At 37.5% G+C, this 576716-nt stretch overlaps 2 protein-coding genes and 1 long non-coding RNA gene across 7 annotated transcripts; 2 read left to right on the top strand and 1 right to left on the bottom strand.

Moving 5' to 3' along the window:
- Positions 1-69686: 69686 nt before the first annotated feature.
- TDRD3 (tudor domain containing 3) lies at positions 69687-178755 on the bottom strand. 5 transcript variants are annotated; one of them, XM_056327451.1, is made up of 16 exons: positions 178538-178755; positions 134412-134496; positions 131184-131249; positions 126082-126129; positions 123604-123764; positions 121335-121476; positions 115685-115756; positions 114999-115148; positions 114164-114304; positions 107846-108002; positions 107354-107479; positions 95769-96607; positions 93658-93783; positions 88495-88560; positions 73864-74000; positions 69687-69933 (listed from the first exon to the last, which is right to left on the bottom strand). In XM_056327451.1, the coding sequence occupies exons 1-15, from the start codon at positions 178576-178578 to the stop codon at positions 73881-73883; spliced, it is 2340 nt and encodes a 779-aa protein (XP_056183426.1). In that variant the 5' UTR covers positions 178579-178755; the 3' UTR covers positions 69687-69933; positions 73864-73880. The 5 variants fall into 5 exon arrangements, with proteins under 5 accessions (XP_056183426.1, XP_056183427.1, XP_056183430.1 ...); XM_056327452.1 differs by lacking the exon at positions 126082-126129; XM_056327455.1 differs by lacking the exon at positions 126082-126129 and having other exon boundaries at positions 131184-131245; positions 178538-178552.
- Positions 178756-178910: 155 nt separating this feature from the next.
- LOC130144176 (uncharacterized) lies at positions 178911-198328 on the top strand. Its single transcript, XR_008820034.1, has 5 exons — positions 178911-179584; positions 179963-180035; positions 189790-189856; positions 193177-193290; positions 195039-198328. It is a non-coding gene; the product is annotated as an uncharacterized LOC130144176 (long non-coding RNA).
- Positions 198329-252541: 54213 nt separating this feature from the next.
- On the top strand, positions 252542-498398 carry DIAPH3 (diaphanous related formin 3). The gene is made up of 29 exons (XM_056328634.1): positions 252542-253042; positions 264615-264647; positions 276475-276648; positions 282274-282378; positions 289868-289998; positions 294982-295056; positions 295140-295209; positions 295588-295724; positions 296182-296287; positions 311154-311264; positions 311694-311812; positions 311963-312079; positions 313309-313427; positions 313564-313628; positions 314241-314345; positions 316640-316978; positions 317947-318061; positions 357551-357583; positions 360321-360416; positions 361309-361403; positions 368173-368274; positions 388558-388797; positions 393871-394000; positions 407731-407856; positions 416665-416828; positions 421979-422114; positions 436377-436472; positions 436908-436967; positions 496895-498398. Exons 1-29 carry the CDS (start codon positions 252887-252889, stop codon positions 497149-497151), a joined length of 3612 nt encoding a protein of 1203 aa, XP_056184609.1. The 5' UTR covers positions 252542-252886; the 3' UTR covers positions 497152-498398.
- Positions 498399-576716: the final 78318 nt, after the last annotated feature.

The following is a 576716-nucleotide window of genomic DNA, read 5'->3' as shown; positions in this document are numbered from 1 at the left end:
ACACACTGCAGCACCTCGACGTGCTTCTTGCAGTGTGTCAGTGTGCCCAGAACTGAACACATTATTCAATGTGCAGCCTCAGCAGTGCTGAGTCCAGGGGGACAATCACTTCCCTTGTCCTACTGGCCACGCTGATTATAATCCAGGGTGCTATGGGCCTTCTTGGCCACCTGGGCACACTGCTGGCTCATGTTCAGCCAGCCATCAACCAGCACCCCCAGGTCCTTTTCCTCTGTGCAGCTTCCCAGACACCCTTCCCAAGCCTGTAGCATTGGGTGGGGCTGTTGCGACCCAGGTGCAGGACCAGGCACTTCTTGTTGAACCTCATACAATTGGTCTCAGCCCATCAGTCCAACCTGTCCTGATCCCTTTGTAGAGCCTTCCAGCCTCAAGGAGATCAATGCTCCCCCCGCAACTTAGTGTCATCTGCAAAGTTACTGGGGGTGCACGTGATCCCCTTGTCCAGGTTGTCAATAAAGATACTGAACAGGACTGGCCCCAATACTGAGCCCTGGAGACAGCATTTGTGACCAGCCACCAACTTTTCTATCCTGTGGCGTTTTAAAAATTTCCTACTGTTTGTAAGCATATTTTGCCCATCATAATCTTTTGATCCTGTTGTAGAACTTGCAGAATTACATGGCCTATTTATCTTTTTAGAGTAGTGGTTAGTAATTAAAAAATAGGTGCAATTCAGGAGATTTTATTTAAAAATGTAGGCATACAACAAATACATAATGTAGAGGTCCTGACTTTCAAGTTAAGATACTCCTTTTTTTATGGGGCTGTTCTAAGTTGCTTCATGGACAGTTTCACTTTTAAGACTTTCGTAAATTGCTGTGCCCCTGCAGCACCTGTAAGCAGTTTTGGTTTGGTTTGGTTTGGTTTGATTTAATTAGAAATGAGGATATATTTGCTTGTTTGAAAATTTTCTGTATATTTACTTAAATATCTTTTGCCATATTTTAAATTTTGGCTCCATTCGTTATGTTCCCAGCGTTGAAATATACTCTCAGACCATGCTGTCATTGTGGCTGATGCTAGCTGAGAGCACTGTATTTCTTGACTAGCAATGAAAAACATGCATGGCTCCCAGTCGGGTATTGTACTGATTCAAGTCCACTTAACGTATGAGACATGGAAGAACAGCAAGAGAAGTTTAGGAAATTTTTAAGTTTTATCATTCTGTATCAAGCTATAGTCTCTCTTCCAATACTGGCTAAAGTGTGTCTGGTTCTCAGTTAATCCATCAAATGACACCTGTACATCACAGAGCTCGCTCTGTTTAACTAAGCATTGCTTCTCGCTCTTTGAACTTTGAGCCTGATTTTAGAGAATCATCGTCTTACATTCAGAAACTAAAAGAAACATAAAATAAACCTGTATCTGTAACTTTTCCATTTCTTTTCCTCAGTTGTCTCAGATTTTAAAGAAAAGAAAGGGGAGGGGAGAGTTTTCTTTGACTGAGTTTTGCTATAGCAGTTGAGAATGTTTAAGAAAATGTGACTCCTGGGAAGAACAGGAAAAACATAACGTTCATAGCCCTTGCAAGAACATAATTACAGTTCCCTTCTGCTACTCTAAAATATGCACACCTTCCACTTCATGGCTGTGATCAGACACAGAAATGGGCATATTTAAACCTGACGGGTGGAAAATGTTCTTGTTCCATGCACATTTGCTTTCATCCTTACCTGTTGATTGTCAGTGTTGCTGGAAACAATAAACCAGCCAGGAGATCACAGCTTGTTTGCCCCAGAGCTTGAAGCTTAAGCTATTTTTTTTTCTTACTTGTACTTCTAATCTAACTTGAGATGTAGTTAATACTTCTTCATCTGCCCCCATTTTGATATGTCAACTTAGATTCTCAATGATTCGCTATTTAAAGTTTAATTTTAAACAACTGTATCCAAAGAGCCCCACAGAGAATGGCATACCTTTTTAACAGTTTATGCAAAGTTCTCTCCAAGAAGAGAGGAACTTTTGTGTTATTTTAATGCATTGGCTCAGCAGTATCTTCTGTTGCTGAACAACAAAACAACTTTCTTGAATCTCTTACCCTGAGGCAAGGACAAAAAAGCTAGTTAGAGTTAGACTATGGGATTCAGGTGTCACTGTGCCAGCAGAGCTTAGCAGAGCAGACGGTGGCTGATGAAATGCTCCTTTATGCAAGGAGGATTTTAAGCCTCATGAAACATTTCTTCTTCTGTTACAAAAGCTTATCAGGTTCCAGAGGCTTTAAAAAGTCCACATGGGAAATTCAATTTATATAGAGGTGATTTAATCAGCTATATTAAAAAAGACTGTGAAACAGTGAAAACTTATCCAAGTGAACAATATCCTACATGGAACAATGAAGGAAACAGTATCTGTGGTGTTGCTGGGGCACAGCTGAAGGTCAGGACTCCTTTGCTATTGTGGGTATTAACACTATTTACATAATGCAGTTATCAATGCAGTCATCCAGGCATGATTTCCAAATTAACAGCAAAGAAAACTAGGGGCTAATTGAGCATTAGGTGTTTGAAACAGAATGATAAAAGCTCATCATTACATCCAAAATCTAGATCATAGTTAATCCATCATAAGCTATACTACAGTCACAGATAAGTAAAATTTATCAACATTTTATTTTGGTCTCTTCTTTGGACTAACAGTACCAAAGAGACTGACTGAGTCTTACTGTTGGAAACTAGAAAACAAGTTGTAGTGAAACTACACACAACAGAGAACTTGGACGGTAACAATGAAGTTAAAATCAGAAAAACAACCTAAATCCAGTGCAGTAATTTTCTATTAATTGATTAACTGTTAAAATAAATACATATTTTTGAATTATTGCTAAAGAGAGTGAAAAGAACTGTGAGAGGATTTCATGCCATAATAAGAATTGCAAATGGAGAGGAGATACAGCATTTTATCTTATAAGGAGGCCAGAAGGGAGTATTGACAGATGTTTAAATCATCTTCAAGAAGATCAATAAATATTATGAGAGGTGCATAGTTCATCATTCCTGTTGACCAACAGGAGTAATGAAATACACAATAGATAGGTGTAAACATTGAAATACTACTCTTTGAGGGCATAAATATGCCCTCTGAAAAAGAAGAGATCCCCATTTTAACAAATGGAGTATCAGAGGCAAATCCATTCACTACAGCAAGTCTATTTTAAGTAAATTATGTATTTTAAATGGGGAGAGTAAGCTAGTAGGTCTCACCTAAATACGTATTTGAACATGTATGGACCACCAAAAGAGAGTTCAGATCTGCCATGGGGACCTGCATATATGACATTTCACCTAATTAGTATAAACCTGAACCAAACACCAGCCATCTCTGATATAAAATGGTGCATTGGAGTGACACTAATCTTAAATTATTCCCTTCCTAAATCTCAGAAGAATCGCTTGCATTGTATCAGGTACAGCCTTGCCTCCAAAGGCTTACAAATGCATATGAACGTTTACAACCATAAAACAAGGATTTGTGCAAACAAATTATTCAGAATTTGTGTACATTTTTGAAATTGTACAGCCATTCTGGTTCCTGCTTTTGACCATTACATAAAGATTTAAATAATAAAAAGCCACCAACTTAAAAAAAAAAAAACAAAACACAACAAAACCAAAAAAACAAACCCTCACCATAAAATCTGGTATGGGAGCCAGTTACATGCTTTGGCAAAGTATGCAATGAGACTTTTGAAATTTAGTAACTTTTCAATCTCAAATAAAGGCTTAATAGCACAAGAGATCATAAAGCCAAATTGATGCTGCCTTGGTGAGGTCAAGTTGCCACTGAGGTAGCAATACAAACTGGCATAAAGTGGCTGAATATAGATGGGAGATGGGCTTAGTCAAAGAGAAAAAGGAGCAGATGCCACCTGCCATAGCTTTTTTCCCTGTGACGAGAGGGACATGCTCTATAAGGTCTCTATGGCAGTGTGGAGTGTGTGCCAACAGGAGCTCCAGGCTCCTAGGAAAGCTTTCCCAGACCTGGAAGCTGGTGAGGCAGAGAAGTGCATGACTGGCTGAGCCAGCAGCCTTGCTGGAAAGCAAGTGCCTTAACCTATGTTCAGAGCTGCCTTGGCCCATGCAGTATCATACACAATGACACAGTGCAGACACACTGTCACAGCACCAATGTCCTGAGCCATTTGGTACAGAGGTTCAGAAACTGTCTTTAGCCTCATTCCACTTCTAGTACCTGAAACACACAAAGTAGGAGCTGTAACCATCCCAGTCAACTTTGGCACTACTTCTTTGACCCATAGAGGACAACAAGCATCTACCAGGAAAAATGAGCTCACACATAAGAGCTGAACTGCCCTCTGAAGTCATATCTCTCACTCTCTTTCTCTCCTCCTCCTCAGCCTCTGGGAGACATGACCTCCCTTCTAACAAAGAAAGAGGCCTAGCTGAGGTTGGATAAATATGCAACTTAGATTTTATTATCAAGTCTGGGAAAAAAACCTCTATACTGTTAACTTGCAATCATGGAGGGAGGAGGCGATTCTTCATAATTTCAAAAAATTCCATTCTGTTGGCTGAAAGTACACACTGAACAATTCTGGTCCACCAGGGTAGTAAATAAACTGCCCTTAACTGAGTGTCAAGCAGCAGCTACTGCCAGCACCCAAAAAAGAAAAATTAAAAAAAAATAATCCTAAACATGTTTGTTACTCAATCGGCAGCCATACACCTCGTGTTGACTGTATATTACTGATCAACAAATGAATGTTAGTTTTGCCCTGAAGAAATCAATAGTGGGGCATAAAATTAATAATTAATGTCAGTGCATATGAGTAATAAATAGGTTTTAATGTCTTCAGCTCCTTAGAGGGGGAAAAAAATCAATTTCTCTGTAAAAGTTTGATACTTTTACACAAAGCTCATTCGGACAAAAACCACCCAAACATTTTAATTTAAAAACAAACAACAGCAATAACTTTCCCAGCTAAACTATTATCCTATTATAGATTTTTTTCTGAATTCTTTCTTATAACTTTAGTTTAGCAAAGAACTAACAACCCTGTGATCAGATGACATAATAAATCAATGAATTAGTAATGTATAACCTTTTTTTTTTCAGTGTACTGCCTAAATTCAAAAGATGCAGGTATCAGTTTGAGGTTTACTTGAATCAAAAAGCTTAAAGATATGGAGCCAATTTACACTTGGAAAAGAAATGACTTGGCAGATGAGAGTGTGCACTGGCAGTACCACTTTCCCCCACAGCTCCCATCCCTCTGCTTCATCTTTTGTTTGCACAGCATCCATCCAATTTAGATCTCTCCTGATCTGTAGCTTGGGTATTTGCAACACACCTATCATCTTTATATCTAAACTCCACAGATCAAGAACTTTGTCCCACAGGGCAGGTAATCCAGCCAAGTCATACAAGTATGCAATTTCTGAATCACTGTAATTAAGCAAAGGTGTCTGTGACTGTGACCACTGGCATAAAGGGAAAAAACACTAGATGTAAGGAGATAAAAACCTACAAGGGGAAGACAGCAGAAAAGATAAGGCGAGTGAAACCCATCTCCCAGAAACAGGAGGGAGACACCAGGCCCTGGAGGCTGAAGTGTCCAGTTTTGAAGTTCGAAAGCCAGAGCCAAAAAGCACTTCCCAGAGATGTTGCCTTGGAAAATCTGTGTAAACCAGGTGTTGAATCTAGTCAAAAAAGGACTTGGATAATTGAAGAAAATGTTTTAAAGCTTTTATAATTTTCCTCACTGAGCAGCTGCCAATAGTTTTCAACAACAGCTTTCCGGATCCATTTCTGTTAAATCCCATGTTGCAGCAGGACTTAGGGCCAAATAACTATTCTTGTCCTCTTCCTTTTTTTCCCAATTAAAAATAAGGATGAAAACTTACTAGGAAAATACAGGTATAATTGACATATTTGATGAATGTGTTACTCTTGGTTCCTGATTATCTGTCCAAGAACACTGGTAGCTTATCATCCTGTTCAGCAGTTAAAAAATGCACTGAGGGCTGAGACAAAGACCTTGTAGGAAGAAAATAGAGGAAGCACTTACACAGGAGAGATTTTTTAAAAACAAGATAATAATCCATCCTCATACATGATGCAAAATCTGGTCAACTGTAACACCAAATTGTATGTCCTTCAAAAATATTGTTTTGAGAGCTATTTGCAGAACAATGTGAGATGAGTTACCAAGCAGGACTTTTACATTGTAACAGCTGGTTGCAACACACTTTCAAGGAAGGATCTGATCTGACCTCCTCCCATTTGACTGCAGAATTTAAATGTGCTCTTTAAAGTGCTTTTGTTTTTTCTAGTGAAATTTCCTCAGGAGGGAAGATTTAATTTTTGGTTTAGGTTTTTCAGTAGTAATTTGTTTTATAGAACATTTACTTTTTTCCTGAAAAATCTGACTGAGTTCTTCCTCATGTCTTCTTCCTCTCCCAAATTTTTCCATGTAAAAATAGCTAAATAACTGTTCCACATAGCTACAACATTCAGAGACATGTTCAGGGAAACAGCATCTACAGTAGAAGGAATGGTTTGTATTTCTTAAATCTTCAAGCTTACTATATCCAGCAGACTGAACTGGTAGCAAAGGGGAGACCTTGTATTAAAAGTAACAGAGCTGTCCATCATATATGAGATTGATTACTGCTCATCCATTAAAGTCCGTATATAATCTGTTCACTCCTTGCCCCTGGATATCTAAATACATCAGAATCTTTTCCTGGTAGGACAGCAACGATCACAGTGATAGCTAAAAACCCAAAGACTAATCCATATTTAAACAAAACCTTCCCCTCAGCTATCAAGGTACCATGAAATAACATAATGAGCCACATGCTTCATCAGAGAGGGATAGTGACCACCATGATGAAATAACAAAACATGAAAACCTCTGCTCCTACAGTTACAGTGACCAATACTTCTTTTTTCTTTTTTAATGAAATGGTTATCAAACCATACTGAGAGTCAAGTATGCAAACTAAACGTTTTCTCATATAGCTGATCCCTTGAATTTGTGAATACACTCAAAAAACTGATTTAACCTGATACTGTTCTCATTTTGTGTGTCTTAGAAGCAAAGAATAAAGTTAACATTCATACACTGTGTTTCTAATGCGGTTCTGTATGGATATTTCCTTGGCTTAATGCTGTTGAAATTGTGCTGAATCATCTCAAAACAACCTTGTTTGTGTGGCCTGTATTTTAATAATGTTTCTGCAAACTTGCTTTTGCTCCAGAGGGCACACAACTTATTATTACATAGTCCTTTGCTAAATACAGAACAAAGATTTAAACTGTGCTTTTCCAAAATACTTCACCATAATGTCATGGAATCAGGTATGTTCATTTTTTTCTGGTAGACCTGCTCTGCTTTGAAGAACCACTCGTAGAAAACTTCTTGGCTGCTACAATACCTGTTTTCCTCAGACCTTCCCTCAAATATATCTGGATACATCAAATCTGTAGGAGATCTGCCAGAAGATCAAATGACAAAAGTGCAAAAGAGGCTTAAAATAAACCTTGTGAACTTCATCAGTACCAATGTTAACATGGAATATTTTCTACTCTTGGAAAAACCTACTGAGCTGAGAAGACTGTTCATTGTGCAAATTTCTTCTCTGCTGTCTGTGGAAACACAGTGTTCAGTGGGAGACATAATTTTTCTTACCTCTGAAAGGTATGGTTTACATAGATCTTTGACTATGGTAAATTACCTAGGCTGTATCACCCAAATGAACTCTTCATAAAAACCACATTTTAGGCATTTGCAATATAGTAAAAATATAAAAATTTTCTGTCAGCTTCCATACTTCAAAGAAATTTTTAAAAACCTATTCTGATGAATACTATAGCTCAACTGCATATTTTATTCAAACAATTTCTACTTTAGACATTCACTTAGGACATAGCACTTGAAAGACAAAGAAAAAAGGATAACTATGCTTTTTGCTCATCTAAAACAAACTAGCTCTACTAAGAATATGCCAAATTAGAATCATAGAATCATAGAATTGTTTAGGTTGGAGAAGACCTTTAAGATCATCAAGTCTAACTGTTAACCTAACACTGGCAAGTCCACCATTAAACCTTGTCCCTTTAAAGGACATCTATGCATCTTCTAAATATCTCCAGGGATGAGGACTCAACCACTTCTCTGGGCAGCCTGTTCCAGTGTTTGAAAACCCTTTCGGTGAACAATCTTCTAAACATCCAATTTAAACCTCCTTTGACACAACCAGAGGCCATTGCCTCTCACCCTATCACTTGTTACTTGGGAGTAAGCAGTCTTTGCCCTTCTCTGGACACACTCCAGCACCTCAGTGTCTTTCTTGCAGTGAGGGGCCCAAAACTGAACACAGTATTTGAGGTGCGGCCTCACCAGTGCCAAGTCCAGGGAGACAATCACTTCCCTAGTCCTGCTGGCCACACTGTTTCTGGTACAAGCCAGGATGCTGTTGGCCTTCCTGGCCACCTGGGCACACTGCTGGGTCATGTTCAGCCAGCTGTTGACCAGCGCCCCCAGGTCCTTTTCTGCCAGGCAGCTTCCCAGCCACTCTGCCCCAAGCCTGTTGCATTGAGTGGGGGTGCTGTGACCCAAGTGCAGGGCCCAGCACTTCTCCTTACTGAACCTCATACAATTGGTCTCAGCACATTGATCCAACCTGTCCAGGCCCCTATGGGAGGGCACCTGGCAAGGTGGGGTAGTCATGGAGGAGATGCACCTGCTACGCTGGGCAGGAACTTGTTGCCATTTCCCCCCGTCCCATAAGTCATCGCTTTCAGCCAGGCAGAGAGAGAACAAGGAAACTTCTGTACCATGCATCCTGTCTGCCTGCTGGGCCAATCTCAAGGATGGTAGGGTGGATTTCAGCAGTCTCTCTCCCTCTTGCACTTCCTGCTATTCCTCAACCTACTCCCCTCCTCCCGGAGCCCTGTCACTAAGCGGAGTATCTCCTCTCCCCGGGCGCAGCTCCCACAGGAGCGCTCACTTGTGCCACCCGTACTGGCACAGCAGCAGGGCACGGCCGGCAGCCCGGCACCTGGGTGGCTGCGTGTTCCCACCCGAGCTCTGCCTGGGCAGCTGCGTCAGCCGTGGTGGGTGCAGAGCTGAGAGAGGCCGTGGCTTTCTGCTGGGTGGGTGCCATTGCTCCCTGGTGGAGCTGGCAGGGCTTCAGTGCCCTTCCTGCGCGCCCTTCAGTGCGCACTGCTGCGCAAACTGCCGCGCCGTGCCCTTGCTGACGCACCACGCCCTGTTTGCCCGCTCTGTAGGTGGCGTCCTGGTCACTTGTGCTCCCTCAGGGCTTCCCTGATATGTGGAGTGCGGCTCTGCCACCGTTGCTCCTGCCCACGTCCCATCAGCCACTTTTGCATGAGCTGTGGGCTCCTGGCAGCTCTCTTGGCTCCTCATGAGGTTCCCTGGTTTTGGAAACCCCCTTGTGCACTGCACTGGAGTGCTCCACTGCTGATCATGCTGACATCAGAGCTTCTCACCTCGGTGACCGAGTGATTAATCATTATATGAATTTTATATTTATATACATATTCATAACTGTGTATATAAATATTCATATATGTAGTCACATATGAATTATATTAATTTTAAAAAATACTTATTTATTCTGTGTAAAATTTATACAATTTTTATCAATTAAACAATGGTCAGCCAGTGCTTGACTGGTGTATCTATTGCAAATTATAAACTTATACTGATGCCTCATTGTAGATTATATGACCAAGTAGTCTAGGATGACACACCTATGTATTGTTCTTCCCTTCCACACTTTGATCTCTGCAGTACTGTCAGTTATGCAAGCTACAGACAGCTGAAAAATTCTGTTACATCCTTTGGGATACAGATACTTGAGTGCACAACTAATTCTACTCAAAGCTGAAACTTCCATCTTAAATCTGCTAATTTTTTTTTCTGATATAGATAATATTTTCCACAGATTTTACACAGTTTGTGTCAAATATTTCCTTCCACAACGTGCTGAATACAGCATATTTTTGCACAACCCTCCATACAGGAAGCCAATTTTTAATTAGTGGGATCCTAAGCCAGTCATGCTGCTAGCCTTTTGGCACAGAGATGACCTCATTTGCTCATTCTACAGGAGCACCCTAACATTATCACTAGATGCCTGTGGTTCAGAACTGTACTCACCAGACAGGATTTTGGTTCTCTCTGAATTAATGAGAATGACCACAGAAAAAAAGGCCATCCATTTATTTATTTAGGTCAGATACATTCAATTAACTATCTTATCTTTTTTATTATTATTATTATTTCCAAGGCAGAAAAAAAAAATAAATCTTAACATGCTGAAAATCTTTAGAGTGAGGGGCAGGGTTGTTTGCCTGATATTCTCATCTGCCCATTGGACTGAGAATGTATTACACAAATTTCTGTGCAAGTGGATCTTCAAATATTAGTCCACAGGCACTTCTCCATTCCATATTGATTTCATTTGATTGTTTTTATATGCTTCAGGCCAAAAATACAAACTTCTTCCCTACTAAGCACTGTGTAGCTCTAAGCAGATGTTGCTTTAACCCTATTTCCAACATAGAAACTAACAGAAACTTCCCAGAATTCCTGTGTTTTGCCTTATGGCTAGCTTAAATGACTGCAATATAAGTCTCTGTAAGCTTTTTCCTGAGCTTAGTTATTCATTATTGTTTTTTTCTTACAAAAGACTTCTTTTCCCTTTCCTAACTCCCTTTTCTACAAAGTAACGCTCCATCTTCTACCCCTGCTGATAAAAAATTAGGTTTTCATTTTTCTAGCATGTTGTAACAAACTCAGATTCTATCATCTTATTATGCATCTCATTAACTCACATTTCTCACTTTTTAACTATATAAATTTGGTGTCATTAAAATCTGGCATTACCAAGTGCAATCACTATTCTGATAATTACATAGTATCTCCAGTGACTGATGATACCTATATGGAAGGATAGGAATAGCATAACTGTGGACATCCTACCAACTAACAACCTCTTCAGAGTCTTCATTTTCATAACATTTTTCTTTCCCCATTTTCCAGCTCAAAACGCTAGCCAAGGGAAAGAGTGATGGAAGCAACTTCTGGAGAGGTATTTGAGAAAAGAATAATACAATTGGTAGCTCATTAAGAAAACAAGCTGTTCAGACTTATACAGAAATGTTATATTTGCACCTTCAACAAGGTTTGCAATCCATCTAATACCTTGTTTTAGTTAGACTCCAAACAAATATAAAGTAAGGTTTCCAAAGAAGCAAGACTTATTCTTAATATTCAATCTAATTTTGCCTTTAAGAGGTGAGGTATTGTGATAGGGAGTCATGACTACTAATCACACAGCACAGCAGTGCTGGCAATGGTGCTTGCAGGGTCCACTGATATGAAGAAAGCAGACAAGCCTTGACTTTGTTTATACAGCCTGTGTAAAAACAAATTGATTACTTTTTTTTTTCTTACACGTTTTACAGGGAGGATTATTTTCTACTATTTAAAGTTAAAAAAAGAAAATTCACATCTTGCATATAGGTTGAGGATAGGATTTACAGAGTTTCTAAGACTGCTTATGCATTAACGCTGTGCAAGAGTCTCAATACAGGTAAAGTTTAGTGTGAGCTCTTCAGTCAAGTTAGTGTAATGGACTAATATATTGACTGTTAGTATTTAATCTACAATGTCAGACAAAAATCAGAGGAACTGATGAGATAACAAAGATGATTGACATGGAAATGACATACATAACCAGAAAAGATTAACTTATATAATGTTATCGTTTAAACTGGGGTAAAGCCATCTGTCATTTGCTGTCCCAGCCACAAAATCATACATCCATAAAGTAGAGAAACAAGAAGCATATAATAGTCCCGAACCCCTTAATGATTGACTCAGCAAGCCACAATACAATTTGCCCATAAGAAAGGCAGAACAATTTGGAATGGGCTGTTAATTAAAAGCAAAGCACCTGAAGATATGTGAATTGAATCTCACCAGCACTTAGTGCTAAGAAAAATCTGAAGAGATATTACTCAACCGAAAATGCGGCAACTGAATTTACAAATAAAACTTGGGTACAACCCACAGCATGACAGACAGCAGAACTTTTCTAAAAAAGCTGAAAACTGCAGTAGCCAGTGATGAATGGAAATTGAAAAGAAAAAAAATATTAAGATAATTGAAAAGGGTATGTTCCTAACTAGTCAAAGAAAGAAGCGAGTGGTCTCATGTAGGATTGATCTAATGAATACACAGACTTCCATGTATATATGAAAACAGTCAGATAAAGGTTGAATGTGCCATTCCTCAAAAGTACCACTAATAGAGAAACATTGCACATTCAAGCTTTATTTGGTTGACGTCTCCATATGTTTCATCTCTCACTCTTGTAACTTCCTTGTTTCATTGCATGTAGCATATTCACAGACCTGTCCCAACTACTGTTTGATTCTGCGAAGATTCAAAAAGCCCAAGTCCAAACAGCTTAACCAGAGTGCAGTGCAGCAAGTAGCAAAAAAGGCAGGTTGGGCTATTACAGGCAGTAAACTCGAGAAGGTAACAGGCAAACATTGGAACAGGTTGCCCAGGGAGGTCATGGAGTCTCCATCCTTAAAGCTATTCAATAGCAGTCTGAACATGGACTGGGGCTACCAGCAATAGATGACCCTGCTCGAACAGGGGGGTTGAACTAGATGACCTCAGAGGTCCCCTCCAATCTGAACCATTCCATGATTCTATGAAATGAGAGGATGCAACTACCCCAAAAAAACTGAAGAAGGTGCATGAAGCCTACTAATAGCAAAGCGATAAACAATTCATCTAATATTTTGACTAGCCTTATGCAAGTCCCTGCAAGCCTGTACAAGTATCTACCTTACTAAATTTAGCAAGCCTCCTTATACATAAAGCTGTCCTATTGAAAATATATTACTGATAACTTCCTTTAACATACTCCTGAAAAGAGGTTGTAGACAGGTGAGGGTAGGTCGATCTCTTCTCACAGGTAACAAGGGATAGGACAGGAGGAAATGACCTCAAGTTGCACCAGGGGAGGTTTAGATTGGCTATTAGGAAAAAATTCTTCACTGAAAGGGTGGTCAAGCATTAGAACAGGTTGCCCAGGGAGGTGGTGGCATCACCATCCCCGGAGGTGTCCAAGAAATGTGTAAATATGGTGCTTAGAGGCATGGCTTAGTGGTGGAGTTGGCAGTCTTGCATTAAAGGGCCAACTTGATCTCAATTTTTTTTCTTTTCCAACCTAAATGATTCTATGATTCTATATTGTACTCAAAGCTGCATGACCATCTTTATATAGTCTTGTTAGCACTTTTCAGGAAGCTTGCAGAGCTATTTTCACCATCCCCTCTATGCCATTTACAGCACTGACTGCTCTTGAAGGTTTCCCAAGTGATGAGGTCATTTTCAGAGTGAATGGGACCATGTGTACAAATGGTCAATCTGTCTGCTCAGGCAAACACAGATAAATCAAAAAGACTCAAGGACAATATCAATAAACTTATGTAAACAAAAAAAAAAGTATTCGAGCCTGATAGGTGCCTCTCAGGTTAGCTATACATTCATTTTCATTACAAGCTAAGGAGCACTGAGTAGAAACCCACCAAGAACAACATCACAGTTAGAAAAGAGAAGGGGAAACAGAAAACTGTTCCAGTGCCATAGGGAGCAACTGCTAGCACATTACATGTTTATAGCCATTTTTCCAATGACATCTAATTTGATTCAGTATCCCAGTGAAATTCTATATAGGATATATATTTATTTAATTACTGGATTTCAGACTGATCTCCAGAAGCAGGACACTATGTTTTTTTCTTGCAGTTAATAAGCTATATAGAGAGTAATTGACTCATCCCCACCTAGGCGTCACAGGACATGTCCATTTTGATGCCACTTAAACTGGTCATAAATTATCCCAAAACCAGACACACCACAACCACCATCTGGTTACCACTCCAAGTGCTATTTTTCTTTATATTATTAGTTTTTTCTTAGGACTCAAAGGCAGAAATTAAGTTGGTTCAAATTAACACAATATGTTTGGGTTTTCAAAATCAGTATTATAACTTTGAAATAAATAGTATTCAAAGACAGTTCACAAATATTAGATACACTTTCACTGGTTATGGTCATTAGTTATGTATTTCACAATAATCAAGTGCCACCAAATAGTTTTTGGACATAGCTACTCAGTTTTCATCCATATGTCTCATTCAGAAGACAACTCACCTAACTATCAAACTCACACCTTGGTAGTCAATATAACATGTTCTCTGGCTGTATTTAATTTAATTAATGGAGTTAATTAAGTTAATGGAGAATATCCATACCACAAAACCAATCAGTCCTATGGGCTCAGTTTCAGACCTGAACACAGCAAAAAATATAGCACCTATCTCATGAAGAACTGGAGTCTTGTCAATGTTTAGTCGGTGTGATTCAAAGAACATTGCATTTTGAACTGCAGTCTTGTAAGTATTGCATAATTACCTTTACTATAAACCAAAGAGCATTAAGACAGGGGCCTGCAGGTCAGGGAAATCCATAAGTAAGGAACACAACAGAGGATGTGATTTTGCATAATCACACAGATCTAGCACAAACTGGGGGGCAATCCCCTTGCAACTGAGCATATAACCAGGGGAAAGGAACCATTCCACTGAAGAAGCTCTTCAGTAGCTATATCAGACAGATACAGCAACCAAAGCCAGCTCTCCCATTTCTGGGATGAGGAATCACTAGACTGTTATAAGACAGGCTGATGGAATTTTTTTTCTTTCCAAAATAAGGAGAGAAGGTCTGATTTTTGCAAGAAAAATATTTGTGTTAGGCATCCTCAAGATATGACAAGTAGGTCTGGCCCATTGGGGGACATAACAGGAATCTGGTTTCTGGATCTAAGCTAGGAACTACACAAAAAAAAAATGCTATAAATAGAGCATGATGATGCAAGAAATCTGGTAAACCTTAAAATAAATTTTAAAAAAGAATGGCATATAGTGACTATATTTATTGTGAGGCAGTACATGACAACAGGGCATAAGGCAGATAGAAATGGTGAGTCTCTGGTAAACAATTTTACATCTGTGCCACTTCATTCTAACAGCCTTGCTTCACCCATCAGTCCTTTTCTGGATCTACTCTATCATCAATGCAACAGAGGAAGCAGGAAACAGTAGAAAGCAATGCTTTTTATGCCAGGAAGAGGGTTTAAATACAGTCATCATCTATGTTCAGATTATGCCTTTCCTTTTACCATTCCATTCTTTAATAAGAATGTCTACAGTTCATATAAATTAACAAGAACACTGTCTGCATTAGATAACAACACATTGTGTCTTTCACTGTCGTCTGATAATACCACTACTAATGAGCTGTGCATGGTAAACCAAACTAAAGACACCAGCTATCACAATGACCATGACCTCCATAAAGCTGATTTCACTGAATTAAATGAGTTAAAAAGTCACACAAATAATTCTGTTTTAAGCTAAACTCACCAAGTAATAAGAACCTGTTCAGAAAAAATGTTACCACTTACTGCACTGTACCTAGAAATTATGCTATCTATAAAAATGGGTAAATAGACTGCGTTTCTCCTGGAGCGTTAGAAGTAGTAATAGCAGAAATTGTAATCTCCTTTATGTTCTAGAACAACCTGTAATTATTCTCTCTCTGCTCCTTCTAGGTGGGGGTTTTGGTGGACAAGAAGCTTAACATGACCCAGCAATACACGCTCGCAGCCCAGAAAGTCAACTGTATCCTGGGCCGCAACAAAAGAAGTGTGACCAGCAGGTCAAGTGAGGTGATGCTCCCCTTCTACTCTGTTTCTGTAAGACCCCACCTGGAGTACTGTGTTCAGCTCTGAGGCCCCCAACATGAGAAGGACATGCAACTGTCGGAGTGAGTCCAGAGAAGGGCCACAGAGATATCAGAGGGCTGGAACACCTCTCCTATCAAGACAGGCTGAGACAACTGGGGTTGTTCAGCCTGGAGAAGAGAAGGCTCTGAGAAGACCTTATAGCAGCCTGCCAGTACCTAAAGGGGGCCTACAAGAAAGCTGGAGAGGGACTTTTTGCAAGGACATGTAGTGATAGGATGAGTGGGTTATAGTTTTAAACTGAAAGAAGGTAGATTTAGATTAGGTATTAGGAAGAAACTCTTCACTATGAGGGTGGTGAGGCACTGGAACACGTTGCCCAGAGAAGCTGTGGATGCTCTGTCCCTGGAATTGTTCAAGGCCAGGTTGGATGGGGCTCTGAGCAACCTGCTGTAGTGAAAGGTGTTCCTGCCCATGGCAGGGGGTTGGAACCAGATGATCTTTAAGGTCCCTTTCAACCCAAACCATTCTATGATTCTATGATGATCTGATGCTCAAAACAGCACAAGTGAAAAACTCCCCTATTAATAACAGGTGTCATCTGCCAAGAAATTATGAGGATTTCATACAGACAAAAAGGTGCTACAGGCAAGACATGCAAGAAAAACCCTATGATGCCCCATGGTGGGGTCAATAACGGACTAACAGAGACCAGAAATAAAGGAATGATAGGAGGTGAGAAACTGAAAAAATAAAACTAACCTAGCAGAAGAGTGAAAATGCAAAGCAAAAACAAGGTATGAAGATTTATAGACACTGGGCAGAGAATTCAAACTTTCAAACTTACTCCCAGCTCTGGAACGATCTAAAGTGCATGAGTGGGAGAGATAGGGAAGAAGTCCCCAAAGCATCAGACAGCTGCTCTTCTAGCTTCATCCTCTTGGACTGGTTGAAGATCACCTTTATTGGCACTACGATGATGGAGGAATCTTAGGACTTCTGTGGAGCTCACAGAACATCGTACCCAAGCAAAAAGAAGTTGTAGCTTCTGTAAAAGATTACAGAGAAATAGGAAAGCTGCATTTAACAGGAGCATCACTGAAGTGCCAGTAGCTTTTTATTTATTTTTAACCAAAAATGCTTGATTTCTGGTCACACAGCCACGTGCCACAAGAAAACTTATATGCCTTCTGCTCGAGGCTAACGTATCTCCCCAGCTTCCCAAAAGCAGATTTGCCCTGGATGAAGGTGGCTGATGGGGTCCACAGCAAAGTGAGAGAATGAGCAGCGTGGGTAATCAGGATCCAAGAACTTGAGCATGCTTTCAGATTCTCTTTTTTTTTTTTTTTTTTATCAAAGTGCATGTACTCAAATGTGTGGATTGGCAGCTGCAGAAAATAAAATACCTATTGACCCCTGAAGGGGGTCTGACAGGTACAGGGGAGTGAACGTTTCCCATGCGTTTCTCCAATGTATCTCAAATCCATTATGATAGGACCACTTCCAAGAGGATGTTGAAGCCATTCAGTTTCAGAATTACTTACAGAATATCACTTTTCTCCACTCTGTACATGCAAGAACTTCAACAAACACACCCAGTAACAACTGTGGAGGCGGTTTTATGATGTGGGTATCTGTCCCCTGGGAACAGGTTTGACACTACCAAACCCAATTTGCATGGACTACCATGCACTTCTCAGATGGTAATAAATTAAGGTGACTACTGCTAGCTAAAGGCTTGGTATCCTTATTACAAAGCCCTCAGCAACACAGACAGTATATAGCTTTTGAGACTCTAAATCAAACCTGCAACATTTTGTGAACATAGGTGGGGGCATTTTGTATCTTGTGTTGTGTTGGAGAAAGAAAAGGCAGACGCTTTTAGAAGCTGTTTCAGGGTGGGGAACATATCAGCAATGTTAAAATTAGCTGAGCATAACACATTATTCTTAATACGCATTCACAACACACACTGTAATCACTGAGAATGCTGCAAATATTGAATGTAAAGTACTGCTAATGTGTTTTACAGACCCACACCACAGAGCACAGTCAATCATGTTTCAATTTGCAGTTGACAGATTGACATATACCAATTGACAAAATACACTGTAGTGGAATTCTTGACATTGCTATTATCTATCATAGAGTGTAGATGCACGATCACAGTAGGACACATTTCAATGTGAAAGATTAGTCATAGGAAGTGGTGCATTACCGTGTTTCAGTAACACTGACTGTATGGAAAATTAAGGATGATGAAGGTACACTGGCAGTTTTTGCTGCCATTTCATAAAATGTTTCTTTAAATATTGCAAGAAGTAATTAAAAGAAAAATACCAATGTGAACTAATAAACTGAAATACTTGGTTTACGTAATCAATTTGTATCTGGAAAATAAACAGGATGGAAGCAGAAAAGTCAAAGGTGTGTTTATACCCCAGCTCTTAAAAGTACATCATTCATTTTAACTTGCAAAAAAGTCACTCTGAGGCCTTATGGCTCCTCTACTGAAAGATAATGACAAAATAGAAGTTTCATCATCGATTTGAATAGGAGTAAGACCGTCCTTTATTTTTCCTTAAGATGCACAGATAAATGCATTTTTATATATATGCATATGTATGCATGCATATCTGAACAAAAGTCCTGAGAAAGGAAGTTTATGACATAAACTTCATCATGGCTTAGGTTAATGCTCTCACCAAAACGTAATACAAAATTCTTAAATGTTTGATTAAAAGTAACACTCAACAGGCAGCATGACAGCATAAAGTGCTAAAATACGCCTATAAGAATTGTTACTCTTCATATATTTTATATGCCACGTGGATTTTCTTCTTTTCTAGATGTCTCATATTCATGTTTGTTAACAAATTCTCACAAATGCCACAGGAATGAATCAAAAGACCATCTCACGAAGCATAATGTTAGAGGCAAAATAAATAGATTCAGGCATGTATAGAACATGCCGGTCTCAAGAACATTCCCACAGGAATGTCACAAATACAGAAAAACTGAAGGCTTTCTGATTTGTAGAAGAATGAACCTCTAACAATGGAAAATCTAGATAGTATTAAATATATATAAATTGCTTTAGTAGATATTTCAGCAGAGTGAAAATCTGAATCACTAGACAAAATATTTTTGAAATTTGAATTGTCATTGCATTACCAATAGAATTATATTGCCATAATGTAAATCAATCAAAATAAACCATAGATTTCTTGTTATTTGCCACATTTAATTAAAAATCATTCTCTGATCCATACTTGTATAATTTCCTAGACCCCCTGTGGCTCCTGGTGACAGTCTACAGCTACGATAGGGAATCAGCTCATACAACAATGCATACTAATGAAGCAAGTGATGCAGCATTCTCTGCCAGCATAAGAGAAAATACAAAAAATCTTGTTGCCTTAATTGTGCAGATCGCTGGGAATTATAACAGGATTTTTTTTCTGTACTATTAATATATACTTTAGAGTTCAGCTGCACAGTGTGCCACAGCAATATGTTAATTCCTTGATGCAAGTTTAATCACTTCTTGTTGACAGAATGCCAAAGGCTTCTAAGTTGCTTGCACAGCTATACCATTTAATTTTTTCTTTTCCTTTTCCTCCTGACTTCTCTTTTCAGAGCACAGTTTAGCATGTTGCAATCTTCTGCCAGTTATGGGAGAATTATAGATGTTGCTTTGAAAAAACAAGATTCCTTGAAACATTCTGAAAGGAAAAAAATAAAATAAAAAGGATATACAGCTAGACATGTAGAGCATTCTGTTAAAGGTTTTAACAATTAATTTACTGTCTGACAAAGAGATGATTCACTTACTACACCTATGTTTCTTATTACTGTATACACTTTCACTTCTGTCAGTTTCATATGATAAGGTGGCATCTCGTTTGTTATATATTAAGTACCACAAAAAATCCCCAAATACCTATCTGTCGCAGCATAAACAGGACAGAGAAGGAGCAGTCTGGCCTCTGGAGGAAGGAGAAACAGCATGGACAGTGGGATCTGACTGACGGCAAAAGCCTTGTTGCAGCCTGATAACTTGCTTGTGCTGCGACAACTGGTGCCCCGTGTGAGGCTGAGTTGGACTCCAACTACAACACCTATCAGCAAATGTTTCAACTAAATGATATTTTTCACATTTCCAGCTGCAGCATGTTCTCACTCAGGTGCTGGATATAAAGCAGTTTAAGGAGATGGAACTTAAATTTACAAAAACCCCAAAACTTTAAAAAGGAAAATATACTTCTTCCTGCATTTTTTTAGCAAGATGTCTGATGTTCTATTTGTCATTCAAATTGGACAGCTCAGTCCCTACCTCTTCCTAAAGTGTGCACAATCCAGCTGATTGAACACCATTTTACATGAAGTCAAGAGACAACAGAAATGCATCTCTAGCAGCAACTACATGTTCAAAAATGCAAAACAAACGTGTTGCTTAGGGAATATAATGTTTTGACAGATTCATTCCTCATGTTAGTCTTAGTTGAGACATAACAGTTCCCCATGTGTAGAGATAGTGCAGCAGAGCAGGGGTGACTGAAGTGTGGACAGTGGAACAAACCAACCCATAAAGCAGTTTTAGATGGTCTCTGGGAATGCTGCTGGCCAACCAGTCAGATCAAACTATCAGCTGGCCACCCCAGAGACAAAGCTCATGACTCAATAATTCCCAGACAGGTTTTAACTCATTAGTGTACGAAAAGAAGAGCATTTTTCCTTCTGCTTCTGAAAGTTTTCTCTCAAGTCTTATGTAAAGTGAAAGGGCTAATAATGAGGCAAGTAATCAGCCAGGAACAAAAGTTGGGCCAAACCTTGGCTCACATTCTTACTGCTGCTCAACCCGGAAGAGGAGACCTGGCTGAGAAAGACCGCATTTTTCTTTGCCTCCTATTCAAAACCTGAAGTAGGAGGAAGGAAAGAAATGCAGGTGTCCCCATACAGAGTTAGCTTCTGCCTACCTGCAATCAATAGGTCTGGCTTAGCCCCATACAAACACAAGGGCCAGCCTTGTACTGTTAAGGGAAGTTAAGGGTGGTCACCTCCTCCAGCCACCCCAGCCCAAGTACCCTCCTGCCTGGCCAATGGAGCCCAGCCCAGTGCCCCAGGAGCCCAGGGTCTCTTGGTAGGCTGAAGGATGCAACTTCTGCTGTCCCCTTTGCAGGTTCAGCCAACAGTGAAGCTGAGCACATATCCCAGGCACACACAAAGGACATGGACACAGCTGGTCACACAGATGGCAGCAGACAAGGCGCCGCCCCAGCAGCCCCCAAGTTCAGGTCTCACACCAGACACAGGCACAGGCAGCCACGTCCCCTCCTCCTCTGGGGCTGGCAGAGGCAGAAGGTCACCAGTGCAGCACACACACCACACTCTCCAGGTTCACAAGTGTGCACACACACTCGTGGATCCTCTAAGCACCAGCATAGCCCCTGTGCATGCCTGGCCCCCCTCACACCCCATGGGTCCCCAACTCACTGGCTGGCCCAGGGCGTGCTCGCTGCACACACGCAGCACTCACACACTCATCCCACAGGCACCCCATGCTCATGGGTCCCCCCGAATACCAGCACAGACCCTCTGGCCACCTGATACCCCTGTCCAGACCCTGGGCCTCCTACTCCACAGCTGGCCCAACTCAGAGTTTGCCAGTGAACCCACACCCCACGCACACGGGTTGGGAAAGGCACAGACACCCGTGCCCAGCAGCTGGCAGCCAGCACCAGGGATGAGACCTGCAGTCCTGATCCAGCTGCTTACACCGAGCCCCTCATTCACGCCTGTGCCCCAATGCTCCCACCCCGGTGGCTGGAGGTTAAAGACCGCCCCCCAGCTCCAGTAGCTAGCCACCTCCTTTTCTTATTATCCCTCTTTATCAGTTGCAGAGAGTCCTTAACCAGATACCCTTAAAGAAACAGAGACTCTCTTTCTATATACCTTTACATGAACCAAGGGGGCGGGGGGAGCATGTGTGCCCGAATAAGAGGTATCCTGCAACCCAGAATTCTGGGTTAATACAGAGGTTATACACACACACGTAAATTAAACTTGACTGTGGCGATTCTCTGGCATTAAGGAGATCTGGCATGGAACAATCCACAACCTAATTTTCAAATTGCCTTTTCCTCCAAAATCCTGTGGTTGAATTCAGACTGTTGGGAATGGACATTGGGCTATGCGAGCTCACAGTTTAGTTCAGACCATGCCAGTTAGCATGGGCAAAAAGCACACTACCTATTCTGTAAAATTGTTAGAACAGTTTCTAATGGATCCCCAGTGCCTAGGTATGTTCTTTGGCATTTCTTAATTTGCTAGTGTAAAACTTGCCTATAAAGCTCTGCAAGAGTCAACTGGGGTTCAGCAAAATCACCACAGAATTAGAAGTGATACAGCTAAATAGACCAGGGGTGATGTAGTATGGTCTGACATCTCTCCACCGATGCCCACAGTTACCCTGTTTTATTTATACCATCCAAATAACCACATTACTTCCGACAATTAATTTTAGAGTTACTCTGTTTTAGTGGTCAACTCCCCAAGTATATACATGAGAAAAAGGAGAACAGAGACATGTAGACTTTGACCTTCCATGAATATGAAGCCTTTTTAGCTTTTGCATACACAATTTCAGCAAGGATTTTAAGAGTGGTCAGAACCACAGGTCCAGATCAAATAAAATATAACAGCCTATATGTATGGGGGGGGTGTGTGTGTGTGAGACAAATCTTGAGCTATTTTCTGAAACTTTGGTAGCACTTGATTAGTGATGAGCAAGCAGTTGAAATGTTCAGAGTATCAATGTAGTTATGTTTTAATAGATTTATTTATTAGCTTTGACAAACAGCATAGGGGAACACTACCATGTTTCCTCAGACCTAAAAGAAATACTGACTGACTTACTCCAGTCTGCTAAGACTCCACTGAGAATACTAAATACAGCCCTGAAGTCCCCTATACAGGAAAGATATGGAACTATTGGAGCAGGTCCAGAGGAGGGCCACAAAAATGATGAGAGGGATGGAATATCTCTCCTATAAAGAAAGGCTGAGAGAGCTGGGGGTGTTCAGCCTGGAGAAGAGAAGGCTCCGGGGGAGACCATTTTACAGTTTTTCAGTACTTGCAGGGGGCTTATAAGAAAGATGGGGACAAATTTTTAGTAGAGCCTGTTGCTACAGGACAAGGGGTAATGTTTTTAAACTGAAAGAGGATAGATTCAGACTAGATATAAGGAAGACATTTTTTACCATGATGGTGGTGGAACAGGTTGTCCAGATATGCTCCATACCTGGAAACATTCCAGGTCAGGTTGGATGGGGCTCTGAGCAACTTGATCTTGTTGAAGATGTCCCTGCTTATTGCAGGGGGGTTGGACTAAGATGACCTTTAAAGGTCCCTTCCAACACAAGCCATTCTATGATTCTAGAGGCGGGGGGTGGTGTGCATGTGTGTAGGTGGGGGGTGGGGGGTGTGTGTGTGTATATATATATATAAACCTAACAGTATCTAATCCACCACTAGGCCATGTCTCTAAGCACCTTAACTACATAGATTTTAAATACCTCCAGGGACTGGGACTCAACCACTTCTTTGGGCAGCCTGTTGCAATGTTTAACCACCCTTTTGGTGAAGAAAGTTTTCCTAATATCCAATCTACACCTCCCCTGGCACAATTTGAGGCCATTTCCTCTCCTCCTATCACTTGTTACCTGGGAGAAGAGACTGACACCCACCTACACACAACCCACTTTTAAGTAGCTGTAGAGAGTGATAAGGTCCCCCCAAGCTTCATCTTCTCCAGATTAAACAACACCAGTTCCCTCAGCCACTCCTCCTCAAACTTGTGCTCCAGGTCCTTCACCAGCTCCGTTGCTCTTCTCTGGATACGCTCCAGCACCTCTACATCCCTCTTGTAGTGAGGGGCCCAAAACTGAACACAGGATTCGAGGTGCAGCCTCACCAGTGCCAAGACCAGGGGGATGATCACTGCCCTGGTCCTGCTGGCCACACTGTTTCTGATACAAGCCAGGACGCTGTTGGCCTTGCTGGCCACCTAGGCACACTGCTGGCTCATGTTCAGCTGGCTGTTGACCAACACTCCCAGGTCCTTTTCCTCTGGGCAGCTTTCCAGCTGCATTGACATAGCAGTGACCAGAAACACCAAACAGCACTCATACGTCACTAAGTGGAAAGTTCAAAAGGCTTATTAACAAAAAGATAATGGTTTGCATAACTTGATAAAGAAATTCAACAATATATAACTTCCTGCTGATAGCTTTTAGGTCATATTTGTCATCCACTATATTTTATATATCACAAAATTACAAGGCATTTCTGTCAGTTTCCCATTATTCTTTCTCTTGACAGGAAAGCTTTTTCAATGGGAAACTCATAGATGAACAGTGTCAAATTTTTAGGTATTTAAAGAAAAAGTATTATTACTAAAGAAATAATTTACATGTATCTTTTCCTGCCAACATCAACAGTCAAGTGCAAAATTATTGCCTTCTTGATTTGAGGTATGCACCTCATTTCAAAGTTTTATTTCTCAGTGCCTTTGAACATCTCATCATAATAAAAATATATCCCATTAAAAAAAGCCTGCCTGTGAGTCTGAGTGTTTTTTTGGGTTCCTACCCATTGCCCAGCGATTATAAAGGGCAATAAGAAAATTAAAGCTAAAGAGTGAAAACCTGAAAATAAAAACATCACATGGACCATCTGCAGCATCACACAGCACAGCTAATTTATGGTGTGATGTTGAAAGTCAGAACAAAGCTCAACTGTACATGCCTAAACTTTTTCCTCTACAGAGATAAATAGAAAACAATCAATCCAGTGTACTGCTCTTTCAGTAGACTTAATGTACAGTGAATGGATAGTAATTAAACTTTAAATTTCTAAATTGTCATTGTGCTATGATCTTACTGTTGGTGGGGTTTTTTTGGTACCAGCTATAAATTACACTATAATGTATTACTAAAAGGATAAAGGAGTCAGTATTGAGATTAGAATATCAAAGTACCGCAGCAGCAAACAAGTAGGGCTCTGCTTTCAAAGAAATTTTTATCCTACAAGTGCAGTAAAAGAGCACGTGATGTTTCCCTGGGAGCAGAGACAGAAGTTATACGTGATTAAAGTATTTGAAATGTATACTAACGAAAACAGATCCCCTTTTGGACAGCATAGCAGAACCAGATGAAGGACTTCAGACATGAAGTCATGAGCTTCTACAGAAGAAGCTAAAGGCCAGCTTTGGTCATTAACATCATAGTAGACTAACAACTCGTAACTGGCAACATAGCTCAGATAATTAATGCATTTGATAGCTTCCCATTCACTGTCACGGTCAATATCCCATGTCCTCCCTTGCCCACACTTATTTATGTCTAATTTTAGCTAACAGACTTTAATGTTCAAGTTACTTGTCCAGTTTCCTCACACTCCCTTTATTGTCAGTTGGGAAAGGCAAGCTTCTACAGAGTAATTTGGAAGAGGAGCCTAAATGGAAGAGGTCCAGATTTCCCTTGAGCAGATTAATGCACTCTGCTGACTGGGGAAAGGCCAGTGACAATGCCTCTGGTTTATGCATCTAAAACTAGGCAGCTCAGTCCAAGTCAGTCTGGCCTAAAACATCAGTACACTCTTTGTTTTTTAAATAACAAAAGGCACATTCCACTCTCAGTTTCTTTTCTCACAGAGAGTTTTGCACTGGGAAGGAAATAATTTGCTTTGAATCACAGTGAAATAACCTGGTCTGTAGCAGGGCAGGACCAGCAGCTAGCTCATTTCTCCTTCAGCTGCCTGGGAGAATTCATCCAGCAGCTGATAGACCAAGGCTTGCCATCTGATATGAACAGATTTGGACAGACAGAGCTGGTTGAAATTGACTGCTGGCCACCAAAGCATGGTCAGTTTTGTGTGAATAGTCCATGACAAAGTGATATGTGAGAGTGTGTGTGTGTTTGTACAAAGATTGCAGCAGCAGAACAGAGCGTTAAAATTTAACAAAAGATGAGGTGCTAACCTCCTCGAGAGGAACCCAAGATGTCTGTCAAGAAAGAGAAGAGCTAGTTTGTACTGGAGATATCAGAATGAATAAATCACCTGTGCATGACTCCATAGTGTAGAATTCCTTGCTACCAAGGGGTACTGATGCTAAAGGTCTAGGTAGGTTCAAAACTGATGGGACATCACAGGGGAAAAAAAATCCACCACGGGCTGTTAAATGCAGATACCCCTCAATCCGTAAGTCCGTCTGCCAGGAACAACTGAAAGTTGGGAGAATATACTGGAAAATACCAAACACTGACTTTCTTCACATACTTTTCCTTAGGCTGTTGTTGGATAGCAGGTATTGACTCTGATACAGTAGGGACATTTTGTGTTTCTTGTCATATGCTTAAATACTCTTACCAGACTGGGGATTCTCCCTCAGTTCCTAGAAAATCTGTCACTGTCTCCCTCTAGAATGAACCTAGACAAGGATGTTGGGAAAACAGGAATGTTCAAAAGAAAAGTCTTGCTTGATCAAGGTGCTCCAAAGGGAACAGAAAATGATTTTTTTTTCCTTCCATAGGCACAGAGGAGATGAAAAGAAAATTCCACATGCAGCAAACAAACATAATGGCAGAAGAAGATTTAGTCTGTATCTCTTACACTGACTTTTACAGTCTGAATGATGATACAAATGCAAATTTCTGGATTCAGGACTAGCTACCTGACTTGTTCAGTTCCCTGTTAAGTCACTTTTTTCATCTGGTCATCTAGAATGTTTTAAGTAAAAGCTCAGACATTCCAAAGAGCTACCAAAAATACCAAGAGATTTCCACATCTGTTAACCTGCAGCTATTCTAACCTTTCTTATAGAGTAGCTCAGTAAAACATGAGCATATCCTTCATCCTCTTCTATTCAGCAAGCATTCTACTACACACACATGTTTTAGAGATTTGTAACGTAAAGATAATTGGTTGAATCAGGGTTCAAACAGCCACACTTCTTTATAAATCAGACTTCTATATAAGCTCTGAGGTTCAGAGAAGGGTAAAAGAGGCACCATAGCTATGACAGTGTCTATTCTGCCCTGTAACACAGGACACAGGTATTAAATTCTGCTTTGGGTCCAGTAACTGTGGTTAAGCCAGAGCATATATAAAGGTTTTAGCAAGAAATAATTAAAAATTAAATGGGGCCAAAACACTAAACTTTTCAAAGCTGCTCAGAAATGACATTTCTTAGAGAAACAGAAGACAATTTCTCTCAACAACAAAGTCTAGCACATGAGTAAAAACTAAACCGGAGATTGTAAAGATAATTCAGTCTTATGTATTCAATCAGACTGAAAGCAATAAAATACACTAACTATGCTAGACCTAGATATTTCAGTTTAAATTATAACCCTAAATCAGAAATGTTAGTTTCCTTACAAAGGCAACCAGAATACCCAAAGCATCTGGCTGCTTTGAATAATGCATGAAAAGGTAAAAAAAAAAAAAAAAAAAAAAAAAAAAAAAAAAAAAATCTTCCTTAGAAAAACAAGCAGAATTTTTGTTAGAATTCTAAACTTTACAGTCTCATTTCAGAGAAATAAAAATGCCTTGAGAGACAAAAAATATTCTTAGACTAAAGCGATATATGTTAATTTAAACAATTTATTCTGTTTTTATTCAGAATTTATTGATATACCACATTTAACTAAGACAAACTGTAAACACCTGTTCATGAAAGGGTTATGAAAGCTAAACACTGATATCATAACATCACTTTAACTTTTAACCAAGATTCATTTTAATAAAAGCCTGATATCACAAAGATTTTGATGTGTGCTTCAGTTTATGTACTCTGCGTTGTCCTATCTGCTTCAATAGGAATAGTCACAAAGGATAAAACTGAGCAGTTACATAAGTCTCTGTGTAGGATTAGAGTTTAGTACATCTGGGAAAAATAATTTAACTATTAGCCTCTGGGTGAGAAGAACCTGAAAGGCACTGATCCCAAAAGAGATCTTGGAAATTTTAATTGGGAATTAATTTGATTACTACATAATATGACAGGAAAATAAAAAAGGCAATGCAATTCCAATTGAGGTATCCCATCACAGAAGTAGGGAGAAAATAATCCTCTCTGTTTTAGTCAGATAAGAAAAATAGTATCTATAATTAGAAAAAAATACATATAATTACATTATTGAAAATGAAGACATTGAATAATTATTAGAAAAAATATTCTGATAAGGGGAACTATTAAACTGTGGCATTATCATTTGGAGAAAAGAGTAAAAAGCAGAGCAACACTTAAGAATTTCAAACCCCATGAGACATAATGTTAGAAAAAGGATTCCTAGGACAAGCCTCATAGGCTAGAAGGCAAGGTACATAGCTTCCTTTTCGTATTTCCACCACTTGTCATTCCATGAGCTTTCCGCTGTGTGAATAGCACTAGGGACCCTGAGCCAATTTTCAGTGCAGTGGCTCACACAATATATAAACACACTGTGTCTGAGAGCATTCCCTCTTCACGGGCGAGACACCAAACACATCTCATGACTGAGTCTAACTGTGGTCATAACTAAATAATTATAATTGCTTACATTAACCATAATTTAATATAATTACCTAAATTATCACTGTAAGTTTGTGTCTCAAATTAGCAACATTTTCTGCCGTTCAGAGACAGATGCCCTTTGTGGTAACTGTCAGTGCTTTTGTTTGGTTGTTTGTTACAACCTCTCTTCCCTTGCCAGTTTAACTGAACAACAGGTCCCTCCCTGGCCCTCAGAGAATTTATGTCATTAGTTAAAGAATTTTGAACCCAGCTTAGTCTTAAATAGACATGTAATTACAGCTCCTGCAAGGCTGTAACAGTGCAGAGGACACAGGTTTCCAATACTTTCTATTCTAGAAATGTGAGGCTTGTTTTTTGATTCTTCAACAAATTGAACAGTTCAGACCAAAATTTTCTTTGTGCTGTGATTTCAGTTTTAATGTTTATAACCATGAAATACTCTATAAGCACTGAGAACACTTTCTCACAGTTTCTAAGCTAAAAGAGACTTTTCATTTGCCATCCACACGGAATCATTACCTCTTTCCACTCAGGAGCTACTGGAGGCCAAGACAGTTCCTTCCAGGATAGTTTATGGAATTTGCTAGGCAAGAAGGCAAAATTGAAAACAAAGAACCTGGCCCACCTCTGGTATCAGGGGCAATCATCTTCCCCCCTCCCCCACGTAGGAAAGCGTAATGGACAAGGAAACCATCTGATTTGACTGCATTAAATACAAAACTTAAAGGAGGCAGTGGAGGAAAAAAAACCAGAACGTTGCCAAAAAAAAAATAAATAAAATATCTGGTGAGGCTGGAAGAAGATAAACCAGGAGCTTAATGAGAGAAGACCATGACTGCCTGGTTGATAATTTTATTTGGCAGAAAGAGATTAGGCAAGAAAGCTGTGACTAGAAACATGCAAGGGTGAGGGAAGAAGAAACTATCTCAGCAGAGGTGGTTAAGCACACACAGTGTGAAGCGCAAAGCATGGTGCTGTGCTCACCAGGCTAACCAGCTTTCAGCAAGAAGTCAGCTGTGTTGGCCCAGCCCATGGCACTAGTGGAACACACAAACAACTGTGAAGCAGTTATAAATACTTCTGGGACCAGCATGCCACAGGGATGAGAAAGGGAGAAACGATGGCTTTGACTTCTCATGCAAGGTAATTATTCCTACACAGATGTCATTTGGAAAGCATGTTGTCTTCAGACCTGTGATTGTGCAAAAAGGGAAAGGCACATTCCCTTGGGTGCCCCAAAGGAATCAGCCAAAAGGAAAACCATGGAGCAGAACAATGGCATTCCGGAGTGGGCCAAGGCAGAACATCTGAGAGGGCTGGGCAGGGCAGTGCTGAAAGGAAGACAGGATCAGGAGCTCCAGGCCATACTAGGAACATTCCCATTTGACCCTGTACCATTTGGCAAAACTTCCTTTAACATCCTACTTTTCCTAGTTCATATATTTTTGCTTAACAAACTAGATCTGTTAGTTACATCATCTAACAAGCACTACATAGAGTAGGTATCACATATAGATTCATTGCAGGTAAGATTTAGAAATGCTTTAAAATTATATGAATCCACGTCACCACACTAAATAAACATACACAACTAATAGAATCCTCTATCATGAAAACAGCAAGTTTCTTTTATGTCTTTACAAGGGTCAGATCAATCTGCCTATGAAGCCAAAGAAGAGGCACAGTCTTCAGCAGTTCTTGGATCAGGTACCTACTCTCTTTACCTGGTAATATCAAAGTCTGGGTGCAAGTAGAGGCGGGGATATATAATTGTGCGTCAAATACAAAAGTAATTTAATCTTTTTCTGTTTCATGGGAACATATGCTGCCTTTAGCCACAGGTAACATGTAAACTAGATCCTACAATTTAGCATGCAGCCTCCCACCCCAGTCCCACACCCCAAAAAATAAACCTCAAGCTAGTAATTTCCCTAACTGCAACACTAATTGTAATAGCCAAGTGTTCATTGCTATAACATCAAACAAAGAAGCTTTTCTTGTTCTGTTGTTCAAAAAAGGCAGTTTAATAAAGTGAGTTCCCCTATTCTTTGTGTTTTATGACTTCTGATTCTTCTGCTTGTCAGCTCATTTTGGGTCTCCTCATTCCATGAAAATAGCTTGTGACACAATCTTAAGAATGAAAAGTCTCTAAGGATTACAGAGCAATATTAGTGGATGTATGAATGAACCACCCTCTGCAAGAAGGAAGTTTAAACCTGCCTGGCAGTAATAGATCCATCTCCAAAAATATGCTTGCACATAAGGATTTTTTGGTAGGCTGCTGCACCTCTGTGACCACATCTCCAGCCAGTAGTAAGGTTGAGCATTCATTCTTAGTAAGCACACATGCACGTTGTACAGTGTATATGTATAGATAGAACCATATTCACACACATCACATAGATCAACACAGACAGAAAACACACAGCACCTGCACAAACAGGCCACGTGATTCCTGTTCCTCCTCTCCAGCTGATCAAGAATGAAGTCTGTCAATAGAATGTAAATAGGAATCCATACAGACAGTTATAAATATGTACATTTGTTACATGTGGATGTGCAATATCAACCCCTCCAGCAGCTGGCCTAGATACTCAGTCTATCCAGTAGCTGGTCCCCGATCCCCTGGTCTCCCCATCTGTGGGCCCCTGAAGGTTCATGGTCCCACCCCAGCTGCTGGTACTAAGACCTCTTCTCCTGCTCACTGGTTAGTCCAGTGTCCAGTTTTAAATTCATTAATGTTCACATTCTTGTGAACATACACACACTCAGGATGGAGAGCTCACTCAGACAGTAAAAACAGAGCTTAATAAGAAGATATGGCAAACTATGATAATTAAGCACAAGGTTCAGTTAGACAACTGTAGGGACCAGCAACCTGATTACACTCAACCAGGTCCTTTAACCCCTTCTATTTTCCCCACACTGTTCCTCCCCAATCTCCTCCTGTCTTAAAATATCCCACAATCAGTCCTACACAATCATCAACGTGCTCTTCCACCTGCATCCACGATGGGTCCCATTAGCCCTGTAGACAGTAACATACAACTAAAGGGTGAAGAACATTTCCTAAGTCTCACATAACTTCCCCTTGTGCAGGAGACACAATCAATTACTTTTTTTTAGAGAAACCTGAAGCCTAGCATAATATAGTAATATTACCAGCAAGGAAAAACAACAACAACAACAACAAAAGGTTTTGGATTTGCTTATGCACATCGTTATATTTAATATTAGCAATTCTTTACTCTGTGGTGTAGAAGTCTCTTTTACATCTGAGATGGATGAGATAGTAGCTCCAAAGCATGTATCAAATTATCTAATGCAAAGTGTTAAATAATTTCCCCACTGAGGGCTAATTACAAACACAAAATCATGCAACCATGAGGATTAAATGTTTGCATTAGCCACAGAGAAATTAGTAGAGCAACTGTCTGTACTGGACCAAAATCTTCCCACCTTTTTGCAAAAAGTATCTAGAAACTCTGGAATAATCATTAAGCATCCTCTTGTGAACATCATGTTTAACTACACTAAAGCAGATGTGTTGTTATATCTGGAGCTACTTCCTTATGCTCAAGTGGTGGAATGGACAGAAACATTTTTCCCTCAAAAAGAAGAGTATCTGGGCCTTTCCAGACAGAATCTGATTTGCCTCAAAATACAAGGCTAGTCTGAACTTGCAGGCAGTACAGATTACTGCAGTCTGTTTTAAGTGAACTCACTGCTTAAGAGCTCTGCTTTCCAATTCATTTCTCAGTAAAACTGCTGGATTTTGATGTAAAATGTTTGCTTTAATCTATAAGACTGTAAGTAATTGCCTCCAAGTGATATGAAAGATAGCTTACAGCCACAGGAGAGAGCAAAGTCTTTCTCTGGACCCCCATTGCTGTTGTCAGGACTTTCTCTGGAAAACAGCCTTGGTTTTTTTGAACTTGTTCACTTTTAATCTCTTCCTTTTTCCAGTGAACAGATCTGCTTCTGCTTTCAGTCATGTAGCAGAGGTCACCACTTCTCAGGCTATTTCTCTAGAGGAGATTGCAGTGATTAACTTCACAGCCCCTGCTTTTCTCTCTCTGTAACCCACAAGATTGAATACATTAAATAAATAATAAGCAAACTTCTTGTTGCAAAGCAACCAGGCAGAGGGAGATTTCATACCCATGGCTGCTTGAACCGTTCATGCTGGGTACTCGGGCAAATGAGGCCATTTAGCTTCAAATAGAAAGAGGAAAATGCACTATAAGCAGAAATGATTAGTGCCCAATCTTTATTTTTTTATTTATTTATTTTTCCTCTGAAAGCTCAGTTTTCTGAGCATATATCATACTGCATAGTACTGAAGTGGAAGGAGAGATAAAGCTGCCTTAGTTCATCATTTGAGCCCCGCTAGGAAATCATCCTTCACGTTCATCAAGTGACATGCAAACACGTAATAGACTCTTCATCTTGAGCAGTTCACAATTCCAAAATATCTTTCAGGAACAACTACAGGTACATAAAGGAATAATAGAGAAAATGATTTTTTAACAAAGTTACTGAAAGTTAACATTAAGGAAATATTTAATACTAGAATTTTAAGACTAAATCATAATAGTTCACATACAGTCCTCAAATATAAGCCTACCAAATACTTTAAACTTGTGTATGTACAGTAAACGTCAAAGTATCTCTTTACTTTGAGGTGATAAAAATCATGTCTCTTGAGTATTTTCCAAGCAATGCTGCTTCTCAAATACAATAAAGTTCTTCACTTATGTTAAAAATTTTTATTGCTTCGATTTTGTAAGGTTTAAATTTATCTCATATAAAAGATTTGCAAAATATTTTTTTAGGACAATAACTCTGACCATAACATGCAAGAGGAATATACACACTTCTATATATAAATGCGTGTATAAATATATATATACACAAACACAGGTATTTAGAAAATTCACACTTACATGTGTGTGTGCACAGCTATGTATACACAAACATATACACACATATGTGTATACATATATGCGCATAAAAGTGCGTACACACACACACTCTCACACAAAGATCTGTGGTTCATATGATCTATAATTTCCTTTTCCTTTACTGAAAGAATCTATCGAAAGCTCCATTAATCTGAATTATGAGATAACGTCTTTAAAGTAAACAAGTGAACCCTCAAATACTAAAACAATAAAGTTCCAATTGTTTCTCAGAAAAATTCTAGATCACTTTCATCATCATAATGGAAGTGTTAAGATACTAAGGTTTTTCTATGAATTTGCAATAAAGCAGTACATAGCACTCTCTTTTCCAAAGGCAGCTAGCAAAACTTTTCAAGTAGTCATTGTTGTAATTTTTTTCCAGACATTGTGGATAGCAGATGGCATCCATGGAGGAGCAGCATCCATTGTTAAGACCATAGATGATAGCTTCCCACCAACGCCATGGCTTTGTAACTCCAGAAAGGAGCACATAAGGGAACACAGATTTTCAGCCTAGAAAACTTCTCAACAGTTCATCCTGCAGACAACTTCATCAGAGAAAATCAACAGGATTCCCTCAGTCACCATTTTTGCTCTTTTCAATTATTAAGAACATCACATTTACATAACTTCAGGCAAGCTTTTAGAGTCCTTGAGAATCGCTGTATCCAGCCATGGTTCTCTCTCCTTGTCCCTCTGATCCCGTAACATTCTGAAGCGCACTGTGTCATTTCAAGGGTAGAGCACAAAAATGAGTGACAAAAAGAATTATTAAAAAAAAAAAAAAAAGAAAAAAAAGAAAGAGGAATGTGACTATGAGGCAGGAGGTTGAAGTAAGAGGAACAGACAGATTAGAAGAGCCCTGATTTTTTTTCCTGCACATCAGCAAGCCTTCAACAGTAGGGAAGGAAATGTTATCTGTTCAGATGAACTATTGCCTAATAGCTAAGGCAATCTGTGGGAGATGCAAATATGATTCCCATCAAATGAGGAAGGGATTTGTAGGTTTACTGTGAATGCTCTTGTATCATTACCACCTTCTGCTTCTGTTCTGCCATGTTTTAAAGGAGGAACATAAGCAGAAAGCAAGCTAAGTGCCTGGAGTCCAGTCCTCCTTTGGCAAGTGGCAGGTACTAGTGTGAAAATCAAGACTAAAACATCTCTGAGCATTTTTGAAGTTTAGGCACTGGCCAAAATGCACAGCCCTTTCACATCAGGCATCATAGATTACAAGTTTGCACATCAATGCTGAAATTTCAATGCAGGGTTAGCATAAAGGATCAAGGTTTTTCTTTGCATCGCAACCTTTGGGACTCTCCCACACGAGCAAACCATAGCATTTGTCAGAACTCTGCATGGAAACGCACAGCTTCAGGACAGGGCACCAGCACAGATAAAAGCTAACCCTATTGTCAGCAAGTCTAGGTGGTGACTTTTTAAGTTGTTACCTTTCAGGGACATCACATATTATGTATCTGAGTATGCACTGAAACTGCCCAGAGTTTCTTTGCAACACGTGCATCACGTGTGTTGGCAAACCATCCACTCTGTGGCAGCTTATCAGTGTTTTGCCATTCTTCTGCCATGAAAGTGCTGGCATTAAAATGTAATCAATACAATTCTGTAAGTGATCTTGATCTAGCTTCATAAAAGCATATAATTGGATTATCTATTTAATTGTAACCTAACAGCAACTGCAGATGGGGCTTCTTGTGTCTTAGTCAAGGACAGGTGAAGTATGAGAGCATGTTATTGAAAGAGGAAATTCCATTAATAAAGTCTATGTTTAATACATTTCAGTATGACCTGAATCTCCTCAAGTCTGGAATCTTAATCTTCTCTTTCCAATTTATTAGCAGAGTACCTTTGAGGATATGAATAAAGGAAAAGAATTAATGGAGAGAATGCAGGAATTTGAGTTTTTTCCTCCACACATCCTACTAAGGACTGAAGAACTCATTAATTACCAAAGAACAAAAATCAGTCATTTAGCCTTTTGCACACAAATAAAAATTAGGAACTCTGTAGGCACTATAGGTTGCAAACTGGTTTTGTGGATTTGTTGGATTAGTAGCACAAAGCAAAGCACCTAAACTTTATCTGAAGTTTACCTTACAAGCTTGCCAGTCAAATTATTTAGGAACCATTCTTGGCTCCTAAGCTGGGAACAATATCTGAAGTGTGAGTAAAATCTTGTATCTTTATTCAGAGTGCTGCTACCTTTGTTTAGGACTGGGGCAAAACAGAGATCTACTCTCTTTTGAAGGCTAATAGGAACGGCCATGCTGTTCCACAGGGAGGGATTTTAATAGTAATATGTATATCAGCTAATTACATAGGACTGGACTTTCCCTGAGTGCTTTAACTAACATGTTTCCAACTACAAGAAAGGCAATAGCAGTAGAACTACTACAAATATTTTAAAACAAAGGTCACACTCAAAGCATTATCCTCCCCTAACCTCAAGCAGCTGAAACCCTAAAAAACAAACAAAAAAACCCCACCCAACCAACCAACCAACCAAACTTCAGAGCCCTCGATCTGGAGGGAAAGAACAACAGAAGTAAGGAGAGGCTTTTCATGGATCAGAAAATAATGACTACATGCAAAAAAACCCCTTCCCTCTTTTTTTGCATCTTTGTTCCTTTCTAAAAAGCTTCTTAAGTTTTGAGACCCCATTCTTAGGGGATTAGTTGCACAAAATGTTGTACAGGGAAGCCCAGATACCAGGTTTGGGACTAAAACTGTCTTTGACTAGTTATGTGTGCATCTAGTCCAACATCCTTTCATTTCAAATAAGACATGGGGACAAGGAGGACGAGAAGAAGGAGGATTGTGCTCTCCTTTACCCTTCAGACTGTGACTCGCTAGCGCACAGGCACTGACACAGCACCTCATGCTGCCAGGCTTCAATATCGCAGCACATCCCAACCACAGAACCACCTATTCAGGCTTAATTTAACTTAATTTAATCTGCTATAAAAGCAAGAGCAGTAACATCCCAATGTACATTTTGTTGCTGGGTTATGGTAGGCGCCTGTAGATGAATAAGCATAGCTTTTTTGAATATTCCAGGAAGTATTACTGTGAAATAGTCATGCAGGCAACTGGGAAACAAATGCAACAGAAGACTGAAATTCCAGGATGATTTTCAAATCCACTCTGTTATTATGCTGTTTATATCAAAGCCCACGGCTTTGTTGAGGGTCTTGTCATCTTTTCCACTATATGTTCTTATTTTCAGGGATTTGTTGGTCACAGAGATTCACTCCAGGCAAAATGAAAACACTAGGAGACTAAAATTTAGCCAAAGGCAAAGAGCATTGTTTACAGTTGATAGATTCACAGCTGGACCAACTCTCTGCTTTAACAATGTCAAAAATAAATGAAGAAGTAAGCATGTCTTCCCGTAAAATGAAACACTAATAAGAACAAAAATCTTTAACTTGTTTTTTATAATATCAGAACCTATGAAGTGCTAAAATGTTGGTGAACAAGATAAATTCTAGGCAGAGCTTTTCAACATGGTCACACGCACTTTCATACTCATCCGCAACTCAGAATTACAGGGTAGGAGTAAGAGTACTTTGACATCTGCATCCACATGGTCAGAGTCTGCCTGCATACATAAGCTGGATTCAGTTACAGACCTGAAAGTACATGTTGACCACCTCTACAAATCTTTTCCCAGGTCCTCTGAAGCACCAACAGCCTCGGTAAAATGGATGGTCCTGAGCTGTAAACTGAGATCCAAACACCCATTTCAGCTCACATATCATAACTGATATGTATGAAATCAGAAACACATACAAAGCACCTCAAAATAAGAAAAAAAAAAAAAAAGACATTATTTAAGCATCACCTAGGTATATCTGAAGATAATAATTCACTATATTTTTAAACTTCTCTTACTAAAGATGAATATCAAAGTATCTGATAAACACAGACATGTTTTAATTTTTAATGACCACTGAAGAAAAATTTCAAAGAAAATTCAGATGTTCACTTCTTCAGAGAAACTCTTCCAACAATCTCATCATCTGATTCTTACCTAGAAAATATTACAATGTTGAATCACATTAACACTTGAATCAAGTTTATTCAAAAATAAAAAATGAGAAATTAAGATATGTAAAGCACAAATAGCTTTAAAGAAATAGTGCACATTTCTGAATACCTTCTTAATTTCTTTCAGAGCAGTATATATAAACTTCAGAGTTACAGACATTTGGATTTAAGTAGCTTACCAAGATTTCATCACTTACTGGTTGGTATCTGTGATACTCTCAGCTTGCCAGCAAGGAAAGGAATGTAACATGGGGCTGGGAGTGAGGGCGCCAGGTTCAGTTTCTGGCTATGCTCTTCACTGCCTTTGTGATCCCAGGGAAGGTGCCCTGCTGTCCTTCTACAGAACGGTGTCATGAGATGTTCAGAGACAACAGGCAGCAAATTAATCAATCATGTTAGAAAAAACCAAAAGATGAAGCAAGGCTTGCTTCTAACATGAAGAGACATCTTTCCCACTTTGTTCTGCAGATTAAGTGACATCATTAACTCTTGGGGTGATACGTAGAACCATTCAGGCTCTGGAAAGTACATGTCTTTTGCCCATAAACACATTAACAAACATTTGTCTGAATATTTTGATTACAGTCCATTCCTGCAATACTTAAAAAGGCAAGCCATCCCAAAGCTTTTCTACAGAGTGGCACAGCCTCTTGGATGAGCACAACAGTATTAGAGCACCACAGTCACCCTGTTAGATTTGAAACCTGTGCAGTTATCTACAATATCTTTTCAGCTCGCCTCCAAGTTCTAGTCCTTACACCTCTGGTTACTGCGGAGGTCTGCAAACAGTGGGAGGGAGGTCTCATGTATCATGCTAATACTTTTGGCACAGCAGCAGGACACACTATAATTGCCTCAGCAAAATCACTTCATTTATGTGTTTACATCACTGAAGAATTTGCAATTATTTTAAAGTATTTGCTGGTCGGTCTTTTAAAATATATTTATTGAGCTAACATTCTGTGCAGCTTAGAAAATATAAACCATACAGTCTGTTCATTATTGTTTTGTATGTTACACTTCACTGATGCTACCATGTCTAACAGAAGGAATCCTGATGCTTCTATTGTCACGTGGATGTTAACAGGCTTTCCAGACCACGCAGGTACTCTCTCCAACTCTGCAAAGGGTCAACATGAGCTGTTGCATTTCTAGTGGCCTATTAAGATGAAATAGAAATTACAAAGCACATAGGATATACAAACCAAAAACAAGTGCTCCAGCCTCCTCAGATGATACTCATCAGACAAGCCACAGTGCTACAATTTCCTTCTATTTAATATATAATCTTAATATCTCTATGCTCAGAATAAATAGATGTTCTTTACACTGCTGCCGCTTTCTAAGTGAAGAACATTAAACATTTTGATAGCTTTACTGTACCTCATTGTGCATGTTTTCCTTTGTCAGGGCAAATTGGAAGTAAATAATATCAGCAAAGCATTAAGAAGGACAAGCAAAATATCCCTTGGCTAAGAACTTGGCTGAATGGGAAAGTTTCACCAATAATAAAAATTTCCCTCACAGCAAACAACTCCCAGTACAAATGGAGATTTTTTAAATTATGGTTTGAAGCCCCTTTCAAGTAACACACAATGAAATTAAAAAGGATAATTCTTTTTAAATCCCAGAATAAGCCTCAACACTTGCAGTGGGTTGGGGAGAGGCAAAGGCTGCAGAAAGTTGCTTTAGGAAGCAAGAAGAAAGATGTACCATTGACAGTTAAAAAGAAATTGTCAGTGTGGTTAAAAACATGCATTTGAAAGCTAATTTCTGGATACCTACAGGCAAATCATAGTAATGAATTTCTGTAGGTAAGAATCATGATTTAGAGTCAACAGCCCCAAGAGAAGTCCTTTTCCATCAGCTGACAGTAAGAATGTACCAGGCTCAGGTGATTACTTGGTGTAGCATGACTTTAAGGTAGCAATAAAGGGACTGTCTTGAAGAATATTTGCATCCAACTTAAAATACGGGATTTCTGAAACACTGTGCAACTAACACAGGAAAAAAACCCCACACACAAATTCAAAAGTAACTAGGTATATTAGCTAAATTACAAGGTAAGCCAGTATAAAAGACAGTCTGAACATAGAATAATGTATTTATAAATAAAATATAGAAATTGCCAAGAATTAACACTTTTAAGAGCAGCTGAAAAGTTACAATAGTCACAGAAGTCCATTTGCAATTACTGAAATTTTCAAACGTGTGCTGCCACATCTAACTCATTTCAGATGAAATGGAGGGGTATAAAAAGCTATACCAATTCTACACACAAAAACAGACCACTAACTTGCTTTCATGCGCTTTCCTGCAAAATCACTTGAGCTTTCTAGTCAGAGTATCTTCCTAAAGCACTTGGCTCCTTAAGACCCACCAACCACCTGAAATCTGAAAAGAAACTTAAATCTGTTCATGAATTAAATTGAGCAATGATTTTATTTTAACTCTAAATGAAATTAAAAGCAACACGACAGAGAAAGAGCAAAGCAGCCAACTTCAAGTGTAGTCACTTCCCTTTAGAGCACTTCTAAGTAGCCGGATTGTACTGAAGTACTAGAATAATACTGAAGTATTAGAAACTGAAGCACAGTAAAGGGAACAATTCCAGAATAATTGCCATTATCTTTCTAAAGCTGTAATCAGTTAAGAAGCAGTGAAGATATTTAGCCAACCTCACTCAGAAATCAACACAAAATTCAAAATGTAATGATCAACACTAAATTCTGAGTTGCATTTAGCACGTCATTTGCTTGATAACAATATTGAGGGCAGTGATTAGAAACAGACATAGGGGAGCGCAGGAATGAGTCTTGTGCCCCCCTCCCTCCCCCCCATCTCTAAACCCTTTCTTCTGCTGCAGGGAAGCAGCCCTGCATTGCACTGCAGGCAAGAGCTCTAAAACTGACATAGCTATTAAAAAGGAGGATTACTCCAAGTGCTGGGGAGCCCTCCAGTGGGACAGAGTTATCATGACGATTTCTCCACTGCCTCTGGCTCCAACTTGGAGTGAACTACACTGATGTTTGCTGGGCAGATGAACACTCTGGGGAGTCAATCTCACCTAGAACAATAAGCATGTTGTTCCAAACCATACGGGCAATTGTCCAGCACATGTAGAAACCAGCATGGAAGAAAAATGAAAGAAAACCATCCATTTACATTAAAGCTACATGTCTGCGAGAAACACAAGCTCTTTGGTTAAAGCATGTCTTTGAGTTATGAGAGCCAAGTTCAAGCCCCAGACCTACCATGGGGTTAAGCAAATCATTGTCTGATCTACTACAGGGTTAGGGCAGACCCCCCTCCCAGTCCCCACTGCCCCACCCCCACTGAAGGATGGGGATCCAGCTATACAGGGTAGGTTTTTAAATAAATACGTTCAAGGCAGTTGAAGCCAGACTGCAAACATGTATAACTACACAAATACTACAGAAGTTTCAAAGAACAGACAGACAGCTCTCCTCTGGTTCCTCTGTGAGTCCTGGCCTCATTTCCCAGCTATTCCTGCTGCATTTCTCAGTAAAGGCCATTAACTGTAATGACCCAGAACAGCATCATGGAAGACAGAATTTTTTTGTTAGAAATGCCTGTGGATTAATGCAACATTGATCAGCATTGATCAAAGCATGGATCAGCTGCTATAACCCTCCGGCATCAGGGCACTTTATGAAGCCTCAGTTGAGGTCCTAAGCCACAAGAGATATCTCCAGCAACAAGGGAGATTTCCCTAAGAGAGATCAAAATACTGTATCAGTCAGCTGCCATTACCAGGTAAATTGACAAGTGTTCACAGCCCAAGGACAAGTGCTCCTATGAGGGTATTTCATCACAAAGCAAATCTGATACTTCTGGTTGCTCAATCTGTTCCCATTCAACTTCGATTTTGCTTCATACTGACTGCAGCTTTGGGAAGTTGTGTCTAAATATCCAAGAACAAATTAGGTCAAAGAAATAGAATTTGAGATTGTTTGCTTCTCACATGTTTGGAAGCATGCTATTTTCATAAAGTAGTCCATGCAGTAGCATCAAGCTAACTTTTTTGTGCTCCATTTCTTCTGTAATTCCATAGATTTCGGTTTGACCAACAAGTTCTGTAGTCACTTCAGAATATAAACCCTTCCACTAGCGTACATCACACAACTTTCAGTCCTCATGCAGACATTCTCTTGACTTTAACGTAAAGTACAAGTACATTCAAGTGGCAACAGAAGTAAATCTCTGTCTGTTGTTGCAGTTTAAATTGCACAGTTTACAAAGTAGAAAAGCATATTAAATTGTTCCTGAATGTTATATTTCTAAAATATATACGATTGAGCCTGGCTCAATCATTTGCATTTTTTTGTAAAACATTGAAAATGTTGTTGAATTCTAAGAGCAAAGTGGTGGAACATTGGCATTTCAAAAAGGCGGCAAAGACTAATTACTAAGAAGTCAAAGCAAAAATATGGGTTTGTTCTGTGCTTTCATTCTCTTCCATTCAGCAAGAACGAGAGCTGATTGTACTAAAATATTACATTAAGCCTTGAATTTTCAAAGGTTGAAACAAGCTGTTCAGTGTTTAAATGCTCACAATACAGGAAAAAGAGTGTAATCAGCATAATTACTGAGGAAGACAAAAGAAGCTTTTCTTTCACTGATGCCAAACAAAATATAACTTGTTCAAGACAAATGGCTGCATCATCACTGTATCAATTTACTAATATTAAATTAGAACACATAAGATCAAATTTATATAATTAATCTCTTCCAAAAAGAACCAAAACCCAAGGAAATACAAAAATGTAAATTATAGGGGGAGAAAAAAAGAGCCTTATTTCACTGTACAACAGGAACTTCCTATTTCTTATCATATTCTCACTACATGCATGTAACAACACTCTTGCCCATAGCTTTTGCTTATAGAATAATTAATAGCTATTAATGGATGGTTATGCTGCATAGCTTCCCATTGTTACTGTAATAGAAGAGTACTCTAATATACAGTAGATTGTTCTAATAGAAGACTATACTTTAATGGAAGAGTATTTAAAATAGAAATTAAGGTAAATACATGCATTATTTAAAAGAAAGATATAAACTTACTAACTAGTTAGTTTCCAAATTAATCTCACAATAAGAAGTGTCTGATTAGTTTTAAAGAGTGACTTCTCTGCAAAGGAGGGGAACTAGGGCAGTCCAGTTCAGCCACCAGACCCAGCGGGAAATGAGCATGCACTCACATGTAAACTCTGTAGCCCTGGGGCAAAAACCATCATCTAACCATGGATGAAATGCCAAAAATGTTTAACTTCATTAAGCTACTGAACATACCTGTCATGGGTAGAGATCAAGAAAGGGAGATTTGGCATAGACTGGCTTGGTCCTTTAAGGACCAACTGGGCATTTCAACAAAAATTCAGTAGCACCTGGTGAATTCACGTGATATGTTCCTGAATGACATTCTGGTTTTACCCGTTTTGAGGTCTGTACATAGAGATGTCCTGCGCCTACAAAATATAATTACCATAAGGAAGTAGTTTACCATGCACCTAAGGTTCAGACTCTGCCTGCTGCAAATATAGGAAACAACCCACACCGAAACATTTCTTGGACTAAGTGGAGGAATCACAGGCCTAATTCAGTAAGTATTTAAGTTTTATGAGCTACTAGCATGAAAATAATCATGTAAGTAAGAAATTTCTTAGACAAAAATGTTTCTAGAAGCTAACTGTAATTATCAAAAATCTACCACTCTTTTGACAAACAGAATGGCTTTTCCAGACTTCATATCACTAAAATTTAAATTCAAATGGATGCTTGCAGCATCATTTGTTAAATGTTTCTCAGACAGAAAAGAGAAAAATAATCTGCCTATTTAAAAAAAAAAAAATTAAACATAACACAATATGCCACAAAAAAAAACATAGTGCTGGGTCAAACACTGAGGATGGTAGTCATCTGACAAAGCACAGCATTCCCCCAGCTATACATCTGATCCAAACTGTTGTTAGGAGGTAACTCCCTTGCAGACTGAATGGTTACATCATATGTTGTCTTAATACTTCATCAATTTACTAATATTAAATGGAGTCCTGTTAGTAGGAGCATTTTGGAAATGCTGGTGCTTTCACTGGATGAACTGCTCTCTGAAAGTCCTTTAAGGTAGATGAGATGATTCGTAGTCTTGAATACGCCGAGTTTCCAACTTTTATTTGTTATACACAGTAAACCAATATATGCTAAAGTGATTCTGATTTAATCCCAGATCAGGGTCAGGCAGGAGCAGGAGAGAGGCTGCAGGGAATCAAGTTCTGGGAGTGCATGAGGCCATCATTATGGTATAACTCATGTGGAAACAGCTCGGAGTTGATCCGTGCTCTTATTTTATTCATGACCTGCTCTGCCCCCCAACAGAATAATTTGGTCAAAAAGTTCACTTGGAGTCTTCTCATTTCAAAATCAGCAACAAAACAAGAAAGAAATGCATAACCTCAGGGACTGTCAGTTGGTTAAACTGCTTTTGCTATACTCACTTCAACGGAGTGATGAAAATTTACACCAGCTGAGAATCTGCCCTGATTTGTTTCATTTACTCTTGAAGTCTTTTATAAAACATACCAAGTTCATGTGGTAATTTTCCCCAAACTTTTGAGGTCAGTTACCCCTACCTACTTCTGAACATCTCTTTGAATCAAAATGGGAATTATAGTGTTTCTGTGCATGGAAAGAGATCGATTCCTCCTAATTTTCAAAGATTTCAGTGAACAAAGTAATGATTCTATCTACTGTGATACCCCACAAATAAACATAACAGCAGAACCAGTGCTGTTGCCAGTTGTTCCACAGGAAGCTATCATCCTTACTAACAATATGTCAATATGCTTAATTAAGGACTAGAAAGCCAATGAAAGCTCAAGTTCATGGCAGGTTTTTAACCCAAAATTCACAAATGTGTGTTTGCATCCCAGGATACAAAGGAATTAATTAAAACGTAGCAAGGCACACGTAAAGAAAAACTACTTTAAGACAAACAGTGATATAACCCATGCAAAACCCACTTAAAAATACTAAGTCATTCTACTGGTACGTACATGGAGAACAGATTTTCCTATTGAACGGCAAGGGGGCAGAAGAAAAAGAGGATAATAAAAAAAAATATAAACCTAGAAACTTATAGAAGCTCAGTCTCAGTGAGACTGACAAATAGAATTCTCTCTATGCTATAAAAATATTTTTAAAGTAACATGCAGTTTTCAGGAAAAAAAATAGGAAACTTTCTTAGGTCTAGAGATAATGACTGATTTAGGCAAATGAATATAATGAAAAGCTTTCTGCCAAAACAAAATACAGTTTTGTGTTTTGTATCACCTGTGGTGACTAGCATTTTACTGCTTAAATTACATTACCTATAAACAAATAATCATCAGTGTATCAAAGGCAAGAAAAAAATTTCATACAGACTGAAACTGCCTTTAAACTGCAAAAGATTCTGGAGAGAGCTATGTCACACACTGCTTCATAACCTTCTGTAATACCCCTGGATGTGGGTTAGAAAGACTTCTTGGATTAAGGACAGCATCTCCTAATGGAGTCATAGAATCACAGAGTGATTTGGGTTTGAATGGACCTTAAAAATCATCTGGTTCTAATCTGTTTCCATCACCTTCCCCTAGACCAGGCTGCTCCAAGCCCCATCCAACATGGTCTTGAACGCTTCCAGGGATGGGGCATCCACAACTTCTCTGGGTAACCTGTTCCAGTGTCTCAACACCCTCACAGTAAAGAATTTCTTCCTCAATATCTAATCTAAATCTACCCTCTTTCAGTTTAAAGCCATTATTCCTTGTCCTGTTGCTACAGGCCCTACTAAAAAGTCTGTTCCCATCTTTCTAATAAGCACCTTTTTAATTATTGAAAGGTTGCAATAAGGTCTTTCCAGAACCTTCTCTTCTCCAGGCTGAACAACTCCAAACTCTCTCAGCCTGTCTCCATAGGAGAGGTGCTCCAGCCCTCTGATAAATCAAGCTTTTTCACCGTTAGTAAACACATCCAAACCCTACACCCTTCTGAAGGTTAGTAACCTTCTTGTGATTTCTAACCTGATTTTACCCATGGAAAAATGAATACATCTCTGGCCATGTGCTCCCACCTCCCTCCTTTACCACCTGACCTTTATTCAGGTGGTATAAAACCACCACCTGACCTTTATTCCATAACAATGCTCAAGTGACAACTATCAGTGGTGGTTGTAAAGTAATAGATGCTCTGGTCATGGCGACTGCCTCTGACTCAAAGTGGATTCCAGGGAGACTGATAACACCACAATAGCCAAGAGTTAGTTTGAACAATGCTCCCATCTAACAGTGCTGGTCAAGGTCCAACTCAAGCCAAGTCTGAAAGAAACTAACTTCTGTACTTGGTATGCAAATATGACAGTGAGTCAATTGCCTTACTCCATAAATAGTGGACAGCCCGGGGCCTGTTGACCATTCCTGCACAGCAGTGGGATGCATGACAGGATCTCCCCTGAGCAGGGACACCTCTCAAATTTACTCCTGGAGGCTGAGAGATTCCTTGCTGCAACACGTTCTTAGTAAGCAATTAATAGCATGCTAAACTTTGAAATCTTAGCAAAGGGGTATAAAGGATTGCTAGTGCACATTTAACCCTTTAAATATAAACCATTGACCAAGTCTGAGACTAAGCCTGGACCCAGCCACACCTAAAGTCGCCTCTGAGAAGGGGTTCAGGGCACAAGGGGGTCCTTTCTGAGCCTCATGACTCAACAGGAGGGTCTCCCAGACAGTTTTGTCTGACCCTGTCCTCTGTGCAGTAAATAAGTGTACCTCACCACTGAATCTTTTGAAACCACTGTCACATATACCATCAAACTTTGTTAAATTGCTGTTTTATAGCAATAAAACCATTGCTTCCTTTTTTTTTTTTTTTTTTTTGGTGTGTGAAGTGCATCACTCATTCCACAACATCTGGCTTCTCTTCTACCATTCTCCTTTAACACATTTCCTAGCGTTTATCTGGATACAAATCAGACCTTCTATTGCTAGACTGAACAAACTTATTCCTTTTTACTTGTTCTGGAAAGATTGGCTCTCCATTCCCAACCTAGTACCACTTTCCTGCAGCTTTTTGCATTTTGAAATAACCTGAAGTCAAGGAGGTTATATGAGAGTAAATCTGTAGTAGAAAGAAATAGGAGATGGTCTATGGCTGGGGTCCTCAAACTTTTTAAATGGGGGGCCGGCGCGCGGATGAAGTGGCAGGCAGTCATCTGCGGCTGCTTGGTTTCCCCCCCCAACCCCCAGCAGGGAGGGGGGGGGGATTCTGTAAATACCTGGGGCCAGATTGAGGACCCTGGGGGGCTGTATCCGGCCCACGGGCCGTAGTTTGAGGACCCTTGGTCTATGGTATAGACTTAATGGCACCTGCGTGCCCTAGACTATATTTGCTGCTTATACGGGGTGAAATAACATTGCGCTAATAACTTGGCCTCTCTAGTCTCATTGTTTGTTTCTTCTCAAACTGCTTTATTATTAATTGCAAAGAACATATCAAAATAAAATTGGAATGCAGAAACTAGTCTGTGCCAAAAAAACCTCTCCCTAACTTCAAGGACATTTTGCCATTAGCAAATGCCTCATATAAAACTAAAAATAAATGCATGGACTCAGCTTACAAAACTGAATTTCCAGCACCCTCGTCACACTGCCAAACCAGACAAGGGCAATAGAGCCTAGGGTGCTCTGTTTCCTCTCCCTGAAGGTTATAATTGCTTACACATTAGCTTATGCTTCAGGAATTTATAGTGTAGAGTGATAAACTCATCATTATTTCTGCCTAGCTTTTTCATTTTTCCAGTTATTCCTGGATTTACATGGAAATGTATACCAACACACATAATTTCATATTTCATTGGGCTGATCCCTGAAGGCTTATAATTTTATATGTGGCAACATATGTGAAATAACCTCAAATGTCACAGCCAAAGTCTCAGGTCTTCTTATTTTTCTTGTCTTCTAAAAGACTGAACTAAATTTTGCAGAAAATGTCAAAAACACACGAATGAGCACTGTTGCTAACTAGGGTTCCACCACTAGATCAAAATCTACCATGTGAGAAAGGCAATTTCAACCGCAGAGACAAAACATGGCAAGCAGACTTTACTGAATTCTATAGTATTTTCATAGACTGAAGGACTCAGATTTTAACCAGTCTCAGGTTGAATCTTTCCTATTTGTTCCTACCAATATGAGACAATACAGTCTAGATTCATCCAATCGAAAAAAGTTACTGTCTTTACCAGTTCCCTCATCACATACTTGCAAAACCGCAGATGTGATAGGACAAAAACATTAATTTGCACATTAGTAGCAATGACTAAGGAGATAGTAACCACTTATATCAACTTAGACAGCCTTACTATGCAACAGGTAACAGCCCTAGACTTAGAAAAATGTTCACAATTTTTCAGTTAGATAATTTGCTGACTGCATTAGTGGCAGTATGGCCTGAGAAGGCTGGATCTCAGTCAGCACAAGCATCAGGATTATTTCTTCATGAGTGTTTCAGAATTATATACTAATTTAAGTTGAAAGGGACATGAGAAGGTCATCTGGTCTAACCACACATGTGAAGCTTTGCCATTAGATAAAGTAGCTCACAGCTTTATCCAATTGAGTCCATTTTAAGCATCTTGCACAACTTTTTAGAGGTAACCTATTCCAATATCTGATTGCCTTAACTATGATTTTGTTTTTCCTTAATGTCTAATTAGGATTTTCCCTGAGGAAGCCTGTGTCCTTTGTCCCCCCCGCCCCCCGCCATCCTTTACTTGTGTACTACTTAAAAGAGACTGGCTCCATCTTCTTTATAGAAGGAAAAAATCCTCCTCCCAGTATATAGCTGAAGACAACAGTTTATGCACAGGAAATAGGGAGAAAGGTGAACATCACCATTTTAACACTTGTGACATGTCAGAATACTGAAATAGTCTGTTATCCAAGAACTGGAAAAGACAGGTTCAACCTATGAATAAAAGCATGTGTTGGTGATCTTAAGCTAACATCAGTAAGATTAACCTTCTCAAGAATGGGAAAACATTTTGTTGAGATAGAAAGCCCTGTAAAATGTTTTTATAAATGGTTTAGACTGGCTATCTTCTCTCTGTGAACTCCAAAATTATATTTCCATCACATGAAAAGTGAAAAACAATGAAAAAAGATTTAAATGATTCACTGAACTTTGGCATGAACATTACTGAGATAAAACTCATACTCTACATTCAGTCAAGCCTTAATGACTTGCAAATTTTTCCCCTGAAGGAACAGTGATTGGATATAAATTTAGAAAAGGTAAAGGGATGTGATTAAAAAACAAACTACAACAGAATCAAATTACAACAATGTGGAATCTCATTGTATGATGAAATGTAACTACCCTATATACACTACTCAGCATGGGAAGAAGAAAAAAAATTGCATGGTTCTTCATCTCAGAGGAAGCACAGTATAGATAGAAAAGTCATCATGCATTGCAGAACAGGCAAAATCCATCCCTGGAGTGAGTTACCTGAGCTCTTTCTCAGTCTCCAGATGGATTTTATTAAGCCTTCTATTTCATTCTGCTCAAATGATACAGGAAAAACTTAAGTTTTATTCATTTCAGAACCAGCATTATTCTAGAGCTTGCTCTGTACAAAGAGTAACAAGATCCAGTGTGTGCTGCGTGGGTGGCTTGAATACCGCCTCTGTGTCTGTTTACAGACAGTTGGTTAAATGCAGAGACTAATGAATTGGAAAGTACCCTTAAATTATGACGGTGATTCAGTTTTAAGGAAATAGGTACATTGAGCTGAAGTGACGTATGCAAATCTAGAAGAATTTAATTTCATTTTCCTATTTGATTTCAGCTCACCTGTCTCTTTAATGTCTCCCCCTCCCTCAGTATTTCAGTAGACATGAGGTTTTATGCCATATTATCTCCATCCCAAACCTAACCCTAATCTCAAAACAACATCCCAGAACTAACTCTGCCTTACCAGAACATGAATCTATCTTAACCCTGCAAAGCTTGCAGGATCCATCAATAAATCAAGTTCTTCAGATTCTGGTACCCCTAAACTTTATCCCAGCCCTGACTATTAAAACTATTACACTGGCTCCTGTCCATCCCAGGTCTAGTCAGAGGTCACGTGCCCCCTATCCTAGCATTCTGAGTCATCTAAACTTCCAGGTCACCATGATCCCAAGAGGGAGTGTGCGCCTCAGTTGGGCTGGTCATGTCCTGTTCTTCATGTATTACCTGCATTTCCCCCTTCCTTCACCTTACAGAGAAGACTCACACCTTCCTCTATTAATAAAAAACAAAACAAAACAAAACTGTACATATATATCTATTTTTTCTAGAGGCTGAAAGTTGTCTGCACATGTAAACATATACACAAAGGTGAAGCCTACATTGCTGTGGAGAAAAGAGGTCTGGGGACTGATCCATAGCTCTGAAGTCAAATGGCACTGACTGTCTTACACCTACGCACTACACAGTGCTTGTGGAAGAGAGGGTCCATCTCTCTCTTTCTCACACCCATCCCTCCTGTTATTATTCCAACCAAAGAACTTACTCTGAAGTCACTTGCTAGGTCTCCTCCTGTAACTTCTCCTACATTCTATAAGTTTACTTCTGCTACCCACCTTCCTCTGTTCACAGCCCTGTGTTGTTTTTCAAATGCTTTCCCTTCACCTATCCTAATCAGAGCTGAACTACTGAGCTTTAAATGTTTCACACACACCCTTGATTCCTTTCCTGTTGATCCTTCCTCATTATCTCATTAGGTATCCTTGTCCCATCATTCCTCCTTCAGTGCAGCCAGAGGAGCTAGCATCCATTTTCCTTTTCCCTACACCTACATGGTTATAATTCCCTTAAATAATTCTCCATCATCTGACTGAATTACCTCACTAGTCACTCTCTTTTTCCAGATTATGTATGGTATGTTAAACAGTACAGATCTATTTCATAACACCTTATTATGACATTCCTCCTTTTGGAAAACTGATTATTCCTGTTCCTCACTTCATGGTCTTCTAACCTCTCCCAAAGGTACATTTTTTTCTGATAGCAGCTTAGTTTTATGAAGGTTAAATCAGGTCAAAGATTTGTTTTGACTTCCATGTACACTGTGTAACAAGATGATATTTAGTTATGCATTTGTTGATTTTTTCAAACTTACACATTTAAAAGATGCAATACACTAATGTAGTAGAGAAGAAACAGTACTTTGTAGAGGGAGGTTAAATCTTGTGGAAAGAAATAAGATGGTGCAGGGCCAGGGGGAAGAGTGTGAAGAGAGATTTGTTGACAGATTTTTGAAGACTAATAATGGATAATGCAAGAGCGGTTGTCACAGAGATGTTGCAGTTGATCCAGGGGTAGGTAGGGATGCCTAGGTAAGTACAGGGGTAGGGCTATCCAAGTCTTGAGACAGAAGAGTCTGGAAAACGATCTTTAATATTAACTATTTGTTGTAGTATTCTACATTGTCCATAGCAGTAGTATAAGGGTCAGAGCTGGTAAAAAATAATGATATTTGGTTATTTTTGAGGTATACACATCAGAGATGAGAGAAGACCTGCACGGCATATTGATAGTTCTTGCCTCAATTCTAGCCAAGAAAAGATGAGATTGGTAGTCTGCGAGGTTAGGCTCTTATAAGTCTGGAATGGAAGAATTAAATGTCCTGGTGAATCATGCACAGCACACAAGCTAAGATGACTTACACCACCAACAAGGACAACTAACTGGGACAGATCACTCTGTCTGGTCATAGTAGTTGTACTCAAGGAACAGTTAGGAAACTGCTGCAACTTTTGAGGATAACCCAGATAGAAAATAGGGTAACATAAATGCCTTATTGCAAGGCTCTTCAGAGAATTGCGAATTAGAAGATATAAATTAGAAAATTAGATTATGGTCAGAATTGTGGCTAGGATGGGAGGGGAAAAGCTAAACTCCCTGCACATCATTAATCCAGCCCAGTGAGCAGTTAGAAGTCTGTATAATGGCAGGTGTTCTAGTGAGAAATCTAGCTAGAATTAAGCTAAAATGGGATTAAGATTTGGGCCACTGTGAGTAAAAAGAAGTTAGATCCTCCGAGACCAACATGGCTAGAATGAAAGAAGGTACTGGCAGAAACAAGGCTATGGTTACTGATAACCTCAGATGAGGACAGCATGTATTTCAAGTATGGGTATTCTAGGGGTTCAGCTGAATTAAGATGAGTGATAGAAGCCGGACAGCTAGGTGCTTACACTGAATTGTGCACACCTTGAAGCTGACAGCTTCTGCCAGGGAGGGAGAATGGCTGAGATGACTGCTGATGCAGGAAATGCACAACAAACCCTAGTGTTAAGCCACAGAGTCAAGGTTAAGTGTATCTTAACCTTCAAGACATCTGGGAGTCTGGTAGCTCAGCGAATTTCACAGGGGTCAGAATGAACTTGAGAACGGTACATTACCGGGCTGTTTCAAATCTAATTTGGGTAACTCCTAGTTTCCAGCCTACGTGTATTCACAGCCAATTTATATTAATTTGTTGTTGCAGTTAGTTAATGATCTAGCGATATAGGAATCCCTGTGCCCATGTCCAAGTTATTATGCAATTAAAACCCACTTCTCACATAAATAACCTTGCCTAACTCTTCAAACCAGATGGAGGGTCTGTGTGGGTCTTACAGTCTGTGAAGGTTATTTCGCAGCTGAGCCATCAGCTTTACCTATTTATGTTAGTCAGCAGAGCCATTCACCTTTTCAAGACCCATCTAGTAGGTTAATACACTCTATTCCATAACCCTAATTCCTTTCTGTCATACCTGAGGAACAGACCTTTAACAATCTCCTCCCCAGCATTACCCCCTTCTGATTAAAGGTCTGTATCTTCAACAAGAATGCACCTTCCTCTTCAATAGGTTGCTCCACTCAATATATTTGCCAGTTACGTTAAACTTGCCCTTGTCTCTCTAATAAAAATGGAAAACTTGACAAACTGAAAAAAAATAACTAAGAGCACTAAATCCTGCTGTACATCCAAGGGAAAACAAAAAACAAACCCACACCACCACCAACAAAACCACAGAGTTCCTAGCATGCGCTCAATCGACTGACTCACAGTCATATTGGCTGAAACTGAAGATCAGATCCAAAGCTCCAAGGGTTAAACAGTAAGGTTTTGCTCAGCCGTGTCTCAGGGCATGCTCGGGCAGCAGCTGTTAGAAATAGAGAAGAGTAGATGGGCTTGAACAGCAGTCCATCTCAGATTCTTCTGACTTAATTGGAGGCTTTCTGTGTTAGCTCAGGAATGACAACACCTATGATGGACCTGGAATAGGAATGCATAATCACGCAATTCTCCTTCCAGGCATAATAGTACAGCCTCCTTCTACGGACAACTTCCAGTACCTAGAGAGAGCTGAGAAGAGCCGTATGCCACTCTTCTGACTCAGCCCATGGCTTTTATTTTCTGTGGGCACTGACCCAAACAGAACTTGCCAGTTAAGAGCCCCTTTTTGTTATTACAGGCCAATCTGACAAGACTCCATAAGAATCAGTGTAAGTTTTTTCACATAAACATGGAGTCTGCACATAGCAAGAGGGGCTACGGGAGAAAAAGAGAACGTGAAGAATGAAGGATGGAATGCCAGCAGGTCCAAGCCCAGCATTAAAGAATTTTACTCCACTTGCCACAAAACTTAAGGACAGGTGTAATCCTGTGTAATCTTCACTTTATTTATATAAGAAAGAGAACCTGTCTCTCACACACACTCTTTCACACTATTTCTTTTTTCCTAATGCTCTCAAACCTCTACCTTTAGTCAGTCAACCTTACTGTAAATCTCTTTAAACTGTAATTGCATCAACGCCCAGTTCTGGGGTGCTCCTTTGTCACAGGAATTCCTGGGGAAACGGCTCCTATCTGAGGAAATTATTTGTACATTCATGCTCCTGTAATTTACTTTCTGTCAAATTAGACTCTGAGTTTATGAATACTGTGATCTGTGTGTGTAGGAATTCAGATCTTAGCCTGTGCGCTTGCCACCCCCAGCCTTAGAGATCTCATACATCTAGGCACCGTTTGACTGATTTTCCACAATCAGTTTCTTTTTTCACTCTGTGTACCTATAATCCTTAGTCAGATGCAAAAGCCCTGCACGTAACAAAAAAACATGCTACTGAAGCCACCAGCACTGTATAAACCCATGTAGTTTCCAACGAGTATAGCTGCATGGAGAAAATGCAAAATTACTGTAGTATTTCCATGGCATGTATAGATTATTTGATTTTCCCTGATGTATCTTGCATTGCTGCTTACCACAGCAGCAGGGGTGAACAGCTTTGTTGTGAGGTGCGGTCTAGTCCTTTCTGTAGCTGCCTCTATCAGGAAGAGGTATCTATCACATCAGAATGCATTCAAGGAGCTACTCTGGAGATGTGGTAAGGAACAGCAATTGAGCCAGTAATATAGGAATACTACTGAGCTGAAAAGCCACCTTTCTGCAGGTCCTCTCCTGTTCCTGAGAAGAGAGTGCAGGAGTTATCCCCCTGAACTCCCTGACATTTTGAGCCAAAGAGTGAAAGTAAGCATTAGCTGTGATACACACAGTGCTGCCTGGGGCAAAGGAAACGAAACCCTATGTGTCTGTGATACATTAAACAGCAGGGTGCATCAAAATGCACCTGTACATCTTAATTTTTTGTTCTAGCCAAAGAACTCCATATACCATGTCCCCCAGACTAACAAGTCCCACCCTGCACAGATTTATACACTGGCTGGTTGCCTTGCTCCCCAGACAGCTGTGCTTCTGAAAAGAAAACAAATTATCTGGTAGGGGAGAACCTTGGTGAGAAAGAGAGGAGGTGAAGCTGAGCTCTGTCTCGTGGCAGTGGAGCTACTATGGCCACTCTGCAGAGCAGAAGACTATGCCTGTATCTGAAAAGGGTATGCTGCCAGAGGTACTAATTAAACATCTGAAAACTCACAGCAATTCATTATAGTCACATTGATACAATCAGCAAACCTTCTCTTAAGAATACTCACTTCCATTTGCACGACTTGGTTCTAACTGTAAAATTTATTAAATTCTCTCCCTTTGAATGCAGACAAAAAAGGCAAATTAAATAGAAGGTAAGGTTTTCCCTGCAATATAAAAGAAAATTTGAACAGAGAGCCAGTATTAGATGAAAACAAGAGAGGCAATGGGAAAAGCAGTCCTTTGCTGTGGAACTTCACTCTATTTTATAAACCAATAAAAATACAAATTAATAGATTCCTTGTGCAATTAAAAAGGCAATAGGACAGATATATTTCATCCTCACAATCCATTTAACCAGAAACTTCTGCACTGTTCTGCGAGAAGTACCTTCTAAGGACAGAAAGAGAAGGAATGCAAAGAAAGGCAAAATTTTGTGTAACAGAAACCCAGCAAATTATCCAAACTGTACATGATTCCTGGAACTAATAACAAAGAAAGATAAACATACTTTTGGAGTAAGAGGTACTGCTCTATTAAGAGAAAAAGACAGTAATCTTAAATACAGGATCGACAAAGCAACTAGCAATTACACTGGACTACATCAGTTCCTTCACATCACATTACAAATAGAACGTGTTGAAAAAAACACAAGGAAACAAGGAATATAAATCATTCTATGAAAAAAACATTATGACAACTCAAACTGAGACCTTAAAGCAGTATTATACACCTCAGCTGGACATAAAGACATTCAACTGCAAGTATTTATTCACCATTTTGTCCATTATTGCCTGCAATTACAATCTTGCCTTTCACAGAAAGGTACCATCAGTTTAAGAGGTTAAACCATGCTGGAAAGTCAATTAGCCTCCACTGCTTCATCTTAGCTTTCAGGCTAACAAGAGGCCCAGTGACATGGGGAGTGGGGAGCAGAAAATTCACAAATACCCATTTTAAGAACCTCCTCATGGGCATCCACTAGGACATTCTGCCCCATAACTGAAATGGCCAAGGAATGAATGGCCTCCAACTACAATCCACCTGTGAGTTCCCATGGCTAGGTCTGTACAAGCAGACGTCACCATCCACCACATGCTTCTAGTGTCCCTCGCTGGACAGTCAACGTAAACCACATTGCTAGACCTTCTTCAATTCACAGAACTCTGTCTTAAAAGTTCAAGCACTTCACTCAGTCAGTATCAGGTTATAATAAATTTATCTGTGAAAGTCTAAGCTCTTCTCCCAAAACTTACACACTCAACAATCAATCACCTCCATGTGGATGCTTTGGGGATTGTTTCTTTGCTGTCAGGAAGATCTAGAATGCTGACTTCACTCCTAACGTTCCCTCCCTGGGATGGGAGGCAGGGAGGAAGAAGGGATGGCTCTCAAGGTAGCCATGAAGACATGACTGTAGTTCACAGATTCCAACTCATATTTGCCAACAAACCATTAAATATTCTTACTAAATGCAGCTCTGCTAATCAACAAACTGCTTATAAATGACAACAAAGGATACTAAACTTCCTTGAAAATAAAATGCTGAAATAATTCCTTGAAAATGCAAATTAAAGGCTGAAATCAAGACCAATTTGGAAAAGACAACTACTGTACTTGCAGTGATGCAGTGAGGACAATGACTATGTTTAGATAAACCATAAACATAGACTCCAAGGATCTGGGAGGAGCTTTCAAACAGATCAGCAGACACAAGCCTGTTAAGGTCCTAGATTGAACTGTGAGCATCTCTGGTTAAAATACAATGCAGTGCAATTTTAGCCAGCATGGATAGAGGTGTAACATACTGCATTTATTAATGAAAACAAACATAACCGAAATCAGAAATAAAACCAGTTAGGTTTTTTTCATGCTTTTGTACCTTCTGTTTCAAAGAAGTTTGCTCTAGAAGTCAATGCTTCTAGAGAAAGCCATTACAGAAACATAACGTCTGAAAAGGAAATTGCAGTTGTCAGTCACGTTCCTCCCCATCGTTGTAAGTAGCATCTGCTTGAAATTATCCCTAATAAGCAAGTTGTATTCTTAAATTTCTGCACAATCTGAAAAACTTGATTTAGACATTTTTCATTCAGAACTGGAGGGATTCAGTTTGAAAGACTGCCTGGATGTTTCCCAAAGTAATTACCAGTTCTTGAAGTAATTACCAGAGAATCACTGTCAAGAGGTGCAAAAAATTCAAGTAATCAACATAAGCACATTGAAGAGTACACATCACAGGCAGAAGTTTAGATATTCTTAATGTAAGTATCACTGAAGAATTAAGATCCAGCTTTTACTGACTCCAGAAAGTCCTTTAAATCCCCTTCCCTCAAAGATGGAAAAGCAAAGCATACCGTGTGAGGAGTTTTGAGACAAAGTCTCTGTATTTGCCTGAATGCAAGTGCTTTCTGTCAAAAAAACCCATAATTACCCCTTTCTTCTACCCGTGAAAATACAGGCTATCCTAAGCTCTCACATTAACAGGATTCAGCTGTCAAGGGCAAAGGGATTTTTCTCATTATATGCAGATTCAATGGTATTCCTTATGCAGCATTCAGATGCTCTGTAAGAAGGAATTTTAGGTCTGGATCCCTCAAAAGGATTCAGGATTATAATATTTTTTTTCAGGTAATGAAACCTTTCAATGGAATACAGAATGATTAGACGTTTAAAAACGGAGCTTTGCTGTAGAAGCTTCCAAATAACAAAACCTTAACCATGTGAGAAAAATAATTCATGCAACCTGCAAAAAACTTCGCAGTTCAGGGGTGTTAATAAGAACAGGAATGATTCCTTTCCAGTTCATGGAAACCACACTTTTTTGGCAGTAGGCAATGCACACATGAACACATGTATTAAAGTCATCTTAGCTATTGGTAATTACTGTAGTCTTCAATACATACTGACACAGAGTGGTTACCGAGAACTAGAATGAGCAAAAATTTCTCAATTTCCCATGTATCTTGGGGTGGGTGGGGTGGGGTGGGGAAGAGAGGAGTTTTGTATATTTAGAATAAGCACTTACTAATTAAAAATATAAAAAGAAATTAGCATACAGTGCTTCTCCTCATATGAACACTAATTTTGAATATTATTTTGTAAGTAAAACATTAGAGAAAAATATTTCTGTATTTTGCAAGCTTATTTAGTGAATCTGTCAGCATTCATAATCAGTGACACCTTTTCACTCTGTTTTGAGCACAGCACATACAGAAAGCTCATTTCAAATGTTTTATTAGAACATATATTTCAAAAGCCACAAAGGCAAGAAGCCACAAAAGGATAATGCAGGAAATTGTTTTGGTTTCGTTTCGTGTGTTTTATGTTTGTTTGGTTTAGGAAAAAAAAGTTATCTACTTGTTACTGTATCATAGAAATGTGAGCTTTGAGCTAGTCTAGCTCAACATACAAATTCCATGAGCTTCCTGTCATTCAAGCTGACCTCCCAAGTCGAGGAATACAAGTGCCATTAAGGTTTCCTTGCAGAATCAAGCCCTAATTTTTATTATATAAATAAGAAAGTTTCTAATTAGTGTTTCTGTATATCCTGGACCGACCTTAATTTCAGACCTAAATTAAACTGATTTAAAACTGAAATTTAGGGATATCAGCATACAGAGAAATCTTAATCCCTAGGAAAAGTATCTTATAAACCATAGTGAATATCAGAATTACTTTAACAGAGAAACAGAAAAGCCACAATTCAAAACAAAGGTATCAAACCAGAGTAAAAATAATGTTAGAACTTATGCTAGAACCCAAAGCAATTAAATATTATTTCTGAAAGCAACGTTTTTTATTCTCATATAAGAAGTAACAATTTCAACAATATATCTGCAGTTTTAAAACTGGTTTTGAGACAGATACTTGCAATTGTGACACTAATTTAGTATGTTTTTACATTACACCATATAGCCTTCCAATACAGTAATTTTCCTGCACTACAAAAAAAATGTCTTCAGTACATGGACATCGTTTTCTAGGGATTCAAAACTCTGTTCTGCTTGTAGAGGGTTTAAAACATTTTTCTAGTGCAAAAGTTAATCCTTAGTGCTTGTTAGAAGAAATGCAGTTCTGCATGGCTTTAAAAGAGCACTTAAGCCTATTAGCGCAAACCTGGATTCCTGTAAAATGACTGACAAAAATGCAAAATGTGGGCAAAGACAATGTACAGAAGTAGCACAGCAAATCAAGAATATGCAGAGCACACAGAGATGAATAGCATTTCACGTCTGGCTGCTCTAGATTTACCATTATTTGCTGTAATAAAAGTAGCAGCAGTTTCTCTGTTTTCTTTCTCAGGTACAAGATGAGTGAAATACAGCCAGCATTCACTCCAACCGACTGCCAATTTATATCCTAATTGCAATGTAAAATTGTAAGAATCGCCAGGTAAAAGGTCCATTGACTACAACAGGCTCTGTTGACAGCAGGATTGCTTGCCTGTGTAGAATTAAAAAATAAAACTAAAAATAAATCATACTAGGTTAGTACAATCCACACAATGAAACAGGGTGAGTGGGGCAAGACAAAAAAATGTCAGCTCTTCTTGGACAGCTGTTACCATATAGACAAAAGTATGTGAGGTGATGTATGGGCAGAATTTTCACTGGAAAAAGGTTGCATGGAGTACTGCGTTTCTTACTGTGTTTATACAGTAAGGAGGAAAAAGGGGGATGTGATGTCCATTCATATTCTCTGCGTCAAACGGTAGCACAGACCCCTGTTTTTCCATAGTGCAGAGGCAGCCACCTCCAACCGTCTGGAGCAGGGCATCTTCTAACACTTCCTGAAGGTGGTGAGCCAGCCTGTTTCAAACATTGCCCAACAAACATTCAAGAACAAGTCCTTATGCTGCTCATACGGTAGAAGACATGGACACATGACACAAAGACATGAATAAAAATCATTCTGTTTTGGCTATACTGGTACAGTAGCAGTGTTTATATACTGCAATCTGGTCCCATAAGGGAAAAGGAATGACTCTAAATGATCATAAATCTGTAATAGGAGTATTTCTACCAGTATAATTAGCTCTGGAAGGAAAAAGTATACCCTTATGTGATCTAGTTATTAGGCAGAGAACACATTTAAATGTATTCTAGGCCCAGGTTTAACTGTGCCAAGATATTTATAAAGAACTCTGTTCTAGAACAACTGCTAGGCTCCAAGTCACGCATTTCCCTAACAATGTAAATATTAAATGAAAGGCCTTAGGTGAATGAACAATGATCTTAATCACGCTCAATGGACCATAGTATCATAATTTGATCTTGCTCATTACGTATTACTTGGCATTAGATAAACTGGAAGTACTTTTTGAATTTGCCAAGCACAGCTGAGGTATCTCCTCCATAACCCCTTCTATTAATCAGATATAAATGTTGACTTTTATATCATACTTTGGGTTATTTATCTTCACAGCATATCATAACTCATAATAAATGAACTCGCAGTATAAATCTCCATGCAAAGTTTCAAATATAATAACCATTTTTGTATTTGGTACATTCAAATAAGCAGATGGAGGAACTGAACCAAAAAAAAGCTCAATAAATGTAGAGTCTTCAAAATGTACTCTCACATAAATCCTCAGGTGATGCTTTAATTCTGCATTCCACAGGCAAACTCAGAGGAGGAGATGTACCTGAAGTGATGTGGCAATCTAACAGAAAATAAGATATTCTGATCTTTCAGATTACTCTGTAACCAGCACAGTCTATGCCAGGTTTTATGGGATAAACAGATATGTTACAGCTCCTGCTCGTAACTGTTAGCAATAAAACATACCCATTGAAAGCAAGTCCTGGAGAAAATGAGCATTTATTTTTCATTAAATGGGCGCTTCAGGATATGCTGACCCTTTTTTATTTGTCCAGTTCCGAGTTTCTTTGAAGGCAGTTTGGAGACCATGCCAGGAGCTACATGTTCCTCAGGTCCTGCTGCTGGGAATAGACTCATTAGTCCAGCCTTTCTGTTGCCAAGTCAGTGTTCGTCAGACTTTGTTCATCTTGTGCTCAAGGCCAGCCCTGCTCCTGACACTAAGACACTAATTTCTATTCCACACTGGAAACACAAGTAGCGAGCACAGAGATTTTACTCTGACAGCATAGACCATTTTGCTTCTGGATGCCACCATACTACATAACTTATTGCTGTCAGCAGATGGCTTCCCTGCCCTACTTCAAAGCACTCCAAACAGCATATTTAAGATAAAGAAGTTGCTTCATACTGGTAACATCAACATAATAAGCAGCCTCTTCTTCCCCAGGCTCAGTTACTACTGTCTGAGTTTCTGTGTCAGGTGTACTCAATTCTTCACCTGTCTTTATATTCAGGGTGGAGTTTAACAAGCAGTCAGGTCAACACCTTGTCAAGAAACATCAGCAGGTTGACACAAAACTCCCAATATCTGCCAGCAGAGCATGGTTTTGCTCTGAGCAACAGTCATCTGGCATACAAAGAGTATGAGTCAAACTATTTTAGAAACATATTAGAGCAAATTCACAGTAGCAGCATTAGATCAGCCAGGCTTATGAATTATACAATCCAGGCCATTCTTTCTGTCACAATTATATCCTTACCTTTGCTTTCTTTAAATTATTTTTAAAATAGCCTATTTTTTGATCTTCCTAAGATTGTACAAGATGAGACTTCGTAAGATGGAAAAAATGCATGGAAATTGTAATTAGAATAATAACTGTCACATGGCATGCTGCAGCAAAAGGTACTCCCTGCCATATAGTCTGACTGCAGATCCCCCTTACTGAGCAAAGGTTTCACTTGTCTTTTGAAGCACAGATCATTACTGTTTGACAAGCCCCCAGTTAGTAATAAAAAGAGGTGATTATTTAACTAACTAAGCCTTATCCTACCAAGTTCCTTTGTAATCCTTTAATCCAAGGATTAAGGAGACAGAAGATGATTCAAGGACCTGAGCAGTCACCAAGTGCTGATACGCTATGTCTTTGCGGAAGACCAACAAACCTACTGGCCTGGGGGTTAGTAACCACAGGAGTACCACAGAGGTCTGCCCTGGGATCTGTCCTGTTTAACATCTTCACCGTTGACCTGAAAGAGGCTATGAAGTAGTTACTCATAAAGTTTGCAATGATACCAAACTGGAGGTGGGGTGGGAAGAGAAAAAATTATATGGTTGAAGACAGGGCTACCATTCAGGCAGACCTAGACAGGCTGGAGGAATGGGCTGACAGGAATCTCGTGAAACAAAGGACAAATAAAAGGTCCAACACCTGGGAAGGAAGAACCCCTTGTAGTGCTACAGAGGCTGGGCGCTGACTGACTGGGGAGCAGCTCTGTGGAAAAAGACCCATGGGTACTAGTAGACAGCAAGTTGAATACAAGCCAGTGATATGCTCAGGCAGCAAGGCAGGTGAACAATATCCTGGGCTGTATCGACAGGAGCACAAGCAGCAGATCAAGGGAAACCATCATCCTTCATCACTGAGGACTCATTAGACCCCACCCTAGAATATCACATACAGTTTTGGATTTGGCAATATAAGGAAGACATCAATAAATTGCAATGAGTTCAGTGGAGAACTATACTGCAATGATCCTTGCTCCCTGAAGAGAGGCCCAGGAAATGGGGCTTGTTGAGCCTGGAAAAGAGACAGCTGCAGGGGATCTAGCAGCAGCCTTCCCGTAGGCAGATTTATCAAGGCAGGGCCAGGCTCTTCACAGTGGTGCACGGCAGGAGGACAAAAGACAGTGAGCAGGCATTGAAACAGGACAGGTTCAGACTGTAAGGAAAGACATTTTTCCCCATGAGGGCAGTCAGTCAAGCACTGTAGCAGGTTGCACTGAAAGGTTACACATCTGCATCCCCAAACGTTTTCAAGACCTGACAGAATAAAGCCCTGCGCAATCTTATAACCCTGTCATGAGAAGGCTGGCCTAGAGATACACTTCCTGAGGTCCCCTCTAACCTGAGCTGTTCTGTAATATAGTCTTTTTCCCTGATCACTAGAAGAAAGGCACACGAAACTACAAGTTTAAAGCATTCATCAATTCAATGAAGGCACATACAGCTGAACAAATTACTGCACACAGTATAAGCCTGAAGGACCACGTAAGTCATAGAACCTTCTGTGACAGCATGCTGCCACACCACAAATGGTCATCGAAGGGGATTGGCAGAATATTGTTCTTCCATGCCTTCATTCAGCATAGTTCACAACTACCCCAAGGGTCAGATAAGAGCACTTTACAGTCAAGGTCAATGGCGACAGAAGCACCAGTGTGTATAACTGAATACATTTAGGCTGTAATTAGAAGATTTTTAGCTTTCTGAGGAATTTAATTCTCTAACAATCTGGTAATAGGAGTAATTGGGGGTAACAGCTAGAGCTCCTTCAAGAGCTAAGGAACTTTACGAAAGAACTAAGTTAATCAATCTCCACAAAAATTAACAAAGTTCTTATATGCAGAGGACTCAGGAGATTCCTATTTGCTATGTTGAAGGAATATCTGGATAAAAGCCCACAGCCTATGTGATGAAAGTCAGAACTGCCTTAAAAGTGTGGCATTGTAATGTAAAGTAGTACTGACAAGCAGTCTTTGATGAAAGGATCTGAGACAAAAGTACATAGTAGTATCAATCCTGCCTAGTTAATCCCCTACCAAAACCCTTTTCCCTGTTTTACAGTACTCTGTTTTGCCTTTTTTTTTTTTCCCTAGGAAAAAGCAACATAGCGAAACCAAACCAATTTTCATTATTTTTCTGCATTACGCCGGCTTTGAATTGTAGGTGTTATGTTACCTAGGGAAAAGTCACAGAAACAGCTAATGCAATGGTTATGAGTTTACAGACTACAGGTCAGAAATGGCCCAACTGAACAGCGTGGTTCAGGTAAACACTCTGGACACACATTTTTCTTGAGATACATATGGATGACCCCGTGCACACTTGTTCCACAAAGAGAATGTAATTGCACCTAACAAAGAAACAATGTGACCCACCATTCACTAATGTTTCTCTACAGTAGGAGGTACAAAATTACAGGAGGACACATCAATGTTTTGGTCGGATAAGGATACAAATTCAGTTACACAGATTGGCTAGGGTTCAGCATGGCCCCCCAGTTCCTTCGTAAGAGGCTATAGGGCCTGCTCTTACTAAAAGACCAGTGTCCATTACTATCAAGGAAATAACAATGTGTAGCTATTGTTATTTCTAACCATCAACGAAAAGAGAAAACAAATAATCTAGTGGCAGACTATTTTTATTGGCCTACTAGAAAATAACAGCATCTTACCTACCACCTTAGGTAAACAGTGTTAAAGGCCTTCTTAACATACACATCAAAATAATGACCCTATTGCAAAACAGAAAAGTCAAACAAATGGCGCAACATGGATGACACATTCAAAGAATCTTAATTTTTATATTATTTCTGTAAATTTATATTATTTCTGTAAATACTGTACATTCTACCCATTCGTGGCTGCATTTCAAGATGCTAAGTGCTTTGCAGATGGCATACTTTATTTGGCAAAAATGTTACTGTATCACCATTTAAAGTTATTTTTCCCACCTCTCATGTTCTTGTTCAAGTACACACAACTCCAGTTTGCAACATGTTAACGATGTAGCATTCCTCCTTAACAACTATTTAACCACAGTGTCCCAGCATCTTCCATGCTTTCCAAGCAGAGTACAGCTGCTCACATGGTTAGAAGGAACTCATAAACCACTGTCAGTAACCTGTCTATCAACTTCTATCTGAGATTCCCAACTGCTGTCTGGCTCCTTGCAAAGCGCTGTGAGAAAGCTAGAGTGCCAGAGGCAACTAAAGCCAGGTTTCTCATAGAGTACAGAGACTGAACGAAATGCTGGGGTCGGTTCTCTTCAAATATGACATTCTATATCAGAATTTTTAAGACCTTTAACATTTTTGAAAAAATGCCATATTCCACAGCCACCGAGCGCAAAGGTTCTTGGCTGATGTGCATAGCACATTTTCACATTTCATGACTCTTGCAACTTTATTTCTTTCTATAGATGCAGTAGGCATCAACTTCTTTTTTTAAGGTCTGTCACATTTTCAGTGTTTTATGTAGAGCTGCAAGAATTTATTCGTTATTTTTCCTTCTGAAAATGAGAGTTCAAAGTTAGGCAACTAAGTAAAATGGAGCAGGACATGTTGAATCCTATTGTCATTTCTGCAGCTGTAGTACGCTGAAACTTGGGTATAACTCCTACTCCTGATTAACGTCTGCATGACATTACCTCAACTCTGCCATGCACAATGCTAAATAAAGTTTTGATATACATTTTAATCCACCCAAGTGAAGTAAAAACCACACTTAATAGCTGGGCATCAAGAATACCTATTATTGGGAGCATTTGATCATAATATACCCAAGGATACTGATATGTCAAAAGCAGTGAAATGCCAGAGTAGATCATCTGCCTTATCCCATCAATTAAACTGGCATTAAATCTTTTTTTAATTGGGGGCATATCGAATTCACACATTAAAATATTTCACTTTTGAAGAAAGCTATTTCACTCATTCAAATAGCACATGGAACACTTGCATATGCTATTCTAGTCCCTCAGTATAAAACCCACTCAATGTTTAATTTGTGGCACGTCAAAATGATAGAGCATTCCTTATTTATTCTGCTTTTTACTTTTATTATTATTGTAAACAAACTGAATTCCTTTTCTAAATAGCTACACAAAAATAATCAGCACAAAATTGATGGTAGAGATTTAAACGTGTGCACAGACATGTAAGATTACAGCTGTTTTAGCAGAGGCATAGCCATTTATCTAGTCACTTACAGAATATACTTGGGTTGAAGACTACATTGACTGTAAACCAAGTCTAAAATATTTATGTTCTTTAACCTTTGCAGTTTAGAAATATATGGTATAAAAGCAAAGCAAAGCATTCCAGATCTCATGACATACTAAACTGCCTGAAAATTACGTATCTTCTGCACAGTACTTATCTATGCATCCATTTTAAGATAGAAATAATTAGTCAAGCTGCATGAAATATTGCAAGGCACTATAATATGACTGCAAACATTTTCCTTAGAAGCAGTTGCAGAATTTTTTTAGAACACCTATAGTGCTATGTTGCCATTATACACCTAATCATTTGCCTTCCCACAGTTTCTATGTATTTGAATACATGTAAAGATTTATTTTTAATATATATTAGGATTCACTTATACAACCATAATTTTGAGAATATAATTACGGCCCTCAACAGCCCATGTATCTGCAAGGAAACTGACTTTTTATGGTCTCTCAACCTTGTGAGGAAAATTAAGTATTGATGTAATTTTTATCTTCACTTTTAAATTATTTGTAATCATTCCCAAAACAAAATTGGAATTTAAAGCCAGAACAGACGAATAAATGCAACTGATATGAAATTAATATCAAACCCAAAAAGGCAATTGGGAGTCTTTTACGAGTGCTTTGAACAGTATTACCAATACAGAAAGCTTTTCATAGAAATATCATAGAATGGTTTGGGTTGGAAAGGACCATAAAAATCATCTAGTTCCAACCCCCCTGCCACAGGCAGGTTCACCTTCCACTGGAGTCCAGGCTGCTCAAAGCCCCATCCAACCTGGCCTTGATGATGCTATGAGAAGGTACCTACATATCTGGAGTACCTTCTGTAGTGTAGCTGCTCTCCTACAATAGGTTGCTCTAGAACCTTTCAGAAACAAAAATAAAAACAAGAAAACACCTCAATAGTTGTGTATCAAGTAAAAAGCTAAACCAAGCTAGCCAAATTGTGCAATTAGTCATTCTTGATGCTTATACAGTTCTCAAGAAAGTTAAAGATTTTACTGGAGCTGGATCAAGTCACGTGATGAAAGGACAATCAAACTAGGATTCTTGAAGAAGCATCTACAGACAATAATTCTGAACCATATGTTCCTCTGTATGCACAAGCACTGGGGATTTTTCTGTATGAAGTCTCCTCTAACCTCAATGCTATAAAGGGACTGTTTAAGCTATGCTGCCAATTCTTTCAGCTACCTGGCTAACATTAGACCAACCTTCATTAGCTAGCGTGGCTGTTTGGGAGTTCTCTTCCAAATGAACCTTCAGATTTACGTCAAACTAAATCTTTATCTTCCATTAAGCTTTTACTTATTCTGTATCCAATGCCAAGTGCATCTCATGGGTAAGATTTGTCCTTCTACCACCCTTCAATACTGCCTTGGAAAGCCATATTCCCAACCAGTTCCATCTGCATAAGGCTCAAGTCATTACAGAGAGATTCTGCAGAGACAATTCCAGCAGTTTCTTGGAAGAGCGACCTTGACAAGCGATCCTCAAAATGCTTTGTACAGTTGTTGCCAGAGACTTAATAAGTGCCTGTTAGTGACAAAAGGAAAAGCTATATTAATATATATTAAAAATAGGTATGAATATCTATCAAGATGTTAATCCAAGGAAGAATTTTAAATTAAAACAAAACTCTGAAAACACATAAGAGAAACACAGAACATTTCCACTCTTTGTTTCAAAATGATGTTATATCTCAACGGGGGGGGAATAAAATTTTATTCAATGATAGCATTACCAACTTGGCACATTGGCACATAACTTTTAGAATAATTTAAACCAGAAATTCTGCCTTTTTTTTAATTCCTGTTATCTAAAAATGTTGTATACAAGTCCAGGGACAATGAAAACATCTCATTAAAATTCCATTCCTAAATTCAAGACAGAAATGCTCAGAAGCTGTATCTATTACCCTAGTGAGGACAGCCATGGACCAGGGACCTACTGGTTCACAGGTCAAGAAGCACAGATGGCTCATGTCACACCTGCCAAGGGCAAAGGTTCTTTATGACAGGTTTGTCTTAGAAACAGCTAGTCAAGAACACTCCAAAATAGACTCAGAAATCAAGCAAGCTAGTAAATAGTGTGGGTGATCAGGATCCAGTGCTCCTCATCAGCCCTTTTTCTTTAACCACATGGATGTTGCCCCACAAAGTTCAGGAGCTTTCTTTTGACAACCCAGAAGTTAATTTTTACACCAGTTTTGAAGATCTTCCTAGTCATGATTACTTTTTCTGGACATAAAAGCTAAATAAAGTTGTTCTTGTGTATATAAACTCTACTACATTGTGACTGACAAATTATTATATTTGTGGTTTTGATGGATTATGCAAATCAAGAAAATAATCTATATACATACCTAGTTCATCATCATGTTGTTTCCAGATAAAAGAATCAATGAGGACAAATATATGAATTCTTGCTTTTCAGAACACATTGATACAAATAGTTTTTATCTACTCAGTCACTGTTCTTCAGATCCTAAATAGGCAGAGCTTTTAAGAGAAGTTATTGCAGAATCGTAAAGCACGCAAAACCAACAGGTCTCTTCAAGGAAACTCTCCAGCTGTTTGCTTACTCTGGCTCTCCAGTTCCTCAGCACCAGTGAGAAGACCAGGACCTCATCTCTACTGTTTTACAAAGAAAACCAACATTCTTGAATATTTAATTTGCCTAGAGACAGCTGCAGATACACGTAGCAATTTCAGAATGCCACAATCACTACATAGGAATGCTGCATTGGATTGCTACAGTCTTAACATTTTCTTAAGTAGGCTTTATTTCTCAAAGTTCACTACATCAGACTGCATTTTTCTGAATTTTATGATTTAGTTTACAGCAAGTATGAAATCTCAAAAGAACACCGAAGTTATTTTGACTTCACAAGTTGCTTTGGTACACTGATTGTAGGGCTCGTTTAGTGCACAGTCTATTTGCAAAGAAAAATCAAAACTGCTTTTTCAAATGAAGCTACGGCTGCACTGCTTTATGAAGCTGAATAGCTGCTATCAGTGGTCTCAGCAATAATTCTGGAAGTAAAGCATCCAACATCCAATGTATTAGATCTACAATTTATTTATTTTCTGGTACAATTTAGCAGAACTCACCAGGATGATTCATAGTATTTGGAAAGTGGTTTCTAATTTAAATCTAACAAAATATGTTGTCTGCCAGTTGACAGTGAAGGACTTAAACATTATACAGCTCATGGTTTAAGCTTCCAAAATTCTTTAGAATTATTAGTGAGTTGCATTATAATTCTCAAGAAGCCGCTTAGGATCCACTAAGGCAGCAAACCATTTGATTCCTTACTATCCTGAAAATATTTATATGATGGGTAAGATTTGACTGCATTCGGACAGTAATCCACATTATGTACTGCAAATACATTCAATTACATCCTCAATATTAAACTTCTTTTCATCCAAATAAACTGGGTTCTATCCAAAAAGAATTTTGTAAGGAGCACTCAAGAGAGAAATTCAGTAGAATTAATTGTACAATTTATACCAATGTCAGATAGAATTCTGTCTTTACAGAACTACCTCAAAACATAAGTGCTATTTCAGTCTTAAATGGTCAGAATAAAGCTTAGAAGGGATTTGCATGGTACATAGATCTTGAGTGCTTCTATGCTAAAGATATAGTGAAATTTCAGCTATTTGTCATAATCACTTAAGTCTCAAAGATACAGCTTGGAATGAAAAGTAGTTTGACATAAGATTCTTTCAAGCATCAATGATAAGTGAAAAAAATTCTAATTCTATGAAACAATAAAAACAGAATTTAAAGTTACAAGAAAGTTAGAACCTACGATTCAACAGGTTGCAGGTGTGTGCATGTATACACAGATTTACGTTTAAAATACTCATATGCATCTTGCATTATTTTTTGTTTAAACTAATTTCCTGTACCTTCTAGAAACATTTCTATTTCTGTAATATAAATATTCCTAAAAAGAAAATATGTACCTAAAATTATTTAGAAAATGACTACTGAAACGGATTTTTTTTTTTTTCTCCCCTTCAACTTTTTAGTCACAGATCATGAAAAACATTAATAGGCAAACTTGTAATTTGGCCTTTAGCAACTTTGGAAAATAAACATGGAAAACAGTCAAAACCTATTCAGAATTTCACTGTACAATAATCAACTGAAATTTTTTAACACGTTTCACTAATGCTAGCCTCAAATCTAAATTAAAGGCCCAATCCTGTCTGCTTTTGAGAAAATATAAGTTTTACTTTTACTTTAATAGAAACAATATTAAAACCAAAATCAATTCAAAATGAATAAAAATCATGATACATTAGTATTATATTAACTAACAATGGAGGCTCAATAAAAGGAATGCAAGGCAAAGAATAGAATAGTGCACTGTGGTTTTATTGATGGCAGCAATGACAATTTGCCTCTCACATGTAAAAAGTATTCAGCTTCACATAACTAACAACTTTTAAAAAAGTCTCTTGTGATGTCAGGTCCAAATTCCTTCTGCTCACATGAGCTTTCTTTGATCCACCCCTGTTTACTTGGAAAAAGACAGCAATTCTTCTAGAGTCTTCAGCAAGTTGGAGCTGCCAGTGAATCTCTCCCCACTGTGAGGTGGTTTCTAAATGAAAAAAAAAAAAATAATACAGTAGATAAGCATAAAAACTCTCTGCTCTTTGTGCAACACATGCTTTACTGTTCATTCATCTTCTTCCTCCAAAAGAGCAGGTATCTGCTTTTCAGCACTCACAGAGACACAAGTCTTTAAAAGCATAAATCAGAAGGTTGCATTTCAATGCAATAAACAATCAGTATAATAAAAAGAAAGAATGCTTTCTAGCAATGACTTCTCACAAAAATTGCAGCTTCTCCAGTGGTAAAGTCTTCAATACAGATTTTATAGCAAGTGTGACAAGGTGTAGATTAATTCTGCCCTGTTGCAAAGGAACACCCAAGAAACAGATAACGACCAAGCACCCGTAAGTTCACACTCTTCAGTTCTTTCAAGCTCCTCCAAAAGCTACGATACTTCAAAACACTCCTTTCCGATTACTTGTTCCCCCTTCTTTTTCATACTGTCAGGACATTCTATACAGGAAGTGTAAGCTCAGGATGTATTTTTATTATTGTTAGATTCTAATTCTTATATCTTGATTCTCTAGGAGGAATATCTTATTTTACAGACTGTTTAAAGACAGTATTTAACTCATACCCTAAACAACCTAGACTGAGTTGAAGGGCTCTCAATGCAGTACTTTAATAAAATTCTGAGTTAATGCTCTCTGCTTCACACTGCTGGATATTAATAAATGGTCATTTCTAGGTCAACTGCAACCGTGGTGGGGCACTGACTAGCCCATACTTCTCTTACTTCACCTTAACATGACTACTCTATTGCTCTATCTTCATAATAAACACCAAGTGAAGACTTCCTGCAAGTCTGCAGCAATTGTTCTTAACTCAAGCAGAGAACAGTGTGGCATGAAGCCCTTCAGAAAGACAAAATCATAAAATGGTTTGGATTGGAAAGGTCCTTTAAAAGTCATCTAGTCCAAACAGCCTGCCATGGGCAGGGACACCTTCCACTAGATCGGGTTGCTCAGAGCCCTGTCCAGCCATCAGGACTGAACATTTCCAGGGCTGGAGCGTCTACCATCTCTCTGGGCAACCTGTTAAATATTCCACCACCCTCATCATAAAAAAATTCTTTCTTGTATCTGGTCTGAATGTCCCCTCTTCTAGTTTAAAACCATTACCCCCTGTTGTTTTGACTGGAATCTGATAAAGGAGCTGATTAAAATAGCCAGATTTAGCAAATCATTTTAGTATCAAATACACAAATACTCTAATTGATTATATATTAGCTACTTAGAGTTTCCACTTAAAAGTTCAAGACAATTAAGTTATGGCAGCCAAATAAGACTGCACTGAATGTTTAGATCTAAAGGGAATGAATATTCCTATCAAGCACGATTTTCTCATAATGAATTGCTGTTTACAGTAATAACTACTTAAGGTATGTATAACTCCTACAATATTTGCTATTTGTTTTGCAGAAGATAAAGTGCATAATATTCCAAAAAAGTTAAGACTTACAAAAGTAACCAAAATTTACCAGGTTTAAGCTAATGCTGGTTGTACACTGCACAGGGTAAATTCAGTTTTGGATGGCAAACTGGCACTATCTAACTTTAGCAGATGTTGAAGTAAACAGTCCTGGGCCAAAAAAGGACACAAGAAATACCTCATCTCTTCAACCGAGTTTTAAATTATAATGAAGATAAGAACATATCTGAAAATATTGTCAATAAAAGATGCACTTTTTAAAGTAAGTAGTAGCTGAAAAATTATGTTCAGCTTCATTTTCCAAAATACACCTTAATTATTCCCCGCCCCCCCCCCCCCCCCCCCCCCCCGATAAAAAGAAATAAAAAGAATCCATTGCTACTTGTTGACAAATGTTTTTGGGTTTATTTAACTGACACTACTTACCACCTGAATTTAACACCTTTATCTGGAGATGTCTGACAGAAAACAATAGTATTTGAACTGGTGCAGGGGAAGGGCTGTAACTATTTTTTATGGTAGGTAGGTTTTGATACTGAGTCTGCTATCCATTTACATCAGGGTCCTGTTAGAATCTTCAAAGCAAGGTATGAGAACACCCGCAAGGAACAACCACCTGTGCCTTAGGTTGTTCCTTACTTGCCAACAATTTGTTTGCTCTTCTTGAGATACAGAAGTTTCTATCACTCTCTCTCAATATCTGTTTTCTCCCCTCTCCCAGGTGACCAAGGCCAAAACATAGCTTTCCAGACTTATACTGTAATATTAGAGACATATAAAAAATAGTACCTAAAGACACAAAAAAATCTCCCTCGTTTTTAACTGCTGTGTATCCCGAGCACATTTCATTTGGCTGATCACACTGACACTCCTCTGAGCAAACTGAGCTGGTTTGGAGCTCAGATCAGTGCACATGCCAGAACTATTTCTGCATAAATTATCTCATGACATGTTTATTGATACTGATTGATACACTTAAAATGAAAAAAATCAACTTATATGTGCAAAAATAGAATAATTATCACCTTGGCAAGAGTCAGGAATAAATTTTGCTCTTACATTGCCAGTACTCCCCAAAATGAAAAAGGTATTTCAGCATATGATTAAAAAAGCAAAATCATACATTATTGCATGTCAGAAATATCCAAAGCTGCAGAGATCAGAAGCACCCTGAACTTGGAAGACTAGAGCAAGGTAAGGAATGGATCTAAAAAGAGCTCTGGAAAAATAAACTGATGAGGTGGGGTGGGGGAAATGAACAACAGATTCAAAACAAAGACATACTGTAGATGTAGACCAAATAGCCTGCAACTTTACAAAGCTTTCTTTATTCAGGATAAGCTTTTAATCAACATTTGAAAAGTAAAGATTTAGACAATCCACAAGTAAAATGAAAGCAGTACAGCATGCTTGATTCTTTTAGTAAAATAATTATACTGTTTTATCTGAATGGCCATTTTAGATTTTTGAATGTTCATCTCAGGTGTATTTTCTGAGGATATATATTCCCTTCATTTCTGCTAATCGATAAAGTATAGGTGCAAGTATACCATTAGGATTCAGAGTATTACAAATATTCCTAGGCCTTGAGCTTGCCATTGAATGAGGAGGTACACAGATTTTAGATTTTAGTGTTGCAAATTCTTCTTCCCATGTTAAGCAAAAGAATAGAAAGACTATTCACAGAAATGGCTCTTCAGAATTAGAATATGGGACCCTGGACAGAGACAGACAGTATGGCGTTCAGCAGGGACTACACCTGCTTATTTCAGCAAAGTTGGTCCAATGTATGTGAAAGAGAGATTTGCTACTGTTCTCAGGTGAAAAACATATCAAGTAAAAGCTTGCTGACATGAGTCCTTACATAAAGCAAAGTTAAAAAGCTATTTGTCAAAGTGTTTTTATTGCCCTCTTCCCACAGGTGTGTTAAGACTCTACCTACAGCCACAAAATCCAGAGAAACAGATATCCAACTTCTATCATAAATACACCAATATCCCCAAGAAAAAATTAGAAGCAATATGCCAAACATATCTTCCATGTAGGTGATCACAAGTGGTTTCTAAATTAAAAAGACACAACCATAAAACTTCCACTTAAATTATGAGACCTGGATTTATTATCACTAAGTCTCCACTGGTGTAGCAACCACTGCTCTGTGCTTGTTCCTTATAAAGAGATTACTACTATCAAAGAAAGTATGTCACACGTGTGCTTAATTTTTTTTTAATAAAGAGTAAGTTTTTTCTAGGAATTTTAAGTTCTCTCTTTGCTTGCAAAATGGTGATTACAGTAATTTCTTTGATCAAAATATTCATCATCTGCAACCCAGTGCTGAGGGTTCTTGTACAACATACTGGAAAAGTTGCAGAAAGTTCTCTCACAAACTCCACAAAGATTGAAGAACACTGAAGTACAGAACAATCCAGATCTACTTATTTTTAAATCTAAACCCATAAATAACATGTCAATATTATATATTTACCTTTTATTTCTTATTTATTAGTTTCTAGCTCTTGGGGGTTGATAAAATTGTTGAGTAGGTCGTGTGGACCGTCTTGGCTGACCATCACCTCCTCTGCGGAATTCTAGAGTTTGCTCATATGTTTCTTCCTCCTCCTCCTGCAGGCAAACAGCATTGTTTTAAATGGAATAGTAGGAAAATACATTATGCATACATACAAACACACAGAGCTCCCCCCCCACACACACAAATGAATTCTTACACACATAGCAACTGCTATTTCTGTGTTGATGACCACTTCTGAAAATAATTGACATTATGGGAGTGGGTTTTTCAAGCCTAGGAAAGCTAACAAGAAGGAGAATCTCAAAACTCAATCCCTAGGGCAGAACTTATTAAATATTTGCAGGAAAAAAGCATATATATTAAAGTAAAATTATTTTCAAAGAGTCATACAGACAACAAACTCAAGAACCAAGATAACCTCAATAACATGCCAGAGCAGGAGAAATACGAGCTTTTGGGAATTTAGAAATGAGTGGGAAATGAAATAAAAGAATTAGGAAATGGAAATGCAAGGAACAGCATCTGGCAATATGCATGCTAGAAACACAGATCTGAAGCAGTAAATACAAATCTGTGATGCAGTAATAATGAAATAAGCGTACAAGTATCGTGGACAGCAATTTAGGCATGACTTTGCTAAGTGCAGCAGTAATAAATATAACCTCTAAATAATGAGTGGAGAGATAATTACATACTTCAATATGGCATTCATTCCAAGGCATCTCATTACCAGAAATATATTGACAAATTACATGGAATTGAGAGATAAAACCAACAAAAATAATCAAGGCACTGGAGAGTGATTTACAAAGAAAGATTAAAATAGCTCTGTATTTACTTTGGTCATGAAATAGTGAAATGAAAAACATTCCTATCGTGGATTATTTGAAGGTGGTGCACATTAAAGGTAGAGAAGAATTTTAAAAGCATTAGAGTTGATAAAAAAAAAAAACAGAAGGAAAAATTATAGGCTGAAAAAAATTCAAAAAGTTTCTGAACATAAGTATGATTGTCAAATGATGCCTCAGGGAAACAGTTATACTTCCATTTCTTTAATATCCTAATACTACATTGTAGCAAAGACCAGGTAGGTCCAGAGGGAACATCCTGTAAGAAATCAAAAGCACTGCGTATGTATTTCTTAATTCCCTTTCATTCACAACATAGGAACATACAGGAACACAAACCAAGAACATTAAATGATTCATTAAAAGTTCAACAATTCCAACACCCAGGAACTGTCTTAAAGACTGCAACATGCATGTAACAGTGAACAAGTCACAGCAGTAAAATTCTTACTGTAAGAGACAGAAAGGAAAATCTGCAGCCTAAGTTTCTTTCTGTCGTGAAAAGTCAGATCTTGCTCAAGAAATGTCTCTTTCTGAATCAGCTTGAATATCAATAAACATGCATTTTAAAAATAACAGTTACAGACAACCACATTCCTCATGGTATGGTCTCCTATTTACATGGCACATTTGTGGTCTTGGATATATTTCCAGAACAACAGATTAAGCCCTACTACAAAGAGTCTGCAATAACTGTAGAAGAAAACAGATTTTCAGCATGATTTAATACAGCATAATTGATTTATATCTTTTAGTTTCACTGTAGCCAAAGGCCAAGAACCATGGAATTCTGCCATGAAACTTCTCTTCTCAGTGTACCTCTTTTACTGCTTGCAGCACTATCGATTCCCTTATATAGAGGTCTGGAGACACTGATTATCCAAAAGAAAAAGAAATAGAAAAGCAGATGTCTAACAACAACAACAACAAAATATCCACTTTGCAATACTGTTAGCCCTAGTACAAACCCTCAGCTTAGTATATGAAGTAATCTCCCATCAGTGACAATGCAAGCTTTTTTAACGTTTTAACACCAAAACGTTAAAAGGTAAGCTAGATGCCTCAAGTGTTCCAAGCACCTTTAGCTCCTTCAGTATACTCTAAGAAATGCGAATACCTGAAAATAGTTCCATATTATTTGCCAAAAGAGTAACAAAAGATGCAACTGCAAGTTTTCTTAAAATTCTTTGCCAGAGCTTCATTCTAACATAGAAGAGCTCACTCTTCAAGAATAAACTGGTGAACTTTTACGTGCTCAATATTTGGATTTCTCCAGAACTGTAAAACTAAATGGCATATATGCATAACTGAAAATTTAGCAATGCATACCAGTGTTTTCAAGAGACTGCAGCGAAATAGCATGAATCTTTTCTTTCTAACCTTGGTAGTCTTTGCTCAAAAAGAACAGAAATTAAATAGTTTAGTGCATCGCCTCCCACCTCTAACAGCCAACCCCTTTCTACAAATAAGTGTATCAGAGTAAATTTTTAGAGCAGCAAATCTTTAACTCTCAAAAGTTAATGTTGTTACTTTGAATTCAGTAAAATCAAATTAAAACTAGAATTTGTCTTACACATTTGTATTTTGGTGTAGCTGTCTTTACACATAGAAATGAAAGCTTCAGATTGCATTCCAATTTAAATATTTTTATTACAACAGGCAAGAGTGAAATGTGAAACCACATTAACTTTCTTGAGCCTCTGAATGAAATGAAAGCAAGCAATGCAGCAAATAACAGTAAGAATAAATTAGCAACAGAACACCTTCCAAATGTTCCCCCATACTTCTCTATATAGGCACAGTGGCTCCCCACACAGAGTTACTGATCACCTTGTTTAAGCCTGCCATCTCCACATCAGATGACACATCGTCATTTGCTTCTTGTGTCTCACGTATTCACATTTAATCCTAATTGGATTTAGCAAGGTGTTATTTTGGAGAATGTTAAGACATATATTTATTAAACATTGTTTCTTGTTTTGCAAGTACTTGCATTTCTTTTCTTCCACCATTTCTTGATCACTGACCCTCAATCCACCACCACCACTGATCTTTCATCTTTCTTCTGTTGCCATTTTATTTTATTTCCATTTTAAGGATTTTTTTTTTTTTTTTTTTTTTTTGGGGGGGGGGGGGTGTCACCTTCATCTCAATTCACTTTAAAATCTCTCCACCCCATGCTCAAAACTGCAATCTCTCTTCTGGAACAGCATCTACCCTTTGTAGGCAAAACTTACGATCTCTAATGTTCACTTCCTTGTTTTTCCTGTTCAACCTAAAAACTTCAGCTGCCTACATTTTTTCCACTATAACCTTGCAATTAGGTCACACAACTTGTCACCAACTCTATTTTTCCAATCTTTCTTGCTGCTTCCTTTCAATTTATCAGTTGCTTGTGACTCATTCTAAATTGTTCCATTTCCTACTTCCTTATCCATGTAAAATCTAGATTACATTTTATAAAGCAAAGGTGGCCACAAACCTCTCTCAGATCATCTCCATTCTCCTTGTATTACCAGTAGAGGTTTCATATTAGTACATCACTCCAAAAACTTACATATATTATCTCCATCTTTCAGCTTATTATTCATTATTTATCTAATATTCCTAGATCCAGGATTGAGTTTTCTAGTACTTGCACAATGCCCACTTAGGACTCTGTACCCTGAGATTAAATGATACCAACTAAGCACAACTGCAAAAGACAGCAAAAACTGGCGGATCCTTCGGAAAAAAGTAAAGTTTTACAGTGCAAACAATGAACTGCACAAAGAAATTACTGCAGTAACAGGTCAGAATGACAAAGAGAATGTGGAGAAGGACAGCATTCTTCAGGTATTCAAAAACCATGGCAATCAGGGAAGCATACGTCACTGGGAATTTCATCTTCTATTCACATTTTTTGCCATAAAAAATTGCTGTTAGTTTGGAAATTTTTATTCCATCACATAAGACACACAAGAACTAAAGTGTAAAATGGGTATATATGCATACTCAGTGCATTTTGGACCCATATATTCTGAAGAGCTTGTACCACCACCACACTTTATCAGCTGAATGTAGTGAATCAGCAAGTAACTTCAGTCCAGCCAAGTGACTACCACTGTGCTTTTACATAAAAAAATTCAACGGATTCCATAGCTGCAGAACAAAGTTATAAATGCAGCATTTAAAATACTTTAACTATTAATTTACTCTTAAAATTAACAATATTAGAGTAAATTTATATTTCATTAAAAACTCTCTCGTTGAATTTCAGCTACAAGACTTCTTTCAGTGCATTCAAAAGAACTGTTCAGAAACTTTTTTTTTAATGAGTCCTTGAAGTACTTACTGTATAAATTCTGAGAACAATCAATAGGTGAATGACAGTAAAGAGCAGGACAGAAGTTACGCATTATACAAAAGCTTTGCTGAATGTTCTGCTCACATACACTGAGGCTGTGGCTTGAAGTCACAGGTGAGCAGCTCCAACCGTTTGCCACCTGCAGACTAGTTACCTCTGTCCATTCCTGCTTATGAACAGAAAATTCTGCTCTATTCCATGGCCCTACTGCTAAGGCTTTTCAATCATAGCTCTCTGTGGGCTATTAAGGGATGAGCATCAGAGCTTGTGCAAGGAGGCATGAAAGAGTAGAGTGGGACCAGGAATCATGGGACAAAGAAGAGACAGAAGGCAAAGTAAGCAGAAGACATTTTCCATTTCAGTAATGTCAAACTACTGTTTCAGTTTAAAAGCTTTAGTTTTCATTTCACTCACGTAATCAATGCATGAAAAACTTGCTGGACTCAGTAAAAAGGAAGAGTGTTGGCTTCCTTGCAAAATGAGCTTTGCTTTCATGTGCATTTCAACTCCCATTTCCCGGTTCAGATTTAATGCCTCTTTGCATTGCCCACTATGCTGGCAACAGCTGTCTCCTGCTGTTAGCACACCAAGTGATCTCTTGTTTTGCTGGTTAAATTCCTCTCTTAAAACTTGCTTCTTTTGCCTTGTCATCCAGTGTTGATCACCTTGAGTACTTAATTTTTTTATTTTTGCAGCTTCTACATACCTGCACTTGTATCAATCAAAAATAGACTAAGATTTTACAGATGTATAAAAAAAAAAAAAGAAACTAGACAATTAAATTCAACTACACTATGGCCATATGGAAAAATTCATGTTTACTAGAAAAAGCTAAACTTAAATATTTAAACTGCAATATATTACATATCCTATTATTTATAAGGGGGGGGGGGGGGGGGGGAATCACTGGCTAAAGTGTCTACAGTATTTCCTTAAACTTTTACTTTATCTGAATACTTAAATGGATTCTTCAAACTCCATAATAGCTAAGAATGAAAATGGGATGCTGTGAAAAAAAGAAAATTTTTCATTTAAATAAAGTAACATTTTTAATATTCATACAATCTTAGAGCAGCTTTAGGGCACAATTTCAAAAATTACTATCAAATGAGGTGTGAAAATTCCAAGTAAAATAGAAATTGCCAGTAATACAGATTTTTCATTGTGACAAGAGCATTTTTGAAGTGTCTATTACAGAATAATTCAACATATTTGGTCTTGATCCGTTTTCCTTGCAAGTTATGCTTGTTACTTAAAATATCTGTTCCCCTCACAGTAATCTTCTTGCAGAATAATCTTTGTGAGAGTGCAGATGCTCACATTTTTTTTCACAGTACACAACACATTTACATTAGACTGGGCCTACAGCCATACAAATTTCTGGGTTAAATTGTGAGTGAGAAGACAAGTGGGATTCAAGGTTATACTGCTAGACCTGCACAGAGCTGACTCCTCACTGCTGTCCGATAATTAAACTCAGCCCTATTAATGTGCCTTTAAAGGAGTCAGGGCAGAACTACATTTTTGGAAAAATATACTTATAGTATGCTCACATATCATGTAAGGCATTGCAGCAATGTATCACTGATGGCTAAAAGTACACATAACCAACTGTAAAGACAGCAATCAAAAATGTTAGTTTTTAAAAAATGTTATAATAATCATATGATAAAAGGGTTTTTTAAATTAACCTTTTAACATACCATTTAGAAGGTTAATGATATTAATTAACTTGCCCAGATCTTCTGAAGTGTATCAGAACACTACAATTACAACTTTTGTAACTAAACAAAGGAATCAACTATGTTACACCCTCAAATTTACAACCAATTCTGACACATGGGCTGTAGTGCCATAGACAGTTGCACCAATGTAATGTCCTGCTACTAAAACTGTTTTTCTTTCTCTTCTTCAACTTTTTCAACACTCTTATTTATACTTTTCCTCTCTCTTTCTTGCTCACATGTACAGTTGCAATTTTTAAAGTAATGCAGGTTCAAAAGGCAGGAGGGTCAGAACTAGGGAGGAAGAACTGCTTGCTTCTCCCAGAGCCAACAGCTGCTCATCGGCTCAGTCCATGAAATCATACCCCTAAGTCACTCTTTTCCCTTAAACTTATCTTATGGAATGGGAAATTAGTCTGCCCTTATTCAAATGTTATGGGTGTGTGAAACAGATTCTGATATTAGAACCAATTGATTAAAAACAACCAAAAGTATCTCTGAGGAGGATACTTACTTATAAGCTGAAGTAGAACTTACACCTTCTTACCAGAATGCATGTGTATTTGCTTTTTTAAAAACACAAAGAGTTAAAACAAACCCTACTCAGGACTTTTTCATTTTTAAGTTAACCCCCACACATGATAATCCATGTCCTTCTAACAGAGAACCATTTTTATAGTATAGAGTTCATTGGTTCTATGTTCTATGTTCTCTTAGTAAACATGACTTGCTCTGATTTTTTTAAAACTTAAAAACAGTATGACAGTTTTTAAAATTTAAAATCATTGCAATGGATTGTAAGGACATTTAGGACTTAAAATAGGTTCTCCAGATTTCTAATTAATTTTAAATTATCCTAAAGACCAAAACCATTAGCTTCTAATAGAACTGGTAACTTTACATGGCACCTGTGAAAACGAAGTGAGAGAAAGGCAGAGATAATTCAAAAATAAAGGATCAGGTATTTCTTCATTCTTGAATCACGAATGAAGGGGGGGAAAAAAAAAAAATCACACGAGATATGAAAGGCCATATGCATTTTTTACCTCCCAAAACCAGAACAATGACATTCAAGCTACGTTCTTTCTTTCTCATTCTTTCTCTCTTTCTCCATATACATATTTCTAGGTTACTGAAGTGACAAAGATCTAAAATAAACATTTTATCTTCTGTTTGGTATAAGAAATTGTTTGCTATTTAGACTATTCTTAGAAAAGCGTATAGAAGATGTACAGAACAACAAGAATACATCTTTAAATTATTTAAATGCAAAACAACAATCCCAAAATGTAAAGAAAATGTTTACACGTGCTTTTTCAAATTTTTCTCTCTCATATTGAGAAAGTACTGTTTTGGTGTTGATTTCTGGATACAACCATCAAGTTGGTGAACTACAGGGTATTTAACCAATAGACTAACCAGGTTCTACTGTAACATGGAAACAGTTGCATTGCTCTGAAACAGCAACAAACAAAACAGGAAGAAAACAAAAATATCACATGCATGACGTGATAGGGCCATGTTTGGCATCATTGTCTAAACACATTTCTTTTTACAAGCAACACACTTCTATCCTGAATTGGTAAGAATCTGTAAGGTCTGCTCAAAAAGAAAATACCTTGATTTTGAAGTAAATTTTATCCATACCTTTTAAATCAATCTAATTTTAAATTTCTGTAACAGTACATGCCTAAGGCAGTATGAATTTGTCCACTTCCAATAAGGAAGCTCAACTCCATAAGCAGTAAAGACTACATCTGACTTCAAAGATATTTCTTACCAACTACACTGATACACTGGCATTATTTTCTGTCTGTAAAGGATATGCAGGATAAACAACTGTAAAGGATATACACATGTATACACTACATTTATAGTATTCCATATGTAACTTGATTTGACTTTTATGTCAAAAGCATCCATAGCTTTGCTGAAGCTTTTAGCTTTAGCTTTACTGTAGCAAAATACTATAGTATACTGTAACAAGACAGTGGTGACAGAAATAGCAACATTAAATGTATTATGGAAACTACCCAGAGATTTACTGCAAAATCTTAAAGAGAACTTTAATTGTCCTGAAAATGATACAATTAACTTGCTGGATAGTACTGTATGATTTACTAAAAACCTCCTGAGACTTTGAACTGCAAGTATATAATTATCATTTGTTGCCATTCCATATGCAGCCAGAATAATTCCTACCCATTTATGTAACATTTTATACCATAATAGTGCCATCTTTCTCTGTTCTACTGCTTCTCGAATTGTATGGGATTTTTAAGTACCATACAAATAAGACACAATACCTTCTAGTGCTGTACATCGCCTTTCATGCAACAGAGAACTTCAGTTAATGGTTATCCTAATGCAGGAATAATCAAATCCAAAAGTTACTGACAATTCATTAAAACAAACTTGCTGAAATGTCATTAAAAAAAAAAACACACACACACACAAAAAAAACCAACAACAAAAGAACCAAAACACATATAAACCATTTGTTTCCCCTATTTACACCTAGAAAAAGGAACTGATCCTTATGAGGGTGTGTCTTTGTCTCCACTGAACACATGCAGGTCACAAGTAAATATGTTCCTAACTACGGTATGTAAAACTAGGTTGTATGGAGCTATGCCATAGTATCAGTTGCTTTTTCATTTTCAAAACAAAAATTTCAGGATGGCACAGTTTTTTCTTTACGCCATAAACAAATAGTAAATCTTTTGATTTTTACTAACCAAACATCAGAAGTCAAATAATTTTACATTTTCTTGACCAGTTTTTGTAAAATTCTACAAAGCATTCTTCAATGCCAGCAATTTATCAACTAAAGCCTTATTACACGCTCATTTAAGATACTAAATTTATAAGTGATTCAGCAATCCTGAAAAAGTTAAGACATACACTATTAACATTTTTGAGTGAAGCAATAAACATTAGATACCAAGTGACAGAAAATTTGTAATTCTTCAGAAAAAAAAAATAATCAAGAACTGGAAAATAGATGGATGGACAAGAAAAATAATAAAATACTCTAAATCTGAGATCACTAGAAAAAATAAGAGTTAACTTGTAATCAGACATTTCTTTATCTTCAACTCTGAAAACAAAGCACTCATTTGTTTTCTAACTAGACTACATTCCAACCACATTTCCATAAAACTAGGATAATGTAAGCCTTGGGCAAGATTATCCCACAGACATTTTGCTAGCATATCTGTTCACCTTAAGGATATTGCATAGGTTATTCATACTTGCAGTATTCCCTGTGGCACATAATAAAATAAGCGTACAACTCTTCTTGTGAGGTTTGTACTTGAAACAAACATACTCTCCTGCAAGTTGTCACTATGTTCTCCATACAGAAAAAACCAATTAATTTTAAAAGTTCCTTAGAAATACGTATTTAACCCATTCACAACATATCCCTTCTATTAGTAATAGCTTTTACACTGAGTAGTATCAATATCAAACTAACATTTGAAGTTTTATTTTCCATAATTTCTAAAAGAAAGGTAGATACAATGAAGGGAGATCTATACAAATAACACACAACCAGCAGATACACTGAGCTTTCTCAATTCAGGAAGAAGAAAGCCACAAACTAGAACAGGAAATGTTTTCAACAAAACACATAAACTTAGTAACATTAAATCAGTTAACTATAACCACTATAAGGAGTTATGTGCCATAAGGAGTAATGTTATTACGAGGAGTAATTGTCCCACTTTTCAGAAAGGAGCAGCAATATAAGGATCCATCTCTATCCCTCCTCCCAACTGTCAGCTGTTCCCCCTCCCCAACATCCCCAACTTTTTTTTTTTAAATAAATAAAGTATTCATCCAGTTTTTGAGAACATCAATTTTGAATGAAGACCTCTGGAAAGATCTAGTTTACACTCATAATACAGATAGAGTCCTAAACATATAGTAAAAATGAACACTTGCGCAGATTGGGGAAAATAATTCAGCATTCTCTTCCTTTGCACTAAAGAGCACTTGTAAGCAAAACCATCTGCTTCCATATGGGGGGGGTGTGTGTGTGTGTGTGTAGTATCTGCTCTATTGCTGGACTTATTTTACTATGTAATAAGAAAATTCCATCAACAAAAATTTCAGAAAGAGAACACTAAGTAATACTACGAGAAATTATTTAATGCTTTGCTGTTAGGGAACGAAAACATAATCAAAACCTAAACAAGCAAGCAGTGACATCTGGAAACTGTTTAGGTGAAACAAAATGCTGTGTGCACACTTACTCATGACAAAATTTGGCATACAAATCCCCAAAGTCAAGCACACATACGTATATCCAATAAACAAATGCTATGTGATTTTACTTGTGAATGATGAGCTGTACAAAAAAATTATGAACTACAACATGGTAAAAGATATTTAAGTAAATACACAAAAAAAATTTAAACAAGCAAATATATCACAATTTCAATTAGAAAACAAAACAAAACTGCTTACAGGTACTGCAGGGGCACAGCAATTTTGGAAAGTCTTAAAAATGAAACTGCTCATGAAGCAACTCAGAATGGCCCCATAAAAAGACAGTATCTTAACTTGAAAGTCAGGACCTCTACATTAAGTATATGCTGTATGCTTACATATTTTAAAATAAAATATGCTAAACCACACCTATTTTTTAATTACTAACCACTACTTTAAAAAATAAATAAATAGGCCATGTAATTCTACAAGCTCTACAACAGGATCAAGAGATTATGATGGGCAAAATATGCTTACAAACAGTAGGAACTTTTTAAAATGCTACAGGTTAGAAGAGTTGGTGGCCAGTCACAAGTGGTGTTCCCCAGGGCTCAGTATTGGGATCAGGTCTGTTTAATACCTTTATCGATGATCTGGACAAGGGGCTTGAGTGCACCCTCAGTAAGTTTACATATGACACCAAGTTGGAGGCGGGGGGGGAGCGTTGATCTGCTCGAGGGTAGGAGGGCTTGACAGAGGGATCTGGACAGGCTGGATCGATAGGCCAAGGCCAACTGTATGAGGTTCAACACTGTTCAAGTGCCAGGTCCTGCACCTGGGTTCACAAGAAGCCCATGCAATGCAATCAGGCTGGTGAAGGGTCTAGAGACCAAATCTTATTGTGGAACAGCTGAGAGTACTGGGGTTGCTTAGCCTGGAGAAAAATAGGCTTAGGGGATACCCTATTGCTCTCTACAACTACCTGAAAGGAGGTTGCAGTGAGGTGCGTGTCAGTCTCTTCTCCCAAATAACAAGTGATAGGGCAAGAGGAAATGGCCTCAGGTTGTGCCAGGGGAGGTTTAGACTGGATGTTAGGAAAAATTTCTTCACTGGAAGGGTGGTCAAGCACGGGAACAGGCTGCCCAGGGAAGGTGGTAGAGTCATGGTTCCTGGAGGTGTTTATAAGACATGTAGATATGGCGCTTAGGAACATGTTTTAGCGGTGAATGTAGCAGTGTTATGGTAATGGTTGCACTTGATGATCTTAAAGGTCTTTTCCAACCTAAATGTTTCTATGATTCTAAAGCTCTAAAATCTAATCTTCAACAAATTTTTATGTCTACACATAATTAGTCAATAAGTTAGGAACAAAGTAAAAAAAAACCAAAACCAAACAACCAAACAACAACAACAAAAAAGCCCACAAACCACCAAAATGAAAACACAGCAAGCTTCTCCATGTATAAGAAAAGCAATACATAATGAAAGTCACATACACATACCAATCTACTCGCATTCACAGTACTTCCCTCCTTGATATGGAGGGAAGTCCTCTTCCAGGTCAAGAGATCAACTTTTGTTGAGTAGCTCCCCCCTTTAACTGTCCTGGAACTCATGGGAGACTCAAAACTCTCACTGGGGACTCTACTTCCCTCCTCTCCCTGGCCAGCGATGAAGGAACTAATATGACTCATACTGTAATTTCCAGTGGCTGGGCCCCAAAAATGCCCAGCAGGGAGGATTACTAATGTAACCTAATGTGTGTCAGACATCAAGAGGAGGCTGATTACGAGCACAGGGAAAAGAAGCAGGACAGGAATGGGCCAAGGAAAGCAAGCAAACAGAAGCCCTACCAAAGTTTGTGTTATATCGTGTAAAATTTTACTTCCAGTGCTAGCACTCAAGAAGGTTCATCATCACTGTCACAGAGTGAAAAGGTTCACTGAAGAAGCTCCATCAGGGAAAGAACAAAGGTTACTACAATAGCTAAACACCACTGGTTTCATTTTCTCCTACATGCCATTTGACCCACAATGCAGGTCCTATATGGACAAATGCAATGTAGGGAAAGAACAAAAACATCCAGGATATCAGAAAACTGATCAACCTGAGGAGCAAATTAAAAAAGGAAACCAGATACTGTGATTTAACTACACAAACCTTTTCAGCAAAATATTTCATATCTGCTGAAATGAACCTACATGAAATAAGCTCTCAACATTTCTAGTAAAAAATCAGAAATAACATTTCCAACTAGGTACTAACAGAAATGCTTAGTGCGTATAGGATAACAAAGAACAAAAACAAAAAGAAAACCGATAAATGTGCTTAATAAGCATGGGAGAACCTTAAACAATCTTCCTGAGCAATGAAGATATTCCCTGATACCCTCCTGCATGACAGCATGTCCAAAGTCAGAAGACCCTATGGTTTTTGATGTTCAGTATGTGGGACATACACAATAAATGCATAAAAGCATGGAAAAAACCCAACAAACTTACACAGCCATCACATATTTATTGCTTTCCTATTAACCACCCCTGCCCTCATCAGAGAAATAGGTATTCCATTTTGGCAAAGAGCTCTTCAACACCGTACTTAATCTTTAAAAGGAATATATAATTAATCTCAAAATCTTTAACATTCTAACACCCCCACTACTAAATAAAAAACAAGTTGTCATTTCTATGCTTATAAAAAAAAAAAATGCATCTTGACTAACTTAGTAAAGATACCGAATGCTTTGTGTAAGACTGAAGCAAATATTACTTCTCTAAAACTTTGAAAATCTAGATATACCAACCAAAGACAAGCACATTTTGTGGGAAAGATGTCAGATCAAAACACTTCCTCTTCTATTTATGCTCTCTAAAGATATTCTAAGACAACCTGATAAATTGCTGCTATTTGACATGAACTATTATGCGTAGCTGAAACATCCACATGCACTCATTTAATAATAGTCTATAAATGTCTCTCCTGGGACATGGAAGAAACCTGCAAATGACATTATTAATATGAGGAAAATAAAGTATGAATAGAGGCCTTGTCATTGTTACAAACCTCACAAAAAAATTACTCTAAGAAAGTAAGCCAACAGAAGCAGAAAACCACATCTCTAAAAATAACCAACCCACCCCCAAACCTCTAAAACCCCAACCAAAAAAAGTAATTAGATGTGCTTTAACATTTATGAAGAAAAACCAAATCACCTTTCTGCAAAAAACTGTCTTCACAGTCAACTTTTTTTGTTGTTCTTACATTATAGAAAATCTCTTGTTTACAGATATTATTACTGGTAACACCTGCAAGTCATGAAACAACAACAACAACAAAAAAAAACCAACACCCAAGCATCCCAGACATTAACTATCTCTGCACATGGAAACTTCAGTACATTGAATAACGTGTCTATGCAACATGCACTGTATACTTAATGAGTAAGATCTGGATCATATATACACACATAACCCACTACAAATTAGGTTTGTCTTAGCTTCTCTTCTGCAATATCAAGCCAACATTATCATGACTCTCTACCTTACAAAGTAACTAGTCAAGAATACTATGCCAATTCCTCCAGTTTCCTCTTTAATTAATACCCTTTGAATTAATCTATTAAAAGCGGACAAAATCGGAACACTGAAAGGTGAAGGAGACAGGGAAATCAGAAGAGAAATGGTGATGGCACAAATGGTCCAGACATTTTTACACATCTAACTTATTTTATATACTCAACATATTCAACCTCAACACACTCAATACAATACAATCCAAGCATAAAATCCTTCAGAAGTATCAAAACGTGAGTCTGAAGAACTTTCATTGCATGACAACAGGACCAAACACTATTTAAAACAGGTTAAGCTATGCTATCTCAAAACAAAACTGCAAGTCACTTTAAAGGAAAGTGTTTTGTGAGGAACAGTTTCTCTCAAAATAAACCACCCAAGAAGCACATATGCAGTCTCCAAATAATGAATCATCATCATATACAATTACATTTAATAACAAGTGGGTGGGTGGGGGAAAGAAGAATAACTGTAATGCTCCAAGCACCCTGCTTTAACTGTCACAAATTATTTCAGTAACTACAAACTCCAAGAAGAATGTGTCCTTAATCTAATTTGAACATCTGGCAATAATTTACAATGATATTTCATAGTCTGATGAATACAAAATGCTCAAGTGGAAGACACAAACATATTTTGCACTGAAAATAGAAAGCCACTGTTTTATGTCCACTTAGCATGAATTACCTCCTCTCAACTGAAATTTGTCTGCTTTTAGTTTATTAAAAAGTAAAATGCTTTTCCTTAACCATCTTTAAACATCAGTTATAACATTTCAGCTAAAGGCCAGTAACTTTCAGAGGAACATGGAAATACCAAGCTAAAGTCTGAAAATCTATGTAGTTTCTCAGACGACAGGAGTGCTAAAGAAAAATACTTACTAGTAGTTTATCAGGGTAAGTGCTTTCCACAATGCTTGTCTCCAAATACTGCCTCTTAAAAGAAGGCTGGGGAAACAAATATAAATTTGATAAAGAACTATCCTAACACAACCTGAATGTTAATTCTGTTTAAAGGCATGTATGATGATGCACTGCAAAATATGTGATGGAATCTGAAGCAACATTTCTAGTAAGTGAAAAAAGCCTCTGGTGAAGAATATTAAAAAAAAAAATTAAAAAATGTACAGGATAGACTATGAAAAGTAACTTTTCAGCCTGGCAGAGAACAGAGGCAACTGAAATCACCACATATTGTTGAGATGGAAAATGAAGCACATCTCAACAAAATGACTGCCTAAATCTGAAGTGTTTTTATAAAGAAGACAGAAAGATAGCCTTTTGTGGAAACTAAATTCACACTAGTAACTTTTTAAATTCACACTAGTAACTTTTTAGATTAAAATTAATTAATAAATATGCACTAGCATTCAGAACGAAGAGTAGTTTGAAATACTCAGCCTTCATTTAATTCTTTTAGTCATTTAGTAATTATGAACTGTAAAATTATTCTAGAGATTTTCCTAACAGTATAGAAGCCAAAGCACTAAAGACATCAATTTCTTATCTGACCCAACCATTTAGGGACATTTTTTCTACAGTAATCTTAGAACTGATTAAGCAGACTGTACTATTCTCTTTCAACAGCCTTGGTTTTAGTATACTCTGAGGGAACAGGCGCTAGATAAGAGATTCAACCAAGACAATTTACCTCCTGGACCTACTTAATTATTCAACGGGAAAGCATTCCTGCTTGACACAACACAAAAAGATGATAGTGTGATGCCAAGGCCATCCAGGCCTTAGAGCCATAAAGAAATGGCAAGTAAGTATTTGCCTGCAATAAGTCGAGACACTGGAATGGATTATAAACCGCCATAAAACATACAGGCAAGCTTTTCCCCAGAAAATGTAAACCTTTGCCATTTAGTGGTTTTCAGTGTTGCTCTTAACATTGCTGCAGAGAGGTTTGAACACCTTCAGAAAACTGACAGGAGTTTAGTTCTTCACTTACCTGAAACAGGGGACAGGTATAAGAAAGCCCTGAATTATAGTTTGATTTAAAGTAATTCAACATCTGTAGAAGGTCTAAGAGCTCTGTGAGGTAGATACAAGGCACAACGTTACCAAATTTCAGTTCTCAAAAGTCTGCTGTCATGAATAAACTGTAATCCAAGACCCTTTTCTATTTTTCTTTCCTCAGCTCATTCTTTACTGGAGGAGTGGGTTGAGGAAAGCTTCAAAGTGGATTTTCAGTCTCCACAGACCAAAACAAATTATAGAAGAAACGGGATTATGTACAATACTTCTATCTTACATAAATTTTTGCCACCTTACCTCTTTAGGTAGAAATACAATGCAAGATATAGGAAGAGGAAACTAAGCTAAACTACACGTTTGACTTCATAATACTTTTAAGTGAATTACTGCAAGTGGAGAGTTCATATGCATTCCATCTTTTTGAAAGCAATCAAAATAAGGCCATTAGAGAGAGAGAGAGAGAGAGAGAGAGAACTACAATCTTTATTTCTTTCATAAAATCATAGCAAACAAAGAAAAGAAGGGTAATTGCAGTGTCAACGGCAGAACAAGTCCTACCACGTGACTAAGGAAACACAGAATGGAAAAGGGAATGCAAGGACTTGGCTTTGGGGGAAAAACGTCACAAGATAAGCGCTTAAGACTACACACTTTCATAACTTAGTAAGGAAAAAAACCCCTACTAGTTAGAGAATAAAACTAAGACTTAAAGTTTATAGTATTATCTTGACTTTATTTATTTCTTTATTTCCACAGAACAAACTATTAAGTGAGTCAGGAAGGCCCTTAACGTTCCATGCTTTTTGGTCGTTAGTATTATCTTACATATTTTACAAAGGAAAAAACAAGCAGTTCTTATTTCTACAATGGCTTTTCAGTGAATTTTTCATTGGGGTTATACCATTTTCATTAAGTGGCCTCTGCTACATTGAGAGAAACAGGAATACAGTATTGTAGTGTTACATCCAAGATACTTAGAAGAACTCTAAAACAGTGGCATCCAAATGTAACTTTATTATTAAAAATATTTATGAACTGCATACCTGAGACACATTTTGCAATCACTAAGAAAAAAAATAATCAGTTTTAGTACTCTTAAATATATTTATATGGGTATTGTACATGAGTATTAAAAAATAAATCCCCACTAGCTTTTTTATTTAACTTATGTAATAGAAAGCTTTATCTTCTGTACTTCCAGCCATCAGAAAGATAAGTAGCAGCATATTAGGTGTGAGAGGGTCTGAAACCTTATAGGACTCGGGGAAAACTGTGTGATAGACAATATACAATTATCAAGGAGTCTTAAAATCACCTAGTAACATTTCTTCCATTAAAGGGGAAAGTACAATGTACCCTGAGAATATCAGGCAGATTCAATCTACAGTCAAGGAAAAAAACCAAAATAAACCCACAAAAAAACCCGAAGAAACCTCACCAAAACCACAAAAATTGTAGTAATGCAGTACAGTTCAGCATTAAAAAGACAGGAGGAACAGAAAGAAGAATGTTAACTAGCAGGGGCTAAAGAGAAAACAAGATTATATTAAACCCACTGATAACGTCAAGGTTTTTAATTAATTTACCATTTTTAATAATTGTCAGAGTTGCCAAAAGTAGAGCAGAAGCTCACATGCTTAAATAATAGGTCATGCCATCATCAAAGTAATGTCACTGTGATATCTTGGATATTTTTCAAGTGACTAGTTAAGCAACTTTATGTTATGCTTTTCTTTTTTTTCCCTTTGCTTCCTCCCAGTGGCATACTCTTATCAGTTTATATTTGTTGGGGAAAAAAATTAAATTCAATACATAAGTACCAGAAAGCATGCTGGAGTAAACAGTAAAAAATAAGCAGTTTAACACAGACAAATTTATGTCTTTAACTGAATTCATTTAGTAGCAAGAACTCTTTCAAAAACGCATCTGAAAAACTGGCAATATTAGGACATTACAACTCACATACAGTATATTTCTACATCAGTAACAAGTCTTCAGTAGAGACAGCTAAGAAAGACTTAGCTATCTGGAAGAACTGAAATAAAACTCAGCATAACACTCCTAACAAGTTCATTGTTGCTGATAACATCAAGCAGTGAAAAAAAAAAAGTAATTATTCAAGTCAGTTCAAAATCTGTTTTTTTCTCTTGTAAAGAAGAAGCCACAAAGTTACCTAAATCTTATGACACAGTATTCATGAGAACTTAATTTTGCATTTGTGTGTGCTATCAAGATTTACATATTAACATGAACACAGACAGAAATGTGATCAGAAGTGTTCAGCTTAAAAGATAAACCTGAGTATCAGAGCACGACTCCAAGAGGTGATTAAGAACTGCAAATGCATGATAACAACTAGAGTTAGCATGCAAACACAAAAAAGTGAAGAGCAAGTTCCTAATCAACTTTCTACTGCAAAAATCCTACAGCTGCAAGGATCTTTCAGCAACAAACCAGCAAAACCTTGGAAATAAACCATAAAAACTTCTACTGTGAAGATGTTGGTTGGCATTTATCTTATATAACTATAATGATCTCAATTTAGTTGTTGGAATTCACCTAGGCTCCCTTGAGAGAAAAAAGAACCTTGAGAAAGGTATCTTTCATTTCTGAATGGACTGAAAGGTCCTTGGAAAATCCTTATTTCTCCCCAGTAACAACTGGGGAAGCCTCAGTGACTAGATCAGGATGTAGCAGATGTTAGCACTATGTTAACTTCATTGGCAGAATCCCCTCTCCATACATTGTCCCACCATCTTCTATCAGATTTAACAAACTAACTCTGAAATAAACAAGCCTGGAGGGAGCCAAAAAGAGGTCCATCTCACTTGACTTATCCTGTGGCTACATGACTGATGATCCAACATAGGTGGAGAGGAAAAAGGAAGAATATGTGGTCAAAGACAGGCAGAAGAGGCAGGAAGAATGACCACTGCTCCAGGCTGGCACCTTGCTACTAGACCAACAAAGTCTTAACGCCAGGCCAAGTTCTTAGAATGTGAGAGCTAACTTTTGGAGGGTTAAAATGAGTAAAAGCAAATCCTCAAGACCGTAATCAAAAACATGAAGAAAATGGTGATTATTAACCCAGATAAAGGATCAAAATAAGTACAATTATATAGAAAAAACCTAGCTCCTTACAGCTCAGCTAGTGGGATAAAAAGAAGGAAAAAGGTAAATTATGATAGAAACAGCAATGCGTCAGCTGGGAAGAGTTTCAGGTATCTTTAATACAAAATGGCCATCTGAGAGCTACTGGAGACAATACAAGTTAAAAGACCACTGGCAGAAACAGCAGTTGACTGTTCAGCCTCTGAAACAGTAGTAACATGGTGGCATGATCCAGAGGTAAGAAATTAAAATAAGCACAGTCAACTCTTCATTAAGGAATCAATATGCAAATATGAGTACTTTTTGTGCAGCTCTTTAGTGTAAAAGTAAACAAAGAAATGCGCACTCATTTTTTTAAACTAAAATGTACCTCTGTTTCCATGACATCCACAGAGCCTTTTGAAATTTCCAACTTTCATAAGGCTAATACATTCTAAACCTCAAAACAGATTTTGAGGCGAGCACCTCCACTACAATAGTTGGCAAAGTCGTCATTGAAACAAGCATAAAATCATGACACAAAATAAAGTGATACAGGTGTCTTTTAGCCATACATAAGCACGTAGTAAAAATCTTCAGAATACATATTTTAAAAGACTGTTTTCTAACCTTTACAGAACAGCATACATGAACTAAAACAGAAAACGGTGTTAGATAGAGCAAGCAACAACTTTTAGAAAGAAGATTTTCATAAAATTGTTTTGGCTAACAGGTCAATTATTCATTTTCAAAACATACAATTGAAATTTATTATACAGGAAGAATACCAAATCACAATACAGTTCTATGCAGTTTCATATAAACAACTAGAAGTTGAGATTTTGTTCATGTATTCACTTAATTATTACATGCAACTAGCAATCTTTGCATGAGTAGGCATATATTTCTGAAGGGTTACAAATTTTGTACAGACTACGTAGTTTGTATTTTTTAATACAATTTTTTATCACATACCCACGTGTCTGCATGAACAGGCCTGATGTTGCTGAGAAGTACCTCTTCGTAATTTCCATAATCACTGAATTTAACAACTGCAGTTGTCCCAGAAGAATGAAGAGCTTCAATTTCTGCCCGATAAAACTTAAAAAAGAAATTTTCAAAGGTCAAAACTTGAAATATCACAAACAGCTTAACAATAACCTTGTTTATATGTGTGTGTGCATATATGTGTGTGTATATATGTGTGTGTGCATATATATGCAGTCTTAGTATTATATTTTGAATAAGATTTGTACCAGATATTAAACTAGAAACATTAAACTTGCACACAGTAGACTGCAAGGACACAGCAGAATGTATTTAGAATACTCACTGAGAAAATAGGCAGCTTATGAAAGCAGACTGACATTTGAAATACTTGTTTTCATTTCTCAGTGATGAATTGGTTCTGCTTTCAAACACAAATGCTGTTGTATACAGAGAACTGTTACTCTAAAACTATCTTAAAATACATGCATCAATATGTGCCTACCAGCCATATACACTGCATATACTAATACATACCTATTTAGCTCATAATAAAATATGGTAAACATGATAGAACTGCCCCATCAAAAAGTCCTTTTTCTAAACACAAAACTTGGACTTTTTTGACATTTATGCAAACATAAATCAGCTTTCTTGAAGATGTTCAATCACTTTTATGACATTGAACAAAATAAATTGCTGTCTCCTAACATGGTTAAGCTCGGTACTGAATTTTATCACCTCATTTCAAAGTTGTCCTAGATGTGAGCAGCAGCATTTATTGTAACTACCAAAACCCAGTAACTCTCAAAAACCCCTCTTTTATGTGATGAATACTTCACAGGTAACAGTCTGGGATTACCTCATATCTAGTTATTTTGCAAGTTTCATACTTTCCAGAATTTAAAAAACCTATCTCACAGTAATGTAAATATGCTTCTCAAAACAGAAAACAATTCCATTATATGCCATGGTATTTCACACTAATCCATCCACCCAAGCTACATATTCCTATTTCAGAGTCAACTTACTGTATGTTACCATGATGAAAATTTTCCATATCTTACCATCTGTTTTAGTCATATAAACAAAAGAGAAAAATAAGTCATGCTGCTAACCTATCTTATATAAACACTATCTGCTTCTTGTAAAAAACAAACAAACAAACAAAAAAAAAACCAAAAAAAAGGAGAAAACTTAAATAAACAACATAAAATAAGCAACAACAAAACAAGAAAGAAAATGGCGGGAGTAAAGCTATTCAAAGAATAATAATATTTAAGGTAGTACTCAGAATATCAGAAAGGGTCAAAAACTGAAGAAAGTATCCATGAGTGACACAGAACTCCTGAACAGATAGTAACAAATCAAAAAAATTAGCCTAAAACTTTTTTAGCAAAGGAGAAGATGAAAGGAAAGTGTCTGGCTCCAACAGAAATCTTATTACTTGGAAAAACAGATGAAGAGGAAGTATTTAAACTTTTAAAAATCATTAAAACAAAACTATCGTGTAGCATAACTCATTTGTTTCACAAATTCTTCAGCTAAGAATCTACTAGGAAAATAAGCCTTTTGTTGTTTCCCTTCTGTAATGATTGAAATAAAAAGAAGGGAGGGTTTTTTAACAGCCCCATTCCTGCAGACTCTGCTCTTTCCTTTTACTAGTAAAGGCTGTATGCTAACTTATTCTAGAAAAAGGCGTTACACATTTAACTATTACAGACTATTCTAGATAGCACACCATCCCCTTTGTTGTTCCTTGGAAAACAATATAGGCACCTAGATCCATATTCATCCCTTCAAAATTTCAGCACTTCACTTACAAGCTTAGTCATCCCAAAATCAAAAATCCACCTAAACGAGAGAAACAATCACCTTCAATCAAGATGACTTAATTTAAGCACTTAGTTTCATGCAATGAATATAAGCGACATACCTGATAAATAAAATTAAAAAATAGAACAAGAAGCTAGCCAAGAAGCACACCACATACCTATGAACAAAACCTATGTCACTGCAGTAGCACGCTGTCTCCCACACGTACGTAAGAAAACATTAAAGGTACAATTTGAGGTACTTCTCATTTGACAAAGGCATACCTTATTGTCTTCCCAATAAAGGGCAAAACATTCATCCCCTGGTCTCCAGCTTTTTCCATATTCCATATGAATTGATGATTCTAGTATTTTCTCTGGTTTGATGGGCCCAGATCTCCTCTTGGGACCAGTGTTGTAACACAACATTTTATCATCAAAAGATGGGATCGTAGCGGGTCCTGATGATTTGATAGGTCCTACTCGTCTTCCTTTCTGATGATGCTCAGTATCTCCATTTGGTACAGCATTAAAATTATCAGTTCTACCAGGATTTTGGTAATCATTATTAACACCAAAATGCTGCTCACTTTTTACCATAAAGGACTCACTACTAATTGTTCGTGCCTTCCTATCACAAAAATTTTCAGAATTGTGTATTTGGTTTTCCCTTTTCCCACGTTTCTGGTTATTGTTGTCTGTGTTATCTTGAGCAGCAGAGTTCTCCTTGAATTCTGTGAAAGACACCCCTTTTCCTACTCTGTTTTGCATATTGTTATCCCTTTTTTTGAAAGTAATATCGCTCTGGTGAGTGGCTATGGGATAACCCAAATCCTTCGGCCTATCATTTCTAGAATAATGTCTGTCACTTTTATTTTTTTCATCTGTCCAATGTTCTAAAGAACTGTGCCTTTCAGGACCTCTGTTTCTTGGTAACCCAACACTTTCAAAAGCCTGCCTTGAATTTTGAATATCCCTTTGAAAACGAGGGGGTTTCTCATTCCTTGGCTGTCTCATGTCATTGCGAGACATGTGTCTTGAATGATTCTCTTTGATGCCATTCTGTTCTGCATTCATAACTTTATGCTGTACTTGATGTGGTTGCTGAAATAGCAATTTTGGTTCTACAAAGAAAAAAAAATTCAATTATTAACGTATGTCACACAAATATATTTTAGAAATACTGTTTCAGATGCTAACTGATAAAGTAACAGGATTATTTAGAAAAGTATGCAGTGTTTACCTTTGCTAAATTTTCTGTGTACCATTCCATTTCTGTATCACAGAGACATTTGAACTGTAATTCCTAGTCATTGGAAAACATGCACTACTGTGGCCTGTACTTAGAACCAAACCACTTAACAGTATGAGAAAAGCTGAGCATAGATTTCCACATACTCATTTCTCCATACATACATCAATAACTCACTTGAGTAACAGTTGTTTAAGACAAAAAAAAAAAAAATCAACATGGAGAAAGGAAGAGGGAGGAAAGTGAGGAGAAAAGAGTCATACTTTTAATCTGAATTGAAACTTTCTATAAAAATAACTTGTTAACAGCTGTTCAGCATAAAAAACAATTGCAAGAAATAGACACGATAAAATGAACACGGTTGAAAAAATACAGATAACAGGAACAGTAACGAAGCCCAGAACTCTGGAGAACTTGATCAATGCGACATAATGGGAACTGCTCAAGCATTACCTTCAAGAAATTCAACCAGATGGACCTCACGAGAAAAAGCAAACCTGCTATGGGATGCTGAAGAAGAAGGGAACTGCGGGTATATGTGAAGCTTTTTATAGAACTATGTTTTTTTAGACAAGTATGGGATTATTAATGGGGTATTTCGGTGAAGAACCAAAGGAGAGGAAGGATCAAGATGAACCCAGGAGGAGCAAGCACGAAAAAATGAAGAAGGAAGGAGATTAAACAGGACAGAGGAAAGTTGCAAATAAGCAGGCTCTTGCTCAATATACTTGCCAGGCCAACTCCTGCACATTATCACTGTAGCCTGTCTCACCTCCTTATTAAATTCTGTTTCTAAAAATCTTCTGTGTGATTAACTTCTCTATTGTGTGCGTGAGAGGACACATTTTTTAATCTGCTGGCAAACTTGAGACAGGATAAAATGGTTTAAGTTGGACAAGAAAGACCTGGAAGCTGAATACTGGAAAGACCATGGGTCTGAAGGCCATCTACCAGACAGACCACAGGTCTGGGCTCAGATACTGGACAGACCTACGTTACGTACACTCATGTAACCCTCCTGCAAACTTCAGGTCGTACTAGCTAAGCTGGTCAAGAGGCACCTGAGGTGGGTACCAGAGATCAAGGGTCTTGGGGCCAAGAAAGACTCACATGAGTGTGCGCACGTGCATGGCTGTGTATGAGATCGGTAACAGACTTTGAACCTGATTGAAACTGAAAGCATAAACCCATTAGAGTGACTCAGGTTTGTAAGAGCAATTTTGTGTCATGTGGGTGCCTGCAACTGTGTCCTTCTCTTGCCTGTGCCCGTCCATGGCAGTTGGCCATGTATGTATTGTACGCATGAGTGTGGGGCGTGTGCATGCGCCTGGTGGGACTATGTACTCAGCTCTGCTACCTGGCCCTCAGTACACTCCTATGGGTAGGAAAAACTAAGAACTTTAGTTCACATGTTACCACTAGAAATAATGAATGCTGATCCTCGACAACAAATGTATAAATTTTCCTACCTACTTGCTACATGGTAAGAATTAAAAAGCAAATTTTAGCCTTAAAAAAAATACTTCCAAGCATCACATTATTAATAGCTCACAGAATGCTTATCAATTTGACTAAATTGGATAATGAGAATCTAGTTTTATTTTTACATACACTTGATTTACCCTAACTTTTAGAAGTCAAAAACGTTTGACTAAAATGACCGAGTGGCAGGTTTTTTGTGACATAGGCATACATGAGGCTTAGCATGTTTGTAATCTTGACAAAAACATATCTTACTGTAAAATTTATGATTTTGAAACCAATAATGTTTTTAATGCATGAATACATGTGAATGTGTATTACTCAGAAAGACCCAGGAGTTTCATAAATATTTTCTTTTTAAAAATGAAAATATGACTTTTTGAGTCTTGTAACATTTAAATTTCTTTTTTTAGATTAAATTCTTAAAGCTTAAAAATACCTCTATCTCTTCTTTACAAATGGAACATGAGAATACTGGTTTTTTTGATTTATATTTCTAACTTTTCTGTATCTTCATTATACTTTCTCACTTCTGTATAATACATACCAATCTTCTAGATTTTCTATCACCTAGAAAGGTTTATCTTCCTAATGAATTAAAAATCTTCCTTCATGACATTCGTAATTTATACCTCTTCTCCTCTGATAGTAAAATCCTTGGACTTCCACTCTTCCTATTCCCAGCCTCAACTCTCATGTCTTAATGGTAATGACACATGAAATGATTGAACTGTTTGATGACCTCTGAATGTTTGCTGTCTTGTATACACCATTAAAGAAAAATGTGCATAAAATTCTAAAGTACTTCATTATAAATCATCTTATTTAATATTTTAATATCAAAATAATTAAAGTCACTCGCACAGGGGAAAGTTGCTCTAACGGTAAAATTAGAAATGAGCAGAAGACTAGACTGGGCATGTGAATACACTGCTAGTTGGCAGGATTTCAGGACTGGCTAAGAATTTAAGTGTCTCCTCTCAAGGGGTGTCCTTTAACCATCTTCTTAATTAAAAAATACTTTCTGAGCTGAGATGGATAGTCACCTCAGACAGCATCTAGTACATACAAGGACTCGGAACAACTTCAAGACTTATTCCCAAAGCATGCAGAGCAGTTGTAGTACTTCAATTTAAAGCCTTGAGGAAACACTGAAACATACACATATTCTTCCATAATTGGAAAAAGTTTACTGAAATTTCTATTCAATTTCACAGCATGTAGTGATTTTAGCTGTTGCCTAGGCACCTTAATGAAAATAGGTAGTTTTACTAGACACCAAAAAATCTGGATATAATAGATCTCCAAGCAACCTGCTTCTGTCACAGCTGCAGAGATTATCTCTTTCTACCCTTCTTCCACCTCTTTGACCTGCTTTCCAATAAGAAGTTATAAGCATTCTCAAATGAGACAGTATTTTCTGTCTTTAGAAAGGCAGTATTAATCTTCAAAATCTAGAAAGATGTAATTAAGAACTAAAATGACATTCATCTACTTAACAAGGATTACCTGTAAAATAGGACTTTAAGAAGTTTCATTTAGTTATAACCCACTATTCCACAAAGCAGCGTGGAGAACTAAAACAGAGTAACTGCTAAGAAAAAATAACAACACATTTAAACAACGGCATGAGTAACTCCACACAAAGCCAAGTAGTTAGGACGAATTCTTACTATCTCCTTTTCCCAGGCAACTGAAATTTTAGCAGTATGTTAATAGAAAAGGCCATCTGTTGCACATCTATTTTAACAATAAATTTCTAATGTATCAGTTGCAGAAGTAGGACTATTGGATGATCAAATAAATTATTTCTACTCTACATAATGTGATCATAATATAAATGCAACAAGGGGACTTTGAAGTGTGTTGAAACTTTCAGTTACAGAATTTTTTTTAATAGTATGGGAAAATTAAAGTAATAGTAAGTGTTAGCACAGAAAGAAAGCAGAGAATTTCAAAACAGTGAACATGAGCATCTTTTTTTTCCAGGTCTATTTACTGTGACATCCAAAAGCTGCTCACAAAACACCTCACATCTATTCTAACCTTAAGGTATGTAAAATCTAGTAAACTTATGTTTTCCATGAAGAAGATGATATTGTGCTAAAAGCTTCCCAGGGGAATACATCACACGCAACAGTCTGGAACGAGGAGGACATGCTAACTGACTGTTTAACATTCAAGCACAACCCATTCCAAATGAAAACTGCCAAATAACAGTAAGCATTACTTTGTCAACAGTAGTCAATGACAAAAACCCAGAGATGAGAAAACTACAGATTCTTCTTGAATTTGTGCTGTTTGGCCTGATCACCAAGAAACTGAAGGGAATCTACAGCTTCTTCAACAGAAAAAGTTAAGTGATGAGAGATTGTCTATTGCAGCTACTGTTCTTTGCTTCTACTTCTTCTTGTCACACCTCCTATGAACCATTGCTAACGTTCCCAGAAAAGCAACAGTTCCTACAGGGCAGTAACAAACAAATATTAATTTGGCATTAAACAAGAATATATTGTACGCTACTCTGCCAAACAGCAAGACGCATCAGCCAGTCATCATCATTGTAACTGGACATTCGGGAACGCGGCTTGAAAAATCAATTTTGAAATTAATGACAAGGCTTTTATCATCTACTTGGTAGTTTTAAGATGACTACTAGCATTTCTCAGTTTGAAACCATCACTCAGTTGTTATACTTATTTTAGCTTTTGTATGTGATGACCCAAGAAAACCATACAGAACCAGTCACATTCCCCTGCTTACAAGAAATCAGCAGGACCTGCTGCAGTTGGAAATGCCAGCCAACACAATTTAAAAAGAACTGCTCTATGCACAATGGAATTTAAGTAGTACGGTTTCCTGTCCCTCTCTGCTGTGGATTTTATCATGTTCAATAACATGGTTAAAACTCAGACAGTGGCCCTTCCCACACCGGTGGCAATGATTTGGGTTTCTCCTTACAACTTGAATTGTATTTTTATGAAACTTTATGGAAGCATGTCTTTGAGAGAGCTACCCCACAATGTCAGTACCTCTTTTGTCACATATCTCCTGCAGACAACACTGGTGGCAGAGAACATAAGGGTAACTGCAGCAAAATCAGGTGAGATGCTCAGATGCAGAGGGAACAGAAGCAAGAGTCTATGTGATACTGGTGTTACACAGCATCATTCAAACCACTACAAAACTATGGTCTGCAGTTATGGGATGCATATTTGAAGAAGAAAACTGACCAATTAATTTCTTGAGAAAAGAAAAAGTAGTTTGAGAAAAAAAGTCTTTGACAGAGGCTAAAAAAGCTCAATCCACACAGCTGATGGCTAAAATATAGGTCAATTATGTCTTATACATAGCTACTAGGAATGCAAATTTTGATAGCTGTCTATACGGCAAGAAAGACAATATTACACAGCAGCTAGAAGCTGAGTATAGAAAATTCATATCAGAAACGAAAATATTTTTTTAATGCTCATCTTTAATTGCTGAAACAATTAACCTTACAGTAGAATTACTTCACCACCACTAAATCAAAACTGCATGTCTAAATTCCTCTTCCAGTCAAAGCCTAGCTGATGGAGCAAGAAACAGAGACTACAGCCCATGACTTTCTCCCTTCAACTAAAATGGCCCTATTAACAGACTACACAGACATGCCACCTCTCACTTGCTTTTTCTGTGACCCTGTTAATGCTGTAGCTCGCTGCACAGGAGGTTCAGTTTAGCAGAAAGAGCAGAAATGTCCACCCCAAGCACAGCCTGTCTCCTGCGAGAACTGAAGAGGCAATTCTGCACAATCTGAAACTGAAAAGTTTTTGGCCTTCTATGTGCTGGGTCAATGCTCTAACAAAAACCATTGTTATGTTTCTCACCACATACCACATTTAATAACAAATAAATATACAATTACTAAAAAGTTAGTCTCTGAGTCTTTCCAAGATGTAGATGACTTCCAAAACCTTTAGCGGCTTTGGACCCTGAGTGGATGGAAGCAGCATCCTGTTCTCAGTCCCTAAGAACAAAAGAGAGCAAAAAATTTCTAAAACATGCCTGGTTCTCAGCATTTCGTCCATTATTCTTTATAGTCAAAGCTCTCAGCACTGTTTTGTTCTTCCCAATAATCCTTGTGTTTACTTATTTAAACTGGCACAGATGGATGAATTGTTCCTCGTAACAGAAGAAAAATAAGAGGATTAATGGAAAAAATCTTTTGTATTCGGTAGCAGAAATAATCCAAGTGCAAGCAAAGGCAGCTAGTTAACAGCAATTTTGTCTACTGCTTTTGTTATCTCTCAGAGTCAGCAGGTTTCTCTTGCCAACCAAAATTGGAACTACTTAATTTCAACACAGAAATATTTTCATAGGTGTCACCAATCATTCACAGTTAAAAATAATCAAATAGATACGCAGTATAAAACAATGGGTTTGTTTGTTTTAATTCTTTGCATTTCATTTAAATAAAGTACGTTTACTATACGCAATGTTTTACAATTAAAGAACTAGCAGATCATGGAGCCAGGTATTTAATAGTTTTGACAGATGTAATTACTTACAATAATTAACCGAAAACTTTGAAATCAGGAGATGAAATGTAAAAACCCCTCACAAGACACTATGTACAGGGCAAAAGACTAACATCTTACTTTATAACTATTTTGTATTACTTTTTTTTAAAAAAAATTATCTTCTTTTCAGACACTATCCCCTCCAGATCACACAAGTAATTTTTGAAGAAAAGGTGGCTTGACAAAGGATTAAAAAATACTTAGCTCAGTGAAACTGTCTTTTGTTTTTGCTTCCACACAGACTCAGTCATTTAAGAAGAAAACAACCTCTCCAAAGTGTAAAGAAACCTAATGCTTGCAATAATGATTCAATTTTAACCATCACGGGTAATCATATGCTCCTAATCATATATATGGATTAGTGTGATAGTAGAGGTGTACTCATTTATTCAAAGTCACTATTCCTATATAAAGGCCATATCTCTGAATATTTAAAAAACAAACCTGGATTTAAGAGACCATATGAGACAGCAAGGGGCCAAAAATACTGCAAAAAAAAAAATCAAACTTCTTTTACATTCAGTGGAAGCTGTACTACACTACACATAAATGCAGAAAAACCTGTCTGCCTGGGCCCTCCCCTAGTAGAGTTACTCTGTGGAAAAATCCATGAAGAGACCTTACTCTTGACTATGTAACGTTTCAAATTTGTTTCTAGAAGTTTCCCCAATGTGCCTTTAATTTTTGACCACTACTTTTATAATCCTAAGACAGAACTACATTTCTACTGTTAACAACTGACAGGATAAAATGAAATCAAAAAGGTGTTCGTAATACATATCCTGTTTTCTGCAAACACTGGGATGCAGACTTCATGATGAAAGAGTTCACAATCATAAGTATCATCACTGTGCAAACACCATTAATGATCACATCATCGCAGTTTGCATGGAACTTAAGACAACTAACAAATAAGAACTTGAAGGAGACTACAACCACAGATGCATAAAAAATTGCAGAAAAATAACACTTGCAATAAGTGATATTTAAGATGTGTTTGAATTAACCAGACTGCACAGGTTCTCTCAAACCTAACAAAGGAAAAAAGCAGTTTTAAAGACACAAATAGCCTGCAATTCAGCATATGCCTATGTATTTCTTGAAAAAATCCATTTGAAGTAGACTACAAGATAAAAATAAAACCTGACATACACAGGCACAATCCTATAGGCTACACACATTCAGTAAGGGAAATAAATAAAAAAAAAAGACAGCCCACTGACTTCCAAATAACAGAAAGTACAAGAAGGTGTATTATTATTTCTTCAGATGGAAATAAAAAATATGACAGAAATACTAAGAAATATTCAAAAAGAATTAGAACACTTTCTGAACGCTTAAAAAATAGTATTTTTGAAGAAGTTTGGGGGGTTTTGGTTTTGGCTTTTTTTTCTTCAGAAAAGTGTGACTCGGGAATAGTACACCAGGCTGCATACTGATCATTCAGATAATGCTAAAAAAACCAACATAGTGTTAAACAACACAACGCCAAAACCCTTGTGTCATGTTAGGAAATATACCAGAACTTCACCAACTGAAGGAGTACAAAGCCTTTATAAAGTTCTCATAGAATTATGTTTTTCTTCTTATGACATTTATGGAATCTTTTTATTTAAGAGGGAAAGAATACACAAAAGCAAAGTATAATTATCTTTAAAACACAATATTGAAGATTATAAACTGAAGCATAACACTGTTTTTTACACCACATTATGTTGGCTAGATACATGTACTAAAACCCAAAGGATCATAAAAGTTCCCCTAAGCAAACGCTATCAATCAGTAATATCATTTTAAAAGAAGCAATTCACTCATTTCACAATTCTTGGTAAGCTACTATAACTTACTTATTGTTGGTAGTTTTGTAGTAAGAAAGGCATATAACCACAGTGATTATTTCTATTATTTTTTCTTTAAATGTCTTTCAGTCACACATAAAAGCATTCTTTGTCTTTCAATATAAGCACCAAATTTATTCAAAGAAAAACCAGTGTCCATAATGTGAGAGAAAACTCTACCACCGTTTTCATTTTCTGTTCACTGTAAATATCTAACTCAACTTTGTTAAGCAAAATGAGTTGCCAAAAGATGTACTTCAAGCATAATTCCCTACACAGGCTTTTGAAAATGTGATTATATTCATTACCTGAAGAGTTCACAAAACTGCATCAGCTAATTCAGAATACTGGTGTATTTGAAAGGGATTTTCTTTAAGTATTTTAAATTTCTGAGAAATACAGTGAAGACTCATGACACAAATTTTTAATCTACACCTAGCTGCATTTCATAAAGAAAGCCATAACTTGTGGATACTCACCATAAACAAACTATAAACAACATAGGTAAGAAAAGGAACACTATCATAACTTTTTTATTCGCTTTCTACAAACTGTTTTAGTAAGACCTAGACCCAACTAAAACATAAAACATTTAGCTATTTAAAATCACTTATTTTGCATGCCAAAAAAGACACTGTTGCAATGAAATACAACCTAGGTACAGCAAAAATATAGTATTTACTATCAAAAAAACCTATAAGCCAACATTTAAAAGCAAATGCTTTTCTGTTGTCTTATAACTTAGCATGTCATAAAAATGTTTAGTAAAATTTGAATGGCTCACAGCGCACCTAATTCTACCAGCTGCAGCAAGAGGCCCCTGGTTTGATAGCAGGCTCACTAGCTCCTAAGCCCACCTGCCTAGGCAAGTTTTCTATGACAAAACATGTGTCATTTTCTTTGTTGCTCTTTCCTCTTTTTGTGGATAAAGGTATCCTCTGCACAGCTCCAAGAACTGTATTTCTGACTGCTGCATTTCCTTCCATTTGAATATGCTGACCTTTAGTTGCTACACGCTGCAAAAAATTTTCCGACTAATGCAAAATGCTACAGTGCTTATTGCAAGTAGCAACCACAAATGTGCAGCTTCAAAGCTCCAAAAGATGTAACAAAATAATTCTTGAAAAAAAATATGCTATGCATTTAATGGAAAGCGAATGGTCCTAATAATTGTCACAGAAAACTGGGGTTTTCATGCACTGACAGAGCCTATGTGGCTTTAAGTTCTCATTTCTAATCAGAACATTCAGCAATGACTCTCAAACTCAACTAACCTTAATTTCACTCCTAAAGCAAAAAAAGACAAGTATTTATACAATTTTAATACATATAAGCTACAAACAAAAATAATACATTCAACAAAAGATCTGTCACACACTAACCAGAGTGATGGGGATGTTCTATTTCCGATGCAGGTGCCTACTGACATTGCAGCCATTCACACCTTTCCCAACAGGGCAGCCTGTTCACTTTCCTTTACTACAAGCTTATTTTCCACTTTCTCCATGTTACTTTTCTTTTTAAATCCCAAATCCATTGAAAATATGCAAAGCAAGAATTTGTTATTAACAGTCAACAAAGAGTATTTTGGGACTTAAGTTAAAAAGTAATCATGTATAAAAACCAGTCATTCCTTAAATGCACTCATTCTTTAAATGTACTCATTCTTTAGACAACTCCAAAATACCAAATGGTTCATATAAACTAATACGAACTTTTTCCATCCTTTATGAATATATGTCATTTTATAGGGGAAAAAAAAATTAAAACTCCATCACAAAACCTTCATGTTAAATAATGGAAGCAGATATTTTCATTTCACGTTGGCCACTGAAACACCTCCAAGGCCATACCCAGAAGAAAAAATGATCTCCATTTACTACTCAGCTTACTGCGAGTAATATTACAGCAGCCTCTTGAGACCTCAAGGTGCATGGAGTTTCCTCTTTTTTTCTTTTAATGCATCTGTCAAAGTTTCCAAAGTACTGAATAATTTAGACCTAAACAGGCATCCTGGTGCATAGACTACACTCTCATATGGCTTCTTCAGAAAAAAAGTAACTAAAAGGACATTAAAGAAAAATCCCAGATCTTTTGCACTCAATCTGAGGGATTATTTGACTTCCGTCTTTCTAAAATCCTTCCTTTCCTTCAGTCCTTACAGGTATTAAACAGGAAAACCAGGTGGGAATGTGCTTAAGTATTTTACAGCAGCCAAAACCCTCCATGCTCTCCCCCTCCCTCTTCCTTCCCCCCCACCCCCAAGAGGAGGAATACAAAAACAATTAAGCTTACCACAATTACTAGATTCTTAAATGGGCAGCATGCAAAATATTCTGTTTATAAACTGAGGAAGAAGGACTACAATTATGGCTTTTATCTTTATAAACTCAGCAACAAAGAAGTCAATTAAAGTTGCAAGAGCTTTTATCAAATTAAATTAATCAACTGGGATTTATGTCACCTTATTTCAAAATTACTGACTTTCAAACATCTAAGCCTGAATCACACACTCTTAAGCTCTTCTGTAATCAAGACAAGTATGAACGACCACAGTGCAATTTATTTGACCTTTCTTCAAAGGATAGTAATAGCTCTCTCTAGCACTCGGGTATTTTTACAGCCAACTGCGAAAGAAGCTCTAAGAATCCTCTTTTTAGATGACAAAGTTAGGGAAAAGTATTCCACTAACACTGTCCAATATTGAATGCAGATACATTACTTTCAATAACTTACCCTCTACTGTTAGAGTACCCATTTTGGATTCCAAGAAATCAAACAGTGTGCTTGGTGCAGATGGTCTGGCATTTCCTAGCTCCTCTTCATCTTCAGGTCTTATTCGGCCTCGGCCCTTTCCTTTACCTGTAAAGTAAAGCAAAAGTTATTTGTGAGTGGGGAATGAAAAAATAAATTTTAAAAGTGTATAGATTTTTAAATTTGATTTCTGAATTATATTTTCTATCTTTAAAAAATTCTTTCATAGACAAAACAGATGCAGATATTCTCCATTTAAGGCTATTCAGATCTACGACTTCAAATTCCAAAAATCTGACAAGGCCATAATACACAAAGGCTTTTTTAAGTATTTGCTTTCAGGTTTGCAAAGCGTTCTAGCTTGCAGGAAAAAACCATGCAGATACACCCTTCCACAACTATGGTAATAATCCACCATACACAAACTCCTTTGCTCGTAAACACTGTTTTAAAGCATTTCATTGCAAGTTTTACCTCGAGGTGGTGGTCCCTGAATGGGTTTTTGTTTACTGCTGTTCAGAAGAAAATTTAATGCTGCCTCTAGGCTGTTACTGTTATCCATAAGTGCCTGTCTTGCTGCTTCTTTGCTGAAACCCATCTCTGTTATGTGTTTTAGAGCCTTTTCATCAACCTGAAATAAAAGTTACACAAAGAACTGATCATAAGATACAACACAGACTCTATAAAACCACCAGATTTTACTTTAATTTTTCATTATTTTTAACTGAAATATTTTATATTTCATTGTGATAAATATTTGAGTTTTTACATAAAATCTTCACATATGATCTTTCATGTGCAAACAACTTGCTAGTAGAGGGTGTTTTAATATTATGATGATGATGATTAATTCATCAGTTCTTAGTTCTAATATTATGTGGTTTCAAGCAAAATTTTCCCCTAGACTACCTCTTCCTCTGCTGTACACAGGAATAGTAAAACAGGCTAATATACTTTCTCTGAGATGAAAACTAAAAGGAATCTCACAAAGTAATACCAGTATAAAAACTAGCTATTTGTTCCTGTTTGAATGCTTTCATAACTTTTACAGACAATTATCTCAGTTATACACTCAGGTATACACTTCTTAAAACATGCAGAAAATGTAATTGCTAAAGGTTCTGTAGAAGAAAGCAAAGAAATACAAACAACTTCCTCAGGAAAACAAACTTTCTTCTTTTAAACGGTATAAAGCATGACGGCAAGAGGCAAAGCAGGAATCAGAGTAGTAATTACAGAAAATAACCTTACTTCTGCACTGTGCTTTAAAACACTGAAGCAAGAACTGCCTCTTTCAGTGCAGACAGACCTACATGCAGTAAACATGAAATGGGACTAGGCCCTCTGTTCTGCCTCATTCCACACCCAAACAAAACTATGCCAGTTATTAATCTACAGCAACAGTTGCAACCAAATACATTCTTAACTCAAGCCCCATAAATAACATTTTGCCTACAGGTTCCAAAATAGTTATATTGTGACCTTCCCCCCCCCAAAAAAAAAACCCAACAACAAACCAAAAACACAATGGAAAAACACCACCAACTCCCAAAAACACCCACAAAACCAAAAAACAACCAAACCCAACAGAGTCTAACCTCCAAGATATACAACCCCTTCTTTTTCCCACTGCTTAGAAGAACACGAAGTTTAATTGCTAGAATGAATTAAATTACAATCGTATGACAGTTGTATAGCAAATAACATTTAGCCCTTCCTGTTGAATTTTCTACAGACTTGTGATGTAATTTCTCCAATTACGATTTCTCCTGATGTTTTAATACATTCACTTTTTGTCTTAATTCCTGCTACACACTGTGCTCTGGGACAACAGACAGGAGAAGGTCTCCTTTTCGGGGCAGAGACACAAAATCAGTGCTTGTGGTTGCTATATCTATACAGAGGTACTTCAATACAGTAAGCCAGAATACGTAACAACTCAAGTAACTTTCCTAACTATGCTTAGCTATGCAAGAATTGCTGTAATGGTGCAAGGCACAACTTTGCAGCACTTGACTACAACTCCCACGTGCTCAGCAATGTTAACTCCAATGCTTTCACGTAGCCGCCTTCATTCCCAAACTCAACACCACTCTTAATTTAACTGTTCAAAAACTAAGTAAAGGAATAGCAATTTAAAAGGTCTTTGAAGATCAATAGGGCAGAAATATGACCTCAGCGTCTACAGCAAATCATCATCCCACTTGAGTCTGACTTCAAGTTGCCTAACTAACGTCTTATTTTTAATAGGCCATTCTCGTAGATTCTTCTGTATGGCAACAAGGGTCCAACTGAGAGTACTTGCTCAGCAAATCTGCTTCACTCATCTTTGTAGGTATGCAGCTGGTTTGGATGAGAACCTCTAGCCATTACTCCTGCTCCACCTCCTTTCAATGGTGGAAATTCTGTGCATGACAGCTACATTCAAAGACCAGTAGGAACTGAAGACTCATAGATACAGTACCTGTACTCTCAGCTATGGATTAAAAAAAAATCTTGGATAGGTCACAAATGGAGACCCAAGGGAATGGCGACTTCCCAGATACAAAGACTGTTTGTGAAAAAAGGTAGCATCCTAAGTATCTTTGGGTGTCAAAAACTCTCTCTTCAACTTCATTTACACAGCACAAAACTTGTTTCTCCTATACAAAACTGGAAAGGCAAAGAAAACTGTAGGAAATATCCTACAAGGATTATTAAGAGAGGAGGATGATTGACCTCCACAATCTATTGTCTGCCTATGAATAAAAAGAGAAAAATCACATCTTTGTTTCTTGTTTTGTAGGTATAGCGCTTCAGGTTTCTTGGAAGGTAACACACCAAATGGATTACAAACATTTAACTGTTTCCAAATACAGACACAAGTCAACAATATACATGAAAGTCAACATCAAACCTATTTGATGTCACAATTCTAAAATGACAAAGTAAGTTATCCATTGCTTTAAGATCTTAAAATCATTAGTTTGAAGACAGCTTTCTGTACAGGCTTGGTGGGTTCACATTTGCTTCTTTTAAACAGCACCTAGGTATGTTAAATGACTTAATACTAAGTTTTGATAAATTGAAAGTATTACCATTTTATATCAGTAATATAAGACATTACTTACAATGTAACACAAACTTCTTGCAACTCATAGAAAAAACAAAAGATAATACTTTAAACAACTAATTTAAATGGGGAGGGGGGAGGGGGGCACGGTGTTGCTGTTGGCATTTTTATCTGTTTGGTTGTTGGGTTTTTAAATCTATTTAGGTTGAGACACAGCTGTCAAGAATGTACCGGGCAGAGGGATAACTAAATGACCTCTTGAGGCCCTTTCAGGCTGTGTTTCTACAATTCTATATTGACATTTCTGAGCACAGTGCTGAAGGCAGCACTGCTGGAGGTTCTCCTTGCTGTGAGATGACAACAGACACTATTAGGACAGAATTGTAACAGGCAGTTACTGTTCCTAAATATCTTTTCTTCTCATTCTTAAACCTTCGTTAAAGGTAAATAAGATGAAAAATATTCAACAATAAATTATATTTATAATTAATATTTTAATACTGGTTCACTGAATTACTATATTGTTGTGATAGCTCTTTCAGTCTTTCATCATTCAAATCAGAATCATTGTTATTACATACTTGGAAATTCCTCTCCAGAGTTGTTCTTGATAAAAATATTTCCTCCATCATAAACTTTTAGATTACTGAAGTAATCAAAACAATCATCAATAACTTCTCATTTTATACCCACCTAATTCAATGCAGTGATCCCAAAGAACACTTCTCAGTAAGTATAAAGTTAAGAAATACATTGGAAGGTGATATTTCGGGTTAAGGGGAAAAATTCAGATTCTCTAATGGTAACCTGCCTTACTCAAAAGGGAACAGTACTTGTTACCATGTAAGCATGACATTCTCATGTCACAACAACAGTATTTCTACTTGGTCGTTTTAAGTGTCAGAGCACCACTTGGTTTTCTTGATGTCAAAGCAACAGTTGAAAACAGATTCTTAAAATAAATATTAAATTAATTCAGAAGAAAAGCTACATTAAAATTAATTAATAAATCACAGAATGGTGTGGGCTGGAAGGGACCTTAAAGACCATCTGGTTCCAACCCCACTGCCATGGGCAAGGACACCTTCCACTACAGCAGGTTGCTCAAAACCCCACCCAGCCTGGCCATGAACATGTCCAGGGATGGGGCACCCACAGCTTCTCTGGGCAACCTGTTCCAGTGCCTCATCACCCTCACAATAAAGAATTTCTTCCTAATACCTAATCTAAATCTACCCTCTTTCAGTTTAAAACTATTACCCCTTGTCCTATCACTAATATTCCCTGGTAAAAAGTCCCTCTCCAGCTTTCTTGTAGAGCTCCTTTAGGTACTGGCAGGCTGCTACAAGGTCTTCCCAGAGCCTTCTCTTCTCCAGGCTGAACAACCCCAACTGTCTCAGCCTGTCTTGATAGGAGAGGTGTTCCAGCCCTCTGATCATCTCTGTGGCCCTCCTCTGGGCTCACTCCAACAGGTTCATATCCTTGTTATGCTGGGGGCTCCAGAGCTGAACACAGTACTCCAGGTGGGGTCTCATAAGAGTAGAGTAGAGGGGGAGAACCACCTCCTTCGATCTGCTGGGCCACACTTCTGATGCAGCCCAGGATATGGCTGGTTTTCTAGACTGCAAATGCACGTTGCCAGGTCATATTGAGGTTTTTGTCCACCAGCAACCCCAAGTCCTTCCTCCCCAGGGTCACTCCCAATCCATTCTCCATCCAGCCTGTACTGATAGTGGGTGTTGTCCCAACCCACATGCAGGACCTTGCACTTGGCCTTCTTGAACTTCATGAGGTTCACTTGGGCCTAGCTCTCTCAAGGTCTCTCTGGACAGCCTTCCTTCCTTCCAGCATGTCAACCACACCACACAGCTTGGTGTCACTGGAAAACTTGCTGAGGGTGTACTCCATCCCACTGTCCATGTCACTAACAAAGATGCTGAACAGCACCAGATCCAGTACAGACCCCTGAGAAGCGCCACTCGTCACCAGTCTCCACTTGGACATTGAGCTGTTGACCACAAGTCTTTCAGTGTGACCATCCAGCCAATTCCTTATCCATCAGGTAGTCCACCGACTGAATCCATGTCTCTCCAGTTTCAAGACAAGGACATCATGTGGGTCAGAGTCAAATGTTTTGCACTAGTCAAGGTAGATGACATCAGCTGCTGTTCCCTCATCCACTAACACTGTAACCCCGCTGTAGAACTCCACCAAATTGTCAGGCATGATGTGCCCTTAGTGAAGCCATGCTGGCTGTCACCAATCACCTCCTCATTTTCCATGTGCCTTAAAATAGCGTCCAGGAGAATCTGCTCCATGATCTTACCAGGCACCAAGCTGAGACTGACCAGCCTGTAGATTTTCGGGTTTTCCTTATTTCCCTTTTTAAAAAATGAGGATTATGTTTCTCCTTTTCCAGTCCATGGCAACTTCACTGGACTGCTACAGCTTCTCAGGTATGAGGGACAGTGGCTTAGCCACTTCATCCACCAGTTCCCTCTGGACCCTCTGAATCCATTTCACCAGGTCTCATGGATTTGTGCGGCTTCAGTTTCCTTAGTTGGTCTTGAACCAGATCTTCTCCTACATTGGGCAGTTCTTCACTCTCCTAGTCCTTGCCTTTTCTTTCCGTGACTTGGGCAGTGTGGCTGGAACACTTACCAGTGAAGACTTTGGCAAAAAAAGTCATCAAGTACCTCAGCCTTCTTCATATCCCAGGTAACCAGATACCCCATTTCCTTCTGGAGAGGGCCCACATTCTTTCTGCTCTTGCTTTTATCACCAACATACCTACAGAAGCTTTCCTTGTTGACTTTGATGTCCCTAGCCAGATTTAATTCCATCAGGGCTTTAGCTTTCCTAACCCGATCCCTGGATGCTGAGACAGTTTCTCTGTATTCCCCCCAGACTACCTGCCCTTGGTTTCTGCTCTCTGTAGGCTTCCTATTTGTGTGGAACTCCTTGTGCAACCATGCAGGCCTCCTGGCTTTTTTGCACAACTTTGCTGGAACACACTGCTGCTGAACACAGAAGAGGTGATCCATGAATATTAACCAGCTTTTTGGGCACTTCTTCCCTCCACGGCTCTATCCCATGGTATTCTATCAAGCAGATCCCTGAAGAGGCCAAAGTCTGCTCTCCAGAATTCCAGATAGCAATCTTGTTGCACACCCTCCTCACTGCCCTAAGGATCCTGAAGTCCACCATTTTGTGGTCACTGCACCCAAGGCTGCTCTTAAGCTTCACATTCCCCACCAGCCCCTCCCCGCTGGTCACAGGGTCCAGCGTGGCACCTCTATCACTTGGAGGAGGAGGTTATTGCCAAATCATTCCAAGAACCTCCTAGATTGCCTATGCCCTGCTGTGTTGTCCCTCCAACAGATATCAAGGTGGTTCAAACCCCCCATTAACATGCAAGACTGTTGAGCTTATCTAAACAAGAAAATAAAACTATACTGTTATGTCCTGTTCCACACACACTACTACTTTTCTTTTGCAAGTACTTGGTTTTAGAACTTACTAGGTAAGACATCAATTTATTATTACTTGATTTTTTTTTTTACAAAAAATCACATTGAAACTCATATATAACTCAGTAAAGTATAAAAATACCTTAAGTATTCCAAACAGACTTCAAACTAAATTGAAAGGTCAGGGCCTCTTGGTTTTATTTTTGTTACATTTGTTTTTTGTTTCTTAACAGTACATGTTTAAGGTTCCATTTAAGTCTTCCACCTTACCAGTTCTCGGTAGACACCTTCATTCTTTCCCTCAGGTTTTGTTATCTTCTCTTTCTGGAACAGTTCCCTGTTTCGATTCCCTCCAGCACTCACACTGAGATTACTTCTGCTACTACCACCACCTCCTCCAAATGTCTTAGTCTTCAGAGAAGCACAGAAAAAAAAAAACATTTCAGTAAACAGAAATTATGAAAATAAGCCTTAATATTTAGCTAGTAGCAAAAGTGCAGTAAATTTGATGCAGTGATATTTTTATGATTATACTTGCATCAACAAATAAAGGACTAATTTACACATACAAAAAAGATTAATTTATTAGGTAGGTATTTTTTCCCCCTATGCCCAAATGAGGCTGTAAAAAGGGTATATAATTCTAGTTTTTATGACTTCCCAAGCAAACCTTGGGAAAAATAAACTAAAAAGAAAACCAAGGAAGGGCATAAAACCCTGACATGTTAGAACTGAACTTCCTAGGTATTCGTTCTGACTGAATGCAGGGAATCATGAGGTTTTGAGAACTGAAAAAAAGCAGTTGAAAATCGATAACCTGTATTTATTACTTAACTCTCTTTAGCTAAATTGTAAAAAACACTTTTTTTAATACTTGCACCAAATAAAAATCGTATCTACAATAAAACATTTAATATACATTTATTAGCTTTATTAAAATAAGAACATACTCATCAATCCAAAGGACACAGTTTGATTCCTCTTTTTAAAGATATATGTAGAATTATAAGAATGCAAACATCAGAAAGCGCTTGTCATTTAAGAAATACTTAAGAAGAAAAGATCAATCACAGTAAGTAAAATGCTGTAACACATGCATTCTAACCTCCTTGCTCTTTGCTACTTCTGCAATAGCAGCTGTTCTCTGCTTTTCAAATTCATCATTGTCCACAACAGTTTTTACAGTATTTGTCATTTGCAGAGTCTTTCTGCGATCAAGCTCTCTACTGTCCACTTGCACATGAGATGCGCATTTCTGAAAAAGCAAAAGAAAGTTTGAATTCACTCTTCTGCCTACCCTCAATTGAAAAAAAAAAAAGGATTACTCTATTACAGTAGCACAACTTTATCTAAAGAACATGATAATAAAAGCATACACCTAGGACATCTAACATGCCTTAGCGGAAAGCACACTCCTCAGGTCCAATAGAAAGGCCAAAAAGAATGACTAATGTTTTAAGCTTAGTTCATGGTGTAGCTCATATAATTCTTGTAAATAGCTTCAGCATTTAAGGAAGGACTATGTTACTGTCTACAAGATCTGACCAAAGAATCAAAGGCTCCACATACTAAATAAATTTTAATTTGAAATTGAGAGGAAAAATGTTAAATTTTTAAATAAAATAGCAAATTGACAAGGACCGACATTTTTTTTCAACAGGCACATTTTTTAGATCCAAGTCATCATGACCTAAGATGTATTGATAGTCTTTATCTACCTGGAACCAGGTCCCCTAGATAACATGATACAGGGTATTTTTGCAAAATAGCAGAAAGAGAAGTACACTGTACCTGTCCAAAAGGTACAAAAGGGGGAGGGCCACCTTCTGTCCCAATGTTACTCCTATTGTGTTTTGCTAAGCTCTGTAAAAGAAAGTTGTTGATTCACAAATTGCAAGATAAACATTTTCAGCATAAAAAATAAGGATATACTGGAAAACCTGGAGCACTTAAGGATAATGCTGGATGAGGGGCAGGGAAACAAAGAAAATAATGAAAATTTGCAAAGTCACATACGCAACACATACAGCAAGTGCAGAAAAACCAGCTATATACCAAAATCTACACTAACAGAACAAAGGGGCACACAAATAGGCATCAGATGTTCCTTTACACAGTGCCCAGTGAACTTGCTGCCACTAGCCATTGTAAAAGGCATAGTTCCAGCATGTTTAAAAAGAGATTGGACCAATTCAGCCTAGAGAAGGCTCAGTGGGATCTTGCCAATCTACACAAATACCTGAAGAGAGACTGTAAAGAAGATGGAGTCAGACCCTTTCCACTGGTGCCCACTGACAGGACAAGAAACCATTGGCACAAACTGAAACACAGGAGGCTCCTTCTGAACATTAGAAAAACTTTTTTAACCATGAGGGTGACTAAGTGCTGGCACAGGTTGCCCAGGGAGGTTGTGGACTCCCCATCCCTGGAGATATTCAAAAGCTGCCTGGACACTGGCCTGGGTAACAGGCTCTAGGTGGCCCTGCTTGAGCAGGGAGGGTCGGACTAGATGACCACAGAGGTTCCTTCCAACCTCAACCATTCTGTGAAATTCATGAATTCATGCATAAGCAAATACTGAAAGGATTAGTCAGGATTGTATCCCCTGATAAAGCATAATACAACAATTCTGGATGCCAAGGCTGTACAAGAGCTCGGGCTGTGTGCTATCCTTAAAAATCATGTCTTTTTGACACTGTTGGAAACAAAATGCTGTGCCACTAGGAGATTTCCCCTATGGCTTTATGAGAAATACAGTACCTGTGCTAAATTGATCAGCAGATCTTTGAATCTCAAAGAACATAACAATAAACATAACAATTACTGATACATAAGAGCTACAGATGTCTCGAAACTCTTAGCCACAATCAGGTAATTGGTAACATAGGCCTGAAAATAAAGCATTCACAATACAAATTACTAGTTGCCAACAGTAAAAAAAAAAAAAAAGAAAAAAAACAAACCACAAAACAGGAAAACCCAAAAAACTCCATTAAAATATCTGTTCATAGTTGATACACTTTTTCTTTCTTTACAAACTGTAGCAACAGCAGCAACCTGCAAGAGTGAAATTCACTGAAATCAATATATTGGTTATTTTGTATTACACAAATATTTTGTTTCAAAAGTGGAAAAAGGAAGAACAGGGTTCTTAATGCTTCAAAATTGCATTCCGTATAATGCATCTCTTTTATTGGGTTCTTAATGCTTCAAAATTGCATTCCGTATAATGCATCTCTTTTATCATCTTCATTTCTTGTTGTCCCTTCCTTGCCCACTAGGATACGCATGCATGATTATATACATCATTTACTACACCCCATCAGCAGAGAAAGTTTCAATTACTTAAGACTCTATTTAACCATTTACCTATATATTTATTATCCTGATGTAAAATTGATTTAATTCCATCAGGTGAGAGCTGTAGTATAAATGTGAATATGCTTTAACCCAATATTTTAAGAAATTCTCACATAGTATGGGAGATTAATTTGGCTAATCAATACCCAAATCAAAACTTCTGGTCCACTTTTTGTAAGTTAACTACTTCCATTCAGGAACCAAAGGCCATTTTCTATATTAGTTATGGCTCCTTTCAAGGGTGAAGAAAAAAAATAATCATAAATCATAAAAAAATTCTGCTTTAGTTTCAATCACATCACTTGAAGTGCTGCCTTAGAATTATGAGCTAACCAAGGGCTGACCACTGTAGCACACTCATAACCTTCTGTAATCTATTAAATGAAGCAGCAGGGTTCAACAGTGATTTCATGGCGAAGCCGCTTCGCTGACCCAAGGTAGGCATGCTAGGTCCAATAAACCCTACTACACTTTTTGTTTTGTTTGGATCTAGAGAAATGTAGGCAACTCTGGAATAAACTCCAGCACTGAATCAAATTATAATAAAAATATTTATAAGATAGCCTAAGAACTCAAACATTTGATCATCGTTAATTCCTCATGTCCTACAATCAGGGAGAACATGTTTAAGTTTAAGGTCAACCTTTATTTCTTTTCTTTCCCAAATCAGAATGAAGGAAACACATACAAGAAAAAGACTGTTTCAAACTACTGCTCAAACATGTAATTTGACAAATAGCTAAAAAGCATTTAAGAACACACTCCATATTTACTAACATTTAGCTGTTTTTGAATCATATATTTGAATCATCAAATAACAATCTATTGCATAAAATTGTTATCCAAAATGAAAGAACTCTGCCTAATAGTAAAAAACAGCCTTGACACCTTCCTCTCAGGTAGCCAGCTGAGAAGTGAGAACAACTGTTCTGGAAATTAAATTTCACTTTGCACCAAATAACAAGCAAACTGGCAACAGTATTTTTTTAACCTTATGGTTAAATTTGCCCATAGCACAGCAGCAGCAGCTACCACTTAGAATAAACTCTTTTAAAATACATTTAGCATGTCTTTCCCTTTCTGCTGTATTTCGATTGTGACATTAAAAAATTTTCCGAGGGACTCTCTTAAGATACAAAGGCTTACAATAGGAGACTGAACTTATAGATATTATATACTGTTATACCCTCAGACTTTCTAATATGAATTTTGAAGTATACATAAACTACCCCCTTTTCCCACAAGGCAAACTCAGTATTTAGCCTCACCTTCACTAAAATTGAAGAATCATTAAGTATACTAGAGAACTTTACTTTCAGATAAAATGTGATTTCACGGATTATGCATTTTTAAAATATAAAAGCCTACCAGTCTCCCCAATCATCTCAGCAAAATTTCCTTCAACCTTCACTTTACATATGACCTCCTATTCTGATTAATAGCAATACAAAGTACTCTTCCTTCATAAGAAGGGTGCCAGCAACCTCTTGCAGATATGGATCCTCACTGACTTAAATTCTTACCGACTAAAACACCAATCACCACCAGAAAACTATGAAAGACAAGTTATTTGGAACTATATTCGCACCTAAAGAAATCCATGACATATTTCCTTATATTTCCAAATAATCTAGAAGATCACACAGGAACATTCTCATTAACTCCTTATTTATTGACCATCACTTAAACAGCGACACTTAAAAAAATCGAAATTTCTAGGCAAGAACTAGCTTATGGTAAAATTGAATGCTACAAGGAATACCACATTCATTCCACATGCAGTGTAATAATATCACATTCATTCCACATGCACTATATTTTAGCGTGAGTCTCCCATTACTAAAACTTGATTCTTCCCAAAAGCAAATTTCAAATGTCATTCTGAATGGAACAAAACGGTAAGGTAATGCAACTACACAACTAGAAGCTGACAGGTAGGTGCAAGGGTAATAATTTAAGACTGGATAAACAACTTCAATTCTAAAGTTTTGCAATACTATTTGACTTTATAGCACTAACTTTTTTACTAAAAGACATTTATTTCATCACCTACACAAGAAGCCCAATTAACACTTCTCAGACACTGTAGTGGAGAGAAAAAAACCTGGCTTCAAAACAAGTAATTTCAAGTAGTCACCCAAATACAATTTTTCTTTATTTTTATGCTACCACAGTTTAGCATTTCATTTAAGCTTCAGTGGCAAGATTAAACAAGGAGTGGCAATGTCCTAAGTTAAATATCATCAAGAGTTGACAGTCTTGCTTATTTGTCAACCGTTTGCCTCTGTAAAGCTTTCTGAACAAGACAGAAACATAGAGTTCATAAGGAAACTGCTATGAAAGTAGCACTTCACTTCTATAGATTTGTTTGAGCCCTATATGCCTAGCTGTCAGTCTGGATATAGAACTTGAACTACGATTTCCAGTGGTCACAGTTCACCTGTCCAAACTGATTTCTTGTCACCCACAAGTTTTCTGACACAGCCACATTCATGCTGGGAACCTGACCATGTGCCGTCAGCTGGGCAACGAGAAAAAGAAAACAATACTCTGGCAAATTGCAAGATGGAACCAGAGAATTGAGCAGATAGCAATAAGCAATAGTTACCTTTCTATACTTAATGTTACCAGAGTAAATCAGTGAAAATTTACTTACCTCTCTTTTAAACATTACATAAAGCCAACAGAACTGGCTAACAAGTGCTGAGAGTTGCTGTAGTCAGCAGCACTCCAATGTTATTAAATTATTTGCTTTCTTGTAAAGAACATGTTTCAAATTATTTCTTGACATTGACCTCAAAAACAAATTAATATGTATAAAGTAGCATTCATTTATTGAAGACTGGAAAGAACAAAAATGAGGACTGTCCAAATTATCACCAAGAAAGCTAACTGATTCTACTGACCCTTCCCTTACAAATTATATGTCATCCTTCAGGACACATTAGTTCTATGTGTGTCTCTCCTGTCCCCATCAATCTCAAAACTTAAGTGTTTTTTGACTGGAGAGAGAACTCACAAGACTTAAAAACCAATAAAATGGGATGTTTCTGCTGTTGGCCCCAGAAACTTCTTTTTAATCAGACAGCTTCACTTAAAACCAGGAATGTTTTTTAAAAAGTATTTTCAACTACAAAAGAACGAAAAGGATGCCAGAATCTAATAGAATGGACACTGTGTAACCCAAATGTTCAAACAGATTTTGGGCCAGTTTGCTCAAATTTGTAAGATGCAAACAAACACCAAAGATGGCTAGCCGTAACAAAAGCAACTTTGCCAAACTCAGCATCACCAACAATAAAAGTAGTACTTTACACAGAAATGACCATCATGTTCATAAGCAGCTACTCTGTTCTGGAGATGCAGATGTAAAAATAGAGAGATATGTTTGGTAGTAGTAGTGAGAGTTCATCTGACAAGTATTTAGGATTGATGGCAGCAGGGTCAAAACTTCCTGCCCTAGGAATTTGTGAGGAAATGTATGGAAAAGTCTTCCTGCAGCAACTTTTGTTCTATTGAAACAGGAACCAAGCTAAAACAGAGCAAAGATGTTTAGAAGTATTTATAGCTTTTTGAAAGATTTTATACCCTCCAATTTGTCTTTCTAATCACAAATTTACCTAAAGAACTGATAAAATCTGCAATACAGAATTCATACTTAAGGTTAACAACTTCAATGCTTTCCACACACTAACTGGTTTTTTTTTGCCTCAAAAATACAGAGCCTGCAGATGGTAATAGTAAAAGGCATCACACCATATTTTGGTACTGAACATACTGTTTAGGAAAGCAACCACCCATGACTGTAATAAAATAAATTTTATACATTTGATTAATGTTTTCAGTCCCTGCAGACTATGAAATCAATCAGTTCCCACGGAGGGCCACTTATCATTTCCTCATTTGCAACACTATACATAAGGCCTAATTTACATATATTTGGCTGCATCCCTAAAACTATTGGGACAGTGAAGTTCCAAAAGCTCATCATATGAAAATTCACAGTCAACACATTAAGGTTGATATCATTAAATGTAATATGCATCCTGCAAGACAAGCATTTCCAGTGGTGTTACCTCACCCTTTGTAATTCCCACTTTTCTATCAGATGCTCCACTTCACCTCCAAGAACTGCTGTGTTACTGTCATCCAACAGCAAGAATCCATTTCTCACTTCAACTATTCCTGAAAGCTTAACTTTTGTTCCAGGTGGAGTGTTCAGGCTAGAAGCAGAAACAAAGCCAAATGTTTCAAATACAGTTATTAATATTCTGCTACCAAAAACATACAGAAGTCTCTCATACTTCCAACATTGTCATATTTTATAATAAAAAATAAGCATCAAAAACCTTTGCAATAATTCCTTCAGTATGCACAGTACTTTTCAATAGCTTTATTGGAATACTTCCTACTCATCACACAAAAATGCCATATTGCAAATTAGATTCTAACAGAGATTAATGTTTGCAAATTGTCTGTTTGGTTAAAATCCAATTTAACAATACCAAATGAAGGATATGACTAGTTTAGACTAACAGAAGATATCTCAAAGCTAGTTGTCTACGAGTAAATTCCTCATCCTAGGTTGTATTTATAGTTAATAAATAGAGGATCTCCAGACGGTTAATGATCTCATTTGTTTTAGCTGTTTAACTCAGAAGAAAACAAAGAGCTGTTAGAAAAGAAGCTTTCTATACATTACTAACAGCCAGGACTGTACCACAATAAATACAAAAAGTATGCATCTTGCAGTGCTGCTTATCTCATTACTCTATCATTTTAAAACATATGGATGCTCTCTGTGGTCACCTCCCAAAAGGAGGTGCCTTGCCTTCTTGTCATGTGAATCTAACCAGTGAAAAACAACAGCAGATGCATAAAAGAATCACACATCTCCAACCCATAATTGGAAGGTAAGACAAGCAGCACAATCTGGAAACTGATTGTTCTTGTGAGAAACAGGACACAGTCAGATGTAACCTTTCAACTGAGACACAATGAGCTCTTTAAAATATGCTAAATCTGTTGTTGGAATCACAGGACCATACCACATGGTGAGGAACATTCACAATGGAGTAAGCCAATTTCAGCACCAGTGGCATTAACCTTAGCAATATTAATGGCTTTTCACTATTGTTCTGATAAAAGCAAAGAAAATGAGATTGTAAAAATTAGACAAGACAAGAAATATAGAAAAAATGAAAATTGTGCAAAGGAGGGGTAGGGTAAATGAAAACCCTAACCATTAAGAACTTTCCATTGAAAAGAAAACTTCAGGGTTTATTTATTTAAAGAAACACTATGTACTGAAACAGCGTATTATTCCATGTTAACAGTCTAACTTCAAACCTGAAATAACCACACACAGCAGAAATTAAATTTCTGTACAACATTACTTGAAAAGAGCTCACACCATTACTAGAGTGATGAGTTCTCTGACTTGTTTGAAATTTTATCTAAAACCTTTTAAATTATGTCTCCTTCTGGGTTTTGTTCTTTATTTTGTGATCTAGAATCTACTTACACAGGAGCCTGTTTGCTCTTCTCTTTATATTCACATTGGAATATGATATTCCAAGTTCTGCTGGCTGAAGCTAAAATTAAAGTATCATTAAGTGTTCTACCTTTTAAGACAGCACCACACTAAACTGCAAGCTGGCTCCTGCTGAGAAGGAGCATTTTAATAGTAAAATATGATATTAAAAAATGAAGTGTATATCTGTATCTAACTGTTGCAGCTAGCAGAGAGAGGAAGATTATTTTTTTTTTTTTACATTGTCATCTGAACTAAAGCAAAGTGCACCATGACTCCAGAGACTAAACACTATAAAGAGAATTTTCAGCACCTTCATAACCAAACACACAAAAAATCCCCATCCTCAACAGTAATTAGTGCTCTTGGTCTTCACTTTTAATTGAAGAAATATTTACTAATTCAACCCAAGTTAAAGCTTTGCCCATGGTAAAGCAGCACTAGTTGCACTAACTTAGGTATGTCAGATCTGTGACGTTCCTGCTACCAAAGTCAGGCAAAAGCTCTGCTACTCCTAAAAACTGGGAATTTGGGTCAAGTCTGCACACACTGAAAATGCTGCAAGCTGTGTCAACACAGACTCAGCAGATAGCTGCAAAAATCCACTTTCTTCCATTATGTACTTCAGCATACACGGTATTGTATATTACATTCATATACACCTTTGCATGCTGAATTCAAGGTCCTCCTTTATGTACAGAATTTGAGAAGGAAGCTTGTTTTGCCGAGCAATTTTTTCCAGATATCACTAAGACACTTTCATTATTTAAAGGACATTTAAGTATCACAGTAAAATTTGAAAAGAAACGTTTTTCACCTTATTTTTGACATGCTACTGTATTCTATAGCTGTGCAGCTTGTGTGTCCGTCAGTCATCTGTAAACGTAACATTCTGGGAGCAGCCTGAGATTCTTCATTATCCTTTGGTGCAGCAACATTGCGTATTTTCTGTATTTGCAGAACACATGGCCCTTCCAGCTACATATGCAAAGCAGAAAAGACAAAACTGTTAACACCATTAAGCAAACACACTGTAATACCTAGACACACTAACAGATGCCCCCAGGCAAAGAGAAGTGTAATTTGATCAGGCAGTCATGTCCAATATCTATTACTCATACACTATATATTCTAAAGCATAACAAAACCAGCTTTTTTAGAGACACAGTTGTGATACTTCATACATCTCTGCAATACCAATTATGGAAAAAAGTTAATGAAGCTGGGGCAAAACAAACCAACCCACAAATATTATCACTTCCAACATACTATGCAGTTCCAGTAAGATTTCACATGCTGTACCACACTGTCTCATTGACAAAACGTTCTAAAGAAAGAAAAAAAAATAGGCCTGAAGACTGGTTGCATCAAGCATACATTTCAAGTACAATCTCTTTGTAAACACTAAGTAGAAACACAGCTTCTTCAGAGGTGCAATCAGAACGTAAGAACCTCAAGGGACGTCACCTAAAAATGCAGCATGCTCCACTTTACACACCACAGTTTATGTTGAGAAAAAAAAAACCCCACAACACAAAAAAAAAGCCAAAATGAACTGACCAATCCACTTCACATTTCAGTTATAGCTGAGTACAAAGTAATTCTAATCCCCATGAGAAACAAAAATGAATAATCTGTTACTGCTCAAGTGATTTCCAGTACTGAAGAGACAGCAGAAAAGATGAAAAAGTGCACATTTCATCAGCTTCTTCCCTTTGAGAAACAGAGCAGGTAGCCCAGAATAACGCTAAATGAGAGCAGATAACCAGGAGGTAAACATACATAAAGAAGAAAGAAATTAGTAAAGGAACAGAAGCAGTGAAACTAGAAAAATCAGAAGATAAGGAAACAGAAACTTTATTTAGGATGAGAACAAAAGAAAAAGGAAAATACTTTGGAATATCAACAAAGCATGAAATTGTACTAGGAGGAGGAAGAAAACAGTCACTAAAAGGAGCAAAAGCAGCATCCTACAAAGGTCACTTCTTACATGGTTTTGTGATCTTGAGACAATAGCCAGTAATATAAGCTAAATTTTCTGATTTTCCTATTCTTGACACTTTCAAGTAAATTTAAAATTTGAAGGCACCTGCATTGTCTATGACTTCAAATCAAACCATGGAAAATACAGTATTGGGATGGAGGATTACTCAAAAGCTGAAGAACTCCTTTATTTGGAATCTACTGAAAATTGAAGCTTTCTTATCTTTTTCCTTCAATCCTGAATGTTCGAAGAAAAGAGCATAAATAAGAACAGCAGTATTTTTAGTAAATGCTGACTGAACATTATTTCTTTCAATAACAATTAAAAGACCAGTTCTGTTTCTCATACACATTGAAATTTTTTCCCCTTTATTTCAACACAAGCAAAACCAGATAAACTAAAGTATACTATGAAAACAAGTTTCCCTCCTCTATCAATTAACTACAGCAAAGCCACCACACAAAAAAATTCCCTTTAAATTTTTGTATGGAAAGGTTCTTTCTGTAGTAGTGAATGAACCACAATGCCACGCTCACTAGTTGCTTCAACAAAAATTTATGCTTGTCATAAATTAACACTAATAGTTTTTAACATTATACAATGTCTTCAAAGATGAAGAAACACTAGGCAACTAAGAAGCATTTCTAGTTAACCAAACTAGGTTTGTCAGCCAGCTGAATAGTAGCTTTACTACAGTGGCAATTTCTTTCACAAATGTTGAGCAGGTTCTAGTTCTGGGTACTTGCTTTTGGTTTTAAACAATTGTTTGGTAGATCCCTTAAAATCTGGACTGCAAAGATACGCAGGCTAGGCTAACTATGAACATACAAGCCAGTACGTTCAGGGCTTTTTGTCTGCAGCGTCAAACATGCACTACAATAAAGCAGAGCTGTGCATGCGTTGAGCTTGGACAGTAGTTTCTGCTTCCTTAACACAGAAAATTACATGTCACTTCGGAAAATAGGTGTAAAAGAAGAATGAAAGTGTGTAGTTTCCTCAAACGTACCACATTAACACAACTATTTTTATAGACTTAATCAAGACGTTAGAGCATCAACGTCCCCCAGTTCCAATTCAGCTCATTTCCCCTCTCACCACATAAAATGAGCACATAGTGACACCATAAACAGGAGTCAGTCTTCCTGCAGGAGGAGGACAACCATCACTGGATTCCAAGTGAATCCAGAAGGCCTATGCCAGTCCTCCTTGTGTGGACTATTTTAAAGCACCATTGTGAGAATCATGGCAGGAAAAAAAAATATAAATTAACAAACAAAAATCAGATCAGTTATGGTCAACAGGTAAACTTACACATTTAATCAGAGTCAGCCAATCTGAAACTTCTTCAGCAGTCAGGTGCTGAATGTCATATAGAGAATGGTGAGGCAAATTTCTAGTAAATTACCAAGTATCTTAAGTAGTAAGGCTGGTTCTATCCCAACGATTAAGGTTTTGTGCCACTTCCCATTATAAAAATGCAACTTGCAGTTCCCTTACTAACACTTTGAATAATTTGAACAGTTCATACAGTTACGTTGAATACATCAAACAATTTCTACATCAGCTAGGGTCCAGCTCCTCCCTGCAGGAAGTGGAAGAAAAAACATGTCACGACATCAGCTAGATCAATTTAATTCCTTCTCAGAATGGACAATATGTTTGGATCATGATTAAAATGGGTTCTTTCAACACTTCTACAAGCCCTACCCTTTAAAAAAAAAGGATTTCATTTGACAAAACTGTAATAATACCTGGAATGAAAGGATATGTGTTTTGTAAAAATTAATGGTTTTATAAAGATTTGTACATTTTACAACGTTTTGTAAAAGTTAATGGCTATTCAGCATATGAAACAGATGAGAGGATGAAAAAGTAATAAATTAAATTCACAGATACAGAAACCCTAACGAACAGCCCATAATGGAGACAGTAGTGAAGTCCAGAACTCTTAAAATACTGACTGATGGACCACTGCAGTGTAACTCAATGGCTCATCGAGTCTAATCTTTTCATGGATCTCATAGAAAAGACCAAACTTCCTACAGGATGGACACCAAGGTTAGACACAAAGGGGCACAGACGTGATGATGGGACTGGAACATCTCTCCTATGAGGAAAGGCTGAGAGAACTAGGACTGTTCAGCCTGGAGAATGCACAAAGCAAAATACAGGAAACACTTTTTTACTCTGAAGGTGATTAAGCACTGAAACAGGCTGCCCAAGAAGATTGCAGACTCTTCACCTTAGAAGACACTGAAAAGCTGTCTGGACATGGTCCTGGGCACCCAGTTCTAGGTGGCCCTGCTTGAGCAGGGATGTTGGACCTGATGACCTCATCAGGTCCCTTCCAACCTCAACCACTCTGTGATCCTGTAACTGTTCTCTTATATACAAAACTGTATTATTGAGGTAATGCCTTCATTCTAAAGTTCCAAATAGTACAGCTGCAGCTTGCTCTCTCCAGAAGTATCTTCTAACGGGACCAGCAACTGCACACATTAAGGCTGGAATGCTATGAAAAGCAGTTCAGATGACTAATTAATAATTGTTTAAAAAAAAAAAAACAAACTAAAATAAAAGAAACAGTAGAATAATAAAGAAATATTATGTGCCATAAAAGAAGCACTAAGCTTTAACTACTTAGAGTCTAAAGGATGGAAATAAGAGTACATAACATAGGCTAAATGAGTTGAGGAATGAACACTAGTTTTATCCATCATTAATCTCATAATTAATGCTCTGTCTCCTTTTTCAAGGTGAAAAATGTAATAATAATATCTTATACTACATAATGCCATTTATACTGTAGGTTTTACATTAATGTATGTGAAAACTGCTGGGTAAATCAGAGTCTGAAATGTGAAACAGCAGAAAGAGGGATAAGAGGAATGACTAGAAATAGAAGTTTAATGTCATTGAGACATACCATGTCACCTTCCTCTTTATCCACAAAACCTAGCAGTGCTAATTCCAGAACATACATGACTCTTTGAAAGGGGAAAAAAAAGAAACAAACAAAACCAAAAAACACACAAACAAAAAAACCCACCACAAAACCAGAAGCAAACAAATATCTACATATCATATGATAAAATATACTCAGCTCTTTCTGGACACAGGTTAAATTAATTAAAAGATCATTCAGTCATGCAGTTAGCTTATAAGCTACTTCAATATGAATAAACAAATCTAAGCACATCATGTCATGTTCAGAAAAAAAGTATTTCTGAATTATTAACTACACACACGGACTGGAGGGGACTAACTGATCAACAGTTGGAAACATGGAAATACTACCTCTTTCTACAACGAATCAATAGCCTTTCCAGGAAATCCAGGATGTCAGTAAAACTACTTTGTAGCAGTACTTTCCAAACAGTACTTACACCTGCCTCAATGCCTGCCAATTAAGACATTACAGCTCAAAAACAGGAATTAAGCAACTACTGCCATCCTTAGAATGAGGGGAGATGCTCCAGATAAAGCTAGCCACAAAATATCTATAAGCATACTTGCCAATGTGATCAACGTAGAAAACAATGTTCTAATAAATCTATCTCTTTAGATCTCTACCTTAAAGATAAGATCTCATGCAATGCCCAATAACTGGTGAGTAATTTTCAACCAGTTTTGCAATATAGCAACTAGACTATATTCTACTGTTTTCAAGACTGTTATTGGACCATCTTCTATGGGCACTGCTTTGACACACTCGAAGTCTGGTCTGAAACCAAAAACTAGTCAGCCTCTCACAAATATTTAGCTTATTGTATCTAACATTATTTACTTTTTCTCAAAAATCATGCCTTTTTAAAAGCTTCTGAAGTAGGCATTAGGAGCTAAGAACACAATCAAAACACTCATCAAGGTGAAGAGCTCAAGGCCCACAGCTTACCTAAAGCTGGCAAAGAGCTGTTTCTAAAAAGACTACAACTTAGTTTGATCTGTCAGCATTACCACATGCATAGTCTTGACAAAGCCATCTCAACTAGAAAAGAAACAAACAACTAAAAATGTATAGGATAATTTCTGACACTTGGAGTTTCAAACACAGTTACATCAGGAGATCTGTTATAGCAATCACTCTCACTGGAAGATAAAGATGAGCACCTCAAGATTGGAGGGTTGTTTGGTTTTTTTTAAATGCTAGTCAGTTGTAACTGGAACAGCAAATCTGATCATCCCTTTAACAACAACAAAATATAAAAAAAGCACACCTGTAGAAAACCAAAATCCACATTCAAAGAGACACTAAAAGGCAACAAAGCACAGTTAGTTGTATTAAAGTAATGAGACAGAAATTGGGAGGTGTATGAGTAACCTTAAACAGGAATTAGAATCACTGGTAACTCATGTTGTAACTGCTTATCATCCATCTGTCAGTACTCTTAGCATGTCTCTGAGCTCGGAAAGGAAATCCTTTCTGAATGCTTCTTCTGCAATGAATGTTTCCATTGTAATGAAACATAAATACTCAGAAGAAAATCAGTTATGCCTTAAAAGTAACAGCATTACTAAATCATATATTATAACTTTATAGCCTCCTTTGCATTTTTATTGCATTAAGAACACTTAACATGTATTTATGGTATATAGCAGCCATCTAGATGGAAATGGGAGGGTTCAGCTTTTTCAAATCCTATGCAAATGTGGCCATCTTGTGGCTAATGCTGGTAATATTGATTTTTTTAAAACTACGTAACACAGACAAATGAGTGAATACAACATTTCTGTGTATTGAATACTGAAGTTAATAACCACCTATAAACGGTCAAACACCCACATCGTTTCACACTAGGACATCATCTCAGCTTTTATGCAAATATTTGCCACTAATACAAAATAAGTTATTTTCTATGCAATATGGAAATACATATGTTCTCAAGTTAAATAATACTGAACCTAGTCTTGGATGACAGGAAAAACAGTAGCATGTAATTTATATTGTTTTCTGAAGCATTGCTGAACCACAAATAACTGCTTTCTACTGAGAGATTATATTTAGAAGTTACTCCTGTCTCAACCGTATCCTTACTTGCATATAAAGCAAATACAGAAATATGTGTTGATAAATGACAGTAACATAAAGTATTTATATACATTGCAAGCTTAATAGCAGCATATATTAAGTAGTCAGATTTGCTTAATTTTACTTAAAAAAGGAAACAGGAGTTAAAAAAAAAAGCAGAGTCAGTACACTAGCAGTCTGGACTAAAAACTATACATAAGAGACAAACGCTGACTTTTTCTGTGCAATCATTACTTCTCAAAACCTGAAGTATTATCATCCTTCAGCAAACAGTTTGCAGGTGTTTGTTTTGATTTGGGCTTTTGGGGGCAGGGGAGGTTGACTAATTTGCTAAGATCTGTGATCCAAATAAAAACAGTAATTTCACTAGAAGTTCACATGTAAAAACTCCTGGCTCCTTAATGATAATGACAGATGTACGTCTCTAGAATTTAAAAAATGCCGTTTTTTAAACAAACATTTCTCATTAATGAAGACCATTAGGGGCCATAGTTTTCTTCTGTTCTGTTTCCTCCAGCTTCTCAAAATTCCTGCCCCTGTTGTCAGAAGTCATTACCTAAGAGAAAGAAAATTACCCTTTTCCTTGTATTTTCAGTCTTCAATGATTAAAAATGGAAAAAGCCTGCAAGGACTGATCTCTCTCAACTATCTGACAAACTGGGAAACAGAAATACCTTGAACCAAACTTTCAAAAAAGTTTGGATTGGATCAGATTCCTGCAGCATTCAATCTTCTTATCCAGTCCTCCATCTCCATCAATTGTAAGACAATCCCATGTGGAAATTTATCCAGCTCCATTCAGTAATGGTCCCTGTTTTCTTATTTAGGATCCTACATATATACTGTTTTGTACTGTCAGTAACAAAAATGAGAATCCTCAAAAGGACACACAGTAACACAAGGAAGCACATACTCTGAGGGGACAGCAGCAAACTTAACAGGGATCCTATAAAATTAAATTGATTTTCCCACTTTTTCTGAGATGTTCAGTTTTACAAAATAGAAATTTATTTCTTACAGCTGCTTGGCTTTTTCTAACCTGCTTTGCTGCCCTCACAAGAACAAAGGAGAGGGAAAAAATGAACTTCTGATACCATGTCAAGATCAAACAGGTTAAATAACCTTTGAGTGATAAATCAAGCGGCTAGGATTCTTGACATTCATTTAAGCATTTCAAAGCTGAGAAATAAAGAAAGAGTCCTTTCTTTATGAAGCCTAGTGGGCAAACTAATATGTTCATATATTTATCCTACAACATACTCAGGTATTAAGTTTCTTTTGTATATGAAATGATGACAAAACCAGACTAATGCACCAGAGAAGGTTGTCATTACACAGAAATCACAGAACACAAAAAAAAAAGTTAAGTAAAAATATTGTCTACCTTTTCCACCTTTCCGCCATTGATGTCACTGGGGAGGAACTTCTTGCCAATCGTTCTTAAATCTGTCTGAAATTAATATAGGAGACAAGAGAATATTAACCCAAAATACCCTGTTTTAAAAAAAAAAAAAAAAAAAAAGGAAAAAGAAGGGTATTTTTCTTCTATAACGCCAACTATTTCTTAAAAAAAAAAATAAATCACTAACTGCATATGCTGCAAAAAAATCAATTAAAGAGTTCACAGAATTAGTCTTTTACCTTTTTAAATTAATTTTTGTTTTAAGCACATTTTCAAGGATGATTAAATGCTTTTAATAGAGGAAATGAAACAACTAAGTAATGTTTTATTATTAGACATAGCTCCAAAGTTTAACAGGAATAAACTTCTTTCTTCACTCTCCATCTGGCACTTACAGAAAAGCATTTTTAGTCTGTATGGTTTTACATATGCAAATCCTTCAAAAAGATTTAGATGATTTTTGCAATTATACCTGGAATAAAAGCTTCAATTTTATTTCCATTAAATGCTTTTTAACTGAAATGTCTGATTACTTCTTTTCAAGTGAGGTAGACAGCTGCACGCCATTATTCAGCAACTGCACAACGTAGCCACTGACAATATTAAACTAAAGAATTTGTATGATTGAACAAAGGAATCTCTACAGAAACACTTTTCTCACCTAACACTTTGGACAAGCATACCAATCAGGGCGATGTGTGACAAAAGGATGCACTGGATGGCTAAAAGATCAAACATGAAAATAGGAAATGGAATAAAACCCAATTAAACTTTACACATTACGTTTTTACTGCATTTACATGTGTTCCTTTCCCCTTCTCCTCCCCCTTTTCATACTAATTGTTATTAGAATTACTATTATTATTTTGTGGGTTTCTCCTATTTTAATTATTAAATTGTTCTTACCTCAACTCTCAGAGTTTACATGCCTTCCCAATTCTCTACTCCATCCCTCCAGGGGACAGGGAAGTGGGTGAGTAAGCAGCATGGTACTCCATTTCTGGCTGGTATTAAACCACACAGCACAGAAGTGCAGCCTACATCACCAATGTTTTCTAAAATTTTCTAAATTTCATTACTTGAAATAAGCCTGCTGTTTTAAATATGACAGGCTGGTGCAGACTACTGTACTGAAGGTGAAAACACTCCTTATTTATCATGACCATTAACACTTCCAAAAGGAGGGCTAAATGTAATTACTACTACAGCTTGTACACTAACTTGCCATTAATATATACCAATGGACTGCTGTTTCAGCATTCCAATCTAGAGCTGAGCAGTGCTACATTTTAGTATCTAAAACATCATAAACAAGTGGTTTATTCTGTTTTTCAATGAGAAATATTGGTACCCTACAACAAAAAACTAAATGTAGGTATGGTCTTCAAGTGTATTTACTCTGAGTAGCTCCGAATAGCACACATGCTCCTATAAACTGTTCCCACATGTTCCATATGCATATAATTGACCGGTCTCCAGCAAAATGCTTTGCAATCAGCAGCAGAAGGGGACACAACTTCTACAAAGTCTTTGCAATATTTTATACAAAATAAAAACATCTGAAGGACTGGAAGTACATTCATGTCTATTTCATACTCATTTAAGCAATTCACACAGAAAATAAAAGGTCAGTTAACATTTTGGTTTCTTCCGCCTGAAATGTGTCTCTAGCAGTCAAGGAAAGAATTTGTGAATTTCTAAGAAGTGGAATCTAAATTCACTGAAATCCTGCCATTCAAGCCACACTGATATTCCCTAGTTACCTAACAAGCAACTTAATCTTCTGGGCATCAAAAAAAACTGACTTAACAAAAATTTGATAAGCAATTAAAACCGGCTTTGGAGTACTTGTGCAACATTTCTATCTTATTTTAATTATCCACCAAACAAACCTGAAATACAATACATATATGTATATATGATTATGTTAGTGCTTGATCCAGCATATAATTTACATGTTGGGGAAAACCCAGCATGTATTTAATTTTTTTTTTTATAAAGTAGTAATGCACTCTCAAGATACATATAGCCATGCAACTACAGTCCAGAAACCAAATGCTTGCCCTCTGCATGTATTCTGTTACATTCTTTGCATTTTTGCATTGTAATTTTGCTTTACTTCTTTTCAAATTCATTACATGAATTTATGCAGGCGTACATACGAGTGACTGAACACAATGCTTCAAAGAATAAAATAAAGGAGCAGAGGGGATACTCTTTCCAAAGCATCATCTCAAGCCAGCAGTTTGGCTGAATCTCAAAGATGAGCAAAATAATCTGTAACAACTCTCATCCACAACTTCGTTAGGAAAGAATACTTTTTTCAAGCGCTCTACTATGTTATTTTTCCCCTTGGAAAATATAAGTCCATATACAGCGCATACAAGTTGTAAAATTTTTGAGTATGGATGACTAAGAAGTTTTAAACAAAGAAAATGTAAAATTCTCAAAAATCTCCTTCATAATTTTGATATAATAAATTAAAAATAAGTAACAAATGCATGGATTGAGTAGCTGCCCTCTTTTTATTGTTACTGAAAAGGAGCAGACTTACTAGTGTGTACCAACAACGTATATACTAGAACTATGAAAAACAGGAATTCATATGCACACTTGTCGAGTCCTTATAAGTATTAAGGTTTATTGCTTCTAAGTTGTTTCTCTATATTCTATATTTTTGTATTTATTGGTAGGCAGGAACAACTATTACTAATCCAGATTTCTACAGTAAATAAAAAAACCTGTTTGTAGTTACATAAATATGTACACAACACAGGAAAATTCACCATTAGTTTGAATATGCTTTAACGAGTATAACATTCAAAAGTCAAACTAAGTAAGGGTGTTTTATTCATCTCCAAAAAATTAATATTTTGTACTACAATTTCATACTCCTGTCAGTACATAGCACTTCTGACTTTATTACTGCTTTTACTTCAACTTTAGATTTACATTTCATGAACAAAAAGTTTTTTCCTAGTGCAAATTACATTCATTTTTCTCCTCCAGGCTTCACAGTTTGGATTAGGTGTTAATTCCAAATAAAATTCACAACTCATACACACAAGGAGAAAGTATATGTATTCTGTCCTTTCTGTAAATCACACAGACAACAGTACACTTAATTAGCTACACAAACCTACACTTGAGCCATCAGATATATCATTTTTAGCATGATTTGTCAGGAAAGTTTTCACAATCATAACTTACATTAAGGGCAACTAGGACAATGTCATTCGTATTAACTTTTTCAGAGGAACTTATGCAAGCTTCAATTCCTTCATCTGAAAGATACCTGTTAAAGAAAAAAATATTACAGTATCACATGATGTATCTTATTAGGAAAACTTTTTTTCTGTATATAAGATTATGCCTCTCTATCTTCTGTGCTGGTGAAGCACAGATTTAAAAATACTTGGAAAATTACTTCATGTAATCAGTTTCCTTACAACAAGATGAAATCGAGTAAAAGATTTCTTATATAATTTCTAAACAAAAAAACTAAAAAAAAAAACACAAAAGCTCTACTTACAAAGTAACAGAAGGCATCATTCCATTATTTCAGAGTAACACTGCTCTCCTCATGCCCCTCCGCTCCCCCAAACTACAGGAAACTGGTTACAAGATCAACTATTTGTGCTTGATTTCATTTAAGTGTTATAATTTCACTCATGCACTTCCAAGAAAAAAAAATCCCCGTCCCACACACAACAAACAACACAACCACATCTTTTTCTAAAGAGCAAGACTGTATGGTTAAGCCCTCAAGGGCTGGGGCACCTAACATTGCTATCCTATAAAATTTATTCTTGCTTGCCTAGGCTACAAAGACACTCATATAAATGGAAGCACATTATAGTGGATCAATACTGTCAAATACCATGAAAAAGTTAAAATTAGAATAGAACATCTCCTCCACAATCACATTTGGAAACAGCATTTGTGACCCTTGTGGTGGTAGTCCAGGATCAGTATCTTTCTGCAGAAATTCTGTAAGCATACAATAAACTTGTTCATATGAAAACCAAGCAGGTTTTAAATGGATTCAGCTAATCAATTCACAAGGGCTGACCTATTCAAACCTCCAAAAACACTTGGAAATAAAAGGAAGATAATTTTAACTTGAGTGGTCAGAAATTGTGACATTTGCTATTCGAAGCCCCAGTCTTCATTTTTATGCAGCTGGCAATCTGCCTTCTCTGTATAGCTCTTCATTTTATTTAAATATATCACAGCAATCATTAAATAATTGGTATTTGCTAGATACTCAGTCTGAAACAGAGTACTTGCCCAAATAACATTTGAATCACTACTTACCAAGAAATCATTTCCCAAAGAATAGAAGAATGACTTAAGAAATAAAGCTTATTATACATTAAGAAATATTTAAATATTCATGAGTGCTTCAAGACATATTTCTTTTAGGAAAAAATAACATCCACAGTGTAACTTATAAGCCATGCAAAACATCTGAAGGCAAGTACACTTGATAGGCCCAGGTAACATTAACATCACTCTCTCAAGCTCTGCCAGTGTTCCCAGACTATCGATCCCAGGTGTGCTCTAACCCAGACACTTGATGGGATCGAACGTTCAAGTCAAAGTCAGACACTGACATCTAGCAAATCCTGAGGGACTACACCACCATCACCATCGCGCACACACAAACAAAAAAACCCCACAACCCAAAACCCACATGCATGGAATGAGATATCTAAAAACGTTAAGAGGAAACCATCCTTTTTTATATATAAAAGGCAGACACTTGAGAAGAATAAGGTGGCAAGATTTGGTAGCTTGCATAGGAGTGCAGGATTTCCCAGCTGAGTGACTCTGAGCTCGCTCGAATACTATGACCTGTGAAGATTCAGGTAACTACTGTGAACTAGCAGATCTTGTTAGCTAGAGTAGGAAGGTAAAGCAGAACAGCATTCCCACGCTGTGCCAGAGAAAAGTAGAACAGATACATTCAACAGGCACTATCCTACTCTAAGGCTTCAACTGTGGTTTAATTACACCAACAGACCTCCTAGAAAGAGCAGCATCGTAGCTCCACAAGTTAACTTTTTGTCATCTTCAGCATAAAATTGAAGACAAGTCCCACACCAGGGGTTAGGGGCAGTACAAAATCCATAAGCTAAGTTTTAGACTGTCAGGCAAGTCATGGAAAGATTTCTCTTCTGCTCCCAACGTAAATTGAGTCATTCTTCAATTCTACTGAAGCTAAAGGGATTGCACTTCTCTTACAGTTACTTAGCCTGGTATTTAGATGTAACAAATACTGTTCTGCAGCAAGAAAAAAATGTTTTTAAAGAATGAATAAACAAGAATCTGACCTAAAATTAAGTTTTCCCTATATAGGACAAGATCAATTCTGCTGCCACTAAATTCACTTCTGAGTCATGTTTTTACTTTCTCACTTCAAAGTGAAGACTGAATCACAGCTGTCAAAATCCCACTCTACTTTAGTCAAAATTTTCAGTTTATAACTTACATATAAATTTATATTTAAAAAAAACTTTCTGGTTTGTTTTTCTCATTACTTTGGAGGGTTTTTTTTGAGACAGAAGGATAAAAAAAAACCCACTGGAAAAGACTATTCACTTCTGACTTTGTGCCAATTTAAACAACAACGCTTAGCAGAAACATTGCCCACCTGACAGAAATCCCTGCCAATGTAACAGAGGCACCAATCATGAAATGCCATTGGGGACATCTGTTAGTTTGATTTGAACAAACACTAAAGGTTTTCAGCAGAAGATCGATTAATATGGTTATTTAAACAGTCTTCAAAAAAGCAAAATCTGTGAACATCAAAGTGGGTGGGATATTTTATAGTTTGGGGTTGGTTGGTTTGGTTTTTATAGATACTTGTTACATGAAAGCATAAATTACTTGAATGCATAAGAACAGGATTAGAATTATTTTCGGTAAAAAAGATCAACAACTATGTCAGAAAAATTATGCTGAAGAACTTCAGAGAAAAAAATGGACATTAACAGAACCTTCCAGTAGCATGTCAGGTGTTGCTTCTGTGCAACAGGACATAAGAGTGCAGATTTCATCAGGAATTGGTGGGGAAACAAACCACAACCAGAAAACATTGCACAACAGAATTAGCCACAGTACAGAGCTCTCTTTTAATAGAATCTTGGAGCTAGTCTACATCAAGTCAGTCTTTTCCATTTTGCCCTAATAACTTTCTTACACAGACTATAAAGCAATGAGTACTCAAAACATGTTTACATTTTCTTTACAACCTTACAGAAAGTTCTAATTTAAAATAAATTATTTTCTCCTCACTGTCTGTACAGTCTCTCCTACTAGACCTACCTAAATTTTAGTTTTTAGTATTTCCTGCTACAGGCCCACAAATTACTTGGAGGGGGGGAATAGTATTTTTAGGAATTTGTTTTATTGTAAGTTTATTTATACAGAAAAACTTACATGTGTATCTCTAAGTATGGAGAGGGAGTTACAACAAGCACAAATAACTTTTCATCTGGCATGATCCTTCCCCCCCACAACATACAGATCATTGAATTAGAAATTAAAGGAAAGAGACCCCTTTTCTATCTGCTCTTAATAAGGGCATGTGATATGCTGAAGGTAGGACCTTTACAGCCACTCAATCTTTCTGTTCTCTGTATTAGACGACAGAAAAAAATTCTGACCCTGAACAAAACCAAAGACAGGAAAAACCTCCTCCAGAATCAAAGAGAACAGCCCTGCAGCTGTGTCTCTATTACATTCATTTAAGTACCTCACATCTACATTACCCGTTCTATCCATTTCGCAAAATAACATGACCTATCACAACCTTAGATAATGAAAGGTGAACCACACTGTGATCCTATTACATTAATCCAACATATTTCCTATTGCCAAGGGGTAGGAAGCAATCCTAAACCACCCACAAACCAGAGCACACTGCTGGATGCAGCTCATGAGTTCCCCATCCCCAAGAGGTACCCTGGTCGTACTGTACAAGCAGTGTCCTCATCAGTTCTTGCTCTCCATACTTCTTTTAAGGGGTAAGGGGGCACGGGGAACAACCTGGCACAGAAACACTGCTGCCACAGTCAATAAATATTTCCCTTTGTCCTTCCAGTACACAAACATATCAGAAATATGCACTTCTGCTTAAGGTGAAGGAGCAAACAAATAAATAGTAAAATAAATGGTGAGAAGCACAGAGTGAGAAGCAGCCAAGCTCCACAAAGCTGTCAAAGGACAGCCACTAGCTGACCACTGATACCTTACACTGATAGCAGCAAAACAAATTATTTCCTTAACAAAATGCAGATACTACTACCCCGGAAGATGAGTCAGAAAGACTTAAAAAGGGGACAACTGTGTTCCAACTGGCAGCTTAATTTTTGGCTCTATCCACCAAAATCTTAAGCATCCTGAAGAGAGGTGTATATTTTTTTAGATTTTTTTTTGAAAAAAGTTTAAAGCCACCACACAAAAAAACATTAACACACACACACACACACAAAACCACACGGAGGATTGGTAACTACAGCAACATACACTGCAAGCACCTTTGGTTTCCAAGAAAAAAAAAGTACTCACTAAACTTCTTTGTTGCACGCATGTTGTTTTAGAACAATCTCAAAAGCTATAAATTGAGATAATGCAGACAATTAGATTTATTTCAAAGCAATTAAAGCAAGTAATGCTGCATGAGTCACTGAGGGATTTTGTGACCTTAGAACATTAATACAATTAAAAAAAACAAAAACAAACAAAAAAAACCACATTAGTTCACAACCAAATAAGCACAAAGCTGCTGCAAATGGTTGAGATGGTTATTTGTGGAGCATTCTATCGAGAGGGGAGACCAGAGGAGAGGGGGGGAAAAAAAGTGTTTCTACTGCAATTCTTCCACGTTATGCTTGCTGAAACCTGAGGTATCTCTCACCTATTCCCCCCCCAGCTCCACTTGTCTGAGACATGTAGCAGTACAATCCTCTTAGCAACAGCTTTTGTCAGAAGTATGTCTCTTAGAAAGTACCTAGTTTCTTACCTTCAAAGTAAGCATTAAAACAAAGCCATTAGTAATGAATCAGCATTTTTATGTGAACAATTCACATAAAAATCCAGATCTGCAATTTTTCTGTCAACATGTTCTGAATAAGCTTCTATGAAAAACAGATTACAGTAATTCTTCCTTTGTAATACACAGAAAAACATACTACATCAATGACAGGGGAGCTGTTTGCCCACTGCTCCTTGATACCAAGTATGATAGCAATTTAATAACCCCCTCTGGCACATTCTAGGTATGCACATTCTCCTTTTTGGTATTTCCCATTGCTAAAGGCTGTAACTCTCTAGTACCAATTTCACCTGCACCTCTCTACTTCCCTCATTTTATCTTCTACTTTACTTCATCAAGAACAGATTAGGCCTGACACGGCCCACACAGACAGACTGCTGTACCGATACATTATTACCACCTATGTCTGAAACACTGACTGAATTGACCCTATCGAAGGAAGATGTGGTGCTTGTCTGTTCTGTACTGCTGGATCAAATACTTCATCTGCAGACAAACATGCACATGTACACACACACACACACACTTTAAAACATTTAAACTAACTTTATTCTAGAATCAAACCTACCAGGTAAACAACTTGCCTAATAATATTTATTTTTCACAACCAACTTTGTTGAAAAACTTGTTTTCTCTATTTGTAACTAACAGTTCATGCACAAACACAAACTCTCAATCTTCCATCCTTTTTCTATCCCACATTAACTTTTCTAGAAATACTCTGTAATTTTCTCCTATCGTCTCTACAATTAATATTTCTTTTAAGGAAAAGCTTTGTTTAAGGAAAGAAATAAATAAGGAAAATTAATATTAATAAACCTTCTTATAAAATTTACTATTTCAGATTCACAGCTCTTCACAGGATAATTGTGATATTAGCAGAAAAAACAAACTGAACTAACTCTACTGTTTTTAATTCTGTGCCAGCCACATGGAACAGTGTAGAAGTTTTATAGCACATTTTATATAGCTATTTTCAACATGTGTATACAGAAATCAGAACGTTCCTTCCTTTACCTCACCAGTCACACACATTTCTATACAATCCCGTCATACAAAAGACAAAGTTTTAAAAGGAAAAAAAAATTGCAGAGAGCGTTCAAGTTTCTCATACTTGGTGACACCACAAAAGAAGAACAGTTTTAGCAATAACGCAGAGTGCAACGTCAAAGAATGCAGTAGTAGGAGGCTACCACTGGGTGCCAGTATTGTTCCATAATAGAACAGCAGCTCCTATATTGGCTCTTCGGGAGTTCTCTTAACAGGGTTTCAAAACGTTCTGCTGAATTTCAGTTGTATAGAGAAATTACGCTGCAGTGTTACAAATTTTATTGAGGGGCTATCATCAGAGTTGTTTAAAAAAAACCAACACATTTTAAAATACTATTATGCTAGATATGAAAATCAGGTTTTAAAGAAGGTTTCTTCACACCCTATAAGCTGCGTAACAATACTGGGAACGCACCTGAAACCGTTCCCTCCAACTTCTGAGCTTTTCATTTCAAGAATAATGTAGTATTATACAAACTACCATATATAAAAAATACTTAAGGGTAAAAAGAATAGAGAAGATTTTAGAAAGATTCAAAAGACCTGCCAAAATCAGGGCCAACTGCTCCTTTATATGCAAAGCAAACATCTGTAAGGAATGACAAATGTAGATTCAGAGGCATTCTTGGCAATTTTGCTATTAATATTCTCACATACAGAAAAGTGGTGTTTTTCTTAATATCTAACCTCACTACATTAGCTTCCGTTGCCTCCTGTTTTCTCCACAGCTGTGGAGAAGTGAGTGTGCCTTTCATTTTTGCAATCACATTTGAAGACTTACTTCCTATGCCTTGTACACCTTGCGCTGTAACTTGTACATCTGGTATATCTTTCCCTGTATCTTGTACTTACACCAATGATTATTGCTATCCAAGTGCAGTTTTGTCCTATTGCTTCTCCAATTCATCAACAGCACTCTGAATTCTGTCCCTGAGCACTCACAGCTTTGCATTCCTAAGGAGTTTTTTCTGGTGTTTAACCTTAGTACTTCATGCTCCATCATCCAGATGTTCAAGAAGAGTTTCAAATAAAACTTGACCTAGAAGATGCCTTCATGCAGCCTCAAATTTTGATAGTGAATCATCCGTATCCATTCCTTCTAGTACAGTCAAACCAGTTTTATAATTGCCTTATTAGATTACTAAACTGTTTTCCTATGTCACTCCTTAAAGATGCAATACTAAAATATTAAGATAATTATATCATTATTAAAAACTCACTAAGTTTTAAGTGGAATTATGCTAGCAAAAGCTTATTTGCACCATGCAGAAGGAATACTGAGAATTACATAAATTTGGTTGTAACTAGGTAAGCATTTAGATGAACAGACACCAAGATACTTAAGTCCATCTTTAAAAATATTACTGACATTCCTAAAACTGATGCACAGACACTACAATACACAATTGCCCAGGCAATTAACCTTGCATCCCACCACAGCTACTTAACTTTCCACTCCTAGGGATAAACCACTTCTTTAAGTTCAGTCTCCAACCCAGGTCAAGCTGAAATCCCAGAAAAGAATTCATAAAATATCCATTCCCAAACTCACATTCTCACAGGTTTAGCTGACAAAATTTAAGGCCTAAACCTCTCTCAGATGTCTATGACACTTGACTTTCAATAAAAACACCAGCTAAGAGAGCCTCCCTATTTTCAGAACGAAACAATAAAAGGGCGAGTTGGGCTTTTTTTCACATTACATAGTAAAAACAGAACATCTGTCATTATTGCCCCACCTCTTTTTTTAAAGGTCTGGAGGCAACCATGAGTTAATTATCTAGTTGTAAAATCTATTCTATCAGTGAAATCATGACCTAAGGAAAGCACAGCAAATGCTCAGAGCCAAGGAAAAGGGTTTTTTTAAAACAACAAAAAAAAAGTGCAGTGCTTTAAGCAAAACCAATGCATTAGCTTTTTCCCTAAGTTACTTCTACCTGAATCTTTCAGTAGGAATGGGATAAAGACCAATAATTTAGGAGCGTTACAGTCCTAAACTGCATTTAGTCCAGCCAGCATGGGTTTGTGAAAGGCAGGTCCTGCCTGATGAACCTAATGTCCTTCTTTGACAAGACAACCTGCCTAGTGGATGAGGGTCAGTCTGTGGATGGTGTGTATCTGGGTAAAAAAAAGCAAAGGTAAAAGCCTTTGACACCATCCCCCACAGCATTCTCCTGGAGAAACTGGCTGCTTGTGGCTTGGACAGTTGTAATCCATGCTGGGTAAAAAATGGCTGGATGGCCAAGCCCAAAGAGTGGTACTAAATGGAGTAACATCCAGCTCACAAGCGGTGTTCCCCAGGGCTCGGTATTGGGGCCAGTCCCGTTTACTGTCTCTATCGACAACCTGGATGAGGGGATTGAATACACCTTCAGTACGTTTGCAGACAGCAGCAAGGGGGGGGGGGGGGGCGGGGGACGGGACGACTGCTGATCTGTTTGAGGGCAGGAAGGCTCTGGGTAGGGACCTGGACAGGCTGGATTGATGGGCTGAGGCCAATTGTATGAGGTTCAACAAGGAGAAGTGCTGGGTCCTGCACCTGGGTCACAGCAACCCCACACAACACTACAGGCTTGAAGAAGAGTGGCTGGAAAGCTGCCTGGAGGAAAAGGACCTGGGTGTGTTGGTTGACAGCCAGCTGAATATGACCCAGCAGTGTGCCCAGGTGGCCAGGAGGGCCAACAGCATCCCGGCTTGTATCACAAACAGTGTGGCCAGCAGGACTAGGGAAATGATTGTCCCACTATACTGGGCACTGCTGAGGCTGCACCACGAATACTGTGTTCAGTTTTGGGGCCTTCACTTAGGAAGGGGCACTGAGGTGCTGGAGTCTGTTCAGAGAAGGGCAACGAAGCTGGTGAAAGATGTGGAGCACAAGTCTTATAAGGAGCGGCTGAGGAAACTAGGGTTGTTTAGTCTGGAGGAGACTCAGGGGGGATCTTACTGCTTTCTACAACTAACTGAAAGGACGTTTTAGGCAGGTGGGGGCAGATCTCCTGCACAACAAGTGACAGGACAAGAGGAAACAGCCCCAAGTTAAGGCTTAGGTTGGATATTAGGAACAATTTCTTCACTTAAAAGGGCAGTCAAGCATTGGAACGGGCCACCCAGGAAGGTGGTAGAATCACCTTCCCTGGAGGCATTTAAAAAATGCCAAGATGCGGTGCTTAGGGACACAGTTTAGTGATGAACATGCCAGTCCTGGGTTAATGACTGAACCTGACAATCTCAAAGATGTTTTCCAACCTGAATGACTCTATGAAACACATGCAATACTGACCACCACAGAATTTTTTTCACAGAAGAACAGCAGAAACTATACTAGTCCAGCATCAGACAGCAAGGCCCGATGCAAGCACTGACTGCACTTTTCCTTCACGAACCCTGTGCTCCCCACCCAGCCTACCTGATCTTGTTGCAGAGCCAGTTCCTTCACCTCCTACCAACAACTGAGAGGCAAAGGGTCAGGACATCACTGCTCTCCCTAACAAGCAGCGGTTTTCCCCTCTCCTACAATAATATGGGACTGGAGAGCTGTCTTGTACCTGGGTCAGTAGGTCCTAAGACAGGATTTGGTGGTAAGGAGATTTCTGCTAGGGGTTACCAAAGACAGATGGCACCCCGGCACTCCCTGCAATACTTCAAGTGCTTCAAAGCCTGTATTTGTGTCATGATTTTTTAGTCACCTTTACTAATCCAGCTTCTCATCCATTCCAAAAAAAACAAGGACTATTTTTATACAAAAGCCTGACTAACCACTTAGAGTTTTAGAGTTATTCTTTAGCATGTTTGACATGCAAACAGAAGTATAAGTCTATTATTAGGTTAGCCTGACAGTCCGTCGTTCTCTCTCACACTTACATATACCCCCACACCATTGTTCTCTTTGATTACTGGCACATGTATTTCCCACCCACCACCCTCCGTGAAATTACTCTGTTCCAAAAATTAACTACTAACAGCAAGTTTTCAGCATATTCTTCATGAAGTTCTTACACAGAGAACATGCATTTTAAGACATTTTAACACTTACATCAATTGTTGCTGTAGTACCTCCCATAGTGTGACATGTAATGTGACATATGCTTTTTCAAATCGTTTTCTTCTACAAGAATCCTATTGCTGGGAATGCAATTTTTTTTAAACGCAAAAATGTATACAACTATATTATGAGACTGTCAGCACATCTTTCACAAGCATTTTGCAACAGAAAAACAGAAAATTTTCTGCTTGAACCAAACATAAAACTTTTAATACCTTTAACAGCCAAGTTACCTATCTCCAATAATGCGACCATCAAAAATCTCACTCTATGCTTGCTCCTTCCCAAATGCAATATATTTCAGTCACCAAATGCTTTATCTAAACTGTGTAAGCAAAACTAAAAACCAGAATCAACGTCCACTTACAATCTCAGTTCCCAACAGAAGAACATCAAATAATCACTTGTAACACCCTGAACAAGAGTCAGGAATCTTAAAAATTAGATAATGTCTCATCACACAGTACTACAAGAGGCTGGTTTGAGGACACTCACCATTCTTCTCCAAGCAAGTGACTGGGAAAGGGAAAAATGCATGTGGAGGATAGACGAGAATAGACGAGAATAGACGAGAAACTACTAAGCAGGGTACTCTCTGAAAGGGCTGCGCAGCTGTGGATTTACTTCATTATGCTTTCGAAAAGCTCAAATTAGATGGCCTTCACCGAATGCTGTAATGCTCATGTCTTTTCATTGGCATCTGTAAACAGGGTAAGAAATCACTGAAGGACAGGATAAAAGCTACAAATTAAGTTGTCAGATCTGCATGTGGTAGATTTTAATAAATTGTACAGCTGCACTTTTAGAGTATTATTTGTGATATACTTTTAAATTGCATTAGCAGCACTGTAAGTATAGACAAAGGTAACTACCCTCCAGGCTTACAGAAGTAAACAGCCAATCTATTTTCAACTTTAAAACAACTGCAAAAGCTACTGATAAATACTTTGACAGGTGGCATATATTCAAAGATTAGCTAACAAAATATGTATTCTTTCATACTGAAGATATCAAAATCTGAAGCACTTGTTAGCAAGTAGGGAATGAAGTGGATGAAAAGATTAAAGAGAACAGAATTTTCCAAAAGATTGCAACCAGCAGCTGCTTAGCATCAGTCTAGAAGGAACTTTTGCCTGTCTCACCCGTGACTGTATTTCCACTTCTTCAGTCCTGCATGAACACAGGAGAGACAGAGCATAACTTCCTCTACTGTCAGTAAACAACCAAGTTCCGTAACTCAGGGGTAACCATCAATCACATTGAAATGCAAACACAGGAATCATTTACTTTACAACCATGAATGTAAGAGTAGGAGTGTCTGAGTCAAACAGAGAACTTTATTCTGCTTCATTGGCTGCATACCATCTTTTTATTATGAAAATTAGAAACATATATAGCTCTTGCTTCACCATGTTGTAGTTAATATATAGAATCTTATTGACAGAATGAGTTGCTATCAAGTTCAAGAAAACAGCCAAAATCTCAGCAAAAACAGGCTTAAGATACTATAAAAAATATTTTTTAAACTGTGAGGAATTACTATTTCATTAAGAAAAAGGTTATGGTTTTGTGACTTCCCAGAGAACCTTATTCCAAGACCATTACTACTGATGGCTTAAGCGTAACAGTAAAGGGTAGTAAATTTGGTATTTAAACCCTCAGATTAATGGACATGCTTCAAAGGAAAAAGAGAGGTTAATTATACAAACCAAAAAAAAAGTCAAAAGACAGACTCACAAAAATTATTCTGGAGAATCAATTTAAGAAACCTGATAGATGACAAGGCTGATATATGACTGAGATACAAAGTACTGATAAAGAAAGAAAAAGCTGCAGTATGTAAGCTCTTTTTTTAAATTATTTCTAAACTAAGTATCTACAACAGAGATTCAGAAGGTTTCCAAACTAAAGCTATTGCTGAAATATGTAGCTAAGCAAGTTTCTCAAACTGGTATTACCGTATAAAAGGTCTAGAATAAATACAGCAATGAGAACAAAACCCACAAGGACCAGCAAGTATGCATCCAAGAGCTCTACAACACCCAAAATACAAGACTACTGACATGCTTTAAACCAACACCTCTATCAGAAGAATGGAAAGCAGTAAAACATCACACAGTATTTTTAAAAGTAGCAATCATGTGAAATCCTAGGACTTACATAGACCCTTATGATCAAACTCATATAAACTGTAACAGAGACTTGGATCTGTAGGCTCATGAGAACCCTGTGAGCTTTCAGGTGATGATGATACTTCTGGCAGATAGATGTCCCACCCACAGGTATTAGACTTCTCTGAAAGCTGAATAAAATTAGCAGAGTGGGGAGGAAGGGGTGGACAGACTTGCTAGAAGAGCTTTGGCAAGATCCTTCACCAAAAGTTCTTAAAGAAAATAAATCGTTAAGGCACAAGTAGAAAGAATAATCTCTTCTCATATACTAAAACATGGGAAAGGAAGAGTATGAATACAACCCCTCTTCCAGAGGATTAGTTAACAGTAGATATATTCCAATGGTCTGCACTGCCTACCACAAATGTTAAGACAAAGCACTGGTTAGCAAAGTGGCAACTGGTGATGATTATACATAGTTCTAGATGACACCAAAATCTAAAGCTCACTGCCCTTTGTGACCATAGGATAAGAAGTCAGGTGAACTTCAACATTAATAAACACAAAGTACTTTGGAAGGAGAAAAAAATAACCATAATGTAACCTGCTGAGTCCTGAGCTCTAACACAGTTATCATTCACGAAAAATATGCAGTCATGTGATTATTTTCTTGGCACTAACTCATGACTCAGTAGCAGTCTAAAACACACCAAGAATATCAGAATCTTTTTTCAAAACAACGTAAGACACAACATTATAAAACAATGCAAATTGAATCAGAATTACTAAGTAACAGTGCGGCCGTACATAAATTTCATTATAAAAGCTGAAACTTACATTTAATTTTTAACGCAGACCTCCACCACAGGTCACGCAGTGCAGCACACAAAACCCAAAATGGCTGCTGAACCTTCATCCTTGGACTTCAAGACACCGCTAGGCAAAGCTACAGCTGACCTGATCTAGAGTCCTTGCTGAACCAAAAGCTTTCATTAAGGTGACTTTCAGGGATGTCATTCAATCAACATTTCTATTATTTCAGGAACTCAACCCAATTTGCAACTACACCTGAACACTGCATTTTAATATGCAAATATAAAGGCTTAAACAACCTAAAGTCTTTCTGCCTTCAATTAATGCATTTTACTTATATTTTTACATATAAATGTATATAAACACAACGTAAGTATTTTTACTTTTAATTCCATAGTTTTAATTTCAACTGGAATTATGGCATAATTTCACAGATGTTGTTCTAGACCCTTCAGGTCCTGTGTTCTTTCATACCTCAGAGCAAAAGCTATTTAGCTTCTATGAATTGATTTGGTAATTCTTTAGCAAATAATTAACATACACATTTTAAATTTCTCTTAATGTAATTCTTACATAAATGTAAAGTCAGTTGCTAACACTGGTAAAAAGAGATAAAGATACCAAATCCCTGTTCAGAATACATCTAATACTCTATGTGGTACACGTTCCACCCTTCTGAGAGCATGAAGTGTAGTCATAGGTTCAAGGTGTTTCCCTTCAAATATTACATTTCTTTCGTAATTTATTGTCCTGATTTACTAACATTTATAAGACAAAGCAAACAGTTGATACGTATGTGGCCTCTGTGTAAGCAAGATGATTACATGACAGATTACAGAGCTCAGCTTTCTATAAAAAGCCATACAAGAATTAACCAAGACAAGCTCCGAGCATATACAACACAGCTAATGAAGTGGTAATTTACTGTACAGGAATTTAGTATGTATTTTCATCAACTAATGACTTGGGGAGGAGCTGAGAATCAATAATGCCTCCAATACTGAAACAGTTCTGTAAGAAACTACCACACAGATAAATGGAGGCAACTGAGTCTTTGTGTTACTGATATTGATTTGGTTTTTCCCCCAAAATCAGTCACAACTACAAGTTTTAAGCGTTATATAACCACTTTTAAGAACCTGCATGCAATTTTGTGACTGATACTTAAAGATTTTATTTGGCAGGATTTTTTTTAAGGCTGCTTTGCTCAATACCTGGCAGGAACACAGCAATGCATTCTGGTCTACCAACATGATCAGTCATCCAAAGTTAAGATATCACCACCACTTAGTTGACTAAATGATAGAAGTCTACAGTTTGGTGACACAGAGCATCCCTGAAACCACCATCTTTGATGGCTCTAGTTGTGTATCAGCACTGAAAAACTTGACCAGACGCAAGCCCTTCACCCACAGAAATCATTCTTTTTTTCCAGACAGGCACAACATAAAGACAGGATTAGAATAAGGATGCGGAGAAAGATGATAGTAAGGCTACTAAGTAATTAACTGTTACCTACAGTAACCTGATAAATACGACATTAAAAAAAAAAAACAAACACAACTGACTGGGTGTAAAACAGCATGAATTTTAAGTCATCAGTCATCATCTTGCTGTTCAATTTCATCTTCATAAGCATGTATTTGTCAATATGTAGTTCCAGAACCGCCTTGGTTATTTCAATTTTTAATCAGTTTAGTACTGTTATATTTTCCTCCTGCACTCAAACTGATGTTACTGCCTTCTAAATTCATGTGATTTATAACGGTGTTTTTCCAACTTGTAAAATGAAGGTAAATACAGCATTTATAATATTTATGCCAAATTATTACAGTAAGGGACAAAGTGAGGCTGTGATGCTTCTGGCATTTTGCTGCATAGAAAACCCAAGTCTACCATCAGACAACCACCAGTTCTCAGCCAAAACAAAAAGAAACTTTTAAAAAATTGAAACACAAAGCATGGCAGCAAAAAAGTAAATTCCACTGACCATACCAAAAATTCATACAAAGGAAAAGCAGCTCCAACAAACACAGGGTTTTTTTCCTTATAAAATAATCATTGAAGTATTTGTTATTGCTGAAGTCTATTAACTGTTTTTCAGAAACACTGCCTAATCATCAAAATCAACTTTTTTATTTCAGTCTTCTGAACTGCAAAGCAAATACTGGGAAAGTAACTGAGTTTATCATCAACACTAGATAAAAACTGCTGCAAAAACCTTATTACATGTTTTGAGATTTCACCTTACAATGACTGCTACAAAAGCAAGGATCTCTGTAAATGCTCTCCTTTCTAGCCTGCCAGCGTTTTGTTCATTTTGTCTCCAAATAGTGACCTTATAGGTATAGCCACTTTTGTCAACACTTTTAATTAACCCACAAGGATGGTGTTTCGTCATTTATCTAAAGTAACTGAAGCTTTAAGATAAGCATACATAGCACCTTCAGTGGCAGAAGGGTTCATTCCTATTTCTTTCCCTTCCCTATCTTCCTCCTTCCCATGGATCTAAGCAGTTATTACTCTCAAACTGAAGGACTGTAGAAAAAAGGTAAGCTGATCTCATGTAACAATATGCAAGATGACATGTAAGGTAACAGGCCTTTACAACAAAGATGTGACAACTTTTGAATAGGCAGTTCACATTATTCTCAGAGAAAACAGCCACAGTATAAATACGTTTCCTTGAAAGTACACAGTTCTCCATGTTACTGCAGTATAATTACACTCACATATAGAGGATTTATATGCTAGCCTATAAATCATATAGTAACTTACCTACTCAACACTGTTTTTATTTTTGGTATTGGTCACATCAATCCTACAAGCAAAATAAATTTACCCAAATATACTTTGTAGAGGTAGGTGCAAAGTAGGTGTAGAAGTCGGGTGTGTTTCTTGACCACACTTCAATCAGTACTGCCCTTAAAGTGTTATAGACAGCTATGAGAGAAGAAGATAGTTTTCAAATATTTCAAGACCGAATTTCCTCGGCTTCTTTTTTAAACTACCCAACTCTTTTAGCCTTTCCCTAAAAGTTCATGTTGTTTTCTAGTTCTCTCTTTTTCTCTCTTTCCTTCTCCCTACCCACACAGCTTTTACACAGTGCTGCACCCAAACTGGATACTGACTCTAGCTAATGCCTTACAGCACTGACCAAAGTGAAAGAACATTTTCACATATCTTACAAACACCATATTTTAACAACCACAACAGTTGTTGTCTATACCTCAATCAACAGCATGATACTGCATCATACTATGTATGGTGTGTAACAAAACAGGAAAAACCCTCAAAATATTTTTCTGCAGAGCTGCCTCTTACGAACCCTATGACATGCAGGTGACTAATCCTGCCTCCACTACAGCATAATCTGCACTAAACCTATTGAGATAGATTGCCTTTGTTTTCCCTTCCATTCCATACAGTTTTCAAAGCAAATTTTAAATTCTAAAGACTTGCCATTGAAGTGCTTTCAAGCCTTCAGGTCAGATATTGTCTCATATTTTAAGCAGTCCCCCATCTCACAAGCAACTGTGTCTGCTGTGTATAAATTTACTACATTTTCTCTTAAGTACCTAAAAAAAACCCAAAGAAACAAAAGCTTCATTAAAGATACAAGACAGTACTGCTTTTCCTTGTCAAAACTTGTCATGCCTTGTTTCTTTAAATTTCTGTTTGTAGTTGCTTGTCATCCTATTATATTTGTTTATAAAAACACTGAAAAATTATTAAACTATTTACAGAATATAATGTTAGCCTGAGGGTTTTGAGAATTTCATTTTTACAGGAAAAAAAAAATATCTAAAGGAGCAGTACCAATGGCTAAAGCCCATGAATCTTTTCTACCAGTGTTCTTCTGGTGCCACATTTACAAAAAGCGTGAGGTGTGAATCATTCAGTGTTACATCTAGTGAAAAGCAGGCGTTCTGGAGGTAATGTTGCTACCCAACTGCAGGCCAACAATTTTAATCTAAACCTGGATGGAGATAATCCAGATGAATAGATCAAAGACACAAAATGAGAAAGGAGGAGTACTTCATACAGTAAAACCCTAACCTTAATCTGTTCCTTGTGATACTACTTCATTATAGGGGGAGAGAATTCTTTCTCTTCTGGAAAGAAAGGCCTCTTTCTCACACCTAATTAAATCAAGTAGAAAGGGGGGGGTGGGGGCTACACGACAACACAGGACACCAAACATTTACCAACTCTTCTCTCAAGAAGATTTTTCTTTATTGTTCAGATTTTTGGAGAAGTGCTAGCATTCAACTATGGCACCTGAAATTTAACTGGAGTCAGTTTACACTATGCTTTGCAGTGTTTACAGTCCTCCCATGGCATCCTGGATCACAGGTCACAACGTTTTACACTTAAATGTTGCTGGTTACCACTCATGTCATAGGTCAGATGAAAGTGAACAGACATCTACTGTAACTTGTTCCTGCACATGACACTATTTCAGCAACAGACACCTTACTGATACTTACATATGCAATGATTCAGTCATGCAGAATCTTAAAGTGAAAAAAGGATTTACTGTCTACAAGAGGAGTTTCTCACACTGCCTGACAGTGGGGAAGCTTCTCAGCAACAACTGCTAAAGGCATTAATTGCATAGTTTGCATGTAAGCTATCTAATACAGGCAGAGCGTTATTATAAATAGGCCAGACTTGTTCCCTGGAGACAGTGCATGCTGATTTGAGATGGGTTGCAAAGGTTAACCTACATGATTTGGCATCAAGACTTGGATGCAGGCTATTCTTGTTTTGGGATGGCAGCCAAGTAGCTGTTGGCAGCATCTTACAACTTTTTTGCCTTGACAAATTCAGGTGGCTGCACCAATAATAGCGAAGAATGAATCTATCTTTTCTGGGGAGGGGGTGGGGAATTATGCCTATCTGTATATCCTGGTTTCAGCTGGGATAGAATTAGTTTCCTTCTTAGAAGTGAATGAGGGGCTGGGTGGTACTTAGTTGCCATCTGGGGTTAAACCTCTACAGTAGTGAAATTCAGGGCAAAGATTATCTGGAAGCTCTCAGTGGCAGTCCCAATCCTTTCTGTGGAAATGTGGTAGCTTTGCCATCAGAAGAGCAGCCTGCAGGTAGTTCAAGCAGCTACAACCACCTTCAGTTACACTTTCGTTATAAAAGGTAGATCTATTCCCTTCTTTCATTTAACAAAGCAGTGTATTTGTGCTATAAAATATCTTAGCTAGGAAAAACACTTTTGTGACCTTTTTAGGCAATTCAGCACATTTCCCCAGCCCCAGTCCCTACAAACTCTCCAGGAGGTAACTGTGTTTTACTGGAAGTACAGAGGCTTCACAACCTTCCTGAAGTATGTTTGTCAAGCTTTTTAATCAAGTTGTATGAAATATGCTGGTTCTAATGTGCCCTCTTACAGCCTATGAAGAAAAATGCTCACTTGTTAGCCCAAGCTGTGTTACAGCAAAGGGCTATTTTTATTCTCGTCGTACTAAATCAGGAATGGAATAAACTAAAAGCAAGTTAATTTTCAGCATACTGCCAACAGCTTTGCATTGCTGGATATATGCACCTGTATACCGATGTTTATCTCCTTCTGCTAAGTACAGGCTAACATCATGCTGTGGCAAAATATTTCAGAACACAATTTCCCAATTGTACACACAGATGGGGCATTTATTAAGATTTATCCAATTCCTAAAGCCAAGACACACTAAGCATAGTATTCACATTTGACTCAATGTAATGAAAAACTTCCCAGACAAAACCAAGCTACTACACCACAGAAGGAATTCAAACAATCAGTAAGAAAAACTCCCAGACACCAAGAAAAACTTATTTCATCAATCAAATAACACATCTCAAAGTCTTAGGCATGATCTTCAAGGAAAGAGTGCCCCTGCTTCCACCTTTTCTTCCCTCTGTCTACTGGGTGCTAAATTCCCTTCTCCCCATCCCTACACTCCTGAGATCTTGAGTATAAAAGCTTAGCTGCTGATCCAGAAAAACTGTATCTACACTGATCTGTGTTTACCTTACATTTTGGTCATTGCTAAAAACCAAAAAGATTCTGAACCCAAAAGATTGTTCACTTTTTCCAAATTCATTACCTTTCCATATAAATCTTGATTCCTTTTATCTTTGGCCCATCATAGCTACAGAAAGACTACTACTGTAAATTAACAAAAAAAAGAAAAACATCACTTTCAGGCAGTCCACTGGACAGCAATGCCAACATTGTAGCATTTGTTTTTAGACCAATCACCTGTTTTCCAAAAAAGAATCTCACAGTACTTTTAAAGGTATCTCACCTTTACCCTCCTATAATGTTGTTCCACATATGCTAGCTGCAGACTGTGAATGCCCAATGAAACAACAGTTAATGGCTAAGTCACAACAAGCAATCAAGTTCAGCAGCTAGTAGGTTCCTTCATAATCTGCAAAAATGTCTTCGGGTTGACAGTAACATCCTGATCCCTGAATTGTAAGTCAACACTACAAACAGCTGATCCCCTCCAACCATTTAAGGTTACTGTAACTGCTGTTGAAGAAACTTAATTTCCTTCTACAGTTCTTCCTCTTGATGAGAGAACACATCTATGATGGCTACCAGTATTACAGCTAAAATAGTAAACTGGAAAAAAAATGGGTTATAACAAAATACAAGGTTTCAGAGCACTAAAAAAGTAAAAATCATACAGGATGAAGAAAAAAAAAAAAAAAAGAGCTCATTTCTGGTCAGAACTTAAACTGGGGTGGATCCAAACCCAGGAGAAAGACAACAAAATGCCCTTACTATTATTGACAACCTGTAAGATGTGTTTTCAATGCAAGTATACAAGAAATAGTCCCCTCTTTAGGAAAGGATGTCCAGCATACAACAAACTTGACATCTAAGAATGCAGAGACTGTAAAACCTTAGATAATGCTTTGCAAGAAAACAAAACTTTTTTTGAAATTTAATTCAAGTCAATTCTTATTTTCATGTGAGTTCCCCTGGAAATACTCTGCAGGATGGGGAAGAGACACAAATGGGTGTCCCGGTACCAGAGCAGCTTTCAAAAGCCCCAAATAACTACATTTCTCAGACTTTAATGCTTCTCTGATATTTTAATACTGCTAACTGTAACTTTCAGCTTCACATCCAGTATTCAGTATGAAACCAAATTAATTTTTATAGAATTACAGCTGAGATAATTCAGATCACTTGTTGAAAACTACTACAGAATTGACAAAAAAACCATTTTTGCTCATTGTTGTGACCCTGCTTCCACCTGCCACAACCCCAATTCAGGTAACAGCCCTAAGTTTTGGAGTTACAGTTTTATATTTCCCCATATAGAGGTTAAAACAGGAACTACACTATCCAAGTATTTGCCGCAATATAATATGGATGACTTATGAATTTAAGGTTTTGTAAAATGCCTAGCATTACCAGCCTTTTCTGAGGTAGTCAGAACCACAGCACACATTTCCTTTACAAACTTTAAGGTGTAAAGACTTCCAGAAGGTTTACCAGCACAATTATACCTGCTTAATTAGAAGTGAAACTTTCCCATTTAGATCAATCTTACGTTGTCTTCTGTAACTACAGCAGAGAAACAAACAACAACAAAAAAATCTACATCTAAGCAGTGAAAATGAACTGCAATACACTAACACAAGTACAATTAAATATTCCTACATAGCTGCTACTGTATTAACAGTGTAACATCACTAATGACAACCCACAGCACAGTGAGCTACAAAAAATTTGGCACAAAGCTGTGGTGGGGTGAACTATCACTGCCCTCCTCAGCTGGGCAGGGGAGAGAAAATGTCATGAAAGGCTCATGGGTTGAGATAGAAACAGGGAGAGACCGCTCACCAATTACTGTCATGGGCGAAACAAACTCAACTTGGAGAAATTAGTTTAATTTATTACCGATCCAATTAGAGCAGGGTAATGAGAAAAAAACCCCAAATCTTAAAAACACCTTCCCTTCACATCTCCCTTCTTCCCAGGCTCACCTTCACTCCCTATTTTCTCTACCTCCTACTGCGAAAATGGCACAAGAGGACAGGGAATGGGGGTTGTGGTCAGTTCATCACACGATCTCTTACTGCTCCTTCCTCCTCAGGAGGAAGACTCCTCACACTCTTCCCCTTCTCCAGTGGGGGTCCCTCCCACAGGAGACAGTCCTCCACAAACTTCTCCAACATGAGGTCTTCCCACAGGCTGCAGTTCTTCATGAACTGCTCCGGCGTGGGTCTCTTCCATGGGGTGCCATCCCTCAGGAACAGACTGCTCCAGCCCAGGCTTCCTTTGGGGTCACAGCCTCCTTTGGGCACTCATCTGCTCTGTGGTCCACGGCATGGGGTCCTCCATGGGCTGCAGGTGGGGATCTGCTCCACCATGAAGCTCCATGGGCTGCAGAGGGACAGCCTGCCTCTGAAGAACCATGGTTCTTCACCACAGGCTGCAGGGGAATCTCTTCTGCTGCCTGGAACACCTTCTCCTTCTTCTCCACTGACCTGGGTGACTGCAGGCCTGTTTTTCTCACATGTTCTCACTCCTCTCAATTGCTGTTGTGCAGTTTCCCCCCCATCCCATCTTAAATGCGTTGTCACAGAGACTCTGACACCATGGCTGATGGGGTTAGCCTTGGCCAGCAGCAGGTCCATTTTGGAGCCAGCAGGCAGGGACTCTGCCAGATACAGGGGAACCTTCTAGAAGCTTCTTACAGAAGCCATCCCTGTAAACCCCCTGCTACCAAAACTTGCCATGCAAACCCAGTACACAAACCGTCATACTTTAAGTCAAACATGCAGGAACTGTAACAGGGCACGTTGCATGTTTTTTACAAATGAGAAAAGACCGTATTTACCAAAAAGTTATGTTTGTTTTCTATAAATAACTTTAGTTCTAGACATTTCCTACTTTTGGCAGCTAATGGTAATTAAGAAATCATGCAAAAAAATTTAGTTCAGACTGGAGATGTTACTTTCCCCAGGGAACTGGAGCATTCAAACACTATCAGAATATGTCAAAAATTAAGGTAGTCCGGTAACAGGCATCTTGAAATCTTTACGTGGTCAATTTAAGTGAGCTCTCTATTAAGGTACCTACCAGCACTATCTGAGACACCATCAGCTCCCAGCTCAGATGCATACCAGATTCCTGTAAACTGTCATACCTACCAGCCCTTAATCTCAACTGGCATTAGACACTTGCCTGTTGAGGCAATCTAACAGAGCCCTCGCGCCTACAGGACTTGGCATTTTGCTCGCATGGTCACGCAGTCCTGTTCGCTTACAATGAAAAAACAAAGACTCTGCCACAGCTGCCATCTACAAAAGACCAGTAGCAACATCTCTCTACCTCACAAAAGCAGTGAAGGGGAAAAGTGTATTTGAGGTAGGAAGCATTCAGAGACAGAAAGTGGATATTTTTGTGACCTAATTCAGAGACTTTTTAATTACCAACTAAATATTTGAAGCAACACAGTTATTACACGACATGTTCAGAAACACTTCAAAGACCACAAAAAAACCTACACTCCTTGCTCTGTTCATTTTCCTCCATGTCCTCCAAGGAAAAAGGCACATGAAAAAGCATATTTATTTTATATACAGTGATTTATTACATCTGTTGTTATAATTAAAAATGTAATTAAAAAGCAAAAAAAATTAATATTGTCTACAACTGTTAAAAAAAAAATCACTGGACTGTATTATACATCCATCTTAACTATAGCTACAAACCAGGAACAAAGACATACTCCTTTAAAAACATCTCAGGTGAAAGGGAACATTTTAGGAACTACCGATAACCCTCTGAACTGGGTGGGACTCCAGAACCAAAAGGTGAAGGTGAATCCAAACCTCCAGAGCCTCAAAGGCACACAGTGAGGGTCAACTTACACTTTTAAAAAATTTATATATAGAGTCCAAACATTAACCTAGCACTAACCAAGTCCACCACTAAACCATATCCCCAAAGTGCCACATCTACACATCTTTTAAATATCTCTAGGAATGGGGACTCTGCTTCCCTGGGCAGCCTGTTCCAATGCTTGACAACCCTTCTGGTGAAGAAAATTTTCCTAATATCCAGTCTGAAGTTCCCCTGGCACAACTTGAGGCCATTTCTTCTCATCCTTTAAGTTGTTAATTGGGTGAAGAGATCGACACCCACCTCACTACAACTTCCTCTCAGGTACGTGTAGAGCACCGTACGGCCTTCCCTGAATCTGCTTTTCTCCAGGCTAAGCAACCACAGTTCCCTCAGCTGCTCCTCGTAAGACTTGTTCTCTTGACCCTTCACCAGCTTTGCTGCTCTTCTTTGGACATGCTCCAACACATCCATTATTTTTATTTATACTTGTGTGTATATATATGTATATGCATACACACACACATATAAAAACTACATGGGTAGAAACAGGATGAAGCAATCTGCAACTGAACTAGTGCTATCTGAACAGTTCTGATGAGATTCAGTGACCCTCACTGCAGAGGGTAAGCTAGATATTTGAATCTCAACGAGCCACTCTGCTCCACTTATAATCACCACAGCAATTTATCTTTCTTATCTTGGACACCTAGCTTAGAAAGAGATGAATGGCCTTCTGGAGGTAATTATTTCTGTAAATTTAATGGAGACTTAAAAGTAACCAGCTCAACACAGGCACCTCAATTTTAGACAACTAAATTTGGACAGAGAATTAAAACTCGTGTCTACTGTTGGAGCATAACTCCTAGACTACACGTTCTTGACAACAGGCACCAAGACAAGAGCTATACTTTCTGAAGCACAGGCTAAGATTTACCCAATATTTGAATGCAACTGCAAGACAGGCTTTCAGTACATCAGAAAAGAGAAAGCCTCTGCACAACAGAGGAAATGTTGTGCATAATGCTAAGGAAAAAAGACTCTCATCAGAAATAACAATTAAAAATATGTATATATGTAATCAACATCATCTGAGAATCCCAAGAATTCCCCTACTTTCCTCAATATTGAAGATAAAGTCCTTAGGAGGCAGTACACCTGTGCTCCCTGCTCTTTCCTCTAACAGGAAGAAACAGCTACTACACAGTCAGTCTTGTAGAGGTCTTTCCCAAGAAGTTCACAAATCATTTGACCATCCTCCATCAATGACTAACTTGTTGGCTCATGGAAATTATACAGATTGATCTGGATGATTTCAGGGACGCTGCTACTTCATACTCTAAGATACTTTTACACCTATAGCACCACTGGCTGCAAGCACGCAGAAGAGAGACAGTGTAAGTCGGGATAACTGAATGACAGCCCTTCTGGAAATCACTATCTCCAAGCACACCCAGCACTGCAACCCTCACATCCAACACCACAGTTACAGCCATAAACTCCTTGCATAGCCTGGCCTAGAATATTTTAACACCAGATAGTAAATGACTGCCTCAACATTAAAGGAAAAAAAAAAAAAAAACCAACATGACAAGCACATAACACACATAATAGCAATACCTCTGAAAATCTGCTATTGCAGGGGGTCTGTTTTCAGAAGAAAATTGCCGTTACTTTTTCAATGAAGAGACACCAACTTAAATTTCCACTTTGTGTAGCGCAAACTTGCCACAAATGGTATGCAGCCAGTCAACAGCAATAATGCAAAATCTTACAAACTCTACTGTTTCATCCTATAAGCACCATAAAAAAAGTCTTCCATCTTGCACTTTCATGATTTTCTCAAATTGATTTTATAACTGTACTTTCACATATAGATAGAAAATTCAGTAATAGAAAAATAAAGCTCTCAATAGCTTATCTGATGGGATATCTTGAAAATCTACAGGTTGCTTTCAGATCCTATGTATTACTCTACACAAAAATTACACTAAAGACACACTAAGGCTTCAAAGACAATACCAGAAAAGAGAAAAGACAAACACTAAAGATCAAACTAGGTTTCATAAGCAGTCTTTGTATGTGTATTTACAAACACCACTCCAGGCACAGGCAATACCATAATATACAGTCACTCTTATTTTCTATAGCTACTAATTGTAGTCCATACAATATACAAAATTATGCCATCCCTTAAGATTTTTTTTTAATTAATCTGAGGATACTGTCATGAAAGAAACCAAGTGAGCAATACCAAATAATTAAACCTGCCTTCAAGGGCTTCTGTAAGGTGAGATGGCGTTACCTTCCTTTCACAATATGGAATTAAGCTCAGTTAAATTTTAGTTAAAAGTGTCAAAAAGATAAGCATTAAGTTTTAATGCCCCACTTGAAACAACTACACTTGTTTTTGTCTGACAAGTTAGCATTTTCATACAAGGTAGAGGTATGCACTGAATGTACAATAGTCATAACCTCTGCACTTCTGAAAATCCCAGTTCTAGCTTTCCTAATCGCTCTGTTTCTGTCCTAGTTAGAATCCCCACCCTCTCATTTCTCTGCCCCCTGTATCCAATGCAAAGCAATTTTCTCTCAATCACTGTCCAAAAGTAAGAAGATCCTCAGCAAAGTGTTACAGAGACACTTAATAACATGCTCAGGAAGGCAGGTAAAGAGTACTTCAATTAAGTATGCTCAGACAAAGCAACGTGGCATCTGGGTTGCCATTTTGCTGTTCTGGCAAGACCAAGCCGAGCAGCATGCATGACACATCTGAGCGACAGCATGCCATCCAGAGGGAGGACCAGCTCGAGAAGTGGGCCCATTTGAACATCGTGAGGTTCAACAAAGGCCAAGGTACTGCACCTGCGTGCTGGTAATCCCCGGTATCAAGACAGGCTGGGAGATGAAGGGATTGAGAGCAGCCCTGCAGAGAGGACTTGGTGGATGAAAAGCTGGACGTGAGCCAGTAACACAGGCCCAGAGCCCAGAAAGCCAACCACATCCTGGGATACATCAAAAAAAGAATGGCCAGCAGGTCAAGGGAGGCAATTCTGCCCTTCTACTCTGCTCTGGTGAGACAGAGAAGTTAAATTCACAATTCTGTTTTCTGACTCCCAGGGAGAGCAACCTGACTAACTTAGACTTAAGACAAGTCGTGGTGCCTCATCATAGAGTGGGGAAAAAGTAAAATTTGCAAAGCAACGCTTAGGACCATCATCTTCCTTACTTTGAAGGCATTGCCTCAAATGAAGTTAAGATTCATTGAAACTTCCACTTTCTATGAAAAGAATCTCCTTCAATTTTGTTTCTCTTATGCTCTGCATGATAATTATCTGCCAATAACTACACAGGCCCTGTAAACTAAATCGTAAGAGAAGAACGACCCTGTCAGCCATTTTTATTTTGGACAAATTCTGATAAAATCCTTGCCGCGCCTGTTGAAATTTTACCTACCTCACAAGTCTTTCAGGAAATGGTCACTTCCAAACTCTTCAATTACGAGCTTAGTTTCTGCTTCTAAAAACATGAATGGATTAAAAACACTTTACTGTGGCTGCACATTCTTCTAGCAAAGAATAAATGCAGTGGATAATTGTACAACAAATAACACTGTGCACAAAAATTAGAACAAAAATCATAGCACTGCATGAACATTAGCATCTTTCCACAGTCTCAGTGCTAGGTATCTGAGCTTTTGTCAATTTTGTCAATTTAATTTGTTAAAATACACGGGGGGTGGGGGGGGTGTGTGTGTGTAAGACTGACTCACTAAGCCTAGGGGGTCATTTGCCTGAGATGTTGAGGCAACTCTAGAGGAAGTTTTGATTATTTATAAAACACAGAATGGCATCAAAGACTACAGACTATTTCACCACAGTGTGTATTACAGATTCACAGACAAAGCACTCTCCTGCAGGAGGCAGACTACATGATTCAATTCCCCAGGGCCTGAGCTGATATCCATTTCACCTATACTGAAACACTAGCTGCTGAACTAACAAGCACAAGGAGAGACACTTTTGCCAAATTTCTCCTCCCTCCTTTCGTATTCAATGTTGGGAAAAAGCAAACACTTCACAGATTGGACAAACCATTTCACATGAAGTCCAGTTTCTTAATTTTTGTTTTAGTGAACAAATCCAAAAGTTTTTAAAATGCAGTTTATTTCCATTACCCTTAGAAAACATTGCTTATGTATTATGCAATATGCCCAGCAGCCCTGTCACACCAATGAATTCTAATCACGCAGGCCAATTTCAGCCAAATTTGACAGAGAAACAGTAGTCTCAAAGATGCTGAGTTCCCCTAAGTTCACAGAAATCAGCTGCTGGGTAGAAGCAAGACATACAAATTAGCAGTTGCATTGTGGAAAGGGGAAACAGAACTTGGCGCTCTTCCATTTCAAGCAGCAGCAATCAACTGGTCAATTGAAGCACTTGCTTAGTTCCAAACCAGCCATAACACATGCTGATCCTTGCCAAATGGAGAGGGATGTGAGAGGAAGACAAATGTGTTCTAGGGTAGGACAGATCACAAGAAGGAAATGAAGGCATGATAGTACCCAGGCACTAGAGAACACCAAGGGCACTCACTACAGCAGGTAGTCACAGGAGTCAAAGGGCAAAGTTTACAGTAAGTTAGCTTTAGGAGCAGAGAGCACAAGCTTGAAGACACCCACACTTTCAGATTTCCATAGCTCTCAAAAGCTTATTTTCAGCTTGGTTTTCATTTTGTTCATAGAGTCAAGTAATCATATGATGCTATGAGCCAAAACCAGACTATTTACTTTCTTTAATGCAGGTTACTTAAGTTTATGCCCTAATATTCTGATTAAGAAATAGTGAAAATCAAGTGTGTGTCACAACAATTAGGAAGTAATATTAAGCTAAAAAGTACACAGTGAAATATACATCTGCGCTCCATAGAAAAGTATAATTCACCGTACACAATCAGGTCAGGACTCCAACAGATGCAGGAAGACAAGCAAGCGCCAGCTGAGATAAGACTTCTTAAGGAATAACCACCTCTCAGCTGAGAGGCAGTAATTGATGACACTGTTCCTCTACTAAATAGTAAAACAGGTATATCATCCTCACAGAAAGAGACAGCATGATAAAGCTAAAGCTTTTTATTCTGCATGTTTAATGAAATAGGAATATATCCACATCCAGTCACCAAGTCTCCCAGAAACCTGTGCAAGCCAAGCTCTACCTCTTAACTGCAAATGACTGTCACACTCCTACACTCATTATTCTATCCAAACTGGCAAGTATATACTGGGCTAAAAAGCACCACCCAAAGGCCACATGCCTGCAATTTTGAAACTTGCATGGAATTTATCATGCATTAAATTTAGCTTAGTAAATTGTTACTTAACTTGGTTTGGGAGCCAGGAGACTGAATAATACCACATTTGCATCACATGACATTTTCTCAGTCATTTGGTACTTTCCTCTATAATGACAGAGATTGAATGATCAGTATCTGCAAAGTATCTCCCTTCATTTTCCTCCTTCTCCTTGTCAGATCACTTTTTTTCTAAACACTCCCTCCTTTCGCAATCCTCTGTCTTCTGTCTGCCCTGCTTTATTTAACAGTAACAAAGCAGATCAAACATACCGACACCTTTCTTTTGAAGATTAACTATGCAGAATTGGCTTCTTCACCATGAAAAAGACTGAAGAAGGGATTTAACATACCCATATGGTTGCAAGTGACATTAAAGAGATAAAAAGGGACTGGTTATTCACTGTCTTTAAATTAGCAAGTGGGAAAATCAGCAAACTTAGGAAAAGGGTGCTTCATACAGCATATAAAAGTTGTTATTCACTACTCCGTGGCTGCTAACATTTTCCATAAGTTCAAAAACCAATTGCACAGATCCATGCAGAAGAAATTCATCAAAAGTCTTATTTAATAGAAATGGAACATTCAGCTAAAGAAATTGCTGAAACACAAATAGTTAAAAGCTGGGGAAACATTCTGAGAAATAATCTCTGCATATTTGTCACACTTTAAAGCTTCCCTACAAACATCAGTTATTGGACTTGATTAGACGCACAGTACTGGGACAGAAACTTTGATCAACACAGCAAAGGACAGCACAAGATCATTCAGTGTAGAGACAGCAAGGAAAGATGTGCACAGCAAAAGAACATTTTAAGTTTCCTGGATCTGTAGCAAAGTTTACTCAAAATACAACTTCTGCTTAAAATGAAGATATCGTTCATCTTTCGTATTAGTCTCCATTTCACAAATTTGAGAAATCAGAAGTTTAAGTAGCTGCTAAACCAAAAAAAGCATTCTAGCAATGGTTCTTACTAAGTACTTTCTGTATACCACATTTCCTGTAATCAAGTAGTACATTACAGGTATTTTTACTATACACCAGCATAGCTTGTGCTAGCATAAGCTTGTCAAAATTATATTAACATAACCACTTTACAGCTTAAAAGAGATACACAACTTTCCATCAAGAAAATATAACAAATAATTTTCATTTTTTCTTCTGGGGAGGGAGGGTGCAGGGGATGACAACGCTAGTAAAAACTGAACTATGTAAGAAGCACCACTGTAGCAGTTCCTTGGCCAAAAGTAAGATCATGGAGCTCAAAGGTAAGCGTCAAGCCATGTGCCTTGCAGCCACTGAGGCTGTGAACTGGCTGGACAGAAGGCAGCTCTGTGGGTTCATGGCAGAGAACAATCGCAACACAAACCAACGTGCCCATACAGCAGTAGAGACTAACAACATACTGGGCTGCATTAGCAAGACTGTAGCCAGCAAACCAAGATGGCGATTACTCCCCTCCTCCCAGCACAATCCCACATCTGAAATATTGTGTCCAGTTTTGGGGGTCCCTATTATAAAAACAGGCCCCTGCAATGTTTTGGGGGCTGGAGCCCATGTCATAGGAGAAGACACTGAGAACGCAGTTTCATTTGTCAAGTTTGTTCAGCCTAAAGAAGAGCAGGCCAAAGGAAGAACTCATTCCTCTCCCCCTGGCCCCACTATCTGAAGGTGGTTTAAGGAGACAAAGCCAGTTTTGAGAGGTGTAAGGTTGTCCTGGTTTCAGCTGGGATGGTTAATTTTCTTCTTAGTAGCTAGTACAGTGCTGTTTGGGCTCTGATGTGAGAACAATGTTGATAGGACACTGATGTTTTTAGCTGTTGCTGGGTGATGTTTATACTAAGTCAAGGGCTTTTTGGTTTCTTGGGCCCTGCCACTGAGAGGGCTGGAGGGGCACGGGAAACTGGGAGGGGACACAGCCGGGGCAGCTGACCTGAACCAGTCAAAGAGGTATTCCATACCATGGGATATCATGCTTGGTATATAAACTTGGAGGGTTAGCTGGGAGGGATGTCGTTGCTCAGGGACTGGCTGGGCATTGGTCAGCAGGTGGTGAGCAGTTGTACCTGTTTTTTTCCTTTTCCCTTCCTTTGGATTTTACCCTTTTTCCTCACTTTTCCACCCTAATTGTTATTATTATTATTCCTGTTATTGTTAACACTGTTGTTCTTACCTCTTTATTCTGTTTAAATTATTAAATTGTTCTTATCTCAACCCTAGAGTTTTACATTCCTTTCTGATTCTCCTCCCCACCCCTGCGGGGGGTGGGGGGTGGAGAGCAAGCAGCTGCTTGGTGCTTCATTGCCGGTCGTGTTTGGTTGCCAGCTGGGGTTAAACCACAGCAAAGGTGAAATGATAAAGCATAAGACAAATACAGGACATAAAGGAGAGAAAAACACTCCCAAAAAGTGGCTAAGCACTGCAGCAGGCCACCCTGGAGATATTCCAGGCTCAACTAGACAAAGCCTTCAGCAAGCTATTCTTACTTCAGAGTAAGCCTTGCTTTGAGCAAGGGCTACAACTAGGATGGCCTCTCCAGAAGTTACCATCTATAAAAAAGTTTGCTTGGACATGTTGAATAACTCAAAAGAGAAAAACCTGGCATCTTTGTAAGAATTAATTCCCAAAAATGCTTTCTCAAACAAACATTTTGCACAATTCTCCCAGTAAGGATACTTAAAATGTTGGCTTATTGAGACTGGAATATGTAACATATACTATTCATAGATATAAGTAACAACAGGCTATATTTTTAGTTGATCAAGTATAAATTTGATTTGGTTTAATCACCTTATTTAGCTTATCAACTACAGTCATGAAGGAGACTTGTTAATATTTTTCAAGCAAGCTGTAAAATCTCACTTTATTACCACACAGAAACAGCACTGAACCATAAAACTACAAAATTAAACTTGGAAACATCATTAATTGGTATTTTGTTACTAAAGAGTGTCTTCCATATCAGTGTCAAAGACCTGGACTACTGCTTCAGGACACTTCATATTAATTTCAGAAATAGTAGAAGCTTAACATCCCCAGTGTTTACTGACTCACAAAGCAAGATTCTAAGCAAATGCCCTCAGTTTTATTTCAAATATTTAAAATAGAATTTTATCACTGAAGTCCCCAAGAATAGTTGCTGCAGGTACTATTCTTACATAGCTCTAACTAAAAAAACATAACTTTTCAAAATGCCCCAGCACATCCCTCCCTCCCACATATCAAAATTGACAAAACCCAACAAATAAAAAAAGAAGTTAGAATGTGCTCAGAAGATAAAGGTGAGTATTCACTACTAAAACAAAGAAAGTATATGCTGTAACTGAAAATGCTAGGCAGAAAATAATTTCTTTTGCAGCTGTGGTCATCAATGCTTAAAATACACACATCCCTATTACTATTATTGAATAATTTTAACTCAGCACAGCAAATTTTTCTGCATAGAGAAGTTATTTTCAACCCAGCAGAAGTGGCACATTTTTTTTATTCCACTTTATGCTAAAATAGCTATTTCTACAGCCCTTGAAAACTAGATTTATAGCATATTTACAAAAAAAAATACTCAAGCATGTGAAGGCATGCACACCCTTGCAGTGTAAAAGAACACACACTAAAACTACGACATTTTACAATTAATTTGAAAAGTTCTACAGCTACAGAGATTCATAGATATCTAAAACTAAAAAAATACTACTAGATCTGTTAAAGGGCTTCCAAGGACTGCTTCCAAGTTGCAGTCCATCACCTGTACATGAGCTACAGAAGTCTCATACAACCACTGACATACAGACAAGTATAGGTCTGTAAAAAAAATTTTGTCAGCCATACTACCACAAAACCAAGTTAGGTATCTATAAATGCAGTTTGAACACACAACCAGAAGCATACTTTTCCTAACCGGTATTATTTTTTATTAAAATGCTTGTTGTTATAGCAGCGAAGTTTTACTAGAGCTAGTATTTTTTTACTAGTATTTTTTCAAAGTTAGTAGGAATTAAAAGACTAGTTTGCACAAGAGAAAAGATGCACTGCACTTCAGTGCTACCGCTATAAACAAAGAATAAAAAAGCAACATGGTAAGATACCAAATTATGTTCCCTTTCATATGGTTTGTTTAAACATTCCTTGAGATAACAGGTAAAAATCAGGTGTTGAAGTAGTTCCTTTATTACTAGGACTTATTTTCATATTCTTTGGTTAAATTAATATTTTCAATTTACTATTTTAGCATTATGGCCTCAGGAAAAGGAAGGATTTAAACTAAGGGCTAAAATACTCCAGAGATCATCTAACCTCCTAGACAGGCAACGCGTAACAGGAGAGCAACATACAGCTTTTATTTTTCCTGCTTTTTTTGAATGATGCTCTAACTCAGGGGTCCTCAAACTATGGCCCGCGGGCCAGATACGGCTCCCCAGGGTCCTCAATCCGGCCCCCAGTATTTACAGACCACTCCCCCCCCCCGCCGGGGGTTGGGGGGGGGAAACCAAGCAGCCGCAGATGGCTGCCTGCCACTTCATCCGCGCGCGCCGGCCCCCTGTTTAAAAAGTTTGAGGACCCCTGATCTAACTCAAGACTACACTTCCTTTCCTTCCTAAGGCAATCACAGAAACATTTAATCTGACAGAAAATTACTTTTTTCTAGGCAGCCAGTAACTGGAGGTGGGGGGAGGGGGGAAGTCAGTTTTTACTAAGTTACTGGAAGATAAAAATTATGTTATTAATTTAAGAACTGAACAACAGTGGAACACAGTAATTATTCTGCACAGAACAACAAAAATGAAAAAATTACAAACTCAAACCTAAAGAAGAAACTGGAAAACATTGAAGAGTGGAATTCTGCAATCAAGCACTAAGTTGCCCTCCCTATTTCAATAGCATGAAGAAAATATGATCATAGCTAGAACATAACAGCAATTACTATTCTAGATTAACTTAAGCTTTTTCCATTTCTTCATGTTATTATCATATGGCAACATGGTTAGGTTAGGAACTGAAAAATAAACAGGGGGAAAAAAAAGACAAGACATGTAACTAATGAAGTGATTAGGAAGATGTTTCCTCTTCCCTTCTCTTCCCTATTCCCAAACTTACGAGAAAAATTACACACTAGTAAAACCCTTCAGAGCATTATCCAAGGAAATCTTTTTCCATCTCAAAACCACACAATAGAGAATCTTTTTGCCTAAGCGTCCACGACCACAATGAGAATCAACTAATTTCTGTAATAGATGTGTGATCAAGGCTGAAAACTTGGTGGATTGACAAAACTGAACACCTCAAGCATAAAAACCGCTCCAAGTTCTTCTTTCCTCATTTGCTTATTCCACAGGGATTCTCTCCAGTTTAGCCAGTCCTTCAAAATAGAATTCTGAAATGTATGCAAGAAATGTTTCAGGCCAATTTCACAGTGAGAGACTTCATCAGCCATTAAAAGAAAAAATTACAAGTCTTACTATTTAATGACACAAAACCAGTTTGAAATCATTATATGCTACACATTCAAGAATAATTTTAACTATTAAAGCTCAAAGTGGTTTAGCTTAAAATATTAATTATAAATATTGATGCATACCATTCCTTCACTTACTCTGATTTTCCCAGTTACAAACAATCTGATATTATTTGGTATCTAAAATTGCAGATAGCACTCAAGTGAAAAGTTGCAGAGGTATTTGGCAAGTACTTGCCACAAGGCTGAATTACAAGCTGTTTCTCAGACTGGCTGAGCTGCAACTCTCAAGTCTATCAATAATTACATGTGTATTACACAGATGTACATCTGTGTATTATATGTTACATCTAAATTTAAAAACACAACTCTGAATAAGTTTTTTAAAACCAAGAATCATGACTGTGCTCATTAAACGTTCTGTTTCCAATGAAAAGCAGCTTGATGGATGGTATTTTTTACATGAGGATCCTCTCAGCATTCCTTAGCAGCTCATCACTTCAACACAAAATATGCCTCATTCAGAAATCACCACTCTGCACAGTCAGAACCAGACCCTTGAAAATCACTGATCTTCTCCTCAGCTCCTTCACCAACTTTTCCCCCCCCTCACAGTCTCCTCCAAATAACACTTACATGGGAACCTTAGCAGCACTTGCAAGTACTTTCAACTATAAAACAGAAAGTGTTCTAGGAAGTTGAAAAACATAATGCTTCACTAGCGTTAACATTCTAAGAAGTAATGTAGAACTGAACATCTCTGCTTTGTATTTAAAACTGTCTTGGATACAGCATCACAGTTTAACAAGTAAAAATATATGTACTTGGAACCTCCAAGTAAGCTTAATTGCGCTGATGCCTTTTGAAGTCTCCCCTACTCCCACTGTACAATGACCCTAACAGTAATTATGGCAACACCAACCAAAAGAAAGAAGTGTAAATGTGCTTCCATAATAAATGGTAATTTCTATTCCTATCATTCCATCAAACAGTATTACATAATAAGATGATATAGCTGTTGAACGTTGTATTTTCCCCACTCAGTATATTGCCATCAATATCTGAGCTAAGTGATTTCGCATCTTCACAAAATGGGAAAATAATGTTATTAATGCACTTGGTAGGGTCCTGGATAGCATACACTTTTAGCCCATGTTTTAATGGGATATCCTGATTTACATCTATGTAAGTATTTAAATGTTGAGATAACATACTGTATTTTGCAACAGTAGAAGAATATAACAGATTGAAATTTCAGCAAATTGAAAAAATGTTAACATCAGTCTCTACAACTACTTAATAGAAGAGATTTAGTGTTAAGTACACACAGTGTTATCCAGCAGCAACAGCTGCAATGCAAAATTGTCAAACTTCTCCAGGTAACACACAGAGATGTGCCCAAGATAATCTCACCAATTTCAAACTTTGATAAGATAAGCTTTCAGCAAGCAGCACTGCTGTAATACAGCAGATGCCAGAAACAGCCCCTACAGTCAGAAAGTGCTGGACAAAAGCTCTTGCGTGCTTTGCTCCTTGACATTTGCTACTCCCCGATTCATAACAGGCCACAACAATTGAACATGCAGAAGTCGCTACAAGAAGGGTTTTCTTCCTTCACCTAATGAAATACATAATTTTTTTTGCTCAGATACAAGCTGTGAATACTGTTTCTCACTCACATTTCCCCAGGAAAATATTGGTGGCCACCCTAAAGCACTAACCCGAACACAAATAATTCTAAGGTTGGGACCACGCCAAAGACACAGCTGCCATGCCACTGAGAGTATCCTGAAGCTGTCTGAACACACATGGCTTTTTCTGCTCTGGCTTTCAACAGCTCTTTTTCAGACATGACACAGCAAAAGCAGCTCCTGGGCATTCCTGAAGCACTATGAGACAAACAACAGAAAAGAAAAAGGTAGTCTTGACCACACTCCCCACACAGCACATTCTGACAAAGAAGCAATTTCAGCAGTCTGTTCTCTAACTCCGAGTAAGTCTTTGCTTGCCGTCCATTAATGCCATCACTCCTATTTCTAAAACCTACGCTACATTTCTCAAAGTGAAGGGCTGAAAATTATACCAATGCAAGAATATCCATCATGCTTCAATTACCCACCAGTATTACAAAAAATATTTAAACCAGTAACTTACTTTTTCCTTAAATGTGCAAAGCAGCTCAAAGGTTGTACATCAGTCCTGGAGCTGTCCAGTCTTCCTAAATTCTGACACCTGACAACTATAAATTACATTAAGTACATAAAATTTTATTAGAAATATTCACATACCATTCATCCCCCAGAGAACCTTTCCTTCCTTCTGTCAGTTGTATTGGAATTAAATATCCTCCTTTTGCTCTAAAGTAGAAAGTGTACTACTCCTGAAAATATAAACAATATGCACAGCTTCGAGAACCACTCTTAAATTTATTTTAGTTACGACTATCACAGAATAAGCAATCTATAAGAAATTAACCAGTGTATAGGATTTTTAAAATGCAACATTTCTAAGCATAATTCTACCTAAGTTATGCTTCAGAACAGCTTCATACTTCTATACCCCTACATGATTATTTACATTAAGTTGTGTTTTATCCAGCAGTATCACTTATACAAAATATGCACATATAAAAACCTACTGAATATCAGTTCATTATCAGTATGAATGACAACAGCACCTCACTCCAAAATCACCAGCTACCCTCCCACCAGCCTGTTGCTTGGGGATTCTGGGTCTGGGAAGTGTAAGCACATAGAAACGAAAGACAGGAAAAAAACCAATCTGTCTCAAGAGTCTCACAACATGACTTCAGAATGCAAAAACTTTGCAAAGAACTTCCTCCTGAGACCTGGTTCATCTATATTCCAACATCTACTCCAAATGCCTCAAATTTCCACTCTCCAGAAGGTACAGGCTTTCTAACTAACAATTTAAATCACCAGGAACACACAAGTTAAAAAAAACCCACACCTACTTTTACTTCTGCTCAAATAGCAGAGATACTGACCATCAGGAAAACGTAGACTTCCTAAACACACTGCTACTTTTTTTAACTCACTCTTCTATTGGGAAGTTAACTTGAGTTTGTTGGAAAAGGCAAATAATAAAAAGCATGCTGCTATTCCATCCTGCCTAAGTCCTCTCCAAACCCTACCAAAAATCACATTTTTCACATGCTCCACTTACACTATACTTGGAAGCCAAATCTGTGGGAAGTAAATCAGCCCAGAACAGTCAACCACAATTGTGTAATAAGCTCCTTGTTTAGGTGATTATATCAGTTTACCAATAGACAAATCAATAGAAAATACTGTGAAACTCAGCAGACATCTTCATCTCAGAGACACTGTGCACTGTTTAATAGGAGGTCAGTCAAAGAGCATGAGGACAAAAATAAGCAGGCAGACAGAAGGAAACTACTATGCCATTGAGTCAAATCCATTAAGTGACACTTATTCTAATAAAGTATTTGCATCTCAAAACCATGGGAAAGCCTGTGAACTATAAGTAAATAATTTCTGAAACAAGGCTCAGTACATACAAAATCTCTCCGGGCTCCAAAAACGAGACTAGCTATGGAAAGCCTGCACACTCCTACAGAACTCAGTGATTGGAGAGAATCAACCTGAGGCAACCTGTATCAATAAAAGTAAGGCCACTGAAAAGATGGATGTTAAAAAAAGGTCTGTAACAATTTAAAGGACTTTCAGCTTTCGATGTGTTGCAAACAGACTACACTTTTATTCTTTCCTCATTTTTTTTTCTTTTATTGAGTGGTTCACAGTAGCAACATCTTCATTGCACAATTCTACCTATCAAGGACATCTTACACTAGCGCTCCAGCTTCCTAGCAGATTATTCAGGGAAACCAGCAGGTGCAGCCTGTGTCCCAAAAGTTGATGCATAAATCAATTTGCAATCTGGCATAATGAGAGAAGAGTCTTCCAGCAACTAATGAAAACCTGAAGGTTGGAGTTGCAGTAAGGCAGTGGAAATGGCAGCTGAGACTGAGTGCATAGGGGACTATCACACTTGCTTTGTCTTTTCTCTCTGCCCTGTTTCCAACAGTCTTGTTCATTTCTCTCCAGATTCCCACTCCCTCTTCCTACACCTCCAATCAAGAGTAGAATACCCTTTCTTCAGCAGAAGTACCATGTGAAGACACTTACTTAACAACGTAAAAATAAGAACATAAATGGTGCTTTTACTCATGCAGTCTACATCTAGTCTAGGCCCACCTAACACAGTTCTCTTTTTTTCAAGGGTGGCCAGAAACAGATGATTAAGTAAAGAACGTAAAACATGGCAAATAGCAAGAAGTGCTGGAAGAATTCCTAGCTTCCAGCCATTTTAAGAGCTGGTAGTCCAACTCCATTGTAAAGCTCAGTATTCAGCACACCTATCCCTACCTAAGACTTTGCCTCATTACAATTTTAACCCACTTATATTTTCTGCTCCACAATATCACGTGGCAATTAAGTTCCACAATTTAATTACACACTGCTTGAAAAGCTACTTTAGCTTTCATCGGTTTGCAGGTTTAATACAGGCCCAATTCTTGTCTAAAGAAAAGTAGCTGTTCTTGCTTTCTATTTGTCATTTCTGTATGAGCTACAGATTTTGCAGACCTCTGTCACCTCTCTCCTTATTGTTCTGTTTTCCATACTAAAAACCTTCATCTTCCCAGCACAGAGGACCTTCACATCTCTCATACACTTTTTCACTGTCTATGAAACCTTTGCTGTGCTGAGGTGATTACATTAATGCACACTGTTAATGATTTGGACACACCATTAATATACATAATGACTTAACGATTATTTTATTCTTTGTGAATAATTCCCAACAGCTTTCTGACCACTGTCCTTCTCTGAGTAAGTAACATTAGCAAATTTAGAACTCATCTCTTTGTAGATAGCTTTGCACTATTTTTCCCTGCATGAGCAACACCTGGCATTCACCATACTGAACTACATTTGGATGTGCAAACACTAGGCAATGCTATCCTAAGATTTTGTTGCAACTACCCAACCAATTTAGATTTTACCAACCCCCACATATCAACAAACTGCTATGGTGCCACAACACTACCATTCCTTAAGACTATTTTTTAAGATGATAAACCTCTAGATCCCAGCAGAAATATACTGCTAAAATCCTTCCATCATGAAGCAATTATTTATTTATCTAGTTTCTTATCTTTTAACCAACTGTACTAATCTACAGGATAACCTCTTGTCCTTGGCAAATAAACTTTGGTTGAGGTCCTCAGTCATTTTCAAACCAGTTTGCTACTAGTTTTGGTAAGTGCTCCCTAATTCTAGTGTTGGAGCACTCAGTGAGTAATACTCTCGCAGGATTTGACGAAAGTTCTACTTCCATCTTATGTACTGCCTGCAAATTACATAAACTTCACTAAGCTCTCCCCCTTCAGTTTTCTCTTCTGCAGATTGAAGGGTTTCAAACACATTAGTCTTACACCTCCTTCCATCTCCTTGTTTTAGCTATACTTCTTCACACCTTTTTAACTATTAATTACAACCCTAAATCTGTTCCTTGTAAAAGCTGGGACAATACCATCTGATACCAGTAATTTTTTATCACCTAGCACCTTCTTTAAAAAAAAAATTAAAAATTAAAAGCGGTATCTGCATTAGTTTCTTAAGCTTGTTTCCCTTAACAGGAAGTAAAACACTGGACCTTTTCTGCTCCTCCAGAGTGAAAATGACAAAGAATTCAGGTTCTAACCACCCATTATTCACCATCCAGCAAGAATACAAACAGAACAGACCAGCTGCCAGTAAAGGACACACCTGAGCAAACAAAAAATGCATGATGCAGTGTTTTGTTTTGTACTGGCACTTTGAGATTTCACTGTACCAATCAAACATCACAAAACAGTGTACATGACAAAAGGAGTATCAAAAACCTCAAAACATATGCTTCTCTCCTATGAATCACTGTGTTATCCCTGTGTCTAAGGAACATCTTGTACCCAGCCAGCCTAGGCTTGCCTCATATGCAGGCACCAATTTCAGCAGAGCTTTCCAAAGATATTTTAGTAGAACTGCAAAAGAACACACAGGAAAAGCAGATGATCTTGCAGGATCCTAGAACTGACTACTGTGCCAAATTCCTGCTGCACTCTTAGAAAGAGGTGTTAGATTCACCCCTGTGAGCACTTCCTAGCATTTCCAGGCATGCACCGGCTTCCTTGGATCACATCACATGATTAGTCCTACAAGAAAACAAGTCTGAACAGACCAATCTTAAAAATTTGAAGTTATCAAGTATGCAGCACACTACTTGAAATACTTAAAATTTTGTTTAAAAGTTTAGTATACACCAACTATATAGTTTTTAACTTACAGAGTATATAAAACCAAAATTACATTGATATAAGGGTTTTCTCATGGATTACTGAGCAGTTGTTTCCAAACAACCAGTACAACTCCAATTCTTCTTCATCTCTGGGAATAGCTTTTCATAGTTGGAGCACTGTTTACATCATCTTCAAAATATTGATCTTTTATAAGACTACATGATTCTGCCACAGATTTACTAATTTTTATGGCACCACACACTGCAATTAAAAAATCTGCACTACTTTACAAGGATCTCACATGTACACTTATTTGTACTAAATAATTCTTTAGTTATCCAGTTTCCATGTCTTGCTTTCCCACATTCAGAGATCAATGAGTCACCAGGCCCAAGACATGCAGAACCACAGGCTAAACCTGCTGTAGGACATGGCATATTGTGTATTTTTGGACAACATAGAGCTACTTCCACGTAATAAATTTCCATGTCCTACAAAGTTCTAGGACACTGAAGAGGTCCTGGCTTGTCATATTCTCTTAATAATTTTCTTAATAAATGCCACCTGGGAGACTTAAAAAAAAAAAACAAACCACAAGTTTCCATTGCAAGCCAGTGAGAAGTGTTCTGGATTCATTGTTTACATACTTCTAGTATGTATTTTATTTATTTATTTATTGTTTCTTACTTTTAGTAAGAAAACTGGATTCAGTAACTCAGGTTTTATTAAGGTCTCTATTTTAACGGGAACACTGGGAAATTGATTCCACAATTTATGAATGTAACTGTAACAATACAAAAAGGTACTTTTCTCTGCCCGTTAGCCTTCCTCCTCAAAAGTGTCTGGTAATTAAATAAAAAGTTAACACAGAACTTCTGTTCCAAGACAGAATGCCTTTTTCACTGCAACGTAATACACCTTATCTCATTTCTGAAGTCAGAGCCAGTATCTCATTCCAACGTACAGTATAGTGCAGAATGAAGAGCTAGCCTCAAAAAATGCATACTTTTCAAAACAGCTGCAAAGACATCTCTTCAGAAAAATTACAATTCTGCATGCAGACTACAGGGGTCTTGTACCATCTTCATGAACCACCACCACCACAAACAAAAAAAAAATTATCAACTTTAGCTACCACTGTTACGTGTACTAGGCAGGGGTACTTCATCTTTCAAAAGCTGATAAAAATTTAATTGACATACTGAAACAAGCTTAAAGGGCACATTTACAAGTGTCCAGGCAATTTTACAACAGATGACTCTTGTACAGTACCAAGTTGGAAAAAATATATATAACTACTATTCTATATTAACTACACCATTACTGCTTTACTTGAAAAATAACTTGACTTTGTATTCGGAATCATAAAAAACAGAAACCAATTCCATAAATTCACATAAACAAGTGTCTATATTAACTCTTACCTTTAAAGATTTAAGAAAAAGTTATAGTAAAATCCAATCAGTACAGGCAGTATCTTGCAAGCTAGCAAATTTGCAACTATGGAAGAACAACAGTTTCTTACTTGGTTTGAAATGCTAAGCAGTGCTTCTGCAGTTTAAATGGGGACAGATTTTAAAGTATAAACTCAGCTTCCTTTTTGTACTAGAAAACATACCATTTTGAGATGAGGTGACAGCACCAGTGACAACCAATTTTATACAGAACATGATTTAACCACCAGTGTAGTCAGGCATAGTCAGAAATATACTACGTTAAATACCACTGAAGGATTACTCATGCATGTGTTAAATAACTGTAAGACCTAACAATAATATGAGAAAAGTCATAAGCATAAGAGCAACAGCAAAAGAGTTAAAAAAGTATGGGTGGGTGTATAGGTTTTTATTTTTTTTTAGAAGTGCATGAACAACTAGCTAAACAATATTCTTCAAGCATTCTTCTTCCACTTCACCTCACATTCCTCAAAAGTATATGCATTCATTCCCCCCTCTTTCATACTACCCTTCCCAACTTGGGCAAGATATAATTCCAGTGGACCTGCTAATCAGCCCATTACTTGCCCAATGATCTTTCCCGCCTCTGTCTTTGGGTCACAGCCTGCAGTACTGCAAGAATAACAAGTGTTTGTAGCTGTTCAAGAGTATATGCCCCTAAGGGAAAAGGCAAACACTGTGGAATAACAGATCATTTTAGAGACGCCTCATATTTGTACTGCCAAAACCTGAAACTCATTTACCAATGGCACTCGTTCAACAGATTAAGCAGTAAAACAACTAAGAAATGAAAACTGTGTGCTCAGATTTTGAATATCATTAGAAGGCAAGAAAAGAAAACTATGAAAATAAAAATATTTTCTATGGAAAGCTTTCTCCGTTTCAGAGAGCTGTTAAGTATAGAAGAGAAGGGGGGGCAAGTTTAAAGTTACTGTCAAAAATTCCCTTTAAATAAGCTAATGTTATGAAAATTTGCATAGTTACAATTCAATTCACCAATACCCAGGAATCACAAGATTGTGCACTCTAGAACTGCTTACAGCAGTTTTTTTGAAACATGACATGCTAATCTAAGAAACAGACCTCAAGACACCCATTTTCTCAATCTGATTAGTATTATCACAAAGTAACATTGTAGAAGCTAGGTAAATAAACATTATAACCAGCCAGTCAGAAGAGGCGATTACCCCACTGTATTCAGCATTGGCACAGCCTCACCTTGAGTACTGTGTGCAGTTTCTGGGCCCCACAATTTAACAAGGATGTGACAGAAGGTACTTGAACGTATCTGAAGGAGGGCAACAAAACTGGTGAATGAGCTGGAAGGAATGTCCTGTGACAAGCAGCTAAACACTCTGGGTTTGTCTAGTTTGGAAAGCAGGAGGCTGAGGGGCAACACATGGCTCTCTACAGCTTCCTGGGAAGGGCAAGTGGAGAGGGAAGGGCTGAGCTCTTCTCCCTGGTTTCCAGCGACACAATGTGTAGGGATGGTTCAAGGTGCATCAGGGGAGGTTTAGACTGGATGCCAGGAAGCATTTCTTTACCGAGAGGGTGGTCAAACACTGAAACAGGCTTCCTAGAGAGGTGGCCGATGCCCCAAGCTTGTGTCTGTGTGTTTAAGAGGCATTTGGACAATGCCCTTAATAGTATGCTTTAATTTCTGGTCAGCCTTGCACTGCTCAGGCAGATGGACTAGATCACCATTGCAGGTCCCTTCCAACTGAACAATTCCATTTTATTCTAAATCATATAACGTCTGTTTTAATCTTTTACAACTTCGCCATACATGAAATCACAATCCAGGAGAACCACTAAGTTACACAGCAGAGTATCCACAAAATACCATTGGAAATAACTATGCTTATTGTAATTTGAGCAGTTTTTCTCAAATACAGACAAAGTAAGTAATTTTGTGTTTTGGTAGTCAGTGTTGACCTTTTGTTTTGGTGAAAGACTTGTAAGTAGTGAAGGAAAAAAAGACAAAATGTTGACTAATAAGCAAATTACTTTCATCAATTAAAAAAATTAAAAATCAATTTCCAACAGTACCAAAACACCTCCAGAATAGCAAATAAGAGTTTGCACTAGAAAAGCACAACTCACTGAAACACATTGTTCCAAAACAGATAGTAGGCCCAAAGATTAGGACTCGTTAGAAAACAACTATGTGGCTGTATGTAATACAAATACCACGTGCCCATTTACTCAACTTCACTTTTTTCACCTTATCTTCCTTGATGAAAAGAAGCACAGTGCAATCAAAAATAACAGCACTATCGAGGAAGCACCAGGCCTCCTGGCATTTGCTATGAGCGACACCCAGCCGAGAGGCAGGCCTGGGGGAGAGGGAGAGGCAGGCCGCAGCGCGGCCTCGGCCGGACCCCACCGAGCCCCGCAGGCCCCAGCGGATGGCTCACGGCCCCGCCAGCAGGAGCCTTGTCCCGCGGTGGGGTGACCGAGGAGCGCCCCTCTCCACAGAGCCAACAAGAGCGGCCGCAAGCAGCTCCCCGCGACGAGCAGAAGCCGCTCCAGAGACAGGCCTCAAGCGTACCGAGGGAGGCAGCACCCCCGTCCCACGGACACCGCGCCTGGCTCCAAGCCGGGGCTCGGCCGAGGATGTCCCCTCACCCTTGCAGGCTTCAAACACAGGAGAACCCACCCACCCAAACCCCGCCGGGCTGTTCGGACTTAACCACAAAGCTGTACTTCGCCCAGCTGTTTTACAAGTACAAAGATGTACTGGCCCCAGGGGTGGCAGACAGGCTCCGGCAGCAGGGAAGGCCGCGCTGCAGCCGAGGATGCCCCCACTTACCAGCCCGACTCGGACAGCGCCGCTCTCGTCCTGTCGGCCATGGCGCCTCCTGCTGCCGCTCACCCACAGACCTCGGGGCCGCCGAGGCGGGGCTGGGCAGGCGTGGGGCCGTCGGGCGCTGCAAGGAGCCCCAGTGCTCGGAGGGGGAACTCGGGGCCTGCTCCTTCCCCCGGCCCTCGGCCCTCTCCGGGCGCTCAGCCCGGCCAGCTCCGGTGGGGCGGGGAGGGGAAGGGAGGGGAGCGGAGGAACGGAAGGAAGGGGCGGAGGCGGCGCAGGCAGAGACGAACAAAGCCCGCGACCGGCTGCTACGGAGATGAGGGAGGCGGCTGGAGAGGCGGTTTTGCCGCCTGGCTGGAAGCCATTGCTGCCATGGCGGTGAAGGGAAGGAGTGAAAGCAGAGGAGGAGGCGCCGCAGGGCGGGGAGGCGGCGGCGTGCGGGCCCTGCCTTGTGCCTGCGGCCGGGGCTGCCCCGGGCTGCCCAGGGGGTGCCACAGCGCCGGGGACCCTCTGCCGCCCAGGGGTGGTGGGCAGTGACCCGCCTTCTTGTGATAGCGGGAAGTTTATTTTAAACGCGTTTCATTTATAAGTAATGTTTTTGCTGCTAACACGGTGTAGGGCAGTAGTCCTCCATGCCCTCAGAATGGGTGTTGTGGCTGAGGAGGGATTTGGGGCCTTTAAGAGTGGCAAGACACAAAGGCTGTTCCTGTGTTTGCTTAATGTTTTTCCCTAAAACACTGGCTACTGCCATAAGCGTTTATTTTCGTGATCTGCCTTTTTAACGGGAATGAAACTTCAAAAGAATAGCGCTGTTTCTGTACGGCCTTTGTAAGTCCGCGGTTCCCTCAGGCGCCAGCACCGGGCGGGGCGGGGTGGCCGGCGGCGCGTGCTGTGCTGCCCTCCCCTCCACGCTGCGCCCGCGCGCGCGGGAAACTGCCAGAAGGTGAACGGGAGCGGGTCAGGAAAGAAAATGCCTACCCGAGCCTTGGTGCTGAGGGTGTCTGCCTGCAGCTGAGGGCAGCTACCTTCCAGAAGAGACGGTTTGCATCGGTGAGTCACCTCCAGCTCCTTCTGTAACCCCCCTGGTACCAAATGTTAATTCTTTTTTTACTGCACTGAGGTTTCAAAACCTAGGTGGCTGCAGTGTTTGTCTGTTAAGGACATATTTTTCTTCACGGGGCATTCTTATCCTTGGGATGTTTCAGTTTTCATGCAGCACCTTCAAGTCAAATCTTGTAGGTTTTCTTTTTTTTTTTTTTAATCCATCTGAAAACTTTTCTTTGCTATTCTCAGTAGAAAGTGTTCATTAATTTTATACACAACAAGGTGTGCTGGCCAACACTGGGTTTGGTTGTTTTTTTGTTTTTGTCTGTGGGTGGTGTTTTGCTACATGCTGCTAATTCATTTTATTCTCTTTTGTATCTATAGATAACATACTCTGGGACAGAGGTTTCATCACCAGTGTGTATGGTGTTCTGCATGGCTACTATTTTACAAGAAAGTACACATTCTTTTTTTATATCAATAATTAAAAAAAGCTTGGCACATAAGAAGAAAACAAAACATGTATTGGTCAAATTAAACTGAGCAATGTCTAACACTACACATACCCTTGAAGCTTTTCTGATCTGGAGTCTTAAGAGTGATAATGTATTCTAACCCTAAAATAATACATTTCCTCTTAGAAGACTGAAGTATGCGATCTTTGCCAGTAAAATCTCAAAACAATCAGTATCCCATTCAGGGAAGTTTTAATCCTCATGCTGGTTATTAAAATAAAAAAATAATTAAAAATAATAATTACCAGAGGGAGCATTATTAATGGGGAAAGTGCAACAATGTTTTTTTGATGCAAGCTCATAGAGAGCAAACACCAGAGCCATGTGCACAGAGTCCAGTAAACTGAGCCAACCCGGCCACCTGTATCGTTCTACATTGAATAGCCTCATCACTTACTTGGATTTTCAAAGGTTGTACAGTTATGTATCATGGCAAGGCTGCAGGTGAATATGAGCTTCTAAAGGAATAACATGAAAGAGAACTAATATGAGCCCTGAAGTAGCCCTACCGTATGTCTATAGCAAAGAAACCCTTAAATTAGTGCTGAGGAATACACTGAAGTTAAGCAGAAGAACCATGCTAAAATGTTAAGTGACCAAGTCACACCCTTGTTGAACATTTAACAACCATAGCAGCTGCTGACATGGAAGAGTACCATCAGGTAGGTGGGAATGTAGTGGCAGTTCAGGCACTTATACAAAAAAAAAACAGGAATAAAAGCACCTGGCATTTGGATTCTGACCAGGCTGCACATTATATTATCAAAAAAAGGTTTGTAAACATTGTAACTTGAAAAAGGGGGGGTGCCCATACAGCCAATTAGTAAGGGATGGAGTATGACCTAAGAGAACATAATGAAACTTATGGACTTCATGTATTACCTCATGTTAAAGTCATGGGAACTTTTGCTTACTTAAATCTTAACAGAAGTCACCAGGCAATTACACCAGTAATTTATGCCAGCTGTGGCATCTATGGCACAAAACACCATCTATAAAGAAAATGTAGTACTCTGCACTGTCCTTAAAGGTCTGCAGTGCAGGCATTTGTTCTAACAAATTAATTATGTGTAAGCTGAGGGGGGTGGGGGTGTGTGGAGAGATGCACATCCTTTTGTACATGAGAAGTCCCCATTAATATGTGTTTCTCTTGCCACAAAGGGCATTGCCTGATCTTTGCTGTTTCTAGCTGCTGTTAGCTGTGCTGCACAGAGGTAAATAATTAGCCCCACTGTAAAACAGATGGTGATACAATGCCTGGCCAGGCAGTCAGAAAACCACAAATTGGAGGCATAAGACCCTCTCTACCAACTGTTTGTGGTAAAACATTATTGGAGTTTATCTCCATATCCATTGCCTGTAGAAGAAATCACATTGCAGAAGCTAATGGGCATCAGAGTACCCGGGGCTGTACAGGGACTAAGCCTAGGCTCCAGCACACCTGTACGGGGCTCTGTGCCTCCACAGCTTTCTCTGAAAAATGCATGTTACTAAAGATGAATCAGTGCAGCACTGTTCACAAAGTTCAAGTGGACTCCTTCTGTCCAAACCGTAATCTAGTTTGATGTGCTTCCCTCAAAGTTGAAAAGCTTTTTCCAAGTTTTTTTTCCAAGCATCTGTTTCACAGTGTTAGCCATGGAAAAATGTGAGGTTCAAATCCAAGATCTATGAGAAACAATTAACACTGCTAAGTTTCATATATGGCTTCAGGATAATTCGCGATACACAATCGTTTTTTGTAGTACCTTTAAAAGATGTCAATACCAGCCAAAAAAAAAAAAAAGTAATTTTTAGTCATTGGGATGGTTTGCACAAAATCATCTGCATGCATGGCTAGTTGACAGTTCTCTCTAAAAATGCTACATGCGTAAATCAGCTATGTTAAAATTTAAGAAATGCCTCAACCAGTTATTCTACCGATGACACGCAGAAGTGTCATGGAACAGTGAGGGCTGGCTGCATCTTAAGGGAAGACAAGCCAGGAGTGGGACGCAGTACCATGTCAGGCAGGAGGAGCGACAAGTCCAGGTCAGACAGGGCCAGAGACAGTGGCCAGGGTCAGACACAGCCAGTGATAACCCAGCATGGCCACCAGGATGAGACAAGTCTAACCTCAGCCGTACGCCAAGTCCAAGTCAGGATGAAGGAGGTACCTGCCTGAATGCACATGTAGCTGTGACGCAGTGATGATGTAGCCTAGGTGGGGGCTGGCAGTAAGGCCACTGCTGAAATGTAGCTCCCACGGGACCGGAGAGGTAGGGCCTCGCTTTTACCTTCTGTGCAACAAGTCTTAGTGGCAACAAAATTGACCATGAACCTGACCAGCTAAACTCATTGACTCAGCTAACTAATCTCCTAGAAGGGGGATATGCTCCGGGCCCTGAGAATGACAGTTCTGCTGCTGTATTAATGTGTGAACAGGTCTAATGAGAAACATACTCATTTATCCATGGTTTGTCTCTGAAGATGGATTTTTCAGTGTTTCAAGCAGAAACAGGCTTAATAGTAACAGCATTCTGAATCATCCAAAAACCAGGCATGAGGCTTAACAGCTCTGGTACATCTTTTACAAAGGATTTCAGCTTTCAAGGAATACTGGAGAATTATCTCTATTGATCTTCCCCTTCAAAGAAATAAAATGTATCTAGTACTTGGTATCTTCAAAGTCCTGTGCATGAAGCTATTTACATTTTAATAAGGTCTTCTTAAATCAATAAGATTGTTTCATTAAGTTTTAGATCTATTAAATTTACCTTCTAGGTATTATATATGTTCAAGGTATGACATGGCTATTTACGAAGGTAGAAGGCGTAAATGGGGAAAGATTGCTTAATATGTAATCTTAAGCATGCTAACTGCAAGTATGCAACCATGTCCAATAATGTAACTTGAGACCAAGGTAAGCAGTAACGACCCTGTGCTGGGCTCTGCTTCTAAGCTGTATTTAATTATGCAGTACAACTTGTTTTCTATTACATTCAGATTATTAATCATCAAAGTCTGAAGTATTACTATTTAATGCTGTATGACTATCACTTTGCTTGCATACCTTGTTATTTATCTGCTTTACTTATTAGAAATGCAGGAGGCTAAAAGCAGAAATTGAATTTGAGCAGCAGCTAGCTCCTGTTGTTTATTTTAGCAAAGAATAACTAAATCCTGTAATTTCTTCACAAAAATCAGAATATGTACACCATGTCATCCACTGACTGAGGGAGACAACCCCTCCTCTGGAGTACCGGGTAACGACAGGCATGTAAAAACGTGCCCAAAATGCAGTTCTTTACTGCTGCTCATGTGACCTGGTGTTGCAAGGAGAGGTAATTTCCACTAAGGCCAAGGCTAGTATTTTTGTCAGGCTGCTCTAATGGCTTTTGTCATCTGACTGTCTGCTTCTGGAACCATTCAGTTTGACCACACTCCCCAGTTTCTCCTGCAAATCACTAAGTGCATGGCAGGCCGTGGTGATCTTGAAGGTATAGTCCAGACTGGTGATATGTCAGTCACAAAGACAGCATCACTGCTGTGAAGACAATGACTGAGGCACTGTGGTTGTTGGAATGGGGGCATTTATATATGGCATGATGCTATTGCCTGGTCTGTGCGTGGCTGCTTATCAAAATGTGGACAGTTCGGATCTGAAAGCATGGATGAACCACAGCAATGATCACTAGGGCACAATGGATCACTAAGGACAGCAGAATGTTATCTCGTATAATTGTGACACAGGTGGGGCCCCTTAAGGGCCAGCACAAGGGCTTATGTTTGTCAGTAATTCCGGCACAGCTCCACCTACTAGTCCCCTGGACACTGAGTTGGTAAATAGCCAGGGAGCAGAGCATCAAACAGCATATGGCTTCGCAGACTTTCACCAGGCTGCAGTAAACATCCCAGCCCTGAACAGCTGCGCCTCCTCTCTAACAAGATTACTTTTAAGACACTGATACCTTCTGGACTGGATGGAAATCTGGAAATAAGCATGCTGCTGTCAGGGCTCTGAGTGCACCGAGAGGCTCTGCAGCTTCTCCCCTCCCCACCCCCACCCCAAGGGGTTTGGCTGTCCATGCTTTATTCCTGTGATATGTGATATGGCACAGTTGTAGCCTTGGATAAGGCTGCTGGGGAAAGAGCGATGTGAGAAGGAGCTATGGGAAGCCTCAAGGGGGCCTCCTGACTTTTGCTTGGTAGCTGCGTTGAAGCTCAGGCCTCCGTCCGTGAGACTTGCTTGAGGTATGTCTGTGCCTGGCCATGTCGCTTGCTGATCCTGAACCACTGATCTGACATGCTGGCTTGACCTTGCACTTGTTTCATCACTGAAGACATGTCTAGTAATCTTGAATATTGGCTGATCCTGCTCACTAGCATGGTACCTGCTCAGGTACTGTGGGATTGTGTCTGCCTAGGTGGGATCATTGCCTTGCTGTTGCCCTCAGCTCCTGGCTTCCTTCCCTTGTGGGGCATTCCATGCTGCTGCTTCCTGAGAGCTCCTACCCCAGAGCCATCAATGTGGTCTGTTACATGAAGAAGTTACTGTCCCATTGGCAGTCAGTTCATGTCTGAAATCAGTACACATGATGTAACTGAACAAAACTCAGTAATACTGGAGGGACTGCTAAAGGCCAACTGCTATCCATACAGTCACTCAATGTATAAGACAGCAAGAGTGGCCTCAAATAGAAGGAGAGCAGGTAGGGAATGCCTGGTCCATTCTGCATACTTCTGCTTCCCTTATGCTTCCTCTGCCTTTCAAGTTGAATTTGTCATTGTATGTCTCTGAAATTAAGGTCAATACTAATGAACACTGCTGGGCAGAACTCATGAAGGGCTGCATGGTGAAATCATGGTATATATATGAGCAGATGAATTAGGGAAAGCACTTGGAGGGCCTTCTCTCCATGCTAAACCTGCTGAACATGCTAAAGGCCTTGTGGAATAGGTGTCATGCAAGAGGACACCTTGCACAGTGTCAGGTATCTCTCAGGGTGACATAAAATACCTGAAGTGTGGGCATGGATGGAACACCTTTGAGTTGCCTGTCCAGCCCCAAGGATGTCCCTGTTAAAGCTAAGCCCGTTCCTCTAGGGTAGGGTAGCCATACTCAAAACACTGGAGGTGATGGAAGCCTGTAGATCAACCCTTCAGAGCAGTACAGACATAGACACCATCGTCCTGCAAAATACACAAACAGAATACGACCTTAACTGTAAACATAGATTAGATTGAAGAGTACAGCTGCGCAGCAGAGCAGTGACTACCTATTATGCAGCAATATATATGGCTGTGTAGTAACTCTGTATATTGGTTTTGCTATTATTACTATTAAAAGCCATAAAGTTTTAATTTTGTATATCCACAATACCAGAAGGCATCATATGAACAGTTCGGGGTGTAAATGATCCAGCAATCTGTGTCAGCACTTGACTTAATTGCAAGGTGGGACAAAAAGACTGAATAAATACCGTTTTCTCATGGAAATCTAAAAAGATTATTTTTGGATTATTAAAGATTCACACTGTGGTTTTCCTCAAGTGCTGTCGTATATTTGTGCGTGAGGAAAAGCAAGTTACTGGAAATCCATGCCAGGCTCCAGCTAAGCAGTTGACTTTCTATCTGTGATTGAATACACACTAAACAGGCAAGAATGTTTCTGTGTTATTTCCTGGCAGTGAAAATACACTCTGTCATGCATCTTTCCTATTCAGATGTGGCAGCTTTTGCCTACCGCTGCTTTTCCACAGTAGTCTGCAGGCCCAAACCGGCGCAGTTTGGACAAATAACTGAATTTCTTAAGAACTTTGAAGAAGCAGCAAAATTAACACTTATATTAACAAACAGAAAATTAACAAGCAAATGCAATAACCAGACATTCTATTTACTGGCCTTCACTTATGAATGATTCAGTTCCTTTCTTTTCTGATTCTGCTTTTATTTATGTATCTTTTCTGTCTCTGTTGATTTTGGTTATTATTCTGTCCTCGGTGCTCCTTGTTTCCTGCCTGTTAGCAAAACAGGAGAAACAAAAAGAATATGAAAGAATCATCAGATCTTCATAGCAGATTTATAATCTTCTTTCAATAAAGAATTGGGCCCTATATTCTGAGTAACTGCAGAACTATGAAAGGAATTACAGATTCACCTTTAAAGCACCCATCTATATTGTAAATTTTTAAAAGGAAAATAATCTTTTTCCAGCTATATGTTTCAGGTAACTTTTAGGTTTAATTCTGATGTTCTCAAAGAATGAACAAAACCAGTAATGCTAGAGCCCTGAGCAACTTCTCATTACTTCCAAGTATACACTTTGAGCTTTCTTGGCTCGGTTATTTATCCTGAGTGCCTAAGATATTTCAAACGGAGTCCATACGGCAGCAGGGCATAAGAGTAAAGGGGAGCACCTCAGAGACCAAAAAAGCTGCATAGCCTGAAATCCACAAGTGGACTTCTGTTGCCACAATTGTTTTAAAAGCTGGAATTCCTTTAATTCAGTACAAAAGCATAAGTTCACTTTTTCCACAGTCTACAAAAAAATCCTGATTCAGTTCAGAAGCAGATATAAGTGCAAATTCAGCAAGTAGTCTATGCAGAATCCAACAGTTGACAGCCTGGGAGACACAAATACACTCCAGAAAGCACAGTGCTGTCTGCCAAATTAGTGAACCGTTGAGAACTGGCACTCACCATGAAAAATGAGCAAAAGGGGGGTGAGGGGGGTGGGGTGGGTGGAAGGGAGAAATGAGAGATCAGAAGAAAAAGTTCTAGAGGAAGGCCATAAAAAATTGAGAGAATAATGAAAAATTGGCAACAACTTGGGCCACAGCCTAGAGCAACAATTTGGGCCAGCCATGTCAACTGAAATTCAGACCAGTAAAATAAGATGCAATGAATGAAAATAAATTCTTATCATGAAACAATAATACATCAAGTAATGCTGCTAGTAAGCAAACCAAAGTAGATGCAACAGAAAACCTTATGGAAAGGTCATTAAGCACTCCCTTTTTTCTTCTCACACAAATTGCCTTTTGGCACAGAGGCTGAAAACAGTTTTTATAATTTTCTATTTTTCCCTCATCTGGCCACAAAATCAGAAATAATCAGTACTCTGTTTCACCCTCTATGAAATTTGCTGAGGCATTCCTTTAATTATGTTTACATATGCTTATGCTTGTGGAGCTACCATATGAACCAGGTACCCAGCTGAAAAAAGGGAAACTCAGAGGGAAGAGGTGCTGAGGTTTTTAACTTTAAAGTGGATCTCTTCTGATCTGATGCATATTACAGTCCTGCACCAGTTGTGTTGACATAGGGGTAGAAATTAATTAAGTCAGCGCTGATGCTGGAGACAGTATATCATCAAATCATTGCCTCTCTGGAAAAAAACAAGCCCATTATTTGTGGAGCAGTGTAGCTGCAAATTAGAGGTGTGAGAAGAACACATAACTGAAGGCCATATGAAAGGCAGATGTGAGAGGGACAGGAAATGTGTGTGTGGGAAAAGCATATGGGAGACAACAGAGGGATGGGAAGAAGAGGGGTATAATGTGGTAGAAACAACTTGACCAACTCGGTGGCCATTTTTGTAAAGCCTAATTAAAACTTTCAAGTTTTGTTGGGTTTGTCTATTTTCAGATTTTCTTCAATTACTGCTGCAAGGCTCAGATTTACATCAGCAGAACACAAGCATGGGCTGACACACTTTTATTGCTAAAAATGAAACAGTTGTTTCCCATCAAAGCACAAAAAGCAAAACTGTAGAGCAGAATCTACCAGCAGTTTTTTATCTATTTCAGTGCTTTGCAGCCACATTCTCTTAGCCTTAGAAAGAGGGTGGCTTGCTGTTAACAAATACTGCCCAAAGCAAAACACTGAGCAATCTAAAAGAACCCTTTATACCTATTTTACATATTTCTTTCCAAACATTTCCTAACAGCTCCAGTTAATGCATTAAGGTGCCCGGTCCTTACTGGCTGCACAAATCAGTCTTTCATGTTGACGCCAGCAGTATTACCCTGGTTACATTATTAGAGTGGCTTAACCTGGCAGGTGGCTTAGCAAAATGCCTAGTGCCAAAACAATCCTAGCATACAATCTACACTTTTCTGTCAATCAAATTATTATATTTCATGCTCTGTTGTCTAGATTGTGGTAGGGTGGGGTTTTTTTGCTTTGTTTGTTGTCATCGTTGTTGTTGTTTGTTGAGTTTTTTCCTCTGTAAAAATGCTATTTTACCAACTGCAAAATTGCTAACAAATTATTTTCTAAAAAACCCAGTGTCCTATACTCCAGTTTCATAGATCTAAAAATCTCAATACAGTCAACGACGGGTGGGGGGGTGGGGTGGGGGGGGGGTGGGGGGGTGGAAGCACCTTCCGTAAACCACAAAAAGCCAATGTAAGTTTATATTTATAAGTGCATTTAAGGTTGGGCTTCAAATCTGGAAAGATCCCATACCAGCTGGAGGCCGGCCAGCCTTTATTTCTTTGAGAGGATTCTTTGGAAAATGCAAAGCTCTGTATTATTATTTTTTAACTGATGGTTTCAAAACTAAGATCCTGAAGCTTTGCAGATAGATTCAGCTGTAAACAGTTGTAGTTGACAATACCAGAATGATTCCATCATGGAATGAATATATTTGGCTACCATGTATCCAGACAAAAGCATTTACATACAAATGGCAAAATGTTCCACAGGACTTAAAGCAACATGCCTTTGTGAGAGGACAAAGAGGAATACAGAAATAAAAGTGAAAGCAGAATGGGCAGATTAAACTTTGGCATTTGAGCAAGGCACTGCTAGCAGTTTTTTGGATGGAAGCTACCAGCCTTTGCAAATCACAAACTAATCCAAAGCCTTAATACCTCAGTTGATACTATTTTAGTCTTAATTCTAAAGATATTGTAACTGTTATATGTGCTACATGCTGAAACCCTTTTTTGTTCCCTCCTGTTTAGTGGGTAACAATGCTGAATAGCAAAGAGAGAATTTTCATTCTTTACACTTTTACACTGCTTGCCAAAATGCATTTTCTGATCTGAATATACAACAATGTAGTAGCTTAAATATCAATACTTAAGGTATAAAGCCACCCTGGAGTGTGTAGAAGTTTCATAGATATTTTGTAGGTTCACCTGTATCGTATTTGCATATATTTTATGTTTCATCTCCAAAAACATTGATGTGTTGTGTTTCTCAGCATGTGTGTATCTCTCCTTTCTCATGCTGATTTCACTGCTCTGTACCATAGCACTTAAGTTTAAAGACTCCAAAGCCTTGCTTAGATGTAACTCAAATAACTTGATGCAATGCAGGGAAAAGCTGAAAAGCCTTCAATATTTAAATAGAAATTTAAGTTTCAAGTGTAGTCTAAAGGCTTCAGATCTCTTAACCTCCTTCATCAATTAACATATCTGCAACAGTTGGGTTTTGATCCATATTTTCAGAGAACAGTAATGCTGCTGATACAGCATTTCCAGTTCAGTCACTGAAGCAGTTTTCAGAAGATAATTTAAAAAGTACTCAGTTGACAGGATGTTTCTTCAGGGAACCATTGATCACATTCTTAAATTGCAACAGAACTAGAGATAGTCGTCATTTTCATTTCAATATCAAGAATGCCTTAAGTGATGATCACAGCTAACCCATATTAATGACAACCCTTAACATTTAGAAACTCTGTCTATTCAATATATTTCTGTGCAGAGTAACAAGAACAGATGGATACTTCCTTAACACCTGCTGCTGTGGGAGTCTTGTGAAACACTTGCAAGTAAGAAATTATTACTGCTATAAAATGTCTCAGTTTTATTTGTTTAGAGGATTTCTATAGAACACGCATACAATTTATTTTAGGTTTCTCAGCTTAGGTTGTGCTTTTGGAAAGCTGAGGAAGTATCACTTACTGAAGGAAAGCTTATTTCTATGCCTCATAAAAAACGTTTTAGGATATAAATTGAAGATTTACTGCAAGTTGTTGTATAAGGAGGCTGAGGGGTGCACATGATATGCTACTATAGAACTGATGGAATAGCTCCAGGGACAAAAAGCCCAGTCCTGCAAAGTGGGAGGAGTCCCATGAAAAAGAGAGGGCTTTCTAGAGGAAATCACAGCAAACTGAAGCCTAATGCTTTTCTGACTAGGAGCATCACAGAAAGATGAAGTGCAGAGATTTTAGATCATAATTATCTTAATAGCTTTCCTTGGGTGATTTAAATGTTTCTCTGCTTCTACATGTAGCCAAAAGGAGAGAGACAAATTATTTCCTAGGTTTGGAACACTCTTCTCTGTTCTCTTCCGAAGTTATATACATCAGATTTATTTATTATTTGTTGTAGAGAATTTCATATGTAGTAGATTCAAAAAATAAAATCTAAGTTCAAAGGCTGTGAAAGTGGCATGTTATTAGGGATTGTAATCCACCTAGATTATTTAATGAATTTTATTTTCATTATGCCTAGTGATCAGAAATTCTCTTAAAAATCCAGTTATTTCCAATAGGAGATAGAACCCAAGTTATCTTAACTATCAAAAGAAGACAGTCTAATATGTCCAAAAATAACCCCTACCTAAACCCAACATATTTTTCTCCTGCCATCTTTTGGCACAGGTGTCACAAAAATGAACGCAGGTGATTAGAAATTTGGAAAATGGAAAGCATGGTAGTATCTGACACAGAAGTAGGGTAATTCTTCCAGTCCAGGCAGCCATTGGGGATTAACCATGTAGCACATCACTCTGGTTCTACTTCATAGATCCACAGAGTTAAAAACTGAAATAACTATGCAGACAATTTACTCTGAGCTTTTGCATAATGGAGTTCACAATACCTCAGCCCATAATTCCTGACCTATAATTTCTGACTGAGATGGAGGACATCTCTCAGAAAGACACATAATCATAATTTAAAGGCTTCACATAGTGATAAACTCATTAATTCCCAAGGTAAGTTGTTTTGACTGTAAATTGCCATCATGCTAAAATGATGTACATTATTTTAGCTTGAATTGATATGTTTGTCTTCCAACTACAGAACTTCTATATGTTGTTTTACTGATTTCACCATTCACTGATCTAAGTCTTATCCCAGTGTACATACTGATAGACTATGATCATGTAAGCACTGACTTTCCTGTTGGCTAAACTTATTAAATAAAACTTACTAAGTTATCTTCTGGCTTTAAGGTATGATTTCCAAGCTACCAAACTAAAAAAGATTCAGAAGAAATCTGCAAGTATTTGCTGTATGTTTTTAAAAACTAAACAGAAGAAAATAGTGTTATTTCTCACTCATCCCTGCATTAATGCCATATATAAGCATACAAATACACTTCTCAGGTTTCTTGTTAGTTTATCTAAGGATCACAGCAATTAATTCAGACACTTTAGATATTATGTTATCCTGCCAATTTACATGCATCTAGGATAAATCTTGTAATTTGTTTTGGCTCCTCTGTCTCCTGAACACAAAGATAAATTTGCTGTGTGTCTAGAACTTGAATTCCAAGAGCTGAACACTATATTGTGTTTAATGCACAAGTTTATATGAATTGTTTATCTACTCTGGGTGATTAAGAATTTAGGTCCATGACTTTAGGAGGAGAAGCTTGAAAGAACTGAGTTTGTTTAGCCTTGAGAAGGCTGGGGGAAGTTGTTGTCTACAAATGCCTATTGGGGGGTGTGGGGAAGATGAAGCTGGACTCTTATTGAGGGTGTGCAGTAAAAGCATGAGATAGTGTGAGCACAAACTGCTACAAAGGAAATTCTGATAAAATACTAAGAGAAAAAAACTACTCGTATTGAGAATAGGCAGCCGCAAGTTGCCCAAGGAGGCTGAGGAATCTCCACACTTATATATACTCAAATACTGAAAACTCAACTGAACAACCTGAGCAACCTACCAGACATACTCTAAATGGTGGATTGGACAAGGGTCCTTCCAGAGAGAAGCTCCTTGCAGTCTAAATGGCTTTAACTGTATGCCTAATTCATTAGCTCTGCTGGCCTTACTCAGTGGTGGAACCGAAGTGATGCTGTAATTTAGGCTCAAAATGCAGACCTTACATGATGCCTGACGACAACAACAGGGATTTTTATCAGGGTGCTGATTCATACAAACAAAAGGCTGTTCTGGGGACAAGAGCTGAATGTCCATCTCACCCATCTATCGTAGTTCTCTTGGACCTCCCTGTCTCTTCTGCATGAACTAAACCACTTTACACCACAACCTTGTAGGTTAAACTAGCATCAATTTCAGTTCTTTACAATAGACCAGTTTTAGTTCCTTATACTAGACCATGCCGTTATTTCCAGCAGTGCAGTAGTAGTTACTTCATAAAACACTGACTTCTCCCCACAGCATGTGGAGGGCAGATGGCTGAGAGGAAAAGGAAGCACGGGCAAAATCTATTTCTGAATCAGGAGCCTTCTTTTTTTCTTTCATTGCAACTAAAAATTGGTACAAAAAGTTATGTTCTTGACGAAACTACAAGATGTGCCAAAGGTAAATGTTACTGAGGTTGCTTATCAGACATGATAAGCAATGTGATGTATATAATATAGTTAACAACTTAATTTGTACCTGTTGTGTTCAAACAAATCATCCTATTATCTTTACTTAACATTCTTTTACACCCAGTTAAACTAATCTAGTGAAATACACATACATAAGAATTAGGCCTTTGATATGATCAGTAAATTAAATTAACTTGACTCCAGGAAGAAAAAGATAAGAAAAAGCCTGTCCTTACAAGAAAGGTCACAAACAAAGAATGGAAAGAATGCACATTTTAAAATTCCAGAATATAAAGAAGTAATGGCCCGAGGGGTAAAGGACCTGCATTTTCTGTAAGTTTCTGTCTTTCTGACAGAATTCTTTTTACTTGACACTTTACTGTATCCCAGATTAAGGTCACTTTCTTGTTATACGTTCTAACTTGGTATACTTAAAATGCTGCACTTTTATTCCAGAAACCAAACATATGGTATTGCAGCAAAAAGTCCAAAATAAACATGTTAATAGATTGAACTACAACTACATTGGCCAGTGTTGTAAATAGACACATCTTCTTCCCCATTATCCTCTCCCTCCAGTTCGAGGCTCATGTCGAAGACACATCCCTGTATTGACAGGAGGAAAAGACTTCAGAAGTCAATACTTAACACATTGGGGAAGACAGAAGATGAAACCATGAATGTATGAGCACTGTGAGTTACTCAGTTAGGGCTGTGGATATGGAAGAATTGTCTTGCACTGGGGTGACAGCCTGGGAAGCGTTTGTTTTCCGTAATATACCTTTTGACTTAAGGAGTGTGTCTCCTTCTGCTAATTCTGCTAATTTCTTCTGCTAATGCCAAGATCAAATACAATTGAGGAAATGGATGTGCAAAACTAATCTCAGAGCTTTTTACACCTTCTCTTTCCAAAAGCCAGTGTTTTAGCTTAGCTTTCAAAAAGTCCTGTCTATAACATGATCTGCTCACGCAAGTGGGAAGTTTTAAATCGTGTGGATATGTCCTGGAAAGGGTACGGTTAAGTCGAAGTCAGGCAACTCAACTGGAAAAACAAACATTTTCTGTAGAGGAAGAAATGTCCAGTAACCTTGAAGACTGTCAGCAGTGACTATGGTGAAGTTTGTCAAGTTAATTCCTTTGAAATATTTCTGCTTCAGAAATAAAACAAAAAAAAATTTCTTCCACTTTTTGAGTGGATGCATGATTCACCCGCTGGCATCCAGCTTGAGCAAAAGAAGACATAAACTTACTTAAACTCTGTCTTTTCAAGTGTTTCTGTAGACTGTCTCAGGTGTTTCAGATTGCAAGTTTGGTTTTCTTAACTGTGTAGAACAATTTGGTTTTCATTCTTCACAAATGATAATCACTCCCAAACAGCTTTACCAGAACCTTCTCTTGCTACCACACCTCACCCACACCTTCTAACAGTCTTGCTCAGTGCCTCACCCTATTGCTACACAACTTCTCCCTTTCTCCTGAGCAGGAAACCACAGTAGTTTCACCTTTGGTTATTCATCTGAGAGTCCTTTGCAAGTCTATTGCTACTCATCTGGTTCATCTCTGTTTTCTTAATCAAAAACAGAGTTTAATGTAAAACTTTGGATGTTATTTATATATCTACTTGAAGCTCTAGAGTAATTACTGCAGAGTAAAAAAAAAAAAAAAAGAAATGCAAATATTATAAATCTTGCTTTATGTTTGGGGGCTGTACTAAACGTAATTTGCCAGAAAGCTGCATCTTGTGTTTGCATAGTGTTTATCAGCCTTCACTATTTATAACAGATGGAACTAGGGCATTGTGAATGTTTCTATTAAACAGTAAATGACACTGCAACATAAACACAATATTGTGGAAGTTTTGTCTTGCAAATTAAATTCTAAAATCTGGCAGATAGCTTACAAATTTAAAATCATCTTCTCTTCTCTTCTGTAGACTATAACTATAGCAGATATTCATTGCCACATGCTCATTGAGGGCAAAATTATTGTTTCATACTCTGAAACACAGGAAAGGGAGGGTAATACTGATAATTCCACAGGGGCCATCACATGGATTTCATGAGGGACTATCACTTATGAAAATAAATGAATGGTCAGGCAACAAGAACAATCTCTCCTGGCAGCTAAAGAAACCTCAGTCTCATTCTGACTCTTAGGCACTTATGCACCACCGCACTTCTGGTTAAAATAGTTTTCCAAACTGATTTTGTTTTAAGTCAATAGACAAAAAAACGGTGTAATCACAACCATCCCACACTGAACAAGTGGCCATTGCTGACCTAGCAGAAACATCCTCTTCCAGTGAATAACGTACTTACAAACGTCAGACTTTGACCATCTGTGAATAATTGTTTACTCATGGGCATTTATGCAAGTCCTTCAGCTGGTAACCATCTCCTCATCCAATTTCCAACATCATCTTTTTTTTTTTTTTCTCACAGGCTGAAGTGTCTTTCCTCGTGGGTCTCCATAGTACCCATCCTTGTTACAGGTCCACCCAAGACTAGAAGTAGACACTCACTCATTGCCTATTATTTCTGCCTTCATTTATTTAAACAAGCAAACAAACCAACCTCATGTGTGTGAATAAAACCATAGTACCATAGTATAAGAAGTGCCAACGACCAGTGAGTCAATGTGTTCAAATCCCCCAACCCTCATTAGTTTATAACCCTTTTGACAACTAGAACCTGGTTGTTTATTCATCTGGTTGGCCTAGATGGCCAAAAAGTGGCACTATCATCTTGTAGCTTCACTCACATAAGAAGTTATATGAGTTTCCACCTCCAAACTCTTGCAGAAGTATTAATCTGAGATCCTATTCACTATAGAGTCCAGGCTTCTAATTACTGGACTTACATAGGATTGTGTTTTATCTTGTCTGCCCCATTTTGTACCAAGAAGGTACAAAAGTGAGACACAGTCCTGCAGACACCAAGGTGAGAGAAGGAGTGAAAGGAGGTGCTCCAGGTGCCAGAACAGAGATTCCCCTGCAGCCCCTGGAAGAGACCATTGTGGATCAGGCTCCTGACAGGAACTGCAGCCCCTGGAGAGCCCATGCAAAAGCAGGTTTACTCTGAAGGACTGCAGCCCATGGAAGGACCCTTGCTGGAGCAGGAGGAAAGTGTTATGAGAAAGTGATGAGATGTTACAGACTGACCACTGCTCAGGGGTGGGGGCAGTAGGTAGAGGAGTTGGGAACGAAGGAATGATTTGGAGCCTGGGAAAAAGTGGTGTGAGAGTGGGGAGAAAGTGGTTTATTTTATGTCTTTTTTCTTATCATCTTACTCAATTTTAACTCTTGATATTAATTTTTCCGAGGTCGTCTGTTTTGCTTGTGATAGTCATTGGTGAGCAATCTCCTTGTGCTCATCTTGACACATGAGCTTTTAATCTTATTTTTAGCTCCTGTCCCACTGAGGAGGGGCAGTGAGAGAGCAGCTGGGTGGGAGTTTGAGTGCTAGCCATGGCTAACCCACCACACCAGTGTATCATCTCTATGCCATCTTTAATTTGATCTCTATCAAATGAGTCCACTCAAAAAGTCACAGTTATAAAAAATATGTGCATGCAATTTTGTGTTCTCTAGCTAAGCCCATGAAAGATTTCACTTGCCATTTTGTGGGTAAACCTGGACACTCCAGCAAAAGACACATCTATAAACCTTACCATTTTTTGATTTCTCAAAGCTTATCCTCAGTGGGTTTCCTCATTACTCATATTTCATTACAGGGCCGGGGTGGAAATGAGTCCCATTACCCTGAATAACTTCTAAAAAAATAGCTCTGGTTCTTTCTATATGTTAAATCTATAAGATGTATGCATAAGTTAGCATTTATTAAGATGTGAATATATAACCACAATTACATTAATATCTTGTCCACGAGTCCCTGAAACGTTGGGGGAGCATCACACTTGCCAAGCAGAGCTAGGCAGTCTTGGGTAGCTTCCTGTAGCTTTCTGCAGCTCAGGCTCTCTGCCACTGTCCCCTCCAACTGAGTGTGATTACATACATGGCTTCATCTGGCATTCTGACAGTTCAAGACATCAGATAATGATAAATTTAACAGTCCTCTTAGTTTCGGGAATCAATATATAAGAGGTAGTATGGCTGAACTTTGGAGCTAATGTAAGTGACATCAGTATAAGACAACACAAGGAATACTGCAAGTGGTATTAGATATTTCAGCTTAAGTATCTTTAAACTTTCCAAAAATATTTACAGTATCCAGAAGTGATTCTAGTGGATCTGAGGCACATGCAGTGTTCAGTCAAGTGGATTGCCCACGTAGTCATTATGAACACATCTGATCCATAAAACTAAGATTCCTAACTGACCTGTATTTTGCCTAGTGACACCTAATTATTTCAGCTATGAAATCTATAAGGCAGCTTAATATATTTTTTAAACTTTTCTTTAAAAAAAACTTTTATCCAGTTTCAGAATAGCATTAAACAAATATGGCAATTCAAAATCTGCCGAGACGTTTTTATTAAAGCAGTTGGGGTTTATACTTTTGAAATTGTCTATGGCTGTTGTTTTGAAAAGTAGTTCTTCTATATCTGTGATAGTGGTTCATCTATTGTTATCAACCAAAGCCAAAAGGTTCAACACAATGCTAAAAATGAAGTTACAGTTTGTACCTGAGTTTCTCCAAAAAAGGTTGTGTTTTTTTAATTAAAGCACTCCCCGTGTCTTTATATTTCAAGTTTAAGAATTCCATTTTGCCTGTGAGAGTCTTTTCTTTCTGAAACTTGGCATGACATAACTATGAAAATATTATTAATCTGTGTTGTACATATTCAAGTCTCATCTTTTCCATTACCCCAAAGTACCATAAAAACATAGGGGAGGTATATATCTTAACTGAAAAGCTTAAACTTAATGTTTTGTTTCACAATTCAGCTATTATGCAGGACGCTGAATGGCTTATAACTCTTTGGTCTTTAACTGATACAGGATCACAGCTTTTCTAAAGCTGATGCGGATAGCAAGGCCAGCTATTTCATTCAAGCCAAACAGGGAAACAGTTGCATTTCTGATTGTTTTACTAATGGCAGACAGCAATGGAAATTTAGAACACAATATTTCAGTTGGAAGGGACCTACAATGATCATCTAGTCCAGCTGCCTGACCAGCTCAGGGCTGACCAAAAGTTAAAGCATGTTATTAAGGGCATTGTCAAAATGCCTATTAAACACTGACAGGCTTGGGGCATTGGCCACCTCTCTAGGAGGCCTGTTCCACTGTTTGACCACCCTCTTGGTAGAGAAATACTTCCTGGTATCCAGTCTAAACCTCCCCTGATGCACCTTGAACCATCCCTACACATTCTATCGCTGGATTCCAGGGAGGAGAGCTTAGCACCTCCATACTTCACCTCCTCAGGAAGCTGCAGAGAGCAATGAGGTTGCCCCTCAGCCTCCTGTTCTCTAAAGCACACAAGCCCAAAGTCCTTATCCACTCCTCATAGGAGTTGTGTTCAAAGTTTAGATGAAGTGGCAATACATAACCTGTTTTGAAATTACTGTGTATGCATCTGTGTACACTAGAAGGAAAACACAGGAAACAACAAGAAAATTAATTGTTGTCAGAGAGCAATCCAAACCAGCGAATTCAGAGCAAAGTGTTATCAGGTGAAAGGTATGTCTCCTGGTTTGTATTTTCCACCATATTCAGGGAAACAGAACTTCATGTACATTTTCCTCAAATAAACAAGATTACAGCAAAGACATACCTGATTGAAAAATCATTTTTTTTTCCTGAAAAGTCTCAAATATTAAAATATAAAATATATTCTGTGTAGAGGAATTATAAAGGAATGAAGGCAAGTTAATTAACATTGATAATATACCGCTGTGGGCTGGCTTCAGGTGTGGTGGGTTGGCTGACGTGGATAATGTGCAGCTGTGGCTGGTTCCTGCTAAGTAGCTAAAGAGCTGTAAGGGGTATGAAAGGGGAGCACTGGGTGAAGAGAGACCTGGAAGAAGCAGAGGGAGGAGAAAGAGTACCTCAGATGTGGGAGAGGCCCCAGGAAAAGCAGAGTGAAGAAGGAGGAGGCCTGGATGAGGAGGGGCTGGCTGGAAGAGGAGCCTGGAGAAGGAAGACTCCAGATGCAGCAGAGGCAAGAAGTAGGGTGGATGGGCCTGAAGAGGATGGAAAAACAGCACAGACAGTAGATGAACTTTTGAAACCTTGTGGGGGACTGGTGCCTGTGTCGAAGCAAGGTGCAGGAGCTACTTACTGAAGTTAACCTGGTATGGGATGGTAAAAGCCTTGTTGTAGCTGGCTAGGCTTGATAGTGCTGTGACATTTCCATACTTAAATACTATATTTTTCTTGTAAAGTAATTTACCCCAAGCAAAACAGATGAAAGCCATTTTGTCATGCAGAAATGAAGTAATTTTAATTTAGTATTACCTTGATCATTCTATGATATAGCTATTCCTTTTTACTGGATTAATGTTTAATTGTTAAAATCAATCCTGTCAGAGGTAAAAGAATAGAATAGCTTTTCAAAGTTTACACTTCCCTTCTTATCAAACTAACATGTTAAAGAAAAACTTCCCAAGTTCCTAATGATAAAACATAAAGTGCACAGGGTATTCTGCTGGAATATGGGGGGGAAGCCTTGTTCCTTGCTGTCATGGTTACTGGTATTTTTAATCAAAGATGGTCTAATTTAAAGTGTGTGTTTGAGAAGCCTTGTCTGGAAATCGGAGATCTGTTCCCTCTTGAGTGATTGTCTTAAAGCCCAAATAAAGGTTTGAGGTTCTCTCTTCTTCCATGTGATCCTTGTATGCCTAGCTATACAATGGTACATTGGTCATGACTTGACCGTATCTGAAAATCGGGGTATATTTAGGGGATTTGGGTTGAGTCAAAGGAATGCCTGCCCATGTGAAGATTGCAATGGAGCATGAAGTGACAGGGAGGAACCCAGCACCAACAAATTTAAGTGCCTAGAGGATTAGACCAAGGTTGAATTTATTGCTATGGGGGATGTACTGAGTTTGCGTCATTTGAAAATTATTTAGCTAGACTAGATTCCTTCTGATCATGTCATTTTTCTTCAGATGTGCCTATTGATGTAGGCAACTACTGCCCTCTTCCCATATTTAAAATCTGTTTATGACTTGTTGTACAATAACAGCAGTCAAAAACAGAGTGGCCCCAAAATGCGAGGTGATGAGCTGTGTGGCTTAGAGGTGTTGCTGAGACAGATTAACTCTCCTGGAGTACAACTGACCCACCTTCTGGTCGATTTTTTTTTTTTTTCCTATGGAGTGTGGCAATGCAGCAACCACAGTGAAAAGTTATGATACAGGGAAGTAATACTGTGACATCATCATTCAAATGTCACCCGGTTTAGTACCCGGAGACCACAGAACTCTAGTAGCAATGCTTCTGTGCTTCCCTTGGCAGCTGGGGAACACCTCTCGCCTTTCCCTGAGGAGGAAAATCTATGACAACAGCTCCGAAGCATGCTGAGCTTGAGAAAATCTGTCTCTTTAAATCTGCTTTACCAGCTTTGCCCATCAGAGATTTCCTTTTGCATCAATGGTGAAAGCTAGGAACCACATTCAGGTCTTCTGAGGTCCATTTGCAGCTACCCACCTCCTCCCTGTATTCGCAGCACAGACATCTCGCATGCCTTGCATCACTCTACTTTAAGTAAAGGCTGGGCCTCTGCTTTTCAAACACCATGAAGATGTAAAAGAAACAGTCTAAATGTGGCCTTAAGTTTCCTGGGGAGTGAAAGAGACTTCTGCATCACAGCACTGCTTTGGAATATGATACTTAGGCTCAAATGACGGTGCACATTTGAAGATTCTTCAAGTCAAAATTAACTGTGTCCAGGAAGTGAAAATTTGGCTTCTCTCCTACTGTACAGGAAATCGCTACAAGCTTTTTTCAGGGTCCAAAACTAAAACAGAGTTTGAGTTCAGATGCAAGATTGTAATAAAAATAAAACCCAGGGATATTCTTTCTGAAAACAAATTTCTAAGTATGCAAAGTACAAACATTCCAACATGCAATTACATAAACTATTTAATTTTGCAATAAACCTCAGTAAAATATTAAATTTTTAATGTTCCTTTATCATAGAATATGCAAATAATTACAAGTCTACATTTGCCAACAATAGATGGCACTAGTAATTCCTGCATTCACCACAACATTATTTAATGTTAGTGTTTTAACATATGCAAACCGAATCATAACTGCCTAAGCAATATAAAATGATCAGCTCTGCTCTAAAACATTTATATAGATTTTTTTCTCATAGCAAAACAGACAGTTATGATGGCAGGAGCAACATCTCAAAAATATTTTACTACTTAAAATGATTTATCTTAACTGGGAAGTAGGAAAATATTCCACTCTCAATTACATTGGTGTAAATCACAATGTTCAATGCCGAAGAATAAGAAGAGGATTCTGTTTATTAGCACCCATAACGCCTGTTGTGTACTTACATAGGAGCAGTAATATTATTTTTACCTTTAATTTAAAAATCAGCAAAGTAATTTTAGACATAGGTCTACCTTAGAACAGTGCAAAAGTCACTTTTAAGTGGACACAAAGCTTTCTGGTGTGGGTTTTTTTTTGGTTGGGTTTTGTTTTTGTTTTTTTTTTTTGTGTAACAGGAACATGCCTGCGCCTTCAGGAGAGGAACCACATGGGTTTTCCTTTATGGAATCCAGCCTCAAGGGCTAGTTAGTGTGAGAGGTGCTGCAAAAACACCACGCTAAGAATGCTGCTATAGTTTATGAGGGATTTGGACTATGACATGCACACCTTAACACAGCCCTAGGTTAGACAACCAGGCTGTTATTTAGCAATGCCAGAAGGCTATTAATCTCTGTATAAGATGATATATACGCTACATTCCCTATGTTCTTTAGCAAGGTGAAGGTAGGATTGAAATCAGCTGACTAGCAGCTGGTGCGAGAAGACTAGGCACAAGATTTATAGGTCTGAAGTACTGAACAGAGCACAGAGGACAATTTACTTATGGCATATAAGGATTCATGTATTAGCAAATCAATCTTCTTGTGTCTATGGTTTCCATGATAGAACAATTCTTCATTAGCATGTGGATTGTTGAAGTGTCTTTGGCAGACCAAAAGAAAAGGAGGAGGGGGGCAGGAATGTGGACTTCACATGAAAACGGTTATTCGTGCTGATATTACAGAGATGTAAGAATAACATGGGGATGACTGATCTCTGTCTAAACTGGAATAGCCACAGGCTATTTGCCATCAAATGTCTTCCTTAGTATAGACCAGCACCAGCTTAGATCTTCACGGTCATTACAGGGCATTATAATGAAAACTGCTTTGTAAGTCTTTAGGTGGTAAAAAACATGACTTCAGAAATGAAAAAAGGTGTGATGTAACAGTGTAGTAACTACAGTTTCAGGTTACTTTTGCCATTATTCCCCCACTCACCCATTATCAAAACGCACTGTTGGGCATCACAACTTAATAACTGTTGAATCTCAGTGACAGTCCTGGGAGGAAAGTGCCATGAGGTGAGTCAGGGAGTCCTGCATGCACCTCTGAAATATAGTCCTCCTTCTCTAAGTAATACAGAGAGTTCATTGCATGTACTGTGGCAAATATCCAAGCTTCATGCAGTGTTGAACTTTAGATGAAGTCAGCATGTTTGTAACAGCCAGGCTTAATCAGTCCCATTGTTTCGAAAAATCAGCTCTAAACAGACCTTAGAAATAACCATTCAATTTCTCGTTTAATATCTTTATTTTTAATTGGCTTGTTGCATTCTTTATGTGCATTGAAATCCTAGTATGCTAGCTCCTGTGGGAAGATAGTACTCAGCAATTTGAAGTCATTAGCCGCTCTGAACACTGGGGATCTGGTTCTCATTTATGTTACAGTCGCTTTATATTGCTCAGGCAATAAATTGCATTTACACCCAGTAAATGAGCAACTGGAGTAGTGTAAAGTAACTTTAGCACGAACGAGAATTAGGCCCAAAGCCTTCGAAGTTTTTATAGCAACTGTGTTATTCATCTCAATTGGTAAGACAGGGATTGATTGACAAGCAAATAGCAACACGGTATTACCTACTTTGGATGAAGAATTGAGCCAGGGATTAGAAAACTCCAATTCAGTGAAGGAAATCAGACTGGCTATTAAAAGTCTGAAGTCCAACAAAACACTAAGGCCAGATGGTTTCAGCATACATTTTTACAATCAGCTAAGTATAAAAGATGAAATAGCTCCCCTGCTAGTTAAAGTATTTCAAAATTATTTACAGAGGGGAATTAATGCTAATGAGTCGTGTAGCTAACTCCCTACATACCAGACTGAAAATTTACCACCCTCAAGTTTAGTCCCAGCCAATGCACCAGAAAGTTTCATCTTTTGAAAATGGAAATAGGTTTTCCTTGTTTTACCATGTACAACTAACCATTTCAATTTCACATTGAAGAGGCTTAAAGGGAAGTAGGATAATAAGGGACAGAGCTAATACCAGAAACGTCCTCAACCTGAAGGTTATTTTCATTGTAATTCCCACAGCTGGAAGATTTACTGATAAAACATAACATACAGTAGAAGTGTATTATGGAGAGGAATGATATTAAAGGTATATGCAAGAGTGGTTCAGGGGAATACAGACCTCTTATCTCTAGGTGAGTGGCTTGAAACCATGTTGGGACAAAATGCAGATTTCGCCATTTGACGATCCTGTGAGGCAGCCACTGACAAGATAAAAGTACTAATGGGCCACCTAACTGCATGTGTAGGTGAAAGACTGAGAATATTCTGTTCTCTTTACCTGAACATATTTATCAACCATTTTCCCAGACATAATTGAGTAGAACTAACCCAATCAGGACTTTATAATAAAGAACAAAGGAAAGAAAATTACCCCACTATGGACTTTTAGTTAGCTTAGCCAACTCGGTAGAACTATGATTTTATAAGGACTTTTTCCATTGCATGCATATAAAGGAATACAATGTACTCTGTGGCTATTAATTGAAGATTGGATAACATTCCTGATCCTTCAAAAAAACATTGATTTGGGGTAGGGGAGAGCAGAAGATTAATGTTTCTTTTCAGAATATTTTTTTCTTGAAAACAAGAAACTTGACTAACCAATTAGTAACTTGGGTGTTCTATCACACAAAGAAAAGGTGAGATAATTAATTTTTTTATCACATTTAGAGCGGGCTGGATATCTGATGAGTTAGATGAACAGCCTTGGGTGAGACACTTCTTGACGCAGATGCTAACTCAGATCCAGGCTATAAGCAAGTGTTGGTATTTCAGGACTCCCCATTTGTTTCCATGGTATAGGAAAAATACCCCAGCCCTGGTCTGCTCTCCAGATGCTGAACTAGTGCAGTGAGCTAGCTCAATGCAAAGGCGGGGGGGGGGGGGGGGGGGGGGGGGGGGGGGGCGGGGTGTTGGGTTGGGTGTTGGTGTTTGAGGTGGAATAGAGTCACCATTAACTGCCTTAGGCCAGCTTTCACCATGTGGCCCATAGAAGAGATGGGTTTAGACAAGAGAGGATTTGGCAACAGCATTTGGATATAAGGTATATTGAATATGTCACATCCTCTCACCCACCACATCTGGATCTATAATCCCTTTTCTTCAGCCTGAGAACCTAAGTCAGTAAACTGCAGTGTCAAAGTAGGGTCGACACTATCTTTTCTCTCATTTCACTGTTACAGCTGCATTTTAGCTACTGCTGCTTGTTTGGCTCAATTAATAGAGGCTTAGAAACACAATTTTTTGCTTAAGTTTGAGCTGTAGCTATCCAGATAAGTGAGACTGTTTGGCGCACGCTGTTTGGCCTCAAAATGCCACACTGACTAGATTAACTTTCTTCAAATTTAACAACAATGAACTTACCACCAGTCTGTCTGTTTTTTGTTGTTGTTTTGTTTGTTTTGATAAAACCTTAATTTCAAATGAAGTTTCTGCAGTACTAAATGTAGAATTCCAAATGGGGCCCATTTTCCAACAGCCACTATACAGCTGTAGCTTCTACTACTACCTTCTAAATTGATACAGTGCCTTTATTGGAAAAAAAACAACTACAGTGATCAGAGTGATTTTTAGCAAGTGGCAAAGGATATCTACAAAACCAACTGTGTTGAAATGTCATCAGGTGCAACTGGGGAATGCAGGAATGTGACATATTTATTCCTGTAATCTCAGAAGTGTTTAAATGTAAATACAAAGTGTGTGTGTACAAGCTTATATGTTTTTATATATATATATATTTATTTATATATATAAGTATGAAAAAAAAAATCACAAACTTTGCCTCCAAGCTGGTTTTATTCAGAAAAGTATTGAACAAATCTTAAGGATAGGACCTGCAGCAATGCCTTAGTATGCATTCAGGGTTTTTTCTGTTGTCACTCACAAGGGGATTATTACTTCTTTGAATGTATCAGCCCTGTCACTCCCAAGGGTCCAGCTAAAGATTGCTGTGAACCTGCTTCCCAACAGAGGGACTTGGTTTTGCATTTGGTAATGTGTCCCATTCTAAATTAATGCAGAATTTCTGTATACAAATTTAAAATTAAGCTTTTGTCTCACTAAGTGGCACAGGTAAAGTAGACTGAAATCTGAATTAACAGATTTATATTTCTCTCCTCTCCACAGATAAAAATCTCACTAATAATTGCACTCCCTTAACTGATTCATTTCTCTTAGGTACAACTAGCTTATCATTTGATCTGTATTCTCTCTTCCATTAAACTGCAAACAATTTAAATATACAGCTTGATCAAGGTCTTTTCAATTGCTCATCTTACAAATAGAGGTAATCCAAAATGAATGAGACCTAGAATAAATTTCTGCTATTAGTCATATATAATTACAGCCAGACAAATGCTACTTTTTTCTAAGACTGCATTCTGGATCTGTGCTAGCAACACAGGTTAATATAGCATTCAATTTCTGCTTTTGCTTTGTTTCAATTTGACTTCAGTTACAATTCTGTGGTATATAACAGCAACTGACCTAACCACTTCTATATTCAAAGAAACTACTATCAGATACATCATTTTAATAGTCTGGACTTGGAGGAAGGTCAAGGCATTAAAGCTTCTGCAGAAATCACTAAATGATTTTAGCCTGGGTGAGAGAAAACAAACAAAAAAACCTCAGTTGTACAGAGAAACATGTTTTTAAAATACATCTTCAGAAAAGGTAAGAGGTTTCCTTCTGGTCATTTCCTGAACAACCCTCTCCTGACTTTCCCTTCATTGAGTTATTCTCCTTGGCTTTTCAAACCCTTCTTCAACCTACCCGCATCTTCAATTTTGAAGTAAGTCTGATGTCTCTAATACCAGACAGCTCTGGATTTTCTTTCTTTTAGCACCAGCACTGCCTAAAGTGGAAAAAAGGAGAAAACAGAAAGAAAAAGCAAAGGAAATTGAACTTACATTTGGAGGGAAGTTGTCATCATGAGAACTGATGGCAGCTAGGTTCAGTATTAGGTTTCTACCACTTCCGTGACTTATGCATGGGCTGCTAAATGACTAAAGGCCAAACAGCAGGACGTACGAGTAAGTACTGAGCAGCACTGTTGTACCAGTTATGGGTCCAAATTAGCAAAGCTCAGCTAACAGCTGATTCACTTGTGTCAGTAATAAGCAGAGTCACTGAAAAGCCTGGGGGAAATTCTCTAAAATCCACTTTATAATCCAAAACATGAGATATAATTCCTGACAGTAGCAGCATGCACAGCCAGCAATCAACTGGCACTAACTGCAAGGAATCGCACATGTGCAACCCCTTGCAAACAGCAAATAAAGGCACATTCCTCAGCGATATCCACCAACGATAACTGTCATTAATATTTACTGCCTAAGTTAATAACAAAATCATGTTAACTATTAGGAAAAGTCCATTTCCACTTCTATGTTTTCAGTGTACCTCAGCTTAAATATCTTAACTGCACGCAGTATTGAAACCCATCAGATTCTAGTGCATCTTCTGAGACTTGGTTAATCAAAATCTTTTTTTGTATAAAAATTCAGTAAACTGGAAAGTAGCTGTTCAGGAAAATAAAACATTTGGTATATGCTGCTTCCTAAATCATGGAGAGGAGGAAGAGGGGAGGAAAAGGCATTAACAGTCTTGACTGCTGGGGCAGTCACATTTAGGGCTGTGAGCAATCAGGGGCTGATTCTGTTCACAGTGATGTTTTAAGGTCTACAGAAGTAGAAGAATGAAGCCATCAGAGCAGTAACTTTTCAAAACTAAGACATGAGACTTGTGGGGTGAATTCAGTCTTCACTCTGCACTGTGGCAAATCAAGTACTGTTATCTCACCAGCCCCCAATATATTGTCCCTTTTCCATGAGAGGGGATTTCCTCCAAAGCCATCTGTATCAGCTGTTTCTGTCTGCTGATCTGGAAACACTTTCTCTTCTCAACAGATAGAGGTTTCCTTCCTCTCAGTTCCTTTCTTTTTGAACATTTTCATTAGAAGAATGAGAAATAACTGGTACGCAAATACCGTAGCTGATCCTACTTTCACTCTTGACATGCAGAAACAGATACAGTTTGAAAGAACAAATTAGTTTGTACAGTTTTCCTTATTGCATATTAAAAAAAATGGACAGCAAATATAACAATTTAACAAACACATTAAGACTGACATACCATTACTTACTAAACTAAAACTGTGGTATTACAACCACCAAATTAAAAATATCGTTGCAAATAAAATCAGCAAGTTGATGGTGGTTTGATCTAGATTATCAGATTAATCCAACTAGGAGTCAAACCCAGTTATAAGGCTGAGACAAGAAAAAACTAATTTTTCCTAGTCCTGTGTTGTGAAAAAAATAGTTGTATCTCAGTTTAATCCAACTATTTTGTTTCCATTTTTTCCATAGAAGTAGGGATTTTCTGACAGTGATTCAACTGTTGTGACTGCTTTCACAGAGTTATGTGTAGACTGGATATTCTCAAGGAAGTACAGAGACCAAATAGGCTTCCTTAGCTACAGTTTCACTGCTGTTTTGCCTTCTTCTTAAATGTCATAAGTGTTCTAGTAGCTATTCCTTTGCTATTCTTATTACCTTCCCTATTGCACATAACATAAAAAGTAAGCAACAGAAATAAAACAAAATTTACTGCAACAGGTTGCTACACACAACAGTTGCTCCAGCAAAGCACTTCTGTAACTTTAGTAGCACTTGCTAACATGAAAGACCAATTTGGGAACTCATTTTAAGGTTTCAGAAAGTATTATCAGAGCTGTTTTTTCACAAGCACATAAACGCATTCTTTGCGCTTTCACGCACCGGCAGAACAAGAAAGCAGTATTCCTTAACATGAAACAGGAAAAAAAGTAATAGAAGGATACACATTGCATTTCTTGGTCTTGAGATCTTTGTTTTATGCAGGTGCTGCATAGAATAGCTGATACAGTAGCTTGCTTAAATTTTTTGAAACCCACATGCATCTAATAGAAAGCAGCAGTTTTGTCTACCTGGCAGAGCCAGGCCAGCCGGTTCTCACCTACACTTGCAAAGGGTGCAGTACCCAAGAGGAGAGAGGGACACTTCTTTTATCTGTTTTAGTTAAGGGCTACATATCCATCTTATGTCTTTGATCACCTCTAGAAGTGATTGTCTTATATGCAGTCTTTGATAAAATTGCTGGGCTTCTTAAATATCTGATTAAGTATCTCAACCTTCATTCTGGGTTGTATGCTCTACATACAGTTGTTTCGCAGTTGAGAGGCTGTAGAGCTGAGATCACTTTGGGGTCATAAGCTACACAGGAACCACCCTTGGAAAAATTCCCTCTTACATCTGCTAGTGAGGTAAGCTTCAAAAATGTTACGGATAACTTCTCCAATAACTGGGGTCTAACTAGCCAAACTAATGTCAATCCCCCAAAACACAACAAGCAGGAAATACAGTGTGGACATACTGAAGAAGCAGCACAAGAGTCAACCAGTGTTTGGCATGAGATGGAGCTGAGAACAAAACAGATCCAGTCTCCTCACTGTGCTCTCTAGCACCCTCTGATCAATGGTTTCTGGCACACAACCCCAGATCTGAGCTGACTCTCTGCTCCCAAAGTGCTGCTGAGGAAGTTAATAAACCTCCCGAAATTCACAGCCCTGGGAGGAATAATGTGAAGCGGTGAGGGTAGCTCTGTGGCGTTCAGCGGGGTGCTGGGACCGAGCCAGAGCAAATGAGCCCAGCTGATTCTGCTGAGGGACAGTTAATTGCCTCTGAAACATGCACACCAGGACTCGCTGTTCACTGTAAGGAGCAGGCTCAGGCTTGTAGGAGTCATTAATTGATCAATCAGCCGTGGAGCTGTTGCTAAAACGGCTTTTGACTTACTAGTGCTGACCCTGGCAGCACGGCGGTTGTGCTCATGCGGCGCTGTGCCTGGGCCTGTAGGCTCTGCGGGTCTGACCCAGACCTGCACAGAGCCAGCTGCCGTGCCCCCCTCCCCCTGCCAGGGCAACCCACCAGCTGCACACTCCCCCACAATAACCGAGGGTTAAACATACCGGCTGCATGCAAACCCCAGGCAGAAGAGGTGGCATAAGTCTTTCTACCTTCTCTTAACAAAAAAGCTGTATTTGAATAATTCTTTAAAAATTACTAACGACCTTGTGAACTCCCTACACTCACACTGATTCATCTTTTTACCAGCAGATGCCAGGTCATATATCTTTGCATGAGGGAAATATGTTACAAGATCTTATCAAGGGGCATTTCCATGATCTGCTCAGTAATTTGTTATCTAAGCAGAAATTGCTTCTACAGCTTCTTACACTAAATTTTATTTAACATCAGATAATTCCACTTAAATGTAAGGTATTTCTTTAACAGACAGCTTTTCCCCCATTCCTCATGGACTCTTTAGCACTTGCATTTACTGCAACTGCTGGTAGCAAATTTAATAGAACTGCTGGCAGCAGTTTTTCAACAGAAAATACTTGCCTGCAAGAAACCTCTTCCTCATCTCCTTTCTGTTTTTTTCTTATTTAGGAGGACAGGAATTTAGTAGCTTCCTCCATGCTTTGCAGTTCTTTCTCTAGACCACCTGCTGGAGTTTGTTACAGCTCCGCCATTACACGTATGACATTTATTTCTGCAGAATCTTCCTTAAAAACTGTGTCTATGGTTCTATTAGATGGAAGTAATTCCATATTTGCAGTCTCACTGACATGAAATTCGATTAATTTTGTATTATGATCAGAAACATGGAATAGATTTGATTTTGCAGGAAGTTGACATTTCAGCCAAGAGAGATGTCTGTTATACTGATTTATCTGATTAGGGCAAAATACTGTGAAACATTTTTCCATTATGGTACTTATCTGCAAGACAGAGATTTCTTATTTATGTATCAGCAGAGGGAAAGCGCTTTGACCTAGGGATTAAGAAACTGGATTGTCCCCTCTTCACATTGCTATATGTCTGTGTACCTCAGAAAGCTTACTGTGTAGCAAATGCTCAGACTTTTCATTAGAAATTTGGCAATTAACACCCCCAAATTCATCATAAAGTGGCACTGCATACTAACTTTTTGCTAACGTTTTGGCAGAGCTGGACAAAATCCCTCTCTCTTTTATGGCAGACTGGAGCTTCACCTGCTCTGGCAGAGTCCTGATGGAATGAACACAGCAAACAGGAATTCGGATATTTGCTAGGAGGGCTGAAAAGAATTCAAACTCTGCTGATGGCCTATGAAAATTAACCCTGTGGTCATATAATAGTCATGACCCCCTCCAGTTTTCTTTTAGAATATGTGTTGTTTAATTTGTATGCCTCTTGGTATAGGACTTCTAATTAAGCAAGTATAATCTGTCAATGATGGCATCACATGCTAAGCGTATTTTTTGATCTCATTTATAAAATATTTCACTTCTATCACTTTAATAGCATTTCACACTTTATTGATAAGTCTTATGACATAGTGGCAATATTGGAAGTTGAGAAACTTATATAGTGTATTGGTATTTGAATAACAAAGCAAACATTGTGAATCTCTGCCTGCCTTTTATGCCACCTTCCATTCAACGATTATTTTCTTTTGTTACAACACTTCCATGAGTTTCCATGGGATTACACAAGTATTGCAGAAAAACATGGTCTTTCATTATTTTCCATTTTGGTCTGGGCAATTTGGTCAGTTGGGGTCAGCTGTTCCAGCTGTGTCCCCTCCCAGCCTCTTGCCCACCCTCAGCCTACTGGCCTTTGGAGGAATGGGGAGAAGGTAAGAGATAAGAGACAGCCTTGGTGATGTGGGAGCACTGCTCAGCAATAGGCAGTGCACTGGCAAGTTATCAAAACTAGTTTATCCCCAGATGTGAAGCACAGTGCCATACAGGCCGCTATCAAGACAGTTAACTCCATCCCAGCCAGACCTGATACAGTGAGCTTCTTACCGGCTTCTGTATATGTGAAATCTCCTATGGTACTTCCCAAAAGATCTGATGTTTCCTTCCTTCTGCTACAAGTTTCCTAAGGCTGGCAAGCATTCAATGTCTGCATCTGTGTTTTCTTACTCACTATGCCACTAGGTATATATTACTTCACTTTCAAAAGAATGGCTTATATTTATTATAAGCAATTTAATATAAAGACAAAGATTTATTTTTTTTCCTCAAGCCAGACTGTTTGCAAAGATCATGAAAGGATACTTTGGATCTACAGCTCTTCACGCATTTTAGGAATTCAGTTTTTACAATCACCTGTCAAAGATAACCGTAAAAGCTATAACCTATTAAAAAAGAAAACTTAAGAGACAAATTTCTTTGATATGGCAAATAGTTCTTGGCAGTGAAAGAAAGAAGCTGTGATGTGAGCAGTTCTCTTATTTTGCTTGTTATAATAAATGTCATCCTACAGATGGAATCCAAGCAGTAATTCCAAAAATATTAAATTATCTACTTTAAAAAATGAGTCAAGTGAGTCCTCCCTTTTTAAAGACTGTGAAAAATAAATTATCTTTTTTTCAAACTTGCCAGTAGAGAAGGGGATAAGCAGGAAGTACAACTGATCTCATCTAAAGTCTTACAGTCAAGAACATTTATTACAGGGTAAGGCAGAAAATGAGAGATGCTTATAAATGAAATCCAACTGTCTCTGCAGATGCATTTCACTGAAATACTATTCAAATTGAAATTTTAAAACCTGAGTTTGGAAAGCATAAGCCATGCTAAAATAAATCTAAGCTGATATATTCATTTGTAACAAAACGAATGTGACACATCATGGCTATGACGATATGTAATTTCACCCTGAGAATTCGGTTTTCAGGGGTGATTTAATTTTCTTTAAAACATTATTGAAAACTACAAGACAGATTAGAATAAATATCCTTGCCTCATATGGATATTAATTTTGACAATGTTCACCCTACAACTGAAATCAATAGGCAAATCCACTATTTGCTAAGTCATCTCTGGTGGAAGGTGTTGATACATAATTATTTAAATGCTCAGTAGGATTATCACTGTAATGTTTAAAGACTGAGCAGGAGATAGGATAAAAGGTAGGAAAGTCAGATGATTTATACCTGCTTCATTATATATTTTTTCTGGCATTAATACAATCCACAAGAAGGACGCTAACTCAACCTAATGCTTTCTGTAAAGTTTGTACATAAGGTATAAGACATGGTAAAGCTAAACTGCAGTGAGAGGTGTGTCCATGGTATGGAGCTGTTTGATAAACGCTGTTGCAGTATCTGTCTTAGACAGTCCCCAAACTGTGCCTATTAAAGTCAGTGTAAATTTCTTACTGCATCTATAAGCAATGGAGAAGGCCTAGATTCTTTACACCTACTTTTACAATCTGCTTGATACTCTCAGATACAGTACTGTCCTCCCTACAATTGTGTGTGTTTATGCAAATGCACACAGACACACATGCAATTAAGACCTAGATGTGGGATTGAATTTTGTGCCTTCACACTCAGATATCTACCAGAATGAGATACTGTGCACCTTTCAAATGACCGGAATGTATAGTCTTCATTAACTAAGCTTCATTAAAATCACAGCTCCAATATTTTCCTTCAGCAAAGCATTTAATCCTGTGCCAACTTTAAGCATGTAGGTAGTCCTGTTGAGCTGACGGTGCTCCTCACATGCTGAACTTAAGCATATACTTAATTGCTTGATTTGGGGCCAGAATCCTGAGAACCCAGTGGTAGGGAGCTGTGGGTGGGTGAATGCACTCTGCTAAGCCAGACACTGCTCAGGTTGTAATGGCTTAATTCAAAACTCCTTCTTTCCAACAGGCCGAAACTTTGAAGAAGCCAAAAGTTTGTGCGGTTGTTTGAAAGGATCATCATGGCTCAAAACTGGAGACAACAGGGGGAGCGAGGTAGCAGTATGGACTGGATATAAACCAGAAAAAAATAGGATCAGAAAGAACAAGAAGATTATGAGATACAGCAAAATGTCAAAACTAATAAGAGGAGATTTCAGCTACCCAGACACAAAGGCACAGGGACACAATGAGAGAAATAAATCAAGCAAGTCATGTACTATATTCTCAATGTATTAAAAGGTGGCAAGACGAAAGTTCTGACTTTCAACAGTGCAGCTGTTAGGAGACAGAGGTGGAGGACTCACTAATGACCATAATCCAGCTGGATTCATTACTGCAGACTGAACCTGCAAGAGGAATAAGAAACCCCCGAGGACTTTGAATGTAGAAGAATGGGGAAGTGCTGGAGAGGATCCAGTGGGTTAAGTGTCTAATGGGGGGAGTGGGAGGAGGGAAGGACACAGAGGAAATGGAAACTGTTCAGAAAGCAATTACTGCATATCCAAGGGTGATGTGTATTATCCAACAATATGTACACTAGGAGGAGAAAAAGAGCATAGCAAATAAACACAGAATTGAAAAAGATATTGAGAGATAAATAAAAAAGATACATAAGAAGCGTAAAATTTCAGGTGCAGAGGAAGAACAGAAAATATATACAATTAATTTAAGATAAAAGAAAGCAAAGGTACAAAAAGTGCAAGCAGATAATGAAATGAAGATAGAAGTAGACTAATATCAGAGTATATGCCTAGCATATGAAAGAAAAACTGCAAAGAAAGCAGCAAGTTTTCAGGGTGAAACCAAGGCAGCATGATAGTATGAGCTAGTTCAAGCCTCAATCCTCATGGCTCATTTTAATATTACTGAAAGGGTTAAAACAATCAAGAAATTGGCAACACTTGCTTTTAGACAAAGTTTTCTCCATTTACAACATACCAGGAAAGGGACAATCCTGATATCCCCATCTCGCAGCCCAGCTGACATCAAGGCAAGTAAATTCACAGCATTATCCCAGACCTTCCCCCACAACCTTTCACCTTTCCCACAGTGCCCCAGTGAACAAAAAGTAACTGCATATCATCCTTAGCAGTACCTATATATCATCCTTAGCAGACACTGCACAGTGCTTATAGTTGCGTCTTCCATTGCCATTCCACCTCCACCTTGCACAAGCCAGAAATTGAAAAATATAGGAAGCACTGGGTTTGAAGAGTTCTAAACAGGATACATTCACACTTTCAGGCCAGTTCCACTATTACAATCATCATTAAGATGGGAAATGTACTTTGGGTGTAATTATGTTTGTTATGGATTTGAAGTCATTGCATCGTTGCCATTGAAATTATATTTCCACTGGGTTTGCTTCTTTACTATGGGTGACATTTTAGTGCCTTACTTCCATCGTAAGTCCTATCAACTTACAATTGTAAGTAGGGTAAAAGTTGTCCTATCAACTTACAGTCTTCAATACTTCTAAAAGTTGGCTTCTACGCGTGACCTCTCAAGCAGCTTGGCAGAAATCCTGCAATGAAGATGACTCTAGAGGCTTGTTCTTGTCCTGTGCTGCCATCACCATAGCTAAGCAGAATTACTTAAATGATTTTTAATTCTTCAGCTTTCAGATGCCTTTTATACTGTCCAGGAGGCAACTTAGGCTACATCTATGTGAATATGTAAGTTATCCTGGGAACATTTTTTCACACTGAAACCTGGTGCAAAAGGGCCCACCTCCACAATGTTAAACTCTTCATCCCTCAAAACCAGGACAGCTGCATGCAAACTCTCTATTGAAAATGGTCCCATAGGTTCTGAACTGTGCCTGGGAAATTTTGGAGAGACAGTTAGTTTGCCTGGGCCAAAAACATTCCCAGAAGCATCCTGAAAAATATAAATATCTACAGTTAAGCTGCCATGCCAGGCAGCGTTCCTCAATATTACTTAAGACTGTTGACATGGGCCTTTGTGAAGAACTTCGTTCTAAAGACACTTCTCCTTCTGTCGCTCTACTAACTGAGGAAATCTATGGACACTTTTCTCCCCAAGTCAGTCTTTGGCCTCTTCTCCACCCCCCAGCTAACAGTCTAAGCTCATACTACCAAAATAAGGCAAAGCAGGATGGTTCAGGTCAAAGGACTTGTAATTTCTTGGAAGTATTATAGTTTACAGCATTAGGATCTACAGTCTTTCACATCTACTTGGTAGAGTCTCATAGGACTGTATTAACCTACTTCCTAGGCTTTTGAGCTGCCCAAAGTGATGTTCCTAGAGCCAACCCTTCCTACGTAAACATGTTTTCTCTGTGGCAACATATTTCTGCCCCAAAACTACAATTGTAATTTAAAAGCAATTGGAAAAAGCATCAAAAAAATAGACAAATATCCCACAAAATCACCCCACCCCTATATTAACAAGTGAAGTCAACAACAGAAAATCTTTGGCGAAGAGCAGAAGGCTATGTCTCCTAATTTCCTCCTATATTTGAACCACAGCAATAAACTGGATAGGACAGTGTTGTTACTTTAATGACTTCTGTTTAGATGTTTCATTTTGTTAAGCAGATTTTCTCCAAGATTTTTCATTCAAGATTCTGTACTGGTTTGGAAAGCAAAATACAACATAGCCAAAGCCAGCAACGTTAAATGACAGGTGGCAATCGGAGCAAGGTTGTATAATTTGCAAAACTGTTCCAGTAAATCAAATGTTGCATTTGGAAATAATAGATAGGAGGGCAGATACTTGCTTATCACCATTCATAGTGGAAGTACAACTGCAGCTCCAGTTCTGTTTGAGATGGTGCAGCACACAGTGGGATACAGACAGAAAAGTAATAGTCAGAGATGCCGCTTCAAGCCACAAGAGAAATCATGGATTGATTTAACAGACACAAAAAGCCCTTGATATTCATGAGTTTCAGTAAATGCTGATAAAAAACTTCTGATGTTTAACCCTTTGTAACTGAGGGTTGGTTTTGTTCTTGCTGCAGTATATGTGCACACTCTTTTGTGGAACAAAGCTAGTGAAAGCATCCACTGGGGAAAAAGATGAGAACCATATACACCAGGTTTTGTAATGTACCACTTCTGTACAGTGTAGTGCAATTAATTCCCTCATGACAGATTCTGAAATGAGGAAATATGTAAAATATGTATAAAATATTTGGAAGTATTTTATTATCTCTGTGACAACAGAATTCTTGTGCTCAAGCATCTCCAAGTTCACCCTGTTCATTCAGAAAAATAATGTTTGTCTCATTAGAGTTTTCTTTAAGACAAAACAAAACCTGAAAGCAATCCAGATCTCTTATTTTAAAATTGCAATGTTGAGAAGAAATCCAAACTTGTACTTCATTGATGGTTATACTAAATTACTTTGTTCATTTGCTTACATATAAAACATGTTCACTGCAGTTCAACACATGAGAAATCTAATGTACAGAGAGGCTGTTGCCTTTTATACTACTTTAACGTGAAAAAAAATATATGTAATAGTATAACACAAATCTATTGATCTCAATCACAACAAAATACATTTGACTAAAGATATCTCTGTTCATTGAATTGTGAGGCTATAAACCAATGTGTGTATGTACAGTCCTTTATAATTCCAGTCAGTAGCACACATACTGTATAGAAATGGGTCTTCATTTTTACTTGCTGTTCTTTAAAGTTCTACATCTGTAAGAATCCTCAGTAACAGAAGTAAAGCACTTAAAGCACTCTGGACTCCTCTGCACCTTCAAGCAATAAATAAGTAAGACCCCAGCCCTGAAAGTTAGGCTAAAACCTTGCTCTTGCAAGGAGACCTTCTGATTTCAGTAGTGTTTCACATAGATCAAGTTTAAAGATAAAGGTTTAAATCACTAATTGCAATAATTTGCCCATTTTATTTGCATAACTCTTTTTGCTACAAAGTACACTGAATTTCACGACATGGAAAACTAGGACATTTGGAATAAACTTTTTATTTGATTTTTTTTTTTAAACAGTTGAACATATATTTTATTTCTTCAAAAGAAAAGCATTTGAAAAAAAATACTTTGTTAAAACTGTAAGTATAAAAAATATATTTTTCCTGAAAGTTTTTTGGGTGAACTAAATTATACTGGACATATATAAATAAAAAAAAAAGCAAAGAAGAACGTGAAAATATATTACTAGTGTAATTCATCAAAAACAGTTGACACTTCAATCTAATCCAGAAATGAAAACACAGAACTTTATAGAGTTATAGGAAGTAAGCAATTTAAACATACCATGGCACAAGGTCATCTAACAATAAAGCCAGGAAGATGTTCTCTTTTTATTCACTCTCCTTCACTCCTTTAATCCTTCTGAATCTATCAAGTACAGATTAATATAAATCTTTTTAACAGCCAGAGGTGATCTTCAAATCAGATAATTAATAGTAGTGGTCCAAGAGTTGTATAACAGGTCCATCTTTCCATTTTAATATAAAATGAAAGGGCATTGTATGTAACTAAGCTGTCACTCTGGGAAAGGTTTCTTTTTATATAATAGAGTAATACATGTCTTAACTAATTAGCTTATTATTTTAAAATGTAATTTTTGGTAAAACTCACTGAGATAGTTCATCTTCCTCAAAAGGTTGCTGATGTGGAAAAAACCAATTTTCAGAATACACTCACCGCTGCTCATTCAAAACACTCACTTGCCAAATCATTCCAAAAGTAGTCAAAGCTAAATCTATGAGGCAGAGGAAATACACTCAATTTGTTTTGGAAGTAAACCTCCAAGGCCATTTCATAAGCAAAAATCATATTCATGTCATACAGATACTGTGGTTAAGTTTAGGATTCCAATTAGGCCTGTAGAGCTTTCAATACTCTAGAAAAAATTACTTCACTAATCTGTATGTAAATACTTCAGTAAAACCACTGAACAGTGATCAAGTTCAGTATTAACATCAGAAATTACAGATGGCACCTGAAAACATACTGTCTAGAAGAATGATCTGAGTTCAAGCAGATGAATAATCTTTGATTTCAGCAGCCTATAAGCACCAAGGAAACAACTGCAGTGTTGTATCCATTAAATCTTAGTGTTATATATAAGAAAAATGCTGAATATTGAAATACAGCTAGTGGTCTGGCGACAGCAGGGTAGGTGGTAGACAGTCTGCTGAAAATGGCAGCTTGAAGAAACTCATGTTAGGACTATCAGACCTATGCTGTACAGTTCAAATTGGCAATTAAGATACTACCTGTGGTTGCACTTCCATTACAAACTGTTAAACAAGGAAAAAACCCCACCTAAATAATGCCTCTATTTCTAATGATATGGTTGTCTTACTGAAAGCATGTTTAGGTAGATGCAACAGCACATTTGCTTGCACCAGTGGGCAGAATTAGCAAAATACCCTGTTGAAGTCCTATCAAGAGACAAAAGTAGTTGTATTGGAGGAAGGCACAACCATCCCCACTCTTTCCAATGTGTTTTGTAGCTCCAGAACATATGAACTGTCACTTCTTTACACCACTGCCTACCTCCCTGTAGACCAGCATTGTTCTGCCTCTGGACTCGGCTTTCACACAGCAGCATAGAGACAAGTCAGCTGAAATGGGCAAGTCCATGGTAAGAGCTCATGACTCTTCCTGTTCTTGCTTCTCTTCCTTGGCTTCACTGTCTTATATTGAGCCTTATGGATGTGCAACACAGATTTAGACAGTATAACTTTTAGACACACTCGCTCAATTGGCATGTAAGTTAGGTATGAGACATATGGGGCAGGATTCAGGGCCACACCATAGATACATAAATACAGGTGACTGACTACCTAGGCACTAGATACATAAGGTCTCACCTAGGTCAACAAAGGTTAATTTGGTGCCCACACATAGCTGCTCAGTTTCATTTTAGATGGGTGCCCTAAGGTCTCAAAGACATCATCCAAAGGTTAGCAGATGTAGTACAGAACTTACAGGAGATCCTCAATTGCAAATGGTATTAGGAATAGCAAATGGTATTGGAGCAGTACCCTACAGTGTCTCAAATGACACTGTATGCCTATGTGTAAGCAAATGAATCAATCAGTGCAGTCAGTGATGGGTGATCTATTTAATTTATCCTTTGGCAGGCACCTGAGCTCGCCAACTTCCCTTCTACCTTCCCCTACTGCAAAATAATTAGAATATATTTTTGATGCTGTCTTATGTGCAGCTAACATGGAAATATTACTCCCTCTTCCACTCTCTGATTTCCAGCAGATGAACATTTTTTAAAGCCTCTTCATCTTAAAATGAGGATCATTCTGGTAATGGGTTCATAGTAATGTCACATTTCCCTGCCACTCATAAACCTTGTCACTGTACAACCTATGACCTAAACTGTACTCCAGAAATAGTGTAATCACAAAAAGAAATGGCTCATCCATCCACAGTTCATGATTGTTGGACCTTGTTGGACCATGCGCAGCATAAAGAGCAGGAAGCACCTGAGTTCAGTAAGCGTACTGCCCAATAAGGCGATTTTCACATAGGGACCTAGAAGAAAAAGGAGGATGCTCCACTGTTCATGCAAGCTAATTCTAAAATGGTTTTAAATTGCAAAGTACTAAGAACCTGGGGCATTCTCCTCAAGAGCCGAGCTGCCACGTCTCTCACTGCTGTGTCAGAGTGGAGGTAGGGACGCAGGGAAGAGCTTTGGGCAGCTCTGCCATTTGGATGGTCACAAGAGACCTCAACATGCAGTAGACGCCAGAGGACAGGACATATCTCTGCAGCAAAGATTAAGAACAAAAAATTAATAAACAAAAGTGAGTAGTGGAAAAAAGTATTTCCTGTCACTTTTCATAGCTTAAATTAATGAATAAGATATTTCTCTAACTGCTGTTGTGCCTAGGCATTACATATCTGGTAATTTTTGGTATGACCTATGAAAGAGCTGAGCAGGAGGAAGAGAATGTCATCATAACCTTCTGACCCATTTCAAAAAAAGGGTTATTCTGTATGCTGTCAGTTATGTGGGATTTAGTGTGAAGATAAGCTGGGAGCGAAGTAGGAAAATGGATACTGCAAACAGCAAAGCCAGAGGGAAAACTGTAATATAAAAGCCAACAAACCTGTGCATGGACATGAAGGTCCCTTAATGTGCAAAAAGCAAATCTAAACCTGATGCCAAAGTCTAGTGCCATCAAGTGTCAGTTATCATGGTAATTAAGCAAACCCGATGAAAGTGGAAACAAGCAGGAACCAATCTACCTTACTTAAATACTAACAGTATAGACAATCCCATTTGGAAGAGGACCAATCAGCTGCAATCTCTTCTCTGTTTTCTCCCATCACCCATGTGGCAAAGGAAACGTAACAAAACATAGCTCAGAAGGTAAAACAATTTGCACCCACAGATATGAGATAGGAAGACCTGTATAGTCACCCTGTGATGTGGGAGAAGAGGTCTCTGTCATCCCGTAATTTATATCTGATAAACAGAGACAGGAGAGATGGCAGCCAGGAAGCACACAAAATATATTTACCACGAAGTACAAATTCTATTTGCCATTATATTGTAACTGCCTTCAGCTGACTTCAGTCTTCTCCAACTGGAATTCACCCAAACAATACAGTACAAAGTATTTTATAAATGTCATCTAGAACTGGAAATTGTGGCACCTATCCATGGCCAGTATGCAAGGCATGTGTGATGGGGATGACCATTTGTCTTCATGAAAACCATTTGACCTCAATATGTTACAACAGGTTATGAAACTGCAGGTTTTTAATACTTTACATAATTGCCCAGATTTCCCTATGATTCCAGATCTTCATTTTGAACTCACTATTTCATAAAAGCACAAAGGGAATTTAGCTTGTCAAGTGGCTGGTAAAGCTGAAAATTAAATATCATAAGAAAATATGTCTGGGGTAGACCTTTCTGACCCAAACTTCTCTTTTGCCAGCAGAACAATTTGTCTTACCAGTCACTGTATGGGCTTCATCAATTGTACAGCTGATGTTTTTTCTGGAATTGCATCAAACAACCCAGCACATCGATCAGGACGTTTTTAAATCTCTGTACTTTGACGCTAAATCTACAAGTTCCCTTTTCATGTGCACTCAACAAATAGACCTTGATAAACTCATAACATACCAAACCAATGTAATGGATTTTATCTTAAAGGACCTAGAATAATTAAATGTGACTGACTTGTTTCTGAAAGGTTTCTGAAAGGTTTCCTTCAGCTCTGCCTCAAGGATGTGACATATTTGCTGGTTTTTCTCAGTTTTTGATTTCTTTTGCTTTGTCTGGGAAAGCAATGCTGTTATATATCACACAAAGTAAGGAGTGATGAGTGACAAAATCCAGCAGAGAGAAAGAATTCAAATAAAAGCGTTTCGTATCTTAATCTATACAGGATTTTGCCAATAATGTAAACATTTAAAGACTTGGGAGATACCATTAACCAGGATTTGTCTTCCTAAAAGACTAGAAATTGTCTTTCGTTCTAAAAGCAGGAGAAATTAACAAAAAACCTCATTATCATTAGTAATGGAAATACAGGGTAAATTAATGCAATTACTTTACTGAAGAAAAATTGTGAAAGTCGAAGTCTGGAAGTGAAAGACACAAAATTCATGCTTGTCATGGTTTAACCCCAGCCAGCGACCAAGCACCACGCAACTGCTCACTCACTCTCCCCTCACCCAGAGGGATGGGGAGGACAATTGGAAAGGAATGTAAAACTCAGGGGTTGAGAGAAGAATAATTTGATAGGTAAAGCAAAAGCCGTGCATGCAAGCAAAGCAAAACAAGGAATTCATTCACCACTTCCCATGGGCAGGCAGGTGCTCAGCCATCCCCAGGAAAGCCGGGCTGCAGCACGCTTAACGGTTACTTGGGAAGACAGATGCCATGATGCCAGATGTCCCCCCCTGCTTCTTCTTCCCCCAGTTTACATACTTAGCATGACACCATATGGTATGAAATATCCCTCTCACTAGTTCAGGTCACCTGTCCTGGCTGTGCCCCCTCCCAGTTTCCCGTGTCCCTCCAGCCCTCTCGCTGGCAGGGCCCAGGAAACTGTAAAGTCCTTGACTGAGTATAAACATGACCCAGCAACAACCAAACCCACCAGTGTGCTGTCAGCATTGATCTCACATCAGAGCCAAAACACAGCACTGCACCAGCTACAGCTACTAACAAGAAAACTACCTCTATCCCAGCTGAAACCAGGACAATACTGTTGTCCATTTTCCCTTTTTACATTTGTTTAATTTCACCTTATGGGTCTGCATAATTATGTGGTTTCTGCCATCACTGTATCCAACAACCTCCTAAATACTCTCAATAGTGACCAGGACAAGAGGCAATGGGCATGAGGTGAAACACATGAAATTCCATCTGAACACAAGACAATACTTCTTTTACTGTGACGTGATCAAACACTGGCACAGGTGGCCCAGGGAGGTTGTAAGGTCTCTGTCTGTGGAGATATTTACACTGTGACTGACACGGACCTGGGCAGACTGCTGTACCTGACCCTGCTCTGAGCTGGGAGTTGAACTAGATAATCTCCAGAGGTCCCTTCCTATCCAAATGATTCTGTGACTCTGAATCAGTTGAGATCTTCGTGTTACAGACTGCAATACAGGAGAACTGACACTGAGTTAAAATAAAAGTTCTACAAACATAGGCAAAAGTTTATCTGAAATTCTATATTGTGTATTTTTTATATATATACAGGAAATTGTAACAGATATAAACAGAAATGTAACTTTTGTGGGTAGAGGTCTATGAGAGATAAAACCAGCTAAAATTGTGGTGAGAACACTTTTCCTATGTAGGTATCAATTTTTTGCCAGATATCCTAAATCCTGTTTTAAAATCAGCTATTATCAAATAGAAGCAATTTATCTCTTTTGTAAAGTTAGGCAAATAATCCGTTCAGAATTAACATGCAGCTTCTATCCCCAAGAATATTTTGTAGGAAATTATTTTAAAATAAGATTCAAATCTTTATAATTAAGAAGGGCAAATACATTAGTAAGGATAAAGGGATACATTTCTCATCTCCAAGTTATGCAAATTACTCTGTGATTTTTTTTCATTTACTTCAGAAACAGCAGAACAATGGATTTTTTTTCACACGCATGACAATCCTTCTCGTTTATGTGCTTGACACATAGCAATTGAATATTTATTCTTACATGCCCAGCTAATGGCATCGAGACTCTAAGTGCATATCTTTTATTTAAGTACAGTCACCCTTTTAAAACCACAATGTTTGTAAATATTTTGCTTTACAAATAGCCTTTACACAGCTCTCAGATTTCAGCCTATTATCATTCAAATAATTTGCTAGGTACATAATTACAGGTGATTAAGGGGACAGCTTTGCCACAAACAAAATTTCCTGCTTCCTTTTTGCCTTTGCTTTTTTTGACCACATGCCAAATACTGGACTAGCCAAATACCAAATAGGTTTGAACCCTGCTGTTAACAGATACATCAAATAGTTTTTATGCCTAGAAGAGAGCTATACAAATTCAGTTTGTTGTTGCCTCTCTTCCTTTTCACTGAGCTAACATAACAAGGAAGAACCACTTGATAATACAAGATCGGGCTAATCATCATTACTGCACAGTGTGTATACAGCACACTGAGGCTCTCCCTGTGCTCCGTTGAGGGATTAGACAGAGTATGCCCAGATAACACAGTGCAGCAGCGTAGGGAGATGCCTTAGCTAGCTCAGAACAGGATGAGGGCAAGTAACTTGCTAATGCAGCTTCACTGCTTTAAATAAGCAGCTCCTCTATAGACAGGGGAGCTCTACACACTCCCTGGTTTTCCAGAATATGTTCCTGCACCTGTCATACCACCTACCTGATGGTTCTCACGCTGAGAGGCACATCTGGGAAAATGCTTCACAGGCTAAGAGATAGGGAAGAGGAGTCTTGCCAGGGAGCTGTGGGTGGCAGAGCAAGGATTAGAATCTGTAGTGCTGTGGCCAGAGGAATGCAACGGCAGTTGGGAGGGCTAAGTAGTGCAAGCAGATGATACAGAAGAAATGTGCGGGTGCTAGGCATCCATTTAGCCTTTCTGAAGAATCCTTAGACGTAAAACTGTCACTGTGATGAACGATGGTCTACTGCTTTTTCTTTTTGTGCTCTCTCCCTACCTTCAACTACTGTCGTCTCAGCACCACGCTATTCCCCATCCTTGTTGTTTGTCTCTTGGGTGCCCTCACTGTGCTGCTTTTACAGGCTCCCCAATAACATGTCTTCCTCAGATGTACTCTTTATTTCCAAAAAAAAGGGAGCGCATTTCCTGTTCTGATATTTCTACTTACCAAAACCCCACACCAATAAGCTCACATTCATTTCTGCATATGATGTCCAAAATTCATTTGGCTTTAGTAACTCTCCATTTTACATACCCAAAACCACACCTATATATTGGAGCAGCTGCCTAATTTGCACTACTATAGGGAAACATGATAGCTTTTCAAATGTAACTGATCTTATGTAATGATAGAAATATCGGAAAGGTTGATCCAGGGAGGACTCCCATAGACTGCATTTTCTCAGCAATATCACTTTCCTGGAGTCAGAAACCTTCATTACAGTCATGGCTAACAGGCAATATTTCTTCACACTGAAGGAGTACACTGTTCTGTTTCTTAAGGTATAGAGCACAAGGGATGGTGGAAAGACAGAAAGAGTCCCAAGTAAATGAGTATTTTCTACTCTTTGTCACAAAGCTTTGGAAAAACTAAAAACAGATATTGAAAAAAAAGGTCTCACACAAGAAACAACTTGCTCTTAGTAATTTGTTGCCCTTTGGTTTAAATCTCAGATAGTAAATGAAGAAATTTTCAGGTATTTGTACAGAAAAATGAAGGCAAGTTTGAAAGAAAGACACTCTTAATGATACTTGTGTTAATGCTGCTGGTATTAGTGCCAGTGTCCCAAGCTTCAGGATAGACTAGCAAACTCAGTAGGTCAAGGCATGTACTTTATGTACACACTAAGACTGCATAGTTCAACTGATGACAAGGGCACCTACTCCTTTGTGAAGCAGACTGAATGCAGCTTGTTACAGAAAACACATATGATTGTCTTAAAGGGAGACATTTTCCTTTGTCACACACTCAGTTCACCTGAAAGCCACTCAAGGTGGAAACTGTGACCATTCTGCATATGGCTATAGATGAGATCACAAGGCCCCAGTTCTGTAAAAAGTTCACATAAATAAAAGTAATGATGTGAATAGGCCCACTTAAATATAAACATATTTTTCATGTGCAAAACTCCTTACTTTATAAGTAAATAAATACTTGATCTACAAATAATGTGACTAATGATGAGAAGCATTTGACAAAGATCTGAAAGCTCAGCTTTCCTTTTTTTTTCTCCAGAGGTTTTAGAACAGAGGAGTTACTTAAAGTGAATCACTCTAGTCAGCAGTTTCCAGTAATATCATGAAAACCATACTTTAAAGCATAACCACTACCTAGATTGCCATATTCGTCAAACCTTGGCTAACTAGCTGACAGAACTTACAAAAGCTACTGGGATTTCTTGTTAGCTTACTTTTCAGCTCCCTTTTGCAGATCTGTTTGGGTCCATGCAGCTAACAAATTTCAAAATGTAAGCAGAGCTGCTGAATAACTTGTTGTCATGTGAAACCAGAAGCTCTTCTATGTGCCTGAGAGAGAAAGGATTCTCAATTGCTGAACGAGAGTTTACATGAGACACAGAAACCACAGCACCACTTGCAGAACATAAACCTACATGTAATATCCTACCGTAAAGCTACATGTAATATCCTCTGCAAACTTACCTAACACTTAAATCCAGAAGTCAGCAAATGAAAATATCAAGTGCAAGAAAGGTAAAACTCATTGTACATGATGAAATATTCCAAATTATATTTATTTATATATATGTGTGTAAATACTGAGATATTTTGAGATAAATTATTTCACAAAAATATACTTAAAAAATTAAGTAAATTTGAAAATACACCATTTCAGTTTTTAATCTTTTTTTTTTCCCAGAAGACCTCTAACTTAGAGGAAGTTTGCAGCTAAGCAAGCCTCAGAGTGTAAAAGAAAGACAGAAAAAAGAAATCTATGACTGTGCAGACATATTGGGTCCACGTACTACCTCATACATATTGGTGACTGCAGAAGAAATCACCTCCATGCAAGAGTGGCTTTTAGCCTGGGGAAGAGGATCGATTGCCACCAGAACATTACAACCTTCCATAAAATCTTTGAGGCTTATTCCCTTGCTGCACAAAGAGCAGAGAGTACATGTGTCAGAACTAAGACCCACACCAAAACAGGATGTGCCATATACACTAAGACCAGATATACATACTGGAAAAGGAAATATGTTGACCTGGCATAGCAGCCCTCATTTGCCTGTGCTTTTTCCAGTCGCATGAATACAGAGGACTAGAGTGACTGCTGCCTCCATAATGAATCTATCTTCACTCTTTTTTCAGAAAGTGTCAATAAAAAAAGGTTAACCTGATACTAATCAAGTAGTGGGCTAGTACTGTATTCAAAGCATGAGCTCTCCCTATTTTGTTTCACAGAAGCTAATCAGAGAACACTGACTGGTAACTATTTTTGTTTAATTCTGAGTGCATAAAGCAAAGTAGCAAAGGTGAAGATATTTATGTCCTTCAAGACTTTGGTTTTTGTGGACTTTACTCATCTTCTCCAAATCGCCATTGATCTCATGTCATCATCTCAAAAACTCAATAGGACATTACTACCTAGAACAAATAGCAATTGCACCTAAATACAATTAATCTTGTGAGTGTCTTAAAATGCCTTGGAAATAATGGCTAGGCTGATCATTAAAAAGGAAGCTGGATCATCAGAATTGTAATGGCATCATTAATTAGCATCAATATCTGGTATTAATTCTTAATAATAAAAGCAATCATACTGCTTTTAAGTGGATAATAATTTTGTCAATAGTCAAGTAACAGATGTTAACCAAGGGGCATATCCTGGCACATTTTTACTTGAAATACTTTCTTTCTGAAGTCTGCATTTGTGATATTGCTGATTGTTTAAAAAAATACATTCAACTCACTATTACGCTTATTACATGCTATTTATTCACTGCATAATTATGGAGAGTAACAAGGAGGTAACATTTTACAGACAAGAGCTACTTAATGCCTGTGGTGCTATGGCAAGAGAAGTATTGCAGGTCTCTCACTCAGAGGAAATAGTTATGTCTAGTCAGCCAGTGACAGAACTAGAGACCACGTATAATTCTGTGTTGTAGGTGTGGCGGGTTAGCTGCGGCTAACAGCCAGACGCCCACCCAGCTGCTCACTCAAACCTCTTCTCAGTTGGACAGGGGAGAATATAGGATGAAAAAACTCGTGGGTTGAGATGAGAACAGGGAGATGGCTCACCAATTACTGTCACAAGCAAAACAGAGTCAATTTGAAGAAAATTAATTTAATTTATTGACAATTAAAATAGAGTAGGGTGGTGAGAAACAAAACCAAAACCTAAAAATACCTGCCCCCCACCCAACCCTGCCTTTTTCCCAGACTTCACATGACTCCTTCATTTGCAGTTCCTCTATCTCTCCACCCATGAGTGGTGTGGGAGGATGGGGGAATGGGGGGCTGGGGTCAGTCCGTAACAGCTCCTCTTTGCCGCTTCTTCCTCCTCACACTTCACACTCTTCCCATGCCCCACCATGGCCTCCTCCAGGGGCTGCAGAGGAATTTCTGCTCCTGCCCCTGCAGCACCTCCTCCCCCTCCTTCCTCTCTCACTTTGGTGTGTGCAGGGCTGTTTCTCTCATATTTTTCCCTCAATCCTCACTGCCCGTGCAGTGCTTGGCCCTTCTTAAAATATGTTTTCCCTGAGGTGGCACCCCGGTGAGCCCAGCCGTGCCCTGCGGTGGGTGGGCCAGAGCCAGCTGGAACCGGCTGTGCCCGGCCCGGGGCAGCCCCAGCCGCCTCACAGGCTGCCAGCGCCTCACTAGGGACACCCAGTACAGGATAACACCAGCATATGTGATGGGCATCTCTGCTCAAGGGGAAAGGAGAGAATCAGTCTCCCAGCTCCCATTCCCTGGTACGATCCATGGTATCTAATTGTACAGATGTGAGAAAAACAGAAGAGAGATTGAAAACACAAAGCCTGTCCCAGCTAGATTCAGATCCTGCTCCTCAAAATACCCTTCTCAGAGGGTCATCCTAGTTCCACCTCTTTTTCCTTGAGCACCAGAACCTTAGGGAGGGTTGAATTTATCTTCCCGTTTCAAAACGTGTAGACTGGACCAGTCCTATCCTGTGAAGAGCAGCATCACCTCTAATGCTTTTCAGCAGGTGAGGATGCTGCTGCCTTCACTGAGAGCTATGGTGTAGACCTATACTTTTCCCCATGTGTATACTTTCTTCTAGTGCAATGCTTTGCCAGGGCTGGTGCTAGCTTGTCTGCTACCATGCTTATTGCAGAAGAAAATAAAGATTTAGAAAATTTTTCCCAGTTGTTATGAAGTTCTGGTGGAGATGGACCCTAGTACCCCAAAGGTAAGAGCTCCCTCTGATGGAGACCACTGTATCACATTCTCCTACTGAATCTGCTGTACCTGGGACTACAGGAAACAGGTATTCAATCTGTGTGGCTCAAGTTCTTCTTCAGGTTTCCCTCCTTCAAGTAATTCTCCGCATTTAGAATTTCCCCACCCCCTTCTGCCCCTCACCTGACACCTAATGCTCACCAACTATTCTACAAGTGAACTGCTGTAATTAATTTTACAGAAAGAAAAACTGCAGAAAAAGTTCAGAATTAGGAGATTTGCGACAACTGGCTATGCTTATTACCTATGGAAATATAAATGCCCAAAGAAGATAAAATTCTCATCATAATAATTGAAAAATGTGAGAGAAGATCAATTTACAATTCCAGTAGTTATTAACTAAACAATGCAAGTGAGGGAATAAAAATTCACATGAAATAATTAGAGATACTAAGTATTCTTGAAAATCTCAAAATACATTTTAAGAGTGAAAAGTTCATGCTTCCCCATAAAATATTATTATGAAAAAATGATTTCAATATTAAAATCCTATCAGTGCAATGCATATGTCATTTTTTGTTGCTGTAATATAGCTTTTTACAGTGATCAATTCCCAATTATTAGCCTGAAAAGCATCTCAACAGACAGAAATAGAGATGAATACCTCATTGCTATACAGCCAACATTATGTACTTTCATCATTTTTTCCTTTTTCTTCTGAAGGAGGAAATTAAACCTCTGCTTATAAGATTTAGTGGTCCTTCAAAAAACAAAGCCATTAGAATGAGTGGCACATGATCAGAAAAAGCGTATTCTGAGTGTCTGAGCAGTTAATAAGCTGTTGGACTTTGAGATATTAAAACAATAAATTTAAAATACAAATTCATGAACAAGAAAAGTTGTAAAGTGTGTAGGCAAGTGCTCTATAGGATTCCATTTATTTGCTTCATGACAGTGAGTCCCTGTATATTATAGTTCAAATCAAAATCCATAATGGAGACAGAGAGAAAGAAGGTGGGGGAGCAGGACACTGCTTTAGAGGACAGGTTGTAAGAGGGCACAGATAAAGTAAGGAAAAAGAATAAAATGGAATTAAGGTGTCAGACTTCACCTTGGTCATTTTGCTTGTATGTCTCCCCTCAGCCTAGCAATTTGCATTTAGCTGTTGGGTTAAGGATTAATCTCTGAAGTACATATAACATCCACCAGTTACTTTTATTACTTATTCTTCTATGTAAAAAGCATACATACAGAGCAGGATTAGTCAATCATGTTGATGTTGCTTGCATTATAAAAATCAGATACCTGATTGCATTTTCCTAATTCATTATTATCACACAGAGTCACTGATGATCATGGTATCATACTGGGGAAGGCAGTATAGAAAAATATTATACAAAAATATTCCTGAAGAAAATGTCATCAAAAGCTTTTTTAAAAGAAAAAAAAAAAAAAAAAAGGCATGGATGGATATGAGCAGTTCGTTGCTTTAAAACTTTGAAACTAATGAAACAATGTTTGTCAACCAAATCAGTGGGGTTCTAAAATACAAGCTGTTCAACAATTTTCAAAAATATGTAGACTTCACAATAGAAGAAATAAATCTTTGGAGGAATTAAGGAATGATAATGAGCTGAATTTGCAAGTGTTACCCAGAAGATACCCCTAGATGAGATGAGAGCATGAGAAAAAACACAAAAGGTGCTTGTTTGAAAACTTTAAAAGTAAGCAGTGAATATAGGTTTCACTGAAGATTAGAAGGAAACTCTGAGGGAGGATAATCAAGGTGATAGAAAAGATGCAATAACAAGTTAAATATCTTTCCTGAAAAAAAATGTCAATTTCAAACTCTTTCTCTTTTTTGCAGGTACATTCTTAACACCAGAACTCCTCCCAGCAATAGTAAGGGGAATGAGGCTCTAAGATTGGTAGTGACCATGTGAAATTACTGCTTCTTTAAAATGTGGGCTAGGGGGAAGGTTAATTAATTGGTGAAAACCAAACCTCAGTAATGAAGATCACAGTACTCAATTGCATAACATTGCCTCAGAAAAGGGCTTCAAATTTTCTTCTTCATCTATGGGAATACAATTGCAGATTATATACAGTTATTACTCTCTAATAAATAAAGCATCAAACAAAACACAATGAAAAATAAATGGATCAATTGCTGTGTGAGGTCAAAAAACCTGCTTTACCCTTTGACTTTAATAGTATTGCACTGGGTGCAAATTAGGATTCGTATTTGAATAATTCTGTGCCAGACAGTCAATTTGTATGATGAAAATAGAACTTGCCTACTCAATACTCTATTTACAATTGCAAATGAAGGATAAGATTGATAAATCATCCAATTTCTGCCAACTTTACACAAATAAGTTACCTATAGGCCAGAATTAATTTGTTGCAATGACATTGCAAGGTCAGGAGTTCTAAGAAAGTATTGTGCTAACCCCTCCACAAAGGGATGATGGCAGTCATCTATTTGTCCTCTGGGTTTTAGAACTGATGTCTTTAGCAAGTTTTTTTGACATGAAAAGGTGATGGCAGGCCAGAGGAGGAGCTTCTGAACCAGCAGTTTTACAGTGACCTGCATACTGAATGGAGAAGAGCAGTAGTTGTATTCCCAGTATTACTGCTGGTTCAAAGACTGTGAAAATGGAATTTAGTTAACAAATCTGGATCCCCACATAATCTCACACGTCAGGTTCTTGTGGGGAATAGGTGAATATAAAATTCCTATCTGCATTATTCACATGTAATTTTAACATACACTTTTCACCTAGGAAGTCTGGTCCAATGAATCACTTGTCTTATCTAGACTCTTCTACCTTAAAGGTTTTATGAAGAAATACGAAAAAATACAAAATCTCTCTGCATGAAGAGGAAAAACAAAACTAAATAAAAAGTTAAAGAAGAGAGAAGTTTTTCTTTAGATACTGCCAAGTATCAAATTAGTTTCTGTTCATTTGAAGACTCATTTTGTATTAACTTTTCTTCTGACATTACAGGAAACAGAACTTGCCTGAGGCTTCATCCTTTAAAGACTATTTCTAAGATGTTTTGCCTGTAATTGTTAGTTGTCATGAGGTTGCCTTGCTCTTGGATCACAGTTTGTGAAGAGAGAAATCTGAACAAACATATTATTTTTAAAACCATGATGATACAAGATAGCAAAATGTCATTCATGTTCCACTTCTGCATAGTGATCTTTTCTCTGCATACATGAGATATATAAATAATGATATGCTTAAAGGGAAAAATATGTATTTGAAAGAAAAAAAAATCCCTGTTCGAAGTTTAAAATGCAAAACAAACCTTATTTACCCAAAACAGAAATCCATATCAATCCCTATGATTTCCTTGCCTCCAGGCTGTGATGGAAAAATGAAGCAGTTAAAAGAAAAATAGGAAGTTTTTTTAAGCCTGCTTGGAGCACTGAGACTGAAGGACAGTAGAGTGGTAAGACTTACCAATTAATCCTGATTCTGTTCCTTACTGGACACACTGACAAGTCAGTGAGGATCTGTACACACGGCTCTTAACTGAATTTATGACCAAGTAATGAAATTGTTGACCCTGAACACAGCTTCTAAATACTGCTGAGGAGCAACTGTTTGTTAGTAACCATAAATAGTAATTTTAGAAAACCATATTTCATGCTGTGAAAAAAACCCCAAAACCCTAAGTATGAGACTTACTTTGCACCTGTCACAACTTTAAAGTTAGAAGGAAGCAATACTGAAGTAAGTGTTCAGGTTCCTTCTATAGTCAATGTAGAGAAGTGTGGGCTTCAAAACACCCCTAAAGGGAAATTTCAGGCACCTTATTTTGGGGTCTAAAACTAAGTGCTTAGAAGCATTTCATGACTTACGTGTGGATTACATTATTATTGAAGGTAGCACCTTGTAACTCATTTTGCATAGTCTGAGAGATGCAAGAAGAGGAAGGCTGCCTTTCTTTCACTTTTTCAGCGGAGGACATCCCAAGGCAATCTGACTCAGACACAACTTACCATCCTTCTAGGAACATTTTCTCCAGAAACACATACTCTGGTCAGCACCTGTGAAACTGTATGAAAGAATATTAATACAAATATAACCAAATAGTTCCAGCTGCAAATAGAGCCTTGAATGAAACCTTTGTTTTCTTCCCACTGGAACAACTAACTAACCAAATGTGCAGGTACCAGAGGAGACATGCCACCCTTCGGGCGTCAAACCACAGCAAACTCACAGCTGTGTTGTTTACTGTTCCTTTAGGCAATTAGGGAAAATAGTTTTGTTTCTGAGCAGTGCCAGAGAATCCTCACTTAGAAGATGGGTATGATATTATGCATTCTTATCTGACATAATTGATGAAATATTTAGCTATGGCTTTAGCTATCCTGCACAATTAAGACCGATAGCTGAAAGTAATTCCTTTATAAGAGCTGTTAGGCCAGTGAAGATTATTAAATATATGAATTGTCTCTATAAAAAGCAGACTTCTATGAGTGGAAAAAATAGTTCCAAGTCTTGTATTTTTTTTTACCTTAAATAAGGTATCTGAGAAAGCACATTTGAAAATGCTAGGGCTTGTGCAATATCATGTAACTTTTCAAATTACAAGTTACGAATTTATACTGCAAGGTTAAACATTTTTTTGTAGCTTTTCAGTCTGACAGTACAAAGTGCTAGTTATACATGACATAATGAAGTCATACAAGACAGAAATGAATTATTCATGAAACTGATCATACTTAGTCTGAAAAATTTTGCATGTTTTATTTTGAATGTATTATTCAACATAAGTGCAAAGAAAAGCTGGGAACAAAATGGGTGGAAGATCTTCACAGAGAAATAACCCAAACCACATGAACTTTTCTAACTGACACCATTTCTCAGACTGGTGAGGCTCAATCTCATCCTTTCAAATTCAGATCTAACAACCAGCTGTTGTTTGAGATAGTTACGATGACAAAGTAGTCTCTTAGCATGTTTGAGATGGATATAATAGCAAAATAAACTGTTAGCATGCTGCAAGAACTTGAAAAAAGGGACACAATAGATCTTTTTCTCAGAGCTACCATATTGTAGAATATAGAGCATCTACTGAATCTAACCTCCACGCCTGAACCTTATGATGACACTTTCTTCCCCTTTAAAATGATACCTGAATTACTTGTGTCTCTATCTTTAAGTTAATATAGAAGAAAAAAGAATATTAACTAAATTATTCCCAAATTGCTTGGTGAAACTTGGTGGTTGTAAGGTGAGCAAACAATAAGTTTATCTTTTTCATATAATGTCATCACATATTAAATCTATTTATTTCACTATTGAAAGTGAGGGCTTTTTCCAACAGAGGTGACTCTTCAGTGATTTCTGTGCATGTATTCTTTCTCTGTTCCTGAACAACATTCCATTTATGAGACAAAAAAAGTAAAGAACTGTTTTATGAATTCAATTATAACAATGGAGGAAAGAATGAGCAAAGCAAAATGTTAGAGTAGAAAAATTTCCTTGCAATGGGCAAGGCCCTACAAATACACCTAGTGCACTTGAAAGTATAATTTTTGTTCTCTGTAATGAACAAAAATGCATAAGGCAATTCAGTCCTTTAGAGGTCTGAATTTTGTCTGCTTTGATATGAATACTGTGACAACTGTTTGGAGTGCTGTTCCTGATAAGAAATAAAGTGAAGTAGGAGAAGGCATTTGAACAGCACAGGGATAGTCACACTTGTAATGATTAAACACAGTTTCATGCAGAGTAATTTCAAAAGCAACATCATTACAAAGGGAACAAAATGTATTTTTACAAGAGCTTTATCTGACATGACAACACTATTCTAATATTAGTAACATGCTAGTTACAAAGTCTGTTTTGATTGTTTATACAATCTACTATCTGTGCCAAATAATTGCAAAACTAAGTATAAGATGTTTCTGCATTTGTATCCTTTTCCTTTCTCATCTATATTCTCAATTTTAAAATGTTTTGAAGTTACTATGTTTACTCTTAACTTCCAAAGAGAAGGATCATGTATGAGTAGAAAGCAAGAGTGGGAAGGTGAACCTTAGTAGACTGAGAAGGAGGTATGGAAAGTCAACAAACTGCAGATTTTTGAAGACCCAAAAAGGCTAAGACACCATTCTAGGGAATAGTTTCAACATGGGTTTGTTTCAAAGTTCTCTGAATCACTTTGCTGTTTCACCTCACACAATCACATGCTAGTGATCTGCAATGCAAGAGGAAAAACTCCATGCAACAGTACAGGCAGGGCTAGAAAACAGTTTTGCTGAAAAGGACCAGCGAGGGAGCTATCTTGATGGTCCATAAGTTCAACATGAGTCAGCAACGTGTGACAAAGATTAACCATGTACCAGGCAGGCTGCATTAGCAGCAGCTTAGCCAGCAGGTCAACAAAGTTGATTATTTCCCTTTATTCAGCACTATGGTGGCTGCATTTGAAATACAGTGATCAGGTCAGGGCTCCCCAAGATGAAAGATGTCAAAATAAACTCCAGTTGGACATAAGGAAAAAAATACTTCCAAAGAGGGGTTAAGAATTGGAACAGGCTGCCCAAAGATGGTGTGTCATCTCCACCGTGGAAACATTCAAAACCCAGCTGAGCAAGGCCCTGAACAACTTCAAAGACCATTGAAGCAAGCTCTCCTCTGACCAGGAGTTGGGACTAGGTAACCTTCAGAGGTCTTTTCCGACTGACTTACGTAGTGAACTATGAGGAAATCCATTTTCCTGCTTATCCACAGAGCAATTACAACGCCATAATTCTGCAGTCATTTTTATGCAGCATAGACCAGCTGAATAGATCCATTCCTATTCCCTTGCTCAGCCATTCATTCCCATCCTTGTATGAGCTCCTCGCTTGTGCCAACATAAAAGCTTGTGCTTCCAGGTGGTAAACTAGGCAGAGAAACTGGTCCAAGTTAAAAATGGAATGTTTATTTCGCTTGCCCCTCTGCCATCACCTCCCTTTGTCCAGCACAACTGTTTGTGTGAGTGCAGCAGCAGGAAAAATAATCTGGGGAAGGCTGAAATGCCTCTTTTGGCAGCTTCAGGAGTTTAAAGTGATGGTTAAACTACAGCATAAATTTCTCTAGCTTATTCACAGCCAATGCCCTTCAGCTCTCTTATAATAAACTGTTCCTGTGGATATAATCTCTCCTTGTGCTTTCTGCTCAGTTAGCTCACCTCAGCTAGTGAGCTGTGGCCTCTGTGGCATGTTACATCTGCTGTGTGATATTAACCATGCCATAAGCCAAATTTTCAAAAGTGTCAAACAATTTTTCATCCCTCATTTTTTAAAATTCCTTATTTACAGTGCATTAAGAACCCCATGTGCACTAGAGGTGCTCTAGCTTTATTAGCTACAACGTTACGACAAGATTCAAACCCAATGAAAGTGATTTAAGCTGGAATTTTTTCTTTAAGTGGAGGAACCTAAAAGGACTAGTCACTGAAAATATTGCTCTTAATCACTGTGGTCCATGTCTCTATAAGCATAGTAACTCTGTAACTTTAAATGACAGTATGAGAAAAAAGATTTGTTAGTTTTGGGAAGTACCCAGACAACATGGTGATAAAAAAGCAAAATGCTAAGGGCTATTACAAGTGGCCACCACCTCCAGCAGCTCCAGGCCTGGGGATTCTTTCTGCCCAGCCACTGGAGCCCAGCCTGGGGACCCGGGGTCTCTGCCCAGGCTGAGGGACATGGCTGATGCTTTCCCCTTTGGTGAAGCTGAGCACATTTCCCAGACACACACAGACACAGACACAGAGGACACAGAGAGGGTCGGTCGCACAGATAGCCGCACAAGGCACTGCCCCAGCAGCCCCCACGTTCAGGTCTCACACCAGACACAGGCACAGGCAGCCACGTCCCCTCCTCCTCTGGGGCTGGCAGAGGCAGAAGGTCACTAGTGCAGCACACATCACACTCTCCAGGTTCACAAGCACACGCATGCTTGTGGATCCTCTGAGCACTGCCACAGCGCCTCTGCACACCCAGCACCCCTGCCTGTATCCCAGCCCCCCTTACCCACCCCATGGGTCCCCAACTCACTGGCTGGCCCAGGGCGTGCTCGCTGCACACATGCAGCACTCACACACTTGTCCCACAAGCACCCCATGCTCGTGTCACTCCCTGAATACCAGCACAGACCCTCTGCCTGCCTGACACCCCTGCCGGGACCCAGGGCCCCCTACCCTCCGGCTGATCCAGCTTGGAGTTTGACAGCAAATCCACACGCACCCCCCACACGCACCCGGTTGAGAAAAGTACAGCATTTAGGACTGAAGTTTTTGCTCAGCCACAGATTCAGTGTGCAGCCACTGAGAAGTCATTTGAACTACTTTAGATCTCAAAGGTTCCTTTTTCTCTGAGACAGTGGAGAGCCTGCCCCCGCTTCACAGTGCTGTTCTAAAGATCAACGCACTTGAGTTTTGAGGTGGTCAGACATTTGAGTCGGAAGGCCTAAAAAAAAAAAAAAAAAAAAAAAAAAGGGAGAGAAAACTTTGATGAAGATACTGAATAAAAGCTCTCTTCAAGCAAAAGGAAGGAACACGGAAGATTCAAAAAGGCACCTTGCCTAACAGGTTCAAAGCACCGAAGAGGAGGGAATTCCTTTTAGCTAGCCTCAGTCAGGTGCCCACATTAACAGACTATCACAGAGGTAAAAAAGAATCAGCCTACATAATGTTCAGAAAGCAATTTATGTTACGTGTCATTACTTGTTAGAGGCACTTCTCCAGCCACATCTACAGTAAGAAGCCTTCCCTGGTCCAGGTGTACGCTGACTCTCTAGCAGAGCTAGACTTAATGCACATACCAACCTCTCATCTACCACCGGGCACTCACAGAAAAGGGGTGCACATCTGGGGAGGACAGCCACAGAACATTTCAGTTATCCCCTTATTTAGAAGGCTGCGAATGACATTAAAATGAACTACACTAGAGAAGTGTAAACACAGCCTTTGTTTTTACAGCCTTCACTTGCATTTTCATAGTCACTATGGATCTATATCTGAGTAAAAACTGAACATGGGTCCTAAACCCCTTTCCAGGAACGTATTCATATCCTTCGTGCCATGAAACACTACAAAACCCAAAAGCTTCTAAGAATTTCTGTTCTTAGTCTAGGTTGCCTTGGTCTGTGCACATACTAAGACTAGGTTAGGATCACTGAGAAAAGCATGCACACTACCTGCCTCTGAAGAATAGGAGATACTCACACTATCACCCCTGGCTCTTAACCCTTCTCTAGTTCCCTTCTCATATGATTGCTGTTGGCTGAATGTTCAGCGTAGTCTGTGGTTTTCAGTTTGTGAGTTGTCTAGGATTTCTCTACCCCTTGAAAGAGATTTAGGGGCTGCCTCATGAGAGCACAGGGGGCCTTAGTGATTAGCCTCCTTACTTGGGTAGCATAAATCTCCAAGCAGAAAGGCAATTGAGAAATAAGGTGTATAGCACTACAGGACTTCCTACTGTGGCTGCTACATAATGACATGACTTCTCAGAAGCTTTTAATAAATTCAGGGAAAATTGATTGCAGTGATTGGTGCCCCAGAAGGCACAATGAGTTTTATAAGGAATTTTTGCAGACTTTGGACACCTTGGTCTTCCTATGATACTCAGATATATTCTTACATTGATTTAGGCTAATTTCCATTAAACCTATCCCTTTATAAAGAAAAAGAATATTATATTTTATTTGAGGAATAAAATATACTGAAACTTCAAATTCCCTTACCATGTAAGCAATTCAGTTTTCTTTGTTTCTTTATTAAGATTGTTTAGGTTGGACATGTCTTTCCAGTAGGCATCTCTATTAAGGTTGCCTACCTATGCCCAGTATTTAGCAGCTCCACAGACTTTTAGAGTTTGTCACTTGACTAACATTGAAGGCTTTAAAGAAGAACATAGCAACTCAGAGGAACACTTTATATTCTCTAACCATTTGGTAATGCATAGGTGTAAAAACAGATTTAAACTTTTAAAAACTTTTTAAAGACTTTTAAAACTGCATTACTAGTCTTCACTTCCTCTTTTATTGCTTTCAGCTAATCTTCTGCTGAACACAGAGAGTAAGCTGGTACAATGGGAAGAAACAGAAGAGGACTCATGAAACATATGGACTACATTTTTCAAAATTAGGCATGATCTAGTGTGTATTTCTAAATTACACATATAGAAACTTAACAGTTGGTAACCGATCATGTGCAACAGCAATACCTGACTTGTACTGCACAGCAAGCATTGGATCTGTGAATTATCTGCATCTTTCAAGTTGTGAGTATCTAGCTTTTAAATTCTGGCTCATATATCCATTTACTACAAGTAACAGTAACAAGTAAATGATTTTTACTCTTCTTGTTTAAATGCTACTTACCCAAGGAAAGTTGACAGACATTTTTACATGGCTGTGTTAGCTCCTTTCCTATCCATCTACAGACATGTATTCCATAAATACAAGAACAGAGGGTACCAAAACCAGTTAACATACTGGAGTATGAAATGTTCTCTGTTGGGGGAAAAAAAAAGAAAACTCACAGACAGCTTGTTTATGACTAGAGGAGTGTAAACACACATCTATTTTATTTAACTCAGTAATCCTCTGACACAACTTGTGTTGTGTTTGATCAGCAGGATTCTTGTTCATCTTCCATCATAGAAGTATCTCTGTTTTCCTCAGGGGTATTGACAGCTGGCAGCAATCAAAGCCATCTAACTGCCAGTATCTCATTTAAAGGGAATGACATTCAGCTACAAAACTAAAAAATGCCTTTAATTCACTGTACGTTACTGTGAATCTAAATGAAAAAATCCATCCTTTCTTAGATAAGGAGACATTAAGACCCTTTTTTCTAGGGAAAGTTTTGTTCATTAATCAGTAATTCAGAGGTATGTAGCACATGGCATCACTTGCTCTTGAGCAGACCACAGACATACGGCCGCCTTGTCTATCATAATCTACTTTGGATATGTCATCTTGGAGTGGTGAAGTCATCATATGAAGTCATCTTCTTTAGAATTATTGATTGGTCTATCTGTGGCCTTTCAAACAGAAGAAGCATATATCATCAAATCACACTTCACTAACAAATCATTCCACCTGTCTGGCTTTTCAGCCTGTTTATGGCAAGTCAAATGTAAGTTATCCCATAATGTGCTGGAGTACAGTCCCGTGTAATTTTCCTTCTTACTTCTATCTCATTTTCTAGGATTCTCAAAGAAGAAAAGTCAAACCAACAAGGATTTTAATGACAGAGGTAGAAGGTGGAAGAACTTTTCCTGAGAACTGCAAATGGTATCAAGCTCTGCCAGAGTCTTGTCCTGACTTTGGAAAATGGTGAGAGTTTTGTCTCCTAACCTGGCATATATTAAATAGCCTGGAACTACCAAGTGGTGTTCCAGCAGTTCCCAGCCTGTCCCAGTGTCAGGTTCTGATATAGTGTGGAAAATCGAAAAGGCCAACCTGAATGCCCCATTACTCTAGAGAACTTTATATATTCCTGTACTGACAGACTAACCAGGATTAGTGACAGGACTGGCACAATCATTTTCTGTGACATACACACATTGCCACCACTTATACCTTCTGCAGAGTAGTGAGGTCAATGTTTTTTTACCTAACATGCTGGTAATTGTTCTGGTTACCAGAATATGAACAGATGTGTCTCTCTATCATATGCCTATCATCTTTTTTGTCCTTCAAGTCTGTAGTGTCAAAGCACTGTTGACCCTCCTTAAGCCTATTTTGGCCCTCCTAAATTCAGTTTCCAGACAAATGCTAGCTATATCATGCTTTTATGTATTAATTCTGTATTTTCAGCTGTGTATTCCAGCTTCTAATTTCAATCTGGATTTTTATCAGATGTCTGTCTTTCCTGGCATTATACATTTGGCCTCTGCATCACTCACAAATTCTTGTATATTTTCAGATTTTTTTTAAATGCATCCTTCATGCTTTCATACTTGTGTGGAAGGCCTTATTCTCAGTAAGGCTTCATAGTGTATTATCATGATGAAGTTATTTTACAATTAGCTTGAGTTAATTAAAAACTATGAAGCATAACAAGTGACACAGAACCAGATATAGTCAGACATCGAGGACCTTCTGACTGTCTTCCTCCTCATTCAGCGCTTAGATGGCAATGTAAATGTTCCTTAATTTTTTTGTTTTCCTTTCACAATCCAGGTGAAAGTCCTAGTGATCTTTCACATGTCCTATTTTTCAACTCAGACTTTTTCCTCTACCATTTATTCATTGTACTTATGTTCAGCAGCCACAGTAGGGCAAAGCACATAAATGAGATCTTGATGAGTTCTAAATGCTTCTCCATAACAGCATAGAAGTTATTGTAGTTACTTCTTTGGGTCCCTAATTCAAAACCAGCCATTTATAATGACAAGTCCTAATTCTTCACATTTCTCTCTCTCTTAACATGATGTATTTACTATACTCTGAAGAAATTGATTTTAAAAAGCAACAAACAAAACAACTTGAATTTACAGGTCAGGTCAGTTCAAAAAGTTGAATATACCTTCTATTTCATATTCATTGCATAACCTACTGGTCAGACTCACCCAGCTGATGAACTATAAATTATGAGTCTTTTTTTGTGCTAAAAGTCCACACTGAAAGAGATACACAACACCATGAAATGCCTGAAGCTATGAGTTTTCCAACATCAAAATGGGCAAAAGACCAATTCTGGGTACAGAATTCACATTGACTCAGCTTGTTTCCATGGAATATTCTATGAAATAATTTATCCAGCAAAACCTTGGAGTAGGGGAGTGTTGGTACTGCTATCTACTCACTCCCAGAATAAATAACTCCATTGATCCAGAAACTGACTACATTTCTTGCAGCTATAAAAATTAATCAAAATCTTATCTGTACGCTTTTACAATACTAATTTTAAAATTGTGATTCCTCTGCCATTTTTTCTTGTATCTGTAAGCTTTCCCAAACCTATTTTGCAACAAGTTAAATTTTGCACATAGGATTAGAAGTCATGCATAGAGCAGTTAAATAATAGTTATGCATTTTTTTTTCCAGTTCCATTTCTGATCCTCTTGTGCATTTTTATACCTTGGTATTGTAGAAGGTCTGTGCCTTTCTACAGTTATCCAAAGCTGACTATTTTATCAGTCAAACCCTAGGTAAATCAAGAGTAGAGAGATTAAAAAATGTCATTACTGCAGCTGTTTATTATTTTTCCCTTGAGGTGACATCAGATATCAAACCCCTGCAGCTTAAAACTGAGCCAAGGTATATACTGCAGCAGGTTGACTTCAGAATATTAAAAACTCCTGCAGGCTATCAGCACAAGGACCAGTCAAAATCTTTGCAATCATCCAGACATCTTATTTCACACTACACAGAGCTGTGTGATCTCCAAGATGTTAAAAATCTTAATTTTAGCTTGTGAGGAATGTTGATCCTATCACCCAACCACAACAATTCTGCATTTCATCTGTAACTGTCCGGCTAATATGTAGTTACTGAAACAAGGTTTTCACTGTGATCCAGAATATTACAGGAAATCAAGAACTGTCATTTACAAAGTGTAAAATCAAACAACTTTCTAGACATTGTTGCACACTGTCACTGTAGATTAATGTGATACATCTCCTAAGTGATTGCAAAGCCATGATTTACATAAGACGGGATCTGAATAATATAGCTTGTATAAACTCCCCATTTAAAAGAAATTGTTATACAATAACAGATTTTGGTTCTAGATACACAGGGCAAGTTTTTCTGTGTTTCCACCTAAAACATAAATGGATAATTATATCCATCCCCATCTCTTCTTACAAGCCATACTAATAGACATGGGGTTAAAACATTCAGTTCTGAGGTTGTGCACATTTATAGTTCAAAGCTATAAAATACCAAAAGACTGAGAGTTTTATTGAACAATGTGAACTATAAAATATGGAAATTAGTAAATATGGTGAACATTGACAAATTACAACAAGTACTTAGTGATCTTTTTCTCCTATTTGAAGAGTGGTATGTTAAGTTTGGAAAGTGAGTAATTTTTATTCTGAAATATCTGGTGAATTTTGCCATGCAAATGGAGGCAAAAACTCAGAGGGAAAGCATAGAAATCAAATATAGCTTAGGTGTTCTAGTTTTTGCATGTATCAAGCTCTGTATATTAATCAAGATGTTTATTATTGTAAAATGCCAGGGTCCTAAAGCTGTAAGTGTTTTGAATGAAAACAAGGTAATGCCCCAAAAGCTTGCTGTCACGTTGCAGAGAGATGGGAGATACAGATCAAATCAGAAGCAACACCTAACAGTGAGAGGCTGTAATTAAAATCTACTTTTCTGTGGGCATACTGGCAAAGGAGAATTCTAAAGAAAGATTCAAAAAGGAGTAATTAAATTGCTCATGGATGCTTACAGATGACTTATTCATAGAGTGAATGCCATCTAGGGAGAATGCACAAAGGTACCTGTTGAAATCTAACAAATTAATGATGGGACTGCTGTCATGTACTGATTAGAGAGTTAATTTCTTCATATTCCAAAATTTCCAAGGTTGAAGGAGAAGTTTTGAAAGTCACGAAACCCAATATATTGTAACACAAAAGTGAGGGGGAAAAGATGAAACAGAACGACTGAATAAATTTTGTCAAGAAAATGTGCTAGAACATTATAGGATGGTAGCAGCATCAATCCTTTTAATCACTGTCCAAGTAAGTCTACACAATGGGAGAATATGTTTGCAACTTAACACTTCCCACAGTTTTTGAAGAAGTTTAATATCCATAATGATAACAGACCGCAGCAAAAGGAGTAAGGGAAGTAGTCATTAATCCTTTTTGGGAAAAAAAAAAAAAAATCTGTCTTCAATTTTCAGACTATCAAAAACTATTGTCAAAGCTCTGCTGATTATCTTGGAAGTATGATTATTCAAAGTTTTATTCTCTGAGGATCACAAAAGAATTTTCTTGTTAATTCCAAGGAGTTCTTAACATTACTATTTAAATATTTCTGTTTTCTGAATTAATATGAATATGTCTAATAAAATCTAGTGAAAGAAGGTGAATTTATTGACTGCAAATGGCTGAAATCCCCAGAACAGTTTGAGAAAATGAGATTCACCTCACCTACCTTCAGCATATGAAAGGTACTCATCTAGTCTAAGCCAGTACTGAAGCATCTTCTATAGTCAGTGAAGACAGAGAAGGATCTCCAGAGGGTCTTCTTTCCATTTGCTTTAGATTCATATTATAAGAGTGGATGAACTGCCTTTCGTAGGTGCTAGTTTCTCTCCACTAGCTAAAATGAGATTTTAACTTAAGCATTATTTCATTAATCATAGAAACAGGTTAGCTTAGGTCTTTACCTTTTAGATTGCCCTAAACTGAAGACTATGAAATCTCCCCTATGTGTAAATGCTACAAACTTCCCAACCTGTCCTGTGACATGTTATTTGTGTTATGGAACCATAGTACTCGGAATGCTTTCTTATTTCAGGTGTACTGACACTCATCCCCAGTATCATTACTGACTCGTGACATGCAGTGCCACAGGAAAGTCACATCACCTACGTAGAACTGGAAGTAATCATTACAGGAGCAAGGGGACTTACAATGAATGACACTGCTGTCAGGGGGTGGAGGGTTCACAATATGCATAAGCAACGCAGGTTTATCTGGGATCAGTACCTTTTAACACTCAGTTCTCAGCATCATTCCATACATAAGCCTGCCTGTTGCTCTTGCTGTTGAGCTCTTTGCCCCACACGCTGCTCTTGCTTCTGTGCATGCTGTTCTTCGAGAATCCTGTATCTTGGTGCTCTATTCTTACTTCTAGTGAAGAATGCAAAAGAGTTGATCGGTGTACTGCTCTTAATCGTGTATGCTTTGAACCACCTTTGGGACAACATTCTTTCTGTTTCCATGTTGTAGTTAATCTAAAGCTGTTTTGAAATTACATATCATCCACCCAAATCACATATCTGGATTATCACAGCTTGGCTGCCTTTATTAATCCCCCAGTACAGTCAGCATCTGCAAGCTTGTGCAGGTCTTCATATTCCTTCTCTCTAATGGATGAAAAGACGTCTCTTTTGACATTTTCTAGCTGGAAAACATGCATCTATCTGATGTCCAGATTTTAAACTCACACAACATAACGGTAAATGACAACTTTATAAGCACTTAGTAGGGTACAGTGATTGACTCCCTGATGACTCCCTACTTGGATTTTTAATCTTGTCAAAGGTTACCCTAACTTCTTTGAGGAGATTTCCTCTTCATTGGTACCAGCACGGCTGTTCAAAACAATGGAAAATTAACTCATGAATGAAAAGGAATGCTGTTTTGTAGATAGATAGGGATAAGGAATTATGGGTTTTTTCGAAGACTTACGGACACATAATAATGGAATTTTTTAAGATTAATGGTGGCTGCAGAAGTAACAAAGATCTTGAGCCTCACAAGGCGACTCATGGGATACACAAACAGGATGGATTCTAGCACGTACCACGCCATATTACAGCAAAGAGGACAGACCTTTACTCTGCCAGATATGAACCCTGCTGATCCTGATCTGCAATATGACTTCCAAGCTTCACCTGGCTCACCACTGTGGACATACCCACTCATCCCTTGTTTGTGTCTAACCCTCGTTACCTTCACTGGACACGATCCTGACCCTGACTTTTGGCCTGACTTCCTGGCTGGACCTCAGGCCTTCCTCATCATTACAAAGTGGCCTGATGGTCTGGATATTGTTTGAACCTGGCTACCATCCCTGGGCTGGTCTTGCTTTCCTTGCCTGGGGGCAGTGGGATGGGCCCTGGCTAGTGACGCCCCTTGTCCTACTGGCCGTGGTAACTCCCACAGCTTCCCATCCCTTAGGGAGAGCTATCCCTCACTATGCCCTGACATTTACACAGAGGTTGAGATTTTTCTCTCTCTAATTTTTTTTTATTTATTGGGTAACTGAAACCATGTCAACTGGCCTGTGTTTTTCTTGGCAAATATGTTTGGTTTCAGAAGTCTTCATTCCGTCAGGTTGTGGTACAATGAACCAAAACCATCCTGAGAGGCTATTGTCAACTACCGCCAGCTGAAAGGCACTCCTGTGATGATTACAATTTCTCCTGTCTGCCTTCCCTCCCAAATCAAATACCTGACAGTTAATTACATCTCTTAAGTTCTACAGGATAACCTCTGTATCACAATTCAACATAATCATCTCCCTCGTTTCTGCAGAAATAATTTGTAAAAGTAAAGGAAAGCATGCGTTTTTCTTAACCAACAGCTTTTGTTTATTATAACAGAGGTGAAGGAAAATGGAAACTTGCAAAGTTTGTTCTGATTCACTCCTGTCATCAAACTGCCACTTCAGAAACTTCTCAGAAGAATCTTAGCTCAGTAGCTATGCTGCACTGGAGGAGTACTTGTGATACAAAGTACGCCTTCCAATTACGTTCTTCATCTTCCTATGGCAAAAGCCGAAGCTTCTGTATAACATAACAAAGGCAGCACATTGCATTCTGTAGAAGCACATGACTACGTGTGCTAAAGAGCCATTAAAAATCAGCTTGTTCACTGAAACACGCCAAGGAAGAGAGGATCAAAAAGTAATACACAGACTGGATAGCAACAGAGTGACTTGTATTTCCCACAGAATTGCTGATTATGTTTCACATAGAATATATTTCAGGAATTTTCCAAAATTATTTTTTATTTTTTAAATGAGAGGAAGCATTTTTCTTAATGTACTGTACAGTACTTACTGTATAACTATAGAATATTAAGTTGCAATAAGCATGATATGATTATGTCCATTATTCTTGCAACAGGAAAAAATAGAATGAGAAACATAAAGATGGATTAGAGTAAGAAAATCAGTCAGGAGAGAAATAAAAGCTATATAAACAAATTATAGTCAATTTTGAGACTTCCTCGATATATAACTAACTCATAAAAAGCATTACATATGCACATACATATATGTGTTTATATATCTCAAAAATTAATCACCTGTGAAAATAAGGGATTTTTGAAAGGAGACAGTATCACGCCTTAGGAGAAAGTGATATAAATTATCACAAGTAAAAATGAAAGGAAGAATCTTGGAAAGTGAATTTTAAAAATCAGACAGAAGTATATTAAAAAACAAAAGCTATGAGGAATTCAGAGAGTTATCAGGAAGTAGTGGAAAATAATTACATCCCAGCATTCTGACATAAGCCTTAAAAACTTTATAGTAATGCCCTGAAAAATCTCTATGCCTGATCACACTACTATGGACCCCTGTAGTCACAAAAAACTTCATCTCAGCTGCCTCCTCTGGAAACTCTCTTGGGTAAAATTAACTGTTTGCAATAATTTTACTAGAACCATTAAATAGCATAACAGTAGAATAGACAAGGTTTGAGCAACCCAATTCTTTAGGTGGCTCTGAAAATCACATATGAAGTATAAAATTATGTAGCAGCCTTTATTGCAGCCCATGATACTCAGACCACTTACAATTTATAATTTATATCAGCTGTCAGGCTTGGCCTAGCCACTTCAACTAAAGTTAGAACTGAAGATAATTGGGCCCATAATTAAATTACAAACCTGAACTTTATAATAATGTAGTATGCAATGTATCCTAAATAGTGCCACAAATCACATTTCCAATATCCTCATAAAGATCCATTTGATGAACTGTATAATGGACTTCTTTACTGTTTTTTCCCATCTAGGCAGTATCTTGAAGGTGGCATATTAAATTTCCTCAGCTGGATGAGAGGCTAGACTAAAATATTTTGTGAAAAATTATTGGCAACATGTAATCCACAATAAATTGATGAAGCAAACTACTTTCCTACTTCTTATATCCTCATCTTTAAAAGGGTGACTTTGAAAGCTCAAAAAGGAGAATGGTGCTATTCAGACTACCACTACTTCTGGAAGACCTTAATATAAATTCTAGCTAGAAAAGAGGCACAATAAATCCATTGCATGTAAAATTTTGTTTGACATTTCAAAGAGCTATGACTGATAAAATCAGTAACAGGTTTGTGACATATGCTGTCTCCAGGGGTGTCTTTCTCACCTGTACATTCTTGAGTAGACAGCTATACAGCTTTAATGTCAGAATTCTACTAAAATAATTTGCTTTGTTGTTGTCTTCAGTAATAACTCCCATAGAATAATTAAAAATGTGTAAACATATTTTAAAGACAAATCTCATTGAAAGCTTCATTTCAGCCTGAGTCCTCTACTTACAACTTTTTTAAGTGCCTGGAACTTACTGCCATGCATAACTCAAAAAGAGCCCTGATGTCCTTTGTGTTTCTCCAAAACCTGAATATTTTTTATAACTGGTAAAAGATACATATTACATTGACACATAACATTAATACTTAGCATTGTGCAGGTGTGACTGACCAAGATGCTTAGCAATAAAGAATTGGGATCAAAGTCAACAAGCTTCTGGTTTCCAAAAGTATTTCTGTTGGTAGCAGAAATGAATTGCAAGAAATGTGACCATAATCCTTTTTTTTTTTTTTTTTTTTAATGAGAAAAGGAAGAAAACAACGGTTTTCAGAAGATGCTAGTTCAGAGACTTTTAAAAGACAAGAAATATATGTGCCAAGAGGTCTGACTAATTCAACTTTACAAAGTCTGTGATCCAAATGCCTCAAAGCTACCTGTCTCTACAGACAATTCAACATAGCAGGTAAGACAGCATTTTCTTTAATTATGTCCTGTCGTAGGGCCTTACTTCCACCTAAAATATTAAAAAAGTATGAGACAGTAATTATTATACACATACTTGTCTGCCGTATTACCAGTGAATGATGGTAAAGAAATGTTTTAATTACTTCTGACTGTATATCATACACTGGGCATTTAGATGATAGTAGGAGCAGGGTTTTTTTAAAAGAAGCATTTTAAGACAAGTAACATCATACATTCTTAAAGCATTGCATGAGTAAAATGATCTTGTTACGAAAAAAGAACCCAAGGATTCTCAACAAAAATTACTGATTTTTGGGGGTTAGCCTAAACGCAGTTCTCAGATTCCCTTTAAGCAGATTCATAACAAACAGAAGTTTTCTTGATGACAATCTTAAGCAAAGGAAAAATTCAACCCTTTATGAAAAGACTATTAAACCCCAGACTCCTTTTTGTCACATTTTAGTAGCCTTTTAATTCTGTAACTGTTCATAACTAAGCTCATAACCATAACTGCACATCAAACAATGACTAGTAGCTTTTTCCTTTGTAAGAACTTCAAGCTAGTGTCTTATCAGACTGTAAATTTCTAGTTGTTTCCTTTTTCTGATTGATAAACATGATCTTCCAGCATAGAATTCTAGCTATAGATTTTCATTTTTCCTAGCCTGTGACCCAAACACATAGCAGAGATGACATATTCTAGTACAGTGGCAGTGACAGTGACTGAATGATAACAAAACCATGTCCAAAGAGACACAAGAATTCTAGCTGTTTGTTTGGGCTTTTGGACAGTTTAGAAATTAAGTACCATTTTCTTCAGTACATCTTTATTATTTGAACAGAGCATGAACTTTCTAATAACTTTAATTTTTTTCATTTATTAGTATGATAAACTTGTTTACAGGTTCCTTAGCAAAGTTAATAGACTAAACTAGACTAGAAGAATTTGAGTTTTTTATCTACCCATTATATTAATAATAGAATAATATGCTTTGTGAACCATCCATGCTGTGAAAATTAAGTAATATCTTATCCATAGGTTACATTTAAGGATATTATATAGCAATACATTTAAATTATTACTGATTGCTTTTGCAATATGAAAACGCAACTGTTAAAAGAGCTTCTTAGATGAAACAGCATCAATTGTCTCTATGAGATGAAGACAGGCCGTGCTTTTCCAACCTGATTTTAATTGGCGTTATGAGATAACAATCCTGTAACTTGGTGTAACTACTTTATTAACTGTTTGAAAAGGATGTTAAGAAAGATGTAAGACACATATTCAATTGGTATGACTTACGCATAGCTATGCAAGTTTGAGGGATTTGGGATAAAATGGCCTGTTTGGCATTTTTCATGAGAGAAAGAAGAAACCATTTTCCTGAAAAGACACACTGATCTGCCATTTGCCTTGCTTCTGCCAAGCCACAGGAACCATGTCTCTGCAAGGTTTTGCTTGTTAGAATACTTAAATAGGGTTAGTATTAAACTTGTATGATTGTTGTATAAAATCAACAGCAATGCTCACAAAATCCTTCATAACTTTTATGTGACAGTTTAAGAGGATGAACCTAATAAAAGAACAGTTAATTGTTTTGTTTTATTGTGGGAAAGAACTATGCATCTCCAAATGAAATACAGAGAACTGCCTAAACTCAGTCAAAAGCCAGCTTACAAACAATGCACACAGGGGTTTATTTGAAAAACTGCCTCCATGGAGCAATGAATATTAGGAAAGCATTCTTTTTTTTTTTTAATTTTTTTTATTAAGACTTGAGTTACAGTATATATATATATAAAAAGAGATGGAACAATGGGAAGAGCCTAATTAAATCCATCAATCTAAAGGACTAGCTTTGCAAATATCCATATGTTTAACTTTATGTACTTACTTTGTCTCAGACTTTTATAATTGAAAAATTCTCATTCCAGAACAACACAAATGCAAAATTGCCAAGCTATATGCATACCCTAGACAATATGCATGCTATGACTAAGTATAATCTCTGCGCAATTATAGTATTACTGATTCATTTCTTTCTCACAATTTTTTCCTCAGTCATGATTAATCTTGGCCAGCTAAGCTGCTGGAAGAGTGTATTTGTTCTGTGAAGCACCTAATAAGCACAAGAGGAGTAGTATAAAATAATAATAATTGATCAAAAGTACTAACATTTACTTTTGGCTTAGTAAAACTGTCTGATAAATTATTCCCTTTAGTGTTTCTCTATTATTGCAATACAGGGCCTTGAAAGTGATGTATTGGCAGAAGCCATTGTGTTCTACCACAGTGCAATTAGGAAGTCCATTTAAACAGCTTTATCATATGCATACATAGGCTGATTAATTTTCTAATCAAATGTTCCAGGAAATCATTAACCATGACATTAAACAGTGTTGTGCTAATTATACTCTCCACAAAGAATTCCAATATAAATTTACAAAACATCTATAGAAATGTGCCAAAGGACAAACAGTTTAACCTATACAAATAATTCTAGCATCTAGTCTACATATCCCCACAGCTCCCCAGCTTTAAACCCCAGTCCTGGAAAGGTTCAGTTTGGGGCTGAATTCTGCTACATATCACTGGAGCTCCATGCACCGGTATTCATTGTGTTCTGTAGGCCACACAGGAGGATCGAGATCTTTATTCTTTTGTTGTCATTGCATTGGAATGAAAGCCCCTCAAATTATGTGGAAAAAGTGAATGCAATCGTTGGAGGGAGCATTTTATTTTCACTGTATTCAAGACAACACAAAATGATAAAAACAGTATTGAAAACTGAGCATCTTTCTTACTGAATGACATAAGGAAGAAAGAAACCTGTTCTGTTTTAGCAAATAGAGATATAAATGCTAAGTGTTGGCCTTCTTTTCCTTAATGATTTATAACACTGAAATGTGGAAATAGATTTTCCCCTACCAAAGTGTCCAGTTTGCACCATTATTCTAACTAATGTTAATTTAACATAAATGCAAGATATTGATTGTAGCAATTAGGATTCAATTACTTTCTAAGGCATATAAAATTTGCTAGTCTATAGCATAATGAAATCTCTATTTGTGTATTTCCCCATAAACCAAAGTCTTGGAGGTCTCTCTGCAGCAGAAAACACAGACTGCATAAACAAATACACAATGTAGCATGCCTGCTCCTTTGGCTTTGCTAGCACAGTTAGCACCTCCTCTGCAAAGTCTGTGTGGGTCACAAACCGAAATCCTGGCCTGAAGAAGTCGATGTAAGTAGTCCTATTGCTTTGATTAGGGCCTGAGCGTCTCCTGTGTTCTGCTTTCTTAACACAGCACCAGGAAAATGGGATAAGACTCTTATTATACAAATACATAAAATATAGGAAAACGTGTATTTACATCTAAAAAATCAGGGCTCTAAATTTAGAAACAAATTACACAAAAACAGAGGAACCAGTTTTCACCTAGGCACGGAATTGGAATTTTTAACCAAACCAGGTTTTGGAAAACGGCACCCGAGGGCCAGCAGGTGAGGGGCTCGTCCCGCCCTTCGGCTGCGTGATCAGATCCTTTAGACCAGGGGTCCTCAAACTTTTTAAACAGGGGGCTGGCACGCGTGTGAAGTGGCAGGCAGTCATCTGCGGCTGCTTGGTTTCCCCCCCAAACCCCCCCGGCGGGGGGGTTCTGTAAATACGGGGGGCTGGATTGAGGACCCCTGCTTTAGAAGAAAAGGCAAGACCTGGGAGACAAGGAAACAAAACCTCCCTGAAAGGGCAGAAGGCATATCTTGACCCCTCAGGTGGAGGCAGCTGTAGCTCAGCCCACCGGGATTTCCCCGTGTTCCGCCGGTGTTTCACAGAGCGACAGAGGCAGACCTCCTCCCCTCAGCCTGAGGGAACAGCACCCTCCGCCCTGCGAACGGTAACTGGGCCGCGCACTCGCTGTTCGCTGGAAGGGGAACCGCCCTACCAGGGCGGAGCGTAGCCGCAGCGGCTACGTGGCAGCATGAACCTTCCTGGGCGGCCAAAACAAAACAAGACACCCCAGACCCTGAGGAAAGCTCTTGTACACCCACCATACTGGCCCCAGAGGCGGCCGCTCTCCCGCCCGCGCGGGGGCCGTGCAGGCCCGTCTCCCTCCGCGGCTGGGGGCCGCGCTGCTCCCTGGGAGATGTAGTCCGGAGGGTTGGAAGCGGGGGCGGGGCGAACAAACAGGTGCGGTCACTGGGGTTCCTCGCCGGCGCCTCGCTGAGCACAGCTGATTCACCGCAGATTGGCAGAAGGCCAGCCAACCGGGAAACGACATTTCCATTCTCCCGCTGTGGATTGGCTAGCGCTGGCAGCCCGGGGCGGGACCAGCAGTGGCGGGACGATTCGGACGGCGGGACATTCCTGGACTCTGACGGGCGCCGGGGAGCGGCCGTTAGGAGCGCGCGCCACTGCCCCTCTTCTTCGCTCCGCGCTGCGGCGTGGCGGTGTCGCGGCCGGGGGCAGCCGCCACACACGGCCGCGCCGGGATTAGGGCTCTTCGCTAAATCCTTTGCTGCGCTGAGGCGGCGGCTTTAGCCCTGAGTCCCCCTCCTCCCCCCGCGGCGACCTGCCCGGCCGAGCCCAGCTAAGCCGCGCTAATCGCAGGCGCCCGGCTCGGCCAGGGCTGCCGGACCTGGGCCCATCGCGGGCAGCGGTCTGCCCTCGTCTTCCCTCCCCTTCCCCCCTCTTCCCCGCTCTCCTCTGCCGGGCGCCGCCATGGAGCCGCGGCAGCCGCGGCCTCGTTACCGCGCCCCGTCCTCACCGCCGGGTCGCGGCGGGTGGGAGAACAAGGGGCTCCGTCGGAAGGCCCCGCCGGGGACCGGGAGCACCGGCGGCTCGGAGGAGGCGGCGGATGGCAGGAAGCCCAAATTCGTAAGTACGAGTCGATCCCAGGCTGCCCCCGTCCCGGCTGGGACGGTTGCGGCGGGGCTGCCTAAGGTGTGGGCCTGTCTGCGGGGCGCCCCCCCTGCCGGGCCTGTGCCGGAGGGGCCCGGCGGTGCGGGGGGCCCGGTCGCCCGCCCGGGGCCGCACCGATCTGGGCTGCACCGACCCGGAGCCCCCTGAGAGACAGGGGGCCACGTGGGCGTACGTGGGCTACTAAACGGCGCCGTTGACTTCAGCTGGGCTTCAAAGAGCGAGCCAGCTTGCTCCAGCTCGCCGCTTCTCTGCGTGCCTGGAAGGACCTGGCTTCATTTTGCAGCAAGTTTTCACATCTGTCCTCTTATTCATAAAACTTTGTCTTACTCGCTGTTTGACAGCTGTATGTGTAAGGGATACAGAACACGCTTCTAGCTCTTAAATGATGTTACTTTGAATAGACCTGGATTTTTTTTTTTTTTAGTTTTGGTAGTATAAAGTGTATTGTGGAAAACTGAGTCTTTGCTTTTAAGGGATATAGTAGTTCTCACTCCTAGCCCTGCTTTTACAAACTTTGGCTAGCACACCAAGAAACTGTGAAATTCGCAATGGCTAATCATTGTCCACAATGTGTCAGTAAGATGTGCTCTAACTAAAAAACACCCAGAAATGAACAGATACTGGTTGAACATCAGGACATTTTCAGGTATTAAAGCTTGGACAAACATATTCTACAGGTCTTGTATCCACCACATGCAGAGCAAATGCATCCCATGGTTATGTTTGTGATATACATGTTAGTGTTTGTTCAGCCAGCTCTGAGCCTACCTGCTCTAAGCTTTATTATGTGCTTGGAAAATAGATACTATAACATACAGTAAATTCTTGATTCTAAGGCATCTTTGTGCAATATTCAGTACTTGAGTGTCTGGCAGTTGAGTGCGGGTTCAAAAAAGTTAGTTTGGTATCACTTACCGGCTGTAGGTTGGCCTAACCTATTCTAGAAGGTCATAACTTGCTCCTTGACATCCTGTTTCCTGGGATCCTGTTCATATTGTGGCTGCACAAACAGATTGCTGTTTGAACCAACCCCTTGTGCTTATTTTTGCATGTTACTAGAATGGGCATATAGGAAAATGTGACCAAGAGCTGTTTGCTTGTCTTCATAAATGTCTGTATCTACTGGGGGTCCGTGCATTTTAGTCATGCAGGTGACACGGCTGGACATGCTTTTGTCTGCCCCATCTGAAAAGTTGGATAGTGTTACTGGTGTATGACTTGATGGCTGGATTATTCCAGTGGTGACTGGGAGACATGGATTTGTGTGTGTTTGAGACCGACAAGAGTGCTGAGTCAAGAGGTTTTACTTACTATTGATATTGTAACTGCTGATTTTTTTATGCAGATAAGGTATGCAATAATCTTTTTCCCCTAGTTGTGTTAAAACAGAAACAGGGTGTTGCCATTATGTTCATTTTTTTTTTCCTGACCATGTGTTAAAATAGAAATACAATAATTTATAGGGAGCACAACCCTGCCAGATATGTGATGCCATTAAGATTTTTCTTAGATGAAGTCTGATTGGTTTTTCAGTGAAAGGAGGCCTTCTCTTTCGTGGAGAGGAGCTTGTTTGGTACATGTGTACGCCTCTCAGACTAGGCAAGAGTGGTTTTGAGCATGTGTGGATGTGGGCATCAGTTGACTGGCTTTTTGAGGTCAGTGTTGATTTTTGAGTCAGCTACAGAAAGTAAAGGCAGTTGAATTTGGGTATCAACTTAGCTTTGTAGGGAATAGGATCATCATGTAGATGTTTGTGGTGGTTTTTTTTGTTTTTTTTTTTTCATTTTCCTATCCCTGTTCCCCCTGCCCAGGTTCTGAAACTCTTTAACCAAGGATGACAGAGAATATCCTTAATTTATGAGAATGCCTTGCCAAACTGCAGCTTTCGAAAACATTTGACGTTAAATAGTAGCCCTGTTTCTCTTTTTTAAGTAGTGTGGTAAAGCAAAGATTTTTGCGCTGGGGTGTTGATAGGTGATTGAAGAATGATAGTTCTCCAAACCTGGATTGCTTTCTAGGTATGCCATTAGCTCGCTGAGTGACCTTGTTAACGAAAACCGTAACAAGGAAAACTCTCCAACGCAAATGATAGTTTAGAAAGCTGACATTGGTTTATTACAGCCCTAGGTTCACGGGGGATTTTTCCTCCTAACATGCACACCAAGTTACTCAAGGGTACACATTATATACAGTAGAGTACTTGCATATTCACAATACCTTACATACTCATTTTCATTCCGGTGTAAGGTTTGGTTACAAGTTTCCCTCTTCTAATACAAATTGTTACACATCCTCAGATAGCACTGCTGAAGTTTTTAACTAATGAAGCATGCTCCCCAAGTAGGGGTTTGCCTTCTTTCTGGGGGCTGTTTGAGTTTGGGGGTCATGATCTCCCATTACCACAATTACCTTTGTCCTACTTTCAACTAATTTTCTGTGGGTTGATACACCTTATCAGCTTGTCTCCTCTTGCAGCCAGAATTTTCTCACTTGGAGGCTTCTTTCTGCATAATGTATGTAACAGTGTTCTTTTCACCATCCGTTCTTTGTTTCCCAAGGATGACTCGCGTGCTTAGAAGTCCTTTCATTCATTGGTTTTGATGACTTGAGAAGGTGGGTCAGCTTGACCTAAACTTTGTCCACGTATTTGTTTAACATATAGTTAAACACTAAATTAGAGCTCCATAACTCGGGTGATTAGGCAACAACCTTAAGAAGAATCAGAAGTGAATATTTCTTGAATAGAATTTAGGATTTTGTCTCTGTCTTAATGTAAACTGCTGTGAGTGGTATAGTTTACAGGTGTGATCTGTGGATTTTAGTGGTTACTCTAGAGCAGCAGGCAGCTCCATGCCATGAAACCTAAGGAGCTTCTGTATGTACTAGACTGCAGCTCAAATCTGTGGCTTGTCCTGGCTAATAGTTTTTGTTGAGAAACATACACAGTACAGGCAGAATTACTTCAGTAGTTTTAGATACTGACCAGCTTCTTTGATTGGGGTAGTTCACTTGAAGGGTAGGATGTTACACTTTTCATTCTGTTGCTTCCTAAATTTCTACCCTAAGATACTGCAACACAGAATATTTATCACTCGGCTATTAAATCTGAAGTTGGTAAACTCTCCTTCCTGTCTTCCTCCTGTTATCTTACAAGACTGGTTTGGTTTTTTTGAGAGCGAGATGGTATATCTTCCCTCAGAAAATGGGGGGATGGATTGAGTGCACCCTCAGTAAGTTTGCAGACAACTCCAAGTTGGGTGGGAGTCTTGATCTGCTGGAGGGCAGGAAGCCTCTGCAGAGGGATCAGGATAGGCTGGACCATCGGCCAAGGTCAATTGTATGACGTTCAACAAGGAGAAGTGCTGGGTCCTGCACTTGGGTCACAGCAACCCCATGCAATGTTGCAGGCTTGGGGAAATGGCTGGGAAGTTGCTTGGCTAGAAAAAGACCTGGGGGTGCTGGTTGATGGCTGGCTGAACATAAGCCAGCAGGGTGGCCAGGAGGGCCAACAGCATCCTGGCTTGTATCTGAAATGGTGTGGCCAGCAGGACTAGGGAAGTGATTGTCCTCCTGGACTCAGCACTGGTGAGGTCGAACCTCAAATACTGCGTTCAGTTTTGTGCCCCCTCACTGCAAGATGCACAGCAGTGTGTCCAGAGAAGGGTGCTGCAGCGTGTCCAGAGACGGGCAATGAAGCTGGTGAAGGGTCTGGAGTACAAGTCATATGAGGAGTGGCTGAGGGAACTGGGGTTGTTTAGCGTGGAGAGAAGGAAGCTCAAGGAAGACCTTACTGTTCTTTGCAACTACGTGAAAGGTTGTAGTGAGGTGGATGTAGGTCTCTTCTCCCAGATAACTAGCGAAAGGGTAAGTGGAAACAGTCCCAAGTTGTGCCAGGGACGGTTTAGACCTGATATTAGGAATAATTTCTTCACTGAAAAAGGTGGTGAAGCCTTGGAACAGGCTCCCCAGGGAAGTGGTCAAGTCCCTGTCCCTGGAGGTATTTTTAAGATGTGTGGATGTGGTGCTCTAAGGACATGTTTTTAGTGGTGGACTTGACAGCGTTAGGTTACGGTTGGACTTCATGATATTAAAAGTCTTTTCCAACCCAAATGATTCTATTCTGTCTGTGTTGAGTTGTTTGCATCTAACTCTTACTGTACTAAATGTTGAATATAATTTTGTTACTTCAATTAGTTTTGTGTCAGAATACATAAAACTTCCCTCACCCCTTTGAATTCTCTGCAATCCAGTCTTAGATATAGGTTGTAGCCTTTTCTGTGCCTGGGTTACTTGCAGTGCCATACTTCATGTCACCTGAGTTGTTTCTGATCTTTTGTATGTTTCTCAAATGTAGATGAATCTGTCTGTTATATTCAGTGAACTCAAGTCATCCAGATTGTATTAGTTTAATTTTCCTCAGTGTGGAAGGCCTGAAAAGAAGTTGCAGATTGGACCCTTCCAATCAATGCGACATACTGATCTGTCACAGCAGATAAGCTAATCTGAAAGATCGCTTGATTCCCTGACAGACCTCGAGGTGAAATTGGATTGCCGGTTGTCAAAGTTGACATCGTTAATATGTACCCTCTTTTTTAATTTTCTTTTTTTTTTTTTTTTAATCTTCCAGATAAAATTCTTGTTTAGCAGGAGGAAAATCTCTCTTTAAAACCTAGTTCATTTGGAGGGAGGAGGAAGAGTCTTTGGGCTAAACAGTTGTAGTGGTTGATTCCAATCAAATTTCATCTTGAAGTACTGCCTTTCAGAGTAAACTAACTTCTCAGATGACGTGAATGAGTTGTAAGCCTCCGTTCCCTCTGTTCTTTTACAGAATTGTTAAAAACTTTTTTCTTTTTTTTTTTCTTTTTTTTTTTTTTTTTTTTTTTTAATAAAGAGTGATGGTTAATTTTGAAGGATATACCAGCTTGACTTTGTTTAGCATGTCCAAGGTTTTGGAAGAGTGGAACCCTTAAAAGGGTGAAAGATATTCTATGGTACTATGGTACTTCAGTTTATTGAAAGCTCTTACCTTCACCCTTGAGGTTTAGGACTTGGTAAACAGAGGAAATGAATTGAAGGATGGCAGAGGTGATACCTGTTTTCTATGTGTACATTGACTGGGCAAGAAACTTTTGAAATCTGCTCATGGTGGTGGTGGGTGTTGTAAAAAGCTGTTGTTTGCCACTTCCTCTCCTTGGGGGTGTGTGTGTGTATGTGTTGGTTTTTTTTTTTTTTTTTCTCCTTAGAAATATTTGGATATTATGTAAGTGAGTGGTAGAATATGTGATTTTTAATTGCACTTCACTGAGAGTACATCTTGTAGATGCTAGTCCTCAAAAGATCAACTCCAAATTCTAGCTCAAGGTAAAGGTGTTTCTGTTAATTTCAGTATACTATGACCTGTCTTCAGTGACTTTCACATTATGGTTTTGATTAAATTCTTTATGAAATGTATGAGTCAAGGAAGCTTTCTTGTTTGCATCTATCTGTTAAAAATAGATAAATTAACATTTGCATTTAACAGTGTCTGTAAATCAAAGAAACATGTAGTTAAGAGCAAAAGCACTTCCATTTCTCTGGCATAGAGTAGAAAGGTAAGATCGATCTGTGTCAATATCTTTAATTACAAAGTGACTGAATTATTGCTGCAGTTATGCTGCAGTGTAAGACCTTGAATTTAAATTAGCGTTTTAAAGAAATGATTGTTGAACAGATGTTACCTAAAACACTTTATTGCAGCTTTGTAAAACTGTGAATTCCTCATGCTGTTATTTTTGTTGGCATGAATTAACACTGTGGGTTATGATATTAAATTTTAGTGCTCTGTTCTGGCACTTTGTTATATAATCTTACCTGTAAGCACCAATTTTGAGTTTAACTCGTCAATGTCTAAATAATATCGCTGTGTAGAAACTGTCATGTTAAGATAATTTTGCCCCGATTGCTTTTCAGACTGCTTTCCAAGCAACAGAAAGTGTGTGATAAAGCCATTAAATAAATGCTGAAGTAGTATATTGGAAATTAAAAGTAGGTAATTCTGTGGGGTTATGCAGCAGTTTCCAAATTGCGCTTACAGATGGAGATAGCAAAATTACTGAGGAAATATGACAAAGGAGATCCTAAAGTAAGAGCATTCACTGTAGTCATCCAAGTCACATCTCCTCCAAGTCTACAGGTTTCCTTGTAATCCCTGCTTTTGTCTTCTGGTTGTGTTTCTGCTAGAGAAAAGCCTTTGGGGAAAAAACAGCTAGTGTTGAATCTTTTTGGTGATAGAATTAATGGTAGTGTGTGATGAGTTCTTTCTCGTTTTCTAATTTAAAAAGGTACAGAGGAGATTATGTGTTTATATGTACATCCTTAGTTTTCATTTATCTGGTTTCAGCATTCAGGCTGAAGTTGGCCAGTTTTTCTAAAACTCACTGCATCTTGCTTAAAACTACCCTTTTTTCTTTTTTTTCTTTTTTTTTTTTTTCTTTTTTTTTGTTTTCTTATAGCTCTAAGATCTTAATATATCAAAGGCACTGCATATGTATGTGGTGGTTTGGAGAGTGTGTTATATGTGGTTTTGTTGCTTTGTTTTCTTCTGCAAAGGAGATAAAAATGGAGACCCCCAAGAGGATTTAGATACCAGGCTGTGGGATTTTTTAGTTTTTGTAAATGGAAGCACTTCAGTGTGGTGGAGAATGTGGAGGACATTCATGCTGAAATTCTTTTTTAGCTTCCTGTGATCCTGTTACTTCGCATGCCTAAAACTCCTTTCATATCGGGAGTGTATGGCTGGGTACTTGTCTCTGTCCTGATTCTAGTTATGATCAACAAATCAGACTTTGTCTGCCTCTCTGGCATACCAACGATGTCCATCCCTACCAGGCATGGTCTGAGTTCATGTACCAAACATGCTGGTTTGATTCCGAAAGTCAGACAAGCAATGTCACTCTGTGTTTATGTGATAGTGAAAAGAGTACTTGCGGAGAATTTAGATGCAGCCATTTTGCTAGAGTGCCAAAACTTTTTTAGATAATACAGGCTATACCCTATATTGTACTAGGGTATTGTTCATTGTGCCCAAGTCACACTGAGTTGTGGTGCTGGTGGAAAAAATGCTGAAGTCATGAGACCAGAACCCCATGTGAGAAGGTGACATTCTGCTGAATTCTGGTCCTGTTTGCTGGGACTACTTGTACCACTTTTAGATAGAATTAGGTTTATCAATGTGCATATGCAAAGATAGAGAAATGAATATAATGACGTAAAAGACCCAACTAGTACTGTTGATCGAATTAAGTGGCATTTCTCATTTCTTTGTTTTATTTCACTCTGTCTACTGGGAATGGACTGGGGTAATTACGTAAACAATGACTCAACCTGTTAAACTCTGTCTTGCAGATTAACTTTCAATATATGCTACTGTTCGTATATGCAACATAAAACCATCATCTTGTGTATGACAATAAGGCTTTGTACTGTGAATATGTATGAAGCCAAATAGCATTTGGCTTACTTTCCCTAGCTGAGTGGTGCAGAAGTTGCATCACATGTGGCTTCATAATATATGACCTTTTCAAGAGACACAGTACTCTTTCTGTTTTGTGAGTTTGTTTTTGTTGCTGTGCATGTGTTGTGAACCTCAGTTGTTGTGTTCTGTTGTACCTTGCGGTGTCTAAGGCTGTCAGTATCTTCAACGTTTTTGAGATCCGGCCTTTTGACAGCTTATCAAGAAAACTGTAAAATACACTGAATGTATGTTTAGGTCCTGTGTCCAATGAAATCAGCTATTTATCAGTATGCTTGAGGGATGTAATCTTCAATAAGAGTTAATTCTATTTCAGATTGCTTGCTTTCTTCAAAAATTATACATCTATACACTTCTTTTTAATTGTGACTTAGCTTTAACTAAACTGCTTCTACTGAATTGCAAAACAAAATGTCATCTTCCTCTGTGTCCCAGACTAAAAACTAAGCTACCCTGGAGAATGTAACTTCAAAATGTTAGCTGTTTATAAATATGTTTCTATAGCTGAAGACTAAGTAATGGTGATACTTCTGCTTTTCCAACTGTAGATGCTACTGATAAATCTGGACTTCGGAAGTATCCTAATTAACTCCTTAATCTCTTCATGGTTTTGTATCTCTTTGACTAGAAAACTGGATATTGATGTACTTAAAAACAAATGAAGGATATTTTAAATATTGAGTATCTACTTTCTACATGATAAACAGACTAGAGCAGGGGTCCTCAAACTTTTTAAACAGAGGGCCGGTGCGCGGATGAAGTGGCAGGCAGTCATCTGCAGCTGCTTGGTTTCCCCCCCCAACCCCCGGCAGGGGTGGGGGGGGTGGGGACGGGGGGGTCTGTAAATACCGGGGGCCGGATTGAGGACCCTGGGGGCCTGTATCTGGACCGCGGGCCATAGTTTGAGGACCCCTGGACTAGAGGAATACTCCTATGTAGCTCCTCTGTTCTCAAAGCAATAATTTTGTTAGTCTGAAGTAGTTCATAGAAGACACAGAATAGTAGTGTTTTAATCCATTGCAAAGCAGTATTCTGTAAGATTATATAATGTTTTTAGCAGTAACAGAATACTACAGGAATATTACTTAACCCAGATATATTTACTTGCAGCCCTATGTTTAAGTCTACCTGTTCACTTCAGCAGAATGTCTTACTAATGTGGACTGATATATCCAGGCCTGAAAATAAAAGTATGTTCCTGTGGTATTAACACGCTCCAACTTATACCTAACTGTGGTCTAGTTATTTTTTCCCCTCATTAGAAATGTGTTTGTCTTGTTTGTTTGGCCTGGCAAGAATGAAAATATGCTCCTGTCCTTCAGTCACAGCACCCATCTAATGCTGTTAAAAGACCCATTATGGTAAAATTTACTTATTTCTTGTGTTGGTATTTTTCTTTTTTTAAAGATTACCTGCAGTGTTCCACATGTCTGTATCCTTGAGTACTGCATAAGACCAGGAAAGCTGGCAACTGTTTTACATTGCACAGCCTTGCCAGAAGATAAGGACTTGGTGAGGGAGAAGGGAAAAAGTTCTCATGTTTTAACCGCTCTTCTGACTGAGAGATATTATAACATAAAATTCCTGGAGTAAGTCTTTTGAGATGTCTTACTGCAAGTCAGATAGCCCTTTAATATTAGAGTGTGAAAAGATCTGAACATTAATTGTAGTCTGATTGAAGTTTCTCCTCCTTTATAAAGAAATCTCCAAATATGTCACCAGTGTTAATAGATGAGTGCTGTTTAAGTAGGTTCACTTCCTTGTAGCAGACCCCACAACATTGTCTGAAAGGGGTCGTCTTATGCTGGTGTTTTTAGACTCCCATACTGTAGGTAGCCAGTAAGATGAAGACTTAAAAGACTTACATCTTATATAGAGTTTTTTTGTACTATTATGGTGTTCTTAATTGGTTGCGTGGTATTTCCCCCCCAATTAGTCAGATGACCTGGGTCATTGAGGTGCTCTGATATACAGAATGAGGAACGTTTCACCCTTTACCACAGTAAATTCCCTTGCTGAATTTCACAGGTTAATTGAAAGGTACAACACTGGCTTGAACTATCCCGTTAACTTTTGCCTTTTTCAAAGAACAAAGCCAGAATCTGAAAAATATTGCCTTGACTCCATGGATGATGTTGGTGTCTTGTACAGAGCAGTTGCGCAACACCCAGCTTCTGTTCCTAAGTGGAAGTGAACCTGATGTTGTGCTTCCTGTGTCTGTGCTGTGGCATGCGCATGCGTTTGACATGAATCTTGAAGTTCCACATCACAGCATGTAATACAGAACATTTTCATTCTAATCAGATTACTCTGTCTCTTGCCACGTTAGAGGAGCTTCACAGTGGTATCTGCACATTGCTTAAGGCGTAATGATTTAAGTCATGTGTTTGAAAAAGGAATAAATTTTTATGTTCTTTGCTACTAAGTTGCAGTGTAAGACCATATGCTTGTTTTTTCTCCTGCAGCTTTGATCATTTAAGGATAGAGGTACTACACCAACAACTTGCTAAATGTGAAGTTGTGAGCTCTTGCAAATGACAGAAACTAACACTCATGCTGTCTTTGTAGCTATTTAGCAGAATGCGAAGAACATGTCATAAAACCTAGCTCCACAGCTGTGTGGGACTACTCCTGCAGCAAAACACCAATGGGAATACTGGGATACAGATTTTCAGTCTCCTGACTGGACTGAAATATTTTCATTTTGTTGTTGTTAAGCTATTTATTAAAAATTCTCATCTATTAGAACATGGAATGGGATTGTCATAAAAGTTCAGTACTGACCTAGCTTCTTTTTTTTCTTTTTTTGAATTTTTGATGGTAGCACTTACACTATGTCACTGTTTTCCTCACATGTCACTGAGTGTTTTCCTTACATGTCACTTACTGTTTTTTAATTTCATAGCCATTCATCAGATGCTTCTTCCTCAGTTTTTTTGACAAAATTCAGAGTAGACCTGTCATGGGGTAACATTTTACTTAACACAAATTGTTCTTCAATTCTGAGGGTCAAGCCAGGAAAGATGTCATAAGTAATGATGCCTAAGTGTTGTTGACTTGGTGAAGACAAAGTAAGAGTTTCCAAATCTGATTAATTTGGATATAGTCATTGACAATCGCTGTGGCTGCTGCTAAGCTTTGTATACTAGGCAGTGAGAGGAGTCTAAGAAATAGAAGAATTCATCTCACTAAGTATGTGACTTCACATTCTTCCCATTTCCCTGTCAAGTCTGTTCTCAGCCTCTTCATAAAAATGATAAATGGGATCTCTGCAATGCTGACTCATCACCACTGTTCTTCAGTGCTGCTCTTTGGTTTTGTGCAAGAGCTGTGTGTCTTAGTGCTTGCAGTGTTTGTAAATGTGCCATGGAGAGCAGAAGAGTTGGTTCAGTAACTGTTGTTTCACACAGCAAGTGATCATCTATAGAATTTTGGAATCATTAATAATAAATGCTTATGTCAGTTTCTACTCATGACTTCATGCTCTGCTTCTTCACATAGAGGGTAGTCAACAGTCTTGATTGTTGGAATGTTGCAACTTGGCGGCTAGTTTGAACTGCTGGGGAACTCCATGTTCTTCTATTGATTTTAGAATCTGGATCGATTCCTTGATGGTTTGCTCCCAGACATTTTGAGAAGACACAAGTATAGTAGCTGAATTACGAACATGTCTTCTTTTGTAGTATATTTAGCTATAAAATATAATAAACCACAACTCATTTCAAACTGTGCTTGATTTATATTTTTCTGCTATTATTCTGCCGAAGGATAAGATTACAGGTTGGTTTGGTTGGGTTTTTTTATCTACACTGTACTCCCCGTGTAACTTGCTGTGTACTGTAAGCCAGCAAAGTACAGCTTGCCAAGACATTTATTACTTCAAGTGGCATGATTCAACACAGTTTAACTCGCATCTTATTTTGAATAACAGCAACTATAACTGAGACTTGCTTTTTTTTTGTTTGTTTTTTTTTACTGCACAATTGTGACATAACTGGTTTCCTGTTTGATTTACAGCACTTAAATATCAAGACATTGACAGATGATGTGGTAAGACAACTTAAGTTTTGCTTTGGCTGTGCTAAGCTAATAACCTTATTGCTAATGCAATACAAATAACCTTATTAATACAAAAACTGTCTTAATTGTGAAGTTAATTTAGTTCATTAGCAAAGTCTCACTAAACTGTTAATTATCTGTAACAGTGGGAGAAGCAAAAATCTATGGTTGGCTTTGAAGTATGCTCTAATCATGGCTAAATGAGCTTGACAGGTAATTGTGTCAATTTACATGCAATATAGTTAAGATATCTGATCATGTGTTTAATGCTAAAGTTACTTAGGCTGCATGGCTAGCTTAAAATGCTATGTTTAACAAACTAACAGCTGCTTGTAATAATTATTAATGGGTTGAAACAATGTTAGGTATATTCAGTGTCATGGGAACACTTTTCAGAACTTTGTCTCTTGAACAGCTGATGAGTTTCTGTATCACAAAGCAGATTTTTTTTTTCTTGCTGTTGAAGTTACCTATTTCATTGTCTGTACTATTCTTTTGTAGGTAAGGATAGTTTTTCTTAAAGTGGATCATTTTACAAGGTCCTTGAATTTACCTAGGAAGTAGGCATCTAAAGATCAGCTGTAAAGACTTCAGTGCTGTACAGAGTTCTTGCTGAAGTACATTTGTGTGTGAGTGCTTAAGTGTAGAGAGTTTTATGCTGGACAGCATGCAACACACTTGTGCTAAGAAACACTGCTGTTTCCTAGCTTAGGAACCAAAGGTCTGGTTATTCTTGATTAGGTATGTGAAGTTAGTAGCGTTGAGCATAATGCCTCCACTTATCATTCCTAGATTGACTTAAATCACCTGTTGCTATTTCTTTAGCAGAATTTCATGGGCTGGAAATGGTTATTAAAAAAATTGAGTCTGATGGGTTGATAATACAACCTTCATTCTATAAGCTTTATCTCGGAGAGCTGAGGAAATGTTCACAGTTCTATCAAAGCAAAAGTATTTTTTGGTAACCAGAACTTAATTTTGGTCGTGTTATGTAAGGGTGTAGCCGTTTGTGTGCTGTGGTGTGTATGTTTGGTGGGTGTGGTTTGTTGTGTTTTTTTTTTTTGTTTTGGTTTTTTTTTGTTTTTTTTTTTTTTGTTAAAGAGGCTAGCTCACTGCCTTATTGCAGTTGTCCTTTCCTTAGCCTATTGGACTTGTCTAACTTGTAACGGTAGCCACTATAAGTCAGTAGGTTTATTGCATTTACTTCCAAAAATACTGAAATAAATTGATGCAACTCATATTCTCCTGTGTGTTCCCCATCCACCAAGAATAATTGTTTCAAATGAAGACATGGGCTTTGTCCAACTTGAATTCTCCTTCTTTCCTGAGTAGTTAATGTTCTACTGATTCTTTGTCGTGTGTTAATATCAGTGTCATGATTTAATGTCAGCTGGTAACTAAGTGCCGCTCAGCCACTGGCTCATTCCACCCTCACCCAGAGGGATGGGGAGGAGAATCAGAAAGGAATGTAAAACTTGAGGGTTTAGATAAGAACAATTTAACAGATAAAGCAAAAGCTGTGCATGCAGGCAAAGCAAAACAAGGAATTCATTCACTGCTTCCCATGGGCAGGCAGGTGTTTGGCCATCCCCAGGAAAGCCGGGCTCCATCATGCATAACGGTTACTTGGGAAGATAAATGCCATGATGCCAGATGTCCCCCCCTTCCTTCTTCTTCCCCCAGTTAATATACTCAGCATGACATCATATGGTATGGAATACCTCTTTGGCTAGTTCAAGTCACCTGTCCTGGCTGTGTCCCCTCCCAATTTCCCGTGTCCCTCCAGCCCTCTCGCTGGCAGGGCCCAAAAAACTGAAAAGTCCTTGACTGAGTATAAACATGACCCAGCAACAACCACAAACATTGGTGTCCTGCCAACATTGTTCTCACATCAAATCCAAAACACAGCACTGCCCCAGCTACTAAGAGTAAAATTAACTCTATCCCAGCTGAAACCAGGACAATCAGGGTGTTACAGTAGGCTTTCATGACTGAGCTGTTGACTTCTTTTACTAAAATGACCAGCAAAATGTCTGGGAGATTGAGATGTGCCATAGTATTTGAGCAGATTTTCCAGATGTGAAATTGTGTTTACTGAGTATATAAATAGGGGGCAGTCAAAAACATGTGAACTTGAAAATTGAAGGTGGCAGTACTTTTTGTCCTACAGATCTGTAAGGCAAAGTGAGAAAGACACCTAGAGGAAGAGCCAAGCTATAAGCAATACTGTTGCCTTTATGCCGTCAGCCAGGAAATGAAGATTTCATACCTGTAGTATTTCACATCAGAACTCTACTGAAAAATTGTGCTTAGTGATCATCAGTGTCTTGATGGTCCATATATATATGTATATGTATGTGTGTGCTTCTTCATGAGAATGGGAGCAGGGAGAGGGAGAAAGAAGACTGCAGTACTTCTAGACTGCAGTTCAGGCTAAAATGTAACAATTCTGTAATCCTGTCTCTTCATCATGAGGTATCAGAAGTTGTGATACCTCATTTATGGCAAACAACACCTTTCATGTAGTCGGGACTTTTCTCTGACACTGGGTTGCCTACTTTTTTAGAATAAAGATTTTCCTGTAGTGCAGTGACATCCTCTAGTTGTATATATGCCCTTAACTTACCTTGGGTGGAAGTTTTGGTGTTCACCTGATGAAGAAGACAAAGAGCCAAGCCAATTGTTACAATGTAACTTTTTGATCTGGAGCCTTCAGGTTAATTTTCATCTCTAGGAATATCCTGGAGTTTTGCACAGGGATTTGGGATGGCTACAGAGGACAATATTTTACTAGTTTTGTCTTATGAAATCAGTGTAGGTTGATGTGGTTTGTACAGCTCAAGAAACAGAATTCTGTGAAGAGTTACAGTAGTGGTTCTTATTCTTGTTTCAGGGGCATCAAATCTGTTTGCCTCAGCCCTAACGTGAGAGGATTTTGCATGACTTGATTTATATGCTTTACATGTTCCAGACATCACTGTTCTTTGTGCTAAACCAAAGCACAGGAGTCACAGAGCTAGTGCCAGAAATGTCAAATCCACATGGTGTGCTGCAGCTGTTGAGTTGATATGTTAACTTGTATCCAGATTGATGTAGTTTATGTGTAATCTGGTAAGCCCTGTCTCCAAGAATGAAAAAAGAAAGGAAAAGCCAAGGAATCAAAGGCTGTGATGGACAAAGGAACTTTAGTCCATTGTATCTACACAGTCCAGTGTATCTTCTACAGCAAAGCCGCTGTACTGTGCTACTGTTTACCTTGAAAAAGGATAGCTTTGTTGTTAATTCTTGTAAGATTTTTTTTTTGTTACTTTAGCTAATGTTTCAGCTATAAACTAATTTTGCTGTTGTTGTGAAAGTGGGCCTCTCATATCCTGAATAAATGTAACTAATTCTTCCATCTGCTATCTGTTAATTTGGTACAGCTGCTATTTTTTTCTAAATGCTGGGATCCAAACACCACAGTAAATACAGTCTAAGCAGTATTTATAAAGAAATATAGCTTATATTTATAGTGTTTGTGTACTTAACAAAATTTAGGTCGCTCAGCCAGTGATGAGACGTTTGATTAGGTCTACCACTTCGAATATGGTTAGCATCCCTTTCCAGATCAAATCCTCCGGGCTAGATATGGGACAGTGTGCATGGTAACTTAACTTCAGAGATCTAGAAGATGTTGCACAGAAGCTTTTGCTCCAAATATGGGCAATAGGAAACACACTTTATATGCAAAGTAAAAAATACATTTTTAGTCCCATTTTATGTATCTAATCTGTATATAATACACAGCTGTTTAGTCAAGTTGCATTGATACCAGCATTCGTAGTACAAATTATCTCAGTGAAAGTCACATTAAACTCTGTTGGAAGCTGTTCTCCAAAAACCTCCTAGTACTTATTCTTTTTTTTTTTCTTTTTCTTTTTTTTTTTTTTTTCTTTTTTTTCTGGCATTGTGCTTACTGTTCTGTTTTCTGTTTGGGTCTGAGGGCTTCAATCTGGATATGGGGAAGAAAGGTAAAACCCAGATAATGTAATATTCTGTCCTTGATGTAGTAGCCTCTGCTGCTAGATAATTTCCCTTATTCCCCACCCACTTCCTCTCTGTGTTTTTACGTAAGACCAGCCATGCTAGTCAATTCAGCTTCATTTGTTGGTTCCCAGAACATTCAGAAAATTGAGGTGTTAGCAGCATTCTTCGGAAAGTTACTGTTATCTCCTGTGTTGTTCTAGGAGTTATCATCTGTAAACTGTTAATCACCTTCCACCTAAACTGTTCAGTTAAGTGGAAACTGAGTGTAAGCACCACAGTTTTGAGAGTTAAAACAATAACTTGAAGTAAAATATAATCGAGAATCTATTGTGGTATTTGGTTTTTACATTTGGTTCAAATTCAGCAACATAAAGCAATTAAAACTCTGCTTTTAAATAGAGCATCTGTGTTTATAAGAATGATACTGACAAGGTGTCCTGCATGTGTCAGTTTTGTGTTAAATGTGAACAGCCTCAAAGATGGATAGCCCTTTGAGAATTCACTTAGCTAGTCTTGTTCCCTCATTAGTGGCTGATGCTATCAGGTTGTTCCGTGGATGTCCCATTCTCATCTGATAGGTTGTCCCCTGTTACTGAGAAATGCGTTGAATGAAGGTTGGAGCAGAGCATTGGCAGAACTAGGGAATTCTTTCAGTGATCGTGATCATAGTTACACATGTATGTGGTAGATTTTATTTTTGAGGAGTTTATTAATATAGAGATAAATGATCTAATGTGTGAATTAAGAGGGGGAGGGGAGGGAGATGAGGGAGACAGGATGGCAGGGAAGTAATACCTTTCATTCCTGCATGCATAGCAGCTCTGTTAGGAGGTGATGTCTTGGTAAGCTGTTGAGCCAGGGGTTAGACTAGCAATAACTAATCCATTGATTCCTGCAATATCAAGTGTGTACATTCAATAGACATCATTGTTTTACAGAAGAATGGTATAAGAAATCTTCACTAAGATCAAAATGGGAGCATAAGTGTATGTACTTTTTAGGGATCTGATCAGAAGGTGTGATGAGCCAGAAGGTTTGTATTGTGGATCTCTTCGTAACTTTGATTTTCAGATCCATCGTGTGTGCATAAAATCACTTCCTTATTTTCTACGCTGTCAGTGTAGTGATAGAGCCTATGAAATAAGAACTAAATAAAACTTTGCCATTCATCCTGTGACTGTTGTTTCATTTTAGCTCTTACAGCTATTACTCTTGCTATCAGTGAATCAGATTCTGATACCCAATTTGCAGTCAGTCCAAAATCAACTCTGAAGGGGTGAATACTGCTTATCAAGAGTTGTCATTTTACGTCTTTCCTTAGTGTACTATATGTCGTGGCTTTCTACATATTTTGGGAGTGCCTAGAATACCAATAATAGTTTCAAACAGTGAAGAAGATAATTGTATAATGCTTGATAGCAGGTTTGTGGGTTTATAGCCTACTTAAACTCAATGATCTTAAGGGTCAACCAAGATGACTATGAAAAATTCTAGCATTTTTTTTTTTGAGTAGCAAAAATTGTTCCTACACTAACAATATCTGATCTTACTTGCAACGTGGCTCTGAGTGTGTGAGCCTTGTTGGGTAAAATAAATCCTTTGTTCTGTGAGGGAGGGGAAAATGTAAGAGAGAAGATGAATTCTGTCACCCAACAGACAAGGCTGCTGTAACTCCATGCCTGGCAGGTCCCACCAGTAGTGAGGCTGAGAGTGTATTCCTAGTAGGCACCTGCGCAATCACATGCATGCAACATGCATGTATGTGCGTGGCAGGCAACAAAAGTCAACACAAACAGCACAGTGGGTGTCATCCTGTTGTACTCTTTGGCTGATGAAGTTGAAGATCCATTGGGGGAAACATATGATGTGAATCCCTCCAACAGGTGGGCTCACAAGCTCACTACCTGGTTGCTGGCCCCCAGATCCCAGTCTTCCATGTGGCTGGCACCTGGGTACTGTGAGACCCTGAGCCTGCAGGCTCACTTCGGTTGCAGACAAAGACCTCCTTGCTCATGGATTCATGTGTGTGTGCATACACAGATAGAGCTCTTTGGCAGCTGGTGGGGCTCCCCTGGCCCCTCTGATAGGCAACTCTCCTTGTGGCCTTGTCTCTAAGAAACACCGACGTGCACACACAGACAAAAATCTCCATTGGTCGGCTAGGTTTCCCTTCAGCTGTGTGGAACTGAACTTCCCCAGTGGCCTCCCCTTAGAGACTCTTGGGCACAGAGAGGTGCGTTTCCCAATTGACACCTACTCGCCCCCAGACCCCTGAGCCTATGGTCTCTCTGGCAGCTATCCAGAACTTCATTATTCCTTCTTTAGCCAGCTTGTCTGTCATCTTGCCCTTACAGATACACATTCCCCACTTCCAGGCCATTTTGCCTTTTCACTAGCTGGTCCAGCTTGATAGTTGCTAGTGATCATTTGCTTGCCACCCTCACTGATTGTAGTTGCTGGCACCATGGACACAACTGAGGTCCTACCCAAGTTTGCTGGTACTTAAGTTCTCTTGCTCTGGTCTTTCCAGTTGCTGAGCTGTGGTTCTTCTGACTCGCGGTCTGATCCGGTTGCTGACACATGGGCCTGCATACACACACGTGCACATGAAGTAGAGGGTCTCACCCGGGAAAATAGTTGGAAATAGGATATAATTTAAAGATAGGACAGACTGTGCTGGTTTGGTACAAGGCATAGCCAGACAAATATGCCAACTAGCGAACTGTTTAGACACAACTGGCCCTTTATTCTATCATGTGTCCATGCTTCTTCCTCTTCAAATCACTGAGATCCATCCTTTTCCCTGCCTTTGGTTCTTCTCCTAAACATGTAAAGTAAGTCTTGCACAAAATATTTTTCCTCTTCATCCCATAATATGTCTTATACCCGTAAGCAGTAACCCCTCAGTGTGAAAGGTGTCCTGGAGAGCTGATTGTGTTGGCTTATGGTGTGGCTGTCAGACCTGGACCACAGGTCAGAGGTTTTGCTGGGGTAGTCTTGGGATGAACCTAGACAGCACATCCCTTCCTCTGAATCAATAATTTGGGTTCCTCCTACCTGCTATCGTGCTTCTGTATTTATCTGGGCTTGTGGAGATAAGCCTTTGATGAGCTAATGGTTCCTGTGATGAGACCAGTGAAAGTATTATTTCAGTTCCACCACCCACCATTCTCTTTCTGTGGTTTTCTGTTTGTGTGCAGATGGACTTCTTAGCACATAGCCTTAAGAGACAGTCCTATCCTTTAGTCTTTATCCAGCTGCATACATCTCCTTTCCCCTTTTTCTTCATAAGGATTATGGGCATTGAAGAAAGCTTTTGATGTGTCCTACCTGTGTCATTTGCTTTCTTTTGAGTCATTTAATGTGGCTCTGTTGAAAATATATTCATTAAAAATTAAATCTTTATAGAATTTGAATATTGCTCTGATGATACCATTTGAAATAAGCAGTCATATTTTCTTGTACTTCTACTAATAAAAAGGTGTAGCTCAGATCTTTTTGGCATTGTGTGCACAATGTTTTATATTTAAAGTCATGTGAGAACAACATCATTCAATAATCACTTGGCAGACAAGATGTGTGAGACAACTTTTCCCTGTGTGGATGCTGTCAGCATTGCTCCTGTGTATATACAGTAATTTGCTTTGTACCTTATATGTTGCTAGAGCTTGTCAGTAGGGTTTGGCTGCTGTACTTCTGAAGCTGTAGTTCAGGAAGCTTTGTGATGGAGCAAAGCAGTGGAAGGAACACTACTGTTAGACAGTTTTAAACCCTATTACAGTGCAAAGGGGCCATAATAATAGTTTCTACCAAGGAGAATCTTCAGGCTGGTAAATGTAAAATGTTACGAAAAAGCAGTCTCATGATAACTCATTTTGAGGTGTTGACCATAGTTTATTCACTGTGTTTCACTTCTGATGTTAAGAGTTTTTCAGTTGCCTTGCCATTTTTGTTTCATAGAGGATTCAGATTGGCAGAATAAACTATACTTAACAGATGCTCCAGTCTCTGGAAGTGGGAGGCATAAAGACATAAAAGCTAAAATATATGCAAACAGCCCATTGCTTTAAGTTCATGAGAAAAGACTCCTGGGGGGATCTAGTCTTAGGAATGAAAATTGTGTGAATTATATTTTTAATAGTGTCTCTGATGCCCTAGTTAATTTTTGCTTATCTTTTCCCTCCTCTTCCTCTTCTTTCCCACCAAAGATACCAAACCCGCCCCCCCCCCCCAAAACCCCACCCACACCAAAAAACAACAAACCAAACCCAAAGCTAACCAGACCAAACCCACCTGCATTTTGACCAGAAGGACTTAGGACTGTCTTGGTTAGATTTTGCTAACAAAATTGTGGTGTCTCTGCATTATTTGTAGAATTATGCTTACCTCTGGATAGGAAAATCTTTCTATCTTTGAAAGTTTTTTTTTCTTTTTAGTTACTTTCACTTCTTTCAATATCACATAATTTTTAAACTTAAGATGACTATGGAGCCTATATTGTGGTTATGTGAGCAGTTCAGGTTTTTTGGTTTTTGTTTTTTTTTACAATTTAGAATAGTTTTTAGTGAATATTTCAGAAGTATTTTTATACTCTAATTATTTTACTATTGTTTCTTTTTAGATTATCTGTCTGAAATACAGTTTTCCTCATCTTCAGTAACACTGTGCTGTGATGGTAGAAATAGATTGTTGATTGAATTAATGAGGTGGTTAGAGATTCCTTGTAATGTTTTCATATAGTGTATTAAGAGTAATTCTAGCTTTCTCTTTTGAGTGCCCAGAAGTATTTAGTTGTACTCCTATTTTCTTCTTATTGCCTTTGAACTCTTAACTCTGGATAATTGACTCTGAGTTCCATCAGTGCATCAAAACAGATGTTAGGAGAATTTCAGAGACTTTACTGTGGAAATAATTTTCTATCAGGAATATACGAAACAATTTTTTGGTTAATTTGAATGTTGGCCCTATAAAGACCTTCAGGGAAAAGTTTGTCCATTTAGGGGAATTCTTGTCCTAAAGCACTGTTCCTGTATGGGTCTATATGTATTTATTGGTAAAATTAAAAAAAGGCAGACATCTTTAGAAAAGGTAGAAGATCAGACCTGCTTTAAATTGTAGTGACACTTTGTAGCAAAGCTAACTAATTATTCTTCATTGGTTAGCCTGAATTAAAATGTTTTTGATGTAGCATGGAAGATTATTGAACTATATTTTTGCTGTTTCCTCCTCTCTGGACTTGCATTGCCAGCAGTATCAGTAATAGATTTCATTACAGCCAAGCAATGAAATTTCTGTTCTTTTTGTATTGTGCTTTCTGTGGACCGTGAAATTATTCACCTATATGGAATATTGAGAGGTGCTAACTTTTTTGAAACATTATCAATGTGTAATTCAAGAGAGAAGTGTCTGTAAAATACCCACACTGTACTGCTGTCCAGGTCTTGTTGTGAATTTCCTTTTTTTAATGTATGGAAATCTTATCTTTAGACTGCATTGTTTTAAAGTAATTTTTTTGACAAATATTTAAATGTGCTTATAATCCTAGTATCTCACTTTGTCTTCCATATTCTACCTGATGAAATATATTCCAAGAGTGTGCTTCCCTTGTTTGGGATGAGAGGTATAGGATATGGTAAATATGGGGAATATGAATTTTATGGTCTAATCTGTAATGTTGCAAAACATCTGCCATACAGTCTAGCATTCAAGAGGAGCTTAATAAGAAAGCATAAACTAAAAATGTGAACAACTTAAATAATCGCTTTTCAAGGTTCTTATCCCTGAATTGGTGTTGCCTGTTCCTAGTGGAGGAAGAATAGCTCTGGGACTGCATGGGGTATTTCATGGCAGAGACTAGCGTGGTTCTTCTGTCTGGCCAGAACCTGCTATTGCTGCTGCTGCATGGAGCAGGGGAAGGCAGGCAGGACATGGGGAATATGGACTATAAGGAAGGGTCTGAAATCTTGCAGGAGAGATGCAATAAGAAGTGTAGGGCACACCCCTCAAACATAATTTAGTCAATTCTTTGCTGACTGAACCATGGGCTGAAATTTTTTTTCTCAACCAATACGTCTTCCTTCTACTCCTGATTCAAGTCAGTGTACGAAGAATCTTCAAATACAGTGGTTTGTTTCTTAGGTTATGTACTTGATAGCTAACAGCAGGGCATGGAGAAGCTACTGACTAACTTGTTTTTTGGAGCAGATGTGTTGCTTTTCATCAGTGCTCTGTGAAAGCCATTATTTGAGAAGAAAAACCTCTTATGATTTTTTTTTAAAGATTTCAGTCTAATTGAAGTTTGCAGTCTGGCTTCATTCCGCCTTGCTTACCATATACTTCTGATTTTTAAAGACATAAGGGAAATTGCTGTCTGGTCAAGATGTAAGATGGTTTTTGCCACTGATGACTCTATACTTTACTTCTAATGTTGCTACCCTCCCTTTTGCTTTTGTTACATTCTCTTTCTTCCTCGGTCTTGCCTATGTAATTATTCCTGTAGTGTGCTTTCCTCATTGCCTGCTGGTTTGATGTGACACTGAAGGGCCCCATCATAGATGCTGGGCTCTTTTATGTTAATGTTATTTTAATTTTCTGCTTTTGCATGTTCTACAACAATGTGTGAGTGGCTTACAGTCTATTTCTGAGTTCCAAAACCTGTTTCTTTTCAGTTTTGAACAGGAAGGATTAAAGTCTTACTGTTTTTCCTCTAAACCTCTCTTCATGTATGTCTCAGTCGATTCTTGCTCTGACTAAAGTGGAACACTTGTACCCAATTTTTGCTACTAATTTTCTTGGCGCTCTCTGATCTTAATTCCACAGACAATATAATAACTTTACTTGTCATTTAGCTTGGTAACTTTGATGTATTTATTAAGTGATACCTCAAGATACTTATCTTCAAAACATACTGAAGCCTCGAATTATTTTTTTCATAGTATTTCAACAATGTAAGTCTATTGATATGGTTGAAGTCTTGTCTGAAATCTCTTAGGCATCAAATGTTGCCATAACTTCCTTCTGTGTTGATAAGCATAATATTGCTGTTCACATCTGTTCAAAAGGCTGCTACAAAGATAATTAATATTTAGCACATCTCATTGAGTGTCAGCTGCTTTTGTGCTCTGTTGGTCCTTGCCCATATACATTAAAATACATAAGCTGTAACAGTGAACATGTTTAAAATTTCACTTAGTAAGTTGTTATTGAAAAGTTGATAAATATGTAACCATTTAAAACCCTCCCCCAAATCCAAACCACTTTTTCAAAGACATTTTTTTTGGCCCTTGAAAGGGTAAGGTCAGAGTGATTATCATGTTAGTGATAAATCCTAAGGATTATTAATGAGTGTATCCTACTTAGCTTTATTAAAGAAGCTGATGTTTTTTATGCTTCTCTTAAATGACTTTCTAAAGAATTGGAACACAGAAAGGCACTAAGTTTTGGATCATATTTTCATAATATGATTAAAATATTTCATATTTTACACGTAATGGTTGGGAAGAACACTTCATAAATTGGTTTTGTAGATATCTTTTCCTCCAAACTTTCTCTAAAATTCTCATGTTCTGCATGACTTCTCCATAATGTAATGGGATTCGGGTCTGTGAACTGAAGTGCTAGACAACTGACTGTTACATGTATCTTTAGGAGAACCCTTCCAAATTAGGCAGTTAAATAACAGGCAATTTACCACAGAAAAATGAGGATGTTTTCCTTCTAAGAACACCCATTTTAATTAGGGTTACATAGAATGGAAACAATATGTGATATGTTATACCTTTTCTGTTTTCAGTTGGATAGATTTGCCAGTATAAGAATTCCAGGAAGTAAAAAGGAAAGGCCTCCTCTGTTGCATATGAAGCAGTCACATTCTATGGAGTCGTCATCCACACCTATGGATACAGAAGATTTTGCTCCAAAACCCCTGTCGGAAAGAGAAATCATAGCATTGTTTGAAAAAATGATGGTAAGAGTCTTATGCTGATTTCTTTTGCTTAAAGAATGCCAACATGGCTAACTGACAGGTGGAGCCTTCTTTTGTGCATGTGTTCTGATCTTTACCTGAATTATTGTTGTTGTTGTGAGTTTTTTAGGGTGTTTTTCGGGGGATGAAGTCTTTGAGTTATTTTGACAAGGTTTTGCTCTGAATATACTTAAAATGGAAACTAGAAGTTTCTGGTTATTAGAAGTGAGTTTATGCAACCGATTTTCAGGAGGAACAAGAAACAGGGAATCCTGCTTGTTTTCAAGATGATGTGAAATGTTTACAGAGGGATTTTATGCCTTTGAATTTCACGACAGGGTTTTGTTCTGAACTTATATTCCATGTCACTCTGGCACAAAAAAACCTTAAGATTCTTGCCTCCAAAGCAGTATTTGTCTGCACATGCAGTCTCAAATTTGCTTTCTTCCTTAGCTGTCATTAACTGTGCTACAAAAGAGCAGTCACTTGCTGGAAAGATCATGTGGCATAGTTACCACCTCAGTAGGTTGAGGTTTTTTGTCATCATGATGATGATGATGATGATGACATTTTGGGCAATTGAAAACTAAACATGGAAAAGCCGTGAGGGAAGAGAGTGACTGCAATCTGAAGAGCACAAGAAGGCATTAAAAGAGGAGTGATGTCCAGATTACTATTTCTTTCTCTACCTCACAGCAAGTAACAAGTAACTTTTGAAACACAAAGGGACAACCAGATGCTGGGATGTGGAGGAAATTAAATGTGCTATGAGAGAAGTACCATTATGGAATTTTTATTTCTTAGTACTCAATAATGTTATATTAGTTTTGAAGGTTCTTTTGCACCACTATTGAGAGCTATGACTGAAAGGTAGTATTCAGTATTTTCATGGTTAAGCTGATGAAGGAGGGGAGTAACTTACTATATCAACTTTAGTATTTGTACTTGTTCTCACATAGTCCATTTTTCTTGGTGTGCTTTGGTGTCTAGGGTATTTTACTTCTGTTAAAAAATTCACTGTGAATGGCAGTTGCTCAAATGTTTGGAAATGGGAGAGTTGTTTGTTTTGGTTTTTTTTAGAAGTTGAAGGTATGCCTCCCTGTGCACGCTCCCTGCTACATAACTGTAGGTTGTATTTCTTTACCATCCCACAGAGATTCTGGTGTAGGATAGTGTGTGATGTTGAGACTATGTTTTAAAAAATGTAAACTTTCAGTAAATCCTCAGAAACCTATTATTGTGTGTCTAGGTAAACAGAAATTCTTATACCCTTGGACCCTGAAATAATGAATTCCAATTTTGTAACTACTTTGCAAAAATATGATGTAATGATGACATCTTGGATAATGTGAATGTTTTCCTATTTTCATTGAATAATGAAGCATTTCAACTGTCTTTGGTAAACTACTTTATCAATGTTATTTTAGCTATAACATGTAATCCAGAAAGAATTCTTCAAATTATCTACACTTGAATGGTCTAGAATAAAGCTAGTTTTGTCACAGTAGATTACATAGTTATTATATATTATATCCTCTAGTTTGCTGTTCTGATCAAATTAAGTGATTTGGGGGGTAGGCCAGTGAATAATTTAAATGTTGTAGCCAGGCTTTTAGAACTAATTTTGCACAAAATAAAAATAGTCAGGTGAGCAGTTTCCAAATTCTGAAGTTTCACTGAATGTGTTACATGATACTTTGGGTTTTCCTGGATGCATACTGCTTCTTTCTCTCACTCTTCTATGTAGTGGTATCCTAAGTGGTTTTGATGGCAAAAATTATGAAATTGCTCATAAAACCAGATAGTTAAACCTAATAATAATAATAGTAACTCTTATTTAGCTCCTTTTGTTTCTGTCAGTGCTACAAGGAAAATATCCATATGAAATGACTAATGCACATTTTCCAAAGAGGTATTGCTCACCTGTAGAATAACTTTAAATGATTTAAGAAAAAAAATATAAAATAATTGACTGGAAGTATTTTATAAACTAAGCCATGTCTGATGTACCCCTTTTACCATTGAATATTTCTAATACGTAGAAATCAATTGCTTCAATGATTTTTCATTTGTTAAAAACAATGTAGAAATTACTTCTTAGTGCATGCACAAAGGCAGTATTTCCTGTAAATAAATCAGCCATTTCATCTAGGATTATGGAATGTAGTTTGTACTGATAGTTTTCTTACTTCTCCCCCTTCTCTTCCCCCTTTCTTTTCTTTTTTCTAATGTGATTAGAAGTTAGGTATTTCTTGCAGGAAAAACAAGCCCTTTGTTTTCTCTTTGTTATTTAAGTTGAAGGTTTTTTTCAGAAAACTTAATTGCAAGACTGCAAAGTACAAAACTGCTTTAAACAGAAGAATGAACTTTGCAGTAGCTACAGGCTAATGTGGAAAGCTTTATTTTTATTTGCTTTTCTTCCCCTTTAGGTAGGATATACATGCATTTCAATGTTGTTACAAAAAAGCCCCAAACTGTGGCATATTGCAGGCAAGGTACTGAAAATGTGGTAATTCTCAGAAAACACTGAGAAAGATCTAGCCATATATTTTTGTGAGACTTAAAATGGAATACTTTGGTTTCAGTGTTCTTACATTTCTATTTATGTAGGTTTTAAAAATACAATTTAAGTATTAAATAAAATACAGCTACTCTTATTTAATATACAAGTAAAGAGTATTTTCATTTGAAGCCAGTGTTGCTATACAATTCTGTCCCTGGGGAAAGGAATCCTGAGGCACAGCATTCCAAAGACTTTTATTGGATCTTGAAGGAAAAACCCAAATTTATTTGGTAATGTCAAGCTGGGCTTGGGTTTAGTAAATCATAGTATGGGTTGTTCTATTCATATCTCCACGGAGGTGTTGCCTGGTAATAAAAATAGGCATAAATATATTGTTGGGCATTTAATAGAATTAATGAATTAAACCGAAATGTTACATAAAATGAGAAATACCTGTAACAAGATAAGATAACAAATGAAAGGCTAGAGGGAATACTAACATTGTAGCAATCTGACTTGATTTCAATTATACCCCCCCCATCCCCCATTTTAAAGCTAAGGAAATGTTTTAGATAAGGCGTAAAGATTTCTGAGCAGTTGATGAGAATTTTAAGTTGTAGTATTTTTCTGGCTCTGAAAGAATTTGTTATTGAAAAAATATTTATAAAAGTTCTTATTTTAAATGCCTTTTAGCAGTCCCCAGATCTTTACTGATAATATATCTATGTCAGAATTAATTGTTGAATTGTAAAAGTCTTGGCTAGTTGTGTAATTAAAGACTGAATGCTTGACTAGTAAATTAAAATATTCAGATTTGTTGTGTAACTGTTTTAAATTTTAAGGTGTCCACCTGACCTTTTAACTGCATGTTTAACAGCCTTCATGTACCCTTCCTTTGAGCAAGTGGTTACTTTAAGTTTTTGATTTTGAAATACTGAAGACACAACTTTTTGTGCTTGATGATATGTTCTTTCTCATAAAAAAAAAAAAAAAAGTGCAGTGACATTTGTAAGCTTTGACAGAGACAGGTAAATATTTTTCACTTTTCTTCTAAATGGTGTGTACATACCAAAAAAAATTCCAATTTTTTATGTGTCTTGGAAGAAAATGATCTCTTTGCAGATAATACAAGATCCCAACTGTTTTTAAAGTACCTGTACCTGTATTTAAGCCTGTTTTTTTTAATTATTATTATTTTTATTTTAGTATGGATATTCGAGTCTGTCCACCATTTTTGGATCACACCAGGTTTCCCATCATTAAGTAAATCATAGTAGTTTCTTGTTTCACTTTCATCCAAGCAAAACTAGAAAATGCAGCATGCCCTTTCAAGATAGTGTCCCTGACACTTGATTTAGCATGTGGCAAGTTGCAAAATATTCAGGAATGCGTGTGTCTTTGTGGACTGCTGGAATTTTGGTTTAGGCATAAAGCAAATAGTTTCTCTATGAATTTTTTGATGATAGAAATGCAGTATTTTGAAGAACAGAACAATGAGAAAAGATGAAGCATGTGTAGCCTTCTTTCTTCCAGCCTGTTTAGACAAAGTTGTTTTGCATTTGTTTTCAGATGTATGAAGTAACACCAGTATACAAGTTGCCAAAGAGGCAAAAGATTGTGTTGTTACTGCTTGAATAAAAGAATTTTTTACAAGCATCCTGTACTTATTTGATACCAAAAATATAAAATAATATATTGTATATATAGTATCAAATATAAAAATATGCTATAAATACACTATATAGTATCAAATAAATAATAAAAATACTCATTTAATAATAAGTAAGAATTGTAATAATTTAAATGCATACTGGACTGAAGTGAGGAACTCTTTCTAGTCCTTAAGGAAAGGAAACAGTAACATGGTGGGTGGGGTGGGGTGGCGTGGGTGGCTGGGAATCCAGAATCTACACAAAATTGCCCTAATTGTATTTTGGAAGAAGTTCAACTTAAGGGGTCAGCTGTCTTCTTGCAGCTCAGATTTATGCAAAACTAAATGTTTCTAGGAACTGTCCTGGATTTTGTGCTATTCATTAGGAAAACTAGTGAAACACAAGGGAAGTAAAGTTTTAGTGTAGTATAAAATGTTGGTCTTCAGCTTTTTTTAGAATTCTAAGGTTATGAGTTTGTTTGCTCTTTGTCATTAATTTTTGCTTAGGTAAAATAGCTTTGATATCAAGATGGTTACCCACTGATTTTGTAGCATTGTTCCTGCCAAAGCTGCTGGGGATTCACCTCGTGAGTCTTAGCTGAAAATAACAAAACTGTGGTAATCCTGGCTGAGCTTGGGTGACCATAGTAGTACTGTATGCACTTGTATGTGTGAGTGCTTGAATTGTTTCTTAAAGCAATTTTTATTTATTTAAACCTCTAGTGTAATAGGAAATGTCATTTCTCACAGATGTGGAACTGATTGCAGTGATCAGAGCATTTCTAGGCAAGAGCAGTCCCTGTGTCAGAAATGTCAATGAATAGCTGCTGTGTGGCTTTGAATGTAGTTCTGCATCTGTTCTTTTTGACCTCTGCATTTACATTGGAATGAATGAATTGTGATGAGGTTTTGATAGCAGTTAAAGCTGTTGATTTAATGATGAAATCATCGAGAATTTGGCCCTTAACCTTTTGCAAAGGTGAATATTATTTTGGAACCAATCTCAGTGCAAAGCAGATTCTGCTGCCTAGGATTAAGTATTTGGGAATTGAGGAACAGAATTATGGATCAAATGCATATATCACTAAAAAGATCTTTCTAATAGACCAGTTTGAGTATGTTTATAAATTATTTAGGTAGTGTTAAATAACTCTTTTATGTACTTTAGTTAGTGCGTGTGAAACTCTCCGTGATTTCTAGGAAGACATTATGCTAGCAATGGTTGTGATAGACTGGTTTATCCTGGCATACTTAACTGTTTTTGTCTGAGTTGCTAGGGAAGATGGATAAGGATTTTATGGTTTTGAGTGTCATCTAACTTATGAAAAGGTTGTATAAGAGCTTTCAGTTGCTCAGATTCACGTTGTAAGAAATTTTTGTGTCTTAATTTTGTAAAAATAAGTTTCATAGTTAAACAACTCTGTCATTGGATGGCATTTAAAATTACTTTTTTTCTTCCCCCTCCCTATTCTAGGAAGATATGAATTTAAATGAAGACAAGAAAATGCCACTGAGAGAGAAGGATTTTAATACCAAAAAAGAAATGGTGATGCAATATATTAGCACTGCTTCAAAGTCTGTAAGTAAATTTCTCTGAAGTACACAAAAAATGACCTAATGTTTGATTTATTTCCTATTGGAGGGAAAGTTTTGACTAACTTGTTTCTCATAAATGCAAACATTTTTAAAGGACATTATTATGTTGTTATTTTAGAAGCTGCAATGAAAGATACTCACTTGTACTTGAGGTGTATCTTCTGTACACAGAGCAGAACAGCATTTCTTTTTGCTAAAGATATGCGGCTATTAGTGGAGATGGAAAGATTCTCTAGAAAACTTCTTGAAAATGTTTGATGTGAACCTTTTTTCTTCTCTAGCTCTGTTTAAAAAGAATTCCTTTACTTAGCCTTTTTTATACTTCAGCACAGAATTAATGTTGTGATCCTATGTAGTAGTTGATAAATGAAAGTGTTGCACATGAACCCAATTAGTGTTCATTTTTTAGTTCTAGTGATAATTACTGATTGCTTTAGAGAAGTGCAAGGGGTTGTATACTGGGCAATTTAAGGATTAAGTTGACGTAAGAAAAACCGCTTTGTTTTTGCAAAGTGGGGACTGGCTGCAGTGCTAAATGCTGCAGTGCTAATACTGGTCTCAGATCTTTTGTTTGTTTTAGGATTCATGTATTTGATTCTCTGATTCTCACTGCTCCATGCACGTAGAGATACCAGTAAAAATTGTCCATATGTAAGTATAACTAAATACTGAGAAAAGAAGACATTAAATATAGTAATTTAAATGAGGTACACTTATTAGTGTGGTACTCTAGCACTTTTAGGAAGGTAGATGTCTAGTGCAGGACCTAACTGTCTAGAGATTGTTTTAAGATGAGCTTATCAAAACTAAGTCCTTTTATAGCATGAAAGTTCCTTTACACCAGAAGATTAAGAGGTATAGCCTGGTTTTATTTTTTTAGAGATATTTAATGGGAAATCAGGAAGCTTCAGGCTGGTAAATCTCACAACATTCTTGTAGTTTCTCAACGCAAACCAGCGTGTCATTCCCACACACTGTTGTCTTGCTTGTTTTCATAAAGCCCTCAACAGCATATTTTCCCTTCCATTCCCCTTCTCTGGTGCCAGCCCATGTATCCCCCTTTCTGCTGTAGGAGATCACTGAAGAGTAATTTGTGCAGGGAAACTCTTGTCTTTACTGAACTCTGTTTCTACTGTTGTGTCCTTACTGGAAATGACATTCACCCATTGTATAACTGGGAGGAGCAGTTTCTGTGATGCAGATTCAGCTGTTTGATACAGTAGTGCTGCAGACAAATTCAGCTTGGTGCTGGAGCTACTGGGATGGGAAACTCATTCTGTCACCCTTGCAAAATCTTTGTTCCTGGCATGCTCTTTCATGCTTTAAGTGTGTTGGACTGTTCCAGTGCCTTCTCAGTCTAGGGAGAATAGTGTACTTGGTTAATGTTTTGGTGTACCTTTGATTTCATAGAAGAGTGTCATACTTATTCAGAAGAGCTAAAGTGCCGTATAGCTCCTAACTACTAAGTACAACTAATCCCATCTCAGATGGCTCTTCCTATGAGTGCTACTGCAGTAACATCTTTTGATAGTTCATACTTCTTCAGCTTTAGGGAGACAGGTACTAAGCTATATTGTGTTGGGACAAATATTCTCATTCACAATTGCAGGTTTCATTTAAAGCAATTATCATTAGCAAACCTATTATAATTAAGAACAGAGGCTGCACCTCTAATAAATTGCTGAAAATGAAGCAGCCTCCAGTGATCAAAGTGGACTCCACTACAGTCAAAGCTTCATCATTGACCTCAGTATCAGGGTTTCTGTTTCTTAGAAATGCACAACCCCTTTCCAATATTCACAAAGTACAACTCTGTTACTGATACATCTAGAAATTATGCTGGGTTTGGTGGGGCTGTGCTCAGGTGCTTATTTATATACAGAATACTGTGACCCGCTTCTGTGTATGCATGCGATATTTAGAATGAATGCATCTTTTAAGGACTCAAAGTAACTTCAAAGTAACCAGAGTTCTACTGATGTGCATCGTCCAATATTCATTTCACTCCACTTTGCTTAGAGACTTATTAAACAGTTGGCTGAAAGTATGCTTCTGTATATACGTTTGTCTGTAAGTATGCTCTTAGCATCACTCTTTATAACAAGTTCAGGGGCTCCCTGTAGAAGAATTGCTCAGAATAAACAGTCTTGGGGCTTGGGATACTAGTAGTACTTGCTGGAAATTTGAAAGGTAGCCAAACATATGCTTGGAAGTATCATGCTAGTACTTTCTTGTTTTCTTGTAATGTATAGTGCTTAAATGAAACCTTTATTTCTTCCCTTAAAAACATTATCTTAGAGGTGTCTATCGCATATATAAACCATCATGGCTAGGAAATCCTAAATGAAATTTTTGCCTGTTGTGCTGTCATGTCTTATTTATCAGAAAACAGCGTGAGAAGGGAACAACAGTTGTAGTTAAAGGCTATTATGTGAGTGTGAATTCACATATATCAAAAGCAGTGTGGTTCTGTTTTTAGAGATTATGTCCAATGTATTTTCTGTGTTTTTTTGTTTGTTTGTATTCTGTTTGTATGCATTATTATTATTTGAGGTTAAAAGCTATCATATTTTTAAGTGCTATATAAACACAAAGTTGTTCCAGCTCAGAAAAGTTTTAAAAATCAGTTTCCATGTTATGGAGTTAATACTCAAGTGGAAGTAAAAGCAGTAGTTCTATAATGTTACTCTGCCATAAGTTTTGCTGTTCTGTATGTTGAACACACGCAAACTGGGGTTTTAAAGTGAGTTTTCTTCACAAGATTTCATTTACATTGTGCAGCTTACTCCCTTGTAATGTTTTAACTGAATTAATTAATGCTGACTTCATACTGCATCTGCTCACAGACCAGTTGTTCTTCAGCTGAGCAATTAAATTTCTAGAGGCAATGATGCCTCAAGATATTTCCTGTTTCTCAGTTAACTCAAGCGTTTTGAACTTAAGCAGCTTTTCCCATGCTGAAACATAGCTAATATAATCAGTTTCACAATTGCTACCAAATGCAGCCCTCATTTTATTTAAGCACTGGCAGATGTATCATATTCTTACTATGTTGCAAAACCTTGGTGTTAACTATGAATAAGTGGTACTTGGTACTGTGGGTGTGTTGTACAGACATTCACAGTTTATTGGCATCTTTTGCATATGGTAATGTTCAGGTGGGCAACTGTTGTTAATGTCTGGATGTTGATGTGGCTCTACATTGCTTGTGACACTGTCTTCAGAAAGGCCAGATGAGACTCTCTGAAATGTCATTCTAGTGAATTATAGTTTGGCTGGGCTTTTGTCCCATGTGACCTTTCCACTGTGCACATTGTTATTGATTATATGAAATTACTTTCCAAATATCTTCTAACCATCTTAACTATATGACTGTTGATGCATGGAAAGAAAGCAAGTTTACTGACTACTTATAAGTATTTTAGTTATATCCAACTTGGTCAATTTTACAGCAGGAACTACTGTGGGAAGTCACTGGAAATGACAGTTTCTCCACCCAGGATATTAATCCATATGCTTAGGCATACAAGTAGCGCTTATCAACTAGTCTATGCACTGCAGGAGCTGCCAGAAGAATTTCTGGGACTTTTTGAAATTTCCAGCTGGAGAGCTCCTGTAACGTTCAGTTAAATACTCTGTCATGAAGGCTGCTAGGAGTTTGTTTGGTCATCTTGTCTCTAGTCCGTCTGTTATCTCATCTGTGCAGAGACCAGCTGAGAAGATCCAAGATCACGTAGGGAACTGTATATGCTGCATATGCATGTAGGCACCGCCCTGATCCCCTATTACACCACAGTTGTAACAATTTCCTCCTCCTATTGCAGCTGTAACTCAGTTTCCCCTGATTGTGCCTCAGGAGTATGTCTTGTCTACTCTTAAAATGTTTGCGGATTGTTGCAACAGGATGGATATGCTCTGTATATAAGCTCTTGAATAACCAGAGAGAAACCTTTGTTGCCAATTGTGTGCTTAGCCAGTGAATTTGTAGTGTTTTGGGCAACTCATGGTGAAGTGGCTTTTACATTTAATATTTCATCAAGTCTGATGTTTAGTTCTTAATGTTATGAATGCTTTTTTGTTTTCTTTAGGATCTTCTACATTTAGCTGGGAGATTCTCTCCAGTTATTTTTTCATTTCTCTTTAGACATAGCTGTGTCAAAGCTGTAGGGGAGCTGAGCTTTCTTGCCTTACGGAAGTGCAAGCAATTATATCATCTTGGTGAGGAGCGTAAATTGTTTATGGAATAAGTTTGCCAACTAGATGTTTTTTGAGGAGGTAGTGTTCTGTTCCTGACATTTGCGGCGAATGAAGAGACGGGATGCAGCTTGATGCAAGCAAATGTCAATTTATTGTACAGAAGCACGCGTTTTTATACACTTTCAGAAGCTGCGCGTTTTAAACAGATTGGTTCTTGAAGCTAAGCATTGCATACTAGGCAATCCCTGACTGGTGGTTAACTACCATCAGTTAACAGCAAGGTGTTACCTTTCCTTGGCGCCATCCTTGGCGCCATCCGTCTCCCGCTCCCCTGTGCTCTGTAAACATGCCTCATCATGTTAATTGTTGTCTAGACAAGCTCGAGCACATTCCCCTCAGCTAACTGATTGCCATGCATGGTCCTAGTTTCCAGCCCGCTCCTGCAGACATTACCAATGCATGCTGTTAACTCTTGGACCCAGAGAATATCTAAAGACATTAAAGTTAGTTCCCTTGCTGTGGGGCCTTTCTTACTTGAGTATTATGTGCCTATGAACTAAACACAGAACATGAAAGAAAGCTGAAAACACTGAGTTTCTTTTTGTCTGTGGGAACATTGGTTGTTACAGGAGTGGTTTTTTTTTTTGGTGTCTGGGTTTCCTAGGTCTCTAATTATAAGACTCCCCTCAACCCTCATCTCTTCCTGGCCATCTTAAATACTTTTTTGTGGAACAGAGTTATTGGAAGTGACTCTAAGTAAATAGGTATCTCCACTGATTCAGAGGCATGTTTGGAATGACATTCCATGTACCATGTGTACCAAAATACAGCATGATATGCTATATTTTCAGGGTGCTTCCAGGCAGTAGTCTGTTTTTTGGCATCTGGAACATCTGTTTCTCAAGCCTGAGGAAATATAGTTGGAACAGAGAGGTAGTACAGCTCCTGCAATGTTAAGTTATCACAGAGTCATAGAATAGAATGATTAAGGCTGGAAGAGACCTCTGGAGATCATTTTGTCCAACCCCTTATTTAGTCCATTTTGTAATATCTGACAAAGGAGACTGTACAGTCAGCCTGGGCAACCTGTTCCAGTGCTTGAGGAGCCTCATGGTAAAAAGAAACCACCAAGAGGGGAGGGGGGAAGTTTGTGTTTGTCTTGTTTAACCTATTTCCTCTATTTCAATTTGTGCCTCTTGTCCTTTCACTGATAGGGTTCCCCTAAGCCTTTTCTTCTTGGGGCTAAACAATCCCAGTTCTACCAGCCTCTCCTTGTACAACAGATGCTCCTTTAATTGTGTCCACAGCCCTTTCTGGACTCGTTCCAATATGCCCATGTCTCTCTCATGCTGGGGAGATCAGAACTGGACACAGTACTCCAGATATGTCTCGCCACCACTGAGCTGAGGAGAAGGATCATTTCCCTTGACCTTGACTTCACTATGGTCAACTTATCACCCATCAGGACCCCCAATTTTTCCTACAAATGTGCTTTCCAGCTGGTTGGCCCCAATGTGTTGGTGCATGGGATTGTTTTTCCCCAGGTTCAGGTTTTGCTGTTTCCTGTCCCGGAAATTCCTCTACCCATTTCTCCTGCCTGTTGAGGTCCCTCTGAATGGCAGCACAGCAGTCTAGTCTGTCAGCCACTCTTGACAATTTTTAACTTCACCTCTCTGCTAGAAACTATTTCATTATCTTATACTTCAGGAGCAAAAAAGTTTATTTTTCAACACTTAATCTACCAAAGTGAAAAAAATCTCTGTAAAGCTCTGTACAATAACATAATGAGACTATCTCATCATTTACTGTGGATAATTTCAAGTTGTTATTGCACTGCAAGTCTAATTCCCTTCAACTTCTGAATTAAGCCACTAGATAATCAAGTATTATTTAGCAACTCTCTTTAGTTCTATATGACAGAATAGCTGTGCTTCTGCTCTCAAAAAAAGGAGCCTTTCCAATGAAGTAAGTCAAATGTACGTTGTATATGCCATTGTAGACCTCTTTTTTTTTTTTTTTTTTTGTTTTTTTTTTTTTTGTTTTGGAATTCAGGTATGTTCTGTAGAAAATGTATCAGTCCTTCATGTCATAAATGGGCATTAGGTGGAGTACATTTTTTATCACCTCCAAAATTTTGTCTTTGCTACTACTTAAAAAAAAAGGGGGGGAGGAGAGGGTATGAGGATACACTTCAGAATAGGGTTAATGCCTCTTAGATTTGCTATTTTAGTTGTAAATTGTAGAGCTTCATTAGTTCAGCATAAGCACTGCTTTGTTTAAAACAATGGAAACTATATATCCTCCAGAAGAATCATTAATATCTTGAGTTTATTTTAAGCAACATTTGGTAACACAGATACAATGATGAGTCAAAGCTGGTGTCTTTCAACCTGTATTGCTAGGAACATAAAATATTTTTTTGCAAAACTACTTTTGCAGTGCTGCATTAGCTTGCTATTGCATTTTTCCTTTCCATCTACCTGTTCTCTATGTCTCATTTGCCTCCCCACCTGCCAAGAAGAGCAAAACCCAAAAAACAAGGCAATATCCAAATGCAAAGGTTGAGTAAGTGTTATTATGTTATTTCATCAAGTCACATTTGTATTGCACTGCATTCTTACAGATGGCAAACACAACACATGAGGAGCTGGGATTTGTCTTTAGAACTTCAGTGGTTCTAAATAAGTCTTTATTTTTTTTTTCAATTTTTATTTTTTATGTTCTTTTGCTTTAGCTTTTACAGCTAAAGCTAGTCTGTTTTTATAATCCCACCCTCATATACTCCTTGTCTGAAGGATGCAAGGGAAAAGCGTTTTGTAACATTATCTGCAAGAACTCAAGCTACTACAATAATATCCTGAGTACTCTACTGGTGCACTTGTTCTTCCCTCTGTGTTCTCATATGACTGCAGTCACCCTTCTGGACACATGCCCTGTGATCATTTCAGAGCATCTCAGAAGTGTTATTTTTTTGTTTTTTTTCTTCTGTTGAGTATTGAAAATTAAGCTGTTTGCAATGCATAAACAAAATCCATTCATTACAAAAATTGTATTTCACAGAGCGTGCGTGATACACTTGTACGTTTGATGCCTGCTGCTTTTGATTACCGATTATGAATTTGTTCCTAAATTGATAAATGAAGTCAGAATTTAGCATATATAGTAGATGGACAACAAACAGTTACAGGTTTGGGTACCTGTTCCTCCCCCCCGTTTTTTCAAGGAACAGAAACGAAGACAAAATAAAAAAAATGAATGTATTTTCTGTATTTCAGGGAAGTCTCAAGAAGAGTCGGAAGATTTCACCACAGGAGTTTATTCAGGAATTGAAATCTGGGTCAACAGATGAAAGACTAGTCACTTGCTTAGAATCTCTCCGTGTGTCCTTGACTAGTAATCCTGTCAGGTAACATCATTAACATGTATTGCAAAGATTAATCATATTCTTATTTGTTAATGGATTGAAATTAATGGATCTGTAGATGTATGCCACAAGGTTTTGCAGTTAATGAATATGCATGCATTAGTGAATGATTATACCTTTTTTAAAATTGATAATGTATCTTCTGTAGATCTATTTCTCAGTAGAGTATCTGTACAAGGTAATACTAAAAGAATGTAAAACAAGTGCAGTGAAGAGCAGTTTACCTTGTTTTCTAGTGCTAAATAGTCAAAAAGGTACTTTTATTTTCGAGATTCTCTCCTTAATCTTTTAACTTTGTCAGAGTAATCAATAATGGGAGATAGGCACCTTGGGGTAAGTTTGTTAGCCAGAAAACATTTCTATTTTTAATTGTCCAGTGTGCATCTGGCTTGGCGGAGTTGTTGATGTGGGTTGTGTATGTATTTTCTGTGTAGATGTTTGCTTCTTTCCTTCTATTAATTTGTTTTTGAATTGTATTGTCTTATTTAGAATACATAGTGGTTCACATGGGAAGAAACATGCTTTACATTAACCTGAGTTCTTCTGACAGAATACTTTACAGAAGATACATTCCCCATGAGTGCAAAGCTACTTTTTGATACAGTGTTGCTTTCCCTTTGTTTAAAAAAAAAACCAAACAAACCCAAAACAATAACCCACAACCCCAATTTTTTTTTTATTGACACCTTGATTTTTAACAAAGAAAACTTTTCTTGTGAGTATGCATTTGGAGACAGAAATGCAGAATGTAAGAAATGTGTAAACAAGTTTAAAGCAATCTCTCCTATCTGTTCTTGATATGACTGGATAGTTTTGTCTTTCTGTATGTGATCCCCTTTGCTGCCCCTTTCAAACATGCCAAGAGCAAAGTTAATCCCCCTCCCCCCAAAACTGATACAAACCAAACCCCATGATCTTGGTGAGGTACTAGTTCTGTCTGACAGCATAGTAAAATGTGGTAGGACATGAAGGAGTGAGGAAGGTGGAGAAATGGTATCGGAATAAGAAATGTGGAGGTCAATAGGAGAGTGGTGTTGGTCCACAATTAAGCCATTTGATAGAGGATGCAAGTTGAACCAGACTATGATGTTATAATAGAGCATCTGATCAATACCAAAAGTGTGGTGATCAATATTATCTGGAAGAACAAAGCACAGAAACTTAAAAGTATTATAGCATAATAAGAAATTTTGGACTAGGTAGGTTTTCCACAAATGTTTCCGTTTGAATAAGGAAAGGTTTAGAAATCTAAGGATATATGAGTACAGGGAAAACTGTAAGTGCTTTTGTGTATAGAGAAAAGGAAAAAAGAATGTTTTCATTTTTATAAGCTTAGTGCATTTTATGTCAGTCCTTCAAAGCATTGTTGATATTGAAGTTTTACATTGATGCTTTTGAGAGATTTGTACCAATAAGTTAAAGAAACTACTATTTCTAGATGGCAACACTGGCTTTAACTTTGTTCAGCTAAATATAAACTATGGTAGATAGAAAATTTGACAGTTGAACCTAAGTCCTAACTTGACCATAATTTATTAGAATTTAACTCCAATTTGAAACATTAAACAGAATGTAAGAGACAACAGAAGAGAACTATAATGTCTGGATTTTAGTGAGACTCATTATTATGTTAATGGATGTATGACCTAAGAATAGGTCTGAGTTTGAGAGGTTAGAATTGGAAGGATAGTGACTGTGGCTTGTAAAAACATGAGAGAAGAACTATTTAAGTAGGCAGCAGTTTTATAAAAAAAAAAAATAAAAATATCTCTACTACTTGACTGTAAATGCATTTTAGTCTACAAGTCAAAAGAAAGGTCACAGCCAATAGAACTTACAGGTTCTGAAACAGGGCTTCTTGTTTATTGACTGGTGTTGAAAAAGACTGTTAAGATAGAATTCACTAGGCTTAATCAGAGCATTAATAGCCTTGATAAAAAAACTAAGGTTTTTCCATAGGGCTTACGTACAAAAATAGTAAAAATGTAACTGTGGCACACTGTTCTTCATACTGAAAATTTGTGGAGTAAATATTTGTAAACCACATCCCCTTCTTTCTAATGAGTAACAACAATTTATGTTGATTGGATGCACATACTGGTGACCCTGATTTTCCTATCAGCAACCAGACCTTTAAGTAAGAATTTGCTTTGACACATAAATACTGAACTCCAGTCCAGCTGCTATAAATCCATGATTATTTTTATCTCCAACTTCATCTGATATGGACAATGAGAAATAGGTGATGAAATGTTGGGATTTTATTTTGTGCATGTATACTACTTAAGAATAATTTCATGCTGTTTTAACAGGATGAGAATTAAAGTTAATTTGATCTAGCCTGACAATCTTCACATTTGTAGGCTGTGATCTTTTTGACAATATATAATTTAGGGGTTTTTTTCTCTTTTTCCAATTACTATACTTTAATCAAGTTTTTAGTGTTGTTGACATTACAGTTTCTAATGCAAGAACTGGTTCTACAACATTGTTTCCAATTAATCCTTTATGTAAAATGTATTTTTAGGTCACAGAGAATATCTGAATCGAGTGATATTGATTAGTTTGATCCTGTTACTTAGAAAAATATATTGAACTGTATGGCTTACTGCAAAATGTAGTGTTTATTTTCCACGAGTATAAAAAGAAAGCCTCAACAGGAAAATGTGTCCACTGAACTTGGTTAGTATTCTTCAGGTAAATAAATGGGGTGTTTTTACCTCCCAGTTGCGAACACAATTCATCAAAAGTGGTTCAGTGATCTAACTTTACATAGTATTACAGATAACTAGTTATCTACAAGTATTTCTTCTCCTTTTGTTCTAATACTTGCAATGGAATTAGCTTTTTTCATTACGAGGACATTTTTAATAAATTGAAAATAGGGGCACTGATAACTTGGTGTTTTCAGACTGACAAAAACCTGAGTCTTTGCTTTGGATAGCGTAAGTAATCTTTGTTCAGCTGTGGAAACGGAGGAAATGGCAGTAATAATTCAACAGTATTTTAGGCACTTGATCATTATCAGCATCCTCAGCTGCTGAATTTATGACAAAGTGGTTGTGCACAATTCTGTCTAACACAAAATGTGCTAAGAAACATCTCATAGCATCATCTTTAGGTCAGATATGGCCACTTATACCAAAAACAATTGATAGTTATTTGCCTAATCTGTTTAAAAACACCCATCCAGTAAGGAGAGAATATATTTCATATATATTTTACTTTTAGGATAAAAACATATAAAAGCATCTGATCTGATTCTCTCTTCTTATAATTTTAAGTCCGTCATAGTTCTATATCTAGCAGATATGAAGAACTGTTTAATCCCATTATAGGATGGGATTGGAAGTACTATGCATTTCAAATGAGTGTTGCATCTCCCTTGTGTTATTTCCAGCAGAATAGCTTATTATTTGTCACTGGTAAGGTCCCACCATTATTGGAGTATCTAATTATTCTGGTTACTAATCAAAAGTGGTGATAAATACATTTTACCCAATATGTACAATGGCGTGCAAATAGATGTAACAGAACAAATGGTGAGTGGAGAGGCTATAATACAAATAAAGTGAATGTTCTAATTCTTTTACTAATTCTGATCAATGTCTTGATGTTGAACTTCTGATGCGGCAGAGTGGATGCTTCCTTTTTCTGTAAAAGACTTTATTTTGTTAATACATGACAAGAGATTTCATCAGCTGAAGTTTTTTTGAAGAAACTATTAGTACTACAGCCACAACAGAATCTGTATTTTGATGATGAAGATAATGAGAAGTATTACATGTTCATCATGCTAACTGTATCTGTTCTAAATAGAGATGGTTTTGTAATCACTTATTAGATAAAATTAATACTCTAATTTAGAACTGGGAAAGGTATTGAAGAGATACCCGTTATGAAATAATTTTCTGTCTTGTTAGCCAAAGACAATAAGAAATCCAAGGACTTGTCTTAACAGCAGTAGCATGGAAAGCATGGAGCTGTCAGGAAATATTTCTGCCTCTTATGGAAAGAGAAAAGTATTCACGTACTTGTGAATTAATTCCATAATGGACTGTTATAACTTCATCCTTTATAAAAGGAATTTCCTGAGCAAATACTCTACAGTTTTTCTGCTGTATGTGTGTTTTTGTTGCTTCTGCAGCCAACTTCTTCCAGTGGGATTTTGTTAGAAGTTTGAAATTTAAAATATCTGTGCCTGATACAGACATTGAAGTTTAAAAAGCAAATTATTCTTTCTGTTATGACTATGAATGACAGTGTTGTCCATGAGCTTTAGGGTTAGATAATTGACCAAACATTCTAGTTCCAGCAAGACCAACATCTACTGTCAAAGGCATGGCTGCAGTACTGCTGCCACTCATGCAATTACTTGTATTTGCTATCAAGGAGTTTTGAGCAATAGTAAACAGAACTGTGAAGCAGCTGTCTGGTAGAAACAACATGCCAAGGTTTAACCTCACCGAAAGATATCTTTGGCAATAGCTGAAATTTAAAATGTCTATTGTGTTTATGTGGAGATATTCCTATGTATTAATATCTCAAGTAACCACTTCTGCAACTGCCTTAGGTTTTCCCTTCCTTCTCTGCCATTTACGGTTAGATTCTGACCTTTCCAGGAGACCCTAAAACAGTATGCAGTAGGTATTTGTTTGTTTTCTTTCCTTATTTTGCAAGGGGTTTTTAATTACAGTTCTGTGCCAAAGAATGCTTAACTGTTAGTTTAAAAATTACAATTACTAAATTTAATGGCTACTATGATTTTAAAATCTTTTTTAGTTTAGGGTTATCTAATTGTGTCAATGAGTGAATGTAATGCCTCTTGATCTGTTGAGTAAAGAGTTGATTTTGGGTTTTAAAATGATCCAGTTATATTGCTTTTATTTATGTTGACAATTTTCATTCATTTTCATTAGTCTTTGAAATATCAAATTTTTTCATGTCTATTTTCTTCCTCCCTAGCTGGGTTGAAAACTTTGGCCGAGAAGGTCTGGGGCTGCTGTTGGATGTTTTGGAAAGATTGGTTGAGACAAAAAAGTAAGGATGATTTCATATCAAATTGTCAGCTGTTGTTAATATGTAAACATTGTTTAATTACACTAAACTTTTCATCTATTCAGCCAGGACAAAGTTGTGAAGAGGAGTCAGCATAAGGTTGTACAGTGTTTGAGAGCCTTCATGAATAATAAGGTATGGGATTTTCTTTAATCTAGAAATCTAAATTACTACAGTTCAATTAGATAATGTACATGATCAGTGGGTATAAGCCTGTGCAATCTGGAGAAGAGGTGTGCTGGTCAGCTGTGGTTTGAAGTTCTTTCTGCTGCCACTTCCCCTCTGTGGAAATATACTCAGAGAATAGTGTAAATTTTTGATGCTGATGTATGCCCTTATTACAGAGTAAGTGACCCATTTTGGACTTTTCTGTCACTTATTTTTTTTAATTAAGTCTTTGACAGCCATTTGAAATATTTACTTGAGGGAACTGTTGCTGTCTTTTGCTAGACGTTAGATGCAGTCATTTGGACTCCCTCCAACTCTCCTTACAACTGTTCTTCTGTTGTTTAGTATGGCTTGGAAAGAATTTTGGGAGAAGAGAGGAGCCTTCTGTTGCTCATCAAAGCAATTGATCCCAAGCAAACTAACATGATGACGGATATAGTTAAACTCCTTTCTGCAATGTGCATTGTTGGAGAGGAAAACATGTAAGTACTGTCTTTAGCCAGGAATAGGTAATTTTATGATATCCAAAACTATAGTTATACCTGAATAAAATGCAAAAATTCTCAACTTAGTACAGATATTACTTTCAAACCTATATTGTCAGTTTTCAGAATAGCTTTGTCTGTGATTTTTGTTATGGTCATGTCAGTAAGAGTTTTCTGTTTGACATGTGGATGTACTGGTTAGGTGGAACCAGTTATGCAGCCATTCTTTTGCTTAAAATTTATTAGCATTACTTTTAAGGTATCTTAACCATTGTAATCCAATAAGTCATTTTTTGGCTACAAAAGTCTCCAAGGAAACAAGTAATGCTTAAACCTCTAAATTTATACACAACAAGTCGAGGCAGGTGAGTGCCTTGGCAGCATGGCTCTTCAGATAACAAATGAACAGCAAGGTTAACTATCTCCTGAGTGGAATGCTTTTATTTTCTTTCAGCCTTGAAAAAATTTTGGAAGCTGTAACAGCAGCTGCAGAGGAAAGGAATATTGATAGATTCTCTCCTATTGTAGAAGGTCTTCAGGATAACTCAGTTCAGCTGCAAGTAAGCAAATTTTCTTCACAAACCTCTGCAACAAGTAAAAATAAGATTACTTGTTTTTCTGTATTGAACAAACCATTACAATAAAAAGGAGAAGGGATACTGTTTCAAATAAGGGTCAATTTTTGGAATGCTGTCTATAATGTTATCTTTTAAAATGTGGTGTGGGAAGATTCAGAGCTGAGAAACACAGCAGTGTTGAAGATTAATTTGTTGATTTCTACTCACCCAAATCTTACAGACTTTGGGAATTACATTTGTATTGCCTTTTAAAATAAAGCATATGTTAAATATTCAGATGCAAAAATATTATCTCATTTCTGGTGAAATTTGTTGAAACTTAAAGATTAATAGTAAAAAAGCAACTTTTTAGACAACTGCTTTTTATAATTAGTGTTTAGATCAGCAGGAAATCTGTCCCTCTTTATGGTTTCAGAAAACTGCACCCATAGAGTCTGAGGAAAGAAATCTTTCCCTTATTTTCAGTTTGCTTCAGTTGGATATAGAGTTTACCACAGATATTCATGAAGAATAGTGCATTTCAATGGTCATTATAAATCATTTGTTAGAATATAAATATTAACTCACTGATTTTCATGAGATTCAGTTGAACTGAATGCTGTTCATATTTGTTATTCTCTGTGAATATTACAAAAATGTTAAAAGTTTGAAAGAAAGTTTGTGTTGCTCCAGTGTCACCTTTTGTATTAAATAGTCCATGCCTGACAGTAAAGATTACTGTTTGTTTCATCTGGGTCACAGAAAGCCTAACCATAAAGAAATATTGGAAGGTGGAGAGTAATTTGTAGTTGAATTATGCTGGTACCGATGGGATTCTCCTTTGAAAACTTGTTCCTCCTTTTTTATTCTTTCTTTCTTATAATGATAGTGGGATTTGGGATGGAAGGGACATTTAAAGGTCATCTAGTTCCAATCCCTGTACTGTGAAGGGAGCATCTTTCGCTAGATCAGGCTTCTCAAAGCCCCATCCGACTTGATCTTGAACACTTCCTGGGGCATCCACAACTTCTCAGGATGCAATTGGCTCTCTGGGCTGCAAGCGCATATTGCTGGCTCGTATCTAATTTTTCGATATCTCCAGGTCCTTCTCTGAAGGGCTGCTGTCAACCTGTTCATTGCTTAGCCTGCACTGATGCTGGTTATTGCCCCAACCCAGGTGCAAGAAGTTGTACTTGGCCTTGAAACTCACGAGGTTCACTTGGACCTACTTCTCCAGCTTGTCGAGGTCCCTCTGGATGGCATCCCTTGATGTGCCCATCTTCAGCTTCCTAATATGTGATTTCATGTCTCTTCATTCTAGAATAGAGCTTTTTACAGTTACAGTTACTTATTTAGCTTTTTTATTTGTAGCCTCTGAATAAGTTGCTTTCTAACCCTTTTTAGTAGTCTAGATATTAACTTATAGTATAACTTACTGAGTAAACAGTCTGTCTTTTTTACCCAGTACTGTGAAAAACACTACCAGAACACTTTATTTTCTGAAGTGCATTCTAGAATATGTATTCTAGGAGTGCTAAACTGAGGCCAAACGATTATCATACAAAAGATGGAGGCAGAAAATTATTATTTGACATGAAATCAGTTAAATTCAGTTACTTTGATTTGACAAAGAAATAGTTGTCTTCTGTTTCTTTTATTTGTTTGGTTTCTTTGGATTTTTTTGTTATAGTGTGCATAGGTATCTTTGTGTTACCTGCCCTGAGCAAGAGATCTGATAGCAAGACTGGTTTTTTTTCTTCTTTTCTTTAAATCTTGCTGTCATAGCCATAGTGTGAATCAGTTACTGTGATAGGATAAGTTCAGCTTTGAATTACTGCTCAGTTTTCTGGCAGTAGGAATACATAGCCATGGCGTAGTTTGCCAGGTGAGTTGACAACTGAGGGAAGCACGATCCTCTAATATTTTTTTTCCTTTAATCTTGTAGGTGTTTGTTTATCTTGGCATGGATTTATTACTGAGTTAGAAATTTTTGACTGTAAACCAAATCAAAGAGTTTATGGATTCTCTAGTTCCTTCCTTTGCTTCAACCTTGAAGATTTCTAAATGCCTGTAATACATATAGCACTCCATTACCAATGATGATAGTCAGAGTTGCTTAGGAACCTCAGTCAGTCAAATTCAGGGTCAAGTAAGCTCTCCCCCAAGTAATAATTTTTATTGACTGGAAATGTAGGTTATTTTGTTTGTTCTTGCGTTTCATTTGTTGTTTGTTTTTAAAAGTGTGTCAGGTTGGTATTGGCTTCATATAGAAGATGTTGCTTCTGACTTGGCACAGAAAGATTGTCTTCCCCCACTCCTCCCTTTATTTGTTTTTTTTTCTTTAGAATTTTTTATTTTGCTAATGTATTGAAAGTCATAGTAATTGCCTTTAAGGGTCAAAAAAGAGACTTTATATTGGCAAGCCTGGAGCGGGACTGGAAAGGGGCAGTAAGGAGAAATGTAGAGTAATAATTTTTTTCTTTGAGCAGTGGCTGGGAGGCTCAAACTACGGTTATGATTAGCCAGGACAGGGAGAAAAAGCTTTGAGCTCCAGTTGTACTGGGACTAGAAGGGGGCTGCAGAAGGAAAATGTAGGCTATAAGACAACAAATTTCCTGTTTTCCATGGCTTTTGAGTCTGCATTTTCCAGACTGGACATAAATTTCTTGTAATAATGGATCCTTACCTTAGGCATTTTTGCAAGAATCGTTGCTGTTCTTCAGTATTAAATTTAAATATATGATCTCATTTATTTCTGTTCTCCTATGGGGTCTGTGTTTCATTTAGAATTTGAGATTAATGTTGTTCAGTTAACCAGTTCATATTCAATATTTTTTTTGTTGTTGTTGTTGCATGTTTTAACACCCTTGAGATAGTAGGCAGTCTGGATTTGGGCCAGATGTGCAAGCTTGGGCATGTCAGTCTTTCAGGACTATAACATTTGGCTCACTGCATTTGGGGCTTTTTTAACATTTGCATGGTTTTTAAGTCCTCAGTTCACTTATTTTAATTGTCTGGTTTACTTTGATATTGGGTCATGTTAAAGTAAAAAAAAAATTGTTATTATTGATCAACTTGAAAAACAAAAATATGAGAAGTTTGATATTAAGTTATGCTCATTTTTATTTATGTTTTAGTACATTAAGGTAAAAATGGCTAGATATTAAGAAAATTTTATTCATAGATATAATCAATCAAAGAATTAAAGAAAGAAGTCCAAATGCAGAAGTTAATTTTAATGTTGAATAATGGTAGTTCAGTGTCTCTTTACATTGGCTGAGCAGCTTTCTTCTTTATTTGGCATGAACAAGGGTATCAGTCAATTTTAAAAAATATCTTTATTTGGTAGGGAGAAATGGTTTAGATCATAGAAATTATGTAGTCCAATTTCAGGATATTGTATCTAACTTAAGAGCTAGTATTCTCTATAGAGCATGTAAGAGTTTGAAAACTTCCAGGTCCTTCACAGCACTTACATGAGATACCTAAATTTTAATAGTATGAAGGGTAGTATTTCTGTGACTGTTCTTTACTAGCTTGTAGGTATTCAGTCCTGAAATTAACCGCACTTTGTTTTGAGTGCCAGGCTTCCAAATGTGATCCTAAATTTTTGGGAGTTGCATATATTTGCATGTAAAGGAAAAAAAGTTATGTACAAATCCCTTTGCTATAGAGTTCAAAAAGCACAGGAAAACTTCCTTAAAAGCAACCCCTTCATTTGAAGCAACAGGTAAATTAAATTAATCTATGTCCTCCCCTTGTCCATGATGGGTACCAAAATGTGCATTTCAACCTTCTGTCTTTTTAAAAATTAAATAAATTTATAAGGGTCTCTCTAAGTCTATTAATATGCCTGGCAGAGTAAACTGAAGATGAACAGATAGTAGCTCTTTTGGATCAACGTTTAGGAATAGCCTTCAGAAATTATAATCCTTCGTGAACAGTGTTGGTAAGCAGCCCCTTTAAGAAACAGGTAGATACCAATATTAATGGTAGCTGTGACAGTTGATATTCAGGGAAAAAAAGTCATAACTGATTAACCACTTAAATCTTTCTCACAAATATAAGCACTTTCATGTTTACCATTTACAGCGACACTCAACTCCATTGGTGAGATACCACTGATGAGGTAACTGGAACAGTGCAGAAAACTTCAGCCCGGTTGTTAACTGTACAATAACAACTTTTATTTTTCTAGGACTACTGTTCAGATACTAAACAAGTACTTTTCTACTAGTTATGCCTTGTCATGATTCTGCTATATCTCCATTTGGTATTTGATTATCCTCTGATACAGAAGATAGGAGCATTGTTAAAACTGAGAATTTACTCTAAATGTTATAATTGTGACATTTAAGCTAAACATATTAATTTGGCTTTACTGAGAGTGTTACCTGTATTTCCTGAATATAGGTAACATTTCGCTGTTTCACTTGCTGTATCTTATGTAGGCATGGAAACCGTTAATGAAAGTTCTCTCTCTCCACCACCACCATGACCCCCCAAGTTAAACTTGTATTTGAACACATTTTTTTTTCATTAAGCCTTTTTTTTTTCTTTTTTGGACTCCACAAATAGTTTCTAGATTTCCTTTTTTAAGACCAGAAAAATCAAAGTTCTTCATGTGAATCAGTTGTAAACTTTTATAAGAATGACATTGACCTGGTGCTTAATTTGACAGTGTTTTAATGAGACAAAAGTTTACAGTTGTCAATTACTTGGTGTACTTGCCTTGATTATCTGCTTGATATGCGTAGGCTTGTTTTGTGGCGGTTCAATTTGACATTAACAACTGACCTTTTCAATTTTGATTTGACTAACGTTTCTGTTACTTATTGGGGCCTTTTACATATTCAGCCTTTATGATGACTTTTGTATTTTTAGTGGAAACTCTAGTATCTACTTTTTCCATTTGTTGAAAGCAAAGGATATTCTCCCTCTTGTCTTTGAGAAAATCCAAAATTATGGAAAGCATACTTAAATGGTTTTGATTCAAGACAAGATTGTTGATTCTAGTTTGAGAATATAACTATAGTCAGTAGTACTACTGAGTTTCTGGTTTTGTTAAAGTAAATGTACTTTATCATCTTAAGCCTGTATTCAAGAAAATGCATACAAGGAAATCTGGTACCTTGTATATTTATGACAACAACTGAAAAAGTCTAATACTTTGGTTGTTTAAGTCACAGGGGCAGGAAATACAGCTCTTCTGACAAAACCCATTTTGATGTATTTAAGAAAATGATGAATACAACAACAAATTGTGTATTGCCCAGTTCTTCTCATTCTTCTCATAGAATCAAACAAATACTTCTACTCTCTAATCTTCATCTTTCATCACTGTTCCTCAAGCAGGTGTTTTAACTAATAGAAGAGTGTTATTCTTCTGTACAGTTCTAGTTGCAGCCAGCTCCTTCAAATTTTCCAGTTAGAACTGAGAAGAGGTATGATGTTGAGGGAAAGGTGCAATTCTGACTTTTCCAATTAGATTCCTGAAAAAATTGAAAATTTACCACTGTGGAAACCTGCAGGTGTTTCATGCCTGTCTAAGGAGAAGCACTTTTGTGAGAAAGTAAAAGGCCTTGTCTATTAATCAGCAGATTACGTTCTCTATTTTTAGTTGTCACAGAATACCATTTCATCTCTCTTTTTAATCTAATAATATCAGAATGTGAGATGGTGTGGTCTGTGATATTTTGGTTAGCTGAATCACTTAATGACTATTGGCTGTTCTCTGCTAATGAGATCCTTTCCGTAACTGTGTATGTAATAGGATGAATCAGAGCAAAGGTCACCTTATGTGGACACTGATAATAAGTATTTAAAAGCCATGTAAATGTACATGTGTGTTGATGGTACATCTCAAAGTCATTACTAAGAATTTTTGTTATTAGCAAGGGTAAATAATTGATGAGCATCAATATAGTGTCTGTACTAAAGCCAAATCTGCAGCCAGTTTAATGCTGGCAAGCAGAATTTAACTAAATACACATAATCTTTACAGCCTTTTTTACAAATGCATACTTGCACTAAGAGTAACAAAGTGAAGCAGAAAAATCTTATTGCAGTTTTGCTTATTTAAATGGGCAATATATGGGAGAAGATGATACTTACCACATAGTATTGATTGTCTTGTCTATGCAAGGAAAGTACTGCTCTGAGCTGATGAGAGATACCTGACATTTTCCACCAGAAGAGGACCAGGTATAGTCTGTCTACTCTTCAACTGGGAAGAATGCAAGTTTAAAATACAGACTGTGGAATCCTCAAAAGAATGTATCTTGTAACTTGATAGGTATCCCTGGTTAGAATTGTGGAGGATTAGAATTTGAAGCTGTAATTTCTCACTTAGCAGAATATATCTGATTGCATTGGTCTAGTTCCTCATGGAGGAAAACATTCAGAACTTTGAGTTCCCAGGCAAAGTTCTTCTCTACCAAAAATAATATGTGTGTATCCATCAGCATATGTTGATCTCTTAGATAAACATACTAAGTCAAATATCGTAATTTCCCTTCCATGTGGTAGTAGGGTGTTAAAAGCATTCCAGACGGAATATATGTGCAGATTCAAAACCCCTCTGAAAACTAACGTGGTGGACTGCACTTAGCTTCAGTTCTTTAGGAATGAAGAAGGGAAGGAAGTGTTTAACTAAACTGCCAGGTGAAGTGAAATGTTTGCTCTTCACTTTTCCTTGAAGAAAGGAAAGTGCCTCTACACACCTTCACTGCATGCCTGTTGTAAACAGCAAGATACTCTCAAGATGTAATTACTCTCTGGGTTTGAGGTGCCCCTCAGGAAACAGTACTTAGAAATTGCAGTCCTCAGCACCACGACAGAATTTTAGAAGATACACCAAGAGAGCTGTGTATTACCGTATGCCTTTTGCTGTTGGACCCTGAAATAATTTTACTTTTTCAGGCATTTTCTCAGGGGCAAACGGACAAAATACCTCCACCTACAGAATCTAGAATTCCTTATGAATTGGTTTTGGATGTAGACCATTTGCCCAGAATGTTTTGCTTGCAGATTTTTGCCGCCTTAAGAAGATAATTTACCTATATTCACTAAACCTCATACTACCTCAGCAGAAGTACCTCTTCATTTGTTGAAGATGAGACATCTTTTGATGACACAGCTTTCCCACCTTGTGTCCATGCCTGCAAATACAAAAGACTGTCAGTCTGTTTATGGAATCTTATCCCAGGTAATTGATAGTAAAAGCATGTAGTTAGGGCCCACTCAGAGTGCAAGCAGTGACTGATAGTTCTGTTTCCCAAGAGCTGACATTTATAGAGTTTTCAACTGGAGTGTCACGGGCATTTTCCTTACATGTTACGTACTTTGAGAATTGTCAAGGAACGATGTTACAGTTGGGATAACTGTTCTTCAATTTTTTCTTAATTAGGAACGTTGAAGACAAATAATTGAGTGGATACTCATTGGAATTGTGTCTAGTATGAGTGCATTTAGAAACAAGCCCTTGAAAAGAATTAGTTATCTGTAGCTTCCTTTCTCCCTTGAGAAGTTCTTTCAACTCTTTGGACGCTGTTTTCTTTTTGGTTTGACCCTTTGTTAGCAGAATTAGAGAGTGAACGGTCTCTTTTTTGTGGAATAAATTACCATATCTGTTATTTCTATTGTGTTTCTTTTGATTAGTAGCCACACTTCAGAAGCAGGAAACAAACTCGCTGTTTGGCTTTTGTTATATTTGAAGTCAGTAGTACTTTCTTGGTAGTTTAATAATTCTAAATATCAATCTGTATTTGAATGTTCAAAATTTTTTAACCATGTTGTTAAGCGGTTTTAGTACTACTCTAAGATGAGAAAGTCATAATCTGGGATTTCTAAACAAAGGCCACATACCCCTATCTTTGTAATTTTTAAAAAAAAAAAAAAAAAGTCATGACAGACTTTATTTTTTGTTTTTCTGAGGCATTTTTGTGGTTGAGACTTTCTTCCTAAGCAAATAGACACAGATAGAGGTAAAATACCAGACTTGCTTAAAACTTTGTAAATTGGGAGCAAAGACCTTTCTAAGCCAGTGGCAGATCTTTCTCTTTAGCAATGTAAGACACTGAATAGGATTCAGTCTGCAAGTAAAACAACCCATCAAGCATTTCAGCTAGATATCTAAATTCAAGTAAACTATGGAAGTCCAAAGCTCAGTTTAGTTGTCTATGCATGAACTTCAAATGTCATTTTAGATGCCTTTGTAGATATGATGTGGTTCTTTTAGGAGATTCCCACCCTTCTGGATTGGCATTTGTAAGCCAGATGTGAGACGCTGCAGCAGCTGTAATGATACTCTGTATACTTTGTGTTCATGTTTAAACTGATGAATTAGGTCCCTAGTCAGTAAAGACAATGGATCCTGGAGTGCCCTCGTCACTCCGTGTGCGTTGCAAAGAAGATCATTTAGAATCCAGAATGTTAAAGAAGAAGCTTTAAGGAAGAATCTAGGAGACTACTGATTAACAAGAATGGGAGTTTAGCTATCTATATAGCTACATATAGATATCTGTCTACATATGGGCATCTACATGCAGGTATCTGAAGCATGAACTTTGCTGTCTTGGTAAACTCTCAAGAATTCTGGTTGAGTTTATTCCTGTGCATTACACAGATAGTAATTTAACAAAGCTTCCTAATTTTTCTTAAATTGGCTTACTGTCAAGCATAGGGTAATACTAATATATTGGTTTTCCAACTGCAAAGTTTAGGATAGCAAAAATTTTCTTTGCTCTTGAATCGTCCCTGGGTTATTGCTTAAAACTGCTTTTTAATAAGCCAGTCAGATGATGATCATCAAGTTTAAGAGGGCTATTTTTCTCTTTATCTTGGTTTTGGTGCGTTCCGCCAAAATCTAACTTTCCGGAATGCAGTGTTACTAGACTGTTCACAGGCTTGTTTCCTCTTCTTGATAGAATTTATCACATTTTTTTCCTTATGGGTTTTAGGTTTGCTAAGCAGGTCTATCTTGCTGTAATTTACTAGTGAATGAACTGATTTCAAATTACTAACATCATGCCTGATTTAAGTATTATATGCTAACTGCTATACTTTATAGTTTCATTTGGAGCATGTTTTAAATGTTTGTGATCTAGTAACAACAGGTTCTTTGTCTTTATCATCAGTCATCTGTAATTTTTAATCTTTTTTTTTTAAGTTTTCACGAAGTTAACTACTCAAACATAGATTGCTTAGACTTGTGTTTACTTCCTCTTGTATAACCTTTTCTCATTCTGCTTTTTGTAGACTTCTGTTTGGAATTTTCATTATTACTTTGTCTTTGTATTCCTTTAGAAATAGTTCACTACATAATCCAGTAGATTTTTGCCTTGTTTATTCCAGGAAAAATAAAGTATGTTCTGGTTATGAACTACAATTGAATTCCTACTTGATTAAATTTGACTAAAGTACTAGAATAACAGTACTTTTTACTGATGTGTTTATTGCTTTCCATTGTTGTATCTTGTCTCTGTTCTATTTGAATAGCACATGTACACATGTACTTGTTGGTTCGGCAAATTAGAAGAAAAAAATTGGGTTTTTTTTTGGGGGGGGGGGCAGCAATTACATCTGTAGACATCCTTTCATCTAAAATGCATTACTTTCTCAATGATAAAACTGTAGTTTGATCAGGATTTTCACAGTAGCATGCTTTGTTCAGTCTCTGATTGCCTCTTCATTGGTAGTTTAAATCAAGTGCGATAAATGCCGATTCCTAACTTAGTAATTCAGTCACATAAAGTTTTGCATGAAAATATACCATATTTTAAATTTCTGATAACAATGATGAAGTTTCCAGTTCTGTTGTAATCACACAACGTGGAGTTTGAATTTATTTGAAACGTAAATGTAACCTTGCAGTGCTGTCTTTATTACTGATGGTATGATAGTGTTGTCCAGTGAAGTCTGCAATCATTGAAATGCCTCACTGATGGTAACAAGAGTACAGGTGTTGATAGCATCTGTCAGTGTACAGAATTACTGGTTTTGAATGGCAGAGCTAATTCAATCAAGAAATTGCAATTGAATGAAAGACTCAGTACCTCAAGGAGATAAATAGGTAATGGTGTAACAATTTTCAACTAAATAAACTCAAAATTAAGGGAAGAAAAATTTTTGTCGTGGCTGCTGAAGAAAAAATTCAAATACTGGTGAAGCGGACCCATACCAAAGCAAATGCAAAAAGCTTTAAGAGTGAAGAATGCAGTCCACGCTTATCTAAGTGTGATAAGATTAGAATATATTATGTAAGGTATTGTTGCACTACATTTTAATTATTTTAGTTGCCTGCACTTTCTACCATTTGGTGCATCCAAATTCTTCACCATATTTTGACACTGCAATTTGTGCAGTGTCTGCGTCTAAAAAATACACCTCCTATTCAAAGCGAAGAATTTGTTTTAGGTCTAAATGAAGTCTTAATGGTCTAATCAAATTAGTCTCAGCAGTGCTAACACATGTCTTTCCTCACATCCCGTGCCTCTACTTCACTATGTTGCATTTTAATTAGGATCATATTACTATCTGCTAGTTATATAAATGTATTTAACAGTAAACTTTATGCCACAAGCTTCTACAAGGCTAAATAAAATTTAAAGCTAGTGGGGTGGTAGTCATTCTGTTACTAGACAAATCCTGTTGCAACTAAATAAGCCGAAACAGAGCTCCAGGCAGGCAAGCCAAGTCTCAAGTTAGGAAGCATGTTGTGTTAGCTTAACACAAAGCCTGTAGCATGCTACTAACAAAAATAGCTGGGCTGCAAGGCCATGTGTTCTGAACAATATTGTAAAGGACATGACAGAAAAATATTGAATATGAGAAGCTTTTTCAGTGTCCAAAAAGACTTGGTTGGGCAACAGGAAGGTCCTAATTTATTTTCTGTTGGATGCTGTAAGGCAATTACTGGAAGGTTTTATTCAGTCCACTTCTGAAAAGTGGACTGGACATCTTAGGCAGTTTGAAATTTTTTGTTGGTGTGTGGGGTTTAACTGTAGGCAACTCTTCAGAATTTTCCTTTAATTTATCTTTTGGTATTTTTAGTTTTGGGTTTTTTAGGGTTAGTGCCACTTTTTGTTACCTAGTGTAGAGCAATGCTTCAGTAGTAACAAACTACTAGAATAACTCTTAGAAATAGTACATGCACAGGAACAAGGTTTAGGAGTAGTACAAAGGTTTTGTTTGGATTTATTTGAAGAAAATAAGTTAACTAATATTTTCCTTTTAGGTTTCTAAAATACTGTAGGCACACGTACAGAATCAAATTGCATAAAATTAGGGAAATAACAGATTTCAGGGAGAAGTGTAAATAAGAATTGTTCTGACAGGCACTAACTACAAAGATGAAGAATCCACCATGTCATTTAAAGGCCCAAACTGTTATAAATTTAGCAGCTTTCCAAGTTGGCTGTTCAGAGGAGAATAACTGAGGATCGTTTCTTATTTATGATATTAAAGAAGCCCTGAATTTGAAAGATATTTTTCAAGGAAACATACCTTATTTAAGACAGAATGATTAAGATTGTGGTCCTGTTACCTGTATTCCTATTTGAGTTCTTTTAAAATTGACTGCCAGTAATGTAGTGCCAATATCTTTCTGAAAGAAAAGTACCAGAATTCCTCTTTAATATGTGTAAGGTTTTTCTTGTTACTCAATTAGATGATGGTCTAAGTGATCTCGCTGTAAAGAGTATGGAGAAAGGACAGGAACAGGCTTTCATTGCCTTGTGGTTTCTAGCTTTAGAAGTGCTTTACCTTTTTTTGTTTTATTAGTATTTTTATTAATTTTTTACATGTTACAAACTTTGCTGGCATAAAATATAAATACAGCTTTACGGGGGGAGGGAAATAAAAAAGTAGCAAGGAAACATTGCTTTGATAGACCTTAATACAGCCAAATAATCTTTAAGCCCTGAAAGCCTTTTTTTTAAAAAAAAAATTTAAACAAAAAATTTAATACTATTTTGTAGTTGGCTACTTAACATGCTGTTTTGTAAATTTTTTCTAAATGGCTTTGACATTTTGCAAATTTTTTTATTTTTATAAACTTTTATTTTATTAAACTTTTTTATTTTTATTATTTTATCCAGACTTAGACCAATCTGAGCATTCTTGTCTGTTACTTGAACCTTTCAAACACCTTCCATAGGTTTATGAAGCAAAACTTTGATTTACAAAGCCATGAGCCATGTTGCATTTTTTCGTACTGTCCATTTATTCAACTTGCATTTTTTACATTACTCAGTAATTTTGTTATCTATTATACTTTTAATATATTTGCAGTAAAGTCAAGCTTGCCAGTCTGTAGTTGTCCAGATCTTCCTGAAAACGTCCTTGTAAATATCAATATTATTTCTGACATCTTCCTTTTCTTGGGTGTCAACATGCTTTTCAGGATGAACTTCAATGCTGTAGCAAGTACTAAAGTTATTTTGTCCTCAGTTTCCTTCAAAACTCTAATATTTGAAGAGTGAATACTCTTTTGACTTCTTATTGTTGGCTTTCATCTTTAAGTTCTGTTGCCAGCCCCTGAACGTGTTTGTGTGTCTGTTCTACTTTGGGAACATCTCTCACACACCAGTAGAACATTTGATGAAGTGTTGCTATGGCTTTTATTTTCTTTGCGTACTCCTTTTCACTGTTGTCTTTTACTGACCCTACAGATTCTTTGGTTGTCTTCCTTGTTTCATTATCTTTGAGAAAAAAGATGGTTAATCAGAGATGCTTTTTGCAATTTGTCCCTCAAACTTATTTTTTATTCTTTTTTTTTCTCTTTTTTTTTTTTTTGTCGTCTTAATACAGACAGCTTCATGCTCAATCAGCTGAGGTTTTGAGTCATCCCCCTACCTTGTGTTGTTTTATTTTGTTTAGTTGTCATAACTTGAATAATTGTCCTAGACTGGAATAAGTTACAGAAGTCTATCTTAACATTTTTATGCAGTTGATTTAAATAAGTGAATTTAGTGTGCTTTGTCCTATTGTGTCAATAAAGTAAAAACAATGCTTTTCGTTTTTATTATTATGCAGATCTAGGTATTTGCATGTACTGAGTTTCATAGAAGTTCTGAGGGCGTAGAACTTAATTTCAGCTCTTCATTCAAGTAAGAGGAATGATGAAAGCTTACTCCCTCCTATTACTGTTGGAAAGTTATTGATGCAAAGTATGTTGTATGACAGAGTAATGTAAGAATAGATGCTCTCATGGCAGTTTTTCTCCAGGAGAGGTGTCAGATGGGTTAGTATGGTGGTTTCAACCACACCATGCCACAGCACCGTCCCTTGAGTATTCTTGTCCTCTTCAGCATCTCCAGAAGTTGGAGAGATGGTCCTAACTCCTGCTGCAGAGTTGTGGAACCCTTGGGGGTTCTCTCTTCAAGTGACTCCAAATACCTCCATTTATGGGACTGGGTGGAGAATGTCTGATGCTTCATTGGGTCATTGTAACACTCGGTCCCCAACAACCTGCTGGAGCTCACAGTCTGCTTGACTTGATTTTTCAACAGCTTCACAGCCCTCACATTCATTAACAGGCTGTTTACACTTGTTACATCTCTGTTCTTATAACTAAGCTATTCCCTTCTCCTACAGTGTTAACTTGAAGTTAATCTATGTATACTAAGAGGTCTAAATTATGCTGATTGCCATGCACCCCCAAAACAGTTCAGCTAAAATAATATATAAAACTACTTTCATACTTGTATTTTTTTGTGGTAGGATAAATGTAGAATCATGGTTGCAGTCTGTGCTACCATTTAATCTTAGCATGTTCCTCTTGGAAACCTAATAGTCCTGTTGTTTCTTAAAAGTAAATCAAAGTAGCTTGGCCATCCAGTTCTTCTGGTGGCCGTATGTAAATTCAGCACTTGGAATTATATGTACTTTGAAGATGACTGATGCTTTATGTTCCTGGTATTGCCTTTTGCCTGAACACAGCATGCTACATCATCATTTTTTTGACAATAAAAGGCTTTACAACAAAGAAAGTATGTGAAACAGATTGCTTTAATTGTTTACATAGTATGTTAGGCCAGAAGACAATCCTAATCAGCTTTTAAAAAAACCCTTACAATGCTGGAAATACATGAATAACTTACTTCATGTGCATTGAAGCAAGATGTGCAAACAATAAAGAGTAAAAAAAGGAAATAATGGCTGTTGTCACCCTTACTTATGATTAATAACAAGTTGCCACTGTTCTGAGGACTTGTGAATCTGGTCAGTGGATTCCAGCTGCTCCTTGCTCTGGGTTTTCAAGATGAATCGGTTGATTCTTCAGAAGAGAGACTACTCACTAGTTGATTTGATGCTTACTTTTGAGCTGAAGTACTGGTTCCCATGAAGTATTCTATCACACTCAAAATATTTAAAAAGGGAAGATTTTTAAAAAGAGAAAGAAATCCATTCTTTTCTTCAGGCTCAATTTAGTTTAATCAGCATTTTTTCTTCTGTTTCACACTGTTTACACAGACTTTTGCCTTTACCATTTCTATTATGTCACTAACTTTTAATGTATATATATAGATAAATATTTATTTACATTGATTTTCCTGTGTTGAGAATTATGTTATCAAGGTATTTACTATGTGCTAAAGTTCATTTACTAAAGGAACTTGCTCTTTTTATAAAATGACAAAATTAAATGGAGTGAGAAAATATTTCATTTTAATGGAAATTTGTGAACTAGTGTTTGGTATTTATAACTCATGCGGCTGATAAGAAATTTAAGTATCTTAATTATAAGATTATAGTAGATTGATAATTAGATATGATGCAATGTCTGGTTAGTGGTTTGTTATGTCTTTTTGACTGATGCATATTGAAATCCGAGAAATAAAATAGTTTAATATTTCCTCTGTTATAGGTAGCTTGCATGCAGCTCATCAATGCTCTTGTTACGTCTCCTGATGACTTGGATTTCAGGCTTCACATCAGAAATGAATTTATGCGTAGTGGATTGAAAGAGATATTGCCAGTAAGCGTCTTGTAGTCTGTCTTTGCATTACTATTTAAATTATTGGACTATTTGAGCTTGAGAGAGGGAATGGGACAGCAAGTTCTAATAAATTATTCTCAAAGGCATTTTATTAAGTCTGGGTGTAAGCAGTTAGATATGAGAATCAGTCTTAACATAAGAATGAAAAGGTGAAGTGTGCACTCTGAACTTTATGCCTGTTCCTCAGCATTTTAGGACTTTGATTTAGAACATGTGATGTGCTGTTGTGCAGACATTTGTTATGTCAGGCTGAAGTTGTGTTCACCTTTTGAATATTTAAATTAATTAATGTATTGTCACTTTAAATTTTAAAATAGCGTAGACTTATGGAAGTTATTAGAAAGATAAGGTTTATTTACATATGGAAATGATAATTTTGCAAACCTTTCTGCTGTTTCTTCTTTGCAGCAATTGAAATGTATAAAGAATGAAGCACTAGATATTCAGCTGAAAGTGTTCAATGAGCATAAGGAAGAAGACATGATTGAATTCTCTCATCGTTTAGAAGATATTAGATCTGAACTAGAATATCCTTTTGATATTAGCAAGAGAAACATGAACAAAATAAAGTGTATAATGGACATTTTTCTGGTATAATTCCTGTTTTAAGTAGTTATCAGTCAACATTTGACTGAAATATTTTTTTTCCTTACTGTTATTCTCCTTAACGCTTTTACTGAAGTAAATGATGTTTACAACATGGTGTGGAATACAGTTAAGGACACTAGTGCTGAAGGATATTTTCTTTCTATTCTCCAACATCTTTTGCTGATAAGAAATGATTATTTTATACGGTATGTTTAATGCTATGTTAAATGTTAATTATGGGTTTTGTTGTCATTTAGTCATTAATAGAACATTTCTTCCATAAATTTAATGATAAATGCAATTTAGTCTCTTTCTGTGTGGACTGCAATTCATAAGTAATACTTTGTGAACTCATGTTCGAAAGTATCAGCTTTGAATAAAAATGCTGTCTATATATTTTGTCTCTTCTGCTTAGGCCACAGTTTTCTATATAAATAAAGAAAATTATTTTTGTTGAGATCTGAACCTTATTGACTGCAAACATAAGTGATTCAGGACAGGTCTCTTAATCAGTTATAAATCATGGTAGTAGCGCTGCAATTTTGTGGTGTATTTGAGTCAATAGACAAAACCAAGTATGCACAAAAGAGCCCTTTGTACAGAAATCTGACCATAGGCTTATTTTAGAGCAACTTTTGGTTGGGAATTGAGTATTCTCAACATACATTATAGGTCAGTGTGAACTTATAGGTGTCTCTTAAATAACTTGTCAGATAAATTACAGCAAAATAGTTAATAAAATGTTAGATGTTTGAAGCTGCCAAATAATTTATTTTCTAAAATCTGCTTGTGTTGTTTTTGAGGAAACACTGGAGGAACCAGATACAAATTAATAGGGAAGGAAAGTCATCTGTTTTCTACATAACATTCTGCATAACCTTGTTTTCAAGCAAGGTCTAGTACAGGTGTACACTTAAAGGTTAAGAGTGTTTGCTGACGTGGGTACACCAGTGCTAGACGTCTTCTACCTGAAAGGTTTTGAATTCACAGCTTGAATGTTCTGGGCAAGTGAACTAGCTGTCATATCCCCCCAACATTTTAGAAAAAGTTTTTTTCCATTCCTCTTACTGAAGGAGGGCTGTAGTACATCTATAGTTAACAACAGTCACAAAAACAGAAGGGGCCAAGCTGAAGGAATAGCCTTCTCTTTACTGGGAGGAACAGGAAGGTTTCCTTCCTTCCTGTATTTCCTCAGGGGGAGAGATGCAGAGTTTATAAGAATCATATATCTTTAGGTCCACTGTTTTTTTCCAGTGTTGTGTAAACTGTTCTTGTGTAATAAACTGCCAGATGTATTTGTGCTTTGAGTTTTGGGAGTTGTACCTACCCTTCAACCATATAAATCAGTGCAAATCTTTTGACCTTACTGTGTTCATAGATTTAAATATACATTGATAAATAAATATGCTGTAAAATAACTTATCTCTGTCTTTAGTCCACAGTATTTCAAATTAATTGAAGAGTGCGTGTCCCAGATAGTGTTACATCGAAGTGGAACAGACCCAGATTTCACTTACCGTAAAAGATTAGATATAAATTTCAGCCATTTAGTGGGTAAGTACTATGTTTGGAAGTGATTACAGCATCAGACTTATTTGTATTTTCCAAAAAAACAGCTTAAAATTATGCACATGGTTAAGAATCTTCTGTTCCCTTTATATGTGCATGTGTGTTTGTTTATTTTTTCAAGATATTTGTGTAGATAAAGCAAGATTAGAAGAATGTGAAGAGAGAGCTTCTGAACTTTCCAGAAAAGTAAGTAATTTTTAAGTTACGTGATCATAAGATGGACACAGGGAGTTAATTAATAGTTTCATGAATGAACGTGGCATAGTTTCTAACTTCAAGTTACCAGTAGTTCTACGCTTAAGTGGGAATGTGGATGTTTCTTGTGGCCTAGGAAGCATAGAAAAGTGGTGTAAAGTAGTTAACCTTAATTGAGTCTTTCTGTTATTTATTTTAAGGTTTCATATACAAATCTCCCAAAAATCAGCTGAGTATTTCATTTGAGCAGTTACCAGTTTCTTCAACAAGATAAACAGTGGGAGAATAAGAATTGACTCATTTGTATCTACAGACTGTATTACTGTGCATCAGGATTTTTAAGCTGCTCTAATTCCAACTCAAAATACATTAATACTTGATACTATTTCATATAGTAAGGACTTGTAGTGGTAATAGAGTTAGTATTTCCACTCTGGATATATGGATATAGTGGATATATGGAAGTTAAAATAGCAGATACGTTATCTGTGTCCTTAGTATTGCGTGAGTTTTAACAAACACAAAAGGAAATGATGGAATGTGAAGAAACTATGCTGAACTGACTAGTATCAACAGTTGTCTTTTTCTCTTTTTCTTTCTTAGCTCGAAAAAGATTTTGTAGCTCACCAGGAGACCCAGGCCCTATTGCAAAAAAAAGAAGAAAGAATCAATGAACTTGAAGCAGAATTACAAGCTTTTAAATCACAGGTATAAGACAATTTAAATGAATATATAAAGTATTGTTTTTGAAAGGGACTTTGTTTTGCATCTTTTGCAGATTCTGGTGATAAAGTTGAGGATTTTTTTTCAAAGTATCCTTGGTATTGATTATTACTGACTTCGTTTCCTTTATTTCTGTTTAGTACAAAGAATTTTAGTGTGACATTAATTAGCTGTTTGAGTTCCCAGATGATCCTTTTTGTGCCTGAGCTCTGTTAATTAAACTAGTTTCTTATGTTTCATTTGGATTTTTCTTTCAGTGTCATATATTTCCAAAGTAATTAGCCACATAGGGTAATAAGTCTTATGCTTTTAGATTAGCATTCATCACTGTGATCTTTATCCCCCCCCAAGAAATTATTCATTTCGCAATTTGCTCTGCTGAAGCCTTACCATGGATATCCAGCAGTGAAAGAAATAACCTGTGGCTGGATAAGAACATTTCCTGATAATTTTTCAATTTTCAAGCATAAATAGATATTTTAAAATGTGATGAGAGAGGAGCAGTGCAGATTTTTGAGAGTAATACTTGAGTTGACCTGTAACCACTTTGGCTCTAAAATCTGAGTGAGAAGACTGTGTGACCAAGTGATTTTTCCTGTGTCTTATTTCCTGCCATAAGAAGGACAGTCTAAAAATGGCAAAAGGCAGACAGCAGCAGCAAGACATGCATATAGGAAGGTGATAAAATATATGTTTTGATCATAGAGGTTTTTTTTTATACTTTAGAGCTTGTTTGGTTTTCTTAGTGAGGAAAATTAATTTAGCTGTGCTTTGGTCTGTTTAAAAGTATTCTAATTCAGGTTTCTGGTCAGAATTAACTGTTAATATCAAAGTCAAACAGGCTTTAAAAAAAGCGATTACAAAAATCGTTGCATTGTGGAAAAGTAATTTTAGTGAGAGCTGTGTATCATTCGTTAAGAAAGCATTTTTATGTGTATATCTTGAAAACATACTTTTTGTCAGTGACATAGATTTTCCCTCCTATTGTATTCTGTCTCTAGTTCACTGTATTAAATAAAACTTTCTTTTATATGCAGACAATAACATATGATTATGCTCACTAATTAGAATACCATGAATTATCCCACTATTAATGGGACACTTGGGATGTTTCGTAAAAGTCAAGTATTTGATTGCTGCAACTTTAGTACTCTTAAATCTGTCTTAAGAGGAATCTTTGGTTTCCATATGATGTCAGTTTCTACTTAGCACAATACTGCCTCCTCATATGGCTGTTTTTCTCCTAGTCTCGTTCCTTTACTCATTTTGTTGTATTTGGTATTTGTTCATGTATTTCTTTTGTTATTAGAATCTAATTGTTCAGTGTCATATTGTCAGTGTAAACAATGTGTTGAGAAATGCAAAACAATACTACCATTGTGCATATACTTATTTGTATTTATTAATATTCAGCTATTTTCTTTTAAGAATAGTAAATCCTTTACTTATTCTATTTCCCCTCGTTTTTAAAAATAAAATGGACTGTTTCAGATCATAATTATTGTTGAAAAGTTAATGCTATCACCAGTGGATATTTATTTATTCATTTATTTATTTATTTATTTATTATTTCATTGGTTTTGTCAGGTGACTGTTTATTGTTTGAAGGCCTATGATAGAAATTCTTCAAATAGTAGAAATAAAAAAAATGTTTTTAGACTTACTAAATGCTAATAAGACTATCTTGATACAGTATAGATGACCTTGGTATATAGAATAAGAAATCTGTGTGTAACGCAGCAGCATTTTTTTTGAAAGAATTTTTTTTCATCATTACTTTGTGCTTTCAATTCTGTAGAATGAGAATGCTGCTATATTGGAAAATATCTTTTTTTCAACAGAATTACTAATCTCTTCAGATTCTGCTCTTATGTCCTTGGAATGTTCCTCTGTAATCTTTAGGATAAGGACATTAGAGACTATGATGTTATTTTTTTAATTTGAGCTCAACTGTGGTAGTCTAGATAAAATTTCATCAAGATACCTATCAGACCCTTCTTAGATCATGATCAGTGAAATAGGACAAGCGGGATGTAGCATTTCAGTTTGTCGTTTTTGGCATACGCCCTCCTGGTCTGAATATCTGCTTCAAATGTTGAGACTTTCGATTATGAAATCAAAAGCATGTTGGCTTCGTTATAATTCATATTTAATTGTCCTATACAAGAAAAATGGCACTGACTTTCAACTGGCTTGCTGGATTTAAACTATAAACTATGATTGTTATAGCATTTTGTTGATAAAAATGTGAAGCTGAATAATAGTACTTTCCTTATCAGTATGGCTCCTTGCCACCTGGTTTTCTACCATCCACATGTGGAGATGCATCTGTCATTCCACTGGAAGCTACAGGACCACATCAACTTCTGTTACCGCCTCCACCACCACAGCCTTCTAATGGAGCAATTCCACCACCACCACCTCCCCCTCCTCCTCCTCCACCATATTTTAATGGTTTGGGAACTCCTCTGGCTTTTGGTGGTGCTCCTCCACCACCGCCTCTACCAGGCCTGCCTGGAGCACAGCGGTTTCCACCTCCATGTACTTTGCCATTTGGAATGAAGCCTAAAAAAGAATTCAGACCTGAGGTTACCATGAAAAGACTCAACTGGTCCAAGGTAGTACTGTTTAATGATAAATACTTAATGTAAAATCTTACATAGAGATTAGGGTAAATAGATTGTCAGGGTTAAGACTATATAGAGCAATTGATACATTAGTTAAAATTATGCAAGATATGAATACTTTCTGCCTTTTAGTTTTTATTGTTTTCCAAAAACTGTGTTTTATTGATTCATGAGTCATCTGAGCAAGCGTCTGTTGACTTTCTGAGATGCCTAGAAAAGTCAGTTCTGGTCTAGAATAATACAGCCTTTGATAATAGCATGCCTCTTGGGTCCAACTACGCCTTGTCTTTTGGCAAACTGTTTATATTGCATCAGTCTCTGCACTGTACTGATAGCTATACTGATTCCAAACAAATGTCTTGCATCTGTCTAGCTTGGATTGTGGGAAGAAGCGTTACAGGTCTCTTCATTTTTCCTTAAATGTATTTATGTAAATTCAGTGGTTGAAAAAGTATAGAGCCCTTTTATTTTTTTTCTTCTCCGTTGTGACAGGATCAAGAATGCCAGGACTAGGAATCTACTAAGTTTTGGAAACTATAATTATTTAGACTAAAATAAGTCAGTAAAAAGATTTTCAGAGTTTTATGAAGCAATCAAAGCTACAATCTAAAAAGTAAGGTACTTAATATCTAGTTAAACTAGCTATGTTTAGAGGCTGTTCACCCAAGTTTTAGAACTAGACCGAAGATCACTTGCTACATTTAGACCTTAGATAACAAAGTATGTTGTCTGTATTGCTTTGTATTGTTAAAATCAGCTTGTCCAAAAGCATTTATTGCAATAATTATTATCTTCAATTAGAAATATATTAACAATTCTAAAGATGAGTTAGATACCAAATCTTCACATTTTACAGAGCTCTTAAGTGTTTAATTTGCCTTATACTCTACAGAGCACAGTCTCTGTATAGCATCAAAATAATTTTATTGTGAAGATTTTGTTTTGTCTCTTGCTTGTAGATCAGGCCTCAGGAAATGACAGAATCCTGTTTCTGGGTTAAGGCAGAAGAGGGCAAGTATGAGAATGCTGACATGTTTTGCAAATTGGAACTTACGTTTTGTTGTCAAAAAAGGGGTAAGTAATTGATTGCTTTAATTATCAGCTTTTACAGATACCTTTAAAATTCTTGGGGCTTATATATATATATATGAAAAAAATCAGAATATAACAGTAATGTTCTGGTATTTAAGTGGAATGTTTAAAGAAAAAAGTTTGAAAAACCTGGACTGCTTCATGAAAATTGTCTTGCCTTGCATTGGTAAAGAAAACCGTACCAAAACGTCCCCAGAAATACTTCTGCATAATACATACTTTTATTTAGTCACACTTGAAAAAGTATTTATAAGATTTTGTCAGTAGACCTTAATAAAATAGTGTGACCTGATCTAGAGTCCAGAAGATGGTGTGTTTACCCTCAGAATGCATATGGTAATCCATATGTTTTGGTTACATGAAGGAGGAGAGTTTTTAATGATTTTTTTTTACTTTCTGATAAATCTGTAGCAACATAGACCTCCTTTGCGGTTTTGCTTAGCTTCTTCAGCTTTTAAAACCTTTTGGAAGAGCAAAATATTTGAAAATATTCCTGGCTTTAAACATTTTCTCCCTTTCTGGAAGTAAGTTGTCTCACTAGTAGGTTAGATTATTCTGCTCCATATATAAAATATATTTCCACTATTATTTCTTGACACATTTCTCTCCCCACCTTGATTCGTATCAGAGACTTAATACTTGGGGGCAGCCTAAGGGATGTAATGATTAATTCCTTTTCAAATTGAAAAGGCATTAATATTTTTTGTAGTTTGTTTTACAAATTTTGCTTTGATATTTTTATTTAATATAGTGCGTGGCATTCTCTAGTTTCTTCTTCAAGGTGGGGTGGGTTTTTTTGTTGTCTTGTTTTGTTTTGGACTTCTTTTAACAATAACCAAGAACTTTAGTCTGCTTTTGTCAAAGTAAGATTGGTATTTCTACTAAGATGAATATTGATACTTAATAACATTAAGAATGTTGTACAAACATAATAAGGAAAGAAAACCTCATAGACCATAGACATTTTTGCTTGAATCTATTAGAATAAGTCTAAAAGATAATTATGATGCCTTTATAATGTTAGGAGAATTCCCAAGAATGTTTGCTGAATTCATAGGTTGGAAGTTTAAAAGCCACAGGAGGAAATACTGTTTCCTGTGTGTAATTAAACAGTAAAATTTGGGAAACAAGAGGGTGTTCAGGCTAAACATGCTGATGGCTCATAAGAGGATTATGAATCTCTGCAGACAGCGAGAACATTAGAGCTAACAAGATTAACATACCTTCAAAGTTTTAACTGAATGGACTGAATACATTGTTTTGATAAAATCTAATAGAAGGTAGTTATTGGATCTACAGTTGAAAAATCAGTGAAGTATACTTTTATACAAAATGGGGGGAAAGGTTATTAAAAGGCTGTAGCTGGCAGAGACAAATTAAAATTTTTTTTACAGGTGGAGCTTACTGCTTTATCTTTTTTATTTTAAGTTTTTCTAATCTCATCTGATGTGGATGATACAACTCTGCTCTCTTCTTAATTTTTTGAAGGAAGTGTAGACACTAAATATTTATTAGAACATCAAGTAGTGTCTAAAGGGCAACACGGAACTAAATTTCATCTTTCTTCAAGTGAGTGGTTTACAGAATTTTTCATGAATGCCTAAACACATAAACAGACAGCACCAGGCATCTCAGTGTCTCTTATTAACAGCATGAACTCTAGTACAAAAAGGACAGCAAGTGACTGGTTTTGTTCTTGTGACCACAGAGAGAGGGGTTGCATCTTCATAGCTTATGCATAGCTTACTGATTATAACAAAACTTGCCAAAGAAGTTGGAGATACCCAGTTTTCTTCACTTCCCAGTTTTGAAGGGATTTAACACCATGCTTTCTAAAGTAGAATCAACAAACTATTCACTAGACTCAATTGTCTCAAGGAAGCAGTCTTTTACTATTTCTAAAGCTTTGTCTCTAAAACCAGAAAGATGAGAAGTTGAAAATGATTCTGTACCCAAATGATGGCATGCAAAGAATGAGCTGGTTTCCACTCTGTTGAAGGGTCTGCTTATGAATTGAAGTTGTGTAAAAAGAGGTGTTTGATTGTGGAAGCAGGGACCAGAATGTTCAATGATACTTTGAATTTTATTCTGATTAAGTAAAATCAGATTGAAGTACTCAAATATGCAGTTGGAGCATTTTGCCAGCTGATGTGCCAGAAGTATTTCAGTGTTGATCCAGAAGAGGAAGTCTTATGTCTATGTAAATAATCCATTGAGGAATTTCTGCTACAAGAAGGAATACATAGCACTATAGAATAGATTTGAAGCTTTAGCAGATGTTTGTATAGAAGTTATAAACGATGTTGATTCTGAATGGGTATTGAAGCAATTGAAAAAACTGAAGATATTATGGAGGTATGAAAGAAACATTACTGCAAGAATAAAAAAGTAAAAGAGGGTCTAGCTTCAGAGTGTAGAAAAAGTAGCGAGTAGTAACATGGAGCAAAGACTGCTTGGATGAAAAAAAATCACTCTCAAGGATGTCTGGGGACACATCAGAGACATGTCCTTGAATCATGGAATTATTTACATTGGAAGGGACCTTTGAAGGTCCATTAGTCCAATCACCTTTGTAAAAGGACCAATCTAGTTCATCAAGTTGCTTGGGGCTTTGTCCATATAAGTTTCAGATATCCCTAAAGATGGAGATATATGGATGGACAACCTGTTCCTTTTTGTCACCATTGTGGTGTTTTTCGGTTTTTTTTCCATAACAGCTTCTTGGAATATCTCTTGTTGCAACTTGTGTCTGTTGCCTTTTGCTCATTGTGCACCTCCAAGAAGAATCTGGTTGCCTCTTATTTGTAGTCTCCTGTTAGGTAGTTTGAGACAGCAGTGAGAATTCCCTTGTCCTTCATACTTCTCAAGACTGACAGCTCTCTCAGCCTTTCTGTCTGCATCTTATGTTTCAGCACTCTAATCATGTTGATTTCTGTTGTACTCCTTCCCATATAACTGTATTTTATGTGAAGTGGGGAACCCCAAACTGAAAAAGTACTCCAGATCGCTCTCCCTGGGAGAGAATGGGACTAGAGGGAAATAGTCACTTCACTGATGTGCTGGCAGCAGTCTTGGTAACTTACTGGAGGAAATGTTTTCACTGTGCTGCTTGTTTCATAATAATAGTGATGGTGATAATAATGAGTCTGTTTAAGGGTTATGGGTGGTGTGGGGTATTTTCTCTTCGTTCTTTTACTTGTTAGAAAGCTGATTTTGTCACTTTAGAGAAACAACCATTTTGTGGCAGCAACATGTTTTATAAATATTAAAACTTTGAGTTGAGCTGGAACAATGAGAAGTATCAAAGCATCAGTTGCTGATGATATTCTTTTAGCAGCTTACTGAAGACAAAATCTAACTTTTTTATTAACTCAGAATTTATTCTAGTCCAGAATAAATTTGTAATCTTAAAGAAATCTAAGCTTATACATATGAAAGAAGTGGGCAAGGGCATATTTGAAAACCAACTCCTTTGTCATAAAACTGTATAGGTTTACTGCTACACAGGAAACGTGGAAGAAGAATATTAGTTTGGAATCTGGAAAGACAGGTCAGTGTGTGGATGGAATATTTTCAATGTGAACACTTGAGAAAAAAAACCGATTGTGACTGAAAAATGTACATACATTTAAAATATTTGCAAGAAAACATGAGACTTTCTTGTGAGATGCCCCAAGAAACAAACAAACAAAAGATTCTGAAACCCTCAAATCATTAGCTTTGTGTCAGCAGCTAAAAGAATAAAAATAAGAAGTGAAATCACTGCCTTAAAGACATCAGTGCGAAAGTAAGGTATGCTCCACAGTGCTCTCCCTGACTGAGAGGGGAAGAATAAAAAAAAGTAATTGAGAAGTTCTGAAAAGAAGGTGATGAATGTGAATAGTTTGCATGAATGATCTTTGGTTTTCTGATAATTTTTCATTTTAAAGGCAAAAAGAAGGATTGGTGTGAAGGGTAGTTAGAGATCTGAAAGAGAAATAAATAATAAGAAATATCAAGTGTTTTAGATTTATCAGGATTATAGTCATGGATGCAGATCACTGAAGAAAATCTGTGAAAAGCCTTTTTGGCAACAATGGTATCAAAGGAATCTCTTACTATAATTCTTTGAAAATATTAAGCTGAATATATGACTTAACTGGTATGTGAAATACTGAGTAGCAGAGCTAGACCAAACCTTATGTGTGCTTTTATGTTATCTTAAGCCTAAGAGGTAAGATGAATAAACAAAAATGCTCATTATTGAATGACAGCCACTTTATAACAGATGTTCTGGAAGCCTGATGGAAAGACAATAATCACTGGTGTATGATGTTAATATGCTGCCAACTTTGCCAGAATGATTAAGCATACAGACAGGGGAGTGGCACTTCGCATAAAAGATAGTGTGAAGTGTACTAGCATGAAAATCTCATGGCGGGGGGAGGAAGCCTACCATACAAAACCTTGTGAATGGAAAATCCTTCTAATAACATAGTGTTACACTGTATTAATAGCTCTCGGATCAGATTATGTTTGTGATGATTTTGTAGCAATAAACTGGGAGATTTAACTACCTGTATAGGGGTTGAATCAATTCCTCATCAGGATGTTATGAGAAGGTAAAGCTTTGGATGCAACTAATGACTGTTTCCAATATTCCTGTAATCAGTGTGAAAAGGAACTGTTGTGGAAATGGGCTTGAGTCACACACACGACCTAGGAGGTCAGAGTAGGGGAGGAGGAGGAGGTGAGAATGATCACTCTTAATATTGTACCAGGAGAGAACAATCCAAGTAAATCTATTACACAAGTATTCAACTTCAGGACAGGGAACTGAATGAAAGGTGCAGATGGTCAAGCAAGTAACATACCCATGCCTGTTAGCAGCCCAGAGGCTATTCTGAAAATGCCATCTTAAATACTTGAGTAAACTTTGTGTTGTAGTTCAGGAAAAAAAACTCAGCTGAAGCTGTGGGATAAAAATTGCATGTGGCTCAGTAGGAAAGTTAAAGACAGTATCACAAGGAAAACGATAGCATGAAAAATGTGAAAGGACTGCCCAAATGAAGATAACAGGAAAACTCATTATATATAGCTAGATAAATGTAAACAGTCTATTCTTCATATATTCTTTTGGAATTCTGAATTTCTTGCAAAGGATTCATCAGCTGATGTTGAAAAATGCATTTAATATTTTGGAAATTAAGTTAGCTAGGGAATTGGTGGCACCATTTGGTGACAACTTCAAAACTTCAGATAAATTCAGGGGTAGTAGGTCCAAAAGAAATAGGAAAGGATGTATTGGTAGGAAGACAAGCTTCCTCTTTTGGGAAATGAGGAGAATGGATTGTAAGTAGTGATAAGGCTGAGATAGCATCTTTTTAAGGAACATCTCTTACTGCAGCTCTTGGAGAGAGTGTGCCAGGCTTGAACGATCACTGGTCAGACCCAGCAGGGCATTTATTAGGTTCTCAATCATGGATATAAGAGGCTTGTTTGCTTGGAGTAGCTTCAAGCTACTATGTTTAACACTTGTGATGCTGAAATAAGGTAAATTTTTAAATGCAAATGCTTGGTCCTGTCACCTACAGAAGGGAGAAAAGTAATGAAGCATCTATAATAAATGTACTTAGTTTGTGGAGGTACTTTGAAGAGCACTGATGTGGAGAAGATACAGCAAGAAGTTGGTGGAAGTTTGTGAATAAGTGTAATTAATGTAGTGAGACTGTAGTAGTTACGCTCAATGTGGGATATGTGGTCAGGGTAGCTCAAGAGAGTGAGCTATATGTTGCTTAAAGTCGTCCTTCAGGTGCTTGAAGTGATTTGCCAAAGGTGATTCAAAGACTTAAGAAGTTGTATGGAGTATACAAGTAAGCAAGTTCTAACCAAGAATAAATCTTTGAAAGTACTTAAATACAAAGTTACAATTTGGTTCATGTATGCAAGATATAAGAAAGGTAGTAATTTTCTGAAATACATACTTTATAATTAGTGTACTGTGTTTATAAATACCTTATTGATAAGTTTGACTTGATTGAACAAACTTTTTTTACTTATGTTTAAAGTGTTAAAGTCCGAATGAGGATTAGAAACTGCAGACTAGACATACAAGAAACCACTCCTAAATTCTTCATTATTTTTTGCAATATGGAGATATCTGCAATTAATGGAAGATGGCATGGAAAATTAGAAATTTACTCTTCTTTCTTTTCTAGATATCAAAGGGAACTGATTTAGTACACTCCAGAGAGAAAGACTGCATGTGCACGCTCTTGTGCGTGCTCCACCCCCCTTCTCCCCATCAACTAGGACAGATTTTCATCCTAATCTTATTGGAGATGGCAGTGTCTGATCCCATAACACCAGAGCTCCTGTCAGACTTGATTATTCAGAAATAAAGCACTTCTGTGGGAGTGCTATCTCTGTTGGCACTTGTCTTGAAAAGTCAATATAGCTCTTTAACTTTTTTCTTTTTCTCTTTTGATCCCCGTCTCCCCGCTCCCCTGTATACTCTGTAAGAAAAGCCGTGAAGGCCTAAACTGCTATGGTGCCAACCAAGCCTCAAACATTTTAAACCAGGAAAGACAGTAAATGCTAGCAAGAAGGTCAAATCAGCAATATAACTTAGTTTAGTGCTGTATTTGATGTGCCTCAGCCTACCCAGCATATGGAATAGAACTTGTGGTCAGCCGCCTGTATGATTAAGTGGAGACCAGTGTCCTCAAACTTCCCTCCTCTGGAGGAAGATTTACACAGAAGTTGTTCCAAACTGTGCTCATTATAGAATCTTAGTATTACAAACCTGTAAGACTGCCAAAAATATAGTCTGGTAACTTCTGCTAATAATATAGCATTGAGTAACTCAAGTTACCTTTTAATGTAACTGTGTACAAGTAGAAGTAAAACTTGCAATGTGTTTAGGTTTGGCTGCTTTGCAGTATCACCCTAACTACCCTTTAAACCAAAATTATTTTAAAAGATTTTTGCACATAGGATGAAAAAGGAAGAAAAGTTTCTTCTTGAAGAATGCAGCAGTAAATTATAGGCATTTCTGAGAGACAGCAACCAATCACTTTTCTAAAGAACTGAAATGTCAATGGTATTTTGCAATTTCAGTATATCATTTTTCCATGGAGGGAAAGGATGGTATATTTACTGTTGCATCTGTAGTAAATATGTTAGTTGTGTCTATTCTTTGCAGATATAAAGATCTCTGGTCTTATCTTATTTACATATTTGTATCAAATATATTTGTTCTGTACAGATTGATAAATGAATATGCTTCTGTGGTGTGTTGACCCTAGCTGGCTGCCAGATGCCCACCCAGCTTCTCTCTAATAAAATGGAAAAGGTCAAACATAGAGTTAAAGATGGAGAGATCACTTACCGACTACTGTCAGAAGCAAAACAGACATGATTTGGGGAAAATTAATTTATTTAATTTATTTTTTTCTAATGTCCTATCATGGATGGGAGAAACCTTCAGTTGTTCACATTGCTAGATGTATTTCAAAAAGTGGAATGTGAATAACTCCTAAAACCTGACTTTTATATCCAGATAACTCCATGAATATGTAGCAAACAAAAATTGGAAAACCCAAAGAGGACATGAACATATAAATGGCTGGAATAGTCTGACAATAGCATTTGTTTTGTAGTTTGATTCTTTTTGAAGCTATAATTTGTGGCATCTTTTTCCCTTTACTCTCTTTCTTAGGATTTTCTTAGGATGAATTCTTCCTTGAATTAATTATTACTTATTAAATGACTGTGTCATCAGTACCTTAATCTGAGTACGTAAAAAATATCGGTAACATCAGATCATTATTCTGGTAGGACTGTAGAAAAGAGGCAGTCTGTCAGGAAGTGTTATAGTTTTAGAAAAACTTGTTGCTAGAAAGGGTTTGACTTGTATTTACAGTTAGGAAATTTTTGTCAGACAGTGGTCTTGTTGAAGAGTTTGTTATAGCACTTGTAACTAACTACTTAAGCACATATTATTTTTACCTTAATTTTAATTTATTTTAACTTATATTAACTTTATTTTTTTGCTTTACAGCAGAGTTGTAGTATGTGTTATTACTAGGTGATAGGTTCTTACCTTCTACACACAGACTATTTATTATTTCCTATCAGCTTCAAAACAGATTGAGTACTTTCCTTTCTCCTCAGTGAAGTGCCTTGAAGGAGTAGCTCCTGTAGTTCACATTTACCTTTCTCTTTCAAACAAGTGATTCTTTTTTTTTTTTTCCCCCTCATAGTTGATTTCTACCTAAAATGCAGTATTAGTCTGCAGTCAACTCACGTTTGATGAAAATATGACAGTATATTCAGGCTAACAGAAGCTCTCCCTCCACTCCTGTTTTACAACACTGTGGTAGGAAAAGCATTTGAGGGGTTTATGTTTTAGAAGCAACAAGTGTTCCTTTATTGATTTCTGGTAGAGAATATTTTAACAATGTGAATAAGTAAAATCTTAGAGGACATACATACTGCTTTCATGTGTCCAGAGAAGGAAAAATGTCTGCTCTTTTGTAAGTCCTTAACCATAAATACCAGTGGAATAGAAAAACAGGTTTGGAACTTAAAATGCAAGTTAAAGGAGATCATCACAGTGCCCCTGCTCAGTCTAATAACTTTGTTTATTTAATGGAAAAAACTCATTTCAACAATTTATATGTTTGTCTGTATACCAGCAAGGATCTTGCAAGAATTAATTTACTAGCATTTTTATCACATGTGGCATAAAACTCTATATACCTGCTACGAGCCTATTTGCATGGATTTTACCTCCTTTTTAGTTTTCTTACATGTTTATGCACTAAATGCTTTTGATGAATTTCTAGTCTAATGTTACAAGTTTTTATATCTGACTAAAGGTAACACTATATTTGAGTGTAATAAAATCTTCATTACAGCAGTGCTTTTATTGTAGCCTTTTTTCATTTTGAGCTGAGAAGTAATTTAAATGCAAGAAGAGAAATGATTAACAAACCTTATTTGGCAAACCTTCAAAGTCACTGTTGATGAAAATTATTAGCATTTAAATTTCCATAAGCACTACTTTTTTTCCTTTAGAAAATCTACCATTTAGTTCCTCAATGAATGGCTTGATTCAGAGAAAATTCATTTCAAGGACAATTCATTTTTAAAAAACAAACCCCCAAAAAATCAAATGAGATTATGTATTTAGTGGGACAGTGACTTCCAGTTAGGCAGCTGTTAGACAGTATTTGGGTAGACAGTGGTATGCCATGCAGAATATAGCAGTATATTTGGCAGAGCCTTTGGTTCTGTTTGCATTTGATCTGGTTCTGCTGGAACAGTATTTTAATTTATTCATATGTGAAACGTGGTTATAGACATCTTTTTTCCTTACTAAGATTACATATTCCACTTACCTACATAACTTCTTTTCTTAATTAAAGCAGGGTCTTACATAAGAAACTGTAAGTTGCTTACTTCATGTGGACATTTGAGAAACAGACTTCTACTGTAGGCTGCTGTTCTCCTCTGTGATCTCTACATGATAAATTTTTCATACAGTTTCTTCATTCTAAATAGATTCCTCTAGTCTGTAAATATTTTGCCTTGGTAGTTTCCTAACAGACCTTTTAAGGGGGCTTTTTCAAAACCTTTTATGAAACAAGCATCAACATAAAGGATGCATATCTTGTAAATATCCCCTGCCCATTAATAGCAGTCAGATTTTGAAGGTTATGTAGGAATGGAGAGAACTTAATTGATCTGAATTGGTAGAATTTTTGGGGGTTAAATTAGATTTTTAACAAAATATTCTTTTAAATAGGATATGATCTAGTTCAGCATTCTGAAAATTTTTCTAATAGGACAGAACATGTTTGCATGATGTATTATGATTATTGTCTGACACAATAGTTAGTATTTACAGTGAAACAATAGTTGTGTTTTCAGATACTTTCTTCTGGATCAGTTTGTTACTTCCAGTTTTGTTTAAATTAAGAGAGTGAAGACACTGGACAATAGGTTCTGTAGCTTTTAACACCTCCTATTTCTGTTTTATGGCTTTGCTACCCCACTCTTTCTACTTTTACAAGTTAGTGGGGCTATTCTTTTTAACTCACAAGATAGTTCTACAAGGTTACTCACCTCTAACAGCACCTGAGTACTGAAACTTGGAAACCTTATCTGCTGTATTACTCAGCTTAACAGTTGTTCCTGCTGCACAATCTGACTTGTCCTTTGGTACTGAAGTGCCTCTTAAAATGATAAATGCGTATGTATAGCTGGCAAGCATAACAAGGTAGAAAGAGCCTACTTAGGGTGACTGCTTATCTTTCCAGTTCCTTGGTTATGTGGTGTAATGCCTTGTGGCCCTTAAAATTTGGCTGTGATGTACTTCATAAAGTGCAGCAGGATGTTGGTTTTTGTTGTTGGCATTTCAGTGTAAGATCTTATATTGGGTCATCTATTTGAAACAGTGGGAAGATTGAAAAAAGCAACTAAATGTTCGGCAAGTTGTTTGAATGAAAGCTGCAATCAAAGCTGACAAAATGGAGGGTAGATATAACTGGAATGGGTGAAGAGAAATTGGGATTGAATGCTCAGCTGCACATTGGGGGAGAAATCTTGGCATGTGGAGTTCAACAGATCTATAACACTGCTGTGAAAAGAAACAAACCTGGATAGGTGTAGCTAAAACCAAACTGGATCATCCTAACTGCAAAAAGCCAGGAGAGAAAGTTTATTGTTAGTAGTAGTCTAGTTGTATGAACTAAATTGCTCTTCCAATGCTCTATAGAAGAGAAACAGTAGTGATAAATACAGGATTGGACTCAGTCAGACTTGAAAAAGGGGTAGATAGAATCCATTTGCTGCTGCCTGTTGACTCTCAGAAGGCACCTGTCAGTCTTAATCAGCAAAATAGTGGAAAAGGTAGTGAGCAAGTGGGGACAAATGGTGAGTTAAACTGTGGTGTGCAAATGCATGCTTTATAATAAACAGAAAGAACCTGAATAACTTGAACAAAAATAGGTTTTTTTTGAGGACTGAATACCCATATACACTGGAAGCAGACAGTTCTGATCTTCAGATTACTGTTGTTGAGAGAACCAGGGAGTATGGACCAAAACTGCAGTCCAAGTATGAAGCATATTTGGGGCTAAATAAAAGCCTTTCTGAAACAACAGTGGCAAAAATAAGTCAGTATGAAAAGAGCAAGAGAAATTAAGGACAAAGGGTTTCTTGTGTCAAGGGGATGTTGTGCTGCTCATTTGTCAGGAAAATACTGTGTTTAATTTTGTTAGAACTTGTGCCTACCTTTAGGGTGAAAAAGAAATTATTTTATGCGTAACTTCTTTAAAAATACTACATTCATGGTATTTGTCTGATGGGCCAGCTTCAGTAGGTATGCTAGATTTTCTATTATCTATTTTTAATACAGAAATATGTATCCTTTTGTAGTGTGAGAGAAGATAATTTGCAGTGAAGTTACACTCAGTTTTGTAGTATGGTGTGGTATTTATGTGTGCTCTAGCCAATAAAGATGAGAATTCAGTTGCAATTCCATCGTCACCATCGTTTAGTCTATGTTGAATAGTATGTGAGATGCAACACAGTGTTTTAGTGAGAATGAATGGTGCAGTTCTCTCCCACTTGCTTTTTAATATAATGTTCTGAAATGCTGTATCTTAAAGCTTGCTTACAATGGATGCTTTCTCAGTTTGAATCTTTCTCTGTTTACGATTGGCTGATCACTTCATTCCTTAATGTGCCACAAGAGTGTCTCATAGTACAGTAAATGATCTGTATTACTAAGTATCTATTACAGATTTGGTGAAAGATGAGAGAAAACTCTTAAGAAATGCAAACTTTGGAAGTAGCATCTGTTATACTTTTGTAATAATGCTGAAGAAACACTATTGTGTAATTGAAAGATACATAGGCGTACTTTCAACTAGAAGACTTTTTGCACTTTTTTGGAAAAGCAAGGTCAATGTTATTTCTTGCAAGTTTGTATTTTCTGTGTAATAAGCAAGTGGCATCTTGTAACCCAGAACCTAGTTTCCTTGTTGATTCCTGTTCATGTCAGTTTTCAGTATTTGTCTTTCATATTAGGAAAATATTTTAAAGAATGTTTTTATTTTAAGAAAATTGTAGTGTTTTCTTAGCTGTTTATGTAGAATAGTAAGCTGAATAATAAATCTTTTAGTATATTTAAATATTTCTAAGTACTTGAGCTGTGAAGTAATGGAAAAGGTTCTTTTGTGGGTTAGAAATCATATACCTAAATTAATACATTTACTTCACTCTTTTTTTTAAGTTTTTTTTTTTTCTTTTTAGTTTTTGGTAGCAATTAAAAGCATTTAATGTGCAAGTTGTGAACTACTGTTCTAAGATCAGAACACTGATGTGTTCTTCGAAAATTGTGCTGTGGATTCTGATATAGTCTCCAGTTACACTCTCCACTTCTGAGGAAAAACGTAAAGTGATTTGTACACATTTAGTGGGCATCCTGTTTGTTGACTTACAGAAGTTGGAACTTTTTTGTATTAAAAATAATTATAATTGTGTATTAACTAAACAAATGGGTTTTATTTCAGATTATGATTTCAGGATTTATTTCAAATTTCAGAGTTGGTAACTGCAACCCTCATTACATTTTATTTTACTGCATGTCTCATGCCACTAAGTACAAGTACACAGCATGCACCTTTTTGGGGGTTTTATGGTGCTCTGTCTTTTTTGAATAAGATAAGTAAATTCATTTGTTATTTTGAAAGGCTGTAGTTAGTGTTTTGTTAAGGTATCTGTGGCATTTTAGTGTTCTTAGTTATTTAATTTAGTTTCAGTTTTCCTGGAAAACTTGCTCTTGACTCCAGCTGTTGCTTGTACCTGTGATGTTATGAGCAATCATGAAAAATATACTGTAAAGTATGGGGAAACTGATGCAAAGGCAATGTGCAGTACAAATGCAAACATGAGAAACAATGAAGTTTCTTGGAAATATTTTTATCAGGTAGTTTTGCATTTCTGACTACAACATGTGAATATAATTTTAGGAAAATCACATGAAAATAGTATTTATTTTAAATTGTGAAGTTTTTTAATGTAGATTCCTGGAAAGAGATAGGAGGAAGCAAGTACTATTTGCACAAAATCAGCCTGGAGATGTATGACAGCAATGCTAGTCTAAGCTTGCTTTGAGAATGAAGTAGATGCTTTTTGTTTCAATATCTTAGTTCTGGTACTACAGTATATCAGACTTGCAGTAATCAAGCAAGTTTTACTGCTTTTAATATATAACTGATTTTTCACATGGATTTCATTGGAGAGAAAAGATCTAAGCTGCTTGCAGCTTTCAAAAAATTTGAAAGGTGCACTACTATCGGAAGCGGCACTAAGAACACCAGATGTTACTTTTCTCTCTCTCTTTTAAGTCCGGAAAGAAGATATGTTGGCATTTTCTGTAATTAACTATATCAACCTAAACCCTTCTCTCTGCGTTATGTTCAGATATACATTGATGAATATATCAATCAATCAGAGAAGTTCTAATGGCTTGTCTCCCTTATAGATTGCTATTGAAAAATACAGTTTTCTGGTATTAGGAAGAGTATAACAAAAAGAAGCTATAACTTCTGTTTAATGAGCATTGTACGTGAGAGTCTCTGTATCTCAAAGAAAAAAACAATTTGATACCTGAATAATCTGGTGTCTAGAGGTATGTGATACCATTTCCTCATACTGTAGATGCCTTTTTGAGTATATTATGAATACAGAAATTTTACCTTTAAAGATTTTCTGATAAATGAACTTGTGACTACAGATACTAGATGGTATTTGCTTTCTTTTTTGCTTTTGTTAGGTTTTTTCTTTTTTTTCTTTTGATAGTTTTCAGCTTTCAAGGCTTTTTTCAAGAAAAGCAGAACTTTAATAGACAATCTGTAAGGTCATAAAATTAAATAAATGATCATTGACTCATTTTGTATGTTTTTCTCAGTACTTTTTATTAGTTTTTCTTCTGTATTAGACCTGTCCAATATCAATAGTTAAAATGGGTGCTCTTCTGAACAGCCTTGAATAATTGGCTTATTACAGGGTATATTAAAGCATATAATCCAAATGAAGGTATGCTCCATTTACCTTTACTTGCAGTCTTGTTATGGCTTTAGACTAAAGAATTCAATATTTAATATGATGTGCACACAGAGTCTTAACGGTATAGCTCACATGCTTAGACAATATACCCTATAATAGTGTCATCTTTTTCTTGACACACAATGCACTGAAATTTCTAAAACATCATTAAGTATTCCTAATGTCCTATTTCAGCCACTGTTAATGAACCAGGCAACTTTTAAATCCTTCTAAAGTGATCTCACATTTTGATATAAACTGTAGTGTGTTAAGTAGAAATTTCTTATGCTAGAATATGTTGGTAAATCCAGTTGTTTCCAGCTTGAGTGTATGAGGTCATTGGATCTCTAGGCCTGTAGAAGGCTCATAGGAACAGCTATCTTTCAGAGCTGTTTAACACCTCCAGCCCACCAAGAAAAACAAACCAAACCAACACACCCCCTAACACAACAAAACAATCTACAAAACACCAAAAAAACCCCACCCCACCTGCCTTTACTTGCCATCTGTAATATTTAATCTCTTTCACTATTTGATTTTTAATACTATTTTAAGATGTACTTTGGAAGTAGGTTGAAGTTATTAATCAGATATTCTAGCAAAAATTAAGACAGAAGTCCTTAAGATAAATTTCTGATGTTTACCAGCTTCAGCCAGCCTAAATTGTATGAAATGGCATTTAATTTTATAAACATTTTGTTATTTAAATGTTTTCGGCAATATTACTCAAGGCATCAGGAAGAGTAAGGAGGCTGAGGTGAGAAATCAGGTTTGGGTGACTGAATTACCTTCTTGTTCATTTCTACTGAGACATGACATACTTTTCAAGCCTTTGAGACAGTTTTGGTCATGCAAAACTGATGACTTAGATCTGAACACACTCACAAAACTGAGTTAAGAGTATAATACTGGTGATTACGCTGGGCCCAAAAGTTGTATGATGTTTTTGGTCTGTGGAACATGAAATCTGGAATTCATTCTCTACGTTAGATCATGGAGTTGTTCTTGGTATTCTAGTGCAGACCCTTCTGGAGTGAGAATCTGTCTTAACATCTTTTGCTAAATGCTGTAATATACTTTAATTAAAAGTGAACTAATAATCCTACCCCCTCTCCCCCAATAACTGTCTGAACAGTTATTAAAATAGTAATTATTACTTTCAGCTAGTAAATGGTTTCAAATGGCTAAATAATTATTAAGTGTATTCAAATGCTACTATACAAATAACTGCTACATCAGGAAAAGGTTTTATGGTAGCTATTAAGACCAAAAAATTTCTTGCTCTTTTTTTCTGTAAATCGTGTGCATTGTTATCTGATCTTTACATCTAAATAGTCTAAATTTAGACTCTTCACTTACTTCGTTTGTAATGCTCCCTTTTAGCTTTTGTTTTCCTGTATGAATTGTTGACAGGAATTGTTTTAATTTTTGCTGCTGGATCTTTTTTTGATGTCAAGACACTGTGGTTTGAGATCAGCTTGAGACCCCTCTTCTTTTCAATAGCATCTTGCTTCTTTCTTCATTTGATTTGGTTTTTGGTGTCAATCTAATGTTGCTATGCTGTTTAATAGAATAGAAACTCTGGTTCACCATACAGGCACCAAAATGTAATTTCAAAAGGGAGTACTGAAATTCGGGAGAAAAGTGTACCTTCCTGCTTAAAAAAAAAAAAAAAAAGGATAGACTGAGTCATCCCTTCAGTTTAACGAACATTTTAGAAACTCATTGTTAGTGTTTGTTCTGAAGTGCTCAAGCTGTTGTCAGAAAGTTATCTTTGATATGCAGTGTATGACTGAAAGCCTAGTATTTGTGATAGTTAATAAAATCCCATTGCAAAATATGCAAAGCTATTAATCTAGCTTATTGAGGAGTTACGGTACAGACTTGTGCAAGGCAGTTCTTTATTCTTAATTTTTTTTCTACAGAATGCAGACTATGTTGTTTATGTTCACCTATTAACAAGTTAATGCTGTTGCTAATAGCTGGATTTATTTATTAAATATGGCAACTCTATCTGCATGGTGATTTTGTGTGACCTTGATTGACACTGGCTTTAGTTATAGAGCTGTATAACTTGTTTATCCTACAAGTACTCCATTGTGCTTTAGAGATTTGTTGTTCATTAAGATTTATCTATTACACTTCAGAATTAATTAATTTGTTATTTGTTAGTTTCTAGCTACTTTGAAAGATATATTGATGCTGCTTTCAGTGAATAAATATTCTGGGTTCAGATTTTTCTCAGAAACTATTTTGACAGATTTTTATCAAGTGTAACTTTCCCTTGTGCAACTAGGAGCTCACCTGTAATGTGATCGCTATGTACATTTTAAGCTTCATATGCCAGATCAAGTTCTTTCACAGATTTTTCTCAGGAAACTGTATATGCATGCAAATATAATCTGGGTTTCAGAGGGAAAAGATACTTCCCTCTGTCTTGGACATTCAGGACTAAATGATAAGCTGCTCATGGTACGATAGCTATGCACTTAGTGTGTTCCCTTTGCAAACTGTCTGCTTTCTCCAGTTTGTATGGTATCGGTATCTACTTCCACAGTGCTAAGTAGTGTAATTTAATTTAGGTGGAATACAACTTTCTTTTAGGGAGGTGTATATGTGAAATACCAACATTCCCTTGTTAGAGCAAACCAAACTTTTTTTTGCTTTAAAATTTGCCTAATTCATGTCTTGTATTTTTCTTTAATAGCTATTTTCAGGGGGTGAGGAGCGGGAGAGTGGAATTTTCCTGAAGCAAAGTTTATGCTTTATGAAACCACATTTTGTGTGCTAGAATAAATATCAGTACTTAGATAGTTATTAAATTTTAATTATTATAATTGGAACTTCTATTGTTCATTTCTGGTTTTTAAACCTCAATCTCTTACTATGAGGAAACTACATATATACTTGTAAGAATAGGTAGATCAAAATTATATCTGTTGCTATTACTCTTGCTGTTTGATTTAAAACTAATGTAAATGTGATAGTTCAGTTACTTAGGTCTAAGATGGTAAATTTTCTGGGGTTTAGCATTTGTTTAAATCTGCATGATGATTTAATGGCTGAGATCATTTAAGTTAAATCCTAAAATAAAACAGTAAAACATTTTTGTCACCTTAGGTCTTAAGGGGTTAAAAATAAATGAAATACTAATTATTGATTATGTCATCTCAATACGATTCTGTAAATTTTATATAAGCAGTCCTTTGATAGAGAATAAGGTTATTCTCCTAACAGAAGCTCAATGAAGCTCAGGAATTATAGTTTGCACTGTCATTTTCTAATAGAAATAGTAATGGTCAGGTAAAAGTTTCTGACTCAGCACTACTTTAGATTTCTCAATAAGTTTTCAGAGTATATTTCTGTCTTTGTACACATCATTCTTTAGTTTCACATATATTAATGTGAAATTGGTTTAATGTCTCGTATTGCATTCTTGCATCAAATCTTTTTGTTCTGCATCCAAATACTTTTTTAAAACTACTTATGCATGCCATTTTCACTTTCTGCTTCTTCCTGTCTTCACCATAGCAACCAGATTCTTGGATCTTTTTTCAGCTTGTAGTATGTTTTCTAATTCTTTGACCTTTGTATATTTAAAAAAGATTCCAAACTTTACTCATCTTACATTCTTACTGGAAACAGATCTTAATGTCATATTGAATAAATTACTAATTCATGCTTCTCTGTAAACCTTGTAACCTCTGCTTTTTTGATATACAGATATGTATGCTATGTTTTTAGAGACTGTGAAGTGAAGAATCTTTTTTTTCCTTCCTCTTTGTGTTGCAATTTAGAACTGTGAGTTCAGACCTATTTCAAATATCTCGTTAAAAAAATTCTAATATTTAGTATGTGTTGAAAGGAATGGCTACGCAGCTTTAGGTAAAGATTTTTTTTTTCTTCCTAACTCTACAACGGTAACAGTATTTAAAACATATTTTCCTATTGTAGTTAACCCATTTGAAATATACCCATAGAGAGGTACAGAAATACTACCTTTATAGTTCGTAACAAAGCAATATCATCTTAAACCCAAGTATTGGTTCTTCTTAGAAAAGGCTTTTATTGTGGTAGTTTCCAGAATAAAATGATAAGGTAATAGTTTGTAGATTTCTCTTAACGCATGAAAAAGAATTATTTATTTATTTTTTCATACCAGCCTTCAGATAAAATATAGGCGATTGTTTAAAAATAATTAAGCTTCTATACAAGTGTAATATTTTGTTGTTTCCATTTACACTAAAAGCTTTCCATTGACAAAAGCATAAATTATGTCTGTAAGTGCCATGTATAGTCAGTCTAGATCTATGTGTTGGTTTTAAATTTAACTGGACAAAAAATATTTTAAACATTGAACAGCCATTTCATTATTTATTACTTGTAGACTATGTGCTTGCATCTATATTCAGAAAGTGGATGCAAGAAGGCAACTCTGTGGATCATTTTGATGGTGAGATAGCTTTAGTAAGTACAGTTATCATGTTAAGTCTCAGTGGACTGATAATAAGGCAAATTGTAGATGTAAAGTCCATGTCACAGCCACTTAGTAATGAATTAATTATGTTGGTACTGATGATCAACAACAACAGAAATGTCAACGTTACAGAGCTAGAATAAGCTTGTGGATTTGTAGTCTCGATGTCCTGGCTTTGAGATGCTGTTGCATATAGATAATTTTAGGAATTGTAATGTCCCAAACTCCAATATTAGGGGACTTAACTTTTGAAACATTAGTGCTATCTTTTTGACTTCTAACCTAGCGGCTGCTTCAAATACTTGAAGCTTTGTGGAAAGGAATACAGCTAAAAGAACTGGAAATCTTCGGAAGCAGAGTTTTACATTTGTTCGGTGTCTAATACAGTACAGTCCTGGTTATCTACTAAGTTAGTATGAACTGTTTTGTAGTAGTCATAAAAAACTGAAAGCTCTACTTTGAAGTGGAAGACTGCTGTGTAGCCTCATTGCTTCCTGTTACAGAGCAGTGTAAACACAGCTGCGTTTCTGTTCAGGTTGACTGGGCAAAAGACATTTGGATTCAGCTGCTGAATAAGTTTGACAAGGCAGCAGCTCCCTATTTTCTTCCTGAAAAACAAAGTCTAAATTTTGTAAGTGGATAGAAAAATCACAAGTTGGAATTACTGTGCTGATGTTGAATTTCGATTGGATCGATGAAACCTGTTCTTCTAAAGCGTCCTACCCTAATTATAAAATGTGACATGATGAATATTTTGTTATGGCACAGTAATGCTGCTTCTGTTCTTAGCCTGATTTTAGTATCAATAAGCCAAGTTTTCTAAAGCATGCTAGAAATAAGGAAATAAAGAAGAGAACTTTTTCTTTAGACGTTTATGGTTTGAACTATGAGCATCTCCATCCGTGTAATGGAGGCAGACCAGTGGATTTGGCTGTGGGCAGAGTTCAGGCTGCTTTCTTCCCTCAGGGTGTTCAGTGTTTTGTACCTCTGTGCTAGCAGAGAAGAGGGAGGGTAGGTTGGGAGAGGAGCTGACAAAGAACCTTCAGTGCTGATTGCATAATGTTTAGAAGTCTTGATTTCTGAAGACAGAAACCAGAAAATTCTCCAAATGAATACATGGTATTCTCCCATTCTTCTCGCAGTTGATTTTTGGGTAACGTTGGGCCATTGTGTAGATGCTGCCATGACACCTTTTTTGTTTTCACATGTGCAGTTTTTCTTTCTTGTGTAGAGAAATGTTCATCCATCCAGAATGCACAGATACTATAGATACAGTTGTGGGGTTTTTTGCAACATTTTTTTTCTGTTGTATTTTCTTACTGAAATTCCCTCCCCAAAGTCTGCCCAGGTAAAATTGTGGTGAGTATATGTGTTCACATCTTTGGATGCACTTGAAGTCCAGTGGAGCCCTAATAGAGAAGTTTATTGTAATGGAGAGACAAAAATTGCATCTATCTTTTCCATAAAACACTGTTAGCATTGATTTGGTCATGGTCCCGTTTTCTGGAGTAGGTTTGGGAAGTACAAGAACCTTTTGAATTTACTCTTTCCACAGTAAGCATTACAAGTGCGAGAACTGTAGAGAAACAATACATAAGTGGACAGTAAAATGTTTAAAAAGGGCAAATTTGGGGTGGGGTGGTGGTGGGGTGGAACAGAACACAAGAAAAACAACAACTGAAATGGAGATTTCTAAATACCTCTACATTCTTGCCCTTATGTTGGTCAGGTTAAACAGAAACAATATGGTGTGCTTGCAACCCAGCCATCATGATCATGTTAAATTCTGGGGTGCAGAGGCCCCAAGAGCTTCATTTGCACTTTTCAAGCATTGTTACGAGGGAAATGGGTGGGATTCAGGGTGAATAAGCACTGATTGCCATATGGAGATATCTTTATAATATAATGGGGTTGTTGGTTGCTCCAAGTGCATTTATGCTTTTATCAGCTACTCTGTTGCTGATATCTCTTAAAACATCATATTGCTTTTTGAAAGAGCTGTATTTATTCTGTTAAACTCCAGGATGCTATTCCAGGAAAATGATGGTGTTATGAGTAGAGCATCTCATTGTCCACAGTGTGAACGTCTATATAAACAACTGTTTGAGAGACAGTACTTGTCAGTAATTGAAATTCATTGAGACATGTTATATAAGTGTAGGTAAGTAACCTTTCTATTCCCAATTTTGCAAGGATGAAAGTAAAGATCATGTATTACATTTGTATGGCAACATGTCCAGCTTTGGGGAAGAACATCTGGAAAGGAGCACGGTGACTTACTGTGTACCCTGAGAAATAGCAGGGCCAAAAATAGTATAGTATACTTGTGCTTTTATGCTAGAAACTGCAACTGTACATGTATGTCTGGATAACAGATCTCAAAGAACTTCAGTTACTGGCAAATTACTTTTTTTTTTTTCCATAAAGTAATGCTGGTGTATTACAGTATAGTGATATATGTATCACATATACAGATACATATGTATCACACACATAGTGCTTTTTTACTTGGTGCTGCCTTTGGGAGGTGGGTGCTACAGAAAACAATTCATTGATAAACAACTTGTTTTAAACTCTACTTGAAAACTTTCCTGCCTCCTGAAGGATGCTTACCACTGTTTGCCTGATGCAGAAAAGAAAACGAGGTCTTGTGTTTTCTTTAGATTTGTTTCTTTTTAATGATACTTGTCCAACTTTCTCTTTGGAATAGACACATTGCTCTGTCTGCCGTACTGTCCTTATGTATGCTCTTTCCTATGGCAGTGGGAAATTTTCATTTAAATATGTTGGTGTCCTGGTTTCGGCTGGGATAGAGTTAATTTTCTTCCTATTAGCTGGTGCAGTGCTGTGTTTTTGATTTGGTGTGAGAATAACGTTGATAACACGCTGGTGTTTCAGTTGTTGCTGAGCAGTGCTTACCCTAAGGCAAGGGCTTTTCAGTTTCCCGTGCTCTGCTGGTGAGCTGGGGCACACAAAGGGAGCAGGGCCAGGACAGCTGGCCTGAACTAGCCAAAGGGATATTCCATACCATAGAACGCCATGCTCAGTATATAAACTGGGGGGAGTTGACCAGGAGCCTCCAATCACTGCTCAGGAATTGGTTTGGCATCGTTCAGAGTGGGTGGTGAGCAATTGCATTTTGCATTGCTTGATTGTTTTTTTAGAGTGTACCCCCCCCCCCTTGTGTTGAATCTTTGGGTTGAATTCTTCTCTCTCTTTCTCAACTTTTCACTGCAGTTGTGGTTGTTTTTTATTTTTATTATATGTTACTTTATTTCAGTTATGAAATTGTTAATGAGTTTTACCTTTTTTTCCGATTCTCCTCTCCATCCCACTAGGGGGAGTGGTGATGGAGGGAGGCAGGAAGTGTCTGTGTGGTATTTAGTTGCTTTGGGGTTAAACCATGATAGTTGTGTTGTTTGGTTTAAAAAAAAAAAAAAATATCTTAGATAATTACCTTCTGTATAAATTCACATCACTGTCTGTTGGTGCAGTCCCATGTATTAGCTTGTTCCGAAGTGAAGAATTTGGGCAGGATATAGGTTTCTATGAAAAGGACTTTCAACTGCAGGGTTTTTTTCTGCATCTGAAGCCAGACTTGCTATTGAAAATCTTCATTCCTTTTTATAACTTTTCTTTCATCACCAAACTTATTTATTTTTTTATCTTACCAAAAAAAGTCTAGTAATTTCTGTAGATATCTGTAATTAAACACTAATAAAAAGGAAAACACATTTTTATCATGAAAACAGCCTTCTAAGTATGAATAATTTTTAAGAAATAATGTTTCTCTAGATATGGAGATTTTTCTGTTGATGAAATGGAGCACTTCCATTTTACCATCTTCCTCAGAAACTGGAGATAAGAGTACAGAAAGTTATCTTTTGATTTTCAAAATGTTTGAGTTTTGGGGCAGGAAAAGCAAGAGATAGTGCAGCATTGAATTGATTCTTGTTGAAGAGTTGGGGTACATTATCAGCACACAACAGTTTGTTAACAGGGATAGATGTCTGAGAGCTCTTTAACATATTTTTAAATAGGTAATCTTGTTAGCTTTTTTTTACTATCAGTATGTTACAATAACCATAATCTGGACTAGGTGGATTATAGTATTTTGTCACAGAAAGGCAGAGATATTGGTTTTTCCACTGATATCTCCTTTTTTGAATTAAAGCAAATTATATTTTGAGTTTTGAAGGAGGAGACTGGAAAATCGGGAGGTAACTTTTTTTCTTACCCTACAGAAAGAACAATATTAAGAAAATAAAAAGCTCTATCTTCCTTTAGCTTGTTATGAAATTCAACTGTACAGCAATGCTTTCCTTTGTGGTTTAACGCTGTGTACTTGATCTGAATTCTTTTGTTATGTTCTGAAGTATGACACTGTTTTTCTTTCAAAGGTGTACAGTAAAGTTAGTATGAGGCATAGTATTGTAAAGATGGTTTGTAGTTTGGGAAATGTATAAATTATTTTTGCGTTTTTATTAGCATTTAAATTAGATAATAATGAATGGTAAACTAAGCTGCAGTTTGTATCACATGACAATTTCATAAACGTTATATCTTCTGCTGAGCTGTGAGCTCACGTATTTCAATATTTCTCATGTGATCTAGAGAAATTTCTGTCTTAGAAAATGCAATGCAATTGGGTCATTAAAGCCTAAAATATGTTAGGATTTCTTCAGTTGCTAATGAAATGTCTTCTTTTCAAAGCTGCTGGACAGGACAGATAATTTTTAAACTAATTGTAATTCACTGAGGCACCCTATAATCTATAAGAAGGTTCACCTCTGCACTGTTCATGTCCAGCTGTTGTCTTGAACAATTATCAGCAAGTTATTGTTCTGGTATGAGCCATGTCATGCTTGCAAGTGAGATAAAAAAATTAATGAGGGTGCATGAATGCCAGTTGATGAAGGTTAAGTAGATACAGTTACGCTTTACGCATTCTTTACTATGAATGTTGAGATTAAGGCAATGTACTCTAATGAGACCACACAAAGAAATGTGCTGATTGACAGCGCTTGATTTAGAAATGAAAAATGTTGTGTGAAGCCATATTTTTTCAGCCTAATACTTGGGTTGTTTGTGCATATAAGGACTTTGAATTTAACTTGTATTATGGAGCGTTATTGTGGTTTTTTTTTCCTTTATTCAATTATACAAATCCGTTTCATTGCTTTGACTAGGAAAGGTATATACATATTTTTAGTGATGATTGCAAGAGAATCATGCATCATTATGTGGTTATAGCAAGGGAATACTAAGAGGTTTTTATTTTTGCTGGGGAAGAAAGGCTTATTGCCTTTCTATAAGTTAAATTCAAAAATCTCTTTGTGTTGTAGATTTGTTAGTCCAATGTCAATGATATGCAGAAATAACGAACAGTTTGTCTACAAAATTATAATCAAAGATATAGATTTTTTTTTAAAAAAAGGGGTGTATGTGTCTGTGTCAGATAGAGCATATGAAAAGTAAATTATGTTGGACAGTTGCTAAAATCTGATTTCTTTTGAGAAGATAATTTTTCTAAGCAAAGTAAATGTGATAGATTTAACCTGCACTGCAGTTGAATTACCACTGTGCCAGTATTAATGAAAAGTGGGATTAACTGCAGACTTGTAAAACAGGAAAGTTCAAGAGGAGGTGTAGAATATCAAAAAAGGATGCATTGGACTGAGGCTATTACTAGAGTATCTGAAGGAACAGTTTTAGGAATAATTATTTATTAAATAGTTTCAATGATTGGTTGCATATTTGAAACTGTGATGGCAGTTTGGAAGCACCCTCAGGTAGTAGGAGGTTAGGATGTCACAGGTAAGAATGATGGATGAGTAGTAGAAGCACAATGAAATTTGGGAACAAAACCCAATACTGAAGTACGACTGGCAAATTTTGCTGTTACTTTTAAGTCCATCAATTCTGAAATAATTCTTTCTAGTTAAGTGCATTTCAAGCAGTCTCAAGATATTTATGCTGCATATATGATCTACAAATTAAGAACCATAGTAACTTTTTTGTACAAAACCCCTTAATCTGTAACTTCACTTGTCTGTGTTTAAACAGAACCTTTGACACATAAAGGAATTTCATCATGTTTAATTCCTTGTTCATGTTGCTAAATGCTACTGTATTGAACAGCGTGCTACTTATTTTACAGTGTCTGTGTCTGATGCTGGGAGGGAGCTGAGGCGCGGGGGCGGGTGGGCAGGGAGTACAGAGAGCCACTGTAGAGGAATAGCAGCTAGTAACCTTTATGTTAAAGTTTTGTATCAGTCATTAAAATGTTTCTAATAAGAAATTGTGTACCCTTGCTAGCATCCATCTGGTAATACTTTATTATAGAGACCTATAGTAGCTGACTGACTACTTAGAAAGTGGCAGAGTACCATAGAGTGGCACTGGTGTTTGTGAATGGGAAGTGTGAGTGCGAGTGTACCTGTGTCACAAGCAAACAACCTGGTAATAAATAATCTCAGAAAGTGGCTGTCTGAAATCAAATAACACTTCTCCAGTCCATTCAAATGCATTTGATATTGTATAAGAGCATAGTATCGAACTTGCCTTACCTTGTGGTCAGGGTATCAGAGTCTAAAATAAGAGGTGCTTATGCCCAAAATTTAACAGTGTAAACACAAAGTTTAGGTTAGTACTACAACCTGTGCTTTTTTTACTTGGGTTTATGTACATGTATGTATGTATATGCATATATCATTTGTATACAAAAAAAGAAAGGAAAAAAAAAAAAAAGAAAAAAGGTAAGGGAAGAAGAGCAGAACAAATACTGGATTTCACAGAATTTTTTCCGGTAGTGAAACATCGTCGTTAATATGTTTACAAGTCACGCTTTGTAACGTGACTTTCAGTTCTACTGTCCCAGACTCAAGACAGATTAAATCACAGATGCATAAAAGCTGCTGGCATCATCAGGTGAAGAGATTAAATGGATTTGAAATCTTTAATTAAGAAAAAGCAAAGATCATGTTGAGTGCTGAGATGTTTTCTTATTCTTTTAGAAGAGCATTAGGAAGGGAAAAGAACTATTTAAACCAAGAGAAATAGGTATAAAATAGTCATGAATAAATTTAAACTGCAGATTGGTTCCAGTCAGCTAGATCAGAGAGGTTCAGGTATGCTTACCTTGTGAATGCATCTTTAAGAAAAAAAGCTCAGTATTTTGACTGTAGACTGAACAAAAATATGAAAAATGTATAAGTTGTGCTTTCATATGGCAGCGACTTGGTCTCTGGACCATGAGAGTTCCTATCTTACATTTATTAGATGACATTACAGTTAGTATTACTGTTGCAAAACCTTACAAGTAAGGGATAGACTTGATTTCCTTCATCTTCTCTCCCATCCCCATACGCCACATAAGGTAAATGTTTATGAGCAGCAGATGCAGCAGTAGTGCGTGAGGGAGGTGCTGGACTGCAGACTGCAGGATGGGAAATCCCCAGTGATTTGGCTGTTTCTTGACGTGCCTCCCAGGTTTCCCGGCTTCCAGGGGTTGTAACAATGAATAAGCAGTCTTGCTCTGAAGGTTCAAATTCAAGCATTTGATGTGCAAGTCCACTGTTACTTTCAGGTTGCCATTCACCGTAATGCCATCATCTTGGAGATCTAGAGATGCTGCATTGCGTGGTTATGTACTGGTGTCTGGTATCTTAGGTTGGTAGAAGTGACCCACCCATCTAGATCTCCAGGCATACTTCAGGGTATTTCAGGTGCTTAGAGATACTTCAAGGACTGGTGTGAGGAAGTGCTATTTATTCTCTCTGATGTCCTTGGTCTCCCACTGCCTGTGTAACTTGGCAGTCCACTGCTGACCATGGCTTCCTCATTCAGTTTCATTCAGGATACGCCAGGTCCTCCCTAGTAATCCCAGTTTGCTGTTCTCTCCCCTCTACCCTTTCAGTTTGGATTCCCGTGTATTCCTATTTCTTCCCACAAATTAATAATCAGTTCTTTGTCAGTTTAATTCTGCCCCTGCCTTTTTGGTATGTGAGGCACTGACAGTGCTATGAGGTGACAGTGATAGCTTAGTAAGTTTTTTGTCCCTCTTGTGTCAGATCATTCGTTCCTGCTCTTGCAATCCCCTGTCTGTTTTGCTGCCGTGTCCTGTTTTTTTTGTGCAGTCACTTGATGAATTAGATTGAAAACCTGATCCAGTGTTTCCCTGCTGGAAAAATCTTGAATTGTTTTAAGTTGAGATTAGAGGTTAATAAAAGAACTAAAATAATATCAGAACACATAAACTACACTTTGAAAATCTGTGTTCAGCAAAAGTACTTACAAAAGCATACTGTATAGTGCGATACGTGTTCTGTGATGAAATTACTTTTGTGTAATAAGTAGTATAAAGTGTCTTGTTTGTGAGAATACCTTGAGTATTGTTCATCCATAAGGATATGTGGTAAAATGCTGATTTTGAGAGCTGAGTTGCTGGTAAGACTTTAAAACACTGCATGGATTTATGAAGTGGTATTAAAACCATAGTTTAAGGGAAGGAGATGAGATTTTAATGGAATCTTTCTTCTGTCAGAAGCATGTTCAATTTAGCTGTACATATAGATGGTACTTGTTAACTTTACGTCCTACAGTAACAAAGATCACATCAATAATGAAAAATGTTTATGTTATTAAGTTGTTACAGTGTACTGTTATGAGAGAAACAACCCTGAAGTCAAAACAAATGTTTAATTGAAAATATGTAACATTTGTTTATAATTTAATATGGTAGTCAGTTTAGTGATTTTTTTGTGCCTTATTTCAGTTACAAGTAAATCTGGTGCTGCTAGATGGGGGTGTGTGTCCATCCAATTCTCTTTTCTTGTTTGACATGAGTGTTTACGTGGCTATGCAGTGAGCTGAGCAGGGAAGTGGCACAACTGAAAACTGGCTTCTGGCATTCACTATACAGGTAGAAGTACGCTCGTCAGTATAAAGTGTCGGGAGAAAGGGTGGAACAGCCTCTTTGAGGTGCAGTGCCAGCTTCTGCTCAACTGGGATCATGGGATAGTGCTTTGTGAGCAACTGAGCAGATGCGTCAGTTCACTCATGCTGAGGGAAGAGACCTGAGTTACGCTTTCTGCTCTGCTCCTGATTACATGGTCTGCCCTGCTCTGGTGCCGGTTAGATTACTCCACAAGCTGTGCACACTTGCTACTTTGGTAGAAAACTACCCACTATTTTGTTTTTTGCTTGATAATTTTTCTGTCCTGTTAGTGAGTTGAAGACGTTTTTGAAGCAGCCTGATTATTGTGCGAGCTTTTCAGAAAATATAGGAGCATACAGCCAAGAGAAAAGCTGGGTGTGTGAGGGGAGGGATGGACTTCCCATCTATTAGCGGCAACGCTGTACTATGTCTGCATATTGTGATTTGTGGAATCATAGAATTGTAGAACAGTTTGGGTTAGAAGGGGCCTTTAAACGTCATCTAGTCCAGCTCCCCTGCAATGAGCAGGGGACATCTTCAATTAGATCAGGGTGCTCAGAGCCCTATCCAGCCTGACCTTGAATGTTGCCAGGGATGGAATACCTACCACCTCTCCGGGTGACCTGTTGCAGTGTTTCAGCACCCTCACATTAAAAAAAAAAAAAATATTTCTTATATCTAGTCTTAATCTCCCCTCTTTTGGTTTAAAAACATTACCCCTTGTCCTATCACAAAAGACCCTACTAAAAAGTCTGTCCTCATCTTTCTTAAGTATTGAAAGCCTGCAATAAGGTCTCCCTGGAGCCTTCTCGAGGTGAAACAAACCCAAACCTCTGAGCATGTCCTTGTGGAAGAGGTGTTCCATCCCTTCGAGCAGGTCCAGAGGCAGGCCACAAAAATGATCAAACAGGTTCATGTCTTTCCTGGGCTGACAACTCCAGAGCTAGATGTAGTACTCGAGGTGGTGTCTCAGCAGAGCAGATTAGAGGGACAGAATGTCCTCCCTTGACCTGTTGGCCACACTTTTTTTGATGCAGCAGGAGATACAGATGGCTTTCTGGGCTGTGAGGGCACATTGTTGACTCATATGCAGGTTTTTATCCACCAGTACCCCCCAAGTCCTTTTCTGCAGTGCTGTTCTCAACCCCTTCATCCCTAGCCTGTATTGATACTGGGGGTTGCCCTGACCCAGGTTCAGGACCTTGCACTCGGCCTTGTTGAACTTTGAGGTTCACATGGGCCCAGTTCTCAAGCTTATCGATGTCCCTCTGGATCACATCCCCTCAGCAATGTCAACCATGCCACTCAGCTTGGTGTAATCTGCAAACTTGTTGAGGATGCACTTGATCACACAGTCTGTGTCATTGATGAAGATGTTAAATAGTGCTGGTTCCAATACAGACTGCTGCAGGATCCCACTCATCGCTGATCTCCATCCAGATATTGAGCTGCTGACCACTAACCTCTGGGTGGAACCATCCAACCAGTTCCTTATCCACCAAATAGTCCACCCATCAAATTCATATGTATCTAATTTAGGGAGAAGGATTTTGTGGGGGACTGTGTCAAAAGCCTTACAGAAGTCCAGGTAGATGACATAGAGGTGAGGCTGACAGGGACCTTCTTTCTAACCTTTTTAAAAATGGGTGCCGTGTTTCCCTTTTTCCAGTCACCAGGGACTTCACCTGACTGCTGTGACTTTTCAGATATGATGGAGAGTGGCTTGGCAACTACAGTCAGTTCCCTCAGGACTTGAATGCATCTTATCAGGTTCCACAGAATTACGTATGTTCAGGTACCTCAGATGGTCATGAACTTGATCTTCTCTTACACTGGAAGGGACATTGCACCCCTAGTCCCTGCCTTGACGTCCGTCCACTTGAAAGGTGTGTGGGAGGAGAGGTTGCTAGTGATGACTGAGGCAGAAAACTTGTGGACTCTCAGCCCTCTCCTCGTTCGTTGTTACTAGCTTGCCAGTTACGTTCACCAGTGAGGGCACACTTTCTTTCACCTTCATTTTTTTTGGCTGACATACCTGTAGAAGCCCTTCTTACCATTCTTTGCGTCCTTGCCAATTTCACCTCCATCGGCACCTTGTCCTTCCTGTCTCAGTGTACACAACTGGGCAGTGTCCCTATGCTCTTCCCAGGACACCTGTCCCTGCTTCCACTGCCTGTGCGTTTCCTTCTTACCCTTTAGTTTGACCATCAGGTCTTGACTTAGCCATGCCAGCATCTTACCGCCTTTCCCTTTCTTACATCTGGCGATTGAGAGCTGTTGCAGTCTTGTGGAAAGTGTTCTTAAAGATCTGCCAGCTATGTTCTGCAGTCTTGTCCCTGAGGGCAGTGTTCCAGAGGGTCCTATTGACTAAGTCCTTAAAGAGCCAGAAGTTTCCTTTCCTAAATTTCAGGATGCTGACTTTACTCTTCACTTGAACCATATCCCTCAGGACTGTGAACTCCACCAGTGTGTGATCACTGCAACCCGGGCTGCCTCCAATCTTGATGTAGCCAAGTGGCTCACTTGTGTTGGTGACCAGCAGGTCCAGTATTGCATCCCCTGTACTAGGGCTGTCTGTTACCTGGCTTAAGATGTTATCCTCAATGCAGTCCAGGAGTCTCTTGGATTGCCTACAGCTCACCATGCTACTTTACCAGCAGATGTCAGAGTCGCTGAAATCCCCCAGGAGGGTGAAGCTGCCTCAGTGTTTCATTTGGTGATTTGTGTAGTTTTCTTAGTACAAAGTAATGCTCAGAAATCTTTTTTCTTACACATAGACACACATTTGGTGTAAATACTTACTTTTAATTAAATGGGTGGGGAAATTTACACAAGTCAAAGAGTAATTTAGAACAAAGAAATCTGTGGTTAAGGTAGCATTTTTTTCCTAATGATGGTCCAAGTATTTGGGTTTGAAGTGAGATCTGTTTAACGTGGCTTAGATAGGAAAACAGTATGTCTTTCTCAATGTGAAATGTGCCTTTGTGTATTTTAACCAAAGGACTTTTTAATTGAGATACACTAAGTAGAGTGTTTCATGTCTGTTATAAAATAAGCTCTTTGCTAGCAAACTACTACATCTCACAAAAAATGCTTTCAGCTTTGTCAGAGATTGCTATCTGAAAAATAATTGTATTCCATATTTATAAAAAGGTATTTCAACTGTAAATTTATAGTGAACTTCTTGAGTACCTTGCTAAAACTCACTCTGGAGCTGTAATCCTCCAAAATATTTTCATCTTTTAGGTTGGTATAGCATATGACTTTAAAGACCGGCAGTAGTACAAAAAAGTTAATTCATTAATTTCCTCTATATGCTGCATAAAACCAAGATTAAAAAAGGAAGTTGTTAACATTTATGGATGTAAAAATGTACATATTATGTCTTAACTGGAAAGCATGCAGTATGTTCAATAACAGAACTATATCAGACAAGCTCTGTCTAAACCTCTGAGGGCAATTAGGTAATTTGGAAGTAATGGAATCAATGGTCATTGCATGTTGTCATTATTTACATCTGAAGGCATTCTTTTTTTTAATTTTTTAATTTGGAAAAGTATTCTGACTTGTCTTTCCTTTGCACAATTATAACTTTTCTTGCTATTTAAATCAATGTAGTGAATGATTAAGATTTTTTCAGTAATGATTTTGCAGACTACTGTAATATTTTAATATTTTAAATTTACTTCAGAATTTCAAATTTTAGGGGGGGGGGGGAAGCTTTAAACAGGAAATGCAGGAAGATTCCGCTAACTCTTTAGTTGCTTACTCTTTTGTTGCCATACTCTGTGTTCTACAAAGTTGAGATTTGGGAACCTTTTTTTGTTTGTTTTTCCCCTTCCTTTACATTCTGTTTTGTGTGGTCCACAGATCAAAACTTGCAAAATTGTAGACTTTAGGCACTTGAATTGTTGTCTGTCTTGGAATTTTTATAATGGAAAACTTCACACTGACTTTGAGGTGAATAAGCAAAAGAGACCATGATAAGATAATTATTCTAACAAGACAGTCAAGAAGAATAGAGAAGACTTCTGCAGAACTCAGGAGGAGGAAATAAAGTGTTAAAATATATTGCACTATATATCTTTTTTTGGTATGGGACATTGTTTTCTGGTCACAGGAAGTGTTATAGAAATTCTGTTTTTAAAATCCTGCTTGACTGGAGAAAATTACCTTGGGGATCTTGTCAATCACGCAGTGATAAAGTAATAATGACAAGGATAAAGTAATAATGTGCAAGTAACTTGGGATTTAAGTTTGTCCAATGACTCTATGAGTGTGCTCTTGCTTTCTGTCCTGGTTTTGGACAGGACCATGCCACTTCTCTCTTGTGAAATTATTTCTTACAGCCAGTTTTCTATTGGAGTGTTAAGCGAAATGGGTAATAATAGGGATGTTTGAAAGACACGCTCTACTTCTTAGCAGCTTCTTTGTTTTTAAGAATTTAAGCTTATATTTCAGTCTGTAAGTTCCTAAGGTCTGCTTAAAGGGAACTGTAGTCATTAAGTCAACCTTTAAGTGTGTGCTTTTGAATTAAAAGCCTAACTTGAATGAAAGTGGTGCTTGTATGAGAAACTGAAGGCAAAAAAGTTGAATTGCTTTATGTTCAGTGCTGACTTTTGGTCTTTGAAACTCAAGGGCTGAAAAACATGTTTTAAATTGAAAGTAAAGATTGTAGTAAATCACTTTTGACAGTGTAGTGAACTAAGGTATAAATGGGATAAAAGATATTTTTACTTATTCTTGTGAATAAATAATGATAAATACTAACAGTTTGAAAAATTGCACAGTAAGATCTAAAATTAGTTTGTACCTTGGACTTTGGTCTAGGAACAAGTAATTGTCCAACTTTTAAAAGCTATTTCGTGAAGCTGAAAGAGTTTTGGTATCAAGCAAATAATGAATTGTTCATTAGGAGATTTAAAAAATCATAACTGTTTAACTAGTAGTCTTACTTGTAAACAACAGCAGCATAGTTAGGGAAATACAAATACTGCAGCATATTAATGATATTTAATATACCACGTAATATCTATAAGCAACAGAAGCCACATATTGGAGTGTCTCTCATTCACATTTTACTTGAGCTTGTATTTAACATACTTCAGTATACTGGTTTCAAATGCTGTTCTAATTTTTACTGCTTTACGGAGTTAGAGCTAGGGTGTTAAAATTTTCATACTAGTGAATTTTGAACATGGCTAAAGACTTAATAAAAGTGCAGTGCAAAAGTATGATTTACTGCTGCTTATCTGTCTTCAAAGAAAAAAAAAGTAAGTTTGAGTAACACCCCTCTTCTTACTTACAAATGCTGAAGCTTAGAATGATTTCTGTTTGTTCAACAGTTATGTTGCCTCCAAACTGGTCTTTGGCAGGAACACTGTGTTGGAGGTTGAATCACAACCTGCATGGTCAATAGAGGAAGTTTTAGGGTAGGTCGATAAAGTGGACAGTAACAGATTGCTAAGACCAGCTGGTATTCACCCCAGCTTCTATGGGTACTGAAGGATGAAAAGCTGAGATATGACCTGTGCTGTATAAACTGTTATTTGAACTTATGCCAGCATCAGAGGAAAGGAAACAAAGTGAAAAATGTGATGACAGTTTTTAAAAAAGTTTCTGGAGTTTGAGGATTGACAGTTAGCAAAGTTGATATCCACGGTAGGTATATTGTAGATAATCACTAATAGAATTAGTTAACAATTTAATAAATTACTGATACACTGGCAAAATCTTCTCAGTCTCAGTAATGGTTGAAAGCAAATAGGATTTTGGAAACTGTTAGGAAAGAAAAACAAAATAATAATAAGTAAGTGTCACTGTACAAGTTCAAGCTGTGCCCACATCTTGCATACTTTGTGTAGGTTTGTTTCCTCTTGTTAATAAGAGGTATAGTAGAGGTACAGCAAAACTGATCAGGATTATCAAAAGAAGTAAAATAAATCTTTCTTTGTACAATGCATAATTAAGAATGGGAATGCTGTGCTGGAGGACTTCATCAGTGTTTAAAATTTACTAGGTCTTAAAAACAATTACACAAATGCATGGAAGAACAATCTGTTGAGGATTATTACATGAAAAGATTTTGCTCTGGAATTGGACAGCCTCTGAAAGGCAAGTACATGGAGACTTGCAAAGAAGTGTATGCTTGACTTGTGCTTGTACTTTTTCCTGTGCATCTTATTGATCCCTGGAAGAGGTTGACTTTTGATCCAAGAGCATAGCTGCTCTTATGAAGAGTATTCTGGAGGCAAGCAGTGTAGTTATGATTCTAACTGCTTTTTTAACTGGATCTTGCTCATTATGTTGCCTTGTCCCACTTAATCTGACCCATGCTGGCTCCTTGTCCAATAGTTTTGTGTGATTCTCTATCTCCTTTCAGATATCGGACCCAAAAAAGTGGAGCTGAACAGTTGTCATTCCATTTCACAGTGTATATAATAAGATTATGGTGCTTCTTGAATCAACTGTCCTTACCTCAGGTGTAACTGCACTTGGGTCTTGTTATTCTGCTTTTGGTAACTTCTGTTAAGTGACGGATCAGCCTTGTAAGGCCGAAGCAGCTAGGTCTTGATGGTAGGAATATATCTTAAAATGGGGAGGTCTGAAAACAACATAATTATTATGTGTTTACAGGAGCTAGACTCTTAACTTAACTGCTGGGAACACCAGTATTGTTTTGCTTTTCCCTGTTCAGCAATCTCCGTTGTAGTAGAAATTTCAAATAAACCCCTTCCCCCCTTTTTCCTTTCCCCTCCCAGGAAAGTTAGTGAAGTTTTCAATCCTTCCAGGAGTTCTATCAGTCTTAACTTGAAACTTTCGGTTCTAGTAGGGAGCCAAGCAGGTGTTCAGATTGTAACTAAAAAACATTCTTCTGATTTGTATATGCTGTATTTGTGAGAGGGTTTTAGATAGTTACTTCTTAAGAAATAGGATTTGAGAGCTGATTTTTTTCCTTCAGAATTTTATCAGCTGCCATTAAAAAACATGAGAGCTTAATGTCTTTTTTTTTTTTTGTGAATGAACTAACGTTATTTAGAAACTGTTTAGTCAGTATGATAACATGTTTTCAAAATAAAATGAAGATGGTATTTCTGCTTGTCCTGGTTTCAGGTGAATAGAGTTCATTTTCTTCATAATAGCTAGTGCAGTGCCGTGTTTTAGATTTGGTGTGGGAATCCTGTGGTCGGGGACTTTTTGGTTTCTCAGACCTTGCCGGCAGGAGGGCTGGAGGGGCCCGAGGAACTGGGAGGAGACACAGCCAGGACAGCTGAGGCAAACTAGCCAAAGGGGTATTACATACCATGGGCCGTCACATTCAATGTATAAATTGGTGGGGGGGCTGGCTGGGGCTGCTGATTATTGCTCTGGGAATGGCTGGGCATCAGTCAGTGGTTGGTGAGCAGTTCTATAGTGCATCACTAATTTTTTTTCTTTCCTCCCTTCCCTTTTGATTTCATTCCTCTCCCTGTCTCCCTCCTTTTCATTATAACTGCTATTGTTATTATTATTATTATTATTGTTTTGGTTTTATTGCAATTGGTAAACTGTTCTTATCTCAACCCCCGAGTTTTACATTCCTTTCCAACTTTCCTCCCCATCCCTCTGGGTGAAAGGGGAGTGAGCAGGTGGCTGTGTGGTACTTAGTTACCAGCCAGGGTTAAACCATGACACTGCTTTAGAAAGCTTGGCGATTTAGTTTAGCTACTTGGCTAATTTCCGAAAAGTGTGTGTTCATGGTTATAAAAGAAGACGAAAGGTGTGGAGGCACTACTAACACAAATCTGTGTGCTTATTCACATGCTAGTTCCTGTTGTGTGATTGGTCAGCCTATGCCTGTTATTGCTGTCTTCCTTCAAAGAAGAAACTTATATATACATCTTAATTACCTGTTGCTTTTTTTAAATCTTGGACTGCCTATTCATGTCATGATTGTACAGTATTTTAATGGGCAAGTTGCATGTGCTGGCAATTGTAAAGACTGTAAACTGAAGTACTTATTTTTGTGCATGTAATGTGATGTACATACAGAAAATTAAAGACTTTATTAAATAATATAAGAGGTGCTATGTGCTAAAACTATCTGAAAAGATGTTCCAGATTTTTTGGTTTTTTTTACAGTGCTATTAAGAAAAATTATCAGTATATTACGCTTATTTTTGAGAGTTGGGGAATGATTATATTTACATTATATATGCTTCAGTTGGTTTTTTTTATGCAGATTATGTAATCCTACAAGTTTAATGGGATGGGTATTTTGTGGTAAGATGAAATACTTAAAAAATAGGCTGATTTGTAGAGAAGCTTTGTGTGAAAGTATCTATAAAGTCAGTCATTGAATGTATTTAATAACTGAATATAGAGGCATATTCTTCTGAATTACCTTGCATTAGTCTGTTGGAGATAAAATGCCTGATTACATTTGTACCTTTGCTGTTATCAGTGATGCCAGTTCCTATGTAACCTGGAGAAATGTTGTGGTAAAATCTTCCATTTTGAATGAGTTACCATGACGCATGAATTTGAGTTATCATAACGCATGACTGAGTGATTATGCTGTATACATGAATTGTGCCAATTCAACAGTACCATTTTCAATATAGGAGCAACAGTGCACGTGTGCATGACTGAACACGTTTGAGGGAGGTAAGAAGTGACAATCTCTTACAAACTGCTCAGAAAACTTGGGAAATACTCACTGTTGCAGCAACTACCATTCCAAAGATAGGAGTTACCAATGAACAGAAATTGTCAAAAAGGAGAGGCCTGAATAAACAGCAACTTAGGATACATTGGCAACCTTCCATTATGTTTTCCACGTAAGTGTTTTAGTGAGCATGAAGAATAGCAAGTACCCATACTTTCTAGGAGTTTGCAATGAAACTTAATGTAAAGTAATGGAAACATTTTTATTTTCAAAGCTGACAGTTAAAACTGTGAAACATTATTTATATTCCTATCATAGTTAATAGCTTCTTCATACTGATTTTTCAAGTTTTGGATATATGTAGATGTAAAATAAGATGAAGTGTGAAAGCTTTTTCATAGTATTTGAAACATAGTCCGTACCCCATTAAAGGGCTGGGTTGGATTATTAGGGGCAACGAACAGTCCCCGAGGCTAACATTTGTGTTGCTACAACCTTAGGCTGCTCTGTTTGGAAAGAGCATTGACCAGCTTCCTGGCCTCTCAGCATTCAGGCATTCTTCCTACTGATGTGGGCTGTGCCCAGTGTCCTCATTTATGCTTGTTTTTATTAAAAAAAAACCAACAGGTGTTTTCAACAACATTGTAGAATGATTTGGATCTAGTTTAGAATTTCTTTGCTGTTTTGAAGCAGATTGTCACAAATAACTGCTGGTGAACCCTGCAACTCAGTATGGAATTTGCAAGTGGAGTTGATTGATTGCACCTGTGTAGTATCAGTCTAGGAAATAGGCTTGCCGGTGTCCTTTTTCGGAGGCTAAACTTTTTGTTGCTTTGTTGCATGTCATATTGCTGAATGGTAGTTGTGGAGCAAAACCCCATGTATTCCTTGTCAGACCTCTGATTTCAACAGTGGTGAGGCGACACCTGCAGCACTGCATCCAGCTTGAGGCTCCCCAGTAAGAGAGAGACATGGACATCCTGGGGAAGGTCCAACAAAGGGTTACAAAGATGATGAAGGGACTGGAGCGTACCTCCTACAAGGAAAGGCTGAGAGAGTTGGGACTGTTTAACATGGAGAAGAGAAGGTTCAGGAGGATCTTACCAATTTATATAAATACCTGAAGGAAAGATGCAAAGAAGATGGAGCCAGGCACTTTTCAGTGGTGCCTAGGACAGACAAGAGGCAGTGGGCAGAAACTGGAACACAGGAGGTTCCTCCTGAACATGACAAAACACATTTTTTTACTGTCATGGTGACTGAGCACTGGCACAGGTTGCCTGCAGAGGTTGTGGATTCCCCTTCCATCCTTGGAGATATTAAAAAGCTGCCTTAACACAGTCCTGGGCACCTGCCAGGTGACCTCCAGAGGTCCCTTCCAACCTCAGTAGTTCTGTGATTTATAGGAAATTATTCCACATTTTTGCTCTGAACAATTAAGAACTTTTTCAGCATTTTCTATTTGGCTACCACCTCATTTGCTGTTAAAGATCTCTTTGATTCCAGATAACTTTCTGGGGATAAAGAATGCATGTCTTTCACTTGAATATCCTACATTATGGGGTACAAGCTATCATTTACTTCTAAAGAAAGGAGGTAGGCATCTGCTTTCATAACAAGATTAGGTACAGGTATATCCTTTGAACCCGTGACCCCAGCCTTGCTCTTTCATTTTTCAGTGAAGACAGGCTGCAAGATGACTATTGTCTTAGCTAAGAGGGTAGGAGAGGTGCAAGGTCTTGTATAATTTTCTATACACTCTGTTACAAAGTGATACAATAACTTTACTGGGTGTTCTTTAGATTTCTGTGTGATGCAGTTTTCAAGTTTCATCTGAACTAGGAATTCAGGCTTTTTAAAACAAAAATTTACACCTTCAAGTTCCTTTTGAAGCCTGTATTTCAAGGGTGTTCTGTTTTTATTTAGTATGATAATGTATTTTAGAAGATTTGTTTTTCTTTGCATACAGATGCACAGACATGATTTTTCTTACAACAAAGGTAATGGGTAGCAGGTTATATCAAGTACATCAAGACCTGTGGCAGAAATGGGAATGTGTATAGCAATTCATGAATGTAGATTATTTCAGTGGCACCTACCAAGAATGTAATTGTTTCAGAGATCTGCAGAGTAGCTACATAGGTTTCAATCCATATTTTTATGAAATGCTATTCTGTAGGCTTCCAACTGTGATGTCGTATTTGTAAAACAGTCCTGTCACCACTTCCTTCAGGACTCTTAATTTCAGTCAGGTCGTCGCCACAGATGGAAGTAGTTGACTACAGTTGAATATGTGTATGGACACGTTTGATGAGACAATAAAAGCAATCTTTCCAGTAGCTGAAACTTCTTTTTGAGGTATTTGTCCATCTGTGCACTGACAACCACATCTGTTAATTTTGGAGTCATGTCCATATGGATGTGGCATCATGGAGATAAGAGGAACTGTGAATGATGGGAGATTAATTCTATGTGTTTCAAAGTGCTCTAACGCTTTGTTTCCCAGCCTGAGAGGGCAGAGCAGTTGGAGCACAAGGTGAGGCACTACTGACTAAAAATTATCTGCTTCAGATGCTGGGGCCATGTGTATGCCCCCCAGTGCAATAGATGTGGCATATAGGCAGAACTTGAAAGGATGTGTCATTCTTGATACGTAACATTCCTTTTTAGTTGTATAATGCCTGAAATAAGATGTAATTTTGAGAAAGTTAATGGTTTATTATGATGGTCCAACTTCTGGTGCCGTGCGAACTGTTTGTGCATTTTTGAGATGCCTTGGTTTAATTCTTCTCTTGTTAGTACAACATCATCTTACATCTATTTCCCTCAGTAGTCACCTCTTTTCTGCAACAGCTGCCCACTTTCACTAGGCTGCTTTCTCTTTTTCCAGTGTAAGCAGATGTTTCACATTTTCTATCTTCTGTATATTTTCCTCCCTGCTCCAGTGCCCTCCCCAGATAAAAATCTAATTCCTTATTTTCTTTGATTTCCAGTTAGTCTAGATATTTACTTCCCCTGTTCAGATCTTTGTATTAATTTGTTTGCTTTTTTTCACCCCAGTGCACTACTTCCCCTTTTTTTCTTGTTGGTAATAGAAAACAGTTTTCTCTTTTCTTTGTGTTTTTTTGGTTGTTGTTGTCATGTCCATCCCCCTGTCCCCCACCCCCCTTCTAAGTTAATAAGCTAATGAAGTAAAAATTTCTAGAGGCACTAGGAGGTATCACAGTTTTCGTTGGAAAGTGCAACTTTTCCGATAGGGAAGACAAATAATATATATGCTCTACTTCTTATTGCTGCCAACTACATAAGGATGTGACCTGAATTCTCCTGAAGAAGTATCACGTAAGTTTGCAGTAATTTAGTTTGTTGTGCAGTTTTATCACTCTGCATACAATCCCTGCACGACTGCCTGAAGTATATATGTTCTGTGCTTATACATTTTTCTTCAGGATTGTGATGTCTTAAGTATTGCTGTAACATTGTGTGTAACCCCATCCTCAATGAAAATTCCAGAGGGAATTAGCTAGTTCATCTGCAGCTTTTTTTTTTTTTTTTTTCCCTTGATTTGAAAGTTGGGAGTTAAAATAGTGCATGATTTGCTATTTTTTTCTTTTTTTATGTTTGTATATCTGTGTATTATCTCTGTTAGAAGACTTGTAATAAATAAACATTGCTTTCTAGTGCTGGAAAAGCAAACATATTTGTATTTTTTTCTACTTCACCCCTGTTAGTATCCAGTTCAAGGCTGTCAGGGCAAGTTTAAGTAAATGAATATATTCAGATAATTTAACTCTTTTTGGTTGTGACTATTAAGGAAATTGTTTTGTTTCCTGTAAAATGATGATTTGCAGAGTTCCAAGATAGCTGTAAAATATTACTGTATTTTCATTATGATTCAGATGAGTAAGACACATGGAGTCTGTGCTACAGAGATGTCCAGGTCTTCAAATGGAATCTGCATTTTTAGCATTCATAAGATAGGCAACTCAAAGTGATGCTTTTAAGAATCACTGTTTTCAGCATGTAGCTGTTAAGAAATGTCAGAGGTCAGTTAAGGTGTGTAACTGCAGGAGAAAACAGTTGTGTGATCCTGAGATCCATAGCCCCTGACATGCCCTTCTGGGTTCAGCAAGGCCTCTTCCTAAAGCATAACCAGAAAAAAGTGAAGCTTTAGTGGTAACCTCCTTTTGATCCAGCAGCTCAAATGTCTTTCTGTTCCTTTTGAACAGGGTACTGAGTTCTCACGTGGGTGGTTAAAACCTACTTCTTTTGCTTTCATGTGCATAGTGAGCAGAATGTCATTTTTCCAGGGACACGAAAATGCTAACCTTTCTGTTAAATCTGTGCTAAAAGAAATTCAAGGCCAACTGATTGTTGTGGGTAGGGTGAGGAGAAAGGCAAAAGAGGAGGGTTGTGGCTCTGTAACCTATTTGCTGGGAACTTGCCTATCAGTCCTGCTTCCAAGGTCTGCTTTATGTGTTAGCTCAGTAACTTCACTTTTCATAATACTAGGTTCTTTTCCGCATAGTAACGTGTCCTCAAGAGGAGCATTATGTTGCCTAGCAAAGGTAGAGTATTAAAACTGGTTTAGAAGGTGATTCAAATTTGTGTTTCTGCCAACTCAGAAAGGACTAGAATCTGGTTCCTTCAGTCTCTATGTGAGGTCTAAGTTCTTATCTGTGGTACTATCCTAAACAACAAAGCTCAAAGACCTCAAGAGGTCATTTAGTCTGTGTCCTAATCCTAGGCAAAATTTATTGCGCTTAGAAAAACACTTTTTGAGAATGACATAGCTCTCAAAAGATCTCTCTTAAAATTTAGAGATGTAATTTCCGTTTAGGGAAATCCTCTTGATAGTTCATGTTACATCTAGTTTTGTCAAGTGAGCTAGCAATTTTAATCCTATGTCGTCTTTACAATACTTCTCATCTATATCTAACTCCTGAAGTCAGTAGCATATGTTTGTTACAACATATTTTCTACTCCCAGATAACTTGAAGGATGTATAACTTAATTTGGAACAATCTTACTGTAAAAGCTTGGAAACTAATTTAATTTGTGAAATATTATACAGAATTAGATAATAGTAATACATTGAGTGAATAACGTTTGACAGTGCAGATTTATGCTGGGGAGAAAGAAAGAAAAGGGAAAAAAGGAAGAAAATAAAAAGGACAATCAGATTGGATTTAAGGAAAGATTTGGGTGGTTTTGGTCGTCTTGTTTGTTTGCATAGTAATTGCAATGATTCCTACGAATACATTACCAAGCCTATGCTGTTAGTTTAAGTGAAATTTGTATGACAATGTGTGAACTATGCGAAAATAATTCAACTTGCATAATACATTCCTATTCATATGAATTATTTTCTGAAAACAAAGAATAAGCTAAAATTTCCAGCCATGTTAATGTATGTTTATACAATCACTTCATTTTTGTGGTATTTTATAATAAGGTGATTACATCATAAATTTAAAATTACATCTTTTTTTGGAAGAGATAAGGAAAATAGTTGTATATTCATTTATATTCTTAGATGAAGAACCAACCCAAAATTTAAGCATTTTTAATGAGCCAGTTGTCTTTAATGATTTTGGTGCATATATTTAGACAGAAGTGGTCACAAAAATGCTTAAATTTTGGGTTGGTTCTTTATTGCTCAGTGTGGAGACATACTGAAATATCTTCTTTAAGATTTGTTATTATTAAAATCCAGTTCAGGATGCTCACCTGGCCGGGGTGACTGAGATATGTTTCATGGTATTTTGACTATGTCTTTTATGACCTTAGGCCATTTGTACAATTAACGTCAGCATCTTCACTCAGTTTCTCTCTATATACAAAAACCAATCCTGTTCTAGAAGGCTAACATGCTGACAAATTTCACTGAAGAGCAAAAATATTGAGAATGCAAAGAAAAAATGCAAAACCTGTGTTTTGTTTTTTTGTCTGTATGTTCTGATACATTTTTTCTTTGTAAATTCACTACACTTCATAGCAAATATCTTTTCTGAATTCATTAGTGTTTTCTGTTAATACTAATGGTTAACAATGAGTGTATTTATGTTTACTTTGACAGTGAAAAAAGAGGATGAGGATTTGGAAGAAAAGAAATCCGTTAAGAAACGAATCAAAGAATTAAAAGTTTTAGACCCAAAGATTGCACAGAATCTGTGTAAGTAGTTTCTGATTTTATGGCAAAGTAATGTTCCATAAAAATTTCTTTCTTGTCCAACTGCCTGGTTAGCACTTTTTGTTTAAAATGTGAGAATTTGTGCGTATTTGTGTTAAGCCCAAATATGTGAGTTAATACAACTGAAACATGTTTTAAAAGACCCAGAAAAGAGTTAATTATCCCCTGAGATTATTCTCTTATGTATATATTGAAGTACAAGCGTACGGCTTTACAACTATTTATCTATTTATATTTTCAAAATATACATCAAGCAATGCTTCCTGTCCCCTGCCCCTGGCAAGAAAGACAATAATGTCTACAAGATATCTGGCCATCTCTTGTATACTTTATAGAAAGAAGGCAATACACAGTAATGTGCAGTAATATGCAAATAATGATGCTAACGTTTTGGCAGAGAGGAGTGCTGTAAAGAATAGGTTCCTAAATTGTGGCAGAGATAAAATAAGAAAAGATTGTATTACAGTGAATGAATAAACACTGTTTATAAGAGTATTTTGGTTTTTAACTGTTTATATGGTTTTGGCTGCTAATGGTGCTTTTTAAAGAGAAAGCTCTGGCAAGACCATTGAAGAAAGAAGTGTAATTGTCACCTCAACACAAAATACCATAACAGCAGGGATTATCCTGCAAAGTAGACTTGTCACTGGCTGCTTATGGAGGTCTTCCGTGATGCTGGATGTTGTGCATAACAAATGGATGAAGGCCAAAATTGTAAAACAGTAATTAAAAATACATTTTAAATTGTTATCTCTTATCTGTATTAATTTGCATACTGTTTGTTAACCTGTACATGCTATAGCCTGTTTAATTGGTGTTTTGTGAGAGAGTTGTCATCTTGCTTTCTTCATTATGTATTAAATCTTTGTTTTAGCAATTTTCCTTGGCTCTTTCCGAGTGCCTTATGAGGAAATCAAAATGATGATATTGGAAGTAGACGAAACACAGCTGTCAGAGTCCATGATTCAGGTAAGGAAAATGACACTTCAAATCTGAATATTTCAGGGTAAGCTTCTCATTAAATAGAAACCTGTAGTTAAAAAGCCTCCTTGTGGTGACGCAAGTAGAGACGGACTCAAAACCACTATTATCTGATTGGCTGGGGTCAGACAAAATGGACCTTTATTATTTTTACATATTGCTTATATATCTTAGATAGTACCAGGTGGCAGGCGCTGATAGGCTTTCTGTCGTCTTCTTGCTTGCTGTTGCCATTACATCCGTATGCTTCGGTTTTAAGTTCCGGGTTTTCACATCCTGTTTACATACTTGACATTTTTGTGGCTGTCTTAAAGGTACACAACTAAGTCTTCAAGGTCAACTAACTCATCTGCAGATTCGCTGCAGACCCCCACACCTCCTAACATAAACTTTTGGCTAATCACTGCAAGAAGCTTTTTTTCCTGTGAACTGTAGGGGATTTTTATATTTGTAACGCTATTTTTTTAATGAAAGGAAGTGAATTTAGATTCTCTGTTTTCTGCATTCATATTGTCCACATCTAAATTGAGGTTTTTGTTTGGTATATAATTGAACAGCATATGATACTCTGTTTCTTCCCTAGTTGCTATTTTTCTCTTTAATTTGTTTCTACCTCTATCTCATCTGCACAAATCTGTTCTTCTGGTTAAAAACTAGATGGCAAAAGGTTTGGTGTTTGGTTTGGTTTGGTTTTGGTTTTGTTGGCTTTTTTTTTGTATTTTTTTTCCCGTGTCCTGTTAGAGTTGTTATGATCCAGGATCTTGCCTTAGGGCATCCACAGTGACCACTTGTCTTCTCTAGGGTTGATTTGGATGATGTTTTCCCTTTCTGTATTATTTTATTCAAAGCACAAAATCATTATGGTTCTGTGTGGAGATGAAAGAAACTGAAAGTTCCTTTTGTTGTTCTATGCACAGTGTTATTTAAGGGTTGTTAAGTTGAAGAATGTCATAAAATAATTTAAATACAAATACTTCATTATAGAACCATGGAAAAAAATAATTTGGAAGGGATGTCTGGAGGTCACGTGATCCAAGCCCCTGCTTAAAGCCAGGTCAACTAGACCAGGTTGCTCAGGGCCTTTTCCCATTAAATTTTTAATATCTCCAAGGCTGGAGGCTCTGCAGCCTTTATGGACACCTTTTCCAGTGTTGAACTACCCTCATGGTGAAAACTTTTTTTTTCTTGTTTATCTAATGGGAATTTTCATTGTGACCTTGGCCTTCTGTTGCACATCTACAAGAGGAACCTAACTGCATCTTCTCTGTACCCTCCGGTTGGGTACCTGAACACCACATTAAGTTCCCCTGACACTTCTTTTCTTACAGTTCAACAAACCCACTTCTCTTCTCCTCACCTTGCCTGTTGTGTGCCGTGTTCCCCAGTCATCTTGGTGGGCATCCATTAGATTTTCAAAGTTATGCCTTTAGACTAAGATTGTCTGTCTTTTGGACAGGACTCCTACATGTTGTGATGAATATCAAGTTATTGCTGTTGTGGCTTATAAATGTCAATTTAAAATAATTAGTATCAATCTACTAGTAATGTGGCCTAGCTTTCAATTACAGAGAATTTAGGTAGTCAGTCTCTACAGTTTACCTGGAAGTGAGGTAGAGACATGGATACTAGTCTCTACTCAAACATGCAAGAAAGGTAAATTTAGATTTTTTAGAAACATGCTTTTTGCAGGAATGTTGATTAGTGAAGAAAGAAATACAGGTAATAGTGAGGCACAGAATCAGTTCTAACCCTACGGCTCTTTGAGATTCATATGTATGACTTGTACTGCAACATGTAGCAATTTGTACTCAGAGGTCAAAATGAAGCAACTTTATATTTGTGCGCTTAGCTTGCAAAATAAATTTCCAACATATTGCAATGTCAAAATAAGGTCCAGCTGAGGAGGCTATGCAATGTTTAGAATGCTGCTGTTCTTCCCACAAGAGGGAAGTTTAAAAGATCTTTAAACGTTGAGCTAATTGGACTTGACTTTCCTTTCTTCATTGAAGAATGAGATGTTTTCTCTTAAACAATGTTTGAAGTAACAAACATGAGCTGTCATCTCCAGTGATGGTATATATAATCATTATATAATTGTCTGTATTTTGTTCAAAGATGCCGTTAATATTGGCACTGAAACTATTACTTTGAGGTTATTAGCATGAACAGAGTGACTTACACCTCTAAGCTGTTTGTTTATTCTAGTTTGCACTTACATCACTTTTTCAAGGTTTTTTTCATGCTCAGAAGAAGTATGATTTGTATCTTTATTTTATTTTATTTGGAATAGTAGTAAAAATTCTCTAAAATAGCATGAAAAGCTGAGAGATGGAATATGCTATGTTGTTATGTGGCATAGTAGTTCATATAGTCCATGCTTGCTCTGAGACTCTTTCCCATGCTGTTTGACTTCAGCAATGTTTTTCAGTTGTGAAAATTTAGCTTTTTAATGAAATTAGGTCCTCAACAATATCATGAAGCAGCCTGTATATACTAAATAAATATTATATATCAAAATTATGGAAAAATGGCATCTTGATAATTTTTATACATACTAATTAAAGAACGCAATACTTTTTTTGCATCTAGGCGCCGGGGAAAAACATCATCAAACTGTTAATAGGTAGCTAATTAATGGCATAATTTTATGTGAACATTTGGCAAATACTCTATCAGTTGCAGTAAGTTAGGAAGAAAAACTTTACTTTCATTGAGAATTGTTTACTACTTTTTCCTCCTTTTTACTAATGTGGACTATTATTTCCATTTCAATGGTATATAACTTGGGATAAAGAATGTCTAATTTCCTGTGTATTTAAAACAGCTAACACAACCTAACCCCATTTTATTCTCTATGTAATTGGCATGGTTAACAATATTAAGAAATACTTCTTTGACACTATGCTGATAACCTTGTGGCTCTTTTAATTGGTATTAACAGTAGAGTAAATTGAAAGTCAGTGCATCCAGTAACATCTCTATATAGTTTTTGGCATCAGAATTGAGTCTTAAATATTTTTGACAGCATTTGAGTCGTCTTGTGTTGCTTTTGGAAGGGACTGAACGATTTTACTTAAGAAAAGGGTAAGAAAAGTTTAACAGCCAAATGTGAGGTGAGGAATAATGTCCTACAAGAGGACAGTGATGTCAGCAGCTACTTTGATTGAGTGAAAGTCAGCGTAATAGAATACAAGTAAAAATGCTCACAGTATCCTGTATGAGCACAGTCATAGGTATAACAAGGCATACTCTTAAAAGGATGGCAGGTCCCACGTATTGGGGATTTTTAAGGCATATAAATGATTCAAGAGTATAGATTGCATTTTTTTGACAAATGATTGAATACTTGCAAGCCTAAATCAAATGGAAAATTCAGTAGAACTTAGGCTCCAGATTTACTTTGCAAATTTGGATCTAGTCATTTTTATGAAATGATTTCATCCAAGTTTCTTGTTTCTGGGTAAAACAAGCCTGTAATAACTTTGAAAAGGGGACCATCTGAGTTTAAACTCAAAAAAGCATTTAAGACACCCATCTTCCTTTGGAAGTGGTAATTTGCTTCAAAAAATTGATATCTACCTTCACATATGCCTAGGTTACTAAATACATTTAATTATCCAGTTATATGACTCTTTCTGCCTTTAAAAACCTTCACAAGTACGGGTGATGGCCACGCTATGAAAATATGGTGCTGTGTTTCTTGATTCTGAGAAGAACAAAAGCATACGCAGGTTTGCAAGCATATGACTATTTTTATTTATTTATGTAAGATACCTCAGATAGTATGGTACTCCTCCTTTCCAGAAATGTATTGCTTTCATCAATTTTGTGTAGCTTTAAATATTGCTCAGTGTGTCTTAATGTCACAGTTTCTGAAGTTAGAAAATTATTCTTAATCCTACTCTTTTTATGCTTAAGAAATAAAATATATTCTCTGCCTCTCCTCCATCTCCCTCACTCCCTGCTTTTCCCTCTCTTCCTGCCCCTGCCCCGTTAGAAATTAAATCTAGTTCTGAAAGATGTAAAAACTCCAAAAGTCATATAATCCAGATGATCATTGACTAATTACTGGAATGTTTCTTAGTCAAAATTCTTTCTCATACTTGATCTCTGATATTCAAAATATGTTTCATCTCTAGTAGTTCAAAAACTTTATCTGAACACCATAAAGCTGGCTTTGATATCAGCGGCTTCTTAATTTGTTTGTTTGTGTTTTTTGGTTGTTTTTTTTTTTCCTGACACTCAATATTGAAAACTTTCATACAGCACTTGACTATTTCTCTTTTTTGAAAGTTTTGTGGGCAGTTTTTCTGTATGTGAAAATTATTTTACCATCAAACAACATTTTAATCTCAGTAAAGTTTAAGGAAATGTAGTATATTATAGAGGTGGTTATATGGATGTTGTATATCAAGATGATAAATAAGTGGGTTATAAATTTCTAATTTAAAATATATCTTTTTATGCTTTGTACCCTTTCATTTTTGCTCAATGTTACTGATTTAGTGCTGGACATCTTCATTCATAATTAACAAATGTAATCTTTTTTACAAAAATATTTTCCAAATGTAATTAAGTTAAGGATATATATGACTACTGTAATAAATCTTTCATGTTGAAAGTCAGTCTGGCCATGTCCAAATGAAGCTCCATAAAATTTATGTTTATTTTTTTTTAAGCATCATCATTCGCACATTTTTAATAGTTCTCCTATTTCCCTACCAAAATCCTTATCAGAGCACAGACACTGTATTGAAGCAGTCTACTCTTTAGCTATAACTTACTCTTTTTTTGGTTTATTTAGACTTTTGCTCATAAGTCTATCTTTTCTTATTGCCTGACGTAACTTTTGTGATAAACTACTTGATCCTTTGCATATGACAAAATACTGTAAAACAAATGACTTGTCATAGTCCTGAGAATCAAAGTAGGGTTTCAGTTCTTAAAATAGTAGCTAGTTTTGCACTAAAACAAAACAGTGATAAAGGATTGTCTAGGTCTTTTTATCCTCTAGAAAGAAAAGGTTTGATAAATGCTAAACTATCATAAAATGACAATTGTTAAAACAGCTAAAAGACTTGAGTTATAAAAAATTAAAAGTAGTAGTATTAAAACAAAACATTCAAGCTGCTTTTAAAAACTTTAACACTTTGGATACATCTGTTCTTTAGTTACAACTCTAGTATTTTAACTCTGTAACAAGAGGAATATCTATACTGCAATCCAAGGGTGCTATTGCAACTTCAATAAACACATGGAGTTAGCTTTGAATTAGCTAATAGAGCTTCTGAAGATAGTATAGCCACTGGATTGACCACCAGTTTAAGGATATTTTTGGGGTACTAGTTGGAGTTCAACTCTTTCTTCTTAAGTTAGGGAAGTATGTTAAGCAAAGTGTGGCTATGACTTTTCATCTCTCTGGCCCTGGAGGGAAAATCAGTATGTCCTAACTGGCTGAATTTCCTGTAGAAGAGGAAATTAGGAACTTTTGTGGTTAAAATCAAGGTTTTTTTAAGACTTTCAGATGGAGATCCTGTTTGCTACCATAAGTAAATTCTTTTTTGTGGATTGTATATCACTAAAGCTATTTATTTGAAGAATAATAAAACAGATTTTGCCTTAATTGTCGATCTCTGCCATTTCCATCAAGTAATGGGGAAGTGATGGAGTTAATCTTTCTGATAATTTCTTGAAATATTGTACTAGGTGGTGAGATAGCTGTGTTTGCTAGATCTTACTCATTGACAGAAGTATTGAATCTCTATTTCAGTTGAGAAAAGTGATCTTCCCAGTAGACCAGGGAGTGTTTTAAGAAAGAACACACTCTCTCGTTCCCTTTACTATGATGGAGGCTTAGCTACTGAGTAACCAGGAACACAAGTCATAATCTGAGAAAGAAAGCAGGCTAGGGGGACCCCAACTATTATCTAGTAGTTATAGTAGTTGTCTTGGGAAGGGACAGAACTGAGCTACTGACTCAAATTATATACCATAATTAAATATTTGAGAAGCTCTCTACTTCTAGAACCTCAGAATAGCCATTTTTAGGCAACCTAGCTGATTGTAATTACAGTGGGAATTAGGGGCCTAAATTTAAGTGTCTATACATAAACATAGGTGTTGAAGTGTTCAGGAACCTCCAGGGAGTCTGAGGATTCTTCAGCTGATCAGATGGAAGTAGCATGTTTAGATTCCCTTACCTATGTTCACAAGACATTCACTTGTGTAAATGTTCAGGCTCCCCCTGGACTCCTGAATTCAGCTGAAGCTGAGTCCCACCTCTGAATTCCTACTTCTGGCAAGTTTTCAGGCTAAGTAGTGTGTAATGGGTTAAAGCTGTTGTTTTGAAATACTAGAAAATAAATTATCAATTTTCAAAATACTTTTTGTCTAGCACTAATAATTCTTGCCATCCTATAGATGGATATGTTACACTTGAAATACTTGTTCTATTTGCTTCTTGGTGTTCTGTTTGCATAGTTCCTATCAAGCATATTCCTTCTTTAAAAATAATGTTTAAAAGAAGACTACAGAAATGTTTGTGGAATCAGCAAAATATGCTTGCTAGCAGTATGGACTCACTTTTTACGCTCTCAGTTATGTTAATTTGTGTGTTGCCCATTTACATTCTGTCTTCAGGGAGGAGTGTTGTCTTCGGAGTATATGGTAATGATGTATATGTAATACCATTTGGCTACAATAATACAAGCAACATAGAATCTGAGCTTTTTTTAATCTATTTTATTTTTCTTGATAGAATTTGATAAAACATCTTCCTGGACATGAACAATTGAATGCATTGTCCAAGTTCAAGAGCGAGTATAATAATTTGTCTGAGCCGGAGCAGTTTGGAGTTGTGGTGAGTTCTGTTTTGTTATCACTTTTTTATTGTCCATTCCTGAAATACAGTTGTGATATAATATTAAAGAAACAATACCAGCTGCTCCTTCAAAGATGTGAGGAGGTTCCAGACTGGCAGAAGAGTACAAGTGCTGCCTTTTAGTTGACTTTTAGTTGACATATCCATGGATGTGGAAAGCCTGATTGTTGGAATATGATTGTTGGAATTATTTGGGATTCTCTTTCTCCAAAGAAGTAATTTAGTTTTTTGTAAGAAAAAAAAAAAAAAAAATCAGTAGTATTTTCTGTGGCAAAGTTTCACTGGGAGACACAGAGCTATTTTTGAATTTCCACAACTAAAATAGTTTGGCTTTACTTTTGTTTGCATTAATAAGTCTTAACTTTTCAGTGATGTTTACTACACTAATGTTTTTCTTTCTATTCTCCATGTATATTAGAAGAAAATACTGTAGTTATCATCATGTTAACATATTCTGTCTCATTCCTCCTATGTTTTTATAGTACGTTTTGTCAAAGGTACTTGTAATCTTTTTTTCCATTCCCAGAAGGAAAATGCATTTATAATATCTCCCAGGTTGAATTAACAAAGGAAGACTGGAAGAGAGAAAAGAAAATGCTGCTAGTTCAGTGTTGGCAGTTGACGCTTTTTGTGGAAATACAGTTTGGAAATGATTTCTATATAGCTCATAATTAATAATTTTTAATTATTTAATCCAAACACAGAATAAGGCTATTTCTTGAGTGCATATATCTATATAAAGTCTTTGATTTCTTTCTCATCCACTCCTAGCATTTCAAGCTAAGATGGTCATTCTTAGCTTCATCTTGGAGGATTTACCTGGGAGAGAATAAATCTTTTAGTTATCTGTGGGCTTCAGGAGAGGGAGTATTGTGTCTTTGTAACAGTAGGCACTTGCTGTTGGTAATTACCTGTGTGGGTATCAAATAGCTGTACTTAACTACTGGAAAAGCTGGAGTGCATGTATGGGATATAAGAGCAGCAATCACTATTATGAATCAACTTAAGAATCGTAGAATCATTTGGGTTGGAAATGACCTTTGAGATCAAGTCCAACCATTAACCCAGGACTGCTAAGTCTGTCACTAAACCATGTCGCTAAGCACCGCAGGTAGGTGTTTTTTTAATACATCCAGGAACGGTGATTCCATCACCTTCCCGGATTGCCTGTTCCAATGCTTGATCACCCTTTCAGTGAAGAAGTTTTTCCTAATATCCAATCTAAACCTCCCCTGGTGCAACTTGAGGCCATTTACTCTTGTCCTATCACTTGTTATATGTGAGAAGAGACCCCATCTACTTACAACTTCCTTTTAGGTAGTTTTAGAGAGCACTAAGGTCACCCCTGAGTCTCTTGTTGTCCAGGCTAAACAACCCCAGTTCCCTCAGCTGCTCTTCATAAGACTTGTGTGCTAGATCCTTCACTGCCCTTCTCTGGACATGCTCCAGCACCTCTGCATCCCTCTTGAAGTGAGGGGCTCAAAGCTGAGCACAGTATTCGTGGTGCGGCCTCACCAGTGGCGAGTCCAGAGGCACAATTGCTTCCCTTGTCCTGCTGGCCATGCTGTTTCAGATACAAGCCAGGTTGCTGTTTGGCCACCTCAGTGCACTGCTGGCTAATGTTCAGCCAGCTGTCAACCAAGACCCCCTGGTCCTTTTCTTCTGCCAGGCAGCTTTCCAACCACTCCACCCCAAGCCTGTAGCATTGCATGGGGTTGTTGTGACCCATGTGCAGGACCTGGCACTTCTCTATGCTGAACCTCATACAGCTGGCCTCGGCCCATCAATGCAGCCTGTCCAGATCCCCCTGCAGAAGGTTGGTCTCGTTTTGAAGCACCAATGCATTGAATTGGTGCTGGTTACAGATGTGACATAGGCAGTTGTCTTTGAATATAGGTACTTGTAAACCAAGGCTAGTTCTGAAGTGATGCTTTTGCTGAAAGATGTGGACCCTGTTCATTTTCCATCCATCTTAACAAGAATGACAGATATTGTATATATAATGTAATGTTGATTTCTATGTTTTTGGGAGTCTTCTAGCTACAGTTTGGAAGCCAGAAAAAAATTAGGAACACCACCACGGTTTTTAACACTTTTATTTATTTTCCAAAGTTTTCATATATAGTTTTCTGATTAAAGCCAAATTATCAATTTCTCTTGGTCCAAATGTCTTAGTTACAAAAGGTAATGAAATATTTTCGTTTTAATTTCTTGTTGAGATTATATCACATATTCAAGGGATCTATTTATAGTTCATCCTGATCTTAACCTTACTTTATATGATTAAATTATCACCACTCTGAAAACGTTATTGAATAAAATCCTTAGAAGTATTCTCCGTCAACAAAAAAAATCTAATCAGAATATTTGTTGTTTTATGAGATGTGAAACTAATGCTTTCAGAACTTCTGTTGCTTGCAAAGAACAACAAATGTCTAAAATGAGAGAAATTATTACCTTTTCACTTGTTTTGATGTATGTGTTTCCTCAATTCAGCAAATAGAAGTAATTTCACAAAGGTAGGTTTCACACTGGCAAGTTTTAGGTTTATTTCCAGTGTAGTTTATATTGCAGAGCTTTAGAAAGAGAGAAACAGGTTAGCAGTTCAATCTACCATGTCCAACTGTATTTAACTTTTTGGTAGTAAGAATTGGTAAGAGGCTGTGATAATGATTATTATGTTGGAAACTGTTCTCCAGGTGGAAATTTTGGTTTAAATCTGTAATTTCATAAGTGAGAGTTCCTACGTTTATTTACTCAGTTGTGCTAATCAACATAAAGTTAAGATGCATCAATATATTAATGTCTGTTAATAAAGAAGCAGAACCAGAAACCACCACCACAACAACAAAAATCTAAACTCCAAAAGAATCACTGTAATAATTTAAAAAGATAATTTACATTAACTTAAATTGTACCTTCTGACTTGTCCAATTCTCTTGAGATTTTCCATGGTTCTGGGCTTTGAATGTTTTTGTTTTCTCACTTGCATATTATTTCTCATTCTTGAACATGAACTACTACTGCAGCTGATGTACAGCAGACATTAACTGGGAATGCTTGGAAAATATAGCCACATCTATGGTATAGAACGCCTCTTATCTGATAGAAGAGATAGTCTCACTTTCATCTTCCCTCCACAAATTTCTTCAAAACCTGTAGGGTGAAACAGCTATGTTAGTTTCTACAAACTCCTTCCTTGTTCTCAAAGTAAGTCTTCATCTTAAATGCCATTAAAAAGTCTGATGAAATTAGTAATCAGGCATACTAGGTTTAGTCTGGAGTCTTGCATGTTCAAAATGTAATTAATACATTGTAATACATACATTTCCTAAGAATATATTTCTTCATAGGCCCATATCTCAATCAGTATATGAGATTGGTGGTGCCTTAGGAATGAAATTTCCTTGTGTAATGAATAAAAGCTGTTGGTAGAGTTCCTGGCTCATTTGATCTAGAAGTTAAAATGTTTGGAGAAGAGTTGATGAAGGACAAAAGGAAGGGGGGATAAAGATCGGTTAGGAAGAGTGAGTATAAAAAAGCAAATAAAGCAATCTCTTCCATTTCTGCCTCTACCATAGTCTTTTAATATAAATCTGACTGACTCAGACATTTAGATAATGCTGTGAAATAGATAACACGGGATAAGAGGAGAAAGATAGTAATGAAATATTTTACAAAGACTTTGTCGAGTTCTATTTTCTGTTTTTGTTTCCTGTGGTATTTGGTGCCACAGATGGCAAGTCTTTCTGTGCTTGTCAGAACTGGACCCTCCATGTAAATATTTTGGGGTTTTATATTTAAGTTTTATGTAAAAAACAAGCATTAGGTTTTTTTTTTTTTAAAAAAAAAAAAAAAGTGTCTGTTCTGGAATTTAGCTTTATAAATGCTGCACTAATATTAAAAGTTCATGGTTTTCCAGAAAATTTAATATTAGATAACTGAAAGAGTAGATTGCTGATGTAGAGAGATTTGTATGTATCAGTCTTACTGAGAAAACTTCAAGTGCGCTGTTCTGAATAAAGTAGGCTAAATACAATGCTTGTCCCTGATAACCTTGTTTCAAACTCTGTCTGCCAGGACGACAGAGATAAACATGTCTAAACTCAGCAGCTTCATTTGAGTCCAACAAATTGCCGCAAAATGCCAGTAAAGATGGATTCACATGAGTAAATTTGACCATAAACTGGACTGGCTGAGGAGTAGACACCTATCTGACCATGCCAAATTCTTCTAACAGTAATATGTATGTAACTGTTTCATTGGGAAAATACTTATACAGGACAATTACATGCAGGGTTATGCATTTTAATTGAATTTGTAAAATACAGAGTTAAGTAGCAAGCATATTTTCTACTTTATTATCAAGAAAAAACATTGATTCAAAAAGAGGTATTTAAAAATGAATTCCACATAAGCTAAAGCTTGCTTTACTACTTTTATTTTGTATTTGAACTTCACTCAGCTGACAAATCTGGTTTTTGCTCTTTAACAATGCCAGACTTAATACAATTTGGCATACTAACAACAGTAATAAATTTGTAATTTAGTGTGTCAATTTTCCAATTGATAGGAGCCCTAATACTAAATATGAGATGTCTTTTGGAAAGAAACTTGCCTTATGGGGAAAAAAAATGTTTAATTTTTGCTGTCATTAAACCATTGTAACAGGTGTTATTTTTAATTTTAAAGAATAATCTCTAGTTTTAATTCTTTCAGAAAGACTCCTGTAGTATTTGAGCATTTATTAGCAGTATTTTTAATACCATATTATTGTCTATGCGAACAGTATTCTCACTATTTTACAACTATAGAATTGGCTATCCTGATCAGTTTTGTCTAAAAAGGTACTTTAGTTGGCAAGCAAAAAGAGGTTTGCTTAATAACCAGCCAACATTCTGTGGTCTAACTCTTTTCTGCTACATGTGTTGTTATGAGTAATAAAATTTCTGAACATAGTTACACACATTTGTGATACTCAGTTCAGTCACATTACTCCTTTAATTATTCCCATTTCAGCACTACCTATGGGTTACTTTGTAAATGAGGTTATATTTTAAAGCACCCCTGCAAGTTAATTCAAGATTTTCTTACATCTTAAGTAATCAATTTTAGTCCACTGTCCATTTGCTGTGTGTTTTGAAATTTGGTAGTATTTAAATAAATGTAAAATTATCTAGTGTAAGACATTGATTGACTTGTATTGACTGACAAGATGCAACATTATTGGTAGACATTTTTAACTGTTAGTTATTTCTTTCAGACAAACTTATTCAGTTAGATGGGACTGTCAGTGTGATGAGAAGAGTTAGACCAGTAGCACTATAGGTCAAGTTTTCTGGACATGGCCCAACTGATTTGATAATTTTTTCTTAAAAATTTAGGCAGTGTGATAACTCAGTAAAACATTGCATTAAATAATGAGTTCTTGTATCTCAAGAGTTGGTGGAGTTTCTTCCCTGAAGGAACAACCAGGTTCCCACTGAACAGTGCAGGTGTGTGTTTTCCCTAGTTTTCCATGCAAAGCATTTAAAAAACCCCAAACAAACCATACAAAAAACAAACAAACCACCCCCACCCCCACCTCAACCAAAAATACACAAAAAACCCCCAAATCCTGTCATTAGGTGCAATTCTTTTATTGTCACTCCTTGTATGCTTCTAGTAGAGATGACTTCAGAGAACAAGCTACAATCACTTTTTAACAGGAAACATTCTCCATTTCTCTTGGGGGGAGTTTTGAAAAAGTTGGTCTTTTTTACTTTTTGAATATTGTATGCTTTTGCTTTTCATCAAAGTTCTTCAGTCTTGTTCAAGCTCTTCTATATTTGGTTTTATTCTGGCTGGGGAGCAGGCTGAGAACTCATTTCTTTGAGAACTCCTATTGGCTCAGATAGGAATCTTCTCAGTACAGCTGGTTTTAGTTTTGGTTGTTTTTTTGCTTAAAAATACTGGTTTATGCTTCATTTTTTGCTATGCTTTTCAAATTAGGAGAATCAAACTTAAACACACAATACAAGACTTTCAAGCTTATCTTTTAGGTGAGTAGTGTTGTGTTGTTAAAGTATTTCAGAGCATTCAGAGATCCTATGATTAACGTTCCCCTAAAATTGTGATTAATGGAATGACTAAACTATTTGTCTCCCAAGGAAGAGTCTAAGTGGTGAATAAATGGTTTATTAGTCCTTGTGTGATAATGAAAAATTTTGTAGTGGAAACCTTCCTTTATCTTTCTGGCTTAGAATTCAAATTCAAGATTTGGTACTCAGGAAGAAACAGCTAGACATGTACCGAGATACTGGCATCCTGAGACTGTTACAGTATTGTATGTTTTACTTCAACTAAAGTTAATAAACTTTTATTGTTGGCCTAAAGACATTGAGGTCATGACTCTAAACAGTTCAGGTTTCCTTCATGAGTGTGGCTTGTGGTGGTGCTTTTTTTTATTATTATTTTTTTTAATTTTATTTTGTAGTGACTCTATAGGTTCCTTCTGTGATTTCTGCAATTATTCTCTTCTTTTTACATTATTTTGCACTTTCATGTTTTCTGTTCATTCAGCAGTAAGTATAAAATAAATCCTTTATTAACCTTATCTTCTCTTCCAGACTTTAGGTTTTCTTCAGATAAGCTACTTTATTTTCCTGGACATTTTTTCTTTAACTTAGTCCAGGCTGTTGTCTCAGAACACAGATATTATCACCTGTTACTGTGGAGTTTGGTGTTTGATGTTACTGGGGTTTTTTTTATGCTTGCACACATCCAGGAGCTATTTTATGAAAGCTATTTAAATCTGTTCATCTTACTAAGCACTTTAACTTAGCTTCATAGTGTTATCTTAAGTTGATGTTGTTTTGAATGTGGTGTGTTGTTGCTCAGATTCTAGATGAAGTATGCTTGTACTTGTTCAAATTTAAATATACAATTGCATTTTGTTTTACTGTACGTCTGGTTTTGTACTTGGTTTTACTTAGTGCTAAAAACTTCCTCCTAAAGGAATCTAACCATATTTTCTTGGAGGTTTCATTGATTATGACTGATACTGGATGATATATTCTATAAAATTTATTATTGGGGAAGATTATCTTTGTGTTTAGAAATGAGTAGTCATATGACAGCCTGCTTGCAATGTCAGACCCATCCGAGATGAATGGGCTTTCGGCTAAGTGGTTATCCTGGTAGGTGACTGTTGTTTGAAGATTGGATTTTTTGGTGGTTTTAATTTTTTTTTTGTCCTCGTGCTTTCTCCAATTGGCAGTATAAGTATTATGTCACTTGAGGATTTAAAGCATAGAACAGTGTTGATTTGTTTTGCAGGTATTTTTTTTTTTCTACTGAGAAAAAACCTATTGGTTTACAGAATATTATTTTTTAATTTTGGATTGTAGCCTCTGTCATTGTATCAAATAAACAATATTGACATTACTAAATTATCTACTCCTTGAATCTCATTTGTTTTCAGTGAAGTTGATGTAATAGTTACTAGTTAGATTTATTAATTGTGACTGATACTTTAAATGTAGTTTTCTGTTTAATGGATTTTCGTTGACGAGCTATTGCCATACCACTGTTCAAGCCTTGCTTCTGAGTACAGGTATATAATTGGCTTTCGTCTGAAACAAAACCCAATGTATTTGCCATCAACAATGATGCTTTGCATTTCAGACATCTTTCTCCAAAGTCTTTTGTTCTTATGTAGTCTTACCCAGCCCTAGAAGTTTTCATTATACCTGGGGTATACAATATAGCCTATTTCTTAGAGTCTTTTGCATAAGAGATGATAAAGGTACTGAAACACTGAACTATTTTGCTAAAATTTACTGGGCAAAGAAATAGCTGAGTTCTTGAGGTATACTGATTAAGTGTCTTTCTACTACACAAACAAGATGACAAAACACTGGAGAACCATTGCATTCCTTTTTGAATTTGTCTGTGATTCTTCCTTTTCTTTGTATTCATAGTCCAGGAGTGAACTGGAAACCACTAGCAAGCTTTTGAATATTGTAAGAATGTGGTAATTAAACTCACATCATGTATCTTCTAAGTTTTTTGAGTATTCTAGTGAAAGAAGAATTTTAATCACAGAAATAATACATTAGAAATAAATGTTGGGATGCCAAGCCAACAGTTTAGATTTTTTTTAGAAGTAAAATGAGAAGTAATAACAAAATCATGATTTATCCCAGTTTAAGAAGGTATTTTTGCTAAATAACAAATGAGATTTCTGAAGTAAATGACTGGACTCTGGAAATCATTGTTACAAATAAAGCCTTTTTTTAACCTCGCATTTTTTGTTTGACGTTTCTAAATCAGGCCTGGGCAACTGTATGTTAGCTACAAAACTAGTATTTATTTAACTGCACTTTTTGTGCTGAACTATGCTACGTATCTTTTTTTTTTGCAAAAGGTTTGTAAAAGAAGATTGGGCATTCGTATAAAGAATTTCCTGCCCTATTAGAGCAGCATAAGGTAATTCCTTTGTTTGTATGACAAAAATTGAGGAGGAAATTTTCTGTAGGACAAGTCTCATGCTTCAACCATCTGCAGTATTTGTGTCTGAAACACCTAATATTTGACTCTTATGTCCATTGATTCATGTAACAGTTGCTTTTCTCTTACTTTCTGATGATCCCAGATTTTGTTGTCAGCTCGATTTACAATTTTTAAATCTTTTTTTTTCTCTAATGCAAACAGTTTGGCATTTAGTTTGTCTGTCTTTGCAAAATACTTATCTTTATCTCAGTTTTTTTGACAGATAGAAACACTTTTCCATGTACTCTTATCTCCATTCATGCTTGCAGTAACTTCTTTTTCTCTGATTTTACTTCAAAACTTGGTCCGTTGCATACTCTTTAGAATACATCTCACCTGTCATTTAGACATTCACTCTGCTGTATCAATATATCCCATGACTCTTATCCAAATATAAGTGTAGCTATATTCTTACTTATCTTTATCCCTGTTACAGCAATTATAGTTTATCGTTTTCTTGTATTCCAGTGTTGATTATGAGCTCTTTGCTGGTTTTTGTCCTTCTATCTTCATCATTTTTTGTATTTCAATTTTCTTCTCACCTTTACTCTCTAGCTGGTAAAAGTTCCTTACCTTAATTGTGTGGAATTCTTAAAGGCTGGGCTCCTTCAGAAGTGCATTGTACAAAGGAGTGGTCCTGTCTGTGTCTGGAATTCTCAATTGCTTCTTCCAAAGACGGAGGCCTACTAGCCTTGAATGTATTTATTAGTCCTGTTGCTGTGTCCTTTTACTGAAGCCCTGACAGCTTCACTGTTTCTGTTTTTGCTCATAGTTCCAAGAAATACTGGACAATTCCCTGCCAGAAGTTGAAGGATTTCTCTTATTTACTTGCACACAATTATATTGTGTGCTGTTCTAGCTGTTGCTTGATCATCTAGAGTTTCAGCTTCCTTTTGACTTTAATGGTTTTGTCTGGGTAGCATAAGATTATGTCTGTCTTCAACATTGATGACCATGCATCGTGTGTCCAGTTACAGCTGAGACAGAAACCAATATGCATGCATAGCTGTTTTAGCTGTGAGGCTGGTTGCTTAGATAATGTTTGTTTTTTTCCTGTTTTAGTACAGCTGTCAGGTATTGTGTGGCTTTCCAGGAGCAACAGGGCCTTTCTCTGGCTATGTGAGCTAAACCATCTAACGTTCCTTCAGTTCTACTCCATTAGGGTATGTTTTTTCCTTTGGAGTCCAGGCATGGGCGGTGCTCTGTCTTGAGTCCACTGTTGACACACCTGGGGACAGCTCAGTTTTTCTTCTCTCTTGCTTAGGCCTTCTGAAGCTCCCATCTGACTGCCAAGTGAAGGTGCTGGTAACTTCAGAAAAAAATAATGCTCATTTAGATATTCTCTTGAGAGAAAATTAAAAGGAAAACACCACCATGGGTGATCTCAAGAGTAAAAAGCAGGTAAAATAAAGGGATTTAGACCATGGAGGTACAGTTCATCTTCACAGGAAAATAACTTGCGGATGACAAAATAGAAGAAAAATACGGATATGTAGGAGATTTATTGGTAAACATGACTTGTAGAGTAGCTTTTCCAAAAGAACTCTTACAAACCTTTTTTGACAACAGATTATTGTGTAAATAGGAAGTCTAAGTTAAATGCTCTTCTGAGTTATTGTTAACAGTTGTGTAGGACTTTTTGAAAATAAGAACAAAGAGAACGGCAATCACTTGCTCAAATCATAATAAAAAATGTGATCCTATATTACATTGGTATTAATTTCAAGCAAGCAAGGTTAGGACCTTTAAAGATATATAGTGTGAGAAAAGAAATAATATATATTTATTTGAGAGACTACTAAAGAGTTCATTATAATTATTTTTAATAAAGCTATAATACATATGTGATTCAACATTTGTTCAGTGCTTTTTGAATTCAAGCGCTAAAGATTATCTTACTGTTCATCTGTATTAATTAGATCTGAGCCTGGGGATTTTTTCTGAGATACTAAAATTGTAAGCGTCATGAAGCAACTGATAAGGACATCTTATTGCTTGCTTGTTTGAAATAAACTTTCTGAACTTTCTTCTAAGTTGAAGGATAAATGCAAGAGAGAAGTTTACAGTAACTAAAGCTTTGAAGTTTCAGGTTTGCATGGGAAAATGAGCCATAGAAAAAAATCTCTTTGAGATTTTATGGAGAAGGAAAAGGGTTTTTTTATGTACAAAATCTTGATATAAATTGATTTTTACCTGCTTGGTACCTTATAGATTTAATTAACTTGTGATATCATACCCACATTCTTCAGAGCACCACCATATGCATGTCCAAGCATTCTGGCCAGGATCACAGAGGACAAGTGACTCTGAACAACTTATTATGTCTCTGTCGTTGTTCTTGATTGGTGACAGCATGCTTTTTTGGACAGATCTTACAAATGATCAGAAGTCATCAGTTGCTATGAGGTTGTCTTTTCTCAGAATCTCCCATCTTCAGCTTCTTGTAAACCTTGGCCAGGTTGCCACCTAGTGTTCTCTTTCCCTTGTTTGGAATCTATGTTTGAAATACATACTTACAGTTTGCTGGTGGGCTAATAAGTAAATGAATAATCATAGGGTATCTTGAGTTAGAAGGGACCCATAAGGTTCAACAAGTCAAACTCCCTGTTCCTCACAAGACTACCTGACACTGGATTATATGACTAAGAGCATTGCCCGGATGCTCTTTGAACTCTGACAGACATGGTACCATGTCCACTTCCCTGAGGAACATGTTCCAGTGACCAACCACCCTCTCAGTGAAGAATCTTTTCCTAATGTCCAGTTTGAACTCCCTTGGTGCAGCTTCATTCCATTTCCTTGTGTTCTATAGCTACCCTCCTTGAGGAAGTTGTCAACTGCAATAAGGTCACTCCTCAGCCTTCTCCAAGCTAAGAAACCAAGTGATCTCATCCACTCCTCAGGAGTCTTGCCAACAAGACCTTTCACCATCTTAGTGTCTCCTCTGGACACACTCTGAGAAGTTTGATGTACTTCTTACATTGAGGTGCCCAAAACTGCACACAGTACTTAAGGTGGGGCTGCACCATCATAGTGCAGAGCGGGACAGCCAGCTCCCTCAACCAGCGAGCTATGCTGTGCTTGATGTGCTGCAGGACACAGTTAGCCCTTTTGGCTGCCAGGGCACACTGTTGGCTCATATTCAACTTGCCACTGCAATTTGCTGGGAATGGTGTCCTATGAAGAAATACAGCTCATTCTATTGACCCTTGTGCTGCTGTGTTTTCTGCTGCATACATGCGTATGTTTCTATTTGTACTAACCTTACTGTTTCTGTTAAAGAACGATACAGCAGGAAGGAATCACATCAACCTAATGATGTAGCCAGAGCAAAAAGGGCTTTTGGTATGCTATTGGCCTGTGCAGAATTGCACTTTCCTAAACAATTTCTGGCCATGGTTTTGGACATAGCAAGAGATCTCATGAACTGTGCATCCAATCATATAGTTGAGGACTCAAGAATAAGGCAGAGGCAGATAGGCTTATTAAGACAAGTTATAATGGTTACAAAGCACATCGTCCCCTTTTCATCATGGGGAAGATGGATCAGCAAGCACATTATAGGGAAGCTAGGTACAAGCATGTTCCAGCTGTTCAGAACTGGTATCTAGCAGGCATCTCAGCACCTCTTGGACCTGACATCTCAGGGCTATTTTGGAGGCACAGAGGTGCATGGTCATGTTTGGTCCCATATCCTGTGGCTCCAGCTCTTTGCCCTCACCTTCCCTAAGTTATTTTGGGATGCAGTATATATAGATGAGTGTCAGAATACTGAAAATATAATTGATTCTTTAGAGAGTTGGATGCTGTTATGATAGGTTAGGCTTTATTGGTGCTCCAGCTAAGTATGGTCTATAACTACAGTTCCCCATTAACTCCCCAGCAGCACACATCCACCTCTCTCCACACGTCTCTCCACTCTCTTGCCCACACAACGACGTTAAGGTTTCAGGCCTATCCATGCCAACCTATGATAATTGCCTGTTGCACCAGGAACTGTTCCCAAAAGTAGTTTTGGTTTGGTTATGCTGCATGGAGGGAGCTGAATCCAGTAGTAAACATGTAGGCTTAGCAGTGTCTGTAATCTTTAGCGGTGTATAATAATCCTGGACATACTTAATCTATTAATATGGATTTAAATCCATAAATGTAATTCCATTTAAAAAATAATAGTTTTGGTGTTCTTGTAAACACTTCTGATGTGAAAAGTTGCTAATACTTGTCAGGGTGCTATTGGTGGACATTTGACCTTGGGTAAGGCACCTGTACAGTCTCACACCTGAGAAGAGTGTCTCAAGAGCCGTGTGTGATAGTTTCTGCTTCATTTCTTCTTTTAAATCTTGAGATGTTTGGAAATACTTTCCCATATTGTGTGGGAATGGGGAAAAAAAGAAACAGATTTTTCCTTGATCACTTTTATTTACTCAAAGATAAAAATGAGGGAATTTTGAAATATTGTTTCAGAAATAATTAATGCCCAGACCTTGTGAAATACACTGATAGCTAACCCAAATAGAATTCGGCAAGCAATACTCATGTGGCTTCACAGCTTGTTCGTTGATGGATGTGTTTTTAATGAGTTCGTACCAAAGGAAAAGATTTCACTAGAGTAAACTGAAGATTAGAGTGAGGCCTGATGAAGGCTGGTTTGTCTTAAATAATTCAGCAGACACTTAAAATGATCAATTCCATATTCAGCTGATGGTTTCACCTGTATGTCCTCATTGAGGATAACTGAGAATGTATTAATGATCTTCACTGTTGCCTGGAAAATATCATACTACTGGTGTATCTGCATAGGGGGTACTCTGCCTTTCCCAATACTTTATGCTTGGCACAGCCATACCTGGGGACATTTCAGTTTGTTTGAAATCCTGAAGCGGTGAGGAGTATCTGTGATGTGTGATATTTTGATCGTGTTAATTTCTGTCTGTAAACCTTACCTTCTTCTGTTGTCTTCTAAAAGTCATGTGTATCTGCTGCTCTGCCTTGTCAGTGTTTTCTATCAGTAATTCCAGCCTTTCCAGGACTGTTGCCAAAGATTAACTGTCTGTTATATGGCATCTGTGAAAGTAAAAAAATCTTTATGACAAATTGTAGTCAAGTTACTTATATTGTTTAGAGGGAAAACATCCTTAACTCCTGTAATGTTGGTGTTTTTCAAATCTTGAACCTGGATAGGATGGAGAACCAGGCTCCAGAAATACCTTCTGAAAGTCACCATCATCATCTGCACTGAGCTTAGTGCTTGCAGTTGCCATTGGATTGGATTATGTTACTTCCTCTGTGTCACTGAAAGATTGTGATGCTGAACCATGAAGCAATGTTCCTGTAAAGTTTCAGTACCAGTAGGTCACACTCTTACGCCTGTTCAGTTTTGGAAAAACTATTTCAGGTAGCTAATCTTAAGAATAGGTTAAAAAAAAAAAAAAAGTCTTACTGTTGTCTGATGTTAATTCAGGTGGCTGGAAGTGTTTGGCTGTTGTTTCTTCTAGCACACACATAGGCCATCTCTTTCAGTTCTTGCCAGTATCTCTACAATTTCAGATCAATAAGGTTGTTTGTCTGAAGGGTCCTCCACCTTTTGCTTCCAGCCATTCATTTTGCAGATTCCTCTGATTGTCTCAAGAGTCTGTCCTGAATCTGATTTGATGCTTTTGCTTCACTAGAAATGTAAGGAATCTTCTAATGTACGTGTTGTGGTTTGAACATTTTAAGAAAAAAAAAAACTTCTGTTATGAGGAAGGACCATGATCAATACACAATCCTGCCATTTTGAATCTCAGCAGCTTCAAGGTTTTCTTGGAATTTAGCTACCAAAATAGAGCAAGTTATCCAAGTGACTGGCTAATGGAGGGCAGCTGTTCTGAAAGAATCTTGAGGCTGGTCAGTACCTCTTGGATTCCTGGAGCTTGAAATTACTATGCGGATATTTCACCTGTTCCAGCTTCAGAATTTAGAGCTCCTATGGAGCCTAGGTGTGTTAGGATTTACTTTCCCTGTGATGATTTTGTAGAACTGGGGAACTTTCTCCAAGATACGCAAGCTGTCTTCCATGTCTGCTACAGTATTCATTTATGTGACACTTCATGTCAGACTGTTTTTGCCACAGATTATCTATGGTTCCAAATACACTAAATAACTGTAGGGATAAAAATTCCATGGTCATTATTGAATTCTTTATTGACAGGACTACAGAAGATCTGCAGTAGAATGCTTTTTCCTTACCAGTACTGTCATCATCATAGACACATACCTTCCTGCTTACGAAGTTAATTTGGACACCTTGTTGGCTCAGACTATACTAAATATGAATGTGCTAGAAACATGAGCTTTTTTGAAATGGGTCATATCTGTCACATCAAAGACATCATAATCAGTTGCCACTGTGGTCTGTTGCCACTGTGTATTGCTTAAATACTTACACAGCATCAAATTCCACTTTTATGTTGGAGTTGTTATGGTGGTTTAACCTGATGGAAAGTGCTAATCCTGCTGTCACAGTTTTCAGACATTCCCATCCAGACCTTCATCCTCTGTACCTTCCTGGCCTGTATGTTGGGAGACTCACAATAATAGTGTAGACTTGCTTTTCATTAGGAGCTGGATTCCTGGTAGTAGCCAGACAGATGAAGCATTTATTTTGGACCTAAGCTGATCAGATTTTTGCATCTGAAATACAGCTAGATCTGTTTTACTTTTAGAAACTTTCCTCCGTTTGGTTTGATGTTATATTATTCTACTTTGAATTCCTCAATGACTTCTGCCCTTGACGTATGATATAATTTATTTTTTTTCCTATCTGGCTGAATTAGAGGTTTTACAGAGGATTTTTATGTGTATTAAACTCTTGACTTCATTTCCCATGAGGAAAGTCTAGTGGCATCTGCTCCATATGCACCTTTTAATGAAAATAGCTTCTCTGACTTACATTAGGTCTGCTAAAACTAGAAGAATTTGGGAAATTCTGACCCTCTTACTCTTGGATGATTCCTTTTTAGGAAAATATCATTATCTTAAATTCAACTTGGAGAGACAAAAGCTGTCTCTGAGTTCCATTTTGATCAAGATGTCAGTGAATCTAATTGTATTTTTTGGATAAGACAAAAAAAAAATCACCTCGTTCTTTTCATGGTACAATGTACCTATTGATGAATTTCAGCATGAAGGCTGTAAACTCAGCTTATTTTGACAGCTGTGGTGTTGCCCCATTGGCAATTCAGACGTATTTCTTAAGACGGGTGACTTCTAGTGTGTTCAAAAGCAATGCCCCTATTTCTGACATCTGCAGACTGTCTTGCTGGTCTGTATTTGTTGAATGTAATGCCATCAAAAAGAGTGCCAGCGATTTTCTGCACTGTGCATCAGTGTGCTGTCATCCACAAAACAAGAGAAAGCTACCTGTGTGCAGCTAGGAGGTGACTGATAGGTGATGTCTCTGTGTCACAGTTCACTCCCTTCTCTTCTGTCCTGCATATGATTTAGGAAAATCTTGGATTTGCAAGCATTAGTCAGTGGTGCAAATTCAAGGTGTTTATAATTGAAACTGGAGAAAATACAGGACATGCCCTCTGTCAGTGCTAGGAAGGCTGAAGAGTTATCAGTTCAATTGTTTGTGTGCACACATACCCACACTGTAAATATAAAGCCCTTCTGATTTCTTGTAAGTGATTTTAATTTTGAGTCGGCAGTTCTTGACTTTATTATCATTTATTTGGGAAAAAGAGTGTCAAAGGTGAAGAAAGATGTACTACTTCCAGATCGCCATAAAAACATCTCAACAAAAATAGCAGTCCATTATTGTGGATTGACTTCCCATACACTGAAATGATCTTTGGTCTTTCTGTTTTGCTGGTGATCTTCACTAAGATTTGGGCATGCTGACTGCTCATTTCAGATTGAGCAGGGTCCTTTTTGCTTCAAACTTGGCAAAAGGTTTGTTAATGAATCAGTTCTTCCTTACTTGATTATTTTTTTTCTGCTTTTCAAGTGCCTGAGTCTAAAGATAATTGTTAAGGATTCACCCTTTTAACTAAGCACTCTGTAGAGTTCACTGATGCTGCAATAATGAAAACCACACATTTTCCACAGGGGATGCCCTTCCACTTTATTCTTTTAGTTGGCTTGGCTGTAACTGTTATTTTACTTTTTGGATGGGAATACTTTCAGGTGGTCTGACAGCCAGCCTCAGCACTGTTGATCCTTTAAGGAAAGGTATACTGTGGAACTGGAACCCTTGCAAGTGTTTTTTCTCTACAAGCTTGTGGTAAGAATGAATCACATTCAGTGATCAAAATACGTCAGTGTAACCTCTGAGACATGTTCCTTTACTTGGCATCAACAAAACAGACAGTGAAAGTACACATTTACCAGATGGCACAGTCTTGCAGGTGCCTTCTGACTTATGTCGTATTTCAGAGAAAAGCCTCTCTTTGCTGTTGGATAAAGGACTGTGAGAGCTACTAGTGGATAGCTGGAGAAGTTGTCAATTCCCATTTGGACTTGCACATAGCAAGAATATTCTAGTGGACTGTTACTTGAAAAATAGAACAATTTGTTACCCACAGGCTGTGTTCTCTGACATGTGTAGTCCACTCGCTCTTTAGCTTTCTACTTCAACTTCCCTTTTTAGTTACTTGTATCGTCTGTTTTCAGGATTCCACTATAAGGACATAGACAGACTTACATGCTTATATGTTGAGTATAAAAAAAATATAGGGCATGAACATAAGCCTCTCAACATCACAACACAAATTCTTAGCATCTCTTGTGATGTATGGATTTTACCCTTTGAATATATTTGTAGACTACATGTCATAGAGGAAACCATATATTGCTAAAGGAACTCTCCATCTCCCTTCTCAATTACTGACTTAGCAAACAGGTAAACAAATAGTGCCAACAATGTGTTGTACATGAACTACGGATTTCAGAGTGTTTAAAAACAATAATAAAATAAGCCCAGTGGCATTTCTGTTGCGTTTCTGCCATGTGCTTCTGTTCCTGATTTTTTAGATTACATATTTCTGCATCCATCCTTAATATTAATGTACAGAACTATTTAATTTGTTGTAGTTCAACTAGTCTGATGAAAACTTTTGCATATTTCATACACATATGCTTGCTCACGATTGTGTAACACATCTTTGTAATCTACAGTACCTGATTATTTCAGTTTCAAGAATCTGCCTGTCTGAGAAGCCAAGAGTCAATAAATGATACATGATCTGCTGGTTCTGTAATATCTTGAGTTTGATACCGATTTGAAATGATTAATAAAATTAATATATTGTTAGTAGTTTGATTTTGAGAGAATTGGAACAAATGAGTTGTTAATTCAGGTTAAAAGCATTTTTTGTATGTCCTACTAAACTCTTCATCAAGCACCAGCAAATCCTTTTGTTTAGGAAAGGAACTTCACTAAGGAAGCACCCCCACAAGACAGATGAGCTGATAGGAAGCTCATCACAAGCAATGAGGTCAGCAAAATTAGGGGAAAGGTAGTTCTGTCAGGGGAAGATCAGGACCACCGACCAATTGACCACCAGTTCATGAATCCCTACCCCCCTACACACAACTCAAAAAGAAGTGGAAATTGACCATGTGAACTAATTAACACAGGAAGTGAGATAATTGCTTAACAAATAGGAAACTGAATACTAAGTAATGAAAGAGTTATATAACTTGTAACTAATGAATGCTGATGTCTTGGCTTGTTGAAATGTATAGTGTAAACTTTTGACAAGCAGGGAGCTAGGCATTTGTGGGTTACCACCTAACTCCCTTCTTTGTGCAAAGTAGAATAAAGGAATAGGAATACCTCAACTCAGTGTGTGAACTGGCACTGCACACAGAGTAATAAACGCACCTATGGGACAGCAGTACCATTTAAAATCAATGCAACTTGCACTTTATTTTGTTAGTTCCCATGGTTTAATGTTACTGATCATCTCTATTGCACCCTGAGTAGGGACAAAAACTAAAAATGTGGATAATTTCAATGGAGTTTTGTGGGTTTTTTCTAGTCTAGTATCACATTTTTCCTGGCTGAACAGAGAACAAAACTTAAGAATATTATTCTCAATATGCTGAGTAGTAGTAGTACATATATAAATATAGTAAGTGAATTGTTTCACGAAAAGGAGTTAATGTTGGTTCTTCCTGATGGAGCTGGAAGAATGGTTTTGTCACACTTGCCTCTGTTCTGTGCCTTAATATTCATGTGGGTATTTATTCTTCAATTAGGTGTTAAGTTGTAAGAGTACTATATTCATTTTAAGTGGATTTTAGGTATTTCCATTTCTATTTCACTGTGAAATGCCCTGTTTAAATTCAAGTCCCATTATCCTTGCTTACCAGTTCTTAAGTAAGAATTTTACCAAACTGCTAGATGCTATTTAGTGTATGATGAGTACAGAATATCTGCCTACAGTTGATACTGAGCCAACATTCAAAGTGCTTACATTTATAGTGTTTTACTTAAGGACCAAACTGGAGGCAGTTTGTGGACTAAAGCTCAGTAACAGAGTTGATTTTCAGCCTAATTTCATCTGAAAGACATCCTGTTTACATGCTTTGCTTGGTGATGAAAACCAAAGTGTGGTTAGTGGAAAGGATTGCTTATTTTACTTCAAGATTTCTTATCTGAAGTAAAATGCAAATGGTATGTTATCTTCTATGGGTTGCATGTGCAGTCATCTTCCCTGGTGGTTTTGGGGTGGTCAACAGGGTCTTCAGAGTCTTCAGATGAAGTCTTGTAGTCTTCACTGTACCAACTGATTGACCTGCACAATCTCAATTCTGGGGCCAGAAGACCATGTCCTTCAATGCTGTTGCCATTCTCTTGTCCTGTGTATCTGTTCTCAAGACTGAGTTGTCTACTATGAGATTATCTGGGTGCCCCCTGGTTACCCCCATCCCTTATCTTACAACCATCCAGAGTCTCCTTTGCTCAACTAAGTATCTAAAATACTTACAACATCCTTGGTTTTGGGACCTTAACCCTTGCAGTATGTCTAGGGTGGGAATTCAGTGACCTGAGCTGTTTGGGAAGATTGAAACTTTTGTGGAAAATATCTGACCAGTAAATCAGAGAAAAAGCCAAGTCTTTTGCATGTGATTTACAGAAGGTACTGTTTTCCTCAGTGCATTTTGCTTTACTGAATTAAATGTATAAGGTTACTGTACAGGACTATAGTGGGGTATGAATACTGGTATATATTAACATATTGCTATATTAAGTGTTTCATAGTTGAGGTTTTTCAAAACTTATTTTCCTTCAAGTTTACAGTAAGCTCTTATTGAAATCAGCTTTTAAATATTTGCACCAGAAAATGACATTTGCCTAGTTTTGGTACATCCTGAGTTATACAAAATTTGTGAACTACTTTTATTACTTTGCAGCTACTGGGTCATAAACTTGGATTAGTTTTATAGGATTTGGTATATGAGTTGACAGATGTGATATATGATGACACTTTATCTTTTATTGCTTACACATACTAGTTATTGGGAAAGGATGGGGGCAGTTTGTATTAACCACAAGATGGGATTTCAGTTGCTTACCCAAGTGTCTCTCACTCATTCATTCATTCATTTGCTATCAGTTATAGTGGATATATTGCTTCTTCAAGCCTGTCACCAATAAATCATTTCAGATTGTATGCATTTGTACAGTGCCAAAGTGTACCATGAATTTTAAAGGAAATCTCCTATTTTCTTTTCAATCAGATGAGCAATGTGAAGAGACTACGGCCACGGCTCAGTGCTATTCTTTTTAAGCTTCAGTTTGAGGAACAGGTGAACAACATCAAACCTGACATCATGGCTGTCAGTGCTGCCTGTGAAGAGATAAAGAAGAGTAAAAGCTTTAGCAAGCTGCTGGAACTAGTATTGTTAGTGGGAAACTATATGAATGCAGGTTCTCGGAATGCACAGACCTTTGGATATAATCTCAGCTCCCTATGTAAAGTGAGTTTTGACATGTTCTTGTTGAGTATTACCTTCACTTTTCTGTTTCTTTTTATTATGCTACTTAAATACCTTGTTTTGATGTTTTTCCTGCAGTTAATTTTTTGTGAGGGGTTTTTTTCCTTCTTCATAATTCTTAGCATTTGTTGATGCTTTGAACAATACAACTAATCTGTGTACAGTCGTCTTGAGACTGGCTTGCATTTAAACTTTCGGAAGATTCCATTTTGAAAGAGTAATAAAAAAACCCGGACAAACTCATTAGGATTAAGGAAGACCATATCACTGTGATCATAGTGTAGTATTGTAGTCTTAGATGTCTGAGCATTTCTAAGACTGTCACATTTTAATCTGTTATAATACAGGTATGTTTTTTCTTTTACATCAATTTTCTCCTTAACTGATTCTCTTTTATTGTTGCTCAGTTTCATCAGTTCCCTGTTTCTTATAATTTTCCTTACATTTCCAACTTTAATAGAAGGTATATACAAGAAGACTTATACTTTTCTGAGTGTTGATTTATAATCCTTTCTAATGCTAATTGCCTTCTCATTATTAAATGTTATTTTTTTCCTGTGCCCTGTGGGAGATCACTGCAAAATCTGCAGAGTATACGTGTATGTAACAGTGCTTATGAGAAAGGGATTACTTGGAAATTTGTATGTACTCTGTCTTCTCTCAGCTGCTTTATCTTTTTACACAAGAGAAAATATGGTGTGTTAATTTCTACATTCTCTAAAACAAACACCCTTATTCTGCCATGTTTCAGAAGAATTCATATAGCATAAGTTGCATACTTTCCCTAGTCTAACGCAAACATTTAAGCATGCATCAGCCACCTAGAGAAATACAGAGTAGACTAAATTATTGAGTTAAAAATATCATTTCTTGAAAAACATATTCAGAAGGAAATTACTGAAGGTTCTCTCTCCAGCTGGGTGCATTTACTTATGCATGATTTTACAAGAATCTGTCCTAAGTCTGGTTATATTCTCTGTATTTTTAAGGCACAAGGCAACAAAAAAAGAAATATACTTATGAAAAGAGTATTAAGGTAAATATTACAGGCACTTTGCAGAAATGGATCAAAATTAAAAAAATTGTCTTGGAGAAATAATTTAAATCTAGAAGATGAAAATTTTGAAGAATACCATGAAGTACTATACATAGGAAAGGGAACTGATGTGTGCAGATAATGACAGTAAGGAGTGAATGGCTAGGCAATATTCTAGAAAATTGGCTTTAAGTCCTGGCTAACTACAGTGCTCTGGCATGAAATGCATTTGATAATCTAGGATCTCATAGTTGCTTAGATTTGCATGCTTACAGGTTATTTAGCTTTACAGGAGGTTACAGCATTCGTTTTAGTGGTCCTTCTATGTGTTATAAAGATGGTAATTATCTCCTGCTTGCCTGGTGCTGATAAGTTTTAAGTGAAGTCTTGCCTGAATTACTGCAGAAAATATATAGACTGACTGGTGAGAATACAGATGATAGCAGCATTTAACACTTCTAAAGTGAGAAAAAAGCATTTGGGTGTGTTTATTTTAGAAAAGAAAGAAGAGGAACATGAGGAGGATGTAACAGTGTCCTTTTATTATTAATTTATGATAAAGAAGGCATTTGAACATTTCTTTTCTATGTAGTTAAGGTAGGAGATTAAATAATTTGCTTTGCTGGTAACAAATGAAGTTTGCTTAAAAATTAAGAAAGCTTTCTGACTGTAAAGATAGTTAAGAACTCGATAGTGAAGAAGATTGTGGAAAGCTTTTGAAATCCAGGTATACTATTAATTTCCAAATAGTCTCCATCAGGCCAGATTAAGAGCTAAAATAAGTTATATTTTGAATGGAGTACTTAGTTAACTAGTTGGGAAGTGTGTGCATGTTTTTTTGAATCATGAAATAATTCAGATGGTAAAGGATGTCAGTAGGCTTCTAGTCCAACCTTTTGCTCAAGAGAGTTGCTGATCACTACCAGTAGTCTATAGGTGAAGTAGACAAAAACCTATAAAAGAGGTAGTTTGCTCCCTATTATCAAAATGCTTAGTACAGTATAATTTTGGCATTGTATCATGTTATATATTTAGAAGTGGTGATACTGGTTTACTTCTTCCAGGATTTTATTAATTTATGCATAAACATACATCGTAGTACTCAATATGTTTCATTTACGTAAGAAATGTGCAAGTGAAAAATGAAGTTCCAATGACAAAGTTTTTGTATATGTTTGATTTGGCATCACTTCATGCTAGTTTGAAAAAAACAGACCAGGGTGCTAGGGGGAAGATAACGCAACCTTGATGGTTCTTGAATATGAGTGTGTTATGTCCATGGCCATGGCAGGAGCATTGGACTTAAAGGTCCTTTCCGAGTCAAACCATTCTATGATTAGGAAAGAAATAACAACTATTATAGATTTGCTAGGAGACAGAGCAACTATGACCACCTTAGAGACTAAAATTTCACATCTCTGCTACTAGATATCCCAGGACAAGTGCAACGTACAGTCAACTACTTGTTCTTTTGAAAGTTGACAGTTTTTCAGAGAGAATCACTGGGATTCTGCATTTACTATCCTGTGTGTATCATGGTACTAGTCACCAGTTCCTAATTTACCTCATCCAATTGTGGCCTCATTTAGGAAGTCCGTGAGTGCCAAGCCTTCACTGGTTATGAAATTGTGTCTTACACAGACAGATCACTTTGTCTGGAAACACAGAGGTAAAATTATGTATGTGTTAATTTTGGGGATTTTCCTAACTATCTGTAGTGTCTTGGTTAATGCTTAATGTCCTCTGTTCTGAGAATAATAAACTGGTTCAACTATTAAAAATATTAGTATTAAACCAGGAAAAAAACCCCACCCAAACCAATATTCCTTCAAGGCCCCAAACTAGAAAGCTGCAAATTGCAGACTGCTTGGTTGTCTTGCACAGCAGTTTTCAGCAGGGGTTCCGAGAAATTGAGAAATTTGCAGTGGCTTTTGTCCTTCAAAGATCTTGGTTTCTGCAATATTTTTGGAATATACAATTTGTCTGTTCTTGTTCATTGGTGCCCAGCTATGCATAGGGAACTATATGGACTATCCAGTTTGCAGGATACAATTCCATACCTTGCCTTCTCCCTGCATAATGTAGAATTGAACTGTAGTAGCTCTCCCTCAAAGAACATGTGTCCATATTCTCAGAAGAGAGATACGGTATGCTAATAATTATTTATTAAATACCAATACATTAAAATGATATGCATGTTTATAACACTGGTTTACTTTTAAGACTAACTTTTGTTAACTACATATATTCTAAGCAGTGTCACATAGAAAATGTGTGATGTTTCAATTATTAAGACATTCCTCACTAAGATTCCCAGTATAGTAGAATTAACTTTTTTATAACACTGCATACAGTAGTGACCCTAGAATATACTTTTTGGTTTTGATATATATGTGTTTTATTTTATCTTTATTTTTAAAATTACGTCTTACATTATTATTAAGCCACTCATCTGAAGGAAAAGATAAGCATTCTGGAAGAGGATATCTCATCATATTTACTAAGATAGTATAATTTTGATCTTCGAAAATAATCACTGATTTTTTACAGTGAAGTATGAAATGCCAACCTCAGTGATAACCACCATACAGAATTCTCCATTTTAATTTACATACAGTGTGGAAAAAGCAAACAATGTACTCTAATTTGTTTTTTAAATCAGATCAATTAAATGCCCTTTAAGTGATCTCTGAGGATATTGAGGAGCACAAGAAGTGTGAAAAAGATCTCTTTATAAGAAATTTGCAACCATGGGAAAACTGGTAATATATCTACAGAAAAAAAAATGTGTACATGTATTTAAATTGGGATTGATTTTGCTCCTGGTTCCTTATTCAGAAGTAATCCCCATATAGCTCTGTGTCTGCTTTTGAATGTTCTTTGGAAAGGGAGGCATTTTGTCCTTTCTGCCTTCTTGCTGTAGTTACTCTTATACCATTGAGCATTGCTGATCACTTTAGTTTGGTTACCATGAAAAAATACATCTTAAAGCTGAGACAAACTAACATGATTCTTCTGCTTGTGTACTATAGTGCTAGTTGTAATACCACCTTAAAGTCTCCTGGCCTGCCCCAGCCCTGCCCTTGCCCCCCCCCCCCAAAAAAAACAAACAAACAAACAAACAAACCCAAAAAAACCCCAACCCCAAACAGAAAACACCAATACCAAACTCAGATGTAGAACTTTGTGTGCAATTGTGGCAGCCCTTTAGTATGTGTGCATACTTTGTATCTGCGTAAGGACATGTGTACTTTTCCTGTTAAATTGTTTTATGCAAAAATAGATTTTAAGTAGTGAAGAAACACTTTCATATGATAGTCTGCATTTCTGAAAATCTCTCCAATGATTTAAAAGACTGGCTCAAACAGGGAGCTACAACCAAAAACCTGTAAGTGACTGTTTGCCAGTTGTCAGTTGTGTTTTCACACAAGGAGCTGCAAGTTTTAAAATGGCTGGGCTTAAAATAATTGTATATGGATAAAGGATGTAGAAAGAAAAGGTTATGCTTAAGAATTTTTGAACTTTTTAAGCAATGAAGCCTATGAATTTGTTTGCCTTATTGAGAACTGATAGCAACAAGAATTTGTGAAGGTTGAGATTGTAGCTTCCACTACATAAATACTATTCGGCTAGAATTAGGTTCACCCATAAGGAAATCATAAAATGGAGTGGATATGTGCATCACTATTGTTAGTTTTTGCTGATTTAACTCTGATTTTTGTGGGATTTATGCTTTCATGAGTCTAATTGCCATTTTGAAAATATTGCTATATTGCTTAAATAATTACATTTTATAAAGAGAAATGTACCGGTTTCGAGTATGGAACTCAAATATTGCATAGAATTAAAAATATGTATTGTGATCTTTCTAGGGACTTTTAGCAAGGAAATTAAACAGCCCATTACTTATGGTTTTCCTTAAAAGAGTTGTACCAGTTCAACAGTTTGTTCTTACCTTTCTAGGGTTAGCAATTAGTAATATACATTAGTATTTTAACTTTTCTTTTTTTTCTCTCTAGCTGAAGGACACGAAGTCGGCAGATCAAAAAACGACGTTGCTCCATTTTCTTGTTGAAGTGTGTGAAGAAAGCTATCAGGATGTCCTGAATTTTGTTGATGAATTTCAGCATTTAGATAAAGCTAGTAAAGGTTTGTGTAACTATCTAAAACTTCTTATTCTGAGTGTATTCCCATGTCTTTTATATAAGGTGATGCTTTTTTTTACTAACATTATTTTAAAAATAGATATTAATAGTCTGTATCACAGATGGGTAATTTGAGCTGCTGCAAGTGATCTTGAAGGTATTTATTGTTTGGTCCCCTAATGCTTACTATAGGATTTCCTGTTACATTTCTTCTAACATATCATCTAGAATCATTGTCCAAAATTGATATCTTTTAAAAGTTATTTTCTAGTAATAGATCTTAAACTATTTCTGGCTTTCAATCTTTTATATGGTAAGTGTAGTACAATCACTCAGTGTCTTTTAATTCAGAAATGCAGAAAGGCTGTCATACCATCACTTGATTTTTTAATCACTTTTTGTCCCCTAAACATGAGAACAGTTTTGTCTTCCCTGTGTGGATGTTTTTCATGCAACAGTAGCACTGGAAGTCTGGAAAAATAAAAACCTCTTTTTACTGCTTCGTCATGCAATACAGAATATGGTAAACCTCAGTATAAGCAGCAGTGGGTTTTTTTTCACTTAATTTCTTAGTTAAGAGTGCCTTCTCCATATTTTATCACAGTTTAAGTAATTTAAACTGACTAAGCATGGAGTTAGAAATTGATGCCACCTCAGCACTGTCCTGCTGTTGTAGGAAAAGAAGATTGGATGGGCTGTCTCAGTTAATCATTCTTTAGTTTATGTCAGTTTGCAGAATATCACTGTTTATCAGTATTACTTTGTACAGTGTCACTCATGCCTCAGTCAGCCTCCTTGCCATGAGCTACAGCTTTGCAAAACCTGCTTCTCATAGAGAACTTGAGATAGTGGTCACTCACATAGAGTTCACTTTCTGTTGTCATGGTTCTTACAATTTCCAATTTAGTTTGTGCATTATAACCATTTAGAAGTTCAAATATTTTTGAATAGCTGTCAAATGTTTCAGGCCCTTCATCTGACTGTACTGATAATAGAAGGAGTTTTTGCTGTATATAGATTTAGTATTTCATGTATTATTTTCAGTGTTAACTTTGGATTTTTTTTTTCCCGGTACTAGTACATTATTGGCTGTATTGTGGTTAAATTTTGTGTATCCGCCAGAAAAACTAAAATGTTCCTTATTAGAAACCATTATTTTTAGTGTAGGCAGTCATCCTATATGAAGCTGCTGATTGTCTTCTGGAAAGCTTCTGAGGTATAAAACACTGACCATTCAAATAGTAGCTGGTAAAATAAGTTATTCCATGCTTTCTGTTGTTTCTTAGGTATCTACTGTTGACTAGATGAATCTTTGATGTTGCTCAATATGCTGTAGGACGGAAATCAATGACAATATTTTAAAGTTTATATATGGGATTTACTTCAGTTTAATATGACATATACTTTGCATTTCTGTTTTAGTGTATGAAAAAGGCAAAGGTTTAGTATGTCTTTAACAGATTAGCATATCGGTGTGTATTTTTATATTTGTTTCCCTACCTGCAAAACCCCATTTTGTTTTGAAAGACTCCTCCTGCACTGCAATTTTGGAAAATCTAGTGGATCCCAAAGGCTGCAGCTCATGGGTCTTTTTTACAACCTTTTAGTACTTTTGCAGAAGTATATTGTTACAAAGCAGGTTGATTAAATATGCACCAAGTTTTGCAGAGTAAATTTGTAATGAAGTGGCTATTTTTGCTTGAGCTTAACAAAAAAGATCAGTTCAAAAAAAAGCTGTGGTTGTGATCAGCCATATCCAACACAATAGACTCACTAGTCTGATGTAACTTACTGATACACTGATGAAGACTGACAAGTTGACTAAGAATGATTTGCATTGAGGCTTCTACAGTGAGCTGGGGAACACAGCAGATAGTACAAGGCACCATTATGACAGCCATGGAGAGTGACAGAGGGGAAGTCATGAAGAATCTTCTATCTTGATGATGATCTGGTCAAATGTACTTCAGAAGAAATACTGGTTGTGTTAGAACAGAGTTTGGGTATTGAGGGCTTAGAGCTTCTCCTCCATTCCAAGATACTGTACTTAGTGCTTAACAAGAATAATCCATCCTGGATTGTATTTACTGGTGGCAGTTCAGACTTTCAGTGAATTTGGAAAACCGCCAGATCCAAAGGTTACCTTTAAGGGTTACAGGCTGCTGATAGTGCACAAAGAAAAAGTCAGTCTGGATTTTTCCTGTCATCTGATAGGAAGGTTCTGTTTACATATGTGCTCCTTTGTTGGTCAAAGTTGTTGGGTGAGGAGATACATCATTCTTTTCTGCTTTTGTATCATACTAATACAATGTTCAATTTTTCTGTGAACCATATAGGTTGTATTTTGTTCCAGTATTTATTTGTTTCTAAATACTTTTTTCTACCTGTTGTCCTAGCAAAGTTTAGGGGCTTGTAGAGGTGAAGGAATACCATTCCCTTCGTGGTTTCACTGAATCCTGTGCTCTGAAGTAGTTTTGAAAAGTAGTTCCCAAGAATAAATCAATTAAGTTTCCTAAGAATATTTTTTTCCATACCTTTGTTGCAAGCTATTTTTTTTTATTGAGCTGCTTTTTATTTCCTGTCTGCATATTCATTTCTTCAAATACAATAATTTTGCATTTTTTATGTGGCATAAGGTATTATTTGCAAGTGCCCTTTAAATTATAAATCAAAATTAATATGTCAGAAAGACATGTAAATGCCATTTGAACAATATTAACTAAGTTGAACACACTATAAAAATGGAACAAAACTAGCATTCACTGGTGTTGTTTTTATCATCATCAAGTGATTGTTGAACCTTCTAACAAGTTTCTTAAAACAAGCTACTTAAAAGATGCTATTTTTAGAATTCTTCCTTGACATAATTGTCCGTGTATCAGTCAGGCCAGTTGTAGCATACCTTGTATCTTTTTTTATTTTGTACTTGCTCAGTCTTAAAACTTCTCTTTCAAGTTATTTCTGATTGAAAATGGTGAACATCAGAGCGTTACAATGTTTAGGAACTCATTTTTTTAAATCCATTTTAGAAGAAAAATTCTTGCCTCTTTCATTTCATTAAATATTGTCCAGTAATTGTCATATGGTAAGCTGTTAACATAGCTTGCAAGGCATTAAGAGCAGTGACACGGTCTGTTAGTTTTGACGCTAACATGTATTTATTTTATAGTATTTTATAAATGATAAAACATTCACAATATGTAAATTAATTAATTGTATTAGAAATAATAATTATTTTTTAAAATATAACTTTGACAGGCAAGCAGCAAGGGACGTGACCTATGCAATTGCAGTTTATTTCAGGTTATTTAATTTAGTTTTTTTCTGTTATATTAAACTTCTAGTTTCTACTTTTGTAGTACTAGAAGTAAGCTTAATTCACTGTTACAGTACATGAATTAAAGATACCTTTTCGTTTTGAAGTATAACAAATCCTGTTTTTTCAGTACTCTTAGATCAGCAGGAGGAACTCTCATTGCAGCTAATGAGCATACTGATATGACAGTTCCTCAAGATTCGTGTAATTAAAGCTGTCTCTTCTCTTAAATGTAATTACTTTCCTACTTTATCTATTAGTATTCCAGACAAGAAATATTTGGGTAATTTAATACACTTTACTAATTTTTTATTTTATGGTATTCTAAAGATTTATATTGCATTTATCCAGGCCTCTTTTATTTGGTTGACTAATTTACACAGACCTTACAGGTAATGGTATATAGTCTTTCATTCTGCAATAACAATATAAACCTGCATGTTTTCTTTTCTCTAAAAGTCATTAACTCGTCACTTTGCAGGCAACTTGTCCTTTTTCTCATTTTTGAAACTTTTTTCAGATTTTTTCATAGATAAATAACTTCAGGCTTTTTTTTTAAGCTAGGAACCAAATTGTAAATATGAAGTTTAATCTATATTCATTAAAAAGTAGAACACCCCCACCTGCAATATTTGAAAAACATTAGAACAGCATGAAAAAACAGTAATAAAATATATATACACACTATAAGCAAACTATATGTCATAAGGAAAGGATATTTTTTTCCCATTACAGAATTTCTAAAAGTTTATGGCCATTTTCTCAATAATATTAAATAACATACTTTCTGCTATGAATTGCTTGCACTTTTATTTTGTCTTAGGTTGCAAATTCACAGTATGTGTTTTCATGTATTCAGGATTGTTGTGTTTGTTTGGGTGGGGATTTTTGTGCTTTCAGAAAACATTACAAGCTTCACGATTTACTCCGTACTGTTTTATATTCAGTCAGTACCAAAATCAATAGATTGTTCCAGTATCTTGCTGATCATGCAGGTTTCTAAGTTCTTATAGCAGACTCTTAGTGTGGAATGGTAGACCATTCAGAGATTTACTTTGAAATATGTTTGTAACTCACATAGTAAAAATTTATCTTAATTGTTTTGGGTTTTTTAAAGCCCTTTTGTTTTTTAAAGACAAAGTTAATTTTCCAATTTTTTTATATTATGTATGGGATGTTTCTCTGCCTTAAATGATAGTTTTCAAGAATGATGGCTATGAAGAATAACCAGGAGACATGCTACCAACCAGAAGTCTGGTTTTAGAGGTTCATTTTTTTTTATACTGTGTCTGCTACCTGAATTTTATTTTTTATTGGCTTTTCAGAAAGTGTAAAAAGAGTTCTTTGGAGTATTGAAAAAGGAACAGTATCCTTCATTCTCAGATGTTAATTAAATTAATTCAGCTATTAGGTATGTAGCTTCACTTACGATATACAATTTGTCTGTGATTTTGTTAGGTTTTTTATATGTAGATTTATGAGATACAACTGAAAGTAGCTATTCAGAGACTTCCATAAATGGCAGAGAATGTGACAAGTGGGTTATGTTCCAACTTTCTGGTACGCACAGGGCTGTAACTCAAAATCTAGTGGTAACAGTCACAAAATTTCAGGAATCAACATTATAGTGAAAACACAGGATTTATCCTCTGAGTGAAAATCACTTTATTATTTGCACCAATGAGAACTTCTGCTTTCTTTATCTGTGATCCTGTTGGTTGCATATGGAGACTGGACCAAAGGGGAGATATCACATGTACCTTATGCTTTAGGTTATATGGAAAGAAGCTAATGTATACTTTACAAGAGCTATTGAATACTCTTGTAAATTAGTCTAGAGGCAGCTAAACTAAACATTCATTATATTAAGTGGAAAAAAAAAATCTTGAAAGAAATGTAGACTTAATTTCAGGAATTTTATCATAGTAAAGAATTGATTTTATGCCCCATGGAAAACAGCTGTTGAAGTTGGACAAAAGAGAACTAGTGAAATAAATGTTTAAACAGGAATGCAATACTTAATTTTGTAAAGGAACTTGCTCATTTGGGGAACAGTTGTAGCTATTGTGATTTCTAAAGATTTACTGTTACTTCAGTAAAGATTTACTGTTACTAGAAGTAAAAATGTCCTAGTGAAATGAGGTGATGAGGCAAAATTAAGAGCTGTTGTTAGTGGAGGGCTAAAATACCACAATCAGGAAGAGAACTAAAGCATAGGTGTGGGAGTAATAAAGAAGAGAAAAATATCTCACTTAATTACCACAAGTACAAATTAGTTTAGATATTAGATCAACTAACTATGCCTAACTATCAAAAAGAGTAAGATTACAGACTTGCCTTCTTGAGACTTGTTTTCCTTGGTGGAAAAAAGCAACTCTATGATTTAAGGCGGAGTTAGATTGCTTATAATGATGATTATATAAATGTGCTGCTGAAAATAGCAAATACTAAATTTTATGGCTTAAAGAGATTAACAGTAATGGGAATTGAAGTTTTGGGTTGATTTGGCATTCAAACAAGACTCCTATTAACTGTAAAGTAATGGTATTAACCTTAAAATAAATACTGAAGTGTAATGAAGTAATGACAGACAAAGAATTCCATATGCAAAAAGGGTTTTGAGATACCATTGTTTAAAAATAATTTTTTAAAAAAGTATTAAAAGCCATCTTTTTTTCTTGCTTTTTGTTGTCAAGACTGAGAAAACATGTAATGTTTTCAGCAATTAATTTTACAGTCTTATAGAGCACTAAGCAATAGAGGAAGTTATAAATATTTGTCCAATAATGCAGTAGTTGAGAAGACTATTTCAAGCTCTAAATTGTGTGAAAGAGATTCTTATACAAGACTGAAAAAACATGTTGTTTTGTGGCTACTGTTTTTTTAATTTATTTGAAGAGAACTTGTTTTTTAGTCTTTAAAATCTTAGGCTAAAAGTATATATCTATTTACCAGAAATGTACCATTTAAGACATAAAAATGTGCTACTCCAGCATTTAGGATGCCACATCAGAGCATTAAATATTTGCAAAGGGAAATTTGTGAGATAATCTTGGTGGTGTGGTTTAAGTATACTTTTAAATAAGTCTACAGTTTTGTGTTTATTGATCTTTTCTGCACCTCTGTCTATACCTGTAATGGATCAAAAACTTTTGCGCTATTGGGACACAGGTTCAATATCAGCACACTGCAAACTTGGCACTTTCCCATCTAAACAATTTTATAATAATTTGATCTTATTAAAAATAAGTAATTAAACACACCTTGTGCTTTTTTGTTTGAGTGCATTTCACTGCACTAAAAATTTAGATTTTCAGAGCTGATGGAACATATGCAATACTATTAGGTAATTCTTGCAAATCTCATTTCTTCTAACATTTGTAGCTTTAAGTTGTGCACAGTACTGTTATCTGGAAAGTATTTTTAAGATAAGATTTGCAATGAACTACTAAAATGTAAGTGAAACATTCTCTTTCTTTAGGGCATAGAAATATATGCATCTCTTACAAGTATAAGTTAACAAATCAAATATTAAACAAGAGTTTGAGTATTTGCACATTTTTGCCAAAATAACACTTTAATTTCTGATATGATATTGAAGTATGTCAGTAGTCCATGAGAAGTTTGCTTTCTGTATCATGCAGTGATTCTACAGTTAAGTATCATGGCCAATCCCTGGTGCAGTCCTTGAGCCCCCAGTTATTTAAAAATGTGGACAGTTTGATCTGTAGACCCATCAGGATTCAGATAAAGCTGTTTGATATTACTAATTTCATATATATTCAACTGGATATAAATATCTGCGTGTTACTGAGAGATTTCATTGTTGTATAGTGTTTTAAGTGATAGTGAGATTAAGACACAAAATAATACTGCTACTCTGTAGGGTAAAACTGTAGATATCTTCTAAAAGACAAAGGAAAAATATCAAATGGATTATGCAGAAATCAGTTGCAAGAACCTTAAAATGGTGGAAAGGGCAATGAAATAGAAAAGCTGAATACATTGTGAGGGTATAAACCCTTGAAGGTGAGAAAGCTTAATTTTAATGAGTAGGGAAGCGCTGCAAGCACATATACATGTATGTCTAGGCTTGAGTATCTTGCTGCCTATATATCTGTCTTGAGGAGTTAGAGATTGGAGTTGTTATCCCAAATCTGGGTTCTTTACGTGGTGTACAAGAGCAGATTCACAGAGCGTCTTGTTTTTTTCATGTCTACAGAGACATGGGTGCTAGGTGGTAAATCCACGAAGCTAGCACACCTTTTAACCCATAGTAAAATATTTTATAGACTTTGAACAATTGTTTATGTTTAATCAAACTTAATTCTCATTGGTTCTTACTAGCCTTGTATCCATTTAAAGGTAGAGCTTTTTTTTTTTTTTTTTTTTTTTTCCCCACTGGCCACATTCTGCGGGGAGGGGGCTTTGTTAGTAGGGATCTTTCTTTGCTCCAGGGTGGATCTTTTGGTATGCTAATTAGGATAGTTCACACACAGTTTTCAAATAATTTCCTGTTTAGTCTGGTTAACCATTTGGTCCTCCTTGAGTTTATCTTGTTACCTCTTAGCTTGACATATTTGTGGTTTCTATTCCTTCTCCCATAGACCATGTTTTGTTAACTATAAGGATTAACATCCTCTGTTTTTGAAATTATTTCTTGTTTTTCACTATAGATATTTACATATTTATTTTTTCTAGGGTTTTTTATTTTTTTAAAAAATAAATTATTCTTGTATCACAGTGAGGGATTGTTTAGAAGACTGATAAATCTGGCTGGTTTTAACTTTTATTTTAAATTTTACTAGACTGAAGCTCGTTAATGTTTCATGCTAATGGTTCATTCTTAATCATTATTAATCACTATCACTGTGTATTCAAAGCAGTTAGTTACTAAAAATAACTTAATTATTCCCCATCCCTGGAAGTGTGGAAAGCCAGGCTAGCTGTGGCTTTGAGCAACCTGAACTAGTGGAAGGTGTCCCTGTCCATGGCAGGAGGATTGGAACTAGATGATCTTTAAGGTCCTTTCCAACCCAAACCATTCTGTGATTGTATGAACAGTCATATCCTAAATTAGTTGTTAAGATACAATATGCTGCAGTCCAGTACTTTATTGTCTGAGTCCCCTAGGGTTGAGGTGATGAGGCTCAAGAGCTCTTCAGTGAGGGAAGCCACAAGTGATGTGAGGGTCTTCTTTCTCTTCCCTCCTCCAAACTTATTTTCTTCTTTTATAAGATGGTTCTGTCTCTTGGCAGCTCTCTGTCCACCACTGCAATGTATCACTGTGTACATGCAGCACTGAGGGATATGACTTCTTTTTGCTGGGGCAGGTGCCATAACCTCTTGCTTGGCCATTCTTTCCCCTTGCCTTAGCAGCTGCTTTCTTCCAATAGCAATCCAGTGATGAATAATTGACCATCAGTGAATTGTTCGTTAGGGGGTTTCTGTTTTCAACTTTTTCCCATATTTTCAAGTTCTGAGCTTAGACTATATAGTGTAAAAAGAGATATGTGCTCTCAGGATGCATTTCACCTAGGAGGTTCTCAAAAGAAGTTTATAACAAGTCTAGCAGGCCAGGGCTCTTGTGTAGTAGTGTAGGGCACTGTTAGTATAAGGTCCTAGGCCTATTCCTACTGATGGCGGTAGTATTACTAGCAAACTGGGTATAAAAACACTTATACATTTACCAATTACATGACATTAGTGTGCTCATATTTGAATTCAAAGTAGGAGAAAATTAATTAAATCCTTCTTAGAGAGCTGCTTCTTTCATGTGTGCAACTAGAGCCTGCTTTGACTAGAGGAGGGGAAGTCTGGGAGCTCAAGAGGCAACGGCATTGTCAGAGTTTTGGGGAAAAAGGATTTCAGCAAGAGTATTATATATGCTTGTTACACACACACACACACAAATAAGGGGAAAAAAGGCAAAAATGCCGAAAATGGCTGTAGAAGACAAGAAAAAATGTCATCTTGGGAGAAATAAAGCATAAAGATTGTATTTTCAGTCATCTGTGACACTATGTATATGCAACTAGATCTTATTCCACTGTTAATGGATATTTCGGGCTTTGCTGGTGTTTACAGAAACCTCCTAATACTTTGCCTCTGGAATATTTCTTTGTTAGTGCTCTAAAACCACCTGACAATACAGGGATTTTTTTGGTTGCTTTTGGGGTTGGTGTTTTTTAGGCTGTATTTAGTCATTTAACATCAATTTTAAATGCTTCATTAATAATATGTTGGCAATTAGAGATTTATTTTGCAAAGTTTGTCTATCAGTTCAGTATCAAATTCAAATGGCAAAAGAAATAGTATATTTTCAGATATTATTACTATCTGAATAATATTATATTGTGATATAATATTATTGATGAAATTGATGAAAATATTGATGATATTGATGAAAAAACAATATTATATTGTTTTTTGCATCAGCAGCTTGTCATTGTTACACTCTTCCCTAAGAATATAGGGGAAGGAACAGCCCAAGGGAAGTGAAATATTTGTAGTCAAGACAAAGTTTCTCTTGATATGGAGATTGCGACCATCCAAGAAAATTGTCGTACAGGGTGGGCAGCATGCAGGATTGCTGAAATATCAGCTGAAATGTCTGTTGCAAAAAGCAGCAGGAAGAGGTCTACAGCAATATAAATGAGAGAGCATACAAGTAGTAGTGCTTTGCTTTGGAGAATTATTTCCAGTATTTAATATAAAACCGGTATAGGCTCAAAACTAGATTAAATATTGCTTTAATTTTAAGAAAGGATAATAATCTGGGGATGGGATAGAGGGGAGAAAAATATCTCTGTAGAAATTTGTTGGGGGAAAAAAAAAAATTATCAGAGTACTGTATTCACATATTGTAAATACCGGTTTCCATTTCTGCATTCTGAGACAACCGAGATATGGAACTAAAAGTTTAGTAAGTACATTTTTTACAAAGTTTTTCTGTGGCTATAGTAATGCTGTGTGATTACGGAATACTTAAGAAACTGAGCAGAAAAGAATGGTTTGGGCTATTACACATCTCTTCATCTGACCTTACTGATAAAAAAATTTATAGAGGAAAGAATAATCAAACATGGCAATGACTGTAGCATAAAATGAAAACAAATTTATTGTTAGTAATCTGCTAGCTTTAATTATATTTTTTTTCGATCCATGGAACTTATTTTGACTTCAGGAAAACATTTGATATTATGTAAAATGGGAGAATATTCGTTAGAATAAACAGTGGAGTAAAGTATCATCTGGAAGGAATATGGCAAAAAAATAAAGTTGTGGTATCTCACCAATGAGTGATGTGACAAAGGATTAGACAACTTTGCCAGCTGAGAGGGGGATTGGGTTGTCATCACTGAATGATCCTGAGGAAGCAGAGTAAAAGAAAATAAAATCGATAGTATGAAGTACAAGATCATGCATCTTGGTACTGTGATGAGAGCTATGGTCAAGAAAAAAGGATATTTTATCATAAGATAATCAGATAAGGTATTTTCAGTAGAACTGTGGAAAGACTAATGCAAACATTAAATGGGCTGGTGAATCATCACCTGAAATAGTATGCAGAAAGGTTTTAAAACAGAAGCAGGTGAAGAGGCTTCTGGAGTAATGGTGCTATTAGAAAACCTGAATCAAGAGAGGAAATTTTAAGAACAGAGTTGTTTTAACCATGAAAGGCAGAAGGTGGAGAAATCTAATTATTACCAATAAAAATATCAGGAGCCTTTTTGAAAAGGAGCGTGAGAGTTCAGAGGGTATAAGTGAGAGACTGTTCCGGCACACATGTGTTGTATTCAACAAACAACTTGGGTTTTGTGGGCTCACTGACATTTAAAACCCCAGTCTGACTTCATTTTCAGACTGTCCTATGAGTTGCCTGCTTCAATTTGGCTTGAGTTTATACCTGAATTCTCTCAGGATTAGGGGTCAAAGTTAGGAATATATATATTTTTTTTTTAATCTTCTGCCATTCTTCTATGTCCCTTCAGATTTTATAACATGTTTCCAGATGGGCATGAGGGAAGGTTGGCAGGCGCTTCATGTGATATTTTTGTTGAAGATCTGCTAATATTTACAGATATTATTTTTTTCATATGTTTTCACAAAATTGAACATTGCAAAGACAATAGTACCAAAGTAATACCATCATGTTGTGAGCTAGCCTCTGCTTGAGACTGTCACCAGAAATATAGTCTTAAAGGAAAATATATTGAGTAGTTGTGCACTGCTGAAATCAAAGGAATGCAGAATTTTTATATTCAGGAACCACTTCAGATCATGACAGAGGGGAAAAAACCCCACCCTTCAGAACAAGATAGAGATGTAAAGGTTCTTGATCAAATATGTAACTGTTCAATGTCAAAGAACTGAAGTAATAGAAATAAAAAATTGGCTTTTCTGGAAGCAAGAATTCAAAAATCTCTTGTATACAACCTGTTGATCAACTCTAGGCATTGAGTTGGCTTGGGGGTTTTTGGTGGGGTTTTTTTTTGTTTGGTTTGTTTGTTTACATTGGGGTAAAAAAATGTAGCTGTTAGCTGCTACCCACAAATGATGTAGAGGATTTTTTGGTGGGTTTGGGTTTTCTGGTTTATTTTGTTTTTAAACCTGTGTACTTGCCGAGTCTCATAATTGTGACTTTTTTTAAGTATGTCCCTTTATTTTTATGCTGTGAACTCATTTTATGCAGACTAACTACACTGTGAAGAGTCCTATTGATAGTTCTATTAACTACAAGGTATTATATTCTGTGTTTCTTAGCAGCTTTCTAAGTAAATCAGTGTCTTAAACTTGTGTGTGCTTACCGTCAAAGGCTTCTTATCACAGCAGAAGTATGACTTGATTAAAATCACGTTTGTTTCTGGATCCTGTGAAGACTGAAACACATCTGTAGTCAACATTGTCAACTTCTAATTTTAGCTCTGCTTCCTAAACAAGTCAGTTTCTTAACTACTGAAGCCAGCTGACCTACCTGGTGATGGTTTGGGTTTACCCATTGCTGAGTGAAAATCTGCCAAATCTAACATCAAACTGGAAAATGGTATTTTTGAGTAAACAGAGGGTTTTAAAAATTGTAATTATAAACCAAGTGATGAGTTATAATGTGAACATAAATTTATATTGTCTTTTCAGAAAAGTTTACTGTCTCCAAGTTGTGTGGTGGTTGGGTTTTTTTGGGTTATATTAACATTTTAACAGGTTGCCATTAATAATTTTATAGTTGCATTAACCTTTCTGCTATGAATGGGATTGTAGTTGCTATGCAACATTTTACTCTGACAGACTTTTATGAGAGAAAGATGTGTTCAGTGTGTGTATCTTTTACATTTTCTGTCACGTAACTACTCAGTGGATAAATCATGGATCCACTCCAGCTCCTAGTGACATCATAGGGCCACCAACTTTCTCCAGGGATTTTTTTAGATTAGGTTTAAGGTAGCTTTACCTTTATAGGTACAGTATATTATGAATTAAATAAATAATGAAAAAGAAGAAAAAACCCAAGTCATTATACTAAAATTCAGAGTATGTTCATATCTATAGATATTGTTCCCACGGAACATACTTAAATGTTATGTTTACTTCATAAACAATCAGGAAATAAGTTTTTACTGATTGCAATAATATAAATCTAAGACAGAATACATGCTAACAGGAGTTATTCTCAGGTGACTCTTACAGTCTTGTTATTTTAGTTGGTTATTTACAGATCAAGTGTTCAACTTCCATGCATTGCTTCAAATGGATGAAAATTATATTTCTCCTTTTCAGATAAGGAAAATTTGCACTTTTTCTACATTTTTCTATCAATCCCTTATGTTTCGTCTATACTCTTCTTTCTCCTAAGTCCCTGTTTTGCTCTGCTGCACCCTCTGAAATGCTTGCACTTCCCTCTAGCTTGGCAAACACTTCCGCTCTGATAAATTCTGTGGTGTGTTTTACCAGACATCGTCTTTCAAACTAGGCAATTGAGTCTTAGGTTTCATGTGTATGTGTTTAATAGCCGCATTTTCTCTATGTTTTCAGGGTCTTATTTTCCTCATGATCTTCCGTACAAATTTTCATATTTTCTGTTTTAACAGGATTAGATTGAAGAAAGCTTTGTTCTTGGAGTAGCTTCAAAACTTGTCCTTTGGTTAATCAGAAAGGAGAGACAGGCATATGTGTATCTCAGGTTATTTCAAACAGACTGTTAATTACAGTGCAAGATCTTAGGCACAGAATACAGTGTTCAAACAGCACACATCTAATCAGAGTAAGGCAACTGCATAAGTGAGGGGAATTGAACATTATTAGAGTGACCCCCTCATCTTGTATTGTAGTTTGTTCAGTGTGCTTTTATTTCAGAATTAAACGTGTAAAATGTATTTTACAAACAAAGGTGTTAACGGAATGAATGTTCTGTATTTTAGTCTCGGCAGAAAACCTGGAGAAGAGCCTGAAGCATATGGAGAGGCAACTCCACCAGCTTGAGAAGGATTTGCAGACTTTTCCAGTTCCTGAAGATAAGCACGATAAGTTTGTAGCAAAAATGTCAATATCCTTTGGAGTATTCTTAAAAAAAAAAAAAAAACAAAACCAGAAGTAATTTAACTGCATTACCTTAAACATTGCATTTCTTTGCATAACTTCTGTCTATGTAGCATTTATTTTTGAAAAAAATTAACTTCCCCCCCCCAAAAAAAAAAAAAAACCCAAACAAAACCAACCACAAACAACAACCCAACAAACAAAAACTAAATACATGTACAGTCCAATTAAAGGATTCATCTGTAGTGGAAAGGATGAGGGGGGAAAATGGTTGATGTCAGGTTTTACACTATGTAGAACGCTAAGTTTCTTTACTTAGAGAAACTTAGAATGGGAACGTTAAGCACTTTAGTGCTAAATGATATTTTTTTTTGTAATGTGTACCATAGAAAAAGATGTCTGTCACCCTGTGTTTGTTTTCTAGTGTATGTATTACCACTGTTAATGTTTTTGTACATGCAACCACAGAACTAAAAACCTTCTTTTAATTCAGAGATTATGTTCATAGTATGTGAAAACTAATTTCTGGTCTTATTTTTGCCAGAATTCCTTTTCTCACTATTTATTCCAAATCCTACAGACAACTTCACTGCCTGTCTCTCTCATAAGAAAGCCTTGTCACACGAGGGTACTCAATTAAAGCAGAAAAACACATTCTTTCACTTAAACCTCCCTACCAGATGATAGTTGTATATACTTGGCGCCGAGACTAATCTAGAAGCAGAAATATCAGCAGAGACAGGTTGAAATTTCCTCTGTAGTCATGGTTAGATTATCACCTAGTTGGTACAAAGGCAGGGGGACTCAGGAGACAATCTTCATGATTAACTTCATGCTATTAAAGAGATGGCAAGTCGACCCTGAGGTCAAGTGGATATACCTGGTTCTTGCTGCATTAGGGCCAGTTCCATCTTCAGTAGACAGCTGCAACCAGAGTGTTTACAACTTAGCTTTAGGCCTTTTTTGGATAATGTGGGTTAGCTGTAACCTTTCAGTGTTGCTACAAAATTTTTGTGAGGTCAGGTATTTTGTTGGTGAGGTTGTTCTGTTTGTTGTTGCCGACTTTTTTCTCCAGCTCAATGTGGTTTTGAGAGATATGTTGCAGCCCACCAGCATGGTGTCTCTATAGCACAAAACATAAGTTTTGTCTCCAAATAAGACAATAGCATAACAGGAGAACTAGGAGAGGGGTCCTGAAGACAAGAGATAAAGTATTGCTAGGAAGTTAAGAGGAAAATATATCCATAATAACTTTCTCAGAAATATTGTTAGGAAATATTGTAAGTCTGTGCTTGGTTAAAAAAAAATGATGTGTAGTCTAGGAAGTTAGGACTGGGAAGCACTTATTAAGAAATCTAACCTATGAAAAAGGGCAGACTCTTCTTAATCTAATCTGTTAGAATAGAATAGACTTTCAGTCAGAAGGGAGTTACAATGATCACCTAATCCAAAATAGTCATTATGATGGCACTTAAAATGCCTATAACCTTTTGCATTTTTGACTAGAGTTTGGAGTAACAGATAATTTAGTTTACAGCTTTCTTTGGAGATATGGTTATAAAACTTCGATATATTTAAAGTAGTTATGAAAGAAATTAGCAAAATTCAGTTGAGAATGAGTGAAGAATACCCTGAAAAAATTAGTCTCACTTAAGAAGGAAAGCACAGGAAAAGTAAGCTGAGGAATAAATATGTACTTCTTAGCTCATATCAAACATCTAAAATAAAAAAAAAAATGTTTATGTAGGATGCCTCATTTCTCTTTGTGTTACTGACATATTGGGCATTTCTGAAACTTGATGGCAGGAAGTGAATGGAATACTGGGATATAAGGTTATAAATTGTATTTAAGACAGAATAAGTCACAGTTGTAGAGAAATAGTGTGAAAAATTAAAATACAATAAAAGTGAGGTAGGGTAAATAGGTGGACCTTGTCAAGTCTCATATATGAAAAGCATTAGAGCAGTTTACTGGTTGCTTAAAAAGGATAATAATCATCTTAGGAAATGCAAAGGAGGATCTGCATGTCTTTTTCAAGCATCTCAAAAGCTGTAATCCTGCCAGAGAAAATGTAGATTGTCAGTGTATGTCAGGAAGATAAGCCATAGCCATAAAGCTAACTTTGTTTTTTGCTTTAGTTTCCTCTAAAGGAGAAATTTGTTTGCCCGCATTGTGCAGCATTTTGAATGGAAGGATGATCTCAAATGAAGGAGTCAGTAGAAGTTTTTTTTAAAGGAAAATATGAAATAAATATCAATAAATCCCGAGGAGTAAGCAGTGGTCACAAAAGACTTGAAAATATTTTAAAATTAACTCAAATATAAACCTATTGGACTACAGATTCTTATACTAAGTTAGCCCAAGACACCAGAGGAATTAAAACTGAAAGGAAGCATCTGAGTGTTCTGAAAGGTCTGCAAGGAGCATCCGCAAGTCAAACTTCTCTGCCAGGAAAACTGATGAAGGCTAAATAAACACAGGACCAACATGTATATGTATGAGAGAAAATGTGGTGAGGAGAGTCAGCATGGGTTTTTTAAAGAGGATTCACTTCTTGCAAATCTATTACAGTGTGCAGATAAAGGTAGGACAGTAAAGCATAACTGAATTTCCATGCACCTTTCAACAAGGTGTTTTACAAAGACTTCCAAGGAAAGAAACTTCTTGGGTCAAAAGTGGAATGATTATTCTTTCTGGATTAATATAAAAAAAAAAACCAAACCCACAACCCAAACCAAAAACCTCATGTTGGAAGGGAGATACTGGCAGGTGCTGACAAAGGAGTAAGTGAACCTCAATGATTATAGAATAGTAGATCTGGAGAAAAAAACTTTATATTAGAACAATTGAGAATAATTTCAGTTAAAAGCAAGCAGAAAACATAAGTAAGTTGCTATAAAAATCAGCAATACTTGTATCTTGAGTCCTTCCATCACCCCATCTCAAAAAGTATGCTGTATACCTACTGATGTGGCAGAGAACAGTAACAATGATCAGCAGTAGGCAATAGTTTCTGCATAAGGGATATTTTGATAGATTAGGTCTCTGAAGGTGGAAAATCAAAAAACTTAGGAAAATACACTAAAAATACATGTAATTTTGTATGCCATATAGGAAGCAAGTTAGGAACATAGTCACTGTGTCTTATAAATAACCAGGGTTCATCCTGTGTAACTGTCCAGCAGGTTAAAATATACTGACAGAAATGTTTTCTTCACAACAGACAAACTGTAGCATTTACTTTTAGGATGTTGTAGAGGCTGAAAATTAAATTAATTTCATATAAGGCTTAGATAATTAGCTAAAGATGGTACACCTGGAGCTATTAAACACAGTAGTCCAGAGGTACCTCAGAAAAATCACTAAGGTGCAGACTGTTAGAAACTGAATACTACTACATTAGTTGAATTATTGTGCTATACTTGCCAATTTCCTTCTTTTTTTCCCTAATCATTGGGTATTGACTGCTGTCAGAAACAGGCTAGATAAATATTTGGTCTAATCAGAATAAATCAGTACAGTTAAATCCAACCATACTACATATTTCATTCTATTAGACTATTCAAATACAATATTTTGAACAGTAAATATTATGAACAGGAATAGTTTGCCCTCACTTACTACCTGTCCCAGCAGACAGGCAGTAGTTTCAATACAGTAAAGTTACATATGGCTTCTAGCAATGTCTACAAAAACACTAATTAAAGAAGCCCACTTTTAGAAAAAACAGGAACTTCAATAAATTACAAAGCAAAAAAGGTTTGATGTAAAGGTTAGATAATCCTGCACAGCGTGAAGAATCCTGGACCTGTCTTTACTTTTATTCCTATGACAAGGAAAGCTGAATGATGCTGATGTCTTGAAAAGCATTCAACTCATAAAAAGAAACCAGCAGGAAATCTGAAAAAGGAAGGATGGTGCTTTGTTGGAAATAATTTTTCATCCTGAGTACAATTAGGCTTCATGGACAAGCAGGCTATTACATCCTGTCGCTAAATATCACAACCCAAAGGCCCCTAATGAACTGATTAGCATTCTTGTTTCTTTAGGAAGTCAGATATATGCACAGTTGGTGCACTCTTTTATTGACAAAGTCTATAATTATGAATATTTCTCCTATATATTAGATTGTGCTAGTGTGTCAGTCATCTTATGTATGCTAGATGAAAAGAAATTATAGTTATTATTGCAGTTCTGCTTCCTTTAATTAGGAAAGTTGAAGAATGTTGAATTTATATTGATCTAGAATATTAAATCCATTCAGTGAAATGTTCAATAAAAAGCACAGTGAACAAAATACACTTGTACATTCAAAACAAAAATCTAGTGGGTTTATGGAGAGTATTTAAATTGCATATTAAAAGCTTAATTAAGTAATTTAGTCAGCGTACTCTTTATCAGTCCAGCTCACATCTTATGGTTTTCTAAGTAGCAGCTGAGAAACTCTTGACAAGTTTCAGCCTACCACTGAATGTAGTGTTGATGGTGAGTTTTACAAAAGCTTATGGAGCCAATATTTGAGAGACAATGAGTTGTTGAGCATCTCTAGGCTCGGGACAGAGTCCTTACTTTTTGATTAGTTCTTTATTCCTCTTTGTTTTTTAAGTTGATTCGTTGACATTACAAAAAGAAAAGGAAGGGCCAGCACTTACCCAAGTCAGAGCCTGATTCAAGTGAGGTAGAAGAAACCCATTTCAATTGTAAGGAAGCTATTACATGCTGCCTCCTAAACTGTCAGTTACTTAAGTGGCCTCATAGTTTGAGCTTCCTTCTGTGCAACATAAATAAGCTGAAGTCTGCAAGTCCTTGTATCCTACGGACTTCGGAAGATTACAGGACCTAGCTCGTTAAGTGAAAAAAGTTTGTATGTTGCTCTTTGGGAGTGCGTCAAGGTGTTGGCTGTGTGGATAGGTAATGAGATAGGGCTTTGGCACAGTGTAAATTTAATTTAAATTTCTAATTCCTTTATACAGGTCTTTAGTAACTGATCTGAACTTCAGGCATACAGTTCCAGCTAGCATTGGTTTTGCTGGAATGAGCAAAACACTGGATGAACAATAGAAGTACATGTCAGGGTTTTTTAGCATTATAATATAGAGATGTGCAGGAGTGGGTGAATCAAGGAAAAGGTATTATTTGACAAATAATCTTCAGAAGGTACTAATTTAAAAATCTAAAAGTTTCTGTGTGTTTCATGAACTATTATATTCAGATATGGAATTTTACTGTGAACCTTGCTCTATGTATATAAAAGTATGTCTCTGACATGTATTTTTCAGACAATTGCAACTATTTTCCCCAAGAACTTGATGTGAGAAATCCTTAAGAGAGCCCTGCAACATTCACACCTCCTGACTAGCAAATCATTATTTGAAATGCTGGTTTGAAGTGACCTCAAAGTCTTTTTGTACTAGTCTTCAAAAAATTTCCCGAAATTTTACGGAGACTGTGCTAGCTAGTGTAGTGGCAGTCTCAGTTCAGTTTCGAAGATTCTGCTAAAATACTTGCTGCATCTATGCCCAGTGTTAATCTTTTGTTCTTATACAAAGGAATATTCCTTTTTCAGTTGTCTACACTTAATACACAGATTAGTTTGTTAAAAAATCAGAAGCAGTGAATATGAGATCTTTTAAGGAAATGTTTGGTACAGGTTAACATCGTTCATGATCTGTTCTAGGGTAACAGCTGCTTTTACTTGGCTTGATACTCTGCACTATATTAGTATTTTATATACCACAATATATTAAAATCGGTATAAACTTCAGACAAGCAACCCGCTATGAGAAGAGCTGCCAAGAATATGCAAAACCAAACACAGAGCAGTTAGAAATTTTGCCACAGATACATTCGTCTCAGCCCTGCATTGCTTTCTTGTTCCATTAATGAGCAGAATGATGATCTGTAGTCCTGTGGGTCCAAACAGGCAGTCCATGAAGTGAAGCTGCCTCAGAAAAAGTTAACAAATACCTAACTTCATGATTTCCTTTTCTTTCCACCTGTGTTGCAGCTCTGCTGTACTTCTGTCTTCATTCATCCAAAGCCAATGAATTGTGTAGCTGATAATGCATATATATCAACCTGTTCATAGTAATTACAGTTGGGATTGCTGTACTCCATAGTATTCCCTGTTGTCTCCACTTTAGCTGGTGCTGGCTAACAAAAGCCATGTTTAAGTAAAAAAGGAATTGGACTTATTAAAAATACCTAAATTGAAGCACAGTCTCAGCAGAATGCCAAGAGCTTAGGGTATCCCATAATGCACCAGATGGAAAATAAAAATCTCAGGATTCATCGTGCCTGGCATTCAAATACTGGATACTAAAACATTATTCAGAGTGCTGTATTTGGGGTTTAAAATTGTGCATGATTATTTTCAAGGGGAGTCAGTTTTAACAGCGCAAACTAAGCAATTTGTATGGACTCTTAAGATAGCTGTAACTTTAACTATGTCTTGCAGAATACCACAGAATTTTTGTCTCTCTCGCCTCCCTACCTCGCAAGTTTCCTTTTCAAGATATACTGTGGCATATCATTCATTTACAGGATTAAGTATACATCTTATTGATAATTTTAACTTTTTTTTTAAAGTTTTTTTCTTCCTAGAAAACTGATAAAAGTTACTGAATGTATGGCATTTATGTGACAACAAAACAAATTTATCTAATTTTCCTTCACCTTTCCACTCTGTGGAAATAAACAGCCTCATAACTGCAAAAAGCAGTGTCGTTTTCCCTAAGTTTTGTTACTGATTTAAGAATCACAAATAATAAGTATCCTAAATTGTAGGATCGAAAATAAACAGGATATAGAAATGCTTGCTTGTAGTTTCACTCAGCATTAATTTTACTGTTTTCCTTTATTACAGTTGTTAGTTGTTTCAGTTTGTTTGGGTTATTTTTGAATTGCTGACATTTCTTTTGATGGTTCCAACTTTTGTGTTTTCATGTCTTGTTTCTTAGAATCTTTTTTTTAAGTATTTAATATTTTGTCAACTGTTACATACTGAGCTCTCATCAACTTTCCTTGGTGTCCCACCAATAACTTATTAACATCCTTAATAATTTTAAAGGAACTCAATTCTGAGGAGTAGTTTCCTCTGATTGTTGTGCCTCTTGGGAGCTAAGTGAAGGAGAGAGATTCAAATAGATATGGAAGAAAAAGTGGGCCAGCAACATCAATTCCCTTTGAGCTGTTGCTAGCCAGTCAGCAAGGCAGTCTGAAGCTGCTTCATCATGTGAAGTCATGGGAAGAAACTCATACTGGACAAGGAGCCTTGTCAGAGAAGGTCTGAAATCAAGTGGCTGGGGGGTGATAGAAGATGTATCGTTTAAAATCATCAAAATCTAGGGATTTGTTAGTGCTTTTCTACAAGACTGTCATAGTGGAGACTGTTGTGCCCTTACAGACCAAGTAAATAGCCATCATAGTGACTAATTTGAATGTTGTGAAAGTACATTATTTCTCCTTTCCTGTATGTGTCTGAGAACATTATTGTTTGACTTTCTGGCATGGATTCTAAAACACAAAAAGAAAACAATTAACTGCTTACTTGGCATTTTAAAAGCAACCTTAACAAACCCAGAAGGTAATGGTGAAATTCAAATGGCATTCAGCCTCTAAACAAAACTAAAAGAAGAGTGCATCATAAAAAACCTGGAGTGAAAGCTGTCAGTCAGCAGTAAATTGTTATTGTGTATTTGAAATATTTGAAACAGCATGGTGGACAAAAATTCTATTTGTCAAGTTTTTAATGCACTTGTTTAAAAATTCTGTGCTTCATAAAATAAAGTGACCATGGAGCGTGTATCTGTCATATAAAGTATACAGATACAGTAAATCCTCTTTTGCAGCAGTTGGGGTGGGCAATTGGGTGTAAAGGCAAAATTGCTGTTTCTTGTCTTTTGTAGTCTTTCCTGCAGCAGGAGAATAACGAAACATAAATATTTGTTTAGCTACCATTCCATTAAAGTAAGCATTTTATGAAGTTGTCCTACATAAGAAAGTGACCACACACAGTATTGCTTCTTTGAGCTTCTTTGACAAACTATTATCAGAAGTCTTGAATAAACATGGGGGGGGGGGGGGGGGTGTGTGTATTTGATTTATGTTATGCAGTATTATGGTGCTGTTTATAAATTGTCTCTCTCTTGTTCTAGTTCTATTGTTTTCACCTCTAATTTACTTAACTTCTATTGACATTGCAGATAGCCTTAGAAAAAGCATAAATACCAGGTGCAGCCACCAGTAACAGAAATGAATGCATTGCTATTGCTACAACAGCATTTTGAACAAAAGCTGTTAAGATGAAGTTTTTAATATTTAATAGTTTTTACTTTTAATACTTGTGTTTATCAGTGTTTCTATTTGTACTCTAATTTCATAGGAGCTATACTATTTCTTGATATTTTAAAGTATTCAAGCTAGTTATTGGTATCTGTACCTAAATTCCATGTAAATTGTAATTTATATACCTAAAACTTTAGCCTCAATAAGGAGACAGTGATACTAAATAAACTATAAAGGTGCTTGAAGTTAGATTAGTCCCATCCATTTCATTTCATACGAAATTATATGGTAATGGAATAATCTTTAAAATTAAAGTGGTTGAGAAAATTTGATGAAAGCACTCTGATTTATTCATAAATCTGATATACACAGTAAATACTAGGAAGCATATATGACATGGAAGGAATTCTTTTGATACTTCATTTGATGCAGATGAAAAGTGTGTATGAAATACAGATCAATGTGTAGTAAAAACTGTGGGTTTAACTGGATTCACTGAGTATTCTTGCAGCCTTAACAGCAGTGTACAGCTTTCTAGTTCATGCCAAAGAAGATTTTCAGAAACTTTCACGGATGCATGAGAACATGGAAAAACTCTATCAGAATGTCATGGGATATTATGCCATTGATCTGAAGAAAGTTTCGGTGGAGGAGTTTTTAACTGACTTAAACAACTTTAGGACAATGTTCATGGTACAATCTGTTTATTTTATGCCTAATGTTTGTTAGGAATTATTTTTGTAATCTTTCAGTTATTGAACAAACTAAAAATAATTTTATTCCTCCTAAAATGGTATCTGATACTCACATCAGAAATGTTACTTTACACATCCTAAATTCTTAGGATATCGTAAGGGTAATGGACTTTTTAATTATTATTTGTGGATTATTTCTTTCTGAAAGAATTGGAAATTCCTAATAACAATGAATGTGATTTAAAACTGAACCTTTTAAATGCATGTATAATCTGAAGGGGGAAAACCTAAAACTCTACCTTTTTTAAATATAGCTGCATTTTCTGTTTAAAGGATGCTTGTTACTTACATACGTAATACATATTCTTACTATTATTCTGTGTTTATAAGGCATGCTCATTCCATGCAAAATCCAGACTCAATATTTTATTTTGTTTAATTTGTCATTTATCTGCACCACTTGATCAGTGTCGAGGTTTGTGTCTGCTATGGAAACTCAAAGCTCCTTTTCCTGGCTTAAAAAAATTGCATATTTTCCTTAAACTTGGTCAGTTTCAAAGGACCTTTACTTTTGTGACTATAGATTGTCTATGATTTTAGGTTTTATGCATTTTAAATGATTACTTTCTCCTTTTCCCTTTAAAAAGGATGTTCTTTGGAGGGAGGGACTAAGAAATATTATTTTATTATTATTTTAAGTATTTGAATTATATGTGAGAAACAGACATTAGGTTGATCCAGGTTATTGTTGTGTAGCTCCTTTAGTATAGGGCTCAGAACATAGTTGTAACCATAATTCAGACTCACTGTTAGTTAGCAGAGCTTTGCCTTAGAGTCATCTATGATACAGGTGTGGAGGTTAGCCCTGTCCTTGTATCACAGGGCAGCATCTGCATTATGTATACAAATGTTTGCACATACTAGCTCATCATAAAAGCTTGAACTATTTTGGAAAGCTAGTTTTATTTTTCTTTAAGTTATTTTTAGAGTCCATTTTCATTATGCTTACAAGTTTCAGTAATGAGTTTTTTTTGTTGTCTTGTTTGATTTTACCAAAATGTGATTTAAGAATCTTTAACAAAAGAATTTTCTGAAAGGGAAGGTAGAGATGTCTCACCAGGGTGTTTCTTTATATATTTGGAGTTGATTATATATGACTATAAACAGTCTTCTTGGCAAATTTCAAGATAATCAGATGTTCTCCAAAATATTGCAGGTTCTTTTACCATTGTCAGTGTAGTTCTTCTGGAAAAAGAATGATTAACTTCATGATATACTTCATAATACATACTAAAGACTTGTGCATCCCTCAGTTTAAAATAACTGAAGAACTTCAGGAAAGCTGATGGCTATATAAGTTCAAAATACTTTTATAGAGCTCTTATTTAGGATTAGTAGGGGGTTCTGTCTTGGTGACTTGTAACTAGGCAGAGAGAGGTGTTTGATTTTGTGTGGAGGTTGTCGTGGGTTTTGGTTGCTTTTTTAAGCTTTCTTAGCAAAAATAGTTTTTTCTTTTGGATTCTCAACACTAGGCTAGTAAGCAACTCTTTTTCAATGAAGAAATGGAAGAATAAAAAGGCAGATCCCTAACTGCGTATGAATTTATTTGTTTGGCTAATTTGGAAAGGTGACTCACGTCACGTCTGGCTACCTATGATTGCATAGCTTAATGTACTGGCTATGCTCCTGCAGGAATGTTATCTGAGCATCAGTTTTGTGGCAAAATCTGAAGCAGTGATCCAACTCATGCCTATTGATCTGTAGAATGATTCAGTTTGTAATTTTACTATCTACTCCTTATTGCAGCCTCATTACAAAACACTTATTTAAGTTGCTTGAATGTTTCCCAGTCTTGTTTGGTTTTGCTTGGTTGGCTGGGTTTTTTTAATGATTTCAGACATGTCTGAGGGTGTAAAAGGGCAAAATACTTCTTTTGTAAATATTGAGGAAGGGTTTGAAATTCCTATGTCCATCTATTTTGAGGAAACTTAAAATAGAACTCATATTTAGCAAACATACTGGAACATGTAAAGATTACTAAGCCTCTGCTATTTTAGAATTTAACAGTTAAAAACTTAGAAGGCACAGTCTTCAGTCAGAATAATACTGCTTGGCAAGTTACGTATGCCAGATTTTTCAACATGGACATTGATTATGTTTTCCTAACTTGACCAGTACCTAATATGAAACTCAGGAGTCTAATTTCAAAATTGCTAAATTTTATGAAATAGTTGTATTACATTAATTTCTGATATTTAAACCACAACTCCCATCCCTCAATTCTTATGTTCATTTTGAATTGGAGACTCAAAGAAGTGGTTGTGCTTTACCTTAATTTCACCATTTTTTTTTTTTGTGTGTGAAAAATTAGCACTGATAATAACCCCTGCTTCACAGCGATGTTATAAAGATAGATTAATTAATGCTTTGAAACCGTTAGATATTATTGATGAGCATGATAGAAGAAACCTTGAGGAAAATTAGTAATTCTGTTTTGCAGAGCACAGTTTGAAGGCTATATGCAAAAGTTGTGTAGTTCAGGCATGAAACCCCTTATCATTCAATGACGCTAAACAATATGTTAAGTAGCTGCTCAGTTTTGAGACTGTTGAGAAGATTTTTGAGGTGCCTACTGACATAGGATGAAGAAATTGTAGTATTTCCTCTTCTGGTGTTTGGCTAATGGTTAGAGTTTTCCCACAGTTGTGGAGAGGGAATGAAGAGGCCTTGAGTCAACAATTTCTGTGTCCAGGAGAGTACGCTAATCACAGGGCTATAGAAACGCCTTGCTCCCATCAGCCCCAGGTTGCTCTGCAGCGGAAACATGACTTAAAGAACCAGAAGAAGAGCAACCAAGTAAAAGTTTGTTCCCTTGACTCTAGAGTATTTTTCTTTTATGTTCAGCATATACTTAAATAAAAATCAGAAATGATCCTGGAAAGCACAAGAGAGAACCTAAGAATGCCTCCATCTCAGAAATTCTAGGCCTTGACATGGTATGCAAAAAGTTTCTATTCTGGTAATTCTGGAAGTTAACTTTGTACACTGTACCATATGGTGAACATAATGCTGCTCATATGTAGCAGATGTGGTCGGACCATGTTGAACTTTTTAGGCCTTTTGAGCAAGGAAGTGTGAAGACATTTAATCACTGAAATGCAAACAATGTGAGAGACAAGTATGTGTTTGTCTCAGTCAAGTCTGTGAGAATTCTTGCAGAACTTTAGACACCTATGTTTTCTATTCTGTTCGGCTCTAGGGTATAGACCTCTAAATATTGTCATCTGTATGTGAGCTTGGGTGTCTAATCTTGTGTTCTAGTCAAGGGAGATGCATACTTAATAGAGTCAGTGGAATTTGGTGAGTTGTCTACCTGATGTCTCAAAGGACACAACAACAGGAGTGCCTGGTATCCTAGAGAGGTGTCTGGAACAGTATCCAAGACATTATCAGCCTGAAATTTTAAGTTATGACACAGAACTTACGGTAGACCTGCATACTGCTAGAGAAAGGCTGGAGGCAAGGTGTGATACTCCAGAGCATCCACTCTGCACTGAATATGAAGGTGTGAGCTACTAAATCAAGCCCAGTTGATCAGTGTGATTAGAAAGGAATAGAAGCCTACAATTGGATGACTGCAATCTGAGGCTGAGTTCTACTGGTATTATTTTTTGGGGAAAATTACACGCAAAGTAGAAATTTCCTTGGTCACTCTGTTAAGAAAGTGTAATTTGTGCCGAAATTGTACTTGTGCTCAAGTCCCATTTCAGTTTTGTCCAGCAGTTTGTTTTACAGAATGCCCAGTATGAAAATCAGCAAATAATTTGTTAAAATTAATTCAATCCAGAATTTTAGCATTTTGTAGTAGGCTTCCGCTCTCTTCCCCCCGTATCAAGCAAATTGACAGAGATAACCGTGGAAGACACTGTGCAATTATAGTTTTGCTTTGTTTAAAAAATCCACTCTGTTATCTTTTTTCATTATTGAAAGTTTATTCTTCAGTTATCAAAGACAGGTATTTTCTCACAAGATTCATGTGATTTCCACACCCACCCCACCTCACCTTTTCCTTTGGTCAGTATCTATTGCAGTGACGCTACAGGCAGTGCCCGTGCAAATATTGCTGTAATCCACATTAGTCTGTGCTTTATAGCACTCTTCAGTCCATTTTTACATATGTTGGGGTTTTTTTTTCTGAAGGCAGGCTAGACATTTTCCTGCTAAAAGCAACATGAGACATTAATTATCTGTGCAAACATGCAGCCTCTGCCTCAGGCTTGTGAAGATGATGTTAGCCATTTTGTAGGAGGGGACACTTTGAACTAATGTGAAAGATGGGATTTTGTTTCTAAGTGCATTCTGAAAAGAGAAACTTCCTGTGGTGAAGAATAGGTGCATGGCACTTCACATTTAATGCAAGCTGCACTAGAGCACTGAGAATTTATCAGTGTACATAGCTAACACTAAAATAATAAAAAGGTAATCCTAAAATAGCTTAGTTAAAAAAAAAATAATGGAATGTAACAGGTTTTTTGCGTAATGTCTGAATATGCAAAATAATGATTTAAAAACTCTGAAACTCATAGTTATATTTTGGCTTCATTGGAAGCTTTGGAGTGTATAGTTTGTTTTGAATTATAAATATGTTGTACAGGTATTAACCAGAAGACAAGAATTTATAAACACAGTGAATTAGTGCATATGTAGATAAGAATAAGAAAACTTCACAGTGAAGTCACCCGAGCATTGTTTTGCTTGGTGCGGTGGCAGGATAAGAAAGAATAAATGCTGAAAGTCTTCTAGAAATAAAAATAATAATAATATAATTATAATTTTGAAAAAAAAAACCCAAAACAACCCACCAGGTGGTTTAGATAATTTGAGTTCTTCCTACGTTAATATGCGTATTTTTTGCTGAATTTGTAATCCCCATTTGGGGGCAATTAGTATGCTTTTAATGTATTAACTCTGAATTTGCTTACTCTTCTGAAGAAAAAATACTAAATATGAAATGTAAAATATTTGTGTAGCTTGGTAAATTAAGGTTAGTTAGGAGATGTGATTTTAAAGCTTTTTTCTTTGTTTTTCAGGTTCAGCTTTGTTTTTGCTAAGACTTCAGTTTTAATGGAACTATTACTTTTTTCATAGCAAGCAGTAAAGGAGAATATGAGAAGAAGGGAAGCAGAAGAAAAACAGAGGCGTGCTAAAATAGCTAAGGAGAAAGCAGAAAAAGAAAAACAAGAGAGGCAACAAAAGAAAAAGCGCTTGTTAGAAATGAAAACAGGTAAGTAATGTAGAAGACACATTTTACTTAGGTTTTTACTGGAAAGAGTGCTGCTATTTTTTCATTATCTGAATGTTCTATGAGAAAAGGCAGAATAAATGAATGGTTTTCACTAATTAAAGTTTACAGAAAAGAGGTTCTTAAATTTTGTTTTGTTAATAAGCTTCTCTAATTACCTGTTTTCTGCAAGCTATTTTAGAACTTGTAATGCTGCTTTGTATTTTTCCATTAGAATATATTAAAACTTATATGACCAAGTATAAGTTCAGTTATGCTCAAACCCCCTTACCTTACCTGAGAACAGAGATTTTTCCAAATCACAAAGCCATTTTCTTTCTTTTAACTAAGGTTACGTATTCATTTTTGCTTTTCTGTGAGATTAAGCCCTTCCTGAAGTACTCTGGATTTTTGTTTGAGTACATCAGTTATTATTTCAATTGAAACACCTTAAAAGAAACCTCAGCCATGCATTTTAAAGTTACTCATTTATGCTGTGTTGTCTTTTGTACCAAAAGAGACAGCAAACATGCTGAGTTCTCTGTAACTAAAAAAGATGTCTGATGATCCTCTATACTTCTACATTTTATCCCAGACTGAGATTCTGGAATCCTTCCAAATGATATGTGACTTACTGTATAAATTATTGTGAGCTACTCTCATTTATTTATTTTTTCTGAGCAGATCTTGTTAAACAGGTCCCCACTCAAACACTGATGGGCACCTTTGGCATTAATGATCATCTGTCTCTTCCACATTTCACTAATAGCCAGTATAGGTTGTTTAGTTTCAGAGGTTCTTCAGACCAAAAGTCTTTGTTTTATTTTCATAAGAGCATCCATGTGTTGAGGTGTGAGACTAAAGCACCACTCTTAAGAAACCAGGCAGCTTCCCTCTGAACACAGAATTTCTAATTCTTCAGAAATAAATTCAAGATCCAATCAGAAAACTACTAATGACAATCTTTATAAAGCTCATGAAAGACAGAGAAGGCTGCAGAAGACTAGGAAAGGGTAAAACTGGTACCTGTATTCATGCATGGTTGGAAGTGTTTCAAAAGGGATTAGATGTTCTTCTCTCAGGCATGTTGTATGTACGACCAATAGTGCTTTGGATGGACAACTGGTAGTCTTTCAGGGAAAATTAAAGCTCCTCTCAAGTCCTATTCTTTATGATCATGTTCAGGCATTCCAGAATACAGGTTAAGGGCTTCTAAGTCATATACCCACATGTGTATGTAGGCTTCTGGTATGATAGTTTAACCTACTGCTTCAGTTCATATAGTGGGGAACTGTGATCAGCTAGGGGATTGAGTAAATAGCTGCTTTGTCCCTTAGTAGCTTAGGTTTTTATTACATGGTGTAAGTGTATGGAAGGACATTTCTTGCTCTTGTTAGCAGCCACTTAAGGTTCAGTCTGGAATTACTGATCTAAACAACAGCAGATGGGAAAAAATGGTGTTAGGATCACCTGAAGCTATAAATATCTGGAGTGTCTGGTATTCACTAAATTGGCCACTGATGAGTTATTTTTCGTTATGGGGAGCCTCCTTATAAGGTTTCTTGTGCTTGTTTGCGACATCATTTTAAAAGTCTATTAGAAAACCCAAATTCTGGAAGTGGAAAGCACCTTTGGTGGATTTGTTTTGTCAGGAAGGACAGCAACAACTATATGAAAAGTGGGGGTTGTTTGTTTTTTTATTTTATTTTGGCAGACTTCTCAAAACTGTATTTACTACTTGAAGAGGCATAATGTGGCTCTGAATCTGATGGAAGAGTAACATAAGCATTCAAAAATTATTTTTTCCTTTTTTCCCTAGCTTTGTCTAGTTCATTGAAAGGCTGTCAGTTATTTTCAATTGACAAAATAATTATCAATCAATTAGTTTGATCTATCACAGTGTAAAGAATTATGTTCACTGTGATAACACCAGCTAAATTTATTGTAATGTAATTGAGAACTCCATCATTGTGGCATCTTCATTGTATCTTACTTTGAATACTGTTTAAGTAACAAGCCACTGTAATCAGTGGTTATTTACAAAGGCTGCCCTTACCCAAAAGCAGTGAAGCAATGCCAAAATGTCTTAAACATCTGATTTACAATCTAGAATATTAGTTTGTTTTCAGTGTTACTCAGTTTCAGTTTTATCACAACTAACTTTTAAAATCCATGTTTCAGATCATTTAGATAGTTATGACCTTATTTGCAGTCAATTTTGCAGCATTTATTTTTGCAGGGTTTTATATTGTTTATCTGGTTTTGGAAAAAACATTCATAACTCACAAACTTGTTAAGAGTGTTTTAGGCTGTGGTTCTTCAAACATTTATTGTTTTATTACTGTCTGCTAAGTTGTGCAATATGAATATTTTCATTAGTTCTGTAGTGTTCTGCAAAACAAAAGGACACCATGCATCCTAGCACTGACAGTTTAAGCAATGAAAATAGCAAGCATAATTAGGTAATATAGATTCTAACAGATAAAATGCCTTTGAAATAAATTAAAAAAATCCCCAAACATACTTATATTAGTAGTACCCTCAAAGACCCTGTTTTCCCTGCCTAGCTCAAGTTCGTAAGGCCTCCATTTTATTAATTTCCTCTCACTGGGAGAGGAGAATCAATACTTCTTAGTAGTATTCCTTTCCTCTGAGGGGAATGAAGGACTGCAAATGTCACAGATCATAAAAATCTGCTCATGTTCCATTACAACTTAGATGACATCAGTAGTTTCTAACATATGTTGGTAATTTGTTGTTTTAAAATGTCTGCTGGGATACTTTCCTGAAAAACACAAGTTTTAGAAAATAGTAGGTTTATTGCTAGATTTTGGGCACTTAGGTATATGTTTTGTGCAACTCATTTTACCGTGAAGGAAACAAAAAGATCTGATAGTGCTATATATGAAGAAATCCTGCAGGTATAACATTAATATCCAATAACTATTTTGTGTAAGAGCTCCTTTTGGAGCTGTGTAAGTTTTCCCTTTTGGAATTTCAAGTGCGCCATTCAACTCGGTTCCTCCTTGGTGCTGATAACTTTCCAGTTATCCCATGGCTGCCTCCACTTATCCTCAAATTGGATCCTCTTCACCAAGAGGGTTCCTGAGGTCACTTCTTGTTATTTAGATTTATTCTTAAGTATCACTTCTATTATGTGGCCAGTAGGGAATAAATCTGTTCTGTAACTGTGAGGAGCGTAACTTCCTCTTATAGTAAATAAAAATGAGCAGAAATAATTGTGGGACATTATAGAGTTGCCTACTCGTACTTATTCATGTTAATACTTTGTGCATAGTTGATGGTAAGACCATGACAAGCTTGGAGAGTAGGTCTCACTTTATGCCAGTTAAAAAAAATAAATTAAAAATTCTATATATGAGGAATGGGTTGTGACAGACATTGACCACAAGTCCATTGGATGGGAGATGTCACCTGGTATGTCACTAAGTACTCATCTGCAAGTGTATTGTTTTGACAATAAAGTGTAAATCTGAGTAAACTACTGAGAACAGATGTTCCTTCAATAGGTGAACAGGTGAATTCAAATGTGAATAGCTGTCACATTTGCACTTGAAAATGATACAGAGAATGATAAAATACAGGTATGTTTAAATAAAAAAAAACAAAACTGTCCTGAGAAACAATGTGTGATAGATCTGCAGAAGTCACAGCAAAACATGAGATACAGCAAAACCTTGTCAAGTCTCATCTCACACTGTAGGATTTTGAGAGGTGAATGGGTTTTGTGCAAAAAAAAAAAAAAGTAGAACTGATCTGAATCTTTATTCTTTAAAGCCCTACAACTAGTACTCACAAGTCATGTTCTAACAAGATCTCAAAGGTGCTAAATCTTCTGAAGCATGGAGGTGTAGTTCATGCACTTGTTGGCAACCCATGGGCTCAGAATGCAGCAGCTGCTTTTTGTTTGTACTAAGTAGTAGCTCCAAAAGAACAAGATGCTTAGAAGAAACAATTATTTTTCTTTCTGAAAATTTTGCTTAGAAGTAGAACCTTTGGAGATAGCAGCTGAAAGGCCTTTGTGAAAGTGAGGTTTATACAAAGTCCCTGAAAAAATAAATAGCAGCTGTACTTGGGAGAGAGAGAAATAGTCAAAACAAACAGAACTGTTGCGAAAATTAAGGATCATTAAAGTAATGTCTGTAGATAAATATTCTCATAAGACTTGTCATTTATGTTGTGGCAGTAAAATTTCTAAACAAATGTGAAAAGAATGCTGCAAACTTAAAATGGCATTACCATGAAAAAAAATTACAATCTCTGGAGCAGTCTTTGGGATTAAGAGCTCTCATATTTATGCAAATAGTAGGTTTTGGTTTGAGTAAGCATTTCCTACTCCAAATACTAACCCACATCTCCTCCATAAGGAGGTAGACATCAGAGTCCTCTTTAAACTCTCAGTCCTGCTATGTGTAAATGTTTTTGTTCTTTGTGTTTTTAATGAATCATCAGAAGTTTCTTCTCTCAAGTTGCAGAGGAGGGGAGGAATAAATATCCTTACCAAAACATTGGAGGAGGGTATGCTTTATTTTTACTTGCCTTAGTCCAAGGTTGTAAAAGAGCCAGGAACCTTCTCTGTCATTGTTGGAAAACTAGCAGAAGAGAAGGTCATGTCTCTGAGTCTTCCTTCAAAATGATTCTGCTGCTGCTTCTATTTCTATGCTGTTCCTGTAACGCTTATCTTCACTCGGCAGTACCTCAGTGGTTGTACAGACATACAGTCTTGTTACTGCATACCAAAATGTTCTTGCTCTGAAGCTTGCTGACAGAAATTGCTTGATTTCTCTGGCAGCTTCTATCCGTTGAAAGCTATTAAATGCAAATACAAAGTCTATGAATTACAAACTACTGGAGACCAAGAGACTATGCTAGAAATGTCATTACATATTTATCCTGTCCTTTTTATAGATGTTTGCTGTTGGCTGGTAGTGTGTGAAAGATGCAGAGTTAGGTGGACCATTGATCTGATCCTCCTGGGTGTTGTGGTATCTTTATAGCCACCCAGACGAAAAGGAGCTTGCCCACCCAAAGCTGTCCAGAAGATGCCCTTTTACTAAGCTCAGTCATATAGGCCAGCCAGAACTTTCTCACTCCATGAGTGAGAAATTAGATAATTTTTAAATTTCCTTCAGCCCCTCATCTCTGTACCACAACTGTCAGTACAAGTGATCATTGTATGTATTTTCAGATTTATCATTTGTTTATAAATTTGAATGGAAATAGTAATGTCTTTCCCTGTGCTTAATAAACTCCTTCAGAGGCACCCAGTAACAAAAAGACAAGATGTTAATACACACACATACATTATATTCAGCTACATATATTCTTTTAAGAAGCTATGTTCATTTAGGAATGCTACTAGAGTGGTTCTAACTGCTTTCCAAATCAAATTGTAATTGATACATCTCAATAATAGATTTTTTTTTTTACCCGCTCTGTGAAACAACACTAATGAAAATACTAATTTTTGTCTAGTCTAAAAAACCAAATTGGTTGGATTGGTTGCATTCTTGTCAAGTGTTGTTGGAGCTGGAGCTGTGATGTGTAAAGAAAACAGAAAAATGTGTTGACTGACTTCTTTATATGTAGCTGATTGTCCTATTAAGTTGTTTTATCAAATCTTAATCTTAGATAACTGTGGATAAGGGTGGTCAGTTTTAGTCATGAGTGATTAAATGTGAGCCACTAAAGCTTAGCATTCTGCTTAATTTAGCAGTTTTATTTTTTCTATTAAAAAGACAGAGTGTACCTAGTGAATAAAAAAAGGACTATAGGAAGATTGTGTCTGTAAATTGGCTGTTTAAAAGTATTATCAGATAATACAATATATAATGCAATATTAGAATATCCTGTGTTGTTGAGTTGGTGAGAAAGTAGATGTGTACACAGAAAAAATTTTCATTTTCACACTGTTAGTTACTGTTTCTGGGGGCTTAGTGGAATGGTGACCTCTTTTTTGTTGTAGCCATGTTTAGAGTTTTCATTCTAGATGGACAACCTGTTCTAGTGTTTGATATCTCTCAACAGGGGAAAAAAAAATCTTATGTTTGAATGCAGTTTCCTGTAATTAAATTTGTATTCTTTGCCTCTTACCCTGTCTCTGGGCACCTCTGAGATGAGTTTGGCTCAGTCATCTTTACACCCCACCCAGTCCGCCACCAGATATTTATATATATATTGATAAGATCCCCTGATCCCTCCCTTCTTTTGGCTAAATAGTCCCAGCTGTCACAGGATGTTCTCATGACAGAGATGCTCCAGTCCCTTGATCATCTTCATGGCCCTTGACTGACCTTGCTTGACCTTGTTTGTGTCTCCCTTGTACCAGAGAGCCCAAACCTAGACCCAGCACTGCAGACTTGTCTCACCAGCACTGAATAGAGGGAAAGTATGAGCACTCTTGACCTGCTGGCTATGCTTTTCTTTGGTGGTTGTTGCCATAAAGGCACCATTCTGACTCATGGTCAATATGTTGTCTACCAGAATTCCCAGTTTTTAAACTTTTTTTTTTTTTCTCCTTAAAGCTACATTCCACCCATTTGGCCTTCACCTGTGCTGGTGTATGGGGTTACACCTTGCCACATGCAGGTCTTTTGATGAATTTCATTAAGATTCCCATCTGCCCATTTTTCTGACTTCTCAAGGTTCTTCTGAATGGCAGCACAACAGTGTGGTGTGGCGACCCTTACTATGAATATTGCACCATATGCAATCTCTCTTACGGTGCACTCTGTCCCATTGTCCAGGTTACGAAGGAAGATGTTATAAATATTGGCCCCAGTATTAAGTCCTGGGGTACACCACTTCAAAGGCTTCACATCCTGTTTATTCTTCTGTAAGTCCAGTTTACCTCAGGAAAACATTTTAGGAGTTTGCCTCAGAAAAGCTTGCTCTATTAAACCCTTTACTGGATCTGGAATCAATGTAAATGATCCTGGATAATCTCTGTGGAGAGTAAGTTCAGTGTCTTTCTTCTGTCATCACAGAAAGAATGGGATTTATAGACTTGTGATGAACATCAGAATTTTATACGATTTTATTACAAAGTTCAATATTAAGATGATTTCACTTTCAGTCCCATTACTTCAGTGGGTAATTGTGATGCAGGTGAGATGCAGAAATAGGCACCTTACATCACTGAATTATTTTTGTCTCCAGTGCAGAACCACCTCTAAAACCACAGTTTACCTTTTGGGGTTTATGGTATGAGTTGTCCTATGGAATTTAAATTGGTGTAGTTACCAACCTCTTAATTTCAAAAATTGGTTTGAAAGGGACAGCTGTCTTTCAGAGTTCATGAAGGATGGGTGCTTAGTTTGCATTTTATTTGTGTTGAGCTCTTTGAAACTTGAGGTAACACTTCCATTCATATGCTCAGTGACAAAGTCTTATCTTCTTCTGTACCATAAAAGCACTTTATGACAACTCAATGATTGAACAATTTCAGCAAGAACAAAAAAGGTGAAATGAAACCCACTCTCCTCAGCCAGATTTATGGAATAGGTGCATCAGTCATTAGGGGAAATCATACCTTTTTATAGTACACTTGACTAGGGCTCTGAAGCACTAGCAAAGGCTTACTTTGTGCTGGGCATCAGTAAGAAATATAACTCTTCTTCTGGACTAGACTGTTTATATACCTCACAGGACTCATGTACTTGTGTTTCGCTTTTGTGAAGGCCTGGTATATTTTTCACCTGAAGTCACTGCTGAGGAAAGACAAGTGAATATTGACATTTCTGGCTGAATTTGGATTTAAAACTTTTTAAATCTAAAAGGAACTGTCCTTTCAGCCAGTCCATCCAATAGCTTCCAGGCTTGGCAGCTATTTCTGCTTTGCGTTTGTACATTGGAAATATTTTTTTTTCCTCCCTGTAATCTAGCAAGGTTCTTGCAGAACTTGCAGACTTGCAGAGTCAGAGGAACCCCTATGTTATGTTACAAGTCACAGCTAGCCCGTGCACTGTTATTGGAATACATGGCTATCAGTTTGAGTTTCTTTTAGTCAAACAAGAATAAAAAAGTATTTGTTCTGGTAATTACTGAATTGTGATATCAGGACTTAATTCTTTACACAAGGAAAACAAATCCAATAGGTTCAGCACTCCAAGTTTGGTTTTAGTTTGGTTTTAAATTGTATAAAAAATTGAGTGCCACCATGGAATTACTTTGAAGGTGATATAAAGATAATTAAAGTCTTTGCTAGTTCAGATAACATGATGAGTAGCGCTTGAATTTTTGCACCCTTTTCTTTCTGTTACAGCTATGAAATATTAAGATCTGTTTTCAATATATACGTTTATCTTCACTGTGTAATTTTAATTGCAGATGAGGCTTAGTATTCAGAGGTTGCCTTTAGGAGCAGACCCTTTCCAGTACTTATGGTATAACAGAAAGCTGTGTGTAAGTAAATAGAACCTAGTGGAAAATGACAGTCAAAGTCCCTGTAGATAAATCCCTTAAGTGTACCGACTGAGTAGGCGACATCAACACAAATCATGGTAAAGAACTCTTGGTCTGGTTTTTCTGAAGCGCCTTAGTATTACCTTCATTTAAAAAAACCCACACCACCACCACCACCAAAAAAAAAAAAAAAGTGTGTTTTTTTTTTTTAAAGAAGTAGCTGAATAAAGCTTTGATTCCTTGAAAGAGGAAAGAGACATCTTATTACATGTTTTTCTCCTGGTAAAGTGAACTTCTGGAGTCCCAGTGTTGAGTGTAATGTTTTACTTTATATTGGACAGATGCAGGGGAACTGTCAAAATATTTTTCATCCAAAGTAATCTTGTTGCACCACTCTTATTTTAAAACCATATTGCTAATTATGTTTGTGATTCTGTAATGTCAGTGGACTACTGCTCCTGAAATTATGATACATATCATTTCTTCCTTAAGTACATAAAATGAAGGAGTCATTACCAACTGCAGTATCTGTTGCTATCATTCTAAGACGTATTAAAGTTGCACTATAAAGCTTATGATACTCAGGACACTAAATGAGAAGGGTCTTTAATAGTCTTAGCATTTCTAAAGACGCAATTATGAAATTAGGTAGTTTATATCTGACTTGGCACTGAAATGTCAAGGGCAAAACTTGCCAGTTATTTTGTCAAGTTTACTTCTGCTTTAGTTGGTATTTAAGATACTTGTATGAGTTTTAAATAGGTATGATATTAAAAAGTATTTAAATCTCCTCTTCTGCAATTAAAGGAAAAGAGATCATTTAAATCATGGAAGGGTATGTTTCTCAAAGGACTTTTTGTGGGTTATGTAGCTATCTGCAAGCCAACTGGAGTTACTAGTTCTAGGATGTCAAAAGATTGATATACTTGACTAATTAGGAAGCCAGCTGGGATTGGTGGCAGCAGTCTGCAGCAGCTTGTGGAAGCCAATTTAAAGGTCCCATAGGAAGTGTTAATATTGAACAATATTTTCAACTCTTACGCTATCACTGTAGCAATGTTGTATGCAGTTCTCCCAGGGCAGTTTAAAAGATTTCTAAAATTCTGCATGGTACACTTCCATTTCTTAAACTTTCCATCATACAAACTTGGACAATATTATAGATAGTATGGGTATTAATAGTTAGCTATGTAACTTCATAGAAGGTGTCACAGTCAGCTGTTGACGTAGGCATCAAAAAAACAGCGTTTGGAACCGAACTGAAGGTGTAGGAGTTTGAAAAACAGGCTTTCTACATGCTTTGTGTATCTTCAAATCACAGAATTGTTTGGGTTGGAAGGGACCTTAAAGATCATCTAGTTCCAACCCCCCTGCCATGGGCAGGGACACCTTCCACTAGACCAGGCTGCTCAAAACCCCATCCATCCCAGCCTTGAATACTTCCAGGGATGGGGCATCCACCGCTTCTCTGGGCAACCTGCTTCAGTGCCTCACCACCCTCACAGTAAAGAATTTCTTCTTTATATCTAATCTAAATTTACCCTCTTTCCATTTAAAGCCATTCCCCCTTGTCCTGTCACTGCATGACCTTGTAAAAAAAATCCCTCTCCAGCTTTCTGGTAGACTCCCTTTAGGTACTGGCAGGCTGCTATAAGGTCTTTCTGGAGCCTTCTTTTCTCCAGACTGAACAACCCCAACTCTCTCAGCCTGACTTGAAACGAGAGGTGTTCCAGCCCTCTCACCATCTTCATGGCCCTTCTCTGGACGCACTCCAACAGGTCCATGTCCTCCTTATGCTGGGGGCTCCAGAGCTGAACACAGTACTCCAGGTGGGGTACATAGATTATTAACTATGTATGTTTTTATTTGCAGTGGTTAACTTTTTTCAGTACATCCATGCATACAGGAAAACTACTAGAGGAATTTTTTAGTTCAAGTTTCTATATACTCCACTTATTGTTCTGTTAACTTGGAAGCACTAACCTATAATCCAGTTTGTGACTACAGTATATTTCAGATAAGTATAAAAAACAGATAGAACCCATAAATGTGTTACAGCTATGCTACAAAAAGTTGTGGATTTGCAGTATTTCTATTCCATTATTTAAAATCTTTTTTTTTTTTTTTTTTGATGGGTCTTTTTATAGTATAGCAGATTGTGCCTCAGGATTTTTTTCTACTGAAAACTCTTAAGTTCTTGAAATAACTGTGAAATCCATAGTAGTCTTGGATAGGCTTAAAAGGAAAGAGATGACATGCTGAAATAGGATTGAAATTTTTCTTCTGTTATTCCTACTTCCTAAAACAAAGCTTATGAAGTCTTTTCCATAAACATTTACCATATCATTTTGGGGATTGTGAATATTATTCCGTCTTTTTTGAATTACTATTACCCAAAATGCTTAAAACTTTCCTCCAACATTCATGTACCTTACTGTAACTAATGGCTTGGCCTCAAAATTTCTTCAAGCATCACTTTGGTTTGAAACTATTCACTGAGTGTTTTCATTCCAGACATCAGTGTTTTAGAGAATTGCATTACATCAGATGGAGAAAGGAAAGTTTAAAAACAAAACTAAAAGAGACCAACAAAAAACCTGCACCATCAAAAAAAAACCAAACCAAAACAAACCCAGGAAACTGAATATATAATCTGAGTGATTTTTTTTTTTATTTTTTTTTTTTTTTGGAAGTTACATTCCAAGCCTTGTTATTTGTGGTAGGCCATAAGTCATAAGAGAGCAAACCTTTGTATAATAAAGCACAGCACGTTTTACCAAATGCAAATCGAGAAAAAATATCTGTATTTCAGTCTTCATCTTTAATCTATGTCTTGCATGTGTTGTAGAGACATGTACTTAAATATTATGCAAAATTACAAAATATTTGTTAATTTTCCATTAATACTTTTTGCATATAGCTCTTTTGTGTGAGGTTGTTAACTAGTCTGGTAGTACAGAGTGTAGAATTGGATGAGCGGATCAAGTGCACCTTCAGTAACTTTGCAAACACCAAGCTGGGTGGGAGTGTTGATCTGCTGGAGCACAGGAATGCCCTACAGAGGCATCTGGACAGGATCAATGGGCCAAGGCCAGTGGTATAAGGTTCAACAAGGTCAAGTGCTGGGTCCTGCACTTGGGTCACAACAACCCCAACCCTACAGGCTTGGGGCAGAGTGGCTGGAAAGCTGTCCAGTGGAAAAGGACCTGGGGGTGCTGATTGAGAGTTGGCTGAACATGAGCCAGCAATGTGCCCAGGTGGCCAAGAAGGCCCATAGCACCCTGACTTGTATCAGAGAGAGTGTGGCCAGCAGGACTAGGGAAGTGATTGTCCCCCTGGACTCGGCACTGCTGAGGCCTCACCTCAAACACTGTGTTCAGTTTTGGGCCCCTCACTGCAAGAAAGACATTGAGGTGCTGGAGTGTGTCCAGAGAAGGGCAACGGAGCTGGTGAAGGGTCTGGAGCACCAGTCTGATGAGGAGCAGCTGAGGGAACTGGGGTTGTTTAGCCTGGCAAAAAGGAAGCCTGGGGGTGCCTTATCATTATTTACAGCTACCTGAAAGGAGGTTGTAGTGAGGTGGATGTAGGTCTCTTCTCCCAGATAACTACTGAAAAGGTAAGAGGAAACAGTCTCAAGTTGCACCAGGGGAGGTTTAGATTGGATATTAGGAACAATTTCTTCACTGAAAGGGTGGTGAAGCATTGGAAGAGGCTGCCCAGTGGGCAGGTGGAATCACCATCCCTGGAGGTATTTTAAAAAGATGTGGTGCTTAGAGACATGGTTTAGTAGTGGAGTTGGCAGTGGTAGGTTACCAGCTGGACTTGGTGATCTTAAAGATCTTTTCCATCTAAATGATTCTGTGATTCTAAAGGTGTTTTCAGATTACAGTTTTATTGTTTTAAGGACCAGCATCCTGGGAGAGCAGCAAATCAAATACTACAAGGGAGGAAGTGAGTTCTCCTTAGAAGATAGTTTCAGGAAATTCCAAATATTATATAAAAATCACTTTCTAAACACAAATACACGTGTAGAATTAACCGAAATTAAGGAATGGGTAAAAATGAAAATAAAAGGAACAGAAGTGCTAACTAAATGCAATTTATAATACAGTTGTACAAAACTAGATTTTAAAATAAATGTGTTTGGTCCTTCTGTACATAACAAAGTAGTTGCTGATGTAATAGGGAAAATGACAAAAACATTTATGAAAATCTAGTTTAAGTTTGAGTCAGTGTTAGGGATTATCTGTTGTTAGCTTTAGATATGTTTGTGTGTGTATTTATATAGAATTTTTGAATATATAAACTCTTACTGTTTTATGAGGAGATTACCACTATGTGACTTTAAATTGTATTTGAAGGACATTTTTTCTTTTAATTTGAGGGCAGGAAAGCTTAAATTTTAAGACAATACTCAATTATTTTTTTAAAAAATAATGATTTTCATATCTTGGTTCCCAAAATCTTGTGCTTCCTTTTCTTATGCTTTCCTCTTCTGCTTTTAAATGATATCCAGGCTTAGGGTTCTCAGTAGCTAAATTAGATTCAACTCTTGACTTAGGTGTAAAATCATGAGAGTAAAAATATGGTTTCTAGAACATCATATTTGTGATTTGTCCCATGATGATTTGACAGTACTTTGCCAGACCTCCTTCTCTGCAATTTTTAGGGTTTTTTGTCTGAACGGTTTTTGTTGCCCTTGAAACCACTTACCTTAGATGCTAGAAATCTGTAAAGCTTATTGAAAGATGGAATTTATTTAAAGAAGGGAAACATAGAAATAGTGTTGAAAGGCAACATCTCCCATAATAATTATCCTCCATATTCAGGTCTTGAAGATTGCCCTTCTTCCTTACTTGTAGTTCAGCACTTTAATTAGTGGTGTGGCATCTTGTTATACCCATCAGCTAGGTCAGATCCTGATTTGAATATTCACTATAAGCAATAACTGCAGAACCATGTGGCATGTCTGACTGTATCCAAAGTGTGTGTTGACCTAGGGAGTTTTTCTCAGTGAGGCGTAATGAGATTTCTATCATGTAATTCTTTATTCCTCTGTGGTGATTTTTTCATCATATAGTAAATCCTTGGAATTGCATTCTTTGTCCTCCCAGGCACAGACACAAGGGGTTAACAAGGTTAAAAAAATCTTAACATTTTCTGATAGGTTTATTTGAGGAAATAAAAGTAGGGCATTTAATGTTTGCATTTAATTATAATCTCAGAGTGACATCCGTAATTCTTTCTACTTATTGTATTGCACATGTATGTATAATATCCCCCGAATTTTCCTGAACTACATCAATTATTTAATATTGGCCAGAAGTTATTAAATACAAGCAGAAAATGGCTTTTGATTAAAGCTACCTATAGATATCGCTGTGTATCCTATCCAGTCCAATATTGTTCACTCAGCTTCCTGCTGAGAAATAATTTCAACTTTTTATAAGAATAACTGAAACGATCTCTTGTCTAATACAGCAAATCTTTTAAGGGACAGCTCTTGAAAGCTGACGTGAAACTGATTATTTGCAGTTAAAAAAGGCTACTGAAATGAAAATAAGTGAAATGACATTTCACTTAAAACTATGCTTGACTTTCAGTATGGAGAGAGGAATGTGGAATGAATGGAATAAAATTTGCCTAGTTCAATGTATAGAAGACCAAATCTGTTGTGATTAATTGCAAGAGAGCAATTTGTGAGTGTCAAAACCTGGTCTGAGTTTGAAATAGTTTTAATAATACTATTAATATCTTTTATCATGTTTTATTGTTGTTATTATTATTTATGCTTTGATATTGTTATGGTAACCTAAAAGGTTCCTTCTCTCTTCTTTACAGAAGGTGAGGAGACTGGAGTGATGGATAGTCTGTTGGAGGCCTTGCAGTCAGGTGCAGCTTTTCGAGACCGACGGAAAAGGGCACCAAGGTCTAAAGGTGAATATTCTATTTTACATTTTATTTTCCAGAGAAAGTTAAAAGCATTATGTGTTCCAGTAGGTCCAGTGCTCTTGAACTGAAATGCTATTGGGTTTAACACTTTTTTGCAATGACAAGTTTCAGGGATGTTCAGACTGCTTTGCAGATGTCAGTAGCACTTTGGAGATTAATTTATTGAGCTTGGCATAGCCTGATTATTATGACAGGACTCTTTGATATAGCCACATGTACTGCAACTTTTTAGGGTTTATAGTTGAGTGCGGGAAGTAAAAGTCATCTTGCCCTGTAAGTTAATCACATTATTTCACTGGTATGTAACTGTCAATTTGCTCCTAGAAATGCCTAACTTCTAAATATTCTTAGTAAAGTTGTTACAGTACTCCATAACTTTCAAAGATGTGTCTTATTTCCATTCTTTCCTTGCTTTTACAGATGTACCACAAAATCTCAGTCCAACCACACAGCGGCCTGTCCTGAAAGCTTGTAACCATGGTAATGAACCATATTCATTAATTGCATGCTCTTCTCAGCTTATGTAGTTGATATGTGCTTTCAAAAGATTGCTGTCATTTTTTCAGTTTTCCACATTATTAAAACACTGAAACTGTATTTGAACCTGCTTTCTAAGAATCACCTGAATATTACATCCTGAAACTATATTTACTGATTACTTTGCAAATCTTTTCTATCTTTTGTGGGTTTTTTATTTATTTGAAATTCAGTTACATGTTTAAATGTAGTACTTCTATAATCCTCAAGAACAGTCATGTAAGGATTTTTGAATGTATTATGGAACTATAATAGAAAGCAGAGGTTGTGGAACATTTTATGTTGCTAAGTATTTATGATACCATATCAGAGAGCTGTTTTGCATTAATTCTATTTTTCTTTGTCTTGGTTTTCTTGATACTACAGCTGGAAACCTTTAAGCTATCATTCACCAGTCTAATTCAAAAGTGATGTTGTATCTGCAAAGTAATAGTAAATTAATCAGTTACTTAATTGCAAAATATTTCTCAAAATTTTGAGCATGAGTCTTGTGCGTATATTTATTCATAAACTCCTGAACTATCTTACTGTAATCAGTAAGACTTGTTCATATATGAAAAGTTACAGGGAGGGTGCAGTTGCTTGTTAGCTTTGTTTGTTAGACAATCTACAGAATATTGTTATACTAGCTGTGCTTTTGTTAAGCTTGAGGAGTCCAGAGTGACTGTTTTCAGTTGCTCGTAACTAGTGGTTTCAGGAAAAAAATTATATATGTACTACTTCTGTTAGAGGAAAAAAAATGTGATTGAAACATGATGAAAAAAGATATCTCCTTTCTTAGTTTTTTAAGCAGAATGCATTATCCTTCGATGTTTAAATGCACTTCAGAGTTTATAAAGCAGATGCCATCAAATTGATGTTATTAATTATACCTCATGTTTAAGTGTTTATTTCTTAAGTGTATATTGCCAGAAAAAGATCATACAGAATTTGGCATTATTAAACACAAAATTAAAGAAAATAGAACTGGAAGGACAGTTTAAAGATAATTCACTTATAGGAATTGGCTCAACGAAAAATCAAGTACATCTGACAGGTTCTTGTCTAGCACATAACACTGATATTTGAATGATGACTACAGAGCACATCTGAATTTCTTCTGTAAGTGTTTCTGCTTGTAAGAGCAATTATGTTGAATGTTACTTCTTTTCATCCCATTCTATCTGTCTATCAAGCTGTCTGTGGACAGACAGTGTAGCTTCCAGTTTTCAAAGTAACAGCATTTGGTCAAATGTTAGGGCCGTGTTTCAGGTTAAAAACAAAACACCAAAAACAAACAAACAAAATCCCCAAGATTTTCATTCTACAAAATTGTAGTCTAACCCAGGGACTGATTTGTTCAGCAGATGGATATAATTTGATACTGAATTTTTAAATTCAGACATCTGATTTGGAGAGAAGAGTAAAAGTAAACTCTTGGATATTTTTTTGTGTTTGTTGTTACCAATGTCAGTTTTTTCATAGAGCATTTTGAGGTAATCAGATTGTAAGGCATTTTGAAATAAATCCAGCTTTTCTTTCACATGTCTTGCTAGCTCAGGAACAGAATAATACACCTCTGAACTTGCTTTTAAAGAATTCTTTAGTATGTTTTTGATTTGTTGGCACCTGCCACCATATCTACATGTTTTAACTTCCTATCTTGAGATAAACAGAGCCCTGAAGTTGATGTAGATTATGGTGAGTTGACTTATCAAAGCTTTTTTGGCTTTTTGATAGAAATACATTGATTGTCATTGGTTGCTCCAAGTTCATCTTTGAGGTGAACTTCTTTATTTTTATTTTTTTTTCCTTTTCAAAATCTGTGTAAATTAGTTGAGAATTTGCTTTTAATAACTTATTTTGTTATTGGGAAATCAGAAATTTTGTAGGTTGCATACTATCTAGGATGAATACTAGACTGAGTATCCAAGGTGGTTTTTTTAGATAATAACCATTATAATTCTTGCTTTGACTGGCTACATTGTTAACTTTATTATCTAGTCAGACTATACTAGATAATATAGTATATTATCTCTTAGCTGTGTTATTTTCAGTCCTACTAGATAATAAAGTTAACAATGTAGCCAGTCAAAGCAAGAATTATAATGATAAAGTTTCTTTAATTTTCTGCTTCTGAGTTCAGCAGTGTGTAATGTGAGGATTTTTTCAGGCTTGTTCTCCGTATATTTTTTCTTGCACTTTATATATAAACATAGATACATATGTAATAATCTATTATTACATGTATAGTAAGTGGTGAATACTGTATATAATGGTATATTACATATAGACTGTATAAACAAGAAGTCTGTGATTTCAGCCCACTTCAGAAAAACTGGGATAGGTCATTAGACAGAAGTATTGGCTTGCTCTTTCATTGATTTGCTGTTTTTCCCAGCCTAAAATGTCAAATGGATGCTAAATTTTGTATCATGGCAAAAACCCCACTGACTTAATCTAAGCTTAAAACATGTAGAGACAGATAAAAGTTCATACTGGTTTTGGCTGTTTGGGTTAACTGGTAACTGCTTTGGTTACTGCTTATTCTGCTGAGACTAACAGATTCACTTAGAGTAGATATATGTTAATACACACCTCAGATTCATACCTAAGATGAACTTCTTTGACTCGTCATGCAGTGGAAAAGAATTACAAGCCACGACTTGAAATGTCTGTCCTCTGAATCATTCAGAGTGTAGTGATCTGTTAGGCAGATACCATCAAGTTCTAGCTAATCCCTTCTGTTTCAAAACAAAACCAATCAAATTAAAAAAAAACTGGTTTCATCTTTATGATTAAAGATACTTTCCTTAAAAAGTACAATACGAATCAGACCCAAGCATGATGGGAACTGGACAGTAGTGGCTCCATATCTCTCAGATTGACAGGGGAAAGAAATACAGCCAGAATGCACACTTTTTCCTTAGCTGTAATACAAATGGAAGCAGGAAAAAAATCTCTAACCATTGCCATTGTTATCCTCAATACGGCTCAAGATACCAAATTATCACTTGCTCATGAGGCTGAGCCAGTCCCTATAAAACAAAATAATATAGAGGAGCAAGCTCTAGAACCGAGAACTGAAATTGTTTCCTTTAAGTGGACTGCTTAAGACAAAAAAAAAGGAGGAATAGTAAATTTAGTGGAATATTAGCCATTGGTTAGCCATTTTTCTCTTCGTGATCTGTTGAGCTCCCCAGAAAAGTCTGTTAGTGTTCAATCAGTTGGTATGTCTGATGAAAAAGAAGTACTAGTTCTCATGCTGCATCCCAGGGTGGCCTCTTAGCTGTGTTATTTTCAGTCCTACTGCACTCTTCTTTTATTGAACAGATTGCCTCTTTCTAACATGGTATGTGTTTTTTGCCATGTTTAAATCTACTCTGTAGATTTAAATTCTGTGAGATCAGAATTACCAATTGTATTTTTTCTGCTTGTGACAAGGCCCATCAAGTCAGATAATTTCTTGCTGAGGAAATGCCCTGCTGCATAACTAATGGAAATAATATACATTTGGAATTGCTATGTCTTGGAAATGTTCTAACACCTTAAGAATACAAAAAAAAAAAATCCCTAGATTTTTGTTGAGGCAGATATGATTGGTATATTTATTTCTTTTGTTTCCTTCCATGGTGTTTGTATTTTTAAATTAACAACTGAATTACATATATGTTCAAAACTACCTGTTAATGACACAATTTGCTATAACTGCAAAGAGCCATAAACTGCTGTAAATATTGTGGTATCTGCTTTTGCTGTAATTCCCATTCAGAGTACTGTATGACACAAGTATTGGTGTAGTTTTAGTGTTAAACTTCAGTAAGGTTTTGGTTCAATAGCATCTAACAGGGGAGCTTTTTTTTTATTTATTTAGGGAGCAGAAGAAAGCACTTAATTTTCAATGATCAGGATTTTGCACATTAGAAGATAACTTCAAGCAGCTAATAGCTATGGCTTATCTGAGTATAAATTATTTACAAGAACAGTCAAGGCATATTTGCAGCTTGCACATTTATTTCAGGATAGTTAAGTTCAAACTCAAATAGCAGCATATTCAAGGCAGCACAGAGCCCACTACAGCACAGAAAGCTGCATTATTCACTAAGTTTTCAGTCAGGCTTTGCAGCCTGCATCAAGTTCTCTGCTGCTATGGCTACGCATTTATTTGCAGTAACATTAGCCAAGGTAATGGTATCTGAAATGCATGAATACAAATTTGAGATGCAGCTTTGATTGCATGTATATGTACCTCAAGTGCAGCAGAAAGTGTTTTTCTTCACAAATAGATTGTATTCAAAATGCTGTGAGTAAAGAAAAGCTATAATAAAATGGCAGTAAAAAAACACAGATTGCTTTTTGTGGCTGCAAAGGTTATAAGAAATCTATGTCTTGCAGTCAGTAATTGGCTTGTGGACTGTACTTCCAAAGGTAACAAAAAGCTCTTGATTCTATATTCAAATCAAACTTTCATGGTAAGAGATAGCCATAATTACCATAGCTGTTTGTTCAGTATATCTATAAACAATAGAATAATTTTCATGTCACATTTAGCCTGAAGCATTTTAAACACTTCTGTTAAATAAAATCCTTGTCAAGCAATGTCATGCTGGTCCCAATTAAGTAGAAGAAAACCTTTTTTTCGTGTTCATTGGTTTTTTTTCATCTCTTATTCATAATAGAACTGTCATCTGAGGTTCATATTAGTGCCTCTGCTACCTTATTTTTGACAATCATAGCTGACAATGAGCTCAGGCTCATCGGCTCATCTTAATTCTTGAAACCGACAGTGCAACCACTTAGAGGTCACTGTTTTATTTCATCATTGCTGTATATGACAGCAAACTATGATTGACATTTAAACCTATTTTTTACTCATTTTTTTCTTATGTCTGTGTATGTTGCTGTCTTTTCCACAATTGTACATAGCAACCATTAGGAAGTATCTAACACTGGAAAACCTGGGGAGATAACTTTTTACCCAGTACTTACCCAGAACTCAAGATGCGTTCTTGAGCACTACCAGTTCTTCATGGTAGTAATTGTGTTGAAGGCACTATGCATGTTAGCCTATTCTTCTTTTTGTAAGTGATCTAAAACCATCAGTGTTTGTAGCTGCGGTGGACAAATTTTTTGTAAGGCTTTATGAAGTTTTACTCAATAGACAAGTTTCCTCAGCAGAAGACCCAGAATGTCTGTAGGCACTGTTATGAAATGAAATCATTTAATAGGATTTCTAATAATAAACCAAAATATAGTTCTTAGTTGTTCCCAAAGCTTCACTTCAGTATTGATTTCATAGGTCAAGTAAAATTGCTGCTTATTCTAACAGAAATAATTCCCCTGAAACCATCTGCACTGTTCATAGTAAAGAGACTTTTGCTAGAGCAGGCAGCAGGGTACAAAGAAACTGTGACCATGAGTCAATTTTGCATGTGTGGAAAAAAACCCATCCAGACAAGGAAGGTGAATTTACTCATTTTTGTTTGTTTATTTAGAAGTATTTCTGCATTGCCATACTTGCATACTCATACAGTCTCTCACAGAAGTGGCCCTGAAAAATTTACATTCCAAAATATCTAGGAATAAGATTAATTTTGATGCAAAGTTTTCAGGATCTTTTTGTAGTGATCTTCCTGTCATAATTTAAAGTTGGAGCGGAGGAAGTACTTGAGTCAGAAGGGATGACAGAGACTAGTTTTGGATGAAAAATGGCATTATTTTTTTTCACAGAGTCATTGCAACAAAGTTAATAAAATTAACTTTTATAATAAAGACTGACATAGAGAGGTATAAAACATTCATTTATTTATTCATTTCCAGATTCCAAATGCTGAAAAATGAATGCAAGCTCTGTTAAGAATAGAAAAGGGTACTTTAAATTAATAGTAAATGCTCATCAGTACTGTGAAAATACTGGTATAAATGGAAAAAAATAAATGTTGTTAGTTTGCCCTTAATATAAGCCAAGCATACACTGTCAACCTTAGCACTCCCTGTATTTACAAAAGGAGAGAAGGAATTGTAATCCTACAAAAAAAGTCTGTTACTCCTTTTATAAAGTCTTGTGAGATTTCCCTTATCAACCCTATGAGTAAGGTGAGATCCTCCATTCTGTCTTATCATAAAGAATTATATGTGAACATCATATACAAAAGACAAGAGAACCAAAGCTTTTTTAGAGTAAAACATTTAGGTGCCACCTTGAGACAAGGTGGACTTTATAATGGGGTTTATTCTCCAGAGGTCTGACAACTTCATTCCTCAAGTGAGACCCTTTGAAGATGTCAAATTAGGCACTCAGAAGAGCTAACTGCTTTTGTAAATACCTTGCTGGTGTTCATTGGTACTGTTATCCCACAGGTGGGCTTGTTACCCAGTGCACAGCACTAATGTACACACTGAGTAGAGGTATTTCTATTCCTTTATTCCAGTTGTCACGAAGTAGTGAGCTAGGTGGTAACCCACAAATGCCTAGCTCCCCGCTCCTGAAAACTTTCCACTATTTATACGGTTTAGCTTACAAAGACATCGACCTTCATTGATTACAAGTTACCTAATTCATTACTTAGTATTCAGTTTCCTGTTTGTCAAATAATTCTCTTGCTTCTCATGTAATTAGTTTGCATGCTCATCCTCAACTTCTTTTTGGGGCTGGCGGATTTCTTGAGTTGGTGGTCGCAGTCTCACCCTGCGGGAATTACCTTTCCCCTCGTTTTTGCTGAGCTCATTCCTCATGATGAACTTCCAGTCAGCTCATCTATCTTGTGGGGGTGCTTCCTTTTGAAGGTACTTTTTTGGACAGAGGATTTTTTGATGCTTTACGAAGCATTTAGCAGGATATACAAAAATACTTATGTCTCGAATTAACCATTAACAACTCATTTGTTTCAATTGTCTTAAAGTCAAACTTAAAACAATACATTTGATTTTATTAATCATTCCCTTATTCATTGATGTCAGTACGAGTTGAATAAGCTCCCCTCTCTCAAGGGAGGCAAGGACATTTTCTACAAGGTAAGAACTGTGGCAAAGAGGTGATATTTGAAAGCAGTGACACTATGTATTCCGTAATTGCACATACAGTAAATGTCAGCTTCATAATTGTCTAGCTAGGTAACCAGATTTCCAAAAGCTACAGCAGGCAAGTTATATATTCAAAGCAGTCTTTTGAATATGCATCAGTGGACAATCTTAAATCTGTGAAGGGAGCTGTAAATTACCAACAATCTACCCATATGTGTCTTTTCATTGTTTAGCCACACAGAACTTCCCGTTGGAAGACAATTACTGAGTTGATCTGTATAGCAAAGAGGTCTTGTCACTTTTCAGAGTACTTCTAAAGTCTCTTCCATATTTGTGAAACAAGATTTTAGGTATAAATTTACTAGAGTCTTTCACTTCTGTTTTCTGAATGTTAAGAACAAGTAGTATCTAAACTCCTGCTTCTTGCTTCAAAGGAGTTAAGAACTCTGATCTAAATAAAATAAATGATGTATTTATTAACTGAACAACAGCCACAATGCTCTTTATATTTCTTTGTTTGTTTGTTTTTCTCAAAGGGGTTATCATTCTTTTAAAAAAAAAAAAAAAAAAGTGAAATATTGGGTAGGGAATTTTCATCAGCTAGACATTAGAAATGATTTTTCTTTGGTTAACAGACTCTACTGGGGACAAAATATGAGATGGAAACAGTGTAGCAGCCCTGACCCGAGTCTGTTTTGTGACTCAATTGATATCTGGTTAATGCAACATTGTTTAGTCAGCAATTCAAAAGATGTAGAGAAAGCACAAAACATTGCTTATTTAATTCTTTAAGCACACTTCTTAATTCATCTTTCTTTGCCGTGTAAATGAATATGTTCCCTTAATGTTCTGGGGATTTGCTTCCTTTATTGGGAGAATTGAGTTTCATTTTTTCCTGAGTGGTTGTTGCAACAGAGCAAAAATGTACAACGTAAAAGAAATACTGGAGTTATGTGTCTACCTGATTTTTTTCATTATATCATTATTAGATCTTTTTAAACAAACAGGAAAATTACCTGAAGTCCATGCAATTTCCCGGCATATTTTACTTCCTCTGGAAGTAATCTGTATTTTACTGGATTTGCAAAAACCAGGATTACTAATACATACTCCTCCTTTCTTTGAAAGACTGTAAAAATGCCTTGTTAGCATGGTCTTTCTGTTACAATGTTTTGTCATGCTATCTTAAAAAGAAGACATTTTTATAATGGGGGGGGGGGGGTGGGGTGTATTTTATAGGAGGAAAGAGTTTTTCTCCTGCTTTTTTGTCTCATATTTATCTAACTCTGTATATAGAGGAATCAAAGAAAAATTGTTATCTGACCCTACAAGTTTGACCATATTTGCCTTAAGTTTTCAAAAATCTAAACCCTGAGGTTTAGAAAACCAAGAGTGAATTTAATCTACTTTGTATTCAGACTTGCAGTCCTTGATTTTCTCTCTCCTTGTGGCACAGCAAAATGATAAAATAAGAAATTTAAAAGATAACATCGAGAATACTTAGTGTCATAAACAGGAGAATGGAATGAAATCTCAGCAGATTTTCAGCATGGGCAAATAATTATTCCAGAGTTTTTTCTTTTTATCTGTTTTCTTAAGCTTTATGCCTGTTTGCATTTGAAAAGAGGTGAGTGTACCTGGTATGTTACAGTACAGTGCACATACAGATATTGAATTAGTTCTGGAGAGACTACTTTGTCTACTTGAAGCAGGATAGCTTGGAGGCCAGGAACAAATTCAGGTATCACAACCCTGTTTGGGGATAAACAAATTTGAGTATCTGTGTACAGCACCTAATTGAGCTATGCAGTTTCAGGAGCTATGTCCAAGAATTTCAAGAAGCCTTGAACCGCAGAAAAGTAGGATACACTGCCACAATGAAGGATCTTTTCATAGGTTTCTTTTCTATTTCTAAAATCTGAATTAACTAATTTAATAGGTTATGTATTTTATATCTAGAATCAATTTGTCACTTGGGTTCTTCCCTGCCATTTGGGAACCTATACTGGCTAGAAAGACAGCATTTTCTGATAGTCTCTTTTCATAAACAGAAAGAAGGAAATCATTTTAAACAATCTGAAAATGGGATATGCCTCCTGTTTTACCTGATTTAGTGACAGTTTGTTTTATTTAAAATATTAGATGAATTTTTACTTTTCCAAAAGATAAGTTGTAATAGTGGGAAATTGAGAAGATTGTATTAATATCACGGAAATTTGCCACATGGAATGGAATGAAATCACTACTGCTTTGGTATAAACACGTTGGATAAAAGAGTTTAATAGAAACACAGGTAAACTATTTGTTGGCAAGTGCTTGCCTAATGTGACACAAGCTGATAGGCTGCTGTCATGGCCAGAGCTTCCAGATGATAGTATGTATTTCACTTCAATCACTGTTTTTTTGTTGCAGGAATCATTGTCAGCCTTCCTCATTCAATATGAATATTTGAATTACTAGGCTTGGTAACATTTGTTATTTACAGTGAAATGCTGTGTGCAGGGGGATGCTAATGAACAAAAGGGAACTTTCCAAGGTTATGGAAAACATGGTTTAAACCCTTTCCCTGAGGGAATAATTGAATCTGGATAACCAGGGTCAAACACAGCTGAGTGAAACTTTTTCATACCCAGGCTGACTTTGGCACCTAAATTTCACTGGAATTTTAGTAGTGTAACTGAATTTATTAACAGCAGAAGAAATTAGTATCGGAATTGTGTGCCTTAACTGAGAGGCAGTGTTATGAGGTGCTACAGATCTCTGAGTGTCCTGGTTTCAGCTGGGATGGAGGTAATTTTCTTCTTACTAGCTGGTACAGCGCTGTGGTTTTGGATTTAGTATGAGAGTAACGTTGATAACACGCTGGTGTTTCAGTTGTTGCTGAGCAGTGCTTACCCTAAGGCAAGGGCTTTTCATTGTCCCGTGCTCTGCCGGTGAGCTGGGGCACACAAAGGGAGCAGGGCCAGGACAGCTGGCCTGAACTAGCCAAAGGGATATCCCATACCATAGAACGTCGTGCTCAGTATATAAACTGGGGCCTGCTTATCGCTGCTCGGGGACTGGCTGGGCATCTGTTGGTGGATGGTGAGCTGACCACCGGTATTGTGGATGACTTGTTTTTTGTTTACTTTCATTCCTCTGTCTTTCTTTTTCCTTTTCATTACTATTATTATTGTTGTTATGTTTTGCTTTATGTTACACTGTTCTTATCTCAACCCATGGGTTTTATCTTTTTCCAATTCTCCTCCCCATCCACTGGGGGTGCTGGGCTGTGAGTGAGCAGCTGCAGGGTACACAGTTACGGGCTGGGGTCAAACCATAACAGTCCTTTTTGGTGCCCAGCATTGGGCACAACGGGTTGAGACAAGTCTGACTAGAAATGTCAGAACAAATTTGTTGTAAGCATTCTTTAGATTAGTTTGATAATTGCTGGTCACAGCGTTGGTTTATTTGCCGTCAAAGTTGGTGTGCTTGTTCTTAAAGTTGCATCATGTAGTACCTTACTTGCAGTATATGCTCCGTGTTGTGCTGTTTATCACCTGTGGGAACTGAGCTAAGGTTGTCATGTTGTACTTTGTAACACTGGCTTATGGTATGACAGAATTGCTGGTTGTGAGGCTAATCTGGTATTTGTACTCAGCATTGCCATCATCTCCGTACTTCAGGAGCCATCTATCGGAAGCTATTAATAATTATACCTTTTAACTTTTCTCCCAGTCCATGGGGGAGACACCTCCCTTCATCTTCCCCTTCACCTCCAGGCTAATTTTAATAGCTTTTGAGAATTTTTGAGAATTAATATCTTGGGATGTCCAAAACAGCATGTTCCTATTGCTATGTTTTCTGAATGTATACCAAGTCTTGTTTAAGGTTAAACAACTATTTAAGGATATCAACCCAGAGATCTGCCCCAGGACTGGATGAGTGGCAGGCATGCGGGATAGTATGGGCAACTACCTAGGGACAGTGCACTTCCAGTGTTTTGGAACTTCTGCTGAACAAGTGCAGAATCTGGAAAAGCTAGTAAAAAAGAAAGAAGCTTTCTTAGGCATTGTGGATTTTTGGAGAATGCATGTTCCAAATTACAGTCTGGTTGTAAATACCCTCTGTCAAGTGACCTGGAAGAAGAGTGATTTCAAATGGGGCCCTGAGCAACAGCAAGCTTTTGAACAAGTTACCCAGGAGAAAGTTCATGTAGTAGCACTTGGGCCAGTCTGGGCAGGGCAAGATGTAAAAATAAAAATGTGCTCTACACCACAGCCAGGGAGAATGGCCCTGCCTGGAGCCCCTGGCAGAAAGCACCAGGGGAGACTCAAGGTTGACCCTTAGGCTTTTGGAGTCAGGGATCCAAAGGATCTGAGGCACAACTGAAAAAGAGATACTGACAGTTTGTGAAGGGGTTCAGTCTGCTTTGGATGTCATTGGTACTGAAGCACAGCTCCTCCTGGCACCCTGGCTGCAAGAGCTGAGCTGGATGTTCAGAGGGAGAGCCTCCTTTACACATCATGCAACTGCTGCTGCTGAGTTGGCTGGGAAGTGTCAATCACTGCTAAGGGGCTGGTGGGGCATCAGTCAGTGGGGGGTCAGCAGCTGTGTTGTACATCACTTGGGGTTTTTTCCGCTTTGGTTTTATTCCTCTCTCATTTTGTTATCTCCTTTTAAATTACATCATCATCGGTAGTAGTAGTAGTAGTAGTATTGAACTTTAATATACTTTATTATACTTCAATATACTTTAATATACTTTATTGTAATTATTAATCGGTTCTGATCTCAACCCACAGGTTTTACTTTTTTTTCCAAGTCTCTTCCCCATCCCACTGGTGGCAAGGATTAGGGGAGTGAGCAAGTGGCTGTGTGGTTGCTGACTGGGGTTAAACCACAACAGTTAGCCAGAGAAATAAGTCTTCAAGGTGGAGACTGATGGGATATATCGTTTTTCCAATTGTTTTCTCCAGAGGCTGGAGAAGAGATCAAAATACTTACTTATTAATACATAAAGGCTTCTATTGCCTTTATAACTTTGTATAAGGTTGGGGGTTTGGGGAGGGTTTACTGTAATCATATCTGGTGATTTATGTTTTTTAATGTTTCCTTAGTTTCAAAAGTAGAGATTCATCCCCAATACTTTACTTCAATTTGCTTTCTGTTCTGTGCATAAGAATTGTCTATTGATAAATTTATATCTAAAGACCTATTCTTATTTTAGTAGGTGCATTTTATTGCTGTCATTGCCACAGAAGGGAGACTTAATATTTTTTTCCTACATTGTAAAATACAAATATTTTTTAATGCGCCTTTTCCATGAGAAAGTAAACTTCATGGTGTCTAATCTTTCACTCCACCATCATTAGCTTGAGAATTGGGTGAGTCAATCTAATGATTCCAAACCTGTTCATAACTCTCATGAACATAATGCCAAATTAGGCTGATGGGGGAGCTGGGGGAGGACTCTTAAATTTTGCTCAGTATTTAAAAAACAATATAAGAATAAATGAGAACTACATCAAAAGAAATGGTAGAAGCTGGTAGAGTGCCCTATTCTTTCTTCTAGTCCTAAACTATTTGTGGGGGGAGTATTGTTGGCTTTGAATTTGGGTGGTTTGATTTTTTTTCCCAATTTACATTGTGTGGTTCTGAAGTTGAGATCTACAGGGTCTGCTTTTCAGATGTACCAAGCATCTACAACTGCAGTGAAAACAGTAGGATGAAAGCACTAAACACGTAAATTAAAAAAAATTAAGCTTTTTTAGCTGATCTCCCAAAATTAATGTATGCACTTAATATCTTGAAGAGATAAAATACCTCATAAATATAGATATACAATTTAGGGAGCTTAGGCTCCTTATACTGGCTAGAGAGAGGAACTTACCCATCTTACGTGGGAGTTAGCTTACATAAATTGTTAATAGTCCATGAATTCAGGCCTCTAATTTAAAGTGCTTGAGGCTGAGAGACCTGAAGAGGTTTCTCCATGTTTTAATTCTCTATTTTTAATAAAGTTAATAAAACATGGCACAGTGCACTCAATACTGAAGATAAAATAGCTTGAGTAGCTGTGCTTTAGGTTAGTACATTCCGTCCTAGGCAATGAATGGTACAAGTTCTTGGGGGGGGGGGGCAGGGAAGTAATTCTCTTACAATGCCTATATATAAAATTAACATTAAATTTGGATAGCTAACTTGGTCATGCTTCTAAATTCTAGTACTTTGATACACAGCTCTTTACTACAGAGTGTGTTTGTGTAATTTATGTTATACTGCTAGCTGGAATGATAATATTTTTGAGTGTACTGAAGTTTCATTAGACTAGCTGGATTAAAATTAAATTAATCAGTACTATGGCTTTAAGTTACACGACCTTCCAGGTATGTAAGATAAGTTCCTAATTTCAGCATAGAGTAAATCAGGACTGATGCATGAGTAGTTGCAAACTTCATTGAGGCTGTTCAGCACAGAATAAAAAGTACTTTGCTATCAGTTAATCCCTAGTTTTATAATTGTACTGTAGATGGTAGTCTTCCCCTTTCCCTAAGAAATATAAAATCATTTTAATTCTGTGTGATCCATCATCAGGCAACTACTCAAAAAAATAACGTTCTTAAATGCTCTCAAATGTCCAGTAGCAAAAATAAATGAAGGGCAGAGTGCATTAAGGGATTTCCAGTTGTGTCTCACTGGACAGAGAGAACTGCTGTGAGAGAGCTCTTGGGATAGCTCCTACTCTTGCTGCCTTTAGCAATAGCTTCCTGACTAATCAGTCTCCAAGCTTACCCCAGTGCTTTAAGTCTGCTCTTTCTCTGTTGCCAGCTGCTGACTGAAAACAGGACACAGCCAATTACTCTCCGCTGAGTTTACCCAGTCTCTGTTTATCCGCCTAACAGCAGTTGCTCTGAGATAATTTTGTTGAAAACTTGTTATGTAGTGAGATCTCTTACTGTAAAATGTTGGGTTTGTTTCAGTGGGGTCAAAAATACATTAATCTTATGGTCTAAGATTGGTTATATTATTTGGAATTGTTGCTTCTTATGGGGTGGAAGATGAATTATTTTCTTCCTTTTCCACATTCTAATGACAATCAATTAGAAAAAGGTTTATCTTCATTATCAAAAGTTAAAAAAATAAATGTTAATGACTTTTTAATTGAGGATACTGCTAGCTATATCCTATATCTTAGTTTGGGATTTGATCTTCCTTTGTGGATCTTTTTTTCTGAAGCTTTGTGAGCGATACCTAATGATAGTTTTTCTTGTTCCCAGCCTCATCTTGTCACTTCCTTACTTTAAGCCCATCTTTCTTACTCATCTATCAGTGCTATAGTACATTAGCATATTCAACAGTACCAGTTAATTGTAGTATATAGAACATTTTACTCCTACTTCCGTCTGTAACTGCAGATTTAGCCCAATAAAAAGGCCATTTTTGATCTGTACCAATAAACTATAAAATGCACTGTGGCCTAAATGATAATATTACTTACTATAGAAGTCTTCTACACTCAACGTGAGTCATAAAGCCACGGTGAAATCGTGCATGTTAAAGAAACTAAGCAACCAGAAAGGCTGCAAAGGGATCTAATCTTTTTTGGGAAAGCTATAGTAACACAAATTACAGTATACTTTTGTTACTTTTCTAATAACTGAAAGTACAAAGGGATGCATTAAAAAATTATATTTTAGCTACTTAAGAGAAAGCTAAACAAGAGGTGGTCAGCGATAACTTCATGTACTGTCCAAACATTGTAAAATGTTTTTTAAATAAGTAGCCATACTGTTTACGTCCTTTTAAAGATCCAAGGGAAAGGTGGCAGGACAGGGTTCAAACATCATACACTTAGATCTCCCATCCAAAACTGTGTGTCACTCAGAATCTGGATTTGCTCAGAAATTTCTATAAGATGCACTTTAAAGAACTGTAGCTCTGGTATTACACCGTACAATCCCACAAAGTTTTCTTCATCTGTGCTTCTACAATGTTAGTACAAAGAGTAGTTGCAGAGTATTTTCTCGTATGCCTAACACTTCTCTGGTTTTAATTTAGCCAATTAAAAATAAACAAACAAACACACTGGATTTACTTCTTATTTTTAGTTTGCAAATCTTTATTGCCTTAGCCTGCATTGACATAGTGAAATTTATTATTCTGCAAGTGATAAGAAAACTTCTTTGGTCAAGAACACTTTTTAACTAGAATACTAACTGCATTTTGTATGGAAATAACGTTTGACTAAAATTAACCTTCTGTGGTCTGGTTTCATTGCAGTTCAACTGAGCAAGTTAGGGAGAACAAGAGGAAAATACAAGAATGGAAAGCTTTTTAAGCTGCCAGTGTGTGTGTCAGTAAAGGGCACATTGCACTGCCTTATGCTCTTGTCTTCAGTTGCAGATTTCAGCCTGTTTGTTTGTTTGTTGGTTGTTTTTTTTCTTGTTTTTTTTTATTGATGGTGAACTCTCTTTACATCAAACTGTCCACCTTCAAATAACAGATTAAATGCAGTAAAATTTTATAATTTGTTACTTTTCTTGGAATGTGATGTCCATGCTAAGGGAGAAGACCACTTCAGGGTGCTTTATATTCAGAAAACACTGCAGCATTGCTGCCATAACAAGATTTTCAGATTTTGGAGCTAATGGTGTGCTTAGTACACTTGCATGAAGTATACCAGCAAGAACTAGAAAAACAGAAAAATATATTGCCCTCGAATTGTTTTGTTCCTTGTAGCACAGTGTATTCTGTCGTGTCAATTTCTGTTGCCTGTCTGTGGGAGAAAAAGCTTGGTGGTTATCACACCACATAACGTTAGAAGTATCATAATTGGTATTTCAAGTCCTTTTAACATGTTCTTGTTCGGTGTATCAAAGAAATCAAAATTGAGCTTTGAACCTATGCCATTTTCAATATATGTTGAAAATCTTCCTTCTTTTAAGGAAAATAATGTATACTTTAACATATGTTTTATGTGTCGCTTCTGAGCAGTTTCTTGTCTTGGAGGTATATGTGTTGGGTAGTGCAGTGTTGGATTTAATATTAGTTCTTTTGCTTGTATAGAAGTGGTGTGTGAAAGTGAAAAAATTCACCCAAATAAAGTTGAAATATCTTGCAGTTTACTCAGTAAATCAGTCCAGGCTTATTAAGTCAACCTAAGAATAGAACTTCTATCACTTAAACTTTCCACTGGGATTGGAGTGCATATAATACCTCATTACTGATCAATTCACAAGAGATGTTCTATTGTAATTTGTATTCATGGGAAGTATCTGTGCTGGTTTTCATTTTACATTTTTGTAAATAAAATTCCATTAATTATTAACTAAAAATCGAGTGAACCTTGAAACTTACTGGATCACAGTGCAGCAATCAGAAACAGTATGTTGTTTTTTGTTCAGGGATACTCTTTTATTTCAAATTTTTAGGTTTCCAATTAATATTACTTATTTCTTTCCAGTTGGTGAATTAGATTTTCAGCACTTTAAGGAAACAAGAAATAAAACGGTCTAACCAATATTTTTTGTCAAACTAAATTAAAGCTTAAAGCAAGTTAATAAGACTATCTCCCAAAGCAGCGACAAGTTAATATATAAATTATCCAAGTGCCATCACTGGCACTTGTGATGTAAACTTCCATATTTCTTTATCAAGACCAGAGTTTACCTAAGAGTTTGATTTCTAATGCAATTAATTTAAAGAAAATGTGTTTATAGGTTTTTGCTTGTTTTTAGAAATTGATTGGTTTGTGCCCATTCCTTTGCTACTTGTGAATATGGAAAGAAATAAGAAAGTAAATTATTTCACAGAAACAGTGGTGCTCAAAATAAGATTGTGTTTTATCTTTTGATAGTCTCTTTTTTTTTTTAATCTGCTCTGGTAATAGCTATTCTCTGCATGTTAAAAAAGAGGGAGAGAAACCACTTATTCTGTAGAAAGAAATCAGTAAAGTATTTTCATTTTTGCTCTTTCCCTGCATATAGGAAGCTGTCAAAAAATGTGCCAGCTAACATCGTATCCAAACTGACTCTTGCAGGCTTCAAGCGTTCTACTTTCTTGTGGGGAGTATTTAATTACTAGCCAGTTCATTGGCCCAACTGCATCAACATGAGTCAGCTGAAGGACCATTTATAGCCATTATTCTGAGTGGAGTTTGCATTTGATAAATTCATAAGTGTTATCCAAAAAGTAGTAAGTCTAAGATGTTTTAAAAGGTTTAAAAATTCACAGCAGCTTCCTGACTTAAATGTGTGGCCCAACATGAAAAAACAGCATGAGGTTTTCTGTTTTGTTTGGGTTAAAAGTTTTGAAGAGTGCTTCTGAAACACTTTACATGTTTTATTTTCTGGTACAATATTTTCAGTTAATTCAAATTCAGCTCAAATTAACAACTCCATGTGCTTTGGGATAATTAAATTACAGTCTTCTCTTATCTTGGCTCGCCATGCAGACTATTGCCCATCCCTAAAGCTGCCTTTACTCCATTGCTATAAGCAGCCCCATTATTTAGAAATAAATCTTTTCTTCTCCCCATCAGTTGTTGTGAATGTGAACCACCTGTGAAAAAAATCAGCATATTTGGACAGACTTCTTGTGTTTGTTTTTCTGGCTGTATTCCAGGTGGTTTTGCAGCTGTGTAAGGGAAGGAGTAAGAAAGGTATTTCAGCTGTTCTGCTTATTAAAATTGACCTGGCTGTACTGTGGGCTGGGGGGGGGGGGTAACACAGATAAAGAAGACCATATTCTTATGAATTACAGTGGAAAATAAAGGTGGAGGGATGTGAAGTGTGGGTGAACAAGTATGTTATCCCAAGCCGCAGCCACAGTGTCGGGGAGCATCAGCCATGAGATGCCTCCGTGTCATCCGGGCAACCCGGGTTGCCGTGGTGATGGTGGCCACGGGGCAAGTATCAGTTGCAGCTGCAGCCGCTTGGCCCTCCTGGGGCTTCGGATGCCAGCTGAGCATTAGCGACCTGCCAAACCTTTGGCTGGCAAAATGCATTCATTCCTGTCTGAAGAGTCCTGGCCAAAGGCAGCTGCTGGGTTTCAAAAGCTGTTGCACATTTAGCAAAACTTTCCAGTCATGGTTGTTTCTTTCTGCTGGTTGGCAAAAAGAAGTGATACACACAGCTTAAATGGCAAATTTGGAAAACATACTAACACTGGTACTACTCCAGGGAAACTAGTGATGAAAAATTTTTTTTTAAATTATTTTTTATTTATTTATGTAGGAATTCACATGGTTACTAGTAGCACAGGCACTTTAATTGCCTTCCATGAAAATGGAATAAAAATGAAATTGACTCTCTTATTTGTTAATACATAGCAATGAGCTTTGATGGTAGGTACTAACACGGTCACGTCACTTATCCTGCACAAGTAGGCATTATCTGTAGTTTCAAATACGTGTTGTATTTATTCACCTTTAAGTGGAGATTTTAAGCCATGTGTCTTTGCATATGAGAAAAAGTCTTAAAAATAGCCAATTACATTCAACATTAAAAATTTCATCAGAGGAAGGCATCATTTGTGCTTATTTCTGAAAGGTGAAAATTGGTTCACAGTTAAAAGCAGTTCTGTATTTTCAGGCAACTGAGATTTGTATTGCCATTATACCACATAAACTGGCGTAAAAGGCAGAATGTTTACCTTTCTGCTTTTCTTTGCTGTCTGTGCACATACACCTGTTTATAACATCCAGTTGTCTCAGTTCATTCCTTCAACTCCAGAAAAATGTTTGAAACTGCTTGTAAAATGAGGATTTTATTGGGTTGGGTAGCTTTTGTTTGGTGGTTGGGGCGGGGGGGGTGTGTGTTTGTCGTTTTGGTGGTGTTTTGGTCGGTTGGTTTGGTTTTGGGGTGAGGGCAGAGCATTGTTGTTAAAGTTGTGATGAGATATGAAGAAAGATTTAGGAGAAATCTGAGGCTGAAGATAAATGTGGTAGCTCTTCCTTAACTGAGTCTGCCACTGAACAGGAAGCTGACTGCCATCAAGCACTTCTGCCACTGTAGATGTATTTGGGGAATGGGGGGAGTTATGGAATGGGTTACTCACTGAGGAGTTTGTGTGTCTCATTACTAAAGAGAAATGTCTGGAGCAGAGCTGTGCATACCTCTTCTTTTTCTGGTGGGAAGACAAAGAGAGGGAAAAAATTACCAAAAAAGTACATTTTCCTGCATTGTATTGAAAACTGAAATTTCTTTCCATTTGGCATGAAGTATTTGCTTTTCTGAGAGAAAGGAAGAAAAGCAATAGAGAAAGGAGGAGATGGATGTTACTGCCTTTACTCAACACCCATATTACTTTGTCATTTAGCCAGGATATGAGAAACACAGATTCAGTTTCTTTCCTTTGCTTGAGAATATTTGTGAATTTTCTAGAAATAAACGAGTCAGCTACTTTTTCCCAATCGGTGCATGCTCTGAGTGTTGACTAATAGTGGAACAGTCCCAATGGGCTGAGAGTTTAAGTCTCAGTGAGAAATGGGTTTCACAGAGTTTCAAGACATCCAGCCACTGCATTGGATCATCAACTAACTGTTTAGGTGAAGGGACAAGGTTTATGGCCTCAGTTATTACAATTTAGATAATCCTTAGGTCACAGCATAAAATCTAAGATTTAGATTGATCTGTGGGCTTGTTTTGTGAGGTGCAGGATTTTGTGTGGACAATGTGTTAGGAAAATAAAAAAAAAAACCATACCTGCAGCCTTTCTTTTCAAATCTATTCATACAACCCTTCTTCTTGTAATAACCATTGAAAACATGCCACAATAAATGGCTGTTTCTTTTACCCATCTTTGGAGAAACACAATCCCAAGGCACCTTTCCTGAATACCTTGGGAACAAAAGATACTGTGTTTGACATAGTTCTTAAGATCATAGGACCAGTGCTACTACTTTATGCTTTTTTTCTTTCTTTTCTTTCTTCTCTTCTGCAGGTTTATGTTTTGCTAAGGATTCAAATGAGCATAGTGACTTCTGAGGAAAGCTACTGTTCTAATTTCACTTCAAATCTTTCCAGATCATCTCCCTCATTGCCCTTTTCTGGGTTCTTCATGGGAGAAATTGGTTTAAAAAGATTATGTACCAGTTTAGGTAGAAGCAAGATAAATTCTTCTACAGTTTCAGGAAAATGTTTATGGTATTTTTCTTTCAAATAATCGTCAATATGAATTAAGTTCTGGTGTGCAAGTACTAACCAGTCATTTCCTGGGTATTTTATATATTTGTACTTTTTTTCTTCTTTTCTAGCCATTAGTTATAGTTAAAATAAGCATTGAAGAGCACAGCATAGGTTTCTAATGTCCCCACCATATTTTCCTACACTAACAGAAGGATATAAGGTAGCATTTAGGTTAAGCTTTCATCCCAAATGAAGATGTCCTTCCTGGTCTATATATTCTATGAAAAAAAGATAATCGATTCTTTCTTGGGTCTTACACTGTAATGCCTAGCATCTTCCATCATTTCATCAGCCTACTCAATTCTTGAAATTAATTCCTAGGTTTTGATACATCTGTGACAGTGAAACATAAGGGAAAAAAACCCTGGCTTTTTTGGACTGGCTATACCTTAAAGATTCGAGTAATTGGTTGGCAGTGGTAAGATACCGCTTTAGGCATAAGTGTTCATTTGGATAGCAGGTGAAGTTTTTTGACTTTCCATAATGTAAGAGAGCAGCTTGTGGTTTAATTCACCTGTGGCATTCTAAATTTGTATTTCACTTGTTCCTTTAAATCCCAAGGGTTCTTTGGTGTCTTAGTGTACCTGTTAAATACAAAATATCCAAGAAGGCTGTTAGTCCATATAATTTGCCCTAGGTACCCAGGGAAGGAAACTCAAGCGAGACAAGTCATGTGGAAACCAGTTATAATCTCTTACCTTGCTATAAATACAAGTAGAAGATCCCAATAGATGCTCAGGTTAAAAAAAAAAAAAAAAAAAAAAAAAAAAAAAAAAAAGAGACCCTCAAGAACATCAGAAAGGGAGTTTCAATCAGCCTGCGTGCATGACTTGTTTTTTGTTATTTTGGGGTTTTTTTGTACAGTTGGATGTCCCAAAACTTACAGAAGGAGGAACAGAATTACCTGTTGATCAATCAGTATTCTCCTCCAGAAGATAACATAATGTAATGTTCTCTTATAGAAGAGTTAGATGTTAATGGAGCTATTTCCTGATGATTTAACTACCTATTATTAATGTTATGGATCAGAAATAAACTTTCTAAGTTATTTAAATAAGGACTTATTTTTGTCAGTTCAAGTATTACTAATCCAAATAGTAACATTACTATAAAGTACCACTATAGAAGTGTCGTTGTTAATCCAAGTGGAAATATAACATTACTTGTGTCCCAAAATTCAGATATGAATCATTAAAACAGCACACATATCCCATCTCCCCCCCGCCCCCCCCCCCCCCCCCAACATCTGAACAGTGGTTCGCTGCAAAACCAAGTGTGAAATTTTTATTTCTTAAGTTTACACAATAACCTGATAAATACCACGGTTCAGAGCTTCACACACTGCAATGAAATTGAAACATTCACCAACTGCTTTACGCAAATGAAGATTGCAATTCATTTAGTGATACAATTCTTTTCAGATCAGCCCTGGAAACACTGATATGAAGCAGATCCCTGTGTTAAGATATGTAGCATCTCTGTTGCCACACAGTTCATTGTGCCACTTAGTAGATCAGTGAATTTACTAATTTATATTTGTAACTACTCATGATGTTTTAAAATATTTCAATTATTCTTTTTCATGTTTGTAGAATATTGAAGATCTACTTCTTTTTTGTATAGTATTGATATCGTAGCTGTGTGTAGTAGGAAGAATACAGAGCTCATCTATCACCTCATGCTTGAAAAGTCTGAGTTTCCTTGAAATGGTTCACTGTTCTAACTTACACGTATAATTACTGTAAGGCCATAGTAACGGGTCAGAAAAAGCAATTTCTTTTTGGATCAAATGATAGTATTACCTAATAAAGAGAGAATTCCCTGCAACGATAGGTGTAGATATATCATTAAGATTATAGAACATGATTCTCTTGGTTCCTCCTCCCATCTTTAAAAATGATTGATACTTTATATTTTTTAAATGTTGCTCTGGTGCCAGTGTATAGGAGATTCTAAAAGAAACCAGTTTTGTACATTAACCTTCCTGAATAGTTTATGAATAGTTAGAAATTTATTATGATAAAGTCAACCCAGATGGACTGAGTAGAGTTGACAGCACCTTTCTGAGTGATGAAATTGCTATTGATTTATGACAAATGCCAGTAAAAGCAGGCAGGGACTGTTTTGTTGCTGTCAGATGAGAACTGAAAGTAGGCAGGTTTTGTTATCAATCATTTGTTGTCGGTGTAAGACAGTGGCAGGCTGTTATAATTTATTTGATAGCTCCATCTGATTTGAGCAAGAGTGGCCGCTACAGATTGTGGCAATGCAGCTGTGCAGAGAATTGACATGAAAAGTAAGTGACATGACTCCTCAGAGGCAAAGTTATATGATTTAAAAGGGTATGTTTGTCAAAACATTTTATAAATCAGGATTTTCAGACTGAGATGCAATTTATTGATAGGATTCAGTTCTGAGGTTAGTCTGGAAATGGGTTTATCATATATTGTGGCATTAATTTAATAGGTGTTTTATGACCTAAAAGGATTTGCATTGGTAAAGAGACGTTTTTCTCTTTTCTTTGCCTTGAACAGCAGCTTACATGATTTCATTCAGTTTAGTCTTTTGATGAACCTTTTCCCCTGATATACTCTCTGTCCCAGTTATGCCTACTGTGACTGTAGAGTATCACTATGACACTTTGATCCTCTTTAATAGGCTGAGTTTTGTTTTTTTTTTTTAAATAAATCATGGGTATTGGAGACCTGATAGGACTATTGGATAAGGCTTTTGGGACTTAATTCTGAGGTAACTCCAAACTATTCTTTAGTGTAATGTCCAGAAAACCTTACTTGTTTCTCTGTGAATATTTGATTCCTGAACAATTTTGAAGTTTGAAGTTCCAACTACTGAGTTAATTAACAAAGACAGATTGTAGTCTTCACTGTTCCTTACAAGGGTAAGGATTATAGAATTTGAAAACACTGCAAAGAATTATCTTAAGAAATATTCAAAACATGTTTTGGTATAATTGCATGGAGGTCATGGATACTTTCCCCACTTCCTTGTTTTTCAGTATGAAGTATAATGATTAGAAACAGACTTTACTCTCAAGCAGAACTGTATTTCAATAATTATTTTATTTATGTGAGAGCTTGAGAGATGAGAAAGCATTATATACTTTATATAAACTGGGGATTCATGAGCTAGGGAGGTATCAGACAAGTAAGTAGGTGGAAAGATCAAACTTATTTTTAAGTTCCACTGCAGTGTATCTGTAAGAAAAGTCAGCAGTTCTCTGACTAGGGTAAGGAAGGTATTTGTGCAATAAAAAAAAAAAGTGAAATAGTGATGCCATTTACCAGTGTTAAAAAATAATTCAAACAGTAAATGTAGAGCAGGGCTGCTAGGATAACACAGAAGAATACAGACTCTTTGAAATTAAGTGATTGAAACAGCATGGTTTGTTTAGTCTAACAGAACAAAGGCAAGAAGTGTATTTGTACAAATATACATGTGTGTTTAAAATACACATATATATTATATACAATGTAAGTATATACAATTGTGATTTATACAATATGTATTTTGTATATGTTTGGGAGGATAAATGTGGGAGCAGAAAAGTTGAGTTGAACAGACAGCATAAATACAAGAGCAAAGGAAGATTAGTAGGAAGTGAAGTTTTGAAAATATTCTAGTAGGATGGGTGGTCGGTCAAATGTTTTGAAATTTCATCTATTCATCAACAAGTTAAAGTATATTAGCATCATCATTGAATATAATACAGAACTGGAATTTCTTGAGACTTATATCCTATAGTTTTAACTGAGATTTTTCCATACTCATTTGTAATCTTTCCCAGTCTGTCTGTGTGCTTACAAGGCTCATCTTCTTTTTTAGATAAAATACCCTCTCAAAAAGAGATGACCATTGGTTGAGTTTGTATTACAGAAAAAAATGGAGGGGGTTTGTACTCCAAAAATCAAATATAACTAGATCTTTTAAATATATATAGCTTCCCTAAATTCTTTCAGTTTTATTAAGATCTCCATGTTATAAAAAAAAAAATAATAATTGTTTTATGCTGATGGCTATTCATTTCAGAGCAGCGTTATAGATAGTATGAAGAAAGAAAAGACAACTGATGGAGGTAAAGAGGGATTATATTTCATACTGCTTCTAAAAAAATCCAGTTCAATGAGGTTGTTAGGCAGATAAGAAGTGGAAATCTGCTTCAGTTACATGGGTGTTTTGATAAAACACTTGAAGCCAAGATTTAAAGACACAAAAGGAGTATTGAAGTCTGCAAAAAACCTGGATAGAGCAAGAAAATTGAAACAACTGGGATTAAAGATGTAGGTAAAGGCAATATTAGGGGTATAATCTTGAAGAACTTGAGTTTCTACAACTGAAAAAACTTGTTGTGAGATCACTGTCCCAGCTCTTAATTATGTTACTCTAGGAACAGACACCCAAGAAACCCTGTGAGAAGAAAGTTTCTGAAGAGTTGGGATCTAAAATATCTGGACTTCATGTAGTCTGTTCATCATCTCACATTTTACCTAGACGCAACTACAGCAAGGCATCAGAGCACAGGTGTAATACACTACTTGAGATTACTGAGTGACTGAAAAAAATCTAGAAATCCTGATTGAAAACCTTACACAACTTAGAAAACGATGCATTTGGTTCCTCTATTTTTATGCTACATTTATATTAAAAAGTAACACACTAAATCCAGTCAATTTAAGCTGTAAAAGAACCCTGGAAGGTCTGTCCCACAAGAAGCAGGTCTGGAACTTGCAGAAGACAATCTGGGTTAATTAGCTGCAACATTTAAGGCACTGTTCCAACATGCTGAAGTTCATGAGTTTTGATATAAGGTGGAATACTGAAATATCAAAACTGCTTGTGTCAAAGGTGATTGTGCTTAATGATGTATCTAAACCAGTGGTGCTTCTGTGTCCTTGTCTCACTTCATCTGCTACTTCATCATTAATGCTCATCTCTTTATGCTTGTTTCCACAAGCAGGGTATTTTTATATCCTGTGATTTGTTTAATACACTAAGTTCCCCAGTTGAGTAGAATACTTGCTCGTTATGGAGCTGGCGCTGCTCTGAGGACTCCTACGGAGACTTAGAAGTAAAACTGGGTGCTCTGCACTTATGATATGCTCATTATGCTATCAGTTTCTAACCCTTACCTCCCACCTTTCCCCAGAAAAAATCTGAAAAATCACTTCCATTATTAAACTTGTATTTCTTTTCACCACTAATGCACAATTTTTGTTTTCCATTTGCTGTTTTAGATTTCTGTGTTCTCTCAACAAAATTTGAAGCAAGTCATTAGAATGCAACATTGATACTCCAACTTCTGATTAAAGGGTACAAATTTTAGAAATTCCTCATCTTCCCTTAGATATTGTGAGCCCTCTCTTCTTTGGGTACAACTATTTGACATGAGCCATATAAAAGGAATCATTTCCAAAACCAGTATTCATACTAAATAGATAAGAAACCATTAAAAAGTAAAATCAGGATTTGCATTAAGCTGTAAGCTTACCTGTAAGCTAAGTAAGGTGTGGCATTTGAGCTTAGTTACAGATGGCTAAAATTAATAGCTTGTTTCCGTTAATGCAATTTCACTACTTTGGCAACTTGTTATGAAGATAATGTGTAGCTACCAATTTTTCTTAGTGTATTTATTCGGAGACTCTCCTTCTGGTCACCTGCATTAGACCATTAACATTTCGGAGAGCATTTCATTAACATTTACAAAGTATGTCATCAGACTTTTCTTTGACTTGATATAACTTCAGACCAAATCACCTCTGAGATTTCCCTAGGTGCTTCCTGCTTCTGAAGCTGGCATGTCAAAAGCCCTAGGAACTTGCATGTTTTTCGATTAGAATATAATGATGGGACTGCGATTCAGGCAGAGCTTTGAAGGAAGTGCATCAAAAGACACCAAAGGCTCCCTATTTATCTTCCCATTATATAAGAATGTAAAAAAGAATAAAATAATTATGTATGTAGTGAAAAATGAGAAGTGGTGGGTGAGCCAAATGACCTTAAAAACTTCAAAACTCATTTGTATCCTGCCCTCAGTGTCCTCTGAAAAAGTGCATCTCTCCTTCATCCCCTTCCATCCTGTGTTAAGAAAGTTGGCTGAAGCTGAGCATGATTACTTCCTCAAACAAGAAGAAAACTGCCCCATCTCCAGAAGGTTCAAAATCACATGCTTTGCAATGGTCGGGAGATTGTTAAACAGGCAACCTTCCTCCGTGCTGGTATGGTCTTTTCACGAAATGGGCGTTACTGCACCCATGCAATGAACTATGAACAGACCAACTGTTGTGCATCTTTGTTTTTCAGTCTTACTCCCCGTTCCTCTTTGAAGGGTAAGGCCACCCTATATTGCAGTAGATTATATATTTACAGTTTAATACTTTGTGTTAGGAGTTTTCAGGGGACGCATTTTAGCTTGAAATTTTAATTGTATGCACTTACACCTGATTATATATTCCATTTCTACTTTCTGTGGCTTTATTATTATGTTTTTAATGGTTTACTGTCCCTTATTGCTTTACAAAAGACCAATGCAAAAGAGGAAATTGGTAAGCTAAGCAAGGTAAATAATGCAGAATGTTTCCTTATAGGAGGGAAATTATTTCCTTTATTTCTTTGAATTGTGGTCGGTCAAATGTGATTCCTGTTTGCTGTGTCCTTTTTCTAAAGCACTTCAAAACATTTAACCAGATACTGATGCCTAACTAAAGCCTACCAAGTTACTGAACAATCTCCATCATTCTGTATCTTCCTAAAACCTGATTTTCACCATATTTTGTCTGTTTTCTTGAACAGAGAGGAGAATATAAAAAATGCCCCTCCATTCTTAGAATGTTATTTAAGATTCTGTGTTCTGAAACTTCACAAATCTAACACGGTGATCACTTATCATAGTAGCTTTACATTAAGACATTTTACTAGGACTTTCACTCAGCCATTTCCCATTTGTATGCCTGCATACATAGGTGTGTACGCTTATAATATGTTAAGAACTGTAACATTTCAAAACATACATTATTGCATGATAAATATGTATGTATCTCAAAATCTGCCCTAGCCATGCCAAATTTTCTGTAGTTTGAGATGTCTTCAATTGAATATTTCAAGTATGTGACTATAATACTCATTATCTGCTTCCACATCAGTTTCAGTATGTTAATGTAATGCATGTTGTCTCCGTGTGAAGGTATATTCCAAATGAAAAGAGCTAGCTTTAGAAGTTTTGTAGGTTGTGGTATCTAACGCTGCTATGAGAATAATATATATAATTTGTATTTGTGTGTTGCTAGAAAAGGGTCTAAATACACTGTATGCATAGTAAAAAAAGAGAGAAGGACTGTTCCTTAGTAGCCTAGTAGCCACCTGATCTATGGATAATTTAAAATGGAGTCGTATCCCAATTCAAGGAGAAAAAGTAAGGGAATACCTACCAGAAAAAAACAATAATTATTCCTAATCATCCTGTTGGGAATTCTGGGGAGCTAATAATCTGTTATTTTAGTTTGAGACTGGAATTCTAATCTAAGATAGGTAATACTAAACTATTTAGTATTTATTACTTAATTAACTATTTAGATTCCCAAATAGTTATTCTATCAGTCATAGAGGTTTAAAGAATAACTATTTGGGAAACTAAACATTAAAGTATTATAGCTGGGAATGCAAGTGGGTACGTGGCATGATTTAAACACCTGGGTGTTTAACTACCATTCTTATATTAAAAATTTTACTTCTACCAAATGTTCTGTGAGTATTTGCTTATTGCATAGCTCACCAGCTCATTCACTTATTTGCTTCTTTATAATTTCCATATTCATCGCTACAGAACTTTACATTGTAGAAATCTAATGAAACAGGTTGTTAAATATAGTACTTTGAAAGAAACTCAGTAGCCAGGAAGAAAACTGCAGGGAAAAAAGGGAGAAGAGTTCTAATCAGCTCTGATAGAGCCTGACTGACATAGTAGTATATGTTGTACTTCATTTTGCACATAAATAGAATTCTAGCTTGTTCTGATGAAAATTCTTACATAGTTTTAATTTGTTTCCTTGGTTTAAAGGTCATTCAGACTTCTAATGTTACTATAGCAATCATTTCCAAACGAACTCAATATATTATTTTGTTCATATGTTGCTCAAGTTGATTTGGAGTATTTATAAATTCTTAGAATATCACTGTATATGTATGTTCTACCATTACACAAAAATAAACCCTGAACTTTGACTCTGTAGGAAGAAAGAGACAAAGGCTTCAATGCAGGCTGCATTGACTATAAGGCTTAAGGGAATTTCGATCACGCTTTCACTAGGACTCGGCAGTACAACTCTGTTCTTCTGCCCTTGTTTTGTATCTGTCCAGCTTCCCAGAAGAATGAGTTTAAGTGAGAGTTGTTTGACTCTTTTAGATACTTAAGCAATTAACTTTAGAGTTGTCTCTCCTAACTCTATTTATTCTCACTGTGGAATTTCTGTTAATGAACACCAGAAGGAAGTTTCCTTTAAAATGCTGGCTCACAAACATAATTTAACTGTTAGCACATTATCTTCTCATTGATGCTTTAACAAGAATTAAATGAAGTTTCATGTTCTGTGTGACAGGTGGGCCACAGGTTTTTTTCAACAAATCCATATATACCTTATTAGCAATCTTGCTGTACTACCTTGATTTTAAGTAAAACAAAATATGGAGAAATAATAAATTCACTTTTTCTCATGGTGGGTAGCTGTTCTTCCTTTCACTATACTTAAGAGTCAGAAAACTTATGGATAGTTAAGAGTGTTTAATCTATTTCCCTTTCACACAGTGAGTTTGAGCATAGAGATACCATTCTTGATAGAGATTTCTAAGATAAAATTAGACAAATGCATCCAAATTGGACAAAAAGAACAGCACATTTGTTTCTTTTTTGCTTCTTTGTTCCTTTTATTTTGTTTCTTTGTATATGTTTGAACACCTATTACTGAATGGAGTCTCTTACTGTAGAAGATGACAGACAGCATTGATCTTGAGAATAAGAAAAGCTTAAGTGGCCTTTTGAAGTACCTTTATCATCCTGTGGTTTGCTTGGTATTTTGTTGTCTGTAGACTAAACAGTACAATTTATGTTTTCTGTCTGTTCTTGTACATTAAGATTTTTATTAGACTCTTGATATCTTAAACGGAACAAGTCAACGTCTTTCTTGTAGTTCAGTGTCTAACAAAGACCTGAAGTTGATGAATGGGAGAACTAAGGCATGATTTCACATATCTTAAAAGATGATGCTTTTGTTCATACCTCCTAGAAACAGCCTGACATTTTAACTTGCCTTGAGCAAGTCTTTGACACTTCTTTCTTTTGTTGTTATTAGAGTCATGACTTTTGCATTCTTCCAGTTTTCTTAAATCTCTTCTAAAAAAGTTACCAAGTATAGCTGCAATTTGCTTTGAGGTTACTTTAGTGCCCTGGGTCTGATTCTATCTGACTCAGATTTCTGTGGGGTTTCTTAGAAAATATCAGAGCTAGCTGTGCATCAGTGCTCTGTCACTGGTATTAATTATGTTCAAAATATAATTTTAGTGAACACTGAAGTAAAAGAAGTTTATTAAACATTTCTGCTTTGGTGGCCTCATCCACTCAAAGCTTTCTTTCCCTTTTGAGTAATGAACTAAGTCTTTATTTGGTCTTCTTCTCCTTATCAGTATACTTAGGGTGATATTTTTTTTCTTCTTTTTCTTTCTTAGCTAGTTCTATCTCATTCTGTACACTGATAGTATTTTGTCCTTGCACAATTGCATTATTCTTTGTATATTCATCTTTAATAATTCTATCCAATTACTATGGTTTGTACTTTTCCTTTCTGAAGTCATAGAAGTCTTTGTGAATTAATCAAGTTGATTTCTTACTATCTTTTCTGTAATTTCTCTGCCTTGAGATAATGGGATTTTTTACTTTTATATTGCATTTTTAAAAACATGTCAGTATTTTTGAGCCTCCTTTCCCCTATTATTTCTTGCTATGGGAACTTTCTTCTGTGTAAAAATAACATGGGCAGTGTCTACAATGAAGCTAATAAACCTGTATTTATTTCTTCTTTTCTAAAGCATTTTTTTGACAATATAAATTATTTCTAGCATTAATCTGAATTAAAAAGTTGGTGTTCCAACTTATTTTTATTAGTAACACTAATCATTTCCCTCTTAAAGGTTGACTACAGTGCTATATCCTATGACTTAAAAATGTTCCCTTTTGAAAAGAAAAATAAAATCTTCTGGAGAAAGTTGTTTTGGTTTGGTTTTTTGTTGGTTTTTTTTTCCTTAATTACAGCTGAGAAAAGAGAATATATAGGTTGTCTGATACCAGTTCAGATTTCTGGAGTATGTCAAAAACAGTTCTCTGGTAAGATTTCTGGTTGATAAAATTTCACTTAAGCAGTTAAGATAAGTAGCTGTTCATACCATTTTTTTGGTCTTCAGATAGACCAGCATTGAAGATGGATAGCTGTCATGCTTTTACCCCAGCCACCAACTAAGCACCACGCTCACTTACTCTCTTTCTGTCCCACTGCCACCACCCCCACCAGCTGTTGGGATGGGGAGAAGAATCAAAAAAGGTAAAACCCATGGGCTGAGATAAGAATTGCTCATCACCTGCTGACCAATGCCAAGCCAGTCCCTACTCGGAGACTGGCATCCTCTGGCCAACTCCCCCCAGTTTATATACTGGGTATGACGTTCTATGGTATGGGATATCCCTTTGGCTAGTTCAGGCCAGCTGTCCTGGCCGTGCTCCCTCCCGGCTTCTTGTGCCCCAGCTCACCGGCAGAGCAGGGGACATTGAAAAGCCCTTGCCTTAGGGTAAGCACTGCTCAGCAACAACCAAAACATCAGCATGTTATCAATGTTATTCTCATACTAAATCCAAAACCACAGCGCTGTACCAGGTAATAGGAAGAAAATTAACTCTATCCCAGGCGAAACCAATACAATTTTATACTTTTAAATTATTTTTTAACGATTTCAAATAGCAAAAGTGAAAGAAAGATGCATTTTTAGTGGAATTTGGGAAACGCAGAACATTTTAGCTTATGAATCTGAGAACACTTGATAGTTAATGGTTAATGTGCACACCAAAAGACGCAGCTATCCTTGACTTTGACATATTATAAACTTACCTTTACTATGCTCTTCAGCATATCAAATTCAACATTTTTATTGAATATACCTAAGAACTTCCCCATCTGTACATTTCTTCTACTTTATCAGACTTACTGTTCTATGTATTCTAGCATATGTGCAGTACATTGGTGGAAGTTGTTTGCCAGTTATTTTTCTGAGCTATAGGTAATCCTCTGATGCTATAGAATAAGTTTAGTGATGACATATTGGTCTCATTCTGAGTGGAAAGTATTGGAATATGTTATGCAATAACTACACAATAATTTCATTAGAGATGAAGATGTAATATTTTCCATTAAAGTTACCATATGAGAGTTTGGTAAATGAGTAACTAACTTTACAGCCACAGCAGCTGACCAGCATTAACACTATGTTCTTCATCTTCACCATGTGGAAAATGATTCTACCATTCAAGAAAAAGTCTGTAGGTTGTTTCTAGAGCTTCAATGCTAGAAAAAATTGCTTTTCAAATATTTAAAAGAATATAAAAATAACACTGCAAACAAGTTCTGCCATGGAATTAAGTAGTTATTTTGCCAAAGAGGTTACATAGATGTATTGTAGGTGTCACATTCATGATGAATCCTTCATAATCAGTTACAAGGGAAAAGAAGCCTCTTTGAGGATTGTGTTGCCAACATGTAATTGGGAAGAAAAGCAGCCAGGTGACAAACTAAATACATCTAATATCACATCAGTCAAATTAAAATTGTTTTCTACTTGCTGAAAGTTTATAGCCTGGAAAACCACAGTACAAGGTTTAGCAGCAGCAGCGTAGGTCAGGAGATGTTGAATACAGCCTGCATTCAAGGAGATTGATATAAATTTAGCTAGACAGAGAGGAACTTGCTAAATAGAAGAGAATATGTTTGTCTGTTCATTGAAAAGATCTTTTTATTTGAACAAAAGAAGTTTAATTCCTTATTTTAGGAAGGTTAAAAATGAATTTAAAAAATACCATTGTTCCTCTTTCCAAGTACTCTATTATCTTTTTTTTCTCCTTTTTGTTGATTAAGCCTCATTGGACTTTTCCCAATTATATTATGTAAATATTATTTTTGAATCCTTGTAATGCACTTGATAAATCTTTCTTTGGAAGAATAAGTTAGGTAAAAGGTGAAATGCCTTTTCATAACTGAGTTTAGATTGCCAGCTGGGATTTTGTAAAATCACTGTTTCAAAATACTGGCATAGATTATTAACAAAACTTGTGTTGGCATTTGTGGTGGGTTCACCTTGGCTGGATGCCAGATGCCCACCAAGCTGCTTTATCATTCCACTTCTCAGCCAAATGGGGGAGGGGGAAGAAAATAACATGAAAAAAACTCTATGGGTCAAGATAAAGGCAGTTTAGTGAAAGAAATGGCAAAAGTTGCTTGTGAAAGCAAAGGTAAACAAAAGACGTTATTCTCTACATCCCATCAGCAGGCAATGCTCATCCACTTCCTGGGAAGCAGGGCTTCAGTATGTGTGATGGTTGATGTCATTAAATAACAAATGCCCCCCCTTCCTCCTCCTTTATCCCAGCTTTTATATCTGAGCAGACATCATATGGTATGGCATATCCCATTGGTGACTTTGGGTCAGCTGTCCTGGCTATCTTCCCTCCCAAGATCTTGCCCACCACCAGCCTACTGGGGAAGGGGAGAAAGTTGGAAAGACAGGTTTGATGCTGTGCGAGCACTGTTCAGCAGTAGCCAAAACACTGGTGTGTTATCACCACCCTTCTAGCTACCAATACAAGTGCAGCACTACTAATGTTGAGAGGCTCATCCAGACCCAATACAGCATTGGGTAGTACATTTAGTTGTACTAAAGCCTGTTGAGTCAGAAAAGCTGAATGTAATCTATGTGCACACATAATATCTGTGTGTACACAAAATGTGTATAGACGTTATTGTTTTTATATATATGTACATATATATTTGTTAGTGTCAGGCATTCATTTTTCAATAGTACCAAAGTTGTGGGTTTGAAGAATAAGAGTAGTGACAAATATTCTCTGTAACAGTTACTTTTCAATGTAGATATGGTTTTTGTTACTTTTATTTTTCAAATTTAGGAAAACAATTTGATAATTTTTTCTTAAGGAATGAAAAAAAAATGTGAAATTTTTCACTTTTGGATGATAAACACGCTGAATTTTGTACCTAAATCACTCAATAGAATTCAGAGCAGGTCAGTTATGTCTGAAATTCATTGACTTTAGATTGATCTGGATAAAATAATGTAGTCGAAAAGTATTTCACAAATAATTGCTACCATCAAACAGTATTTTAGGTAACAGTTATCCTCTTTTTTGACTTGCTAAAGAGTTAAGTAGAAAATGAAGGCTTTTAATGAAATGTTACTGAATATATCTAGAAAATAGTTGCATATTATGAAAATGATCCTGTTACTGATTAGTATTTAGTATTGTTCATATTTTTGTTTCATATTTTCCTAAGCTCATTTTTATGCATATTCACAGTGCTAGTTCATTTACAAGCAATAATCATTTTTTAAGCTTTGAATATCAGTTTCCCCTTGTGACAGTTTCACCAGAAGAGAAGCTCACTTTGCAAAGTCTAATTACAGTAAAATCCTGTTTCCCTTAGCCTTGTTATTGGCAAGAATTTTGGCCATGGTGGAATTATGCTTGTGGCAAAGTTGTATCAAAAAAGCCACAAACCCAAAAACTTAAAGATTTGGGTTTAAGGGTTAAGGTAAAATCATGTATTAGGCATTACCAGATTATTTTTCAGCAAGCACAGAAATACCCTGAATTATTATAACGTGAAATTCTAGCTATTTGCAATAAGAATGTAAATAACATGGCACAAAGCTGTATTTATAATGACTAATAAAATCTGTTATATTGCAATCAGAGTGATGCCAGGCAACAGGGCAATTCATTAGGAGAAAAACAGTTAATGAACAGCTAAAGCATGCCAGTTTGGACCTTTTCCTGTTTAACTTCAAAATATATACTCTGGGTTTGGTCTACTATGCTAAATAATTCTTTCTAAGGAAAAGTAGGAAGTAAGGAAGGTTATAGTTGCCTGCTGATTTCCGCTAACTCACAAAAATGCATAAAGGAGATGTCATTTTTAGCTTTGTTATGGATAGATAAATCTGCTTGCCATGTTACGCTTGTTAAACATACTGTACTTGTGATTTGTTGCAATGAGATGTTGATTCAGCACAGCATATAAGCACATATGTAAGTCCCTCCTGACCTCAAGCACCTCTATTTAAATTCACTGTTCAACTAAACTAGATCAGGGAGTCAGTAATGTAAATCAGGCAATCTGGACTTAAATTATATGCTTCTAAGCTACAGCTTCTGTAATATTTACTGACATATATCTAAAAAAACCCTAGAGATGAAATTTGTGATTGATTTTTCTTTCCGTTTCCATATTTTTAAGACATGATCACAAGAAATAGAAATTATGAAAGCTGTATTTAATTTCTTTTTCTCTTTTGTACAAGCAAGATATATAGGAAAAGGAGGTGAGTGTCACAGAAACTAAATGATAAGCTTTAGAATTTTGAAGACAGGCTTCATCTGTTATTTCACGGTGGAAATAGTGAAACCAATATGAAAAATAATACTTTAAGAAACTGAGTTCACTGGTATAAAATGTTCTTTTCCAAAGCCCCCTTCCTCCTAAAGAAGGAATTCAGAGAAATACAAGTACTTTCAAAGCAACTTGTTTTATTTCTTTTTTCCATCAGCATTTTGCACAAAGTTATTTTACCCAGTGCAAACTGTAAATGTCGTTAATTCTAAACATTAAAAATATTAGATACTGAAATATTAATGTGATTTTATTTGTATTTGCCATACATCATCATTTCCTGTATGTTTTCATTGAATCGCATTTCAAGAAATGTAACTTATTAAAAGCTGAAACAGATTTAGCTATTAAAGCTGTGCTACCAAAGCTCATATTTTCACAAAAACTAGTAAGGTAACAGTTGCAGGGTTTGGCTACAGAGCATACCAAAGGCAACTTGAGTGGTATGAAAACCAGGTACTTACAGGACATTTCCACTTACACTGGATTGCAGCAAAATTCTGATTAGGTTCCAGTCTGATAGGCTGCATGAGGTAATCACTTTGCTAGTAATGTGTTTTATGTTTTTACAAACACATTCATGTTAAAATAAAAATACAGGAAACATGCAGCCAAGTAAAAATAATGCATTAAAAGAATGAAGAGATTTGAGCTGCTGTAGTGAATTACAGGTGCTGGGATAGGGATAGATGGTAGAATTTTGGCTGGTGGCTGCAATTTCAAGCAGCAGTTGTTCATGCAGCAGAGCAAAGGTTTAGCCTCGGAGTTGGGCTGTTACCACCCCAATGTTAATGTCATTCTCTAAAATCTGATCAGACCTTGCAAAAAATATCTCCTCATATTGTAACACCACTTGTATAGATGGACCAAAGTCGGTGTTAAAAGTCTTAAAGAAAAGCTTTATGGAACCTATACTGAGATTTCTCATCTATGGGATGATGTTTGCTGTGTGATATATTGGATTTGCAGGGCAAGGTTTTCGTAGTGGGGGGGCTACAGGGGAGGCTTCTGTGAGAAGCTGCGAGAAGCTTCCCCATGTCCAATGGAGCCAGTGCCAGCTAACTCCAAGATGGACCAACCCACTGCTCACCAAGGCCAAGCCCACCAGCAATGGTGGTAGTGCCTGGACAGGAGTGATAATACGTGAGAGGCCCATCCGCGCAGCCGCCATGGCAGGCAGGAGGGGCAGGGGGCTCCAGGCCCGGAGCAGAGGTTCCCCCCAGCCCGCGGGGAGGCCCACGGAGGAGCAGATCCCCACCGGCAGCCCCTGGAGGCCCCACGCCGGAGCAGGTGGGTGCCCGAGGGAGGCTGTGACCCGTGGGCAGCCCACGCTGGAGCAGCTCCTGGCAGGGCCTGTGGCCCCGCGGGGAGAGGAGCCCGGGCTGGGGCAGGTTTGCTGGCGGGGCTGGGGACCCCGGGGGGACCCAGGCTGGAGCCGGCTGTGCCTGAAGGACGGCACCCGTGGGGGGACCCGGCTGGGGCAGGGGAGGGGTGTGAGGAGCCGGCCCTGAGCAGCCCCATTCCCCGGCCCCCGCGCTGCTGGTGGGGAGCGGGGAGAGAGATCAGGAGTGAAGTTGAGCCCAGGAGCAAGGGAAGGGTTGTGGGGGAAGGTGTTTTTAAGATTTGGTTTTATTTCTCATTTTCCTGCTCTCGTTGGATTGGTAATAAATTAATTTCGCCAAGTTGAGTCTGTTTTGTCTGTGACGGTAACTGCTAAGCAATGTCTTCCTGCCCTTATCTCGACCCATGAGCCTTTCGATATATTTTCTCTCCCCTGCCCAGCTGAGGAGGGGAGTTGTAGAGTGGCTTTGGTGGGCACCTGGCATCCAGCCAGGGTCAACCCCCCACCCCAATATGGGAACATCACTGTATAAGAATATCATTCCTCTGCTTAGTGGTATGAAGTCTATGTGCTATCTACAGGTGCTTTCCCAAGTTTAGGATTCGGAAGATGCCTTCTCAGTGTAGCTTTATTTTACAATTCCTTTAAGGCAGGGGTCCTCAAACTTTTTAACCAGGGGGCTGGCGCACGGATGAAGTGGCAGGCAGTCATCTGCGGCTGCTTGGTTTCCCTCCCAACCCCCGGCGGGGGGGTTCTGTAAATACCGAGGGCCGGATTGAGGACCCTGGGGGGCTGTATCCAGCCTGCGGGCCGTAGTTTTGAGGACCCCTGCTTTAAGGTATTTACACCTAAAATTGTTTAACTCCCAATTATTCTGTATCATTTCCAGTCCTTAATTAGCAAGCCTTTCCTCAGTGAATGCACCTGTACAGACTCTTAAGAGGGATGGGAGATAATTGTCTACACCCATTTCCAATTTCAAATGCTGCAGGTGATTCTTAACTGTAACATATCTAGGGGACAGATGAAATGTAAGTGTTTGTTTCTTTGAAAGTAAATCTTCATATCTACTGCCTATTACAGAGTACTTTGGGAACTTATTTGTAGTGAATGATTACATCAACACACATGAAGCGATCTTATCTTCATGCCATTTGAAGGACAAACTTGTTTCTTAATCATGGTGCATTTGTATGAATGTCTAAAGAAAAATCTCATATTTCAGATTGATTCCAGTATGGATAGACAGCAAAACTATAGTTTGCTTATACAGGAGAGGGGAATAAAAGAAGGATAAAATGACCTGACTGCTGTATTTCCACCTCTTTTTCTAGACAAAGCAGGATCTTACAGTTATATGAGACTGCTGTTCAAGAAAAGGCCCTTTTCTTGTTGTCCAATTAACTGAAAATTCAAAACTTCTTGGTAACTACAGTTCATTTATGATCTTGTTCTATTTCTGTGATACACAAGTAGGTGTATTTATGAAATACTCTGTCAGATTTATTGCTAATTGTCCATGGCTATTTTTGGTAAATATGTTCAAATTCTGCCTCAGATGAGTAAATAATTTGTGTTACATGCATTGTTCAAAGTAGGTCATTATAATTTCCACAGATTGCAAGTCAGCCAGGTTTATTACAGCTTAAGACAGGTTGCTAGCAAGGAATTTCTTCCCAGTGCATGGTAAGGTAGAGCTTCTGTAAGTCTAGTTCTACAGAAATATGTATGGTCTGTTACATGCACATCAGCCTGCTAGAGCAGAGATGCTTATGCTTTCACAGAAGCAACTTTTTAGTAAGTCATACTCACTTTTGTGCTTAAATCAGAAATCCACAGTTGTGGTTTAACCCCAGCCGGCAACCCAGCCCCACGCAGCCACTTGCTCACTCCCCCCTCACCCAGAGGGATGGGGAGAAGAATCAGAAAGGAATGTAAAACTTGAGGGTTCAGATAAGAACAATTTAACAGGTAAAGCAAAAGCTGTGCATGCAGGCAAAGCAAAGCAAGGAATTCATTCACTGCTTCCCATGGGCAGGCAGGTGTTTGGCCATCCCCAGGAAAGCCGGGCTCCATCATGCATAACGGTTACTTGGGAAGATAAATGCCATGATGCCAGATGTCCCCCCCTTCCTTCTTCTTCCCCCAGTTAATATACTCAGCACGACACCATATGGTATGGAATAGCTCTCTGGCTAGTTCAGGTTGCCAGTCCTGGCTGTGTCCCCTCCCAATTTCCCGTGCCCCTCCAGCCCTCTCGCTGGCAGGGCCCAAGGAACTGAAAAGTCCTTGACTGAGTATAAGCATCACCCAGCGACAACCAAAACCATCAGTATGCTAGCAGCATTGTTCTCACACCAAATCCAAAACACAGTACTGTACTAGCTACTAAGAAGAAAACTAACTCTATCCCAGCTCAAACCAGGACATTCAGTCTTCCACAATCATGCTGCAAGTTGTGACGCCTTCAATGACCAGCAAATCCTGACATGCTATATAGTTTTTCATACTAGTAATAACTTCATTTGTTACCACTTACGTTATGCCTGCTATCCAAAATGCCTGTCACCTTTACAGTCATGTAGTTGTTCATTCTCCATCATCTCTTTTCCCTTAGGCTATACAAGATGTTCTTATTATTTAATTTCTGCTTTTCTGCCATAAGTCAGCCTTCCAAAATGTTAGCATATGTTTGTAATGGGGGCTTTCATGGTCACTGTCCTTGTTGAAAACCTGTGATCTACTAGGTTAGATCTTAGCGTGTCTGTAATTGTAACTGTTGAGTTCTTTCAAATGTTTTTATTAGCAGACCAATTCTAAGTGAGAAATCTGATTTCAGTGTTTATTGTAGTGAGAAAAAACCCCCACAACTCTTGGAATACCTGAAGGATGCAGTATGCGCATTAGCTTGGGCTGAGTTGCACATCATGTAGTCTTTCAGTCAAATGCAGGAATAGCTAATTCAGCTATGTTTTGAAGTGCTACATGGTAAATATAATACACCAAAGGGAACACTTCCTACACCAACTTTCTCAACTTAGTGACTAAATGAAGGAGATTCCACTCTCTCTAGGCTAAGGAAGGCTAAGTTTAATCTGACTTATTGTCCCAAATAATATGATTTTCTGCAATTTTCACAAATTATAAAATTACCTTTTAAAATTAGTTCTTTTTGGTTCTAATATAGTTTTAAAGAAATGTTTTAGATGTTCAAAAATTTGAAGGCAACACTGTGTAATGCAGTGTGGCAGAGCAAAACCTCTATTGAAATGGTAGACTTGAACATAAAGTTTCTCTGGTATCGCTGTGAAGAATGACAGTATTTAAAGTAAGCAGGGCTGCTAAACTAGATGGCTTCCCTGGTTGTGTTTCAGAAACAACTACAAGTTGGGATGAAATGATACTTAACAGCATTTAGAAGATGCCAACTAATTACCTGAAGAAACATTTTTGTTCCTAAGAGATTGTATTAGCTGATCTAATACAAGAAAATAATAATGCAGAATGACATGTGTTTAGCAGATTTTCCTTTTTCTTAACCCTGCTTGAGGAAAATAATCTCTTTTCTGTAGAACACTTTTCTGTAATATTTTATTTAATGTCATAGGGAAATAAATTTTATTTTCAATTGCAATCAACACAGTACTTTTAAATAATCAGTGATAGCTAATAGGTGATGACCATTCCCATTATGTTTTAAAGCAACTCCAGAAGTACCTTCTTATGATTCTGTCATCTTCTAAAATCTTCTTTACATACCAAGCTTTCATTTATTCTTTGTGTTGCAGAAACCATAAGACTTATTCAGTAGCACTTAACTTTAACAGTTCTTCTTCATCTGAGTCAGTATGATTTACAGAAATTAGCTCTTAAGCCTTTTCTTCTTTTGAAAATGGAGAGAAAAAGTGAGTATTCAAGAAAAGAAACAAGTCATATAGGAAAAAAAAAAAAACCACAAGAGAAATAAAATGCTCTGTGAGCTTTATTGTTCATGAAGCCTGGGTACGACACATTTGTGTCCCTTAGTTGGTAGACTGTTTAAATTGAATTTTACTTACTACTCTATACAGACTAATCATACTGTCCTGCACGAACATTTTTTGTGTTTGACTGCTGAATTCAGCTGATGTGATTAAATGCCACCAAGGCTGAATTTTGAAGTTTGACTCTTTATATCTAACAGCACATTTTTCGAAAAATTTTATGATCCAACTTAACAACTATATCTCACTTTGAAGCTGAGTTTGAACCAGATGACCTTGAGAGAGGTCTCCTACAACATAAATTATTCTATTACCTAAGACAACTATGCCTCTGAATTACTAAATCTTGTAGAATTAAAACACATAAGCAAATTTTAAAGTTACTAGACATGCAAATGTCTCAAACGTAAAGGATTTCTTTCCATCGGAAAGTATGTAAAAAGTTCTGTTCATTAATTTTTAGTAATATTTTCATATTCATATAGAAAATCAGCAGCTTCATGATTAACATAGAGAGACATTTTGTCTTGCATTCCTCAGGTTCAGGTTTTAATGAGACACCAGACATTTCAGAGAAGCGTGTCAGGAATTTTTTTAGGGCACCTCTTCTACACTACCGAAGTCTTCTGTACTTCTGTTTCATATCAGCAGCAGCCTTGATATTTCTTTGTACCCTTTTTATTGGGGGAACCTGAAGCTTAAAAAGTTTATTTATTTTGTTCCAATTTACTTCCTTTTTAGGGTGGTAAACTAAAGTATATATTCTTTGAACTTGATTGTGATTTCATTGGTCATGTAACTAAGACACTATCTTCACATGTCTCTCCAAAATCTCACTGGAAAGTTATTTATTGGCAAATCCTCTAATCCTAAATTTTATTCTGTGATGATTAAGCAGAATCTGTTTACCATCACAGCAAGATGAGCAGTTCTGCAAATTGTACTACTGTGTTTTACCTGTTGAGGATTCACTTGTATAGCTTCAACAGATCAGAAATTTGATCGCAAAATTGAGTGGCTCTGGCCACAAGAGATGTTCCCTAAAGTACATATTGTGGTAGTTACAAGTTTTATCTCATAACTTTCTCCCCCCCTAGTAATAATAAGCATCTCAAGTAATAAAGTTGGAAAAAATGCTTTGCATTGATGGAATTAAGCTTACCATAAATTGAGTAGCCTTCCTTGTCACATTCATATTAGAAAAACAAAAAAAACACCGTAGAAAATTCAATTTAGCATTACAGAGATTACTGCAGTATAACAGCCCTTTATCTGTAGTAGTGTATAAAAGCACTTCTAACAGTGCATCAATTTTCACAGCCATTTAGTAGATTAGAAAGCAATTGTAAACAGAGTAAAACCCACATTAACTCCTGTCAACAGCCCGCCTTTTTCTCAGTTATGGATTTGTTTGAAATAACAGTGAAGTCTAAAGTGATTGCATCAACATCACAGATTGTATTATAAATATGAATGAACCCATTGTAATGGACTGCATAGTAATATATGGCAGGCATTTGTCCTCCCCATCAAAGTAACAGCTTTTATAAAGGAAGAATAGCTGTGACATAAGGAAACCTGTAACTCTACAAGAAATTATTCCTCCTGTTTTCAAACAGTAACTGCATCAAGCGACACATTTTTAAACTGCCCCTAATTCTATACTATAGTAATGCACCATTAATAAGTGTCTTGTATTTCTTTTAACTGAAATTGGCTGAAACATATATATATATATAAAAAATCAGGTATTTTTAAATTAACAGTTATTTAAACAACATTACTGTTGTTTTGGGGAAAAGAAAGCAAGCAGTTATGCATGGTTTTGTTTACTTTGGAAAATTATCTTTTCCTACTACTGATTAAAAGCAATAAATGGAGGAAGAATGAAAAGAATACTGCGTTTTTTTCTGAATAGGAAGTCATCAGGTTGCACAGTGATAATCACAATAAACTGATTTATGGTCAGTGAGGAAAGTTGATCTTCAAAGAACTGAAGATTCCTCATATACAGTATCATCCAGAGTAGGGTGTGTTTTGCATTTTTTTCATTTCTCCAGAGGGTTATTTTCCACAAGAAGATGTCTAATGTCTTTAACACTGGACACTAGACATTTCCCAGTGCCTGTTTCTAAAAGGTGTACTAGTGCATATCTTTTTAATTGCTTCTGTCTATTAGAGTATTCCTTGTAGTCTTAAATAAGGACAATTTCTCTCCTACTACTGAATTGCTTTTGTTAGAAAACTCTGGCCACCAGTGAATTATGATACAGCTACCACAGTCTTACTTGCAACGGTAAGATATTTATATAAACCTATATACTGTACACCTACTATAAACAACTGTTTCTCTGTAGTAAAAAGAACAATGCTGTATATTTGATTTCCAAATTATCAAACAGGGTATTAAACACTGAAGAACAAGTTTTCAAATGTGGATAAATGTAATGTTTCTTATTCATGGGAGTAAAACCTATCAGTAAAGTAGTTATAAGGATAAAGGTATGATTTCCTTTATATTGTGAAGATTAAACATGACAATATTTATCTTCAATCAGCTGTTGTATTTCATTGTTATTTTTTAAAATATGGTAATTATTCAATGAAACATTTTATATTAAGACTTTTTTTAATAAAGACTTTAGAGTTTGTCTTAGAAAGCTAATGATTTTCTCCACAGGTTTCATATATTGTCTTTGATAACCTATGTAAAATTGTAGCTTCTAACCTTCAAATATTTACATTTAAACAAAAACAGTTACAGGAATGGTGATTTCACATTAATGAACATTCTGCTTTACCCTGTAATAGCTTTTATATATATATATATATATAAGTAAATATTGCAAGAAGATATAATTAATGTATTTTTGAGGGTAAGATACTTAACTGATGCTATATCTAGATTTAGATTATTTCAAGCAAAAAAACCCCACAAAAATAAAAATCTCATGCTTTGATAATAATAAAGGACATTTAGTTAGACTTAGAGAAGCAATATGAAACATCAGTGAAAAAATATACAATATCAAACAGATTTTTTTTATAGTCATGTCATTTCTTCATTTCTATTTTATCTACAATGTTTTTTCAAACCTAGAAAATGCATGTGATTGTGTGCTTTCTGAAACTGGACCCAGCAGTCTATTGTAATGTTACTTCTTAGTGTTAAATGGTCCTATTTAGTGGGTTAAATATCTCCAAGTCAAGTAAGTCTGCACAAAGTATTTTCAAGTTGCTTTATCATTTAATGCAGATTCATATATAGTCATTGGTTTATATAAATATATGTAATTAACTGTATCTCACAGCAATTTTATTATCATTACGTATCTTACTAATCTGTAATTTTAAAGAAGCCTTAAACACCATTTAAAACCAAGTGAAACTACAAATGAAAACAGTTGGTTGAAACTAGAACTTGGTAAAGGCTCCAGGGTTAGAAGGCAAGCCATCCTCTCATTATGGCCTGATTTAGAATGAAATCTTCACAAAAAAGAATGGCAGTTGAAACTGGTCTGTTCTTACTGAACTAACACAAGAAGTACAGTCTCCTAATAACATTCACGTTGCCCTTAAAACAGTCAAGAATTACTGTTCTCTAAATAGGAGAAATGTCTTCCCATGGCAGTCCAGTCCAGTCTTCCCAGTCCAAGATTTACCAGTGTTTGTGGCAGGGAAGTTGTGTCAGCACATCCTCTGCAGCCAATCAGCTATCATCCACAATGCTACTCTCCATGGTGTCTGTCTGTCAGATACTACTTTTAGCTACTTCAGCCCACTTCTCTATCCAACTTACACCACTTCTGTTTGAAAAAAAAACATTTTTTAAAGAATATCAATGCCATTCAAAGCTGGCAGTTCTCAGGCAGATAGTTCACAGTCTGATGTATATATATTCTGATTAATTACATGGCACCTGATTTGCTTGCCCTCGCTATAAATAAAACTAATCTAAGCTAGACTCTCTCTAATCGAAAGAAGGCAATAGATATCTAAAGTATGTGCTTTTAATTGTGCATTGAAGATTGTCTTTTTCCCTTGACTTGTCCCTTGACAGTGCAATCTCTGCGTCATTATTGTCCTGCAGAGTCAGGCATAATGATTCTGCACCAGGGCTACCATAGTCTGCGACAATTTTATTTTAGTGAAATACAGTACTGGTGGGTGCATAGGATCTGTAGACAACATCCCACACTTTGTGTTACACTCAAAAAATATGTAGTTTTTGTAGTTAGTACAGTACAAAACAACCTCAGCCACCTACAAATACTTTATGTACTTGCCTATAAAAAAAAAAAAAAAAGTGTCTCCTAAATTTTAAATACATTTCAGCTGGATCTTTGTGTATCACCATCATTTCTACATGCATGAAAGAATATGGAGCTGGGCATAATCTGATGAGAGAAATGGCATTCTATTTTTAATTCTGAAGGGCATAGATCATTTGGATTTGTTTCTGAATGAAAGATGTTAAAGTCTAGTAAATATAATGAAAAGACTAATCAGAACAGTCTTTTCAAAAGATTGAGTCCTAGGTAATTGCATGTGTTTGTTTCACACCAAAAATACCTTTCTGTGTTAGTTTTTTATTATTATTCTTGCATTTCCCATGTTGAAACCTTAATGCTTTTCTTTACTAATTCTTTAGCTTTATGTTTTATGGAATAATTCAAATTTAGCTTCATATTTAGTATGTTTACAAGTAAGAGACCAATAATCTTTCATATATGCATAAAATATGATTATTAAGATCCAGTGAAAATACTTTGTTTACTGCTTATTTTGAATGGCAATGAGACTATATGAATTAAAGTAGTGTTGAATAACAGGTGCTGTTACAGCTTTTATCACTGCATACTATTTCTATCCTTTTTTTTTTTAACTTGCTGCATATTGTACATAAGCACTGTTATGGGATTATTACTTTTTTTGAGAGAGTTCATAAAATATTTTCACGGGACTCAAATCAGTTTTCCTTTAATTCTTTCATCTACTCAACTAGCTATCTTAACAAAAAATCAAACACACAGGACTCAGTAATATCTAAAAAACATAGAGCTGCCTTGCCATACAAAGCATCACATTTATATCTTCATCCCTAAAGACTAAACTTGAACACTTAGTCCTTGGGGGATGTGAGATTCTTAAGTTTGAATGTACACTATTGGAGTTTTGCATGACCAGGACTAAATCGAAGCCAACTCCAGCATAAAGCTGTGATGATTTTCATGTGAGGGTTAGGATTACATATACCAGTACAGAAGTAGGAATAATTTGTTTTATAGGCTGAATTTAAATATGTTGCAAGCTGGTCAGAAACTTGCAAAGCTGCACAGAAATATGGCTGTCACCAATCTGTAAGAGATATGAGCCTAAGCAACCATAAGATCTAGGTCTGCTCAAGAAAAAAGTTTGTGAACATGGAGGATTTTTAAAAAGGAAAAAGTTGTGATAGCTAATTAATGGCTGAGCAGCATAATTAACAACGGCAACTTTCACATCTACAGTTCTTGTCTGTATGTTATATACAAAACAGAATTCCCCTATTTATATCCAAACTGTTCTCTGTAGCACCCAGAATATAATTTATTTCAATTCTTTATGCAGCCAGAAGAAGCTTTGTGAAATTTTATAGTTTGTGTTAAATAAATTGTAAGGCTGATACCCTTAATGTCCTATCAGGCCTTAAAGTCACCTAATCTGCACCCAGTCCCCTTGCTCATAGAGAATGTATGATCTCTACAATCTGCTGTCACTGTTAAGACTAGGAAGTCCACCTTGTGTTCAGACTTTGCTGCAGTCAAAAGTTAGAAGCTTCCAGATACAGAAGTTACCTTTAGATGTCTGGAGTGCAGGCATTCACATCTCAGCTAGTTACCATAAGCTCTCTTTACGTGTTTAAAGTATCTACACTAGGGTGAAATGAAGTGCAGTTTAGAAGTGCTTGTTTCTCCTCATTGACTGTGAAGCAAGCCTAAGGCAACCAGCACAAATTCATTCAGTCCAGTGAATCTCACATTAGGATCAACAGCCTTTGGTCAGACACAAGGACACACAAGACTAAGCATGCTCCGGTTTCAGATGATTTTATACAACACTGAAGAAAAGAGCTGGTTTTGTTTCCGTAGCTGCAATACGTAGGTACCCATAGTCCTCAAATTATACGTTATTCACAGTTGTAGTTATAATAAGGCCAGTTGGATTTCTGGTTTCTGTTTTGAAATTTAACTGAGAATATTTTAGAGTATTCATTACCACACACACACACACACACACACACACACACACACACAAAAAAGTTTGTTAATTTAAAGGGATACATACCAAAACAACTGTAATCAAACTTTTGGTTTAAGCTGTATACTCTTAGATAACAAAAGCATTAAATTTATACATCACTTCAGCTTATTGAAACTGTCCTGATTTTAAGCTTAACTTACAGAAAAAGATGCGTGGTTAGTAAGCTTAGAAAAAGCAAGATTTCAGATAAATTCTTGATTGCAATAACTGGATTCTTAGAGTATATTCTCTCTTCCCCACTCCCCTATTGTTTTTCTCAGTTTATATGTTTGTGGAGTAAAAATGTATAAATAGCTGGCCTACTAGTTTTGCTCCAAGATTTTTACAAATGTCTTTGGAGTCTGCTGAATTGTCATTCTTAACATTGCTAGCTAATGTTGAGAATCTAGATTTGTAAGTGATATTATTTTATTACCCCCAAAAATGAAAATTATATTTCTTCTATAGGATGTTACTTTGAAATGAATACTAACATGCTTGAGATTTGCATTTTAATAAATTCTGCTTAGAACACTCTGAGCTGCTGAATATTGGGAGATTTTTCGATAGCATTTGTTTTCCTTCTTAGTATTTAAAGCTATTTGGGTAGAGCATTACTCTTTTGAAATGAGCACTAATGAAGATGCTATAAAGACTTGAGAATATAACTAGCATATTTAGTGTGAGTGAGTAACTTAATTGATCAGCTAGCAATGTGTTTACAGAACATATTCATTCTAGAAAGAATTATTGTGTTATGTTTCCTAAAAGGTGTTTTTAGCATCCCTTTAGAACATGGTGGGAGAAAAAGAGTATGTTTTTTTAGAATTGTGCAATGATCATGCCTATATATGACATGGGAGTAACCTATGGACATCCTGGTCTGTATGAATTTGTGTACATGTAAAGTGTATTCTTACCTTGTATTCCAAAAAATCTTTTCAGGTATTCTCAGTGGTCTTAAATTTTTGAAGGGTAGCCACAGATCTTCTCTTAATTGGCTGTCTTCCAGTATCTTCACTTACATGGGGGATAACAGGGGGAAGAAAAATGAGTGAGGAGATTTCTGAATTTATACTTCTGAGCAATCAAGTGGTTTCCATCACAGACTAACTGGTTCTGGAAATAGATTGGTTTATGGTTTTTTTTGTCTACACAGAATAGTCATCTGTAATCAGTGATTCCACACAATTGGCAAAGCTCACTCAAAAAGCAGGTTGAAAAGTACAGAGCGCAAAGAATGTTTCTGCCATGAGCAAGATTTGGTGACGGCTGGTTTAAAGGCAGTTCAAGTGTGACTGCACATTTACATGTGAGAAGGAAATGCAGAATACATTGCTTGGATGTGATCATAGAGTATGTGCTTGGAGCTAAGGTTTAGGCTTGTAGAGAGGTATATGCTAATATGAATTGGTACAGTAAAAAGCTGAACAAAAGCGTAAAGAAAAAAACATGGAATTGTGTTGAAGTCTGCCTTGAAAGTCTTTAAGTCTGTCATGTGAACAGCTTTCGTCAAATTTAGATGTACAATGGCAGCTGAGTTGTGTCAACATCTACAGTTTTACTGGGTGTGCCTGGGGTGGAGTTGGCTTTCTCCGTGGCAGCTGGGACACTGTTGTGCTTTGTAGTAGTGACTAAACCAGTGGTGATACCACACCAGTGTTTTGGCTATTGCTGAGCAGTGCTTGCACAGCATCCAGGCTTTTTCTCCCTCTGTCCCGAAAACACACAGAGCAAGAGGTTGGGAGGTGACATATCTGGCACAGCTGACCCAAACTGATACTCTGTACCTTATGATGTCATGCTGAACAATGAAAAGTCAGGGAAAAGAAGACCAAAGGGGAATGTTTGTGCTTATGGCATTTGTCTTCCAAAGTAACTGAGGCCCTACGTTCCAGGAGGTGGCTGGGCATCTGCCTGCCAATGGAAAACAGTGAATGAACTCCTTATTTTGCTTTCCTAGCATGCACAGCTTCTGCTATTTGTATTAAACTGTCATTATCTCTATCCACAAGTCTTCTTACCTTCCTTCTATTTTCTCCTCACCCCATGGAAAAGGGGAGTGAGCAAGAGGCTGGATGAATGTTTGGCTGTTTGCCAGGGTCAACCCACCACAACAGTAATTCTTTTTTATTGTATTACACTACAACCTTAAAGATATTTTGAAAGGATTACGTTTTCCAGCTTCCTTCAGAAAGTCAGTTCACAGGTTTTATGCTTTAATGTGTCAGAGTATGAATAATATTTCAGTGAATGCCCAGAGTAACTGAAGAAAGAAAAACGTTATTGCTAATCCAGATAAACTTCAGTCATCTTTGCTATTATCTGTTGTCCTCTGAATTCTTGTGCTGTTCAAGCATTTACATTTAACATGAGAATGCATTTGACCATGCATGCTGTAAAGAAGTAAGTTAAGCATATATTTGTCTCTTTGTGACCGACTGGATTTGTGTATTATTATTTTAATTACCCCTCAGGCAAACTTCTGATGTGTGATCGTGTGCAGGTCAATGTTCTGTGAGTCCTTCAACATGACAGTTCATAGAATAATTATCCTGTCATCACACATTGATTCATTGTTACATCGTTTCTTGGGGCTTTTTCTCTTACTCACATTTGCTTAGCAACCATATCACACGTCTCTTATACTTATTATTCAAGTAGTCACCCTCTGCAGCACATAGATGCATCAATTAAAGCTTTAAAATAAAGTATATTGTTCTATGTAGAATCCTCAGGTGTCAGGAAATAAAAACTGATTTTAAATGTTGCAGGCCTTCTTCAAATGGCTAATCTGTGTTTATATTAAACAAACAAGCATACTAACAATACTAAACAAAAAAAAAGTGATAGGTCACAATCAATAGGAAATGGATGATAAAATTATATTCTATTCTTAAAGTGCTTAGTCTTTTTTAGAGATATACCAATTTACATACAGCTCGGAAATGGCTGAGTGCTGAACATCTATTTTAGATATGTTTTTCTTACCTATATTCTTTGTAAACGTTTTCTGGCTAATTTTCAGATTTGGCTAAATTTCACAGCAAATTATTGTTAGAATGAAACTTGAGTACCCAGAAGCTGTCAAGATGGTTCAGTGATTTAATGTTGGCATCCTGCAGCTCTGACTGTAATCAGCAGATGATCTGGCATTACCATAAATGTTTTCTTAACCATCTCTGTCAAAAAAAAATAGAAAAAAATTTTCCTGGTTGGTTGGTGGCTGTTGTTTCTGATTGAATTTGGGTCAGTTTCTTTTGCATAATTAAAATACCATGATGATCTCTAACAATTTATTTTTAATATCACCTTTTGAGCTAAACACATTTGCAAGGCTGCTTCGTAAGTCAGAACAGACAAAGGAAAAACAAGTCTATGCATAAGAATCCCTTGTCTCAGTGGCTCAGGAGGTCTTACTGCCTTCTGCCTTGATTTCTCAGTGAGAGGGTTCCATTTTTCAGTCTCTTAGTTTTTCTAAGAGTAAAATTTTCTTTCTAAGTTCCTTTGTGAGAGCAATGTTTCTTCTGTAAGCACAAGGATGTCTTGTGACTTAGATTTCTTGAAATTAAAAAAATCCTCTCTTAGATAGCAAGATTAACTTCTGTTAACTGGTTACTGCTAAACGGTAATTGCATGCAATTGATTAGGAAAAGAGGAAACTGGAAATGGTACAGTTGGCTTCTGATGGTTTTTACATACCAAAGTGGCTGCTAAGAGTCAAACTGTTGGACTATAGAGCCATAAATATGTTCATCATGTGAAAAATGCATACCATTAATGATGTTAAACGCAGCATTTTGAATTCACAATGACTGGATTTAATTACCCATGACAATGTGTCTCAAATTTGTCTCATATGATAATTCAGTGGTATTTGGAAGACTTAGTAAAAAACATCTTTAAAAAATAATTCCTCTTTTAGACTCTCTTCAAATCCTGGTCCCTTTTCAAAGCAATTTGTGACACTTACAAAGTACAGTTGTTGGTGTCATATACATGTATGGCTGGATCATGTGCAGAGTAGAATTATTATTTTTTTTTTAATATCCCATCTATTTCCACACATGAAGGCCCAATTACAGTCCATCCCGAAGAGAGGAAATAATTTAGTGAAAGCATATAGCATTAATTAGAGCTTCATATGAAGAGAAAGAAGGATTGTCAAAGGAATGTATATGGAGTCTTGCAGAACGAGAAGATGAATCACTTTTCATCTGCCTTTATTTTCCAATATTTAGTTTTGTGTGAGGATCTTCTTGAAAATGTACTATTTCCTGCTACACAGTTTCAACATCCTTGATAGCATGCTTCTGATGTTTTTCTGTAGAGCTTTGTGAGAGGAAAGCAAGGACCATAATAATAATGCTTGAATAATGAAAGTCACATGAACTAAGATGATTCAGCTTCATCCCATCTCTAGTGTATTCATGAAGGCAATCTTGTATGTTAGTTTACACAGATTAAACTTCACAGCCAGGTTTGCTGCTGTCCTGTTGAGAAGCACCCATGCTATAAAGAAGCACTGATATCTTTAAGCTGACATCAGTGTTGTGTAAATCTTTTTTTGATCTACTTAGGATATGGAGTTCTCATAAATACTTTTCCAGGTTAGTAAATCTCACTCTCACCTGTCACAACAATGACAGCATCCAGCGCTCTCTGTCACCCTACTCCCTCCAGAGACTTGTTTTAAAATGAGAGGAGCCTGAGAGCTGTATGCTGTTCTTACAACCTTTTGGATAATAATGAATGACAGCCCACTGTGACTGTGACCTGTGTGGGCAAGAACTGCCCCAGGACATTGGTCTGGTACCTGTTACAGGAATGTGATAAGATTATGTTTCTACTCGACTGCTTAAACTAACACCCACCTACTTCCCTTTCAGCCCTAGCCTTTCATCTTTATGCTGCTCCCAAAAACATTTGCAGTACTCTGTAGATTCCCCTTTCCCTTAGAAGCAGATTGATTCCTTAGGAGAGAAGTGCAATAGCTGATGAGAGAAAGACATTTTTTCCCATCAGTTTGATCTGACATTACAAGATATTTGTGCTCAACCTTCAGGCAATGCAACCTACCAATACTCTGACTGCTGATATAAACCTGGGAATGGAAGTTTGGGCTAAAAATAGGAAATATAAATTGTATGGTTTTCTAGCAGTTATTAGAATAGTTAGGGAATAGCTCGTAAACATTTAATATCAAGAATAGTGGATAAGAAATAATTTAGTTTTAAACTCTTAAGGCAATTACTAGACATAGTTACTAGGGGTTTTAAGTGTTTATGCTAAATAGCAAATACTTAGCAGAAACAACATTATTTAGAACTGCAGTGAGTGAAATCTCATAAATATCAGGTCAGTCTTTAAGACTTGCTTCATTGTTTGGATTTGTTGGGGGGTTTATTTCCCGTAAGTAAGAGGATTTCTACTGTGTTTTCTTTCCACAGCAATTCGTAAACGAAGACACAAATTGTGCGTTTCTTTTCCATTTTGGTGATTTTTATCACATATTACTTATCATTACCCATTTCAGCTGCCAGTGGCTTTCCTTTGATGGCAGCAATCTTTATGCATATTCCTGAAATTCTTCATCAGAGTGTACCCTGAAAGCAGTATTTATCTATAGGTAGATTCTGTGCAGACAGGTTTGGAGACTAAATGTGTCTAGTCCTCAAAGGCATCAGTGGCAGTTTAGTGCGTGGGATTTACATAAATTATTGCGGGCTGAACAGAGGATAGCTTTAGACTATGGACGTCTATGTATCGTATCAAAAATCACTAACTTACACAGTCATAATTTTTGACCCTGTTAACTCTAAAGAGGATTTGGAATGACAAGTTACAATATACTTCTGAACAGAGTGAAAAAAGAAGTAATAAATCACATTTCTGAAATTTAAAATAGTCTAAATATGTTAACTTCCAGTTTCATTATTGTAATTGCCTGATCATTTCCTGACTTAGAAAAAAAGTTTATGTTTATCCTATTTGTACCTTGGGAGAAATCCCATAAACATCTAGGCTGTATTACACTTCTGGACACTGCCTGAAGACCCACTGCCACTAGTATACATGTAGATCAATATTTATCTTTTCACCCTCTTCATCCTAACATAAATAAGATTATTATTTGTTAATACTAATGCTATGCCAAATCATTTATACATTTTGAAATTGTCCTGGTTTCAGCCGGGATAGAGTTAATTTTCTTCTCAGTAGCAGGTGCAGTGCTGTGGTTTGGATTTGGTGTGAGATCAATGCTGACAGCACACTGATGGGTTTAGATGTTGCTGGGTCTTGTTTATACTCAGTCAAGGACTTTTCAGTTTCTCGGGCCCTGCCAGCGAGAGGGCTGGAGGGACACAAGAAATTGGAATGGGACACACCCAGGACAGGTGACCCAAACTAGCCAAAGAGGTATTCCATACCATAGAGGTCACACTGAGTATATAAACTGGGGGTCAAATCATGACAGAAATTAAGAAACTTACACATTTATTTTTTTAGGAATGTTTCAAACCACATGCCACAAAGTAGGTTTCTATTTTGGAAGTTTCCATTTTGCAGTTTCCTACAAACTCCCAAATGTGCCTTCATTTGGGGAAAGATGTGTGAGGAGACACGGAAGATTCACTGTAATTCAGAGGAAATAGGGAGGATGCCAAACTCCTGTCTGAATTGGCCATCAGACACCCTCAGAGGTTTCTTCTCTCACTTAGATAAAACTTCAGGTGATTTCTGTCAGTAGTCTGATCCACACTTCTGTTCTCTTTTCATCTTAACAGGCACTTAAGACTTTCATTTAAATCCCAGTAACTTAAAGTTGCATTTCTTGTAACAAAAGTCATTGCCAGATTAGAGGTGAGAATATATTAGTTTAAACAGAGAGATTAGTCCCAACTCAATGCAAATGCAAAATACATTTGGAAAAGATAGGAAGAAGATTAAATTGAGTGATCAACAGGAACTTAAAGTAGTCTTTGAGAAGATATAGGTAGGTAGGGGATTAAAAGAATTTTTAAAGGCTTTGCTTTAGGGTGTTAGGGCTGGTGCTGCAGGGTGTGACTGAAATAAGTTATAACAACACACAGCACTCCTTTTTAACATTTCAGGGATGTTCTCCAATCCTACCCTTGTCAGTCACAGAAATTGTTGAAAAAATATGAAACTCATGAAAAGTGGCAATAAAAAGTATTTAAAGTATTTTCCATTATAGTATCCAGCAAAGAGCTATCCCATTTTTTAACAAGCAGTGTTATGTAATAGATGTGGGCCTTCTAGCTATAGCCATCTTTCACATTATGTCTAAATTCTGCTTCTGGGTGGTAAGGCAGACTTTTAAGAAAGATAATTAGGTCTTGTTGCATTCTAACACCAATGCCAAGGTCTGGGAATGGATTTCAGAAGGCCAATTTTGGGCTGTATAAATGACGTTTAGGTAAGACGGGTGCCTGAAAAAACACAGAGCTCACAACTGTCCAGTATCTTATACTCTAATAGGATTTGAGGGTCAGTGTAGGAAACGAAACCCTCGTTTCATACTTGAGAGGAAAACAAGAATTAATGATTTTCTAGATGCAGCTGAAGTGGGAATTCAGAACCTCCACCTTGTCCTGAACTTAAAAACAGAGGTCCTCAAAATGTCAGCTAGCAGTGGTCATATTCAGCCTTTCACAATCAGTAAATGTCAACCATCTGAAAGATAAGCCAGTATTGCCCAGTTTACAACAGAAAAAGTAGCTCTAGAAAGTGTTTTGCTGGTTTCCTCCTATCTTCAGCAAAGGACGAGGGATGATCTATACTTTGGTATCAGCAAGAGGACCCTTTAGGAACATCTCCAGACTAATTTTTCAAGGACTTTGTTTACTTAGGTGGAGCGCAAGGGGGTATACACTCATATCCTCACAAGGCCTATGGTATATGACCATTGCTAAATATGCTTGGTAAGGTTGCATTGGGACATGCAGGATGATGCAGTCAGTGTAATTTGTGGAAGATGGACATGACTTCCAGAGACTGGACTGCTGTAAGCATTCCAGCTTGTGGGAATGCTGTACAGCTGCATCCAGATTCCACATATTGCACTGCTGTCAAAAATACATGCTCTTTTCCTCTGCTGTTTTGCTGAGAAGACATGGGAGTACAGCACCAACATGGTGATGAAGCTTTTCCCTGACTTTCAGTTCCATGCATCAGGGACGTGTACCAGAGACAAACTATGCCACCCCACTGGGGAGCCAGTGATGAGGATCATAGCTAGGGCTGTTACTTTTTCCATGCCCTCAGAGTATCTTCTAGCACAGGCCAAGTCATGACTTACAATCTACAAATAATTTGCATCACTGGTAAGGTTGGTATGTGTGGACTTTAGAAAATCTTGGCATAGACATAGTTTCAGGAATATGATTTAGCTTGTGGAGCACAAGCCAGAGATCAGAAATACTCCACTGGGGTTTTGAGCATTTTTCCCTGTTAACTTAGCAAAAGATGTAATGAGGTTGTAACTGCAATTGTTCTTTCTTATGTTATGATTTTGTCATGCCCCACATTGAGATGTATGACTGTAATACAAGCATATAATGCTGTCTAATGCAGTTCTCCTTATTGTATTTGCAGCTTTATTTTTCAATTGGTGTACAAGTATTTACATAAAAAGTAAATAAGTCCTTAGTATCAAGACTTTTATTGAGGAACTCTGCAATGAAATAAAGCTTTTCAAAGTGCTTTATTATTTTAAATATTTCTTAGTAATTTTTTAAAAATCCATATCTCTACTTTGGTGAGTCTCTTGCAATCATTATTGTTCTCTATTAAAGGTAATATATAACAGTATTAATGCAGGATTTAAAAATCTCCAACTGATCATATTTTGCTTCCACAAGTTCACAGCAGGTAGGTCTTGTACTACTGACTCTTTTTGGTTCACATGCTAGTGCACCATTTCCTTTTTCTGAATATGAAGTATGTAGCCTGTAATAGATTATAAGCATATCCTACGCTAGGACACCATTTAAATTATGGAAAGCTATTAAGCACAATTTTCTGTCAACTGAATTTCCTGAGTATTGCTGTTAATCAAAGTAATTTTAAAAGACTTTTATCTAGAGGATAGTAGCTATTTAGCTCTAGGTTATGTGAATATGATTTTGAACTGTTTTTGATTAACAACAATGTTCAGGAAATTCATATCTGAAAAAAACTGTATTTTAATATTAGATCTGAAGGACCCACAAGAGCTAGATATTGAACAAGGGGAAAAATAATATTTCAATGTCATGGAATACAGACACTGAGACTTTAGTGGCATGCAGTGTGATCTCTGCCTAACATGTGCCTGGAAGAATTCAGTACCGGTAAAGTCAAAACTGTTATGGGTAACTGTCTTCTCAGCCCAGCATTTAGATAACTTAAATGTGAATTCAAATTTTTTGCTTTGTCATCTGCATAGTGATTCTTATGATACAGGTAAATGACAGTTTTTGATAACTAAAAGTGAGCAGACATTAGAAACCTGTCTCAACTCCTTCCAATATGTACAGCAAATTAATAAGTTCTGTCATTATCCAGTGATTCTTAACATCTGATTTTTTTGTCTTACTGCTGCTGGAAGGTACACCTTGCTACAGCAGGTGGACAAATAGCACATCACCAGAAATGTAAGCTTTCTTCTTAACAAGTCTTCATGTAGAAGTGCCTTTCCCTGAGTAGTTAGTTTTCTTTTAACCTCTCTGACTTTATTAAATTCTTTGTATATTTGAACTAATATGTATAAGTATGTAAATATATTTATTTTATTCTGCAATTTGTTTCAAATATAGTTTGCTGCCAGAAGCGCAAACCAAATTTATGTATGTTGATAATGTAATGGTTCAAAGTAGTTTAGGAAAAGGCTGTTAATATTTGTATGGTTTGTGGATTTTCTGGGGGTACCCTTGTTCTTGAAGATAGGTAGAAGATGGTGTCCAACATCCCTAAGCCATCTCCTTGCTACTGTGGCAGACATTTCAAATATTGTCTTCAGAAACAGATCAAATTCTTGCATATAACCAGTTATGGTTTTTTACTGTCACTTCTATATATGTGCATTCCAAAACTTCATTACTCTGATGGTTCAAAATTTTTTATTTCTAATAGAGATGTATTAATGACTGTTTATTCTTGTGCTTTGTCAGTTAATCTCAACTTGGGGCTTTTCGTGAAAGTAAATTAGTATATTACAGCTTTTATCAAACTGAACTAAGGAAGTCCAGCCCTCCTGCTGTTGTATGCTAACCTGTAGCAGCTTGCAGCCTTGTAATTTTAAATTCTTATGCAAGGTACATTGGCTTTTGTAAACCACCCCCCTCACCAGTTACAGGTTGAAAACACACTTCTTTTGTTTTACCACTATAGCATAGGGTTTGAGGGAGGTGTGGTAACAGTCCAAAGTAATGACAGCGGAATGGATGGGTTACCAAATCACCAATGCATGCAGGTTTTGAATCAGTTTGTAAAGCAGTACAGTGTGTTTAAGAATTTGGGGTTGAAAAATTAATTCCCAAGTGATTACAATAAAAAAATGGCAGGATGGACATTAATAATTCTGAGGAATTAGTAAGAGTTCTTACCTTGCTAGTGCCCAACTAATTTTAAACTTTGACTTAAATGGAAGTGATCTTTCACTCTGGTATGAAGAATACCACCAGCAGCAGATAAACCTCATGTATTACAGCAGTTAATTCTTCAGGTACATGTTTACCAAAATGAAATCTAGGACTGTAAATACATACATATGCTTTCCTAGTAAAGTTTAGTGTTTCTGAATGAGATTCACAACAGCCAGTTTACTCAGCAGGAAACTGCTTACCTACACACCTGGACATGCACTTATGCATAGCAATGCTACATGGACAACTTCCTCCTTGACTGAAAGAGCATACCCAGTAAACATGCTACCTGAAGGAGCTGAAATAAATTTACAGTGATAAAACTGGACTGAGATAAAAAATGTGTATCCAGATCTTTTTTCCTAATTGACACTAGCTGCTCAGTACTTTTTGTAGCATGGTTGAGACCAAAGTGTTCTCATTATTTAGGAAGTGCAGCTAATCACTAGCATAAAGTGTCATGTCTTAAGAATATGGCACTTTGTGATTTTTGCAGTGAATTGTGGCATTTTCACTTCACAGGAGTTACTCAGATAATGCAAGGACTACTCACATAAACTGGCCAGTGATTAAGGCACTTTACTAATCCCATTTCTTGTTGTTGCAGGACCCCTCAGAGTGAAGGGAAAGGCACTGGTTCTTCAAGTTGAATGCTCCACTCACTAGTCTATGCATAGAAAGTCACAAACTTGGGCACAATTGCTGCTGTTGTAAGGGGGAGGAGGGGCAGGGAAGACACAGCTGTACTCAACTTTACTCAGTCACTATCCCAAACAATTTCAGTTTGTAGGCAGCAAGTTACAGGACATGCTTTCCTGCAAGGCTAAATCAGTTACCAAGTTTCTAAGCAGGACAGAAGTTTAGAGAGATCCCAACATCTACTGCTTCACAATAGCAAACTTGCAGCAGTTCCCTGCTTAGGCGATTTGCTGTTCTAAATCTCACTCTAAGGGACCTTACTCTGCCCCTCGCCCACTATGAGAAACTGGGGAAAATATTGCTGAAGTTTACTTTGAGGCCTCAGTTCATAAGTGTTTACCACCTCTGTTATTCAGTCTAGTTAATCATACCCAATTGATCCTCATGCTTGAGTATTTTTGGCTTGAAAACTGCCGAAGTTTTTGCTGAACTGCAAAGTAGTTAAAATGTGGTTGTTGGTACATCTGAGGAGGTTACTGTCAGTGTCTAATTTATTTTTGCCTTTTGTAAAGTCCAACACCTATACTTAATCTCTGATTATATGATATGTTTTCTTCTACTTTAAAAAAAAAAGTACTGATTTTCAAAACAGGTATTTTTCCTGCTGCCCCTAGATTGAATGTAAACAAAAAGGGCTACAGTGCAGCTAGTATCTTGTATATTGATAGAGGTAGCATACTTTTCTCACCCTGCAAATATGTGTTCAGAATCAATAAATATAAACATTTCAAATGTGATATTTAAGAGTCTACGTATCAGGGATATTTTAATTACATGTTTATTGTATGTAATTATAAAGGTGTGTTCATAACCAGTCTCTGGCCTCCTGTGATTCAGTAAAACTGAATTGTGTGCTGCTGCATCTTCAGGGTCAAATTATTTTTCGTAGTATAAAATAGAAATTACATTTTTCAGTTAAGTGCAAAATTTGCCTGTTATCAAATTTTAATTAAGAATAGTTTATTTCATTTAGAATAGAAGGTATATATTTTCCTCCACTTGCCAAAAGGTGATCATACTTACAAAATTTGCTGAGGTTGTCCAAGAAAATGTGTAAAATCCTCATCCATCACTGAGAGCCCCTGGTCAGGGAATGACAGTGCAGTAAATATCTTCAGCAGCTGCCTTTTAATGTACAAGCTGTTTTCGGTAGGAATTTTCAGCACTCACATAAAACACACTGTCATGAGTGACTGCCTGTGCTCCAAAGTCATTACTATTGGGATGATGGAACATCTTTCAGCGAATAACCAAAAAACTTTAAATGTCATGTCAAGTTTGTTGAAGCCATTTTCAAGCCTTGCTCAAGGTTACATGAATATTGAGTATGTCTGTTTCTAAAAAGTTTGAGATCTATGAGGGACCACTCACGTTGGTTTTGAGAACAGTCACTTGATTGGGCAGGGGGTGGGGGTGTTAGGGAACAAAAAAAAAAAAAAAAAAAAAAGGCCGGCTATTAATACATGTCAATCCAGCAAAGCTCCTGATATTGACTGAGTATAACTTCTTGTGACAGTCAATGCCAATGATGTTTAGCAAATAGTAGCAAGTTATACAAATTCTTAAAATTACTTAGCTGCCTACAAGATCGTAAAGGAAAGAAAAATTATTACAATGGTAATTAAATCGAAATAGATTTTTTTAGCATTTTAAAATTTGAACACTTAAATATGTAGGAATGTAACTAACCAGAAAAACTTTGGAAGACACTTGAGAGGTGCTGAATACTCTTTTCTCTTTGACTCCAGTAAGAAAGGAGGATCCCATCAAGCTCTGCCTGTGATTTTGTAGGAAATATGGGTGCTATTCTTATGAAACCATGTGAAGTCTATATCACTTCAAGGGACCAACCCCACTGATTTTGAATGATAGTATTTTTTATCTTGCCTCCTTGGCAATCATTACTCCATCTAGTACACCATCTGCATGTAAAATTTTGTCTGATCAAGAAGTCTTGTTATATTACAAAATATTGAAACTGAGATCCAAGGTTTTGGTTTTTTCATCTTTTGCAGAGAACCAGAAAGGAGAACTAGAGAAGTCATGTTCACACCACAGTGTCAGTTTAAACTTGACAAGAAGCCCAGTCACCAAAGAGGTTACTTATGATGTGGAACAGAGTTCTACGGTGTGGAACAAGGCTGCTGGGAGAAAGGAAGCCTGTCATGGAGAAGGCATCAAAGAAAACAAAATAGATCGTATCGGGTCTTCTTCTAAGGGAGAAGCCATTCCAGAAGTAGAAGCTCTCCTGGCAAGACTGCGAGCACTATAGAATAATCATATAAAGGATTAAATCAAAGCTTAAATACAAGCTATAACAGCCTCCATCAGAGATACACTGACTTTCAATTATTGGCATTACATACTTCTGAGTTTTTATCTTCTCTATAGTTGGGCGATCTACTTCTAAACTGTTTGCAAGATTGTATAATATGATGCTATAGTTTTGCATAACTACAAGATGATTTTTATTATATGTTTTGACCTGCTAAGCATACAAAAAATATCAGAAGAAAACATACTCAAGTAATCCAAGGCACAATCCTTTTAGTGGACAAACTACTGACCACATATTTTGAGAGCTTCTCAAAACAGGAATATCTTTTAAATATTGTTAAATCATCATACCTAGGAATAGGGGTCAGTAAATAACTGAAAAGGTATTCTCTACTGCAATTTCTAGCCTTAAGAGGTTTTAGCACCTATAAAGTATTTATTATAACATCCTTTGCAGTTATAGTAATAGGAAATATGTATCATATAAGTCACCCATACTCCAGTTTGAGTTCAAAGAGCACCAAAGCTTGCAGAATTATATATATATATATGTATTTACAAAATGGAAATCCATGGATAGTAAACAAAAAATCTATGCAAATAATATACTTTGTGTGATTATTATATACTGCTGTTAAGCTTTGTTATGATTATTATATCAAAATAATATATACCATATCTGTGATTGCAAGGCTTTGCAATTTTGTCCATAGCAGGGAAAATGTCTTCACAGTTGTTTACCAGTGTTGTATTTTATCTTTTCACATGTGAGTTAATATGTTTCTATAAAGGAAACATGGAATGGAAAAGGTTTTTACAATTGGTTTTTCACAAACTCATTTTCCAGTAGCCCGTGAAGTCTTATTTGCTGGCACAATAGAAATCTTGCACATAATTGCATCTCTTTTATCGCACTGTCATTGTACATTGTTACATGTTCACTATCATATTTATTAATTGCGCATCATAAAGAATCACTACCTATGTTACCAAGTAAGAAGCTACTATTAGAATCTTTGCTTCATTATTTAAAGCTTCCTTATTATAAGAGTGTATTAAGTATCTAATATCTTTCTTCTAAATTACTCTATTTTTCTTTACAGAATGCTGAAAAATGTCTTTCAATAAGAGTCTGTTACATGAAACCAGTGTTTCAATGCTCCAGTGCTTTTTATATCCTTGTTTAAGTTGCCTTCGTATTTCCTGCACTAAACATTAATAAAATTAATTAGAACTCAGAAACTGGGCCTGTTTATACATACTGCATAGAGAGTTTTTTCAGCCATTGTGGGAATCAATCTCATGTTTCTGGGGCTGTTGTAACTGTCATTATATACTCTAATTACATTTTCCGCCTTAGCTGAAAAAAAGAGGTATAAACACAAGTCAGGGAAAGATACAGAGAAAGCCTATCAGACAGTCATTTCTCCAGCTCTCCTTGCAAACAATGAGCGAAGTTGTCATAGAAGGCCCCATTTGGTAACTCGAAATTGCATAGACTAGCCACAGAATTGGGGCTTAGTGCATCTCTAGTGGATAACTAGAAATACAACCACTACTGATTGTTCCACTAAGGTCCTCTGCACCTCCACTGTTAAGACTTACTACCCCAGTTTACAGGGTGCAGTAAAGATTTCTCTCTGCAAAGTACAAATGCCTGACTAAACAAAATGGTATTTCAAACCCAAAGAAAACGTACATTGAAGGGGAAAATAAAATAACCATTCACTGAATGTCTTCAGTTGAGTGCATGCTAAAATAAAAAGACAAGGAGTAGAGAACTCTTTCAAATATTAGCAGGGTGACCTACCAAGTGAAGGTGGAAGTACAAATTCATTTTCCTGAACACAGTAAATGTCTTCATTTGAATTAGTGAATAATAGTCCACAACAGAAAACTGACAGTTCAAGAGACTGCTGTGTAGTTTATCGAACAAACAGAAGTTACAAAATAATCTACTGAAATTTTCAACAAACAAACAAAAAAATGCTTCTAGCAGCCTCATCTAGCATCTTCTGATAAGTCTCTGAAGTCTGAGGTGTGCTACTGCAGCAGACGTGTTCCAGAACAGAGGATCATGCCAAGGGACCATGGGGAGCTTTCTGTGACCCAGCAAAACCAAGATGCAAGGACAGAGAGAGAGACAGAGGGTGCCCCAGTGCCACCCACCTCACAGCCCCCGAGCGAGGAGTGTTGAGGCCCTGACTAGCAGCAGAGCTCTGACCCCGCGCAGGAGCCAGCAGGAGTGAAGGCGGCCGAACCCCCGCAGGCACAAAAGCAGCCCCCGGCAAGCACGGGCGACCAGGAGCGCAGCCGCCAGGGCAGGCCACAGGCCGTGGCGGGCAGGCGGCACAGGGAGGGCAGCAGGGAGGCCATTGTCCCCCTAATGGCTCAGAGGCGACCTCCGATAGCGGTCATTGCCCCACCAGGAGAAATCGAGGTGTGGTTCCTACTCAGCCAGAAGCCAGCACCAGAAGGCATGTGGCAGCCCAGGAGCTCCCACGTAAACATGCAGCTGTCAGGTCATGGCTGCAAGGGGTGCCTGAGCCTGTGGCTTCTGCTGGCAGCAGCAGTGACAACAGCTGTGTGAGGCGCAGCCAGGTGGCAGAGCTGAAAGGGGAAGCAGGAAGGTTAAGGACTATCAGGGAGTGTGAGAAGAAGACAGACTGGTGGAGCCATTCAGCCATCACTGAGACAAACACACCACATGGACACCTCAGAAGAAGGGGAGGCTCCCCCACCTGCTCACCACCAGGCAGATGGAGGGGTCCTAAGTGACAGGGAGGAATGGAAACAGGTCCCTGCTTGGGACAGCAGGTGAGTCACCCCCTGGCCTACTTCACCTTCGCGAAAGGTGGAACCTTTCAGGAACCTACTGCCTCCCTGGGGCCCGGGTAAGGGATGTTACTAGAAAAACCCCTTGTGTGGTACAGCCCTGATTACTGCCCATCACTGGTCTTTCAAGTGGGCAATGGTGAACTCCAAATGACAAGAAGCCTGAGGGCAATCAAGAGAGGCCTCACAGCCTTGGGGTGACTGATTGAGGGATCGGGAGCACAAGCAGTGTTGTCTTCTATCCTGCCAGTTGCAGGGAATGATGTGGCCTGAAATCAGAAGATCACACTGATCAATCCCTGGCTCTGGGCCTGGTGCCAACAGCTCAGTGTTGGGGTTTGTGATCATGGGTCAGTTCACACAGCAGCAGGCCTGCTGGCAATAGATGGGGTTCACCTGTCTCAAGGGGGGAGAAGGATCCTAGGTCAGCAATTAGGAGGGCTCATTGACAGAGCTTTAAACTAGATGCAAAGGGGGAAGGGGAATAAAACCAAGCTTGTTAGAGATGAGCCTGGGGGTGGCATGCCAGGGTTGGAGGCAAGATCAATAGCACAGCTGGAGTGCATCTGTGCCAATGCTCTAAGCATGGGCAGCAAACAGGAGGAGCTGGAAGCCATCCTGCAGCAGAAAGACTATGACAATCACCATCACAGAAACATGTATTTTTTCCCCCTTCACTATTTCTTAGCACCATCATAATTTGATGTATTCAGAGTTCAAGTATACAGTCTAGTTAAAGTATACAAAGTTTTCTTTCTACCTTTCATCTTTCTGTAACTTCCCTTAGAAGCAAACAAATGCACAGGACTTTTTAATATAGAAAAAAATCATAGAATCATTAAGTGGTTTGGGTTAGAATAGACCTTAAAGATCATCAGGTCCCGACTCCACTATCATGGGCAGGGACACCTTCCACTAGACCAGGCTGCTCAAAGCCACATCCAACCTGGCCTTGAACACTTCCAGGGATGAGTCAGCCACAACTTCTCTGGGCAACTGTGGCATATGAAGGCATGGACCCCAAGGGAGATCCCCCATCGCACACATAAGTGCCAGTTATATACAATCACTTACCCACCCAGGTTCTGCCCTGGAATATGCCTACATGCAGCAAAGCACCTTTGCAGCTCACTCACACTCCACCAAGCTGCTTACACTCTCCATGCTCATCTGACCAGGTCTCTTCTTCCCTGATACTTAAGCTGTGGGAGGCTCTGGGCACGCCCCTCATTGCAGGCAGGTGGGCACAGAACTGATTTGCAGGTGAGCTCAGAGACCCAGATTTAGTGTTAGTTGCTTCCTCACCACATTTTAATGCATAATCACTCTGCAGCCTGGCAGCCAGAGAATGAGCAAAGCCTCTTCTCAGAAAGGGCCCTTACAAGCAACATGTTCCAGTGCCTCACCACCTTCACAGTGAAGAATTTCTTCCTAATAACTAATCTAAATTTACCCTCTTTCCATTTAAAGCCATTCCCCCTTGTCCTGTCACTGCATGTCCTTGTAAAAAAATCCCTCTCCAGCTTTCTGGTAGACTCCCTTTAGGTACTGGCAGGCTGCTATAAGGTCTTTCTGGAGCCTTCTTTTCTCCAGACTGAACAACCCCAACTCTCTCAGCCTGACTTGACACAAGAGGTGTTCCAGCCCTCTCACCATCTTCATGGCCCTTCTCTGGACGCACTCCAACAGGTCCATGTCCTCCTTATGCTGGGGGCTCCAGAGCTGAACGCAGTAGAGGAGTAGAGGGGGAGAATCACCTCCCTCAAGCTGTTGGCCATGCTTCTTTTGACACAGCCCAAGGTATGGTTGGCTTTCTGGGCTGCAAGTACACATCATCAGACCATGCTGAGTTTTTATCCACTATCACCCCCAAATCCTTCTCAGCGCTGCTCTCAATCCATCCATTGATACTGGGACTTGCACAGACCCACTCAAATGTTTGCATTGCCTAATATGTTCAAGTAAAAATAACTTTGGAAGTATTAAGTCTGTATTCTATTTATATGCTTTTATGTTTTTATTAAAGCATATAACTCATCTTTGAAATTATATGGAGTAAATTGCTTTAATTAATTTTAAAATTAATTCATTTATCCAATTTAAAATTTATAGTTAAAAATTCTTAGGGTAGACCTTTACTTGTGCATGCTAGTTGTTTTTAATAAGCCAATTTTTAAGGAAGTATCGAGTCTTGAATTGAGGGATTGAGCTATATACCACTTGTGCTAGATATTGAAGGTTTCACATACCATGCAAAACCCTCTTTTCGATAATTCACACCAGAAAATTAAACCCTTATAAAAAGAGCTTCCTGATTTCTTCAAACATGACTGTTCAGATAAAAACATTTGAAGTAATCTTTCAAGGTACATTCTTCTGCTCCTTCTCTACCTGAGCAGCAGACAGAAGGCACAAACACCCATGGTTTTTCTTACCAGCAAAACTGTAAAAGTCCAACACATCTTTTTGATTGTTCACATGCATTTTGGATGGCTTTTCATTTCATTCCATAAAATAATGTTGATTACTACATCAATTTTTACTTTATATATACAAAATATTATTCATGGTGATGATCTAAATTCTTCTGTAATATTCCAATGTTTTGACCTTATCAAGATATGAATGTGATCCGTCTCTTCAAGCTGCATGCAACCAAGCTTGACACCTGGCTTATGTACCATAGTACTAGTCTCTGTAAACCGAGAGAGAAAAATGATGGTAGCAACTTTATTACAGAGCAACATCAGGAGGTGGTGGCTGCCATAAGATGTGGTACTACTCTGTATCTGGTACTTCATTAATGGAGGATGGACCAGCAAACTGAAGAAAATGTAGTTACTTTTTGTTCCCCATTAATTATGGCAACACTACTGCTTAGGAGACTAAAAAGACCACATGTTAATAAAAAAAAAAATAAAAATCTCAGATGCAGTTGTTATAGACAACTTTCTTCCAACACACAGTTTTCCTTGTTTTACCTCCATCCTCAGCCTGGCCCATCCAAAGTCACACTTTACAGAAGTGAACAAGTTACTGCAGCTTGTTTAGGTTTTTATTATAAAAGCTGAAAAAGAAGACATTTCCTGCTAACACTTTCCACATCCATTTCTAATGAACAGGACCAAATTATAATTTTCACACTAGTCTTCCCAAGCCTTACAATACTTGTTAACTATAAAACAAATGGGAAACAAGCAGGGGTCAATAAAACCTAAGCTATGGCACCTAAAACATTATAATAAGCAACGAGGGTGAAGTGAAAGAGCTCAGAAAAGAAGCAATTTCATGACAACATTGTTTTCTCGAGAACAAAATAAAGCATTACTATACCAATTTTTTAAATTTTTTTTCATGTGATGTGTGGGCTTTACACAACCAAATTGCAGCAGAAAAATCACTTAAAAGTTTGAGGAACTGTTTGTCTAGTTTATGAGATACAAAGAATTAGACAAATTGCAGATTTTACCAGGTTTCACTCTAATTTTATTCCAACATTCCTAATTGTAAGAAATTCTAAAACTACCATCTGCTATTACATTAACTAAGCTACTAACTAATCATTTGATTTGCAGTTTTTTTGGCACGTGAAGCAAGCACATTTTCTTCCTTTCCACACACACTTTCTACATTGTGCTATTGTGTGTTTTACCTGAAGTATAGTATTAAGATCAGGGCTATTCTTCTCACTGTAAAACCATGCTGATAAAGCATTCTGGTCATTGTGACACCAGTGAAGAACAAGAGGTGATCTAGATACAGTTTTTCTCTCCCTCCCAGTTAGAGATAGCCATTACGTTTCATACGTTAGCTGAGTACATTTAAATCCCTCTGTACTTTGATTTCAGTAATGCAGCTTTTTCTTTTTGTGTTCCATGCAATGGGATACACTGAAGAATTATTAAGAGAACCACTTTCCAGCAGCATACCAAAAATACTCTGAGCAGATGACTCGCATGCAGCATCAGTCCTATATACTGTAGGAGGCATAACACTTGAATGGAATCCAAAGAGGCAGATAAGGTATTTCATTCCACCAAAAGAAAATAGTTCCTTTCATCTAAATGAGCTTATTCCACTGCTGATACCAGAATTGTATGTGTTTTGAAAGGGTAATATACCCCTATTTTTAAACCTGTGTTATATTAGCCAGAAAAATAAACTATGGGAAGATAGGAGTGCAGAGACTGGGAAGCAGAATTGATTAATGTGCTGCCTGATTTCACTTCTGGGACTTGAAATTGCATCTAGTGCAGAATGAAGCAACTGCAGGGAAAAAAAAACAGTCTCATCTGACATCTTTAAAGGTCATGAAGGAAATGATGGTGGGTGATCCAGAGTTGGTATGGCCACAGGTGTCTTGTCTATTCAAAGGCATATATCAGAATATCCTCAGAACAGCAATGCTATTGGGCTGTTAGTTCTCAAAGCCCTCAAATGAATAAAAGGAAGGAAAAGTTTGACAGAGATAAATATGAGCCGCCATAAAACCTAAGAATATTTTCATCTTAAATCCAACTGTCAGTCCTCCTCCTGTTCATTTTGATAGTCAAAGGAAGAGCATAAGGCGAGAGAGGAGTCCACATAATGGTCGTACCTTTCTACTGCCATGCCGGCCAATACTGCTTTTGGTAGCTACAGCGGCTGAGGCAAAGAAGGTAGCGCAGAGGCAGTCAGTCCTCCTAGGACTAGAGAAAGTCACAAGGGCCATGGTCAGCAAATATGGGCTTAAATCATGGGATCACAATAAAACACCCACAGTTCTACAGCCACACATCAAGTATAATAGAACAGACTGTCTTCTAAAATGTTCAGGTGTCAAAATGGCAGCAGAATGTGTGCACACTCTTGATGTCTCCTAAAGACAGCTATTACATCAGCTCTCCAAGTCTGATGACTCCATGCAAGCTACACATTCAGAGGGAGCTTTAATTCTCAATTATTTGTGCTTGTTATATATAGTTCAACCTTTAATTGAAATTTTCCGTCCAAAGTAAGCCGTATAAACGTTGCAGTCTATAACTGTTAGTAAAAAAAATGGCTTTTGTAAAAGCTCTGCTTAATTTGTTGCATTTTAATGTGAAGGTTGTTGCACGTAGTTGAAAACATGCAGTGCAACAAGACTCTTATCCATTAAGCAAGACAGAAATGGCAATTATGCAGTCTGTTGATCGGATTTTTTACTAATGATGGGTACTTTCTGCTAATGGATAGGAGAGTAAAGCAGTCCAGTCAAACAAGTCACCTTGATAGTATAATGCAAGAGCCATCAATTTTGCACACAACTTCTTCAGTAATGAATCTTGGAGCACAACCCATCAGCATTGCTCCTGAAAGACAACCACTGAGGTAGAGGAACCACAAAAAGTGGTTTGAAATGAAAAATGGGATGAGAACTTTCCACCCCTTTAACAGTGGAATTGATTATGACGAATTTATCTCCAAGGTGCCTGAGCACTGCATTAAAAATGCTTCGACAGAAAAAAATATGATCCCGCTGTGCAGTTGGTGGCATCTCGCCATTTCATGCTGCAGCATCACAGTAAGAGAACTCAAGACCTATCTTCACATCTATCCTTGAATCCACAGACATTGTGGAGAATCAGAAAGAATAGTAACTATAGTAGCAAGAGAATTTTTTTCACTTGGGGTGTTACAGGTTCCAACCTGCAATCCCATGCTACACGTTAACTGCTGAAGCCTCAGGATGACAGGGGAGAAGAGCCAGCTTTCTCCCTGTCCTGTCTGCAGTGAACGTAGAGCACCCTGGTCCATGAGGAATGGAATGAGCTCTCATTAACTTCAGCTCCAGAATAAAATTTTCTATTCCTTGATTACCAAATCCCCAAAGAGGGTCAAGAAGTTTTTATTATTCTCAGAGACGTTGCGCTATGGTAAATCTTTCCACAAACTAAAAACAGTTAAAATTCAATAGCACCTAGGTAAAGCATCAAAATCAGCAGGCAAGAACAAATTAAGCCCTTCCTGAGAAAGGCTGTGCAGGATCATTTATTCCCTTTCTGTCTCCAATAACTTTAATACTAAATACACAGATCTATATTAAAGTAAAGTTAGAATTGCTTTTAATTAGATAAACCCAAGAAGTTTCAGTGCTCATTCTGCACCTTTTACTAGGATGCTTTGATTAGCACAGTTTCAGCACCTTGTCTCAAAGAATTAACCTGTCCAATTTTTCAACTCAGAACAGAAGCCCAATATATGAACACAGATGGCCAAAATAAGGACCTAATCCTATGAGGTCCCCTGCATGTCCTCCCAAGTACTCATCATCATCAGACTGCTCAAAATCATTCCAAGCAGAGGGCTAGTATAGCCTTTCAGGATCATGCCCTAATGAATAAAATATACAAAGGTGACTTGAGTAAAATCCTGTTCAATGTGCTGACAACAGTAAAACAGCATATTCCTCTCAGGACATTTTCCTGGCAGAATAACCTGACCCCTGGGTGACTGGCTTTGAGAAAGAAATGGGTAATGATCTAACTAAGCAATTCATCCAACTGGTCTTTTGGGCAATTTTTTACCAAATGATTGACGTGTTGCACCGTATATACAGTAGATAACATCACTGTAAAGTTTTAGATGAGTGTATAATACCTTTTTTAACTTCAAACACCTTGCATGCAAACTGCACTGTTAATTGTTACGTTTTTATTTCTAAATGCTGTCCAGTTTCCAACCATGGAGTTGTTTTTACAAGTCTCTCCCATGCTGTACACCAGGCATTACCACAGAAATTTGGCTTTGACCTTGCTTGCTGATGAATTTTTACTATTATATAGTAATTGCAGTGCCCCAAACTCTTATCCCCCTGCAAATTTAATGTTCCTCCAAAGGGAGTGGTTCTTAGAATTATAGTATTTTATCCATACAGTGTAGCTCAGTAAACTTGCCTTTTGGCCCCTTGTTCTTAAACTTTAAAAGGAGGCTATAGCAATTAGATCCAGCACCTACTGAGAAGAAATCGAAGGCTCCTGTTGACTTCAGTAACTGCTGCAGACAGCTCCTAAATGGGACAACTTGAAGTGCAGCTCTAGCCTAGAGGCAGCTATACAGCTGGTATTGTGGGGCTTTATTGTCTCATTGGTTCCAGATCCAATCTGTGCAGTTTTAAACTACAATTATTATTTTCTAGTTGCCAGCCTAATAAATGTGATGTGAGTTGAATTCCTGCCTGAAATTTTAACAAGCAAAAATGTTCCTGCAGTCAGATGTCACATAACAGTTAAGTGTAGCCATCATGCTGGTTTCTCAAGGAAAGAAAAGAAAGAATGTCGAGCAAGAGTGAGGATGGGTCTCGTGTACAGTTCTCACTTCCCTTCAATGAGCCACAGCTATTAAGTGCACTCAGCAGAAGACACATGGTCTACAAGGCAGCATTTCCAGTTAGTGGCTGAACCAGCTGAGGGACAACTCAGACATACATTACTGACTAGGAGGAAGAAATCTCTGAGTGAAAATTTCTCTGTATCACTGAGACTGGTCATGCTGGACAGAATAACTCCTACCTTTAGCATATGCCAAGTCGTTAGTGCATGGCACAGTACATACATAACCTTGGCAAGCAATAGTCACCACCATTAATTTGTGTGTGTGGTCATCACTAAGAAGTGGAAGAAAGTTAATCATGGTAAAGTTAAATTAACATGAAATGCCTGACTTGTCTCATTCACATTTGTTTTACTGTGGCATATGCTCCTGCTTTACACATGAAAGCTTAATCACAACATTTCAGGTGGCAAACCAGTTAATTATATAAAAACGAGGCCCAGAAGTCTGTGACATGACACCTCTCTATACTTCCTTGGGAGACGTCATGCATGAAAGAAGATGCTATTGTTAGCAACATCAGACTGAGGGCTGCAGGAGAGCACTGCTGCTGAAATCTAGGGTCCCTGCCCATAGCCCCGCTATAATGGAGAGAAAATGCATTTTATACAGATTGCTCTTGCTAATAATGGAAGTGAAAGGAAAGCTTTTTTTTTGCCTGGAACAATGCACAATCTCTTGTGCAAGCTTCATATCACCTAACTTCAGATGTTACTGATGTAAAAATCCCCAACAGAGATAATCATTCATCCTGGCTTTTCTTTATCACTCATTCTGGCTTTCTTCGTATATAGAACAGGCCAATTTGAACTCTTTCAACTGCATATGTTGGGGAGAGACAAACCAGTCTGCAGTCATACCTATTCCCTCCCTTCACTAGAAAGAAAGCCTGAGGGGACCAGCTCAGAAGTGGGCAGGTGAATCTGAACATTTGCAAATTATTAGAGAAACCAGTGTGCTACCTAAATCTAGGACAAAGGGAAGATGGAGCCCCTGCTCAGTATTGTGTCACAAACTTCACATACTTTGTCTTTCTTGCCAGGCTTGAAATAGCAGCTGTCTCTCCTGCTCTCAAGAGGAAGAGGTGAACTAAGTTCTCTTGCCAGAAAATTCTCTCTTTGATTGGCATTAGACCAGCTTTTTTTCTTCCAGAACCTAAAAAAATACCTGAATGATTTGTTTCCCCATGGCCCTTCCACCTGCCATGCAGTTGACAGTATGCTGGATATACAACCTGTAAGGCTGAAGCCCTAACCATGATCCAATACAGCATACATTTTAATCTGGACCTTGACGCTATGGTGTTGCCTGTGTCTCATGGATTTTCTGCTCAGTTTAGCCCTTGAAATTAAATGCCCACCTTTGACCCACCCACCAATACTCACTCATTAAGCATATAGCAAAACAACAAATCACTTTAAACCAATCCATCAAGAAAACAGCAGGCACTGCAGGTTGAAGAAAACAGCAGCAGCAGCTTTGTAGCACTCACAGGACAAGGAGGTATCTTCTTTTAATTTTCCTCCTGCATGTTTCTGTGCCTTGAATCAGCCTTTGTCTGGTACAACAGCTATCCACAGCCTTGATTATACTTGTAATAAGCAACTTCTGCAAATGTCTCCGCTTTGCACCTGTGTGCAGTCACCTATAAAACCTGTTTGCCATCCCATATTCTACACCTATGAAAATTCTCTTAAAAATAGTATATATAAAATACACAGTGCAAGGCTGTATTTTCACCTCAGGCTTTTGATGACAAGAACAGCTCCTTGAACTTCTTGCAGGTTCTTTATAAAAATAAAAAGAAAATATAACTGAAGTATTACATAGCAAAGGCCTTGGTATCTGCGCTTTTTAGAGACTTTATCTCAGAAAACCCTGTGAACAAAACAGGATGAATTACTTAAGCTTGCAAAAACAATGACATCCCAGAATGCTGACAACCCAGTTTCACCTTTATCTCACCTAATGATATCGACATGCAGAACTGCATAATCCCCTGCCACACTATTCCAGAATGCTTTGTAGATCATAGGTACAGCAGCACACTAAAAGCCTCTAGTTTTGTGGCAGATTTGCACCATCTCAGGGAAGGCAAGGGGGGATTGTCTAGTGCCACATTCCAAAAGGATGAAGAGTGTCACTTCTGAAAGGCACAGCTGCTATCAGATAGCAAAATACTTAGTGTAGATATGCTTTTTCTTTTCTCATAATTGGAAAAGTAAAACATGTAATCCTCCAAAATTGCAGCAAACACATGGCATCAAGAAAAAAAGCAATGAGTTTTTATTCCAAAGCAAAGATCTTTGTATTCCTGAAGGCAGAGAGCCCTTTATGCCAGCAGCTCACATAAAACCATGAGATTTTCCAGAGATAACTGAAATAGTATTAAGCATAGCAAAACCAACAACCCATCTCTGATCCCCGAAGGGGAATGTATGCAGGGACTTACTGTGTCTATCAGCCTACATATTCCACTGTGGGAAGCTGTGTACTAGGGAAACAATTCAGTTCTGTAAACATGTCTAGCACCCAGCTGATCTCTCTTTCTGCAGTTTGGCTAGTCATGTAAACATCTTCCATACACAGCATTCCCTAGCAAGGAATTCACTTTTTTTTTGCTTCCCTTCTGCATCTCCTTTTATTTATTTTGAACCTGGCTCTTACCGATGCCATGGGCTGTCCCTCATTCTTGTGTTGCAGGTGCAGTACAAACCTCACTGGCAGTTTAGGAAAAGCTGCACACTCCAAAGGCTCGGCAATTCATCATAATTTCCAGAAAGAAGCAGAAAAGCGGTGGTGGTGATTGCTGCCTCTTTCCTAAAGGCAACAGAGGAACGTATCTGTCAACCAGACATAGCATCCAGTGAAAGTTAGCACCAATTGCTACCCTATGCTGCTCATCCATATAGTATTAATAATACTTAATAAACAAAACAAAAACAAACAAAAAAACACCCAAAAAACACAAAACAAAGCAACCATGAGTGACCATGGCAGACCAAAAGTGACTACTAGGAATAAGAGCGTGAGTGGAAAACCTTGCCTGTGCCAGTTGTCTCTAACAAGAATCATATTTCAGGTAAAAAACAGAGTAGGCTTTTGGAAGTGGCACTGGGGTACTGACTTTCTCATCTGTAGGCTGTTTTTTGATGACCAATTGGGAAAAGATTAAGTTAACTTTATGAGTGTTATTTGCATTTAATAGATGGTAGCGAAAGGAGGAAAAACCTACCTGGAGTACTGCATCTAGCTCGAATCCTTAGTACAGTGACCTGTTAGAACAGGTCCAGAGGAGGGCTGCAAAGATCATCAGAGAGATGGAACACCTCCTCTATGAGGAAAGGCTGAGAGAGTTGGGATTGTTCAGCCTGGAGAAGAGAAGGCTCTGGGGAGACCTTATTTGGCCTTTCAACACTTACAGGGGGCTTATAAGAAACATGAGGACAGACATTTTAGTAGGACCTGTTGCAACAGGACAAGGGGTAATGGTTTTAAAGCAAAAGAGAGCAGATGCAGACTAGTTATAAGGAAGAAATTTTTTATTATGAGGGTGGTGGAACAGATTGCCCTCATCCCTGGAAACGTTCAAGATCAGGCTGCACAGGGCTCTGAGCAACCTGATCTAGTTGAGGATGTTCCTGCTTGTTACACGGGGTTTGGGCTAGATGACCTTTAAAGGTCCCTTCCAACCTAAGCTGTTCTATGATTCTATAAAGAGACTGCCTAAAAAATGAGGGTCCATAGAGGCGGATGCTAAATCAGTCCCCAGAGCAATTCAGTTACTGTATCCTAATGCAAGTAAACAGGAGATGGTAGAAAACTAGATACACAATCAAGTCTGTAACTGAATGAGCATAACACGATTAGGTGGATAATGCTTATCCGTGGAAGAATAACAACAAAACAAAATATTACAGTTATGGAAGGGAGAGTTCAATGAATTCAGAGATTTGCATGGTGAAATCATCTGTGGATCTGATCCAAATAAGAGTTAAAGTTGGCATTTCCTAAAACAATAATCCAACAAACCAAACCAAACCATGGGGATAGGTACAAATCTGTAGAGGAAAAGATTGTCAGCTACAAATATGAGTAAAATGGATTTGGGAGCCAGAAAGGTTTCACAATGAGACAAATACAAGTTAGGCTTCCAAGGGCAAAAAGAAAAACAATGAAGACACAAAGGAAATAAAACGAGCACTGGAACATGAAATTCAACTAACAAGGAAGATAACAAGAAATTGGTTTGTAAGAATACTGGCATTAACACAGATTAAGAAAAGTATTGGTCTGATATTCAACAGAGAAGAAAAACTATCAAGAGACAGCTTCGGGAAAGATCTTTAACTTTTTTGCATGCCTTCCCTATAAAGAGAAACTGTGATCAAATGACTGTCAGTTCAGAGGTGCAAGTAAGGGACAAGGCCTCATTTTTTAATAGAGAAACATAGGCTAGGGAGCTTTGAAGACATAAAAAGGTTAAAAAATTTCACATCAGCTGGGTCTCAACAGTTTTATTCCAGTTCATTTAGTGGCCATCCTTGAGAACTCCTGAGAGTTTAGGAGGTGAAAAAGGATAGGAAACAGTGATCATGGTACCTAACGGAAAACAGGGAGAAGCCATAGAGCAATACCTTGCAAAGTCATATACCCTAGCATCCACATGGTGTTTTACATTATGCTTCACATGGACTACACAAAACCATAAAAATAGTTATGAAGCTGGTTAGAAGAATATATTCTGTTGTAGGCAGAAATAATCTGTTGTGCAAATAGAAAAAAAAAAGAATTGTAAGTATCTATGTCGAAAAATGTACTGAGGACTTTTTAGAACTGAAGCAAGCGCAAGTGAACACCATCACACTGTCTCAAAAAAAAGTAATCATCCTACTAGGATGATAGATATTTGTACAGCATGACACACTCTTCAAGTAACCAAGTCTTTTTATTCAGTCCTGGTAAAACATCCCTGGAAAGCTGTGTTCAGTTCTGCAGCACTTTGTTTCAGTAATAAATCCAGTCACAAATCCTGAGAAGAGCAAGGAGAATAAAGATCTAGCAAATGTGACCTAGAAAGAAAGATTGAAAGATTTGGGATTGTTTACCTAGAGGAAAATGAGGAGGGATATAAAACAATGTAGGGAAATGGATCACAAAGAGAAGAAGAATGCTCTGTTCTTGATGCCTTTTGTGGTCAGGGTAAAAGTCACAGACAAACTGAAGTGACAGTGACTCAGGCAGACAATAAAGAAAATTTCCTGGCCATATGGGAGAAGGGCAGCAATTCCACCTACATCCTGCTTCCACCGCATACACCCCTCATTGCCAGAGGTTGTGTAGTCCCTACATTGCATGTCTTTTAACTGCTTAATCAAGCATCTATCAGGATTTCAAGAATTAGTTGAACCTGCCATATGGCAGGGTGATGGACTAAGCAAGCAATCTCTTAAGGTCCCTTCTTGCTCTTTCATTTTTTGTTCACTTGAGAAAACGTGACTTTTATCCTCCTCCTCTGTGATATGGTAGTCAGAGTAATCCTCTGACACCTAAGCCGATCAGCCAGTGCTAACACTGAGATGTGTGGCCCACACGCTATTCTTTCTCTGGAACCTAACATCATATTTGACCACCTTGCATTGAGGAGATGCAATGTTAATGCAGAGCCCTGTCCATGGCATGTGAATACTGGGAGGGAAATGGGAACAGAGAATTCTGTTTCTGTCAGAAAAGACAGCAAACGGTCCTGCACCCCAGCTATGGTGAAGGCTTTCACTGAATTCATTTCAAATACCTAAAGGTGAGAGTGGAGATTTTAATTTCCATACCTAATTTTTGCCTGCTAGAATTCCCTTCCTTTTCTTTCCAAAGTTCAGTATGAGCAGAAGGCTGCAAGAAAAAAGGTCCGTGTGAAACAAAAGAGACAAAGGATAAGACAGCAATAGAGCGCTGAACACCACCTAATCCTGCTCAGACAAATCTGTTATTTTGGATATTTAAAGAAAAAAACCTGTCTACTTGACAAGCCAGAGTGGTTCTAAAGAAACGATTACAACCTGTCATATCAGGACAGCCTGAAAAGAGTTTCCATACAGCCAATGATTCTATAAATTACATTTACAGTCACTTCATTTCCCAATCTGAAGCAGCACAGACCAGGGCAAAATGAACAGTGACAAAAATGTGCAGGTTTTACACAGTGGGATTGTAAAGAGTAATATGGAGATGGGAATGAACTTGATCGAATCGCAATGAAAGTTTAATTGTGTGACGTGTGAGTAATTGGTTAATGGGACTGGGTCAGCACCTAGTGTCTGTTGGTTTGAAAAGAGAATGAGAATGCAGCTTCAGCTATCTAAAAAAGGTTTTGCAGGCCAAAACGTTCCCAGCTCTGTAACTTGCAGAGTCCAAGAAATTACATAAATCTAAATGTAAATTACAGAGTTGTCTGATAGGCAGAGATATTTTTTGCTTTGAGACTGATATTCATATTGACAGTGTCTGAGGCCCAGAGAGGCCAGAACGGGCATCCAGAAGGGAAAAATGTGGCCTGGGCAAACGAGCCTGAATGAAAAGTGATGCATTAACCTGGAAGTAATTAAAAAGAAAGGGCAGGGGGGGTAGCCTTGTTAGCAACTACTCAGTGTATAACAGAGAGCCATTATGATAATATGGGACTGTAAAAAATGAGGCCTTGTCTGCTCTGCAAGGACATTAAAGAATGAGTGACACTTTTCTCATGAAAAGAAGGATTGCCCTGTTGTCCCTCAGTAACATTTTCTCTGCCTCATCAACAGCCTGCCTGGCTATTGCCCTTCACCGTGGAGTTGGCTGCATTTCAGTTGTGCTACACTTGTATGCTTTGGAAAGGTAATGTATAAACTCAAAACAACTCTAAGAAAATTATAACGTAAAGATTATTCCATTTGGTATTTAATAGTTGACTTTCCAAGATTACTTAGGAAACTTTTTTTTTTTTTTTTAACTACAGTATGTTAAGTCCCATCATATCTGTAGGAAATAAAAAAATTCCAGATGAGTGAAAACAATTTTGTTTAAGCACTAAAGATCACACTCCTCATGGCATTTGGTGCTTCCTGAGAAAAGGTTGGAACTGAAGACTTCCATCTCAATACCTTGCAGAGATGGGATTTTATATCTAGACTTCCATGTTTGCCTACAGTAATAAAGAAGTAACACCCTATTTTTAGTACTACAGGCAAGAACCTACCACTTTGATCACACTAGTGTTACGGAATCAGCAAGGCATGCCAGGATCAAATCAGAAAAAGTGGTTTCCAAAATGCTTTTGAAGTAGAAAAGGACATAAATGGAAGCTAGGAAAGGTTTTACAAATAAAATAAAAGTGTGAAAAAGACAAAGGAAAATATAGGTTGATTATTCAAATCAGAGGAGAGCAATAACTAATGGTATAGAGATGTCTGAAAAATTTAGTCTTTTTTGCATCAGTCTTCATAAAAACCATTATGTGTGATCAGCTACTCAGAGCAATGGTTTTACAAGGAGATAGAAACATAGAAGGATAAAATAAAGCAATAACACTTCAATAGTTTAGCTGAATTCTTGTCAGCATTCCTCAAAGAAATGTCTCTTAAGGTACCGAAGAAGTGAGTCAAAGCAGAGTCTGAACTATAGGTTCTGAAATCTTCATGGTCTTCAAGAGCTTGTGGATACAAGGAAGGTCCAAGTGATGAGGAGGAAGGTAAATATACCCCCTGTCTGCTTAAAAAAAAAAAAAAAAAAAAAGCCTAGGGAACAAAGATTAATTAAATTTTTAAACATGGTGACACACAAGAACAAATTATCACATAGCAACTTACAAGCACTGAAAGTAGCATTCCTGAGCCTTGTGACCTCCTTAGACATGCAGCAGACAGGTCTGAGGTGACACTTGGCAGGCTGGATGGTGGAGAAGAGGACAACAAACTAATGTGGCCTCTTCAAGGGCAGACGTCAACCATGTATCAGCTCCAGGAGACTTACAACAGCCTCCTGGACCACGAGCAGTTTGACAGACACTGGCTTGAGGGTTGAGGCTAAGATGAACAGCCAACATAGAGCTGTGAAGAATAAACGGTGGCAGACCTATCATTTCTTTGAAGGGATTTGGTGGATCAGAAAGGGTAGCCAGATCTTTTGAGACACTCTGACTTTACCAGGGCTTCTGACATTAATCCAGATGACTTTTTATTTTACCAAACCCTATGTAATTTATCTTAATGAAATTGCCATGCAGTAACTACATAGCTGTTCAAAAAGGCCTCACCCAGTGAGAAGCTGTAAGTAAATCACTGGTAAAATAGGGAGAACATTTTGCACCACAGCCTGAGAGAGTGATCATGGATCCACTTCTGTTCCAGGTTTACTTTGAATTGGTTGGATTCCAGAAGAGATTATATTTGGAAAATGTACAGGTGGTACCTGGCCATGAGGCCTTGTGAGTATTTGGGATAGTAGGTTTCTTCAATTACTCTGTAAATTGGAGATAGAGTAGGAAATAAGCATAATGCTATTCAATAGACAATAAATGGTAATACTTAAAAGGATAAACATAACAAAAAAAAATGTGGAAAGCTTGATTAATTCAGTAGTATACTGTCAAGCAATCCTAATGTGAGACAACACGTTACCATTGTGATTTGCCTTTTTTTGCATATTGGTATGTATTCACAGTAACCTTTGTGTAACCATACGCAAACTCTTGTGCTCTGCGTGACCACACTCTACCCAGACCACTATGTCCAGCTTCACGCAGCACACTTCAGCAGAGAGCTAGAAAGAATGCAGAATAGTCAGTGGGAAAACACAACTGAAACAACAAAGACAACACTTTTGGAAACAGAAGATCTGCAACGAATGGTTAAAGGACTCTCTGTCCAAGAGAATCAGTTGTGGGGAAATAACATATATATATATATATATGTATGTATGTATGTATATGTATATATTTTTATAGATATATTCACAAACCACACATTATGCATATATATACTTTATGCTTTCTTATACATACACACATACACACACACACGGCAGAAATGCCAGTCGTTGTCCAAAGTCACTAAAAAGCAAGCCAGGGTGCAATCCACTTAGTTCACAGCACAGAAAAGTGGAGTTGAATATCACCAAATTATTAGGTTATGATGGTAGTGGTGCAGTTCCCACTGTGCCCCCACACCAGAGAAGGTGAAGGAACAGCCTGCCTTTAAAGACAAGTCAAGAGAGAATATCTGTTCCTGTGGTACCTTTTTAATGATAAAAACCTGATAATATGCTGCAGGACACTGACACAATTCAACATATGTACACTTTGGCAATACACCATGCACTGAGTGCTGTAAATCTGAAAGTTTTTAAAGACAGGTATGACTCTTCTAGGCAGAAAAGCAGCTAATCCTGAAACATAGTTGTCTTCTGCTAAAAAGAGGGGAAACAGGAGACAGTCTGCATCCCAGGCCAGTAGTACAACAAGGAATGCATCCCATTGTTAAGCTGACTTTTACTTCACTTGTAATCTTTTTTCATTCAGCCTTTGTATCTATTCCTTTGACGTATGAAGCCTGGATAATTACACTTGTAATTTGTTTCATTAAAAAGACAGCCTAGTTTCATGGGATGAGCTGAGTGTCATGAGATGAGCCAGGGTGGAGATGATAAACTGGGATGCACTGCCTCCGTGGAAATGACGGATCAGTCTAAGGCAGTTTGCAGAGATCTGAGTCCTGAAGAGGTTCAGAGGCTGGTGAATACACATTGCAGGGAGGCAGCACAGGATGCTTGTGCTGCAAGTTGTCACACTTGGAGATAAAAAATATCAGACAAGTGGGCAACAGCTACCCCTCCCCCAGGCATGTCACCTATCATCAAGGATTTTCAAGGAAAAGGTCAAACAAATATCAGTGCAAGGTAGTCTAGGTATGGTGGACTCTTCCTCAGAGCATGAAGATGAACACACTTCCCTACTTACACTTATCTGACGATTTACCATGTGGCACTCCACAGGACTGACAAAAACACCTCCAGGAACTTCTACCAGTCCAATACTTCCAGCAGTCCCCCAGCTTCCTCAGTGGTCCTGCCTGGCCAATTTATCACATTTTATACCCTGAGAGGGTCCTTGTTAAATGAAGGAACTCACGGCCAATTAACAATATAGGCATAGTTATACCAAAGTGCCATCCACTCAACCACACTAGGGAAGTGATATCCTGTTTCCCAGCTGGTCTAAATTGGCCTTCAGGTTCTTTTTACCCTGAGAACAAAAATAATTGGTCTTGTGGCTAGACCTTCTCCTGGATATACACTCCACATTTTATACTCTGTGACATCCATAATTCTGCTTGAATGAATGAATAGCTGACACTGACTGTTTCCAGACTGCGGGTGCAAACAGGATTCCAGTTCACTTCTTATTCTTGCCATCTTTTCCCTTGTGATAACAAGATAGTTAAGTTTTTATTTTGCCTTTTTTTATTACACATGGAATGTATAATAAGCATGTATCACCAGGTTTTCTAACATATACTCAAAGAGTGGAGGGTGCCTATTTACTAGAGTTTTCAGTCCCGCTCTGCACTGTTGTGGTGCATCTTCACAGATCATAGCAGCTCACATATGCTGTAGAGATCATTCAGCTCCACTGATACATGGTAATGCATCACTTCCATCTTCTTTTGAGCATTGCAACACGTGCATTTCATTTCCTCAGAGCCATCTGATTTAGTCCTCTTCCAACCCGGCTTCAGAAAACATTGAAAAGAGATTTTTGCTTTTCTCTGCCCTCCCTGCCCTCACCCCAGTGTCCCGATTTTAAGCATTTTGGCCATTAATTTTGGTTTCAAAATCTGCAGTGGATGATTTCCTCAGAAACATGAATTCTTGTCAGCTGGTCCTCCCATTTTGTCTGTTTGCATCAGGTTGATGTGCTGTGAACAGACATTACAAAGCTTAAGTCTTCCAATGTTGTCTCTGTTCCAATGTTGTTACCAAAGCAGAACTGCACTGATCACATTCCCCTCTAGCAGCTACTATGCAAGAATACTCTTATTTCTGAATAGCACAGATTAATCTATTTTACAGTATTTCCTTTATGCCAATGATTTTCATACTGCTTTTCCCTATCGACCACCATGTCGTTGGTGAGGTCTGTTCAGCACAGCACAATATAACCTCAAAGTGGAGCTGCGTGCGTCTGCAGCGATAGCTTACATGCTGTAGGAGGATTCCACATTTCATTTCACTGAAGAAATGATCTCACTGAAATTCTCTAAATGCTGCAGCTAGCATAATGCAGACTCTATCACAAAGTAGGCTATTACCTTTTCTGTATTTTCTTCTTGCTGGGTGTTCCTGTGTTGCCACTGATAGCACAGCCCCACTTCGCCACTGTTAGTCCTCACAGCAGCCTCCAGCCCATCAGCTCTGATGCCTGCTGTGTCAGCCACAGAAAATAAAGAACAAGGATGAAAAAAGAGAGTGCTGTCACTTTCTGCTCAGTCCACAACAACTACAGGAGAAGGTAGAGTAAAGGGATGGGAGAGAGAAGAGTAGATAGTGGTGATAAACTGAGTTTGTCAGTCCAGTGCAGACCAAGGTCTCATACACCCTCCCTGCTCAGGATTCAGTGCCTGCAGCCCTCTCTGCAGGCAGGGGAGGAGAGCACCATGACAGGAGTACGAAGCTTCTGCACAGAGGTCTCACTTCCAAGGAGATGGTGAGGTCCTCAGACTCTAAACTCAACAGGAAGAAATATAATTTCCCCTAGAGATGTGATCACTAGTGGGGTGTTCTCAGCACCTCTTGTAGCTGGACTTCTGTGCAGTCAGGACTACAAAGGCACTAGATCTGCTGGTAGACATGAAAAGGCAATCCAGTGTTAACTCAGGGCACTCCACTAGACAGACAGATTTCAGGGTCTGCTTCAGCTATATAGCTGTCTATCACTTTTGTAAACCAGGTTAGCTCCAACACAATGTGAATACCTCCTCCACCTCCTTCAATGACTCTGCTTATGTGGCCAGTGAACTACAGCTGTCTTGTGGTGGAACAGCTGGTATCCGCAATTGTTGGTGATTTTGTGATTCCTAATTCTGTGCTTAGACGCTTCATATTTTATGTCTGGACCAATCCTTAATGCAGAAGTTTATTACTAGCAGCACTTTACTCCATCAGGCGTGACCCGCCTCCAAACTGGCCTCTGCAGCCACAATCCACCTACCTTAAAACAGCCGCTCAACACACATGCTATGCTGCAAAACAGCTCATTGAAGAGTTTCTATCAATTAAGCTTTAACATCCTTTTGAACCACAGATGATCCATTCACCGCTATTCCCTGCAGCACTCATGGTGTTTGGAAGCAGCCAGGAGTCTTGTAAGTAAAACCAGACTTACCATTTTAAGCACATCAATGAAGTCTTGGGCGAACAGAGCCTAGTACCAGGTCTCTGTAAACAATTGCAGCTTTGTTGTTGCCCTTAATTCTTAACTGAAATGGAAGTTACCCAATTTTCCAAAGTAATAAGCATACCCAGCAGCTTGCAAGGGCTCACTCCTAATGTAATCCTAACCTTGTTCTCCAAATCTACATTTGCCAGGTTTCAGAGGGACAATTTGATGTACAAAGTTTTTTTCCTCCTGTTCAAAATCTTGTCAACTGTTACAAAGCCAAACTTGGGGGCATTTTTGAAGAGAGATTCTATCCAAAAACCACTGCAGCTTGGAAAGCTCAGATAAAAATTCAAATGAATTTCAATCTACTGAAGTTCCATTTTTTATTGCAGAAATGCCACTCAGAGAGTCCTACAGGCAGAACTGAACTTTACAATACACATATTTCTTAAAAGAAGAAAAGATATAGATTAAGTACAAAACTAAGTTCTAAAGACTGCAGAATCAAGTACTTATTTCAATATTGAGTCAACGACAGTTCACACAAATACAAATGTTCCCCCTTGTGTGAGACTCATTAGACACTCAAATTGGATATTACTATTTGGCACCAAGTAAGTCAAAGTAATATTTCAACAAGATTGTCATATAAGATGAATAAATTCCTATCTTCCTTGTAAACAAGAAATGTGAGTGCAGTGAAATAACTTGCCATCATTACGAAACAGAGAGTGCTAGCTAGCAGCATCTGCAGGGGTATTCTCAACTATGTATTTCTAAAATTATGCAAAGAGGTATGGGACACTGCAATCAAATCTTCTGGCATTTTCTGTGGCACAGAGAGCATTGGACAGAACCAGCATATGGGAGGTAAGTGTTGACAATTGTGGAAAGAAAATGAGGAAAGCCATAACTACTACCTATGCTGGGGAAGCAAAATGACTATCTGAAATGAGAGTAAATCTGAAATGCCATCTTCCAAGAGAACCCAGCTTACAATGCCATGCTCTGCATAGTGAAACACACAGACTACTGATCTGAATTTGGCAGTAAAGACTAGGCTACAAATGATCTAATTTATCTCAATTCGTATCAGCTTAGCAAATTTGGAAGAGGTTATATGAAAATAGCTAACAAGGGAATCACAAAAGCATGGATTTTAAAGTCTTTAAGCAATAATGACTTTTCATAATGCCTGATCTTTTTAATTGATGTCCCTCTGGTAAACCGCAAGGAAATCATGAAGAGCAGAATGGGACCTTTGCTTAGGAAAGATAAAAAATAAAAGAAGCATGCAAACAGTTTTTATATTTCTTTACCAAAAGGAAAATCACTCCCAATTTCACTGACGAGGTGAAATACAAAGAGAGGTACCTGTGTGCCTGTTTAGAGCAGGAAACAGTAATCAGTCAATCATCAGAAATAAGTGATTGTATACTTTGATATACAACCATTAAGCATAAAACTCAAATGCCATAAAATGATTCTGCTGACATAATTTGCAAAGACAAAGCCCTTATGGCAACAAGAATGATTTTTAAAGGAAAAAAATCTCAAAATAGAATAGAATTTTTAATGTAAAAGCATTTAAATCACAAAGGATGAAAGAAATAATAGTGTAAATAATGAAAAGTGTAAAGAAAGATAATTGCTATCTTCTTTTTTCTTTTCTCAGGATAAGACTAAAATGACATCCAGATACACTGAAAGACAGCAAACCTAAATTTGAATAAAGAATAACAGATTGATTTAGTAGGCAAAACAAAAAACTGTAACCAGCCTGTGGAATGGATTATCACAGGATGCTCTTGAGATTAATAAACCAGCAAAATTAAAGAAAAACTACACATAATCCGATTAATAAACTTGTCCAGCTATAATGTCAACCAGCAAAACTAAACAAAATTAAAAAGGTGAAATTTAAAGTTTAGGGTCCAATCTGTAAGGAGAAAACATATTAGGAACCATATGACATCCTACCCGCATTTGGTATCCTACAAACATTTGGTACTAGCTGCTATGTGATAAAGACTACCCTCCAAACACAGGCACACAGGTGCCCAAAATCACAGTCTCAATACCTTCAGTATGGTAATTCCTAAAATAGTATTCTGCGTCTACATTTCATCACAGTTTACAAGTTATTGTTTCCAATAGTTGCATAAAATGTAATTTTTCTTAAAGACCTGTCAAAAGAAAGGGTGTTTTTTTAAGTAACAAGGAAACCAAAGAAGGCTCTTGTGGCAAGAATAACACTGGCAGCAGCTGGAGGGAGGTGATCTTTCCCTTCTGTCCAGCCCTGGTGAGGCATACCTGGAGTGCTGGCTCCAGTGTAGGGCTCCCCAGTACAAGGCTGACATAGACATGCTGGAGTGAGTCCAGTGAAGGGCCATGGAGGTGATTAAGAGACTGGAGCACCTGTCAATGTGGAGAGGCTGAGAGCACTGAGGATGGTCAGCCTCAAGACAAGAAGGCTCAGGGCAAAACTTTAAGCAAAATAAACGTCATATAAACTATTGATATAGACTGTAATTTTTACAAACTAGTGTTGGTTAGGATACACAGCTACCATAAAAAACTTAACACATACAAGTAGTTACAGAACAGTGTCTGGGACACTGAAGGTATTATTATTTCAATAGTCTGTATCAGTAATTTGTGTGAGATTTGTTCTGCTTATAGTCTCTATTGGCTCTAGATTTCCTACTATATGTTGTAATTTCAAGGAAGCTACACCATGTCATTAATTCTAGTGGAGACAGAAAGACTGCATGGACTTTTACTGTTCTCCTAGGAAAAACAGAGTTTAGGTATTACAAACTGCACACAGAGAGATGCCTGCTCAAAAGCATGTGTTTCAGTCATTCCCAAAGCAGAGCATCCCAGGGACCTCATTCACTAAATGGTTCATTTCTTTCCATTAACATCTCTACTGGCAGCCTCACTATTTCCACAGTATGTACGTATGTACATACACACACCCCCATACACCACCACCACCCCACCACCCATGTTATGCTGTTATTTATGTGCTCAATTGTAAATCAATTGAGGCTTTACCAAAAAGGGACTTGAATAAGAAAAGACACAGGTCTACAGGGCTAACTACCTTAAACCTAAACCAGAGATTAGAGGGTTGTTTGTTTATTTTCTTTCTCTTTCTTTCTTTTTTTTTTTGTACATGTGGTGAAATATGTTGCATGGCCTTCAACTGCCAGTCACTGCTTTTTATTATCCTTGGATTTATTGCTTGTTTTGCACTTCGACACTTCTCTCATTTTTCTGTCTCAGTATGTTTGTAACATGACTAAAGTTGTATGAAGAAATTCTCATCTTGTCCTTTTTTCTGAACACTTTCTCTCTAAATAGCAACTCATATCCTGCCTTTCACCATTCATTACTGTTAGATAGTAGATAACTGGCCTATGTGAACTGACTTACAGGTCTCGGTCCCATCCTAGCAAAGTGCAGAAATGCTGTCACAACTGTCATTGGTTGGCACCTTATTTATAGACTCAATAGCATATTAATCAATATCTCATTGAAAACTGCACCACAGCATTCCCTTTAAAAATGTCAGTAGTTTTTCAGTATATGTGGTGACACCACATAATATGTTGTCAAAGAGCCATCTGATATTGCTTCAGTGGTTTTATGCTGTACTTCATACAATATAAAAGGTACACCCCAGGTCATACCCCTACCCATGTATAAGAATAAGATTTTGATTAGCTCCAAACTAATTGGCTTTCTTATTCTGAGCTTTTCTGTAAATGAATGCAATTTGTGGCATGCAAGCAAAAAATCAGAAGTATTATATGCTTTCAGAAAAAGATAACTTCTTCACTTTCTTGACAAAACAAAGCTGTGTCCACATTGATTCCATGCTCTTTTAACCGTATCTGCCCACATCTATGACAGACCATCAACCAATATATGGTGTAACTTAGAATCACATGCAACAATTTGCAATACATGGCCAGCCCCAGTGCACACTGTGAGCAAAGTGAGCGTCACAGGGGTGTGTAAACCACACTGGCTGAGCGGGCTGAAAGGGTGCCTACTCCATTCCCCAACTGTAGCTGTTCCCTCAGAGCTTAACACTGCAGTCTGTCTTCCTCTTTGTAATGCCCAAGTGTGTCTGAGTGGCCATGCTGACGTGGTGGTCAGAAGAGTGACCAGATGAGATGTAAAGAAGTTCCCAGTCCAGGTTCGTTGGTGTCTTTTCAGCCTGATGGTTTTGCTGCTCCAGGTTGCAGTGTAGCCTCAGTAAAAGTAATGTTTGCAAAACTGACGGGCTAGTAAGCTGTAGAACAAGTGCCTGGGGACAGAGATTTCTTCAGCTGTGTTTGTCACCAGCTAAGAATGGTCACTGAACCACATTGAGCGTTGTCATGTTTGGGAGAGCTTCCCTTTGGACTGTTTCAATCTTTCTTCCATGCAGCCAGTGACCAGGCCAATGTCTCAAAAGATGAAACCTGAAATGGATCACTGGTCAGACATTCCCATTTCTCCACTCTGGTAGCGCGACAAGTGCATCTGGCATCTGTGAACCCTTCTTCCTTCAGGGATTTGTGACTACTGAGCTGACTGCAGGTTTTTCAGAATGGCTTTTTCAGAACAAAGCACTCCCTTTTCAAAGGTGCACACATGCAGAGCAGAGAGTTAAAAATAATCTTTGGATATTCCCTTCCTCTATCGAAGTAAATTTTTCTTGAAGCTTTGATACATTCCAGTCAGCCCAGTACATGCAATCTGCTTCCTTCAGTTTATGTACCCCTTTCTCTGTCAGAGAAAAACTCTTATCCAGCTGCCGGTAACAACTCATTCATCTTTATTCCCAGTAAACCCTGCCATCTTTAAGGCTTCATTATCTCCTCTGAAACTAGGTCTAGCCTGGCAGACTAAAATTTCCCATCCTAGCTAAACTACTCCTCCAAAACTAACTTCTCCAGAGAGAAACCCTATAGTGTAATACTGTATCTTTTCCGCGTCCCATAGCTTTCCCTATTCTCCTAGTTTTACCTCTTAAAACCTTTAACTCTGTCTAGGCAGGCAGGATAATCTCTGCCTGTTAATGGAGGTGTACAGGGTACGGATAACTAATCAGATCAGTATGTTAACATTTTCTGCCAAGTGGCATTAGTATAAAACACTGTTCAGATACAGTTTTGAAGTAAATGGGAACAAAGCTCCGATTTACTAGCAGGGCTCCAGTTACTACTAATTCAGCATCTGTGCTGTGTGAAAAGAAATCATAAGGAAATATCCAAAAGAATGCAATTTCCTGTGTTCTCAGGAGATCTAGATGGCAATAAGCATATGCATATAGTCGCTTCTACTTCATACCTCCCCAAACCAGCAGGGGACCACATTTACTTAGGATGTGGTTAGGCTTGGGTTAAGTTCCTTCCTTTGAAAGGGTTTGAAGCCAGTGCCATTACCTTATAAAAAAATTGTCCAGTGAGGAAAAGCACAAGATTATGATAACAGCGAATAAGACATCTCAGCACCTTACTACTTGCATCTAAGTCTTTGTTCCAGTTCATGTTCAATTAACAATAAATGCAAAATGGAGCTTCTTGGGAAACTACAGTTCAAGTCCCTCCAAGCAAAGGAAGAAACTGAGCCAGTTTTTCTGCATTTCGAGAATGTTCTAACCACTGCTTCACTGCAGAAAAGCTGTTGGTTACTTTCAGCTTTATGACTATCAGCTGCTGGAAAATCAATTACCGGCACAGCCCTAACTTTAATATAGAGATCATGATGGGCCACAGTGCTGAGATCTAGATTTTGTTTTGCCAAAGTGCATGAAGGTGGCAATTTCTCCATAACAGGAATGCAGACTTCAGTTTTCACTTAATGATAATGGATGTATTCCTGAACAGGACTGTGGGATTTGGTTTATACATAATGATGACTTTTGTTTTGTGATGCTGATAGTAAATCTGCTGTTGATGGCAATTTGCAGATTTCATGTGAATTCTATTTTTAAAAAAAATGTTCTGATCTAAACCTAAATGAATATATTTACCAATCTCACTGACAAATTTTCATTTAGAATCCTCATGTGAGTCACACTATATAAACAATGGCCTTTAGTAGGTAACATTAATATATGGGAATTACATTTAGAAAGTGCATATCTTTTGACATGATCAAACACAGAGCTTAGTCACATTAATATAAATGAAAACCTGATTGTATTACTGTTTGCAGTTGCAAAGTGTACTGCACTGATAACAGACATGCTTGTGCACACACTATAGGTTATGCAGGACAAAGAATGATTTTGCTTTGTGAGTCTTTGTTACCGAATATGTTACAGAAAACAGAGACTTTGGTTAGTAATGCCATTTTTTTATTAAAAGTCTGAAAAAATTGTGGAAACTGTTAAGAGGTAAATGGAGAAGATGAAGAGGCATATCTCTTCCTCATATTTATCTAGAGTCTTTGGGTCAAAAGAAAAGAATCCAAATAAGTCTTTGCCCCCCTCCTCATCCTTAAAAAACTTCTTTCTGCAGCACATGATTAGTTGTTATTTCCATAGACCCTAGGTGGCCATGATTTTGATAACTGTAGCAAAGACATACATATAGCAGAAGAAGTGCTCACAACTAATTGCTGATAAAGATTTTCAGTAACAGATGATTTTTTTCCCTTTCAACATTTAAGGATCCTAAGCATTGGTTATTATTTACTTGATGAACTCTTACTTTATGTTCTTTTTCAAAAAATGAAAGCATTCCCACAGACAGCTGTAAGAAAACCTACAATGTTTCTGGATACATATTTATCAATATATTTATCCTGTAGTCTTTAAAATCTGGTCTTTTTCCAAAAATGTCTTGTACTCTATTCTGCCTAGTTTAGATTTCCAAAAAGTACCAGATTTACAGGCTAAAGTTCATTTTCAAAAGGGTCAGGCATTTTAAATCATGTCTCCTTGACAGTTAATGTCATTTTGATCCTAAACTACTTCTGAGAACAGGATTTAGAAGTGCAAATCAATAAGATTGTTATGAGGATTATTTTTTTCCTGACTGACAGGAGGAAACTGAAAAGCTTGAACAGAAATACTAAAACTAACCTATTCTGATTGCTTGCAAGAAACTATGGATTTTATTATTTGGCATGCCTGGTGCAAGACTTCTCATCTCTGTAGACAAAGCTGAATTTTGCCACCTTGAGGTTCTCAAAAAAATCTTTTAGTTTGTATGTCCAGATACAATCAAATTTGCAGCCTTCAGTCAAGCAATGCTCTAAACAGTTAAGCAATGCTATAAACATGATGGAGCCTGGCAAACTTCACCTAATAACAGCAAACACGAGTCCTTGGTTAACAATCCCCATTTTTGTTTCTAAACCATTTTTTATCTTAGGGTCACCTAAATAAAGGGATAATAATACTTAAAAAATGAAAGTTTACGTGTGAAGTTGGATATATTTTCTCACTCCTTTCCCTAAAGCAGGTAAACCGGCCATTTTGTAGCAGCCATTTTTACTTACCAAGGCAGATACCAGGATGAAATACTGTTCAATATATTAAAAAAAATGAATTAACAAATGGTCTGAGTATTAAAGTAAAACACAACTCCAGCTTAAAAATGGAATTGGCTAAGAAAAAAATGTTCAAGATATATAATTTGATGGATTCCCGTGTTGATGAGCTATGAGCTATCCTGCTCAGCATTTGTCAATAAATAAGAAGTTATGACTACCCTGCTATTCTTCCGAAGGATTGGACTTGGATGTTTAACCAAAAGAGAAATCTTTCCTGATTTTACTTAGAAAGACTGCATTTTTGAGGACCATGTATTTTAGAAGAGTACTTGCACCTGTCTGGAAGAAATGTCTAAGAGAAGAGACAATATCTCAAGAATTATATGCATTACAAGGCTAATTTGAGTCTACTAGCTGGAAATGAAATTTGAAATTTACTCTTTGCAGTCAGGATTATTGATGTGACCTGAGGATATATGGTATTTGGTACCAGTCATTGAGAGATTTGGTTTTGCCCTCAGGTTTTGGACTGGCAGAAGTAGCCTTGTTCTCAGCTTATCCAGATACATACCGGGCTGAGCATAGCATTAGTGTATTCACCTGTAAGGACGTACTCATATGATATGGAGCTACCAGGCAAAAGCTGGAAATGGTACCCAACTAAAGCTTTATAAATGCAAATTTTGTCTCGTTACATCACTTTCAAGTTCAGAAGCACATGGAATTTTTACTGGAGAATATAAGAGCAAAATCAAACTGTTCCTTACAAACTGAGCTAAATTCCCTTTTTGGATGTATGAATTTCAGCATCCTGCAATCCTTGCAATCTTTTGCTGATGAACTGAAGGGAAATATGGTCTCATAAGAGCTTGGTAAAAATAAAAATCAGGTAGCATTCTTTCTTAACACCTTTAGGGGCTGGCAAGGAAACACTGAAAACTATTTTTATTGCTTGAAGATAGAAGTCCACAAGGAAATCCTTGTAACTGAACAGTATAACTAAACAGGAAATCCTATGAATTCCAGAAAGGTATCAGAATACACCACTGAAATAAGTATTGGTCTAAAAATAAAAAAATCCATCTACTCACTAGGGTTACCATAATAGCTGGGATCATTTTAAAGTAGGTCATTAAAAAACCCTACAAAAATTTTATGAAAATCATGGATGATTTAAATTTAGTATCGGTAAACAACTCATTTACATAGAAAGAAGAAACAGGTTTTAGTAATCCTGAGACAGCTGGAGATATTTCTTAAAGCTAGACTGAAGATTACCATTTTTTTGATTAACCATTATTATTTGCGGTACTTTATCAGATATAAAACTGAATTGCTTCCTTAATACCAAAGATAAATACTAAGGTGCTTTACAGATAAATGCAAAATGACAGGCACCCTGCTTTAAAGAACTTGCATCTGGTTTATTTATATATAGTTAGAAACAGAAAAGCCCAAGAGACAGTATCACTGCATTTAAGTTATTCACAGGGTAGTGGATGGGGGAGAAAAATGTGTTTTTTCTGTTAAGCCAAAAGGAGCTGTCAGCTGTTAGGACTCTGACCTGTGTATTTGCTTTGAAGGTGCAGCAAATAATAGAGAAAGAAATCCAGACAAGGGACAATCTAAATAGCTAGAACAAATGAAACAACTGAAATAAACATCCCCTAGAGGACTCAGTAGTTTCCACAGCTACTCCAGACACACTGACACTTGTGATTATAATGAATTTCATAACAGTGCTGACTTTTCCTACTAGAGTTTACAAAAGCAAAATAGAATAACAACAGACTCTTACACTTTTTGCCTCTGAACAAGGCCTGGTAAAATGGGAGTACTTGACCAAGTCTTCTGTTCTGTGGTCTGGTGTGCTCTTAAGGCAAAGAAGGACAATAGAATGTGGAAGCACTTCTTATCTTCAATCAATTTAAAGTTTTTCAGTAGAGAATGCAAGAAATGTTGGGCACATTCCCATCAAAATGACCTTACTGTTGCTTTAGAACACTTTTTGTTAATGTTGCACGTTTAATTTTTAGCCTGGATTCATTAGGTTATGGGGTGGTTAGGATCAAAATGTGTGCAAGTAGTGATGTACATCTTTCTGTCCTTTCCCTTACCGTTTTGGAATATAGTGATATATTTTAGCAAAATCTTATGAAAGTAAGGGACTGAGTAAAGAAGGATCTCCACTACTGTCCCCTCTCTTCCAAGGGAAAAGCTATAGATATTACTCAACAAAAAATGAATTTCTGCAGTGAAAATAACACATTAGGAATGTTGCAAAAAGCAAAAAGGTTTAGTTGAATTAGATCAAATAATTCAATGAGAAGACTGATTTCCTTTGCATACCAAGCTTCTTTATCTCTGCTGCTGATAAAGTGATTTTTTTCCTTGCTTACTTTGAAATACAGTGGTCTACAAGTGTTCTTGAATGCTTAGACGGCCTCATTTTTAGAGGTTGTCCTGGTTTTGGCTGGGTGTTTCAGTTGTTGCTGAGCAGTGCTTACCCTAAGGCAAGGGCTTTTCAATGTCCCCTGCTCTGCCGGTGAGCTGGGGCACAAGAAGCCGGGAGGGAGCAGGGCCAGGACAGCTGGCCTGAACTAGCCAAAGGGATATCCCATACCATAGAACGTCATGCTCAGTATATAAACTGGGGGGAGTTGGCCAGGCGCTGCTGATCACTGCTCAGGGACTGGCTGGGCATCGTTCAGGGTTGGTGGTAAGCAACTTTATTGTGCAATGCTTTTTTTTTTTTTTTTTGCTTTTTTTTTTTTTGCTTTTTTTGGGTCGGCTGGGGTTTATTCCTCTTTCTGCCTCCCCTTTTCATTACAATGTAAATCGTTAATGGTTTTTTTTTTTTTTTTACTTTATTTTAATTCTTAAACCATTCCTATCTCAAGCCATGTTTCCTAGCTTTTTTGATTCTCCTCCCCATCCTACCGGGGGAGGGCTGGGGAAAGGAGTGAGCAAGCAGTTGCATGATAGTTGCTTGCTGGGATTAGACTGTAACAGGTTAAGGCAGATTCCTGATTTCTACAAAAGTAGAAGAGTGCAGTTTCATGATAATTAACAGGAAATCACTAGTTGCATACCATAAGACATTGTTAACTGACTAACTATTATAAACAGTGATATTCAATGGACAGTTTAAAGTTAATACTGTAAATATTGTTTACCACCTTTCAAATGTGACAGTGAAAAGTCAATCTGAGCTGTGAACCCGGGGGGTGGCCTACTGACTATTCCTGTGAGGTGCTGACCTCTAGCTAGGAGGAGCATGAAGTCCACACAATTGAAGTCATACCTGCAGAAGCGATAAGCCTGTTTGGTTTAGAGCTAGAAGACTGTATGGGTACACACAAACGTACACTTATATGCTCATCACTGTGGATTGTTGGAAAAGGTTTTGGTTAATAAATCCTAATTATTTCTTCAAAGTAATGCACCTAAATCAAAGGTAATTTTTCAAAAATAGTCATGGTACGGTAAAAACAATACAAGATTAATAGCTTTCCTCAGTTGCCAACACCTCCCAACATCATGCAGATATGATGAAAAAGCCTCTGATAAAACAGTCTAAGACTAATTTACATATCCTCTGCCCTGATGTGAAATCCCTTTTGGTTGATAAATTCGTTTTTCCCCTCTAATGCTGTGTAAACTCTAAAAATGAAGAGTTCCTTCATGACGCTTGATGAAGACCTCCCCGTTAAAATATCTGCCTTTTTCAGTTTTCCAAGAGCTACTGTAGATACATTTCTTTTCATTTGTGTTGGGGTAATGCCAAAGGAATCTACCTATGAAACAGCAGGCTGTATGAGGGCAGAGGATAATGCAAAGTCTCCACCTACCAAGTGCCCTGGCTGACTTCTGTTATTCCTGCAGTACGTATGTGCAGAGTTGCAAACAGCAAGCTAAACTCACAATTGCTAAGTCAGCAAGAGTGGATCACTGAACAACTTTCTCCCTAAACCTCTCTTGTGAAGGGCGAAAGAGGATCCCACCCAACAAAGGTGATAGTTGATGACCTGAGAAAGGGGATGGCTCGAGAGAGGGACAAAGACACCTTAACTGTGCTTCTCGAGGTCATCTTTACAATGACTTTTGACTGAAGTATAGCTAGGTATAGACTTGGCGTGCTTAGAACTCTAAGCACTTGGGCTTAAGTATTAACTAGTTGACAGTCATGAGCTGAAATGTACCTCAATGCAGCTAAGTTACCTCAATAAATATCAATATTTTACCCACACCACTCATTTGCAATATGTATTACAAGTCCCATTTGTAGAGCTCCTTAAACACTCCATAAAAATAAATTTCCTATGGGGAAAAGGAAACAAATCAATGGCTTCCTAGCAAAACAAAGCTCTCTCCCCATAAATGAAATGAAACAGAACAGTTGCCAGTGCTGCCTGACAGGATTTCACAAAAAGTTGGTTAAAAGACTGGCAGATGCTGGCACCCAAATAGGAACAGGGCACTTCCACCTCAGCCATGCTTACCTCTGTAATTTGCATTTCAATATACCCTTTCAACCAAACACCTCAAAGCACCTGAAAACCATTAAATTTGTCAATTAAAAGCTTCCAGCGTATTATCTTCCTGGTACCTGAAAGGAAACTGAGCCACAGTATGATTAATCGAAGTTTTCACAGAAATAAAGAAATAAATAAATAAACCATATACACACCCCACCCTCCCACTGCCCCCCTACCCCCCCAAACACTACAGAGATGGAAACATGATCTCAGGTAACTGACTTTCAGTCCTGTACCTTAATCATCAGCCAAAAAGTTCTTTTTTAAATGAGATATCTTCGCCTTCCCAATGACCCGACAGAGTGCAGCAATTCTGATTATCACAGCACAACAGTTACTGTTGAGTTATGCTGGCATTTCTGCACAGCTGCTAAGCTGAAAGATACACAGGAATTTAAGCTAACACTATAGCAACCTCTCTTGTACTCTGCTATCACACATTAGATGTTAAGCAAGTTGTTGAGCTAATGGGGCCTATGGAGATTAGCATCAGTTTCTCCTACTATTACTTTATTTTTAAACTCTGAAATTCCAACTGTGAGAGACATGTATATCTGTTAAGGAACAATAGAGGAGGCTGACACTGTCAAAAGTCTCCCTACTCACTTTCCTCAGGGAACCCTCATAGAAAATATCTTCATGAGGGTTTTGCAGTCCTGGACCTGTTTGGCTGGAATAGGAACACTAGCAGGTATGTGAGTGCTTCTGCACTGGGGGCAAACCTTTTCTGTAACAAGCTGCTGCTGGGAAAAAAAGGGTTAGTTAACATGTTTCTGTGAACTGAGCACTTGTATATTCTTGAAGCAAGCAAAGCATCTTTGACAGGCTCCCACACAGGCTCTCCTCCTGGATGCAATCCTTTACCATTAGATTGAGCTCGAAAAAGCTGGAACGATATTTAATTACTTGGGAAAAAATGAAGCAGCTTGTCACCATTCTGCCATGATCAGACAACAGATAAAAATTCATATGAAGATTTAAGGTCACTGATGTCCTGTGTGATTTCTTTACTCCTTTCAGAAAACTATTTTTAAATGCAGACATTTCAGGGTTTTTGAAAAATCCCAGAGTCTGAAAATTAGTGACTGCTGTGAAGTCTCATCACTGAGATAGTGTAATTTTCTTTTTTTTTCCTATTTTTTCCTATAATTTTTAGATTAATTTAATTTCTGTTGAATCCAGAAATACTTCAGAAAATATCTTCTTGAGGAAAAGCACAGACATCAACTTTGTTATTAGGAAATTATAAATTATTGATAGAAACATTGCCTTTTTGACTTCAAGGAGGTGTGCTTAGGATCTCTCCCCATTCCAAAAAAACAAATGTATACTTTACATAGGAATATACTGGTATAGAGTGGCCTGTGAACATGTAACTTTATGTGAAAACTGAGGCTGGAATCAACATCTCTGTAAAAAGTTTTGATCTGTGTCTTTGAGTGACTAGCTTTGACACATGCAGGGATGGATAAGGGAGAAAATATGAGGCTGGCAGAATGTGAATGGGTGTACAGCTGTATAACCAATAACATGCTCTGTGACCAAAGGCTTTACAACCCCCTTTGCCTCCCCACCTATGGTAGTCAGGCCTGAAGTAACAAAAAAATGAGATTTGTAGAGGCAGTTTTCAAACCTGGCCCTTAATCTCCTTCCTGCCAGACCTACTCAGGTTTTCAGCAAAGCCTTTCAAATACAGAGCACTTGGAGCAAGTTTTCATACCCAGCTCCTTCCCCACCTCCCTTTCGCACACCAGTGTCTCTCCCTGCAGGGAGGTGGAAAGGGTCAGGGGCACTTGCTCCTCTCCTGCGTCAGGGGCCACGTCAGGGAAGACAAAACAGTTTCATGCCACGTTCCCCAGCTGTGGGAGTCTAAAGAGCAGTCTGGCTCTTCAGTCACTGTCTTGGCAGAAAAGAAGAACTCATACTTACCGTCTGAGAAAGAAGGGAGCTCTGTTCACCAAGTTTGATGATCTCAAGCTTTAAGAAAGTAAGACTAATCTAGAAGCTTTCCAGGCAAACACTGTCTCAGGATTATTGTACCTCACTCGACATCTGTCATTCCCTACATCTTCGCCTGCCCAGAAGTCTTGGTGTGGGACAAAACAGCCCCTCTGGCTTAAATGTCTGGTATAGCTCAAGAGAGAGAAAAACCCCTATCAATGTATTGTAGGTTTCAACTATTCAAAAACTTTTATACCATATCTCTCAGTACTTCAAAAGGAAGCAATTCCAGTAATAGCAGAGGAACATTTTACTAATAATCCTAGTAATGTAAGAAAGCCCTATTTCGTCCTAGTCAATAGAGCCATGTTTGTGATAACTGAACACTGGCAGAAAGGGACACTGGAGGTTTAGCTGTATCCAAATGTGAACGGCATTTTAAATCTAAATAGTATCAGAATGTATTAAGAAAAATTTCAGAAGGGTACACAGAGAACCGCAGTGTTTAAAAGTCAGGTAAAAATCTGAACTGAACCTTTCTTTTCTTTCATCTTGAGTTTTGTATATGACCTGTCTGTCAGTACATAGTCTGTATTTGTCCACCACTGTCCAGACAAGAACAAGTCTAATGCCTGCTGATCAGTTCAGTTCTGTTAACTCTTACCCATTTTAGCACTCATTAGGGTAACGGAACAATTTCAGACTGATGATAAGGATATGAGAAAGAGTCTTCATTGGTCAGAGCTAGTGTTTGTACAAGCAACAGGAAAAAATCAGACTGGCAGTCTCACAAAGAGAATATTTTCAGTTCATTTTTTCAGGGAATTTGTTGAAGACTGAGCAATATTCTCCTATTTCTGTCTCTGCAGTATGGATGTAGGCACTTGAATAATACTATTTTCTTCTAAGAAAAGAGGGCAGAAAAGGAAGTGTTCTGAACAAGTATTTATCAGAAAAAAATAAATGTGCTGTTATAGAGGTGGTGAAATATTAGACTTTAATAGTGGGAGAGCTGTCTGAGCAGATGTAAATAAAAGTGTGTATATAAAATACAGCTGTGCTAAATCAATTGGCCAAGCATTGAACTGATGTAGGCCCAGAGACTAAATGCATTTGGTTTTCTTTAAGTTTGAGCATTTGGGTTGAGAAACTCTCTTTCCATATGTGTGGCACAGGTGCCATCGGCATTCAGTGCTGCGGATGGAGGAATATCGATACTACGTAAGCATAATAGATCTTTAATATTTTCAATGGGTTAATTACATTTTGCTTTTATTACCCCAGTTGTCTCAGGGACATTTCTTTGCCTTTTTTATTTGTCTTTCCTATGAGCCCCTTTATTATATTACCACATTTTGTACTGTACTGATTATGAACAAAAAATGGACTACAAAATGGCATTTAAGACACCAGAAGAGCAGAGTAGGATGAACTGATCTATTTAAAAAGCAACCATTTTACTTCACAGAACAGCTACAATTGATATTGCAACAGCACTCTCATGTTGAAAAATGCTCTGCTCTCACAGGTACTGTACACAATGAAAATATCTTACAAGAAGAGATCTTACGAGAAAGCTTAAACAACCCATTAGAAACACATATTTTAAATTAAGCATTTCAGAAATCAAATGGCAAAAAAATCATGGTATTTTCTATAGCAAAGAATCCAATTTGCTTTTTAATTCAACAGCTAAGCTTCCAAAGCCAACATTATGTGACTGTACAAGTGCATGAGATTAGAATTTCAAAAACTTCATACTTTGAAAGTTCTTGAGCATTGCTTGGTTTATACCAAACAAAGTAACTTAATGCAATACCATGAAAGAGTGAAAAAAAAGTATTCTGTAAATATCTGATATTGATATGCTTTTCCATCAAGCATGTCAAAGTCTGTTTTAATATACTTGAGCCAGATTAATATGCAAATGAAACCAGCTTTCCATTAGCAGGCATGAAATGCAAAAGACACCAGGTTTGCAGAATTACTCTATGGAAAATAAAATAAATCAGAAATTAACTTCAAGAAAAAGCATCATTTTGACAAAAGTGCATTACAATTAGCATTAACTGTATTGATTGGTCTATAACACTGCACTATTTACCAATGCAATCTAAAAACATCTGCTGTTCGCTAACTGCTTATTTAGGTGGAAGTTTATGTGTTTTCTATGCTAAGTGTCTCTCTTTAAATCACTTTTTCTTCCAAGTTATTGAATGAAGGAAGAATACCTCTATCTTTTAATTAGTGCCATGACCAGAAAACATCAAGATGGCAATAATAAAGCTTTAAGGGAAAGCATGTCACAATAAAAAGAGAAGCAAGTACTATTAAAGTTCCTCATTGCAACTAAATAATAAAACTATTTTAAGAAAATTCAAAAATGTCTGGAAAGTAAGTGGCTATTATTAGTTGTTATAGTCAGGCCTGATTAGAAAAATTCATACCGTATATACTGCTCTGTATCACTGAACCTCATGAAGTGGAGGTCTGTAGTTACAGGTAGATTCATTGTCTTTATTTGATGGTCTCTGCTTGAAACAAAGATCAGAGGTAAAAAAATACCATTATTTAAACAGAAGGTAGCCTTTTTGTCTTCTGAAGAGAACAAACTGCAGATAATAGGTGTGAGGAAATGATGGAGACTGCATTTTGCACCGCTGTATCTCTCAAGACATATTTTCAAAGTAATCACTTGATTTTAGTTCTTGTAAAAGCATAAATTGAGCAATCACCCCCAAAGAAATCAGAGACTCCATCATAAAAATCAAATGGAATACAACACCCTTACATTCCTCTAATTTCTGTTCTTGCCCCTTGCTCTGGAGAAAGCCATTTTTATTTCTTAGCATTAAAGTGGAAATTCACTACAATTGAGTGGACAGACCATGGACAAGAAAGGATAGCTATTAAATGAACACAAAAGTTTGCACAAGATCAAAATGGGAAAGAAATGGACAGGATAATTATTTATTCAATGTGGAAACAAATTAATTACATTTTAAAACATTTGGTTAAGAATCAGACTCTAAAGCAACTGTGGTTTACTGTCCAGCTCTATACAAGGTAATGGACAGTGACTACTTGAAGGACCCTTGGGCAAAAATTGTGAAGAAACATCATATCCAGAAATATCATAAAGCAATACTGATGAAGACAGATCCAGAACTGAATGTCACATTTTTCCATTATTTTTATATACATTATCCAGGAAAACCAGCTAATTCATAAAGGACTATGACCACCTAAATGAAAGCAATCATTGATGAATAACAAGTTAGGAAAATAATCTACTTCTGATTAAATATGCTCACAAGTGAAAAATGTCAAACTGGTCCCAATGTAATTTTAAATAACTAAAACATATATATGATATAGGAGAGGCAATCTTGAAACATGTTTGTGAAATCTAGTTCACATCTGAGTATAGCTGAGCAAGTTTACTGGACAGTAAGTATAGTTTGAATACTAGGATGATACTGTGGATACTGAGATGGCTGGATTAATAATATGTGTTTCAAAACTGTTTGGACTGACGACATTTTGTAAATTGAGTTTCTTCACAGCTTGCACTTCTGATGACAATACTTCACAAAAACTGACTACTTTTCCGATTTTTTTTCTATATTTTTTACATTTAAATTCAATTTTAATTTCTGTATCTTTGGAATTTCCTTAAGCCTGATTCAACATAAAATAATGTGATCTGTATCATTTAAATACATATATAATGTGACCAGAGTAATGCTTGTATCATTCCAATCGATATAAACAGAAGCAGAAAATCAATCATTCTCTTCTTATAAGCGAAAAGAAAAAACTTGCACCTGTATTTTAATGGGTATGGTTGTGTCCACAGCTCTTCCTATGGCATTTTGCATTTAGACTTGAATGGCAAAGCAATAGCCGCTTCATCAAACCTTGTGATGATTTTATATTTTAGAGTATGAACTTCTGCCAAACAAATATCCCATTCTCATACCTGAAATGCATGAGCAATATCTACCGGAAAGTAATCTCAGGGCTCAGAGACTACATGTGTTATCTAAAGGGACTTCACAGAAAGTTGCACACACCAGCTAGAATCTTTGTAATGTAGTATCAGGTTATAAAGTGGGGAAAGCAGGTAGAAACTCAAAAAGTTAAAAAGTATTGCGGCATTGTGGTGGGTTGACCCTGGCTGGATGCCAGCCAGGTGCTCACCAAAGTTGCTTGATCACTCCCCTGTCCACTAGACAGGGGAGAGAAAAGACAGGGGAGAGAAAATGTAATGAAAGGCTCATGGGTTGAGATAAGGGCAGGGAGACATCGCTCAGCAGTGACTGTCATGGGCAGGGCAGGCTCCGCTTGGGGAAATTAATTTAATTTATTGCCAACCCTAGTAGAGTGGTATAATGAGAAAGAAAACCAAACCTTAAAACACCTTCCCCCACAACTCCTCCTTTGTTCTGAACCTCAACTTTACTCCTGAATTCTCTACCTCCTCCCCTCACAGCGGCACAGGGGGTCAGGGAATGGGGCTGCAGTCAGTCCCTCTGCTCCTTCCCCTCAGGGGCGGCTCCTCACACCCCTCCCCTGCCCCAGCCGGGTCCCCCCACGGGTGCCGTCCTTCAGGCACAGCCGGCTCCAGCCTGGGTCCCCCCGGGGTCCCCAGCCCCGCCAGCAAACCTGCCCCAGCCCGGGCTCCTCTCCCCGCGGGGCCACAGGCCCTGCCAGGAGCTGCTCCAGCGTGGGCTGCCCACGGGTCACAGCCTCCCTCGGGCACCCACCTGCTCCGGCGTGGGGCCTCCAGGGGCTGCCGGTGGGGATCTGCTCCTCCGTGGGCCTCCCCGGGCTGAGGGGGACAGCCTGCCTCAGCGTGGGCTTCACCGCGGGCTGGGGGGAACCTCTGCTCCGGGCCTGGAGCCCCCTGCCCCTCCTGCCTGCCATGGCGGCTGCGCGGATGGGCCTCTCACGTATTATCACTCCTCTCCCTTGGCTGCAATTGCTGCTGCTGCAAAGCTTTTCCCCCCCCTTCCTAAATATGTTATCTCACTAGCACTACCACCATGCCTGATGGGTTCAGCCTTGGCCAGCAGTTGGTCCATCTTGGAGCCGGCTGGCATTGGCCCTGTCCAGACATTCGGGAAGCTTCTGGCATCTTCTCACAGAAGCCATCCCTGTAGCCCCCCGGCTACCAAAACATTGCCATGCAAACCCAAGTAAAATAAGTTTATAAAATGGGTAAAGCAGGTAGAAATGCTAAAATTTAAAAGGCATTGTGACATTTTTAATGACTTGATTAAAAAAAACCCCACACAAACCCAGACCCACAAAAAATTAGATTTCAAATAAAATAGCTGAACTGAAAAAAGCCCACCCAAAAAAACATTAACTGTGACATCTTGAGATGGAAAAACACCTAAAAAAGACATATTAGCACCACATGAAATGTGAATTGAGTGTAACCTGCTGGGTCACTGATCTGTGGCAATTACATCATATAGCTAGTTCCCTCTGTGAAATGATTGTATCATCTCTGTTGGAGGCTTATGAAATATGACATCATCCTTAGAAAGTATACCATGCATAACCCTGGTTATCAGACTATTATAATGACATTATGTACAAAAAAGAACCTGCAAAAAACATCTTCTTCACTTCACCTATTTATCTCCCCACAAAATACACCAGGACCAGAAACAGACATGATTCAAGTGACTGAAAGAAAGCAAAAGTGGATCATACTCAGCCTCTGTGCAAATTGTTCTAAATCACCCTAAAATACTGGTCAAGCTTGTCAGTTTTTATTTTTCCCCCAAGCTATATCAGTAAGTTTAATCGAAGTTGCCACATCTCCCTGAAAAACTTACCTCATTTATAACCCTTGAATCATCACAGCTACAACGTTCTTTCTACATGCAAGCCAGGTATTTTTGCTTCTCCTGGATAAAAGATAGCAGGCAGCTGGTATGTCATTCCTGCTACATCTCTAATTTGTTTTGAAGTTCTATTTGATGAAGTAAAAAGTCCAGTTACAACACTTTAAGTAAATGAGTCTGTGTTCAACTATGTTCATGCTAGCAAGGAATTCCATGATCTTTATTGATGCTTGATTAAGTTTATGTTTAAATCTGAATGGGTATGCACAGTACCTGTAGAAAATTATTTTTGTTGTGATACAGCCATTACATAATTATTTACATTTCTTACTTGCTTGAGTGGAGAAAAAGCACAGCCCGCAGCACAACTGGCATTCACTGAAGAATATTCAAGGACCAAATTATCCACTAGTATAAATGCATTGAACCACCCAGTCCAAATGAAGACTAGTTTAGAATATCTAAAGAAAAGATGTTCAGGATTTTGACCTATTGTTAATAGGTCCATTGTTAATAAATTGAACTGTATCCTTGTGTGCCAGATAGTTTTAACTAACCTCTTCCTGATTATATAAGGCTAAAGTCCTTCTGACCCAAGTTATTAATTCGTTTGGTTCTGGAAGTATGAGCTTGCCAGCTCTGTAGAGTGAGGGACTGAATAAATGAGTTGGAGAAAGGAAAGATAAGAGAAAAGAATTGAACAGGAAAGAGTCAATAAATACATTGAAACATATTATTACAGAGAAGAGGGAAATAAGGACAAAAGAATTAAACAAGAATTTAAAAAGAATTAAATGATAAGATGAAAATAAGCAGATGAAAGATGAAAGGATGCACAATAGGTCAGGGGATGGAAACGTTTTGGATTCGCCAATTCATCCTCACAAAACAGAGCTTGAAGAAAGGTTTGATAAGCAACTGATTAAATTCACTGAATAGTTACGTTGCATATTCCACGCACTGTGTAGGCTCATAAGAGCACAGAGTTAACTAGTCAGGGGACATAAACAGAATTAGGTATGAGAAGCTGTAGGGCTGACACTCACAAAGTTGATGTTAAGCAACGGAAATCCTTTTCAAACATTAACAGTTCACTCTTAGCATATGTCACATATCTAATGTATGTGTCTCATGACTCCAAGACAGCAAGAGTGACATGCAGCAAACAACATATGCCTGGCACTTTTCAAGTACTGACATACTGAGTGAAACAGCAAGTACAAGGTGAAGAACAGCATGAGTGTATTAGCATCTTCCATTCTTCTGGAAGCTGAGAGTGAGAGACATTCTGTAGTTGCCAAAGGCAATATCAGCTTTACACAGGGACTCTAAGGCACACAGGATGTGCACTGCGTGTGTTACTGGAGAAACACTGTATATGCAAAGCTGGATGCCTAGCCAGGTACCAAAATACTTAATCGACCCTCCACCAGTACATATTCTGTTTGTTCAAATGTGAAATTTTTAGACATAATAGCCAAATCATGCCTATTTTTACAAACAGTCATTGTGCCAATGTACCGGTCGACGAACAATGTAAACTCCACGTACAGAATGCACTAGAGGAGATCCTGACAGCTACAGGCTGGACTGGTGATTCTGGCTTCCACTGTTATTAAGATAGTAGTATTTAAAACACAGAATAAGATTACTGAGAGCTCAGATAAACATGGGCTGCTATGAAAAGTGTCAAAGCAACTTCTGTAAAGTGGAATCTTGCAACATTAATCTGCTGCTACCTGAACAGAGTGTCAAGAGGTACCTGAACAAAAGAAATCTCTCTACATAATATATTTAGTTTCTTAAAAGTATTTTATAAGATTCTACATCAAAGATTATGAAAAAAACCAAGATGCTGCTGGGAGTGCTGGAAAGCCTCTTTCATGGACTGAAAGCTGGTTAAAGAATAGATGCTTTCCAGAGGGGTTAATGGTCACTTTTCTAAATGAAGAATCATCATCAGTTGAGTCTCCCAGAAATCAGCAGGGGAACTGTTTTTACTGATATCTTCAGCAGTGCCCTGGAGAAGGGAATGAATAGTGACATTTCCTAGCCTGCAGAAAGCAAGGCCATCTAAGGCAAAAAGTTGGCAGGTAATCTTCACTGTAGACTGACATGAAGTGATGTACCTAGAAAAAAAAGAATCTATACCCTGTCTACACGGTGCTTACTTCAGAACGGATATTAAAACTAATGAAAAAGACTTTGAAGTAACAGAGTTGACAGTTTTCTGAATCATTGACTCAGTGTGCAGTGGCAGCCAAAAAAGCCTGCAAAATCTTGATCATCACCAGGATGGGTGCTGCAGACCAGATAGCAAGGATAACACTTTGCTGCTATACAAAAGCTCTGCTGTGCACACGCTGAGTCCTGTGTGTCATTCTGTTCTCTGCATCTCAAAGAAAGGTGTAGTGGAGTTAGAGACAGTACAGTAAAGGACAGTTAAAGTGGTCTAAGGTGAGAAGCAGCAGCTTTATAAGGAGTAGAGCCTGAGGCTCTTCAGGTTGGAGAGGGTAAGCAGGAGAGGGGATATGGCCAAGCTTTGCAAAATAATGAAAGGAATAGCAGAACTGTTATTTACCAAATCTCGCATACTAAACCTGGATTGAACTGCAGGAGTTAAGTTTAAACTGAATAAAATAAGGTATTTTTTTTGTGCAGCAGATAGTGTTCTGACGACAGAGGCTGTGGAAACAGACAGTATCAGCACCATTTTAAAAGAGGTTAGATAAATTCATAGACAGCACATGTGTTAAGGGGTACTAAAAGGACTAGACAGGGATATACTCTTTAACAACTAACTCATAGAACATTTGTAGAGGCCAGAGGTGTATAAGGGGAAGAATAATAGAAAGAAGCCGGGTCCATGTGCTGTTCCTTTAGAACATCCTCTTTCGCCACCAGCAGAAACAGAATGCTGGTCCTTCTACACCTTTTCTTGCCACCTAAAAGTTAGACACAGCTCAGAGGTACCCTGCCTTGGGAGACAGGTACCTATCTCTTGCCAAAGTCCCAAAGTCCCAGGCAGAGATGGTTAGGTTTCATATACAGAATCACAGAATGGTCAGGGTTGGAAGGGACCTCTGGAGATCATCTAGTCCAACCCTCGGCTAAATTAGGTTCACCTAGAACAGGTTACACAGTTGCATCCAGACAGGTTTTGAATGTCTTTAGAGACGGAGACTCCACAGCCTCTCTGGGCAGCCTGCTCCAGTGCTCTGTCCCCCTCAAAGTAAACAAATTCTTCCTCATATTCAGTCGGAATAGATGCTGAATCTGAAAAATGTCTAAAAGGTATCAACAGAATTAGGTTAATTAAAACAAAATACAGCTAATACTGGTGATGTTGAGTGGTACCAGCACAGAACTGAGTTAAAGCACAGCATGGCTTTCATACTGGCACTGGCCCATGCTTGTCTGACTCAGAGAAGTGAAACTACATTGCATCTGTCTACAAATGATCTTGTAAGGTCTGTCTTAGAGGCAACTAGTAGGAGCAGTGCAATGCACAGAAAAGGACAATGCCAATAATTACACAGTGACTATCAAGATCCAGTGCTCAAGCTTGCTCCTTGGCCCACTTTTGTATAGCAACAGACATATTGTTGCTGAATTTTTTCATCAGACCCACTGAAACAGGCCAGACCAGGAATGACTTTGCCCTAGTCGCTATACTCTTAACTACAAAATTATGAGTGGCTCATACTGTTGTATCAGAGACTGCTTTAACACTAGTTAAGCTGGGTCCTGCTAGCTGTGTCATGAGGGCAGATGGGAACTCAGCATGGTTCTATCTCCTTGTTATATACCTCAGGTCTGCACAGGTTTCTTCTGCAAGCTTTAAGCTCCATGTTGTTTTTACTATGTTTTGTTGTAGCACAGCTGGTAGTCCACAGGATTTGCACTGCATTTTTGCCTACAGCATAGGCACATCTGAAACAGAAAAGGAGGGAAAAACTACTGAGGTCACTCACTGTCTGTAATTTATCATGTACAAGCCTCCTTTTCCCTGCACACACTTTAAAATGTAGATAGGAAGGGGAAAATATCACTTTGTCATTTCAGCCAGGAGAGAAACTTACCCCTGCAGTTCTTTGTTGCTGCTTTTCCTGGCACAAATTTGTGTCACATTTGCTGTCAAGTGATTTGCCAACAACTAGGAGCAGTCACATTTAGAAGAAATAGGCTCACTCCATCTCAAGACTAACAGACATTGATTCCCATCTTCATTAAAAATCATTCTCACCCTAGAGAACCGTAGCAGTGAACACTAACTGGCTTAGATTCATGTCAGTGCCTATCAGAAGGACCTGTTGCATGAAGTTTCTATATATTTTACGTTCCCTCCCCTGAAACGGCAACTGCATCAACTTACAAACTTCAAGGTTCTATGATGTTCAAAGAAAACCTTTTATTTAATAGCAAAACAACAAAAACTTTACAAGATGCTGTATATGCAAGACAAAGCATTTTTTTCTGGTGGGGAAAATCTCACTATATGCAGGGAAATCAAAACTACAAGAAATCCCCAAATTAATCAAGTTGCACAGAGTAAGCCCATAGATAGGGGGCTCTGCAGGACTGGAGATAGAAGAGTTTCATTTTCTAGCAAAGACTTTCATAAATCTAACACGAACTTTTTGCGCTCATGTCACAAGTACAGTAGAATTTGTCACCTTGTTCAGATGATAAGATGTGATAGATACCCTCCTTAATGCATTTATGGATTATTTTTTTTTTTAAATACAAAATAATTTACTTCTAGGTGGTGTAAATAAGGCTATAGTTTAACTGATTAAGAGAACAACTATACCATATAACCAACAATCTTGTTGTTACCATAGTTTATAGCAGTTTATAGCCCCTCAATCTGCTTATAATACTTCATTTTAATCACAAACTTTGCAACCTCATGTACATGCTGCTCTACTGTTCTGTATTTTACAGTGTGATGCCATGAACCTTAATGATGCTCTGTACTGTTGCAGAGGATAACTGCAAATCTAGGACACTAAATGTTTAAAATCACTTTACTTCTCAGACTGCAGCACATGCTCTTTAAACTTGCTTAGCTAAGGGTGATATGGCACAATAAAGAAAACAGCACCAGACAGGATCTCCCTGTTTTTTTCTTAGTAGCAAATCTCCTTCTTGAACATTTAGAAGGCTGTTTTCTGGCAGCAAGCCTCTCAGTGGCCACAATACACAGCAGCATCAAATCTACCTCAGTTGAGCACACATACTATGTGCACCCTGCTCATTTTGTACCATCATTTTGCTTTGCAAATCACCAGATATTTGAGTTAGATTATTCCATAAATCCTTCACTCATTCCTGTGCCAGCTACCACCTCACCCCATTTTTCTATCTTGCAACTTGTCCTATGTCATTTCTGACCTCCAAAAACATCACTTCATTATCCTCCACCAACAGTGTCTGCATCCTGCCTTTCCACTTGCCTCTTCTAACCCAATATCACCACACCTATCTTTCTACAACCGTTCTAATTGCCTGGCTTCTTCCTGCCCACTGAATGAACTACCTTTCTGATAATCACAACCCTCCCATTCATTCTCCTTTACCATAAATATTTGGCATTGCCCTCACCCAACCCTCTCCTTAGCATATTAGCCTTTCTCACATAGTCAAAGCACTCTCATCTGCCATCCGCTCACTGGTGGCTATCCATACATCTCTTATGCCTACCTTTCCTCTATGACTCCCACCATGTCACATCAAGTTCTTAAGATCATGCTGTATTTGTTTCCTTTCATTAATATTTCTTCTCCAGCATTTCTTCCAGCTAATGTTTAAGCTCCCTGTTAAGCTGTCTGATGGGCTTCTCCTTCCCTCTCTGCTCTCAAAATATACCAGATATTGCCAAGTCCATAGGATCCAGGAAGATTCAAAGTATCCAGCAGCATTGCTTGAATGGCTCATCAGGTGCGACTGTGCCACACGCTTACCTGAGCTGCAACCTGATCTTTTCTGTGGCTGTCAAACTCTCAGTCACGTCATGCACAAGCAAGGTTTCTGGGCAACAGGCAAGCTTTCCCATATGCATATCCTTCCCACTACTAATGACTTTTGATGAAGCAGCAAGAAATTCCTTCATTCCCTAACCCAAGCATTTGACTCTGCCTCGCTCTTCCTGCTGAAGAAAGAAGCTGCACCAGGAAAGCACAGAAGGATCTGAGGAGAAATGAACGTTAGTCGGCTTGGATGGTAAAAAATCAGTTCATGATACAAGAATGTTTTTTTAATTGATCTTAAAATAATCTATTGAGATACTTTTTACTTATAATGTGTACTTTAAAAAATAAAAAAATACCTGTGCAACAATTTTATTTAATTATATATAATATTGTGTGATACTCTTTCCTCCCTCTGTGTAGTGTGTGTGTCTTTCATAACAGTCCATGGTAATTCTTCTGGTTTTATCTTGAAATCTGATTACTTTATCATATAGAGATTAATCCATCTTGTTTGCCTCCTGGTAATAGCTTTTCTATCCCTTTGTCTTTTAGGCATTTGTACTTTAAATAACACAAGTAAAACATCAGATAGATAAGAAACCAAAGAGTACCCATTGAAAGGAGAGAAAAAAACCATCCCAAAACCTAAGAAAGAAGCAATCAAACAGGAAAGAAAGCATCTAATACCTGCAATACTGAGAAGAAACAGTGCCACCTCACTACCTACAGCTTGGAGATCATGGCTTAGATATGACTCTGTCCAGCAATTTATTTGTTAAATGGCTGGGTCACAGAGTGGGCAGACATCTTAGTAAGGACATAATGAGGTAGAAAGATTGCTTAATGCATTCAAACGAATGTTTATTTAAAGGAAAAAGACAAGAGAAAATTCATTTCCTAGCTAAGAAATTATTGGCCACTGAAGAGACAGGAAACATTTTAGGAGGGAATGAATTTTGCTAACACTTTTCTCCCAGAAATGCACAACAGTTGCAATGAAATGTTTAAATGTTTTGATGGCTTCCTATGTTTGTAGAAACTTTTCACTGCAACATTGCCTTTATAGACAGATTTGTCCAACAAGCGATTAGTTGCCAGTTATTTATCGGTCTATCAAGCATTACCTTGAAATATCTCCTTTTTGTTTGATGAAAAATCCAATTTCCCATGAATATAAAAACTGCTCCTTTAAAATCACTTCACATTTAAACTTGTCCTTTTAAATTATGATTTTGAATAACCAGCTACTGGGGTTTTTTTGAGGTGTACGGTACATGTAAATTTGAGAAAATCCATTCATTTGTTCAACAGACTTCTGAAAGCTGTTCTTGATTACAGATTATGAGCTGATGGCCTAAAATGTGAATTAGTTTAGAATTTGCTGTTAGAAGTTGTAGTTACAATTGGTTTTGCCATCCAGTGTAACAAGGTGCTTTTTAGTCCAAAAAAATGTCTTATCTCTGTGGACTGCTGCATTTCTCTTATTGTTGCCTACAGATAGTGCAGGGAGAATTCTGGATAGAATTACATCTGCTAGTAAGACCTCTACTGTTCCCTGTACAAATGTGCCTTGCCTCCAAATAAAGGGAGAGGAAGCAGCTTTTCAGATGCACATTAATTAAGCCTTGTTATCAGTCTACCTGGAAAGTAGAAGCTGATTTGCAACTCATGATACAGTTCAACAGAAATCAAATATCCATTTGGATGAGTTGATACGCACACTCACTGTGGTGGAAAGACCTTTCTTCTCTGGCTTACTACGGATGTGACTTACATACACTTAGGAATCTGCTTTTTATATCTACTTGCTGTACAACACAGGCAAGCACAGCTATGAAAAGCACCGTGAAACTCTATTTCTGATTACATTGTCTCCCTCCCCTATAGTCTTGGGTAATACAAAATTGATCTGGAGAACAGATCAGACAGCAGTGTCTGGACAAGCAGTAGGAAGAGGTGGTGTGTACAATTTCTGTTATGTTTCTGATCTCTATTATACCTCTTTGACCTCATATAAGAAGACTCAGATTAGTTAATTACAGAAATTTCCTAAGAATTATTAATGGAAAAAATGGTAGGGAGCTATTGTTTTCCCATTTCTAGCTGCTCCATAATGGCACATCAGAGCAGATATCACTGGTGTGTGTCAAAGGTTATACCAGCCTCTACCTATCACCGTCATCTTTCAACCTTCACCTTGATTATGCAGGAGACAAATATAATCATTTTCTTTTCAAGTCTGTAGGAAAAGATGACATACATGATAAAAATGGAACAATTGGATTACAAGGTAAAACTGCACACATATCAATAAATTTGAGACTTGGATGTTCTTGGGGAGACTTGTGCAGTCAAGTTAGTAATCTGTGTTAACATCTCATCTCTGAAATGTTGACCCTGGTTTGAATCAGTGTTTCTAGAAAAAAGATTTACTCCTTCTTAGTTTCAATCTGATTATTTGGCTTACAAAATAACTGCTTTAAACAGGAGACTTTATACTTGTCCGGGTAAATTTTGTTCCAATTTTTATTTTGGCCACAAGTCAAAGATAACAGCTGTATGCTTGTGGGTTCACTGAACTTTATGTGCTTCTTGGCTGCATCACCAACTAGAGGGAATAACCAATAATTAGAACATTTCAGGTCATCTTGAGAAGAACAGAGTTTTCCCATGTTTGGAAAGGTCATGTGACCTCTTTTTTGCATGTTCCCAAATGTGGAACTGTCAACCATAGAGCACAGAGCTGCATAAACAAATAAAACTGCCATTATTGTTTTGAGCCCAAGAAAAAAACAACACAAGGACCTACATCCGATCATGAATATTGTGCAGAGATTTTAAACTACATATAACAATTTCAATTTTTAACTCTCTAAGTTCATAGTAGACCTAAGCAATATTAGCAGAACTCATTCACATATTCTTTGTACATAGGCAGCCCTGGTCATAATGATTTGCAGCACAGCACTGAAAGCCTTAGCTTCTGTTTATTGTTGTTTTTTTTGTTTTGTTTTGTTTAAAGTTGAATCAATACCAGTTTATATAAATATATGTTCCTGTTTTCCAATTGTTCCTGCAACAGCATTTATGCCTATCCAGTGACAAGAAAAACAACAATAAATGTAGTAGGATGAAAGCAGAAAGGATAAGAAAATAGAGATGATTCAGATTAAATGGCTTTAGATGTGTGCAAATTTTTTTCTTTCTGTTAGAAGTGTAAATATTTTTTGGCACTTTGAGATTATTATAAAGGAAAATAAGAGGTACCAATCTTTGAAAAACTTAACTGACAAAACTATGCTTTTCTTGTTACTAACAGCATAGACCCCTCCTAATATGGAAAGGAATGAAAACCATTTTTGTGTCACATCTTTTAATCCCCAGGTTTCCTAAAGCTGTTTGTAGAAGCTATACCTAGTAGTTCATGCTGTAGATGGGCAATTTATTTGACAATATTGGAGAAATTATGGATATTAGAAAGTATACGTATGTTTGAAGGGTTGAATAAGAGGTGAATTCTTGCAAAGCTACTACAGTTATCTCTTTATCACTATAAAATATGCCCTGGGAGCTGTCAGTTACAATTGGTCTACCATTAGAGAAAAGGAATTGCTTGCTACAACCAAATGATAGTACCACTGTAAAGGAAACCCCTTCTACCCTATGCATACCTATGGATATGCAGTGTGGGTTTAAATGCCAGGCTGAGGATATGCAAAATGCAGAGTACTGTGGATTCCTTATACTCTATGAAATTTCCCAGTACACGTGACATTGTGGCCAATACCAGCAAATATGGAGAACCTCACACATTTGTGTGCTCACCTAAGGTAAGAAAGACTAAAATTCCAGTGATTATTCTAGGTAAGCCAGTCTAGCAATTGAAATGTCAGTCTCTGATTCCTGGATGAATGTCTTGCCCACTAGGCTACTAAGCAGTTGAGGAAACCGAAGGGTTTTCTACTATCTCTTGTTGGAGCTTGCTGGATAAATTAATGTCCTTCAGAACAGGTATCTGATCTTTCATCACCTGAACCCAAAAGCAGTGCTGAAACTAGTGTGTCTCATTTCCCTCAATGTATTATTAATACAAAGCAGGACATGTACAAAAGGAAAGATACATCCACAGTAGATGAAATGTGTGACAATCAGGCCACTCATCTAAGAATGGAAAGTCTGGGATTAAATCCCTCTTCTGAATCACACAGAACAGCATCTTTATACTGATCTCCAACCTCATCCTCAAGAGCTCAGGCCTACCACCTCTTCTGGTGAATGAAAGTCTTTCCTGTTGTGATCATAAATTCCACCACTGTTGAAACTAACATATGTATTCCTGCAATTTTAAAATTATTACCTTCAAAGAACTTCTTCCATAAAATAAAAATTTTCCATTGGAAAAATCCTCACCTGTCCTATTTATGGCAACTATAAACTCACTGTTTTATATTTTAAACATACTAACACTGTGCATATATTAACAATATGACAAATGATACATATACTGTTAATAAGTGCAAAGGTAAGTCCATTGCTTACAAGATGCTACTAAAATGCACTGTTGAGGCTATTTGGTACGCATTGTGCTCTCATGTTATTCCATAAATGCTGTCTGTATTTCTTTGTATTCCTAGAAACTGTATCTCCTTGTGGTATATCACACAATTGCTCTAGTCTTTTAAAAATTTGAGTGCATGAAGCCCCCACAAACACTGTGAAATATGTAGAATTGTGATAACAGCTCCCTGAAAGGCACACTCCCAGTTTGCCTTGGGGACAGTCAACTGTCTGATTAACACTTGCAAGACACTGCCCATCTCCTGATGCCTTTTTGAGGGACAAGTCTCAAACACAGTGAAGAACCGAGCTGGTGGTCTACAGAAAACGTGGGCAATGTAATTCCTCCTAATGCCTCTGAGGTGAGCTTTCATGTCTGCTGGTTTATTTTTCAATCAATTGAAAATGAATAACTATTCATTAAGACTCCAGGGTAAGATAGGAGGGAGAATGAATCTGGATAGGAATAGGCAAAATAACAAATAAATATACCTAAGGCTGCCAATTCCATTTAGAAGCGTTAGCCTATATTGTCCAGCTTTTAAACAGCAGTTTCTAGGTGCCCGCTTGTCTACAAATCCATGATAAGAAGATGGTAAAATTAGTTTTGCAGAAGTCTGCCAGTCTTTCAATAATATTTATGCCTAAGACTACAGCTCTTCTGAAAACCCACTTGAACAGCAAGGAAGGGGGACAGTTGTTCACTAACCTCTGCACAGGGTAGACTCAGGAGAGCATGAGATTTATGGGAATTAATTTTATATCCTGACACAAGTCTAAAAAGCTCAACCTATGTAAGTAAGTTTGATATTGAGGTTGCTGAAGAAAAGACATACAACAGGATGCCATCAGGATATAATGCTAATTTTTATCAGACACTGGAGTCTGTGTTTTGGGTAGTTCTTACTCCTGCCAGCAACCTGTTAGTAAAACAAGAGAAAGGTTACCACTGTGCTGGAGGTACAACAGTTCTGTTGAGGCGCTATTGACTGGTCCTTAAAATGCAACAGTTGAAAATACTGGAATGGATGCAAAGATGAACTTGAACTTGCTATACAGCAAATAAGAGTCACCTTTGACTAGTTTAGATCAACAGTAGAAGCCATTAATTATTACCTGAGCCACATGTCTAGTCATTCACAGCCTTTCTTAGTTCAAACTGCACGCTTAGAGGATGCATGCACTGACTAAAGAAACAACTAGCTCTTCCAGTTGCTGGATGTAGTGGAAAGGAAGAACTATAAATATAACTCCACTACCATTTTTATCAAGAGAGCAATATTATTCCCCAGTCCACCTCTTCTTCACTTTAAATATTTGCTGTTTCTTTTTTTTTTTTCTTTTTCTGAGTGTTGCCTCATTTCCCAGTTGTGTAATATCCATAGAACATTTGTGGAGCTTTAACATTTTGTTATAATTAAAGGGATTTATTTTACTCACAAAATGTCGAGATGTGGCTGTGACTCCTAAATCTGCTGAAAAGAACAGCTGAAATATTGGTCTTACTGAAGTCAGCACCCAAACTACCATGAAGAGGACCACATTTCCACCTAACGAGAGTGGAGTCCTGAACCTTTTAAAAGGGCAAGGTACTGTATTACCAAAGCAGAATATACTTCATCAGTGATTTATATTTTCTTATGATCTGTAAGTTATTATCTACAACACAGTAAATTATTCTGGTCATTTGTAATCAAGAAAAACTGCAGCTGGTTTAGACATAAGGTGTTAGGATAAGGACTGAAAATGCAAACCCTTCAAGTGAAGGCTGTTTTTCTTTAGCCCAGCAAGATGAAAGCTGTGAGGCAATATCACCTGTTTCTAAAAGTGCATTACAAAAATGGGAAGGGAAAACTCTTTAAATTAAAGGATGAGGTTGGCACAAAAACTAACTGTGTAAACATAATTAAGCTGTGAATTAGGCAAGGGTTTGTAACCTTTACAGAAATGAGGTTTTGAACAGCCATCCAGTAGAAGTAATGAGACTAAAATCCCACTCTCTAATATGGAACTTGATAAATGAAATTTATAAAGTCATGTGTGTGGTTTCTTGCAAAAGAAGTTTTGATTTATGACCTAGGAGATTCTTATCAGACCTATGCAGAACACTAGAATCCCATAGCTATAAAAATATGTCCCTGAGGGATAGATTTCCTGGAGTTTTATTAGTTCTGTATATTTGTGCATATATTTATCAATTCAGGAAGTGGGACAGATTTAATAGTCCAGTAAGTATCAAAAAAGGTATAACAGTTCTGAAACTAGTATTTTTATGGCAAGATAACAAAAAAACCCCAAAAACCAAAACCAAAAAAACCCCAACAAAACACCCTACCAGACAAACCAGAAAGACACACAGGATGCAGAATTGCTTTGTGAGCACTGAAACTCTGAGCACAAAATGTTGTGCTTTAGCCACCGAGCAAACACTGTATAGTAAAAGCGCGACTCCAGTTGACATCTTACTGTATGTCCCCTCCTATTGCGCTTGGGTGTATGTAATGAATTTTAAACATGTTGCTTGCTTTTGGCCAGGTAAAGGTCTAGTGTAAGGCTTTTCTCAGTCAAATAACAAACCTCTGCAAACCAGGAAGGCTTCCTTTCAGTAATCTAACTAGTGAAGGCTCATTAGACTGTGGAAAATCTCCTCATAGAAGTCATGGAAACAGGCACTAGATTACTTCAAACTGGAAACTGATTACCTCATAGCAAAGTCAAGAGTTGAGCTCCTTGTGCCTCAGGTTCTCAAAACCAGGGATGCAGCAAAGGCCGGTGGCTTGCTAGGGGACAGGGAGATGCAGGGACTCCCCATGGGCCCGTCCCACCCCCCAGGCAGGAGCAGGGCAGCCAGGGGGGCACTAGGGCAGCCCCAGCCCCGGGCATCAGCCACCTCCCCGGGGACAGGGACAGGCTGAGGATGGGCTGGGACATGGGCCTCTGGATGGGCCTGGCTTGGGGCAATCTGTAGCTGGGCAGGGCAGTGCAGGGCTGTGGGGACCTGGAGACTGGTCCTGCTATGGCACCATTCAGGCAGGGGCCAATGGCCCTGGGGTTTGAAATGGGGTCCTGAGCCATGGGCAGGGTGGGGGCAGTGCCATGGGGTAGGCAGGAATAGGCAGGCCTCCCAGGCCCTGGCATTGTGTAATTCCCCATACTTTTTTTTCTCACACCCTTCTGAATGCAAATCAATGAGGGAAGAAACACAATGCTATAGCTTAAATTCTTTTTGTGCACTGGTATGAATAATAAACACTGAGAAATTACTGGAAAAAGTCTTTTTTCTCTCTTTTGTTTACATACAGCAGCAGCGACTGCCAGTCTGGTGTTGTCTTTGTCCCTTGCTGTCTCCTAGATTCTAGTTCTATCTTTGTGCCCTCACTGAGAAGTAAATTTTTTTCCACAAATTTCATGGTCTGGACTGCTAGGACCCTCCCAATTAGTTAAAGTATTTAGATACTCCTGATCACCAGAAGACCAGTGCTTGCTTAGCTTGAATGAGACAGGTATTTCCTATCTGTTTCTTGGAGAAAAAGTAGAATCTCGTCAGTGTCTTCTCTCCAGTTAAGAACCACTCCTTTTTTAAAATTCCCCACTTTTTTATAGTCAACAGAGATCTTCATAAACTGGTGATGGAAACTTCTCTGCACTTCAGCAGGGATTCTTTCATGAGTGCTGTTTTGTTTACCTGCTGCTCTTGTATTGTCAGATTCCCTATCCTGTCTTCATATCCAGGGCATTAAGCAGCAGATCACATTTAATGGATTTTGACAGGCCTCAGTAGCTGGTACCTCCTACAGTGACAGCCCCAGAGACTAACACAAGGCTATGACAAGATTTAACATCTCTGTGTTTAATGACTAGAGCTCACATAATTCCTCTGCCTACTTGACATGAAACCACTTGTGTGATAAATAATATGCTTAGTTAAAAATTGGAAAGAAAAATATACCCCCCTTTCACAGTAATTTTGGGAAATGATTTTGCATATTATATCCTATAGATTCTACTTGTTCATCACATGGGAAACCTTTTGTCCACACTTGCTTGAACTTCGACATTGTACATATCTGGATTCAAAGAAGCTAGGCAAGGATTTTTGCAGGTCAAGCTTCCGCAGTCCCACTTCACATCAGTGCTGTACAGTAAACAGTAAAAAAACCTTTCTGAGATGCTTTATGCAGAAGACCTTGAAATCCAACTGTGAAACTAAAACTTTAGAATCCATTTCCATTTTTTGAGGAGCTTCTTTTGGGAAAAGTGAATTTGTCTGCCATTGTCAAGAGCCTGTGCCAACCAGTGGCATTGGTCAATAGGTTAAGAAATGGCATGCTACATTATCTCTTAACAGAGTGGAGGCACCCAGGTCAATTCCTAAAGAGCTGGGCAAGAGGATCTGTGAAGCATTGAAGCCGATTACATGGCAGTAAAGACAGAAAAGATTATAGACATTTAATTTCTTTAATTTTAAAAAGAAATATTTCTCACTCATTCAGGATATAACCTTAAAATATAACACTTACTTTTACATAGCTAAAAGTGTCCTTCAGCGTCTAAGCATCTCCTCTCTATTATCTTTAAGTCAGCAGTAAAAGATTTGTCTTATGAAAGAGATTAAAAATCCTGCTATTAGAATTTATGGTTTCCAGTTGTTTAAAATCTATTATTTAACACTAACACTCTTCTGGAAGTGCAATGTAGTAGCAAAAAAAAAAAAAAATAAAAAAAAAAAAATCATACATCTAGATATGTATGATAGCTGGAAAAAACTTTAAGTTTGGCACTTTTATGAAACTATAGCCACCTATTTCGGCAATTACAATGTCCAGTGAAAAGATGCACATCTTTTCATATAAGAGAAAACAGAAAGTTCCCCAGATTCACAGAAAAAGAAATCAGTGCAGCCATTCAAGCAACATCATAATTCTTCAAAGATTTTATTAATATATTTGTTATTAGCATAATGCCTTTTCTACTGCTTAGGTGAAAATTAAATTTCTGAGCACGTTACAGCACTATTTAAAAAGAGACAGGGAGATATGCAAAGTTTCAGGAGTAGAAAGTCCACCCAAGCTAGCTGCAAATACAAGCCTTCTGCAGATCATTAATAGAAGTAATAATTGTTAATACATGATTGCCTCATTATAATAGTGACATTCCAATTAATTGTTTCAGCACCTTTCAAACTGAACAAATTTCTTTCTGACATCCTTTATTGTGCCCTTCATATTCCCTTGTAAGCGAAAAACCACTGATATGCTTGAAAAGAAAACAAGAAGGAACTTTGCAAGTCCTATTTTTTCAAGCAAGTTAGTGGATTTCCTCTTTTAGAAGAAATCATAAGCAGTATAAATCATATCCTCACTCACCTAAGAGCAGCCATGTATTTTTCAGCATCTGAATACATTTCAGATTTCTACACTTCCTTTAAAATGCGCAGTTCTTTAATAACCATTAAGTATCTGCCAACTAGAGGAAAATCATAACCTATGCAGTGTGCATCAGAGCCATATCATTAAAGGGCTGTATTTTTACACATATGAAATATGATTTGCTCTTCCTTTTCAGCTAGAATTTGAAAACAGTTGACAAAAAAACCAGCAATTAAGTTAATGCAATTATTTAATAATTTAGAGGGGTTTATATTTAGTATTTAATTAATTTAGTTAATGTTTAATTATAATAGTTTAAAGTTATTAATCAATTAATTTAAAGTTAATAATTAATAAAATACAAGTAGCAATCATTTATTTGCCTTCTGGTTTCAGCCCAGTGCTTGCATATGGAAGTTTGCATGTGCAGGACATTAACACACTAACAGTGTTTGAAAGGGAATTCTTTAAAATATCTTAAACACAACTTTCTTCACACCATTCCCCTTGGCAGACGGTGCAAATAAATATTTGAATTATTGATGTGTGATACCAGCAGCCTATTTCAGCATCTAGATATTTATACAATAACCAAAGGTACATTTGGTATTGGTTTCAGTAAGAGCCATAATTAAAGGCAGATGTGAGTTTGAAATTTGGTCCAAATTCCTAGACAGCTAATGCGCAAAATGAAGAACATACTGATGATAACAGTCATATACACACCTTGCAAGAGAAGATTACTATGTATTCATAAATTTGGAGTAGCTTAATAGGTTATAGCTCAACTTCTCCACAAAATATTAAACCCAGCATATTTAGTCCTCTTCTGCCATATTATTCCTATTTCTCTTATTCTTCAGCTTAACCAGATCTCCTCTCATGATACTGCAGAAGTGATCAACTAAAATAAGCATTACTCAAAGCGGTAGTTTCATTGTAGCATACCAATGGCAAGGCCTGACCAAGCTGCAAGAACACATGTCCCATCACAGGAGCTCTCTGCTCCAAGATAAACTGCCCTTTCATCCATCCCAAGTACATACATGCATGTCTCGGACAAAATATCATTTTTCAAATTGCAATGATAAGCATATATAAAATAGGAAATGTTGGATTCAGTCGCTTTGTGCACATAGGTAAATAACCACTGATTATTTTTCATGATCACTTGTTTTTTACTGAACTCCTGGCCATTTCAACTCGAAAGATAGATAATGCTCAAAGAGTGAGCAGATGCTAGTTTTTTGCTTTTATCCTTAGGATTTGCTGCGTAGCCTCAGGCCCTATTTGCTGCATGCTATTCAAATGTCATTCTGATGATTGAATTATTACTTTCCACATGAGTATTCCCTATGGCATCTATTATTATTGTATCTGAATACTTCAGAAATGAGCAGTTAACCATCCTCCACTTTACCTCTGTAAGCTCTTTATACAGCTGAGCCACTAGTGACCTTCTCAGTACTGTTTAATGTCTTCATCAATGACTTGGGCAATGGGACAGAAAGCATCTTTGTCAAGTTCTCAGATGACACTAGACAAGGTGAAGCACTTGATCTGCTGGAGGGCAGGGCTGCAATACTTCCACAGCCTGGAGGAATGAGCAAACAGGAACCTCAGGAAACCCAACAAAGACAAATTAAAAGTCCTTTACCTGGGATGGAATTAGCCCATGTAGTATAGGTGGGGCCTGAATGAACAGGCAGCAGCAATGCAGAATAGCATTGGTCGAGGAGGTGCAATCCTTGAACAAATGGAACATAAATCAGGAGCAAGGCTTCTTGGAGAAGAAGGCTTACCACATACTAGGATGCTTTAGCAAGAGGGTAGCCAGCAGGTCAAGGGAAGGGAAGTGATTATTTCCTTCTACTCCACCCTTCTGAGGTTTGGAGCACGATGTCCAGCTTTGAGGTCCTCAGTACAGAAGAAGCATTGACAAACTGGAAAGGATCCAGTTCAGAGTTACTAAGATGCTTGATTAGCTCACCTAGTGACTGGGTGTGTAGAGCATTTGGTATGCAGAAAAAGCCAGAGGAAGCTATGCTTGTTTAGCCTGCAGAAGTGAAGGCTAAATGTAAATCCAATTCCTGCTTTCAACTTCTAAAAGGGCAGTCATGGAGAAGATGAAGCTAGACTCTTCTCAGACGTGCAGAGTCAAGGACAAGAAGCAATACTCACAGGCTGCAGCAAGGGAAATTCTGGCTGGATAATCTGGATAAAATTCTTCACAGTGAGTTCTATTGAGTATTGGAAAAGGTGCCCAGAAAAGCTGTTGGACACTCTCTTTGAAGATTTTCAAAACTGAGCTGGACAAGGTCCCAAGAGATCTGACCTTACTTTGAAGTTAACCCTGCTTTGAAAAGGAATGTGGACTAGATGCTCTCCTGAGTCTCCTGCCAATCTGAATTATTTTGTGATTCTGTGATTTCCAAATAATTTTCCATCACTACTGCATAAAAAGGACTGTCTACTTGTGCATTAGGGAGAGAAAAAGGAAGAAGCTTGACTTTGTAGCAGTGTAATGAGAACACTTCTCTGGAGGGGAAGACATCTGAGTTTACCTCTCATGAAGATTGCTCTGCTACATTACTAGATGTTACATAAACCTTAATATCCTTGCACAAAACTTGCAGAAAATGATTGGGGAGGGTTTGAAATGTAAGATAAAATGGAAGTAAAGATCCGTATTAAAATTCAGTTATTTTGAGTAGTTTTGATTTGGAGAAGAGCAGCTACCTCTAGTAAGGCAAACAGCTTATTAGCAAGTCCTCCAAAAAGTACTTTGCTTCTTTCTGTTACAGATAATTTCCCACTACTTGAATTTTATTCATGTCAGTCTCAAAGTCATCTGTTCTGAGAAGTTCCCAAGTTGATAAAACATTTATTAGGGTTGTGCCAGAAAGATTTTTATTAACGCTAGCAGTATTTAGAGAGCAATCGGTGCAGAACTCTAAACAGTAATAAAGTACATTTTAAAGGTATGAAAGAGGTGCTTTCATTAGAACAAACACAGTCAATCTTTCAATCTTTGCCAACTTAATATGGTCTTTTAAAGTCATGCAACAATGGAATAAGATTCATTTTCTAAGATAATTGTGAAGTGAGCAAAACAAATATAAAAAGATTATATAGCAATTTATAAAGAATGCTGAGAACCAAGAAGGGACCATATTTTAATTCTGTCATTGGGCCAGCCGTAGTCAAATATCACATTATAGGCCTCCAGACAAGATGCCTGTGAAGGAATTCCACTGATAGGTTATCAATACATCTCCCATAAGATCCTTAACAGAGGAAAGTGCAAAGTGCTGCACCTAGGGGGGAACAATCCCTGGCACCTATATATGCTGGGGGCTGATCAGCTGGAAAAATGCTTTGCAGAAAAAGACTTAGGGGTCCTGGGGGACACCATGTTGAACATGAGTCAGCAGTGTGACCTTGCAGCAAAGCTGGCGGTATCCTGGGCTGCATTAGAAGAAGTGCTGCCAGCAGGTGGAGAAAGGTGATCCTTCCCTGCTGTTCAGCCCTGGTGAGGCCACTTCTGGAGCACTGTGACCCGCTCTGTGCTCCCCAGCATGAGAGAGACACAGACATACTGGAGAGACTCACACAAAGGGCCACAAGGTTGATTAAGGGACTGGAGTACCTTTTATGAGGAGAGGCTGAAATAGCTGGGGCAGTTTATCTTAGACGAGAGAAGGCTCAGGGGGATCTTATCAACGTATACAAATACCTGAGGGGAGACTGTAAAGAAGATGGAACCAGGATATTTTCAGTCATGCTCAGTAACAGGATCAGAGGCAATGGGAACACAGTGAAGTACAGGATGCTCCATCTGAAGATCAGGAAACACTTTTTACTGTGAGGGTGACTGAGCACTGGCACAGGTTGCCCAGGGAGGTTGTGGAGTCTCAATCCTTGGAGATATTCAAAAGCCACCTGGACATGGTCCTGGGCAGCCTGCTGTATGTGTCCCTGCTTGAGTAGGGGGACTGGATAAGATGATCTCCAGAGATTCCTTCCATCCTCAAATATTCTGTGGTTTATTCTGTGATTCTGTGACATTATGATGTCCCTGCCTTATAAGCAAAGTTAGAATTGATCTTATAATTAGTGTGTTGTGGAATTCTTTATACCTTACACTAATACCTTTCCAGCCCCAGTAAAATAGTTCTGCTGCTTATCTGAAATGCAAGAGTATTAATAAAGGCATATGCAAGATTTGAGCTTGTATGTATGTTTGGATGTGAGCAGTCATACATAGCTGCTAAGGTTCAACAAGGGTTAGCAGCTGGAGCTAGATCCACATACCATGATCAGGGTAAACCGAGAGCAGAATTTGGAAAATCCGAAACCACTGGGCAAGGTTACACTGTAGTTAAAAGTCTGCTGAAGATTAGCAGCAAAGTCTTAATGCAGAATTCAGGTGGCAGGAAGAAAAAGCACAATGAGGAAGCGCAGTTTCTACCAAATGGCATTGTCATAGAATGTCAGATAGCAGATAGGTGCTTGCCCACTATGCTAGCTCATAAGCTGTCAGTCTGGAGTCTTCTGGAGCTTGACTGCTAAGGCAAAACTTTCCACTGTGGAAGCCGTTAGTTGGAACAGTTTCGGTGCTTCTGTTGAGTTCAAGAACAATGAAATGTATGTCTGGATGAACCAAAGTACCACACCATTCAAAGCAATAAATTCAGCTTTGAATTTACTGCAGTCAGTAGCTTCTCTAGAAATAAAAAACAAAACTCACCTTCAAACTGAGTTCAGCCATGCAATATCAAGTTTCCTTTCTACCTTCATTCTCCCAGTTCACCACTTTTAACTAATTCACTGCATTTACCAGATTTGAAGCACGTCTCAACAAATATCTATGCAGAAACTCGATTTCTATTTCTTGTGGCTGTAGTAATGGAAAATACTCTGCTAGACAAACAGAAAAGTGGATCCATAATATCTAAATTTTATAATGTTTTCAGGAATTATAGGAATGCATAAAATATGCCTCCATCATAATGGAAAGGCAAATTTGTCCTCCAGGCTATGTGTCTTACCCAGTATGTTCTGAAAACATAAAAAGAAAAATCACAAGGGAGTTGGAAAAGCCCTGAAGTTTTTCCTGCTGGCATATTTTTTAAATCACTTTTGAATTTCCTTAGCTTCAAAAGGACAGTCTAACCTGGCCTTTTATTCTGCTGAGTAACTAGACATAGCCTTCACAATCTGACCTTTCATCTCCAGAGACCTGTATTTTGCAAGTAGAAAGGTGTTAATAAAAATCTTCAAAGAGTTCACAAATTTCTTTTGTTTCATATTTCATAGCTCCAGTACAGATCCTAATTGCTAAAATAGATCTTTTTTTTTTTTTTTTTCCTGTCTAAGACTGTAAGCTAGCAGTATATGAGCTTTATTGCTTCTTTCGAGAAAATGTTGCTTTAGCCATTCAAAGTCTGCCAGGTTCTGCCCACAGTCCCCTGAGATTAGTATTTAACTGCCCTCAAAAGGTAGCTCAATTTATAATTTTCAAAGCTGCTGTTTAAACAGGATTTTTCTGATTTTAGATGTCTCTCTGAAGTTTATGACCAGCAGCTCCTTTCTCTCTTCCCTTCCCTCAATCCCCCCAAAGCTGTATTAGCAACTTACATTAATGCAGTTTCAGATGTTTGCCAGGCAATATCTGATGTTCCATAACCTATCATTCTGCATTCTCCTTCTTTTTCCTCTCGCAGAAAGTATCCTGCCTTATTAAGGAGCTGTTCATTCTGTGGACAGACAGATTTTGATGCCATCCTGCCAGGTTATCTAGACAGTGAGCAGGTTCAAGGGGAGACTTCAAGTGGAAAAGAAATCCACTGAGAGCCATGAAGCCTTCGGCCGCTGCGGGGGACTGCACGACCCTTTGGTCTGCTCTAGTATGATGGCTTTTAGGATTAGATCAAATTAAAGTCCCACATATTCAAAGCGTTTTATGTCAAGTACTATCAAAGGATGAAGAGTTCCATTGAATTTAGAGGGCTGGGGGGAGTTTAGGTTTCACCTTTGAAGATCACATAAGGAACTGAACCACAGTGATATCAGAACAAGTGTTTAATCATAGTATATGTGAAAAGCAGAGTGATCCTTCACATAGGGGAGGCTGTGCAGTTTCCATAGTTTCTTTTCCTTGTGGAAAAATAAAATGTGTGGTTTTAAGTTTTTGCCCTCAGATAATGAGCAAAGGTGCAGATGATGAAGACCCTCTTGGAGGAGGGCCGGGTGCCACAGCAGCTGCTGCCTGTGCCACAGTAGCTGGGGACACCCCATAGGGACCTGCAGCCATGTTGTTCCTCCCCACCGCAGCCACCCTGGGCCAGAAACGAAACAGGGGACAGGAATAAAAATATTGCTCCTGTCTCGCCTTCTTTTACTGGCAACATCCAGCTCTGAAGAGACAAGGGAACAGAGCTGTATAAGCCAGGGGCTGTGGAGGTGTAGTGCTAAGAGGATGATGGGCACTCTCTGTGTGAGAAGCTGGCCTGGCAATGAGCGGCTGGCTGCAGCCAGCCCAGGGTATGCCATCACTGCTTGTTAGGCAGATTTGGGTCACTTGGAAACCCTCGATGGTAGGGCATCTGTGCCGGTAGACTGAGTGCTGGTAGAAACCAAGATGGCTGACTGTTTGGGCTACCAAAGCAGTTCTCTAGGCATGGCTGTGGTCTAGGTGGGCTAGATCTTCAGCTGTTCCATCATGTGGTGAGTCTCTGAGGAGAGTCTCCCTGAGAGGGGCTTGTGCCATGGCAGTCCAGTCTGGTTTGGCTTTGAATGAAAACAAGGCATTGAGTTAAAAGGCAATCAAACAAGGCAGCAAAAATTCAGTCCTTGAGGCCAATCAGGATTTAGGGTTTTATTATCAGTGGGTTTTTTTCTAGTTGTTGAGAATCTGTTGAACTGGTTTTGGTTGCTGATGAACTGTCTCCTTCCTTTCACATGAGGTAGTACTCTTGCCTTTGCCACAGACTGCTGAAAGTGCTAGACTGACTACACCAACAAGTAATGTTTGTCAATATTACCTTAGGAGGGATTAATTTAAGCTTCCTCATATCACTAAATCTCCTTCTATCACATCTCAGTTTAGCTATAATTGATCTTTTCTGTCTCTAAAGAGCATGCTGTAGAATAATCTATATTACATCCTTGTTAAAATATACACCTCTTTTAGCCCTAACACACCCCGCAACCCCACCCCCCTGTCTCAGAATGTCTTTGTTTACTTCATTAAAGAAGATGTCAGAAATCCTGCATTTCAATCCAGCTATGGGACTGCTTTCTTTACCTTCAAAGGCCTCAGTTCTAGCATAAAAGAAAACACTGATTTGTCACATGATCAGTAATGGAGGATATATAACACCTCCCAACATCCTGCCGTATTAATTTCATGACTGCTGTGGGTCAAAGTCTCAAGAGAGAATTTTTTGTGTAACTCTACCAAAAGCAATAGAGCTATTCCTACTTGCACCAAGCTACATTTTAGGTCTCTTAAGTTCTCTCTTGGCATCTATACATGGCAGAATTTATATAACAACACAGCTAAGAGAGCAAGCATTTTATCCTACAGAGTTATCTTCAACGCTAGTCCCTAATCAAGCAAACTGTGTCAGCAGCACTGCAAATTAAAAAGACACATACTGTATAGGAGGAGACATGAGACCTGGAGCTCCTACAACAAGCTCCATTTCACTGTACAGTTGTACACATAACAGCAGTTGTAAATTGTTTGAACTACTGACATAAAATAGAGTTAGAAAGGTAAGGAATATTTCATAAATGTCTTCAATATTATCCAGCGCTGGCCCACAAGGCCACCAACAATAAATATAATAGTGGTAAATCATACAACAGTTCCTGAAGACTTATTATAAGGCTGCTGCCAATCTTCAATTCTAAGCAAAATATAATCCTGCACATTGTGTTAATGTTTTGTTTAGTATAAGACACTTTCAGGGTGTACCACTTGGCCAGAGCTTTTCCCTCAGTGCCACAAACAGCAGCCATGCAAGCCATTATCTGAAACTAGCATTTCTGTCATTGAAATTTGTATTTGAAAGCATTGCTACTGTGGTAACAGTGGTTTGGATTTTTTTACAATCTGGATTATACAACCTGCAAATTCAGGAAAGATACCACTCACATTGAAACTACTCAGAATGCTTACTCTTCTGAAAATTAAGTGGGACAGCAAGTCAGGATTCTACATTTAAAGAGGTGGGGAATGCATATGCTGAACCCAGAGGGTTTAACCTGTGGCTGTGTGAAGAACAATTTTACTGGTTTGAAAGATTCAGTGGAATTTGCCCCTTTAAGCACATTACATGTTAAAACTGGTTGAACGTTTCATGCTAGCACAAAACCAACTATTACTGCTGTTTAATCCTGTATCTGTAAATACTAACAACTTGTCCCCTAAAAAAGGTTTTGCATTTTATCCTTATTTGCTAGCATTGACAATAATCCCAGGCAGAATTTTACTGTTTTAACATAGTTGGTTAAGATCCTGATAAACTTGAGGGTGTTTTAAAACACTCACTAAACACATTTTAGTTTATGTCACTTCTTTAAAATTCAGTTCCATGTTGCTGTTGTGAGTTACCATTTTTTATCTTGTTCTTACTAGTGCTGGCAGTCATGTGTAAACAGGCATATTTTGGATTCAGTCAATCTCCATCACTGCCTTGGAAAGAAAATTTTAATGATAGAATGTTTCCGTTAATCTACTTTATCTCTAAACTTTTATTGTCTTTCTTGCTTACTTTTTTACTATTTTTTTTCTTTCAGGAAGAAATACAATCAAAATTACATTAGGCTTAGTCCTAAAAGATTTTGAACACCTATCATTTTAATTTAATCTGACAGGATCTGACAATACTTGGCACCATTTATCATGTCCATCAAGGAACAGACAGAGAGGTTTGGCAGAGCAGTGGATTGAGTTCCCTTTTGTTAATGAAAACAATGCTGCCAACAATCCATTAAAAACATCCCATTTCTTTTTAATATTCCTCAAGTAGTAAGAATAAAGCCAGAGGGAAAGATGAAATTGGAAGAATTGTTTAGACTTTGCTTGTCTCATTTGTGTTTAGACCTATATGGCACTGGGTCCTCCTGATAATTTTTTATTCTAATCTCTGTGGCAGAAGATAAAACAAGGAATGGAAATGATCCAGAAACTTGCTTTAGACATACTATCCTGGTTTTGGCTGGGATAGAGTTAATTTTCTTCTATTAGCTGGTACAGTCCTGTGTTCTGGATTTACTATGAGAATAACGTTGATAACACGCTGGTGTTTCAGTTGTTGCTGAGCAGTGCTTACCCTAAGGCAAGGGCTTTTCAGTTTCCCGTGCTCTGCCAGTGAGCTGGGGCACAAGAAGCCGGGAGGGAGCAGGGCCAGGACAGCTGGCCTGAACTAGCCAAAGGGATATTCCATACCATAGAACGTCATGCTCAGTATATAAACTGGGCCAGGAGGCACCGATCCCTGCTTGTGGACTGGCCGGGCATCATTCAGGGTGGGTGGTGAGCAATTGTATTGTGCATCACTTGGTTTTTCTTGAGTTCCATTCCTCTCTCTCTTTTTCATTACTATTGTTGCTATTATTCTTAATACGTTTTTCCTTATTTCAGTCATTAAACTGTTCTGATCTCAACCCATCGGTTTTACCTTTTTTTCTGATTCTCCTCCCCATCCCACAAGGGGTGTGTGTGTGTGAGTGAGCAGCTGCAGGGTACTCAGTTGCCAGCTGGGGTCAAACCAAGACAGTCCTTTTTGGCGTGCAGCGGGGAGACATGATGGATTGAGATAAGGACAAATCTGACTAGAATGCATTAAACCAACTTTGTGATAAGCTTTCATTATATTAGTTTAATAGTCGCTGGTCACAATGTTGATGTCTTTGTTCTCAAAGTTGGTGTGCTTGTTCTTAAGGTTGCATCATGTAATACCTTACTTGCAGTATATGCTCCCTGTTCTACCCTTCATCACCTGTGGGAACTGAGCTAAGGTTATTGTGTTGTACTTTGTAACACTGACTTATGGTACGACAGAATTGTTGGTTGTGAGGCTAATCTGGTATTTGTACTCAGCATTGCCATCATCTCCGTACTTCAGGAGTCATATCAGAAACTATTAATAATTACACCTTTAACATTTTCTCCTCAGAAAGCTAACCTGTGGAGGAGACATCTTCCCCTATCTTCCTTTTCCCTGCCAGGCTAATTACAGTAGCATTTGAGAATTCTGAAAATTTTGACTATCCTTGGGATGTTGAAACCAGCATGGTCCTGTTCCTAGGAACCAGCACATTGCTGAATGTGTTCCAGATCTTGTTTAAGGTTAAATAACTGTTTAAGAATACCACTCAGAGATCTGCTCTGAGGTTGAATAGCTATAAGAGGCAGGGTGCGTGGCATAGTATGCCCAAATACCTAGGACAGAGGGTACCTCCAATGTACCTCCAATACTTCACCCCTGAACAAGTGCAGATCCTGAAAAACTAGTAAAATATTTGGAAAAGGTATGCTGTCACCCTGGCAATTCCAGAGAGACATAAATCACTGCAATGTGCTGGGGCCTGGCCCATGCCTACCAAGCCCTGCTCAACACTATTCATACCCTCAAGGGGAAAAGAAGGTCTCTGGATCTGACAGCAAAGTGACAGGCACTGCAGCTTCTCCAAGCCCAGCGACAGGCACTGCGGCTACTCCAACCCTGGCGACAGGCACTGCAACTACTCCAACCCCTGCAACAGGCACTGCAGCTGAACTAGAGAGCCAACCCGTGCCAGTATCAGTCACCCTTATAAACAAGAAAAAATGGCCATGAAAGTCAGCTCATTTAGTAAAGGAGGACAAAGCAGGGCCATCATGAAGACAGGAGGAAGAGACAGAACAAGAAGTAACCTCCTGATCCCTATCCTTGAGTGAGTCATGGGATATGCAAAAATATCTCAGCTGTTGTCCAGATAAGCATATTACCACCTGGCTGCTTTAATGCTGGAATAATTGAGCTAATAGTTTGGAATTCAAGGGTAGGGAAGCCAAGCAGCTGTGATCACTTTCTAGGGAAGGGGGCATTGGCAAGGCAGTTGGAAAAGAGGCACAAGTCCTCAGCCTTTTGAGTTGACTCCTGTTAAGAGTGAAGGAAAGGCATCCCTTCAAGGAAGATGCTATATATCACCCAGGCAAGGGGACCACCATGGAGAAAGTACCCAGTACCTGAGGGAATTAGCCATGCTAGAGATGATTTATTATGACCCAAACAACATGCAGTTACCCACAGATCTGGACAAAGTCCAATGCACATGACCCCTGTGGTGGAAATCTGTATGGAGAGCATATTTGTTGTACACCAACTCATTGACAGTAATGACCTGGAGAGACAGGCACTGATGGTGGATGAAGTGGCTCACCAGCTCTGGCAATATGAAGAAAATACCTTTCTTCCTACAGACTTGCATCTTGGCTATGGAAAAACTGTCTGAAGAGTGTGAAAAAGTGCTCCAGGAGTTCCAGCAACAGAAAGAGGATATGTCCTACCCTTGACCTGTACAGACCAGTATCTCAGCTATTAACAGTAAGCATTTTTTTTGGCTAAGAGAGGGCATATAGAGGGTACACACCACTGGGTTCCCTGTGATTTTACCTGCAGGACCATGGAGGAAATGGGATGGAAAATCTACTTTGATCCTAGAGTCATGGGTATGTGAATTACAAGGAAAAACAATCACAATGAAGCATCTTCCGAGAAAATCACTGCTCCAGTCTCCAATGGGCAGTTCCTCAGGCAGAGTGGAAGGGCTGTTCTTACTCCTGATCCTATGGAAAGGAATTATTTTCCATTTTTACAAGAACTAAGTGGAAAATTCTTTGATCAGTACTAGGAGGTCCTTGCTCCGAGCCAGGTGGAGAGGGACAACTGAGTTTACTTGACTGTGTGGATCAGACGGTCTGGCACACCAGATGCACAGGAGTATAAGGCTCTAGTAGACACCAATGCACAGTGTACCCTAATGCCATCAAGCTATGAGGGGGCAGAACCCATTTGTATTTCTGGAGGGACACGGAGATCCCAGAGGCTAACTGTATTGAAGGCTGAAATAAGCCTGATTGAGAATGAGTGCAAAAGCACCCAGTTGTGATTGGCTCAGAGGCTCCATGCATCCTTGGCATAGATTATCTCAGGAGAGGGTATTTCATTGACTGAAAAGGGTACACATGGGCTTTTGGTGTAGCTACCTTGGAAATGGAGGAAATAAGTAGTTGTCTACCTTGGCTGGTCTCTCAGAGGACCCTTAAGTTGTGGAGCGGCTGAGTGTTGAAAAGCAACAGGTGCAAATTGCTACCACAACAGTGCACAAGCAGTAATATTGCACTGCCTGAGATTCATTGATTCCATCCATAAGCTGATTCACTGACTGGAGAGCCAAGGAGTGATCAGCAGGACCTGGTCACCCTTTAATAGCCCCGTATAGCCAGTGTGAAAGTTTAATGGAGAATGGAGAATAACAGTAGATTATTGTGGCTTGAATGAAGTCATGCTGCCACTGAGTGCTGTTGTGCTGGACGTACTAGAACTTCAACATGAAACGGAGTCAAAGGCAGCCGAGTGGTATGCCACAACTGATATCACTAATGCATTTTTCTCAATCCATCTGGCAGCAGAGTGCAGGTCACAGTTTGATTTCACTTGGAGGGGCATCCAGTACGCCTGGAATTGACTAATCCAGGGGTGGAAACACATCCCTACCATTTACCATGGACTGATCCAGACTGCACTGGAACAGGGTGAAGCAGAAACACCTGCAATACATTGACGATATCATTGTATGGGGTAAGACAGCAGAAGATGTTTTTGAGAAAGGGGAGAAAATAATCCAAATCCTTCCAAAATCCAGTTTTGCCATAAAACAAAGATAAAGGGACCTGCATAGAAGATCCAGTTTTTAGGAATAAAATGGCAAGATGGATGTTGTCAGATCCCAGTGGATGTGATCAAAAAAATAACAGCTATGTCTCCACCAACTAGTAAGAAAGAAACACAAGATTTCTTAGGTGTTATGGATTTTGGGAAAATGCATATTTCAAATTACAGACTGATTGTAAACCCTTTCTATCAAATGACCCAGAAGAAGAATGATTTCAGATGGACTGCTGAGCAATGACAAGCCTTTGAACAAACTGAACAGGAGATAGTTCCTGCAGTAACACTTGGGCAAGTTTGGGCAGGACAAGATGTAAAAAATGTGCTCTACACCATAGCTGCAGAGAATGGCCCTGCCTGAAGCCCCTGGCAGAAAGCACTGGGGGAGACTTGAGGTCAGCCCCTAGGCTTTTGGAGTCAGGGATACAGAAGATCTGATGCCTGCTATACTCCAACTGAAAAAGATGTACTGGCACCTTATGAAGGGATGCAAGCTGCTTAACAAGTGACTGCTGCTGAAGCACAGCTTCTTCTGGCACATTGGTTGCCATTGCTGGGCTGGATTTTCAAAGGGAGCGTCTCCTCCACAAGCATTGCCATGGTTTGACCTCAGCTGGTAAATAAGTACCATATAGCCAAGTGCTTATGCCTGACCTCATCAGTGGGATGGGGAGGAGAATCAGAAAAAAAGGTAAAACCGATGGGTTGAGATCAGAACAGTTTAATGACTGAAATAAGGAAAAACGTATTAAGAATAATAGCAACAATAGTAATGAAAAAGAGAGAGAGGAATGGAACTCAAGAAAAACCAAGTGATGCACAATACAATTGCTCACCACCCACCCTGAATGATGCCCGGCCAGTCCACAAGCAGGGATCGGTGCCTCCTGGCCCAGTTTATATACTGAGCATGACGTTCTATGGTATGGAATATCCCTTTGGCTAGTTCAGGCCAGCTGTCCTGGCCCTGCTCCCTCCCGGCTTCTTGTGCCCCAGCTCACTGGCAGAGCACGGGAAACTGAAAAGCCCTTGCCTTAGGGTAAGCACTGCTCACCAGCGTGTTATCAACGTTATTCTCATAGTAAATCCAGAACACAGGACTGTACCAGCTAATAGAAGAAAATTAACTCTATCCCAGCCAAAACTAGGACACATTCAAAAGTAGCTGTGCCAGCCCTGCTGTCTAAACATGTAGCCACTATTAAAATAGATTTTAGGTTTTGTTCCTACTGCAAAGAATATCTGGTGTCCAGGCTTATCTACTACGCACATTTTCAAAAGTTACATTTATATACCTTTAAAAAAAATCAGTCATATGTGAATTTTAAATGTACAGTTTTAAAAACAGAATACATTTGGATTTCATTGATATGATATACTGATTTTTGAGTCATCATCGTACTTCATTTGTATCTTTAAAGGGGCTTGTATAACCACAAAGGATGGAATACCTTTATTTTTTTTTCAATTGAAAAACTATTACTAGTATAGATTGAACATGAAATTTTATAAGATCAGATCTGGATCAGAACTTTTTAGCAAAAGTATGCACCTAGAATTTAGCTTGCTGATTTACATGTCCTCCATCCTCTTCACAGCATTTCAGCAAAAATAGAAGAAACAGCAATAACTTGCTGCTCTGTTTACCAATTATATATTTTCTTAAATCTAATCCAAAAAGAAATCAATTATGCATTTTGATTTGCTTCAGTGTTTAGCTTCTAACACAAAGAAATCTAATTAAAGGTGCAATATATATCTGCTACATAATAGCTTAAAGTATGTCAGCCTGTTTTAAAGAAAATTGTATGTATAGATGTAACTTTTTGTCCTCTTTTCTCTTAGCACTCTGACCTTATGAATCCCAGAATACACATAGCTGTTCTTCTGCTCTGTCACTCCCTCTCTGACAGTGTTTCTTGGGGACGTCATGCAGTCTTTTCCATCTGTGATGGGTACCCAAATCTAATCCACAGCTGAGTTGTAACATTTGCTAAAAAGATAACCTTGAACTCTGCTGACCTGCCAAACAGTACACAACAAAACTGTTCCAGATCCTCTCCTTCAGTTTTTATTGTCTTTGATTCTTTGCAATTGTGAAATAATTGCACAAAATAGAGATAAATGAGAGGTTTCATTAGCATAAACAAAATCTCTGTAAATTATTCATGGAGATTTACCATTTTCAGCCTCACTCTGGGTTCATTTAAACTTTTTTTATAGCAATAAGTTTAGTTAGATTTTAATGCAAATGAAGCTATTCTAAATTAAGGCTTGGTTCTCAAATACTTACTGCAAACAAGCAGCATACACCCTATCCTCTTACTTTGCAGAACAGTAATTTGAAAACAAAGGTAGAACAGATAAATCAACTCAGATTTAATTTATTCATTAAATATCACTTATGTCCACATATGCTTCTTATTTGGGTTGCAAAGCATAAACTGACTAAGACACCATAAAAATAACACAATAACAGCACATTACAAGAAATGAAAAGCAAATGTATTTGGAATTGCTAAATAAAAAGAAAGACATAAATTTGTAAGTGGATTTAGATATATTTTTTAAAAATACAGGAATCAGCTTAAAACTTACCATTTTCTCCCAGGTTTAGGAAAACCAAACAGTTGTTCTTTTTTTGGGTTCTAGTTTTGTTTTTCTTTTTTTTCCTCACCCAGTAAGCAATTTTGTTAAAATCTGACGATATAGAGCAATTATCTAGTGAGTCAGCAGGACTCTTATTCAGTTTCCTTCAAATTTATTTTGGTGGCAGGCAATTCTTGTTACATTTTTTTTTCTCAGCCTTGAATTAATAACATGCAGACTAGGAACCTGTTTTTTCAAGTATTTCCGGGCCAGGAATCCCTCCATTTGGGAGATTCAGTGAGACTACTTGTGGCACAGAGAACTACACCAGAAATCAGGGTGTTTTAAGACTACAGAAGAATAATACACTTTTAAAAACAATAGAGTACAGTATAAATATAAATAAACAGGATATATCAAACAAAATTTTATCCAGAGACTGTGCAAAAAAACCCTAAAATGCTTTTCATTTTAAGATGGACTTTACTAGTTTATAAACTATGACTAATAAAATAGAAAATATACCTTAAGAAAAAAAAAAAAAAGTTCTGTACTGAAATAGGGAAACCTGTTTGTAATAAATATTCACACTGATATTTTGCTATCACGGTGAGGAGTTGTGCAGGATATCACATTCAAAGTGCGATGTCCAGGAAAAAAACACTAACAAACCTCTATTAAAATGCTGACACAAATTGTGTATTTGTTTTCAGACTGTTCTTAAAATATTTCCTCATGCCTATCAAAATGGAAACTAAATTTTTTTGATTTATACTAAATTTTGCTTTACCCATATGTGAACCTAAAGGCAAAATCCAGCCTTTATGAAAGCTTTGGCTTCTGAGGGCTTGTTTGCAATTTATACCAAAGTGAATTTCTCTGAAGTAAATATTTTAGGTAGGGAATCTATCCTCTATGAGCACTAGCATTATTGTCTTCATATCTGTCTCAGCAAAGTGGATATCTAGCACTTGGCAGTAAAACTAGCTTCTGGTTTTCTTCTTTTTCTACAGGAAGTCTCTTTCTTGTTTTTTTGGTTTTGTTTTGTTTTGGTTGGTTGGTTTTTTTACAGATGTGTAAACAAACACATACATACACATACTATTACAGAATCTTGTTCCTTGAAGAAAAATGTCTTGTATAGACATGTTAAGTAATATTCAGACTTATTAGACTTTTACACAATTTTTCTTAAAATAATTTTGGATGCATCTGGTAAGTCCAGATATTTTTTTCTTCCCTGTATTTCTTTAATTTCTTTCTTCTGACAGTATTGAATTTTCTATCACTTAAGTCAAAAACACTGAATTTTTCTAGTGTTTTGTTGTCATATTTGTTAAAAATAAAGTGAATTTGGTTATTTTTTGTTAGTTTATGTTGTTTTGCTTGGCTTTCTTATATATTTCTGTAGAATTCTGTACTACTGTATTTTAAATTTTGGCTTTGTGCAATTTTTAATCATTTATCTGAATTATCTTTTCAAAATTTATATGCATTCCTTAACATCTACAGCAATCAGTTTGGTGTGGTTGTGGTGTTAGCAGTACTCTGTTTTTCTCAATTAATGCAAATTTCTTGCATTGTGTAAAATTTTAAGTATAAGAAATCTTAGAAGTACAGTTTGAAACAGTGTAATTTAACAAGTTTTAAAACTTTAAAAAAACCCCATAAGGTATCTTGGAAATATCAAAAGCTGTACTTGAACTTAAATTTCAAGTAACACCTTAGAAATTGAACTTGGCACAAATTTAGGTGAAGGCAGGTAAGTTTTGACTTGGGCCATCATGGTCTTAAAACTTTTTCTGAGCTTTTGGTTCAGAAGTATTTAAACAAGGCTTCTCCTCAAAGACAATTGTATAGTTACCTTCGATGCATCTAAAATGAATAATTTGAAATGTAAAGGAAAAAAAGGGAACACAGTATGGAAGGATGTGTATTTCACATATGCCCTGAGAAAGGAGGGGAATCTAGAACTAAATGTATTGTAAATTCACAGAAACTTTTACATACAGTACAACAACAAATCTGTTGACATTATTGAAGACCAATTTGTAGAGAAATCAGGCATCTCTAGTACAACTTAGTGAGTGTTATTAGAATTAGAGCTAACTTTACAGAAAACTATTATTAATTGCTATCCAAATTGAATTTGATATGGCAGAATCTGAAATATTTGCTCAAGAAAATACAGAGCATGTCTGTCTATTAATTCATTAAGAGTGCAATCTTCCAAACATTGGCAGAACACTGACAGAAAAATTGTGGTTAATGTCATACAGTTCATTGGAGCTAGTAAGCACCAGCTTTACAGTACCTTCTTTACATTAATATAAAGCAATGCTTTATGATGCAAATGATCAGCTCTTCTGGATTTCTCATAAAATATTTTTAGGGACATAGCTTTAAAAAAATGGATATTTGGTGATGGCTATTTTGTTTCTTTTTACTACAGTCAGACACAGAAGACATTATTCACCTGTCTAGAGGCTGACTTCTACAGTATTGGTAAATCAGTTGCCATACTGTCTTTATAATCGGTAGAGAGACACAGGTATATGTAGGACATGCACTCTCATCCTAATTAGGTCAAATGATGCTGATGTAAATCTTAATATATGTATTTGTCTCTCCTGAATAGAAACCCCTAAGGTCACTAGCTCAGGATCCCCCAGGCAGAAGCGTTTAATGTGACACAATGTAATTGCACTTTACTGTTTATTTATCTTTGTTTATATAACTTTTGTCCTGTTAGACTGACATTTGCACCCCTGTATTACAGTTACAGTCTGCTTGGTTAAAACTGTATATTAATCCAGTGGCCCTTGGCTCGTACTCAATGTTGTCATACTTCTCAGGTTACAGAATATACAGTGTTTTTACTGATTTATACCAGGAATAAATGATTTTAAAATATACAGAAGATACATATGAATATTTTTTATATGAACAACACTTTCATAAGGCTAATGAACAATTATTAATGATTGCCCAAATGTAATTCCCTCTTGCACTGTGTTTCACCGACTGAAAAACATTAGTCTTCATAAAAACCATTTTGTATGGAACAAAACATGTAGGGACGTGTTACTTATTATTTATGTGTTTCTATGTGCATGGCATTTGAGTTTGGTTGACCCTGACTGGATGACAGGTGCCCATGAAAGCCACTCTATCACTGCCCTCTTCAACTAGAAGGAGAGGAAATATAACAAAAGGCTCATGGGTCGAGATAAGGGCAGGGAGAGATCGCTCAGCAGTGACTGTCACAGACAAAACAGATTCAACTGGGGAAATTAATTTAATTTATTATCAATCCAAAGAGAGCAGGAAAATGAGAAATAAAACCAAATCTTAAAAACAACTTCCTCCCATACTTCTTCCCAGGCTTAACTCCACTCCTAATTTTCTTTACTTCCTCCCCCCACAGTGATGGAGCAGGATGGGGAATAGGACTGCAGTCAGTCCCTCACAGGCTGCCTCTGCCGCTCCTTCCCCTCAGGGGCGGCTCCTCACACCCCTCCCCTGCCCCAGCCGGGTCCCCCCACGGGTGCCGTCCCTCAGGCACAGCCGGCTCCAGCCTGGGTCCCCCCGGGGTCCCCAGCCCCGCCAGCAAACCTGCCCCAGCCCGGGCTCCTCTCCCCGCGGGGCCACAGGCCCTGCCAGGAGCTGCTCCAGCGTGGGCTGCCCACGGGTCACAGCCTCCCTCGGGCACCCACCTGCTCCGGCGTGGGGCCTCCAGGGGCTGCCGGTGGGGATCTGCTCCTCCGTGGGCCTCCCCGGGCTGAGGGGGACAGCCTGTCTCAGCGTGGGCTTCACCGCGGGCTGGGGGGAACCTCTGCTCCGGGCCTGGAGCCCCCTGCCCCTCCTGCGCTGCCATGGCGGCTGCGGGGATGGGCCTCTCACATTCTCACTCCTCTCACTCAGCTGCAAATGCTGCTGCAAAGCTTTTTTCCCCCTTCTATAATACGCTATCCCACAGGCACTACCACCATTGCTGGTGGCGTTGGCCTTGGTGAGTAGTGGGTAGGTCGATCTTGGAGCCAGCTGGCACTGGCTCTGTTGGACATGGGGAAGCTTCTAACATCTTCTCACAGAAGCCATCCTTGTAGCCCCCTGCTACCAAAATCTTGCCATGCAAAACCAGTACAGCATTTTACCAAAAGTTAAGGAGGGAAGATTTCTGTCATAAGGACCTTGCAATTAGCTAAGGTTTTTATCTGTCTGCTGGTGTTGGCTGAGACAGTTAATTTTCTTTATAGTAGTTGGTATGGGGCTATGTTTTAGACTTGTGTTGAAAAAAGGTGCTGATAATACAAGGATGTTTGTGTTATCGCTGATTAGGGCTCACACAGAGCCAAGGGCTTTTCTGCTTCTCACCCCACCCCACCAGCGAAAGGCTGGTGGGGTACAAGAAATTGGGAAGGGGCTTTGAGTCCCTTGCTTTGCTTTGCTTGTGTGCATGGCTTTTGTTTCACCTGTTAAACTGTCTCTAAGTAAGAAATGACATGCCTCGTGTATTCTGGAAGGCTATATTAGGACTAAAACGGACTGCACTTTGGATGAATAAAGTAAGATACTAGCAGAGAGGTACTGCAGCCTGAAATACCAGAGTTTTAGCATGTTTTTTTTTCAAATAAGTTTAGCCCTTTTTCTGAATAAAACTTAAAAACTACAGTCCAATTCCAATGGAAGATGATGGTACTGCTACATATGAATTAACAATTGGGAAATTATGAAACAGTATAGCATTGCGCTTTTATATTAGGAATGGAAATTTCATATTTCTGGTTCTGTTGATGGATCCACGCCAAATTCATGGAAGTGGGATAATAACCAAGGTGGCAGAAGAAGCATAACAGCTGAATGAATCTAAAATTACTCTTATAGAAAAAGAACTGGAGAATTAAATAGAGAATAATCACCTTTCTCCAGGAACTGTAAACCTCTCTATAGCAAGGATGTAATTCTCTATTAAATTCTATAGACTGGATTAAACCTTGAACGGAAAGAACCTAATTTCTTGTTAAATTTCTTAACTTTGTAGAGGAATTTTTTTATAACTGTATTTCATTCTACAGAACCTATAGAAATAGATTTTCCACTTCACTAGGTCTACTGCATACTGCATTTCCTGACTTTTTAAAAGGCAAAGAAAGATCATCCTTTGTAAAAAGGAACATTTATGCTTCTACTGACCAAACCAATCTCTCTTTTTAGTGTCAAAGGGTGAAAGGATTAGATGTCAAGGATCCTGAGATCTTCTGCAGAGGGACAAAAGAACACATTGGAACCAAAGTCCATTATACATAATCTGCACAAGAGAGGGTACATAGTCACTTGGCTTAGGACCATGGTTGCCACTAATACTATATATAGCTGTGCTTGACTCTAATGGACAATTAAGGTAAAAGACTTCAGTCTGCAGCTACCTTGTGACACACAGGTTTATCCTACACTTGTCATATGCATTTTGTCATCTGGATGGCTCTCCAGACTATTCTGACTGATTGACCAGAAGCGGGATAAATATCTCAATCTCTGAGGTGCCCTAGGGTGTCTGACATAACTACATGGGGCTGACAGATCTGATGTAAGACCTATGGTAGACCTGTGTCCTTCTGAAGGGCCAGGAAGGAGATCACAGAGGGGCTTAAATGACACTGGACCTTGTGTATGGATTGTT

The sequence above is a fragment of the Falco biarmicus genome, chromosome 2 (assembly GCF_023638135.1).
Source record: "Falco biarmicus isolate bFalBia1 chromosome 2, bFalBia1.pri, whole genome shotgun sequence".
In the NCBI taxonomy this organism is placed as follows: Eukaryota; Metazoa; Chordata; class Aves; order Falconiformes; family Falconidae; genus Falco; species Falco biarmicus.
The sequence above is the reverse complement of the archived record's forward strand: the minus strand, read 5'-3'. Positions and strand labels throughout refer to the sequence as shown.

What these genes read in the sequence shown, in the direction of transcription:
- TDRD3 (XM_056327451.1), bottom strand. Translation starts at nt 178,578, where the DNA reads ATGGCCGACAGGACGAGAGCGGCGCTGTCCGAGTCGGGCTG. An exon ending in AAGGTGTCTACCGAGAACTG is followed by an intron (nt 108,003 to 114,163) that starts GTAAGGTGGAAG and finishes CTTTTATTTCAG; the next exon opens with GTTGATGAAAAGGCTCTAAA. An exon ending in TCAGGGACCACCACCTCGAG is followed by an intron (nt 107,480 to 107,845) that starts GTAAAACTTGCA and finishes TTTACTTTACAG; the next exon opens with GTAAAGGAAAGGGCCGAGGC.
- DIAPH3 (XM_056328634.1), top strand. Translation starts at nt 252,887, where the DNA reads ATGGAGCCGCGGCAGCCGCGGCCTCGTTACCGCGCCCCGTCCTCACCG. An exon ending in TTTAGATAAAGCTAGTAAAG is followed by an intron (nt 394,001 to 407,730) that starts GTTTGTGTAACT and finishes TCTGTATTTTAG; the next exon opens with TCTCGGCAGAAAACCTGGAG. An exon ending in CTTGTTAGAAATGAAAACAG is followed by an intron (nt 422,115 to 436,376) that starts GTAAGTAATGTA and finishes TCTTCTTTACAG; the next exon opens with AAGGTGAGGAGACTGGAGTG.